Here is a 576,716-nt window from a genome sequence, read left to right as displayed (position 1 = left end):
TGAAAGAGAAATAAAGACATCTCTGGAAAACAAAGCCTGAGGGAGGAAATTCATAACTACCAGAACTTCCCTGCAAGAATGTTCAAAGAAGTTCTTCAGGTAGAAAAGCCACAATATACTAACAGTTCCAAAACCCAGATCTACACAAAGAAAGGAACAGCTGTGGTAAAGGAATAAATTAAGGTAAAATAAAATCTATCATTTTTCTTATTCTCACTAGATATAAAAGATAACTGCTTAAAATAGTAACAGCAACAATGCATTTGTGTGATTATACATAGCACTGAGTCTATAAATGGCAGAAATATTATGAGACACAGGAGGGAGGAATTGGGAACACTCACTTATCATTTAACTACACTACCCATGAAGCAGGAGAGTTTTTTTTTTTTTCCTAAGATTTATTTATTTATTTATTTATTGGATAGACAGGGATCGCAAGTAGGCAGAGAGGCAGAGAGGCAGAGAAGCAGGCAGAGAGAGAGGAGGAAGCAGGCTTCCCGCAGAGGAGAGAACCCAATGTGGGGCTCGATCCCAGGACCCTGGGATCATGACCGGAGCCGAAGGCAGAGGCTTTAACCCACTGAGCCACCCAGGCACCCCAAGCAGGAGAGTTTTAATTGACGATGGATTTAGATTGCTTAGAAAGTGTAATGGAAGCTCTAAGATAACCAATAAGAAATGTTTCAAAGCAGTATAATTGGTATGCTAAGACAGAAGATAAAAATCCAGTGTCAATGTAAAAAAAAAATTACAGTAAGAAAGTAATTAGTAATGATTTATGATAAATTCTCAGTTGCAAACCACAGAAGCTGACTATGTCTGGTCAAGCAAAAACAAACAGAAACTATTTTATTGAGTTTATTGGATAAATATTAGGCAGGAGGTCTGGGGAAGCAGATTTAACATTAAACTTTCAAACATAAGCCTCTGAGTCACACCACAGAAGGAGCCATGAGAAAATCACTGTCAAGAGTGCTCCTATTAACCAGCTAGAGAGATTGCAGATTTTTTTTTTATTTGTTGCAAAGAACCCGATTTTACAGTAAGTGCTCCTCGTGCAAGCCAGAATGCCAGGTCTGCCCTAGGACCCATGCCAGACACTCACCACCGTCACCCAAGCCTCAGGTGTCTGCCATCATGTTCCCCCCTCCCAGACTCCCAGCAGCACATTTTTCCTCAAACCGCTTACTTCCAAATTGGATTCTCCTGCTGACACACGTGAGTGGTGGGGATTAGAAGCCGAGTCTTGGCTCCCGCTGCCGTAGAAGATGGAAACAAGTTTTCTAGCTTCTTCAAGTGAAGGTAAGACTCTTAAAGAGGAAGTTTTCCGGATACATAAGGTTATATTCAAAAGCTCTAGCAGCAAGGAACCTTGTAGCTGAAAGATAACTTGTACATTTCAAATGTAAATCACTGCCTATTGTTTTGAAACCTCTGAGCTTCCAGGGTGAAAACTGAAACTGGCCTCAGGGCACAGAAGGCAAGGAGAGGCCCTAGGAGGGAAACCATGCCAGATTGCTGGGTGGTAGATGTAAAAAGCCAAAAAACTTGGGGTGACTGAGTGACTCAATTGGTTAAGCGTCTGCCTTTGGCTTGGGTCGCGACCCCAGGGTCCTGGGATCCAGTTCCTCACTGGACTCCCTGCTCAGCCAGGAGTCTGCTTCTCCCTCTCCCATGTCTTGCGCACGCTCTCTCTCTCCGTCTCTCAAATAAATAAGTAAATAGCCAAGAAACTTACCAGCCAGTACCTTAAGAGTTTATTTAGACGCCTTATCTGGGTTCAGTCATTGTACCTCCAGACGTGCTCAAGAACACCTTACTCCTTTAGATCTGCATGCTTGCACAGGCTCCTGCTCTCCCTGTGGGGATGGTGGGTAGAATATACATTACACAGATGGGGGAAGGGATGAGGAACCTTCTATTGCCCTGGTTTAGCTCCAATCCCAACCAGAGGTCAAGTCCTCTCAGGGATCTCCACCAACACTGCCAGAAGTACTAAAACATAATGATTCCATTTCTTACAGAGAAAGAATATAATTAGGGGCACCTGGGTGGCTCAGCCTGTTAAGGCTCTGGTCCTGGGATCGAGCCCTGCCTGGGGCTCCCTGCTCAGCGGGGAGCCTGCTTCTCCTCCCTCTGCCTGCTTCTCTCCTGCTGGTGCTTTCTATCTCTCTGTCAAATAAGTAAATAAAGTCTTAAAAAAAAAAAAAAGAAAGAAAGAAAGAAAAAGAATATAATATTCAATATCTTCCCTCAAGATTGCATAAGGCGTTTGTCTTTGTTTATATAAAACTCATGAAGATTTCTGTATAAAGAAAGACCACCCTTAGGTTATCTTTAACTAGCACAATAACTTAAAAGTTAGGGCAGACTGGGTACACTGAAGCATAGCACCCAAATGCCAAAGTACAAAAAGGTATAAAATAATTCCTTGTCCAGTTTTCTAGACCAAACTTTTCATTGTGTATAAATCTAAATGCATTCAACCTTTAACTTACAAAAAATATTTCAAGAGTCAAACGACATCCTAAGAGTTGATGAATATACGAGAAAACATTATCTTATAAAAATGAGGTTATTTTCTTAGTCACACAATTCAAGCTGCTATTTTTGTTTCTTAAATAGAAATCTATTGGTCTCAAAAATTTCATGCAGCTTTGAAAAGGGCTTAATTTATAATCAGGGATTATTTTCTGGTTTGTAAGAATCTGTTTCAAAAATGTAAAGCATCACAGATTGGCATGAAAGATAAGGTTAATTGAGATATTTCTGTGTAGGCTGTAACTAGTCGAAGTAGCTGAAGCCTAAGTAATAATAGATATTTATCTAACTAACTATGTGTTATGATATCCTCTTATAAACAAATTCTAGTAATTCTTCATATCATTGCAGTTTGTCACAGTAGAGCATATATATTCTCATTTTCTGATAAAAATACAGCAGGAAACAAGAAATAAAATGAAAAACTGGAAGAATTTCAAATCCATTGTGTTTCTTAAAAAGATATCAATGCATAATATAATGTATAATATTTACCTATCCCAGCTGTAGTGTCATAATTCAGTGATAGATTGACCCAACTTTATAAATTTACCAAATGTGTATGTCAAGGTCCATAAATACATTTTGATATATACTAGCCTGTTTTTCCCTGTCTGTAATATCATTAAAATTTCTGATCTAGAAGTATTAGTTGAACCAGGCTGCATTCAGAGTGGTCTATATCATGCCAAACTAACTGTCCTCAAAATCTCCAAAAATAAGAATTTCTTGCACTAAACTAACTTGATATGTGAGCCGTAGAAAAACAAACAATTATGGAAGTAAACCATAAAAAAACAGAAAATGGGATTTTTTTTATTCTTGGATACTGTTAGCAAAGGAACTTATGTTATGGTGAGCCAAATTCTCCAAAGTGCATAAAAGAGTTCGTGGAAATAAATTAGTTGCACTGGGAAGCTACATTAACTCTTTCTGCTCACAGGAGTCCCATTTGTTGCCAGGAGACATGGATACAGGATGGCTTGCCCACGCAACAGCACTAGGGGAAACATTGATTCTTCCCATTAACCACTGACTGTCTATTATGGCATTTCTCTGGAGTAGATCTTCAATCTGCCATGTTGACAATTTTTGATGCATTACATTTTATCTGATTATGAAAACTTTTGATTATCTAAGAGTTCAGAAAGTCATTAAAAAATTCATAGTGGTCAGAAAAGCTTGAAAATAGACATAAGATTAAATTCTGGAAGAACAGATTAATTTCCTCAAAATACAAGAAGGTTGAAGGCAATTTTAAAAGTCCTAAAATACCTGATGGTTGTTGTGTATAGGTGATATTCTGCACAAAAATAGTAATTAGTTGTTCTGTATCTCAACTGAGGGTGGAAAAAGAAAAAATATATATATTATTCATGACAGTAACACAAGATGTTTGGTTTAAAAAGGAAAAAATTTTCTGACAATATTTTTATGAAACTGTTGTTGTTTTCCTCTCATTGCAAAAGATATATATAGTCTATGCACAAAGATTTTAAAGTACAAAAATAAAGTGAAGGAATAAAACCATACATAATCCTATTATACAATGATAACCACTGACAAAATAAGACGTGGTTGTATATATTTTCAAGTATATATGGATATATACACATACATTTATATTTTGGACATGATTTTTTCATGGGACATGTCTTTAAATCAGTAAATATTCTTGTACAATATGATTTTTAATTAAATCATTGTGTCTCATGCATGTGCCATAAATTATACAGTAAGTCACAGATTGCCTTTTGACCATTTATGATTTTGCTATTATTTTTAATACTATGATGAATAATCTTGCATAGTAATCTCTCTGTTCATGTTGACTTTGTATTAGTATAAACTCCTAGAATGTGCACATTTGAAGGGCATAAACATTTTATGTTGTGAAACTATTCTTCCAAATGATTGTTTCAATTTAACTCCTAACAGCAAATGTATGAGTATCCTTGGTCTACATGGGGTTGTTATTTCTTTCACCTTTGTTTTACTTTGTAATATTTTCATTCTTGTTTTAACTCTCTTTAGTGAACTGTTTGCCTATTTTTCCATTGGGTGCACTGGTCTCATTCTTAGGATTTTGCAAGTGTTCTCTGTATATTTAGAGTTTCCTAATTTACAGCTTACTTTTTCTTTTGTCATTTTAATGCATTGTTTTTTTTTTTTTATCTTTATGACTCCCTTCTATTTTCTATTCCTTTAGCAAAATCATTTCTAAGCCTATGTTTTAATTAACATCCAACTATATTTTCTTCAAGTAATCTTATTCTTTTTAACATTTAATTATCATTGTGTTGAGAGGCGAGGAGTTCTAACTTCACATTTCTGAATACTTAACCAAATATATTCACTAATTGAGTAACCCATATTTGTTCTGCTAAATTCAATTTTAATCCTAGAATATCTCCAAAATGCTTCTGTGGACATTAGTCCATTTCTGAGCTTGTATTTTATTCTGTTTCTCTTTTTGCCACTCCCATATTATTTCAATAATTAGGTTTTGGGATACGTTTTCATACCTAGCAGCTCATGTTAACTCCATTACCTGTTATTTTTATTTTTCCAAACTTACTTTGATTGCACGTGCCTCATGTGACTTTAGTTCCAAAAGTTTAAATCATTTAGTATTTTAATTGCAGTTGAACTAGGAAAATGTACCAGCTTGGGTGTCGGTTCATACTTCAACGTGTCATATCTTCTTTACACCCAACATGTAATAATGGTAGATTAACAAATAGAAAGACAACTGAAAATAAATAACAAGAACAGGTGAAGCTAAGAATTTCCTCCACTTTGGGCCCAGGTTAGCTCTGATGAGTCAAAACAACCAAAATGCCCCACTTCAGATCAGAGTCTGAAGGTAGGTTTGTAGCTTTAAATCAGCAGTAGGGTAAGCTAAAAAGACAAAAAGGAAATTTCCCATACCATGTGTTATGGATTGAATTGTGTTCCCCCCCAAGTTCATATGTTGAAGTCCTAACACCCAGTATCTTGGAATATGACTTTATTTGGAAATAGAGTCTTTAGAGAGGCAATCAATTTAAAACAAGGTCATTAAAGTGGGGTGCACTCTAACACAATATGACTGATGTCCTTAAAAATGAAATTTGGAAACACAGGCACACAGGAAGAGCACCAAGTGCAGATGATGGCAGTGATGAGATGATGTTTCTAAAATCCATGGAATGAAAGAAAAAAAAATCCATGGAATGTCAAAGACTGCCAGAAATCACCAGAAGCTAGAGAAGAGCATGAACGGATCCTTCCTTAGAGCTTTCATAAGGAAACAACCCTGCCAACACCTTGATTTTGGACTTCTAGAACCCAGAAATATGAGACAATAAACTTCTGTCATTTAATCTACCCAATTTAGGGTAAATAGTTAAAACAGCCCTAGAAAACTAATATACCGTGACTTTATAGAAACCTGTGGGCCTACAGATGTTTGAAGACGAACACATGGCCTAATGACCAGGAACTTAGCAAAGCCAGCTGAGAGTCTGATGACAAGACCCATGAAACCATGAAACCGTCGTTAGGGGACATGACTCTGGCCTAAGAGTCAGTGGGGAGAGGGAGTAGGGGGAACACATACAAAACTAAAAAAACAATCAGACAGTGAAGGAGGTGGAAAGGAGGAAAGAAAATCAACACTCAAAATTAGTCTACAAACTAAAACTCTGAAACATTAAACAATCAAAAGCTAATAAATAGATAACAGAATTTAAAATTCAAAACATGAAATCAGCTCAACTGAAAGTAATTTATGAAATAGTGTGACAAAGATTTTAAAATAGCTCAATGAGATAAAGCTCAACAAGACAAAAATAAAACTAAAATCTTCAAAAATCAACATGTAATGAAGACACCCAAAGGATATAAAAATTTAGAAATCTTAAATATGAGTATTAATCATCGAATTAAAGAACTTCATAAGAGATAAACCTAACTCAGACCCAGTTGAAGGCAGAAGACACACAGCAGTAATATAGGTATCCAAAACGCGATTCCTAAAGAGTTTAAAAAATATTAAGGTATATGGATAAAAGATTGAAAGACTGCAAAGTATGTTCAATCACAGTTTCAGAAGAAAAGAGCAGAGAGAATGTCAAAGAAGCCATACTTGACAAGAATAGAATTGAGAATTTTCCAGAAGTAGGAAAGCACGACTTCTTGGATCGAATGTTTCCTACAAAAACTGAATGGCATATAAATATAAACTCAGACTTAGGCACAGCATTAAAAAATTGCGGCTCATTGAAATTTTTGTTTTTGTTTTTGTTTTTGTTTTAAATTCCCAACATTTGGGCGCCTGGGTGGCTCAGTGGGTTAAGCCGCTGCCTTCGGCTCAGGTCATGATTTCAGGGTCCTGGGATTGAGTCCCCATCAGGCTCGCCACTCGGTGGGGAGCCTGTTTCCCTTCCTCTCTCTCTGCCTGCCTCTCTGCCTACTTGTGATCTCTCTCTGTCAAATAAATAAATAAAATCTTAAAAAAAAAAAATTCCTAACATTTACCAGAGGGAAAACACAGATTACCTACAAAAGATTGTAAATTAGCCTGAAGCTGACTTCTCAACTGCAATAATAAAAACTAAAAAATAATAGAACGTTGGCAGGGAGTCTGCTTCTCCCTCTCTCTCTGCCTGCCTGCTTGTGATCTCTCTCTCTCTCCCTCTGTCAAGTAAATAAATAAAATCTTTAAAAAAAAGTAATAGAATGATATCTTCAAAGTACTAAGGGAAAAGAACATGATATTACACTCATCTAAATAATCGTCTTAGAGCAAAGGCAAAACAAAGACGTTTCAAACACACAAAGACTAGGTAAGAGAGTTTAGAGCCCATAGATCCTTCTTCAAATATATTTTTTAATAATGTAAGTCCAGTGGGATAATGCAACTAAAACAATATCAATAAGTGAAAATATGTTAGAAAACTTAATTAGTACTTGATAGTAAAACTAATAACAGTTTTTTGATAAAAGTAACTTTCTAGAAAACCATATATTTAAACTATATATTTAAAACCATAAATTTTAGACAGTGGAGTAAAGCATCCTACAGTCTTTGTTATGTAATGTTTAGGAGATAGAAACACTAATTAATTGTGGATTTGTAATAATAGCTTGTATAACTAACTGGATGTTTTTTTAATTGAGAGAAATTACTATAGGTAATAAAACTCAATTTATAACTTCAAAATTAGTAGAAAAGAGAAATGGAAATAGAGAAAAATTTAACAACTCAACAAAACACAAGGAAGGAGACAGAATAAAGAAAAAAAAAGATTATAGACAATTAAGTATAACTTGGAAGACATAAATATGAATACATCAATGATCATAAATGTAATTTCATTATTCTCATCATTTAAAAGCCAGAGATTATCAGATTGGAAGAGAATTTCTGCTTTCAAGAAGAAAATCTGGGGCTCCTGTTTGGCTCAGTCTATAGAACATGTGACTCTTGATCTCAGGGTTGTGAGTTCAAGCCCCATGTTGGACATTCAGCTTATTTTAAAAACAAACATAAAGCAAAATGAAATAAAATAAAATAGTCACCTTTCAAAAAAAGAATAAGAGAACCTAAAAAAATTATTTAGAAAGTAAGATTAAGATTATAATGGAAAGGAAACAAGATCAATTATGCAGATACTAATCAAAGGAAATGTGATACAGTAATATTAACATAGGGTAAGTTAGACTTTGAAGTTAAAAGACATTATGAGGGCGCCTGGGTGGCTCAGTTGGTTGAGCAACTGCCTTCTGTTCAGGTCATGATCCCAGAGTCCCAGGATGGAGTCCTGCATCAGGCCCCAGCTCCGTGGGGAATCTGCTTCTCTCTCTGACCTTCTCCCATCTCATGTTCTCTTTCACTGTCTCAAATAAATAAATAAAATCTTAAAGAAAAGGCATTATGAGAAATAAATAGCAGAGAAGTAGGGTATTATGATAAAAGGTGATGGATGACTATTTTAGATTGGGGCCTCTGTCATGCAGTGATATTTAAGCTCAGACTTGAATTGTGAGAAGGGCCAGTTACATAAAAATCTGAGCACTGAGCATTGCAGATAAGGGGAAGAAATGATACAAGGGCTCCAAAATGGGTTGAGTTTAGTGTGTTGGAAGAGTCAACCAGAGACAGTGGGACCATGTCATCTAGGGAGCAAGAGGAGCAAGAGGAGTACCTGGTGGCCTTCATAGCCTTTAGTTAGAAGTGTGCTTTTTGTCTAAGTGTCATGGAAAACATTGCTGAACTTAAGCCAGAATATGACATATTCTAACTTGCATTTTCTGAAAGATCATTATAACTGATGTCTGAAGCATGAAGTAAGGGTATAGGCAGGACAAATATTTAGGGAGCTATTCACCAATCTCAAAGAGATGCAGGAGTAGCAAACATTGCTACTCTTCAGTTCCACAATAGTACACATTCTACCAAAGTTCTGTCCTGGCCCCATATTTTCCTCTTTTCATTATCCATTTCCGTAATTTAAATTACCAGCTTTACCTAGATGAATCCTGAATATTTACCTACAACTTTATCGTTTCCCAAGACACAATCCTTTATTACCCACTCCCTACTGGCATTTCTAACTGAATAGCCTGTGAACATCTCAAACTGTAAGGCACTATTGATCAACTTCACCAAAACTATTATTATAATTATATATTATTATTAATTAAAATATGTTATATATGTAATTATATTGTGATTACATATTATATTATATTATATTATATTATATTATATTATATTATATTATATCATATATCACCACTATTTTCCAGTCATTGAGTGTTGAATTCTAAGCAACCCTTCTGAGCTCCCCTCCATTTGTTCTTTATAACCAGTTAGATTGCAATGCCCAGTTGTCTACTTCTACAATATCTCTTCTGCTGTCTACCCTTACATTTCCATGGCCACTACTTATTTAGATCTTCATTTCTTCTCTGTTCTAGGCAGGATTTGGGCCCATAATCTTCATCCCCTAGTGCTACAAGCTTTCCATTCTTGTGGCACAATAGAATTTGCAGATGGAATTAAGGTAGCTAATATGCTGCTCTTAAAAGAGAGGTTACCTTGATTATCCAAGTTGGCCCAGCATAATAACACGGGCCCTCAAAAGTGAGAAAGGAAGGCAAAGCGTCTGTTAAAGAGAACTGACAGATAAGAAGCAGGAGAGTTTCAAAGCTTGAGAGAGACTTGACTGCCTTTTGAAGATACTAGAAATGCAGGTGGCCTCCAGAAGATCAGAATGACTCCCTCACCAACAGCCAACAAGGACCAAGGACGTCAGTCTTACAAGTACAAGGATTAGGATTCTGCCAACAACCTGAAAGAACTTAGAAGGAGATTTTACCCCAGAGCCTCCAGGAAATACTGCAGCCATGATGACACTATGCATTTGACCAGTGGAACCTAGAGCAGAAGAATGAGCTGTACCTACAGGACTTCTGACCTGCCGAATTGTGAGATAACCAACTGTATGTTGATTTAGGCTGCTAGATTTGTAGTAATTCATTTTGGCAGCAAAAGAAAATGAATACTGTCTCCCAGCTATTCCCCTTGTCTTTATACTTCTCTGCCTTCAAGTCCATTTTCCCCATCAGTACACACACACACACACACACACAGCATCTTAAGGTGCCACAGCTCTGCTCAAAACTTTACATATTTTGTTGTCTATATTTATTATTTATTCTCAGCCCCAGTCAAGTCCATCTGCAGTGTGATGGCAACTCTTCCTTCTATTTTTCACTCTGCCAAGGATACATACTAGAACCAGGGAAGGGAAAAGACATAGGGGACGGAAGTTGCAAACGCAAAGCTTCAGGCATTCTCAGGGTGAGTTAACCTTCTGACATTGAAGTGTGACAATACATACAGAGATCTGGCAAGTCAAGAATCCCCCTGAAGATTCAGAGACCAGGGTTTTTTTATTTAGGCTTCATTATGTAAGCAGAATAGACTGAATTGCCCATGTGGTTGATCTTGATCGCCAGCCCTCTTTCTCTCTCTGAAGATCAGGCTCATATTATGGGTCCCCAAGTCCAAACCCTCTAATCATATACTGTAGTGGGTCTTTCAGCTGTAACAAGCCCATATCCTACGTTCACCTTGTTATCATAAGCTATGGAGAGGCCTGCCATGAGTCACTTCTTAGCATAAACTGTCAGGAGCAATCTTTGGAAGCACCATGAATAACAAAGACCCTCCTCTCCGAGAGTTTGGAGATTTCCTCCCAAGAGCCAGGACAAAGACCAGACCACTCTTTTGGCACCAAATTCCTTACTACACACTCTCGCACCACTCTTCTGCATTCTGTACTCCCACAGAACTAAAGTATTCCATGCTCCCCAGTCTCTGAGTTTCCTAATACCTGTCTTTGACTTGTGCCATTCCTCCATTTGGAATGGCCTCCCTTTAATGTCATTTGTGGAAAAAAATATTTAAGAATCCTTCAAGACCTAGATAAAGTGCATGAAGTGCAAGATTCTTCATCTATCCTTGTTTCTTTCCTTTTTTTTTTTTTTTTAAGATCTTTATTTATTTATTTATTTATTTGACGGACAGAGATCACAAGTAGGCAGAGAGGGAGGCAGAGAGAGAGGAAGGGAAACAGGCTCCCCACCGAGTGCAGAGCCTGACGTGGGACTTGATCCCAGGACCCTGAGATCATGACCTGAACCGAAGGCAGAGGCTTTAACCCACTGAGCCACCCAGGCTCCCCCTCAATCCTTGTTTCTAATGCTAGCAACCAGAAGCAGTGCTCTCATCTGTGAATCCCTACCACATTGCACTGGCAATCCTCAAGTGCCTTTCACCTTCCTTTTTCTTTATTCCTGTGAATTTGAACTTCCTTTCTTCCAACCCTTCTTCACCCACCTTGTTATTATACCGTGAGTCTCTCAAGGACCGGGAACCCTGTCTTATTCATTTACTTCCTAAATAGTAGCTGCATAATATATATAGGTGTTGAATGGCTTGGGTCACACAGATCGTGCTTGGGAGCCATGCCATTCTGAGGTTCTAGTGCCCACTAATATAATCCATCATTGAGAGGAGCAAGTTAGACAACTGCCATCTCTAGAGGTGGGACTGGAAGGTGTGGGTCCAGGCATGGTGTCACAAAAAGTGGTGCTGTAAGTCTGAAGAAAGACACTTGTGTTGGAAATTTCCATCATGATGGATTAGCTCCGGTACTGAAGTGCACCAAAAATGTGATGTCAATAGCAAGGTTCATGTGTGTGTGGATGTGCGTGCACGTGTGCACATGCGTCATGTAGAAAAGGAGTAGAAAAATAAAATGTATGCTTATCCCATAGGATATATCTTAGATATAGCTTAGGATATTCTGGTAGTATGAATTACTTCCAAATTAGGTCCATGAACTTACAAGTGATGAAAAAAATGTGAAAACAGTGGATATGTAACAGCTTTACAGAACTAGATATATGCTATGGAGTGTATGGCAAAGCCAGTATCCTCCTTCCTCTCCTGCATGGCTTGCTGACATGCTCAATTACAGCTATTTTTTATAGGGGCATATTCTAGTCACTTCTCCTGTAGACCATAGGACCTAGCTCTACATGGAGCAGGGCAGATGGTAGGAACCAAAAGCAATCTGCAGACAGCATGGGAGGGCTTGCAGATAAAATGTCAGAATAGTGTTGTTTGTGAAAGCAAAAAAAAAAAAAAAAAAAGAAATAATTAAATGTTCACCATGATTGGAGACTCGTTAAACAAATTGTGACATATATTAGAAAACTAGGTATCATTCATAAGAGTAGCGAGACTCTGTGTCAGATGAAAACATTTTTCAAAATATATTGAGAAGTTTAAAGCTAGGCACAGAACATTGCGTTTAATAGTATACCCATTTTCATCAAGAGTGTTTGATATACTTGCTTGTACGTCAAATATTTTGAACTATTCAAAATATGCTTTTAAAAAGGACTCCCACTGCAAAGTAGGACTATAACTGGGGACCACAGAGCTTCCCCTCTACCTTCCGTACTATTTTATTTCAGAATGATGAACATGCATTATTTTATTTTTTAAAAGCCTTAGTTGTTCTACAATTTTGCTTTATTCCACTGGCCCTTCAATTTTCATTTTACTCATTTATCCTGTATTTGAGTAATTTGCCTGTCAAAAATCCCCAGGTGAATTCTGTGGCAGCCGGGACGAAAACAAATTACTTAAGCATAATCTTATTTTACCTCTAAGTTGCCTATAATAATGGAAGTAAAAGGTGTGAAACTTATTAATGCTGTACGTTTGAGATTAAAATCTCTTAGACAGAAATCCTTATAATTCCTTTAAACAGGTCCTTTCTAAGTCATAGAAAAGTATTTGTTTTGACAGACAATTTTCTGTTCACCTTTAGAATTGACTCCATTTCTAACTTTTTTTTTCTCTGAAATTGTGGAAAATGAGCTACTGAGAAAGTTCAACTAACGTTTTCCTCTTGAACAAATTGAAAGATTAATACTTTTCACTTTTTTTCTAAATAAGAGACTTAATTTAATTTAGATAACCTGGTATTATATTTCTCTCCATGGAATTAATAGAACAAATGATCTTATATTATATTTAGAATACCCTCTATATTTACTAATGCATGTCTTTATGATTAAAATTCATTTTCAGGAATGAATAAATAAATAAAATCAATTTTCGGGGGAAGAAAAAAGAAGACAAAACAAAGCATTTAGTTACTTTAGGATTTTATCTGAACCCAATGTTATGTTTCTGCCATTTGGTGGGGAAAAAAGAATTCATCTTTGGTTGTCGGGCATATGCATTTTATAACCTTTACACTTACTTTTCTTTCCCTGCTTTGCTAGTATGAAATCAGATTTTATTAATGAGATTAGATGATTATAGTGTGAACAAATAAACCATAATTCTTAATAGTAGAGACTCATCAACAGTGCAAATATACAATAAGTATTAAAATCTTCTTTTCTTGGACAATTTTCAAAGTGAGTAAGTGAAAAGAAATTGACAAATGTTGAGCATCTGTATATTCCATTTGGCTCTTCTAAAAAACGTCCAAACATATCTCTGAGATATGTCTACCTCACAAGTAAAGGCAGGAGGCGGAGGGACTCCCCCCAACAGTAGGGTGATACCTAATCTATAGAGCATTTTCTCACAAAATGTGTTTTGCGGAACACAATTCATTTGTGAAATTCAGAAAAAGAGATATCAAAGTGAATGTTTAAGTAGCGAACATGTCCAGCTCATTCCTACCTGGGCTCTTCCCACTTCCTCTTCTTTAAATTCTCCCATCTCAGAACTCTGTAGGGCTCTATCCTCGCCAGTCAGATGTTTTAGATTGGTTTCCCTAAGGTAGTCTTTCCTCACCAGTTAATCTCACCATACTCTTGTGCTTTATTTTCCCCTTAAAAGTTAACATTTTCGGGGCGCCTGGGTGGCTCAGTGGGTTAAGCCTCTGCCTTCGGCCCAGGTCATGATCTCAGGGTTCTGGGATGGAGCCCCGGGTCAGGCTTTCTGCTCAGCAGGGAGCCTGCTTCCTCCTCTCTGCCTGCCTCTCTGCCTACTTGTGATCTCTCTCTGTCAAATAAATAAAATCTTAAAAAAAAAAGTTAACATTTTCTCTAAGTATCTTGCTAAGTGTGTGTGTATTTATTTTCTGACCCACTCCCTCCACCACAAGCCTTAACACTGGATTGTTAGATCCATGAAAGCAAGGAGCTTATCTGTCTTATTCAACACTATACCATCATATTTCCTGAACAATGCCTGTTGTATAGAACTGTTGTTGATTTAATGACTTTGCATAACCCAGTGTCTCCTTAACGCAATGCACATTGTGGATTAAGAGCTCTGAGCAGTATTACAGTAAATGAATCTGCTTAATTTTATTTAACCAAGTCTCTGCTCAGTGTATTTGATCATTTTTTCCCTTGTGACATCAACGTCTCCTAAAATTAGTATTCAGATTTAAAAATCCTTTGGTAAATGTTGCCACAGTGAAACCAAAAAGGACCCTTATTCCAAAACGCTGCTCACTTCATCTGCTAAAATTTCTTTTTTTTTTAATTTTTAAAAAATTTTTTTATTTATTTTCGGCATAACAGTATTCATTATTTTTTCACCACACCCGGTGCTCCATGCAATCCGTGCCCTCTATAATACCCACCACCTGGTACCCCACTCCCCGCCCCTTCAAACCCCTCAGATTGTTTTTCAGAGTCCATAGTCTCTCATGGTTCACCTCCCCCTCCAACTTCCCCCAACTCCCTTCTCCTCTCTAACTCCCCATGTCCTCCATGCCACTTGTTATGCTCCACAAATAAGTGAAACCATATGATAATTGACTCTCTCTGCTTGACTTATTTCACTCAGCATCATCTCTTCCAGTCCAGTCCATGTTGCTGCAAAAGTTGGGTGTTCATCCTTTCTGATGGAGGCATAATACTCCATAGTGTATATGGACCACATCTTCCTTATCCATTTGTCTGTTGAAGGGCATCTTGGTTCTTTCCACAGTTTGGCAACCGTGGCCATTGCTGCTATAAACATTGGGGTACAGATGGCCCTTCTTTTCTGTATCTTTGGGATAAATACCCAGGAGTGCAATTGCAGGGTCATAGGGAAGTTCTATTTTTAATTTCTTGAGGAATCTCCACACTGTTCTCCAAAGAGGCTGCACCAACTTGCATTCCCACCAAAAATTTGTATGGAACCAGAAGAGACCCCGAATTGCTAAGGAAATGTTGAAAAACAAAAATAAAACTGGGGGCATCACGCTACCTGATTTCAAGCTTTACTACAAAGCTGTGATCACCAAGACAGCATAGTACTGGCATAAAAACAGACACATAGACCAGTGGAACAGAGTAGAGAGCCTAGATATGGACCCTCAACTCTATGGGCAAATAATCTTCGACAAAGCAGGAAAAAATATACAGTGGAAAAAGGACAGTCTCTTCAATAAATGGTGCTGGGAAAACTGGGCAGCTATATGTAGAAGAATGAAATTCATCTGCTAAAATTTCTATTCAAATGTAAATGTCAGCCAGAGGTTTCCTATAGGAAGCCTTGGTCAGTTGTTAATACCACACTAAAACATTCGGTCCGCTAAGAGAGACTTGGGCAGAGAGAATGGATCCTCGGGGAAGATCCCGGGAGCTTCAGGGATCTGAAGGTTTCAGGAGAAGGACAAGGTAGGATTAAAGACTGTGGAGAAAACCCTAACCCTCTAGGGGCAGAGACCTGGGAAAAGCCCAAAGAAATTTTTCTTTTAACTCCCCCAACTTGGTGCATGTAAGTGAAAAGATATTAGGATTCTCACTGGTTGGGTTATTGATTTGTTTGAATTAAGAGTTTATTTCAGCTAGTTCCATGCCAGAGTCACAAAATCACCCAGTTATCCATTTTACCTCACCAAGAAGAGAGTGAAAAGGGCATGCAGAGGCCACCAGTGCTCTTATTAAGAATAATAGCACTAACGGCAATAACAAATCCTTGAAATCACCTGCATTCCCGGTGGCTATTCGTACACAGGATTTCATGTAATGCTTATTAGAAAATCACCAAGATTTAACATGAAAAGTTCCTGAGACACAGAGAAGTCAAGTAACTTGGCCAACTTCATGGTAGTTAGTGGAGTAGTTAGAATCTAACCTTACCAATGACTGACCCCGAATTACAATGTCTTTCTGTTCTGCCAGGTTCCAGGGCTGTTTTCCTTTAATTAGTAGGAAATGAGAAAGAGAAAGATCATGGCTCCACCTCCAGGTAGGATCTACCTGACTCTTCCTGTGTAGCCTGCTATGTGGTTGATTGGTTGCATACTGCACAGATAAGAAAGGGGGCCATGTCCTTGAGGACAAGTCAATAGAAAAGGAGAGAACTATGCCCGGGTTAAGATCTAATAAACTACCATGGTGTCTCTTTCTTGTTGCTTCAGAAATAAATCAGAACATACTTATTTATCTAAATGACTATTATATGAGGGAAAAAGAAAATAACTAATCTAGCTTCTTAAAGCTTTGTAAGCAGGGGCACCTGGGTGGCTCAGTGGGTTAAGCCTCTGCCTTCGGCTCAGGTCATGATCTCAGGGTTCTGGATCGAGTCCCGAATCAGCTCTCTGCTCAGCAGGGAGCCTGCTTACTCCTCTCTCTCTGTCTGCGTCTCTGCCTACTTGTGATCCCTCTCTGTCAGATAAATAAATAAAATCTTAAAAAATAAAAAAATAATAAAAAAAAAGAAAAGCTTTGTAAGCAGTGAACAAGCTTGGTATATGTCTGAACTTAGATTTATTACTTCTGTACAAAAGGCATCATACAGAATTAATGTCATATTTTTCATTTCCTTGTTTCTAAATTAGAATTTAAATGTATCTGCTTAATTTTGAGCCCCTTTACAAAATTTGATAGTGTATTAAACAGAGCAATTAAATTACATTGAGCTTAGAACAAAAATCTCAGTCAGTGATAGATATATTGGCGTTCATGAAAATTAGAGTAAGTCAGTTACTACAAATATCAAAAGAAAAAGAACAAATGGAAATATTTTTATTTATACAGCAATCATGACGAATCAGAGAAAATAGACAAGTTTATCTGCAAGGGTAAACTTTTTACTTGAACTGAATTTCAAGGAGGAATGAATATTTTAAATAGGTTCCTTATATAAAAGGTTTCTTAGCAAATTAATTAACAGAGTTTCCACCAAGAGTGAAGCCTAGAGCATAGCAGATTCCAAATTCTCTGTCCTTAATAGGTTCTAGAATGCTAGTCATGCATTGATTACCAAAGGATATTTTGGGCAACATTTGGAAAGCAAAGTAATAAACAGCTCTGGTCAATTCTCTTCTAAAGACCCTCTGAGAATAATTTCAACCCAAGCCATTTATTGGCTTTAATAATGAGAAAAGTGAGCTGGGAAATACCAGATGTTAATGAAAACCTGTTTAAAGCTCTGTCTTGACTGGGAAGTTGATCAGTTTATTCAAGTCTAATTTAGACTAGAGGCATGTTATTCAATAACTATCCAGTATACTTCCCTCCAAAGTGCACTGTAGAAATATTCTGAAAACCTGCTCATTTTCTAAAATTATACTTGTTTATGGACAGCTTTGTGATAACCCTTCCCCAGCCTCCATGATTTCTGGGAGGAATGTGAATTATATAGGAAATTTTACAATTGGTGGTGATCTGAAGGAAATTGATTCTGGATAATCATGATGATGGTTTAAATTTGTGTAGTGTTAACTAAATACAAGTCAGTTTTTTGGGTATTATCTCATCTGGTATTTATAATTTAAGTACATTCTGAACTATGGTTCTTTGGCATTTTGAAATATGCCCCATTTTTATCAGTGAAAGTTGAGCTTTTGAGATTACCAAGTGCTTGATTACTTGTATCTATTTTTTCCACAAATATTTATTGGACACTATGCTAAGTTCTAAGAATACAGAATTAAACAAGACAGAATTTCAGCAGGATGGGTAAAGATGAATTTCAAAAGTAATTATTTCATAACGATTGTGATAAGTCCTCGCAGCAAAGAATTACAGTAAGTTATGTTCATGATTACAGTAAGTTATGTTCATGATTAATGGGGTCAATCTTGTATATTAAGGAAGACATCCCCAGGGAGGTGATATTTTACATGAGCTTAGAAAGACAAGAAGGAATTAAGAAGTGAAAAGACTATTCTAAGTAGATGAGATAGCAAGTCTAAATGCCTTAAGGCAGGATGGAGTAGTCCAGATTCCACGAACCAAGAATTTATTGAAGGCAGGTACGGCTGGAGTAAAACAGTATGTGTGTAGACGAGTTTGAGGAGACAGAGCTTGTAGCATAATCATGATGAGATAAGTCGTGATCATATCATGCAAAATCTTACTGTAGATTTCCATCCATGTCCACATAACAGCAACAAATGCTTTTTAAGCACTTACTATGTGCCCTGGAGTGTTTTAAATACTTCATATGTTTTAAACTTCTCAAATAATTCCGTGAAGTAAATCCTGATATCATTCTTATTTTACCAGCTGAACAAGCGGAGCGCAGAGAATTTTAGGTCACTTGTTCAAATATTACCCAGCTAAATGATGAGCAAGTTGAGATATGACCCAGGTGGTCTTGCTCCAGAGCCTTCTCTCCCAACTCCATGCTGGGCGTTGAAAAACCAACAAAGGCTTTGAGCAGGAAACAGGCATATCCACCTACCCACCATTGTGCTGGGGTTTAAGGGTTCCTGTCAGTGAGGAATTACTGAATTCAAGGGATGTACAAAGCCTTGTAGTAGTGCTTTGATATCTTTTATACTCATATATACACATTATTCTATTAGTATGAACCTTAAGCAACTCAAATACCAAGATCAAGGGGAGACTGTGTAGATATATAGTTTACATGGAAATAAACTGTGACAAAGCCATTTTATTTAAAGTGAGATTTCAATAGGCATGGGTTGGTGGAGAATATCAAAGACCTAACAATCAAGATGAGGATATGAATCAATATATGTATAGTCTCTTCATTTATCTAATGCTTTAATTTCATTGGATCCTCAATAACTTGGTACAGCAGGAAGGACAGGGATCATGCCCACTTTCTAGGTAAGAGACCTGAAATTAAGAAAGGATGAGCACTGCTGCCAAGCACTCGTACCAGTGATGAAGCCTGACTCCTCTGGATGTCTGCTTCTATACAGTGATGTCTGGGTAAAAGGAAGAGCCTATGGAGAATTATAAAAGAAGGAAACCCAAAGTACTGTGTATAATAGATACAAGAAGACATTTGTACACTTCTCCGATAAACCAAAGGAAATTGAGTAAAAACAAAATCTTATAAGATTTTATTTTCTCTTCTAATTAAATAATGCTAGAATATCTTTCACAGAATTATTGTTACGGTGCCTGACTATAATCCTATATATATGCAATCCCTAATATATACAAGTATTAGGAAATTATTAGAGATTATTAGGAAGGAGTGATACTTTTTAAAATTGAAAGCTAAGTAAAGGGTCACCTGGGTGGCTTAGTGGGTTAAAGCTTCTGCTTTCGGCTCAGGTCATGATCCCAGGGCCCTGGGATTGAGCCCCACATCGGGCTCTCTGCCCAGCAGGGAGCCTGCTTCCTTTCCTCTCTCTCTGCCTTCCTCTCTGCCTGCTTGTGATCTCTGTCAAATAAATAAATAAAATATTTAAAAAAAAAAAAAAAGCTAAGTAAACTAATTGAGTTGCTAAATACAATGAGTTTTCAGTGCTTGTTTTAATTTTTTCTTTTTGTGTAGTAGTAACTCATTAGGGGTGCCTGGGTGGCTCAATCAGTTAAGTGTCTGCCTTCTGCTCAGGTCATGATTTCAGAGTCCTGGGATCGAGCCCTGTGTTGGGCTCCCTGCTTAGTGGGGAGTCTGCTTCTCCTTCTCCCTCTGCCTGCTGCTCCCCCCACCTTTCCCCCCTCCGCACGCTCTCTCTCTCATGTCAAATATATAAATAAAATCTTAAAAAAAAAAAAAGTAATTATTTGAGAGTCTCAAAAAGAGTTGTGTAGTTATCCAAATGCCTTTTTTTTTCTACCATGACTCATATTATAAAAGGAAACTGAAATCAATTTTGAATCGTGACACTTGGGCCAATATGCTAGTCAAGACAGGAAGTTGGCTGCTGCTAGACTGGGCCAACGTCAGCGTTAAGCTATTACTTTGTGTGTGTATGTGTGTGAGTAAAATTTATTCTCTACCTGAGCTTCTGATGTACAGAGTGCCCAAGGTGACATCTCTGCTTCGGACTTGACAAATCCCAATTTTGGTCACAAGTTCTGATATCTCAGGGTTATGAACCCTACAAATAAAATCAATTAAAGGATATACAATTGTCCCCTTTGAATTATTGTTCATTTTGGCCAACCTCCTTTTCCTTCATTAGCCCTAGGCATAAAGCCAGCATGAGATTTATTTCTCACTCATGGCCTCTCTTTTCTAGATTGTCTTTCTATTATTTATGGACAGTAAAACTAATGTCTGGGCAAATGTTGAGTTCCACTTAAACCCTTATTCACCTAGAATAACAGATGATCAAGTTATCTGACAGCTTCAGCACACATTTCAAATGATATTATGACAACTGACTTGTGTTGAAATAACTTCCGAGATCCAAGGTGGAGCTACTCCTACCAGGGTGCCACATCAGCAAACAGAAACATGGGTAACCCTCATGTCCCTGTAAATAATCTGCTTGACCAGAAACCTGGTAGATCTAGTCAGCTGTCCCCAAATGCCAAGCCAACTCTGGGCCTTCTCATCCCAACAAGACTGACTCTATGGTCCCAAACAATCAGACATTTTCTATTTTTATCTTTTTTGTTCTTTATTCTTTATCTTAGAAAAGCTTCCTGCCTTCTGCCTCATTTTGCAGTTCCGCTCAGGAGACTGTCGACTACATGAAGTGTTAAAGTTGATGTGTATCATCTAAATTGTTTGCTTTAATCTTTTTTTTTTAATAGTTTTGGGCAACAAAGAGCAGGATTCCAAGCTGACTGCCAACAGCCTAAGCATGAGACACACCTACTGAACACTTCGAGTTCACTCTTCCTCTCCTCATTACTGAGAGCTGGGTAAGTCACTTTCAGATTTGAGCTTCCTTCCCTCACGTGCAGCTCTCTGAACTAAATAATCTTTATGATTCAAAAAAAAAGTGTATGTATATATCAAAAAGGTTCTGGGACCCTGTAGATGTTCTAGGATTTTCTAAAAATTCTAGAAAGTTTTTGAGGTCCTGGGCATGCCTGGTGGCTCAGTTGGCTAAGCATCCAACTTTTGGTTTCCACTCAGGTCATAATCTCAGGGTTGTGGGACTGAGCTCTGTGTTGGGTTACAGTATAGTTATATTTGGGGGTCCACATTGGCTGGTAGCTGTGAGAGGACTCACAAAACCTTGGGATAAGTCCACAGTATAAGCTGTGGTGGAGGCAAGGAGGACTTGGGAAAATAAACTGAGATAAGAAAATCAGACTGTTTTGACCATCAAACCTAAATAGGCACAAGACAGATTATTAGAAGCCATCAAGGCATCTGCCACTATAAGGACATCTTGTGAAAGAATTAATAGATTTCTTGCTAATGGGAATCTGGGAAGCCAAACCCATAAAGTTGGTGGGCAGGGGTTATGCATTTAAAAGCTGTTGGAGCACTCACTACCTAACTGTAAGATTCCCATGCTAGGTTAGGTTGTCAAGGAACGGGTGAACTTGACACCATATTACCCTCCAACCTCAAGAAAACTTCCAAATAGCAAAATATACTGTAAAAAAACATACAATCCCTGACCCAGCGGCACATCCCTTTTAGGTATTGATTTGTTTCCAAGGGATGGGAGGCTGAGCTAAAAAAATGGGATCCTCGAAGTTTCAAAGAATTGAGTGTTAACCATTTGGCTCACCTGCTTATTTTATAGCTAAGAACTGTGGTCTTGGAGGCTACAGATATCTACAAAAATGGTAAAATCTTACTAAGACAACTAGAATTACAATGGCCACTATGGGGATCATTCCAGTTAGTCAAGTTTGTTCATTTAAGAAGGGCACTTTAAAAGCAAGGTTTCCCAAATCAAACAAACAGAATGGGATGCCTATTTTAATTAGCATGCAGAAGCCTCCAAAAGGCTTCAAGATTTCAAAATAACTTTACTGAGAGGTTCGTTGCAGAAAGCTGATGAAAAATTAAAGACCCGAGAAGTACCTAAAACAAATGATGGTGAGTAACAAATGTAGCTCAGGATCTCCCCCGTCTCTCCTCTTTTACCTGAGTACTTAGTCTTTATGTCCTCTGTCTGAATTGCCTTTATACTCTGAAGAGAACACAATACTGTAAAAAAAAAAAAAAAAAAAAAAGCCCACCAGGTTAGTGGCCATCCAACTGCAAAAGCTTTAAGCTTAGAAACCTAGAATAATACCTGGGCTTCCTCCCTTTGCACCCTTTTAGGGGTCTAGCCTCAAAACACTGGCCCAGAGAGCAGTGTCTCCCTGACAAGCAACTGGGACACTGGAAAAAAGATTGTCCTTAAAGGTTTTGTCATATCCTTCCACATCAACTCAAAAGCCCCCATATCTAACCTCTAAGTAGGGGCTTCTATAGCCACCCACCCCCCCGCCAAGATTAATGGGACTCCGAGGGATTCTCTGGTAAATTATTATCAGTTATGCCCTAAGACAAGGGTAACTGACATGGAAGTTGATGGAACACCTTACCAAATTCTGATAGATACCAAAGCTATACTTTCTACTTTAAACCCCACTTGCACTGGAGGTTATAGATGGGATCCTAAGAAAATTGTCAGAAGACAGAAAAGGTGAGACTTCTTACCAAAGTCTGCTCTCTTGGAACTCTGTAGTGTTTGGTTAAGAAGGGAAGGTAGGTTAAAGCCACTGCCTTCGGCTCGGTCGTGATCCCAGGGTCCTGGGATCGAGCCCTACATTGGGCTCTGCCGAGCAGAGAGCCCGTTTCCTCCTCTCTCTCTCTCTCTCTCTGCCTGCCTCTCTGCCTACTCGTGATCTCTGTCTGTCAAATAAATAAATAAAAATCTTAAAAAAAAAAAAAAAAAGAAGGAAAGGTAAAATTTCTTTCCAAATTCCTTTCTAAAGTCAGACTTTTGTGAATTTGATTTTGGGGTGCCCATTGGTTGCCGATCCTTTCCCTTCCAGGGACAGGTAGTGCCTTTTTATGTTTCTTTCATTTTGTGTCCTGAGAACTTGGCTGGGCTTTCTGCCCACCTGGGACATGTAGCTTGTTGGTTCTTGGATATATACGCAGGCAGCTCACTGTTGGGCTGGGAGCCAAAGTATACAGCCAGGCAGAAATTTGCGTTGCATTCCATCTGTGATTTGGGGTCCTAGCGCAGACCCTGTTTACAGATCTTAGGGGAATTGTCTGAGTCCTTTCTCTTGGCTTTCTTGGGAGTGGCTCTTCATCTTGGAAGGGTAGTATCTTTTGGGATTGTTTTTACTGTTTGTCCCAGCTGAAGCTTGATAAGATATTTGAAATGATTTTTTTTTAATTTTTTATTTTTAAGTAGCTTTGTGGTTGGAAGTTAACCAAATTGGAAGCTGATAATTCAGGGTCTGATAGAATTTTTTTTTTTTTTTTTTTTTTTAGGCCTTCTGCTCTAAGCTAAATGAAACTATACCAGTGTGTGTGTGTGTGTGTGTGTGTGTGTGTGTGTGTGTAGGAAACATTCCAAAGACAAACAGCTCTAAGTCTAGAACATAGGAATCTTTTGTTTTCTATCTGAGTCGAAGATCTCCCCAATATAAAGAAGCAAATTTGGAGCACCTGGGTGGCTCAGTATTTAAATATCCAATTCTTGGTTTCAGCTCAGGTTAGTCTCAGGGTCATGAGATTGAGTCCCATTTTGGGCTACCTCTGCGCTCAGCTTGAGATTCTTTCCTCTTCTACTTCTCTCTCTCTCTCTCTCAAATAAATAAATAAAATCTTTTTTTTTTTTTAAAGAAGCAAATTGAAGATAATGTCGTTGGATGGATGGATCAATGTCTTAATATCACAAAGGTTACAACCCAATTCTTTGAGGAACTAAAATCAACTGTCCTACAAATGAAGACAGCTGGCACAACTTGTCTTATGAATTGAGGCTTTACAAAAACAAAACAAAACAAAAACACCTATCCTTTTTACGAATCCAAAAATCTCCAGTATTCATCTCAAAATGCTGGTAGGCATTGTATGCCAGATAAGTTTGCACTCTCTCCTGGACATTTCAAATATTATGTTTTGAGACTTGTTTTAATCCTATGGTAAAAGTTGATATTTTTGCTTTAGAATGCCATAAACCCAGTTTGGTTCCAGTCACATATTCAAATCTGTCATTTGTGAGTGATTGTTTCAATGTCATTTCTGTTTTCAAAGTCTTTGAAGTGTTTTTAGGATCTGTCCTATGTATTGGCCTTTCCGAGATATGAGCAATGGTCTATTGCTTTCTACAGTTTTCAGCATCTGTGATGAGCTGTTTGAGACTAGATCCATGAATGTGTAGTTCGGGGCTGGGCACTAGGAATTCATAGACAACTTCATCGGGTCACTTTTCTCAGCTCTGTGATCTTTCTGGCACTTTGTTCCGTGTAGTCTCATCTTTTTAGGTCTTTGGCCAAAAATCTGGGGCTTTGTTTACTTTCTTCTGCTATGTACTTTCCTCGACTGTACTCATGTCTGGAACCAAGGAAAAAAGGACAGAGAAAGAGAAAAACAGAATTCCGTTCTCACCCTGTTGGACCACAGCTCCTCTGACTGGAGAGGAAACTTCCTCCTCAGATTTTACATGATGGTATGTTCTTGCTGCCCCCCTGTCATTGCCAGAGGATCCCTTTCCTACCCCTCAAATCTAAACTAAAAGATTCTGGAAACTTCTGTTCATGCAAAGGTCCACTTGTCAGTTCTGGATGCCTTGAATACAGGTCAGTGCAAACAATTGGGGGGAATATGGCAAATTCACAGCTATTTCAGTGGTTCTTTGATTCTGGTCTTCTTCCCCAATCCATCTGTTCCTTTTAAGAGCTCTCCATTAGCTGCTCATGCCCTCTGCCTTATTTTTGAAGCTACATTCAGTAAGAGACACAGGACGGGAGTGTGCTTCTCCTATCTTACTCAGAACTGGCACTCCTCTCATTTCAACTTTGAAAGTTCTAAGATGTCCTGTAAGAGACTACTTCAACATCTTTTAATCCACATTTTCTCAAATACATAAATCCTTAGAGCCCAGTTTTCACCCAATGTCTACTAATAGTTCACACAATCATTATTCCTCAGGAATACATTTTCGAAAGCACTGTCCTAAATCTAACGAATAATTTTTTGAAATCCTTGAGCTATTGGTATTTTGTTCATTTAACTGCTGAAAAAATAGAGATACATGGAGATCATGTGATATTATCAAAATATGCTGCCATGTCTGTGTTTAGGAAAATAATGCATTCAGATAGAGAGGCTTTATTTAAGCATCTCAACATGTAGAGTTGTCTAGGGTCCATTTAATATTACATTCTAAAGTCAAAGTAGATTTAGAATTATTAAACACTTAAATTAGCTCTCTATGTTGATTTTACAGCCTTAATGTACAACCTCCATCTCACCTATGTAATATATAGCATTACATGAATCTTATTTATTTATTTTTAATTTAATTTAATTTAATATTTTTTCAGTATTCCAAAATTCATTGTTTGTGCACCACACCCAGTGCTCCATGCAATATGTGCCCTCCTTAATACCTACCACCAGGCTCACCCAACCCCCAATCCCATCCCCTCCCAAACCCTCAGTTTGTTTCTCAGAGTTCATAGTCTCTTATTGTTTGTCTCCCCCTCCAATTTCTCCCAACTCACTTCTCCTCTCCTTCTCCCAATGTCCTCCATGTTATTCCTTATGCTCCACAAGTAAGTGAAACCATATGATAGTTGATTTTCTCTGCTTGACTTATTTCACTCAGCATAATCACTTCCAGTCCCGTCCATGTTGATACAAAAGTTGGATATTCATCCTTTCTGATGGAGGCATAATACTCCATAGTATATATGGACCATATCTTCTTTATCCATTTGTCCATTGAAGGGCATCTTGGTTCTTTCCACAGTTTGGCGATTGTGGACATTGCTGCTCTGAACATTGGGGTATAGATGGCCCTTCTTTTCACTACATCTGTATTTTTGGGGTAAATACCCAGTAATGCAATTGCAGGGTCATAAGGTAGCTTTATTTTTAATTTCTTAAGGAATCTCCACACTGTTTTCCAAAGTGACTGCACCAACTTGCATTCCCACCAACAGTGTAAGAGGGTTCCCCTTTCTCCACATCCCTCTCCAACACTTGTTGTTTACTGTCTTGTTGATTTTGGCCATTCTAACTAGTGTAAGGTGGTATCTCAATGTGGTTTTAATTTTAATTTCCCTGATGAATCTTATTTATATAGAATTTGCTATACTTTAAAGGTCAGTGTTTCCCCTAAATTCATACATTTATTATATTCTAACCCCCAGTATGATGGTATTAAGAATTGGAACTTTGGGAGGTGATTAGGTTATGATGAATCCCCCATGAATGAGATTAATGCCATTTAAATGGAGGCCCCAAAGAGATTGCTTACACCTTCTACAACCTGAAGTTACAGTGAAAAGGTAATCGTCACTGATACCAAGTCCACTGGTTCCTTAATCTTGGACTTCCCACCCTCCTGAATTGTGAGAAATAAATTTCCATTGTTTGTAAGCCACTCAATTTGTGGTACTTTCTGAAAGGACCATGACAGGGGCATAGTAGTGATAGATTTAGTATTAGAATCTAAGGAGAACAGGGCTATAAGAGGCATCCTTGTTAGTGGATACATTCACAAGAATGAGGACCCTGGATCCTCCAGTTTTAGCTCTCTACCAAGCAGAGGGGCCTGTCAAAAGGAACCTAATCTTTTGTTCCATTTCAATGATGCCACATATACAAAGACAGATGAACAGATATCATTTAACTGAGTAACCTATTTCTCTTTATGGACCATGAATTATTGAATGACTTCTCTTGACCTAGACACCCAAAATATTGCTCCCCTTCTTTTGACTAACCCTACAAACATCTACATTATTGATTCTTTTCTTACTGACCTTTCCAGAAAAGCCACAATTTGACTTGGGCCAGTTTGTGATTATCAGCTGTCAATTCAGAAATGATAACATAAAACACTGCTTTATATAATATCATTACACAATAAAGCATGAAACAGAATTCCTCTCTTCGGCAACTAAGCATCTGTTAATAACAGATGGGTTCACCTAGATACAGTGCATAAGGCAATAATAAATAGCAAGTGCTTTCTTCATGTTGTTTGTAGAATTTGGTAGCTTTTTGGTTGTTCTGATTTTCAGAGCATTTTTATAGGAAAAAATTCTATTTTTGCTTTATGCCTGAAAGTTTTTATTTTTGCCTACATTTTGTCTGTGTTTCTGTCTCTTTAAAAAATACTGATTTTCGGGGTGCCTGGGTAGCTCAGTCGGTTAAGCCTCTGCCTTCAGCTCAGATCATAATTCCAGAGTCTTGGGATTGAGCCCTGCATGGGGCTTCCTGCTCAGCACGGAGCCTACTTCTCCCTCTCCTTTCCCCTCTGCCTGCTTGTGCACACGCTCTCTCTCTCTCTTTGCCAAATAAGTAAATAAAATCTTAAAAAAAAAATCCTTAAAAAAAAAAGAAAACACTGCTTTCTAGTGTACTTATCCCTTTCCTTCCTTGGAATTCCAATTACGTGAAACATGTGATATGCATGTACACGTGTGTGTGGTGTGTCTATATGTGAGAGTACCATTTCTTCTGCATGAAGCATTGTATTAAAACTATTCAAATCAGGGACGCCTGGGTGGCTCAGTTGGTTAAGCAGCTGCCTTTGGTTCAGGTCATGATTCCAGCGTCCTGGCATTGAGTCCCACATTGGGCTCCTTGCTCTGCAGGGAGCCTGCTTCTGTCTCTGTCTCTGCCTGCCACTCTGTCTGCCTGTGCTTGCTCTTGCTCGCTCTCTCTCTCTCTGACAAATAAATAAATAAGATCTTTAAAAAAAAAAAACAACTATTTAAATCAAAATGGTGTGCAGTGGTATAGCAAGAGAATTGTTTACACAGGTAAGCTTCCTCACTGGTGAACAATAGATCCTGTCTTATTTTCCTTGATTTCTATCTAAACATAGAGGAAACCAAAAGAGGAGGTAAAGTATATAAGACTCGTCACAACATTCTATATCAAGTATTGCAGTGTGATTGGAAAATATTCTTTGTGTGATGACATAAGTCTTTGCAGTTAAGCACACCTATATTCATATCTAGTCTGGCACTAATTTATAAGAGTTTTAGATAAGAATATTTTCCTTGAGAGGCTATTGAGATATTAAACATAATATGTGTAATGCTTTTGGTAGTATTAATAATCCATTAATGTAAAAGATGTCATATAAGAAGAAAAGTACCTGATATAGATTATGATCTTAGTACTTCATATTCAGCCCCTTTATTTATATTTTAATGATCTTGTTTATTTATTTATTTGAGAGAGAGAGAGAATGCACACAGGCGTGGAGAAAGGGGCATAGGGAGAGGGAAAGACAGAAACTCAAGCAGATTCCTCACCGAGTGTGGAGCCCAACAGAGGGCTCAATCCCACAATGCCAAGATCACCACCTGAACTGAATTCAGACACTTAACCAACTGAACCACCCAGGTGACCAAGCCCTTTTAATATTTCTCTTGAACATGTCTCTAAACTGAGACTTGAAAAATGAAATTGAGCTTGTCCAGAGGTATTTTTTAAATTACATCATGGCCTTGCTATAAATTCATGAATTTTTTAATTAACATTTTCTTTAAAAATGTCATTCATACTAAACTCCTTTCACATTTTCCCCTATATGAGTGTTTTGATGGGTATCAAATTGTTTTTAGAAAGAAAATAAAATATTGGTTGAGGTATTTTGTTAAATATTTTGTTTTATCTCTTAACAAAATATTCTGTATGAAACATAAATTTGCTTTTAATAAGAATTTTAAGTAATTAGTTATATTCATTCATATTTTCTTGTCTTCCTTCTTTAAGATCTTATTATACTGACCAAAAAAGTAATTTAAGGATTAGAGGACTCTGGGGTCTGGAATAAAACTGCATTCCATTGTCAGTGATTAAAATGATAACTTTCCAGGCTTAAATATTCTAATAAGTAGGAGAGTAGAATCAAATATTTTGTTAAGTAATTCTCAGAAGGAAATATGAAATCATGCTCTCTGTCCTCAAGGCTTATACATGCAGAAGATCTCACATTATATTCAAGTAGGAAAAATTAACCTAATTCTGTAATTAAGGGAATCATGTAGAATTTTTTAATCCAAATTTCCTTTTCACTCAAGCATAATAGATTTATTTAGTCTCAACTATGTACCATTATGAATAATACCCGCCATCTGCCTTCAAGAAGTTTATCATTTAGTATAGAAAGGAAAGCATACTAGTGAGTATCTTGGCTAGAGAGGAAAGTTAAGTGTGCGAACAGTGGGTTTTGATCTCTGAGGTGTTTTTATTAAATCTACGTGTGACACTTCCACTAAGATTCGAGTGTGTTCTCCACAGTGAAAATGCAACTGCGTCATCCCTATCTCAGCCAATGAGAATCCTTGCCCCGATGCATCACTATTCTTATAGGGTATCGGAAGTGTTGAGTTTGTTCATGTTAAGAAGAAAAAGTGGGGATGAAAACAAGGTTGATATGGTTAAGTAGAATGGACTATAGAATGTATCTGTTGTACTATGTAGTTTACTATTTTCTCATATTTGTTCTCAAGGCAGTAGAATCACCTTCCCTCTTAGTATTCAGTATCTTGTGTTTATGAGACTCAGTAATTAACTTTGACTTTTCCACTTACCCTTTCAGATCAAATGTTCCCCCCAGTTTACCTGTTTAGTACATCTCTACTTTATGTCTTGATTTTAATTAGGAGGTGACTTTTTCAAAGGAGGCAATTACTTTTAATTTCAGAAGTCAGGAAAAATCAGAAATCACATAGAAAGGCAATTTTTTTAAAAAACAGATTTTCTTTATTTATTTGACAGATCACAAGTAGGCAGAGACGCAGGCAGAGAGAGAGAGAGAGAGAGGAGGAAGCAGGTTCCTTGCGGAGCAGAGAGCCTGATGCAGGATTTGATCCCAGGACCCTGAGATCATGACCTGAGCTGAAGGCAGAGGCTTAACCCACTGAGCCACCCAGGCATCCAAGAAAAGCAATTTTTAAGGTTCAATAACTAAAACAGAGAATAAGATGTACTAGGCAGAGGAAATAGTATAAAAATAATTACTTTTGAAAAACAAATGGAGTATTCTGGGTTGACATTGTAATGTGAGTGGAGAATACACAAAAAATAAAGAAGTAATGGGACATCAGTTTGGAAGGAAAAATTATAATCACACTTTAGGTTGATATATGTATATACATGATTTAATAATTTGGTTTGGGTGTATATAATTTAACTTATTAGGCACTGGAGGGCCATTTTGCATTGGAGAATTCAGTGATTAAATCTCTGCTTACGGAAGATTGATATGGAAGTTACTTGTGGAAAATTGGGATGGATACATAAATTATGTTATGAAGAAATGTGATTATTAGAGATAACCTGGAAAGCAGGGTGCAACATTCCAGCTAGAGGAACCAACAATCAACAAACAGAATAGGCAGGAAAGAAAAAAATCCAGAGGTAAAGATGAAAGGATTTTGAATCCATACATGTGGCTACTTGTTGGTGAAATGATGGGGAGGTGTGTGCCACAGCAAACAACGCCACTGTTTCTTTGATATTTTTCCCCCGAGTGACTAGAGAATGATGCTATCATAAATCCAAATTTCAACATCAGGAAAGAGACCTGGTTTTGGAACAATAGAATGAGTTCATTTTTATATCTTTTAAGTTTAAGGTAGTAGTAAAAAAATCCAGCAGAGTATGAAAACAGATCAACAGCTGGAAATGCAACATAAGCACTCTGTAGAGAACAAGCCTGGAAAAGGGAGACCTCAGAGTGAACAGATATTCAACAGAGAGGATGGGAGGTGATGACAATGGTGACAACAGTGACAATAAAAATTAAACACACTTAAGGAATGCTGATACATAGAATGTGGAGAAGTGAGAAGATCAAACACAAAAGAGAAACAGTTACAAAGAAGTGGGGAAAATTAGGCTAATGTTCTGGAAACAAGGGAAGCTCAGAATGGAAAGCGGAGGTGGTCGTCGCAGATGAAGGAGGGAGAAAGTCCAACAGTGAACAGAAAGTCATTAAAGACATGGGCTAACGATGTCAATGATAAGAGGTGGATATGGGGCAACGGAAGTGCAGGAAGCGAGAGTAAAGGACATTTTCAAGATGCGTGGCAAGGAAGAAAAGAGATAAAGAATGGTAACTGGAGGGAGAGGTGGTTCGAAGAGAGTGGAGACCTAAATACTGGCATTTGGGGGCACCTGGGTAGCTCAGTCAGTTAAGCATCCAACGCTTGATTTCAGCCCAGGTTGTGATCTCAGGGTATGGGGTAGAGCCCTGGGTCGAGCTCTGTGCTCAGCATGGGGTCCGCTTGTTCCTCTCCCTCTGCATTTCCCCACTATGTGAATGCTCCTTCTCTCTTCCTCTTTCTCTAACATAAATAAATAAAATCTTAAAAAAAAAAATACTTGCGTATGCAGGCAGGGGTTAGCAACACACACTCAAGAAGAAACACACATGAGAAAAGCTCTGCAAAAGTCACCCAGAAAGCAAATCACTAAGAGCAAATAAAGATTGGAAATATGTAGCACATGGGTGACAAATGGTCAGAAGGAAAGCATAGCAAAAGTGTAGAAGGATTTGAAGGGAAGATATATAAAATTATAAGAAAAAATTATCGGGGCGCCTGGGTGGCTCAGTGGGTTAAGCCTCTGCCTTCGGCTCAGGTCATGATCTCAGGGTCCTGGGATCGAGTCCCGCATCGGGCTCTCTGCTCAGCAGGGAGCCTGCTTCCCCCTCTCTCTCTGCCTGCCTCTCTATCTACCTGTGATCTCTCTCTGTCAAATAAATAAATAAAATCTTTAAAAAAAGAAAAGAAAAAATTATCAGAAAAAATACTGCCACAGTTGCAGAGAAATAGAAATAATGCCCGTGTCTGAGAGTGAGAGAGTAGATTGTTGATATGGAGCTTAAAAATAGTGGGGCACATTTGTGGGAACTGACTGTGATTGCTGGGATTAACAATCAGTAAGGGGTAATTAAAAATCTGCCAGAGATTGGAAAGAGTCACATCTCAAGTCATGTTCAGATACCAAGCATTTGTAGCGGATGCTTGAGATGCTTTCCTGAGTTATGGCGGTTACCCACTACATAGCATTTGCTGAAGTTGCAATCAAGTAACCATTGCAAGAAGGAGAATGGTGCACAGATGTTGGCATGGTGCACAGATGTTGGCATGGTGCATTCTGTTAGCAGATGGGAGTGCTAAGGAAATCACACAACATACTATAACTTCAAATTTGCCAAATCATGAGCTCATTCTAGAAGTTCAGGTTGGTAGTGTCAACGACCATGACATATCACACCATTTGCTTTGTTAGATGTATCTTGCCGATGTCCATGTAAGTGGCTTATAGTGTCTATGGATGTGTTTTTTTGCTAAGATGAAAGGCGAGGGTGCAATATTTTGACAAGTGGCCATTTATTTTCATCACTAGTATCTCTAGGGTCCTGCACGTTTGGCTTGCCAAATGTTTTTTACTAATATGAGTGTTCAATTAAATGATGCCATCATCTCCTTATCCGGCTCCCTTTACCAACAGGATAATATAGAAGTCCCATGTTACTTAAAAAATAGTAAGGAATATGCTTAAAAAGTAAAATTGTTTTTCTTCAAAAATGTAACAAGAAACTTTGAAGTTGTTTTCCCCATATAATGAACTTATTTTGCACTCTGTAAGCCTTAAATGTGATCAGAGGTTCTTTGTGATGGACAATCAGAAATTTTTATGTTTCCAGACTTGAAACTTCCAAAATGTTTCACATGGTCACAGTGTCATAGTAACTGATGATATTTCTTAAGAAGACATCAGTCATACACAAGCCAGGGTCAGAGAATCCTTGAATGAAACCCAAGACTTTCTTCAGAAATATACTGTGAAATGTTGCCCCTGCATTTTTTTTTTAACTGAATCATACAAGTTAGCACTGCTTGAGAAACAAGGGTGTGAAGACTGTCATTTAAAGAGTTGACACAGTTCAGGGCTTTGGAGTAGTGATTTATTCCAACTTAATAATTAAGTTGAACAGTGTTCATATGTAGAATAATGTAGAAACAATGTAGACACAACATAACTTCAAGAAAAAAGAGTATTGGGTTGAAAATCAAGTGATGTGGCTCAGATGTTTACTGTGGACAGATTTACAGAAAATACTGCATTTGTTTGGTGAATTATAAGGATTCATTGGTTAACAATATTTACCTAGCATATACTGTAGGTTAGTCATTTAAAAAGGAAAAGGAAGTATCCTCCAATATCCTCCAAAATATCCTCCAAAGGTATTCGCATCTCTACATTTCAAAGTAACTGAAAAATTTTCAAAGTAACTACATTTACCTTCTACATTTCAAAGTAACTGAAAAATTTTGGAGATAAATATGACCTCATTTTATTTTTCTTACAGTCGTTACCACTTTGGCTTTATTCATCTTTTTGCTAGGTAGTGGTCTTCCTTAAAGACAAATCAATTTGGTTTTGAACTTATTTTTTACCACTTTTAGTTTTAAAGACTTTTCTTCTTTCATTTAAAAATCTTAAACTCATATTCAAAGTAAAGTTCTCTCCTTGGTCTGCTGTCTTCTTTCCTGTTCCTTGTCCCCATTCTCACACGTGCTCTTTCCTGCACTGACCTGTGTGGTGTTGGAGCAGAGAGAAAGTTCTCCTTGGGAGAGTGTCCATGATTATATTGCTGTGCCCTTGTTTAACTCATGTTTTTAGGCTCATTGAGAAAAAGCATAGGACACAGGGGGCTCTGTTGTCTATCCAGGCACTCATTTAACAGCCTCCCCTTGACATGGAGGGGCCTTGTAAGCCTCAGCTACATTTTCTACCTGACCCTCACTAGACAGCCCTGCATACTTTACTCTTTTAAGGGTCCAGTGTCTTTGTCATCCTGGAGTACTCCCATGCAAAATTTCATCCTCCAATGTCATCACCTTGGGGCCTGTGGTAATATGCAGGAGTGACCTTCCGTCTGCCTCAGAGCCTCAGAACTCAGGGGTCGGGGGCATCTGCTTTCCCTTATTTTGATTCAGCATCCCACCATTCCATCTCTTTGGTCTATCACTTCTCTGGTAGCACAAGGTCTAACTAGCAGCCTTGGAGCCAAGCAGATTTCCAGCAAGGATGGAGCCCATCCCTCATAGGGACACAACCAAACTTTAAGAATGGTTCTTTTGAAACCTCACCTCCTTAACTTTAGGGAAGAAAACCAGGTGAGCATACCTATCATTACCCCTGCAGTAAGGGAAAGCAAGGAGGTAGGTTTTACTCATGAACATCAGTCTCTTTCCATGTTCCTTGTCCTTCTCTGACTCCAAATGGTGGAGAATGCCATTCCACTTATCCACTCATAGCCTGTCTCACCCCGTGGATACCTGGAGTCTGGTGCTGAGAAAGGAGCCCTCTTTCAATTCAACCCAAGCAATTGGCTAATTTCCCTCTAAATTTTTTGCTGTCCAGTGAAGCATGGGGAAAACAAAAAATTCAAGCAGTATCTTCTGTCACACATAGTTCTTTGAAAATGTTCCCTAAAGTTAGCCCTGGTTTAGTAGCCATAAATAATTTAAATAAGGGAGGTATCTCTTTTACACTATTGGCATTTTACTATCAAAAATATTAATAAATTTGTATATGGCAAGCAATATATGTAATTTCAACCAAGAAGCAAGATATAATTCATCTTCAGATGATTGTAAATATTATAAAATAGATTAGTAATTATCAATTTGCATTGAAACCATGAATTTAAGTGGTCAGACTTAAAGCATGGAAATTGGAAATTTCAAGGTATAACCCTTAAGAATTATCTGAAATTTAGAGATGGCTGAATTTTAAACCTGACCTGGCAAAGTAGGAAATTATTGTGGTTATTCAGGTTATTCAGGTTATTGAGGTCATACCTCAATACCTATTTTTTTTAACTAGAAAAGTATATATAAGATATGATTTGTCTAAATAATGTATTTGATTTCTGCATTATTTAACTCTACTTGTTATTTTGGGATTATAAAGGGATTTCTTCCCTTTCAATTTCTTGTAGAGGATAGGTGGTTAAAATTGTGTATTATCATTTTTTAAAGTTACTCTGTATGAAATGAGAATCATTTACCAACTTTGAACTATTCTACTAACAAAGTAAACAAGCAGCAAATCATATTTTTTAAAAACCCTAATATATGTTAAATTTTAAACAGCTTTCCTTCCACAACTTTTTATCCATGATGCAAACCAAAGTAGAAACAGGAGTAAAATGTTTATATACTACACACCAGTGCAAAGCTAATTAATCAGACTTTGTTTATAAAAACTCTAAGTGTGCACATAATATATTTATACATGTATATATGTCTGTTTCTGCACCACTTGAAATATGAATGAAAAGTGTTATTTCTTAAACTCCTTTAAGAGAGCTGTGTCTTCATAAATAGTTTTCCATAAATATCTACTTATTAAAACACTAATATTTCTTTCATGCATTCTATATCTGGATTCTGTTATCTAGAGTGTGAGGTGGGAAACATTTCAACCAGGAAAATTCTTTCCTAGAAAAAGGGCAGAGAACTCAGGTATAAGAATATTCATGCCACTAAAGCCACCAATGCCATTTTAATACTTGAGGTTTTGAAATAGAAGCAGAAACTCCCTGCAGTCTTAGCTCTGCATTTGTCAGACTTACTAGTAGAGATCTTACGGGAGAAAGCTGTACAATCGCAACTTAACAACTAGCCATGATAGATACATAATGTAGCAGTTAAACATTTAGCTGAGACAAAGAACAAGGTTTGTATAATTTTTATCATCTGGATGTGGTTGAAGTTTTTAGACAGTGGTAGCATGAATACCCATGTCTCTGAATTATAGAAAGCCTCTTTTCATTTTATCTTTATGAAAAGTTTGTTTATAATAGGTTAATTCAAATGCTTCACATGTCTTTTGCCTAGAGACAATATTACAGTGAATAACTCTCCTGTATGTGGTGGTCCTGAGATGCAGAAGTGGTCTGTAAGCAATCTGTACATAGAAAGATTCTTTGTTTGGAATTGTATGTTCAATTGTAATATTTTTCCAAAATGATCAGGGAGCATGTTCGAAGTGCCTAAAAATGCAAACCAAACAATAAGTGAGCAAATAAATAAGGGAAGACAAAGATGCTTGGGCGTTAATTCTGCCTTCTGAAAGAAAATCGTGATTTTTATGGCCATGCCAATCACTAATTTTATTTTTTACCAAAAATCTTTTTATTATATCTAATCACCTATTTTATGCAGAATTGACTTACAGTTTCTTGTAGCCAGTTCAGAGGATGAAAAATGTGTACACTGATAAATTCCAAGGAATATATTCCAGGATCTAAACACCATTTCAAAAGAGAATTTTCTTTTATTTTTTAAAATTTTGTTCCATTAGCCACTATATAGTACATACTTAGTCCTTAATGCAGTGTTCAGTGATTCATTAGTTAAGTATAACACCCAGTGCCCATGATAGCATGTGCCCTCCTCAGTACCCACCACCCTGTTACTCCCTCCCCCCACCCATCTCCCCTCTGAAACCCCCAGATTGTTTCTTGGGGTCCATAGTCTCTCATGGTTCATCTCCCTCTCTGATTCCTCCACTTTTGGATTTCCCTCCCTTCCCCTATGATCCTCCTTGCTATTGCTTTTGTTTCCCATATGAGTGAAACCATATGATAATTGTCTTTCTCTGTTTGATTTACTTCACTTAACATAATCTCCTCCAGGTTCAAAACCTATGGGATACTGCAAAGGTGGTCCTAAGGGGGAAATACATAGCCATCCAAGCCTTTCTCAAAAAGGTCCAAATGCACAAGCCAACCCTACACCTAAAGGAGCTGGAGAAAGAACAGGAAATAAAACTTAAATCAAGCAGGAGAAGAGAAATAATCAAGATTAGAGTAGAGGTCAATGAAATAGAAACCAGAAAAACAGTAGAACAGATCATAAAAACTAGAGGTTGGTTCTTTGAAAGAATTAATAAGATTGGTAAACCACAGGCCAAACTTATCCAAAAGAAAAGAGAAAGGACCCAAATCAATAAAATTATCAATAAAAGGGAGAGATCGTGACTAACACCAAGGAAATAGAAACAAGTATCAAAAATTATTACTAGCAACTGTATGCCAACAAATTAAGCAACCTGGAAGAAATGGATGCCTTCCTGGAAACTTACAAACTACCAAGACTGAAACAGGAAGAAATAGACAATCTGAATATAACCAGTAAGGAAATTGAAGCAGTAATTAAAAAAAAACAAACTCCCAAAAAACAAAAGTCCAGGACCAGATGGGTTCCCAGGCGAGTTCTACCAAACATTTAAAGAAGAACTAATACCTGTTCTACTGAAGTTCTTCCAAAAAATAGAAACAGAAGGAAAACTTCCAAACTCCTCAAAGGAGGATTTTCAAAAATATTTTTCAATAGTGTCAGTACCAGTTTTCACTCTTTAAAAAAAAAAAAAAAAAAGATTTATTTATTTATTTGACAGAGATCACAAGCAGGCAGAGAGGCAGGCAAAGTGTGTGTGGGGGAATCAGGCTCCCTGCTGAGCAGATAGTCCGATGCAGGGACCCTGAGATCATGACCTGAGCCAAAGGCAGAGGCTTAACCCACTGAGGCACCCAGGCGCTCCCCAATTTTCACTCTTGATATGGCAAACAAGCACCCTGAGGTCTCCTTCCTCAGCACAAAACCCTAGAAATAACTGAAAAACAGTTTTTTAAAAAAAAGCTGCAGTGTTAAATTTCCGAGGTTCAGATCATAAGGAAAATCCACAAAACTAAAGCAGAAAACAGCAGCCCAGACTATAAGCAAGAACCCAGAGAGCACAGAAAATAAGAGTAGAAACAACTCCAGTGAGGCCTGAGTATCCTTGAACACAAAGACAGCAAAGAACCAATACACAGGGATGGATTTCAATACCGCAGCAAGACAGCCAAGTTGGTGGACTCCTTCTGTCCGCTATTCTCTCTCTCAGTAAAACAGTCATTGCCATGTCTGTGTGGCTCCTAGAGCAATGCCTTATTGTTTTATTCAAATAGTGTTTTATCAGGACCAAGGACAAGGACTTCTGAACTGTATTGAATGAATGGATAAAAGAAAGCGTATTTAAACCAGAAAAGAAATATTTGAGCTTTCTGGTCTGGTAAAGGCTAGCCAAATAAATATATTTGCAGTATATCTCTCTGTGTTTCTCCCTCTGTCCCTCCTTCCCGCTTCCCCCAACTCTCCCTGTCAGGCTACTACTAATTAAGTCCCAGAAGCCCACTACATGACTAATAAACATTTCCACATCAAACTCTCATGGAGTCTGCCACCATCCTCCAGATGGCTGCTGATTTACCATGGACAAGATGCTTCTGGATCTCCTTCTCTGTCATTCCTATAAAAGGAGTGGAGTCTCACCACAATGATGATCCATCTGGAGTACACCTTTGATTTTTGCCATACTGTATCTTTATCCCATGAGCTGTCAGAGAAAGTATCACGGTGTCTGCTGATGTATCTTACACAGAGTTAGAGGCAGTATTTTTTTTTAAAGATTTTATTTATTTGACAGAGATCACAAATAAGCAGAGAGGCAAGCAGAGAGAGAGGGGGGAAGCAGGCTCCCCACTGAGCAGAGAGACTGATCTGGGGCTCAATCCCAGGACCCTGAGATCGTGACCTGAGCCAAAGGCAGAGGCTTTAACCCACTGAGCCATTCAGGCACCCCTAGAGGCAGTATTAAAGCAATATAAATAAATAGTCTTTTAGCATTATAGGGTAATATGTCATAACCGTCAAGAGTGTTAAGTTGTGGGATAAGGCTACCCAAGTAGCTCCAAATGTAACCTCAGACAAGACACGTAATTTCACTCCACTCAGTTTCCTCATCTAGAAAATGAGGGAAAATGATAATGCCTATGTCATGGGGTTTATATAAACTACATGATGCAATGTAGGTAAAGCTCTTAGAGTAGACCCTGTCACTTGATGTTTAATCAACAGTAGCTATTAGCCATTTAAATGAGTTCTGGTAAAAAATGGGAAAAATTTTATAAAACAGGATTTTATTCATTCTTTTTGAGACTTAGATCAAACTCTTTCCTTTCTGTTTATGTTTCCTGTTTTCACTAATCTGGGTGGATTCCTTCTAGGCTTCAGATCATCTGTCTTCCCCACATTGAGATGCTGTCCAATAGGAGAAGGGATCCAGAAAGAAAGGCATCTACTTTTGAGTTTTCATCACTTTATCTCTAAAATAAGATTAAAAACAAATTTTCCTGAAAATAGACAGCTTTTCAATTGCCCTTCTATACTTCACATCTATAAAGTACCATTTTATCCTTAACTCTTAGCTGTAAATTCTAGGATACTGAAAATTAAGAACAGAAAAAAGCTTCATAGAAACAGAGAGGAAATCATGCAAATAACATTTTACTTCCTTGGCTGACCTACATCTCCCATTATTGCTTGCTTCCCCTGATTCCCAGAGACCTTTAAAACAGACTGGTGATAGCACCAGGGGACTCATTCAAAAAGAAGAGCAAGTTGAGTTATGTTAATTGAGAGTGTCCACACCAAGTGTCTGAGGTTGTATAAGCAGTTTTTCTTTGCTGCTTTGTCATCAGACATTTTGTCACCCTGCCTCAAATCCTTTCACTTTTAAGAGAAAAATATCAGTATCCTAGCTCACAGGGATTTTGAGAAAATTAATGAGATTATATAAGTGTTTAAAAAAAAAAAGTAGTTGGACGGCTCAAAAGAAAGGCAACCAACCAACATTAAATTCCACATTCCAGCAAATTGCAGGGAAGGACCCCTAAATCCCACCAATAATGTTTTGCCACATTCTTAACTGGAAAATAAGGGTTGTATGTCTACGGAGGTTATGACGATTTAGAAGCCCTTCTAAATTCCTCCTACAAAAATGTTTGGCATAGTTATTTCTCAATTACAGAAAAAAATCATGGAAAACAATGTCATGAAACTGTGCTCTTGTCACTTTTGTAAATAAAAGAATCTTACAAGAAAGGACAACTGGGTATGAAAAAGCATTTTAGGTCCTAAATTTAGTTTATCCACGAACAGCATGAAAGTCTGATGCTACATTCTATGTTCACGTCCTTTCCCCAAAATACTTGAATTTTTTCAGTGGTGTTTTTCACGTTTTCCAACTCATCCTGATAGACTCCGAATTTCCAATATATTTTCTTCTCTGTTTCAAATAACGCAAAGTATTCTCTCTCATTTCATTCTCCCAGGGCTCTTCTGAAGTCTCTTTCTGAGGCTGGCACATTCTGATATTTCCAGAACAATGCTTTCTTCATATGACTTTAATTTCCAGTGTTCAGATGACCCTATGTCTCAGTTTGGAAATCAATGCTATTCTATATCTGATACGGTAAAATAAACAAACCTTTTTAAAGATTTTTTAAAGACCAGCTGTAGACGTTTCCACTTTCCTTAATATCACCATGGTAGCTACACTGAAACACTGAAACAAGGTGACTTTTATTTAATGTTCAATGAGAATCTGCAGGATTTAACTGGAAATAATAGTGTTGACCTTGGGATCTGATAGGAATGAAGCAAACTGTGGTGCACTCCCAAACAATAAATGAGCCCGGGAAGTGCTAACATTTCTATTAAGAAAAGATACTTTCCCATAACTCTAAGAGCTCTTTTCACAGACTGTTTGATGATATCCACTTCACTTAATAACTTGTGCTGTGTTAGTTCTTTCTATTTCAGAAAGGGAGATTTCTACAGCCACCAGACAACAGCTCTCAACTGTTTAGGAAGTAAATATATATTTTTTTTTTCACTGAACAAAACCTAAAGTAAAAATATAGTTTTCTGGAATTTTTTTTCAGTATTTACATAGAAATCTGGTTATAATTTTGACATATCTTTTTTCATCTCATCCTAAAATAATGTTTTTTATAATCACGAAATGCTTGTTTATTGCCAAAATTTTTAAAAATACAAAACCATGCAGAAAAAAAAACTATAAAAGCAACTACTATTCTAAATGTTCATAACTTGAGATGAATTCAAGACTTTTTAAAATTTTTAAAAAATTTATCCATTTTTTTCTCCCAGAGCACGTGAGACCTTTCAATCTAATGGAAGAAATTATTCTTGGGGTGCCTGGGTGGTGCAGTGGGTTAAGCCTCTGCCTTCGGCTCGGATCATGATCTCAGGGTCCTGGAATCGCGCCCCTGTGTTGGGCTCTCTGCTCAGCAGGGAGTCTACTTCCCCCTCTCTCCCTGCCTGCCCCTCTGCCTCCTTGTGATCACTCTCTCTGTCAAATAAATAAATAAATAAATAATCTTAAAAAACAAAAAAAAAAAAAGAAAAGAAATTATTCTTCTTTTACATTTATTTTCTTTTTTGTTTGTTTTCTCTAGTCTGTTTTTCATGCTCACAAACTCTTCAGGTACTGGATCTGGAAATCTGCCTTAACATTTTGTCTCTCTCTCTCTCTCTCTTTTTTTTTTTAACTTTTGTGGGTTTTTTCACTCAATATGGCATCATAACTTCATTTCCTATTGCTGAGGTTTTGCTTTGTTTTGTTTTTATCAATTTTTCTATTTACAGAGTCCAGTGTAGATGTTATCTGTTTTTATATTTGGGGCTTCCTTGAAATGTGCTCTAATAGAGGGCATATCTTGTTGCATCTTAAGATGTCACTTTTTTTTTGTTTTTATGTTTTCTCATCGAACCCTACAGTAATTATTTTCCAAATTATTTTTGTCCTCTAACTTTAGGGGTTAATATGTTCTTTTCAGCACAGCTTTTCTCCACATGATTTATTTTCCTCTTCATTCTTTTTTTTTTCCTTCTTTGTGCTATAATCAGATCCATCCAGAAGAAGTTTTAGCCAATAAAACAGCATGTGTTAATCCTTTTGACTTCACTTTCTGCCTGTGTGAGTGATGATTCCTCCCAAGTGAGTCCTCCCATTAAACCAGGTCCCACATTCATAGGTATAAGAGTTTGAAGTTGGTATTCTCATCTTCCTATTTCTCTTACCAATACTTTATAACCATCATGTAAAACACATGCTTCTTTGAAGGCCACTCCTTCTACTACTACCATAGTCTACTTCTCTGTTGCTGACCAAATACTGAAGTCCTAGAACTCTGCTTCATTCAGTAAAGATTTGGTACCTGGTTCTCTGATTTTCTTTTCATCCCAAAGCACTAGTCTTTTAGACTTTTATGTGGATAATCTATTCTATGCTCTGCCTTCCTAACTTCTTTGATGGCACATCTCTGTCTGTCCCAGCTTTGTTCTATCATGACCACACCTTGGATTGTGCTGTCACATAGAACTGCAACTCTGAAATGTATTACATTAAAATATTCCATATTTTAATCCTAGACTACTCCTCTTTTAGATCTCTGCTTTGTGCATCCATACCTATTTCTTCATCACCTCAGAATCTTTAATTGTTTGACACCCCCAAATTTCTTCTCATCATTCAATCCCCCTCTTCTGTGTACTTCATTCCCTATATAATAAAATTTAATAGCCCACTATTCAACTGGAAAAAAATCTTCATTTTTTTTCTGACTCTTTCCTTGATGCCTATATCAGAAAAGGGGAGAAATGCTTGAAAACATAAAAAAAGCTTGAGACTAGTAAAACTACACATTAGCAGTCATTACAATCAATAAGACCCTCATTTTTTTTAACAGTAAATATTTCTTATCTCTTTAAATGTTCCACACACCACTTATGATTTCATGATTTCATTCACAATAGATGAACAATCTCTTCATTTACCAAAAAAAAAAAGAAAAAAAAAAAAAGGCGGCTATCACCTTATTAGCACCATAGCAAAAGAACCATGAAGAAAACTGCACCAAGTGGCAACATAATCAAATTACCCAAAACCAGGAGCACCTGGCTGGCCTACCCAGAAGACCATGTGACTCTGGATCTCAGAGTCATGAGTTTGATCCTCACACTGGGTACAGAACTTACTAGAAAAATAAAAAAGTTGCCCCAGAAGAAATCTCAAAGACATTCAAAAGAAAAAGACACATTATATAAGAAAAACAAAGATAATGAAAACATAGATTTCTTGTTGGAAAAGAATTCCAGGAAGGAAAGAATGAAGCAATATCTTTGAAGTAATGAAAGAAAAAATTCAATGTAGAATTTTAAACTCAATGAAAACACATTTCTAAAATAAAATTGTAACAAGATAGTTTCAGATGATCAAAATCTGGAAGGATCCATCAGCAGCAGACTATCCAATAAGAATTTTTTTTCAAGACTTTATTTATTTATTTGACAGAGATCATAAGTAGGCAGAGAGGCAGGCAGAGGGGTGGGGGGCGGGGAAGCAGGCCCGTCGCTGAGCAGAAATCCTGATGTGGGACTCGATCCCAGGACCCTGAGACCATGACTTGAGCCGAAGGCAGAGGCTTAACCGATTGAGCCACCCAGGTGCCCCCAATAAGAAATTTTTAAGGAAGTCTTTCAGGCACAGGTAAACTTATATTAGATTGAAATACATATCTAGAGAAAGGAACAAAGTATACTCTAAAAACAACCCCATGGGAATGACAGAAGAATTTTTTAAATCTGTAGTGGGAGACGAACCATGAGAGACTATAGACTCCAAGAAACAAACTGAGGGTTTTAAAGGGGAGGTGGGTGGAGGAATGGGTGAACCTGGTGATGGGTATTAAGAGGGCACAGATTGCATGGAACACTGGGTGTTATATGCAATCAATGAATCATGGAACACTATATCAAAAACTAGTTGTGTACTGTACGGTGACTAACATAACACAATAAAAAAGTAAAATGTGAAAGTACTTAAAACTTGGGAAAAGTTTTATTTGAAATTGACAAACTTCCTGAGATAGAAGCCTATGGAATCATACAGTGCTTTAGAGTCATCAGAGAAAAGAACTGCCTCAGCAGAATTCAAATTTTCTCTAGATCAGAGGGAGTTGAGTTGTGAATGGCAGTGGACCAAGTTGGTTGGTAAAATGATTAAAGGATTATAAGCTCTTACAGCCAGTGCTTTTGGATCTAACATTGGTCCTTAAGCTAAACTGCTTTTTAGAGAAATCTCACAGTGACCTTAGGAACTATACCGATAAGTAAAGAGGAGCCCTAAGTAATTCCTGTTCTCCATGATATACCGTCATGCAAGGTCATTGTGAACTTGGAGCCTTTGACACTGCTGAGTATACTTTCTTTCATGAAACTCACCGAGAAAGAGATTTTTTGAATATTTTCAAGAAAATGAAGTTGTTATAAAATATGGAAAACATTTTTGGCAAACTGAATTTGACAAATCAGTAGTATGGTGAATCAATGAATGGTGACTTGATATTCGTCACCATTCATTGATTCACCATATTGATATTCGGTGGACTGGTATTTGGCAAATTGAGTTTAGGTGAATTTGATAAATTATTATTAGCAAAGAACTCCCAGTAAATGCAACTTTAAATTCTCTGTCTACTCTGCACTCTTGGCTTTTCTTAGGATCCCATTCTAGCTTCTTTTCTTCACTCTAGAACAAAGTCTCCAAAAGATGCCTTTGGCCTAGATCTATCTCCACACAGTTGTATCTAATTAGTACAGTGACTGGAAATTTCTACATGCACCATTAAACTCATCTTTTTCAGTCTCTTCTAACTAATACTTCTGGGTACTGAGAGGTCACAACCCCGTCCAGCCTGTTGCCTTGATATCATTATCGCTTACCACAAAACTTTATTTCTACCATCACATCTTATTCAAAACCATGTGTATAATCATTTTATATCATAGATTTCTTTCTATCTGAACTCCAGTATGCACTATAATTCCTTAAGTTCAATTCAGGATATTATCTCAACCAGATTCCTACCAGTGCTCCAAAATTGGGTTTCTTCCCTCTGGCCTTTCCCTAAACTGCATCCAGGGAATACTTTTCTAAAATGAAAATGTGATTATTTCACCCCTTTCATTTCAACCCATAAATGGGTCCAAGTTGTTTTTAAATAAAATAGAAACATTTAATTTCGATATTTTCACATACAAGATTTCTCATGATCGCCCACCTATTGACCTGCATCTGCCTAATGGCATCTTCTCACAGTTACAAAGGAGCTTTGGAAGTTAGTAGTTGTGATGCTACTGGGTATTTCCCAAGTCCCTTCTACCCTTCTTTTATAAGTAACAAAGTTTTAGCTGGGCACAGGGTCATTCTGCTAGAGGCTACACATGCCAGCCTCCCTTGCAGCTAACTGTAGCATTATGACCAGGTTATTACCAGTGAAAAATAAGGGAAAGTGGTGTATAAAACACCAGGATCATTTTGTCAAAAGAATATTGTTTCCTAAATCTTTCTTTCTGTAGACTGGAATGCAGACAAGGAGCTGAGTCAGTGGTAAACAAGCAAATAGGACAATATGCTAGGAACAATAAGACAGAAGACCTCCTTTCCTGCCTTAAACCACCATTAAATGCCGGACTATAACATACCAGATATACACATTTTTATCTCTTTAAACTACTATATTTTGTGGTCATTTGTTACAAAATCTCGTCCTGCAATTTAACAGTAGCTGAAGAAGTGAGGTTTATACATTTCTAATACACCAAATATATTAAGAAGAAATTGCAAATGTAGTTGTGGAGCCAAAGAATGACTATTTCTATGTCTTGAGTGCTTAAGTCTTAAGCAAATCTGTACAAATTCCAGTTACCTAAAAGGCCAATGCAGTCTATCATTTCTGGGGCCATGTACATATTATTTCATTTACTGGAACATCTTTCTAATCTTCTTTTTAAAGAAAAACCCTTCCAATCTTTCAACTTTTAACATAAATGTAATTTTATAAGGTTTTTGCTAAAACCCGTACCATACCCATACTTGGGGACTGCTATTCTTACTTCTCATGTACACACAGATTCCACTGTTTTCTAATGACCTGTCTAGTTGTTTGTACTTGCCATATTCCGCATACACTTATGCTTGATGGTGGTAGGGACAGGCTCTGTCACTTGTGAGGTCTAAAGTATTCCCAAAATGTATTTTTTGAATTAGAGTCATATAACTCAGGTCATCATATGGAATGAATGCATTATTGAAACTCCTTTCTATGCCAAGAACTGCATAAGGTTCAACCCAACCGGAAATGTCAAAGCTCCAGCAGCTGTACTCATGGCCCCCTTCCAATCATAATGTCCCCTTCAATCATAACCACTCTTTTGTGTTTTAACACCATAGATTAGGTTTGCTTATTTTTGCACTTTAGGAAGTGGGATCATTCGGTATGAAAATAATGTCTTATTCTGTTCAGGCTGCTACAGCAAAATGCCATAAACTGAGTAGCTTATAAATGACAGAAATGTATTTCTCTTAGTTCCAGAAGCTAGGAGTTTGAGATCAGGTCAGCATGGTGAGGTAGTGGTGAGAGCCATCTTCTGGACCACAGCCTGCCCACTTCTCAGTGTCTCCTTCCTTAGCAGGAAGAGGGTGAGCTAGCTCACAGGGCCTCTTTTTTAAGGGCCTTGACCCCATCCATAAGGCTCCACTTTCATGACCTAATTACCTCCCAAGTTTCTACTACCAAATACTATGACATTCAGAGTCCACAAAAAATTATAAATTATAGAATGGAAGAAAGAAGGAAGGAAGGAAAAAGTCAAGAAAAGAACACCAACTAATGATAACTATGTGTTGTAAAACCTGGATACGTTTAGTTGGAAGCTCACTGATGTGGGAGAAATTACTTTAAAAATAATACTGTCTATTCACATAATTTTTATTCTCTTTGAATTACCCACTTTTACCGTTGTTATTCACACTTAAAATACCTGACCTCTAGCTGATAATAAGAAAAACAAAGCAAAACAAAACCCAGTCTTTGAATAGTTTTTAATTATGGGTTTAATAGATTAACAAATCGCCCAAATTAAGGCCAGGATTCTCTCTCTTATAAGACCTTTTTTAGATGAATTTCCTCAAAAGATCACTTTGAATCATTTTAAATTTAATATCTGATAGACATAAACTTAATAAAAATTACTCACTGTACTTTATATTCAACTTGCATACAGCAGCATAAACATCTTTTTCCTTGTTTAACTTGGGTTATTTATCAACATAACAAACTGACTTAAACAAAAATGATTTCCTTGACTACAGTCTCCTAAGAATAGCTTTTACCCTGTCAGTTCTTTTACTTCTAAGCATAAGCCTCAATAGTTCTTTACTACTGATATACTTGTGTACCATCCCAGAAGCCCACGAGCATTATAATTAACATCATCCTTAAGTACCTGTTTTCTTTAAAATAAGAAGAAAACAAACAGGCATTTAGGAAATAAAGTGTATTTCTGGACTGCCTGGGTGGTTCAGTCAGTTAAGCATCTGACTTTGGCTCAGGCCATGATCTGGGGGTCCAGGAGGAGATCGAGCCCCACTGAAGGCCTTCTGCTCAGCAGGGAGTCTGCTTGTCCCTCGTCCCCTTTCCCAATTGTGTGGGCGCTCTCTCTTTCTCTGTCTCTCTCTCAGATAAATAAATAAAATATTTTGATAGAAAAGAAAATGAAGTGTATTCCTAAATACCTCTCATTCGCTTTTAATTTAATTAATTAATTAAATTTTTCATTAACACAGTGGACAATATTCAATCATCTTTTGTATATTAATTACTCAAAAAGGGATTTTTTTTAACCTATATATCTCCATACTCTTAGTGTCTGACTTTAAAAGAGTATGCATAGATTGGAAAATGAATACAGCTTTTTCACAAACTTTGGGGAGATATATTTTGTATTAGTCCATTTTTTCTACCTTTAAATATATGTATATGTACACATTCACACAAATAGATAGATGCAGGTCTATATAGCTATAGATTTATGGCTATTTTCTTATTTAAGTCTTTTTTCTTTAAGTCATTCATAAACAGAACAGAAGAACAAATATGTATTATTAAAAATAGCTATTTTCATGATAATTATTTTTTAAGCCTTGTCTTCTGAACGTATTGACTTGGTTGGTATAACTTGGGACAATCCTTAGCTATCTTATAAAATGAATGAGAGGAAAAATTATTGAAAATTGATATATTAGTATTTTTAAGTATTTTTTAAGAGATGGAATTTAACTTTAATATTTAAGTAACTTGAAAAACCTAACCTTACTTGAAAAACCTTAACCTAAATACAATATAGCTTGAAAAACTGAAAAATATATTTTCAAAGATTTAAGAAAAAGATAACTCTGAATCACAGGAAAGAGAAATATATCAAGAATCCATTTAATAAACCCAATTCTACCCTACTTTTAATAAACTCCAACCTGGCCAACATCGAAAATACATTAGACAGGAAACTCATTTTTAAAAAATTCTTATAGACAAAATGCACCGACTTCCATTTATTCTATAATATAAGGAAATAGAAATAGTCTAATTCCCATTATCTGATTTAGCAATCAAATCATTCCCTAGCCCTTTTTTCCCTCAGACCAAATCACTCCAATTTCCTTCTTTTTTTTTATTAGTTGAATTTTAATCACCTTTTTGGCACTCAACTGCAAAGCTATAAAATGTAGCCTCTGAGAAAATTAGAGTGGAAAGGTAAGAAGTTAATCCAAACTGTATATGGATGAAATCCAAACCCATTTCAAGCTTTTCATGGTCCCCATTCATTGTAAAATCCTAGAGATAATAAAAAAAGGTCACTACATTATATTTAAATTCAATGTTACTGTTTTACCATACTCAACTCTCCTAGTTTTCTTAACTATGATTTATTCACTACAGGTTTTTGCTCTATATTTTACAACTCCTGGTTTATTGTGTTACATCTGAACATTGTCAGATGTGCCCAGAATTGTATTTGTTAGATGTCTTTTTCCTCTTAAGTTATGGCTCTATATTTATTTAAATTTCCCATTTGACCACTAAGCACATTCACCAAGATTAGTTAAATCTGATCATGCTTTTAACTGTGTTCCTATGGGCTTATTCTATCCATAGGTAACACTTCTATGTTCTCATTATCTATTACCTCATTCATCTTTACAAAAATGACCAACATTAACCACATGGGCCAAGGAATCAAAGGGAGGAGCCATCTCCTAGACCAAGTCAGAATAAACAACCCAACAGAACATAGTAATAGCTAATAATGTTGGAAATCAGTGTAAGACTAACTTCCTGTTATCAAATCTTACCATTGAAATCAGAGCCACTTTGCTGCCATCCTTTCAGGGATTTGCATCATTCAATGGACATTAAGTTTATTATTCCAAGGATGGCTTTTTTAAAGGCAAAAGTTTTATTCTCTGATATTCTGTCTATAAATTCACCTAATGTTTAGGCATATAGCCCAAAAAGATAATAAAACATCTAATTGGACTAGTGTCTGGTAAAACTGGCTACAGCTTAAATAAAAAGTCTCATTCAGGGGCGCCTGGGTGGCTCCGTGGGTTAAAGCCTCTGCCTTTGGCTCAGGTCATGATCTCAGGGTCCTGGGATCCAGCCCGGCATCAGAGTCTCTGCTTAGCAGGGAGCCTGCTTCCCCCCTTCTCTCTCTCTGCCTGCCTCTCTGCCTACTTGTGATCTGTCAAATAAATAAATAAAATCTTTAAAAAAAGCTCATTCACTGGTGGAATCTGCATGAGTGTACCACCAATGATGGAGTTGCTCAAATAAACAACAGAGGTGGCATTGTACACATTTTTAGTTAAGTCTATTTTACAGCCTGTGGGCAACATTCCTAATTAGACATTCCTCACTGAACCCACAGATACCTTAGAATACATCTTAATACAAAGCCATTCAGTCTTTGAAAATCAATTTGCTCCACTAGATACTGATGCAGGAATTCAATTAACAGATACTTACAAAATATTTATAAAAGTATAATATTTTAAATATATTAGGGAAAATATAAATTTGGATTTTTTTTTTCTGGGACAAGATTCTTTATGTAAAGTTCTTGACCATGTATCTAAAAAATCTTTAAATGAACCTTCGGAAGGCCAGTAAGACCCCCAAATTTATGCAACATCTTGTGTTAATGTACATGAGTATTTCATACTATGGGAGAAGTTATGCTTTTCCCCAGATTCTTAAAGTCATCTGGGACATTGTCTATCCTAGACCCACTTCTCTAGTGCATAACACAGGATAAATATTTCACAGTAGTAAGGTACATCTTACAAACTCTATGTTAACACTATCAATTTTTAACATAATATAGACAGATTATTAAAGAAACATTGGCCTCTGATTGTAGTTTACAGACCATACTCTTTTAGAAATGATCATCCAGACAGCAGTGGCTATTAGATAGCTTGGCATTTGCCAACAGTGAAACATACAGTAAGAGCTAATTCTGTCTGGATTATTTTCTTCCCCATGACCAATACAGTGGTGGGAACGTAGTGCAATGCAACTAAATTGCCTTGAATAAGTAAATGAATAAAAGAATGGATACCATACTGATAAAGTTTTAATGTCATGGGGTCAAAGAATGGAAGACTCTTTTAGTACAGTGCTAAAAGTGGGTACTTAGCCATGTTTAAATTTTGGGGGCATCTGGGCAGCACAGTTGGTCATGCACCTGACTCTTGATTTCTGCTTAGTTCCTGATCTCAGGGTCGAGAGTTCGAGCCCTGCATCAGGCTCTGTGCTCAATAGAGTTGGCTTGAGATTCTCTGCCTCTGCCCTTCTCCCCACTTGCACTATAAATCAATCAATCAATCAATCAATCAATCAATTAAAATATTTGAAATTTAATTCTTTATAAAGTGAATAAATGTGACATTTTAAAAACAAGTAAATATGTAAACAGAGATACAACAGTCAACTAAGAAACCGAAGCTGAATTAACTTATGATAAGCCATATGTTATATCTGACATATCTGTCAGATAGAAAACCTAATGTGATAAAGCCAAGTTCCTCATCCTTCCTAAAAGGGGATTCAAATTATATTATTTGTAATTTTGTTAAAGAATAATATATATTTTTTAAAGATTTTATTTATTTATTTATTTGTGAGAGGAGGTGAGGAGAAACACAAGCAGGCAGAGTGGCAGGCAGAGGGAGAGAGAGAAGCAGGCTCCCCGCCAAGCAAGGAGCCCGATGTGGGACTCGATCCTAGGACCCAAGGATCATGACCTGAGCCGAAGGCAGTGGTTTAACCAACTGAGCCACCCAGGCGTCCCAGAATAATATTTTATTTGAAGAATAATCTTAAGGCAAAAATATATAGAAAAATATGAGAAATGGGTCAAAACTTAAGTAGTGATTTTGGGTAATTTTGTTTCTGCTGCCCTGTATTTTTGGGGATTTTCCAAATTTTATAATTTTACTGTATTAACCTTCTACCTGTCTGCTTGTACATTAATTCCCTAAATCTATTCTAAATACATCATTCTGAGAGATTTTTTTGAAATATAGCTGAGATCATGTCGTAGCTCTGCTTGAAACTATGTTGGCTCATGAAGTCCTCACACTGAGTATAAGATCTAGCCCAATCTTCCCTCCCAAATTTTATCTCTTATTACTATGCCCCCTTGCTTAGACTGGTCTGTCCTTGATCTTCCTCTAGAACATGCTCAGAACATTCAAACCCAGAGCATTCAATCCAGCTCTGCCTGAGGTTTTCTTCCCTTAGACCGCTGATGGGTTAGTTCCATCTCAGTAAGTCTTTGCTGAGACCTTATCTCGGCAAGATCCACTCTGACCATTCTACTTTCTACTTAAGTACCACTTGCTTTACTGACTGCTTTTAACCTGCTCAACTTTTTCTTATTTTTAAAGTACTTATCACCTTCTTATATATAATAATTTACCCATTTATGGTTTATTTAGTGTATATCCTTCCTCTTCCAATCTCTAAATATGACAACCACCAGAAATTTGTCTGTTTCATGTATTGTTATATCCTAAATTCCTAGTAGAGTTCTGGGCTCTTACCGAGTATGTGCTCAGTAAACATTTGGTGAATAAAATAAAATAAAATATCCAACATTTTAATGTTTAACATAAAAGAAAAAAAATCCTTCTATTCTACCACATTATCAGAAGTAGGAAGGAAATAAAAGTAGGAAACTCTAATAGGTTATAATAATAAAGGAAAAGAGGAGAGCATGAGATTAAGAGGATTTGCATTTTTTGTAAAATGACCTAATTATAGCTGCCTTTCTTGACAGTGTCATCCTTCCAAACAGTACATACATGACTGTCTGCATTCCTCTATCCATCTGTGACTTGGGACATGATTTTTGCCCCCTAATCATCAATGTTAGAAAGTCATAATAAACTTCACTATTATGGCTACATTGTGATAACCTTATTAACTTATTAATGTGGATGTAGATAAAGAAAACACTGTCAGCTGCACTGGTATCCATACTCCCTTTCATTAACAGCATATGTAGAGATAATCTACAAGTCTCAAACTTCACAGACGCACAGATTCTCAGAGTTTAAATAAATGTTAGAGATGATCTAATCCCATTCCCTGTCTGATTCCTAAATCCCTTCAATTCACCATCCCTGAAAGCAGCCCATTTTATTTTCAGATATTTTGACTCTTCTTTATGTTGAGACAATTCATCAGCCACACTAGGGGCTTCATACATGGGCCCAAGTTCTGCCCTTGAGGCATTCTCGATAAAGGCTCTTCTGTTTTTCCAAAGAACAGTTCTTCTTGTATTTGAAAACAGCTCACATTTTGGCTTCAAGTCTCCTATTTCCCAGTATAGTTTCTTTAAAATGTTATATATAATTCAAAGCTTCCTCAACTTTCTAAAAGACCTCTCTTGCAAGTTTTAATATACCAAGTATTGCTGATCAGTGCATAATTAAGCAAAACTATCACCTCTCTTCTACATATTGTATATATTTCAATATGTACAACCAGCTATAATTTATAACATTTAGCCACTCAATTTATTCAATAAAACACTTTAGAAGTTATAACCATGAGGAAGATCCAAATTTCAATCATTATATCATGTTAAAGTCCATAAGGATACTGCGGTCTTAAAGAGACATCATATAAAAAAAAAAAAAACCAGAAAGAATTCAGGTTTGTATCAGGTAATACTAGATCAGAATTAGCTGAAACAGAATAAAGAAGCCAGGAATAGACTCCCATAAATCTACTTAACTGATCTTCAACCAAGGAGCAACGGCAGTACAATGTAGCTAAGGTAGTCTCTTTAACAAATGGTCTTAGAACAACTGGGTTTCTACATACAGGAAATGAATCTAGACAAAGATCTTATACTCTTTACAAAAAGTAATTCAAAATTTGTCATAGACCTAAATGTAAAACACAAAACTAAAAATTCCTAGTTATAACATAGGAGAAATCCTAGACGACCTTGAGAATGGTGATTCTTCTTTAGATAAATACCAAAGACATGATCCATGAAAGAAATAATTGATAAAATTAAAAAGTTCTGATCTGTGAAAGACAATATCACAAAATTAGAAGACAAGACACAGACTGAAAGAAAATATATTTTTTAAAGATTTTCTTTATATATTTGACAGCAAGAGAGATCACAAATAGGCAGAGAGGCGGACAGAGAGAGAGGGGGAAGCAGGCTCCCTGCTGAGCAGAGAGCCCCATGGTAGGCTTGATCCCAGGACCCTGAGTTCATGACCTGAGCGGAAGGCAGAGGCTTAACCCACTGAGCCACCCAGGTGCCCCTGGAAGAAAATATTTGTAAAAGATGCATCTGATAAAATGCAAATTTTACTTTTGCATTTTATCTTTGCACATATAAATTTCAATTATAAGTGGCATCTGAAAGAAAAACAAACAACCAAACAAACATACAACAACAGAGAAATAGACTCATAAATATAGAGAACAAATTGGTGGCTGCCAAAGAAGGGGATATGGGGATGGGCAAAATGGGTGAAAGGTATTAAAAGACACAAAGTCCCAGTTATGGGCCCGGCACACCTCTACAAACTCCCAGTTATAAAATAAATAGGTTACAAGGAAGAAAAGTATAACATGGGAAACATAGCCAACACTTTTGTAATGCCTTTATTATGGTAAGCATTTTGTAAAGCGTAGAATTGTTGAATCACTATGTTGTATACCTGAATGTAATTTCATATTTGTCAACTATCCTTCAGTTAAAAATTTAAAATTTTTAAGTTTATATAGAGAGTTTTGACTGTGCAGGGGTCAGTACCCCCAAAACCCTGTTGTTCAAGCATCAACAGTATGTGACATTTTGGAAAAGGAGAAACTAGAGACAATAGAAAAACCTATGGTTGCCCAGTGAGGGAAGGGTGCAAAGATGAAAAGACAGAGCACAGAGGGTGTTCAGGGCAGTGAAAATACTCTGTATGCTATTATAATAATGAGTATACATAATTCTGGATTTATCTAAACCTATAACATGTGCAAAAGCCAAGAGTGCACTCCAAGTGCACTGTGGACTCTGGTAGTTTCAGGCTGGATTCATCTTTGGTAAACAAAGAAATGAACAAACAAAAAAACACCATTTTGCTGAGTAATGTTCAGGCTATGCATTTGTGGGGACAGGGGATGCATGAGAAATTTCCGTATCTTCCTCTCAATTTTATTATAAACATAAAACTGCTCCTTAAAAAGAAAAAAGCCTTTAAAAAAGCTGAAGTAAACTTCTGAATAGTCTTTTCTATATAGGGTTCAACCTTGAAGGTATCAAAGTCAATTACATTATCAACTGTTATTATTAACTGAGTATCTACTATACCCGAAAATGTACACATCGCATCCTTTATGTGTATAGTCTAATAGTTGTATGCCCTCTGTAGAAATTTAACTGCTCTTCACAAGTGTAATGAAAATTCTTCCTCATCTTTTAGACAGTTACAATTAATATTTTTCTACCAAATATCAATGAATACCTATTACATTTCTCCTTTAAATTAAATGTAATCTAACTCTACCACAAACACACACATAAACAATGATGTGCCATCAGTTTCATGGATAGTTTTACCAGATACTTGATGAGCAATTAATCCCTGTGCTATGCACATTATTCTAGAGATTAGAATAAAAGGGATTCTTCCCGATTTCCTTTCCTGAGGCTAAGGTTGTCATATCATACAGAGTTCTGAGCAAGTGAGAAATTCTAGCTGGTTATATTGCCACCCTGGACATAATCTAGATTCTTTAGGTAAAAAAAAAAAAAAAAAAAAAAAAGCAAAAAGGAAACTGGGTGGCAAGTATTATCAGTGTCTGCCCCCAACCAAATTAGCAGATGGTGGAGAGGGAGGGAGGGGGGGTAAGATATCAGAAGTTCATTTTGAGGGGCGCCTGGGTGGCTCAGTGGGTTGGGCTGCTGCCTTCAGCTCGGGTCATGATCTCAGGGTCCTGGGATCAAGCCCCGCATCGGGCTCTCTGCTCCACAGGGAGCCTGCTTCTCTCTCTCTCTCTCTCTCTCTCTCTCTGCCTGCCTCTCTGCCTACTTGTGATCTCTGTCTGTCAAATAAATAAATAAAATCTTAAAAAAAAAAAAGAAGTTGATTTTGAGACATGTTAATGTTAAATAGTCTGTGGGGGGCACTGGGTGGCTCAGACATTATGTATCTGCCTTCAGCTCAGGTCATGATCCCAGGGTCCTGGGATCGAGCCCCACATCGGTCTCCCTGCTCAGCAAGGAGCCTGCTTCTCCCTCTCCCACTCTCCCTGCTTGTGTTCCCTCTCTTTCTGTCTCTCTGTCAAATAAATAAATAAATAAATAAATAAATAAATAAATAAATAAAATAGGCTGTGGGATATCCAAAGAGATATGTCAAGTGACAATTGGATATTTGAGTCTGCAGTTCAGGGTAGAAGACTCCTATGGCTTTTCAGCGTGTACATGGTACGTAAAGCCTTGAGAATGGGTGAGTTCATCTAAGGAATAAGTGGAGATAAGAAAACATATGCAGAAAGTTTCTCCAGTGGAGAGAAGGAATGGAGCAAGCCAATATGTAGAAAATAAAAAGAGGAAGAGGCTCCAGCAATGAGACAGAATTAGTGTCAGGTGAGGACGGGGACCAGAAATGAGCAGTGCCCTGGAAATGAAGTACTCCAGGAAGGAGGGAGTTGGCAAATCCCAATGAGATATCAAGTTCAGCGAGAGCTTGTAATTGAACCCTCAATCTGGCAGCATGAAGTCCATTGATGAACTCCAACCCTGAGAGGAGTGAAGAAAAGCTTAAACTGAGTGGATTCAAGTTAAAAAAAAAAGGGGGGGGGAGGGTATTAAGGATGTGAAGACAGATAACATAGACAAGTGATGGAAATGATCCATTAAGGAGTAAAAAAAGTAATATCACTGAGGAAAAAACAGGAACAAAGGGCATCAGATCCAGCATTCAAGTGAAAAGTTTTGGCCATAATGATGACCCACTGTGAGAGCACACCACCTGCTCTCAGGCTGGGCATATGTAGTAGAAGGAAAGGAGGTTTTCTTCTAATTGTTTCTAAGGAAAATTGGATGTAAGTCAGAAAGAAGAGAATGTGCAAAATAGTTGATTCAACAAAGTAGAAGTTCAACTTAACTAAGAAAGTATAGTTAAGCCTGACAAACAGATCTGTAGACATATATTTAAAGTAAACACAATCCACATGGTTGTGTTTTCTCCAAACACATTCTGCATTTGCACAGCAGATAATTATGCATTAAATAAAGGGTAGGATTTTTACTAAGCCAATGTGATGGAGGGAAAAAAATGGAAAGTTACCTTTGAAATAATGATACAGATCTCTATTTTTTAAGATAGAAACATGCCTTGGACATATTAAAATAATTTAAAGCTATAGAGCAAACAGTATGTGCCTATCTATGTGTGTGTGTGTGTGTGTGTGTGTGTGTCTGTGTGTGTACATATCCTCTTTGTTTCTATTTTCATGTAAGTGCATAGATGGGAGTATATACATGAGTAGAGAAAAAAAGTTTTAAAATATACACCAAATTATTAATAATTATTTCTCTCTTCATTCATTTTGGAACACTTGTCATAGCCGGTCTGAATAGTTTGGCTACATGATTCTCAGAGGTGTTTGAAGAAAATACCCTCTGCTCTGATTCCATAGCACCAAGCTGAGAGATGAACTGAGATCAGCCTAATGAGCCAGGATTATCACTCTGATTGTTCCTAATATATTCCGTACTGCATTCTGCAGCCACATGGTACATAGATAAATTCCAACATTTATCAGGTATTCATGGCCCAGGTAAAAGCATTGCTCAACACCCTAATTATACAAGGCCACATGCAAGAATGCTCCAGCTTCACAAATTTAAGATTTATGTATATAAAATGGAACCCAGAAGTAGAAAATAACATTTCATATGACTCATCCAAAGTTGTGCACAAATCTGGGTTCCCTAGCAAGATAGTTTTTGAAATGAGCAACTTGTACTTCTTTCAGTCCTGGAGAATTTATGGTTATTTTTCAGCCATAGGTCCTGATTGTAATAGAGTATAATTCTGCATACTTTAAGAAAGAAAAGCATTTTTGAATTATTTTTTAAGCATTTTTGAATTATAACATTATGATGTACATGTAACTTTCTAATTGACCACTAATTATTTTATATTCATCAATACAGAGTTCATGTATATAAATGGTCTAAAATACAAAATTTCTATTTCTCCCTCTCACACACATACTAAACTCACACAGCCTCACCAACCATTGTCATTCTTATATGATCTTAACTTTTACAACCAGATAAGAAATTAAACCATTTCCACCTTAAAAATTAAGACATAAAAAGTATTGTTTAAAATTTACTCAAGGTGGTGGAATTTCTGAGTTTTTTTATTATTATTCAAATTCTACTAATCATTTGAGGTCCAGATCAAGGTCAATATAACCCATAAACACCTTCCTAATTCTGTCTTCACCAATCATTTGGGTCTTTGACCTACTTCATCATCACCACAGCTATCACCATCACAGTCAAAATCAATATGTAAAATCACACACCAAAACTCTTTTCTACTCAGTGTATATTCTACTCAAATAACAATAACAACAATAATGATATAACAATAGTTTAAACGATGTTCATGCCATGAATTGCTTTTTTCCCCATCTTTCTATATTCAGTCTTGATTTCAAGTAAAATTTATACTTCTATATGACAAATACTTCATTTTACGTTTGTTTGGAATGGATTATTAGCTTTTGTCAAAGTATTACTTTAATTTACCAAATATGACGTAACATTGTCTAATACAGCTTATACACTAATCAGAAATCAGAAAATAATCAGTTTTTAGAAACTGATGAATATGCATATATGTTATATAAACAGAAATATATATGTGTACCTAAAAGTAATAAATATAATACCTGTACATATATACCCATAATTGTATATGTCAGGACAAATGCATGAATTATATTAAATAGATATACTAGAATCATAATTGACAAAAAGTGTAATTATTTTAATTTTATTTATTAACAACTATGCTGGGAACCTAACAATAAATTCATGCAACTGATGGCCTAAATATAGCCACTGTGAATAACGTATGTCTAGGATGTTCTTTGTTCATCTTTTATTTCTGTGCAATATCTGGTTTGTTCATATGCACTCGGTTAACTTTAAATGACATTTCTCAGGCAATGAAGGCAATTGCATTACCCTAGTATTATTAAAATAAATTTCCTCATGCCACATAAAGGAGTTACCCAATTCCCTGTTAACTCTCATTACAAGTTTGCATAATTTTTGCTGGGTTCACAAAGGTCCTGACAGCATGGCTAATTAGATCCTACCAAACAGTTAAACACAATAGCAATTTCTTAAATTGCAGAATTTAGAATTGGAATGGTGTAGAGAGGTCATCTGGTTTAACCTTCCACACAATGTTTCTTCAACATCCACACATTTAAACATGGATTTTTTTTAGCTTGAACTTATTTTTCTTTAATTCATAAAATGTACTTAATTCTTCTATCTTCTCATTGCATATAAAAGCCGGGAAAAAAAACAAATTTAACTCAAGGCATGGAAAAAATAGAACTTTTAAATTGGTGGTAGTACAATAAAGATTTTTTCAAAGATGCATTTATCCATTGAACATAAAATCATGTTTAAAATGCTTAGTCTCTTTAGTATTTTCTTAATGTAGGCAAAAATAAATATTCAAAAAAATCAGAAGGATCCTTCATTTCTATCACTTCAAGTGATGTCTGTTTATGTTTCTGTTTTATGGCAGTTCAAAGACATAGAATACTCCCTCAACTCTTCACTGTTGGACAAATGACTCAGTCTTTACAAGATGGCCACGCCCCTCTGAACAATGTGTCACGATAAAATACATGATAAAATACTGAAATGGTGAGGTAGCAGCTTGGTAACAACTGTTAAACCAATTCTTCTTACACCTTAAAAATCTATCAACCTATTTGTTGCTCTAATTAACAAGACCTTTCTCTAACCTTTCTTGTTATAACTAATGAGAACATTTTTCTTAAAGTATGTTTAATCTAAGGACAAGGATTTTCTGTGTGTTCGTGTGTCTTGATGTGCTTTGTTTCTAAAATTTATCCTTCATCCTAATCCCATTCACAGATTAAGTTTTCTGGCAAATGTCACATGGAAAGAACATTTATTATTATCCAAGGTCAAGTTATCTAAACACTGCAGAATGTGAAATCAACACAAAACCTGATACACTTCTGTCCAGTAGCATGAATAATCCAAAGAAGAAATTAAGAAGATAATTCCATCTATAATAGTATACAAAAGAATACAATATTTAGAATAAATTTAATGTTTTATTTATTTATCTATTCGACAGCGAGAGAGACTGTGAGAGAGGGAACACAAGCAGGGGAAATGGGAGAGGGAAAAGCAGGCTTCCTACTGAGCTGGGAGCCCAATGTAGGGCTCCATCTCAGGACCCTGGGATCATGACCCAAGCCCAAGGCAGACCCTTAATGACTAAGCAACCCAGGTGCCCCTAGAGTAAATTTAAACAAGGAAACAAAACTTATACACCAAAAACTACAAAACATTGCTGAAATAAATTAAAGAAGACATAGATAAGTGGAAACACATTCTGTGTTCATATATTGAAAAACCCAATATTATTAAGGTGACAGTATTTACCTAAAGCAATATACAGGCTGCATGCAACCTCTGTCAAAATCCTAATAGCATTTTCTGCAGAAATAAAAAATGTTCCTAATTTTCATATGAAATCTCCAAGGATTCTGAATAGTCAAACAGATTTGAAAAAGAATAAAGTTGGAGGGCTCACATTTCCTAATTTTGTAGCTTACTATGAAGCTATACAAGATTACAAAAGTAATCAAAATGGTGCAGCACTAGTCTATGGACAAACATATAGACCAACAGAATAGAAAATAGGTCTATAAATAGCCTCACATATGTGGCAAATTTTTTTCTAATGGGCAAAAATATAATTTTTTTCAACAAATGGATTTCCTTCTTTTCTAAGGATATATAATGTTCCATTCCAACTCTCTACTATCTATCATATATCTATATCACATTTTATTTATCCACTAATCCATTGAAAGACACTTAGGTTTTCTTGGCTACTGTGAATAATGCTGCAGTGATCATGGGAGTGCAGATATCTCTTCAAGATCCTGACTTCATATCCTTTGGATATGATTGCTGCATCATATTATAGTTCTACTTTTAATTTTTGGAAAAATCTCCATATTCTTTGCTATAATGGTTGTACCAAGTTACATTCTCACCAACAATGCACGAAGGGTTTCCTTTTCTCCACATCTTCTCCAACACTTTGCTTTGTCTTTTGGTAATAGATATCCTAACTTGTGATATATCCTAATTTATCCTATATATATTCTAATTTAATTTTATATATCCTAATTTAATTTGCATTTTCCTGTGATTAATGATGTTGTACACTTTTTCGTATACCTGCCATTTGTATGTCTTCTTTAGAAAAATGACTATTCAGGTCCTTTGCCCATTTTCTAACTGGGTTGTTTTTTGCTGTTGAGTTTTATGAATTCTTGATATGTTTTTATATTTTAACCCTTTATCAGATATATTATCTATAAATATTTTATCCCAAGTAATGTTTAACTTTGATGAATTTAGTATGATTTGAGCCTGCGATCTAATTACTTGTGTGTAGACCTTTATAGATGGTTTATAGATAAACTTGTTTAAATACTACAGTTATATATAAGATGACCATATAATTTAATGTTCAAGCCCTAGCCACTTTTATAAATGGAAGAGAATACTATTAGTAATTATTAAACAACAGATATAAACCAGACCTGTCCTGGGAAAACCACAATGTCTATTTAACCAGTCATACATTACACATGGAACAAATTCTTTTTCTTAGAAAAGCTGTATCTCTTCAAGTTAAAGTGTTAAGACTTCTAGTATGGACTTATCTTCCTAGAAAAGTGGTGAGGACAAATGAAAATTTCAATGCAGAAATTTGCTTGCTTCTGCTTACTTAAATGCAAATATTTTCTGACTGGCATTAATAGATGCATATGCTTCTATGGTGCTTTGCTAAGAAAATATTTACCGAGGAGTTCTAAGGGCACAATTTGCAATTAAAATCACAAAGCAAATACATTATTACTTACTAGAAAGGCTTGCAAATGAGTAGAAATTTACTGTATGTCATTAATGTTTTAGTAAGAGCTAATCCTGCAAGCTAAGCAATATAGAGGCTATCCAAATGGACTATGAGTGCATTTTGGAAAGCATATGTTTGAGGACAAAGCTGGTTTTTGAAAAAATAATTATTTCTGATGAAGCCCTACATTTTTTTAAAAAATTTTTGTTTATTTGAAAATGGGGCGGGGGAGGGGAAGAGGGAGAGAGAAAGAGAGAGAGAGAGAGAGAGAGAGAATCTCAAGCAGATTCCCCGCTGAGCATGGAGCCCAACACGGGGTTCAATCTCACAAGACTAAGATCATTACCTGAGCGGGAATCAAGGTCTGACACTTAACTGACTGAGCCACCCAGATACCCTGGAGCACTACTTTTTAGCATTGTACCTTAGCAGGGCCGTTTGTTAGGTAATTATTCCAGCAAAAAATAATTTTTAAAACACATATTTATATGTACTTAGTCACCCCATAAATACTATCAAGGGGAGCATTTACAGAAAGATATAAACAAGCAGAGGGTTCAAAGGAATTCACAAACACTATGTGTCCAAGTAATACTCCACAGTTGTGACATTAGAAGCCTGGAGCAGGACAGAAGTTGGCATTAAAGAGAGACGTTTCTTCAATACTGCTGAGGACATTCCTCCCATGTTTAGAGAAAGCTATGAAAGGAGCTTCTGGCCTCTCTCCACCTCTTCACATAGTCAGTCCTGGGGGCAGTATTCAGCTCAGCTAGGCCATGTGGTTCTCCTCAGCACAGAGACTTCTTCCTAGGATGGGTGGGGGTAACTGTGTAACTCTGGGTGTCAATGTTTGGGAGTCTCTTCAAGTTAAAGTCTTCAAGTATCTTGAACCAGCAATGGTCTGTTTATTCTGATGTCCCTCCTTCTACTCTTCTCTTGAACTTCTCAACCAGCTCAAAGCAAATGTAATAAACTTCTCAGAGACCACCACAGGTGAAGGAGGATGATTTGTCATCTTGCACCTGAGATGTGTGATGATTGGCAAGTGAGAAGAGAGTCATAAATATAGAGGAACTGGTCATGTCTAGGTTTTTGTCTCTCACCCAGTGTATATTTTTTCCTTCTTCTTTTAATCAAAATGATTCCCATATCTGTCAGCATCTTAGTATTGAAGTTTAGGTGATAAGAAGAAAAGGAATTGAAGGAAGGAAAAGAAGAGAAAGGAAAAATAAGAATTCAGTTCTTGCATTGGCCAATTACTTCATGTATAAAATCTCGAGTTCTCACAACATTAGCAACTAGTTATAATTATTTCAAGTTCATAGATGGACATTTATAGATGTCCCTTTATTTATTGCCATGTAATAAATCACTCCAAAACTGGAGACTTAAAAGAGTAATAATATAATAATGTATTAGTTCTCAAAATTCTGAGTTGTCTGGACTTAGCCCAGTGGTTCTTCTGCTCCATTTGGTGAGGGCTGGGATCACTCATTTGGCTACATTCCCAGATGACTTCATTCATATGTCTGGTGCCTCAGCTATATGGCTAGGAGCAGTAGAAGCAGGATAGGTATCTTCTCCAGCAGGGTAATTGAGTTTCTTACATGGTGGCTCAGGGCTCCAACACAGTGAAAGCAGGGGCGCCTGGGTGGCTCAGTTGTTAAGTGCCTGCCTTCTGCTCAGGTCATGATCCCAGAGTCCCTGATCAAGTCCCGCATCAATTCCCTGCTCCGAGGGAAGTCTGGTTCTCCCAGACTGTCTTCCCTCTCATTCTCTCAAATAAATAAATACAATCTTAAAAAAAAAAAATGAAAGCAGATACTGCCTGAACTCCTAAAACCTAGTCCCAGAACTGACACAGCATCCATTCAGCATATTCTATTAATCTAGCAAGTCACAAGGTGGGTTCAGATTTAAACATCAGAGAAACACATTGCATTTTGATAGGATGAAAGGCATGTATGTAAACAGGACTGCTGGCAGTCCTTTTTAAAGACAATCTATTAAAAAGAAACTAAAGGTCAGAGAAGTTTAATAATTTTCCCAAGACCACCGTGCTATAAAGCAGCAAATCTGGTATGAAACTATCATATTTATGTGATTCTAAAGGAAGGTCTCTTGATTGTAAGAGTAGTTTTCAAACTGTGTTTCACCTTACAACCCCTGGGGATCTCCATGGGTCCTTCAGGGCCCCTACGTGAATAATTCCACCTTTAGCTGTAGGAGAACATATTCTTTAAATATATGTTTTTTTATATATATATATATATATATATATATATATATAATATAAATATATTATAAAGAATAAATATCTTTAAATAAAATTTAAAGGTTAAGAAGCTAAACATTTGAAAATCAGCACCCAATGCTGAATTTGCTTGTTTCAAGGGATGAAGTCAGTAACCATGCTCTCAAGGACTTTAACATCACTCAGAAATTAGACAGCTGAATTTTGTTCACAAAAGAAGGAACTGGAAGATTCCTCCCTCAATCTTAAGAAGTTTTATTGCCATCACTAAGGCTAGAAGTACAAAATTTCCTTCAATATTTTGCTATAGAGTTTTCATAAAGCTTTTTACATAACTTTTCCAGTAAATTTTGCCACCTAAAAACTTCACTCTTCATACCACAGTAGAAAATAATATGCTATAAAATTAAACCATTTCCTAAACCAGCTTCATTTGGCACCTTATATGCTTCCAAATTATTTTTATCTTCTGGCAGTTGGTGGGTATTTAAAAAATTAGTTTTTGAAAATTACATGGTCCATAAATAAAAGAAAATAATTTGGCTTTAAGAAGTAATAGTTTATTGCATTTTAAAATCAGATAGATAATAGCTTACATCAGTTCCTACTTTATGTAATTTCTGCTATTGTTCTATTTTTCATATGGAAATACTCAAGAGATGACTGTAATTACCTCAAATAGAATTCTTATGGGAAAAATGAAAATACACTTGATGGATTAGATGTTTTTATTAATAACCCAGTTTAAATTAATACAGACAAAAAGTTTTAGAGACAGACTCTTATTTTATTTATGTGTGTTCTTTACTCATGAGAATACAAATGACCAAAATAAGATAAACAAGTGAGGTATTTTCCTTTTATAAAATTTTGTAGAATATGCATCATCATAGAGCTTTCAAAAAAAGAAATACTTCTGAAATTTTTAGCAGACCACATTTATATTTCAAAAAGGATTTTTTTTGGTGGATAATAGAATTGAATTTTAGAACAGCAAAACTGGAAATAATATTAAAATCATCTATTTATCTTTCGGTAGTTTATACTCAAATCCTTGGTTTCCACTTCAAGTTCAACATCTAAGTTAAAAGAAATTTAAGAGAAAATCTCAGGTCATCCTTTCATCACTCTATGCTACTACATACCTTAGTTTTCTCTCCTTGTATTTTTCTTGTCACTTAATAAATTTCAACTTGCATATCATAGTAGAAGGGAAGTTGAAACAACATAAGGTAATTTGGGTGGTAGGGAGGCATACTTACCATAAATCATGCTTTAATAACTGACTTAACATATCTACACTGAAGCCCAAGTGGGGTACTATGTCATTTAACTAAATGCTGTCATGTTTTAGGATTTTTTTCTGTTCTCTAAGAATTGATAGAACACCATAATTTTACCCCTAAGCCTGTCAACGCATCCAAATTCTGATTTGAAGACTTTAAAATAACAAGTGAATTGAATTGTGAGCAGGTTTGAAATAATATTCCTTTATTTGATTGCATCAGTGTGCCTAGCAACTTAAATGTAAGACATTAGCAAAGTAATTTCTGTTCAGAGACTCTTATATTTATTCTTTTCTTATATTTTCACATGTATTATACTCGTCAGCTTAGAAGATATTGGATATTCCTACTTATTACTGAAGTACACACAGCAAGATTATACTCAACAAGGTTCATATATCTCCATCTACATAAACTTATATATTAACGTACAAAAACCTTAAGAAATTCTGTTTTCTTCCATAACTGTATGCCTTATTAAATTAGGATGTGGAAATGAATAAATGCCTAACAATTTTGAAGTTAAATATAATTTTCAGAGGTTAGAAGAAATCCTATTAATAACATATCAGTCATATGATGCAACTGAGAATATGACAAATACAAAATTTTCTAGTTGTCGGATTATCTAATGTCTTCCTGATTACTGTTTCACTTCAGGATAAAAGGAAAATGTTTGCTCTACATAGATAGCATTCGAAGACAATCAAATAGCTTCTAACACCTTCTGCTCTGAAACTAAATTTTAGTGGTACTCTCAGCATGTATCATTGACTTAGCTTTCATTTCACTTATTTATTTATTCAACAGCTACTTATTGTGTGACTAATATGTAAAAAGAAGAATTAAGATACAACTCTTGCCCTCCACAAATTTGATTGATCTAACAAGAGGAAATATTAATTATTGCTCCATTAGCAACAAAACAACAAACGGTAGTTCGTTCTGCTTCCTGCATGGAGGGCATGATTTATATCAATGGAAAAATGAAGCTTTATATTATTCCTTCCACTGAGATGAACATGTGTATGATAAAGCAAAACCTGAATTATCAGAGACTTAGTGCTGCTAAAGAGTAAAGTCTGAAATGATTGGCTTTTCTTCTTCTTTTTTAAAGTACATCACATTAATTAATTTTTGGCAATGTAAAATGAAATCCTTAGCCAAGTGCGTGATAGGGGTGAAAATTACTTTGTATGAAAATGAAAAGGTAGGAGTTTCACTTCAAGCTTTGGCAAATGATATGTTCATACCAACCTTCTTATTGAAAGAAACTAGAAAACCAGTACAAAATATACAATACAATATATTTTGAACATACCAGGCATGAATAAAGATGACCTAGGAAAGTTAATCCAAAATTTGGGGCTGCTTTTCCTCCAGATGTCTCTATGGAATCTGGAGCAGGTACTAAAAGACTGTAGGTTTCAAAAGACTTGTGGAACTACCTGGAGAAAAATAGATTTTAAAGGCAACAACAAGGAATGATTTTTATAAATCCAACAAGGTAAACATTTAAGAAAGCCTGATCTGGAAGTTCAACAAACAAAAACTAAGAGCCAGTTTTGAATCATTTCCAGTATTGATTGAATTAAGATTATCTGATACTACAAATGCTGCTCAAGTAACAGCCAAACAAAAGTAAAACCATTCCTCCCTGGAGAAAGAAAACATCATTCCTAACCTTGAATTACCTCTGATTTTTTTTCCCTATACCATGTCCGGCACTCAGTCAAAAATATCAGGCATATAAGACCATAGTGAAAGCCAAAGGAAACAACATGATATATAAACACATCCACAGGGATCCAGAAAAAGAAGATTACATAAGTTTTGAAACAATTTTGCTTTGTATGTTCAAGGAACTAAAATATATGATTAAAAATGTTGTCAAGCGTATTGAAAGCTACAAAGCTTTAAAAAGGAGCCAATTATAAACTCAAAACTGGGAAATGTAAAAACTGAAACAGAAAACTCATGAGCAGTTTCTAGTTCAAGAAGGCAATGTAGAAAGATCCTGAACTCACCTTCTCCCAAGAACACACTGAGTCTGCAGCTACATATGGAACAATTTCTGCTCAACAAACCTAAAGACTATCTGAGCGATGACAACGCATCAGGAAAACAAGAAGGAAACTACATCAAAGCTGGTAGGAGAGGCTGGGACACAATCTCAACATAAAGCCCACCCCCAGCATGGTGACCCACAGTTAGGAGGGAACTCAAAACCCACAACTCCTCTCTAAGGAATAAAGTGTTCAAATCCCAAATTGGGTACCCCATTTCTTAAGACATGTATATGAGAATTGAGCCCCCAAAACATCTAATTTTAAAATCCAACAGAGGCTCCTGTCCCAAGACCCATAAGACAAGTAATGATCAAAGGGCTCCGCTCACCCCAGGGCCCAGCTCAAAAATAGCAAGTCACACCCAGACTTAAAGTGCTTGTATTGAAACCTTAGCCTGAGGGGAATGCATCTTATTTAACACACAATTGGGAGCCTACTGAAACACTCTCTAGGGATAGAGAGACTAGCAGGTACCACCTTCTCACTTTCTTTGCCATCCTTCAGAGCACCAATATTTCCCAGAAGCGACCTTTACTTGCAACTGGTATCCTGAATTTTGGGGCACCCACTCAGGGGAATATCTGTTAATCACCTAGAGCTGAGGAAGCTTGCATTCCTAATCACATGAGACGGTAATGGTCAATGTCACCAGAAAGTAGTTCACACCCTATTGGGCACCCCAATTATTGTGACTGCTGCCAAGTGACCACTTTACTTGCCTGGTTCTGGTGGCCAGTGGGACTTACACTCATGCGTCTCATAAGATTGTAAGCAATGGAGAAAGAGTTCTTTAACCACAACCACCCCCAGGGCAGAGCAAGAGACAACAGCCCCAGGAACTCAATCTTTCTGTAAAGGAGGGCTATTTGCAAATCATCATGACTGGAGCAGACTTCTAAATAAACATGCATCTAGGGGCTATTGTAACCCTTTCCAGAGACCTCAGAAGGCAAATGCTGTATTTGTACTCATTCTCTGCTGCACTGAGAACATCAGTGTCTCCTGGAGAGAAGTTGACTCAGGTCTGGCGCCTGGTTTTGTGGCTGATGCCCAGGGAACATCTCCTGATCACCTAGCTCTGGTGGCTGAAGGTTCTTGTGTTTGTGAGTCCTATGGGAGTATGACAGTTGGAGGGACAAGTATTAACAGGTTGCCACCCTCAGAGCACTGCACAGATAGTGGACTGATGCACACCTCCTCCAAATCTTTCTGTGAAGGAGGACACTTTACTTGACCTGGAGCTTCAGACTGAAGGGCAGGCTTCAGGTTTGGAATGATTTAGTGTCTACAGCACTGCTCCCAAGGAATGTAGTTTGTGGATGCCATCTTGGTACTCTCCCTCTATCTTGGTCCAACTAGCCACTATCTTTGAGAAGAAAATTTATACACCCATCTGGAGCCCTGATTTTTGTAATTGCTGCCCAGAGAACACGTCCCTGTCACCTGGTACTGGTGGCCAGTGAGGCTTAAGCTTGTGGTCCTTCCAAACTGTATATATTTCCATATTTTCAAAATCTGCTGTCTGAGCATAATAACTCCAATTAGCCAGAATGTAGGTTCTGAGACCCTCCCCTCTGGAAGGTCTTTGCACATTCTCAAATTCTGGGAGCTAATAATGTATTCTATGCTACTTGTATATTCACAGAGTTAAGAGACAACCAAGAGCTGAGGCAGGGCTGATGAAAGTTTCATCTCCTACATGAGGTTCCTCCTTCAAGACTGGGAGAGATGGTTGTTTCAACTACAGAAACCAACTCTGAGAATCAAGCAAAATTAAGAAACAAAGGAACATGTTCTAAATGAAAAAAATATGATAAAAACCTCAGAAGAAAAAACCTTAATGGACTGCAGGTAAATAATTTACCTGATGAAGAGTTCGGTATAGTAGTCATAAAGTTGCTCACTTAACTGTGAAGAAAAATTTATGAAAGCAGTGATAACTTCACCAAAGAGATGGAAAATATAAAAAAGTACCAAATAGAAGTCACAGAGCTGGAGAATACAATAATTGACATAGACTAAATAAAACAGAAAAAAGGATAAGTCAACTCGAAGACAAAGCAGTGGAATCCACCCAATCTGAGTGGATCTGAAAAATACACAAATATGTGGAGATTAAACAACATGATAGTAACACATGAGTGAAAGAAGAAATTAAAAGAGAAATTTAAAATACCTTGAAACAAAAAAAAATGGAGCTGTAATATACCAGGATTTACCAGGATGCTGCAAAAAGAGGAAGCTACAAAAAGGGAAATTTACATCAATCATTGCCTACCTTAAGAAATAAGAAAAGTCACAATAAACAGCCTAACTTCCCACTTCAAGAAACTAGGAAAATAATCAAAGCCCAAGTTAGTAGAAGGAAGGAAATAACAAAGATTAAAGCGGAAATAAATGAAATAAAGACTGAAAGGAAAATAGAAGAGTTAATGAAACTAAGAGCTGATTCTTTGAAAATACAAACAAAATAAACAAACGTTTTGTTTTACTCATCAAGAAAAAAGAGTGCTCAAATAAAATCAGAAATGCAAGAGATGTTACAAGTTATACCAGAGAAATTCAGAGTCATGAAAGACCACTAAGAACAATTATATACCAACAATTTGGACAATCTGGGAGAAAATGATACTAGAGACATACATCTGCAAGGACTGAATTGTGATAAAATAGAAAATTTAAACAGAATAATTATTGGCAAGGAGAATGAATCAATAATCAAAAACCTTCCAACAAAGAAAAGTTCACCAGATGGCTTCACTGGTGAATTCTACCCAACATTCAAAGAAGAATACTAATCTTTGTAATAAGTTTTGAAATCAGAAAGTGTGAGCCTTTCAACTGTGTTCTTTTTTTTTTTTTTTTTTTTTCCCCTCCAAGATTGCTTTGGATAGTCAGGATATACTGAGTACACATATGAAATTTAGAATGGATTTTTTTAATTTCTGAAAAAATGCCATTTTGATTTTGGTATAGAATGCATGAAATCAACATGTTATTGACCTGTTGATGCTATTAAGTTTTCCAATCTATGAATTTGGGTGTCTTTTCATCTGTGATATCTTTCAGGAACACTTGTAGTTTTCAGTGTACAACTCTTGCCTCCTGCATTGTTTATTCCTAAGTAACTTACTCTTTTTGATATTATTGAAAATGACATTTTCTTAATTTTCTTTTCAGACTGTTCATTGTTACCATCCAGAAATGCAACTGATTCGTCTATATAATTATTTATTATTCTACTTTATTGATTTCAATTATTAATTCAAACAGGTGTGTGTGTTTTGTGTGTGTGTGTGTGTGTGTGTGTGTAATTTTTAGAGTTTCTTTTTAACATATAAGATCATGTTTTCTGTGAATAGAAATAATTTTACTTGCCTTTCCAACTAAAAAAACTTTTTTATTTTTTTCTTGTCTGATTGTTCTGGCTAGGACCTCCAGTAGTATGCTAGGTAGAAATGGCCACAACAAGAATCATTGTCTTGCTCCTTATCTTAGAGGTAAAGCTTTCAGTGTTTCACCATTTAGTATGATACTAGCTGTGGGCTTTCCAAATATGGCCTTTATTATATTAAGGTAGTTTCATTCTATTTTTGGTTTGTTGAGTGCTGTTATCATAAAACACTGTTGAATTTTGTCAAGTGCTTTCTCTACACCAATTGAAATGATCATAGGACTTTTTTTCTATCATTTTTGTTAATATGATATATTACATTAATTGATTTTTGTGTGTTAAACCATCCTTGCATTCCTTCAATAAATCCTACTTATCATAGGTGTAATCCTCTTAACGTGCTGTTGAAATCAATTTCCTAATATTTTTGTTGAGGATTTTTGCAGCATTGTTTATGGTGATATTTGTCTATAGTTTTCTTACAGAGTCTTTTCTGGTTTTGGTATCAGGGTAATGCTAATAAGTTTAGAAATAACTTCTCCAGTTCAATTTTTTGGGAGAGTTCGAAAAGTATTAGTATTAATTCTTTTTTTTTTTTTTTCCTTTTGGCTTAGTGTGCCTATCCTAGTGAGAAAATGGAAATAGTTTGGAAGGATTTTAGTGATTTGAGAGAAATGATGAGAAAGTACTCCTTGGCTTTTCTGATTCTCACTGATACACAAAGGTGATCTCAATTAATGCTGCTATCAGTTTGACACAGAGACTTTTTTTTTTGCATGCATGGATCCTTTAATTAATTAATTAATTAAATTGAAGTATACTTGACACACAATGTTACATTAGTTTCAAGTATACAGCATAGTGATTAACAGGTATATACATTATGCTATGCTCACCATAAGTGTAGCTACCATCTGTCACCACATGCTATTTCAATACCATTGACTATATTCCTTATGCTATATGTTTTGTCCTCATGATTTATTCATTCCATAACTGGAAGCCTTAACCTCCCCTACCGCTTCACCCATTTTTCACGTCCACCTACCCTACTCCCTTCTGATCACTATCAATTCTCTGTATTTATGGATTTGTACTAATTCTTCTTTCATTGTTTAATAGAATTCAGCAATAAAGCTGTCTGTTCCTGAGCTTCTTTTTATTGGGAGGTTTTTGATTACTGACTTCATTTCCCAACTAGTAGGTCTATTCAGAATTTTATTTCTTCATGAGTTCATCTTGATAGGTTATCTTTTTTGGGAATTTATACAGTTCATCTCAGTTATCTAATTTGTCAACATATAGTATTTTGTAGTATTCTCTATGGTCCTTTTCATTTCTCTAAAAACGGTTGTTAAGGTCCTCTGTTTCATTTCTGCTTTTAGTTATTTTAGTCTTTAATATTTTTTTTTCAGTGAATGTATGTAAATGTTGATTTTTTCAAAGAACTCTTGCTTTTGTGATTTTTCCTCTATATTTTTTGTTTGTTTAATTTTCTCTATCATTTATCACTGTTTTAGTTTTATTATTTCCTTCCTCCAATAGCTTTAGGCTTAGTTTGTTTTTCTTTTACTAGTTCCTTATGATGTAAAGCTTGGTTGTTGATCTGAGATCTTTTTTCTTTTTTAATGTAAACATTTACCGTTGTAAATTCCCCTCTTGGCATTGCTTTCCTTGCCTTCCATGGGTCTTGATATTTTTGAATTTCCTTTGCGATCTCTTCTCTAATCTAATGGTTGTTTGAAAGTATGTTGTTTAATTTACACATATTTATGGATTCCCCACTTTTTCTTCTGCTATTGATTTTTATTTTCAATACATTGTGGTCAGGAAAGATACTTGGGGTGATTATAATCATTTTAAATTAATTAAGATATATTTCACAGCTAAACATATGGTCTATCCTGAAGCATCTTCTAGGTACACTTGAGGAGAATCAGTATTCCATTACTGTTAAGTGGAGTGTTCTGTATCTGTCTGTTAGGTCCAATTGACCTGTAGTGTTACTCAAATCCTTGGTTTCCTGATTGAACTTCTGTCTGGTTATTCTATCCATTATTGCAATTGTACTATTGAAGTCTCCTACTATTATTGTTTTGCTGTCTGTTTCTCTCTTATGTCAATGTTTGCCTCATACATTTAGAAGCTCTGATATTTGGTGCATGTATAGTTTGAAATGTTGTATCTTCTTGGTCAATTACCCCCTTTACCAATATATAATGTCCTTATTTGCCTCTCTTTTAAAAGTTCATCTGAGAGGGAGGGAGAGAGTGAGAGAGAGCATGAGAAAGGGGGAGGGTCAGAAGGAGAGGGAGAAGCAGACTCCTTACCCAGTGGGGAGCCCAACATGGGGCTCAATCCCAGGCCCCTTGGATCATGACCCAAGCTGAAGGCAGACACTTAACCAACTGAGCCACCCAGGTGCCCCTCATTTGTCTCTTATACCAGTTTTTGACTGGACGTCTATTTTGTCTGATATTTATATGGTCCCTTTTGCTCTCTTGGTTACTATTTGCATGGAATGTCTTTTCCCATCCATTCTCTTTCAACCTATGTGTGTCCTTAGATCTAAAATGATTCTCTGTAGATAGCATGTTGTTAGATCCTGATTTTGTGCCCATTCATCCCATTTATGTTTTGTTTGAGGACTTTAATCCACTTAGATTGAAAGTTATCAGTGATAGGGAGGGACTTACTATCATCAGCTTTTTTGTTGCTAATTTCTTCATTCATTGCCTTCATTTGTGTTTAGTTAATTTTTAAAGAGTGACATACTTTGATTCCCTTCTCATTTCCAATTGTGTATGTTACACAGATATTTTCTTTGTAATTTCTATGAGGATTATATAAAATACCTTAAAGTTATAACAATCTAATTCAACTGATAATGACTTAATTTCAGAACATAGTGCTCTAATTCTTTACAGCTTCATATCTTCTATCTTATCATGTCACAAATTATATCCTTATGTATTTTGTTCCAATTAGTATAGATTATAGTTATTTTATGCTTTTCTTTTTTTAAACCCTCTGAAAGAGTAAGAAGAGGAGTTACAAACCAAAATAATAATACATTTTAAAAAATTATATGTATTTACCTTTATCATAGAATTTTATGTTTTCTTATGGATTTGAATTACTGTTTAGAATCTACTTGACAAAATACCTTTAACATTTTTTATAAGGCAGGTCTAATGGTAATAAATTCCCCCAGGTTATATTTATTTGGGAAAGTCTTAATTTATCCTTTGTTTTTGAAACAAATTTGCCAGATAAAGTATTTTTGGTTAATATGTTGTGGGTTTTGTTTTGTTTTGTTTTGTTTTGGGCATTTTAAATAGTTCATATCATTGCCTACTAGCTTGCAAGATTTCTACTGGTAATCTTTCATAGGGTCTCTAATACACAGCAAGACACTCTTTTGCTGCTTTTTTGGAAAAGATTTTATTCACTTATTTGAGAGAGAGAGAACAAGAGGAGAGAATAGGAAGAGGGAGAGGGAGAAGCAGGCTCCTCACTGAACAGGAAGCCCACATGAGGCCCAATCCCAGGACACAGAGATCACGACCTGAGCTGAAGGTAGATGTTTTACCCACTGAGCCATAGGTACCCCTCTTTTGCTGCTTTTGATATTCTTCTTTTCTTTTATCTTCAAAAGTTTGGTTGTAATTTGTCTCAGTGTTGATTTCATTGTGAATGTATCCTACTTGAAGTTCATTGCATTTCTTTTATTTCTGATTCCTTTCCTCAAACTTGGTGTGGGGTAGTTAGTCATTACAATTTCTTCTAATAAGCCCCCTACCTTTTTCTTTCTTCTCCTTCTGAGACTCCTATAATGCGTATATTGATCTTTTTGTAGATATCCCATAAGGCTCTTAGGCTCTGTTAACTTTTCTTTGTTGTTTTGTTATTGTTTTTTTGTAAGCTCTTTTAATAATTTCAAATAATGGAATTCAAGTTTGCTGATACCTTCATCTGCATATTCAAGTTTGATATTAAACTTTCTAGTGAATTTTCCAATTCAGTTATTGTATTTTCGAGCTCCAGACTTCCAGTTTGTTTTTATTTAATAATTATTTTTTCTTTATTTACATTTTCATTTTGTTCATGGTTTAATTTAGTTGTATATGTTCTCTTTCAGTTCATTAAACATAAAATGTTTTGGGGCACCTAGGTGGCTCAGTGGGTTAAGCCTCTGTCTTCAGGTTGGGTCATGATCTCAGGGTCCTGGGATCAAGCCCCACATCGGGCTCTCTGTTCACTGGGGACCCTGCTTCCCCTTCTCTCTGCCTGCCTCTCTGCCCATTTGTGATCTGTCTGTCAAATAAATAAACAAAATCTTTTAAAAAAATGTTTTAAATTCTTTGTCAAGCAAGTCAGAGACTTTTTGAAGATTTATTTTGTTCCTCTGAATGGGCTATGTTCTCCTGTTTCTTTTTATGCTTTGTAATCTTTCATTGGGATTTCAGTATTTGAAAAAATCAGTCATCTTTCCCAGTCTTTACAGACTACATTTGTGCAGAGCAAGAACTTTCTATTCTTTCTGGCTTAAAGATGCCTGGTCCTCTCAAAGCATTTTTGGTTACACATTATTCTTGGCCTTGCACATTTGTTTTGATTCTCTTTCCCTCTATTGCTGCTTTAAATGTGCAGATTTTATCAATGAAATCTTAGATTTCCATTTTATTCCTTTTTTATCCCTGTCTTCACATATGTAGGGCTCTGCAGACTTTGTGCAGTTCTAACATGACATGATGCCTACCACAATTTTCAGCACTTTCCAAACTAATATCCAAACTATGCCACCATTCCAATCAATGAGCAGATCATCCAAACCAGAAACCATTCCCTAAGGCATCCCACCAAAAGCCAGAACACTGCAACCAAGTTCCAATATTTCCATTTTGTTTGGAGTTAAAAGCTGGAAAATAGGTAGCCTTCTCCTGCTCACTCATTATACACTAGAAAGGGGGTGGAGCAAAAATGAGCAATATATCAAATAAGCAAGAAATCTATTGTTTTTGGTGCAATTATTTCTTACTCAGGTGTTCACTTGTTTGCTGCAGCTTTTTAACTTGTTTCTGTAACTCTCACAAAGGTAATTTGATCCATTTATTGTTTATTTGGTATTTCCATGGGAGAAAGGTCTGGAACCACCTAATTCACTATCTTGCTGACATAATCCCTGTACAATTTTTAAAGGATGAGGCTGAGTTTCTGTAAACTATATGTCAAACTATTACAAAATAAAAGACAGTGTTTACATAATAAGTTTATTTTTAGATGCATTATAAATTGGTGCAATAACTCAGTGATTCTCAAACAGCATAATATGGGATCCTGTGCTTTCTTGAAAATTCTCCATATGTGCTCATGGGAAACATGACTCCCTTTACCAGAGCCAACCAAATAAAGTTTTTAAAATTAGATATTGAGGGCACCTGGTTGGCTCAGTGGGTTAAGCCGCTGCCTTCGGCTCAGGTCATGATCTCAGAGTCCTGGGATCGAGTCCCACATCGGGCTCCCTGCTCAGCAGAGAGCCTGCTTCCCTCTCTCTCTCTCTGCCTGCCTCTCCATCTACTTGTGATTTCTCTCTGTCAAATAAATAAATAAAATCTTTAAAAAAAAAATAAATAAAAAAATAAATAAAATTAGATATTGAGTTTAAGCATAAATATAATTTAGAAAACAATATCCAAAGAATATTTAAAGAAGCATTTTTATTATTTAAGAATATTTGTACATTTTCCCATAATTATAAAAATTACAATAATTTGAATTTCTCTTTGTGTAAAGGAACTAATGGGTTTTTAATTGTATGGCCTTTTTATTCAAATAGTCAGAAGATAGTCAAAGTCCTAAATTTACTGAATCCAGAGGGAACCCTAATAAGAACTATGCCAGATTTATGAAAGCATAAACTCAGCAAATAAAAATGTTTATATTCCCAACTGTAGATTTCTAAATAACGTGGATTTTCAATTTTATCCAGAAGTTTCAATTAATAATTTGGTGCAACCATTAAGTGTGATTAGAAAGCTATCCAAAAGATACGATGGAAATATGTGGGAGGAACACTTTGTTTTAAAAGGGATCAATATCTTCCTGAAGAGGACAACATCTAGAAGGAAGATTAAGTGTTATCTAAGTACAAAAATATGACAAGAATTGATGCTTGTCAATGTGCATACCAAGGGCAAATATAAAGTAGAGCTGAATGAAAACTACCCAAATTTCTATTTTATTAAAGTATACAGTATGAGAAAGTGATTGTAGAAAAATTGTTAGGAGCCACATATGGAAGTTTTTATATGCCATGCTTAGAGGTTTAGGCTGGAAATTCAGGGGTTGTAAGAAAGGAAATTACATTTTCTGATTTGTATTTGAAATAAAGTGCTCTATCAATATTTTTAGTGCCTGGTTTGAGGAAGAAGATTGGAGTCGGAAAGACCAAATAGGAAGCTATTGCATTACAGTAGATGAAATAAGATAAAATTTAACTAGCAGAGTACAAATAAGGAAAATAGGAATGAAAACATATTGAGGAAATAAAAATAGAACTTGTCTGGATGTGAGGGAAAGTTGGAAGAAGGAATCTGGGATGACTTCCATCTTCTAGGTTGGCTAAATTGATCAGCCTTTTAGACCCTCAATTTCCTGGTCTGTAAAATTGCATAATAATATAAACGTAAGAAAGGACTGAATGAGATTTCATACGCAAATCCCTTGGGATTACCTAGGACATACTTGGCACAAATGAAATACAGTCCCTTTACTTTCTCTTTCTGCAGAAATATATAGAGGAACATTGAAGAAGTTTTTCTGCTGCAATTTTATAGGCATTTTCCTTTAGTTGTCTATCTTACTAAGAAAAGTGAGGTACAGGACTACTGCTTATTTGATTCAATCCACTAAATTTATTGTATTTAATGAAAATATCTCATTAACAACTTGATACATGTAGACATTGTTACCATTTAAATTGTTTTGCATAAAAAAACATATTTAACTTGTTGAGTACTCTTATTAAATGCTAAAATATACAGTTTTATGCTGGTGAGAAAAAGGAATTGAGCCAAATTATATTCCAATGAGCTTACACAAGAATTCCCAAATGTATAATCCCATGTATAATGCCTTTTTGTTATATCTATGCACTTTGTTACCACCATGGTAAATATGTTAGGATTTAATTGGCAATTAGCTCATGGAATTTTATACAGCTCAGCCTTTGTTCTGAGGCTAATATGACTTTATAGGAAAATAATTTTTAAACATACAAATTAAAGCGCAAATACATCTTAGGGAAATAAAATAGTAAGATTATTGAGAGCTCTGCAAGAATGAGAACATTAAAATGAGAACATTATTTTAGCAATAACACAGCAATAACATCTCTAAATTGTCACTACCAAGGAAATATGAACATACTTATAAGTTATAATTTCTATTCAAATTATATATTAATGGTATCTTCTATGCTTATATTCTGAAATGACATTACATCTTGATAATATAATTATAATTGCCTATGATAATAACTCTGTAGTTTATACATGAATAGTTTTTAGATATGGCTACCATAAATTTGTTATGTAATAATCACATGGTGCTCTTAAGTAAATAAAAGACTAAATCTCATCCTCTACAAATAAGTATGTCCTTTTTTTTTTTTTTTAATAAGTACATCTTTAAAACTTCCACTTATTGGTCTGAATTTTGTTTTTGGTTGGTCAAAATTTGAAGTTTCAGTATACTTAGCTTGTTCTTAATTTTTTAAAATAAAAACAGGATTTAAAAAAAAAGTATTTTCCAAACCTTATAGAAATACGTATTTTTTAATCCTTATACTTTGGCCTATAAGCACACAAGGAAAATATAAATATTTATGTTTAGAGCCTATATAACCTAGAGGTAGTAAATAATCAATGAGTATTGAGTTTAATCTAATCTCATTTGTTTGTTTTACTGAGAACCAATCAAGAATCTATTTCTTAAAGAAAAGGGGGAAAATGCAATAAGAAAAGAATATATATATATAATTATATATAAAGAATATAATTTTTAAAGTGTTTAGTTAATTTTTAAAAAGATTTTATTTATTTATTTGAAAGAGAGAGAAAGCACAGCAAGGGGAGGTCAGAGGGAGAGGGAGAAGCAGACTCCTCTGCTGAGCAGGTAGCCTAATAGTGAGCTTGGTCCCAGGACCGTGGGATCATGACCTGAGCTGAAAGCAGATGCTTAACTGACTGAGCCACCCAGGTGTCCCTGAACTATTTGGTTAATTTTTTCTTCAAATAGAAACAAGTTTTACAACATTTAAAAGAATTCTTATAAGATGATGTCCTGATAACAGGCTTCTAAATTTCTCCTATTTTATCCCAAATTCCAATAAAATGTTAAAAAGTTGGTGCATTGGAATTGAAACCTAAGGAATGTTACCCCTCATGTCCCTCACATTAAAAGGACTTTTGCTAGAAATTTGGTGCAAATAAAAGCTTAAAGGTCAAAGATAGATACACAATTCCATTTTCTGAGAAAGCATAGTACATGCCAGAGAAGTGATGAGGTATTTTTGCTTGATATAGTTCTTAAGGACAAATGACAGAAGTCATGATGCAGGCATCCTTCTAGAATGTGTTCAGCTACAATATATCATCAGATTTAAAAATCAACTCTTCTTGAGACTTAAAGTTTTAAATTGGTATAAGAAGTGGGAAAATGGCTTTTCTTGGAAGAGCCAAGACAAAATATGATGGAACTGGTATCAGTGTTAGGAAGAAGTCCAGGGAAAATCACATCATGTAGTTAGGATGTGTCTGACTCTTGATTTCAGCTCAGATCATCTCAGAGTCCTTGGATCAGGCACCACGTGGGGCTCCATGTCAGTGGGGAGTCTGCTTAAGAATTTCTCTCCCTCTGCCCCTCTCCCCATTCGTTCACACAAACACACTCTATCTCTGTCTCTCAAATAAATAAATAAATCTTTTTAAAAAAGAAGAAAATGAGAAAAAGGATGAGAGATATGAAAACAGAAAATAGCTATTTGACAATGTGGATAGTAGGAATTCCTGAGAAAATGATAATAAAAATTAGAACAAAAGAAAGCATGATGTAGTAGACGAAAATATGGATGAGCTGAAAAAAATTCCATTTTTACAGATTAAGAAAAATCATCATGATAGGGTGACTCTATCTTTGGGTTTTCCTGAAAGGCCTGTAAATGATATACCAACAATAGGAAGGAGAGAAGGAGCCACCTCACTTGGCCTTCTCATGCCTGATATTTTAATTAATCAATTAATTAATTATTTTTAGGATTTTATTTATTTATTTGACAGACAGAGATCACAAGTAGGCAGAGAGGCAGGCAGAGAGTGAGAGCGGGAAGCAGGCTCCCTGCAGAGCAGAGAGCCAGATGTGGAGCTTGATCCCAGGACCCTCAGATCATGACCTGAGCTGAAGGCAGAGGCTTAACCCACTGAGCCACCCAGGTGCCCCTCATGCCTAATATTTTAAAATAAAAGTATATTCCATCATTTTTTCTGGTTGATGGATTCTCTTTACATTCTTTAAAATTTAAATTTTTCTTTATTGTTCATTTTTATCTTAAAACTAAAAAAGAAAAATCAGTGAAATAGAGTTGCATCCACTTTATAGTTTGTCTAAACTGTACATTTTACAGATATTTTAGTTTTAGTAAAATTTAAATTACATAAGACTGCTACTGAATGGTCAAAGTTGAAGTTGTTTACAATAAAAACTATTGACTATACGGGCGCGTGGGTGGCTCAGTGGGTTAAGCCGCTGCCTTCGGCTCAGGTCATGATCTCAGGGTCCTGGGATCGAGTCCCGCATCGGGCTCTCTGCTCAGCAGGGAGCCTGCTTCCCTCTCTGTCTCTCTGCTTGCCTCTCCATCTACTTGTTATTTCTCTCTGTCAAATAAATAAATAAATCTTTTAAAAAAAAAAAAAAACTATTGACTATAGGCACTGGGTGACTGGTTAAGCATTGGACTCTTAATTTGGAATTGGGTCATGATCTCAGGGTCATGTGATCAAGCTACACACCAGTATCCTTGCTCAGCACAGAATCTGCTTGAGGTTCTCTTCCTCTCCCTCTACCTCAACCCATATACTTTCTCTTTCTCTAAATAATAAATAAATCTTAAAAAAAAAAAACCTATTGAATAAATAGTTGTGCCTTTTTTATTGCAGGAACTTAAGTCCTCCACTTTTTTTTTTTTCAATATGAACAATTGCTTCATACTTATTCTGAACAAATTTCCTTAAAAATTTTGAAGTTTGGTATCTGTGCCAACATGAAATGGTGTTGACCAGAACACCAGAATAAGTGTGGAGTTCAACAAAGAAATATTTTTATAAAAAATATTTTTATAAATCAGAAAAAGGATATTATTGGAGTAGTATTTGAATATGATCATATTTAGTTGAAAACATATAATGTCTTCAACATCACATATAGTTAAGAAAAGTTCTAAAGAAATTCAAGCTAACACATTCAGAGAATGTATACTAGAAATGAAAAAAAACTTCCAGTGTCACAGGGCTGAAAGATGACAAATAATCTTTTTATAAGCACTGATATGATAAAGAGTAAAGAAATTTTAACATGTTTTGTCACCAGCAGGACTAAAAACATGATCATAAGGGAGAAGGAAGAGAGTAGATAAGATTTTCATGACCATTTTATATTTGTTGCATTATGTAAACAATTTTTTCAGTCTTTAAATAAGATAGAAGATAAGTGCTCAAAAAGAAGATAAATTCTAACAAGATGCTCATATTTGCAGAGGTTTCAAAAATAGAAATTGCAATGTATTCATTACTGCAAAATCCATACATAGATAGAAGGTATTCCCTTTCCAGGAAAAAAGGATTTAATGCAACTTAATGTAATCAAAACATTTTTAAAAATATTTTATTTATTTATTTGACAGAGAGAGATCACAAGTAGACAGAGAGGCAGGCAGAGAGAGAGAGGGAAGCAGGCTCTCTGCTGAGCAGAGAACCTGATGCGGGACTCGATCCCAGGACCCTGAGATCATGACGCAAGCCGAAGGCAGAGGCTTAACCCACTGAGCCACCCAGGCACCCTAATTAAAACATTTTAAAATGCTTTTTAATGTAATTAAAATGTTATTCATTATTCCATTTTGTAGTATAGTATTCTTACTTTTCAAATTTATGTGTATTGGCAATTTGTTTTTTATTAAATTTATTTTAATTCTGATATAGTTAACATACAGTGTTATATTAGTTTCCAGTGTACAATATAGCAGTTCAAAAGTTCTATATAATACTCAGTGCTCCTCATGATAAGTGTACTTTTTAATCCTTGTCACCTATTTTACTCATTCCCCAACAACCTCATTTCTGGTAACCATCAGTTTGTTCCCTACAGTTGAGTCTGTTTCTTAGTTTGTCTTTCTCTCTTTTTTCCCTTTAGTCATTTGTTTTGTTTTTTAAATTTCACATATGAGTGAAATTATATGGTATTTGTCTTTATCTGACTTATTTTGTTAAACAGTTGTGAGGTGATATCGCATTGTAGTTTTGATTTGCACTCCCATGATGATGAGTGATACTGAACATCTTTTCATGTGTCTATTGGCCATCTAGATGTCTTCTTTGAAGAAATGTCTCTTCATGTCTCCTGCCTATTTTTTAATTTGATTATTTGGCTTTGAAGTGTTGAGTTGTATCAATTCTTTAAGTATTTTGGATACTAACCTTTCATCAGATCTGTAATTTGCAAATATCTTCTTCTTTTGTGTGGGTTGACTTTGTTTTGTTGATTGCTTCCTTTGCTGTGCAAAAGGTTTTTATTTTGATGAAGTCCTAATAGTTGATTTTGCTTTTATTTCTCTTGCCTCAGGAGACATACCTAGAAAAATGTTGTTTTGGCCAATGAAGGAAATATCATTGCCTGTACTGTCTTGTAGGATTTTGATGGTTTAAGTCTCACATCTAGATCTTTAATCCATTTTGAAATGATTTTTATATGTGGTGTTAAAGGAGTTTATTTTCATTCTTCTGCATGTAGCTGTCCAGCTTTCCCAACATCATTTGTTGAAGAAACTATCTTTTCCCATTGTTTATTCTTTCCTCTTTTGTTGAAGATTAATTGACAGTATGCTTGTGCGTTTATTTCTTGATTTTCTATTCTTTTCCATCCATATATGCCTCTTTTTTTGTGCCAGTGCCATACTGTTTTGATTACTACAGATTTCTTCTTTTTTTTTAATAGAAGATATTTTTATTATTATGTTCAATTAGCCAACAGAGAGTACATCATTAGTTTTTGATGTAGTGTTCAAAGATTCATTAATTGCCTGTAACATATAGTGCTCATTACTACACATGTCCTACAGGTTTCTAATATAACCTGAAGTCTGGAATTGTGATGTCTTCAGCTTTGTTCTCCTTTTTCATGATTACCCTGGCCATTCAGAGTCTTTTGTGATTCCATACAAAATTTAGGATTGTTTGCTCTAGCTCTGTGAAAAAAATGTTGTTGGCATTTTGATAAGGAATACATTAAATGTGTAGACTGCTTTGAGTGGTATTGATATTTTAATAATATTTGTTCTTCCAATTCATAAGCATGGAATGTCTTTCCATTTCTTTGTGTCATCTTAAATTTCTTTCATTAGCATTTTATAGGTTTTAGAGTATAGGTCTTTCACCTCTTTGATTAGGTTTATCCCTAGATATTTTATTATTTTGGTGTAATTGTAAATGGGATTATTTTCTTAATTTCTCTTTCTGCTACTTCATTACTAGTTTATTAGAATGCAACAGGTTTCTGTAGTTTGATTTTGTATGTTGCAACTTTACTGAATTCATTTATCAGTTCTAGTTGTTTCCTTGGTGAGTCTGTGGGGTTTTCTATATATAATATCATGTCATCTACAAATAGTAAAAGTTTTGATTCTTCCTTACCAATTTATTTGGATGCCTTTTATTTCTTTTTGTTGTCTGATTGCTATGGCTAGGACTTCTAGTACTATGTTGCATAAAAGTGGTGAGAGTGGACGTCATTATTCCCGACCTTAGGGAAAAAGCTCTTAGTTTTTCCCCATTGTGTGTGATGTTCACTGTGGGTTTTTCATATAAGATCTTTATTATGTAGAGGTATGCCCTCTAAACTGAATTTCTTGAGAGTTTTTTTATCATGAATGGACATTGTACTTTGTCAAAGACTTTTTCTGTATCCACTGAAATAAACATATGTTTTTTTTTATTTCCTTTCTCTTATTGATATAATGTATCACATTAATTGATTTGTGAATACTGAACCACTATTGCAGCCTAGGAATAAATCCCATTTGATTGTGGTGGGTGATTTTTTTAATGTATTGTCAGATTTGACCTGCTAGTATTTTGTTGAGGATTTTTGCAACTATGTTCATTAGAGATTTGGACCAGGAGTTCTCTTTCTTTTGTGGTATATTTACCTGGTTTTGGTATCAGGGGACTACTGGCCTAATAGGATGAATTTGGGACTTCGACTTCCTCTTCTAATTTTTGGAGTAGTTTGAGAAGAATTGGTACTAAGTCTTTACTTTTGTTTTGTTTTGTTTTTGTTTTTTTTTTAATTTTTTTTAAGTCTTCTTTAAATATTTGATAGAATGCACCTGTAAAGCTGTTTAGCCCTGGAATTTTGTTTGTTGGGAGTTTTTGGATTACTGATTCAATTTCATTGCTGGTAGCTAATCTGTTAAAATTTTCTATTTCTGGGGCGCCTGGGTTGGGCCGCTGCCTTCGGCTTGGGTCTTGATCTCAGGGTCCTAGGATCAAGCCCCGCGTCGGGCTCTCTGCTCAGCGGGGAGCCTGCTTCCTCCTCTCTCTCTGCCTGCCTCTCTGCCTGCTTGTGATCTCCTCTGTCAAGTAAATAAATAAAATCTTTAAAAAAAAATTTTTTTTTTCTATTTCTTCCTGTTTCAGTTTTCATACAATATATGTTTCTAGGAATTTATCCATTTCCTTAGGTTGTCCAATTTGTTGACAAATAATTTTTCATAATATTCTCTTACAATTGTTTGTATTTTTGTGGGGTTGGTTGTTATTTTTCCCCTTTCACTTGTAACTTTGTTTATTTGAGTTCTTTCTCTCTCTCTTCCTCTGTTTCTTGATGAGTTTGGCTAGAGGTTTATGAATTTTGTTTATCTTTTCAAAGAACCAGCTCCTGGTTTCCTTGACCTCTTTGATTATTATTTTAGTTTCTATATCATTTATTTCTTCTCTAATCTTTATCATTTCCTTCTTCTGCTGGTTTGGGGTTTTGTCTTTTCTTTTTTTCCTACTCTTTTATGAGTAAGGTTAGGGTGCTTATTTGAGATTCTTCTTGCTTCTTGAAGCAGACCTGCATTGTCATAAACTTTCTTTTCAGAACTGCTTTTTTTGCATCTCAAAGATTTTGGATCATTGTTTTCATTTTAATTTGTTTCCATGTAATTTTATTTTTCTTCTTTGATTTCTTTGTTGATCCATTCTTTGGTTAGTAGCACGTTATTTAATATCTGTATGTTTATTCCTTTTCAAGGTTTTTTTCTCATGGCTAATTTCTAGTTTCATAACATTGTGATGAGATATGTATTGCCATTTGTTTCTTGTTTTGTGATTATTTTTATAGTGATCCTTTCTTCTCTTGTTCTCTTTCATGGTTTTCTGGCTTTACTGATATACTTGGATTCCTTTATCTTTATTCTTTGTAAATCTATTGGTTTTTGATTTGTGGTTACCATTAGGTTTGCATATAACATCTTATACATATATAGCAATCTGTATTAAGCTGATGTTAACAAGTTTAAACCCATTCTTTACTTCCCCACCCCATGTTTTAGGTACTTGGTGTCTTATTTTGCATCCTTTTATTTTGTGAATTCCTTGACTATTTTGTACAGATATATTTACATTTACTGCCTTTATGTTTTTTACTTTTCATACTCCCACTTCTGGTTTTCCCTTTCTACTCGAAAAGGCCTCTATGCTATTTCTTATAGGGCTGGCTTAGTGGTTATAAAATTCTTTAGTTTTTGTTTGTCCAAGAGACTCTTTATCTCTCCTTCTATTCTGAATGATAGCCTTGCTGGATAGTGTATTCTTGGCTGCAGATTTTTTCCTTTCAGTACTTTGAATGTATTATGCCACTCCCCTCTGGCCTGCAACACTGCTGCTGAAAAATCCACTGATGGCTTTTTGGGGTTTCCCATGTATGTAACTACGTTCTTCTCTCTTATTTAATTTTTTTCTTGATCACTACATTTTGCCATTTTAATTACTGTATGTCTTGTTGTGAACCTCCTTGGATTGATTTTTTAGGGGGATCCCTGTGCTTTCTGGATCTGGATATTTGTTTCCTTCCCCAGATTAGGGAAGTATTCAAGTATTATTTCTTCAAAAAAAAAAAAAATTTCTGCCTACTTTTTCCTCTCATCTTTAAGGAGCCCTATAATGCAAATGTTATTGCACTTGATGAAGTCATTGAGTTCTGTGACTATTCTCAACTTGCTTAATTTTCCCTCTCTCATTTGCTTAGCTTGATTACTTTCCATTATTCTGTCTTCCAGGTCATTGACTCATCCGTTCACTTTGTCTATCCTACTATTTATTCTATCAGGTGTATTTTTCATTTCACTTATTGTGTTCTTCATTTCCAGTTGATTCTTTTTTATCTCTTTGTTAAGGGTCTCAGTGATGTCCTTGTCTCTTTTTTCAATGTCAGTGAGTACGTTTATGATCATTACTTTAAATTTTCTATTAGGCATATTATTTATAATTTTTCACTTAGGTCTCTTGCTGTATTTGGTCCTGTTCATTCATTTGAGACTTATTCCTATCTCTTCATTTTGTCTAACTCTCTGAATCTGTTTCTGTGTGTTAAGAAAATCAGCTCTCTCCTGCTCCTCCAGGCAATGCCTTTATGCATTGCAGTGTCCCCTGTTCCACTTCAGGGAGTGTCTTCTATGTGTCTTGTGTGCACCCTGATGTTAAGTTCTAGCCACTTTTTCTTTCACAGTATCTGTCTGTAGAGTTTCTCTTTGTCTGGTGTGGGCAGCAGTTGGTTCCCAGTTGGATGGAGCATATCTTAACAATTTGTGCTCTGGTCTGCCTGTGAAATGACACCTGCCATTCCTGCTATAAGAACTGAGTTCCTGCAAAATGTAACAGGAGATGTTAGCAGGGTTTGCCCTGGTCTTCTGGGGGAGAGATCCCATAGCACCTGGACTGAAAAGGGTGGATCCGTGGAAGTGTGGAGAGCAGAGCTTGGTGTAAACAAATTAGGTAGCAAGTGTGGACACCAAGCTCATTCCCACAGATGGCCATGTGGTTGGGAGAAGGATACTTTGTTCTTGGAGGGGTTGCTCCACAATCTCTGCCTCTGTGGGCCATTCTTTAAGATGAATAAATCATTCTCCTTCTCATCTTCCCCTATCATAATTTAAATTTCTGCTTCCAAACTGTATCTCTGTGGGCTGTCTCTTTAAGGGTGGGGACTCAGTCATCTAACACCCTCCAGTCTCTCCTAGAGCCAAGCCTAGAGCCAATACAATATGGAAGAAGAGTACACAATAATATGAATACTGAGAGGCAAGGATTATTGAGAAACTTTTTAGAGGCTTTCTACCACAAGGCAGATGTTGATACATTATCTGCTTTGAAGTTTCAAATATCTTAGGTATGTCACTGATTCCAAATTGGAATAATTACTAATATCTGTTACTTTTATTCTCCACTTCCTATTCCAAGTTTCATTTTTCATTCAGTATCTTAGCCAGTCAGTATGCTTTTGCAGACTAACTCAAATTTTTATTTCTAAAAGATGTCAGCTTTTGGTAGTCTTTCTGGTTTGTGATTGCTATAGTTTCTTATTTCTGGGCATGGCAAATTAGAAAGTGCCCCAGATAAAGCACTAGAACTGGGCAGATTTTTTCTTCTCCCGTTATATATAAGTAAACCTACCTATTTCTGTTAATTAAGATTATACTGTAACTCTTTGATATTTTTCCAGTTATTAGATGAGGTGTAATACATGGCATGTGGGTAGTCAGCCTCCAATTCTCTGGATTGTTATTATATAGTGTGCTGAAAATATTCTTTTCTTGGAGACAGTGATACAAAAAGAGAAAAAATTTAGGGTTGCAGGGAGAGAAAACAAAAGAAATTAGATTATTTCTTATGAAGTGTGAAATTCTATTTGCATTTATATCCTTCCTAAATTGGTATAGTTAACATCAATGCCCTTCCACTTACAACAGTTTCAAAAGTAGGTTGAAGAGAAAACTTTAGTGTGAGCCACAGTGGCATAGAGAGTTACTATTGACAAAAAGCAAAAGTGAAAACAAGCAAATATTCTGAACTCTTCAAAGTATAACCACAAATATACTATATGGATCAAAAGAAAAATTGCTTATTATGTGGGTTTGTGACAAATTTTCCAATTTAGATACATAGGAAATAAATGTGTGTCCTATACTAAAAGTAATGAATTCCCATGGATCAAAAATAAGTCAAGAATACTGACCCCTTTTCCATTGTCATTTTTCTTAGGTGATGAGCTCAAGTAAAGACAATATTAAATATCTCTTTTTTAATTCTATTGTTTGATTCTCCAATGTAGGATAGGCTAGAGACTGATTTTTTTTCTTCCCCCATCTCTTTCCCTTCAATATGTGATAATAATTCTAGAAATATGGTGATAGAGCAAAAAGGCATTCTAAAACTAAGCACAACTTCAGAGTTAACTTTGAATAGCTTTTGCATTATCGATATCTGATATGCTTTGCTTTATTATGTCTTTTTGTATATCAGTTCAGTAATTATATATTTAAATGGATTTTATATTTCCTTCTTTCTCCTCTTTAACCAATTTTCTCCTCTTACATGATGGATTTCTTAATGAACACACAGCATAAACTCTGAGTTAATAACAGTAGGTATAGATTGATCAAGGGCAAGGTCTTGTAAAATATATCAATAAAATCAGAGTTCTATTTGTTTTTCTGTTCTCCTATAATAGCTACATTAACTTTTAAGTTTAAACCACGCATTAAATCTAGTTTCAAAGATGAAATCACCAGTTAATTGTTTTTATAGAATTTTGGTAAAGAATTTTGACACTATTTAGCAGACCATTACCTCTAACAGTAGATATGAATCTCCAGAAAACTGAAATAAGCAGAGGTCCTTGGAGTGGTAATTACTCAAAAGTACTGGTTGACTAAATGAATTACTTATTTAATTAAGTCACCTAATTACTGATGAAGGAAAGTACTCTCCCCTTGCTTGGAGATCTAAGTATTTAGCCAATATCTTGAGATATAATGCTTATCCTACTTAGCATCTGCTCCCAACATTCATGTAGGAAAATAACCAAGGTCAGGGCTCAGTACAGGAGGAAAATATTTTTAAAATAAAAGAAATTTAAGATCAGGCAGAGGGTGTAGGGGGCTGCAGGACTTGATCACAGGACCTTGAGGTCATGACCTGAGCTGAAGATGGATACATAACCTACTGAGCCACCCAGGCATCCCAAGATTACTTAATAAGTTTAAAAAAAGAAAAATCTGCTAATAGGGGCCCTCACTGGCCATGTAGTGAAACATTATGCAGCAATATACTGTAAATACTTCTGCTGCTCCTCCTTGTACTGTGATGGAACCCAAATCCATTGCGATCATCAGTTAATTAAAACACTGAAAAGTATTTTAGGTCCATAATAACATGTGAAAGATAAATGTAAAGTTCACAAAACAGAGGGAATAAAAATATGCAATATTTTACTGGCAAAATAAAATAAAATAAAATAAAAATGGGCAAAGGATTTGAATAGCCATAACTTTAAAAAAATGATATGCAGATTGCCATTGAACAAATGAAAAGATGCTCAACAGCCATTAGATAAATGCAAGTCAAACCCACAATGAGTTATCACTTCACATCCACTAGGATAACTAAAAGTTAAAAGTCAGACAATAACAAGTGTTTTGAAGGATATGTAGAAATTGGTACCCCCATATTACTGGTGGAAATACAAAATATTTCAGCCATTTTGGAAGAGTTTGACAGTTTGAAGAGTTAAACATGGAGTTACCATATGATCTTTCAATTCCACGTCTGGGTATATACCCAACATAATAAAAACATATCTCCACACAAAAACATTCACGTGAATGTTCATAGTAACAGTATTTGTCATAGTGAAAAAATTGGAAAGAGCCCAGTGCCCATCAACTGATGAATAGGTAAATAAATATGGTGTATTCATATAATACTGTATTATTCAATCATAAAAAGAAATGAAGTATTGACACATGTGGCAATATTATTTCTTAAAAACATTACAGTAAGTGGGGAAAAAAATGAGTCACAAAAAGACACGTATTATATGAATGTCAAAGAGCAGGCAAATCCATAGAGACAGAAAGTAAATTAGTTCTTGCCAGGTGATGGGAGATAGGGAAGAGAAATGATTGCTTATGACTATGGTATCTCTTTGGTGTGATGAAAATGTTCTGAAATTAGATAGTGGTGATGGTTGCACAATTCTGAACTGCATACTTAAAAGAGAATTTTATGGCATGTGAATTAAATCTCCACAAAGCTATTATTTAAAAAACAAAACAACACAAAGTCTAAAATCTCAAAAGCCCTGTATGTATCAAAGAACTTTCTACACAGTAGTACAGAAAGGTTATGTATACTCTCCACTCAGATTCCTTTATTGTTAACAACTTACATAGCTTAAGCCCAATTATCAAGACCAGGAAATCAACATTGGTGTAGTACTGTAACTAAATGACAGAGCTTATTAAAATTTTACCAGTTTTCCCACTCATGTTCTTTTTCATTTCTGGGATCCAATCCAATCAGGGGAAAGTATGTTTGGAATCAGGGGATGCCCAAGGGATGTTTTAAATTTAAAGAAATTTAAATATTTTTAGAAGATGTATTTATTTATTTGGGGGGGGGTCAAAGGGTAGAGAGAGAGGTAGCAAGAGAATCTCCAACAGACAGCACTGAGCATGGAGCCCCCACACGGAGTTCAATCTCAAGACCTTGAGATCATGACCTGAGCCAAAATCAAGAGTAGGAGACTCAACAGACTGAGCCACCCAGGTGCCCCTAAATATATTTTTAACTCAGAGATTAAGAATTAAAAGATTCCTTGAGACAGAGGAATGGGGGAAGGGGAAGGAGAGAAAGAATGGGAGGACAAGAAAAGCCCTGAAGACAGAGGAGCAGAGAATAAGTGAAATAAAGAAAGAAAGGTAAATACTGTATGATCTTTATCTGGCCACATGCAGTAGATCCAATTGGCACATTCCACATGGCCTCCCACCTCATGTCAACCACTCTCATGTATCTATATCTAAAATCCTTAAGGCCTTAAAATTTTAGGTGAAGCTGGGGGCTCCTATGTCTAGGAAACAGCTCCTTTAGATATAACTGCAAATATCTGAAATCTTGGCACTTCTTTTGGATGCTTTTAGAAAATGAGAAACAACTCCCCTCCTCTTGCAGCATCTGCAGAGGGAAATCTGTTTCATTTCCAAGGCTATCCTAAAGTCATTTCTATCTCACTGTCTTTGGTAATTTTTGGTTTTAGTCCTGCAAAAACATGCCCAAGGCAAAACGTATGCAAGGGATCTATCTCTGCACAGGGAGAGGGGAAATGAAACAGAGGAAATACAAATCATAGTAATAAACATACAATTTATCCTGTTGCACAGACAAACAGGCAGTTCAAGAGGTAAAATATGATTGGAGAATGTTATAGAAGAAGTGTCTTTACCTGGGCTTGGGGAGGTCAGGGGAATTTCATGGAAGAAGTGATGTCTTAGCTGAAACCTGAGAGATGAGTGGGAGTTAACTAGGGAAGGAAAGGGAGCTGGGAAGCCAGTGTATAGTCCCTGGGGAAAGAAAAAAAGCGTGCTTGAAACATGGAAGTGAATTCAGTCAGACTACAGATCACAAAATGAGACAAAGGAAGTGTTGAGTGATGAACTGAAGAGTTAACATAGGTTAGACTGTTGTAGAAGCTGTAAGCCATAGTAAAAAGTCTGTTTTTTGCTCTGTGAGCAATAGAAAGTCATTAAAATGTTTCCAGTCTGGGAAAGACAAAATCAGGATTTCATTTTAAAGATCATTTTAGTTTTAAAGTAGACAGTTGGGAATGAAGGGTATCCCTGGTGGCTTGTGAACAATATCAGAAGTGGAAGGACCCATTCTAAAACACTTAACAATAATCCTCAGGAGAAATGATAATAGTGTGACCTTGAGAAGTGGCAGAGGAAATGGAGAATAGTGGACATATTTCAATGATATGAGGTTGTACAATCTAGTAGACATGGCAATACTATATTTCATGAAATCTAAAACTCCACTGACTTAAAGTATAGCATTTTATATAGCACTAGGAAGGAAAACTTTGCTGGTTAATAACATATGATCTAACACCACTGACAGTTAGAAGCACCACAATTGCAGAGATATAAAATGCGTGGGGAAATGTACATTGTGGAATCAATGAAAGACAGTAGATTGAATGTAGAGAGGAAGGAGTCAAAGATGGAATGAGGCAACTGAATAGGAAATGAATGGACAACTGAGATAGAAATGTGCAGATTGGTTAGAAGAGCCATGAGAAATAATTAACTCAATTTGGAATATATTGCATTTGAAATGTCTGTGTGATATCCACGTGGAAAATTCTAGCACTCCATTTGTTATGTGTAGTTAGAGTTTAAATTGTGGTCTGAACCAGAAATAAAAAGATTTACAAAAGAATGAAAGTGGACCACCTCATTATATCAGGACAAAAAAAACAAAACAACAACAAAAAAAAACCTCAAAATGGGTCAAATAACTAAATGTGAGACCCAAAAAGTCCTTAAAGAGAATACTTAGAATAATTTCTTCAACACCAGCTGTAGCAATATTTTTCTAGATGTCTCCTAAGGCAAGAGAAATAAAAACAAAAATAAACTCTTGGGACTATATTAAAATAAAAATCTTTTGCACAACCAAGGGAACCATCAACAAAACCTAAAAGGAACCTACTGAATGGGAAAACATATTTTCAAATTATATATCTCACAAGGGATTAATATCTAAAATATATAAAGAACTTAAACAACTCAACACCAAAATAAGAATAACAACAACAACAATCTGATTAAAAAATGGGACTCGAATAGACATTTTTCCAAAGAAGACATACAGATGGACAGCATACGCATGAAAAGACATTCAACATCACTCATAATCAGGGAAATACAAATTAAAATTATACTGAGATTATCATCTTATACCTGTCAGAATAGCTAGAATAAAAAACAAAAGAAACAATAGTGTTGGTGAGTATATAGAGAAAAAGAAACCATTGCACACTGTTAGTGGAGATGCAAATTGGCTGTACCAATCAGCCAATCTGTGTCCATCAGTAGATGAATGGATAAAGAAGATATAGCATATGTATACAATGAAATATCAATCATCCATAAATAAAGACAAGATCTTGACATTTGTGACAAAATGGATGGACCTATATATCCATTACACTAAGTGAAATAAGTCAGACTGAGAAGAACAAATATCATATGGTTTCACTCATATATAGAATCGCCCCCAAAAAACACACACACCAAAATAAATAAATAAATAAAATTATAAAACTCTAAAAATAAACAAAGCAAGTGAATAGACAAATGAAAAAGATAGTCAGATCTATAAATACAGAGAACGAACTGGTTTCCAGAGGGGAGGGGCATATGGAGATGGGAAACATGGGTCTGAAGGAGAGTGAGAGGTACAGGCTTCCACTTACGGGATGAGTAAGTCACATAAATAAAAGGCAGAGCATAAGGCATATAGTCAATGGTTGCAGTGATGTTGTATGGTGACAGATGATAGGTACATTTGTGGTGAGCATAGCATAACATATAGAGGTGTTAAATCACTATTTTATATGTCTAAACTAATATAATATTGTGTGTCAACTATACTCGAAAATATACAGGTAAAACTGAGAGAATGAAAAGATAAAAAAAGAGATTTGGAAAATTTCAAAATATGCATGAAAATGAAACAGATATAAGAAATGAGAGAATGGTCAACAATGTCAGATAGTGTTAAATGATTAAATAAGACGAAATGGGCGCCTGGGTGGTTCAGTCAGTTAAGCATTGGACTCTTGGTTTTGGCTCAGGTCATGATCTCAGGTTTGCGAGATCGAACTCCGCAGTGGGTTCCATGCACTGAGCTGGAGTCGGCTTAATATTCTTTTTCCCTCTTCCTCTGCCCCTCTCCCTGCTCATGGTTCTCTAAGTAAATAAATAAATAAGATCGTTTAAAATAAATAAATAAGATGGAAACTTATTTGTTTCAACCAAATGTTTTTTCAAATAGGCAGATGCTTATTGTAGAAGCTGGAGATGAGTTAGGTCCTCAGTAGGAAGACCTTGTAGTTGAACCTACAAGAAAATATGGAATCAACTGAAGAACAAATTTACTGGAGATATTAATGTTGAAAGAAGATACAAAGATGAATAAAGAGAAGACAGAACCAAATTTTCACGTATTAACCAAGCCTAATGAACATGTCCAAAATCCGAGGCATTGATTTTTTTTCTCCCGTAAGAATTCTGTTGCATTTAATTTTCACTTAATCTTCAATTTTGTAATTTGCTAAAGAAGGGAGTGAAAAGCCTTATTGATGAAATCTTATCTACAAATATGTTATGAACTGAATTATTTCCCCCCAAATTCAGAAGTTGAAGCCCTGTCCCCCACTATGACTGTATTTGGAGACGGGCCTTTAATGAAGTAACGAAGGTTAAATGAAGTCATGGGGTAGCCCTAATCCAATAGGGCTGATGTCCCTCTTAAGAAGAGGAAGAGGAGCCATGGTGCATGTGTCCAGAAGACATAGCAAGAAGATGGCTATCTGCAAGCCAAGGGAAAAAGCATCAGGAGAAAGCAACACTGCTTACACCTTGATCTTAGACTTCCAGTCTCCAGAACTGTAGGAAAATAAGTCACTGTTGTTTAAGCCAGCCAGCAGGAGAGACAGTGGGAAGAAGGGAGTGTGGGAGGAAGGAGGAAAATTAATGCTGCTAAATTTCCATTCATAGATCACAGTCATGGTCAAACTTCACTAGCTCTTTCCCCTTAAGTTAGAATTTAATATTTAATTAAAACTTGAGTTTCAAATGTTCTGTTATGAGTTTCATTTAAATAGCTTTTATTAATATTTTAAAACCTAGTGTTTAAGCCAAGGAAATTCTAACTAGAATTACTCTAATTAGAATACCCCCAAATATCAGCTTATTACTTGGAATACTTAGCTATTGCTAGACATAAATTTTGGCAGAAAACTAGAATTGTTTTCCAAAATATCAAAAAGTAGCAATATATTTTTCTAATTTCATTGATAGGAACTTTTCTTACCTTGTCAGTCCTAAAACTGTCATGGAACTCGCTGGACAACTAACTAGGCGTGAATTTTAAGATTTGATTTTTATTGACTCAGCACTTCTAGTTGGTGTAACCTATGAACTCAAAACAGTTTCTGTCCTTTCCAAGCTTCAAGTCAATAAATGACTCCAAGTACACAGGACAAGTTGAAAAGTTTGACTTGGAACGTTAAGAATTTGATACTATATTTAGAAGCATTTGTTTTGTATGTGACACACTCATAATGATTGTGCTCTAAGTGCATCAGTTAGGGTTTTTTTAAAAAGATTTTATTTATTTGACAGAGAGAGATCACAATTAGGCAGAGAGGCAGGCAGAGCGAGAGAGGGAAGCAGGCTCCCCTCTGAGTAGAGAGCCTGGTGTAGGGCTCGATCCCAGGACCCTGAGATCATGACCTGAGCCGAAAGCAGAGGCTTAACCCACAGAGCCCCCCAGGTGCCCACTAAGCACATCAGTTTTAAATGCACCTATTGCTGTTGCAGTAGATTCATTTGCACAGAATTCTCTGTGAAAGGGCATTTTGCATACAGCATAAATATGAGGAATTTACACTTGGATATCTCTCAGATCTCAAATGTATGCTATCTTCACTCTGTATTTCCATATTGTGTAGTTACATCATGCAATTCTATTTCTGACTGCTTGTTATAATATTGAGGTTAGTCCTTGTCTTAAGAATGGAAACCACTTTGGAAAGAAATCTGTGAATTTAAAGTAGACAGTATTTTGCTTGGGCAAAATGAATATTTTTGTGAAACTTTTCAACAGTGCAGTTTAAGGGAAGAAAGACTTTACATTTTTCGGTAGGTATCTTGATACCCATGTATTTGGGTGAGCAGGGGGAGGAGCACAGGGAGAGGAAGAAGCAGACTCCCAGCTGAGCACAGAGCCCAATGTAGGGCTCAGTCTTACGACACTGAGATACGACCTGAGCCAAAATTAAGAGCTGGGTGCTTAACTAGCTAAGCCACCTGGGCACCCTGTTTTAATTAACTTTTATTTTAGAACAGTTTTAGATCCACAGAAAAATTGCAAAGATATGTAGAAAGTTCACATAAACTGCACACCCTGTCTCTATCTTTAAAATACCAACATTAGTATGATACATTCGTCACACTCAGTAAACCACTATCAATACATTATCATTAACTAATAAGCCCATACTTTGTTCAGAGTGCATTAGTGTTCTTCTAGGCCTTTCTCTGTTTCAGGATCTCATTCAGGACATCACATCCTAGTTAGTCATCGTCTCTTCTTAGGCCCCTCTGGGCTGTGATGGTTTGTCAGATTTTTCATGATGTTTTTATGACCTTGACAGTTCTGAGTGGTATGAAAATGGTGTTTTGTAGACAAATCAGACAAATCGGGATTTGTCTGATTCTTTTTTTCCTATAATTAAACTGGGCTTATGAGTTTGGGGAGGAAGCGTAGAGGGATGAGTGCCATTCTCATCCCATTATATCAAGGGTTCATACAATCCAATGACATATCACTGTTGATGCAGACCTTGTTCTTCAGCTAGGCTGAAGGAACTAATTCATTGTTGTTATAAAAGAACCAAAATTAGGGCTACCCCTGATTTAAACAATGTCTTAAAACATTCATGTGTAGTACTTAAGGAATGAGGAATTATGCTTTTCCTCCTTGAGAGTGGAGTATCTGCCTAATTATTTGTAATTGTTCTATATATGGTATTTGTCTATTCTCTGCCATTTGTTTATTCATATAATTATTAGCTCTATTTATTTATTCATCTAATTATTAATTTGTATCTACATGGATCAATAGTAGTTTATAAACAGGTTTGCCATCCAATACTATCAATACTACTTTGTTAATTTATTATTTCAGTTTTGGCCATTTGAGCTGCCCTCCTTAACTATGTGTGTACATTTCTCTGCATTCACAAGGAATGTGTACACTACTTTCATTTCATACATTGCACTATAAGATACTCCAGACTCATCTTGTATATTTCTTGTTAGGGTCCTATAGTCAGCAGTTTCTCTGAGGAGTCCTGATCATTTCATTGCGGAATGGTAATAGAGGCCAAGATCATTGCGTTAGGTATGTTCATTGCTTCTGCGGTATCATCACTTCTAGGCTCTCTCAACTGACAAAGCAAGAAAATAGATGTGTATAAAAATATACACTCATACATATGTAAATATATGTTAACATTTATTTACCTATCCATGCATATAGATACAGGTGCTAGATTAAGTAATAAAGTTTTTAGCTAATGAACCATAACTTATTAGTCAAACCATATGAAATTGCTATTTTGTATTTCAAAAATGATCAAATATCAGCATGTTTATGTGTCTCAATCTAATAAATACAGAAAAGAGTATAAAATAAAATGTATAGTTTGTCAAAGATCCATGTAACTCGTCTCAGTAAAAAGGAAAAAAGAACATTGCGAACACATACATTCCTCCTATAAATTCCTTCTCCCTGGAGATGTCTACTCTCCTAATGTTTGTAATGGTAATTTTTTGTATACTTTATCCATACAGTAAGCTTTAACACCTAAGGATGCATTTCATATATATACAGTTTACCCTGTTCTTATTTTTATGTAAATGAAGTCATAATACATATAACTTTTTGTGTCTTGTGAGAAAACAGCATGGGTTACATATAGCTTTAGCTCATTCATTTTCATTGTGTCTAACAATTTATGGTGTAAATGTATAATTACTTATCCATTTTCCTATTGATCAATATTTGGTAATATTGTTTTCAATAGAGAATGAAAGAACAGCATAATTGCTGTTATTATGAAACTTTGAATTCCTTGCCACTTTAAAAGAATCAAAATTAGGACTACCTCTGATTTGAACAATGTCTTAAAACACATAATCACCCAGAAGCCTTCTGATTATAATTTGGCCTCTCTAGTAATTCTGTCTACAGAGGGAAAATTACCTGATCCATTATAAGTATTCTAGTTTCTGTGACAATTGGACTTCTCATTGTGAATGAAATAAATTGGCAATATGTTTTTATACACCTGTCTCAGGAGTTTGGTTAATGAGTCCATCTCAAACAGATGGATGTCCTTTTGGTATGTTGATAAAATCAGGTATTAAATTGCAATGAGACCCCTCGAGAGGCAAGCAGGCAGTCTCCTCCAGACAGGTATATACTACCCTTCAGCTATGAACATGAGTAAACAAGAGCCTAATATCCTCCTTGAACTTGTACAGTAGCTAACTCCTATGTTCCCAGCTATGGGAAAAGTAAGACAATTCAATAACATTCCTACTGGAAATTTATTAATGTTTCTTATTTATAAGTATTTTTATAATATTCTGTCTTTCAAGTAATCTCTACTTTCTATAATTTACTCATTCTCTTTTACATGTCCTAATTATATACTATTGTCTGTGACTGAGTTTTTATTAAGAACACAAAATTCAACATACAGCATTTTAGGGCAACTGCATTAAAGATTTTAAAGAAAAAAAAATAGATAACTGTATTTCTAAAAATGCTGTGTGTGTTCAAAATACCTTCAGGGGGTTGCATTTAATTCAGAGAAAAGTAGGTCAACCTTTCCAAGATCAATTTATAATCAAATAGCCTCTCTGTACTCTTAAAATATTTATTTTATAGCTCTTTCATTAATGCCATTATATTTTTCTCTACCAAACAAAATTACATGACTTTTATGTTAACCACGGTTAACATTTTTCATTTCTTGTATGGATTTGTGTTGTTAGAACAAAAGAAAAAACAATTTACCTTTAAAATAAATTGTACAGGAGCTTTAATTTTAATCTTGCCTAAATGTACTTTGATTATTTTTATATCAAATTCTGGGAAATAAGAAAGTAGGAATCCATTTCTTTAGTTCCAGTTTCTCTTATTAAACTCTTCAAATGAATGGATCTTACAGATGTAAAAAAAGTTTTATGAACCCTATCAGATAAGTTTAATACACTTCAAATTTTTAGTCTGTTTCTGGGATAATTGTGTAGTTTTGTTAGAAGTCATCCAAATTGGAATGAAGGCTGAGAAATGGGGTAACTTGGTTCCAGACTAGTGGTCATTCGCCATATATCGCCATCTTCTGGCAGTTTGGGGTACTGCAGCGGTGTACAGGTCCCAGATAGTTTAGTGAAGATTGAAAGGGGGGGGGCTTTAAATTTGAGAATATCAAATTTATTAAATAAATTCTATAATTAGAATAATTTATGATAAGTATTAAATAATATCTTTCAATAATTGTATTCAATGGTCACTTAAAATCAAGAAAAAGATAATTGTACTTTACATGATAACCCTACTATGCCCATTTTTTAGTTACCAGAAGGGATGCCTAGTATAGTTTCCAGTTAATAGTAAGCATTTAAAATGTATGTGTTAAGTGATTAAATGAAGGAATGAATGAATGGTAGCCCCTATATCCAAGAAGCAATTTATCAACATATTTCTTATGGCCCAAATTATTTCTGTAAAATGCAATTTGAATGAAAAACATTAACTAATTGAAAGCACTCTTAATTTCTACTATAGTGCTCCACAGACTAATTTTGGCTCATATCCATATAAAATGAATATTATCAGAAATGTAATGGTATTTCATTAAAATTTTAACACTATGAAATACTTGGAAATGATTAAAAGATTTCTGTGAAATAAAAATGATGCAAATTTGTAAGATTATGTGATTGATTGAAGTGTCATTTTGAATTATGTCCATGCCCAAAGACCTTTAGATAAACTCAGAATAATATTATTGACTCACTTACATGTTTATAACTTTGAGACTATTATAGACTAGGATATAAAGAGAGAATAAACTATCTGACATATGTGAGCTTAGATTTTTAAAATATTTGTAATGCTAGTGTTTTCAATAAAAATAATGTCAATAATTTTTCTCCAAGTGCCACATCTTTGTGACCCAGCTTCTAATATAGGGCCTAGCATAGAGCAGAAACTCCAGTATTTAGCAAGTTATTTGAATTTAATTTAGGTGCTATATGGAAATGTTCAGTGCAAGTAATACATGAACTGTTTACATACCCTTTCCATTAATAAAATATACAAGTTTACTAAAAACACAAACTATACATTTGTTTTATATATCCAACAGATTACTTAATGCTGGTAAACAGTAAACACTTAATAAATGCTTATAATTCACAGTCAATGAAGAGAGATTATAAAACACTTTATGAAGTGATACAGATTATCATTAAGATGAAGCTAAGTGAAACAATGGGCTTACTTTTGGGTATAGAATACTATAATTTTTTTGAGAAATTTATCATTTCTCATGTTATTGTGATACAATGAAGATAATGAGTCTTAGTTTGATTAAGGTCATGTAACCAGGAAGATTTAAGACTCAGGCCCAACTCTGCCTGATGTTCCCCCTCCCCACCCATTCCACCCCCACACCATACTCCCATCTCCTATACCTCATAATTCCTCGTCACACCGCTACCCAACTGTCTGATACTAAGTTCCACTAGTTCTATTTCTTGGCCAAATGCTTCTTTATCTTTCTAGTGCCATCCCTTAGAAAGCAAGTACATGCTAGAAATAGGTAATAAATGTTAGGGTAGGTGTTGTATAGGTAATAAGTCACAAAAAATTCTCCTCTTATTCTAGAAATGAAGAACCAATCTCCTTTTATGTCAAACATTTGTGGATTGCTAGAGACAGAGGTCAGCATTTCAAAGGCATCATTCTTTCACCTTCTCACTTCAACTTGGCTGTAGCAACACATCACAATGTACAATGTTACAACATAATATTTAAAACTGCCTATAAGAGTTGAATTGATTTACTGGCCAATTCAAACAATCACTACGATATACTGAATTGTGCCTCCTCCCCCCTTAATTTATATGTTGAATCCTTAACGCCTACTACCTCAGAATGTGACTGTTTTTGAAGACAGGGCCTTTAAAGAGGTAATTAAAGCTTAAGGAGTCATAAGCATAGACCCTAATCTAACTGGTGTCTGAGGGTTGCTCGGGGGAGGGGGGTTGGAAGAAAGGAGTGGGATTATGGACATTGGGGAGGGTGTGTGCTTTGGTGAGTGCTGTGAAGTGTGTAAACCTGGTGATTCACAGACCTGTACCCCTGGGGATAAAAATATATGTTTATAAAAAATAAAAAATTAAAAAAAAATTAAAAAAAAAATTAGAAAGGATTAAAAAAAAAAAAAATAGAAGAGACATCAGATTTGTCCTCATTCAAAGGGAAGGTCATATGAGAACACAGAGAGAAACCAAACCTGCCAACACCTTGATCTTGGACTTCCAGCCTTCAGGACTGTGAGAAAATAAATTTGTATTGTTTAAGCCTCCTGGTCTGTATAATTTTATTATTGCAGCCTTAGAAAACTGATATAACCAGGGAAGTTCTAATTTCACCCAAATCTGTGTCCTTTTGTTACACAGATGATACAGAATGTGTATGTATGTGTGTAAGAGTGGGGGAGGATGTTGGATGGTTAATTTCTATTGAATCTCTAGAAAGACACTGATAATGATCAATAGTCATTTCCATGAAGTACATGTCCTTCATTTATTACATATTTGAGAATAACATTAATTTCACCATACATTGGTATAAATGAAACTCTTAGAGACACAGGCCTGTTTTTACAAAACTATCATTAACTGTGCGGTATATGATAGACTTATAAAATGTGCTTGCTAGTGATTTTTCAGTCTGTTTTTTGGCAACTGAATGGCTTTAGGAATGTCAGATGATTAGGTGGAAGGGGAAAAAAAAAAGGACTTTGTTAAGATACAGTGAAAGCTGAACTTCTATTATGGGAAGTGAGAAATACGCATTTATAATTTCACGGTTATTTCCAAGATTCAGACCAAATTCAGCCAAATGAGGCATAGTACCAAAATCAATTTCTCCCTTTGCAGCACAGGTTTTGAAATGCTATGATTTAAGTTCTGTGTTTTGTTAGTCATTTTCCCTACTTCTCCTTTCCTGTCAGTGTGCCTGTAGTGAGCTCCAAATCTCCAGACCGAGGTGAGGATTATATTTTTCCAACTCCAAGTCAGCGCCCAGCCCAGACATGGGTAATCCCTTGTAGCCTGAGGGTTCAGGAAATGTTAGCAGAAATAACATGACGCCAGTGTTTGGGAATTGTGCTTCAGATACCCAAACAAGTCCTGTGAATGTAGATCAAGTGGGAGCAGCAGGTGGTGAGGAATCAAGTTTTCTAGAAAAAGTGGAGTCTTGGAAGCTATCATGACCTAAACTGAGGTAAAGGATGATTCCCCCTAATGCCAATGCTTATACAAAGCTTAAAACTATGAAAATTTACACCAGATTGGTTTTGATATCCTGGCAGAATTTTGTTCCTTCCTGTATTACTAATGGTGTGAGGTGCTGAAGTATATCCATTGTCACCGGTGAGGAGAATAGGATGGCTATGACACGCAAGCAAGCAGTGTCACAGAGTCAACCAGCAGGGGCGGGGAAGAGTTTTTATCTTGAATCCCAAGGGAAAACCTGTCTTCTTATTCAAAAGGAGTTAAATAAAATCTCCTCTTTTGAAATTTAAAAAAAACAAAAACAAAAACAAACCAAAAAAACACCAAGATAAAACAAACAGTGAGCTATCAGAGTGTAGCTAATGCAGGTTAGTAAAAGGATTGAGTACTCAGATTGGAAAAATTGCTGGAGAGCCAAACAAAAACAAAGCCCTTTATAAGGACAAGTAGAGCAGGCCACAAGCATTTTGCTGAGCAGGACTGCAGGGAAACTAGCCAATTAGATCCCCTAGCCCACTTTGCTAGGAATCTCCCAGTGGTGGCTATATCCCCAGGATAAACTACAACAAAAAAAACCAAACCAAACCAAACCGAAACAAAACAAAATACCCAAAATAGTGAGGACGAAAGAAAAAGAAAATAGGCTTTTAAATGGTGTTACTCTGGCAAAATGTTGTGCAAACTTGAGGCACATCTCCTGTTGTGACATTATTTTTATCTGTGTGTCTTTTTTAGTTGGGTATTCTCAGATGAACAATTGCTTGCACTGACTTCTCTGACTTGTCGGAGAATACTTGCGCACACCGTTTAATAGCTGCCTTTTAATAATATCCCATGGAGAGTTCTATGCCACGGTTGCCTTTATACTAAACCACCCTATAAGAAATAGTTACAAGTTCAGAAATGCCCCTGGTCCAGTTCTACATTGGCATTTCATCATAGGCAGGCTTTTTCTGCGCCCCTGGGACAGACTCAGTTGTCACACTTCTGAAGCAGACCTCAGTGATGTGTTTTGTCCTTTTGAAGCAGTTCCTCTCTCTGAGATCTCTCTGATTTATGTCTCTGCAGCCCAAGTCCATTTCCCTTCTGATCTGCCACCATTGGTGAGGGTGGGGGCGGCTCTTTCTTCAAACTGCCCTTTATTCGAACAAACATCTACGGTGAGTTCATTTGGCTTGGCTGGTGTCAAATCAACCATTCATTCCTTCAGTGAGGATTTGAGAGCTTACTATCCGCTGAGTACCACACTGAGACATGCACAATGATTACACAAGACAATCCTTCACATACGATGAATTCGGAATTTAAAATTTAAAACTCGGAATTCAGAGACCCATCAACAGGCAGAAGGCGAAGTGTTTCATTCTGCCCAAGGGAGCCAGGGAGTGCTTTATGGATTGCTTCATCCTTATTCTGGGTCTTAAAGGATGAAAGAGACATTTTAAAAGCTAATTCTGGCATTTAAACAAATGAGGAGGATAAAGAAAGGTGAGTAAGTGGTGGGAAAGAGAGCGGGAGGCTCACAGTGTAGCAATTTGAATCAAGCGAAACTCTGACCAACAGGCATCACCAAGAAGTAGCTGTAACAAGTGTGCAGCAGCAAGTGGTCCAGGTCACCCAGTGTTTAGATTCGGTCCGTCCAAGGCCTCGGGGGCACATGCTCTTTCTGTGTGGTTGTTTTGCTTTCCATGGTGCCGTTACCAAAATCACATCCAGGTCCAACCAAGATGGATGTTTCAAACCTAACAATAAGTTCTCATTCCAGCCAGAACAAGGGACAAGTTCAATATATGCCTCTCCCTCTCCTGAACTCCCCTTCGGTGATCACGTCTCTTGCTCTTCCACAGATAGCGGCTCACATCCTGATGGTCACGGTCAAGGACTTTCGAGGCATCCCCTCATCTCCTGGGCATCCCTCTCCCTAGCCTCGACTGGCCCACTTCCCCAGGTGCCTCCTCTAAGGTGTCGCTGGCTCTTCCACTTCTCCAGTCTTTACAATGACCCTACATCCCCTCAAGTCCCCAGTAACCTCCTCATTCAACTCAAAACTCTCCGCCAGATGTAATCATCCCTTACGTGCGGCTATAGATTGCTTCCTTTCTGTCAATTTGCCATGCTTCCTTAGCAAAGCCACAACCCTAGGTAAATTTATCTTTCTCCTGCCTTCTCCTTGCCCGCCCCTACAGAGCCAAATGTAGTTGGAGAAAAACAACTACATCAGTTCTCACTTTCACTCGTCTATTCTCCCAGTGTCCTGGGCCCTATTTTATGCCTTGTCTTGCGTCCTGAGATCTTCACCCCTTCTTCCGCATCTTCTGTCTCGGCTGCTCACCTGCCTTCTACCACATTCTCTCACCTAGCTCAACCTACCCCCACACACTGCATTCCTGACTCTTTCATCTCCTGTCCAAGGCTGTTTCTTCCCTTATTGACTAGACCCCCAACCACTGTCTGTCTTCTTGGTGAGCAACTCTGCATTCTTTGCCCTGTGTGATCAGTGTTTCCTTCTACACTGGTTCATTCCCAGAGTATTTTCTTGATTCCAATTTCCCCAAGAACTACTGACCCAGTCTCTCTGCTTCTCTGTCTATAGAAAACTTGCCTCCCGACTGCTCCTTGGATATAGTAGACATGGTTGTATAATGACAGTGACTTTTGCTTTCTCTGGAATTCTCTTCCTCCAGGGATACATTAAATTTACTAATTAATTGTGATTATGTTTTATTACATATCTCCCCCAAGCAACATATAGATTTAAAAAGGACAGAGATTTTTTTAAAAATCTCATGTTCTTGGGCACCTAGGTGGCTCAGATGGTTAAGCAACCGCCTTTGGCTCAGGTCACGGTCCCGGAGTCCCGGGATTGAGTCCCGCATCAGGCCCCCAACTCCATGGGGAGTCTGCTTCTCCCTCTGACCTTCTCACCTCTCATGCTCTCTCTCATTGTCTCTCAAATAAATAAATAAAAATATTTTTTAAAAATCCCATGTTCTGGAATAGTGCCTTGAACATATCTGTATCAGTATTTGTTAAACATTCTGAATTTACTTTCAATTTCCCAAGTCCCAGTCTTCAGATGGAATAATGGGCTTATATCAGGTAAGACTATTGATTTCAAGTGGCAGAACCTAACTCCAATTAACCGGAGAAATAATGGTTCATTTGTTTGTTTTGTTGTTTGTCTCTGTTTTGTTTTGGTTTGGTCTGGTGTGGTTGGGTTCGGTTTGGTTCATGTATCAAGATAGTCCAGGACTTACAGTCATTATGGTCTCAGTTGAATGCGGGTACTCAAAGCCAATAAGGTTCTACCTCTATCTTTTTACTGTACTCACCTATCTTTTTTGCTTCATTGTCCAGGATGGCCTCTCCCTTAGAGAGCAATAGGCACAAACAGCGTTAGGTTTACATGATCTTTGGATCCCAGAGGTCACAATGGCATCTCGGAAGTCCCCAGTAGGCCGCTGCTGGGTCAGAGTCAGTCACACCCTGACAGTAATATGGTGGGCTAAGCCTGGATGGCAGGTCCCACCCTAAGAGCCTGGGAAGGGGTGAGACACAGTCAGAACAAACATGCCAATGTCATTTGGGTGGCACCAGCTTTCTTTAGAAAGGGGAAAAGAGAGGTGATTTCCCTAAAATACAATGCTGGACAAATTTTTACCTATTGTGGAACTAAAGAAGACCTAACAAACATTTATATTTTGTTCTTTTGTTATTTATTTAACATGAAATTCAGCCCCTAGAAAATCTAACATTAAAAAAAAATCAATACTTGAGTAATAACCATTTTGGCAATGTCTGCCAACTGAATGTTTTCAGAAATTTTTAAACCAAAAAGTAAATGTTTTTAAGTTCACTCCTTGTGAATTCAAAAAAATAAGCAAAGCATAGAAATCTATTAAGCAAAAGATGTAGCTTTTTTCCTTAGCAAAAAAAAAAATTACTTTAACAAAATATTTTTCAAAATTTTATTTAAATTTTACTATAAAATGAATTAAGTTACACATGACTTAGTTTAATATCAAGTCCTATATACTCTAGAGATATTTTTCAGTTACATGTATACCTCTTTGCTTACATGTTGCACATGAGATTTAGATAAACATATTAATAAATAAGATAAAGTCTTAGAAAGCTCAAAGAATATTAATTAGATTTAAAATTAAGAAAATGTGTCTGAATTTCAACAAGTTTAGAAAACAATTATTCTTTGTATTTAACCATCATATAATGAAGGGAATATTATAATTTGTTAAAATAGCATATAATCTACTTTTTATTTATTAAGGATCATTAATATGTATAAAAGAATTTTTTACAATTAGTGTCACATTATTAGCATTCTCTGATCTGCGAAAATACCATTGCATTAAAAGACATTAATTTACTACTATGTACACGAATATTTTATCATTAATCGAAGTATTTATTTTAAAATAATTTTTAAATGAATTCTTCCCTAAAATATATAACCATTATAGTAAGGTTATCCTGTTAATTAAAATTCTATCTATGGCACAAAATAATTATAACTTTAAAATAGTCTGAGTAACTTTCTGTGCCCTCAAGGTTAAGTGTAAATTATAATTGAATATATTTAAAATAGTTGTGGGAGAAAATCTAAAATGCTGATGTACCACATTCTATGCAAAAAATACTTCTTGGAAAGTTGTGTGTAAATTGAACTATATTTGAAAAGATATTTAAGGAAAACTTAAAATTGATATCTCTATAACATGATTTTTTTTTAAAAGATATTTTATTTATTTATTTGACAGAGAGATCACAAGTAGGCAGAGAGGCAGGCAGAGAGAAAGGGGGAAGCAGGCTCCCCGCTGAGCAGAGAACCGGATGTGGAGCTCGATCCCAGGACCCTGAGATCATGACCTGAGCCGAAGGCAGAGGCTTAACCCACTGAACCACCCAGGCACCCCTATAACATGATTTTTTTAAGTTTAAAATGTCCTTGTGAAACAAAGGAGTCTTTATCTCTTCTAAATTTTTTCTTATCTTCTTTTCTAAATTTTTTAAAATAAGGCACTCATGGAATAGTGTTCTTTCTCAGTCATTGAGCACAACGAATGATGCTGGACCCAACAATCTCAGAGAGAAAAGACATGAACAAAGCCTGCCTGGTTGATGGAACTGGCATTTATAAGAACAAATTTGTAAAAACAAATAGCATGTGATATTTCCAGGTTCCAAAAATATCATCAAGCCACCATTTTCTCGTGTTCTTCAGATCACTTGCCTGCCTTTCCTGAACATGTGAAGGCTCAGAGAACTACCGTTAGCATACAAATTTTCTGTAAACAATCAGCCCTAAGGATGAGACATAAAATGCCAGCTAGTACTCACATAATTTTTATCATAATTAGCTTTCAACAAAATAGTGCATACCCTTTTGTGTCACAGAGATAACATGATCTCAGATGCAATGGAAAAACATGAATATTGTTATGTTGAAAATTCTAAAATTTTTTATTCAAATAAGTGAGTCTGATATATCTGACTCAAGGGTAACTGTAAGTTTTAATTAAAGCTAACTTGTATGCATATAACCATATGACCCTTCTCCCATTTAAATGTAAAGTGTTCTCTAGAAATCTTATTTGGGATTGAACATGTGTGCTTGATATTTGTGAAATTTAAAAATAGCAATATAAATTGAAATGGGTTCCCAATTTTTAAAATTTAGTTCAAATAATTAATTGAGAAATACAGGGTTTACCATTAACTCCCTCTTACTGCAAAGAGCCTATTGCTTATGTGAGCATATTTTCTAGCTTTATTGAACTGTAATTGACGTCAACTTGGTGTAAGTTGAAGGTGTATAGCATGATGACTCGATACACTTAGATGCTGCAATATAATTACCTCCATAGCATTAGTGGCCATGGCCATCACTTCTGTGTAAGCATTTTCTAAAAAATCATGCTGGGGAACATAAGCACTATAGAAAGTAAATAACTGTTGCAGAAAATAAGGGTCTTGTGACCAATCAAGTTAGAAAACATGGGATTAGATAAAGACATTTCTTTTCTCTAGAATCTTTAACATGATAATATATCATAGTAAGTTCCAAAAGAGGGAAAAAGAGAATTTTCCAACTTTATTTTCTAAGAATACCTACTTTTCTTTTTTCTTCTTAAGAAACATTTTTTTGTGGGTGGACCTTGTGTTTTTCAGAACAAACTTTGTGATTTGTGGGCAGTCAGTAAAATTGCTTTATGATAACCAGGAAGGACATGGTATCTGAGAATACCATCACTGTTGGTAAGCACATCTACAATGTTTTCATGCAGTGCTTGATTTTGATGCAAGAACTATTTCACCATTCATAATTTGGACCCCGTAGCCCTGATACACCTTGGAAATTGTTTTCTTTATGTTTGTACCTTTGAATATAATAGCGGCTGGCGCATGGGATGTTGTTCAGCAATTAATCAGGATTTAAGCCTCAACTCAACCACTTTCTATCAATTGGTTCTAGACACTTTGATCTCTTTAAATCTCAGATTATCCATTTTCTAAATGGAAATAACAATGGTACTGTGTTAGTCTATCAGGATTGCCATAACAAAATAACACAGACTGATGGTCTTAAACAACAAAAAAGTTATTTTCTTTCAATTCTGGAAGCTAGAAATCCAAGATGAACATGTCACTGAGGTTGGCTTAATTCAGATGCCTCTTTCCTTGTAGTTGGCCATTTCCCCCTTTGTCTTCACGTGGTTGTCTGTGTCCTGCAGAGAGAGAGACACCAGTCATATTGAGTAGAGCTTATCCTCTGACTTAATTTTACTTTAATTTCCTCTTTCAAAGCTCTATTTCCAAACACAGTCATATGATTTGGAGTGGCATAAAATTCAACCCATAACAAGTATCTACCTCGTTGGGTTATCATATAGATTAAATAAAATAACATTTATACAAAACTTAGCACAAAGTGTGAAATACAGCAAGAACATATTTAGTTACTTTTTTATTTCTACTGGCTCAGGCCACTTCCACTTGAAAATGTAATGTTCTAAGATTTTCAAATGAAACTCAAGTGTTTTTGAAAATAAAATGACAAATTGTAGGGAAAAATATGAGAAATGATATAGCTTGACCACGAAGAAGTAGATTTTGAGGAAACAAAATTCATAAAATTACAATTGTAGCAGTCTTGAACTCATGCTGAAAATCATCTACATTTAACTGCGGCATCTTCTTAAAAGTAAGTAATATGTGCAGTTCCTAAAAAGAGTTGAAAGTATAATCTCTGTATATACAGGTCTTTCTTTTGCATAATTGCTTAGAGGTGTATGCTTATATTGTGCCAGATTTGTCCAATTACCACTCTTCTATTACAATCAATGGACACATCAAATAAGCAAATATGTTAAATTAACTGGATATTTGAATCTTTGAAAAGCAAGGACTGGATTGGTTCTCCAAAACTTATACATGGATTAAATTTTACTTAAGCAGCAAAGTACAAACACCCGCTAATGAAGAGAAACTTTTTTAAGTATTAAAAGTTAAAGTTGATCCAGTACCAAGAGGTGAACAGCAGATAAGTATGAATTGAAGATACCCAGCTTTTAACCTAAGAACATATATCATCCGTCATGCTACTTATTTTTTTTTTAAAGAGAGGAAACTTCTTTTTTTTTTTTTTAAGATTTTATTTATTTATTTATTTGTCAGAAAGAGAGAGAGAGAAAGCACACAAGCAGGCAGAGAGGCAGGCAGAGGCGGAGACAGAGGCAGGCTCCCCGCTGAGCAAGGAGCCCGATGCAGGACTCGATCCCAGGACCCTGGGATCATGATCTGAGCCAAAGGCAGCGGCTTAACCCACTGAGCCACCCAGACATCCCCATGTTATTCTACTTATGAATGAGCTATATCACATTCTGGGTTTTAACAGCTTAAAACATTTTTATATTTTTGTGACTTCCAATTTCCTAATAACTGGAGACTGACTTGACTAACTTCAATACTTAACCCCAGAAGGAAGAAATGTTTATTCCAAGTAGAACAGCATGTCAACCAAGAACAAGGAGCAGGCCTGTTGTTAACAAACATGTTTTATTCACGTCAATGATAGCTGCTGACCAGACTAATTATTAAAATCTTAGAGAACTATCATGCTTATACTCAGATGAATAAACAATAAAACCTAAACTTTTGAACTCAAACAATTATAGATTGTGTTAAATAAACTTCTCAATTGGCATCTGGGTCCACTGCCTGATGTATCTTGTGCTAATCAGGACTACTATTCAGAGCTTCTAACTAAAGATTATACCTATTTTTAAAAAGATTTTATTTATTTATTTGAGAAAGAGAGAGAATATGAGCAGCGAGGGAGAGGGAGGGAGAGAAAGGGGGAGGGAGAAAGAAAATCACAAGCAGACTCCCCGCTGAATGTGGAGCCTTAAGAGAGGCTTGATCTTAGGACCCTGAGATCATGACCTCAACCAAAGTCAAGAGTTGGCTGCTCAACAGACTGAGCCACCCAGACGACCATAAAGATTTTACTTTCTAACCATTCAAAGTCAGAAGTCCATTCTCCTACTACCTAATAGCTTTCTGTTTTCTCACCACAGTGCCTTGGTCCTCTTGGATATTGTCTAGCTCTGAGGTATTTCTAAATTGCCATCTCAGCGTCTTCTCTTTCTTTCTACCTATAGCTGCATAATTTTCTCAGTTAGGAGGACATGAACAAGTAGAACTGGTGTTAGGCTAGCAAAAGTTTAATGACTGACTCTTGGTCCGGAGTGGAGAGTGGAGAGTTCTACACAAGTAGAACTGGTGTTAGGCTAGCAAAAGTTTAATGACTGACTCTTGGTCCGGAGTGGAGAGAGGTGGGGGAGGGGGGGAGGGGGGGGGAAGGGGGGAGGAGGGGGAGGCAGGGCGTGTTCTGATCGGTGGAGTTGCTGATTTCTGTGATGTAATCTGGCCGATTTCCAGCTACCAACATGATGTCAACTGGCTTGTTAAATTCCAGGAAATTAAACAACCTCCTCTTAACAGGCAGAGCAAGCTGAGTTTAGCCATTCTACCAATAAAGGGCAAAATTAGACTCTCCCCCATGTCTCCAGCAGAAATGACTTAGGTGCTGAAGAATTCTAGAAACAAACTTAGAACTAGAAGGGTCTTTGAAGGTTGCCACAGCTCCTCTCTTATTTTGCAAGTGAAGAAATTGCCATCCAAAGAGGTTAATCATTAATGTTCCTTGTACTGTATCTTTATGACCATTGTCTTTATGCCAGCATGGCTTAGCAGACCAGAGCGTGCTCAAATGTTCTTTCTTCATGGTACTGGATTAAAGATCAGTCTTTGATTTGCAGCTACTGTCACTCTTCGCTGAGCTTCTGCTGTTTATCACTCAAAATAATAAAATTATGAAATCTCTATGTTTGCTGTGACTCCAAAGTCAAGCTCTTGTACAGGGCAGTCCTTCCTCTACCCTCTCAGTTGCCAGGCATCTGGTCATTCATCTCTTATTTAAAGTACTCTACCTTTTTCATTATTGGCCAGCCCTAACTGGGAGAACACTCTTTTGAAAAAAGAGACAGGTAGCAATAACCCAAATTTACAAATGAGAAAGCAGAGGAGAATCTAATAAGCCCAAGTTCAAATGAAAGCCAGCAATATAACTAAAATTAGAACCCTGAATATAAATCTAAGTCAGTAAGCTTTCTCTTATACTGTGTAGTATCTCACTCGTTCCTGCATATGATTTGGAGCGGATAGGGCAGAGATTGTGCTATGTAGTTTGAGTCTATGAAATTAAGAACTTTTCAAAAGCACAAGGCAGTTTTCTATCCACATACATTTGCTTGGTTAACAAAATATGCCAAACACTTAGCTAGGTGCTGTATAGCATTCAAACAAAGATAAAAGGACTCTTCCTTTAAAACAAACGAACAAAAGCAATGATCTAGTTGGAGAAATGACAAATATATGGGAAAAGATAACAGATGACAGAACATCATAAATAATAAATGTCTATGAATAATACAGATACGAAGTGTGACTAGGGGGTCAAAGAAAAAAAAACCTTAACTTGAGTGGGTACAAAATCTCCAGAAGATTTGGAACAAGACTCTTTACAACCTGATCTCAACCTAATTTTCCAGAATTATTGTTTCTTTCTTTTTTATAGAAGGAGTCCCAAATCGAACCTGTCATGTTGAAGTGCCTGGTATTTCCTTTCTTCTGGGTGTGTACTTACTCTGTTTCTGACTCTAGGAACACATTCGCTGCTCTTCTCTACAGTCCCTATCCTGGCAATTTTCAAAGTTCAGACTGAATGGTATCTCCTTGTGTATGCCATCCTCATTTAACCAGAGGAAATCATTTCCAAACATCTGAAATGCTGTGAAGCTTCTTCATAACTTTTTTAGGATAATTTTCTTTTCAGCAAACATCACATTTCTATATACAAATGAATATTTTTCTACAAAGGAAAATGTGTTTATATATTAATTACAATAAGGTTACCATCACTGAAAACTTTTTTCTTTTAAATTCTACCTTGGAATTGCCATCAGAGCTAATTTTAAAATGACAATAAATTATTATTGTTTTACTGACAACTGTCATTTGGTTGTTGTTTCTTTCTTAGTCATTGATTATAGTCATATCATTATCTTTTGACAATAGGGGACCATAGTCTTCCTGGATTTAACTTTACAATTTTAAATATTGTGAGTGGTACTCAGAAGTTATGACTTACAGCAGATGCAATTGTTCTAAGATAAAAAACTGAGTAAGATATGATGTAAGATTGCTATGTAGAATCAAATTACTTAGCTAATGAGCAAACTTACCTGCTTGCTCAACATATCTCAGTGCAGGGTTTTTTCCTGTTCTCTACCATCACCCTATATTCATAAATTCCTGTGAAGTGATCCCCTTAAAATGATTCTGAAAATAAAGCCTACTCTTTGTGCTAATTTAAAAAGAATAGAGGGGCACCTGGGTGGCTCAGTGGGTTAAAGCCTCTGCCTTCAGCTCAGGTCATGATGCCAGGGTCCTGGGATCGAGTCCCACATCGGGGCTCTCTGCTCAGCAGGGAGCCTGCTTCCTCCTTTCTCTCTGCCTGCTTCTCTGCCTACTTGTGATTTCTCTGTCAAATAAATAAATAAAATCTTAAAAAAAAAAAAGAGTAGAGATCTTTGGATTTTTTTTTTAATGGCATGTTGAAACTAATAGTGAATCAAATCAATGACGTGAATGATATATGGTATATGGTATATACCATATACTTTGTATGGAAACAGATAAAAGAGATTTGTGAAACAATTACAGTGAATGCTGAAGCCAGAACAATAAGCACACAAAATTTGGAAGAAAGTTGAGTCAGAGAATTATCTTATTTTGACAGAAGTATTACTCAACAAAAATATTGGTATTTGGCATTTAAATCACTTTATATATTCATTAAAGGTACAAGGGAGTAATTTCCTCAATTTTATGAAGGAAATTACATATCTAGTTCAGTAGATCACAACCCCTCACTCCTTGGAGGTTAAGAGTACTCATCTGAGAGGGTCACCTGGGTCGCTCAGTCAGTTAAGGAAGTCATGATCTCAGGGTCCTGGGATCAAGCCCTGCTTGGGGGGGTCCCTGCTCAGCAGGGAGTCTGCTTCTCCCTCTTCCTCTGCACCTCTAGTTTGTGCTTCGCTTTTGCACTTTCCCCCAACTTATGCTTATTTTTTCCCTCTCTCTCTAAAATAAAAATAATTAAGAACATTTTGAAAGAGTCCTCATCTGAGAAAAATATTTCTGTATATAAAATTTTATACACAATTTTAGGGATTTTACAGATACTCAAGGATCACTCATGGAGCCCAAGATACAATTTATCACTAAAATTTTATCACTAAATTTTAAGTTTATGTAGGACACAGAACACATACCTCAAAGTATCAAAGGAGATTTTCCATCATACTTAGTACATTGTTTTGTTATCATCTGTGTCAGGAATATTGTAACAACTTTCTACGACAGCATCTTCCAATCAAGAGATATCTACATGTAATTTCCAGTAAATTTTATTCCTTATATTTAGTTAATACACAAAGTATGATCCTTTTTTTTAAAAAAGACTATTTATTTACTTGACAGGGAGAGAGAGATCACGAGTAGGAAAAGAGGCATACAGAGAGGGAGGGAGAAACAAGCTTCCTGCTGAGCAGAGAACCCAGTGTGGGGCTCGATCCCAGGACCCTGAGATCATGACCTGAGCTGAAGGCAGAAGCTTAACCCCCTTAACCTGAGCCAGCCAGGTGCCCCCAAAGTATGATCCTTTCAAAATTGATCAAGGTCCATATAGTTACAAGTGGGTAACCCATTATTTTCTTCTCTTTCAAATACTGAGAACCTCCAATATGAATTCATGACTGTAAGATTAAGTGAGACAGAGGCCATAAGACATGATTAGCAGCTTGCTATTTTGTATTAAGTGGTCTTCACCATTTTTAATCTACTTGACATGCAGTGACAACACATTAAAGTTATTAAGATTAATGGCCTAATGATTAATGCTAGAGTGCACATTTGTAATCAGTCCATGAGGAGGATCGTAGTGAAGCATGTGGGAAATATCTGGAACATGAATTCACTAGTGTAGCATTTGTACCACTGTACACCAGTTAATATACAAATGAGATCTGGTATGTGAAAATGGTTCACACTATAATATGAAATCTACAAGAAGGAGTTCTTATCATTACTGCTTTCTTACCAATTTAGGAGTTCGTACTCACATACATAAGTAGCAAATGAAATTTGAAGAAGTCTAAGTTAAGTCTTTAAATATGAAGCAGTGCAGATTCATTTATGGGCTAATCCCATCAATGTTACTCTAATACACAAAAAGGAATATGATCTGGTTATAATCCCATGAGTATAGATAGTAAACTCTAGATTTTTGTCAGTAAATAGCTTTCTCATTGTAGTTGTTGGGTAAAGATGTCATCAGAGGATAGACATGTAGCACTTGCTCAACTGATAAATGTTTTTAGAAAGTCTTTTCATGGCTTATTCAGAGAGATTCTTCAGATAGAAAACAATTAAGTTTTTAAAATCCACAGTAATTTGTTTTAATCAACTGATCAAAGTGCTAGCAGTCATGCCTCTTGGTTGTTTGAAATAACTGAAGTTATAGCACCACGCACAGCCAGGTCAAAAAGCCCTAATTTGGATTGAAATAAATTGGTAGAAACCACTTTTGCAGCATGAAGACCATGAAACAGATTTACATTTCTTTCAAAATAGCCTGGAAAAGAATAATTGGAATTCACTGGAGAAGATTTTATCACCAGCAAACTCAAAGTACAAATGTGTTTTTGCACTGTAAATATTTCACTGACTTGGGCATGGAGTAAACATCCTTTTTTGGGGCACAGAGGGAAACAACCCACAAGGCAACAATGAAATACACTTTCCTATAACTGTTTGTCCTAAGTCTCTTAATCAGTAATGAAATCCTGGCAGCATTCCTTTATCATTTCCAATCTGTATAGGATAGATGTTTTAACTTGACATTTGGGTGAATATGATTTAAGAAAAAAAAAAAGAACTTAGAAGTGGGTAAAATTGTACTTATAGTCTTACGTAAGTCCACTCTAAAAGACCTGTTCCTTGATAAACATCTCAACCCTTTCTTTTATTTGAAACAAGAAATCATTTGAGGTTTATCCCTGTAGGTTTGAGGATAACTTTTGGCTTGAAGAAATTCATCTAAACCCAAAGATCTTTTTAAAGACAGTTACTCACTTACTGCTGCTGATAGAATACCAAAGAAAAGCAAAAACCTTAAGAGATTGCCTGTATAAAAAGAAGAAATGATTCACCCCTAAAAATATTATACACATATTCCATTTTTTTTCTGATTTCGTATCCCTGTACATGTTTGTTTCTTCTTCACAGACCTTCTCTAATTTTCTCATGCCTTTCCAAGATTTAAGTAATTTAAAAAATTCAATTAATTAAAATATATTTTAGTTCCACAAGTAGAGTTCAGTGATTCATCACTCTTATATAATACCCAGTGTTTATTCTATCCTGTGCCTTCCTTAATGTCCGTGACCCAATTACCCTATTCCCTGACCTCCCTCCCTTCAGCAACCCTCAGTTTGTTTCCTATGTTTAAGAGTCTCTTATGGGGCGCCTGAGTGGCTCAGTTGGTTGAGCGACTGCCTTTGGCTCAGGTCACAATCCTGGAATGCCAGGATCGAGTCCCGCATCGGTCTGCCTGCTAGGCAGGGAGTCTGCTTTTTCCCTCTGACCCTTCCCCTTCTCATGCTCTCTCTCCCTCATTCTCTCTCTCTCTCAAATAAATAAAATCTTAAAAAAAAAAAAGTATCTTATGATTTGTCTCCTTCTCTGATTTTGTCTTGTTTTATATTTTCCTCTCTTCCCCTATGATCCTCTGTTTTGTTTCTTAAATTCCACATATCATCAAGATCATACGATAATTGTCTTTCTCTGATTGACTTATTTTGCTTAGCATAGCACTCTCTAGTTCCATCCATGTCATTGAAAATGGCAAGATTTCATTTTTTATGATAGCTGACCATATCTTTTTTATCCATTCATCTGTCAGTGGGTATCTAGGCTTTTTCTGTAGTTTGGCCATTGTGGACACTGCTGCTATAAACACTGGGGTGCACATGCTCCTTTGGATCACTACATTTGTATCTTTGGGTGTAAATACCTAGTAGAGTGATTGTGGGGTTGTAGGGTAGATCTAATTTCAACTTTTTGAGGAAACTCCATAAGTTTTCCAGAGTGGCTGCATTCCCACCAAGGTGTAAGAGGTTTCCCCTTTCTCTACCTACTTGCCAAATCTGTTGTTTCCTGAGTAGTTAATTTTAGCCATTCTGACTGGTCTGAGGTTGTATCTCATTGTGGTTTTGACTTGTATGTTCCCTAATACCAACTGGTGTTGAGCATTTTTTCATGTGTCTGCTGACCATTTGTATGTTTTCTTTGGAGAAGCGTCTGTTCATGTCTCCTGCCCATTTATTGATTGGATTATTTGTTCTTTGTTTGTTAAGTTTGATAAGTTCTTTATAGATTTTAGATACTAGCCCTTTATCTGGTAGATCGTTTGCAAATACATTCTCCCATTCTGTTGGTTGTCTTTGTTGTCTTTTGGTCTTGTCGACTCTTTCCTTTGCTGTGCAAAACCTTTTTATCTTGATTAAGTCCCAATAGTTCATTTTTGCCTTTGTTTCTCTTGCCTTTGGAGACATGTCTAGCAAGAAGTTGCTGTAGCTGAGTTTGTAAAGGTTACTGCCTGTGTTGTCCTCTATTTCTGTCTCATATTGAGGTCTTTCCTCCATTTTGAGTCTTTTGTGTGTGTGTGTGGTGTAAGAAAATGGTCCAGTTTCATTCTTCTGTATGTGGCTGTCCAATTTTCCAAACACCATTTGTTGAAGAGAATGTCTCATTTCCATTGGATATTATTTCCTGCTTTGTCAAAGATTAGTTGACCATAGAATTGAAGATCCATTTCTGGGCTCTCTATTCTGTTCCCTCGATCTATGTGTCTGTTTTTGTGCCAGTACCTTGTTGTCTTGATGATTACTCTCCTGTAATAGAGCTTGAAGTCCAGAATTCTGATGGCCCCTGCTTTGGTTTTCTTTTTCAACATTCCTGTGCTATTTGGGGTCTTTTCTGGTTCCATACAAATTTTAAGATTACTTGTTCTGGCTCTGTTAAAAAAAAAACTGATGGTATTTTGATAGGCATTGCATTGAATGTATAGATTACTTTAGGTGACCTAGACACTTTAACAATATTTCTTATTTCAATCCATGAGCATGAGAAGTTTTTCCATTACTTCGTGGTCTTCTTTAATTTCTTTCATGAGTTTTCTATAGTTTTCTGAGTGCCTCCTTGGTTAGGTTTATTCCTAGGTATCTTGTGGGGTTTTGGTACAATTGTAAATGGGTTCATCTCCTTAATTTCTCTTTCTTCTGTCTTATTGTAAGTGTATAGAAATGCAACTGATTTCTGTGCATTGATTTTTATATCTGGTCACTTTGCTGAATTCCTAAATGAGTACTAGCAATTTTGGGGTGGAGTCTTTTGGGTTTTCCACATAAAGTGGAAAACTTTCACTCATCTGTGAAGAGTGAATGTTTTACTTTTTCGTTGCCAATTTGGATGCCTTTTATTTCTTTTTGTTGTCTGATTGCTGAGGCTAGGACTTCTAGTACCCTGTTGAATAGCAGTAGTTGTAGTGGACAGCCCTGCCATGTGCCTGACCTTGGAGGAAAAGGTCTCAGTTTTTCCCCATTGAGAATGATATTCACTGTGGGCCTTTCATAAATAGTTTTTATGATATTGAAGTATGTTTCTTCTATCCCTACATTGTGAAGAGTTTTAAGTGAGAAAGGATGCTGTGCTTTGTCAAATGCTTTTTCTGCAACTATTGAGAGGATCATGTAGTTATTGTCCTTTCTTTTATTTATGTAGTCTGTCACATTGATTGATTTGTGGATGTGGAACCACCCTTGCAGCCCAGAAATAAATCCCACTTGGTCATGGTGACTAATCCTTTTAATATACTGTTGGATCTTATTGGCTAGTATCTGGGTGAGAATTTTTGCATCCCTGTTCATCAGGGATATTGGTGTGTAATTCTCCTTTTTGATGGATCCTTTGTCTGGTTTTGGGATCACAGTAATACTGGCCTCATAGAAAGTGCTTGAAAGTTTTCCTTCCGTTTCTATTTTCTTGAAACAACTTCAGAAGAATAGGTACTAATTCTCCTTTAAATGTTTGGTAGAATTCTCCTGGAAAGTCATCCATCTCTTGGACTCTTATTTGTTGGGAGATTTTTGATTACTGCTTCAATTTCCTTGCTGGGTATGGGTCTGTTCATGTTTTCTATTTCTTCCTGGTTCAGTTTTGATAGTTCTTACATCTCTAGGAATGCTTATTTTGTTGGCATATAGTAGCTCATGATATGTTCTTATAATTGTTCATATTTCTTCAATATTTCTTATGATCACTACTCTTACATTCATGATTTTATTTATTTGGGTCCTTTCTTTTTTTGGTAAGTCTAGCCAGGGTTTTATCAATCCTATTAATTCTTTCAAAGAACCAGCTCCTAGTTTCATTGATCTATTCTACAGTTCTTTCGACTTCTATTTCATTGATTTCTGCTCTGATATTAATTATTTCTCTTATCCTGCTGAGTTCAGGCCTTGTTTGCTATTCTTTCTATAGCTCCTGCAAGTGTAATGTTAGGTTGTGTATTTGAAACCTTTCTTATTTCTTTTTTTAAAATTTTTTATTTATTTATTTGACACAGAGAGATAGAGAGAGAGAGAGCACAAACAGGCAGAGTAGCAGGCAGAGGGAAAGGGAGAAGTGGCTCTCTGCTGAGTAAGGAGCCTGACATGGGCTCAATCCCAGGACCCTGGGATCATAACCTGAGCCAAAGGCAGTTGTTTAACCACCTGAGCCACCCAGGCACCCCTACATTTCTTGTTTCTTGAGAAAGCCTTGTATTGCTATATACTTCCCTCTTAGGACAACCTTCACCATATCCCAAAGATTTTGAGCACTTGTGTTTTCATTTTCATTTGTTTCCATGAGTTTTTTAAATTCTTACTTAGTTTCCTGGTTGACCCATTCATTCTTTAGTAGGATGCTCTTTAGCCTCCATCTATTTGAGTTCTTTTCAACTTCCCTCTTGCGATTGAGTTCTAGTTTCAAAGCACTGTGGTCTGCAAATATGCAGGGAATGATCCCAGTCTTTTGCTACTGGTTGAGATCTGATTTGTGACCCAGGATGTGATCTATTCTGGAGAATGTTCCATGTGCACTCAAGAAGAATGTATATTGTTTTGCTTTAGAATAGAAATCTCCTAATATATCTGTGAAGTCCATCTGGTTCAGTGTGTCATTCAAAGCCTTTGTTTTATTGTCGATCTGCTTAGATGATCTGTCCATTGCTGTGACTGGGGTGTTAAAGTACCCTAGTATTATTGTATTATCATCCATGTGCTATTACTTGGATTATATAATTGGCTTCTCCCATGTTAGGGGCATAAATATTCACAATTATTAGATATTCTTGTTGGATTAATAATAAAGTATACTTCCTGAGCTCTTACTACAGTCTTTGGTTTAAAATCTAATTTGTCTGATATAGAGATTTCCACCCCAGCTTTTTTTTGATGTTAATTAGCACAATAAATGGATTTCCACCCCCTCACTTTAAATATGGAGGTGTCTTTGGGTCTAAAATTAATCTCTTGGAGACAATATATCAATGGGTATTGCTTTTTTATCCAATCTGATACCCTGTGTCTTTTGATTGGGGCACTTAGCCCATTTACATTTAGAGAAACTATTGAAAGGTATGAGGTTAGTGCCATTATATTACCTGTATAGTCAATGTTTCTGCATATTGTCTTTATTCCTTTCTGGTCTATGTCACTTTTGGGCTTTCCCTTTGCTTAAAGGATCCCCTTTAATATTTCTGGTAGGGCTGGTTCAGTGATCACAAATTCTTTTAGTTTCTGTTTTTCCTGGAAGCTCTTTATCTCTCCTTCCATTCCAAATGAGAGTCTTGCTGGATAAAATATTCTTGGCTGCAAATTTTTCTCATTTAGTGCTCTGAATATATCATGCCAGTCCTTTCTGGCCTGTTAGGTCTCTGTGAATAGACCTTTTGCCAGTCTAATGTTTCTAACCTTGTAGGTTATGGACCACTTGTACCTAGCCGTTTTCAGAATTTTCTCTTTATCTCTGAGATTTGCAAGCTTCACTATTGTATGTCGGGGTGTTGACCTATTTTTATTGATTTTTAAGGGGGGGTCTCTGTGCCTCCTGGACTTGAATGCCTGTTTCTTTCCCAGATTTGGGACGTTCTCTGCTATAATTTCCTCCAATCTACCTTACCACCCCCCCCATTTTCTCTTCTTCTGGGATCCCAAGTATTCTAATATTGTTTTGCTTTATGGTATCACTTATCTCTCAAATTCTCCCATTGTGATCCAGTAGTTCATTATCTCTCTTTTTCTCTACTTCAGTCTCCAACATTTTGTCTATTATATCACTAATTTCTTTTCTGCCTCATTTATCCTAGCAGTTATAGCATCCATTTTTTATTACACCCCATTAATAGCCTTTTTGATTTCTATTTGAATAGATTTTAGTTCTTTTATTTCTCTAAAAAGTGATTCTCTGGTGTCTTCTAAGCTTTTTTGAACTCAGTTAGTATCTTTATAATCATTATTCTAAAATCTAGTTCTGATGTTTTACTTACACCCATACTGATTAGGTCCCTGGCAGTCAGTACTGCCTCTTGTTCTCTCTCTCCTTTTTTAAAAAAGATTTATTTATTTATTTATTTGACAGACAGAGATCACAAGAGGCAGAGAGGCAGGCAGAGAGAGAGGGAGGAGGGAGCAGGCTCCCTGCTGAGCAGAGAGCCTGATGCAGGGCTTGATCCCAGGACCCTGGGATCATGACCTGAGCCAAAGGCAGAGGCTTTAACTCACTGAGCCACACAGGTACCCCTCTTGTTCTATTTTTGAGGTGAGTTCCTCAGTCTTGTCAGTCAAGAGAATCATAGATGAATGAGAGAACAAAATTCTAGAATGACAACAACAACCCCAGAGAAATATATACCAAGGAAATCAGAAGATACCTAAAACAATAACAACAACAAAATTTAAAAAGAGAGAATATAATCAGACAGGTGAACAGAACAATACACTGGATCCTGCGTGTATTTTTTTTGTTTGAAAACTAGATCACAAAATTATAAAGAAAGAAAAACTTATATATATGTACAAGAATGAAATTAAATAGAATGAAAGGATAGAATGTAACTCTAAAAGTGAAAATTAAAATACAAAAAAAAAAAAAAACAAGGAATATAAACAGACTGATGAAAAGAACAGAGCAATACACTTTATCCTCAGTGTATTTTGGTCTGTTTGTTAGAAAAAGTGACTTCCCAATAGTGTAAAAAAAGAGAAACTGATATATACATACATAAATAAAATAAAATAAAATACATTGAAATGATAGAATGTGACTGTAAAGATGAAAATTTAAAAAGCTTTAACCAGGGCACCTGGGTGGCTCAGTGGGTTAAGCCTCTGCCTTCGGCTCAGGTCATGGTCTCAGGGTCCTGGGATCGAGCCCCGCATCAGGCTCTCTGCTCAGCAGGGAGCCTGCTTCCCCCCCCCCCCTCTGCCTGCCTCTTTGCCTACTTGTGATCTCTCTCTGTCAAATACATAAATAAAATCTTAAAAAAAAAAAAAAAGCTTTAACCAAAAAGAAGAAGGAGAAGAAGAAGGAGAAAGAGGAGGAGGAGGGAGAGGATATGATCAGACAAATGAAGAGAACAGAGAAATACACTAGATTCTGGGTGTATTTTGGTTAGCTTGTTAGAAGAAACTGCATTCCAAAATTGTAAAGAAAGAAAAACTTATATATATACATATGTATATAAATAAAATTGGACACAATGAAAGGCTATAATGTAAATGTAAAGATGAAAAATTTAAAAAGATTTTTTTAAAGTTCATAAAATAAATTGGTTGAAAAAGGAAAGAGGAAAAAATTAAAATTGTAGGGATAAAGAATTGTGGGGGAAAAAACATAAATTCTGCATACTATTTTTCTCGACCGCTAGATTTTTGCAGTTCTGAGTGATACGTAAACTTGGTCTTAGACAGATGTTCTTGCTGATCTTCTGGGGAGAGGGGCCTTTTGCACTAGTTCTCAGGTGTCTTTGTCCCAGGTGGAATTGCACTGCCCTTGCCAGGGGGCCAGGCTAAGCGACTGGGTTGCTCTGGGTTGCTCTATGGGACATTTGTTTCCTGAAGGCTTTCCATGCTGCTTCAGAGGATGAGAATGAAATGAATGAAAATGGCAGCCTCCCATTCTCCACCCCTTGTGGCAAAAGCTTGTGGTGTCACTCTTCAGAGGAAAAACAATCAATCACTCCAATTTCCTGATGTCCAACTGCACTCCGTGCCCACCCAGCCTGTGACCGAGCATTTCTATCTCAGGCACATGACCTTCTTTTGAGTCTCCAAACCCTGCAGATTCCTCTGGCGTGCTCCTGTGACATTTGTCCCAGGGAAGCAACGGGAATCTTGCTGGTTCTGCAACTCACTGGGCCCCTGCTTAGAGAGCAGTCACCAGACCATGCTGTGATTCATGGTTTATGGCAACCCCAAACTGAGACTCCACGCCTGGGCTCACTGATTGTAGCCAGCTTCCCCACTCCAATGCTTGGGAACGTTGCCTCACTCAGGCACTCCCTATTATTTCTGTGACCCCAGGAATCCTGAGATCACACTCTCCCACCTAAGATTCTGTTCTGCTTTGCCACCTGAATACCTTTCAGGCAGGGATGACCCTCGTTGGAGCAGACTTCTAGGAGTTCCAATTTTGTTCTCCAGTGCTCTAAAACTTTCTGGTGATGGCTTGTGGAGGCTCCCTACCCCCATGGTTTATCTTCCCATATGTCACCTTGGATTCACTTCTCTGCACCTTCTAATTGCAGAAAGCGGTCTCTTTTCTATCTGCAGAATTGTGGCAATTCTTTTCTTAGCTTTCCAGTTGAGTTTGCATGTGTTCAGAATGATTTGATAGCTCTTTGGCTGAATTCCTGAGACCAGACAAAACTAAGGTCTTATACTCCTCTGCCATCTTGGACTATCCTACACACATGTTCTTGATTAATATTCGGTGCTATTCTTCTTTTGACAGCTGGAAGGAGATCAAAATGAAGCAACTTTCCCAATGTTGTAAACAGCAGTATACTTTGGTATAGTAATTCCACTTTCTCATCCTGATGTAGTATCACTATTGTGGGTTGAGGCAACTGAATCTACATAAATATTTCACTGGAGATCTTGTTCAGGGGTGTCAAGTACCTATTGATTCCTCATCCCCTTAAATATCCCCCAAATATCCCAATAATATTATCTCCAAAAGTAAACTCAGCTGCTCACTCACCCCTTAACTCATTCTCCTTACCAATTACTCCAGTTCATCATCACCTCCAACTTCTTAATATTTGCCCTGAAATGTTAATTTTATATTTTATTTCCCTGATCAGCCATCCCTCACTGGTCATAAAATCCTGTCTTCTTTTGAAATAGTTCTAACATTTGACTCCCTTCCTATGGCCTATTACAATGATTATAGTCATTACTTCACTGATAATCCTAATAGCCAACTAACTGTTCTCCCTATGGTCTCTCCTTTCTACAATCCAACAAATAAAATGGCATTATCTGTCACATTATTCAGTTGAAATTACAGCACATTGTAGTCACTAATTCTGCTCCACAGAGACCATATGCATATCTAAGGTTTGAACATCTTTCCCCTAAGCACATACTTCTGAATCTCCATGTGTAAACAGAGATGTTCTCTCCCTCCACACTACTACTCTATGGTTCCAGAACCACTCAGAACTGTGTTTAAACAATTTATATGTAATCTTTTTTTTTTTCGTTAATTTAGATGTAATCTTAAACTCTCCTCTCTTCATCCCTTCACCTTAAGCCAATCCCTAGCCCTTTCCCCAAATATCCCTCAAGGTATTTTTTCTTTCTAAACCCTCTCAGCTACTTTAGATCGAACTTTCCTCTTTTTTTTTTTTTTGAACTGAAATAGAATTCTGTCTTCTCTCCCAACTTTTGCTTCATCTCTAGCCAACTCCAATCCACTCCCCACATTACTATCATACTTACTTTTCTAAAATATAAATCTGATTGTGTTGTTTTCTTATTGAAGTCCCTTCAATGGCTCATCATTACCTGTGTAAGTTTCTCAAGACATAGCCAAAAATCTGCATCTGAAAAATCTGAATGTGCTTGTTTAAAATATAGATAACCAAATCCTACATCAAGCCTATTGAACCCAAATTTCTGAAGAGTGACTCTGAAAAAATAATTTTAACAAGACCTCCAATATCCTTTGGGTTAATGTCTAATGCACATGATACCATGATCTTGTTCCTATTTTCTGTTTTTATATTCCCCATACTTTCAACCTATACCTACATTACAACCTTTAAGAATTACTGGTTTTCCCTTCAAATCCTATGCTCTTTCATACATCTGGGATTTCAAGCATAGTGTTGCTTGTGTCTTGGTTACCCTCTGCCAGCATGCCTATATAATAAAAATCATCTTTGAAGAACCTGTGGAAGCAAGATCTTATTTGAGAAGCTTTAACTGTCCTCAATTCCCTGGTTCAAGTTGGTAATTTACCCAGTGTCCCAGTAACACCACTTCGCCATTATCTGCTTACATGTTTGTTTCTTTTAGAGTACCATAAACTTCTTAAGAACAATGAATATATCTTAAGTTTGTATTTTTAGTACTTACATCAATAAACATTTGTTAAATGGATGAATTCAGTAAATAAATGTGTGAGGGAGGGAGGAAGTTAGGTTAAGTGTAAGTACATGCATGACCTAAAAGTAGTTAGTAAAAGTGTCTTACCAAAATATCCACTGCACATTCTATTTTATGGCATTTAAATTGAACAGTAAATATCCATCTAATTCAGGTCTATTAAACTCATAATTCTTTTTTGATTCTCTCCCGAATTTCTTTTTTCCCATCTGCCAGTCTGGCATAATTACAATTCCTACCTCAGGGTAGTGAAAATTAATTGGCTTGTAAATAATGATAAATTAGTCAATGTTCATAAAATGCTCTCAAGATGAAAAGCACTCTAACCATCACCTCAAAGCATTTTTATTTATTAGAAAATAAATTGATGCATTATCAATATCTAGACCACACCTATGATTTATGCCCTAAATACAATTCAGCTTCTTTATCTATCTAGCTCTAAAATGGTCTTTCTTTCATTCTGTTGTGTAGAGTCTTACATCACTGTCAGTGTGGTAAGACAAATGATGAAATTAGTTACTATATATAGAATCTATAACAATGATTTGATCTTAGAGGTTAGAGTAGTCAGCATATTCAGGTACTCATTCTGGCTGTCACTTTCTGGTTTAAGTTTAGTCCCCAGTCTTGGAAGGACTGAGGATGGTTAAGATAAAGCAGAGTTGTGGTCGCCTGGGTGGCTCAGTTGCCGGGCATCTGCCTTCAGCTCAGGTTGTGATCCCAGGGTTCTGAGATTGAGGCCCACGTCGGGCTTCCTGCTCAGTGCTTCTCCCTCTCCCACTCCCCCTGCTTGTGTTCCCTCTCTCTGTCTGTCAAATAAATAAATAAGCAAATCTTTAAAGAAAAAAAATAAAATAGAGTTGTTTAAGGCTAGTTTGGGAAATATATTACCTCAAATTCAGTATATCTCAGGAGATATAGAAACTCACATGTCTTGGGAAAGTTGAAACAACATTTTAAGAAGGAGACATGAGATTTATGAAGATCCTCTCATTGAAAAGGACCAGAATATGTTCCAAAGAATACCACATCCAAGGGTATATATACCTGACTATATAAAGATATATATAGAGGGACAGAAAGAGGGTTGTGTAAAATTGCCAGTTCTATTTTCTATGTGTTTGGTGTTAAAATGTGATTTCTCTCATAAAATTAAGATAGGAGTATACTTGGCTAGGCTTTGTTTCTCTCTCCTCTCCCATGTTTTTGTGTTATTTTGGTGACTTACTAAATAAAGGTTTTGGGAAACAGCACAACATATCACTTAATGTTCACGACTATTTAGTCCATTCTACAGATGAGGAAACTGAGCCTTTGAGAGATTTTTGTTTAACTTATCCAAACATAGGTAGTGAGTCAGTAGACTACTTTTTGAGCTCTAGAATGAGGATCTTAATCTAGAATGAAGATCTTAAAAAAAATATGGACTCTACAGTAGTGGGTTGGCATTGGGCAAGCAGCTTTCATCTGTTACTCTGTGCACAGATATTGGGTTCTCTGGAAGACTCTAGTCAGCTTTCACAGGTGGAGTCAGAAGTGGAATCACTTTTAATAAATAGCAGCATAAGCAGTATTGTCTTTGGAGGGCACCTATAGTGGTAGCGCAAGCAATGCTTCAAAGCTTCCATTTTGGATTCCAAGATGAGAAAGGACAAGAGAAGTAAATGTCTAATACTGTGAAAAAGCAAAGAAAAGGTTTTTCACAAAACACATGTGAGCTATTTCTTAAAAGACCCCAAAATTACCTGAGAAGAATTTATTCTGGATACAGATGTTCTCATAAAAATGAATGATGTCTAAGCTAGAAAAAACACGGTGACAGTTGTATCATAACTATTACTATAACTATTCCAGTTTTTATTATTTTGAAGGTTCTTTTTAGCTCTAATATTTAAAAATTTTTAGATATAAGAGTTTATTTCATTAGTACCTTCCCACTCAAAACAATCATATTGTTAGGATCACCAAGTCAAAAAAGAAGCAGGCATCAAAACAATGTGAACTGCAAAGCATTCAAAGGATAAATGAACCATCACATTTGACTTTTCTTTAGGTACTAGTGCTAAACAACAAAATGAAAACATGAGTTACCAGTAGGGTGATTTTTTTTTTTCACTCTGAAAGACTAGGAAACTTTAGAATGATCAGTTATTCCCTATGTATAATAAGTTGTGCAACAAGTTATATAATTTCATGTCAATCTTTCCATGTGAAATCTCTGAAGATCAAGAATAGGTATTAAGAGCATTTGATGACCCAGTAGCCCATGATTTTATCATTTCCTCTCAAGAAGTGTGATGTATGGAACATCTCTGTGTGGCCTCTTAGGGCAAGCCAATACCTAGAAGTATATAATGCATGTTTTTTAAAGCAGAGAGCTCTTCAGACCAACACTTATAAAGGAGAGAAAGAAGCAGAATTTGACAGAGGGAAGGGTTGAATAGCACCCTCAGTAGTTTCTAGGGAGGTCTGAAGTTAGAATTGGCCTTCAGAGTTCTCCTGAATCAAAGAAAGGGACCTGGGACTTTGTACCATGCTTGGCTAGTCACTGGTCCTAGACTAACCCCTGCAAGTGGATCCTGCCATGACTGCAGCAGCAGCCTTTCAAAATGGCAATTCCAGGGGCACCTGAGTGGCTCAGTTGGTTAAGCGTCTGCCTTTGGCTCAGGTCATGATCCCAGGTCCTGGAATCGAGCCCCGCATCAGGTTCCCTGCTCAGTGGGAAGCTTGCTTCTCCCACTCCCTCTGCTGTTCCACCAGCGTGCGCTCTCTTACTTTCTCTCTGTCAAATAAACAAATAAAACAAAGAAAGAAAGAAAGAAAGAAAGAAAGAAAGAAAGAAAGAAAGAAAGAAAGAAAGGAGGAAAGAAAGAAAGAAAGAAAGAAAGAAAGAAAGAAAGAAGGAAGGGAGGGAGGGAAATGGTGAGTCCAGGAGTGGGATTTGGCTATGAGCGGTGAGCAGTAAACACTCCTGAACATGGGAAATGTGTGAGCTGGTCCTGAAGGGGGCTCTGGACAACACACCACAGCATCCAATCCAACCTAGCTCTTAACCTTCTTGCCTTTGTATCTGATGTTCAAGCTTGTTGCTTCACTTTGATTTCCTTCTTTTTATCTTATATACTCTCCTAGGGACTGTTTTGGTTTCATCCTCTATCTCTTTCCTTTTGGTACTCTAGATGGCAAGTACATCTTGCCATCTGCAAAAATGAGCTAGAACTGGGGCGCCTGGGTGGCTCAGTGGGTTAAGCCTCTGCCTTCGGCTCAGGTCATGATCTCAGAGTCCTGGGATCGAGCCCCGCATCGGGCTCTCTGCTCAGCAAGGAGTCTGCTTCCCCCTCTCTCTCTGCCTGCCTCTCTGCCGACTTGTGATCTCTGTCTGTCAAATAAATAAATAATATCTTTTAAAAAAATGAGCTAGAACAATTATGACTGGAATTAAAACAAAAAGTCAATACAGATTTGCCAGTCCTGCCGCAGTTATTCCTCCACGTTCCACTTCAAGAAGGATTATACATAATCAAATTGATAGCATGTGACTTTCCTCTCTTTGTCTACTTGCTCTTCCATTTCCCTTCCCTGTCTTTTTACAGCAACAAAACCAGGAATTCAGCTTCTAGGTCTTTGCTGGAGTTTTTACTTCTGTGACGGCATCCTTCTTCCAGACATAGATATAGATAAATAGATAGATGCAGATATAGATGTCTATATCTATCTGAATGCCAAGCTTGAGTTCCACCTCTGTCTCAAATATTTCTCCAATTTTCTTGCCTCCTTCAAATTTTTAGCACACACTGTCTCTGCAATACATTGGGTATTTGATAATATACATCTGACTTTACCTTTCTATACTCACGGTTGTCCATACTAATAACCATGAACTTCTTGAATTTTTCACCTTATACTCAATGCTTGGCACAGTATCTTGCTTATTGCAAGGTTTTTTTTTTATGTGTATATATGTGTGTGTGTGTGTGTGTGTGTGTGTATTCCTTTGTTCCCATCAGAACCCATCACATCTATTGTTTTCTATAAAATAAATGAGTGACTTTTGAGCTTTAAGTGTGTTTTTTCCAGATCTATCAAGGCATAATTAACATGTAACATATGTGAATTTAAGGTGATTAACACAACTTGATACACATATATAATGAAACGACTACCACAATAAGTTTAGTCAATTAATTAATTTATTTAAGAGTATTTATTTGACAGAGAGAGAGTGACCACAAGTAGGCAGAAAGGCAGGCAGAGGGGGAGAGGGAAACAGACTTCCTGCTGAGCAGAGAGCCTGATGTGGGACTCCATCCTAGGACCCTGAGAACATGACCTGACTGAGGGCAGAGGCTTAACCCACTGAACCACCCAGGTGTCCCAAGTTTAGTTAATTTAGTTAGTTAACCTCACATTGCCATTTGTGTATGTGTGTTGTGATAACACTGAAGATCAACTGTCTTAGCAACTTTGAGATATTGGTACAGTATTGTTAACTGTAGTCACCATACTAGACCTTAGATACCATGAACTTATTTATCTTATAACTAGAAATCACTTTAACCAACATCTCTCCTTTTTCGTTGTCCCCAAGTCCCTGGCAACCACCATTCTACTCTCTCCATTTCTATGAGTTCTGCTTTTCAAGATTTCAGATATAAGGGAGAAAGAACATGAAGGGAAGGTAGGTGGGGGGGGGGTAGGTGAAGGGGATTAAGAGATACAAACTTCCAGTTATAAAACAAATAGGTCATGGAGATGAAAAATGCAGCATAGGGAATTTTTAAATAGTAGAAGAAGAACATGGAGTATTTGTCTTTGTCTGACTTATTTTCATTTATTGCAATGCCCTCAAGATCCATCCGTGTTGTAGCAAATGGTAGAATTTCCTTCTTTCTCATGGCTGAATATTATTCTCTCACGTGCATGGGCATGCATGTGTGTGTGTGTGTGTGTGTGTGTGTGCGCACGTGCGCCACATTTGCTTTATCTGTTCATCCCATCATGGACACTTGGCTTGTTCTCATGTGTTGTTTATTGTGACTAATGCAATAAGAAGGTAGATAGTGATTTCATTTCCTTAGGATATACACCTAGAGGTGGAATTGCTGGATTATGTGGTAGTTCTATTTTTTGGAGGAAACTCCATACTTTTTTTTTTTTTTTAAATAGTGGCTGTTCTAATTTATATTCCCAGCAATAGTGCACAAAGTTTTTCTTTTTCTCACATCCTCATCAACATTCATCTCTTGTCTTTTTGAGGATAGCCATTTTAACAGGTGTGCAGTGATACCTAACTGCGGTGTTGATCTGCTTTTCCTGGTAATTAGTGATGTTAAGCAACTTTTCTTGTATCTGTTGGCCATTTGTATGTCTTCTTTTGAAAAAAGACTATTCAAGTCCTTGCCCAGTTTTAATCAGATTGTTTTCCTACTATGGAGCTTTAGGGGTTCCTTATGTATTTTGGTTATTAACTCCTCATCAGATAGATGCTTTATAAATATTTTCTCCTATTCTGTCTTTGCATTTTGTTAATTGTTTCTTTTGCTATGAAGAAACATTTTAGTTTGATGTAGTTCTGTTTATTGATTTTTGCTTTTGTTGCTTGCTGTTTTGGTGTCATCCAAAAAATTGTTGCCAAGAACAATGTCAAGAAGCTAGTCCCCTATATTTTCTTGAGGAGTTTTATGATTCTAGGTCTTGCATTTAGGTCTTTACTCCATTTCAAGTTAATTTTTTTCAGTGGTGAAAGATAGGGGCCCAGTTTCATTCTTTTGCATGTGAATATCCAGCTTTTCCAACACCATTTATTGAAGAGGCTTTTTCCCATTGCATATTCTTGGCTGCCTTATGGTTATCAGTTGACTATATATGCATGGGTTTATTTCTAGACTTTTGACTGTTTCGTTGGCCCATGTATCTGTTTTCTTGTTGTTTGTTTGTTTGTTTGCCAGTATGATACTGTTTTGATTATTATAGCTTTTTAATGAAGTTTGAAATCAGAAAATTTGATACCTTCTGCTTTGTTCTTTCTTAGGATTGCTTTGGCTATTTGGGATCTTTTGAAGTTTATACGCATTTTAGGATTGATTTTTCTATTTATATGATAATTGCTATTATAATTTTGATAGGGATTGCTTGACTCTGTAGATGGCTTTGGATAGCATGGATATTTTAACAGTATTAATTATTTTGATCTATGAACATGGCATATTAATTTGTGCCTTCTCCAATTTCTTTCATCAATGTCTTATAGCTTTTAACGTACAGATCTTTCATTTGCAAATATCTTCTCCCATTCCGTGGGTTGCCTCTTTGTTTTGTTGACTGTTTCCTTTGCTGTGCAGAAGCTTTTGATCTTGATGAAGTCCCAAAAGTTCATTTTCGCTTTTGTTTCCTTTGCCTTTGGAGACATATCTTGAAAGAAGTTGTGTGGCTGATATCGAAGAGGTTACTGCCTATGTTCTCCTCTATGATTCTGATGGATTCCTGTCTCATGTTGAGGTCTTTTATCCATTTTGAGTTTATCTCTGTGTAGAATGTAAGAGAATGGTTGAGTTTCATTCTTCTACATATAGCTATCCAATTTTCCCGCACCATTTATTGAACAGACTTTTTTCCACTGTATATTTTTTTCCTGCTTTGTCAAAGATTATTTGACCGTAGAGTTGAGGGTCCATATCTGGGCTCTCTACTCTGTTCCACTGGTCTATGTGTCTGTTTTTATGCCAGTACCATGCTTTATAGTAATCTTGGTGATCATAGCTTTGTAATAAAGCTTGAAATTAGGCAACATGATGCCACCAGTTTTGTTTTCCTTTTTCAACATTTCCTTAACAATTTGGGGTCTCTTCTGATTTCATACAAATTTTAGGATTATTTGCTCCAGCTCTTTGAAAAATACTGGTGGAATTTTGATCGGAATGGCATTAAAAGTATAGATTGCTCTAGGTGGTATAGACATTTTAACAATGTTTATTCTTCTGATCCATGAGCATGGAATGATCTTCCATCTTTTTGTGTCTTCTTTGACTTCTTTCATGAGTGTTCTGTAGTTCCTCGAGTACAGATCTTTTGTCTTCTTGGTTAAATTTATTCCTAAATATTTTATTACTTTTAATGACATTATAAATGAGACTTTATTTCTTTTTCAGATAGATTATTGTTAGCATACAGCAATGCAGTTGATATTTGTATGTTAATTTTGTATTGTGCAACTATATTGAATTTGTTTATTGGTTCTAATAGTTTTTTGGTGGAATGTTTAGAATTTTCTATACATAAGATCACATCGTCTGCAGACAGAGGCAATTTTATTTCTTCCTTTCTTATTTGGATGCTTTTATTTCTTTTACTGACTAAATTGCACCAGCTAGAACTTTTAGTACTACATCGAATAGCAGTGAGTTGTAAGACGGGGGACCTTTCTCTTAATCATGATCTTAAAGGGAAACATGTCAAACTTTCACCATTGAGTATGATGTTAGCTGTGAATATGTCATATATGGCCTTTATTATATTGAGGTGCATTCCTTCTATACCCAATTTTTTTAGAGTTTTTATCAGGAAGGAATATTGAATTTTATCAAATGCTTTTCCTGCATAATTGAGATAATCCTGGACAATGTTCCATGTATTCTTGAGAAGAGTGTGTGTCTTGGTGCTGTAGGGTAGAATGTACTCTTTATGTCTCTTTGGTCCGTTTAGACTAAGACATTATTTAAAGTGGAGTTTTCAAGTTCCCTACTGTTATTGAATTGTTGTCTATTTTTTTCTTAAGATCTGTTAGTATTTGCTTAATATATTTAGGTGCTGTGATGTTGGGTGCATATGTACTTACAATTGTTATATACTCTTAATGAATTGACTGATTTTCTTTGTCTTTTATTAGTTTTTGACTTAGCCTATTTTGTCTCATTGAAGTATGGCTAGTCTTGCCCGATTTTGGTTTTCATTTGCATGGGATATCTTTTTTTTTTTTTTAAGATTTCATTTATTTATTTGACAGAGAGAAATCACAAGTAGACAGAGAGGCAGGCAGAGAGAGAGAGAGGGAGGCAGGCTCCCTGCTGAGCAGAGAGCCTGATGCGGGACTTGATCCCAGGACCCTGAGATCATGACCTGAGCCGAAGGCAGCGGCTTAACCCACTGAGCCACCCAGGTGCCCCTGCATGGGGTATCTTTTACCATCCCTTTGCTCTGAGCTTATGTGTATCTTTAAATCTAAATTGAGTCTCTTAAAGGAAGCATATACTTGGATCTTATTTATAATCCAGTCAGCCACTCTATGCCATTTGATTAGAGAATTTAATCCATTTACATTTAAATAATTATCGGTCAGCAAATGATGACATCTTAATTGCTTACTAGCTGTTTTGTAGTTTCCTTCTTCTTTTCTTCTTCTCTTGCTGTCTTTCTTCATGAGTTGATGATTTTTCATATTGGTGTACCTACCTCTTTCAGGTTTAGTGGAGCTGTTCATCTTCCACATGATCTAGTTTGTCTCTTGTTTTAGGTTTTGCTCAAACATCATCTTTCATAAAGAGATACTCACTGTCTCCATCTGAGGTAACTCTAAACTTGGTCAACTATTCCATAATGACTCTCTATCCCTTTATCATGAGGTTTTCGTCTTCATTGCCCTTTTCTCTCCTCACTGTAGTACTCCCAATGTCAATTATTATATAATAGTATATAATAACTATAATAAATATTTATTAAATGAATGAAATCCCTCATTAATATTTGTCAACTATCCTATAGGTGGTACAATATTATTTCTGGCTATATAGTGAGGAGTACAGTAGTTATGGGCCTTGATTTCATGTAGTTTGTAGTCCAGTAATTGAGACAAATAGTAACCAAAAAGTCAAACAAATATAAAAGGCTTATATTTTTATCTCTGATGTTGCAACTAGCATATAGATAATACTCTACTGTACCCGTGAATCATTCAGGTTCTTATCAAAAAAACAGAATCCAACTTCAACAATTCAAAAGATTTTAAATAAAAAAGATATTTACAGAGGTATGAACAGTGCTAAGGGAATGGACAAAGAATGTGAGATGCTCAAAGATCACCAAGATCAGAAAGCCATTGTTACCTTTAGGAGTAAAGGGTTAAAGAAAGCAAACAGTATTATTGGAACCCAATAAATACTGAAGCTGTGGAAATGGGCCACACAATAGGTGTGGTAATCAAAGAGAGATGCTAGCCACTTCTAGAGACATAGCCAAGTGCTATGGTCAAAATCAGGAAGACATACCCCAATGTCTCTCCTCTTCTCTGATCCTCTGCTTGTGCATGCTGCTGGTCAAATCCAACTGGAATCCAAGTAGCAAAGAGGATGGGTAACAAAGTTTCCCAGTGTCAGTATTTTGGGGCACAAGCAGGGAAATGTGGAGACTAGATTTTGAGTGTTTGTGTTAAGGGATGGAGGCAAGAAAGGAGTTGTGAACAGAGAATAGTTAAGAAGACCTGAAAGAACTCAACAAAACTGTAGTAGAGATTGATTTGCTCCCCTCCCCAAGCTGTCCCACAGGAGTATAGTGTTAGCATCATGACAAATACCCAGTGAATGGAAGAATTAAGTCCTTTAAACTTTATACAGTTTTAAAGTTTAATTTTATATTTTTATTCTCATAATTTAAGCATTTGTTCATAACCCTGAAGTATTCTAAGAACCTTTTTTTCTGACCAAAAGGGAAAAAAATTCTTCTCTTCTCCCTCCCTCTCCCCTCTTCCTCCCCTTCCCCTCCCCATTTCCCACTTTCCCACTTCCCTCCACTTCTCTTCTCTTCCTTCAGTTTGTGTTTTATTGATGCAGAAGCTCAGGCTTTGACCACACACTCCCGCAACAGGTACAGCTGCTCCTTCCTCTGCTACTTCTTGGTCTTGAGGTTTTCCTTGTGATTGTTCAGCCGCAGTCACATGGCACATAACTTCTTGAGCAGCAGATCCAGGAGTTCGTACTTCTTACCCTTGTAGAATTTCCTGATGTTCTCCTTCTGAATCTGGTTGATGACGGTGAGAGCACATGGGATAGATTTGCAAATAACTGAGATCCTGGAGAGCTTTGAAGCCACTGTGACTGTTGACTGTCACTTTGGGGACATGCAGCTAGGACAGCTCCAACTTCGGGTTTTCCCACTGTTTAAGCAGCTCTTCCTTCTTGCCACGAAGGTCTGGAGCCTTAATCTTGGCCATGTGTGGTCGCTGCTGGTAAGGAAAAGAACAGAAGTATTTTCTTTTAAATACCAGAAGTTTCCCCTCCCCAGAGCATTTCAAGATAATAAAATTTACTGATGATTTTGTGGGCCATTAGTAAATTCTCTGGAAAGAGTAAAAACTAGTCCCTGAATTATCATTATCTGGAGTGGTCTGTTTTAAAAGCAGCCAATAAAAAAGGTCATTTTTAAATCCTAAAATGTCACTTAAACAAGAATCACCATGTTACACGTATTTTGCCAAATATCTGTGCATTCTTGGCAGTTTCATGTTAGTAGGAAATGTCATTCATTCTTTTCCTCCTGTGCCATTGTGAAACTACTGTCTCTCAGCTCTGAACCTCCTCGTCTCTATTTGGCTTTGGGATGCTTCAAAGTACATTTACCCTTTTTCAGCTGGTAAGTTCTGCCACTGGGATGAAGACTGGCAGGCAGGCAGTGGGAGCGAGGACCCACCAAAGCTTCCTGTTTCTACAGGAAACTTTGGTGTTGCCGTAGTGGTTGTGAACTGTTCCTGTGGCAGGCCCTTCCAATTTTTCACCTTTTCCTCTGGCCTCCCTGTGATCTCTCTGGCATCAGCACCTCAGAGATCTGACTTCCAGGTTCAGGGTGCTTCCTCCAAGCTTCTAGTTCTAATGATCTCAACTTCTTCTCTTTGTTTCTAAACCCGAGGATGGTAGTTGACTATGTTTACTATTTCTATGCTACCCAAGTATGCCCTTTTCACTTTTCTAGCTCTCTCATACCTGCTTTAACCAATGCCCTGTATTAAATTCTTTGCTAAAAATCACTGGTGGGACTGGCTATGTTTTCCTGATTGGACCTAGATATACTCCTTCTCACTGTGCCATTATTCCTCTTCCCTAACCCAACCAAATCCTTTTTTTTTTTTTTTTTTTTTTACTACACAAGCCATTGTTTTTAAGAGTGGAGTAGTCATCCCCTTAGCCATTAATGCATTTCTTCATATAACGAGAGATAGAATCTCTGTGAATCCAGAAATAAGCCCAATACATTTTTTATCTCCAGTATGTTAGGTGCTGTTTTAAGCATGGTAAGAAATATTTCTGTGTCATCATAGACCTACAGTCTGGTAGGAAAGACATATTTTACAGATGTGGGGGAAAAACTACCATAAAATGCAATTCCATGTATATTCATGATGTATGACATTTGGAGAAAAAAAGGGATTTGATGAGGATTTAATAGCTAAAAATTACTTCATGCAGGAGTTGGGATTTGGCATCTCTCAAATTATGGGAAGAAGGTCATGAAAAGATTGAAAGCCAGAGGGTTTTATAAGCAGAAGGGCAATTTGAGACAAAACATGGATCCAATAGTTATGGTTTTTTTTTTTCATTAATTCATTCACTCCATTTGCTCATCTACTCAGTTAATCTACACTTATTTTTATATACCTTCTCTATGCCAGGGCCTCTAGGATACGTGAGAGACCCTGATACATTGGTAGACCAGAAAACATATATTCCTGTCTCTTAAGGCTCATATTTCAATAGGATAGATATATTGATCAAATAATCACACCATAGATGTGTAATTGTCATTGCTCTGTGTCCTATAAAAGAGGTTAATGGGTCTGTGGAAGAGAATAGAGGGGACTAGGCAAAGTGTGAAAGACCAGTGTTCTAGTTTAAGCAATTGGCATGTGCAAAAATCCATGCAGAGAAGGAACAATGTGGGTACAAGAGACTAGAAGCAGGTCTATCTATCTGGATGGAGGAAGGAGTGGAAAAACATGGGTCTCTATGGAATTAGAAGAACTGAAAGTCAATAGATATGAGCAGGCCAAGGAAACTGCAAGAACCCCCTTCTGTTTGTGGAAACCAAATAGCCGTTGGTCAGAGTGTCAGCCCCAGGAAATACCATTTCAGACCATAAGCTGAGAGCGTAGAAGAGATGAGTCCTTACCCCAGTGTGCTATAGAGGAGTTTTGCTCACTAATGATTCTATAGGAGAGCAAGAAAGAGCAGTGTCTGATGTGGAAACGAAGGACTAGCTCCCTGGAGCAGAGCATTTTAATTTCACATGCACAAAGTACAGCATGCTAGAATCCTCTCCCAGCACATCCTTTTAGTCTCCAAAATACATGAATTTATTGAGAGTGCAGATGACTTGTTATAGAAAACAGTTTCAGCATTTGGTATAATTAATGTAAATATTGCATGTAATAGAAAAATAATCTAACACTTTCTTTATTTAAAGCAGGTTTAATTAATGTCAAGTGTTGTAGCAAGTGGTGATCTCCCCCTGCCTGCCTCTCTCCTCACCCTGTGTGCAAATGCTCCCTGCTGCCTTGTTTACCTGCAGACTTTAGTGTCTAAACACACAGGAGGGAATTTATGCTTTATTTCTAAAGCACTCTCTCTTCTTTCCTTCAAAAATAGCTTCTTTCTTTCAGTAAGAGAAACTATTCCCAGAGCCTCTTGAAAATTATTTTCTTGTAGACAAGTTTGATGTCTTGCACTGCTCGCCATGACCTACGCAGACCCACTCCAGGTTTATAGGCCTAACCATTGGGAGCAGGAATGTAGGTCATCTCTATTGGCCACTGCCTAACAACTGGACTCCTTTCTCCTCTCATTCTGCCTTCAGAGTGACTCCACGGGGAGCCTAAACAAGACAAGAAACTGGTTGGGGTGTCAAAAGCAAATGTCAAGAAAACAGAAAGAATTGTGTTAGGCTTGCAAAATAGCCAGGAGGGAATCTTCATGAACTGCCTTCCTTAGTAGTGAAATGGTATGCCTGCTTAACACAGGCCAATTTCACATTAGCAAAGGGACCAAAGCCACTATGTAATATATCTCTCTATTAAGCATTTACATCATATTGTATCATTGCTGAAGCGAGGCACATTGATTTTCTTAGCGATCTTCTATACGATATTTTTAGACTTAGACCATTAAAGAACCCTGAGGGTTTAGGTATAACTGACATACCATATCCTATTAATTTCAAGTGTACGTCATAGTGATTTGATATTTTTATACATTACAAAATGATCCCCACGATAACTTTAGTGACCACCTGTTACTGTACAAATTTAGTACATTATTATCAACTGTATTCCCTAGGTTGTATATTACATCTCCACGAATTATTTATTTTTTTAAATAAATTAATTTATTTTTTATTTTTTAAAGATTTTTATTTATTTATTTGACAGAGAGAGATCACAAGTAGATGGAGAGGCAGGCAGAGAGAGAGAGAGAGGGAAGCAGGCTCCTGCTGAGCAGAGAGCCCGATGCGGGACTCGATCCCAGGACCCTGAGATCATGACCTGAGCCAAAGGCAGCGGCTTAACCCACTGAGCCACCCAGGCGCCCCGAATTATTTATTTTATAACTGTAACTTCATACTTCATGATTCCCTTCACCTCTTTTGTCCATTTCTGACCCCTCTCTCCCCTCTCTGGTCCCCAACAGTTTGTTTCCTGTATCGAAGAGACCTTTCTGTTTTGTTTGCTTTGTTCATTTGGTTTTTTGATTCCACATATATGTGAAATCATACAGTATTTCTCTTTCCCTATCTGACGTATTCCACTTAGTGCAACACCTTTTAGATCTCTCCAGTTTGTCAGAAATTGCGAGATTTCATGATTTCTTGTGACTGTTAACATTTTATGGTGTATATACATCACATCTCCTTTACCCACTCATCTATGGATGGATACTTTGGTTGCTTCTGATCCTTGGCCACTGAAAATAATGCTATGATAGACATAAGGGTGCATGTCTATCTTCAGGCTGATGGTTTTTGTTATCTTCAGAGAAATATCAGAAAGTTAAATTGCTGTATTGCATAGTAGTTCTATTTTTAATTTTTTAAGGAGCATCTATATTATTTTCCACAGTGGCTGCACTAGTTTACATTCCCAACAATATACAAGAGTTCCCTTTTCTCCACATCCTCACCAACACTTCTTATTTTTTGTCTTTTTGATAATGGTCAGTCTAACTGATATAAGATGGTATCTCACTGTCATTTTTATTTACAGTTTCCTTTTTAAAAAAAAATTTTTTTTTTCATTTGACAGAGAGAGAGAGAGAGAGAGCAGCAACAGAGGGAGAGGGAGAAGCAGGCCCGCACTGAGTGGGCATCCCGATATGGAGCTCCATCCCAGGACTCCGGGGTCATAGACTAAGGTCAAAGCAGACACTTAACTGACTGAGCCACCCAGCTGCCCCGTATTTGCAGTTTCCTTATTGCAAGTGATATTGAGCATTTTTTCAAGTGCCTGCTGGCTATTTGTAAGTCTTCTTTGGAAAAATATTTTTTGAAGTTGCCTATCCATTTTTTAATCGGGATTTAAAATTTTTTTATATTAAATTGTGTAAGTTCTTTACATATTTTGGATATTTACCCAAATATCACTTCTCATCCATTATATTGCCTTTACATTTTGTTGATGGTTTCCTTTACTGTGCAAAATTTTTTATATTAATACAGTCTCAATTGTTTATTTTAGCCTTTGTTGCCCTCACCTAGGAAACTGGTCTGAAATAATATTGATAAGACTGATGTCAAATAGTTCACTGCCTATGTGAATTTATTTTGGTATATAGTATAATAGTGGTCTAGTATCATTCTTTTGCATATATTTGTCCCAGTTTTATCAACACCATTTATTGAAGGGACTGTCTTCTTGCCTTCTTTATCATAAATTAATTGTTCATATATGTGTGGATTTATTTCTAGGCTCTCCATTCTATTTCATTATATTTGTCTTGGTTCAATTACCATACTATTTTGATTACTGTGGCTTTGTAGTACAGTTTGAAATACAGAAGCATGATGACTCCAGGTGTATCCTTTCTCAAAATTGTTTTGGCTCTTCTGGCTCTTTCATGGTTCCTAAGAATTTTAGGATTTGTTATAATTCTGTTAAAAAAAAAGCTACTGACATTTTCTTGGGGTTCTGCATTGAATCTATAGGTTGTTTTGGATAGTAAGGAGATTTTAACAAAAATAATTCTTCCAATCCACAAGCACAGTAAATCTTTGGGTCATTTTTAATTTTTTCATCAGTATCTTATAGTTTTCAAAGTACAGGTCTTTTCCCTCTTTGGTTAAATTTGTACTTCTATATATAATATGATGTCATCTGCAAATAGTGACAGTTTTACCAATTTGGATGCTTTCTATTTCATACCTAATTGCTGTGCCTAGGAATTCTAATATTTTGTTGAAAAAAGTGGCAAGAGTGGGCATCCTTGTCTTGTTCTGATCTTAGAAGAAAAACTTTCATTTTTCACTATTGAATATGATGTTAGCCATGGGTCTTTTGTAAATGGCTGTTATTATGTTTTGGTAATTTCTTTCTATACCTACTTTATTAAGAATTTTTTCTCATAAATGGATGTTGAATATTGTCAAATGTTTTATCTGAACCTATTGAGATGATCATATGATTTTTATCCTTCACTTTGTTAATTTGGTGTATGATGTTGATTGGTTAGCAGAAGTTGAAGCATTGTCATATACCTTGAATAACCCCCCCCTTGATCATGGCATATGATCCTTTTATTTTATTTTTTTTAACTTTCTTTTTTTTATTTATTTATTTTTTATTTATTTTCAGCATAACAGTATTCATTGTTTTTGTACCAGGACCAGTGCTCCTTGCAATCCGTGCCCTCTCTAATACCCACCACCTGGTTCCCCCAACCTCCCACCCCCACCACCACTTAAAACCCCTCAGATTGTTTTTCAGAGTCCATAGTCTCTCAGGTTCACCTCCTTTTAATGTATTATTGAATTCTGTTTGCTAATACTTTGTTGAGGGTTTTTGCATCTGTGTTTATTGGGGTGTTGGCTTGTAATTTTCTTTTTTTTAATGCTGTCCTTATCTGGTTTTGGTATCAGGATAATATTGACATCCTAGGGTGAGTTTGGAAGTGTCCTATCTTCTTCCATTTTTTGGAAGAATTTGAGAAGAATAGATAGTAATTTCTTTAAATGTTTGAAGGAATTCATTTGTGAAGTTATCTGGTCCTGGACTTTTATTTTGGGGGAGTTTTTAAATTTTAAGCTCTATTTTATTGCTTGTAATCAGTCTATTTGGATTTTCTGTGTCTTCATGATTCATTCTTAGAAGGTTATGTTTTCCTAAAAATGTATTCATTTCTTATAGATTTTCTGATTTGCTGATGTATAATCATCTAGAATAGTCTCTTATGATCTTTTATATTTCTGTGGTGTCAGTTGTAACTTCTCTTTCAGTTCTCATTATATTTAATTGGGCTCTCTCTCTCTTTTTTTTTTTCCTCTTGATGAGTCTGCCTATAGGTGTATTGATTTCGTTTACCTTTTCAAATAGCCAGCTTTTAGTTTCATTGATCTTTTCCCTATTTTTTTAAGTCTCTATTTCATTTATTTCCTGACTGATCTTTATTATTTCCTCCTTTTATTGACTTTGGGCTTTTTCTTCTTTTTATATTTCCTTTAAGTACAAAGATAATTCTGGGGGGATGTCTCTTGTTTCTTGAAATAGGTCTGTGTCACTATGCACTTCCCTCTTTGAACTGCTTTTGCTGTCTCTCATTGAGGGTGGAACTTTATGTTTCATTTTGTCTCCAGGTATTTTTTTTAAATTTTCTCTTTGATTTTTTTTGTTGACCTATTAGTTGTTTAGTAGCATGTTGTTTAGTTTCCATATGCTTTCTTATTGCAGTTGACTTCTAGTTTTATACTGTTGTGATTGGAAATGATGCCTGATATAACTTCAATCTTCTTGAATTTACTGATGCTTGATTTGTGCCTAACATGTAATCTATCTCACAGAACATTCTGTGTGTACTTGAAAAGAATGTGTATTCTTTAAATGTGGATGTCATTTTCTAATAAAATGCTCCATTTATATCTAGTAAGTCCATCAGGTCTAATAAGTTATTTAAGGCTGAAGTTTCCTTATTGATTTTTTTGGTCTGGATGATCTATTGATAGAAGTTGAGTTTTAAGTTTCCCTACTATTATTCCATTACAGTCAATTTCTCTCTTTAGGTTTGTTTGTATCTGATTTATACATTTAGGTTCCCCTGTTTTGGGTGCACAAGTATTTACAAATGTTACAACTTTTCCTGGATTGACCTCTTACCACTAAGTAATGTCTTTTTTTTTTTTTAATGCCTTGTCACTGTCTTTGTTTTTATTTTTTCTGCTGTGACTAATTTTACCCTAGCTTTCTTTTCATTTCTGTTTGCATGGAATATCTTTTTCCATCCTTTCCCCTTCAGTTTGTATGTGACTTTAGATCTGAAATGAGTCTTTTGTAGGCTGCATATAGGTGGGTTTTGCCTTTTTAAATCCCCTTAGCCCTGTATCTCTTTTGATTGGATAATTTAGTCCATTTACATTAAAGTAATTTTTGATAGGTTTATACTTATTGCCATTGTCTTATTGGTTTCTGGTCATTTTTGCAGTTCTCTGTTTCTTTCTCTTTTTGGTCTCTTGTGGTTTGATGATTTTCATTAGTGTTATGTTTGGGTTCCTTTCTCTTTATTTCTTTGTGTATCTATTATAAGTTTTTGGTTTGTGGTTACCATGAGGGTCATATATTGACATATATATTTTAAGCTGATAGTTGCTTAAGTTTGATCACATTCTAAAAGCACTAAATTTTTACTCCCCCCCCCATTTTATGTTTTTAACATCACATTTGACATCTTTTTATTTTGTGTATTTCTTAAGTACTTTTTGTAGTTATAGTTGATTTTACTATTTTGTCTTTTAACTTTCATACTAACTTTTACATGGCTGATCAACTGCCTTTACTATATTTTTGTCTTTACCAGTGAGATTTTTTCTTTCATATATTTTCTTATTTCTAGTATGAATTGTTCTTTTCTTCTTAAAGAAGACCATCTGTGGGGCACCTGGATGGCTCAGTCGTTAAGCGGCTGCCTTCAGCTTAGGTCATGATCCCAGGATTCTGGGACTGAGGCCCACATCCGGCTCCCTGCTCGACAGGAAAGTTGCTTCTCCCTCTCTTTCTCCCCCCTGCTTGTGTTCCCTCTCTGTCTGTCCAATAAATAAATAAAATCCTGAAGAAGAAGAAGGAGAAGAAAAAGAAGATGATGACGATTTGTGGGCACCTGGATGGCTCAGTCATTAAGCATTTGCCTTCGGCTCAGGTCGTGATCCCAGGGTCCTCAGATTGAGTCCCACATCATGTTCCCTGCTCAGTGGATAGCCTGTTTCTCCCTCTGCCTGCTGCTCCCCTTGTTTGTGTTCTCTTACTTTTTCTCTCTCTCTGTCAAATAAATAATCTTTAAAAAGAAATAAAGAAAACCCTCTAATATTTCTTGTAAGGATGGTTTAGTGATAATGAACTCCTTTAGTTTTTGTTTCTCTGAGAAACTATTTATCTCTCCTTCAGTTCTGAATCATGACCTTGCTGAATATACTATTCTTGGTTATAAGTTTTCTCCCTGTAGCACTTCCCCTGCTTTTAAAAATTTTATTTTAATTCCAGAGTAGTTAACATACAACATTATATTAGTTTCAGGTATACAATACAAGAATTCAATAATTCCATTTATTACTCAGTACTCATCCTCCTTTCAGCACTTTAAATATATACCACCATTCCCTTCTTACCTGCAAATTTCTGCTGAAAAATCAGCTGACAGTCTTATGAGGTTTCCTTTGTATATGACTATTTGTTTTTCTCTTACTGACTTTAGGGTTGTCTCTTTATTCTTAGCTTTTATCATTTTGATTTTAATATTCTTTAACATGGATCTCTTTGGGTTCTTCTTATTTGGTACTTTCTGTGCTTCCTGGACCTGTATGTCTATTTCCTTCTCAATGTTAGGAAAGTTTTCAGCCATTATTTCTTCAAGTAAGTTTTCTGGTTTTTTTTTTCCTCTATATTCTCCCTCTGAAACCCCATATGATGTGAATATTTGTACACTTGATATTATTCTAAATTCCCCTAAACTATCCTCATATTTTAAAATTCTTTTTATTTTCTTTTTCCTCTTCTGATAGGGTGGTTTCCACTCCTCTGTCTTCCATATCCTTGATCCATTTTTATATATCATCTAATTGGCTGTTAATTCCCTCCATTTTACTTTTATTGTAGTTATTGTATTATTCATCTTTGCTCAATCATTTCTTATATTTTCTAACTCACTGTTAATGTTCTCTTTGTGTTCTCCCATTCTTCTCCCAGTCTTGGTCAGCATATTTATAACCATTACTTTGAACTCTTTCTCAAATAGATTGTTTATCTCCATTTCATTAGAGCATCTTTTTTCTCTATGGTTTATCTTTTTTTGTTTAGAACACGATTTTCTGTCTCTTCATTTTGTTTCACTTTCTTTGTTTTCTTTCTGTGAATAGGTAGAACAGCTATTTCTCCCAGTCTTGACAGAGTGACTTTGTATGTGGACCCTGTGTAGATTGAATGTGCCTGGCTGCCTTGATGAGAGAGGTAGACCTGGAATAAACAAGAGTTGGGGAATCTCAGTGTGCACCAGGCCATAGCCACTTAGGTGGGATAGGTGGAGCTGGAGCAGACACAGGTGTTGTGATTGCCTTCATGGGACTGCTAGGTTACAGTAGGTGTAGGCTGGGGCTACCCCTGCATGAATGGTTGGAGCTGGAGTAGGAGGGTCAAGAGGGTCAGGAGGATCCAAGGAGGGTCAGGAACATGTTCCACTGGGGCCACCTTGGTAAGATAGCTGTGTGCCGTGCAGGCCAGTGGGTCTCAGAGCACAGAGTACTGGGGTCACCTTTGTGGAATTGCTATAGCTGGGAGAGACAGGCTCATCTTGGGGGAAAGCATAAACCGATGTGGGCCAGGGGCCTGTAGCACCTGGAGTGGCCCTAGCAGACTGGCTAGGGTAACTGTACACTACTCCTACCACATTATGGTGATAGGGACAATATAGAATAGTGTTCACCAGAGCCTACTATCCTGGAGAGAATTTCAGGAGTTCTCCACCTTTTTGGCAGACACTAGGGTTAGGAAATAGATTGTCTTCACTTGTAGTCTAGTTGCTCTTTAAATAACTATTTTTCCACTGTGTTCCAGTGTGAGTGAGTCTACATGCAGGTCCCTCAGTGATATCACTTCCTATTGTGCATTGCAGTGTTGGAGATAATGTTCCCATTCTCACCATGTCTGTCTCTTCCTTTTGTATATGGTCCCTCTATTGTTTCTTGTACAGAAGCTCTTTGTTCTTTGTTTGTTCTCAGGGTCTTCATATGCTGCTATCTTCGACTCTGCTCTCTAAGAAGTTTTAAAAGTAGGCCTCCAAATAAAATTTCTTCTTTCCTTTGGTTGAGGGTTGAATACTACTATCGAAGAAATATTCAGTGTAATTTTTTAGTTTCTTCTAGTATCTAGGAAAACAGCTAAGGTGATTACTAAGTAACAGAACCTCAGCAAGGTAAAAAGATTGCCTGTCAAAGATCCTGTGTTATGGATAACCACCATGGTTATTTCAAGAATTTAGAGTAGTTTTATCTGTCTGAGGTTTATAAATTATCAATCTTGCTTGAGTAATTCCATTTCTAACCACAGTTTCTATTAAAACAGAGACTTGGGAAAACACTAAAATCCCTTTAGGTCAGAGGCCTTCAATTCCAGAGTCCTTAACCTCATGAGATTATTTCCAAAAATCCACACCTGAAACAATGAGATATTTTCTTTGTTAAGAATTGTTAGTACTGGGCCACCTGGGTGGCTCAGTGGGTTAAAGCCTCTGCCTTCGGCTCAGGTCATGATCCCAGGGTCCTGGGATCAAGCCCCACATTGGGTTCTCTCCTCAGTGGGGAACCTGCTTCCTCCTTTCTCTCTCTGCCTGCTTCTCTGCCTACTTGTGATCTCTGTCTGTTGGATAAATGAATAAAATCTTAGAAAAAAAAAAAAGAATTGTTAGTACTTCAAGGATTACCTGCTGTTTCAAAGATCTAATTTTCCTTCATATTTAAATACAAAAACAAACAAACAAACATTAGAACCAAAAGTAGTTTTCTTATAGTAAATTTCATGTTGGTATAAAAATACTTTCATTTGCTTGAAGTCAATTAATAATTCTAAATCAAAATATATTCATAATGTATAGAATTGGGGTTTTTTAATTTAAAAATAAAGCTAATGCTCATATATATAAATATGATTTGATGACATTTAGACTTTAAAATGTATATTTGTGTTTGTGAAATTTGCCTGCTGTTTTTATAGAGGACTCAAATGTCTGATTTAAAACCAAAATATTGCAAAGTAGTGAATCAAAGCTGAAGATGTTTTTAATTTCTTCTGTGAAAAACTCCCTAGGCTCTTAAAAAAATTAAATGTATTCCAGTATATTTTCTGTCATATAAAAAGCTTTCATAAATGAAACAAGAATCTAGACATACATGCCTTCCTGTCAGAACTGCTGGGAACAACAATGGGGAAAGAAAATTATCCTCATGATGAACACCCCAATTCTCTCACTATGGATCCACCTTAAGTAATTGGCAAAATGTATTCTTCCACATCTTATTCTTTTATTGATATCCTCCTGCTGATTAACACCCTTTCTCCCCTGCTGTCCCAAAACTACTTCCCGTCATTCAAAACAAATTTCTGGAGCAAAGGAAGATACTTTTTACCAGCCTTCTTGCCCATGACTGAAACATCTCTCCCCAATTCTGCTCCATCTGGACTCTATGGAACAGAGTTAATACTTATTCATAGCATGTTTCTTATTTCCAGCTTTTCAATGTGTTAGAGTTTCCATTTACCAGTTAGAAGTTAGTATCTCTCAAAAGTAATTAGAAGTAACTTTAATGGTAATCATTCCAGGTCCTTTAGTTAATGGCTAAGGTGAGATAGTACTTGGAGCAGAGACAGCTGCCACGCCAGCCCTATGCAATGATTTCCTTCGCTTTTATTCAACTACCTCTTCCTGCCACCACCACCAATAAACCTCCGGAGAATTTTCTCCATGGATTTATGACAATAACTGTTCTGATAAAAAGGTCAAGAATCAGTCAGTCAGCAAGCTAACAGCACCAATATGTTCCTTACAATGTGCTAGGCACCCTGGGAATATAAAAAGAAGTCAAAGCTTATAGGGGTTGTAAGACAAGAATCCTAATCTCCAGTAATAACTAGAGAACAATATAAGCCAACAGGCTCTCCTGGGGGTACTTGTAATAAAGGCTGAAGGAGTTAGAGAAAAGAAGCATTCTGCAGAGGGTATAGTGCTTGAAGAAATGTAGGAAGCCATGGGACTTGCTCAAACCCTCAAAAGTTAAAATCATTCGGATGGATAGTTAGCAAGCAGCCCTACCAGAATAGTTAGAGATTAAATGTTTGATTTTTAAAGCTAGAATAATAACCAAAAATGTCACAGTAAAAATAGGATGGGCTGATCCTTCTGAAATCACTGGGTTTAGCATTCTCTTAGAAACATGGGCACATAGTGAGTAGCTCCAATAGTCCTGGGAAAATGGTCTGAATAAGATATGAGTTTTGAGATTTTTTGAAAGCTTTGCCATACCTAGAGAATTGGTTATAGAGGAGGAAGAACAAATGGTAGTTCCAGTTCTGGAGAGCTTCAAACACTGAAAACATGACCCAAACAGCATTCCTGGGGCTAGTCCGACTCGTTGCCCAATTCCAAAGTCAACTCCACAAACTGGATGACTGAAAACCACAGAAATGCATTCTTTCAAAATTTTGAAGGCTAGAAATCCAAAATCAGTGTGTCAGCAGGGTTGATTCTTTCTGAGAGCTCTGAGAATCTGTTTCATGTTTCTCTCCTCACTTCTGGCAGTTACTGGAAATTCCTAGCAATCCTTGACTTACAGAACATCTCCCGCATCTCTGCCTCTGTCATCTCATGATCATCTTCTCCCTAGGTTTCTCCATGTCTTCATATGACACTCCCCTTTCTGTGTTTCCCTTCCCTCTTCTTAGGAGGACATCAGTCATGTTGAAATAAGGTCAACCCTGCTCGGGTATGACCTCACCATAACTAAATGCATCTGCAGTGACCCTATTTCCAAAATAAGGTAACATTCTAAAGTACTGAGGGTAATATCTTCAACATATCTCTTTGGAAAACATATTCATCCCCTGAGATTTAATTTTAAAAAAGCCAGTAACTCAGGTCTTCTAGACATGATGTCCCCTCAACTAAGTGTGACCATGGAAAATTACCCTTCCAAAAAGAACCACATAAGGGTAGCAGCTGGAACAGAGAAATTCCATTATTGCTTGAGTGTGGACATGAACTTTGTGGATAGGTTTGTGGTATAAATAAATATAGGCTTATTTAATTAGGACTTAATATTCCTATAGCCTCTGTCTTTGGCCAGAAAGATTCACTTCTTATGGGGTGCTCATATGCAATTAGTGATTCTGTGGTCATGTCCAGCAAATCATCTTTTTAAATCAGAGTCAGTCCAAACTCCCTTTCTTCCTGTGTTTGAAATGGTGAAAAATTTTTAAAAAATTCTTTAACATAAGCGTTCTGGACACTTTGGCTTAGAATCTAAATCTACTTCTCAGTGATTAGCTCCTCTAGTATGGCAGATTGATCATATCAGTGTCAAACTTTTCATGCCTTTCTGTATGTATGCCCTTTAGTACATAATCTGACTCTTAGTTTGTTCAAGTCACCTGCTTTGAGCAATAGTACATTAGTAAATTTGGTTCAAGTGGAGATTTGAAAAAAATTATTGCACATCTCTTCTCTATCTCTCTCCACTTTTCTCCTCTGCCTTTGCCTTGATAACATGCTGACATGCCCAGACTAGGTTGCTTGAAGCTAAGACACATTAAGCAAAGCCCATTCAGTTGTCTTTGGTGGGAACCTAGACATGTGAAAGAGCCTCACCAACAGAGTTAACCAAAGATACATGAGTAAACTTTGCAAGCTTTGTTTCGGCAGAAGCACCTTACCTAAAGAAATAATGAATGCTTGTTGATTTAATCTATTTGGTTTTGTGGGTCTTTGATGCATAATATTATTGTGGCAACAGATAACTGGTACATGCAACAATGTGTACTACTCTAATAACCATGACTTCTGTAGCTATAGAATATAGTCAGCATCCATACCTCAAACAAAACTCACGACATTTTGGTGCAAGTGTTCATATTAAGAAGTCTGTATTTTTGGGAGAGGATAGACTGTTTTGTATTTCTTAAAGAGATCAAATCTTCTTCCTGTAACCCTCGTACTTTGCTTGGTCCCTAGAAAAAATCCGATTCTCAGTAAATATTTTTAGATTAATTAATAAATGATTTCTCCATGGAGCATATCATAGGGAAATGAAAATGGCAAAAGAACAATTGTGATGTCTTATACATCTTATGTTTCCCAATTTTGTAATTACAGTGATGACTGTGTAGTAAGAATTCAATAAATAGTACTTGCTGATTTGTTAATTGATTGATGAGGCTCAGCCACTATCAATTACCCTTGAGGAATAAACCAAGAAACAGAATTAAACTTCATTAAGAAATATTTCATTTGGCCCATAAGAAGACTTCTGTGACTTTCAAGGTTCCTAACCACTAAGAAAGGATATTGTATTGTTTCTCTAGAGAATGGATGCCTCTTATATGACTTGCAGAGACTACTTTTCGGTATAGGATGTGTAATGTAACCCATAGTCATTGAATAGGCTGGTTATTGTGCACTACCCTTTCTGTTTTTTTTTTTAATTCCATAGTACATTTCAGCTTCAAGCTCTTAAGGAAAAAGGGCATCCCCAATTATATGCTATCTTATTTAATAAAATATTTTAAGAAAAGTGTCCCAGATATAATAGAGTAGTAGGTTATAAAATAATACAAAAAATATTGACAAGAGCCTAAGAACCATCTATTTATTATTATTGTGGAGCCTTCACAATATGCAGGTGCTGTACTTGGAGATGGACAGAGTATAAGCTCTGATTACCACACTTGAAGAGGGAGAAATAGGCAAATAACTAATTACAACGACATGATGTTATGTCATGTATATGGTGACAGAAAAGAAGGAGTGAATAACTCTTCAAGGAAAATAGAAAATGCTTCAGAGTAGTGTCAACATTGGAGCTGAAAATAAGCAGAAATTCACCAAATAGAAAAGGAGAAGCACATCTAGGCATAGTCTAGCATAGTCACAGTGAGTAGCTCAGTCTAATTTACAGTGAACTAAATGAGGGCAAGTGTCAGGAGATGAGGCTAGAACATAAACTTGGGTTCCTACCTGCAAAGTCATATATGTTCAGCTAAGAAATCGTGTAATGGCAAGCCTCTGCAGGATTTTTATTTAATTAGTACTTAAAATGCTTACACCAGGGAATAATGTACAGAATGAGTTAGAGATGCCTGGGTGGCTCAGTTGGTTGAGTGTCTGACTCTTAATTTCAGCTCAGGTTGTGATCTCAGAGTCATGAGATTGAACCCCACGTGTGCTGTGCACTTAGTTCAGTTAGAGTACATTTGCTCGAGAGAGGAAATATTGCTACACATTCACTTGGGAAAACGCTAAGCAACCATCATCTGAAAGCTTTGTTCCAAGATCTTAAGAGATAGCATGCCCAATTGGTGAGATATTCAGTGAGGTAGCTACAGTATTTTATAGTTAATGTTCTATATTAATTTTGGATTATGGTTAATTTGTACTGCTAAACAAGACTGGTTTTTCTCTTCCACTCTCAGGATGGAGCTATGTTAATTAAGTCAAAAAAAGGGAAGAAGATATAGAAATCTGCCAATATTAATAAGCTATGTGAAGTTTCTTATAGCATTACAGAACCGATTATCGAAACTCTAGAAACCTGGTAACTGTGACATTTTATAACACTTGAAAACAAAAGCCTTCTAGGTATCTGTTCCATTAGATAAACAAGTATGAAAATTCCATATTTAAAAAAAAGGGGAGAAATCAATGTATATTTCATGTTAAAGAAAAAGAAATCAGCAATCAGTAACAAATAAGTGCTTTTTTATGATTCAATCAGAAGTTATTTATTTTCTAAAAGTCAACTAGTTAAGAATAATCATTGAGAACCTACTATGAAATTCATCATTAAATGTATTGGGGTCTCCGGTGATTTGTTCAGCTCCCATGGCAGTCTAGTAGCAAAATGCACATAGCTTGTTTCTTCTGTTATAAAGACAGAAAGTATTCATATCTGAACAGACTGAGGAATGTCAACAAAAAAACACTTTTTGAATATACATTTTCCAACTTGGATTATACAGGTTTCCAAACAAAATCACATTCATCTGCCAAAAGTCCTAAAAGTTTTAGGACTCTGCAAGTATTTACTTTAAGCAGTATTTCTCAAATTACTGCTACATGTGAAACATTTATTTTACAAAGCTGTCATTAATCACACAGATCTGTCAAGAAACACTATTAATAGATATCAAAAGGGAAAATTAGTAGTCAGAAAACTTTTATGTCAGAAAATAAAAATTAATAAAATTGGCACCAAAAGGCAATGCATAAGAATGTAAAATAATAGAAAAGGAAGGGGTATAATAAGAGAGAAGTCAGTAAGGTTAAGATGAAGAGCACAATACTGTTTTTGTCAATATCTAAGAGTTAATATTAAGAACTAAATGTTAATTCCAGCACTTTGAAAAATACCAGTGGAATTTTGATTGCGATGGCATTGAAAGTATAGATTGCTCTGGACAGTATAGACATTTTTTTTTGTAGAGTAAATAATAATTTTAATGTGTGAAATATAAAACCTAAAATTTCACTTAATAAATTATATTCAAGCATAATCATATCAAAATTTTATCCTTAATTCTATTTTAGGATATTACTTTTTTATTTCTATTTTTTCCATTCAGGAAATTACAGAAAGGATTTTTTAGGAAATAATTTTATAATTTATAAAACCTTTGTACTTACAATACTCATATTTATATCAAGGATAGCTTCTATATGTAAACATATATGAGTGTATCCATACACATATATACATATAAACCTTTAATAGGGAACATTTTGTTTTTTCAGTTTTTGGTTTTGTTTTGTTTTGTTTTTTAACAATGTTTATTTTTCTGATCCATGAGCATGGAATGCTTTTTATCTTTTTGTGTCTTCTTCAATTTCTTTCATGAGTGTTCTGTAGTTCCTCGAGTACAGATCATTTACCGCTTTGGGTAGGTTTACTCCAATGTGTCTTATGGTTCTTGGTGCTATAGTAAATGGAATTGATTCCCTAATTTCCCTTTCTATATTTTCATTGTTGGTGTATAAGAAAGCAACTGATTTCTGTGCATTGATTTTGTATCCTGCCACATTACTGAATTGCTATATGAGTTCTACTATTTTGGGGATGGAATCTTTTAGGTTTTTCATGTAAAGTAGCGTGTCATCTGCAAAGAGAGAGAGTTTGATTTCTTCTTTGCCAATTTGAATACATTTTATTTCTTTTCATTGTCTGATTGCTGTTGCAAGGACTTCTAGTACTATGTTGAACAACAGTGGCAAGAGTGGGCATCCTTGCCGTGTTCATGATCTCAATGGGAAGGCTGTCAGATTTTCCCCACTGAGAATGATATTTGCTGTGGGCTTTTCATGGATAGGTTTTATGAAGTTGAGGAATGTTTCCTCTATCCCTATACTTTGGAGAGTTTTAATCAGGAACAGACGCTGCATTTTGTCAAATGCTTTTTCTGCATCAATTGAGAGGACCCTGTGGTTCTTCTTTCTTCTCTTATTGATTTGTTCTATCACATTGATTGATTTGTGAATGTTGAACCACCCTTGCATCCCAGGCTGGAAGAAATAATCCTAAAATTTGTATGGAACCAGAAAAGACCCTGAATGGCTAAGGAAATATTGAAAAAGAAAAACAAAGCCAGGGCCATCATGTTGCCTAATTTCAAGCTTTACTACAAAGATGTGATCACCAAGACAGCATGAGACAGCATGATACTGGCACAAAAACAGGCACACAGACCAAAGGAACAGAGTAGAGAATCTAGACATGGGCACTCAACTCTATGGTCAAATAATCTTCAACAAAGCAGGAAAAAATATACAGTGGAAAAAATACAGTCTCTTCAGTAAATAGTGCTAGGGAAATTGGACAGCTATGTATAGAAGAATGAAACTCGACTATTCTCTTACACCATTCACAGAGATAAAATTGAAATGGATGAAAGACCTCAAAGTGAGGCAGGAAGCTATCAAAATCCTAGAGGAGAACATTGGCAGTAACCTCTGTGACATCGGACACAGCAACTTCTTTCAAGATATGTCTCCAAAGGGAAAGGAAACAAAAGTGAAAATGAACTTTTGGAACTTCATCAAGATCAAAAGCTTCTGCACAGCAAAGGAAACAGTCAAGAAAACAAAGAGGCAACCCACGGAATGGGAGAAGATATTCGCAAATGTCATTACAGACAAAGGGCTGATATCCAAGATCTACAAAGAACTCCTCAAACTCAACACCTAAAAAACAGATAATCACACCAAAAAACTGGCAGAAGACATGAACAGACAGTTCTCCAAAGAAGACATACAAAGGTTAACAGACACATGAAAAAATGTTCATCATCATTAGCCATCAGGGAAATTCAAATCAAAACCTCATTGAGATACCACCTTATAACAGTTAGAATGGCCAAAATTAACAGGACAAGAAACAACAAGTGTTGGAGATGATGTGGAGAAAGGGGAGCCCTCTTACTCTGTTGGTGGGAATGCAAGTTGGTGCAGCCACTTTGGAAAACAGTGTGGAGATTCCTTAAGAAATTAAAAATAGAGCCACCCTATAACCCTGAAATTGCACTACTGGGTATTTACTCCAAAGATACATATGTGAAAAGAAGGGCCAACTGTACTCCAGTGTTCATAGCAGTAATGGCCACAGTTGCCAAACTGTGGAAAGAGCCAAGATGCCCTTCAACAGAAAAATGGATGAAGATGATATAGTCCATATATACAGTGGAATATTACACTTCCATTAGAAAAGATGAATGCCCAACTTTTTTTTATCAACATGGATAGGACTGGAGGAGATTATGCTGAGTGAAATAAGTCAAACACAAAAGTCAATTATCGTATGGTTTCACTTACTTGTGGAACATAAGGATTAACATGGAAGACCTTAGGAGAAGGAAAGAAACGTGAACTGGGGTAAATTGGAGGGGGAGACAATGCATGAGAGATTGTGGACTCAAGAAACAAACTTAGGGCTTTGGAGGGGTGGGGGTGGAGGGATGGGTGAGCCTGGTGGTGGATATTAAGGAGGGCATGTATTGCATGGAGCCCTGGGAGTGGTGCATAAACAATGAATCTTGGAACACTGAGAAAATAAAATAAATTTTTAAAAAGAGGGGGAAAAAACCTAAATGTTAAAAGTGCCTTCAGTTAAATTTCATCTAGGCATCATAAGACAAAAAGATTATACATTTCTCCTTTTCCAAATATTCCCTTTGAAGTCTCTTTGTAAAGAAGTCTATTTAGTCTCATTCCAGTGCAAAGTGAATGAAGGGAACTGTGAGAAAGGAGAGAAGCTTTTCTGTCCCATGATTAAAGATATGATGAGAGGAGGAGAAAGATGGCAGAGGAGTAGGAGACCTAAATTGTGACTGGTCCCAGGAATTCAGCTAACTAGTTATCAAACCATTCTGAACCCCTAAAAACTCAACAGATATCGAAGAAAATATAGGAGCAATTCTATGAATGGAAAAGCAACTACTTTCTGGAAGGTAGGATGTGCAGAGAAATGAATCCCTGATGATATTTGGGAAGATGGACTGTGGGGGGTGGGACCCTCCATCAGCCAGCTCCTGGCAAGTGATAAAGCAGCAGAGCACAAAATCAGAAATTTTAGAAGTCTGCTCCACTGAGGGATGTCACTCCAGTGGTTAAGCAGGGGGCAGAAAACTCACTGGGAGAGTATGTCTCAGGACCCTCAGGATCACAGAAAGACTGGGTTGACTGAGTGTCACAGATCTCCCAGGTATTGGAGCAGGGAAGCCAGTTGCAAAGACAGAGCCGAGGAGTAGGCTCTCAGTTCAAAGTTGCCATAAACCATGTTCTGCTGCAGTTAGGTCACTGTTCTTAATTTGGGGGAGGAAACAGGCATAAAAATCCAGGAGTCACAGAAAACCCTCCTCAAAATCAATAAAAATAGGTCAACACCTGACATCTAATAGAAAAAAGTTACAAGTCTCAGAGACAAAGAGAAAATCTTGAAAGCAGCTCAAGGCAAGAGGTCTGTAATCTACAATGGTAAATATTAGAATGGAAGCAGACCTATCCACAGAGACCAGGCAGTCCAGAAAGCACTGGCATGATATATTCAGAGCACTAAATGAGAAAAATATGCAGCTCAGAATACTATATCCAGCTAGGCTGTCATTGAAAATAGAAGGAGAAATAAAAAGCTTCCAGGACAAACAAAATCTAAAATAATTTACAAACACCAAAACAGCCCTGCAGAAAATATTGAAAGGGATCCTCTAACCAGAGAGCACAAAAGTAACATAAACTAGAAAGGAACAGACACAATATACAGTAACTGTCACCTTACAAGCAATACAATGGCACTAAATTCATATCTTTCAGTAGTTACCTTGAATGTAAATGGGCTAAATGCCCCAATTAAAAAATACAGGGTATCAAAATAATTTATAAAGAAAGATCCACCAATAAGCTATCTACAAGAAACTCACTTTAGACCCAAAGACACCTCCAGACTTAAAGTGAAGGGGTGGGAAATAATATACCATGCTAATGGACATCAAAAGAAAGCTGGGTGGTAATTCTTATATCAGACAAATTAGGTTTTAAACCAAAGACTATAGTAACAGATGAGGAAAGACAATATATCATACTTAAAAGGTCTACTCAACAAGAATATCTAACAATTGTAAATATCTATGCCCCTAACATGGGAGCACCAATTATATAAGCCAATTAATAACAAAATCAAAGAAAAACATCAACAATAATACAATAATAGTAGGGGACATTAACACCCCTTCACTAAAATGGACAGATCATATAAGCAAAAGACCAACAAGGAAATAAAGGCTTTAAATGACACACTGGACCAGACAGACATCACAGATATATTCAGAACATTGCATCCCAAAGCAACAGAATACACATTCTTCTCAAGTGCACGTGGGACATTCTTGAGAATAGATCACATCCTGGGTCACAAATCAGGTCTCAGCCAGTACCAAAAGATTGAGATCATTCCCTGCATATTTTCAGAGCACAATGTTTTGAAACTAGTACTCAATCATAAGAGGAAAGAACTCAAATATATGGAGGCTAAAGAGAACCCTACTAAAGAATGAATGGGTAAACCAGGAAATTAAAGAAGAATTGAAAAAATTCATGGAAACAAATGACAATGAAAACTGTTCAAATCTTTGGGATACAGCAAAGGTTGTCCTAAGAGTACATTATATAGCAATGCAAGTCTTTCTCAAGAAACAAGGAAGGTCTCAAATACAAAACCTAACCCTATACCTAAAGGAACTGGATAAAGAACAGCAAGTAAAGCCTAAACCACATAGGAGAAGAGAAATAATAAAGATCAGAGGAGAAGTAAATGAAATAGAAACCAAAAGAACAGTAGAACAGATTAACAAGAAAGTAGGAGATGGTTCTTTGAAAGAATTGATAAGATTGATAAACCCCTGGCCAGACTCATCAAAAAGAAAAGAGAAAGGACCCAAATTAATAAAATCATGAATGAAAGAGGAGAGATCACAACCAACACCAAAGAAATACAAACAATTATAAAAACATATTATGAGCAACTATATGGCAGCAAATTAGACAATCTGGAAGTAACGGATGCATTCCTAGAGATGTATAAACTACCAAAACTGACCCGGGAAGAAATAGAAAACCTGAACAGACCCATAACCAGTAGGGAGATTGAAGCAGTCATCAAAAATCTCCCCAAAACAAGAGTCCAGGGCCAGATGGCGTCCCAGGGGAATTGTACCAAACATTTAAAGAAGAATTAATACCTAGTCTCCTGAAATTCTTCCAAAAAACAGAAATGGAAGGAAATCTTCCAAATTCATTTTATGAGGCCAGCATTACCTTGGTCCTAAAACCAGGCAAAAAGACCCCATCAAAAAGGAGAATTACCAACATCCCTGATGAATATGAATACAAAAAGTCTCACCAAAATACTAGTCAATAGGACAAAACAGTACACTGAAAGGAGTATTCACCATGACTGAGTGGGATTTATTCCTGGACTGCAAGGTTGGCTCAACATCCCCAAATCAATCAATGTGATACAGTACATTAATAAAAAAAAAAAAGAACAAGAACCATAGGATACTTTCAATAGTTGCAGAAAAAGCATTTGACAGGGCATAGCATCCTTCCTTGTTTAAAATTCTTCACAGTATAGGGATACAGAGTACATGCCTCAATGTCATCAAAGTCATCTATGAAAAACCCTCAGCAAGTATCAGTCTCAATGGGGAAAAACTGACAGCTTTTCCCCTGAGGTCAGGAACATGGTAGGGATATCCATTATCACCATTGCTATTAACATAGCACTATAAGTCATAGCCTCAGCAATCAGCCAACAACAACAACAACAAAAATAAAAGGCATCCAAATCAGCAAAGATGTCAAACTCTCACTCTTTGCAGATGATATGATACTTTATGTGGAAAACCCAAAAGACTCCACCCCAAAGCTGCTAGATCTCATACAGAAATTCAGTAAAGGGTCAGGATATAAAAATCAATGCACAGAAATCAGTTGCATTTCTATACACTAACAATCAGACAGAAAAAAGAGAAATTAAGGAGTCAATCCCATTTACAATTGCACCTAAAGCCATAATATACCTAAGAATAAATCTAACCAAAGAGGCAAAAAATCTGTATTCAAAAAACTATAGAATACTCATGAAAGAAATTGAGGAAGACCCAAAGAAATAGAAAAACCATTCCATGCTCATGGATTGGAAAAACAAATATTGTAAAAATGTCTCTGCTACTTAGAGCATTCTACACATTGAATATAATCCCTATCAAAATACCATAAACTTTTAAAACAGAGTTAGAACAAATAATCCTAAAATTTGTATGGAAACAGAAAAGACCCCAAATAGCCAAAGGAATGTTGAAAAAGAAAACTAAAGCTGGTGGCATCCCAATTCCAGACTTCAAGCTCAATTACAAAGCTATAATCATCAAAACAGTATGGTACTGGTACAAAAACAGACACATAGATCAATGGAACAGAATAGAGAGCCCAGAAATGGCCCCTTAACTCTAAGGTCAACCAATCTTCAACAAAGCAGGAAGGAATGTCCAATGGAAAAAAGTCTCTTCAAGAAATGGTGTTGGGAAAATTGTACAGCTAGATGCAGAAGAATGAAACTGGACCATTTCCTCATACCATACACAAAAATAGAGCCCAAATGGATGAAAAACCTAAATGTGAGATAGGAATCCATCAAAGTCCTTGAGGAGAACACGGGCAGCAATGTATTCGACTTTAGCTACAGCAACTTCTTTCTATAAACATTGCCAAAGGCAAGGAAAGTGAGGGCAAAATGAACTACTGGGTCATCAAGATAAAAAGCTTTTGCACAGCAAAGGTAACAGTCAACAAAACCAAAACCAACAACCAAAAGAATGGGAGAAGATATTTGGAAATGACATATCAGAGAAAGGGCTAGTATCCAAAATATAAAGAACTTACAAAACTCAACACCCAAAGATCAAATAATCCAATCAAGAAATGGACAGTATGGTACTGGTACAAAAACAGACACATAGATCAATGGAACAGAATAGGGAACCCAGAAATAGACCCTCAACTCTATGGCCAACTAATCTTCAATAAAGCAGGAAGGAATGTCCAATGGAAAAAAGACAGTCTCTTCAACAAATGGTGTTAGGAAAATTGGGCAGCCACACGCAGAAAAATGAAATTGGATCATTTCCTTACACCACACACAAAAATAGACTCAAAATGGGTGAAGGACCTCAATGTGAGAAAGGAATCCATCAAAATCCTTGAAGAGAACACAGGCAGCAACCTCTTCCACCTCAGCCACAGCTACGTCTTCCTAGGAACCTCGCCAAAGGCAAGGGAAGCAAGGGTAAAAATGAACTATTGGGATTACATCAAGATCAAAAGCTTTTGCACAGCAAAGGAAACAGTTAACAAAACCAAAAGACAACTGACAGAATGGGAGAAAATATTTTCAAATGACATATCAGATAAAGGGCTAGTATCTAAAATCTATAAAGGGTTCAGCAAACTCAACACTCAAGGAAGAAATAATCCAATCAAGAAATGGGCAGAGGACATGAACAGACCTTTCTGCAAAGAAGACATCCAGATGGCCAACAGACACATGAAAAAATGCTCCACATCACTCAGCATCAGGGAAATACAAATCAAAACCACAATGAGATACCACCTCACACCAGTCAGAATGGCTAAAATTAACAAGTCAGGAAATGACAGATGCTGGCGAGGATGCAGAGAAAGGGGAACCTCCTACACTGTTGGTGGGAATGCAAGCTGGTGCAACCACTCTGGAAAACACTATGGAGGTTCCTCAAAAAGCTGAAAATAGAGCTACCCTATGACCCAGCAATTGCACTACTGGATATATATACCCTAAAGATACAAACATAGTGATCTGAAGGGGCACGCACACCTGAATGTTTATAGCAGCAATGTCCACAATAGCCAAACTATGGAAAGAACCTAGATGTCCATCACCAGATGAGTGGATAAAGAAGATGTGGGATATATATATATATATATATATATAGGAATACTATGCAGCCATCAAAAGAAATGAAATCTTGCCATTTGAAACAACGTGGATGGAACTCGAGGGTATCATGCTTAGCGAAATAAGTCAATCGGAGAAAGACAACTATCATATGATCTGCCTGATATGAGGAACTGGAGATGCAACGTGTGGGGTTTGGGGGGTAGGAAAAGAATAAATGAAAGAAGATGGGATCGGGAGGGAGACAAACCATAAGAGACTCTTAATCTCACAAAACAAACTGAGGGTTGCTGGGGGTTGGGGAGTTGGGAGAGGGTGGTGGGGTTATGGACATTGGGGAGGGTATGTGCTTTGGTGAGTGCTGTGAAGTGTGTAAACCTGGCGATTCACAGACCTCTACCCCTGGGGATAAAAATACATTATATGTTTATAAAATTTTTTTAAAATTAATTTAAAAAATCTTCATCTTGAAAAAGAGACTTCTTTCATGAGGCTAAGAATTGAAATTGCTAGGTTCTTAAAAAAAAAAAATCTTGTGTCCTGATTCTTGAAAAAAAAAAAAAGAAAGAAAGAAATGGGCAGAAGACATGAACAGACATTTCTGCAAAGAAGACAACCAAATGGCCAACAGACACATGAAAATGTGCTTAACATCACTTGGCATCAGGGAAATACAAATCAAAAGCAGAGTGAGATACCACTTGAGACCAATCAGAATGGCTAAAATTAACCCCTCAGGAAATGACAGGTGTTGGTGAGGATGTGGAGAAAGGGGAACCCTCCTACAGTGTTGGTGGGAACACAAGCTGGTGCAGCCACTCTGGAAAACAGTACAGAGAGTCCTCAAAAAGTTGAAAGTAGAGCTAGCTATCCTATGACCCAGAAATTTGGAATACTGGGTATTTACCCCAAAGGTACAAATGTAGTGATCCAAAGGGACACTTGCACCCCATGTTTATAGCAGCAATGTCCACAATAGCCAAACTATGATAAGAGCCCAGATGTCCATCAATAGATGAATGGATAAAGATGATGTGGTGTGTGTATAGATAGATAGATATAGACACACACACACACACACACACACACACACACACACAGAGAGAGAGGAATATTATGCAGCCTTCAAAAAACCTGAAATCTTGCCATTTTCAATGACATGGATGGAACTAGAGGGTGTTATCCTAAGTGAAATAAGTCAATCAGAGAAACACAATTATCATATGATTCACTGATATGAGGAATTTGAGAAAAAAGACAGAGGATCATAGGGGACGGGAGGGAAAAATGAAACAAGATGAAACCAGAGAGGGAGAAAAACCATAAGAGACTCTTAATCTCAGGAAAGAAACTGACAGTTGCTGGGGTGGAGGTGGGTAGGAGGGATGGAATGGCTGGGTGTTGGACACTGGGGAGGGTATGTGCTATGTTGAGCACTATGAATTATGGAAGACTAATGAATCACAGACCTGTACCCCTGAAACAAATAATGTATTATATGTTAATAAAAAAGATATGGCATAAAAAAAACACTGAAAATACTTTCAACAAGTGTCACAGTGTTTTAATTAAAATCAAGAGATTTCCCTATCAGCTGATAGGGAAAACTGAGCTGTTTTATTATCTTTGTTGTTTTCACAACTTTTTAAAAAAGATCCATCCATCCATTCATTCATTCTTTCATTTGTTCATGAGAAAGAGAGAGTGAAAGCGAGTGAGTGAGTGGGGGAGAAGCAGAGGGAGAAGAAAGAGCAGACTCTGCCCTGAGCAATGAAACTGACCTGAGGCTCGTTCTCACAACCCTGAGATCAGGACCTAAGCAAAAGTCAAGAGTTGGACACTTAACCAACTAAGCCACCAGGGCACTCCTGCATAACTTCTGTTACACTAAATGCCTAAAAGCATAGTTTGAGTTTTGTATATCTTATAATTGAAGTCAGTTATCCTCTACTAATTTTTAGTCTTTGCTTTTATGAGGAGATAGCAATCATAATATTTTAGAATGTTTATTCATAAATTTAGGAAATATTTGTGAAACACATATGGTACCAATTTTGGTGTGGTGAACATATGAAAAAGAAATAGCAATACAATGCCTCCTGTCAAAACTTTCTAGTCTAGGGGTATATGTGCATGAGAGAATACAAAGCAATGAATTCAATGAACTGATGTAAATATCAATGTCAAAGGTGTTTGTTCCATATATTTAGGATATAGGGTATTAGGAAGAAGACTGGAATAGCTGTACAATATTATACAATTTGACTTTTGGTTTTTTTTTTTTTAAAGATTTTATTTATTTATTTGACAGACAGATCACAAGTAGGCAGAGAGGCATGCAGAGAGAGAGGAGGAAGCAGGCTCCCCACTGAGCAGAGAGCCCGATGCGGGGCTCGATCCCACGACCCTGAGATCATGACCTGAGCCAAAGGCAGAGGATTTAACCCACTGAGCCACCCAGGCGCCCCTACAATTTGACTTTTGTATATGATAAATATCATCTGCTCCATGGGTAAAATGAAGATATGTGTTTAATATCATGTATTTCTCAGCCCATTTTGTGGCAGTAAAATCAAGGAAAAGATTATTTATTATAATGTATCATATTGAAAACATTGAACTTGTTTATATTTTAGAGAATATTCGTACTATCTTTTATAAATCCATCTATTTGGATGTCTCAAAGTAAAATCCCAATTAAATGTCTCAATTAAAATCACAGGAAAATATCAATATATTTCAAAGGATTCATCCAAAATATACACACTTTAAATATGCATTTTTTAGCAAGTAATAAAACGTAGCTGTGGATAGCATATAATTACTATTTTAATTTTTTAATGTAATAAGAGATAACATTTTAACCAAACTTATTTGCACTTAATATAATATTATGCTGGCCTTTGAAGATTCACCTTTGGAAAGTTATATTTTAGTGATAAATATTGACTTTTATAAAGGTCACATTAAGCAAAAGTCATATAGAATCTGTTTCTGTATCAAACAAAACCTCCTGTAAACCTCAATTTCCCCACCTGCTGCCACCCATTTGCTGCTACCCTTTCCTACAAAATTCCTCAAAAGATTGTAACTTCTATGTTTACTTCATTTCTTTTTGTTCTCTCTCAGATCGTGTCGATCAGACTTTTCTTCCACACTTCGAAACAGTGCCTCTGTCTGTGTTACCAGTGATCTCATTTATTTGCAGATTTAAAAAATGGAATTCACTCTCTCTTCACTAATATATTTTCTTCACACGGACTTACACTATGTTTCTTTGTTTTACCTTGCAAGTCACTGGTTCTCAATGTTTTGTGCAAATGCCCATAACTTTCTTCTCCCTGGCACCCTAACTTTGGAGTGGCCTAGGACTCAGTCTTTTATCTTCTCTTCTTTCACACACAATCTCTTGGTAATTTCATCCAGTCTCTTTAATTTAATAGCCTTTACATGCAAATCACTCTAATTTTTATTAATCTCCTGCCAAATTTTCTTTTAAAAAAGATTTATTTAGGGACACCTGGGTGGCTCAGTTAAGTGACTGCCTTTGGCTCAGGACATGTTCCCGGAGTCCTGGGATCGAGTCCAGCATCGGGCTCCCAAATGCATGGGAAGTCTGCTTCTCCCTCTGACCTTCTCTTCTCTCATGCTCTGTCTCACTCTCTCTCTCAAATAAAAATAAATAAAAATTTTTTTAAAAGATTTATTTATTTGTTAGAGAGACTGAGAACACAAGCCAGGGGGAAAGGCAGAATGGAAAGGGAGAGGGAAAAGCAGACTCTCCACTAAGAAGGGAGCCTGATATGGGGCTTGATCCCAGGACTCTGGTATCATGAGTCCTGGGATCATAACTTGAGCCACAGGCAGAGGCTTAACCAACTGAGCTGCCTGGGTTCCCTTCCTGCCAAGATTTCTGCTCTGAATGCTAGAAGTGTATATCTAACTGCCTACACAACATCTCTGCTAGAATGTGGCATAGCCATATCCAAATTAGTATGTCCAAAACTAAATTACTGGTTCTGGATTGCTTCCCCAAAGTATTAAATTTATAATCTTCCCCATCATACTTGATGGGTGCTCTATCCTTTCAGTTGCTCAAGCTAAAATTCTTAGTCATCTTGATTCTTCATAGATTTCCTATCCAAATCAGTCATAAAATCCTTATGGCCTTCAAAGTGGAAGTGGAATAAATAACTCATGTCACTATCTCCATTGCTCTCTTTATGTTTGGAGCCACCATACGCATTTAGCTGGATAATCCCCAATAACTTTCAAAGTAGTCTTGCTGCCTTTTTAACATTGTCTCTTCTGCAGCCTATTTTCAACTGTAGCCAGAGTGATCCTTTGAAGACCGAAGTTATATCTTGTCACTCTTCTAGTTCTCCAGTGTCCTCCCATCTTTACTGGAGCAAAAGCCAAGGTCCTCATGGTGGATCACAAGTCCTACCACGTCTGATGCTTCGATGCCTTTCTCATTGAATTGCTACTGCTTTTTATTTATTCTACAAAGGAGGCATGAGGCACTGGCCATCTTAGGGCCATTGTGTTGTTTATCCTCTCTGATTGCAACACATTTTCAGATATACTAATTGTCAACTATTCTACTTTCTTTGCTCCAGTACCACCTTTTCAAAGAAGCATCCCCAACCATCTTATTTAAAATAGCAACCTGGGGGGACCTGGGTGGCTCAGTCAGTTAAACATCTGTATTAAGTGCAGGTCGTGATTCCTGGGTGCTGGGATCAAGCCCTGCCTTAGTCTGCCTTTTCAGCAGGACCTGCTTCTCCCTCTCCCTCTGCTCCTCCCCCTGCTTGTGCTCTCTTTCTGTCAAATAATAAATAAAATCTTTAAAATAGCAACCTGTACTCTGAGCCCCCTCATGTCCTTTTATTTATTTTTACCACTTATTACCATCTAGCAAACTATAAAATTTATTTATTACATTGTTTGTTATTGTCTCTATTTCACTACCAGAATGAAAGCTCCACACAAAAGGGAATTTTTGTCAGTTGTGAGCATTCATGTGACATTGAACAAAGAACAGAGCATGTACCGATAAAAATTTCCTTTCGTGTGAAGCTTTCATTCTAGTAGTGAAATAGGGACAGTAACAAACAATGTAATCGATAAATTTTATAGTTTGTTAGATGGTAACCATAGGTACCTATTCATTGCACATATGCATGAATGAAATAGGCTGAAAGACACAAAAAGAGAATAAGGTCTGCATATCATCTGAGACCCTGAATCATGAGGATATATGACATTATTATAGGGTGACACATGCTCAGAATTATATCATCTATAATTTTCTGGTTTAGTATAACTAGTTTGATTTTATTTTTTCTTATAAGGAAACATAAGAATTATTTGCCAAATGCATCTTGAACTTAATTTGTTCTTCATTTCCTTTTTAAAAATAACTTTCTCCTCTTTCCTAGTAACATCCTAATCTACAAACTATACTTATTACTTATTTTTTGTTCCATGTTCCAGATGACATTGTGCTTTAACGTCTCGGGGTTCTTCTCTATTTTGTCTTTCTAATGTTCCTCTTTCTTTTACTTTTACCTGGTCAAAATGACTGTTTTCTAAATTTGGTAAGTGAATTCAAACTATAACCAAAGTTTTACAAGTAGTATTTTTATGTGCTTTTATTAGTGTCATGTTACTTTATTTTTTTCATATAAATTTATGATACTGAGTAGTAAATAGACAATGTTCTCAACAAGGCTTTTGAACTATCCTATTCTATTATTCTTTTTTTTTCCCCTTTGATTCAATACCACACTCTCTTAATACCTATCATTTTATAAAGGTCTTCTTAGCCAGCAGAGAGATTATTACTTATTCTTTAAGAGTGCCTTTTCTAACATTGGCCTTTTGTATTTCCCTTTTATTTTAATTTTTAAAACGATTTTATTTATCTATTTAGAGAGTGTGAATAGGAGAGGAGCAGAGAGAGAGAGAGCATCTTGAGTGCAGAGCCCAACACGGGGCTTGGTCTCATGATCCTGAGATCATGACCTGAGCTGAAAGCAAGAGTCAGACACTCAACCAACTGAGCCATGTAGACGCACCTGTATTTCCCTTTTAAAATCAACCTGTCAATTACAGATACACAAATACACATGCATGTATATACATGGCATCACATGTCACACACATACATTCATATGTGCATATGTATACAGTTACATTTGTAAAAAGGTATATAGAGAAATACTGTATATAGATATATGTATATGTATATATACATGGATTTGCTTTTCTAATATTTTTACATCTATAATGATGAGAGAGATTGGTCTGTAATTACCCTTTATTGGAATGCTCTTGCAGAGCTTTTTTTTTTTTTTTTTTTTTTTTTTTTAAGGTTATGCTTGCTAACTTGAAGACAAATCAGATTATTCACCCTCCTTTTCTATTTTAAGGTCAGCCTTACTTCCAGGGTATTTCTCACTTGGCTTACCCCTACACACTGGGTTCTACAAGTCTGTCATAAATTCTTCAGCCTCTTTGGGAATCAGCAGGGAACAGTGCACTTAAATTCTAAATCTGCTTTTCTCAATTTCCATCTTCTGGATCTTGGTCTGATAATTTTGCAATTCCTTGTTAGCTCCCAATGTATGTTTAATTTTACTCAGTTTTTCTAGTTGTTTTCAGCAGAAAAGTAGGTCAGAAGTAGCTATCCACCATTGGTAGATGTGTAAGTCCTTCCGGGGGTTCACTCCTGACCCTCTTAAAGGAGTAGGATAGGCTTGCTCCCCGTGGAAAGAAAAGTCTACAGATTTACCTTTGCCCTTTTTTTAAAAGATGTATGCCTGAGGATATTTTTATGAGCTCCATGGCCTTTCTTGCCCTCTCAAGGCCCTTGGAACAGAGGAAGAACTTGAAGTCCCCAATCATAGAGCCCAGTATGATCCCAGTTGGGAAAGATGAGATTACTCCTATTGTCTGGGGCTACTTATTGGCTCTCAGATGCTCCTGGGAATATTTTAATTTTTCTCTTTCTGTCTTCATCCTTTATACAATCAAAGAAGGCAGTCACTAGTAGCTCTAGATTAAATCTTCCCATTTTTATCAACTCTAGCACATGGGAAGATTTTTGTCCTTTCCCAGTATTTGTTTATCAATGTCAAAATAGAACATATGAGGGGTGCCTGGGTGGCTCAGTGGGTTGGGCCTCTGCCTTTGGCTCAGGCCATGATCCCAGCATCTTGGGATCGAGCCCCGCATCGGGCTCTGCTCAGCAGGGAGCCTGCTTCCCCCTCTCTCTCTGCCTGCCTCTCTGTCTACTTGTGATCTCTCTCTCTCTCTCTCTCTCTCTCTCTCTGTCAAATAAATAAATAGAATCTTTCAAAAAAAAATAGAACATATGAAACAAATCTTAACTATGTCTAAAAAAAAGGGAGAAAAAAATGTGATATTCTATCCACAAAACCAATAGGATATGAAATAAATGTGGTTTTCCAATGAAAGTTAATGGTCAACCATTTGCCCACTATAGCTATCTATGTGCCCAGCAATACAATGATCAGCCTTAGGGATGCAAGTTGAATAGAAAATCATTGGCACCCTCCTCCAGTACTAGATTTAGGAATTGAGTAGACATGTACAAAATAATTGTCTAAGTGTTATAGTGCTATAACAAAGGTGTTAAAAACATGCTATTTCCTTAGGGATGGTAGTGCTCAATTCAGTTAGGTTGTGGAAGTCAAAAATTGTCTTCAAGATGGGGAAGGTATGTGCTTTGGTGAGTGCTGGGAAGTGTGTAAACCTGGCGATTCACAGACCTGTACCCCTGGGGATAAAAATATATGTTTATAAAAATAAAAAAAAAAAATTGTCTTCAAGAAAGAGGTTAAAAAATGAGATCTTATCAGGAGTAAGTAACCTTTACTAAGATAGGCAAAAGAATAGAATGATTAAAATAAAAGATCGGGGCACCTGGGTGGCTCAGTGGGTTAAAGCCTCTGCCTTCAGCTCAGGTCATGATCCCAGGGTCCTGGGATTGAGCCCTGCATCAACCTCTCTGCTCAGGAGAGAGCTTGTTTCCTCCTCTCTCTCTGCCTGCTTCTCTGCCTACTTGTGATCCCCGTCTGGTAAATAAATAAATATTTAAAAGAAAAAATAAAATAAAATAAAAAATTGTCTCCTACTAGTGAGGGAATGGGAGATTAAGTGGAGTAGTAAAGTTTCTAATTTGCAATAAAGAATCTGGGAAAAAAGAAAGCAGCAAAAAAAACTACTAAGCAGTATTCAGGGCCCAGTTGAGGCTGGAAACTAAATTGGTCATGGTACGCAAATTCGTCATTTGTCATGTCACATAACCTTTATAGTTGTGTGATTTTTTCCCCCCTTAAGAATGCTTTAGCAACCTCTATTTATGATTGATAGCAACAATTGATATACAGTAAGGTAAAGTTTCCTCACAGAACAGGCGCCACAATCCTAGGACAAAAATTAAGGGAAGCTTTCTGGACTGAAAGAAAAGATTTTGTTAATCAGGTGGGAATTAGAAGATGCAGAAGGCAAGAGAGATGATTATTCAAGTAGTGTCTGGTAGTTGCTTGGAGAACCCATCCCTCAGGCACAATGGGAAGACCTTGGGAAAATAGATGTTTTTGTGTAAGTTCAAAGTGGGGCTGTCTGAGCTATTGGAGCATCAGTGCCAGGGATCTGCATGTTGAAGACCCATGGATCAGACAGAACCAAAGACTACATTATTCTCTACCTTATACTTAGACAAATTTCTAATGGCCTTGCTTTTATGGCTAGAAATTTCTGCACTAGTAACACTGCCTGTAAAAAGTCAGGGGTTGGGGCGCCTGGGTGGCTCAGTTGGTTGGATGACTGCCTTCAGATCAGGTCATGATCCTGGAGTCCTGGGATCGAGTCCCGCTTCGGGCTCCCAGCTCCATGGGGAGTCTACTTCTCCCTCTGACCTTCTCCTTGCTCATGCTCTCTCTCACTGTCTCTCTCTCTCAAATAAATAAATAAAATCTTAAAAAAAAAAAAAAAGACAGGGGTTATGCCAGACTGTCTGATCACCAGTACCCTCCCACAAACACCAGCAGTTTATCCTGCATCACAACTCACAATTAAAATATGCAAATATAGGGCGCCTGGGTGGCTCAAGTGGGTTAAGCCGCTGCCTTTGGCTCAGATCATGATCTCAGGGTCTTGGGATCGAGTCCCATATCGGGCTCTCTGCTCAGCAGGGAGCCTGCTTCCTCCTCTCTCTCTGCCTCTCTGCCTACTTGTGATCTCTCTCTATGTCAAATAAATAAATAAAATCTTTAAAAAAATATGCAAATATATTCATTTAAATATTTGCATTAAAGTATCCTCTTTTATGCATTCCAGCCATATAGAAATTATCAACTCACCTTCCCCAGCATGTTCTCGCCTGTGATAATTCCATCCTCTCAAGAATGCACACTTCATCCAAGTAGTTTAGTTCTGGTTATTATGTGTTCAGAGTGAAAAAACTGGAAATTTTGTCTTGTGGTTTTCCAGGAATTTTCTCCTAATGATGACAAAGAGAGTAAGGATAAATACAGATAGTCCAATCACACTGCCATCATCCTTTTCATAGCAGTAAACATCACTGAAACTTTTAGATTAGCAATGATTCATTTTTTTAATTAATAATTTTTTACAGAAGTTTTAGGTTCACAGCAATATATAGCAACAAGTACAGAAAATTTCCATATATCCCTGACTCTCCCAACAGGCAATCTCCCTACTATCAACATCCCCCAGCAGGATGCATTTGTTACAACTGATAGCCTACACTGACACATCGTTATCACCCAGAGTTCACATAGTTTACATTAGGGTTCACTCTTGGTGCTGTGCATTCTGTAAATTTGGATAGATCTGTAATGACATGTATCACCGTTTTAGTATCATACAGAATAGTTTTACTATCCTAAAACTCCTTTGCTCTGTGTCTACTCAATCCATACTCCCCCCTAATAACTTGAAACCACTGATCTTTTCCTGTCTACATATTTGCCTTTTTTAAAATGTCATATACTTGGAATCATACAATTTGCAACCTTTTCAGGTTTTTTCCACTTAGTAATATGCATTTAAGTTTCCTCCATGACTTTTCATAATTTGTTATCTTGTTTCTTTTGAAAGTTGACTAATATTCCATTGTCTCTATATACCACAGTTTATTTATCCATTCATCTACTGAAGGACGTCTTGGTTGCCTACAAGTTTTGGCAGTTAAGAATGAAGCTTCTATAAGCATCCTTGCGCATGTTTTCATGTGGACATACATTTTCAGGTTTTTTGAATAAATACCAAAGAGCAATCAAATGGTAAGAATACACTTAGTTTTATTTAAAAAAAAAAAAAAAGGCTTTCAAACTTCAAAGTAGCTGTACCATCTTGCATTCCTTCCAACAATGAGTATTGTTGCTCAACATTCTCACAGTATTTGGTGTTGACAGTGTTTTTGATGTTGGCCATTCTAATAGACATGCAGTGATAGCTCATTGTTGCCTTAATTTGCAAATCCCTAGTGACATATGATGTCAAACATCTTTTCATAAACTTACCTGCCATCTATGTATCTTCTTTGGTGAAAGTGTCTGTTCACATCTTTTGCCCATTTTCATAATTAGATTGCTCATTTTCTTAATGTTGGATTTTATGATTATTTTGCATATTTTGGATAATAGTCCTTTATCAGATGTGTCATTTTCAAATATTTTCTCCCAATTTTTGACTTGTCTTATGTTTTTAACATTATCTTTTGCAGAGGAGAAATTATTTAATTTTAATGGAGTCCAGTTTACCAATTTTTTTTTTCATGAATCCTGTCTTTGTGGTTCTAATTGTTTTATTATCTCTTAAGAAGCTTATGATCTATAGGGTGGGATGCCTATTTTATTATTATCTTCTGGACCTCATTATCATTTCTTTCCTTTGTGTTCTGAAAAAATTTGTATGGCTTGTCTTTTCTTTTAATTAATTCATTTTCTTCTGGGTCAAATCTATTCATCTGCCTCCTTCTATACAACTGTACCTGGGTTCTCATTGAGAAGTTTCATGGAAAGTAATTTTTTAAATGATCATAAAACAGGTTAAAGTATTTTTGTGATTACATCTTAAGTCATATACTTAAGAGGGATAAATGCATTGCATCTCTAGAAGGGAACCCCTTGTGCTGAAATGGAGGATCTTTTTATACCCATTGTCACTTCCCTTTGTTTATTCATCCTTCTTTAGAAGGTTCCATGCTGTTTCAAGTTTATCTTATAGTCTGGCAAGAATTAAATTATTTAAAACCAAGGTAAGCATTAGATTATTCAAAATCTAAGTTTTTCCTAAAGGACACATCAGGTATTAATTTAAGGGGATAATAAAGAAAAACAAATGTCTGGCAGTACGTCATTTTAAAGAGTGGAGAGGGAAACAAAGCTTTACTCATTGGCAGAGCCATAATCCTGAGTCACATCTCTACATAAATACAGGTAGTCCCCATAAGGAAGGGTCCATTGTTACAAGTGGTCTTTCTTCTTTTAGAAGTAGTTCACTCTAATGCACCTGCCACACTTCCTTATTCACAGAGGTATGTGATAGTGAAATGGAAATCTCTGATTAGCTCCTGAACTCCCTGTGGGCTTCCATCTCTTAGAAAACACAATTTTTACTTCTCAGACAAAAGAGTTGTCTATGAGATTCTGCCAGGGTGTATGTCTTCTTTCCAGGGCAGGGAATGAAGGGAGAACATTCTTTTTCTGTCAGGAAGATAATTATACGGTTGCCCTCAGTTTTGCTTTTCCACATCATCTCATCAATAATACATGTAGCAGAAATACTTCAGATTTCTGGTAGGCACATGATAGTCATTCTCTTTTTAATTTCTAATCTATATTTTACCTGGTTACAGATGTTTTTTCTCTTTTGTACTATATTTTGTAATTCCTATGCTGGCACCACCATCTTGCCAGCAAATCTAGTTTTAAGTACTTTTTATTTGTGTAAAGTTACAACCTTCTTCCATGGGAGAGTGAGTTACACTTTTGGATTCTAAGAAAATTATGGAAAGAGATTTGTGAATAATAAATCCTAAATAAGAAGAAAATGTGTGGAAAATAAAATACAGTGTTCTGGAAAAACACAGAAATAAAAAAGAGAAACTGAGGAGAGATATAATTTAAGATGATTGGCTACACATATGAGAGGGTAAAAGACTTGGGAAGTTTTCAAGTCAAAGCCATGGACCACGGCCAATTTGGGTGGAGAAATTTGCTATATTGGTGGCAGTTTCCACAAGAATTCCAATAGGTGTGTTCTTAAGATCCAAACAAGAAATGGCTTTTCTCTTTAAGGGCCAATACTGGGAATTTCCATTGAAACTGGAAGGTGAAGGCAAAATAAATGAGGGCAAAGAACAGCAATCATAACATTTAGGGGTTAGAAAAGTGTGCTAGCCTCAAACAGTTATCCCATTGGTCTGCATTTGTAATTTATTGCAATTGATTCTGATTAGGTTGGGGCCATTTGAGTATCTTCATTTCATGTTTTCAACTCAAGTTGTTCACTTTGTGAGTCCAAGACTGAGAAAGGTTATAGTGACAAAAGAAAAGCAATAGAGAAAAGTTTGGACTCACAATTTTTTTTTTTTTTTTAAACTAAAGAGCTTTCGTAGGTAATACCTTTGGATGATATAAGAATGAATTTCAGGGGCGCCTGGGTGGCTCAGTGGGTTGAGCCTCTGCCTTCGGCTCAGGTCATGATCCCAGAGTCCTAGGATCAAGCCTTGCATCAGGCTCTCTGCTCAGCAGGGGGCCTGCTTCACCCTCTCTCTCTCTGCCTGCCTCTCTGCCTACTTGTGATCTTTGTCTGTCAAATAAGTGAATAAAATCTTAAAAAAAAAAGAATGAATTTCAAATAGGATGTCATCATAATTCATACTAAGTATTCTCGACTACTAGAATACCTATCAATTCTGCCTTCTAATCATTCCTCATAGATTTTATTTTATTACTTTTTCATAAAATTAATGGTTTTATTCTGAATTCTTTCTAAATACTCCAAATCTTAAAACTGTATAGCCAAAAGTGCACACATATCCTGGCCTATCTTTGTTGCATACACTGGGAATATGATTTCAAAAATGTCAATGAAGTAACTACCAAAATGAGGATAATCAAAAGTCACAAATTTAAATATCAAGAATTTAATTTAACTGAAAGAGATGTCCTTTATGAGTGGAAAAGAAGCAATGTTCAATGATCAGTGGCCCTCTCACTGACAATTGAGAATTTACATTCCATCAGAACATGGAGAAATACATTCCCCTAAAAGAACATAAGAAAAATAATGAATTAAAAACAAAAACAAGGGGGCCTGGGTGGCTCAGTGGGTTAAGCCGCTGCCTTCGGCTCAGGTCATGATCTCAGGGTCCTGGGATCGAGTCCCGCATCAGGCTGTCTGCTCAGCAGGGAGCCTGCTTCCTCTTCTCTCTCTCTCTGCCTGCCTCTCTGCCTACTTGTGATCTCTCTCTGTCAAATAAATAAATAAAATCTTTAAAACAAACAAACAAACAAACAAACTGAGTTTTAGGGTTGCCTGGGTGGCTCGGTCAGTTCTACATCCAACTCTTGATATCAGCTCAAGTCATGATTTCAGGGTTAAAAGTTCAATTCCCCTATCATGCTCCACACTGGGCATGAAGCCTGCTTAGGATTCTCTCTCTCTTTCTCTCCCTCTGCCCCCACTCCCTGCTCACACTCTATCTCTCACAAACAATCTAATTAATAATAAACAATTTAAAGCAAAACAACAAAAACAATAACAAAAAGAACAAGAATTAAATGAAGGTTCATAACAGTCTTCATCTACTGTTCAGACAAATGCAAATAGTATTTTTTAAATGCCATGTTTAAATTAGATAGCTAGTATTTGAATTGAGAAAAGATTGAAAATCTCTTAACTCAAATGTTATGGCTAAAAACTGCATCAAGATTGTCAATAGTTTAATTGAACATACACTATTGAATTTTACTTAAAAATAGGCTAAGAATGAGTTTTTTATTTTTATGTAAGCATGTTTCTTATGTTGAGCATACTTTTTTGATAATAATTTAGGCTTTTATAATTTTGAAATATTTGTAACTTATATAAGGTTCTAAAGTCATATGAGTGTTAAAATTCTATACAACATAAAAAGGTTTCAGTTCCAATGAAATTCTCTAGAGGAAGGTAATTTTTAAGTGATTACTGCTTTTTTTGTTTTGATTAAAGCATGCTGACTCTATATTATACTAGTTTCAGGTGCACAAATAGCGATTCAATTTTTATATACATCATAAAATGATCACCATAAGTCTAGTCTCAATGTGGCACGATACATGGTTTTTACAATCTTATTAACCATATTCCCTAGGTTATACATTAAATCCCTGTTTCTTATTTATTTTATAACTTGAATATTGTAAATTTAATTCCCTTCACCTATTTCAGTAGCTGCCCACCACTCTTCCCTCTGGCGAATAAGTGTTTGCTCTCTGTATTTATTAGTCTGTTTCTATCTTGTTTTGTTTTTTAGATTCCACTCATATGCAGTCATATGGTATTACTCTTTCTTTGTCTGACTTATTTCACTTAGCATAATACCCTCTAGGTATTTTATATATATATATATATATATATTCAATGGGTGTGTGTGTTTCACATTTTTTTTCTAATTATTAACTGATGGACATTCAGGTTGCTTCCATACTTGGCTATTGTGAATAGATGTGACAGAAAAAGGGGTTCATGTGTCCTTCTAAATTAAATGTTTTCATTTTCTTCAAATAAACAAACACCCAGGAGTGAATTGCTAGATCATATGGCAGTTATATTTTCTTTTTTTTTAATGTTTAAAGTTTTTTTTTTAAAGATTTTATTTATTTATTTGACAGACAGAGATCACAAGTAGGCAGAGAAGCAGGCAGAGAGAGAGAGGAGGGAAGCAGGCTCCCTCCTGAGCAGAGAACTTGATGCAGGACTCAATCCCAGGGCCCTGGGATCATGACCTGAGCCGAAGGCAGAGACTTTAACCCACTGAGCCCCCCGGGCACCCCTAATGGTTCAAGTTTTTATTTAAATTCTAGTTAGTTAGCATATAGTGTAATATAGTTTAAGGAGTAAAATTTAATGATTCATCACTTACATGTGATACCCAGAGCTCACTACAGCAAGCGCCCACCTTAGTCCCTATCACCCATTTAGCCCATCCCCCCACCCACCTCCCCTCCAGGAATTTTCAGTTTATTCTCTATAGTTAAGAGTCTCTTTTATGTTTTCCCTCCCTCTCTCTTTTTTTGTTTTCCCCTGTATTCATCTATTTTGTTTCTTAAATACCACAGATGAGTGAAATCATATGGTATTTGTCTTTCTCTGGCTGACTTATTTTGCTTAGCATAATACTCTCTAGCTCCATCCATGTCATTACAAATGGCAATATTTCCTTATTTTTATGGCTGAGTAATATTCCATCATATATATCTATATATACCATGTCTTCCTCATCAATTCATCAGTCAATGGGCATTTGAGCTGCTTCCATAATTTGATTATTGTTGATAATGCTACTATAAACACAGAGGTGCACATGCCCCTTTGAATCAGTATTTCTGTGTCCTTTGGGTAATTAATTATAGTGCAATTGCTGGGTTGTAGGTTAGTTAATTTTTAACTTTTTGAGGACTCTCCATACTGTTTTCCATAGTGGCTACACCAGATTGCATTCCCACCAACAGTATAAGAGGACTCCCTTTCACAGCATCCTCGCCAACACCTGTAGTTTCCTATATTGTTGATTTCAACCATTCTGATGGGTACGGGATGGTATCTCAAAGTTTTGATTTGTATTTCTCTGATGATAAGTGATGTTGTGCATCTTTTTCATTGTCTGTTGACTATCTGCATATTTTCCCTGGAAGAATGTCTATTCATGTCTTAGGTCCATTTCTTAACTGGATTATTTGTTTCTTGAGTGTTGAGTTTGGTAAATTCTTTTTTCTATTTTGAACACTAACCTTTATCAGCTATGCCATTTGCAAATATCTTCTCCCATTCTGTCAGTTACATTTCAGTTTTGCTGATTGTTTCCTTCACTGTAAAGAAGCATTTTATCATGATAAAATCCCAATAGTTCATTTTTACTTTTGTGAATGGCTGAGGTCAAAGAGATTTCTGCCTATGTTATCCTCTAGGATTTTTATGGATTCCTGTCTCATGTTTAAGTCTTTCATTCCATTTTGATGAATTTATTTTTGTGAATGGTATAAGAAAGTGGTCCAGTTCCATTCTTTTGCATGTTGCTGTCCAAGTTTGCCAACACCATTTTTTGAAGATTGTCTTTTGTTCCCCCCATTGGATATTCTTTCCTGCTTTGCCAAAGATTAGTTGACCATATAGTTGTAGGTCTGTTTCTGGGTTTTCTATTCTGTTTCACCAATTTATTCGTCTGGTTTTGTGCCAGTACCATACTGTCTTGATGATTACAGTTTTGCTATAGAGCTTGAAGTCTGGAATTGAGATGCCTCCAACTTTGTTTTGTTTCTTCAAGATTTCTTTGGCTATTCAGCGTCTTTTGTGGTTCCATACAAATTTTAGGATTGTTTGTTTTAGCCCTGTGAAAAATTCTGTTGGTATTTTGATATGATTGCTCTAATATGTAAATTGCCTTGGGTAGTATAAATATTTTAAAAATATTTGTTCTTCAAATCCATGATCATGGAATGTTTTTCCATTTCTTTGTGTCCTCTTCAATGTCTTTCCAAAGTAGTCTACAGTTTTCAGAGTACAGATCTTTTACCTCTTTGGTTGGGTTTATTCCAGGTATCTTATGGTTTTTGGTGCAGTTATAAATGGGCCAATTCCTTTATTTCTCTTTCTCCTGCTAAACTATTGGTACATAGGAATGTAACAGATTTCTGTACATTGATTTTGTATCCTGTGACTTTGCTGAATTTATGTATTGGTTCCAGCAATTTTGTGGTGGAGTCTTTGAGTTTCCTACATAGCATTTCATGTCATCTATGAATCAGTAGAAGTCTGACTTCCTCCTAGGCTTTTATTTCTTTCTGTTGTCTGATTGCTGAGGTTAGAACTTCCAATACTTTATTAAATAATGGTGAGGTTGAATAACTCTGTCTTGTTCCTGACCTTAGAGGAAAAGCTCTCAGCTTTTTCCCATTGAGGATGATACTAGCTGTGGGTCTTTCATTTATGGCCTTTATGATGTTGAGGTATGTTCCCTCTATCTCTACTTTGTTGAGGGTTATCAAAAATGAATGCTGTATTTTGTCAAATACTTTTTCTGAAGCTATAGAGTGGATCATAGAGTCCTTATCCTCTCTTTTATTAATGTGGTATATCACACTGATTTATTTGTGAATAATGAACTCTCCTTGTAACCCAGGAATAAATCCGACTTTATCATGGTGAATGATTTCTTTACTGTACTGTTAGATTTGATTTGCTAGTATTTTGTTCAGAAATTTTGCATCTATGTTCATTGGGGATAATGACTATAAGTCTCCATTTTAATGGGTTTTTTGTCTGGTTTTGAAATCAAGGTAATGCTAACTACAAAGAATGAGTTTGGAAGTTTTCCTTCCATTTCTGTTTTTTTGGAACACTTTGAGAAGAATAGGTGTTAATGCTTCTTTAATGTTTGGTAGAACTCCCCTGGGAAGCCAGTTGGCCCTGTACTTCTGTTAGTTGGGAGATTTTGATTACTAATTCAATTTCTTTGCTAGTTATGAGTCTATTTAAATTTTCTATTTCCTCCTGTTCTGTTTTCATAGTTTATGTTTCTAGGAATTTATCTATTCCTTCCAGATTGCCCAATTTGTTTGCATATGATTTTTCATGATATTCTCTTATAATTGTTTATATTTCTGGGGCACGTGGGTGGCTCAGCTGGTTAAGTGTATCAGCTCTGGTCATGATCTCAGAGGTGTGAGTTCAAGCCCGGCATGGGGCTCCATGCTGGCTGTGGAGCCTGCTTAAGATTCTGTCTCTCTCCCTCTGCCCCTCTCCCCGCAACCCACTCTCTCTCTCCCTCTCTCTCTAAAAACAAAAATTTTATTTCTGTGATGATGTTTGTGATCTCTCCTCTCTCATTTGTGACTTTATTTATTTGGATCATTTCTCTTTTCTTTTAGATAAATCTGGCTAGGGGTTTATCAATTTTATTAATTTTTTATTTTTTAAAGATTTTATTTATTTATTTGAGAATGAGGGAGAGTGTGAGAGAGAGAGCATGAGTGGTAAGGAGGGGCAGGGAGAAGGAGAAGCAGACTCCCTGCTGAGCAGGAGGCAGGAAGTGAGGCTTGATCCCAGGACCCTGAGATCATTACCTGAACTGCATGCCGATATTTAACTGACTGAGCCACCCAGGCACCCAATTGTATTAATTCCCTCAAAGAACCAGTTCCTAGTTTCACTGATACTGTTTTTTGTTTGTTTCTTTCTTTCTATCTCATTTATTTCTTCTCTAATCTTTATCATTTCCATTCTTCTTCTAGCTTTATGCTTTATTTGCTCTTCTTTTTCTAGTTCCCTCAGATATAAAGTTAGGTTGTGTATTTGAGAATTTTCTTGCTTCTTGAGGTAGACCTATATTGCTATATACTTGTGCCTTATGAGTGCTTTTGATCATCCCAAAGGTTTTGGACTATTGTGTTTTCATTTTCATTTGATTCCATGTAGTTTTTATTTCTTCTTTAATTTCCTGGTTCACCCATTCATTCTTTGGTAGGTTCTTCAACCTCCAGGTATTTGTGGTCTTTCCAAGTTTTTTTCTTGTGATTGACTTCAAGTTTCATAGCATTGTATGGTATGATCTTTTTGTATTTATTAAGGCCTGATTTGTAACTTAGGATGTGATCTGTTCTGAAGAATGTCCCAGGTGCACTCGAAAAGAATGTGTATTCTGCTGTTTTAGGATAAAATATTCTGAATATATCTGTTAAGTCCATTCGACCCAGTTTGTAATTCATAGCCATTGTTCCCTTGTTGATTTTTTTGTTTAGATGATCTGTCCATTGCTGTATGTAGGGTATTAATGTTCTCTATTGTTTTATTATTATCAGTGTGTTTATGTTTGTTATTGGTTTATATATTTGGGTGCTCCCAAGTTGGGGACATAAATATTTACAATTGTTAGATCTTTTTGGATAGACCCTTTATTATGTTATAATGTCCTCCATCTCTTATTACAGTCTTTGGTTTAAAATCTAGTTTGTCTGATTTAAGCATAGCCACTCTGGCTTTCTTTTAGCACCCATTAACATGATAAATGGTTCTCCATCCCCTCACTTTAAATCTGCTGTTGTCTTTAGATTTGACATGAGTGTCATGTAGGCAGCATATAGATATATGGGTCTTATTTTTTTATTTTTTTTATTTTTATCCATTCTGATACCCTATGTCTTTTGATGGAAGCACTTAGTCCAGATAAATCAGAATGGCTATTGATAGATATGAATTTAGTGCCATTGTATCACCTGTAAAGTCATTGTTCCTAGAGATTATCCCTGTTCCTTTCCAGTTTTTGTTGCTTTTGGTATTTCTTTCTCATTTGAAGAGTCCCCTTTTATATTTCTTGCAGGATTCATTAAGTGGTCACAAACTCTGTTAGTTTTTGTTTGGCTGTGAAACTCCTTATCTCTCCTTCTATTCTGAATGACAGCCTTTCTGGATAAAGCATTCTTGGCTGCATACTTTTCCCATTAAGCACATTGAATATATTATGCCACCCTCTTCTGGCCTGTCAAATTTCTGTGGAGAGATCTGCTCTTAACCTTATTTGCCTTCCCTTGTAAGTTAGGGATTTCTTTTCCCTTGCTGCTTTTAAGATTTTTTTTCCTTATCTCTATATTTTACAAATTTTAACATGACATGTCTTGGTGTTGCCCTGCTTCTGTTGATTTTGATGACTTCTGGATATGGTGTCTGTTTTCTTCTCCAGATTAGGGAAGTTTTCAGCTATAATTTGCTCAAAAAAATCTTCTCTTTCTGGGGTGCCTGGGTGGCTCAGTGGATTAGGCCACTGCCTTCGGCTCAAGTCATGATCTCAGTGTCCTGGGATCGAGTCCCGCATCTGCCTTAGCATCCCTGCTGAGCGGAAAGCCTGCTTCCACCTCTCTCTCTGCCTGACTCTCTGCCTACTTGTAATCTCAGTCTCTGTCAAATAAATAAATAGAATCTTTAAAAAAAAATCTTCTCTTTCTCTGTCTCTTTTTCTTTCTGCTCTTCTTTTAGGACTTCTATGATACAAATTATATTACACTTTATGGAGTGGCTGAGTTCCCTGTGTCTATATTCATGACCCAATATTTTTCTTTCCCTCTTCTTTTCAGATTCATTATTTTCCATAATTTTATCTTCTGTATCACCTATTCATTCCACTGCTTCTACCATTCTTATGGTCATTACATCCAGTTGGTTTTGCCTCTCAATTATAGCATTTTTTAAAAATTTTGGACTGATTAGTTTTTAGGTCTTTTATCTCTGCAATAAGGGAATCCCTGGTGTCTTCTATGCATTTCTCAAACCCAGCTAACATCCTTATGATTGTTTTTTTTAAATTCTCAGTCAGGCATATAGCTTCTATCTATTTCAATTAGATCCCTGGCTGTGACCTCTTCTTGGTTTTTTTCGTTGGAAATAACTTCCTCCATCCAGGCATTTTGTGTAGGTCTGTGTCTTCTTCTCTGTGTTAGGAAAGTCTGTTATCTTTCCTGCTTCTGAGAGTAATGGCAATATTAAGAAGAGGTCACATACTGTCCAGGTCCTATTGCTTCAGGAAGTGTTTCTGGTGTATGCTGTGTGAACTCTGCTGTTTGTTTTGCCTGTTCTTTTCCTGGACTCAGTTCTCTGCAGAGTTTCTCCTTGCCTGCAGTGGACAGTATTTGGACCTTGTCCACTGTGTGGTGAGTTTTAACCAAGTGTGCTCTCATCTGCCTGTTAAAGGAGGCTTACTCCTATTTCCAATAAAGCTGAGTATTTTCAGCACTCTGTAATCAGCAGGCTTGGCGTGTGCAGGGCATTTTTGCTGGGCAGATGGTCCACTGATGCTCTGACTCTCAAACATACTTGTCCTAGTAAATAAGCACCTGCAGAGTTAAGGGGGGTGAGGCTTGGTGTAAGCAGCTTGGGCCTCCACTGTTGTTACTATGCTGATCACTGAAGTCAGCCTGTGCTGATGGGTTGGGGAGGAAAATGTCACCAGCTCTCTCCCTTCTCCCAGGAGAGGGGAGTTTGTGACCACCACCATCTGGGAAGTCCTCACAGAAGAGCAAATAATCTCCCCTCATGTGTCCCATCCATTCCCTCAGATTTCTGACTTCACCCTGTATGTGTCCAGGCCATCTGCCCATCCAGAAGCACAGTGAACCTGTGTTTCATCCCAGGTACATTGGCTGAGTTTCAAAACTCCAAACTTTAGGGACCCAGCATAGTGTGGAAGTATCTGGTCCTCTGGGAGGCTGGGGGTGGGGGGTGCCTCCTGATTTGGAGCTGGTATCAGTTTGTTCCAGAAAGGCATTTGCACTAATGCACAGGAGCTTAGATTTTAGAGTGAAGTGCAGCAAAAAACCTGAGTCCAGGTAAGTTGCGGTTAGCAGGTGTCTCTGCCCCTGTGCTTAAGGTAGGGTAGTGGGGTATGCACAATGGCTCTTTTGTCCCTGGAGATGCAATGCCACATCTCCCAAATATATACCAAGAAGGAAGAATCATCTCTCCCAGTACATCCCTGCTCTCTTCTCCATAGGAGCACGGCAATGCCTGCCAGGCTCAACCAACCACTAGGCAGACCTCTAAAACTCCATCTTGGAGCTCTGCTGGTTGTTAAAACTCATGACAATCAGCCCCTTTCATTTTCCCAGTCAATGACTTTGTGTTTTCCTTGTGCAATCCCCTGTGTGCTTGTGTGCTGCTTTCTTCTCCCTCTCTCTCTCTCTCTGTCTCTCTCTCGTATCTCTGTGATCAGGGTTCCCTCCCCACCATAGCACTCACATTCATTTTCTCCCCGATCCTGTCTCTACACCTCCTACCTTGCATGGTGTGGCCTCTTCTCTCCCTCTAGTTGTTTAGTTTGTTCTGTCAGTCCTCAGATCAATTTCTTGGGTGTTCAGAATGATTTGATATTTATCTAACTGTGTTCAAGGGACAAGACAGAGTCTTCCTACTACTCCAACATCTTAACTTCTATATTTTAATTTTTTTTAAGGAATCTCCAGACCATTTTCTAGAGTGTTTGCACTAATTTACAATCCCCTCAAAAGTTCATAAGAATTCCAAATTCTCCATTCTTACATTCTCACCAACTTTTGAAATTTCTTGTCTTTTGATACTAGCCCTTCTGACATGTATGAGATGATATCTCATTGTAGTATTAATTTGCATTGCCCTCATGATTGGTGATGTTGAGCATCTTTTCATATGTCTGTAGGCCATCTATATACTTCTTTGGAAAAATGTTTATGTGAGTCTTCTGTCCATTTTCTAGTCATATTATTTGTTCTTTTTGATATTGACTTGTATGAGCTCTTTATGTATTTTAGATGATAACTGCTTATTGGATATATTATTTGAAAATATTATCTCTTATTCTATAGGTTCCCTTTTCATTTTGTTTATGGTTTCCTACTTTAAGAAAAGGCTTTTTAAAAAAGTTTTTATTTAAATTTCAGTTAGTTAACATACAGTGTATTATTACTTTCAGGATGGAGTGCCTGGGTGACTCAGTCAGTTAAGCATCTGTCTTTGGCTTAACTCATGATACCATGAGATTAAGTCCTGAATTGGGCTCTCTGCTCTGTAGGAGAGTTTCCTTCTCCTTCCTCTCTGTGAACAGCACCCCCCCCCAACTTGTGCTCTCTTCCACAAATAAATAAATAAATAAAATCTTCTAAAAAGGATTACTTTCAGGCATACAACAGAGTGATTCAATATTCTACACAACACCCAGTGTTCATCACAATTACACTCTTTAAACCCCCTCACTCACTTAACCTATCCCTCCACCCACCTCTATTCTAGAAACCATTAGTTTATTCTCTGTAGTTAAGAGTGTTTCCTGATTTGCCTCTCTCTCATTTTTCCCTTTGCTCACCTGTTTTCTTTCTTAAATTCCACATATGAGTAAAAGCATATGACAATTGTCTTTCTCTGACTGATTTATTTCTGTTAGCATAATACTGTCTAACTCCACCCATGTCACTGCACATGGCAAGATTTCATTTATTTTTATGGCTGAGTAATATTCCATTATATGTATATACTACTTCTTCTTTATACATTTATTAGTTGGTGGACACTTGAGCTGTTTCCATAATTTGGCTATTGTTTGTAATGCTACTATAGACATCATGTTGCATGTATCGCTTTGAATTAGTATTTTTCTATTATTTGAGTAAATACCTAATAGTGTAATTGTAGGATCCTAGGGAGTTCTACTTTTAATTTTTTGAGGAACTTCCATACTGTTTTCCAGAGTGGCTGTTCCAGTTTGCTTTCCAACAGTGAAAGAAGGTTCCTTTTCTCTATACCCTTGCCAACACCTATTCTTTTTTTTTTTTTAAATTGTTGATTTTAGCTATTCTGACAGGTATGAGTTAATGTCTCATTGTGGTTTTTATTTGCATTTCCCTGCTGATGAGTGATGTTGAACATGATTTTATGCGTCTGTCAGCCATCTGCCATCTGTATGCATTCTTTGGAAAAATGTCTATTCATGTCTTCTGCGTTTAAGTTTGATATACTCTCATTTTTTAGTTTTTTTCTTTGTTGTCCTACCCTAATGAGACATATTTTTAAAAAATATTGCTCAGATTGATGTTACTGAGCTTCTTGCTTATGTTTTTTTTTTTTCCCTTGAGTATTATGGATTCGGGTGTTACATTTAAGTTTAACTTACATTTACATTTAAGGTAAAGACATTTAAGGGGCACCTGGGTGGCTCAGTGGGTTAAAGCCTCCCCCTTCAGCTCAGGTCATGATCCCAGGGTCCTGGGATCAAGCCCCATATGGGGCTCTCTGCTCAGTGGGAGCCTGCTTTTTTCTCTCTCTCTGCCTGCCTCTCTGCCTACTTGTGATCTCTGTCTGTCAAATAAATAAATAAAATCTTAAAAAAAAACCACCGACTATGTAAAGACATTTAAGTCTTTAACCCATTTTGAGCTTACTTTTCTATATAGTATAAGAAAGTGACCCAGGGCATGTAAGTGGCTCAGTTGGTTAAGTGTCTGCCTTCAGCTCAGTTCATGATCTCAGGGTTCTGGAATCAAGCCCTGCATTAGGCTTCCTGCTGAACAGAGGGTCTGCCTCTCCCTCTCCCTCTGCCTCCTCCCCCTTCTCATGCTCTGTTTCTCTCTCAAATAAATAAATAAAATCTGTAAAAAAAAAAAATTGTTTCAATTTTATTCTTTCCTAGCTGTATAGTCTTTTTTTCCCATTGTGTATTCTTATTTCCTTTGTTGTAAGTTAACTGATCATATAAGCATGTGTTTATTTTGGGCTCTCTCTTCTCATCCAGTGATCTACATGTCTATGTGTGCCAGTACCATACTGTTTTGATAACTACTACAGAATTGTAATATGTCTTGAAATCTGGAAGTATGATACTTCCAGCTTTGTTCTTTCTCAAGATTGCTTTGGTTATTTGGGGTTCTTTTGCCATCCTGTACAACTTTTTAAAATTATTTGTTTTAGTTCTGTGAAAAATGCCATTGGCATTTTCATGGGGACTGAAGTGAGATTATAGATTGCTTTAGGTAGCATGAACATTTCGACATTATTAATTTACCCAATCTATGAACATGGTAATTCTTTCTATTTATTTGTGTCTTCTTCAATTCTTTCATCAGTGTCTTAGTTTTCAGATTACAGGTTTAATAGTTTTTAGTGGAGTCCTCAGGGTTTTCTTTTTTTCACTGTTTATTTTATTTTATTATTATTATCTTGTGTTGGTCACCATGTAGTACATCATTAGTTCTTGATGTAGGGTTCCAAGATTCATTGTTTGCATATAACACCCAGTGCTAAATGCAATATGTGCCCTCCTTAATACCCATCACTGGGCCAAACCATCACCCCACCCTTCTCTGCTCTAAATCCTTCAGTTTATTACCCAGAGTCCATAGTCTCTCATTGTCTCCCCCTTCAAATCTCCCCCGCTATTTTTGCCTTCCTTCTCCTAAAGTCCTCCATTTTATTCCTTAAGTTCCACAAGTGAAACCATATGATGATTGACTTTCTCTGCTTGACTTACTTCACTTAGCATAATCTCCTCCAGTCCCATCCATGTTGATGCAAAAGCTGGGTATTCATCCTTTATGATGGTTTTCTGTATATAGTATCATGTCATCTGCAAATAGTGAGAATATGCTTCTTTTCTAATTTTGATGGGTTCTATGTGTTTGCTTGCTTAATTGCTATGGCTAGGATTTAAAATACTACATTGGATAGAAGTGGTGAGACTGAGCATCCATGTCTTGATCTGATCTTAGAAGAAAAACTTTCAGTTTTCAACACTGACAATGATGTTAGCTTTGTATTTGTCATTTATGGCCTTTATTGAGTTGAAGTATGTTTCCTCAATAGCCACTTTGTTGTGAGTTTTTAATCATGAATTAATGTTCAATTTTGTCTAATGTGTTAGTGCATCTATTAAAATGATCATATTACTTTTATCCTTTGTTTTGTTAATATGGTATATCATATTATTTGATTTGGAATGTTAAACCATCTTGGCATTTCTAGAATATATCCCACTGGATCATGGTATAGTTGATCCTTTTAAAGTATTGTTGAGTTTGGTTTGCTAGTGTCTTGTTGAGGATTTTCTATCTATGCTCACCAGTGATATTGGCTGTAATTTTCTTTCTTTCTTTTTTTTTAAAATTTTGTAGTGTTTTCCTCTGTTTTTAGTATCAGAGTAATGCTGGTTCATAAAATGAGTTTGGAATCATTTCAACCTCATCAATTTTTTGGAATAATTTGAGAAAGACAGATATTATCTCTTCCTTAAATGTTTAATAGAATTCACCTGTAACAGTGTTATGTACTAGACTTTTGTTTGTTGGGAAGTTTTTGATTATTGATTTAATTTCACTATTAGTGTTTGGTGCACTCAGATTTTCTTTTTCTTCATGATTTTATCTTGGAAGATCATATGTTTCTAGGAATGTATCCATTTCTTCTAGGTTGTCCAAATTGTTGACATATTGTTAAAATTGTCCCTTATAATTCTTTATATTTCTGTGTATAAGTTGTAGCTTTTTTTTATTTCTGATTTTATTTTTTTGGGCCATCTCTTTTTCTTGATGAGTCTGGCTAAAAGTCTATCAATTTTATCTTTTCATAGAACTAGCTCTTATTTTCATTATCTTTTCTTTTCTTCTTTTTTTTTTTTTTTTGTCCCTAGTTCATTGATTTCCATTCTGATCCATTATTTTCTTCCTCCCACTAACTTTGGATTTTGTTTGTTCTTCCTTTACTAGTTCCTTTACATGTGGTATAAACTTAGATCATTTATTTGAGTTTTTCTTTTTCCTCAAGGTAAGCCTGTATGATTATGAACTTCTCTCTTAGAATTACTTTTACTGATGTCCGTACTTTTGAAACATTATGTTTCTATTTTCGTTTGTCACAAGATATTTTTCACTTTCCCCTTTGATACCTTTATTGACTCATTGGTGGTTTAGTAGAATGTTTTTTAGTCTCCATGCGTTTGTTTTTTTTCACTTTTTTTCTGGTAGGTGATTTGTAGTTTTATACTGCTATGACTAGAAAAGATGCTTAATGTTATTTCAATCTTAAATCTTTAGAAACTTGTTTTGTGGCTTAATTTGTTGTCTATCCTAGCGAATGTTCCATGTGTACTTGAGAAGAATGTGTATTTTGCTGTTTAGGGATGGAATGTTCTGTATGTATCTATTAAGCCCATTTGGTATGTTGTGTAAAGACCAAAGTTTTCTTATTGATTTTATTACTGGATGATCTAACCATTAATGCCAGTGGGTATTAAAAGTTCCCTACCATTGTATTCTTATCAGCTTTACTCTTTATGTCTGTTAATACTTGCTTTATATATTTAGGTGTTTCTATGTTGGCTACATAGATATTTACAATTCTTTTTTTAACTTAATTTTTATTTTTTATTAACATATAATGTATTATTAGTCCCAGGGGTACAGGTCTGTGAATCACCAGGTTTAGACACTTCACAGCACTTACCATAGCACATACATATTTACAATTTTTATATCTTCTTGTTGGATTGATATCTTTATCATTGTATAACACAATTCTTTGTCTCCTGTTCATCTTTGTTTTAATTTTTATTTTACCTGTTATAAATTATTGCTACACTGGCTTTTTTAAATGTTCCATTTGCATGGATTATCTTTTTCCATCTCTTAATTTTCAGTCTGTGTATTTATTTATAGCTGAAGTGAGTCTCTTGTAGGCAACATATAGATTGTTCTTATTTTGTATCCATTTAGCCATCCTATGTCTTTTGATTGCAGAATTCAGTCCATTCAAATTTAAAGTAATTATTGGTGGTTATGTAATTACTGACATTTTGTCCATTTTTCTCTTGTTGTTTTGTAGCTCTTCTCTGTTCTTTCTTTTCTGCTCTCCTCACTTGTGTTTTGATGCCTTTCTGTACTGTAATATTTGGATTCCTTTCATGCCATTTTTGTGTATCAATTATAAATTATATATATAAATACATAGTGTATATGTATATATATATATATATATACACACACACATATTACATATATAGTATATGTATCATCTATTTTGGTGTGTGTGTGTGTACTTGTATATATCCTCGTAGTTTATTTTACTACTTTTGTCTTTTAACTAGCTTTATAAGTTTTTGGTCCATTACCTTTATTATATTATTGCTCTTTTATGTATTTTCTTATTTCCAGTTATGGACTTTTCTACTTGATTATGTCCTTTTAACTTTTTCTGGTTTAGTGTTTATGAACTCCTTTAAATTTTGCTCATCTGGGAAACTCTTTATCTGTCCTTGATTCTGAATTATAACCTTGGTAGGTAGTATATGAATTGTGAGGTTTTGCCTTTCAGTACTTTGAATATATCATGCCATGCCTTCTATCCTACAAAATACCTGCTGAAAAATCAGTTCACAACCTCATGGGGGTCTCATTGTATGTAACTAGTTGTTTTTCTCTTGTTGATATTATGATTCCCTCTTTATATTTACCTTTTGCCATTTTTTAAAAAAAAGCTTATTTATTTATTTGGGAGAGAGAGCATGAGTGGGGGAAAGGGCAGAGGGAGAGGGACAAGCAGACACCCTGCTGTGTAGGAGCCCAATGTGGGGCTTGGTCCCAGGACCCCAGGATCATGACCTGAGCCAAAGGCAGACACTTACCTGACTGAGCCACCCAGGCACCCCATCCTTTTGCCATTTTATTTATACTGTGTCTTGGTATCAATCTCTTTGGGTTCATTTTGTTTGGGACTCTGCTTCCGAGATCTGGATATCTGTTTCCTTACCCAGGTTAGGCAAGTTTTCAGTCATTATTTCTTCAAATATTGTTTTGACTCCTTTTCTTCCTTTTCTCCCTCTATAAGCCCTAAATGCAAATTTAGCTTACTCAATGTTGTTCCAGACGTTTCTTAAATGATCCGTATGTTTTTTTTTACTTCTTTTTTCTTTTTGCTGTTCTGATTGGGTGGTTCCCCAATCAGACTTTGTCTTATAGATCACTAATCCAATGCTTTGTTTCACCTAATCTGCTGATTTCCTCTAGTGCATTTTTCATTTCAGTTACTGTATTATTTAGCTCTTATTGGTATTGTCTAGTATTTTCTTTCTTTGTTGAAATTTTCATTATATTCATTCATTATTCTCTAGAGTTTGGTGGTTATCTTTATGGCCAGTACCTTAAACTCTTTATCAGGTAGATTACTTATCTCAGTTCCACTAAGGTCTTTTTCTGAAGTTTTGTGTTATTTTTAAATTTAGAATGCATATTTCTCAATTTGACTCTAAGTGTTTGTTTCTCTGTATTAGGCAAATCAACTCCCTCTCCCAGTATTAAAGGAGTGGCTTTGTGCAAGTGATGTCCCACAGAACCCAGAAGTATATCGTTCCCCTTTGTCACCAGATCCAGGTTTTCAATGGGCATTTCTTGTGTGATATGTGTGCAACCACTTATTGTGGTAGTTCATTGACTGGATCCTGATAGGTGGATGGGGCTTCCCCCCAATCTGGCTGGCTGGGCTGTGGCAGTCTGGAGGGGTTCTCCCCTGGGCTAACTAGGCTGGTATAGTGTGCTGCTTCTGTGGTCATGTGTGGAGTTCTCCCCTACCCAGATGGTAGTACTAACTACCAGGTGGTAGTACTAACTACTAACTACTAAGGGTACTAACATCACTGCTACAGCTATAGTGGTGGGAAGAGCTCTCTTCCTGGCTCAGCTTGCTGGTTTCCCTGTCTGCTGCAGCTGCAGTGGCAGGTGGGTCTCTACCTCCAGACCAGCTGGCTGAGACACACAGTGGTAGCTGCCATGGCTGTGGCTGTTGGGCGGGGATATAAATGGGGCACCCTACCAGCATTAGTAAGTTAAAGTGAGAATTCCAAAATGACACCCACTGGCATGGGCACTAGCAAGGTAGATTCTGCTGCAGGGATGGCACTGGCCAGTTTCTTTGTCCACAGGGAGGATCCCAACAGTTTCCTGCCTCTCTGGGAGACACCCCAGCAATAGTAAGTGGGTCTCCTTCACCTATATTCTGGATGTTTTTCCAACTAGTGTATTAGCACAGAGTCTCAGGGCAGGTGAGACTACGCATGAGCCCTTCAAAAGTGGTTCCTCCTTTCCCTATAGCTCTATGGTTTTCCTGTTGGTTTTCAAAGCCCAGATTTTTGTGGGCTCATCTCTCTTGTGATCTAAGGGTTGGAGTGCCTACTGTAGTAAGCCAACCCCTTGCTCTTCAGGGAGAAGGTCTATGTTCTTGAAATCCCTCCACAATTGTGGATTGCTGTACCTGATTTTTCTTCTTTCAGCAAGACCTTGTTTCTACCACTTCTACCCATCTCAAAGCTGGTTCTTTGTCTTTCATTGTGGAGGCTCTGTTCATTCAGTTTTCGGGACTGTTTCTGAGAAAATTACTCCATTTGCAGTTGTATATTTGTTGTGTCTGTAGAAGAAGGTGAACTCAGAATCCTCCTATAGTGCCATCTTGAATTCCCCACCCATAAGCTATTTCCTTGTGATGTAAACAGTTCTTTAGATGTATTGAAAGTGTTCCAAAGGAAAGTATCTGCTGCAGTTAGGCTTTGGTAGAAAAGATAATATCTTTAAGAGAAAAGCAACTTCAAAAATACACCTTTCAAAATAATACTAATTTCATTATTAGCTTTAGTAAAACTAGTGCAATTCTATCTGACTACTTATAATGTTATGCATTTTTCATAGATAATAAAAGAAGTAAATACTACATTTTATAAACTCAGAATTCCCTGAGTATTCTTCACTGAATTAAGGGCTACTGGATAGGTTGTGGAGGAAATGAAAAAAATGCTTGCCAACTTTGAGTTCACCTAGAATGCAAGCAGGGAGAGGAGAAAACTAACCAATCCAACATAGAAATTATTAAAACAAATGAACAGGTATGCAGTTCAGAAAAGTATTTCATAAAGTGACTGTATGTTTGATCTTTAAATTACAAAATTATGTTATTTTAAATATGTCTAGATAAAAGGTGTTTGCAAGTGAAAGTTTTATACAATATTTTTAACATAAATTTGACTTCCTTATCTAAAAAATAAGTATTTTATAATTTAGTATTGGAAATACTATATATAGTTTTATGTAGCATAAATTTGATTATATTTTATTAAATATAAGATGCATTTTTAACATTTAGTATCTCTTAAATCAGTTTGCATTTTATAATCAATAGTGCCTTTCAATCATTTTTGGAATAAACTTAGAATTTAAATTACAATTTCTTTATGAGTTTTTGGACCACATTGTTGGTGTAAATTCAAAACATAAATCTCGTTGTGGTTCAAATTCCCAGAGGAAATACACTTTTCTTTCTTCTGTTATCTAGTGCTAAGATTAAGACATGATGGTTTCCTTGCTTTCTCCATCTACATGGTGGTTTCACTTGTTTTTATCTTTATACTAAGAGTGCAGCCCTTTGATATTTCACCTTTGGCATTTCTGCTTTCATAACCCCACACAAAATAACAATGCATCTGGTAGTGAAGGATTTCTTACATCCATCGTAAAAGAGAAATTTGTCTTAGAAGTTTTTGAAGGTTTCTAGGAGAAATCAATTATGACCACATTTTGAACAGAAAATGAAGCCATCATATGCCTCATGAAGGTATAATCTCTGCAATAACAAACTGGATATAAATAAAAAGGGTTATAAACCTATTTGCTTTGCAGATAATAGAAGTTTTAAACTCTATTATACACTTGCTTTGATTAAATATAAGATTCCATAGCTTCAATTTAAAAAGTAAAATTTATTGACAAACTGAGGCAAATTAAATTCAATTAGTTGAAAAAACATAGTAATAAAATGCAATACTACACTTAAATATTGAATAACTTTAAAACATATTCTGTTCCGTGACTCAAATAGTACACTAGAGAGAAAGTATCATGAAAACAAAGGTTTTCCTTTTTCCATTTATTGCTGTTATGTCTAGATTTAGGATATTGCTTGGCATATAATAAACATTCAAGAAACATTTGCTTAATTAATTAATGAATGGATCAAATTACATCCAGTGATGCATAGTTATTTTTATATGTATCATATAGTCCCTCCTGAATTATTGAAACTTGTATCTGTGCTTTTTTCATGCTTAGATCAATTTAATGGGACTTCAACCCAATAAGCAAAACTATCAAAGTGGCTGACATTAGTCACTCCATATCTATTCTGAGATACTCTCTAGTTGAACAGAATCAAGTTCTTATCTAAAAAATTCAGTTAGCTTGGTAATCAGTATAATATATATGGCCAATATGCTATGCTCTAGTTGGCTATAATACTATGGATTGATTAACTCTTTGAGGCTTGGGTGAAGTTTGATAAATTCTTTACTAAATGACATCTTATAGGAACTTCAGGAATCTTTTTCGCAAATCCAGCAGTTCCTTCATCCATAAGACTGTAGTCGAGAAACACTACTTAAAAAATGCGCGAGTCCACTAATTATCAAAAATATAAGTAGGTCTTGAGGGGAAGAGAATAACATAACTTTGTATGCACAGTTTTGAAAAGATGTGATGTCAAGCAAACCCTGGGGCACTCAGAAATGAATATAAATCTCTTCATTGTAGCAGCATAACCATCAGGTTCCAGGGAAACTATAAGCTGAGATAACCTTCTCTGACACCAGAAAGTAAGCCAAGCTCTGTGAGTTTTCCCTTCATTATTTTCTTTATTGCAGGTGAATGAAAAAACTTAACTTAATGATGCTTTGCAGCACTAATTATTTGGTAATAATCAAAAGGTTTCATGATCTGAAAAAGTTGTTTCAGTACAGCCCATTAAACAATATGAAGAGCTATTATTCTATCCTACTACCTATCTGCTGCTCAGGTGTTCAGTTGCCAGATGCTTTCTAATTAAGAGCATATAAAAGGAGAATAACTTGAATTGCACAATCAGGTAAATTCATCTAGTCCAATTTTGGTGCCAATGATTTATATTACATTTTATTACAATTTTATCAAGGTAATTATTTTCTCAATGTTTATATTGACACTATTCTAAGCCACTAAAAGAAATCCTCTGAGGCTAGTTAATTATGTGAATCATAGAGATGAATGACCTCTCTAAATTTAGACCAGCTCAAATAACAGCATATATGTTTATCTTACCAATATATGTATGGTTATTTAAAATTCATACTAAGTAATTTGTAGTAAATCAGTCTCCTGATGAACATTTTTATCCCATATATTCTATAACTACTCAGTTGCAGGACTTGTGTGTAAGTAGTCTCTTAAACATCTGTAAGCTGGGTGGGGGGGGCAAAGAAAAGAATGGAAAGGAAAGGATGAAGACATATGGAAGGCATTAATTAAGTTATTATGAAGCTTGTACCAGGTTCTCTTAGTAACCTAAAAGTTTTATTAAAATCTTCCCTCCTGACCTTTAAGCACTTTTCATCTATTAAAGACCCATTGATATTTCACAGAATAGAATCCAACTTGTTCAGAAGGAAGGAAAGAAGGAAAGAAGGAAGGAAAATCACAGACTTCCCTTGACTTACAATAAGGTTACATCTGATAAGTTGGTAAGTTTTATAAGTTGAAATATCATAAAATGAGAATGCATTTAATATACTTAACCTACTGAGCATAATATCAGCCTAGTCGACCTTAAACATGCTCAGAATACTCATATTAACCTACAGTGGGACAAAATCACTTAACACAAAAGTGTTGAATATCTCTGTAATTTATTGAACACTGTACTGAAAGTGAAAAACAGAATGGTTGTATGGGTATGGAATGGTTGTAAATGTATTGGTTGTTTACCCTTGTGGTGGTGTGGCTGACTGGGAGTGGTGGCTCTCTGCTGCTGCCCAGCATCATAAGAAATATAATACCTTATATTGCTAGCCCAGGAAAAGATCAAAACTCAAAATTCAAAGTATGGTTTCTATAGAATGCATATCACTCTTGCACCATTGTAAAGTCCAAAAATCATAAGTTGACTCATTTTAAGTCAGGGACTACTTGTTTGGTGAAAGATTTAATGCTGTTCCATCACCTGAAGCAATGTCAGAATATCAGTCATCCAGTCACTTTCCACTTTCATGACTTTGCTATAATTTCCAACTAACCATACTATATAATCTTAAAGTTTTTCTTTATATTGAACTAAGTAAGCTTATTTTAAAATGAAATCTTAGGGCACCTGGATGGCTCAGTTGGTTGAGTGACTGCCTTCAGCTCAGGTCATGATCCCAGAGTCCTGAGATCGAGTCCCACATCGGGCTCCCAACTCCATGGGGAGTCTGCTTCTCCCTCTGACCTCCCTTCTCATGCTCTCTCACTCTGTCTCTTTCGCTCTCAAATAAATAAATAAAATCTTTAAAAAAAATAAATAAAATGAAATCTTATATTATTATAATCTTTTAATTTGAACATATATACAAATCTATTTATGAAAATTTTGTTTTGACATACATTAAAATGTCTACATTAATTAATAATTGCTTATTAAGAAAATAATTCCTTCAACTCCCAGTTAAGCAAGAATACTGACTAGTCATTAAGACTAACAAAATACATATTTGAAACAATTTCCAATATCACTATAGAACTGAAGCACTAGAAAGTCAACACGGTTATTGGATGCAGATTTGTATTTCAGCTAGGGCTTTTCTGATAACTTAAGCTAAATGTGATATTGTACTGATGAAACTTTGGCCATGTCAATGGTATTTCCAGAATTTGTTTTTTTTGTTTTTTTTTTTTTCAAATCTACAAAACACAAACTGGGTGAAAAGGCTATGGATATAGATACTCAAGAAATTATAAATCCAGAATATTTGAGAAGATCTCTTTTATGGTCTCCTCAGATGTTCTGGATCTGATAATTTATGTTGGCTACCTGATAGCTAACTCAATAGGTATTTATTAAAAATGCACAGGGCCTATTTGGTGAAAAGATTCAGTCAAATTTATATCAGGGAAGGCAAAAATAAGCCTAGTTTTAACACTTTTCAAGATCCACTTGCAAACTTAATTCAACCTTTTTAATGTCCATGGGCTTAAGGAACTAGTAGACACAGAACAACTTTTTAAAAGAAGTAGAAGAGCTTATGTAGTAATACTTTGCCATCTTCAAAGCTAAAGTCTAAGAGTTTTAAAAAATCTTACTTAGGGGGTGCCTGGGTGGCTCAGTGGGTTAAGCCGCTGCCTTCGGCTTAGGTCATGATCTCAGGGTCCTGGGATGGAGCCCCACATCGGGCTCTCTGCTCAGCAGGGAGCCTGCTTCCCTTCCTCTCTCTCTGCCTGCCTCTCTGCCTACTTGTGATCTCTGTCGGATAAATAAATAAAAACTTAAAAAAAAAAATCTTACTTAGAAGGGACTGGCCTTTTGTCCTAGCAAATATAAACTGATGATTTTTCCCTACTGAAGGTTAGTTTTTTGTCCCAAGTTACTTTATCATTCTGAATTCTGTAGAAAATCAGTGCTTTTTTATTTGAAAAGTTGGGAAGAGGAATATGCACTCTACTTTTTTTAAATTGGGCCTCTGGTGCCAAAATTGGGTCATCAGTATATCTTAATCATTGGTACCTGATACATTCATCATTGGCCTATATGTGACCTGATTGTGATTAACTGGTGATTTACAATAATGAAATAAACACCTGCAAGCACATCATCCCAAACAAAAGTGAAGGCCTTGACCTTTAGCCTCCATTTTTCCTTTTGACTTCAACTTCATTTGTTATCTATCTTCCTCCTACTAGAGGTCACCATCATCCTGAATCCCACTATTCCATTGCTTTTTTTTTGTTTTAGTGTTAATGCATCTACATGTATTTTTGAAAGGTATGCTGTTACACATTAAGATTTGTTTGGTTTTCTTAACTTGTTAGAAAGTTTTCAAACTGCACATTATCATCTGGGACAATTTTTCTTAATATTATATAATTAAGATTTATTCATAACTCAAGTGTTATAAATTATTCCAGTTTGTGAATATAAGGCTATGTCTTCATTCACTTCCCTATAGTAGGCTTTTGAATTGTTTCCAGGTTTTTGCTATTATGAACAATGCTGCTATGAACATTTCTTTACCTCTGTGTTGTATATGTGCAAAAATTTCTCTGGTTGCATAAATTACTGGGTCATAGGGTGTATAGATGTAAATCCATATTCTCTCCAAAATGTGGCATTTTGTAACTTTTAAATTTTGACCATATCTTGAAGAGTTATAAAATAATTCACTGTGGTCTTGATTTGCATTTCACTGATAATCTATGATTACTAGCCATATGTTTTTCTCTCCAGGGAAATTCATTTTTCTATATGTTTGTGATTTTCTTAATTAGTTTATGGAGTTCTTTTTATATTGTGGATATTAATCCTTTCCCGGTTTTTTGTACCATGAAAATCTTCTGTTAAATTGCAGTTAGTTGTATTTTCACTTTCAAAAAGGGTGTCTTTTAGTGAATAAATGTATTTAATTTTAATGTAATAAAAATATCTATCTTTTCTTGTTTGGGACAATACTTTTTAATTTTATTTAAGAAATAGTTCTCTTAAAAAAAAAAAAAGAACGAAAGAAATAGTTCTCCACTACAGTTCTAAAAGATACACAATACATTTTCTTCTGACAGTTTTAAAGATGTTGAGTGCCTTCTCCCTATTCCTTTTTCTTCATTTTAATTTGTTTTTCCTAATCCTGTAGGTCAGATGGGAATTTGATTTTTTCTTTATCCAAATGAACAACTATTTTTTTCCAGTCTTCTTTATTCAAGAGTTTCTCTTTTCCCTGCCTCTGTCTACATCAAACTTCCATAGATGAATGGCTTTAATTCTAGACACTACATTCTCTTCAATGGACAACTGTGTTTCCTACCCATATAACATTCTTTCTTAAGATCATAAAAGGCTCTGATGGCTGTTTGGGCAAGTCTTCCTCTCAGCATTTATTCTTCTGTGGTATCTTGGTTGTTATTATTCTTTTACTTTCCATGTATATTTTAGGATGTGCTTTTATATTTTATATTCAATTTCTTTTCTTCTTCCTTCAAGGCAAAGGGGTCAGCAAACTATGGGCCAGACTGGCCTGAAGCCCATTTGTATATAGCCAGAAAAGAAGTGGTTTTTACATTTTGTTTTCTTATTTATTTGTTTATTTATTATTTATGTATTGGTTTTTACATTCTTTTTTCTCATATTTTATTTATTTGTCAGAGAGAGAGAGAAAGCACAAGCAGGGAGAGAAACAGACAGAAGAAGGCTCCTCACTGAGCAAGGAGCCTTGGTTTTTACATTCTTAAATATTTTAAAAAATTATTTATATGACAGATATCATATATCGCCCACAAACCTGAAACTCTACTAGCTGGCCCTTTACAGAAGTTTCCTAACTTCTATAAGATTTACTCAATCTAGACTTTCATTGAGTTAATTATTTGATTTTATGTTTTCAGATATTTAGTTCTATACATTGTTCATTCTTTCAAAAAAGTTTTGACTAGCATCTATTCTTATTCTTATGTTTTCTTGTTCAAAGACATACTGTTAATCTCTTCTTAATGATTCATTAGAACATTCCATTAGATTGGTTTTATATTCTTGGTCCATCCTTCTAATATGCCTGTTCCCAATGGAACTCTGTAGTACAATATGCTCTTGTTCCCTTTTAAATTGTTAGGCTCCTCAAATATCTTATCATTTTAACGTCTAGGCCTGATAATGAAGAAACCTAGGTTTTAGAAAGCTAGTCAGCAGTTCCTCAGTCTGTACGAGAGGACTACAGATTAGGGTTTTACTCTTTATTTCTCAATGGGAAGGCACTCCTTAGATTATGATTTGCCAGCCCTGGGACATTGGAAAAACACAAGCTAGAGATCAATTAGTATGCACTTACTTTTCTGAGATCTTCATTTACAGGTGTATTTCTCAAGGCAATGATGGGGATAAGCAAGAACAGAACTCCAAGAAATGTGTCCTGTATTACTTCTATCACAGTCCATTGAGGCTACCTACTGCTCAGGTCAGAGTCATTAATTTCCCTAATTATCTCAACCCCTTATTGCCTACAGGTTTTTCACAATTTTCTTGGTATTTTTTTATCTTCAAATACTCTTGGATTCATATTGGAGGAGGAAGCCAGTAACAGTTGCTAATAGAAATTACACAAAAAAATTATATTTAGTATGAAAAATATACACAAACCAATAGACATGCTTATTTAAACCACTGATTGGATCATGTCCTGACAAAGTTTAGGTTGTAACTTTGCCTACTTAGTTGTAAGAATTGGGTTAACAAGGTCAGTATTTCCTCCAAATTATTTGTGGTTGCGTAATAGGTACACAATATGGGCTCCATCTGAGTTATAGCAATATTTGATTTTACATAGCAATATTTGAATTTACAGAGGAAAAGGAACCCTAAGAGAAGAAAATGAACAGTTAGAGAAAGTTGTGTTCCTGATGGAGAATGGAATTGAAACAAATAGCTAGCTGGAAGCTAGTTGGAACATCAATACCTGACAGAAAACCTGGCAAGACAAAATAGATTCCTTTAGCGAAATATAATCTATACATAACCTAGAGGCTCCACACTGGGAATAAATAGTTACCCTATTCCTGAGAACTAGTCCTCTATGTAATTTTATAAAGTCCCAAGTGATTGTTACAAGTAGAATGTTCTATGAATATATTTAAATCCTGTTTGTCTATGTCTTGCTATTCAGTAAATCCATGCATTTATGCATGTGTTGAAAATGTGGCCGTCATAGCTAATGAAACTGTAACTGGTTGAAAAAAAAAACGTGATTTGTTAAATACTTCATAGCAATTGCATCAAGTAAATGTGCACAAGTTGACAAATCAAAAGCCTGATGAAAAATCACTTTTCTTGAAATGATGGCAGAAAAGGAACTATTTGCTATTTTAATGGTGCTATAAAAGAATAAATGAAACAAGATGGGATTGGGAGGGAGACAAACCATAAGTGACTCTTAATCTCACAAAACAAACTGAGGGTTGCTGGGGCGAGGGGGTTTGGGAGAAGGGGGTGGGATTATGGACATTGGGGAGGGTATGTGCTTTGGTGAGTGCTGTGAAGTGTGTAAACCTGGTGATTCACAGACTTGTACCCCTGGGGATAAAAATGTATGTTTATAAAAAATAAAAAATTTAAAAAAAATCATCAAAGAAGTTCTTCATAAAATAAAAAAGTAAATAGTGAATATCATTGAGATTGAAATGGACATTTAATAAATATATATGCTTACTCAACTTATTTTTTAATGATTGAGGAATAAAAGTCTATTGCTTTCATAGTTTAGGGACATTATTAAAATTTGAAATAATCATGATAAGTAATAATCATTACCATACAAATGTAAAGTTCTTCAAAACCATTGTCCCAATGGGCAGCTTTTGAGCAATCACATGTATTAGCCATGTGTTAACCTTTGCAGAAAGTGAAATGGTTGGACCTGGTCACCATGTATACATACACAAGTCACCACTCCATCTGTATATTACATTATATCCTAGCCACTGACTATAGTCACAGTTCATCTGTATATTGTAGTAACTTCAGTTGAAAAAGAGTAGCACCAATATGTTTTGCCTTCTCTTAAAATTTGGGATAGTTATAGAATTTAAGTAGGTATCTACAATTGGTAAACTCTTACTCTGGGGAATGAGATGGTAATACCCACATACATTTAATTAAAGAAATTAATTGCCCTTTGTAATTAATCCATTGCTCTTTGCCTTCATTAATGTGTCTTCTGATATTTAATACATAATTTACAAATTCATTCAAATTTCTTTGTTGACCTTGAGAAACGCAGTATTTAAACCAGGTCAAAACATTTTTAAACAGGTTTGGAATGGAGAGGAAGTAGGAAGAAAATCCATGAAGAAAATGTTCCATTGTTGACAAATGTTTTCTTTCGTGGGAAAAAATTCTAACACTTTGCATGCATATCACAGTCTTATGTCCAAGACAAGCTAAAACAAAAACACCCCTAATTTCAGTAACATAGAGTAGATACACTGATGGCAAAATGATAGTTTTCCCCCCACTTCTTCATTACTGGTATAGAAAGATATTCCAATAAATCTGGTCAAGAATAAAAATATATAGATTTCCCACCACCACAACCACACAAAAGTTATTTTAAGATATATGGGAGGCAGGTTACCTTCAGAACATTCAGAGTATGAGCATTGGAACCAGATTTCCTATATTAAAATCCTTACATCACTCATCAGTTCTGTGACTCCTGCCAATTTTTATAACTTCTCTCTGGCTAAATTTATGAGGATACTAATAATTACTACTTGATATGTTTATTTAGAGAAATTAAAAGTGATCTTATATTTAAAACATCTAAAAAGTGGTTTTTTTAACACACAAGGAAAACCCTCTGTTGGGGTCGATTCCACATGAAAACATGTTAACCCCCTAGGGCCTGCCTCGGCCTACTTAGCCATAGTGACTCCATGTTGCCTAGGTAGACATTTTGTTGTTTAATAAATGCTTCAACAGTTATTGATATCAGTTCCAAGTAACTGTTACTAAAGCACACACCTAAAACAAGGCCATTTTGTTTACCTTGGTTCCAGGAAACTATTACTAAAACACATACCTAAAACAAGGCCATTTTGTTGTTTAATAAACGCCTCAACAGTTACTAGTATCGGTTCCAGGTAACCGTTACTAAAACACACAGGTAGGAGACATCCAATCAGCCAAAACCACATATGCAGATGTCTGCTATTGTGCCCTATAAAAACTAGCCTGTAAGACCAAGGGGCGTCACTCTCTTCAGAGGCGGCCCTGGCTGGTCAGTCTGACTTCTAATGCTTGGCATAGAATAAGGTTTTGCATAACTTTGTCTCAGTCTCGTTCCTTTGATAACGGACACAACACCCTCAATGATTTCATTGTTAAATTCAAACAAAGTGCTCTTACCATTAATTCACATTTGCCACAGGCACATGAAGGAGTTGGAAGGAGGCAGACAATGGTGATGATGCTGAGTAATTTCATATTTTATTCTAAATACTCTTGTGAGACATCATCACTCTTTTGGGGCTCCCCATGATTCTAGAAACACCTCACAGTATAAAAACTGAAAGTGTTTGCTCGCTTGAACTCCTTTTGCATGTGGCGCACAGTCTCATGACCCAGCAACACCAAGTGGATTTTCTTTTTTTTTTTAAGATTTTATTTATTTATTTGACAGTGAGAGATCACAAGCAGGCAGAGAGGCAGGCAGAGAGAGGAGAAGGGAAGCAGACCCCCTCCTGAGCAGAGAGCCCGATGTGGGACTCGATCCCAGGACCCCGAGATCACGACCTGAGCCGAAGGCAGTGGCTCAATCCACTGAGCCACCCAGGTGCCCCACCAAGTAGATTTTCAACCAAGGGTTAGTGATGTCCAAGAAAGGGGTTTGTGGTGCATCTGGTCTGGCTGCTGCAGTTCTCAGACAGGAGTGACATCATGCTAGTTGTGGTGTCTCCTTCACTGCCCATAATGTCAGCCTAGCAAACTGCCCATCTAGAACTCAGCAGTATCCTCACAATGAGTGAGTCCAGGCATTTCTTCTGGTTGCAGATGCTCTAAGCCTGCCTCCCCACCCCTCTAAAGTTTCTATGAACTACCCAGTATCCTTTTAATACCTTTCTTTTCTGCTTAAAAAACTTAGTGAGCATCAATTTCTGTATAGATAAATTAAGATCTGCGACCGATAGAATTTGAGAGTTATAGAAACCCTCTTCATAATAATGTAAAATAATGTATTAATAGTGTGCTTTAAAAGAAGTATTTTTTTTTAAGATTTTATTTATTTATTTGACAGGCAGAGATCACAAGTAGGCAGAGAGGCAGGCAGGCGGAAGGTGGGGGCAGGGAGCAGGCTTTCCACTGAGCAGAGAGTCTAATGCAGGGCTTTATGACCTGAGCCAAAGGCAGAGACCCAACTCATTGAACCACCCAGCTCCTTTATAAGATGTATTTCTTAAGTGGGAAAAGAAAGAGTCAACTTAAAGTCCCATTTTTTAAAAAATTTATTTTCAGTGTTCCAGAATTCATTGTTTATGCACCACACCCAGTGCTCCAAGCAATAGGAGCCCTCCCGAATACCCACCACCAGGCTCACCCAACCCCCCACCCCACTCCCCTCCAAAATCCTCAGTTTGTTTCTGAGTCCACAGTCTCTCATGGTTCATCTCTCCCTCCAATTTCCCCCAACCCACTTCTCCTCTGCATCTCCCCATGTCCTCCGTGTTATTCCTTATGCTCCACAAGTAAGCGAAGCCATATGATAATTGACTCTCTCTGCTCAAGTCTCATTTTTTAATCAGATTGTTGTTGTGGCTATTATTTTGCTGTTGTGTTATATAAATTCTATATATATTTTGGATATCAACCCCTTATTAGATATATCATTTGCAAATAGGATTGTTTTCTTAATTTCTCTTTATGCTTTTACTGTATAGAAATGCAGCAGGTTTCTATATATTAATTATGCACTCTACAACTTTACTGAACTCATTTACTAATTCTGATAGATTTTTGGTAGAGTCTTTAGGGTTTTCTGTATATAAAGTATCATTTCATCTATAAATAGTAACAGTTTCACTTTTTCTTTACCAATCTGGATGCTTTTATTCATTCCTTTTCTTCTTCTTCTCCCCCCCTTCTTCTTCTTCAATTTTTTTTTTATCTGACTGCTGTAGCTAAAACTTCCATTAATACATTGAATAAAAGTGTCAAGAATGGACATCCTTGTCTTGCTCCTAATCTTAGAAAAAAAGCTTTGTTTTTGACCATTATGATATTAGCTGTGGGTATTTCTTATATGACCTCTATTATGTTGAGGTATGCTCCTTCTAAACACACATATTGACAGTTTTTATTGTGAATAGGTGTTGAATTTTGTCAAATGCTTTTTTCTGAATCTATCAATTTGATCATGTGGTTCTTACTCTTCATTTTATTCTTGTGGTATACTACATTGATTAATTCATAGATAACTGAACCAGTCTGGCATCTCTGGAATAACTCTCACTTGATTGTGGTTGATGATTCTTTTAATGTATTTTTAAATTTGGTTTGCAAATATTTGTTTGTTTCGGATGTTCACATCTATGTTCACCAGGGATATTGGCGTATAGTTGTCCTTTTTTTCTGGTGTCTCTTTGGTTTTGGCATCAGGGTAGTGCTGGCCTCAAAGAATAGAACTGAGTTTTCCTTCTTCTAGTTCTTGGAATAGTTTTTGTTTGTTTGTTTGTTTGTTTTTAAGATTTTATTTATTTGACAGATAGAGATCACAAGTAGGCAGAGAGGCAGGCAGAGAGAGAGAGAGAGAGAGAGGAGGAAACAGGCTCCCTGCCAAGCAGAGAACCAGATGTGGGGCTCGATCCTAGAACCCTGGGATCATGACCTGAGCCAAAGGCAGAGGCTTTAACCCACTGAGCCATCCAGGCACCCCACTCTTAGAATAGTTTGAGAAGAATAAGTATTAGCTTTTCTTGCACATTTAGTAGAATTAATCCAGGAAGACCTCTGGGTTTGCTTGTTTAGTAGTTTTTGATTACTCATTCAATTCATTACTAGTAATTGGTCTGTTCACATTTTCTATTTCTTCCTGATTCAGTTTTGGACAAATGTATGTTTCTAGAAATTTCTTTCTTTCTTTCTAGATTTTCAAATAAAATTTTTCATAGTAGTCTCTCATAATCCTTTGAATTTCTGGGATTTCGTTGTTACTTCTCCTTCAGTTCTGATTTTATTTATTTCAGCATTCTCTCTTTTTATCATAATGACTCTAGCTAAATATTTATCAATTTTTTTTGTTTTTCTTTTTTTTCAAAGAAACCAGCTCTTGGTTTTAATGATCTTTTTCACCATAGTTTTTTTTATCTTTATTTCATTTAATCATACTCTTATCTTTATTATTTCCTTCCTTCTACTAATTTTGGAACTTTTTTTCTTCTTTTTCTGGTTGTTTTAGTTGTATGGTTAGATTGTTATTTGACATTTTTCTTGGTGTAGGCCTTTATTAGTATAAACTGCCCCCTTAGGACTGCTTTCACTGCATCTCGAAGATTTTGAACTGTTGTGTTTCCATTTACATTTGTCTCCGGTTACTTTTTATTTGCTCTTTGGCTTCTTCATTGACCCACTCATTGTTTAATAGCATGTTGTTTAGTCTCTACATGTTTGTGTTTTTCCCAGTTTTCTTCTGGAAACTAGTTTCTAGTTTCATACCATTGTGGTTAGAAAATATACGTGATATCATTTCAATCTTAATTTTACTGACACTTTTTGTGGCCTAACATGTGCTCTATCCTGGAGAATGTTCCAAATACACTCGAAAGGAATGTGTGCACTGCTGTTTTTGAATGGAATGTTTTCTATATACCTGTTAAGTCCATCTGATCTAATTGTGTCATTCAAAGCCACTGTTTCCTTATTGATTTCTGTCTGGATGATTTATCCATTGATGTAATTGGGATGTTGAAGTCACTTAAGATTATTGCATTACTGTCAGTTCCTCCCTTTATGTCTGCTGCTGTTTGCTCTATGTATTTAGGTGCTTCTATCTTGGGTGCATAGATATTTACCACTGTTATTGATCCCTGTTGGGATTGATCCCTTTATCTGTTCTCATTTTGTAATACCCCTTTTTATCTTTTGTTACATAGTCTTTCTTTTAAAGTCTAATATATTATGTGTAGTATCCATTTTACATATGTATTTTTATATTTTGTCTGATATGAGTATTGCTACCCCAGGTTTTTTTTAGCTTCTGTTAGCATGGAGCATCTTTTTCCACCCCTTTACATTCAATCTGTGGATGTCTTTAGGTCTAAAGCGAGTCTTTTGTAGTCAACATGTAGATGGGTCTTGGTCTTTAGTCCACCTTATGGATTTTGATTGAAGCATTTAGATCATTTGTATTTATTTATTTATTGACAGACAGAGAGCACTACTAGGCAGAGAGGTAGGGAAGCAGGTTCCCCACCAAAGCAGAGAGCCCGATGCGGAACTCAATCCCAGGACCCCGGGATTACAACCTGAGCTGAAGGCTGTGTCTTAACCACCCAGGCGCCCGATCATTTGTATTTAAAGTAATTATTGATAGGTATGTACTTATTGCCATTTTGTTAATCATTTTCTAGATTTTTTTGGTAGTTCTTTTCTAGATTTTTTTGTGGAAGTGCTTCTTCTTTTAGCACTCTTCTTTTTATTTTTAACAATGCATTATAGATATATTTTCACTTCACTTAGAGTCTAACAAATCTTAATGCTTGCTTAATAGTGTTAGATACATATTTATTTAGCCAACACTGTAATGTTGTTGTACAGAAATTGTCTCTAATATTTCAATCTTGGAAATAATAGTATAATGAACACTCTTCTGCATACATTTTTTTTTCACATCTGACCTAGTATTTCCTTCAAATAGTAGAACATGTAAAACACTGAGGGTCCCTCTGTGAAATAAGAAAAGGCTCTAAAGGTGAATCTGATATGTACATTTCATCTTTTGTCTATACTAATGTACTCTTTAAATAGCACTGTATCATAGAATTTTCTGCCATGATGGAAATGGAAATATTCTATATCTAGCTATGGAATACAGCAGCCACTAACCACACACGGTGATAGACCACTTGAAATGTTGCTATTATGACTGAGACTTTTAATTAATTTAATTTTTTTTAAATTTATATACCCACATGTACACCATGTTGAGCAATCCAGCTCTGCATCTTTTATGACTTTTTTTCTTAATCAGTATTTTACATAAACATTATGAGACTATCTCTTTTTTTGTACATTCTTTCATGGTACCCTTTACCACTTCTTTTATTGGTAATGATTTATTTGATATTTTACATCATATACACTTGATTGCAGGAAGGTGGATATAACTTCTTCTAAATAAGAAAAATAAAAATAACTAAACAAGTGATATATTACTTTTATGTTTTCATAAGTAATCATTAACCTTTGTTTTTGGTGTCTGTTAATATCAAGAATATAAAAAATGACAGAGAATCTTTGTTTCAAAAATATATTTTAAACAAGGCCTTTGGTATATTTTTATTGCTTCTTTTTGTTGCTCCTTAGTCACCAACTTTCCAGTCTTTGAGCATTTCAATTAACAAATATTTCACTATGTTTAAAATTTCATCCTAGAAAACTTTTTAATATTTAGTTTTAGTTTTATAATGAAGTGCATAATAGTCACTTTATTTGTGTCTTTAATCTCCATTAATGTCATATCTTTCTAATTCATGTGCTTTTATTTATTTTTAATGTTTGCCTTTGTTTTTCTAATAGCCTTAGTACTAACATATATATAAGTTAATTGAGTTATAATGTTTTTCCATCAAAACTTACATCTTGTTCCACTGTTCTCTGGACTTTAAGTTTGCATCCTTAAACTATGATACAAGTTGCTTTGGGAGATTTTTGAAACCAATTTTTTTTTCCTGAATGGATGTTGTTATGGGCTGAATTGTTTCCTCCAAATGTTAAGCATTGAGGCCCTAATGCCCATGTGACTGTATTTGAAGATAAGGCCTTAATGGAGGTAAATTAGGTTAAATGAGGACATAGGTGGGGCCCTACTTCAGTAGAATGGGTGTCTTCTAAGAATAGGAAGATAGTCCAGGGATTCTCTCTCCACGCAGAGAGAACAGAAGTCATGTAAAGGCAAACAAGAAGGCAGCTGTGTGCGGTGCCTGGGTGACTCAGCTGGTCAGGCAACTTACTCTTGATTTCAGCTGGGGTAATGATTTTGAGCCCTCACTCAGGGTCCACAATCTCCATGGAGTCTGCTTCAAATTCTTTCTCCTTCCCTCTCTGCCCCTCCCCCCCCCAAAACAAATAAAATCTAAAAAGAAGGAGGAGGAGGAGGAGGAGGAGGTATCTCACCAGAAACCAACCCTGGCTATTCCAACAGACTAATACAGATGATTTTGAGATTTTTTCTTTACACTTTGTATTGAACTAAATTGGGAGCATCTATTATGCATGTGAACCCTGTACATTCTCTGTCATCTCATTAGTTTAATTTTATGTTTCTTCATCTGCATTTAGGAAACAGTATTGTAGTTGTTCTCCAACTTACCATTTGATTTTTCCTCAGAACTGTTTCCATTTGCTACCGCCAATATGAATTTCCCTTTGAATATTGTGTTTTTATTTATTTGAAATCCTTATTTTACTTCATTTCCCTTCTTTTTTGTGCTATTCTATTACCAATATTTTCATTTTCTCATTTTTTATCTCTGTTCTCTCTGTGTGACCTGATGCCCCTTTTCCAAAGAGGTCATGTCTCTATTTATTTGTTTATCTCTGGAATTCTTAAATAGAAACGCTAATAAATCATTTTGCAGAGTTTTGCTTTTCCAGAGTCCTCGGAGAGACTTTTTTCTCCCTATTCTACAATGATTTTAATAGCTTACATTTAGTTTCTATTTGTACTTATCCCTGAGCCAAGGAAATCTATACAGATATGGGATTATTTTATTTTCCTTCATTCTCTGTTCCTGATCGCTATCCTCTGCAGTTAGAGGTCTATTGATGTTAACATCTACACATCAAATTTCTTGTTTCTAGTAAGATTTCTCTTGGTTTATCTGCTTAATTCCTCTACTGCCCACTCTTCTGGTACCTAAACTGACATGTAGCAGGAAAAAATAAGTTTCTCAGTTTATCCTTCTCCTGAGTATGAGGTTGCGAGGAAGTTCTCTACCAACAAACCACTCCTACTTCTTTTCCAATAGTTTTCTGGGATTTCTCTATTTCTCTCAAAATGAAGGAAACTAGCAAATAGAGAGATGAAGGACAGGAGAAATACTCCCAGTATCGGTCCGATGTTCCCACTCCGCTTTACCGCCCACTGGAGTCTTCTGCCTGAGATCCAGAAGTGTGTAATTTTAACCTCAGGCTGATTTTATGAGTGATCAGAGTTCTTTGGTAGGTAATCAGCTCACTTTATGGGACAGGTTGAAACAGCGCCTCCTCCTACTTCTCCACCATCTTGTCCTGACCCTCGCTGGATATTTTTTTAAGAATGTAAGGAAACAATCACATTCTCTCTACATATAACAAATTTCAGATTTCTGAATTAGAGAAGAAATATTTGGTGGTATTGACAAAGATTCTCTCCTTGACCAAACCTTGGTGAGGCTCCTTTGAACTCTCTTTTTGAGTAGGACCTGCTTTGGGGTTTCCCTGTTTATTTCTGCATTGTTCGGTTTTAGAGTGAATCCTCCTGCCTCAGCTTGACCAGATTTCCTCACCCTCCGTATCTAAGCACACAATATCTGATCAGGTTCCTCATTCTCCATGATCCCCTGTGTGATATCTGATTACCCCTGCTTGCATACATCAAAAATTTTGTTAGGTCAGTTTAGCCAGAAAATACCCTCTTACTCCTAGTGTTTCCTCTTAGTAATTTTTCATCCACTGACCACACATGCACCCTGATCCTTGGCTATAAATTTCCATTTTTGTTGTCCAGTTGAGTCCAATCTCTTTCTCTAATGTAATACCCCATGCAAGAGTCCCTATATCTATTGCAAGAGCCCTTCTTCTTTTTTTTTTTTTTAAGATTTTATATATTTATTTCATAGAGAAAGAGCACAACCAGGGGGAGCTGCAGACAGAAAGAGATACAGGCTCCTCACTGAACAGGAAGCCCAATGTGGGGCTCCATCCCAGGATCCTAAGATCATGACCTGAGCCAAAGGTGGAAGCTTAACCCACTGAGCCACCCAGGTGCTGAGCAAGAGTCCTTCTAAATAAAACCTGTCTCACTGTTCTTTAAAAAGTTTCATGAATAATTATTTTCTTTAATTACATAGAGCCTCTCCTTACTTTTTTAAAAAGATTTTATTTATTTATTTGTCAGAGAGAGAGATCACAAGTAGGCAGAGAGTCAAGCAGAGGGAGAAGGGGAAGCATGCTCCCCGCTGAGTAGAGAGCCTGATGTGGGGCTCAATCCCAGGGCCCTGAGATCATGACCGGAGCCCAAGGCAGAGGCTTAACCCACTGAGCCACCCAGGTGTGCCAAGTCTCTTCTTACTTTTTAGGTGGTCTGTTTCATGAAGCAAAGATGCAATGTGTCATATGCTTTAGCCTGATTGAGAAAGAGAGAGAGAGAGAATGTGTGGGTGTATGTGTGTTATTGGCATCAATTAATTGCTAATATAAAACTTTGCTTCATAACAAAGTCACTAGAGGTCAGTGGATGAAAAAATGCTAAGAAGAGACATCAAGGATAGAGAGGTTCGTGCTTAACTAGTTTAATAGGTTTCCTGCTAAGGCAGATTAGTGACTTAGATATCAAGGATGGGGGATGAGGATCTTGCTCACATAACAAAGATTAATACTCATTAAAACTGGGTTCAGCATGCCAGGGGCAGAGATCACCAAGGTGGAGTCCTAGTCATAAAACTGGTGAGAACTTACATCCTTATCTTCTTCCTGATTTTAGAGGAAAAGCTTTTAGTGTTTCACCATTGCATATAATGTTAGCTATAGTTTTGTCATTTATAGACTTTACCATGTTGAGGTATGTAACCTCTAAATCCATTTGTTTTGAGTTTTTATTATGACTGGATGCTGAATTTTGTCGAATACTTTTTCTGAATCTATTGAGATGATCATGTGGTTTTTATATTTGATTTTGTTATTGTGGGAGGTTGCCTGATGAAGGGTGGGCGCTGGTAGAAGATGCTAATTCCAAGTTCTCAGGATGAAGTAGAGCTGGGGGAGCTTCTTCTGTCACTCAATAGCTGGGAGACGGAATGTTGTCATTCGAGACAAATAACTTCTTTAGACAGATGTGAGCCAAGATTCAGCCCCTTTTGTGGAAAATCCAGCTCATACATGGACTCAAGCTTGCGAAAACGAAGAAGACTTCCTTCTAAAGAGGCATAGTTGATCCTATCTACAATAAATCATTCAGCTTCAATGTCCCCCAAGAAGAACTTGAAAATTCCAGCTTAGTGTTTACAGGATCTGAAAACCCTGTGACCAGCCTGTGAACAGTGTAGTCAAACAGACCTGGAAACTTGTAATGTGGAGCATAAAGAAACAATCCAATGGCTATAAAAGTAAAACAATTGAAAAAATAAATTCTGGTTAGTTGTTAGGCAGTGAAATCTTAGTTTCAGATTGTTTAGTACAATATAGTGATTCAACACTTTCATACATCACCCAGTGTTCATCACCAGTGCTCTTCTTAAATTAATCCCCATTACCTATGTAACCCTTCCCCCACCCCCCTCCTCTATGGTAACCATTACCATTAGTTTGTTTATAGTTAAGAGTCTGTTTCTTGGTTTGTCTCTCTCTCCCCCTCTTCTTTTCTTGTTTGTTTTGTTTCTTAAATTTCACATTAGTTAAATCATCTGGTATTTGTCTTTCTCTGACTGATTTATTTTGCTTAGCATTATACTCTCTAGCTCCAACTACATCTTGCAAATAGCAAGATTTCACTCTTTTTTTTTTTTTTAAAGATTTTATTTATTTGTTAGAGAGAGAGATACAGAGCGCAAGCACAGGCAGACAGAGTGACAGGCTAGAGGCAGAGGGAGAAGCAGGCTCCCTGCCGAGCAAGGAGCCCGATGTGGGACTCGATCCCAGAACGCTGGGATCATGACCTGAGCCGAAGGCAGCCGCTTAACCAACTGAGCCACCCAGGCGTCCCAGATTTCACTCTTTTTTATGGCTAATATTCCATTTTATGTATATGTGTATATATATATATACACATAAAATATATATTTGTTATATATTTTATATATATATATATACTCTTGATCCCTTCATCAGTCAATGGACATTTGGACTGGTTCCGTAATCTGGCTGTTGTAGACAATGCTGCTATAAATATTTTGGTGCATGTATCCCTTGGAATTAGCATTTTTGCATTTGTTTAAATACCTAGTAGTGCAACTGCTGGATCGTAAGGTAGTTCTATTATTAACTTTATGAGAAAACTCCATACTGTGTTCTACAGTGGCTGCTCCAGTTTGCATTCCCACCAACAATGAAAGAGGATTTCCCTTTCTCCACATCCTCATCAACAACTCTTGTTTCTTGTGTTGTTGCTTTCAGCCATTCTGACAGGTGTGAAGTGATATCTCATTGCCGTTTTGATTTGTATTTCCCTAATGATCATGATGTTGAGTATCTTTTCATGTGTCTATTGGCTATCTATATATCTTCTTTGGAAAAATGTCTATTCATGTCTTCTGCCCATTTTTAACTGGATTATTCCTTTTTGAGGTGTTGTTTTATTAGTTCTTTATATATTTTCAATACTAACCCTTTATCAAATGTGTCATTTGCATATATCTTCTCCCATTCTGTAGGTTGCCTGGCCTCCCACAGAATTTGAACAACTGTATTTCTCTTTTCATTTTTTCATGTATTTTTTATTTATTCTTCAATTTCTTCACTGACTGATTGCTTAGTAGAATTTCGCTTAACTTCCACATCTTTATTTTTCAAAAAACTTTTAAATGATTTCCAGTTCCATAGCATTGTGGTTAGAAAGATGCTTGATATGACTTCGGTCTTCTTAAATTTACTGAGATTTGTTTTGTGGCCTAACATTTGGTTTAACCCAGAAAATGTTTTATGTGGACTTGAAGAGAACATGTGTTCTACTATTTTGAGATGAAATATTGTTTTTATATCTATTAAACTTATCTGGTTTAATATGTCATTCAGAGCTAATGTTTCCTTATTAATTTCTTTGTCTAGAAAATCTATCCAATACAGCAAGTGGGATGTTAAAGTCCCCTACTATTATTATGTTATTATTAATTTCTCCAATTATGTCTGTTGATGTTTGCTTTATATACTTGGGTGCTCCTAGGTTGGTATTGACAATTGTTATATTCTTTTTTTTTTTAATTTATCCCTTTATCAATGTGTGTGTAAAGCCCATATTTTCTCTTGTCATAGTCTTGATTTAAAGTCTCTTTTGTCTGATAAAATTATTTTGTCTGATAAAATCATTGTTATTCCACCTTTTTTCTCTTTTATTTGGATGGAATATATTTTTCCTTCTCTTTACTTTCAGTCTCTCTATGTCTTTAGGTATGAAGTGAGTCTCTTGCGGGCAGCATATAGCTGGATTTTGTTTTCTTCTATCCATTCAATCACCCTATGTCTTTTGATTGGAGTATGTAGTCCCTTTATATTTAAAAAGCATTGATCAATATATAATTTTAGATTTTGCATTGAGATCTTTAATCCTTTTGGAGTTAATTTTTAAGGGAACGGGTCCAATTTTGTGGTTTTTCATGTGGTACTCAATTGTTTCAGTACCATTTCTTGAAAACAAAAACAAACAAACAAACAAACAAAACCAACAACTGTGCTTTACATATTGAATTGCTTTGGCACCTTGAATGAAATCAATTGACTACACACATATATAGGTTTATTTCTTGACTTTCCATTCTATTTCATCGATCTCTATATTTTTATGCAAGTGTCACACTGTCTTGCATCCTTTAGGTTTATAATCTGTTTTGAAATTTGGAAGTATATTTCCTTCAGTTTTGTTCTTTTTTAATATCATTTTGCATATTGTGGGTCCCTTCAATTTCATGTAATTTTTAGGATCAAGCTTTTCAATTCTGAAAATTTTTTTTAAAAGAATCTGCAATTTAAAGAGTGTTGCTATCTTAACAATGTTGTCTTCTATAAACATGGATGTTTTCTAGTTACTTATACTGTTCTTAATTACTTACAACAATGTTTTAGCTTTCAGAATACAAGTTTCACATTTTTTGTTAATTTTATTGTTTTATTTTTGATGCAAATAAAATTTTTTACCTTAAAAAAAAAACCATTGATCAGTATGTAGTTATTACTATATTGTTAACTGTTTTCTGGATATTTTAGTAGTTCGTCTCTATTCTATTCTTTTTCTTTTACCTTCTTTCCATATGTCTCTATTCTTTTTCTCTTACCTTCTTTCCTTATGTCTCTATTCTATTCTTTTTCTCTTACCTTCTTTCCTTATGACTTGCTTTAGTGTTAAACTTGGATTTCTTTCTGTTTATTTTGTGTGAATCTATTATAGGCTTTGGTTTGTGGTTACAATGAGGTACATATATAAAGAAGTCCACACTGATGTACACAAACTAGTCAGCACATGAAGATATGTTCTTTGTAACATTCTTTAAAATGGGGAGGGTAATGAAAGCAATCAATAAAAGGACAAATAACCTATGGCATTCCATTCTATAAGGTACTCTGTCTCAATGTCTTCAACAGCCTCCTAACTAGTCTCTTTGAAACCCCTCTGGCCCCTTTCAACTTTTCCTCCAACTCTGTCACTAATTTTTATCAAAATGAAAACTTAGTTGTGTCATTTTCTGCTTTAAATCTTTCAATTACTCTATTGCTCTTGGGAAAAATATCAAAATCCAACACAGAACCTCAGGGTATTGCCCAGTCTTCCTTTTAGCACCCTTCCACCTACCTTCCACCCTCCCTTTCCCTTTCTCTGTGTCACTCCCCTCTAAGCTCTGTTTTGTTGGGCATACCATGCCCCTATGGCCACAGACTCTTTGCATGGTGTTCCCACCACCTATTAAATTGTCCTCCTTTTCCCCTCCTTCAATTCAATAATTCCTGCTCACCTTTCAAGTTTCAGGTGATGCATCACTTCATCAGGGAAGCTGTCCTTAAAATCCAAGGTCAAAGTCATATAAATGTTTCTCTCTTTTAGAGCACTTATTTCAGTTTGCAGTTATGCACATATTAGCACAGTCATCAGAGGAATCCTATCTTACAACACCATGAGAGGAGGGACACGTTTGCTTTTGCTAATTTCTGGGCCTGGTAAATAGTAGGTACTCACAATATAGCTATTAAATGAATGAATAATTGAGTGAATGAACAGTGAATGAATAAATAAATGACTGAATTCAACTAGTATTCATTGCATTATTTCTAAGGAACAAACTGATATATTGATTAAAAAGAAAGTTTCTTACTACTAATGAACTGACAGACTGGTTGGATGTATTGGGAATAGATAGTTTTGTATAGTAATGAGATAGCACAAGGCAAAAATTAATAAAACTGTATATCAAGGAGCAAAATAGGAGGGGGATATTCATTGAGATAAAGGGAGATAACATGGTACAGAAAGAAAGAGAGAAAGAAAGTAAGAAAGAAAAAGAAAAAGAAGAAAGGAAGAAAAGTTGGATGTATTGGGAATAGACAGGTTTGTATAGTAATGAGATAGTACAAGGCAAAAATTAATAAAATTGTATATAACAGGAGCAAAATAGGGCACCTGAATGGCTCCTAGGGTTAAAGCTCTGCCTTCGGCTCAGGTCATGATCTCAGGGTCTTGGGATCGAGCCCTGCATCGGGTTCTCTGCTCAGCAGGGAGCCTGCTTTCTCCTCTCTCTCTCTCTCTCTCTCTCTCTGCCTGCCTCTCTGCCAACTTGTGATCTTTTTCTGTCACATAAATAAATAAAATCTTTAAAAAAATAAAATAAAAGGAGCAAAATAGGAGGAAGCTATTTATTGAGATCAAGAAGGATAATGGTATAGAAAGAAAGAAAGAAAAAGGAAGAAAGAAAGCCAGAAAACAAGAAAGAAAGAAAGAAAGAAAGAAAGAAAGAAAGAAAGAAAGAAAGAAAGAAAGAAAGAGAAAAAGAAAAAAAGGAAGAGAAAAAGAAAAAAAGGAAGGAAAAAAAGATTTGGTCTATAATTCAAAGCACGTGAGGTCTTGTACTAGTCATTCCCAAATTTGTATAATCTTAGCCAAAAGCTTCTTAAAATGCAGTGTTCTAGATAACTTCCATGTGCCCTTTCAGATTCATTGGTTCTTCCCCACTCTACTCTGTAACTCAGTGAGAATATTATCATGAACTGTGTTAGTGAGCTTCCTTGACCCCCGGCTTCCAATTGAGTGTGGTTTATGAGAGCAACAGTAATAGACCAAAGAGAGAGAGAAGATGATTAGATTTTTACTTCCTGGCTTCATCCCTAATAAAGCCCTATAGGTTGGCTGTGTTCCTGAACCAGATCAAAATCTAGGCAGGCAGTCCTTTCTCTATGGATTCAGATAACTCCTTCCCACCACTGTTTGATCCTTCAGGACAGAAGGGACCAATGGCTTCTGCTGTTCCTAGCTCTGAGTTATAGAACTGTCCTTTGTTGTTTCCTCATAACTGACCACACAATATTAAATAGCATATTTATTAAACTCTTCTTGCATTACTCAAATTGAATGAGCCTTGTATCTTCTGCCAGGACTCTGACTGCCACATTCAATTTTATCAAATTGAAATGGGGATAATAATAATATTTGTAAGCCCTATACTAAATTCAAAAACTGTTATTATAAAAAAGATCATGCCTAGCCATAAAATGTATTCAATTTCCTAAAGGCATTATTGATAATAAAGAACCCTTGTTTAATTAAAGTGGACTTGTATGAGCAGACTAGCTGTTAAGTGTTTTTTAAGACCAAAGATGTCTCACCACTGGCTTATTTCAAATTCCTGATATCATCAACAGAATTAAAAATTAATAAGTCCCTAAGACCAAGCCGACACTTCCTGTGTAGTGTCTCCAGTCCACACAACAACCCCATGTCACAGGTGAGAAAACTGATTCTCAGAAAAATTGAACAGCTTGCTGGTAATGTGTAGAAAGAGCTTAAAGCAGAAATCTAGCTGGTTGCAGAGCCATTATTCTGTCTACTTCTCATACTACCACTTTAGCTTTACCTATTCATATTAGAATCACCATGTTATCCCAGTAGAGTGCATCCATTTTATGTATCAACAGATACAACAGCAGATGTAAGTTGAATCAGTTAGGATTCAAAGGAGGTATTCTCTCCTGAGTTCTTGAAGATATGAATGTAGAAGAAAATACAAAACTAGAAATATGGACACTGGTTTCCATGAAGAAATAAGGGGTCTGGTATCGGGGACTGCCCAAAGAGCATGACTGGAAGGATGCAGAGACAAGCTTTGCCTCTTTCTATCATCTCAAAGCCAGACCTGCTTTGAGCTATACCTATACTTAAAAAATCTGGGTAGAGCTTTAGATTTTAAAATAAGATGATCGTCCTAATGTATCTCATCTGCAGTACATTTTCTTAATGCTTTCAGAATTCTGAAGCAGGATAAGGAAAAGTTAAAAATTCTTATCATTTTTGCATCCTTCCAACTCAAACTAAGGAGTTGAACTCTAAGCACCTATAAGAGCCACAGACTAAAATCATGAATCTCTTTCAGGATGGCATTACCCATAAAAATTTTTAAAAACATGCAAATACATTCAGAAAAATAAAACCTCAGAAATGTAGTGAACAGAAGCAGGTACTGACTAGAGCAAAGAGCCTCAAGCTTTCATCCTCTATTGCTTCTATCATATGAAATAACCGATATAAGCCAGTGGCTGGAAGTTTTACCCTTGGAACTTTGCAATGACCTACTAGTCTTCATTCATATAATATAATTAATACAATTACAATGATACCAATAATTAGAAAAATCTTTTAAACCAAACAGAACTATTTATGAGTCTCTAATTTTGAATACTCTCTTAATATTTTGCCTCAAAACACTAATTTAATTTTATTCACACTCTTAAATAATGGAAAACAAATAATTTCTTAAAATCTGCCCATTTTCTGTGTTCTTTGAACATTTTTGAGCATCAAATTATTTCACAGTATCAAAATTGTAATATGTTTCAGTGTGCTTAAACACAATTGATCAAATTTAACAACAAGATGGAAAATACCAATAAGCAAATATGCATTGCCCTAAGAGTCCAAAGGCCTTAGTTATATTTCTGACTGCACCTCTTCCTAGACATGAGAATATCACTTAATCTCACTCAGTTTCCCTATCTGTCAGACAATTTACAACTGTGAATAAAGTGAATGGCACTTGCAGAGTGCGAAACACAATATTAATGATTCATTTTGTTATTACAAAATATGTATTTTTCTAAAAGTTTAGGGTGATTTGCAACTAATTATTGATACTGCTTTCAATCACATAGTAAATAAGTAATGTAACAACAATTTAAACTCATGTTAACCTAAATCATCATGTTCTGTCCTCTGTAGTACTTATGTGAAGAGCTAAAAACTACAACAACAACAACAACAAATTGCTAATTTAGGGAACCTAGGTGGCTCAGTCTGTTAAGCATCTGCCTTCAGCTCAGGTCATGATCCCAGGGTCCTGGGATCAAGCCCCACATTGGGCTCCCTAATGCCAGGAGCCTGCTTCTCCCTCTCCCTCTCCTCCTGCGCTCGCTCTCTCTCTCTCTCTCTCTCTCTCTCTCTCTGTTGTGCTTGCTGTAACCCTCTCTCTCAAATAACAAAAAATCTTTAAAAAAAAACTAGTCAATTTATCTTAACCTTAGCTTTCTCTGCATAAAGTGAAGAAAATAATATCTAGCTCACAAGGTTATTTTAAAGTTCAAATGAGCCTATGTAAAACAGCAAAGCAGAGGGCTGGAGCATGGTGGATGCTCATGGTTGGTTGAATCTGAAATTCAGTGATAGCAGATTGTATTTAACAAAGGTGACTAAACCAATATGCATTCCATCGCCCAGGCTCTCATTACAATCAGACATTGACATCATTCCATCCTGCAATGATCTATGTTCCTTCTTTTTTGTAATTGTCTCAACCAGTTCTATGCAGCAGAAGTGACTTGTGTGACTTCTGAGACTGGGTTAAATGAATCAGGCTTCTACCTGGTTCATTCTCCCTCACACCACTCACTCTGGAGAAGGCATCCTCCTCACTGTGAAGACAACCAAGCAGTCCTGGGAGAAGAACAGGGGCCCCCAATCCATGGCTAATGTCAATTGCCAACCATGTGAAGGAGCTGTCTTCCAAGTGGGTACTTCAGCCTCAGTCAAGATTTGTGTCTGCAGTCCAAGCCAACATATGCCTGTGACTGGGTCAGAGATCCTGGTTGAGAGAATACTGCTAGTCAAATCCCCCCTAAAATTCTCACCAGCAGAAACCATGTGAGGGATAAATGATTACTGTCTTAAACCACTAAGCTTTGGGGTGACCTGTTAGAGTAGATAGCAAATAGATACCAAACACACAAAATATAGTTGACTTTGTTGATTAACCTCTACATGGAAACTGCAAAGTTATACCTATCCAAATTCCAAAAGCAAATAAGCCAGTTTAAATTTCTTAAAATTCTTAGTTATTACTTTAGATGCCCCAATACATGAAGTTTTACATTTCCAAGTAAACCTTCTAAAAAGAGGAGATTTATATCTACCATCCATCCATCTATCTATCATCTATCTACCTACCTAAATTCTTATAATGTCTGTATGTTGTATTTTTAGGTACCATATGGCTCTAAAAAGTTTCAATAACATTGTTTCATGATATGGAAAAGTAGGAAAAGTCCAATATTTCTAAATTAATTTCCTATTTCTGTGTGTTTTTTGGCTATGTGTATAAGGAAAAAATCAAGATAGGCTACCCTATTCAATCAAGTTACCAAAATGTAGTAAACACATTTTTAAATACTTAATAATACATGTGAAATATATAAAATAATCCTTAGCTTTGAGAAAATTTCTTCGGTATATCTCTAGCGGGAATATTTGGAAGGAATTTTCCAAATTGTATTTAGCCTATTTCAAATACCATACGGAAAGAGCAAAATAAAAATTCTCTAACTTATGCCTAAAACTTGATTTGCCTTTGTATGGTAAAGTTCCAAAATGTCTGCCTTATGTGATTTCTGTAACTTAAAGGCTAAGAAATTGTGAAAGATTTTCAGACCAAGGATAATTGGCCACAAAAATGAACATAAAATAGATTCCTAAAACTTTGTCATCCTTGAGGTTGAACTAAAGTTTCTATAGCATACTTGCATCAATTTATGCTATTGCTATGAATAAATCATTTTTGCAGTGATTCTTGATGGCCTAAATTTTGTCTCTGGCTGGCCATTCCTTCCATTATGGACAAAAGTATGTTCAAATTATTCAAAACCTCTTTCTTATCTCAGTCTCCTTAAGTATTTGCCAAACCCAAGCTTTCTGTTCAAAGCTGAACATTAAAGTGAACCAAAATTTTTTCCTCTGAAATAAAACTCACTTCACTGATGTCCAAGATGGCATAAGGACCTACACAAGAAAGCAGCTTACCTAAGACTCTCCAGTTGTAAACTGCAAATGATATCAATTTTATTTTTTTGCTTCATGTATTATCAGGTACTGACATTTCTACTTCTAAAGATCAAGGTAAAATTCATTATGCTATAAACATTTGTTCAAATACTTCTACGCAATGCTATGTGCATTACTTAGTGCACTTACTTACTAAGTGCATTACTTAGTAACTTAGTTACTCAAGTGCATTCTATGGAATGTTAAGTGCATTACGGATATAGGAAGGCAGAATACACATATTTAGGATGGAATATAGTCACCAGTCAGACACAAACATTAGTTTATAGTTATGTTATATGAAATCATAGCTGAAATCATACATGAACTCCATGTCTATTTCTAAAGCAAAATCAAAAACAATTTACTGCATTTTCACCTGGTTATTTACCTAAATTTCATGACATGGTCACTATTTCGTTCCTTCTGCATATGAATGATAAAGTGAGAGAAACAATACCGACTTTGCAATCAGGCAGAGGTGGATTTGAATCTCAGCTGTGACCCTCACCAGCGATGTGAATTTCAATAAATTGCATCATTTGAATGTTAAGATAATGTGAGAAATTAGGTTTTCATTCTATAAATTCTTGAAACACAGAAACGTATTTCTATGGACAAAAATATTATTGAGCTTTCCTGCTCTTGGCATCAATAAATGACTTCCAAGTCTTACTAAGATCTTATCTTTATAGTTTGTTTTCAGAAATATTTGCCTGAACATGTCTATCAGTCAAGGATGAAAAAAAACAATCCAGTATAGTTTAAACTTGCATAGGAAGAAAGTTATATTCTCATAATAAGCAGATTTTTAAAAAGCCTTTTGGAAAGGACAGAGCTATAAACTACATAGGTACTGATTTCTCAGTGACCTCTATGAAAGAATAAGATTGTTTCAAGTCTTTGTTCTCCTATCTCAATGAAAACTCACTCTCATATACTTTGCTCCTAATATGACATAAATGATACTCAGTGGATTAAAATAGTACCCTTGCCAGGAATATGCACATTTTCATAGAACACAAATAGTGATATTTTAAGTGTGGCCATGTATTGGGCATCTGGGCCCTACTGGTATTTCTGAAATATCACTATAACTGGACCAAAAAGTGAGCTGTTGTTTGAAAGGGCACCAGTGTTGAAGTTCTGCCACACCATTTTTTAAAAAGGTCTGCATGAGGTTTTTGTAGCACCCTATACGGATTGAAATAGGAATTCTATTTATTTTTCCTTTTTTCATATAGTACCCGTTGTTTGTTTTAGAGTGGCTTTTTTATCCTAGTGATTTGAAGTGTCCACTCCACAATACACAAAATTTCTCTACCTGCATGCACCTATTTTGAAGAGCTCTGTTCTGTTATACTGATCAATATGACCAAGGTCTCATTGCTCCGAAGTAGTATAGCTTTATATTATGTCTTGACATCTCTTATGGAAATTCCTCTGGCTCTATTCTTCTACAAGAGTGTTGTGCTTATCGTAACTTTGCTCTACCATATAGCCTTTACAATCATATTGTAAATTGAAAAATTCTGTTGGGATTTAGAAAAGAATTGTACTGACTCCTTATATCAATCTAGAGAACAGGTATTTTCAATTTGTGGTATAATATCATAACTGATGTTATCTCTGAAACTAGTCAAACGTTTCCCTGCTGAGTTGTAATATATCAGGTGATAGAAGAGGTCCCATAAAACAAGTTGTAGGCCTCTTTATGTTCTAAAAGTTTACTCAACCCATTAATTTATCAAGAAAATGCAAATTTAGTGAAATGGTGAAACATTATTTATCCCTCTTCAATGGCTGAAATTTTAAAATTTGATAATATCAAACTTATCGAGAATATGGTCCAGCAAGAACCTTTATACAACACTAGTGGCAAGGTAAATATTTGCAAACATTTTGGAAAATAATTCGGCACTTACAAAGGTGAACATTTGAAACCCCTACAACTTAGCAATTCCAATCCTAGCTACAAACCCTAAAGAGACTTAACATCTGTGCACTTAGATGAAATATACAAAGATATTTAGAGCAGCATTGTTTTTAAAAGTCCATCAGTAGGAGAATAGAGAAATAAAGTGGTAGTATATGTACTGATTGGAATATATTAGTGGAAATGAATAAATTGTAATTATAGGCCAGTACATGGAGGAACGTTGGAAAATATTGAATTTTAAAGGTGGGTCATAGAAAACTACGTGTACTGTGAAACATTTTATAGAACTTAAAAATAAGCAACACTAAATAACATAATATTTAGACATATATAAACAATAAGACTACTTTTTATAAGTACGGGTCTGATAAACACAGTAAAATAAACACACTTTACTTCTGGAAGGAAATAGGGAAATGGGATAGAGAAGGAAGACACAGATAAAAGCAAGAATATTGATAATATTCAACTTTTCTTCATTTGGGTGATGTATTCATAAATATGTATATTGATTTGCTTCATAATTTACATGTCTATTGCCTATCCTCTTGTCTTTAGTAAATATTACAAAATTCTTCAAACTAAGGACAGAATAAGGGTGTGTTGACTCAAGGTACATTTCTGTAGAATGACTTTCTAAAATCAACCAACTCACAACTTTGGAAAAGTAGATCAGCCAGTATTATGATTTCGTTAAATTAACAGGTTTTTTAAAAAGATTTTTATTTATTTATTTGAGAGGGAATGAGAGAGAGAGAGCATGAGGAGGGCAGGGTCAGAGGGAGAAGCAGACTCCCTGATGAGCAGGGAGCCCAATGCGAGACTCAATCCTGGGACTCCAGGATCATGGTCTGAGCGGAAGGTAGTTGCTTAACAAACTGAGCAAACCAGGTTCCCCTTATTAAATTAACAGTTGTTAAGTAGAGCCTGGGTCCTGAACCATAAGCCTGGTTCTTTGATAAAAGACCACAAGAGAAACTGAAATGGAAATGTTTATTACTCCTAGGTCCTGGAGGAGTATGTGGCACTTCTCAAGGAGCCACATGGGGACAATAAGTCAGGATGCAGTCAGAGAGAGAGGCAGGACTTGGAGCACATGACTTTATTAGGTCTGTGGGTGGAATGCTTTGGGGTTCACAGGCTAAGTCCAGATTGGTCGATCCAAATCAAGAAGAGCAGGATTTTGGTGAGCTCCACAGGGGTCTTACCTAAGTGGCACGCAGTGGGAAAGCCCTGGAGGTAGTTGTGATAGTTTAACCAATCTCTTGGCTGTCAGCATTATTTTTAAAAAATTGCATGTCTTTAAAAAAATCATGTCTTTATTTTTTGATGTATAGTGAGTAAAATTCATCATTTTGGTACATAGTCTTATGAATTTTGACAATACATAGCAGTTTGTGATCACCCCCAAAAGAATATACAGATGAACTCCCCCACCAAAATATTCCCTCCTTGCTATACATTTAGTCAATCTCCTCAAGTCCCAACCCTTGACAACCCAATGTTCTCCATCTCTATAGTTTTCTTTATCCAGAATGACATATAAATGGAATCATAAAGTAGCCTAGATAGCCTTTTACATCTGATGCCTTTTACTTGACATATGCAGTTGAAATTCATCAATAGTTCCTTTTCATGATGAATAATGTTCCACTGTTTGTATGTGCCACCATTTATTTATCCATTCCCAAATTAGTACACTTGTTTTTCCACTTTCAGCAATTATGAAGAAAGCTGCTATAAATATTCAAACACAAGTTCTTGTTTGAATGATGTTTTAATTTTTCTTGGCTACATCCCTGAGAGAGGGACTCTCAGGTCATATGGTAAGAATGTATTTAACTTTATAAGGATCTTCTACACAGAAATCGTTTTCCAAATAGTACCATTCTGCATTCTACCAGCAATGTAATACAGTTCCAGTTGTCCCACATCCTTGCCAAAACTTGGTCTTGTCAGAGGGTTTGTTGTTTGTTTGGCTAGTTTTACTACTTCAATAGGTGTGAAGTTAAATTTCGTTATGGTTTTAATTTGCAGTTCCCTAGTGACTGATGATATTAAACACCTTTGCATGTGCTTGTTTGTCATCTGCATATCTTCTCTGGTAGAGTATCTATCTGACTCTTTTACCCTTATTTTTAATTTGGTTGCTAGGTTTCTTATTATTGAGGTTTGAAAGTTCTTTATATATTTTGAATTCAGTATTTCCCCAGATATGTTATTTACAAATATCTACTCTCAGTCTATGCCTTATCTTTTATTTTCTTGACATTGACTCTCACATATAAAAATTTTTAATCTTGATGAAGTAAAATTTAGTAATTATATTAAATGGAGAATCCTATAAATGTCAAACAGTGAAGTTGGTTGGTAGTATTGTTTGGGTTCTCTATATTCTCAGTGATGTTCTCTCTGCTGTTCCATTAATTACTGGGGAAAAAACTATTAAATTCATCAAGTGTAACTTGTTTTTACTGCCTCCTGGCTTCCACTATTTCTAATGTCAGATTTAAAGCCATTCAAGTCATTGTTGCCCTATAAGTAATGTGCCATTTTTCTACTGATGGTTTCAAATTTTTTTTCTTTCTTCAATCTTTAGCAGTTTGGTTATGATGTGTCTGAGCTTAAGTTTCTTTGAGTTTATCCTGTTGGTATTCATGGAGCTTCTCGAAATGATAATTTTATGTGTTTTACCAAATTTGGGGATTTTTTAGCCATGTTTTCTCAATAATGTTACCTCATCTCTCCTTTGTGATTCCAGTGAGACTAATTGAAGACATTCTTATATTGCTTAGTTCATTTTTTCATATTTTTCTCTCCATTCTTCAGACTGGATGGAATCTACTGATTTATCTTCCATTAACACTTTCCTTTCTGATCACTCCATTCTCCTACTTATCCCATTCAGATATTGGTTTTAGTTGTTGTTGTTGTTCTAAATTGTCTATTTGATTCTTGTCATCGTTTCTATTTATTTGCTGAAAACGTCTATGTTTTTATTCATGTGTCTTTGCTTTTATCTCATTGGAACTTAGATTCTAAAATCATAGTCTGGTAAATCAACATCTGGACTATCTCAGGGTTAGAACATAGTGATTGTCTTTTCCCTTCAGAAGTGGTCCTATGTTCCTGGTTCTATGATGAGTAATTTTGGACTGTGTCCTGTGCCTTTTAAACACTATGTTGTGTGATTCTAGGTTCTACTAAAATCCTCTACAGAATTCTGATATTTCTATTAGCAGATAATCAAATCAGATAGGTTCATACCACAGTTTTGTCTTGTCTTCTGGGGTAATGTTTCTACTGTCAGTTCAGTTTTCAAAGCCCTTAGAACAGTTTTGGGTCCTCCTACTTGTGTACCCCTAAGGTGCTAGTTTGAAATTTTATTATATGTTATGACTCAGTGCTTTTGCTGTGTTTCTTTGGACTTGTCCCATATATGTGCAGTCTGAGATTCATATCTTCTCCAACTCCCTGATTGTGCCCACCTCCCTAGATCTTAGTAGACTTTTCCCCCAGATCTCTGGCCAGCAAGATGAGATCTCACTCAGAATTTTAACTGCTTATGCTGCCAACATATAGTTCGTTTGGTATGACTATGGCCACCCTAAGGACAAAACAGCACTAGAAAAGATAAGGAAAAAATACCAGAGAGCCCTCCCCCCCAACACACACACACATACACACTCTTCAGACCACCGGGACATTTCTTCCTGATTTCTGTGGCCAGAAAGATGGAGTTTCTCTCAGTTCTAGCTGCCCTCACTGTCACTGTATCGTTCTGTGATGGGGGCTGCCTTCAGGCTGACCATGAGCAAAATAAGAAGAAAAAAAAAAAATGGACATTACATTCACAGTCTTCGCCTGCAATGACATTTTTTCCTGGCTCTTTTGCCAGAAATAAAAATATAAGGTTTTGGGGTTTTTTTTCAGATTTTATTTATTTATTTGACACAGACAGAGAGATCACAAGCAGGCAGAGAGGCAGGCAGAGAGAGAGAGAGGGAAGCAGGCTCTCCACCGAGCAGAGAGCCCGACGTGGGGCTCGATCCCAGGACCCTGAGATCATGACCTGAGCCAAAGGCAGAGAGGCTCAACCCACTGAGCCACCCAGGTGCCCCAAAATATAAGGTTTTTGATGGAGTTTTTGCTGTCAGTGCCCACTGCACAGTTCTGCAACTAGGACTGCCATCGGGTCAATTCCAGATGAAGAAAAAGTAAAAAACAAAATAAAACTACCCTCATACAATTGTTTCTTCAAGTTTTGACTGTCTTCCTTTTATGCCTGCTCTTATATACTTTTCAGGATTCTCAGATAGCTGTTTGTTTGTTTGTTTGTTTGTTTGTTTGTTTTCTCCAAGTTTTTAGTTGTAACCAGCTGGAGAGAGAGGTTTACTAGCCTTACTCTACCTTGGCCTAGAGTTCTTTTTTGAGTCAATTCCCTATGCCCAGTTCCCACGGGCAACATCATGAAGGCCAGATGCTACCTGTGCATATGACAGGGTTGCATAACAAGAGAGGAAGCTCAAATTTAAGGAAACAGTATTCTTATATAGCCTACTGGTACATCTGTACATGTTCCCCTCCTGAGAGAGAAAGAGATAGAGATGGAGATAGATAGAGATGAAGAGAGAGAAATTGAGAGAGAGAGAGAGAGCTCTCTAGCCTGAAAAGTAAGTAGAAGACCTTAGAGTAGAAGGAAATTTTACATCCTGGAATATCTCCAGGGTTCTCTACCTTTAGAGAGACATAATCTCTAACTCATAAGGCATGTTTCCTGTCCTTTGCTTAGAAGTCCCAGGTTGTGCAGAAGTTGTGGAAAATCCAAGGAGAATTGTCTCTCAATACAAAGAAGGAAGGAAGGAAAAGAAAGGTAAGGAAGGGAAGAAAAGGAAGAAAGTGAGAGGGAGGGAAAGAGGGAGGAAAAAAAGCAGTTTAGAAAATGGGGAAGGCCCAGGGGCATCTGGATGGCTTGGTGGGTTAAGTATCTGCCTTCAGCTCAGGTCCTGATCCCAAGGAACCTGGGATTCAAGACATTCAAGACTGCATCTGGCTTCCTGCTCAGTGGGGAATCTGCTTCTCCTCCCTCTGCCCCTGCCCCTCCCCCTGCTCATGCTCACACACTCTCTCAAGTAAATTAATAAAATTATTTAAAAAAAGGAAGGAAAAGAAAAGAAAATGGGCAAGGTCCAGAAGGAATTAGTCACTTATCAGAACAATAGCTAAAGAAATGACACATGAAAACCACACCAGACACTGAAGATGTCACCAATAAATCCTGAGTTTATATCTTTCCTCCTGTTGGTTCTGGATAACAATGCTAGAAAGCTGGAAGTGATGAAACCACAGAATGTCTATTCCTCTGTATTTGATATTGCTGCCACTTTTGCCACAATCTTCCCCAGAACAAATTCTCTGCTAGCTCTATATATTTGCATCAAAACCTCTAGATTCAAAATCTGAGGCAAGTGCCCCTAAAAAAGAGAACGTAGGCCATGTATTCCTCTCTAGACTAAGAAAGTGAGCATCTGCCCTGTTCAGTTTCTGTAGACAGAGGAAAGCTCTGGGTTGTGTCAGAAACAAGGCTCACAAGTTGGGGAATCTCTCAAACATATGAAATGCACTTATGAAGGACCAAATATCCATTACAAATGTGTATCAGTTACTCAAATTGTTTAAACATAGGTTAAAACCAAAATATTACCATAAATAGCCAGATTTAAGAGTAAAAATATTTATTTCGGCAGACCAAGTATGTTATCAGAAAGGAGACAATATTTATAGACATAGTCAAAGCAAGTTAGAAGTTAAAATACACTACCTAGATCTATACACACACACAGAGGAAATCATACTTGCTCCTAAGCAGGTCAGTAAGATCCTTTTAAAAAATGTTTCCATGAAGGGGGGTAGGGTTATGACATTGGGGAGGGTATGTGCTATGGTGAGTGCTGTGAAGTGTGTAAACCTGACGATTCACAGACTTGTACCTTGGGATAAAAATATATGTTTATTAAAAAATAAATAAATAAATAAATAAGTAAAAATTAAAAAAAATAAATGATTCCATGTTAAAACTCCCCTTAAGTTGATGTCCAGTACAAAAAGACTTTCCTCTCCCAGCTGCACCAGAATAGTTTTAATTTAATTATCCATATGATATTCTTACAATTATGGATGCCTAATTCTTGCTTAGGGAGTTGTATCCAATTCTCTGTCATTCTTTTGGAGTGGAAAGGGAGAGACAGAAGAAACTCTGCCATTAATGTCAGCTGAATGAAATGGTCAGTGTAATACTTGCCTATCCAAACCTTTACAAAATGGAGATTCCCCTTTTATAGTCCATGTTCTATTAAAATCTAAGTTCTTCAATGACTTTATAAAACAATTTCCTTAGGAATTCTACATTTTACATATTTCAGTGTACTTACATCATATATACATATATTTACATATATCATTCTTTTTTTCAAAATCCTAATAACCTAATACATAATTACAAATATTCTTATCTTTGAGTAAGTCAGTATTTAAATACTTTTTAAAATATTCTTAGTATGTAAATATTCTTAAACAGTTATGAAGTCTATTTTTCTGGAGTAGGATTTTACGTTTCATTTCTCTTACTTTTTATTAATTTTTCTTTTGGAGAAAATGAGTGACCAGTCATATGAACACTAATAAAATATGTAACATATCACTTTAAAGATGGAAAATGAAAGAAACCATTTTAAACTAGTCATTTAGAAGTGGGCTGCTATACGGGTAGGTTGTTGAGGGAGGTGATCTTGATAAAAGTGGTAGTGACCTACAGAACTGACTTCAACAAGTCATGATTATGAGATGATTATGAGAGCCCCTAATAAGGGGAATGAGAGAAAAAAAAGAAAACTAAACACTAAGCACTGGCTTTTGTGTATAGGTATCACAAATAGAACACTTCATAAAATTATCACCACATCTTGACATGGTGAGTGGATACAGTTTTGTCATCTTACAGACACATAAGCCACTTTCAGTGAGGTAAGCTACCCTACCTAATGTTACCTAACCAGCAAATGACAGAAGTGGGATTCAAGCTCATGACGATCTGGAGACAAGGCCAAACCCAAGAGATTTGCAGTGTCTGCTGCCTTTATGAAGGAGAATTGAAAAAGTCTCAAGTTGGGCCTATGTTTCTCCTTCTTACTGTCCTCATATAAGGTCTGACCTCTGAGTTAGCATCCTTTTCCAACATGGTGAATTATTAATATTATATTTGGAAGATGTGGCATTTATGTGTAACTTGTAACTACTTGATCAGAACATCTGATGATGGTTATTAGGGGTACAACACTGTGTTACAACACTGTGATAAAAACCAATTTCTGCTCAGTTTATCTGAAAATAAATATTCCAGCCCTTACTTTGTCCTTGCTGGTAGAATAAATGTCACTTTCACACAAAAACATTACAGAAAAAAAAGCTGGCTTTATCTGAATTTGCTCTTCAAGTTAGAGTCCTGTTGGCAGTCAATCAAAGCACTGGTTTGGAGTTATGGGTTCAGAGAGCAAGTGAAAAACTCTGGTTTTACTCGGCAAAGAGACTTAATTTAATTGACATAATAATTGAATTTCACAAGAGTAACAAATGGAACAGGTATAGAAATGCTTCGTGCATCCTGGAAGTTAACTTCATTTCTGGGAAAATCGAAGGTAATGTATAATCTCACAGCTTGCAGAGGATGGAGTGATATATTATAACAAGTAAATATGTGCATTTGTTTTGTCATAGTAGAAAAATTTTAAATTGAGTGTTCAAAGAAATAAGAAAGTGCAGTAAAAAAAAAAATTACGTGGTGTTACTAGGAAATGTTGACAGTTTAGAACTTGGGATTTATTTCATAATCTCTATATTCTACCTTCATACTCACATACACACATCCCAGTTTCATCCCACTCCAAACTTGAGCATCCTTGCCCAAGCTCTCCACAACCAACATTAGCAGAGCATTTAACTCTATCTTCAAGTCATCTCTCTTTTCTGTGACTACTTGCTGATACATGAGGCTCACTTATTTATTTTGCTATTACCTATTTAAATGTTTTGATCATTGTCAACTGCTACAATGCAACAACTGCATTTAGAGGGGTCCCTTTATGCTTGATTTGCTGCTACGTTTTAATAATAGCTAATTTTACTGAGCAATCATTACATCGTCAGGCATTGTGCTAACCCCTGAAGGCTTAAGTTATCATATTTACTCTTCACAACAACTCTAAGACATTTGTATGTTTCCTAGATCCATTTTATAATTGAGGCTAGAGATGCTAAGAAACTTATTTAAAGTTATAGAAATGGTAAAGGGCAGAGCTAAGACCAGAATCCAAATCAGTCTTCCCCAAGGCAGAGATTCTATTCTACATGGTTTCCCTAGGTCTTTTGTATGGTGCTTACACAGTTAAGGCCACATTTGAGATAATTTATAGGTAATATCATCTTTGGATTCAATTAATTAGTATCAATATTATTCTTCCCATCTGTCAGTTTTCTGTTTATCTCTCAGCCTCTTAGCCAAATCCCAAAAGCAGTTTTCAAATTCCCCTAGATAAAACTTGAGATCAGAAACTGTTTAACCCTGTACAGATATTTTCACTTTCGTTGTGCTGAAAGAAAATATATATATAAATAGACAATCTGGAAATTTTGAGCTTTGGAGTATTTGGGGATAAATACCATTACAATAGCTACTTTTTAAAATAAGCTAATCATTTTAGTTTTATATGAAGATTATTGGCTTAAGTGTGTTTTTGCCTTAGTTTAAATTGGGCACATTAACATAAATACACAGAGCAAAGGGAAGTAAGTAATTTGCATTTTATAAATGTAATTAGCATTAATAGGACGTATGTACTCTGAAAGTCTGGATGATATAGTTGCATTAATTCTCCTCCCCTGATAGATTTAAGTGATTCTAGAATATATTCCTTTCTAATTAGATTGTTCTAACAAGGATAACTCAGTTTGATGAACATTTAGAGCTCAAAAGAATAGAACTTCTGGAACTTTAACAACATAATGAGATATTTTTTGGCTTTCTGTACATCAAGCTTTCAAAGAGATCTTTAAAATTATTCCTACAATACTTGTTTGCTCCTACTTAGAAATTTCATTCTGAATAAAGTGAATTTTTTTAACACACCAAAGTGCAGCCTGTACCCAAAGAATGACTAAGTAATTGTGTGATTTTTCAAATAGGTTCTATGCTCTTATGTAAGAAAAAAATCTATTTAAAGGGGGAAAAAACCCAGTTAGTAATATCTAATTCAATATGAACACTGAGCAGAGTATAATATAAAAAAATACAGTAATTCCTAGGAGATACATTTAATCACCCAAAATGTATAACTTATTTTGGAATATATTATATTCTTTTATGTTCTAGTTCACCTTTTTTTGGTATAGTAAGAAGTTTACAGGGGGTTTTGACTTAACACACTATAATCTTTTTATTTATTAGTTAAAGTGATTTCCCGCCCCCCTAAGGAACACAGTAGCTGTATCACCAAAGCGAGTAAATCCTCAGATATTAAGGCTTAAGACATGGCTCACTTACATTTTTAAAATGTTATTTACCAAGGAAATTATTATATAGTGTGCTCAAAAATTGGAATTTTCCAATTCCATTGACCAGAAGTTAAGTGTGCTTCTATCTAATTGTCTATAGGCCGATATTTACCCTTCCCCCACTACCTTTGTTTATTTTTAAGTTTTCTAGAATAGATACTCATGAAACTTTGCCTACAATCTAACATCAAATTTTCATTGTAGATAGTATAATTCTGCAAATACTGTCTTGCAACCAATGAACTAACTTGGAAAACTGACCCCACTTTCCACTTTGGGCAATTTAGAAGAAATAAATACAGTGAGAAATATATTTGTATATATACACATGGTATTTTCATACAAATTGTCTAGAATTCTAGCTCATAAATAAGATGATACTGGCTTAATTATCTTCTTTCCTGCCTTTTTTTTTTTCTTCTTGATTTCCTCTTTCTTACCTTTTCTTCATAATGTTACACAAACCAGTAAAGTTTTCATGGTAATTCTCATGAAAAGCTGCTATTCTTAGTATTCGAGGGCTGTCCTAACAGATTGACTGGCTTAAACAACACAAATTCATTCTCTCACACGACAGGAGTTGAAGATCGAGATGTTAGCTCGTCTGTTTCATTCTGGGACCTCTCCGTGAATTACAGATGGCTCTCCTCTTGCTCCTCTTCACGTGGTTGTTTCTCTGAGGGCCTATGCCCTTGATACCCTTGAGTGTGTTCTAATCTCCTTCTCATGAAGACAGCTATCAGATTGGATTGAGCCCACCCACTGGATCGCATTTAATCTTTGTTAACTCTTTAAAGGCCCTGTCTCCAAATACTGTCACATTCTAAGGTCTAGAGTTGGACCTCAATGTATGACTTTGCAGGTTGTGTATATGTGTGGAGGGGGAGGGAGACACAATTCACTCCACAGCATGACATTATTTTCTGCCAAGGAAACCACTTTCCCTCACTCGAGTACCCTTCCTGATGGGGAGATTATCATTATAACACTCCTCCCTTTTGGTCCTTAATATGGTCAATGAAATATAAGGAGAACTTTTGAAAGCTACTTTGTGGCTCACAGGATCTCTCTTCCTTAGGAAGTGTTGTGGATAAAGGCTACTGTATCAGTTTGGATCACAGAGGAAAGATAACCCAGAGCCAATCAGCAACTTACCTTCAGTGGATATCTGTGATGAGCAAAAAATACATCTTTGTTGATATAAGCCACTGATATTTGCAGAGATGATTTACTTCTGCCACATGTAGCTTAATCTAAATAATACATATGTACCTACACATCACTAATGTGCTATTAAGGCTTTCATGGTTCCTTATACTCTAAGAGTAAAAATGGAGTCTCTCATTTTTGTTTACATCGGCTTTGAAAACAAGAAATCTCAATTATTCTTTCTAAAGATGCCTCAGTATTCAAAATATAGTGTATCAGAATCTAGCCTATTCCTAAACAAATCAGATATATGTGGTAGAAAAGATTAATTCTGATATGACCAGACAATCATATTATAACGTTTTTTGGTTCTGTTGGTGCTGGTACAGTTGAGAGAAAAGACTTTTCTTTCTTTTGCGTTGTTTTACTAGGATATTGTATCATAGGCTTTAGTCAGAAAGAATGAATCCTCAACAAGAATTTACAACAGCAGGAATTTACTGCAGATTTCTTTTTTACATGGATGATGGAAGGGCTAGAAAGCCAAACAAGTAATGGTGAGGAGTCTCAGATATTAAGACATACATGAAGCTACTCACCCCTAAGTAGGAGAGATGAAGAGAAAAGTACAGGAGCCATTTATATCCAAATGAAGCTACATCATGGCAGGGCTGTCCATTAGGAGCTAGAGCCACAAAGAAGGGATTAAGAAGGGCATGTATTGCATGGAGCACTGGGTGTAGTGCATAAACAATGAATCTTGGAACACGGAAAAAATAAAATTAAATTTAAAAAAAAAAAAGAAGGCACGATCCCCACAAGATTGCTGCCTAAGGAGGAGGTAGGGGGGAAAACACCCTAGTTTTTTTTTTTTTCCTTTCCTGCTTCACTGCACTGCATCCCTCTCCACTGCTCCCCCATTATCACCCTGCAACGTCCAGCAGTGTCTTCGATTAACTCTACCCAACTACAGACCTGCTGATACTGAAGCCTGGGAAATGCAACTTGCAGGAGGAAAAATGAGGAATGGACAGGGGGCTGGTATGACCAGGATAGCACAAGTAAGGATGAGTGTGTTGGTTTCTTACTCTGGTAAAACAGTACATCCTTTATCTGATTTGTTTCATCTTTGTTCCAAGTAAGCTTAGCTAAGGTAAGACTGGATTTCCAGTGAAGAGAGACAATTATAGACCTATTCCATAACCACAGAATACCCTCTCCATTATACACACTATGTCAAATATGACTGATTATCTTTGGGAAGTTCTCCCAAACCTCTCTGTGTTATACTCTCTCCAGCTGATTCACAAGGCAGAGGCTGGAGAAATCAGAGACCATTGCACATTCTTTCTTTGCTTCCTTTCAACCCAGAGACATTAGCTAAAGAACAGGCGCAATGCCCTAGGCTCTCTTCTAAGTAGTTTACATATATTAGCTGCTCTAAATTATTTAGCTACTTTGTATATTAACAGCTTTAATATTCTTTAGTGTAGTTAATGCCATCTAACGAGTTAGAAAGGAATGTCTGTACCCCTAATCTATCTGGTTGTATATTACTCAATTTATCTGTAAAACACATTGGGTACTTACCACATGAATGTCTCCCTGCCGCCATCTTGGAATTCATTAGGCTGAAGATATATGTGGGGGCATTGGAGGCACAGAGGAGAGGCGTCTCAGTCCTATTTGGGTAGAGTGATAAGATGAAGGGCAGTTGGAGTTAGCACCAACTTAAGAAATGCCCACACTTTGAAGTCTCTCCTAACTGACCACCCTTATGGCAATATTAATATGCTGGTTAATATTAGCTACTGTAATATTATTAAAATATTAGATCCATCTTATTATTTAAAGAACTTGTATGCACTAGAAGCTTCTTTATACAGTTCCAGAAGGCAGGATTAGGGCAGGTGAGAGCAAAATCATCATCTTCCTAATTTGTTTTTACATTAAAGATGAAATATTCTGGTGTTAAAAGCTACCCCCAAACTGAACACTGGTAGTGGTAGGGGCCCTGCTTCTGGAAGTGTTCAAATGGGAACTGGGTGGTCCTAAGGATATTATAGAGAATGTACTGAGTAGGATATTTGATCTGATGACTTCACAGATTACTTCAGACACAAATTATGTAAATGTTTAAAGATATGACTTAATAATGATATCCTTATGATGTTTTGTCATTGCATATATGCAAAATATGCAAAAATAAAAAAAAAGGAGTTGACTTTCTAGTGATAATCCTTTCTGCTCTTCACTGAGTCCTATAATGCATTATAAAAAAGACAAAACTGGGGTGCCTGGGTGGCTCGGTCTGTTAAGTGTCTGATTCTTGGTTTTGGCTCAGGTCATGATCTCAGGATCACGGGATGGAGACCCCAAGGGGCTCCATAGTCAGTGGGGAGTCTGCTTGAGGATTCTCTCTCTTCTTCTCACTCTTCTCCTTCCTCTACTCACACGTGCTCGCTCTCTCTAAAATAACCAAATAATCTTAAAAAAAAAAAAAAAGACAAAACTTATGACAGTGGCCACCATTTTTTGAACTTCTATTGTGTCCCATGCACAGTGAAAGGGGCTTGGTAAATATAATCTTTAATCTTTATAAAAGTTCTGCAAGGTAGGTATTCTTAGAACAGTAAGAATTAGGATGGTTAAGTAACTTACGCAAAGTCACACAATGCATTAGAGAGCTAAAAATTCTACCTTGGTCTGACTACAGATTCTGCATCTCATTGTATGACTCTCAGGTTGAGGCATCAACTTTAAAAAATGAATCCCTAAATATTTATTGAACATTTGGTACTGGAACAGCACTAAGAATGTATAATGAAGTTTACTATAAATATAAAATGAGAGTCTTAACTTCAGGCATTGAACTATCTAGTTAGGAAAAGAAGACACTAACTATCAAGTTAAAAATAATGATTGCAATAGATCAACCTGAAATCAATTTTATATCTATAATATAAAATATATAATTTCCCTTAATAGCAATCAATTAACCAGTTATAACCTTTACTTTTTATTGGGTTTGGAAATCAAGATATGAGAATGTCTAAAATCACCATTTTTTATGGCTGATGGACTATACTAATGATTTCCACTGAAAAGGCCAACAATTTTGCTATAATTTCTTCAGTGATCTGCACATAAATTTGCCCTTTGATTTACAAGTCTAGCTGCTATTTAAATAAACTGGTATTCTTTGCACTGTCTTCTTTTTTAGTAATGTGTTTGAAATTTCTGTTCAAAATAACCCCAGCCTAGGGCTCCATCAGCTGTTCCACTCTCTGATGCTGCTATTGTCCTCAATCTCTACTGGGCTGTGTTGTTTCAAGTGGTCTTTCAGTGTGCCATACAGAATTGAATTTTGTGCCATACACAAGAAATTTTGAGTCTGAATTCCTTCATTGTATCTGGATGTTATATGGAGGCTATTATTTATCTATCTAGTGACATGGAGCAATGTTTTATTTAACAAATAATCACATTATATATTGTAGATGAAAGATACCTATGTAACTATATGATACTTCTAGTCAAGTCTCTAACCTATGGACACATAGTAGACCAAAGAATTATTACAAGCAATTCTTAAACTCATATTCTCGACATAGACAGAATAAATAATGTGTCATGAACATATATGTCATACTGTTTTCATATATATGATGAAGAAAACACTAATTTATTTAAACAGTCACTGAACTTATATAGCTTTTATCATTTTCTTCAATCTTGTTTCTGCAACTAAATTATAAACTTGTTTTAATTCAAGTAGAATTAACATTGAGTGTTATATTCATTTCAAGTGTAAATATAATGATTTCACAATTCTATATATTATTCAGTGCTCATCACAAGAGTAATTAATTGCCTTCACCTATTTCACCCACCACCCACCTCCCCTTTGGCAACTTCAGTTTGTTTTCTGTAGGTAAGAGTCTGTTTTCTCATTTGTCTCTTTTTATGTTTGCTTTTTTTGTTTCTTAAAATTCACATGAGTAAAATCATATGGTGTTTTTCTTTCTCTGACTGATTTAGTTCACATAACATAGTACACTCTAGCTTCATCCATGTCATTGAAAATAGAAGATTTCATTCTTTTTGATGGCTGAGTAATATTCCATTGTATGTATACCACTTCTTCTTTATCCATTCATCACTTGATGTCTTTCCATAACTTGACTGTTGTTGATAATGCTGCTATAAACATTGGGATGATGCGCCCTTTGGATCAGTATTTTTGTATCCTTTGGGAAAATACGTGGTAGTGCAATTGCTGTGTCATAGGGTAGTTCTATTTTTAACTTTTTGAGGAACCGCCATACTGTTTTCCAGAGTGGCTGCACCAGTTTGTATTCCCATCAACAGTATATGAGAGTTCCCCTTTTTATACATCCTTGCCAACATCTGTTGTTTCCTGTCTTAGCCATTCTAATAGGTATGAGGTGATATCTCATTGTAGTTTTGATTTGTATTTCCCTGATGATGAGTGATGTTGAGCATCTTTTCATGTGTCTATTAACTATTTGTATGTCTTCCCATTTTTAAATTGGATTTTTTTTATTGAGTTGTATAAGTTCTTTAGATATTTTAGATAATAACCCCTATCAGATACACCAGTTAGAAATATCTTCTCCAATTCAGTAGGTTGGCTTTTTCTTTTGCGGATGATTTTCCTGGCTGTGTAAAAGCTTTTTATTTTGGTATACTTCCAATAGTTTAATTTTTTTCTTTCCCTTGCGAAATGAGACATATCTAGAAAAATGTTGCAGTAGCTGATGTTGAAGAAATTAGTGCCTAGGTTTTCTTCTTGGAATTTTGTGGTTTTGGGTCCCACATAGAGGTCTTAAATCCACTTTAAGTTTATTTTTGTGTATGGTATAAAAAAGTAACCCAGTTTAATTCTTCTGCAAGTAGCTGTTCAGTTTTCCCAACACTTGTTGAAGAGACTGTCTTTTAACATTGCATGTTCTTGTCTCCTTTTTTGTAGATTAATAAATCATAAAAGTATGAGTTTATTTCTTCACTCTCCATTCTGTTCCCTTCACCTATGTGTATGTTTTTTGTGCCATACCATACTGTCTTGATTACTACAAATTTGTGGTATACCTTGAAATCTGGGTTTGTGTTCTTTCTCAAGATTGCTTTGACTATTTGGGGTCATTTCTAGTCCCATTGAATTTTAAGATTTTTTTTTTTTAGTTCTGCAAAAAATACTGTTGGTATTTTAATGGAATTGTATTAAGTCTGTAGATTGCTTTGGCTAGCATGGGCATTTTAACAACATTCGTTCCTCCAGTCCATGAGAATGGAATAGCTTTTCAATTGTTTGTGTCTTGTTCAGTTTCTTTCATCAGTATTTTGTAGTTTTTGGAGTAGAGGTCTTTTACCTCCTTAGCTATTTTACCTTCAGTATTTTATTATTTTTGGTGCAATTGTAAATAAGATTGTTTTCTTAATTTATCTTTCTGCCACTTCATTATTAGTGTGTTGAAATGCAACAGATTTCTATACATTAATTTTGTATCCTGCAACTTGACTGAATTTGTTAGTTCTAGTAGTTTTTTGGTGGAACATTTAGAGTTTTTCATATATAAGATGCTATCACATGCAAATAGTGAGTTTTACTTTTTTCTTTTTAATTTGAATTGTGTTTCTTTTTTCTTGTCTGCAGCTGTGGTCAGGACTTTCAGTACTATATTTAATAAAAATGAGAGTGGACATCTTTGTCTTATTCCTGATCTTAGAGGAAAAACTTTCACTTTTTCACCATAGAGTATGATGTTAACTGTAGGTTTTTCATATATGGCATTTATTATGTTGAGATATGTTCCTTCTAGACCTATTTTGTTAAAACTTTTTATCGTGAGTGAATGTTGTACTTTTTCCAATGTTTTTTCTGCATCCATTGAAATGATCATATGGTTTCTATCCTTTTGTTTTTGGGATGTATCAGATTAATTGATTTGTGAATATTGAACTATCCTTGCATCCCTAGAATAAATCACACTTCATTGTGGTGAGTTATGTTTTTAGTGTATTGTTGGATTCGATTTGCTAATATTTTGTTGAGGATTTTTGCATCTATGTTCATCAGATATATTGGCCTGTTGTTGTTTGGTTTTATTGTTTTTGTTTTGTGTGTTTTGTTTTTGTTTTTGTTTTTGTTTTTTTGAAGTGTCTGTATCCAGTTTTGGTATCAGGGTAATGCTGGCCTCATAAAATAAATTTGAAATCTTCTCCTCCTATTTTTGGAACAATTTTTTCAAAGATTTTATTTATTTATTTTTTTATTTATTGAGGGGAAGCAAAGAGAGAGAGGAAGAGAGAGAATCTCAGATAGACTACACACTGAGCATACAACCTGACATGGGGCTCAATCCCAAACCCTAAGATCATGAACTAAGCCAAAATCAAGAGTCAGATGCTTAACCAGCTGAGATACCCACGTGCCCCTATTTTGGGACATTTTGAGAAGAAAATGTATTGACTTTTCTTTATTTTTTTATTTTTATTTTTTTAAATCGGTGTTTTCTTTCTTTTTTTTTTTTTAGATTTTATTTATTTATTTGACAGACAGAGATCACAAGTAGGCAGAGAGGCAGGCAGAGAGAGATAGAGGAGGAAGCAGGCTCCCTGCTGAGTAGAGAGCCCCATGTGGGGCTCGATCCCGTGATCCTGGGATCATGACTGGAGCCGAAGGCAGAGGCTTTAACCCACTGAGCCACCCAGGTGCCCCTTGACTTTTCTTTAAGTGTTTGGTAGAACTTACCTGTGAAGGTATCTGGTTTTGGACTTTTGTTTGTTGGGAGTTTTAAAATTACTGATTCAATTTTATTGCCAGTAATTGGTCTGTTCAAATTCTCTGTTCCTTCTTGATTTGGTTTTTGAAGGTTATATGTTTCTAGGAATTTACCTATTTTTTTCTAGATCGTTCCATTTGTTGGCATATAATCTTTTGTATATCTATGGTGTTGTTATTTCTCTTCTTTCATTTTTTATTTTGTTTATTTGAGTCATCTGTCTTTTCTTTTTTTTTTTTTAATGAGTCTAAGTAAAGGTTTAACAATTTTGTTGATCTTTTCAAAGAACCAGCTCCTGGTTTCATTGATCTGTTCTATTGATCTGTTCTATCTGCTCTAGTCTTTATTATTTTTTTTCTTCTACTGGCTTTGGACTTTGTACTTTTTTTCTACCTCCTTTAGGTGTAAAAGTTAGTTCCTTATTTGAGATTTTTCTTGCTTCTTGACGGAGGATAAAATTCCCTCTTAGAACAGATTTTGCTGCATCTCAAAGATTGTTGGATGCTTGTTTTCATTCTCCTTTATCTCCATCTATTTATTTAATTTCTTCTTTTATTTCTTCATTAACCCATTCATTATTTAGCAGCATGTTATTTAATCTCCATGTATTTGTGTTTTTCCCAGATTTCTTGTGATTGATTTCTTGCTTCATACTCTTGTGGTTGAAAAAAATTCATAGGATTTCAGTCTTTTAAAATTTGTTGAGACTTGTTTTGTGGCCTAACATGATCTATTCTGAAGAATGAACCATGTGTACTTGAAAAACTATTCTGGTGTTTTAGCATAGTGAGTTCTGTATCTATTAGATACATCTGGTACAATGGGTCATTCTAAGCCACTGTTTCCTTGTTGATTTCCTATCTGGATGATCTATTATTGATGTGAATGAGTTGTTAAGTCCCCTACTATTGTATTACTATTGATTTCTTCCTTTATATCTGTTAATAGTTGCTTTATATATTTGGGCGCTCCCACATTGAGTGCACAAATATTTATAATTGTTATATCTTCTTGTTGGAGTGTTATCTTTATCATTATGTAGTACTCTTCTTTGTCTCTTGTTACACTCCTTATTTTAATGTCTATTTTGTCCAACATAAGCATTGCTATCTCAGCTTTTCCTTTGCTTCCATTTGCATGATTAGTGTTTTTCTATTCCTTCACTTTCAATCTATTTTTAGGTATGAAGTGAGTCTCTTTTTCGCAGCATGTAGATGAGTCTTGCTTTTTTATCCATTCAATCACCCTATATCTTTTGAATGGAGCATTTAGTCTACTTACACTCAAAATAATTATTGGTAGGTACATGCTTATTGCTATTTTGTTACTTGTTTTATGGTTGTTTTGTAGTTCTCTGTTGTTGTTGTTTTTTTTTTTTCTCTAGCTCTCTTCTCTTGTGATTTGATGACTTTCTCTAGTGATTTGTTTGTATTCCTTTCTCTTTATTTTTTTACAGATCTATTACCAGTTTTTGATTTGTGGTGAAATGCATATAGCAACCTATATTAAGCTGATAGTCACTTAAGTTTGAACCCATTCTAAAATGACCAAAATATATACTCCTCCCACACCACATTTCAGATTTACAGTGTCATACTTTACATCATTTTGTGAATCCCTTGACTGATTTTTCTGGATATATTTATTTTACTGTTTTATGTGCTTAAACTTCCAATCTGGCTTTATGTGATTAATCTACTTTTATTATGTTTATATGTGCCTGTGAAATTTTTTCCTTTCACAATTTTCTTATTCCTGATTATAGCCTTTCCTTTCCATTCAAAGAATCCTTTTTAACATATCTTGCAAGACTAGTTTACTGGTGATGAATTCCTTTAACTTTTGTTTGTGAGGCTTAAAGAAAACATATGCATTCTCTCATACTTTTGGAGACTAGAAGTCTGAAATCAGTAACCTTGGGCCAAAATCAAGGTGTCGGCAAGATCATACTTTTTTTTTTCTAGTTTTCCATTTTATTTTATTTTATTTCTTTTCAGTGTTCCAGCATTCATTGTTTATGCACCACACCCAGTGCTCCATGCAATATGTGCTTTTTTAAGAGGCTCTACAAAAGAATCTATTCTTTACCTTTTGGTTCCTGGCAGTGACCATCATGCCTTGCTTTGTGGCTTCATCACTCCAATCTTTGCCTTCATGGTTACACTGCCTCCTCCTCCTCTGTTTATGTCAAATATTCTGCCTCCCTAGTACAAATATACATATCATTATATTTAGGACCACTCAGATAGTCCAGAATAATCTCCCCACTTCAAAATTCTTAATTTAATTACATCTGCTAAGAGTTTGCCATATAAGAACATTTATTGGTTTCAGGAATTTGAATGTGGGTATTGCTAAGGGAGCCATTTTTTAGCTCACGGCAGTACTTCATGGTCAGATATTTTGTCTTTACCAGCACCCAGTAGCAGGCCTGGAAGTGGTTTTTCAAAGATATACAGTTGTCTGCTAAAGATGCCATGATTTTGTGTAGAAACTTAGCAATCTAAACTGTGATTTTCTCATTTATACAGCATCTTTTCCTACCACTACCATGACTAGTTCCATAGGGTTTGCAGGATTATATAAACCAACCTGCAGGGAAGTTTGTAGCACAGACCAGACCTGCGGCAGAGCCCTTTATCTGCTCTGAGAGGCTCTCAAATTTGACAGTAATATGTCCTTTGTCCTTTGCCTTTGATGAAATATTGAAGCATGGCCCTGACCACTGGACCTCTAAAAATTTTACTGATGAAGTAGGCTTCTAAATCTTTATAAAGGTTATCTCTCACATTTTTACCAAGATTTCCAGCACTATAGCCCGCTTTTGCTGGCTGATCAGCATGAAGTCTTGGATCAGTGTGATGACATGTAGAATGTCCAGACAGAACGGATCTCTTGGGGCAATATTATGGTAAAGGACAAGAAAAATAATATATTCCTGCAACAAAACTGTAAATATATACTGTTGGCCTTTCTGTGTAAATTTAAACAGTTTTTGTCCCACTTTCTTCACTAGAATGGAAAATAACCCATTTGTTAAGTCAGTGGCTACATATCATGTACCTGAGGGCATATTAATCTCTTCTAGCAAAAGTAGAGCATATATAGCATAGCAGATGCAATTGAGTATTTCTTTTAAATGAATTTGGTGGAAAATTAGTCATTTTCTAGGATCCTTCTGATCGTTGCAAAGATAACAAAGTGATAACTTAAGTGGAAGTATGATAGAAACCACCAGTCCTAAATGCTTTAGATGTTGTAGAGTGGCACTGATTATTACAGTCCCTTTGGAGCAAAATATTTGTTTTGATGTCTTTCTTGGCTAGACTGGAGAAGAAAGGAGTTCAATTTCAAAGACTTCCACTGGGCCTTCCCAGCTGTGATAGATTTAACCCCCATAAGAGCCCAGTGGTGGTGTTTTGCCAAATTCTAATTATATTATTCTGGATATACAATCAAAAACCATAGAAATGGGGGCACCTGAGTGGCTCAGTGGGTTAAGCCTCTGCCTTCGGCTCAGGTCATGATCCCAGGGTTCTGGGATCGAGCCCCACAGCGGGCTCTCTGCTCAGCAGGGAGCCTGCTTTCCTTCCTCTCACTCTGCCTGCCTCTCTGCCTACTTGTGATCTCTGTCTGTCAAATAAATTTAAAAAAAAAAACAAAACATAGAAATGGTCTTTGGGTAGGTTCACAGAACAAGTGGACCCACCATGCTTGGATGCTTATCATGACTTCATTTTTTACCTGTCTTATATGTGCCTTATCTCTGGCAGGGGCCTATGATCATGTTTTCAGTCTCAAGGTATTAACAACAACTCAAATTTTGTGCCTTGTAGCTCTTGAAATGTTTGTGCATTTCTCTTTCCCTAACATATAATTCCATCCAAGAAAATGGCAATCGGTCCCTTTGGGGGAAGATGGAAACCTTTACCAGGTATATCTGCCATCATCTTTCAGGGTCATTATTTCAGGGGAAGTGACCTCATCTTTACAGAGTGGGCTCCAGATCCAAAATTGGCTCAGACATAGAAATTGGGAATGAAATTATACCCTTGTATTGGAAAAATTGCCCTCGGACTTATAATCACATATCTTTAGTTTCCTTTGATGTTACAAAATGAGTGTATCATTGTTTCCTACTCACTTATTTTACTCTAAGGTCATCATGTTATATTAAATTTGTAGGGCCCTTGCTTCTCCTTCTACTCTACCATGAAATATGAAAATTGTTTCTATCTAACTTCTAATAGTTAATGCTATCAAATGGCCTCCATTTTTCCAGAATCCTATCATCCCTATTGCTATCAGTGATCCTAATTCTCTAGTACCCTCTCTTATTGTCAGCCTTGTCCTACAGAGGAAAACCAGTGACACTAATTTTAATGATTCTGGTCACCCGTTCAATGGTACATTTTTTTTCAAGAGTACATTCTTTATAGCCTTAATAAATGGTCTACCCTCTGGGTCTTTCCATGGCACAAAATCACCTGGTATATCTCTTTGCCTTACATAACATGCCCACTTCCCCCAGGTTTTAAACAGTCTTTCCCTTCTGCCAAAGTGATATCTGGCATTTCAACTTAAGTTAACATAGGCTTGATTATTTGATGCTTCTAGGAGACATCCTAAAAGTAAATTTATACCATCTCCTAGTGTCATTCCCAAGGTGTTCAATTTAGTATGGTGGGAGAATGATATCAAATTAATAAATTTTTACTTATCCAACTTTACACATTTGCCCTTTTGGTCAAAAGCCCTCAAATTTAAATACAACACATATTTTCTTGGCTTTTGTTGGCATACGACTGGCAAAGTCTTGAGAGTCCTTTTGGATAGAGTCATTTTCCTCCTTTATCATTCCCAACTGGGCTATTCTGTGAGTGAGCCTAGATATAGACCCAGTGACTTACTAGGGAATAAGAACAGATCCTGAGAAAAGAATATGTCTTAAATGAAAAATGCCTCTAGATTATCTCCAAACAAAAAAGAGTTGGGCATTTCAATACAGAAGGATGAGCCATATTAGCATCTCATTAACTTTTAACTTACAGTTTCCTCCATATTTATTAGACTCACAATACATCAGAACAGCTAATTCAGTCCCTTCACTGGCATGCCATATCAAATCACTACTGATAAAAGTTTTAACAATTAGACAGAGGGGCAAGATAACTGGGGGCTATCTCTGTTCTATCTTCTACTGGTTAGGAGGTCCTCATTGCCAGCAGAAAGTAAGTGATGCACCTCCAAACCCAATCTTAACACCTGTTTTCTCAAAACATTCCTAGTATAAAGTATCACGGGTCAGTTTAGGTTGCCTACAAAGCGAATTCCCAAATGGAGTTTAGCAGGCAGGATGTTTATTAAAGAGTGCCTTTGGGATCAACACCTGTGGAACAGAGATTGATGTGTTCAATTTCTGTTGAAAGCAGAAATTTCTATTGTTTTAGATCATGACCATGGGACAGATTCAAATGTTATCAAATATGTAAGATTTAACCAGGGAAAAATAAAAATGCTAGAAAATTTGACAAGTCCTTTTCAATGTTTATATCTTACATCAAACCTTAAAATTTACTTTGTTTTGAATGAATTTTTTTTTCATGGAGGAAACTTCCATGCAGATTTCTTTTTTTTTTTTTTAATTATTTTCAGTTATCCACTGTATTTGAATGAATTTTCAAAACTTTGACTGAAGTGCATAGAGAATATTCACAGCAAACTTTAAAAAAGCTACTAGTAGAGTGGCAACTGGATGGCTCAGATGGTTAAGCATCCATCTCTTGATCTCAGCTCAGGTCTTCATCTCAGGGCTGTGAGTTCATGCTCTGCTGGGCTCCACACTGGGTATTGAACCTACGTAAAAAAAAAAAAAAAAAAAAAAAAAAAAAGCCAGTGGTAGAAATCTAGGAAAGATTAAAAGGTAAATTTACTTATTCTTTTAACATAATAGTTATTGAATAGCTACTATGAGACAGATCCTGTTTTAGACACTCGGAATATGTTGGTGAACAAAACAGAAAAAGATCTCTGTCTCCAAGAAGATGAGGGAGGCAGACAATGAGCAATAAACATAGTAAATAAGTAAATGATATAATGTGGAACATGTGATAGTGCTGGGAGGGAAATGAGCGTAAAGAGTGTGATGACAGCTTTAAAAAAAAAAAAAGATTTATTTATTTATTTAGGAGAGAGAGCAGTGGGGAGGGGAAAAAGGAGAGGGAGAAAGAGTCTTAAGCAGACTTCACACTGAGCTTGGAGTCCGATATGGAGCTCAATCTCAGGATCCTGAGATCACGACCTGAACAGAAACCAAGAGTCAGATGCTTAACTGACTATACTACCCAGGTTCCCCACCATGATAGTTTCAAATGAAAGGGGTATTCATTGAAACCATCTCTCAGTTTAAGTTTGAACAGAGACTTGATGGATAAATGAACCATGGAATACAGTGTCAACATTTGTCCTCAAGCCCCACTTCTCACAGGATGATGTAGAGGACCCAGTGATGAGTAGACAGACAGTGGGTTGCATTAGCGCAAAAAATCCCTAAGTTTAGGGTATCCCATTCTTTTATAATGAGCAGTAATCCTACTTGACTTTAATCCTCATGGACACACTAGTTATATCTTTCAAGATTGGTTGCTACACAGACATCCTTAAAACATATTCTAGAACAAAGGTAGTCAGTGTCTCTTCTCAAAAAACTTACAGAAATGCTATAGACCCAAAAGGAATGATCTCTTTTTGGATGAGTCCTTAATAAGAGCAGTACATAGGAGCGATGGGAATTAAAGCCCAATTGGAATTAAGTCTTTGAGAGAATGGAAGCAGAGGATTTAGAGACAATAATTACATATAGACAATTCTTTTTGAAAAGCTTCACCACAAAGAAGGGCAGATAAGTGGGATAATAGCTGGAAGAGACACACATTCAATCCATGTTTTTTCTTTTTCGTTTTTAAGATGAAAAAGACAAAAGTATTTGTATGCCGATGAGAATGACCTATTAGAGAAGAAAAAATTGATAATTTGGGAAAAAGGATACAAAATTACTGAAAGAGTGCCTTTGAGTAGAGAAATGGAATGAGATTTATTTTAAAGGTTGAAGGTTTCAACATTCAGATTGTAGCTTAAGGGACAAGAGAGCATAAGACCACAGACAGAATAAATGAATAGATGCAGTGGTAAGTTTGTGGACACTTTCTTTCGATCACTTTTGATCCATTTTCTCAGTGAAGTAGGAACTAAAAACAAAAGTTGAAATTGAAAATCAGAAGTGTTACAGATTTGAGTAGAGATGAATAAGTATAAAATAGTATTATGGGAGAGTGGAAGAGCACAGGGTCCAGAAAACTATATGGTTGCCACAGAATCTACCTAAGGCCCCTAACCATGAATTTGAAAGTAAGTCATTCAGTATGGTTTTGTCTTTTCCCAGTCTTGAGCAGTGGATTAAGTGGATGGTGTTTTAGATTTTTCCATCTTCCTCCTGCTTCCCATCAACTACACTGTCAAGGTGTCAAGACAATGACAAATATATAGGTTCTGGTTTATCTTTATGCATTCCAGTTTTACTTGTTTTCTCCCCGTCGAGCTTTTTCTCCCAATTATGGGCACTGCTGACCTACAGTGACTCTTAGCCACCCCCAGATGCAGAGATAGACCCTTCCATAAACTCCTTCACCAGTTCCGACCAATGTGTAAAAACTGATCCATATCATAAATTCCTTTGTTACTCTTCACTAAGTGCTTCTGCTTACTTAACTGAACCTCAACTGTTGCTGGTAGCTTTTTATATACTCCAACAGACCTTCTAAGACTGAGTCTGGAAATGAGCTAGGTGTTTTCTTTGTCATTGTTGGTTACAGTTAGATTCCCTATTCTTCCGTATTCTCTGTCCCCCATCTCATTTTCAAATTTCAAATTTCATTTTCTCATATTATATCACCCATTACTTTCCTTATTGCTTTCATCTTGACACTTTCATCCCTGTTTCAGTCACTCCCTCCAATGGCAAGCCAGCCTCTTTTTCTCCCTTTCTCCTCTCTCTTTCTTTCATATTTAAAATTCTTTAAACATTTTGGGGTTTTTATATATTTTCCTTATTGAGGTATACTCTATACAATAAAATGCGAAGATGAAAGTGTGCACTTAAATTAGTTTTGTCAGATTATACCTCCATGTTACCAATACCAAATCAGATATAGAGCTTTTATATCATTCCAGGAAATTCACCTGTGCCCATTCCCAGACAGCATCTGTCCCCCAGCCTGCCACACATACACAGGGCAATAGCTTCAGGTTTCTCTCATATTAGATTAGCTTTGCCTGTTCTTTGTAGTTCATATAAATGAAATCACATGTATTCTTTTGTATTTGCATTCTATCACTTATCATAACTTACAGTCCAATATTAACTCTTGGTAAATTCAATATCCATACAGACAATAGTTCTAATACCCTATATTTTGAATGCTTTTCCTTTAATGACTTTTTTTTTTTTTCCTAATCATCTTAGCCACTCATTTCCACTGTTAACCCTTGCCTGGTTGTTACCAACAATAGAATCCTCACACCTTAAAATCTTAATTCCATGCATCCCACTCTCCAGTTACCACCATACAACTCTCCAGTCAATGCATTTTTATATCCTCACTACAATAGCCCTTCAATTTTATCAGAGCAAAGAATTTATTAATACTATCACAATTTACTTTTTCTCATCTCCAGAATGTCCTCTTCCTCCTCCTTGTTCTCTTTACATTATCCCGGCCATCATTATAATCACCCTCTTGCATATCTCCACAATTCCCTTGATACTTTCTCATGGCTTCCAAGATTGACAAGACTTGGGTGACCTGTAGAAGATGAAGACTCTCTCCATGGAGGTACACATGTACCTGGCACAGAACTTGGAGAAACTAAAAAAGGTGATTAGGAAGGTTTTCATGCTACCCCATGAAAATAAGATGAGCCAAGAGAGCAGTGAAACTATGGCCCTGTCATACTTCACTGACCTTCAGAACATAATGGCTACTCCTTCACTTTGGTCTTTCAAATCCCATGCAAATTTCTCTTGTTGACAACTTTTGCCTAGAGCCTTACAAGGAAGAGAGTTTTGAGAGAATCATAGTTTCACTTTAGCTGAGTTGACCCAGTACAGAGCAACCACAGGATCTCTTTAGAGAGTTGTAGGGGAGACAAGATTCTTAATAGAAAGCCAAGTTTCTTTTAGAGCAAGAGGATAAAAAGGAACATTTAGAGAAATTATAACAAAGCATGAATTCCAGTGGGAAGAACAGAAGTGTTTCTGTAAATGGAGAGCCTTTGGTCATTAGGACATAATAGGGAGTGCAACCAGTTAATTGGAAATTAGAATGCTGGTGTGGAGGGTGAGGCAGATTGTTGGTGTTTATTGAAGCCACATATATAATGATAATGGGGTTAATGAGATTTCTTCTGTTGGACTACAGGCTGATCATGGTGGAGAGACTCTGGTGATTGGTGACAGAAAAATTGGTTGTCTGAGAGCAACCTTTCAGATACAAAGAGGCCTGGGCTGTTGATTTTACTTCAAACTCAAAAGAATCTCCCTTGATGGTAGTGAACAGATCAGGGGAAGTCAAGCTTTTCCTTATCCCATACTTAATTTCCACAAGAGCCACTGTTTTATAATTTAATTTGTTTTCAACTTAATTTTTCACCAAAGGTCCCAAAGACTCTTTTTCCTCTTATGGTATTCACCTTTTCAAACTGTTTTTTAAATAAAATACATTGGTATTTTTTAGTCAATCAAAGATTTAACTACCAATCAGAGGTTGATTTTCATAAATCAGTCACTGTTACAACAAAGAAGGGAAAAATCAACATTCTCATTGGTCTGAGAAAGTTCATAAAGGAAACAGATTTTTTAAAATTTGCTCAGATTCCCAAAATATTGAATATAGTGTAGGCTTCAGTTGAACCTGATAGACTAAAAAAAGGAAGCTCCACTAAATAACATTAAATAGATTTTTAAAGTTATTAATCTACAAAGAAAAATAGGACATGAAACATCAGTAGATAAATTATTTTTTTTTAAAGATTTTGTTTATTTATTTGATAGAGAGAAAGAGACAGCAAGAGAAGGAACATAAGCAGGGAGAGCAGGAGAAAGAGAAGCAGGCTTCCTGCTGAGCAGGGAGACCCATGCAGGGCTTGATCCCAGGACACTGGGATCATGCAGAGCCCTATCCCAGGACCCTGGGATCATGACCTGAGCTAAAGGCAGACTTAACAACTGAGCTACCCAGGCGCCCCAGTAGATAAACATTTTAACAAAACTCTAGTATCTGAAAAGTTCCATGATTTACTCTCTAGTCATGCATATAAGCCTTCACAATAGCCAAGATGAAGGAATCCCAGTTCTCTTTCTTTCAACTGGTCACTAGCCTTGGCTTGCTTAATATTTTTTTCTAAAGCAACAATAACAAAACTTCAACTTTTAAAATTTAAATCTATCAGTATAGCTAAAATGCCATAAAACAGTTTTCCTATCTATTCTCCCTAACTTCCTTGGTCCAGCCAAGTTTAAGACTGATTCTGGACTTCATTCTTTCCATTTCTTAGTTAAATCTATGAACATACTCTCAAGGCTTAAATAAAATACATGCCACCTACTCCATGAATCTTTCTATGAACCCAAAAGTCTAGACCAATTATTCTATATTTAATGCACACATAGTACTTTGCTTGTACTTCACTTCAGCAATTAACAAAACTTGACACATGTTTATCATGCCCTGTAGACCTTACATTATTACATCACTAGTTTCTCGAAAACAGTAGCTACTTAGTAAATGTATATTGAATTTGGAATGTTGGTAAGTTTCTTTTTTTCATCTTTCAAGTTGGTCACAGTATTTTGGAGCAGGAAGGAAGAAGCCAGGTTGATTTATAGGAGAGGTCCCAACATGAAGGAAGGCTTCCCTAGGCATCCAAAAGTGATGAGAGTCTATAACTCACTCTTATCCTACTCCTGTCTTCCCCCTCCAGCAAAGGATGATAGTAAGAATGATAATATTTATTGAATGCTTACTATATACCTAAGAGGATGCTGATTATTTTACTTGTTTGTTTCTAGCGCTCTTTTAAAAAGTTTTTTAAAATTCTATCAAAGTTGTACTAGTACAAAGTTAAAAATCAAATTATGTTTGAAAACACAATTTGCAAATAACAGTCTCTTATTTTACCTATCTCTACCTTCCTCCCGTCTTGATCCCTAGAAGTAACCACTGATAACTTAATCTAGTCTCTCTGATACCCACCTCCATATTCCTAAACAATACGCGCATGATGTTATTTCCCGATTTTTCGATTTTAGTTATCATCTATTGACTTCCTGTTTTACTAAGGATTTAATCCCTTTACACTTTTTTTTAAGATTTTATTTTTTTATTTGAGAGAGAGAGAGCATGAGCCAGAGAAGGGGCAGAGGGAGAGGGAGAAGCAGCGACTCTGCCAAGCAGGTAGCTGAACACAGGGCTAGATCCCACAACCTTGAGATCATGATCTGAGCCAAAGGCAGATGCTTAACCAATTGAACCACCCAGATGCCCCTATACTACTATTTCTCGTATGTTACCAACATCCATCCCCCAGAATGTTTTCACAATGTTTACCTCTAAGCCAAATAATAAACTATGATTGTGTCTTCCTTTGTCTATGTTTTTGCTGGAATCTATAAATTCCTTATTTCTTCACTTGTTTAGTTTTATATTTTTTTTTAAATTTTTTCCTCAAATGCTCCACAATTATATGCGTTGGCACGGGTCTTTGAAATTTACTGTGCGAGGCCCTAAAAGTGAGTATTAAATCTAAGACCTCATATTCTTTCTTTCCCAAATGTGACTGGCTGCATACAATTTACCAGTTTTGAGTGATTTTGTGGAAGACCTAAGAAGAATTGTCAAGTGTATGATATTATCACTATAAAATTTCCACAAGTAAAAGCATTTAAGCAGAAAAAGGAATTAGAATGTATTTTTTGCCCAATTGACTCTCCAAGCACAGGCTGGCCTCTTATTTTCATTTTTATTTGGCACTTGTGCAAACATGCTATTTCATTCCATTTACATTTTCTAATTTGAGATTAAAAAAAAAAACTTTGAAGGGTCTAAGCTGTTTTTCTTTAATACTTTCTTATTTTTCTCGGTCTCAGTTTCTTCATTAATAAAAATTAGTCTCTTTCTTCAGTAGGGTAAACAAAATGTATACACAAATCTTTGTATATAGTAATCTGATTTTGGTAGGCCGAGTAACGGCCCCAGAGCTATGTCTACATCCTAAGCTCCAGAACCTGGAGAGAACGTATTTATTACCTTACGTAGCAAAGGGACTCTGCAGATCTGACTAAGTTAAGGATCTCGAGATGGGGAGATTATTCTGAATGATCTGGAAGAACTCAATATAAGGATAAGGGTCCTTATAAGAGGGAGACAGGAGGTCTAGAACGAGAAGAGTGGGTATGATGATGAAATCAGTGGTCAAAGAGAAAGGAATATGCTATGTTGCTGGCTCAGAAAATGGAGGAAAAGATCAAGAGCCAAAGTATGCAGGCAGCCTCTAGAAGCTAGAAAAGTACATATTCTCACCTAGAGCCTCTGGAAGGAACCAGCCCCACTCACACTTGATTTTAGACCTCCAGAACTATCAAACAATATGTTTCCATTATTTCAAGACACCAAAATGGTATTAACTTGTTATAGCAGCAATAGGAAATAATACATCATTTTATAGCACATCAGTTTTGGAACTCATATTAACCTGGGTTTGACACATAATTATCATGTAGTACTTATTGATTGATTTTATAACAATCTCTTCTTAGGGATATATACTGAACTTTTACTCCATCCTGGGATGTAGGACCCAGAGGTATGGATAGAAAAAGACCCTCTATGGAAAAGAACACACAATTTATTTCTCCGTGCCCACTACTCACCCTGGACAAGAATCCGGTCAGGTACACAGTGCATCCAGCAAAGACAAATCTTTAATACTATAGAGGAACAGTTAATAGCATAGGCCACAGAGCCAGACTGCCTGATTCAAATGCTGATTCTGCCACTTGCTAGCTTTCTGATTTTGCAAGCCTCTGTTTCCTGAATTACAGAATAAAGATTAGAATTCCTTCCTTGTAGAAGTTTTGTAAGAATTAAACAAATTAGTCCGTATAAACTGCTTAGCACAATGCCCGGCACAAAGTAGGTGTAAACACTCAGCAAGGATAAGTTATTATTACTATTAGTTATCACCATTATTATTAAAATCAGTTTATTAAATTACTTGAAAGAAAACACATTCCTATTACTGCCACAATGTTCTTGCTCTTTAGGACTGTGTCCCCAGTTCCCCAAAGGAATTTTTCTATTAACGGCAATATTTGAGCTCCATTTTGGAAATATTTTTCTTTCTTTTTTGTAATTCAAATGTTCTTCATTTCAGAAGAGTTAGAGACTTTCTAAATAATACTATTTCAATATCCATTAAACATTAAACTGCCAAATAGCAAGAGACTGGAAATATTGTCTCTCACATTATGAAAATGTAACACATTGCCTTCCATCCACCAAGTCTACAAAATATTCATCAGTTGGAATAAATCATTCCTCTTAGCAACATGAGAACTGGCTTTACATCATGACTATTTTCTTATATGGCTCAGATCCTTTGCCACAGCTACTTTTTTGTGATAAAATATTTTAGAAATACTTCTGCCAAACAAAGCAACTCTGTCAGAAAGTTAAGCTGCACTGTCAATTCTAAAAAGAAAAAGAGAGAAAGAGAGAAATAGAGAAAGAAAGGAAGGAAGGAAGGAAGGAAGGAAGGAAGGAAGGTAGGAGGAAGAAAAAGAAAAGAAAACAAAGAAAAGAAAGAACCAGAATACTGTTTTGATGGTCAGGATTTTAATCTGTTCTTTTGGCCCTGTGCCAAGACTAGTTGTTTTCTGACATATTTTTAGGTCTGTACTTAATGTACCATGTCAATTTCTTTATCAGTCAATTTGAGTGCTAATTGCTGGTGCATAATCTTAGCAACATTATTATTCCTGTTGATAAAATCTTCAGCAGTGAACAATGGGACATTTCCCAGTTGGGTGTTCCATTACCATACTAGTTGTATCTCCCATTCTCTGGCTTCAGTAATTTACCACAGTATTTCCCAAACTTGTGTGTCCTAAGAGTCATCAACTAAAAATAGAAATACTCAGGCTTTTCTCATGGACAGTCTGATTTAGTAGGTCTGGGGGTGGGGGTGAGGAGGTCAGAAAAACTATCATTTTAACTGATGAACCCAGTGATTAGGCAAATTAGAAACATTGTATTTGTGAAGTTGGTTCTGTTTGTTTATTTGTTTGTTTTAAGCTCCTCAGAGGCGGTAAGGATTGATAGTAAAAACATGGAAAGATTTGACGAGCTTCCCTGGTTGAATGAGAACCTTCCTTTCCTGTACCTGAATACAGATCTCTTTAAAATCCTAGGGAATATATTCTTTCTCAGTCTGGCTGCACAAGCAATAGGACACAGTGAAGAGGCTAAAACTAATTTTGAAAAGTCTATTTTACGAACTCTTGATCCTTGTCCACAACAACCTGATGTACTAGTGTTTGCCATGGCTTCTAGATGAGAAATTCTGCATTAATAATTGTCAAAATACCTGGAGTGGAAATTAATAACTTCCATCTCACACTGGAACACATAGGTTATTATCCAAACTCTAGAAGAACTCAGGATCTACATTCATTAACTTGACAGAAAAAAAGTTAAGGTGAACATTAATTTATTGTTTCAAAACATGATTCCATTATTGTATATATTAATACCTTGGCCTCAGGGTCCTTTATAATTGAGAATAAGGGTGTTTGTTGTTTTTTCATGTGTTTTACATACATATATGTGTATATATATATATATATACATAAATTATACATATATACATAATAAATAAATATAATTCTGATCCCTTAATATATATTATATAATATATATATTTCATACCTTACCAAATTTTCTTCATCTAGATCTATACAGTTGAACATGGAATTTTGTGAAAATCAGACAGATGGTGATCTGGCAAAAAAATTGGAAAACATCCATTTTCTTTGTATCTTTTAAATTCCTGCTACTTTTTATGCTTAAAGAAAATTAGGAGTCTGTGCCTTTTCTGAGTTTTATCAATTTTTTAAAAAAACTTAAACAAAACTTACAAAACTCAAGGACTCTCTAAGGATAAGGACAAGACAGTAGAAAAAGATGTAAATCAGGACAATTTCTATAACCTCCCATATTCTAAATTATTTCTTGAGCACTAAGTACTGAGAACTTGATATTTGCTGGAGTCAAAGAATAAGTCTTCATACTCTTGTAGTTAACAGTCTACTGTTAAAAGAGAAAAAAAGAGAGAAAGAAAGAAAAAAAGAGAAAAAGAAAAGAGAATTATAGTTATGTAAGAAATATACAAAGGGACCAAAAGGGAGAATTTGCCAAACCAATAGGTAAAGCCAGACAGAAAGGAGTAGAGGTGAACAAATGTTAATAGAGAGGTAAACCTTGAACCAGAGTAATAAAAGATGAGTCAAAACTTGCTCTGGGCATACTGTAGGTAATAAAAAATTCTCTTCTTAATGGGACAGACTTGAAGACATTTTATTAACTAAAATGAAGGACCCTGTGAACAGCAAGAGGGATGGATGATTGACAAGATCTATGAGGGAGGATGAGCTTAGGATCTAACAGCAGGAGATCAGATTAGCTAAACCTAGAGATAGAGTCCATTTCCTTAGAGAGTGGACCAAGATGGCTAAATGGAATTAAGTAAGATTATAGATAAATGTATAGGTCCAAAGATAAAATTGAGGTAGTTTAATCTTAGGTTTCCTTTCTAAGTGAAATAAGGAAAAATAAATACTAATGAAGACAACAAAAGCCAGTTGATTGACGGTAGTATGCCACTCACTGTGCTAAGAGCTTTAAGTGCATTACCTTAATTTATTTCTCCCAACAGAGTTGGTACTGTTACTGTCTCCATTTTACCAAAAAGGAATTTAAAAATTTAAGAAATAATGTAACTGCCCTAGGTTACAGAAGTCTTGACTGGTGAAATTATCATTTAAAATAAGAGCGCCAGCTCAGAATAAGAGGGATTGTTAGGGGAAGATTTGAATGGTGGGGATAAACTGTCTTGAGAAGCGGAGAAGCAGCTAAAAGAACAGCTGAGGACCGTTAGGGACCTAGTAAGAAGAAATTCCTTTGCCTTGATAAAAACCAACCTTATTTCAACTAGAGAGAAAAGAATGGATATTGGAAAATAGTGTTAGAGTTTTTTTCTTTTTTAATGTTCTAACTTGTCAATAGTATCTTATGTCAGTTTCCTTTTTTATAATATAATGGTCTGTGAAATTTGCAATCATGATGCAGTACTGTCAAAACATCAGATTAAGTATTATCAGAACAAATTATAGACTGAACTTTGGCTTTGTAGTTTTTAATATCTATGGACCTCACCTCATCTTCAAAATGCAGATGATTTTGAAGCTCACATTTCAACCCCATAAATTAAATGACCTAATAAATTAAAAGTAAAATGAGTATGAATACATGAAGGGACTATATTTTGATGTATCAGTTAATCAAAATATGCACATGTATATATTTTTATTTTAATAAGTTATTTCTCATTATGCAATTCTGAATAGGAGATTCTAGAAAGTTTTGATAGTTCAAACACAGCAAATAGCAATAAAATTTCTCTCTCTATTATTTGTGTGCTTTAAATGAACAAGATTTAATTCATCTTCTATCTTCTTAAATCTCTCATTTGTAGCTTAATTCAGCAGTCAGATTTAAATTAAACATTAAGACAAAAGGAAGCTCAATGCTTGAAAGTTACCAAAAAAGGAGGCATAAAGTTCTTATGAATAAAGTTTCGATGAAGATGAGCATCTTTGAGAGGGTTGGAGGGTAAATTTTTCCACAGTTAAAATTTACTTGAATATTATAACTTATATTCTTGCTTTACCTGGGAAACAACTAAACTCATTTAGTTTATAAAATACAAAATAAGTTTAAAATAGAATACACGTACTTTTTCAAGTACACATGGGACATTTACCAGACAGATCATATTCTGAACTATCAAAGGATTGCAGTCATACCGAATATGTTTTCTGTCAAAATAGAATTGAATTATAAATCAGTAACAGAAATATATCTGGAAAATTCCCTCATATTTAGAAGCTAAATAATGCAGAAGTCAAAAAAGAAATTACAAGGGAAATTAGAAAGTATTTTGAGCTGAACGAAAGTGAAAATACACATCATATTACATATGTAATACATACAAAATTCATATCAAAATTGGGGGTGCTCCTAAAGGAGTACATAAGGAGAAATTTTTGGCTTAGATGTATAACAGAAAAAGAAAAAAGACGTTGGACCAAAGCCTTCAGCTTCAAATTCAAAAATCTAAAAAGTTAACCAAATGAAGCAGAAAGAAGGATATATTCAGATCAAAGTGGAAACCAAAGCAATCGAAAACAGAAAAAAAAAGAATAAAAAAAAAGAAATCAAAAACTGGTTCTTTGTAAAGATCAATAAAATTAATAAACTTTTAAAAAGACAAATCAGAAAAAGAAAGGGTACAAGTTAACAATACTGGAAATGAAAGAAGTGACATCATCACAGGAATTGTAGCCATTATAGTGATGATGGGGGATAATATGTACAAATGCATACCAATAATCTCAGCAACTCATTAAAAAAATGACAATTTACATGAAAGATAACTTATTAACACTCACTTACAAAGAAGATAGATAAAAAAAAAGAAGAGGGATATTAACTAGACTTATTGTGGGCATCATGAGTATAAATGTATAAAAATATTGAATCACTGTGATATTCACCTGAAGCAAATAGGATTTTGTACATCAATTATACTTCAACAAAAAAATTTTTGAGGTAGATAATTCTATATCTATTTTTTAAGATGCATTTGTAGTTAAAAACCTTCCTATGGAGAAAATTTCAAACACAGATGGTTCTACTGGTGAATTTCATCAAAGATTTGAGGAAGTGATGATACCAAATTTACACTAATTCTTCCAGGAAATTGAAGAGGAGGGAATACTTTCCAACTTTTCCCATGAAATCATCATTACCCTGATCACAAAACCAAAGATACTGTAAAAGGATGAAACCAGAGACCACTTTCCCTTATCACTATGGATGCAAATATTCTAAATAAAATTTTAGCAAATTTAATTTGATAAAGTATGTAAGAGATAATATATCTTTATGAAACTGAGAAGGGATTCATTCCTGGAATGCAAAATTGGCTTAACATTTGAAAAACCAATCAAGGCAAATCACCTTATTCACTGAAAGAGAAAACCACAGGAGTTTCTCATCCAAATGGTGACATAAGAATACCTTAAACTCACCCCCTCCAAAGAACATGCCAGTTTACACATGTTTATAGGGCTCTTGAAGAAGAACTGAGGGCTGACTAAATAGCTTCTGCACAACAAAAGATGGAACAGCAAAAGAAAACATCACGAGAGAAGGGGACACAGTAATTAAGGAAACCCCCAGTGAACTCCAGCGAGGAAAGATGGTACTGAGGGACTGGGAGCAGTTTTGTCTATCCTTGGGCACAGAAAAAAAGCCATGGTTTAAGTTAATAAAAGATTCAGCCCTAGATTCTGCCAAAAAGTGGAGGAGCTGCTGAATCTCTCTCTAGGTCAGAGGAACTGGAAACCAACATGAATTATGGTCTGCCTCCACCTTGAAAGCACAGATCAGTGTATGGTCCTGGTGTCCTACTAACCTGTCACCTCAGTGAGCCCTACACAGAAGATCCCCTAGCCAACCAGCACCACCCATCTGGGATGGTGCACAGCAGGACATCCCTGGTTAGCACTCATTGCAACTCCAGCCTGCGTTCATGTCAAGGTGACAACTGCACAAAGCACCCAGGAAAACTCCAGGTCTGTACCACATCAGCTTCACACAGTTTGCTAGATCACCCTGTTACTTGGTAATCTAGAACCTTCAGCAGATGTCTGTTTCAGATCCAGCCACCCACCAGACTGACCCCTGCGCAGAGCACCCCATAATATGCCCACCCATGTCAGCTTCAGCCCCATTCATCCAGCCAGGGCACCCCCCATGCTAAGCACCCCAGAACACCCCAGCTTGGACCCACTTTAGCTTCAGCCATCCTATCAGTGCATATTTTCTGCAGAGAACCTGGGTACTACACCAGCCTGCACTGACTTTAGCTTTGGCTATCTTGCCAGGAACCCCCAGCTTCAATCCCACCTTGGTGCCAGCTGTGCCAAAGAGCATCTTCTGTGAAGAGTCATGGAACAGTCCAGTTTATAACACTTCAGCTTTAGCTATCCTGCCAAGGTGGCCTCTGGTGCTGGGACAACCTAGCTTGTACCACTTCAGCTTTAGATGTCCTGTCAGGGTGCCCACAGTGTGGTGAGCCTTGGGACCCTCAGCCCACACCAGGCGCAGCTCCAGCCAGCCACCAAAAAGTCACCAAGGACACACAGTCTACATAGGGGATAACCATACACAAGATCATTCCTTCAAGTTTAGGAAAAGTAGTTGTCCTACCTAATACATAAAAACAAGCACAGAAAGTCACAAGACAATGGAAAGAACTCAAGCTGAAGAGTGAAAGGAATTTTTAAAAATGAGGTTAGGGTAAGGAATCTCTTGAGCAATATCAAATGAACAACCACTACCATTACAGGGGTCCCAGAAAAAGAAGAAGAGAGAGAAAGAAGCAGAAAACTTATTTGAAGAAATAATACCTGAAAAGGTCCCTAACCTAGGGAAGGAATAGACATCCACATTCAAGACATGCAGAATTCCATACAACATGAACCCAAGAAGGTCCACACCATGACACACAATAATTAAAATGTCAAAGGTTAAAAATGAAGAGAAAAATGTAAAAACAACAGCAAAGTGAAAGAGTACATACAAGGGAAACTCTGTAGGCCAGAAAGAAGTAGAATGATAAATTCAAAGTGTTGAAAAGAAAAACCTACAATCAAGAGCACTGCCCAGCAAGATTATCATTCAGAATTGGGAGAGAAATTAAGAGTTTTGCAGACAAAATTAAAGAAGTCTATCACCACTAAATTGGCCTTATAAGAAATGTTAAAAAGATTTTTTAAATGGAAAAGAAATGGCCATAACTAGACATAAAACAATTTTGAATGAAAAGATGTAAAATATGACAGCATATGCACAAAACATGGAAGGAGTTTTTAAAAGTTTTTTTTTTTTTTTTTTTCAGAATGTGTTTGAGGTTTTGGTTTTTTTGTTTGTTCGTTTCTTTGACAGAGAGAAATCACAAATAGGCAGAGAGAGAGGAGGAAGCAGGCTCCCTGCTGAGCAGAGAACTGGATGTGGGACTCGATCCCAGGACCCTGAGATCACGACCTGAGCCGAAGGCAGAGGCCTAACCCACTGAGCCACCCAGGCACCCTAGAATGTGTTTGAATTTAAAAGTCCATTAATTTAATATTGGCTGTTATATCTTCATGATGTTTTATATGAGTCTCATAGTAATCATAAGTACAAGTAATAGATACACAAAAAACAAAGAAAGCCAAACTAACCTATAAAAACTCATCATCACAAAATTAGAGAGCTAGAGAAGAAGGGAACAGAGAAGAATGTAAAAACAACCAGAAAACAATTAACTGAATAGTATAAGACATACCTATCAAAAATTACTTTAAATATAAGTGGCCTAAATGCTCCAATCAGAAGACATAGAATGTCAAATGAATTAAAAAAAAAAAAAAACAAGACCTATATATATGCTACCAGCACGAGACTCACCTCAGACCTAAAGACACATACAGACTGAAAATAAAGGGATGGGGAAAAATAAAAAAATAAAAAAATAATGAAGGGATGGAAAAATGTTTATCATGCAAATGACAGTGAAAAAAAAGAGCTAGGGTAGCAATACTTATATCACACAAAATACACTCTTTTTCTTTTTTTATAAATTTTTTAAAAATGTTTTTAAAATTTTGTATTAATATATAATGTATCATTGACCCCAGGGGTACAGGTCTGTGAATCGCCAGGTTTATACTTCACAGCACTCACCATAGTACATACCTTCACCAATGTTCATAACCCAAGCACCCTCTCCCTACACACCTCCCCCCAGCAACCCTCAGTTTGTTTTGTGAGATTAAGAGTCTCTTAGGGTTTGTCTCACTCCCAATCCCATCTACTTTCATTTATTCCTTTCCTACCCCAAAACCCTCAACGTTGCCTCTCAACTTCCTCATATCAGGGAGGTCATATGATAATTGTCTTTCTCTGATGGACTTACTTCGCTAAGCATAATACCCTCTAGTTCGATCCACATCATCGCAAATGGTAAGATTTCATTTCTTTTGATGGCTGCATAGTATTCCATTGTGTGTATTCCACATCTTCTTTATTCATTCATTCTGTTGATGGACATCTAGGTTCTTTCCATAGTTTGGCTATTGTGGACATTGCTGCTATAAACATCTGGGTGCACGTGCCCCTTCAGATCACTACATTTGTATCTTTAGGGTAAATACCCAATACTGTGATTGCTGGGTCATAGGGTAGCTCTGTTTTCAACTTTTTGAGGAAACTCCATGCTGTTTTGCAGAGTGGTTGCACCAGCTTGCAATCCCAACAAGAGCATAAGAGTGTAGAAGGGTTTTCCTTTCTCCACATCCTCGCCAGCATCTGTCATTCCCTGATGTGTTTATTTTAGCCATTCTGACTGGTGTGAGGTGGTATCTCATTGTGGTTTTGATTTGTATTTCTCTGATGCCAAGTGGAAAAAGTGGAGCACTTTTTCATGTGTCTGTTGGCCATCTGGTTGCAGAAATGTCTGTTCATGTCCTCTGCCCATTTCTTGATTGGATTATTTGTTTCTGGGAGTTGAGTTTGATAAGTTCTTTATAGATTTTGGATACTAGCCCTTTATCTGATATGTTGCTTGAAAATACCTCTCCCATTCTGTCAGTTGTCCTTTGGTTTTGTTAACTATTTCCTGTGCTGTGCAAAAGCTTTTGATCTTGATGAAGTGCCAATAGTTCATTTTGGCCCTTGCTTCCTTTGTCTTTGCCAATGTTTCTAGGAAGAAGTTGTTGCGGCTGAGGTCGAAGAAGTTGCTGCCTGTGTTGTCCTCAAGGATTTTGATGGATTCCTTTCTCACTTTGAGGTCCTTCATCCATTTTGAGTCTATTTTTGTGTTTGGTGTAAGGAAATGGTCCAGTTTCATTTTTCTGCATGTGGCTGTCCAATTTTCCCAACACCATTTGTTGAAGAGACTGTCTTTTTTCCGCTGGAATTCTTTCCTGCTTTGTCAAAGATTAGTTGACCATAGAGTTGAGGGTCTATTTCTGGGCTCTCTATTTGTTCCATTGATCTATGTGTCTGTTTTTGTGCCAGTACCATACTGTCTTCATGATGACAGCTTTGTAATAGAGCTTGAAATCTGGAATTGTGATGCCACCAACTTTGGCTTTCTTTTTTCAACATTCCTCTGGCTAGTCGAGGTCTTTTCTGGTTCCATATAAATGTTAGGATTATTTGTTCCATTTCTTTGAAAATAATTGATGAGATTTTTATAGAGATTGCATTAAATGTGTACATTGATTTAGGTAGCATAGACATTTTCATAATGTTTTTTCTTCCAATCCATGAGCATGGAACATTTTTCCATTTTTATGTCTTCCTAAATTCCTTTCATGAGTACTTTACAGTTTTCTGAGTACAAATTCTTTGCCTCTTTGGTTAGGTTTATTCCTAGATATCTTATGGTTTTGAGTGCCATTGTAAATGGGATTGACTCCTTAATTTCTCTTTCTTCTCTCTTGTTGTTGGTGTATAAAAATGCAACTAACTTCTGTGCATTGATTTTATATCCTGACACTTCACTGATTTCCTGTTCCAACAAGTTCCAACAGATTTGGAGTGGAGTCTTTTGGGTTTTCCACATAAAGTATCATACCATCTGCAAAGAGGGATAGTTTGACTTCCTCATTGCTGATTTGGATGCCTTTAATTTATTTTTGTTGTCTGATTGCTGAGGCTAGGACTTCTAGTACTATGTTGAATAGCAGTGGTGATAATGGACATCCCTGCCATGTTCCTGACCTTAGCAGAAAAGTTCTGTTTTTCTCCATTGAGAATTATATTTGCGGTGGGTTTTTCATAAATGGCTTTGATGATATTGAAATATGTGCCCTCTGTCCCTACACTCTGAAGAGTTTTGATCCAGAAAGGATGCTGTACTTTGTAAAATGATTTTTCAGCATCTATTGAGAGTATCATGTGGTTCTTGTTCTTTCTTTTATTAATGTATTGTATCACATTGATTGATTTGTGGATGTTGAGCCAACCTTGCAGTCCTGGGATAAATCCCACTTGGTTGTAGTGAATAATCCTTTTAATATACTGTTAGATCCTATTGGCTAGTATTTGGGGGAGAATTTTCACATCTGTGTTCATCAAGAATATTAGTCTATAATTCTCTTTTTTTGATGGAATCTTTGTCTGGCTTTGGGATCAAGGTAATGCTGGCCTCATAAAATGAGTTTGGAAGTTTCCCTTCCATTTCTATTTTTTGGAACAGTTTCAGGAGAACAGGAATTAATTATTCTTTAAATGTTTGGTAGAATTCCCCCAAGAAGCTGTCTGGCCCTGGGCTCTTGTTTTTGGGAGATTTTTGATGACTGCTTCAATCTCCTTACTGGTTATGGGTTTGTTCAGGTTTTCTATTTCTTCCTGGTTCAGTTGTGGTAGTTTATATGCCTCTAGGAATGCATCCATTTCTTCCAGATTGTCAAATATGCTGGCATAGAGTTGCTTATAATATGTTCTTATAATTGTTTGTATTTCTTTGGTGTTGGTTGTGATCTCTCCTCTTTCATTCATGATTTTATTTACTTGGGTCCTTTCTCTTTTCATTTTGATAAGTCTGGCCAGGGGGTTATCAATCTTATTAATTCTTTCAAAGAACCAGCTCCTAGTTTCATGGAATTGCCTACTGTTGTTTTTTTTTTGACGGGTAAGAGGTTCTATTTCATTGATTTCTGCTCTGATCTTTATTATTTCTCTTGTTCTGCTCAGTTTAGGCTTTCTTTGTTGTTCTTTCTCCAGCTCCTTCAGGTGTAGGGTTAAGTTGTATATTTTAGATCTTTCTTGTTTCTTGAGAAAGGCTTGTATCGCTATATATTTTCTTCTCAGGCCTGCTGTTGCTGTGTCCCACAGATTTTGAACTGTTGTGTTTTCATTATCATTTGTTTCCATGAACTTTTTCAATTCTTCTTTAGTTTCCTGGTTGACCCATTCATTCTTTAGCAAGGTGCTCTTTAGCTCCCATATATTTCAGTTCTTTCCAAATTTCTTCTTGTGATTGAGTTCTAGCTTCATTGTGGTCTAAAATACGCAGGGAGTGATCCCAGTCTTTTGGTACCTGTTGAGACCTGATGTGACCCAGGCTGTGATCTATTCTGACGAATATTCCATGTGCATTAGAGAAGAATGTGTATTCCGTTGCTTTGGGATGGAATGTTCTGAATAGATCTGTGATGTCCCTCTGGTCCAGTGTGTCACTGAAGGCCTTTATTTCCTTCTTGATATTTTGCTTGGATAATCTGTCCATTTCAGTGAGGGGGGGGATGTTAAAGTCCCCTGCTATTATTATATTATTGTAGATGTGTTTCTTTGATTTTGATATTAATTGGTTTATACAGTTGGCTGCTCCCATGTTAGGGGCATAGATATTTAAAATTGTTAGATCTTCTTGTTGGACAGACCCTTTGAGTATGATATAGTGTCCTTCCTAATCTCTTATTATAGTCTTTTGCTTAAAATCTAATTTATCTGATATAAGGATTGCCACCCCAGCTTTCTTCTGATGTCCATTAGAATGGTAAATTATTTTCCACCCCTTCACTTTAAATCTGGAGGTGTCTTTGGGTCTAATATGAGTTTCTTGTAGACAGCATATTGATGGGTTTTGTGTTTTTTTTATCCATTCCAATACGCTGTGTCTTTTGATTGGGGCATTTTGCCCATTTACATTCAGGATAACTATTGAGAGATATGAAATTAGTGTCATTGTATTGCTTGTAAGGTGACTGTTACTGTATATTGTCTCTGTTCCTTTCTGGTCTACTACTTTTAGGCTCTCTCTTTGCTTAAGGGACCCCTTTTAATATTTCCTCTAGAACTGGTTTGGTGTTTACAAATTCTTCTAGTTTTTTTTTGTCTTGGTAGCTTTTTATCTCTCCTTCTATTTTCAATGATAGCCTAGCTGGATATAGTATTCTTGGCTGCATGTTTTTCTCGTTTAGTGCTCTGAGTAGATCATGCCAGTTCTTTCTGGCCTGCCAGGTCTCTGTGGATAAGTCAGCTGCCAATCTAATATTTTTACCATTGTATGTTACAGACTTCTTGTCCCAAGCTGCTTTCAGGATTTTCTCTTTGTCACTAAGACTTGTAAGTTTTACTATTAGGTGATGGGGTGTGGACCTATTCTTATTGATTTTGAGGGGGGTTCTCTGTGCCTCCTGGATTTTGATGCTTGTTTCCTTTTCCATATTAGAGAAATTCTCTACAATAATTCACTCCAATATACCTTTTGCCCCCCCCCTCTCTTTCTTCTTCTTCTTCTTCTAGAATCCCAATTATTCTAATGTTGTTTCATCTAAGGTATCACTTATCTTTTGAATTCTTCCCTTGTGGTCCAATAGTTATTTGTCTCTCTTTTGCTCAGCTTCTTTATTTTCTGTCATTTGGTCTTCTATATCACTAATTCTCTCTTCTGCCTCATTTATCCTAGCAGTAAGAACCTCCATTTTTTATTGCACCTCATTAATAGCTATTTTGATTTCAGCTTGGTTAGAATTTAGTTATTTTATTTCTTCAGAAGGGCTTTTATTTTTCCAGACAGGTTTTCTCTAATATCTTCCATGCCTTTTTTGAGCCAGATATCACCTTGAGAATAATCATTCTGAACTCTAGATCTGACATATTACTAATGTCCATATTGATTAGGTCCCTGGCCTTCAGCACTGCCTCTTGTTCTCTTTTTTATGGTGAGTTTTTCTGCCTTGCCATTTTATCCAGATAAGAATATATGAAGGAGAGAATAAAATACTAAAAGTGTGCAAAGACCCCAGAAAAGTGTGCGTTAACCAAATCAGAAGAGACACCAAATCTTGGGTGGAAGAAAGGGGGTAAAAAAAAGTTAAAAAAAAATTTTCTTAAAGGAAAAAAATATATAGATATTAGACTGGTGAATAGAATAGAGCCACCCACTTAATTTTGGGAGTACTTTGGTCTCTTAGAAGAAACTACCTCCTAAATTTTTAAAGAAAGGAAAACTTTATATATATATATATATATATACAAAATTAAGGGTAAACATGATGAAGGGATGGAATATGGCTGTAAAGATGAAAATTTTTTAAAAAATTCTAAAAAAGGAGTTGCTAAGATAAGTTGATTGGAAATAGAAAGTGGAGAGAACTTGCTCAGGCTGTAGACTAGAACAAAGCCCTGTGCTAGATTTAGGGTATATTTTGATCTATTAGAAGTTTATCCCAGGGGCGCCTGGGTGGCTCAGTGGGTTAAAGCCTCTGCCTTCAGCTCAGGTCATGATCCCAGGACCCTGGGATCGAGCCCCGCATCGGGCTCTCTGCTCAGCGGGGAGCCTGCTTCCTCCTCTCTCTCTCTGTCTGCCTCTCTGCCTACTAGTGATCTCTGTCAAATAAATAAATAAAATCTTTAAAAAAAAAAAGAAGTTTATCCCAAAATTTTTTAGAAGAAAAAACCCTATGTGTATATGAAAATAAAGTTAGATACATGGAAGGATAAAATATGACTATAATAATAAAGGTTCAAAAAATATTTTTTAAATGGAAGGTATTGTTAAGATAAACTAGTTAAAAAACATTAAAAGAGGAAAGAGTAAAAGTTAAAAAATTAGAATAAGAAAAAAATAAAATTTAAAAAAATTAATTTTGCAAGACTAAGGAATCATGGGAGAAAGCCATGAATTCCATGCTTTGCTTTCTCCTCCTCTGGAATTCCACTGTTCTCCTTGTAAGTGAGCTTGGACTTGTCTGGATTTCTTGCTGATCTTCTGGGGGAGGCTCCTGTTGTAGTGATTCTCAAGTGTCTTTGCCTGAGGCAGAATTTCACCGCCCTTGCCAGGGGCTGGGCTAAGTAATCTGCTCTGGTTCACTCTCAGAAGCTTTTGTTCCCTGAATGATTCCTGTAGAGCTCTGGAGGACAGTTATGAAAATAGCAGCCTCCCAGTCTCTGCCCAGGGAAGCTGAGACCTCCGGGCCCCACTCCTCAGTGTGGCCTTGGAGAAAAGCACTCAATCACTCTATCTCCCTGGCCTCTGGCTGCAAGCTGAGCTCACCTGGCCTGTGACCGAGTGTCTCTGTCTCTGGCACACAGCCCCATCTGGAGTCTCCAACTCCAGCAGATCACTGCCACTCTTCTAGGGAGGTCTCCCAGATTTGCCATTTGTGGGGGCCCTGCTCATAGACCAGTGGTCTGACTGTGCCATGGATCACAGTTTAACCTCAAGCTGAGAGCTCACTCCTTGGCTCTGTCTCTGTAGCTAGTTTCCCTGCTCTAATACCTGCAAGCTCTGTGATACTCAGACACCCCTGATCCTTTGGTGACCCCGCAGGACCTGAAACCACGCTGTCCCCTCGAGGGCTCTACCCATTTAGCCTCTGGAGCAATGTCCCTTAGTGGAGCAGACTTCTAAAAGTTCTGATTTTGTGCTCCGTTGCTCTGCCACTTGCTGGGAGCTAGCCCCTCCCCTGCAGTCTATCTTCCTGTTGCTTTGGATTCATTTCTCTGCAGATCCTACCTTTCAGATACTGGTCAATTTTCTGTTTCTAGAATTGCTGATCTTCTCTTCAATCTCCTCTTGGAGTTGTAGGTGTTCGGAATGGTTTGATAAACTGTCTAGCTGATCTCCTGCTACCTGATGTCATCTCAGCCTGCTACTCCTCCACTATCTTGATATCTTGATATCCCCCCATATCAGACAAAATACACTTTAAAACAAAGACTGTAACAAGAAACAAAGAAAGTCATTACATAACAATGAAGTGCTCAATCCAACAAGAGGTTATGACAATTATAAATACTTATGCAGACAACAAGCACCTAAATACATAAAACAAACAATAGATATAAATAGAGAAATCGTGTAATACAATAAGAATAGAATAAGAGTAGAGGACATTAACACCCCACTTACGTCAGTGGGTAGATTATCCAGGCAAAAAAATCAATAAGGAAAACAAGGTCTTTCATTGACACATTGTTCCAGTTGGACCTGACAGATACATATAGAACATTCTGTTCAAAAACAACAAAATATTCATTCTTTTCATGTGTATATGGAGTGTTCTCCAAAATGGATCAACTGTTAAGCCAGAAAACAAGTTTCAATAAATTTAAAAAGATTCACATCACAGATGGATCTTTTCCAACCATAATAATATGAAACTATAAATCATTTGCAAGAAAGAAGCTGGAAAAAAATGCAAATAGTTGAAGGCTAAACAGCATGATGCTAAACAGCCAAATCAAAGAAGAAATCAAAACATACATGGAAACAAATGAAAATGAAAACACAATAATTAGAAATCTTTGGAAATCTCCAAAAGCAGTTCTAAGACGGAAATACAAAATTATATAGGCATACCTCAGGAAATAAGAAAAAGTTCAAACAATCTAACCTTGTAAAGGAACTGGAAAAAGAAGAACAAACAAAGCCCAAGGTGAGTAGAAGAAACAAAATAAACCTCAGAGCAGAAATAAATAACAGAGATACTAAAAAGCAATAGAAAAAAATCAATAAACCAAAACCTGGTTAGTTGAAAAGATAAACAAAATTGAAAAGCCCATGACCAAACTCATCAGGAAAAAAGAAAAGACCCAAATAAATAAATAAATAAAATCAGAAATGAAAGAGAAATAACAACTGACTCTGCAGAAATACAAAGGATTATGAGAATACTATGAAAAAATATATGCCAACATATTGGACAATGTAAAAAAAAGAAAAAAGACGAATTCCTAGAAACATACAATATTCCAAACTGAATCATTTAAGAAATAGAATATAAAAAGACCAGTAACAAAACTGAATCAGTAATCACAAAAACTACCAAAAAAATACAAGTCCATAACCAAATGCATTCACAGGTAAATTCTACCAGACATTTAAAGAGTTAATACTTGTTCTCAATCTAGTCCAAAGAATTGAAGAAAAACTTTCAAAAACTTCCAAAGATGTTCTATGACACTGGAATTACCCAGATACCAAAATAGTGAAAGACACCACAAAAAAAAAAAAGGAAAAGGAAAAGAAAAAAGAAAAATGCAGGCCAATATCCCTGATGACTATAGATGCAAACATCCTCAATAAAATTATAGCAAACACATTCAGCAATATATTGAAAATATCATTTACCATCATAAAGGGGGATTTATTCCAGGATGAAGGATAATTAAATATTCATAAATTAATCTAAGTGATACACCACATCAACAAAACAAAGAATAAAAATCATGTGATCATCTTCATAGATGCCAAAAAAGCATTTGACAAAATTTATTATCTTTTCATGAGAAAAACTGTCAGTAAAGTGGGTTTAGAGTGAAAGCTACTCAACATAAGAAAAACCATATATAACAAACACAAGCTAACATTATACTCAGTGGTTAAAAATGGAAAGCTTTCCCCCCAAAGATCAGGAAAAAGACTAGGATGTCCACTCTCGCTACTTTTACTAACATAGTACAGGAAGTCCTAGCCACAGCAATCAGACAAGAAAAGAAAATAAGAGGCATCCAAATTAGTAAAGAAGTGAAACTTACTATTTGCAGATGACATGGTAATGCACATTGCCCTAAAGACTCCATCAAAAAAAACTATTAGAAGCAATAAATGAATTCAGTAAAGTTGCAGGACATAAAATTAAAACCCAGAAGTTGGTAGCTTTTCTATATACTTGTAATGAAATAGAAATTAAAGAAATTATCCCACTTACAGTTGCAACAAAAAGAATAAAATATGGAAGAATAAATTTCATGAAGGAGATGAAAGATTTCTATTCCAAAAACTGTAAAACATTGATGAAAGAATATGAACATGATTCAGACAAATGGAAAGTTATTCCATACTCATGGATTAGAAGAATTAATATTGTTAAATATCCATACTACCCAAAGCAGTCTACAGATTCAATGCATCCCTATCAAAATACCAACAGCACTATTGGTAGGAATGCAAGCTGGTCCAGCTACTTCAGAAAACAGTGTGGAGATTCCTTAAGAAATTAAAATTGAGCTACAATATGACCCTGAAATTGCACTACGTGGTTTTTACCCCAATGATACAGATGCATTGAAAAGAAGGGCCATATGTTCCCCAATGTTCACAGCAACAATGGCCACAATCACCAAACTGGGGAAAGAGCCAAGACACCCTTCAACAGATGAATGGAGTAAGAAGATATGGTCCATATATACAAGGGAGTCTTCAGAAAGGATGAATACCCAACTTTTGTATCAACATGGTTGGGACTGGAGGAGAATATGCTGAGTGAAATAAGTCAAGCACAGAAAGTCAATTATCATATGGTTTCACTTACTTATGGAGCATAAAAAATAACATGGAAGACATTAGGAGAAGGAAAGGAAAAGTGAATTGGGGGAAATCAGAGGGGAGATGAAGCATGAGAGACTGTGAACTCTGAGAAACAAACTGAGGGTTTTGAAAGGGAAGGGGTTGGGAGGATGGGTGACCCTGGTGGCGGGTATTAAGGAGGGCATGTATTGCATGGAGCACTGGGTGTAGTGCATAAACAACAAATCTTGGAACACTGAAAAAATAAAATTAAACTAGAAAAATAAATAAGGACAAAAAAAAACACAAAAAAACAAAATACCATTTCTCATTATTGGTGGATATGATCATCTATGTAGAAAATATGATGAAATAATCAATATAGCTGTTAAAACTAATAAGTAACTTAAGCATCATTGCAGAAATGGTGGTCAATATACACAAATGAATTATATTTCTACACATTAATAATGAGTTAGAAAATGCAAATTTAAAATGTTTATATAAATTTAAAAGACAGTATCACCAATTGTAATAGCATCAAAATATGAAAACTCATAGTTTAATATGACAAAAGATGTGCAAGATTTGTACTCCAAAAGATACACAATACTGAGAAAAATTAAAATCTAAATGAATGGTGATACACAATGTTCTTAAAATAGAAGACTAGATATTGCTATGATGTCATATGTTCCTAAACATTTTTATAGATTTAATGCAATTGCCATCAAAATTCCAGAAGTCATTATGTAGAAATTGACAAGCTGAGTCTACAGTTCATAAGGAAATGCAAAGAACTGAGAAGATCCAAAATAACTTTGGAAAGAGGAATGATGTTGGAAGATTTTTTTACTATATGATTTAAAGACTTATAAAGCTATAATAATTCAGAGATATTTGTAAAATTAGGAGAAAAAAATCAATGGAACAGGAAAGGATTCCAGAAATAGACCTACAAATGTATGGTCAATTGATTTTTGGCAAAGATACAAAAGGCAATTTAATTAAAAAAGAAAATTCTATTTAACAATGGTGATGGAAACATTGGACCTCACACAAAAAGTGATCTTCATACCTCATACTATATATAAAATTGGCTCAAAATAGATCATAGTACTAAATGTAAAAACTATAAAACTTCTAGAAGAGAATAATGGAGAAAATCTTTTGGGCCTTGTATACAGCAACACTTTTTTAGATAGGACATCAAAAGCCTGATCCATAAAAAATGAGTAATTGGATTTCATCAACTTTTTAACTTTAAAATACACTCTTAAGAGAATGAAAACATAAACCACATCCTGGGATATGACAAAGGCCCTGTTTCCAAAATATGTAAATAACTCTCAAAATTTTATGAGAAAACAAAAGCCCAGTGAAAAATGGGCAAAGATTTTAACAAATCCTCATCAAAGATGGCAATGTATTGCAAGTAACTGCAAAAAAAGATATTCAACATCATTAGTCATTGGTGAAATTCAAATTAAAGCCACACAGAGATATCATGATAAGAGGAAAGGAATAAAAGAGGAAGAAGAGTTATAAAGGGGAACGAATAATCTTTTGAGAGTGATGGACCCGTTTATTATCTTGATTATGGTGATGGGTTCATGAGTGTGTACATATATAAAAACTGTCAGATTCTATATTTTAACTATACTCATTTTATTTCTATCAATTATACTTTATTTTTTAAATCCCCAAAAAACGTAGCTGAGAGTGGCAAAAATCATGTAAGAGTAGGTGCAGTCAATTGCATTATTTTAACAAAGTGCTTTTGGTACTCTTTAATTCTTTAAATAAGTGTTAATAGTTTGTTGAAATAAAATGAAAATAATTTTTTCTATATGAGGCAAACAATATAAGAAAACAAGATTATTAATTTTTATATCACGTTGCAAATTTCAGTGTTTTCAAAATTATTTCTCCATCTACCATCTCTCATATTCAAATTTATTTCAGTATCTGCTTATGGTTAAATCTTTCTAATGTAGCATTTGAAGCATGCCTGAAATCTTTAATGGCTCTATACTGCTTACCAAAGAATGTTCGTATATTTTACATTAGTGTTTGCTGCATGGTAGGTAGGTTATTGATTTAGGAAAAGGTAACATCACACTCCTGCTATAAATTCTGGATTTATGAGGCTTGAAGTACAAATCACAACAGAGCAAAGTAGTCACACAGAGCAGGGAATGATGAGGCTTACTTTAGAATATGTTTTCCCAGGATGCCTGGGTGGTTCAGTTGGTTAAGTGCCTTCAGGTCAGGTCACGATCCCAGGGCCCTGGGATCAAGCCACATCGTCAGGCTCTCTGTTCAGCTGGGAGCCTGCTTCCCCCCTTCCTCGGCTCCTCCTCCAGCTCGTGCTCTCTCTTCCTCACTGTCTCTCTCTCAAAAAAAAAAAAGAATGTTTTCCCTTGGTAGATGATATGATCATCTACGTAGTCAGTCTTTGGTCTCTAAAAGGATGCGTATGTGTCTCTGTAACTTTTCAGAGATGAGAAAAATGCTGACATCTCACTACTCAACAGTTCTTTTGTAATGAGGCTTAGATCACCATTCTGGAACATAAGACAGAGTTAACAGTCATCAGGAACTCCGGGATCTTGAACCCGATTCATCATTAGGAAGATCTCATCCTCCAGGGACTAAAGTGACATGTATGTAACTTTTTCTCAGGGGTACCAAAACAAACATACAAAAAGTACAAAAGATGGGGGGAAAGGGTTACAGATCATTAAAATCCTAAAATGTGAAGCAAATTGAACAACAACGGTCAAAAGTTTTGGAAGGCAATTCTTCATGGATCACCTGTTTCTCTTTCTTTTCTGTGCAAAAATTGACAGATTTGCTCCGGACTTTTTTCAAAAATGTATATCAAACAGCTTTGGAAGACAGATGGTGTCTCTCATTAGACTTAAGGAGAGATTTTTTTCTTGACTAGAACAATAAAGGTAATTTCTGTTCTGGGGCAAAGGATAGGCAGGCTTGCTAGCAGCCCATTATTAGATTGGTGGCTTCTTAAACTCTGGTTTCCTCAGCTATGTGCACAGTATCTACCTGAGGCAGACTGTGTGTTGTTACCCTTGTGGAATTTTAGGAGAAAAACTTATGTAACCATTGACTTCATTCTGCCCACTGTGCCATGAGGAATAAAGTGCTTGTCTCTGACCCAGGAGTGTTGTGTCTTTTGGCAACATCAGTGAAACTGTGATTGGTTAATTTGTTAGCTTGCAAGTACAGTAAAATCTTAGACCCTTCATAGTTCTTGACAAGCATATAATGTACATTTCTACTGACCTTGCAGAAGACAGCAACCCAGGGGCTATATAAAGAATTCTTGCTTTAAAAGAAGGGTCTCGGGGCACCTGGGTGGCTCAGTGGGTTAAGCCCCTGCCTTCGGCTCAGGTCGTGATCTCAGGGTCCTGGGATCGAGTCCCGCATCGGGCTCTCTGCTCAGCGGGGAGCCTGCTTCCTCCTCTCTCTCTCTCTCTCTCTCTCTGCCTGCCTCTCTGCCTACTTGTGATCGCTCTCTGTCAAATAAATAAATAAATAAATAAAATCTTTTTGATAAATAAATAAATAAAAGAAGGGTCTCAGAAATATGGGTATACCTTGAGAGAAGCAATAAATGCCCTACTAGAGGCCCATTTCAACCTGAAAAGCAGTGGATAGATTATGGGAAAGAAGAAACCGCATTGTCCTATTTATTTTCTTCACCCATATCTCTTAAATGAGAAACAACGGGAAAAGTGATAGTAATAAATAGCTACATTGAAAGCTCATTTTATCCAGATACTATCCTGAGTTTTTCATATTTATTATTTAATTTGTTCCTCACAACACCACTTCGAAGAAGATAATTTTAATATGTCACTTTTTGGACAAAGAAACTAAAATGTACATAGATTAGAAGCTCTTTCCCAGACCACATAACCAAAAAGTATGCTTGAGTAAATGTTGAGGAGCAGTAGAGAAAAAACTACTGAGACTATTCTTTATGGGTCTCAATACAACTTGTCCATTCAAAAGTGAGTGAGGCTTTCATTTAGGACGTAGAAAACTAGAAAGAACATTGCTACTACTTTACTACCAAAAGAGCAATTAAATCTACATGATATGCAAATTCACACGTTTTCATGAACCCATCGCAGAACTGAGATTACAGGACAGTCACACAACTTGAATTATAAGGGAAGAAAAGCGATCAAAGGAGAGACAGAAAGCAAGAACTCACTCACCTGGGACAGAGGTTGCTTTTCATCAGTAAAAGTTTGGCTAAAACTTCTAATGGATTGCTAAAAGTCAAGTGTGAACTAATGAGAGAATATAGAGGTTCTGAGAATTGCAGGCAAGGGGTATGTGCTTCGATTTACGGGCTCATCTTACAGATTTCGCCAAAGCAAACAAACCAAAAACAGTTGCAAGATTAGAGTCTGAGAAAGGCTCACTCAGGCAGTAGTACCAGGGAAAGCAACACCAGCTCTTAGAGAAAAAGCGTGATAAGCATGATGCCCTTTTTGGAGCTCCAAAGCCTTATACTGCTGGAAGAAGGTGAACAAAGCCTGTCTTTCTAAGAGCACGGTCAGGCACCGATTGCAGATGGGAGAAAGTAACAAAAAAATTCTCTATTCCAGGGAGAGGATCGGGGTACATCCCAGATTCAATCTACAAATCAGATCAGGACTGGATCACACAAAAGGCTCACTAAGAGTTAGATACAGGAGGCCTACCTAAGACAGAGGTGTAATCAGAATAACAGAGAACACCTCTTCCTATTCCTTCACAAGAGGCTAAAAAGTGTTCATTAATAACAGTCTGTTGTTGGGAAAGGAACAGCATCATAAAGAGAAATCCTCTCTCAAGTGTAGTGCGAAGGAAACACGTAAAACTGAAGAGGTATGAAATATCAAAAAAATATGAAAAGAAAAAAATAGTGATGTCAACGAAAGTGGTGAAGTAAAGATTGCTCCTCTCCGTAAAACTCACAAGGAAATTGGCCAAAACTGTCAGAACCAACTTCTTCAAAACTGGAAGTTAATTAACCAAAGGCTTACAACAAACCATGGATGTTAAATTTAAAAATATATATAGCTCAATCTTGGTAAGAACAGAAGTCTTTATGGTATTTTAACAATAAGGAGGAGAAATGAAGATTCAGCAGACCCTAGTCAAATTTCCATATTAAGTTTAAAAGAAATCTTGCAAGAATTCAGAAAAAAACAATTAGTAGCTCACCCAGGAAGAATGAAGAAAAGAATGAAGAAAAAGGGGAGGAAAAGGACCTGAGGAGAAGGAGGAGGAGGAGAAGGATTAGGAGAAAGAGGGGGAAGAGAAGAAAATCACAGTGTCAACAGAGTAAAAGAAAAAAAAAATGTGATGGTTAATTATATGTCCCAGTTTGGCTAGACCATGATCCTCAGACATTTGGTAAAACATTATTCTGGATGTTTCCATGAAAGTGTTTTTTGGAAGAGATTAACATTCAAATTGATAGACTTTAAATAAAGCAGATTATGCTCCATAATATGTGTGGGCCTTGTCCAATCAGTTGAAGACCTTGATAGACCAAAAACCAACTACCCCTAAATAAGAGGGAATTCTGCCAGCCAACTTCCTTTGGACTCATACTCCAACTATTTCCCGAGTGTCCAGCTGCAGGCCTACTCTCAGCTTTTAAACTGACAAAGTCCCCACAATTTCAGGAGCCAATTTCTTATAATAAATTTCTTTCTCCCTCTCTCTCTGTCTCTACAAACACACACACACACACACACACACACACACACACACAAATCTCTATACATAGTATATATGTGTATATATATGTATACTTAGTTCTGCTTCTCATGAGAATCCTAATATATGACTCAAGAATAATTTTGCCCTGAGAGGGCATCATAATAATCCCAAATATTCAAGAAATTAGGAATTATTATACTCATGGACCTTATTAAAAACTTATTTGGAAATTTAATATAGCCACCCACATATTAAATGAAAATAAAATACTAACAATTGAGTGTGTCATAATATATAAAAATTGATCATGAAAATTAGATCTAAAGAAACATAAGATTTGGTATAAATGACTTGGTAGCTAGAAATGCATTATAATCATTATAATTCATAAAAGGAAAACTACACAATAGATAAACAATAAGTTGATAGTAGTAGGTTAAAAAATATTTTAGGAGGTACCTGGTTGGCTCAGTGGGTTAAAGCCTCTGCCTTCAACTCAGGTCATGATCGCAGGGTCCTGGGATCAAGTCCTGCATTGGGCTCTCTGCTCTGCAGGGAGCCTGCTTCCCCCTCTTTCTCTGCCTGCCTCTCTGCCTACTTGTGATCTCTGTCTATCAAATAAATAAATATTTATTTAAAAAATATTTCAGAAAAAAAAATTACTTTAAAAATGGCCATTAATGGAGAGAATGGGAGTTGGTGGTTGGAGATGAAGTTTTTACTGTTTATCTTTCACAGGAAAAATCAAAAGGTACCATCAAATTTTTTTTATTTTAAACTGAGAATTATAGACTATCATTTAAAGATGTGAAGGCAATAGCTAATCTAAAACAATACTATATTCAAAGTTTTCCAGAGGATCATAGGGGAAGAGAGGGAAAAATAAAACAAGACGAAATCAGAGAGGAAAACAAACTACAGGAGACTCTTAACCATAGGAAACAAACTGAGTGTTGCTGAGGATGGGGGGGAGGGGGTAACTGGGTGATGGGCATTAAGAAAGAACAGAAAAAAACAACAGAAAAACAAAAAAAAAGTTTAAATAACAAACAGGGTTTTGGGGAGGTGGGGGGTGGGGTGAGCCAGGTGGTGGGTATTATGGAGGGCACATATTGCATGGAGCACTGGGTGTGGTGCCTAAACAATGAATTTTGGAACACTGAAAAAAATTAAATTAAATTAACAGATTGAAAAAACATTAAATTAACTTAACAGATTGAGCCTTCCAGGTGCCCCTAGAGCAGGTTTAATTTCACTGAAAAAGGTGCTGGAAGTACAGAGAGTTCCTATATACCCTCCACCCCTCCATTTATGTAGTTTCCCACTATTAGTACCTGGCATTAGTGAGATACAGCTGTTAAAAGCATGGGCCAATACTGCTACATTACTGTTACATTAAAGTTCTTAATTTACCTTAAAAAAATAAATTTAAAAAAACAGAAAAAACAAAACCAGAGTTTTAAGAAAATGCTTTATGAAGCTGTGGGTCAATAATTTTATTGAGAATTTGATAATACCTTCTTGACACTTTCATTTTCAAGGAGCTTTAAATACTTTTAGAAAGTAGGCAAGCTAAAATAAATGTTACAGTAGTTTGTGGTAGAGTGCATTCTGTTCCTGGGTCTATGCCAGATTTTCCTTCACTTGAAAGCAGCAGGTTGGCTCTGGGGCCAAAGAGAAGGAATCACATCTAGGTATAAAGTTCTGACTGCACCTGTAACTTATATGATGACTGAGCAGGCTCACCCTTTCTTTCCTTCTTTCTCTCCTTCGTTTCTTTCTTTCTTTCTTCCTTTCTTTCTTTCTTTGGGACTTAACTCAAAGTGGGGCTCGAACTTATAAGATCAAGAGTCACATGCTCTACTGACTGAGCCAGCCAGGCCTCCCTGGTTCTTACTTTATTCAACCTTGTCCTTAATTTGCCCCAATTTTCCCTCTTTTTGTGTCATCTACATAATCTCTCCTTGGTGCCTTGGTTTATTTTTCTGTACATTGTTCGTTCTTTCTCCTCCTGTTTCTCTTCTGCTGTTATCTTCCTCCTCTCTTTCATGTACAACTGTGCTTCTCCTACAGCATATTGGGATATATCGTGGCTTTTACCCTAGCGGTGTGGAACGCACTTCTATATAACACCACTTCTCAAATATTCATTAACATGGAAAGTTGCTCTTTGTCGGTATTTATAATTTCCACTGTAAAATCCAACTGGGTTTACTGCGGTGTCATTTAGATGTTTCACTCTCCGCGACATTACTTAAGGGAGTGCTGTTCTCTTGTAATTATGTAGATATTTAGATCCTATTTTGTTCATGTGTGTTGTAAATGATGAAAGAGTTAATAGCTGTAAGCTGACAAACTAGCTGTTTTCTTTCACAATAACACTTATGTTTGTAGTGGTGATTTCTTTTTATATTTTAGATTTTTTTTTAATAGCTTTGTACCAAAAGTAAGTTGAGCAAGAAAATTAATGTAACAGGGATACTAAAAAATTACTCATTGTTACAAAGCGTGCAGCATGCAAAATAAAACATCGTCCTTTGGATGCTGTAATACCTTTAAATATTTTAACTATAAAAGACAAAGTAGAAGATTGTGAAATCTGGGTGCTGATTCACATTATGAGCTCTGAAGGCAGAACTCCACCCTCTTCGTGGGGCAGAGCTACAATGCCTCCTGCACCTTCAAGGTACACAATCACTGTGTTTTATTTTGATTTTTGCTATGGAATTCCCTACTATATTGATTTATTGAACTATTTTTATAGTTATGTTTATTTGGTGTTTAAATATTCTTCAATATCTACTTTATCTTATTTATTTTATGATGATATATCAAAGCAGTCACATAAGATGGTATTCAAGATTCCTCTGGAAGGAGGCTCCAAAATCAGGGGAACCTGCATTCAGAATTATGATTTAGCCACTTACAAGTGAGTTGGCTTAACCTCTCTCCAGCTCAGTTTCCTTATCTACATAATGGGTATAATAAAAGTCACCTTACATGATGGTGGTTAAGAAAGGAAGAAAATAGTGTAACTATTCTAGCTCAATGCTTGGCATATAAATGACATCCTATAAATTATAATGCTTTTACTTATTTTTGGCTGGAAAATCAATGGACTGCTGATGTTGGACTTATTTCTGGAACCCTTTTTTTTCCTGATTAATAATCTATATGTTAATCTATTGGCCAAGACCACACTGTCTTGATTATTGCAGGTTTGTGCAAAGTTTTAGAATCGAAAAGTCCACTGGCTCTTCCTATTCAAGATTGTTTTGGCTATTTAGGGTCCCTTTCATTTCCATATGAATTTTAGGATGTGGTTGTCAACTCCTACTTTAGTATTTTTTAAAAGATTTACAAAAAAATTCAGTTCTGTCTGCCAGGTGTCAATCTTTAGTGAGATATAAATACTGCCAAAGTCAAACATACATTTTTCTTTTCTAACTTGATTCACTGAGGAATGATGATAAGACCTCTGGGTGATGAACTAATTCACGAAAGATTGACTGATCATCTAGTTGTGCATTTTACTCAAATTCTACTCCTTCAGTTCTAGTATGAAAGGTCATTCGGTATCCTCCTCACTCTAGCCAATGTTACATTTTCCTCAGTTCTTTATTCCATTTAGCATTTGAAATCAAATTTGGAGATGTGCAAACATTAACCTAGAGAAAATGACAATGGAGTTTTTATTAATTGTTTTCATATACAAAAATTTATACAGTACATATTTTAAGATTTTATTTTTTTTTTATTTGACAGAGATTGAGGTGAGAGAGAGAGTACTAGCAAGGTGGAAGTTCAGAGGGAGAAACAGACTTCCCACTGAGGGAACCCAATGCTGGGCTTGATCCAAAGACCCCAGAATCATGACCTGAGCTGCAGGTAGATGGTTAACTCACTGAACCACCTTGCACCCCTATACTATATTTTGTACAAAAATTTATTATTCAACAATTTTTCTTATATCCTTAGTACTTTCTTATAATTTTCTATTTTTTAAAAATGATCCCGAGGAGTTTTAGGGGACTTTGAAGAAATGTATAAAGAGGTCAAGCTAGCATAGATTTTTACAGTTACTCATTGTTAATGACTTTCATGGTTGAGTTAACTGAATTTGATTCACCCTCATCTACCATCTCAGAAATGCTTCACTGATCTTAGAATTGACATATATTTCCTACATTATTATGTCCTTGATGTATTCAGCATATAGTGGACATTAAAACAATTACGGAGGAATGCATTGCCAACCAATATTCAGAATTCATGATCTATTTCAACTTTTTAAAAGAAAGTTATTAAAATGTTTCTAATGTTCTCACCTGACCTTAATTACTGACAGTTTCATTTTGTTTACTACTTTCGTTGTTGCAGACTGCTTTTCATTTTGATTACCCTAGGGTATCAGTCATTTCCAATACATTACACTGGGACTGTGTGTCTTTGATACATACATAGCTTCTTGATACTATGGCAGGTGATTTTTTTCCCCCCAGAATAGTTTGGGTTTCCATTACCATGAAGATTACTTTTCTTAATTAAAGCGGGTAGGTTTATAAATTAGAGCCGAAAGCATTTGGCTCTTCCATGAAACTCTGTTCTGCCATTCATTACTTGAAGTGTTCTCTCTCACATTCACACTACCATTAACCAGAGGGCAAAAATGCTTCTGACTTAGACAGGCTATATTTAGACAGTTAATTCTATGAAATGTAATAGGTTACTCACTATTCCCTCAATGTTTGCTGAATAAAAATGATGGGTAATAGACACAAAGTATAAAAATGGCGGTTATCCATCATGAAGAATATATTTCCAAGTGAGCCTATGGTTTTCATGGTAGTAGATAATGTTTATGTTATTTTTAGTATTTATGTATTTATAGTATATTTATGTATATATAGTATAGTATATATGTATTTATAGTAGATAGTGTTTATGTTATTTAAGTTTAATTTTAAGGAATAAGATAATTTTATATTTTTATACAATTCATTGAATTGATGTTAATTGAGAAAAAATCAATAAAATGTGATAGGATTTTAGAAAAATGAAGGTTTTTAGAGACATCTAGGGGCGCCTGGGTGGCTCAGTCGGTTGAGCCTTTGGGTTGAGTCATGTACCTGGGGTGCTGGGACTGAGCCCGACATATCAAGCCCCATGTCAGGCTTCTTGCTTGGCAGGGAGCCTGCTTCTCTCTCTCCCTCTGCCTGCTGCTCCCCCTGCTTGTGCTTGTGCTCCCTCTCTCTCTGTAAAATAAATAAGTAAAATATGTAAAAAAGAAAAAGACATCTAGTTCATGGTACCAATACCTAGATTCATTTCTTCCTCTAGACTCACAATTGAAGTCATTAATCAATATCTGTACTTCCCTTGGGAACCTGAACTTCTTCTGAACAAAACCTGTAGAGGGCTCTATTCGTAGCTCAGAGTTGTCACTTGAGATCACAAATATTGGCCACAATTTATCGTATTCCAATCCTTTTTTATAGATGAAGAAACTGAGTAAAAGAAGTAAATTGATTTGTTTAAGTTCATAAACAGTTATTACCAAAGCTAAAACAAGAACTCAAGTTGCCTTTTTACCACTACAGAATTCTTTGTATCTCCCCAAACTGACCTCCACTCCATTCCTTCCTCTGTATTTACTCTATTGCCAATCACACTAACGCAGACACACTTGCAAAGTCAGACACACACACACACACACACACACACACACACACAGGGCTAAGGTGAATAACAATTTAAACTTTAAACAATTGTGAAAGTTTCCTAATATTTAATATGAGACACATTTAAGGTTTGCACAACACTATTGGATGATTGCAGTTTCTGGAAAAATGATCAAATTCAATAATGTATTCCCCAAAAGAGAATTTTTTTGTACTTCAGTTTATACTGCACCCTATATAATTACTAAACATCACATCAAACAATTGTTAAGCATCACCTGTATTATAAATATTTCACCTCCAATTATGTATTTCCAGATTTTTGTGCTTGATTAGTCTCCCATCACGACATAATTGACAGATTTCTACAAATGTTATATACATATATATGTGTGTCATCTTGAAATAAAAGAATAATAGTCTTAAATTTCATTTTTATTTTTAATTTATGACTAACATACAATAACATTTGCCCCTTTAAAGTATATAATTTAATGCTTCTTACTATGTTTATAAAGTTTTCTTACTACCACCATCACCTAATTCCAAAACATTTCCATAACTCCCAAAAGAAAAGCAGTATGCATTGTTGTCATTCTCCACTCGCCCTTTGCCCCAGCCTCTGCTAACTACTAGTCTACTTTCAATTTTGATATATTTACCTATTCTGTAGGTTTTATATACATGGAATCATATACAGTGTGGCCTTTTGTATCCAGCTTCTTTAAATTAGCATCATGCTTGTGCTATCTCTTACAATTTCCTTTTTTAGTTTTATGATTTATTATTTTCATAATTTTTACTTTTTATCATTTAAAAGAAAATATTTTACACAATAATATATGCTTTTATATTTAGTTATCTCACATTATAGATGTTATGGTTTTATCCATATAGTGTGTGATATTAAGAAAAAAGTAGAAAACTAAATGAAAAATAGAAAAAAGAGACATAGAAAAAAATTCAAATGTTTATTTGTTCTCCGTAATGAAGGCTATTTATGAACATATATATTATTATATGTCAATATGTATAAAAGAATATAGTAATCTATAGCTATAATAGATATAAAATATATAGAGAATACTATGTGTGCAGGTATATATACATATATATATATATATATATATACACACACAAATACATATTACATAGAAGAGTTTTCTTTTAACTAATTGAATTAGATTAGGGTATCAAGTCACTTCTTATCAAAAGATAGTCTCAGTTTCTATAATTTTTTTCCATAGAATTGTAAAAAGGCATTAAATAAGCTATATATTTGGAGGATTGGTTACTAGTCATAGTAATAAATTTGAACTTTGAGAAAATAACCTAGGGTTAGAGCAGTATATGTCTTTAAAGGTTTATTCAGGGATAATTCTAATACGTACTTAAGTAAAGATCTAAAGTTAGCAATGCTAATAATCCCTCATCTTTTCATAAAACGAAACATAAGTTTTATGCTCAAATTTGTATCTCAACATGAAGAAATAATTTCATATTAAAGAATAGAATCAATCTAAATTAAATTGCTCTCTATTTGAAAATGTTTATTGAACTATGGCCATGACATTACAAGACTATCTTAAAATCGAATCAATAAATGAAATCTTTGTATGCAAATAAGTCACAAAATAACATTTGCTTATACAACAAAAACATTATTACAAGAGTGCTGTGCAGTCCTGTATTTTAGGCTCATTGATTTGGCTCCCTGCTCACTCTCATATACACATCTGCTGACATAAGATTTATCACCCATTTTTTAATTAAATTGTTGAAGCATGATGGAGAAGTCATGATTGCGAGAATAATGACTGCATTTTATTCTCTTATTTGGCTAATTTTAGGATAGTTTTCAAACTTTTTTGGAGCTTAAATTCTAATCGAAACTTATTAAAGATGGTAAAAACATTAATATCTTCTGGTAATAATTCCAGAAGTATACTTTATATAATAGCATTTTTCATAGCTCCTCCCTCTGTTACAGCTAGGTAGGCTTTCAACTAATTTACTACTCATAAATTATAGAACCTTGAAGCTGTAGTAAAATCAGTGGTCATAGTGTTGTCAAAAGGTTTGTATCTGCCTCCAAAAGGAATTGGATAATTGTTCTATTTTAAAATATTTTTAGGGGCACTTGGGTGGCTCAGTGGATTAAGCCTCTGCCTTCGGTTCAGGTTATGATCTCAGAGTCCTGGGATCGAGCCCTGCATCGGGCTCTCTGCTCAGCGGGGAGCCTGCTTCCTCCTCTCTCTCTGCCTGCCTCTCTGCCTGCTTGTGATCTCTCTCTGTCAAATAAATAAATAAAATCTTTAAAAACAATAAAATAAAATGAAATAAAATAAAATATTTTTATACATAAAAATTCTCTAATTCATGGACTGAGTAGTCTGTTCAATAGGAAGCAAGAGTCTTGGCATGTGGTTATGGCCTCTTTAACCTTTAATCTATCTAGATGGAGAAACTGGAGGTACATATGGATGAAACAATTGGGAGACGCTGCTCACTGGTGGCTTTTAAAAACTGCCACATCCTGGATGTTGTTCCTGCAGCCCCCTTGCCTACAGTATACCTAACTGGAGTCAGATAGGCTCCAAAATTGTATCTTTCCAATATACCTCTTCGTCCTGCTTTTCCTTTCATTGCCTCATTTTTCTGGTGTTGCATGCTATCTTCTTTGATCACATTTTAGATTAATTTAAATTCAACCATTACTCCCTTTTTTGTAAATTCAACCAGTACTCCCTTTTGCAAGATATTATGGAAACACTGAGGGAGAGAGAAAAAAAATAAGGCATGGTCTTTGCTAGTAAGGATTCTTTTATATATTTTTTAAAGATTTTATTTATTTATTTGACAGAGAGAGATCACAAGTAGGCAGAGAGGCAGGCAGAGAGAGAGAGGAGGAAGCAGGCTCCCTGCTGAGCAGAGAGCCCGACGTGGGACTCGATCCCAGGACCCTGAGATCATGACCTGAGCCGAAGGCAGCAGCTTAATCCACTGTGCTACCCAGGCACCCAACTAGTAAGGATTCTTGATTTTGTAAGTAGATAGACATGTTTAACTATCTTTAACATTATGAAGACTGAGATTAATGTTAAACTGGATTTTGTTTCCAGCTGTACCATTTAATGACATTATGACCTTGAATAAGATATTAAATTTCCGAAAGCCTTCATCTCCTCATTGGTAAAGGAGACAATTTATACAAACCATTTGGTCCAGTGCCTCTCACAGTTATAAAAAAATGTTGTCCTTCCTTAGATATTTGTTATTTAAACACCAACTTGCATTTCTACAAAATAAAGAGTCAAATAGGATGCCATGAAACATCCCCTACTCTATATTGTAGGAAACCTCTGCATTATATGAGAGCAAAAAAAGTTTTTATTGTTTATGGAAATAAACAAATGATAGAGGAGATTCATGAGTTTCTCCCTCCATAATTTTTCTCATTCATTCATATTTCTCTTTACCTATCTGATTCCAGCCTGCAACCTGTTATTGCCTCTACCCACAAGATATTTCTCAAAAATGCTACCGTTTATCCATCAAAAATATAGTAAGATTTTTCTATGTGCTAGGCTTGGGAGATTCAGAAATAAGTAAGTCAAAAATTCCCAGCCACATAGAGTTGTTGAGAGAGGGGAAAAAAATAAAAGTAAACCACTGCTTACAATAAAAATGATGAAAGTGATTGCCAAAGCAGAATGTGCAACAAGGGCTAGGTGCAGTTATTCAGGACCTGATCACAGAGGCATAAGGGGCAGTGGGAACGAAATAGGGAAGAAAGAAATCCTTTACAAGGATGTGTTATCTAATTGGCCCCAAATATTGGAGACTGGCCCATCGTCTCCTGGGACCTTCTGAGGCACTTCATGAAACATGTCTCAGAATTGATGTCCCTGGGGCGCCTGGGTGGCTCAGTGGGTTAAGCCTCTGCCTTGGGCTCAGGTCATGATCCCAGGATCCTGGGATCGAGCCCCGCATTAGGCTCTCTGCTCAGCGGGGAGCCTATGTCCTCCTCTCTCTCTGCCTGCTTCTCTGCCTACTTGCAATCTCTGTCAAATAAATAAATAAATAATTTTAAAAAGAAAAAGAATTGATGTCCCTTTTTGGCCACTGACACCTTTTTCTCGTTGGTCCCCTTCCCCATTGGTCAAGGCTAATCCAGACTTTTAATTCCCTTGCACTTTCAAGTTGTGCGTGTTTGAGTGACTAGCAGGTCCCACAGGTAACCCACACCCACACAGGGGCTGGAAGTATGAGAAGTAGTTTCTAACATTCCAACCGACCTAACCTCTGATTCCTTCCTTTAAAGCCACAAGGAGAGTAATTTGTGCTTGAGTAATTGTGACTGCATGTGTCTTCCCTATTTCTTTCATTTTTTTTTTTCAAGTAGATAGGGATATCAATAAACCTAATGAAGGACTCATTTTTTGATACCCAAACCTATGGTTTAGTCTATGGTAGAAGTCTTTTCACTATCATTCTATCAGGAGTGTACATGGGGTTTTCCAGAATTTATATGATGCATGATCTCACAATGGATTAAATGTAGAAACTGTGAGTATATGGCTGTCTTCTATTGAGAGCCAGACATGAAGAAGATTGGCAAAAATGTAAAACGGTATCACTCTTTTCACTAATGCTTTAAAAAATTAAAAAAAAATGTTTTTCATATTAATAAACAATGGGCTTACTATTATTTTTAAATAAGTCATTTAAATTTTTTTCCTCAATTTTACTTTATAATATGCCAAACACTGATATATATGTATATATATAGCCCACATAAACAAAAGTTCTTAGGATCCTCAATAATTTTCAAGAGTATAAAGGGTTCTGACTTCAAAGAGTTTGAGAACTGCTACAACATATCAATAAATGTTCCATTTTTTGGACAAAGAACTCAGAGTTCAAGGGCAGACTAGAAGATTTTGTGAGGACTTCTTGGAGAAACACAAATTTGTACTGAGTCTTAAATGATACTGGAGGATTTGAACACTGTAGAAAGGAAAGGAGCCAAAGAGTCAGCAAGCCAATAAGAACAAAGACACAGATGCCAATCACAGAGTGGTTTGGGGGTACAGAAATTGGATCCGTTTGGCCCTAATGAGAAAGCAAGTAGTAGCAAAGTACTTAGAAAAGAAAAGTAAGGAAGACAAAGGCTGGAACCAAGGACTAGGGGAGTTCAAATTTAATCATATTGGCTTTAGGGAGCCAGTGAAGGCTTTTAAGCAGGAGGGTGACATAAATTTAACTCTGCCTGGGGGAAATTCGTCTTGCTAGGGGATTAGATTCCATAAAGAGGGAAACTAGTAGGAATGTTATCATAGGAGTCCATGTATAAAATGACAAGGACCAGTGCTAGATGGCTTCAGGGCTTGATGCCTGAGTCATGGGGGAAGAATGGGGTAGGACCATGGGAAATAGAGCACTCAGCAGGAATAAGAAAGAAAGATAAAATAAGGATTAAGATAAAACATTGCCACTTAACATTCAAGAGGCTTCTAGGTCATAACTACTAATCAATATTTGGTATAGTTCAACTGTGAAGTTTCTTTTTCGTCATATTAGAATTTTTAGTTGTGTGAATTCATAAGCAAAGAATACAGAAGTTAAAATTTAATTTAAATAACTGATAAATTTTCTATTTTCTTTTTCTAATTAAGTTTTGAATTCCAGTGGAGCTGACATACGGTGTAATATTAGTTTTAGGTGTACAATACAGTGATTCAACAACTCCATACATCCCCTGGTGCTCATCATGATAAGTACCCTCCTTAATCCCCGTCACAAATTTCACCCATTCCCCCCACCCCGGAGCTCTCCATTTTCAATCATGCCAGGTCACTAAAAGTTTACTATAATTTGCACATTGATATACACTATTGGTCTGTTTCACTTAACGATAAAGAAAATACAGTCCCTATTGATTTAATATTGTGGATTCATGGGGTGGCACAGTTAGTTGGGTGTGGGACTCCTGTGGGCTCAGGTCATGATCTCAGGGTCCTGAGATCAAGCCTTGGGTTGGGCGGGTTTGTGCTGAGCAGGGAGCCTCCTTAAAACTTACTCTGTCCTTCTCTCTTACCCTTATAATTCTACTCTCCTACCCTTCGGTCCTACCCTCTTTCTCTCTCTCAAATAAATAAATAAATAGATCTTTTGAAAAATTGCTGATTCACACATTATTAACCCTTTTCTGTATGAAGCATGAACTCCTGAAGCTTGCTTTATTCTCAGTCAGATATTCATTGATACATAATTTTAATGAGTAAATGATTTTTTAGCAATGAAGTCAATGTTGATTAAACATCATTAACTAATAAATTGAGGTACTAATTTTAGAGCTTCCTGGTTTTAGCCCAGAGAAATATCCTTTGACATATTTCTTAATAACTAACCTAATCCCTGGAATAAAATGCAGGAAACCAATAGAACTTATCATAATTCTGCCAATATAACTTAATTACTGATAATTCCAGCTTAAAACTTTAATATTACTAGGATAAAAAGCCATACTTAGCTCAGCATTTGTGATTTTTTAAAAGAATTTTATTTATTTATTTGTTTATTCATTCATTAATTCAGCATGCTCAGCAGAGGGAGGGGCAGAGAGAGAGGGAGAAACAGGATCTCAAGCAGACCCCGCCCTGAGTGGGGAGCTTGACATAGAGCCAGACACAGTGCTTTATCTCATGACCCTGAGATCATGACCCGAGCCAAAGGCAGCCAATTAACCAACAGAGACACCCAGACATCCTGCATTTGTGATTTTTTTTTAAAAAGAAAACGATATATCATTTCTTTCCTTAAAAATTTTCCTTAAAAATGAAAAGATTAAAATGAACATTTATCCAGTGAAATACAATTGTTAGCATATGAATAAGCATAAAAGTTGCCTGATTTGGTGATTTTAGGAAATAAATTAGGAAGAAAGTTCTCCACTTGGAGATTCAGTCCATATTTTACTCATTGATTTTAAAAGTTCAATTCGACTTTTTATATATTCAAAAGAACGGAAAATTGAAAGGGAGTAAAACATAACTTGGTCATTGCATTTAACAAATTACAGTATTTTTTAAAAGATTGTATTTATTTATTTGTCAGAGAGAGAAGAGAGTGAGCATAAATAAGCTGGGTGAGCATCAGGGAGAGAGAGAAGCAGGCTCCCTGCCAAGCAAGGAGGCCAATACGGAACCAGATCACAGGACCCTGGGTTCATGACCTGAGCGGAAAGCAGACACTTAACCAACTGAGTCACCCAGGTGTCCCAAATTACAACATTTTAAAACCCTGAGAACCCAAACAAAGATAACACTGTTAAGTATTCTTCAACAAACTCACATATCTCCAAGCTTAAAAAACATTTGGCATAATAAGGATAGTAAAACTATCTCTTCATCTCACCTGGCTTCATAGTTTCCTTTCCAATATTTTTCTTGGTCTGTAGAACATTTCTTTAATTATTTTAGAATCTCAGAGATACTTTCTACACATTCCTGGGACCCTCTTGGATTCTTTTCTCTTTCTAAAATCTTGCTACAGATCGCTTGAATTAAATAGTTTCCATGATTTGTTCATATCCCTACCTTGCTTCTACACCATTTCATTAAGATAAGTTTAATTGTCTTAGTGGGTCTAGAAAATTCTGAAAGTATCCTGCCTAAAAAGAGCCAGACTTGGGACTTTGATTACAGAACATCTGATATATAAGCATCTAAAAAAATAATGCCTTCTCCCTTGCTCCCCACGGTAGGCCGTAAGTTACTAACCAGTCCTTTGAAATGGTATTTCTTGGTGCTAACATATGTTCCACTGGCCTTTTCAGATACATGGAACATGCTGAAAAAATAAGTGGAAAGGCTGTTTGAGTTAATCTTACATTAAACATGATGAAATCGTATGCTGAGGGTTGTTTCTGAAAACATCCCAAACATAGGTCCTAAATGTAATTGTGCAAGTACATATTCTTGAGTACATTAATTCATTTGGTAAATCTTTTACTAGACTATTCCTTAATTCTGCATTTTAAATCTGAATTTATATTGATTTTGATAGAAATTCTAGGCAGAAAATATCATATGTGATTAATTTTTAGAAATGCTACTAAGTTCTATGAATAAAAGAAAATGTTTTAATTAATTCCATGGGAAGTGGCATTAGGCTGAATTTTAGCAAAAAATTTTTTTAAAGATTTATTAATTTATTTGACAGAGAGAGAGGGAACACAAACTGGGGAAATGAGAGAGCTAGAAGCAGGCTCCATGCCCAGCAGGAAGCCCGATGCGGTGCTTGATCCCTGTACCCTGGGATCATGACCCGAGCTGAAGGCAGATGCCCAATGACTGAGCCATCCAGGTGCCCCAACGTTTAGCAATAGTTACAAAAATAATCTAATCCCTGTTTTTTATGCAGACACAATACTTCAAGAGTTCAGTTATTTATTAAGATACAGTTCTAAAATAATTGAGTGTAATTTATCATAATATGCAAAATCACTTTTATTCTGGAATATTTCTAGGAAACACACTCATTATAGAAAACTTATTTTAAACAGTCAATTGTTTGAAAAATACTAAAATTATTTAGATGTACTAACAAATGAATATATTTTTGAAATGAGAAAAGGCAGTTAGGATTAAGCATTAGTACCTAATGTTTCCAACTATTGGTTTTTCAGCTGTGTTTCTTGGAGCTCTAGGGGTTTTCCCTTTACACTTTCCTCTGTCTATTCCATATGGGCATCCATGTAATAGTTACGGGTTAAAAAAGTTTTTATGCTCCTGCATTACATCATATACCGTACTAGGATGTGAGTGAGTCACATCCTTGCTCCCAGGTTCTGTTTGCCATGCAGCATCTTGGGGGACATTGATATGTCACTAATGGACCCATCCCTCCATGGAAACATGCTAAGTATCTATGTTTGTTTCTTAGAAAAGGACTCTGCCCCTCATTTCTTTCTTGTCCTTACTCCTGTATTTACCCTAGTGTCTGTTAGAGGAGAAGAATTCATGCCTGGAGTCAGTAAAATATTGACTGAGTACCTATACTCACAATGGGAGTTAATCTATAGCGTTTACAATGCGTCAAGTTCTCTTCTAGACGTTTTGTGTATCTTCTCTTCTTTCATTTCTTTTTCTTTTTCCCTTCTTTTCCTTCATTTCTTTTTCCCTTCTTTCATTTCAATTCTTTTCATTCTATGATAAAGAAACTGAGGAGCAGAGTGGTGATGTAATCTGCCTCCAGACACATAGTTAAGAGGTAGAAAGTCCAGCCCCAAAGCCCAGGATCCCAACACCCTTCTTTGTGTAGTGCTGATGGAGGGAGCACACCCTGGGGTAGGAAATACAGAGATAAATAAAGCTCTGAGCACTTATTATTCAAGGGTAGGGAAGTGAACATATGTTCAATGTGGTAGTAAAATCACACTAGCAAATATTAAGAATTCATACATTCTGAACTTTGTAATAATTTCCTTATATCTATTAGTTAATTTAATCCTCACAAGAGTCCTATGGTTTTTTTGATTAGGAAATTAAAATAATCTTGCCCAAGATGTAGAAAGAACAAACCAGCTTCTGAGCTGATCTGGCTCTAAGAGGCCTTGGTATTCTTCTGCTGAATATAAAAGAATTCTGCAGAAGACCAACATCGGACAAGGCCACTCTGTGACCATGACAGAGCAAGACAAAAATGCGTCCCTTCTATAATCTTGTCAGGAACAAGAGCGCGGTATAAACTACAAGAAAGACCAAACACCCACCTCTCTCAGCTAATATAAGTGTTCCTTTTTTGATCCATTTTATATTTAGTTTTCCTTTATTCCTTTTACCTTCTAGACAAAAATTAAGATAACCTACCATGGAATTTCTCCTGCTCTGACAGCTCTAAATCCAGAATAGAACCACACTTCCTTGAATCCTCCCCAAAAGATTAAAAACAAATCTAAGTGCTGTCACACTTCCCTTCTAATAATTTATTACTTAGATTCCCTGAAACTCCTCATGGAATAGGTTTGAGCACTTGGAATGAGCCAATAAACACAACGCACTTTGACTTCGTTGTGTTGTTTAGATGGAGGATAGTAACAGAAACAGAGATTCTACAAAGGGTTAACTGAGCATCTCGCTGTTGGATGATGGAGACTTTAGACTCGATAGTATTGTACACATTGGAGGGCTTGAAATCTCTATTTACGTCAAAATGTCACTCTGGCCACAAATGGGAGGTAAGTTCTACTCTGAACTGAGCTCTGATTAATATTCATTGTGATTCTTCTGCGCTGGGTTTGTTTTTTTTTCTCAGGAGTAAGTTCTTTTGGGAGTTTTTGGTTAAATGATCAGATTCATATTATATTCTTGGTGAATTTCTTTTCTGTCTTGTGGCGTCTACTTCTATGGCCTGCTGGTTTTGTCTATACAAAGAATAGTCTATGAGGAAGGTCTGGACATAGACCTGATAAGTCCATCCTTGGGCCATGGTTGAAGAAGGGAGAATTCGGAAGGCGTCCTCAGACTGATGTTTTTTGGGTACGTGTTGCTTTAGGCCAGCATTTCAAAACCTTGTAAGGGGTCCTCCCCAGTTTTGTGAGAAATGATTTGTTTACTTTCATGTGCCCATTGTCAGTTTTGTCTGGCCCCTGATCAGTGCCAAGTTCCTCCAGCGCCAACCATACTGACCACTAGAGCTCTCATGCACTCTTCTCAATCTGAAGCTTCACCTCTTTCAGACCAAAGCCCCGTTTCCTTTATGTTTTCTAAATATAATGTATATTTATTTTCTGCTGGTAGTACTTTGCAGAGGTAAATTGGAATTGCAGTGACTACTATGGGCAATGTTTGATTTTAGTAAGATGATCTTTCAGTAGCTCCCTTAGAACTAAAGGAGAAGAAACACACATGAGAAGATTGTCTTGTGTACAGAAGAGAGATAATTTTCTTTCATGTTGAAGACTCCTTTCCGGTTCATTTCTATGCTTCAGGGTTCCAAAATCTCTGGCTTTTTAATTGTATGGCTTGATAAAATTGCCAAGGACTTTCTCTTGTCTGTGTATATATGTCAAAATGGGTTTTGCTGCATCTAAACTTTGTCCTCTCTCTTGTAGATAGGACATCATTAGCTCTTTATAGTGACAATTTAATATTTGTCTGAGGTTGGCTTCTTTTCACTTCTACTTTTTCTATTTCTGCCTCTCCCTCCCCTTTTCTGATTCTGGGAAACTTTAGAGTAAGAGATTACAAAAATCACTCTGTTGGTATGTGTGTACTCTGGGAATATTTAGCGGAGACAAACTGAAAATTGTTTTATTTTTAAAGTAATAAAGACATCATTGTTACATTTATTTTAAAAATTGTGGTGGCTGAAGAGTACATTAACTTAATAACCTCCATTACTATAATTATGAGGTTTTAAAAAAAGACCTTAGTTCCCATATGAGAGAATTTTTGGCATTATTTAAGGAGTGTAGGATTTAGTTTACCAAAAAAAGAACATCAGCACAACATTTATATTTATACAAGACCAGGGTTAAATGTCACACGGTTTAAATTCACTAAACTGATTTCATGAGTTAAGTAAATGATTGATGTTTTCATGACTTTTCAAAAAAATTGAGAAATATAAAAATATATAATAATTGAAAATATAAAAACATATATACTTAAATAATAAAATGATAATAATAGATGTCTTTTTAAAAGTTTGATTTTAGAGGGGGTACGTGGGTGGCTCAGTGGGTTAGGTGTCTGACTCTTGGTTTTAGCTCAGGTCCTGATCTCAGGGTGGTGAGATTGAGCTCTGCATTGAGGCTCTGGGCCAAGCGGGGAAACTCCCTGAGATTCTCTCTCTCCCTCTCCTTCTCCTTCTGCCCCTCCCCCTGCTTGCACACATACTCTGTCTCTCTTTCTCTAAAATAAATAAATAAATCTTTAAAAAGGTTATACAAGTTTAATTTATAAAATTCTTACAGTGTTTCCCATCATGAAGACTTAACATAATAACTAAGATTATATTCCTGGTTTTTAACTAATTTTAAGAACTTAAGACTATTCAGGGCAGTAGCAAGTACTATAATAGCTACTGTAGTTATTTAAATTAATTAAACTTATATAAATTAAATATTCAATTCCTCAGTGGCATTAACCATGGTTCAAGTGTCCAATAGTCATATATGGCCAGTGGTTACCCTATTGGACAGCACAGATATAGAAATTTTCCATAATCACAGAGTTCTATTGATAGCACTGCTTTAGATATATGATTAAGCTAACTAGTAAAGAATCTTCGGGTGTCTGGATAATTTTTAAGAAATGGAAAAAAAAAACAAACACTGATCATTAAAAGGATTCTGCACCATATACCAATGGCAGGGATTTTTCCACAACACCAAACAATTTTCGACACTAGGTAGATGTCCTATAATTTAGGACATTATAATCTATCAGCAGATAGTATCAGATCCCATGGATTAAGGGCTCAGTCCTACAAGACTGCTTCTGTTTCCCCACCACCCTACCAACCCCAGTTACATGGCCAGGTTAACATCACCTGGGCTTCTGAACAGCTGGCCCTAGATTGGAGGTTTCAACAATCCCCTCCTTAGGTTTGATTAATTTGCTCGAGTGGCTCACAAAAGTCAGAGAGACATTTTACTTACTAGATTACCAGTTTATTATAAAAAAATATATAACTCAAGAACAGCTGGTTGGAAAAGATGCATAAGGTATTGTATAAGAAAAGGAACATGGAACTTCCATGCCCTTTCCAATTATGCCATTTGCCCAGAATCTCCATGTGTTCACCAACCCAGAAGCTCTCTGAACCCAGTCCTTTGGGTTTTTATGGAGGTCTTATAACATAGGCATGATTGATTCAGCATCTAGCCCCTCTCCCTTCCTGGGAGAGAAGGGGTGGGACTGGAAGTTCCAACCCACTAGTCACTTGGTTAGTTCCCCTGGCAACCAGCCCCCACCCTTAGGTAGAGTCCAAAAGTCACATAACTGACATAATAAAAGACATCTTTATCACTCACATCACAGGAAATGTCAAGGGTTTTAAGGAGTTCTGTGCCATCTGCTATGATCCTCTGTTTTAATTGTTAAATTTTACGTATGAGTGAGATCATGCTTTCTCTGATTGAGTTATTTCACTTAGTATAATACCCTCTAGTTCCATCCACATCGTTGCAAATGTCAAGATTTCAACTTTTTGATGGCTGAGTAATATTCCATTGTGTATATATACCACATCTTCTTTATCCATTCTTTTGTCAATAGACATCTGGGCTCTTAGGGGAAGAGAGGGAAAAGTAAAACAAGATGAAATCAGAGAGGGAGACAAACTGTAAGGGACTCTTAATCATAGGAAACAAACTGAGGGTTGCTGGAGGGAGGGGGTTGGGGGATAGGGTAACTGATGATGGACACTGAAGAGGACATGTGATGTAATGAATCATTGCTCTACCTCCAAAACTAATAATACACTATATGTTAATTGAATTTAAATTAAAAATAAAGTTGTACTAAAGATCTAAAATATGAAGTCATAAAAAAAATAGGTGGATAGAACTAGTTTATATTTATTGTGATTATATATATACTGTGGGATTTATCTTGTGTTTTCTATTTACTGGTTTTATTTTTTATCTTTTGTTTTTAATTCCCTACTCCCTTTTGTTTTATGCACCTGGGTGGACAGATAAGGTACTCTCTATTTCTTCCTTATGCTTCTGTTTTTTTAGAAGGAATAGAGTATACAACTCTTCTTACAACAGTTAGCTTTAAATACATAATATGTATCCTTAATTATTTTTTCAAACACAATGTAAAATTATGCAACAGCATTATCTCTTCAAAAGGCAAAAAAGTTCATTGTCAACCACTCTCTGAATATTCCCACTCTTGCTGCTAAAAGGAAAAAAAAAAAAAAAAAAAAGGAGCACTGTGCCAGAAATGGGGATGAAGACCAGATATACATTTCTTATTATAAATCACAATATCATAATCACTAAACATAATTTAACATTTTGTAGAATATTTATAGATGGGCAAAATACACAAATGCATCTGAATTATATATATATTAACCCTTGTAAGTAGATATACAATAAGACACTAGCACTCATGAAGAGAAGATAGCAAATAGTTCTTGTTTTCTATCTTCTGTTTTTCTCTTGTGTCTGAAGAAAAAAGTGGTTACTTTGGTTAAATATGGTAATTAATATAAATGTCTGAGTATTCCAGGCACTCTGACTACAAAGATATATACATATTTATATGAAATAATGCATGTAATTTTCTGTCCATTAAGTTATTACAGTTTATTAATATGGTATATTATGATATATACCTATTTTATTTAATATATTAATAGGTTATATTTTAAAAGTACAGTCAAAAGCCTTAATTTACAGATTTATTCATTTTTATCTGTGAATGCCTAAAACATGTATGGTAAGGTGTGTTAATAAATCTTTTACTACAATATTGTTTCAAGAATGATATACAGAAGGCCTAAAATTATAATTTTAATCTCTTTCTATAAAATCACCATGTTATTTTATGACTAGATTAGCACTTCATTTTTGTCACAAAAAGATGCTTTTTGTATCCTCTCAAATAACTTTTGGAAAGATTACTTATATTTGAAAGAAAAGTTAAGTTCTTAGTAGTCATTACTATTTATTGCAGTGTTTTGACACAATTACCTGTAAATATTTGTCTTTAGATACTGATGACTTATGTGACTTTCAATAAGCAACTTTCAAACAAATATATATGGAAGCAAAGAGAAAATATTGGTTACTGCTGGATAGGAATTGGAAATCACAACAGAGATGATATTTAAGTTGTGCACTGAAGAATGAGCAAGAACTTGAAGTACCTTTGTAGACAAGGTCATTCCAGAAAGATACAACAGTGATAGGGGCAGGAATGTGCAGAATGTGGTCTTCAAAATGCTTTGATAACATCCCTCTATAAGAATTTAGAAGACTAAGGCAGGTGGCTGAGTGGGTTAAAGCCTCTGCCTTTGGCCCAGGTCATGGTCTCAGGGTCCTGGGATCAAGCCTCACATAGGGCTCTCTGCTCAGCAGGGAGCCTGCTTCCCTCCTCTCTCTCTGCCTGCCTCTACCTACTTTCTCTGTCTGTCAAATAAACAAATAAAATCTTAAAAAAGAAGAATTTAGAAGACTAGATATCCCTTTGTGCATTTTAAAATAAACATATAAAAAGTTTTCATTATAAGCTTAAAAACTTGTGAAGATTACAATTGCCATCAAGTTATAAATATTGACATTAATAACAGTAAACAAAACTGTCACAGGATTCTTATAAATATTTCCAAAGAATGGAAATTATAGCAATCATTATCCATTAAAAAACAAACTCACAAACAAGAAGAAACTCTTCTTTTTAACAAATGGATATTTTATATTATCTTTTTATCCTCCTGAACTTGTAATTCCATTATGCTGCCTCCAAGGGATTTGAAAATTTTACTTTTTAAAAAATCATTCTTATTTATTCAGATTTTAATTTTTTAAGTAATCTCTGTACCCAACATGGGCCTCGAACTCACAACTCCAAGATTAAGAGTCACCTACTCTTCTGACTAAGCCAGCCAGGTGTCCCTAAAATTTTACTTTTTTAAATGGAACTTTTTATTAAAAAGTAAATTTTGTATTAAAATATAACATATAAACATAAATCACAAAATTATGGCTCAATAAATTTGCAGAAAGATATGATAACCACTAATCAGAACAAGAAATAGATCATAGACTTTTTCTAGTAGTCCAGAGCCCTCTTGGGCCCTCTGCCAGTATCCTGACTTTTCACCCGAGATACTTAATACACTAACCAACTTACTGGTCAGATAATATATAGAAATAGAACTCTGACTTGTAACCTGCAGCATGTGCAGGAAACCAACACTTTATCTATAATAACCACCCCCACCTGCCCGCAAGCCAGCCTGGACTGCAGGAGGTCAGATTGCTGTCTCTAGTCAATTCAGGAGTCCAAACAATAACTTCTTTAACAGTTGGCCCCAAATAGCCAGCACTTGATTAAAAAACTGACATCAACCTACTTTTTGTCCCCGTTTCCAACTTAGAACCAACTCTAGAAAGCCAAATATACAGCCCTAACCCATAGGAGATGCCCTCCTATTTAGTCCATCTACAGCTTCCTTCAAGCCAATCATCTGCAAGGGGGTGGGGGAATACCTGAGGCCTTGCCTTTTTTCTATTAAACTTTCCTACTCTTCTGCTTGCCTTTGAGTCTGTCAAAACTGAAGTGGGAGGGGCTTAATTGCTTGCTACAGCAAGCTTTGAAAAAACAGCTTCTGCCTGTTCTCATCTGGTAGGTCTTTGCTTTTTTGCACATTACATTAGTCTTATGTCTGGATCCTTCTATTGTAAAATGCATTCATGTTATGTATAGATGTCATTAGTTCATTTTTATTGATATATAGTATGACTGCATCACAAGTCAATTATCTGTTTAACTGTTAACAGATGTTTAGTCTCTTGCAAACTTTGGGCTGTTATGAATTAAGCGGCTACATACATTTATATATGCCATTTGGTGAATATATGTCTATTTGGAAATGCTGGGTCATAGCAAGTAGGTGCTATTTAACTTCAGTAAATATTGCCACTTTTACAATGTGGTTGAACAAATTTAACCTCCTACTGGCAGTGTAAGCAGTTAGAATTTTATCCTAAGATAGTTTTTTTATGCTTCAGAGCCTTCTCTGCAAAAAAGAGCTGTATGAATTGAAATTTGATTTAAACAAACTTCTGACCACGAGGCTATATTAAAATTTATCATTTGCACTGAGTTACTATTAGTTATTAGGTGCAGCCAATTGATCAAAATAACAGATATTATGAATTTGAGAAAATAGTAGTAAACATGAAAAATGCAAAGGTGTATTGAGAAAAACATTATTTATAGAAATAATTAAGGTTTTAAAAAATTCATGTAAGTATTTGTGGATAAATATTAATTATTGCTAGAATTAGATAATATTCAGCATCATTTTCTTCTTTTTTTTTTTAAGATTTTTAAAATTTATTTGACAGAGTGAGAAATCCCAAGTAGGCAGAGAGGCAGGCAGAGAGAATGGGGGGAAGCAGGCTCCCTGCTGAGCCTAGAGCCAGATGGGGGGCTTGATCCCAGGACTCTGGGATCATGACCTGAGCCGAAGGCAGAGGTTTATCCCACTGAACCACCCAGGTGCCCCAGCATCACTTTATTCTTATTTTAAATTTATGTTTATATTAAGTATTAAAGAACTATTATCACAATAAGGCGACAGGAATAGGGGTCTGTTACCACAGTATCAGTCAATTGTATGAACTCCTTTTGAGTACTGGGCCAAAAATTACATAGTGTTCTATTCCCGAAACAATTTTTAAATCTATAGCTGACAACTGGAGCATGTCTTCTTTCAGTACTGTTGAAAGCAAAAAATGGGGATAGAGGGAGAAATCTCCCTCTTTAGCTAAGATAAAAGGCAATTTTCCTAGCAAAGTTGGGCAAGAAGAAACAGTAGGAGTTAACCTGCACCTTGGGCACTTCTTCAAAGTCCATCAGTTTTAGTAAAGAACACAGGATTGTTGAGATTTGGGAAATGAATTCTTTTAAAACCATTTGTCTATGTAGTCCTTGGTATAAAGTCGTTTGAAGGCTGCTATGTTAAATCAAGTGTCAAGACTTTAACCTGGCTCCAAGCCACTATTCAGAGTTTGGACCTCCTTTGGAACATAGGATGAGCTACTGAAAGCCTGTGGACTAAAGACAGTGACATGCGCAGTGTTGTACTTTAGGGAATAAACAGAAAATGGCTGGATTCATTCATTCATTCATTCATTCATTCATTCATTCAACAAGTGCACTATTCTGTGTAGTATGGACTCAAAGAAGACAAAGTCTCTGCCTTCATGGCATTTACATTCAATTGAGGGGAAAGACAGATAAGTGAATACATGAATGCATACTATCAGTTAATGATAGATAGTATAAAAATTGTAAAACGGAGATTATTCTAGACAGTGTAGATGAAAGAAAGCCCTGTCTAACCGAGCCTACATCCTAATCCTAAATAAGTGAATCAAAAGCATAATTTCAGGTAATGATGAGTGCTATAAAAGAATTTAAGGGTGTGGGTGTGTGTGTGTGTGTGTGTGTGTAGGTTAAGAAGTTTAGTTTTTAGAAAGGATTGTCTGAGAGACAGAGACAAGATTGATACAGGCAGCCTGGGTCCCGAGGACAAAGAGGGTCCAGCAGGACCAGCCAAGAGGGTCCTTGCTAAGCATAGCAGGATAGGGATCAAATGTGAGCCAGTGGGAAGTGTAGCAGAGTTTAGTGAAGACATGTAGAGAGTGCAGGTACAGACAGTGTCCAGGAGACTTGGAAAGCAAAAGAGAGAGAGTCTCTTCTTTGTTTGGGTCTAGGGTTTTTACTGATGATTGTGGTCTGGTGCAAATATTCTCTCAGGCATCTAGAAGTAGTCTAAACAAGGACAGGGTCCAGATGTCCATCATAAGTTACTGATTCCCTGGAGCCAGGAGGTCTTGGTGTTGAGATGTCTAGTGCGAGTGGTCTAGAATATACACATGATGGCCTTGGCTGGTCATTCCTACCCAGTCATTCCTGAGGTGCTATCTGTTGTGCTAGGAGACTCTAAAGAAATCATGAACTCCTTGTCTTTTATAAGGAGGACATACATTAAGGGGTGTGTGTGTGTGTGTGTGTGTGTGTGTGGAGCGGTGCAGCTCCTAGCAAAGACAAGGAGGAGGAAAAGGAGTTAAAACCCGGTTCTTTGCTTTGTTTTGTTTTTTAATGGGTTCCCCTCAGTTTCCCTATCTCAAGATGACATTTTAGGAACTCTGAGCCTCTACGTGGATAAAGTGATAATGTTTGTCATGGGAACATCTACGTCTGTGAGAAGGATGAAGGGACAACAGTGTGAAGGACAGAGATGGAGTGTGCTTAACATACTTAAGGGAAAGTGAAGAGCCCGGCTGGAGCAGAGTGTGAAAACAGAAGTAGGCAATCAGGTTGGAAAGGCGACCAGGCACCAAATAATGTAGGGTCCTGAGGGCATGGAAAGAACTACTTTTTATGTTGAGGACAGAGAAAACACTTTGCACTGATTTATGTATTAAAAGGCTCACTCTGGCTAATTTCCCAATAGAAAGCAAGAAGACAGGATTAAAAAGTCTTGGTTTAGGCTGGTAGAGGAGGACGGTAAGATTAAAAGCAAGGGGAAATTGGATGAATAATGATGTCCGATATCTTTCTAATGAATGCTAGAGTTACAAAATGAGAAGAAGAAAACAAATTCTTAAGACACTGTGGAGGCAGAGTAAGTTGGAAACCGAATACAACGGCAGTGTGGTTGGAGAGAGAATGGGCAGCTTGGAGGCTCTAAAAATTGGTCATTGGGAGGATGGTGGTGTCACCTACCCGATTCCAAGACCTGAGCTTTACTGCCTGAACTCACCTCCCTCTGTTCTACATTTTTCCTTAAGCTCTTCCTCCTTCCTGATCTCTTAACTCAGGACCTCCAGTCTGCCCAGACCACTCAGACCGGTTTGAACGTAACTCCCTTTCATGAACCTGCACAGGCAGATCATGGAGTGACCTTTAGAATGACCAGCAATTACTCTTGCCTCATTCTAATACTAAACTTGTGCCCAAAGGGGAGCACAAACTTCATTTGCATAACATACATGTATAGGCTTGTTTCCTTAAGGGACATGTGTGACCTTATTCCCACCTCTATATACACTGACAAAGATCCCCTTTTAAAATATTTCTCCTAAACCTAAATAAAAGGAACCTATTCACCCTTGCTCAGAGTCATGGCTTTGGAAGTTATTTCCGATGATCTCCTTATTTACTGCAAATAAAGTTCCCTTTGTGCAACAACTCAGCTGATATAGTTTCTATCTATGATTCAGCAAGGAGTGAACTCACGTTGGTTTGGTTACAGTGGTACCACCACTAATTACAATAAAAGAAATTAAGATAAATTTGGGAGATGAAGTGGCAGATGATAGATTTTGATTATGTTGAGTGTATCTCGATAGAAACCATAAATTTACAGATAAATAAAAGTGGAGGCCACTTTCACAAGTCTCAAGGAAAAAGCAATGGGCTATTCTTTTGCAAGAAATTACCATGGGCAAAAATGCTCACATAATAGTGGGAAGTCAAAAGCCTGGGAGATAGAGAGAATTTCTAGGTAAATTCCTTTTAAAAAGCCAGCATAGCGTAGCATATAATAGTAGCTATCGAGCTTGCCTGCCAAAGTTCAAATTCCTCCTGGTAACACGTTTTTCTAGTTGTATGACTGACTGAGTGCTCCTGGTCTGTTTTTTTCAGGTGAAAATTGTTATAATAGGAGTTATCTGGTAAGATTATTGTGGAACAGGAGTTCTTAATCTGGAGTTCATGAAATTTGGGGGCATCTGTGAAACTTTAATTGAAAAAAAAAATTAACCATATTTCTATTAACCTCTAATGAAAATCTTGTTTTCTTCAATTATAAAGTGGAAGACAAAGCATGGTAGTATTAGCAGTATATATGGCTTTGTTTCCTGTAGAAACTAAAAATAATTTCTCATGGCAGGACAGTAGTAGATATTCTGAAATATTGTTTGTCATCATATTACCATATTTATTAGAATTGCTGTTAGGTCTGCTGGATTTCATGTGATTGCAAAATTTATTTACAGCCCTCAGGCTACTTAGTTGGCCAAGTATCCTACAATTCTGTGCCTCTTGGTCACTCATAATCACACTGTGAAGTCTGAATGTCTATACATTGGTTCCAACATGTACCCTTGCTTTCCAGCTTTCCCCAGATAGAAATGTTTTTTGACCACCAGGTGAAGGGAGGTGAATTGTTTTAATTTTGATAATGGTATTTAATTATAAATGATTCCTTTTTATGAATTTAATCTTATGAATTTGTTTTTTAAATATTTAATCTTATGTTTATGTTAATATTTAATCTTGTTTATTTAATCTTATGAATTTAATTTTTGCAGTTAGAAATACTGTTTTAAGACTCAGCCAGTAGGTTTCATTAGACTATTGGACATGTTCATGATAAAAGTTAAGAGAAGAAATCTTGAGGTAGAATAAAAGCTACATTAGAACAGTAATGGAGGATAGTTGGAAGAAAGGCAGGTGGGGACAATCCCTAGGGGATTTCCCAAGGGGAAACCACCCTTAAAAGGATTTTACATCATCCAGTGTTATGCCCGAGTTTTTGTGTCTGAGAGACCACCAAGGAGCCAAGCACCAATGCAATCACACGAGGGTTTATTTGACAAGCTTACGCTTGGGCCCAAGTATACCCGACACAGCGGAGTAGGGACTTGGAACCCGAACCAGATTACAGTCAGAGTTTTTAAAGGCAGAGTAAGGGTGGACTCAGCAGTGGGTGAGGACAAAGGGGATTATGGATGATGTAAATCTCCAAGGACTTTTGGAAGCAAGGTCTCCAGGACCTTGACGGGCTAGCTATTGTTGGGAGAAAAGTTACTAATTACCAATAATAAAAATCTTCTCGTGAGATCCTTTAGCTGTATCAGTGGGCCATATGCTTGGGAATGATTCTCGACACTCTCTAGGAGGTTCAGAGATAAAGTTTTCTAAAGGAATTGTTAAAGTAGACTTACAGGATTCTGGTCGGACCTGTCCGGGTAGGGGGTCAGTCAGGCTAGGATAGTCCTTAGCAAAACCTCAAGGTGAGGGCGGGCAGTTGAGTCCCCAGGGGAGAGCCACTGTCTGTTTCAAGAGCTTGTCTGTAGGTAAGGAATTTTAATGATTTTCTTCTGCCTCTGTTTCCCCCATCAGCTAAACTTGAGGTGGGATGGCCTTAATTTCCTCCGCCTCCACACCAGGAAGGAGCCCTCCACGCTTTCCCACGTGATGGGTAGATTGCAAAAACCTGATTGGATGATGGAGGGTTAATCAGATTAAAATAGCCCTCCACCAAACCCATGAAAACCCTCAGATCTAAACGCCAAGTTGGCAACCCTCTTGGATCCCCTTCCCTCTTCGGGAGCTTTGTACTGTCACTCAATAAACTTTGCTTTCTTCTCCATTCTTCTCTGGTCTACGTCTTCATTCTTCCAAGCTGCCTGACCAAGAACCTGCACCGAAGAAAAAAGAAATCCTGTAAGGACAGGACTTGACCCATACCAGATATCCAGTAAACAGTCTGCCCTATCCTTCTTAAAATATTTCAGAGAGCAGGGTTAAGTCCTTTTCATTTTTGCATTCCCAAGTGTCTAGTACAGCGGTCTGCACTTGGGCGCTCCACGGAAACTGAATAAATGAACGGAAAGGTGTGAAGTTTGGCTCCTCAGGCCCCTCAATTGGGACTGCAAGGAACAGCTGTGAAGTTGCCTGCGGCTAGCGTGCATCGGCGGGGTTATATTGTGTGGATTATGTTAGAGGCGTGAGAGGGCTCCGTATGGGAGCCACAGATGTGTCTACGGAAAGGGAGACGCCCCTTGGCCAGCGGGGCCAAGCGCCTATTACTTCCTTAAATCCCTCCTCCAGCATCCTAGAAGGTCTGTCCGTGCGTCCAGGTAAGCAGTTTACTTCTGCTGGACTGAAGAGGCCCCTCGCTTATTCCTGGGACCTCGCACTGGATTCAGTCACAGGACAGCGTGCAGCCAGCCAGCTGCAGAGCCGCGGCCCCCAGCGGCGTGGGTCTCCTGGAGACCTCCGGCGGGGCGCGCACGAGGCCCCCCGCTCCCTCGCCACGCCCACTTCCTGCCCCATCCCGGGCCTTTCCAGGTCCCTTCTCCCGGTGAACCGGATGCTCTGTCAGTTTCCTCCTCCGCGTCCTCGGCGGCGTCCGCTTCCCAGGCGAAGCCGCAGGCACCCGCGAGGGCACAGGCAGGGGCTCCCGGCGGTTGGCCTGGCAGGGGTAGGACGGCGGTAGGAGCTGGGCGCGCACGGTTACCGAGCGTGGAGGAGACACTGCCCTGCGGCGATGGGTGCCAGGGGCGCTCCTTCACGCCGGAGGCAGGCGGGGCGGCGGCTGCGATACCTGCCCACCGGGAGCTTTCCCTTTCTTCTCCTCCTGCTACTTCTCTGCATCCAGCTCGGGGGAGGACAGAAGAAAAAAGAGGTATCGGGAGTCCTCTGGCCTTCCGGGAGGGCCGGGGCTGACTGGGGCTCGCTGGGGCTCGCTGGGGCTCGCTGGGGCGGGCCGGGGCGGCGGCGTTGCCAGGCAGCCTCGCCGCGTTGCTAGGCAGCCGGGCGGCTGGGCGTGGGCGACGGCGGCCTGCGGGCTGGAGCCGAGTGGTGGCGAGGCCTGCGGGCCACGCAGTCGCGCTTGTGGGGTTAGCCTGGTGTTTTCTCAAAAACCCAAAAGCATCCCCTTTGACCCTGCGCCTGAGCACCGCACAGCTTTCAGACTCGCGTCGCTTTTGACCCTCGGGAGGCCGAACTTCCTGCCCTTGAGTCACTAAAGGGGGGGGGGGAGTGTGTTGGATGTGAAAATACCTCTTAGGAGTATTTGCAACCCCACGAGAGAGAAATATTTATTTGGTCTTTACGTTCAGGACCCAGCTGCCTTCGTTATTCGTTTCAAGGGGGTAGCGGAGCATTTTGGAAATGTTTATTAAGTTGGTATCCATAATTACATACTATTAAAGCTGTGGGTTTATTATTCCTTATGTTGAACTCATATAATGGTGAGAACAAACTCACATAATTTTAAGTTCGGTAAATTTGTGAAGATCACCTGATTTCAGTCTTAGTCCTCGAGTAACTTTGGTAAGAGGGTTGAAGTCACTAGATTTAAAATAGTAATTTGTGACTTTCAGGTATCCATCTTTGCCTTGGATACTCAATCGAGCAGGCTCAGAAAAAAAAAAAAAAAATCCTTGGAAATGCGAGCAGTGTTTCTAAGAGCACATTGTTTTAGTAAGAGTATTCGCTTATTCAGGGTTTTCCTGGTGAAGTATTGCACACACGTGACTCAAAATCTAATTCGGGTTTAAAATGTTTCCAGGAGTTTCTAGATAGCTGGGTAGAGAGTGAGAAAAGCAGCTTCATGTGTAAAATAATTGTCTTTACTCTTTGCCTGAAACAAATCTGAACTCAATACTAACTTCTTCCCGTTAGCTTTTTACTTTTAACATGAAAGTAGGCCTTACAGAATTCTTCATGGAGTTCTGGTGAGAGGTTTAGAGAAGAACTCTTAAAATTAAGACTGTACTTACAAAATAATTTAAAGATCTATTTTTTTAGCATTTGGTATTTATATACCACATCTCAAGAGCTTTAGGTGTGGTGGTTTTTTTTGAGGAAGGGAGATTAAAAAGTTTTTTTTTTTTTTTTTTTTTTTTTTTTTTTTAAGGATTACCACAGCAGAGGGCAGTTAAAAATGATGAGGAATTCCATGGGAATTTTGATGTTTTACTTCTTAGAAAGATGACTGTGGGGGCACTTGAGTGGCTTAGTCCTTTGAGCATCCCCGTTTTGATTTAGGTTTAGGTCATGATCAGGGTCTTGAGGTGATCTCTGCCGGTGCAGTGCTCAGCAAGGTGACTGCTTGAGATTTCTCTCCGCGTCTCCCTCTACTCCTTCCTCAACCTTCCATCTTGCTTTTGCAGTCTCTCTCTAAAAATAAATAAATTTAAAAAAAAAAAAAGGGGAGAAAAAGATAACTCTGATCATAGTAACTTTCAGTTGGAAGAAAAGTCAGAAAATCTGAAAAGGATACATTTTCAAAGCATCTTGGTATCGTTGTATGCTACTTTAACAGGTGAAAACGCTTGTTAATTTAGTATAACTACAATAAATTAACATCTGTTCCATTAATATATTTTTCATAAAATAGGTTTTAAATGAAAAATTAGGAAGAAAATTGTTAAGGATTAGGAAAGGATGTCTTCCGGAATTGTTTTTATTTATCTTAAACAGGAGAGTCTAATACTAGTATGTGGTGGTTTTGCAGAATACACATATTTAGGGAAAGAAAGAACAAAGTAACAAATGAAGTTTTAATACTTCATGAGTACACATATCTGGAATGTAGTATATGAGAAAAAACTCACTAAGTTATACAAATTTATTTGTGAAGTTCAGAGCCCTTGATTTCAATCTTAGTCCTTAATAACTTGGAAGGTTGTGGTGTCTTTCAATGCTAGAAGAAACACTTTATTTAGATATACTGGAAAGTGGCTGGTCATCATTGTGGTACTTTTCTAGGGGTAGTCCAGGATTGCTTTGAACATGTCACTTCATTCCCTGCTGAATTTAGAACCTGATGCCCAGTACAAAATTTGACAGTTGGAACTTAATTCATTACAATAAATATTACAAACTTAAGTGCTGGAAAAGTTGACTTGGCATGAGTAGTGTATCCCTTTATACTGGGGAGGCCAAATTGACATTCATTTTTAAATTTTTAAATTATTTTTAAAATTAAATTTTTCTTCAATGTTCCAAAATTCATTGTTTATGCACCACATCCAGTGCTCCATGCAATACTTGCCCTCCATAATACCCACCACCAGGCTCACCCCTCCCCCCACTCCAAAACCCTGTTTGTTTAAAGTTGAACCTGGAACCAAGAATGGATATAGTTGTTTTTAGGGAAGTAATAGTTATGAATAACAGCTACCAGTATAGGTTTCCGAGTCAGGCAAATGGTCTCGTTACAACTCAGTCACTATCTGATTGTATGACATTAGGCCACTTAACTTCCCTGAATTTTAACTTTTTTGTTTTAAAACAGATATACCTACATCTCGGGTTGTCACAGGGATTTGAATACGACTGTATATAAACTACTCAGTGTAGTGCCTTTAACATAACAGATGATCAATACTGGTAGCTATTATTATGTGGTCTTCATTTAAATGGTTAGACATGATGACAGAATCCTAAAATGTGATAAAATATTTTTCAAATTTTTTTGCTAAAGAAACGGATTTTATCATTATTATAAAATAAATGGTTACTAGAATAAATTGACTGTTTTATTATGAAACACAGAGTTCCAAACTCTTACGATATTTGAGAACTTCCCAGGAGATTTTGCAACATGGAAGAATTGGTGGTATTTGTGAGTGTGTCTGTGTTTGTATGTCCACATATATGTTTTTGTATCTGTTTGTTTCTTAATGAAGACATTTCATTAATAATTTTGTTATTTCTCTAAGAATATAGTGAAGAGCAATAGATGAGTGAATAGGCAAAGAAGATTGGAGATTTTTATAATCACTTTCCTTGATTACATCGAATAGATTCATTAAACTAATTTTTGAATCCTCATGTGAAGTGATAAGAATTTGTGGGAGTCTATAGTTTCTTGGTAGTATATCATTTGCATATGTAGTGCATCATTTTCTTTTTATTTTAATGGCATCTCTATTTTTTACATTGTTAACACTTAACCAGTTAATCAGCTTCATTTAGAATCTATAATAATACCTGATAATATAAAAGGAGCTCAAATTCTGTAATTATTTTCAATGGATTTATTGACTTTAATATTATCAAAAGAAGCTATGAAAATAATTTATCCTTTACATTAGCTAATTGGCTATGACATGTAGGTAACAATGAGTATGCATTATGAAAAATTGAACAGCTCATAAATATTTTTGCAAAGTAATATGATTGTCTAAATGAAAGATCTCAATTGCTTCTGAGAGAACTTCTGTATGTGATTAATATTTCTAAGTACATTTTACACTGAGATGAATATATCCAGTTATATTTTTAGTGGCATAGCCGAAAATAGAGACTTTACTGTCTTAGGCAATGAAGAAAAGGGAGAGGATGGAAGTGAGCAATAGATTATATCTTTAAGCGAAGAACTTTAGTTGAAAAAGAAGTAAGTTGGTAAATATATGAGCACAACTTTAAGAAATGCATAGTAATTTTGCATAGATATGTATACGCAGACCGTAGATTCTGCCGATGCAGGTAGTTTCATCTAGGCTAAATTTTGTATGAATTAACTCCTTGCTAAGTAGTTGGAAGTGACAGGTCTTACTCAGAATGGCCAAAACCACTTGTCAAGTACTGTGAAGGCGTAGCCTGCTGCACTTTCACAGATGATGGCAGAAGTCGTGGAATTCCTGGGTCACAGGTGGACAGGTTATCACTCACGGCCTCAGATTTGCCGGAGTATCAGCATTTGTGCTGATGACGCAGGCTAAATATCCCCTACAGGTGGAGGAAATTTTGCGGCAGCAGAAGGATCTTGAGTTTAAGGAGCTCAGAGTTTTTTATAATGGGTTTGTTTGACCTTTGACCCGAAGGTGACATTATCTTTATTAAAGTGGAAAGTAAAAAAACCTCTCTGTTTTAGACAGGACACTGTCTTCCAAGGTTTGTGTGCTATATACATCCTTGAAAAGGTGTTTCAGAACGAAGCCAGTTAGTACTTTGCTTTCATGTTATGTAGAAATCTATGACTTGTTTCCTTAAGTAAGAGATAAAGAGATAGTACCTTTGTCAAAAGAGAATTTTGGGATAGTTTCCTCTCTATACATACACCACCAGCATATTCAGTCCCATATATGTGATCTGTTCTACATGGAAGATAGAAAGGGAAAGGGGAGAAATGTGTAACCTGAGCCACAGATTTATCAGTCGTTAATCTTTTAACACATTTACTTTTGTATTTTCTCCGTATTTAGTGAGTTTGGATGACTGTGACCCGTATGCCAGTGACTGACACTGGTTACTTTGGTGGTCTCCATGGTTTATTTATCTTATGATTGCTTCTTTCCATAAGACTCCCTCCCAGAGCATCACGTTAATTCCACCAAGATAGAAAATTTACCTTTGGCCAAGTGTGGGAATGGCTGTTGTTCCCGGGCTAGAGAACAGGTAGATCATGAACAAATGTATAGGTTAATGTAACATTGAGAGTGTGTGTGCATGTGCGTATGTGTGTGCATGTGAGGGGACCAAATAGTACTTATGTAAATATCTACTTTTTATATTACCTATTGGGCAAAATTTCTGTGTCTTCTCAAATTGAGCATATCTGAAGGGGAACTCTTTTTTTTTAAGATTTTATTTATTTATTTGACAGACAGAGATCACAGTAGGCAGAGAGGCAGGCAGAGAGAGGAGGAAGCAGGCTCCCCGCTGAGCAGAGAGCCCCGATGTGGGGCTCAGTCCCAGGACTCTGGGATCATGACCTGAGCCAAAGGCAGAGGCTTTAACCCACTGAGCCACCCAGGCGCCCTGGGGAACTCCTTTTTTATTAATTTTTTAAAAGATTTTATTTGGCAGAGAGTACAAGCAGGGGGAGCCAGAGGGAGGGGGAGAAGCAGTCTCCCCACTGAACAGGGAAGCCTACGATGTGATGCAGGGCTCAATGCCAGGACATTGGGATCATGACCTGAGCCCAAGGCAGACACCCAGGCACCCCTAAAGGGGAACTCTTAAGCCTTCTCTCTGTCCACCTGTTTTTGCATTGCGTTAACAGTGTTGTTTTATGGGGAATAAATTTTACATCCTCAAATCTCATTTTTAAGTAATCACTTGGCGGTGTAATATGTCTTTGTCACTCTCACCCTGTATTTTGCACATCGTATACAGAAAGGCTGGCTCTCTACTCTCTCGAGGAGCTGTACACAGATTTAAGGAGAACATCTTGCCAAAATAGGGTTTCTCCCTTAATAGCTATGAAAAACACATAAATATTTAGTTTGAATATTAAAATTTCAAAAAAGTTATTCAAAATAATAGGTAATGTATTTTTTCATAGTAATCGGTATCAGTCTGCTTTCCAGCCTTGTTTTCTGTTTTTCTGTTTAATGCCTGAAGAAAAAAGATCAACAATGAGCTTATGGAGTCCTTCAAAATCTATGATAAAAGTCTTAACAAAGAAGAGTAGAATTCTGAAGGCATTTATGAGCTGAAAAAAAGTAAAAGGAAGTCTTTACTGATATGTTTATTGTTACCACAGTTTTGGTTGATCATATAAAGATACTTATTGAGTTTGACATTCTGAGGTGAAATAGAAATTTCTTTCCATTGCATGTTACCATGAGAACTTAACTAGCCTTAATGAAAAGGAGCACTTGAGTATAGGTTCTGTGCTTGGAAAACAAAACCATTGTAAACTTAGTTTTTATAAATCTCGAGGTAAAACTTGGAATACAGAATTCATTATAAATTGTGGAATCTGTTTACTATTCATATTAAATATTAAATTGAGATACCTTAGGATAGAGAACTCACTGAATTTAACAAACTAAGAAGGTGGAAATCAGTCTCAATTATATTAGGGAACGAAAAAAGTAATAGAACAGATAGGAGGTAGAGTGCTAGGCATTTCACTTAGGTTAGAAATGGTCTTTACAGTACCTTCGCTTGCTGGTTTAGCAGATAGCTTTGTTTGCCTTACCTTTATTTAGCTAACAACAGTAACTTGTTTTGATTTAGAGAAACTGGGACTATCCCAAGCCCAAAACATTTAAGTCAAAGATTATCATTATCCAGTACTTTAGAAATTACTGGTTTAGGTAGGAGTGAGCACATATACAATTATATGGGGACTTGTGACAAGTTGCCTCCTCTTTCGTAAAGGACACAAGGAAGGGAAATTCTCTCTTCTTGTCTTTGTGATATGAATATGAGAATGTGATGTTTGAGTTATTGAACCCATCTTGTAAAACATTAAAGTATAAGCCTGAGGGCAAAACCAGTAAGTTCATGATGGCAGAGTAGAAAAATGGAAAAAATATGGGTATTTGACATGACCTAACTAGTCTTGTAATTGCTATAACTCTGGACTCCTTGTTAGGTGCTAATAAGCTTCATATTCTTTAAGACATTCTGAATTGAATTTACAGATTTTTTTGTATCTGAAAGCATTTTGCTGAGGAAAATTATCTGGGATTAACTGGGATTAATCTGGGATTAAGAGTTTTACCCATGATTGTTATTTACCCAATTTATAAATTTACCATCTTCTTTTTTTTAATACTGTGTTTAGTAGCTTAACAATGACCTAGCTATATGAACTTCTTTGTGAATTAGATATTAAATATTGAAGGATTATTTACATACATATAGCTCTCCTTTATCTTTGAATATTAATGATCATTATTAGAAGTCTGTGTATGTTTTGGTGTTTTGGAAAGTGCATTTTTCCATGTCTTCCTTTTATTAATATAACTTCATTTTTATTGTATGAATTGAAGTTCTCTAAATATGATATGTCCAAAAAATTGTAGGAAAGAAATTGGAAATAAATTTATTATATGCCTTGAAAGCTCTTAGCCCAAGAAAGAGAGAAAGAATAAGTTGTGCTTCAGATATATTTGATATATGCTGTTTTCTGTGTGAATCCTTTTAAAAAATACTTAACTTCTTTTGCTTTTGTGTGTATAATAGAGTGGTACCTAGTTTCATTTTAAAGACTACCATAGAGGAAGACATTTTATTTTGAAAATGATCATATTTGAATATTATTATTTTGGTTTACATTTGAGTTTAAGATTAAGCAAAAGAAAAGTTGGGACCCTCAACTTTTTGAGGGTATTGTGCAATGATGATTGTTCCTTTTTTGTTTTTGTTTGTCTTTTAGCATTGGAGTTTTCAAAGTGAATAAAGGATTTTTCTTTTTCCTTTTTTTTTTTTTTAAAGATTTTATTTATTTATTTGACAGAGAGAGAGATCACAAGTAGGCAGAGAGGCAGGCAGAGAGAGAGGAGGAAGCAGCCTCCTTGCTGAGCAGAGAGCTGGATGCGGGGCTCGATCCCAGGACCCTGAGATCATGACCTGAGCCTAAGGCAGAGGCTTTAACCCACGGAGCCACCCAGGCACCTCTAAAGGATTTTTCTTATGCTCAGGAAAGTGAAGTGATGAGCTGTGTCTTACTATTGTTTCCTGTACTTTTTTCTCTTAGAGACTTTATGGGGAGAGAGTGGCTGAATCAAGGTATAATACTACCATAATGGTACTCTAATTTAGGTTCCTGTTGACAGGTACATGAGTCTCATGCTTTGATGTTGGAGCATATTCCAAATCATAAAGAGAGTTGTCACCATAGATTAAAAAAACAAAAAACAAAAAACTGCATTATGGAATGTTAGAGCAGGAGGGTCAGGTTTCAGGCTAAATAATAAAGTTGGGACTGGATGTTAGGTTTCCTGACACCGGAGTTTCTATTTCCATATTCCCATGCTCAGTTGTGCTGTCAGATTCTTCTTCCTCCCCTCAGCCCCTTCACTACTTTCATTATACTGTTTTCCTCTGTCTTTTCATTGCTGATGTTTTAACTTTATAATTTCCTCTTCATGGATATTCGTTTTTTAAAACCTAAAATGATTAAAAGTTTGGCAGATGTAAAACCCTTTAATACTGCTTAGATGTGATTCCCTTGAGAACTAATTTGTAAAATTAAACCATCTGTTTCTTTATGAACCTGTTTAAGTAAAGGAAGTTAGGCTATGGTAAACCTTAGTCATGAGAGACAGAACTCTAAAACAGCACAGAACCCCAAACCAGTGCCTCCTATAATCCTTAATACTAAGTAAAACATGGTTACAAATCTGTTTGCCAGAGCCAGAAATCTGGGCACATTTCACTTGGTCTCATACCTTTACTTACTTGTGACTTTTTGGACACTCATTCCCTTACCCTAGCTAAAGATGTTCTGCAGCTTCTCTGACCAATGCTGTTTTTGAGGAGTACGGTTTATTTTTTAAGTGCCACAGGGTACAATCTAAGGTTTTGTGTGCTGTTAGCACTTTTCCTGTGTCTGACTTGACTTTTTGCTTTCTGTCTGCTCTTACATGCTTCCCTTCAGTGCAGCTTAAGTCACTTACCCCCCCTACCCCGTTTTGGATGACGGACTCATCCTCTGTGCTCACACAAATGGATCTTGGTGCTTATTTCTTTATAACACTTATGTGAATTATTGTCTGTCGTCTGTCATTCCTATGGTTCTATAAGCCCTTTGAAGAGAATGGCTTTTTCCCCTTTCATTTCTATACCTGCATATTCAAGCATAGTACCTTGCAGTTGGTAAATGCTTAGTGAAATTATTTTGGTCAAGTTACTTAATCTCTCTAAGCCTCTTTTCCTTATCTGTAAAATGAAGATAGTATGTTAGTCCCTACTGTAGAGCTGTGAGCCTGACATGAGATAATCCCATAAAGGATTTAGCAGCAAAGTGCATGGAACATAGTAAATGCTTCATGTTAGCTTTGGTGGTGGTATTGGTGAATGAATTTGTAGGGTGTATTCTTCTTTTTGTTTTTTTATTTTTTTACCTGAATAGCGCACATTGATTTGACATTACAAGAGACAAATTAAAAACTAATCCACTTGATATGCATAACTTTTTATAAATATTTTGTTTTCCTATTTGACAAGTTAGGGTTCTTGAGAATATGGTTGCTTGCTTCACTACCAGCCATAATGGGTACTTTTACTACTTGACTTTTATATAGCTTTTGACATTGTTGGCTACTACCTCACCCTCCCCATCCCCAGCTTTACTGACATATAATTGATATAATATTTTGAATATTTAAAGTGTATAACATGCTGACTTGATACACTTATATATTGGAAAATGATCATCACCATGGCCTTAGCTAACACCCCCATAACATCACATAGTTACCATTCCCTTATTGTGCTGAGACATTTAAGATTTACTCTTATAACAACTTTCAAGTAAATACTACACTACCGGTAAGTATAATCAAAATACTTGAGCATTAGATTACTAGAATTTACCTATTAAATGGAAGTTTGTTCCCTTTGACCAGTATCTTCCCATTCCCCTGCCCACCACCTCCTGTGACTATCACTTTACTCTGTTTCTATGAATTTTTTTTATTATGCATATAATACAGTATTTGTCTTTTCACTGTCTGACTTATTTCACCTGCCATAATGCCCTCAGTGTCAATCCACATTGTTGCAAATGGCAGGATTTCTTAGTTTTACTATGGCTGAATGGAATATTTCCATTGTTTGTGTGTGTGTGTGTGTGTGTGGTGTATATGCATTATGTGTGTATACACACACACACACATTTTCTTCATATTCATCTGTCAATGGACCCTTAAGATTGTTTTCATGTCTTGGGTCTTGTAAATAATGGCGTTATGAACATGGGGGTGTGGATATCTTTTTGAGATAGTGTTTTCATTTTGATTGGATATATTCCAGAAGTCGAATTGTTGAATCACATGGTAGTTCTATTTTTAATTTTTTGAGGCTCCTCTATTCTGTTTTCTTCCCCCACCCATTCTGTTTTCCATAGTAACTACACCAGTTTACAGTCCTACCACTAGTGTGTGAGGGTTCCCTTTTCTCCACATCATCATCAGTGTTTATCCCTTGTCTTTTTTTTTTTTTTAATTGCATGAAGAAATTGGCATACATCACTATATAAGTTTAAGGTATATACTACTGTTGTTTGATTTGCACATATTATGAAATGATTGCCACAGTAGTTTTAGCTAACATCCATCTTCTCATATAGATACATTAAAAAGGAAAGAAAAATCTCCTTTTGAAGAGAATTCTTAGAATTTACTTTGTTAACAGTTTTCCTGTACATCATATAGCACTGTTAACTATAGTCCTCCTGTTGTATATTACACTTCTGATACTTACATATGGGAATTTGTGACTTTTGACCATATTCTTCCAATTATCTTACCCCAACTCTGCTTCTGGTAATCACACGTCATTAAGTGTGATCCCTTTTTCTATTATTATTATTATTATTTAGATTACACATACAAGTGAAGTCATATAGTATTTCTCTTTCTCTGACTTATTTCACTTAACATATGCCCTCATGTTTTTGCAAATGGTGTAGTTCCTCATTTTTTTATGGCTGAGTAATATTCCATTGTATATATGCCACAGCTTCTTTATCTGGTCATTTCCTGATGGACATTTAGGTTGTTTCCATGTTTTTGTATTATAAATAATGTTGTTATGAACATGGGGGTGCAAATATCTTTTTGAGTTAGTGTTTTTGTTTTCTCTGGATACATTCCTGGAAGTGGAATTTCTGGGTCATATGATAGTTCTATTTTTATGTTTTTAAGGATCTTCCATTCTGTTTTCCACAGTGCCTATGCCAGTTTACAGTCCCACCAGCAGCATACTCAGGTTCTGTTTTCTAAATATACTCACCAGTATTTGTTGTCTCATGTCTTTTTGACGATAGACTTTCTAACAGTCATTACTTGTGTTTTTTTGTTTGTTTTTTGATGACGTCCATTCTAACAGGCATGATGTGGTATCTCATTGTGGTTTTGATTTGTATTTCTCTAATGACTCATGATGTTGGCCAGTTTTCTTGTATCTCTTGGCCTTTTTATACCTTCTTGGGGAAAGAAATGTCTATTCAGGTTTTTTGCCCATTTTTAAAATTAGATCTTGTTTTGTTTTGTTTTGGCTTTTGAGTTGTGTGAGTTCTTTATATAATTTGGAGATTAACCCCTTATCAGATATATGGCACGAATATTTTTTCTCATTCTGTAGGTCATCGTTTTATTTTGTGGGTGGTTTCTTTTGCTATAGAAGCTTTTTAGTTTGATGTAGGCCCACTTATTTTTTGTTTTGTTGCTTGTACCGTACATGTCATAGCCAATCATTGCTAAGACCCATGTCAAGGACTTTTGTTCCTGTTTTCTTCTAGGGATTTCATGGTTTCAGGTCCTCTGTTTAAGTGTTAATCCATTTCAATTTAATTTTTGTGTGGTATAAGATGGGAGTCTAGTTTCATTGTTTTATATGTGAATATCCAATTTTCCCAGCACCATTTATTGAAATGATTGTGTTTTCTACACTGAGTGTTCTTGGCTCTCTTGTCAAATATTAGTTGACTGCATATGGTTGGGTTTATTTATGAGCTCTTGATTCTGTTAAAATGATCTATTTTTCTTTTATGTCAGTACCATACTGGTTCGATATTTAATATTATATTATAGCTGGGAATTAGGAAATGTTCTGTTTCCTTTTTTGTTCTTTCTCAGGGTTGCTTTGGCTATTTGTGTTTTTTTGTGGTTTCATATACATTTTAAGATAGTTTTGTCTACTTCTATGAAAATGCCATTGGACTCTTGATAGGGATTGCATAGAATTTATGCGTAGCTTTTGGTAGTATGAACATATAACAATATTTTTCTAATCCATGAATATGGGATACCTTTCCATTTATTTGTTTTCCTCAAGTTCTTTCAGTCTTGGCAGTTTTCACGGGGGCATCTGGCTGGCTCAGTTGGTAGAGTACATAACTCTTGATATCTCGGTTGTGAGTTTGAGCCCCATGTTGGGTGTAGAGATTACTTAAGTGAAATCAGTCTTTTTTTTTTTTTTTTTTTTAGTTTTATTTATTTGAGAGAGAAGAGTGAGAGAGAGAGAGAGAGAGCGCGCGCGCACAAGTGAGGGGGAGGGGCAGAGGAAGAGGGAAAAGGAGACTCCCTGCTGAGCAGGGAGCCTGATGTGGGGCTCAATCCCAGGACCACAGGATCATGATTTGAGCAGAAGGCAGATGATTAACCAACTGAGCCACCAGGTACCTCAAATAAAATCAGTCTTGTAGTTTTCAGAGTACAGATCTTTCAACTCCTTGGTTAAGTTTATTCCTAGTATTTTATTGAAGTTACTGTGGTGTTATTTTCTTTATTTTTTAGATAATTCATTGTTAATATGTAGAAATGCTCTGATTTGCATGTTAATTTTGTATCCTGCAACTTTACTGAATTCATTGATTAGAGCTAACAGTTTTTTGGTGGCCTCTTTAGAACTTTCTATGTATAAAATCATGTCATCTGCAAATGGAGATAGTTTTACTTCTTCCTTTCAAATTTTGATGCCTTTTGTTTCTTATTCTTGCTTGAATTTTTTGGCAAGGAACTTTCAAGATCGTGTTGAATGACAGTGATGAGAGTGGGCAATTTTTTTTGTTCCTGATCTTAGAGGGAAAGCTTTTAAGTTTTCATCATTCAATATGATAATAGCTTTGGGCTTATTATTTAAGGACTTTATTTTGTTGAAGTGTATTTTTTCTATATCTAATTTAAGAGGGTTTTTTTTTTTAATGAATGGATGTTGAATTTTTTCAGATGCCTTTTCTATGTCTTGACATAATCATGGTATTTTTCTTTCATTCTATTAATGTGCTGAATCAACGTGATTTATTTATGTATGTTAAAACATACTTGCATCCAAGAATACGTATTTCTCTTGACCATGATGAGGGATCCTTTGAATGTGCTAGTGAATTCAGTTTGCTGGCATTTTATTGAGAATTTTTGCATGGGCATTTATTAGGGATGTTGGTCTGTCACTTTTTTTGGTACAGTTCTTTTCTGGTTTTAGTATTAGGGTACTGCTGGTCTTGTAAAATGGAGTTCAGAGCATTCTGTCTTTGATTTTTTGGAAGACTTTGAGAAGCATGTATTGATTCTTCTTTAAAAGTTGGGTAAAATTCATGAGTGAAACCATCTGGTCCTGGGTTTTTCTTTGTTGGAGGTTTTTGATTAAATCTTCTTACTAGTAATTGGTTTATTGAGAAAATTTTTTCCTGATCCAGTCTTTGTGATTTGTGTGTTTCTAAGAATTTTTCCATTTCTTCTAGGTTGTCCAGTTTAGTGGCATGTAGTTGTTCTTAATAATTAAGCCTCTTATGATTCTTTGTATTTATGTGGTATACATTATAGTATTTCCTTTTTTATTTATAATTTTCTTGATTAGGGTCCTCATTTTTTCATTGGTTATTATACCTAAAGTTTTGTCAATTTTACTTTTTCAAAGAACAAACTCTTAGTTTGGTTAATATTTTCTACTATTTTCCTGTTCTTGATTTCATTTATTTCTGCTCTCATCTTTACTATTCATTCCTTCTGCTAACTTCACACCATTTGTTGTTCTTTTCCTGGTACTTTAAGGTGTAGAATTACCTTGTTTATTTGGTATCTTTCTTACTTCTTAATATGGTGGCTATAACTGTGAATTTCCCTTTTAGAACTGATTTTGCTGCATCCTGTAGATTTAGGTAGGTTGTGTTTCATTTACATTTGTTTGAAGATACTTTGTTATTTTACCTTTGATTTATTTTTTTGAAACAGTGGTTGTTCAGTAGAATGTTGTTTAATTTCCATATAATTGTGAAATTTTCAGTTTTCCTCTTGTTATTGATTTCTAGTTTCATACCATCATGGCCAGAGAAGATACTTAATATGATTTCAGTCTTCTTGAATTTGCTAAGACTTTTTTTTTAATGGCCTAATATATGATATATCCTAGTAAAGGTTCCATGTATTGTTGAGAAGAATGTGTAGCCTGCTATTATCAGATAGAATGTTCTGTATATGGTTGTTAGTTAGCTTCATTTGGTCTACAGTGTTTTCCAAATCCACTGTTTTCTTACTGACTCTCTGGGTGGATGATGTATCCGTTGTTGAGTATGGGATATTAAAGTCCCCAAATATTATTTATTTGTGTTTATTTTTTTCTTTTATCTCTTTCAGTTTTTTCTTTAAGTAGGTGCTCTCTTTTTGGGCGTATTGGGCATATAAATATTTATAAGTGTTACATGCTTTTGGTTTATTGAACACTTTAACATCATATAGTCATCTTCTTTATCATTGTATACCATTGTTAAAGTCCACTTTCTAAAACAAGTATAGCTAATCCTGCATTTTTTTTCCCCATTTGCTTGTATATCTTTTTTTCATTCCTTTACTCTTAGTCGCTGTGTGTCTTTAAATGAGTCTCTTATAGGCAACATATTATTGTACCTTTTTTTTTTTTTATCTTTTAGCGATCCTCTGTCTTTTGAGTGGAAAATTTAGCTTGCTTTCATTTAAAGTAAAGTAATTATTGATAAGTAAGGGCTTATTATTGCCATTTGTTAATAGTTTTCTGGTTTTGTAGATCCATTCTTCCTTGTTTATTACCATGGTGTCTTCTTCTGTGTTTATTGTTTTGTGGTGTTGGTGTGCTCTGAGTTATTTATTATGTTCTTTTGTGGAATTACTATAGATTTTCCCCTTGTGGTTACTTTGACACTTACATATAATATCTTAAAATTTTGGCACACTATTTTAAACTAGAAACAACCCAATTTCAATAAAATTCTTAAGCTTTACACTTTCACTTCTCCCTCTCACATTTAGGTTACTGATTTTACAACTTACAGACTTTCTTATACTGTGTAACTGATAATAGATTATCCTAATTATGGTTGTTTTTACTCTTTTTTTAAAAAAAATTCAAATTAGAGTTGTAAGTGAATTATGTACCACCATTACCCTCTTATAGAATCCAACTTTGGGGCACCTGGGTGGCTCAGTGGGTTAAAGCCTCTGCCTTCGGCTCAGGTCATGATCCCAGGGTCCTGGGATCCAGCCCCGCATTGGGCTCTCTGCTCGGCAGGGAGCCTGCTTCCATCTCTCTCTCTCTGCCTGCCTCTCTGCCTACTTGTGATCTCTGCCTCTCAAATAAATAAATAAAATCTTAAAAAAAAAAAAAAGAATCCAACTTTGACTATGTGTTTACCATTACCATGCCATCTCATATTTTTATTATGTTGATTAGCATCTTTTGATTTCTACTCAAAGTATTACTTTAACATTTCTTGTAAGAGACTTCTAGTGGTAATGAATTTCTTAAGCTTTTGGTTTTTGGGAAAGTCTTTATCTCTTCATTTTAGAAAGATAGCTTTGTAAGGTAATATGTTTTGGGGTGAGTTAGGTTTTTTTTTTTTTTTAATTCCTTCAAAACTTTGATTTTGTCATCATATTCTCTTCTGGTTTGAAAAGTTTGTGTTAGAAATCCACCTGTAGTCGTATGGGGGTTCTCATGTATATAACGTCTTTTGCTGCTTTTAAAATTGTCTTTGACTTTTGACCATTTAATTAAAACGTGTCTAGGTTTAGCTGTATTTGGATCTAAACCTATTTGGGATCCTTTCAGACTCTTATATCTAGATGTCTACTTCTCTTCCCGCGTTTGGGAAATTTTCAGCCCCTGTTGCTTTATTTTTTAAAGATTTTATTTATTTATTTGATTGACAGAGCACGAGCTGGGAGGGAGGCAGAAGTGGAGGGAAAGGGACAAGCAGACTCCCCACTGAGGATGGAGTCTGATGTAGGGCTGGGCCCCAGAACCCTGAGATCATGATTTGATCTGAAGTCAGATGCTTAACTGAGCCACCCAGTTTTGGGTGCCCACTATTGCTGTAAATGCACTTTGTCTTTTTCTCTTTCTTATCCTTTTGTTTTCATAGTGCATATTATTCTTCCCATTGTGTCTCATAATTCCTGCAGTCTTTCTTCACTCTTAAAACTCTTTTTGCTCCTTTGAGTGGATAATTTCAATTATCCTATCTTCCCTTATTTGTTTTTCTGTATGGTCGAGTCTGCTTTTGAAGCTCTCTATTAAATCGTTCAGTTTTGTGTTTTTGAGCTCTAGGATTTTTAATTGTTACTCTGTTTGTCAAACTTCTTGTTTTGTTTGTGCATTGTTTCCCTAATTTGTTGAGTTATTTGTCTGTTCTTGTAGTTCACTAAACTTTCCTTATTTGTCAGAGAAAGGGGAAAGAGAGAGAGAGAAAGGGAGAGAGGGAGAGAGAAAAGAAAGAAAGAGAAAGAATGACTATGAGTGGGGTTCAGGACAGGGGGAGAAGCATACTCCCCACTAAGCAGGGAGCCCAGTGTGGAGCTTGATCCCGGGACTCTGGGATCATGACCTGAGCTACTTTACTAAACTTTTTAAAGAGATTTATTTTGAATTATTTGACTGTTACAGACCTGTTTCTTTGGGATCAGTTACTAGAACTTTATTGTTTTCTTTGATACTCTCATATTTACTTGATTTTTTGTGATCCTGTTTTTCCTTATATTGGTGTCTGCATACGTGAGTAAGTGGTGTCCATTTCCAGACTTTGCAGGTTGGCTTTGACCAAGATAGTTCTTCACCAGTCAGCTTAGTTTGAGTTTTCGGACCTCTCTACTGGTAATGGCCTTGGGCAGGGGGGGCCTCCTGTTTGGGTATATTTTTTGGGTGAAGCATCTGTTGATTTCTGGAGTCAGGGGTGGATGGGTGTGCCACTGGCTAAGAACAGCTAGATAGGACTACTGGCTTGGTTCTCTGCCCAAGTGAGGCTGTAGGATGGGTTTTGTGGTTTCCTGGATTCTCTGGTCAGGTTTATTAAGCATTCTGTCATGGGTACTAAGCAATAGGTGAGGCTATGGATTAGCGTCTCTGCCCTGTTGGGACAGCAGGACCAGACTCCAGGCCTGTATGGCTTGTTCTTTTGAGTATCCAAATCAGGTAACAGTGTGCACTGAATATCCTGGTTAGGTGAGACCACCAGTTTTGTTCTACAGATAGCGAAGCCACGAGTTGTGCTCTCTGTAAACAGGCTTGTTGGATGGGCTGGCTCTATAGCTTTCTGTGTGCTCTGGTAAGTTTCCTTGTTTGGCAGGATGAAGGATGTATTCAGGAATAAGTAGGGCTATGGGTTTGATTGCTGGCTTGGGTGCAGCAGAAAAGTTCCAAGGCTACTAATGCTCTTCTTTTTTGGTCTTGACTCGAACCTACCTGTGCCCTAGGTTCCCTGGCAGAACCAGCCACTGGCTTTGCTCTGGGAAATTAGCTCTCCTCTGCCTCTCCACTCAAGAGTTTCTGGGTTATATTGCTTTCAGGTGTTCTTACCAGCCCTTCCTGTCAGATGGGATTGGGGGGAGGGAGTCCATGCTCTGCAGCAGGTGGGGCTATGTCTCTGACTCCTGCCTGAACAGGAGTGGGAGGGCCCACTTCAAGCAACTCTCAGATTTTCTCAAATAAGTTCTCTGGTGAAGAAAGTCATGATTTACCGTGGTTGGGTATGACTAAACTCTTCTGCAAATGCCCAGGCTCTAGAAATGGCAGAGTTCCTCATTTTGGGGACTGAATTAGACAGAAACTGTACTTTGCCAATTCCTCAAACTGTGCCACCAAACTTGGTTTGCAAATGAATAAAACTGCTGGTTGGGCTCTGTAGGTGGGAACTTTGTCCACTGACCCCCTATTGCTGGTCTTGGGAAGTCTGTACTCCCTTCTCCATCTCAATCAGACTCCCAGTGGTTGAGTCTCACAGATTCTCCTGTGATCCCTGTGGTGTTAAACCACAGTAGGGGCTCCCACAAAGAGTTGGCAGTCTGGGTTTCACCCATAGGCTCTCTCTTCCCATTGGAGGAACTGTAGGCTCAGGAGAGACCTTTCAGCGTGGTGTGTGCTGGGGGAGGGGCAGTGTGGATAGTATATAGATGTTCCTTTTATCCTTTGAATGCAGTCTGTTTGGTCTTGTGGTGCACAGATGTACCTAGCTTCACTGCTGAGCACTAGGTTTCCATCAGTGGGATCCTGTCCATGAATAGTTGTTAGTTCTTCTGGTGAGGAGAAGTGAAGTCGGAATGATCTCTGTCACCATCTTGGTGACATCAGTGCACCTAGTTTTCTTTTAGTGTCCTTATCTGCTTTGGTATTAGGTAATTCTGGTCTTTTAAAATGAGTTCGGGAGGATTTGGTAACTTGTGTGTTTCTAGGAATTTATACTTTTTTTCTCTCTAGGTTATCCAGTTTGTTGGCATGTACGTGTTCAATGGTAGTCTGTATGACCCTGTGTATTTCTGTTTTCAGTTATAATGCCTATTCTTTCATTTCTGATTTCATTTATTTGAACTTTTCCATTAACCTAGGTAAGGTTTTGTCTATTCTATTTATTTTTTTCAGAAAACCATCTCCTAGTTTCATTAATCTTTTTGTTGTTTTAGTGATCTCTGTCATTTATTCAGTTCTGATCTTTATTCCCTTCCTTTTGCTAACTCTGACCTTGTTTTGTTTTTTCTCCCCTCTCATTTTTGTTTTTTGCTTTTCTTCTTGAGGTGTAATGTTAGGTTGTTTATTTGAGATCTTTATGTTTTATAAATATAGGTTTATCACTATAAACTTCCCTTTTAAAACTTTTTGCAACATCCATAGATTTTGGTATGTTGTCTTTCTGTTTTCTTTGGTTTCAAGACCTTTTTTTGATTTTCCATTTTGATTTTTTCTTTGGCTCATTGGTGGTTGTTTAATTTTCACATGTGCAAAATTTTCAGCTCCTATTATTTAATTTTAGCTTCACTACATGTGTTCAGAAAAAATATTTGGTATGATTTCAATCTTAAATTTGTTAAGGTGGCTTTTTTTTTTTTTTTTGTGGTCCATCATATGACCTATCTTGGAGAATGTTCCATGTATACTTGTAAAATATGTATTCTGCTGCATAGAATATTCCATATATATCTGTTAGGGTCATTGGATGTAAAGTATAGCTCAAGTCCAGTCCTTCCTTGTTGATTTTTTTTTTCTGTATGGATTATCTATCCATTGTTCAAAGTGGGATATTGAAATTCCCTGCTATTGTTGTATATTTCTCTCTTCAGATCTGTTAGTGTTTGCTTCATATGTTTAAGTCTTCCCATGTTGGCCCCTTAAATATTTATGATTGTTATATTTACTTGTTGAATTGATCCCTTTATAGGATGAGGGGAAAGGAGATGAGAATGATGACTCCATGTTTTGGTTAAAGGGGTATTCTATATACTGTAATGGGAATTGGAAGGAAGATAATAGAATGTATGAGATGCCTATGTGAAGTCTAAATGGAAATGTTTGAGAGGCAGTCCAGAATGTATGAATATGGACCTCTGATCTGGGCTGAAGATAAAATGGTTTTGGAAATCATGAGCATAAATAGGAATTAAATTTGTGTTGTTGGCTGAAAAATCACCCAACCAGAGCATACACAGGGAAAGTAGAAAAACTAATGCAAACCCTAAGTGTTACCAATATTTTAGCCCTACGGAAGGCAAGCTTGCAAAAGAGACAACTGCGCTGCTAGAGAGTTAGAAATCCAGCAGATTTTACATGTCTCTCCCTCAAAAAGAGAGATCAACAATGACAAATGGTGATTATTGAGAAGCTAAATAAAAACTGTAGAGTCTTGGATTTAGTGAGAGCAGTTTAACTGCAGTGTTGGGGGCGAAATGAGAATGTAGTAGGCTAATGAACGAGTGGGTAGTGGAGGTGGAAATAGTCAACACTTTATCGAGCAGTTGTGCTGTGCATGAGTGGAGTTAAGTGGGTGATGGCTGGAGAAGAGGCTGTAATGGAAAGAGAAAGTAACTTGTACAGAGTTAGGTGGCTGAGAAGGTAGGAGGAAGGAGTAGGAATCTGAAAATATCAGGTGGAATTAGTTTGGCTCAGAAATGTGATCGTTCTTAGGGCTGTTCACCTGTTTGGTTTTCTTCCATGCCTATGATGGGAACTCAGACATGGCCACATGATTTACTTTGGACAGTGAAAATGTGAGCTCTGTGTTTTGCGTCAGTTCTAGGCAGAAGCTTGAAGTGTTACTACATGCTTGCCATTCTGTTTGCCTCTGGCATGGTAATGGGGAATGTTTGATGCAGTGGGTGCTGTGACAGCCTGGATCCCTGTTAACTAGAATGAGCAGAATCTCTCTGCCAACCCATGAGATGGGGAAATACAGCCTTTATTATTTTTTTTTCAATTTTTTTAAAATACTGAGATCTGGAGCTCTTAGGGTATTTTAATATAAACTATTTGGATTGTTACATGGAGTATTGACATCTTACATTTTGAGAGGAATGGATAAAAGGGGTACAGATACAGATATATTTTCTCTATGAAATGGGAAGTAGGAATAATCTTGTAAGACCGGTAAGTTTAGGACAGAGATGTAATTGTAAATAGCTAAGAGAGGTAACTATATTTAGAAAACAAAGAAGCATTGTTGAATCATAGGACGCACCATTTAAGTTCGGAAATTATGTGTTTGATACAATTCTTACTTGATTTTTCTTGTTTTCCTCTAGCTGAGCTCAGAAAGAGGGCTAAAAGGACAAGAAATCTAGGTAGTTGGATTGATTCAGGGTCGGAGGCTTCCAGGTGGGTGAGCCAGAGAGAATGGAAAGGAAAGTTGAAGATCTGATGCAGAGGGAATAATGTGGAAAATAAAGACGGTTAGGTGCTGATAGGGGAAAGAAGAAAGGTCGCCATGGGAGTGGAGGGATAGGTATGTTGTGGGGGCACCAAGAGTGAGAGAACTGGGAGGGTACATTTTTGTCATTAACTAGCTTGTGGTGGACTTACTTCAGAGCTGAAGTAGTACCAGATGAGAACTTGTTGGTCTGTGGCTGAAGTGGACTTGAGGTTAATAATAATATTAGAAATGGTGAGAATAGGAACTGAAAGCTAGAGTGTTAGATGTTTCCTTGGACTTTTTTACTACTGAGAAGAATGGGAGGAAGAAGGGTGATGACCTGGAATTAATTAGGTGACAGTGACTGAAGCAAGTAGAGAATGTTAAATTTTGAAGGTATGGTTTATAAAGGAGCAGGAGTTTTTATGTGAAGGTATGGAACTGAGAGGTTGCTAACTCTATCCTTGCATCCTCTGTGAAAGTTAAGAAGAATGAAGTTTCCATATTAGTAGCTCTAGGGGTTCTAGCAAAGGCATTAAGGACACATTCATCACAGATACAGAAGATGGAAGGAATTAGTTGTGATTGTGACAATTTGACATAATACTTTTTCCTTTGATTAGGTGACAGGATTGTAGTCTTAAAATGAGAAATTGTTAGGCAGTTAATGGTAACCTTCATTTCTCTTGTCTCTCACTTCCAAGGTCTCAGACCAATTTCCTAAAGTTCGGACATTTTTATGAATAAGATAAACTTTTTCATGTTTGCAGTATTTCATAGATATGTGGAATATTGCTTCTGATTAAGCGATCTTATAGAAATTTGGCAACGTTTGATCTTCTGCAAATGGCAGCCTTTTCTTTAACAAGAACAACTTCAGCTAAATTCCTTACAGACTGTTTCAGCTGTGGATCACTGTAGGAGCTATAGGCCAGTCTGAATTCATAATAATTCATAGTTCTTTGATAAAAAATATATCAGGAATGCATGATTTCTGGACATAAACGGTCAAAACCATTAAAAAGTAGACTTCCAGGATCAAATTTTAAGTAAGCTTTTGTACCTAAGAAAAAAACAAAAATAGCAGCAATAACAAGTAGGCAGGAGACTGTGGTTTCAGAAATTTTGAAGATTAAAAACTCTTCCCAGCTTTTTCTGATAACCAGGGTTGTCATTATAGAATTACTGGGTGAAGTACTGCAATGATTTCCCACTTGTCTCATGATTTTCTTCTGCGATGTTATCATTTGTAGATTGGGTATAAAATATCCTGTTTTAGAATAATCTTATCTCTTAGATAATAATAGAACTGTTTTGCAATTTATCTTTCCATTAATCTTGTCTCCTCTTAAGATGAATAATCTATGAGTGTTAAGAAATATGATATAAATACAAGGATGGTTTGTGAGTATATTAGTTTTCAATCAGTATATAACAAATTAGTACAAATTTAGTGACTTAAAATAATACTCTTTTTTTGAATCTCATAGTTTCTGTAGTTTGAAAATCTGGGCATGGTAGAGGTAGGTTTTCTGTTCCCGGTGTCACAAGACTGAAATTAAGGTACGACTGGGCTGCATTCCCATCTGAATCTCTAGGCCCTCTTCCTGGACTCATTCAGTTGTTGGCAGAATTCATTTCCTGGCAGTTATAGGACCGAGTTCCTTATTTTCTTGCTAGCTATGTCCTTTCAGCTCTATGAGGCACCCTGATGTCCTAGTCATTTGGGCCCTCCATAGACAGTTCAAGACATGACTGTTTGCTTTCTTCTAGGCCAGTAGGAACACCTTTTTGATGCTTTGCTTTCTTCTAAAATGCTCACCTGATTAGCTCAGGCCCACCCAGTGTAATCTCCCATTTGAGTAACTCTAAGTTAGCTTGTTGAGGGGCTTTACATCTGTATATCTTTGCCATTTAAGGTTACATAATTATGGGAGTGCTGTTGTGTCGCATTCACAGGTGTTATCTTTAGTCAAGGGAGGAAGTTACATAAAGGTGTGCGTCATTAGGGTTTATTTTAGATTTCTGTCTACTAAACCAGGCAAACTTGCAGTTTTAGATTTTTATATACTTCTAATGGTGGCCTCAGAAGTCAACAAAACAAGTATGATAGTGTATAGGATAACATTTAATATAAGACATTTAAAAATGGCTATAAAATTAAATTGTTAATATTGTGTATGTCAGGATTTAGTCAGAGAAGTAGAACCATGAGAAGATGAATGTATTTGTATATGCATGTATGCTTGGATCTGTGTTTCTTGTTTTGTTTTGGATCTATGTTTCTTGCAGAGATTTGACCTTCTGCAATATTGGAAGCTGATTAAATAGTCTCTGCAAGGATATTGTTTGCATGTTTGATACTAGAGCTTGTGGTCCAAGGGAAGTTGGGGAAAAAGAAGAACAAGCCTGTGTTCTTCTTAGAGTGAAACCATCCTCAGAGTGATTTTCAAGCTCATAGTCTGGAAATTGCACAGTACTGAGAAAGTCTTTATTTATAAAAATAAATAGTTGGAAATCAGAATTACTTTAAACAGCTCACCTATCTTGCAGGCTCAGAGTACTAATAAATGGTTAAAGAAGTTTGGAAGGATAATAGACATTTTCTTCTTCATAGAGAAGACTAACAACTAAAATTACAAAATTTTCAGTCCATCTAAAACTTGTTAGGTGAAATATATTTTAAAAATACATTTTCTTATATAAGAGCTTTAGAGAAATTATAGGACAAACCACTATTCTTCTATCAGATGTTTACTTGCAGTTTCTAAAGAGAAAAGTCATTTATTTTGAACATTAAGCTGAGCTTTTTTTCATTTGTATACTAAATATTTTATTTTTGTAAGCCTCATAGCAGTAAACCCTGCATTTTCAAACTGAATAATATTATAGAGAATATTAGAAAGTTACTTAAGTTGGGACGGCCATATTGTTTTTGAGTTAACATTTTTCTATCAGCTAAAATAAAAAATTTAAAAAATGATTACTTGGTGGTTGGGTTATGGACATTGGGGAGAGTATGTGCTATGGTGTGGTGTGAGGGCTGTGAAGTATGTAAACCTGGCGATTCACAGACCTGTACCCCGGGGCTAATAATACATTATATGTCAATAGAAAATTAAAGAAAAATGATTACTTGTCTCATTTGAAATATTCACCTTACCTTCATTCAGCTGCCAACAGACTGGTATTACCATAAAATAAATTATCCATTGTCTACATTTTTATTATTAAATCTGAATAGTGTAGAATTTAAAGATAATAACCTACATAAAATTGACAATTTTTAATGTATTATCCTATACTGTTTTGAAAGATGTATACATCTTTTTATTAGCTACTTTTGTTTGTGCATATATAATGCCTACCTGAACATATTTGTCAAAAGCTTTTAGAGAGCTATTTATGTTACTTTCCTACTGTAGCTTTCACATTCTTATCAGATTTTATATTTTTTCTTAAATTCTTTCCTAAATTTTTTCCTAAATTCTTTTCCAGAGCTGTTTATCACATTATTTTTTCCTTCTTTATAGACACAAGCTGAACTACATTTCCCAGGCTCCTCTACATTTTAGGGCTATGAGACAAAGCTCTGGGCAGTGAAATGGGAATGGAAATGATGCATGTCAGCTTGACCTGACCCCTGAAGATTTCTCCCAGTCTTGCACTGATTGTCCACTGTTCAGAGGACTCATCTGCATTGCACCACCAGCTTCCCTGGGAAGGGTCTGTGAGTGAGCCACTGAGATTAGGAAGGTAGAAAAGGGAGAGCCCACCATTCCTCAGAAATAGTTGAGGCAGATTCACAGGCAGATAAAAGGTTTAAAGCATTATTCAGAGAAGTCCAGAATGACCACTGTATTAGTCTCCTGTTGTTGCTGTAACAAATAATCATCAACTTAGTGGCTTAAATAACACAAATGTATTATCTTATAGTTCTGGAGATCAGAAGTTCAAAATCAGTTTCACTGGGCTAAAGTCAAAGTGTTTGCAGGGCTGACTGCTTTCGTGAGCTCTGAGGAGAGAATCCATTTCCTTGTCTTTTTCACCTTGACTTGAAATCTTCATGAACCCTTACTTGCATCACTCCAGATTCCTTGCATCCTTGCATTCATTGATGATCCTCTTGTCTCCCCCTTATAAAACCTAATGATGTGACCTTATGCAACAGTGGGGATTTGGCCAATGTAGGATAAACTCCCCATTTCAAGAAGCTTTATTTAGTAACACCTGCACAGTCCTTTCACTATGTAAGATAACATGTTCCAAGTTTCTGGGAATTAGGACATGAACATGGCAGGGGGTGCTTTGTTTAGTCTGTCATAACTACCCACTTGACTGATGCAGACCAAGATACTTGGCGGAAGCCTTTAAGAAATCTAAGAATTCCAGGTGAGCTCTTGACCGTCCCCTTCATTGGTGGTGCACACCGAGATCCGTGGTAGCTTTCCTTAAACCTTCATTTTCTCTGTACTTCCAATGATACTCTAAGCTGCTTCTAATTCCCTGTGTTAAATACCTTCATATTTGGAACGGTCTCTGTTTTCCTAATGGAACCCTGATACAAAGCTTTTCTGTATGACTTGGCAAAGTAAAGAGTGGCTGGAAAGCCATGTGTTGAGGATGGCAGAGGAGCTATGACCCTCGGTGTCTGACTGCGAGAGAGTCTCCCTGTTGTCCTGAGTTCTTCTCTGGACTCTAATATAGAGAGAAGTCACGAAAATTTGGGCTCTATTTGGCGTTACAATACTATAGCTTCATTTACTCTTCCTAATAGAGATGTTTGTTGAAAACTGAATACAAAAATCTCATCTCTTTCTGTGTATTTTAAATACAGCTGATTTAGAGTAGTACATTTTCCTTGTACTTGCATTTATGAATGTATTGTACAAGGAAAACAGCCTCAACATACATGCCCATCATTTTTTAAAAAATCACTGTCTCATCTGCTGAACTAACTCACTGGTTTGCATTCTCTGTTTCTTCTTTGGACTACATTATCGGCTGATGGTACTGCTTGCCTGTTTAAAATGGTGCCCTCGCACAGTATTCTTTTTTTCAGTGTCTAGACTATAGCAGATAATTCAGTAGCTCTTCTTTACTAGTACCTCCCTCTCTTATGTGGGATGCAGCAGTTTGATTTCCAGCATATTTTCATTTGTCAGATTCAAAATGTTGTTTCTCAGAAGCAAATCTCAAGTGATATTTTGAGGAACACAGCTTTAAAACCATAGTATCGTCTCATTTATTCTTCATAGAATGATTTTGAATAGGCGGTATGTTACCATTTTAAGAGCTGGACTTCAAACACTGATCTTCGGACTTTAAGTTCATTTTTTTTTCCCATCATATATGTCTCAGAGTGAGTATTCATGCATATTTGCTTCCCTGGAGTTATAGGAGACACATATTTCCAGAAGTTGTAACATGCATCATATTGTTTTTCAATTTGTATTATGTTCTCTGTTGGTCTTCGCTTAGTATTGGCCAGTAGGGGCTTTTATTGAATGTGCTCTTGGATAAGACAGTGGTGCAGCCAAATAGGAATCCAAACAAAGGTGCTTATCATAGTTCTTTTAACTCTTCACTCTGTCTTCTTGGTAAGCCAGTCTTTTTTTTTTTTTAATTTATTTAAATTCAATTGGGTGCTAACATGTAGTACATCCTTAGTTTCAGATGTAGAGTTCAGTAATTCATCAGTTGCATGTACTGGGAGTTATATATACAACTGATGAATTATTGAACTCTACATCTGAAATGTGGATCATCACATCATGTACCCTCTTTAATGCCCATCCCCCAATTACACATTCCCCCCCCACCTCTCCTCCAGCAACCCTTGGTTTATTTCCTGTAGTTAAGAGTCTCTCATGCTTCGTCTCCCTCTGATGACTTTCCATTCAGTTTTTCCTCCCTTTTGCTATGATCCTCTATGCTGTTATATTCCATTTGAGTGAAACCATCTGATAGTTGTCTTTCTTTGATTGACCCATTTTGTGTGTGTGTGTGTGTGTGTGTGTGTGTGTCTGTGTGTATGTATGTGTAGAGAGATACATCACATATATCTGTATATCTGTATCACATCTCAGCTCTTCCCACAGTTTGGCTATTGTGGACATTGCTGCTATAAACACTGGGGTGCAGGTGTCCCTTCAGAGCAATACATTTGTGTCTTTGGGGTAAATACCCAGGAGTGCAATTGCTGGGTCATAGGGTAGCTCTATTTTTAACTTCTTGAGAAACCTCCAGACTGTTTTCCAGAGAAACTACTCTGTCTTTTTAGGTCATGATAACTTCTGTCAGTTAAAAAAAGAATTAAAATTGAGCTAGATGAAGGGTGGCTTTCAAATTTTACATCTTGTCAATCCTTTTAATGAAAGAATTGGAACATATTTAAGGGCAGTAAGGAAGGCTTTTTTTTTTTTTTTTCAAAAGAGCACCGAAGTTAATACTTTTTTCCAATTAAAAAAACCCCCTAATTTAATGTTTTTGTTTTGTTTGTCTTAGGATTTTTTTTATTTATTTGACAGTACAAGCAAGGGGAGCAGCAGTGGGAGAGGGAGAAGCAGGCTTCTCACTCATTGGGAAGCCCAGTTGGGATGTGGGGCTACCTCCCAGGACCCTGGGATGATTACCTGGGCTGAAGTCAGGTGCTTAACCGATGGAGCCATGCAGGTGCCCCCTAACTTACTGTTTCTGTACTTAGACACTATTGATTACTCTCTAGGGGTATCATAGCACATTTTTAAATTCTTAAATACTAGCATAACATCCTTTGTATTTATCTTTGGGTCTCTTGTGGAACTTAATTTAGTATTTTTCCCAGAATAGATGCTTGCTTAAATATTTAATACTCAAAATAGTAGGAAGCATTTCTTAAGTATACAAGGTCCCCTTAACTGAAATTAAATAGGACTGAGAAAGATGCCAGTTTATGAATCTGAAGTGAGGAAAAGTAGAAGTAAAAAATGAATTATCCCTATAAAATTAACTCAAAATTAAGAAAATTCAGCTGATCATGTGTTTAAAATTTAGTGTTTAATTCCAAGTAGTGATAATTTGTTAGAATAATAATGGATGTATAAATGCTGATGTTTTTTGGTGTGGTTTTTCTCAGTAAAATTGTGTGATAGCATGATAGGACATTTTCAGTTAATGTTTGACTTTTGGAGTATGATTTTGGAGGTCACTGTCACAAAATATTTTCAGGTTTATCAGTTTTCTCAGGGGCATCTCTGTTATTTGATATCATATTCTTTTTGATGTACTTAATGTCATCATCATTGGTTTTTCTTTTATATGTTAATTATTATAATTCTGACATGTCCTCAGGTGTCAATGATTTTGCATATCATTTGAGTAGTTCTTATGCATCAATTTTTAAAAATCAACTTGATGAAATTCTTTGCTATTACGAAGATTGTGGTCAAAAGTGACAAAAAGCTGCAAAAGATGGTGATCAAAAAGTAGTGTGACATGGTGTGTTGGGGTATATGCTGGAGGGAAATGAGGATGGATGTCTGCACAGGGACTACTTTTAGAAGTGGTTGGTTCGTTATTGAATGTGACATAAATAAACATAAATTGCCTCTCTATGGATCTTTGTATTTGTGTGTGCACATGTTGAATACTTAGGTAAGGAACATCTCTTGTGGCATATGCAGGACTGAAGACTGCTATGAAATTGCTGACTCCAGTGGCTTGTATTAGGTTGCCAGTAAGAAAGGACAACTTAAAGAGCACGTGGTACCTAATATTTTTGTCCTCTGTAGGCCTCCCCTTTCTTCCGTCCTTGTTTTCATCTTTACACTTTTTTTTAAAATTTTATTTATTTGACACAGAGAGATCACAATTAGGCAGAGAGAGAGAGAGAGAGAGAGAGAGAGAGAAGGAAACAGGCTCCCTGCTGAGTAAAGCCCGATGTGGGACTTGATCCCAGGACCCTGGGCTCATGGCCTGAGCCAAAGGCAGAGGCTTTAACCCACTGAGATGCCCAGGCTGCCTCTTTACACCCTTCTTTATGACCACATAGGTGAATATATTACCAGGCTAGGCTAGTTGTACTACTCATTGCCCTTGTCATATTCAGCACAGGGTTGGGCAGGTGACCTAGAGTCATTCACAGATTTCTGTTTGGAACTAGTAACACAATTATCTGGTTAATCGGTGCTTGAAACTGGAAGGATGTGATTTTAGGTTGTCTGTCATTTCCGGCATGGAAAACTCTGATGTGTGGAAACTAAACGGATACACAAAGACTGAAGAGATTTTTCACTGATTTGGTAAACACTTGAGTATTGACTTTGTGCTTGTCTTTGTTCTAGTTACCATCAATATAGAAATAAACCAGATAAAAAATGTCCTCTTTGAGCTTCCGTGGCTAGAGGGAGTAGTGACAAGTTAGTGGATCTAGTGAGCCCTGAAACCAGGTGTATAACCATCCTTCTTTGTTCTCTGTACTTATACTACAATCCCTTTTGCCCCTTTTTGAAGTGCTCTTTTCTCATTTTTAAATAGACATTTTAATAAATATGTGAAAGCCATTTATAATTTGTTTCAGCTTTCATTAATAAAATACAGATTTAAAAATGTGTAAGTTCAAGCTTGCAAATTTGGTAAAACTTTGTCACATTTTTACTTTTAGTTTTCCAGTAAATGGAGATTATCTTGTCCTTTATTTATTTTTCATGTTCCATTCCAGGCTTTAACCTCATGGCTTTCTGGTAGTTCTTTGGTAGACTTCTTTCTTTAGTCATTCCAGAAGAGGTAACTATTTCTTTATAGATTTCCAAGTAGACCTGCTTTAGACTCCATATTTTTTTCTAAACCATTGATGATTACTTAGGTTGAGTGAGACAGTTTTGAGAAATTATTATAAAAGTTTAATACCTTAATTTTTTATCATTATATGATTAAGAATATGTAAAACAGAAGTATACTAGCACTCTTACAATTAAATTGTCAAAAGAAATTTTTTTATCCTAGATGCTTCTGTATTTGGCACAAGGACTATAGGATAGATAGGCAGCTTAATTCTTTCAGTCATTCATTTGTTGCATTACTTTACCTTCATTTATATAGTTTTTCTTGGTACCTGCTAAAAATTGTATAGGTAATTCATGCAAAATATTGTTAAACATAAAATAGCCAGTTAGCTTGCAGGCAAAATGAGTTTATTCATGAATAGCAGTGGAATTGCAATTTGGGATATCAAAATTATGGCAAACCATAGGCAAGTGCAGAGAACTTTATTTTTTTTTTCTCTTTTTAATAAAGAAGGAAGTTGGCATGCAAGTCCATTGGAAGAGAGTGAGATGTCAGGGTTGTGGCAACTTTTTATTGGCCGAGTTGCCATTGGTTCTTATTGGCTGGGCTATTGCTGGGCAAGGGGAAATACTCCTTCCTGCCTGGTTAATAAAGTAAACATATTCCTGTCATGGTATGTAAAATAAGTTGTGATAAGTGGTAACATGCATGAGCTCCCCCTTCAAGACTTTTGAACCCCATTTTGAATGACATTTACATTTACTCGCTTCTGTCAAGATCTTTCCTCAAAAACATTGTTGATCAAGGGTCAGGTTTTCTACATTTACTGGTTGTTGTCCCTTGGTGCCCAGAAGAACCTTTCCTGCTTTTTTGTTGGGTTCCCTGTTGGAGGGAAGATGCATAGATTGGAAACCATTAAGGGCACATTTGAATAACAAAGAAGAATAGGAGAAAGAATTCTCAGGCATTTCTCATCCGAAGTCTCTGTCTTTTCAGGTCTTAAGTATTGGTGAGGATCTTGAAGTGTTGAGCTAGAACTGCTATATTTGGTACATCACTTCAAAGTTTTGGCAGGCAGCAGGTACAAAGCTAAAAAATAATTTTCAAAATAAGATGACTGAATAATGATTCCAGTTTGTATAATAATTCTAAATCAGCAGCCCAGACCCAATGGGAACCAGCTAAAGAGATCAAAGGGACCATGGATCATTAGATGAAATTTGTTGTAGCCAATGCACTTGTTTCCGAGCTTATGTATTGGGTTTCTGCTCTTGCAGAGGAACTAACTTATGTGCAGCAGGTGGTGGCTGCTGTGGCATAAATACCTCCTTGCTAGCCTGGGTGGCTCAGTGGGTTAAAGACTGCCTTTGGCTGGGTCATGATCCCAGCGTCCTGGGATCGAGCGCCACATCGGGCTCTCTGCTCTGCGGAGAGCCTGCTTCCTTCTCTCTCTGCCTGCCTCCCTGCCTGCTTGTGATGTCTCTCTCTGTCAAATAAATAAATAAAATCTTAAAAAAAAAAAAACTTCCTTGCTGAGCAAGTAGGTAATCGGTGACTATGTGATTGTCCAAAACTACTTAAGCCAATGAATCAAGTGATTGTTGTGGGGCTCCTACTGCCTTTGCTGTGGAATCAGCTGGCTCCCTTAATGTTAGGGAGAAATTTCTGATCATGAGTTATTCGCTCTGATCCACAGAAGAAGGGTTCACTTCATGGAGGCAAACCTGGGATCATGTGTATTCCCTGGACGTTCCCATTCAAGGTGGCCATGAAGATCTAAGAGGGTGGACCAGTGAGGAATTTCTTACTTGTTAGGGTGGTTAACGGGCAACTAAATATCCCAATAAACATTGACCTTCATTTTGCCAACTATCTAAACATTCATATGCCCAAGGGAAATGCCATCCACCACAGGCAAAAATGAAACCAGGTGGAGCACGGATTATTCCAGCTGACATCTGGTTTTTAATAGACTCATTAGGCAGAATTTCTCCATTGACCCTTCCAAGGGAGGGATCAGAGGAGTTGGGATGACATTCTGTGAGAGATCTTCTCATTCTAAAGGATTTTTTCTGAATGCTTTTTAAAGAAGAATTTAGCCTGTTTGTATTACCCTTGAATGGAAGGAGACAAATCACACTTAGATGAGGAAAAGAATATGGGGAAGCAAAGATTATACTCTTGGCAAAGATGGAAGTATTTGGCTGGGTAAATAGAGTTATGATTGAGAAAATGTTGCAGACACCTGGCTGTAATATCTTAACCTAATAGGTGACGTCCGTAGGCTCAGGGGTGTAACAACAGTAGCATTTGGGAGTAAGGAGAAATTGGTTACAGGTAAGACCGAGGAGGTCTCCCAACATTATAAACAGATCAGTTTCTGGTGTCAGATCCGGCAATCAGAAAGGTTTCCTGCTTTTACAGTAGATTGGGAAGTGTGGATAAGAGCATTGTCTTTCTAAGAAAAAGAGGTAGAAAGTAAAAAACAAGGCAAGAATCAATAGTGAGAAAAAGATGTACAGGTCTAGTCTTATCATGTTGGGAAAGGTGACTCCTTTAGCTGTCATCTGTTTCAGTTTTTGGAAATCTTTATTTTTAGGTCTTCAGTTGGTATGTAGGTCCAGGCAAAGTTAGTTTATTTATTTATTGGTGCAAAAAAGGTGGTTTTATTAAAGCACGGGGACAGGACCGGTGGGCAGAAAGAGCTGCTGCCTTTTTTTTTTTTGGTTCCAGTCAGGGTTTAGTGCTTTCTTTAGCTGTGATATGTGTGTCTGAGTCTGTCCCTTAGTTTGGTGTCATAAAGGCTAGTTACCAGTATCTAAAAGGGGCCTTTCCAGTGAGGTCGAAGAAAGTTTTTTTGGAGATGTCTTTCCAGTAATGAAATCTCTGGGTTGTAAGGAGCGATGCTTAAGGTCTTTGTGTCCTAGGAGGATGCTACAGAAAGATTATTCTACTAGAATATGGTTATTTTTAATAGGAGCAAGTAGACCTTTGTAGTATTGAAGTATATTGCATTTTACCAGTTGTGGATCAGAAGAGGCAGAGGCCAGGCACATTGGGCTTGTGTGATTATCTTAAAGGGTGAGAGTTTATAGTGTCCAAAAAGAGTGGATCTGAGATTTAGAAGGACTAATGGCAGTGCTTTTGTCCATAACGTTTGAAGGGTTCTATAAATTTTAATAATTGAGTTTCAGTGAAGCCCTGAAGACTGAAGGTGGTAAGCACAATGAAAGTGTTGTAGAACTGGCCAAACAGACATGTTAAAGTAATTGAGTGGTGAAGTGAGTTATTTAGTCTTGTAATGTTCGAGGAGGGTTCCCTAGGTAGAGATTATCTTTTCTAATAAAACAAAATTCTATTTTGTCATAGAACAGTTAGTAGCCCAGTGGGAAAACACACAGATGGTTACCCAGCCATATTTATATTGATGAGATGGGGTTAACTGTATGAATTCTACTTGCCAAATTTGAATAGTCCATTGTGCAAGCAGTATGGACAGATTTTCCTGAATTGTATTTTGGGCTGGTGGGTACAAGCAAAAGTGGATACTTTTGTGCCCATATTGTTATTACCCTTTCAGAATAGGTTCATAAAGTTTACCATTTTATCAGAAGATCAATGATTCAGTGCATGTACAGTAGTTAGCCTTGGGAATTTCAGACTCTGGCAGGACTGGGTTCTCATATGGCCCTAACTAGAGTACTCTTTTTTGATTGAACCAACAATTGTTAGGTTTCCAATATTGTTTTTCCTTTTCTGGGAACACTTGTTAGGTATCTCTAGTCAGTTTTTTCTATTTTATCATTTGAGAGAACATTCCTTTGGACCATGCCAGAAATGTGGCCTTTTTGAGAGCAGTAGTCTTGGCAGAAAAATCATCAAGGTTGTTCCCTTTTGCTTTAGGAAGTCAAGTTTGGAATTTCCAGGGACTTTATAATAGCCAAAGTATCTGGAAGAGTATGGCATCTAATAATTTGGACATTACAACATTTTTACTCTTGTTTTATTAGAGATAAGAAAGACTTGTTCTTGGAGAGTCATGGGTCACCTCAAAATTTATACTATCAGTGTAAATATTAGGGGTTTGGCCCTTAGCTAGAGTCTGGATAAGAGTATGATTATGAGCTGAGTATGAGTATAATGGGTTTTTCATATGTGGCCTTTTTGTATTGAGATGTAGTTCCCTCTAAATCAGCTTTGTTGAGAGGTTTTTTGTTTTTGTTTTTTTTAAATCATGAATGGATGTTGTACTTTGTTAAATGCTTTTTCTGCTTCACTGGAGATGACCACGTGTTTTTCATCCTTTTTCTTGTTAATGTGACCTTTCGCATTGATTGACTTGGGGATATTGAAGCACTCTTGCATCCGTGGAATGAAACGCACTTGATCATGGTGAATGATTAATGTGTTGTTGGATTTGGTTGCTAACATTTTGTTGAGAATATTTGCATCTGTCTTTATTAAAAGTATTGGCCTGCAGTCTTCTTTATTTGTAGTGTCCTTGTCTGGTTTTGGTACCAGGGTAATTCTGTCTGGAGTTGTGGTGAATTTGAGAGCTCCTCTTCTTCCTCTTCTTGGTCTTTTTCTTCTGTTTTGGGAATGGTTTGAGAGGAATAGGTATTAAATCTTTAAATATTTGGTGAAATTTAACTGTGAAGTCCTCTGGTCCTGGACTTTAGTTTGTTGGGAGTTTTTTGACTATTGATTCAATTTCACATTGTACTTTACACTCAACTTACATCAGTGAATGGATAGATCATCCAGAGAGAAAATCAACAAGGAAACAGTGACTTTGAATAACTTATTAGAGTAGATGGACCTAACAGATATATTCAGGACATACTATACTGAAAACAGAATACAAATTCTTTTCAAGTGCGTATGGCATATTCTCCAGAATAGGTTGTAACTTGAAATAAATTGAAAAAAATCACATCATGCAATTCTTTTGACGACAATGGTATGAAACTAGGAATCAGGCATGAGAAAAAATCTAGAAAGAACACCTGTACATATAGTTTTAATAACATGATACTAGACAGTGAATAGGTCAAACAAGAAATTAAAGAAGAAATAAAATACATGGAGGCAAATGAAAATGAAATCAAAATCATAGCAGTCCAAAATCTTTGGGATGCAGCAAAAGCTAGTCTAAGAGGGAATGTATAGCAATATCAGCCTACCTCAAGAAACAATGAATCTCAACATCCTCACCTTACAATCTAAAGAGACTAAGAAAAGAAGGACAAACAAAGCGTACAGGCAATGGAAGAAAGGAAATAATAAAGAATTAGAGTGAAATAAATGCAGTGTAAAAAAGCAGTAGAAAATATCAGTGAAACCAGGAGCTGTTTCTTTGAAAAGATCAACCACATTGATATTCCTTTAACTAAACTGTCTAATAAAAAAAGAGGGAACTCAAATTAAAAAAAAAATGGAGGAGAAATAACTACTGATACCACAGAAATACAAAGGTTTATGAGAAAATGTTATGATAAATTATATGCCTAAAGTTGGACAACCTAGAAGAAATTGATAAATGCCTATAAACATATGACTTATTAAAGCTGAATCAGGAAGACATATAAAATTTGAATAGACCAATTACGGGCAATGAAATTGAATTAGTAATTGAAAAACTACTAACATACAGTATTTCTCTGATTTTTAAACACTGCTTTTAAAATTACTCATACTGGGGCACCTGGATGGCCCAGTGGGTTAAAGCCTCTGCCTTCAGCTCAGGTCATGATCCCAGAGTCCTGAGATCGAGCCCCACATCAGGCTCTCTGCTCCACGGAGAGCCTCCCTCCTCCTCTCTCTCTCTGCCTGCCTCTCTTGCCTACATGTAATCTCTGTCTGTCAAATAAATAAATAAAATCTTTATAAAAAAATAAAATTACTCATACTTTTTCTTTTTTTTTCATCAGTTAAGCAACTCATTTTCATTAAAATGGAGGCTTTTTTGCATCCATATATTTATAATGAATTACGGTTTGTATATACAAAATGTTGATGGATAAGTTTTCTGAAAAGAGCCCATAGATCCAAAAATCTACCCACGTTAGTATAAATTTATAACTTGTCTATAATCCTGTAAGATTTTCGCAACTTTTTCTGTGTAGTGAAACTGATACTGCACATTATTTTATCTTCACTGTAATTTATTTCATTTATTTCATAAAACACTTATACATGTTTTTGTTTTGGAGTGTTTAAATATTTTATGTACAGGCACACATACATTGAGTGCTGAAACTCTTCTTTTGAAAGTTAACTGATCTTTCTGATGATGCATGATGGAAATTGGTTAAAAGATTATATTTGTTTTGAAACACATCAGAAGTATATTGCACATGAAAGTATATAAACTCAAATACAGACTTGTGTTTTTTTTCCCCCTCCTTTGTTAATCTAAGGAAAACTCAAAATTCTCTTGAGTAATAACTGAGTAGTTTTGTGCTGGAAGAAGAATTTGGAAATTATTTAAAAAACAAAATTGGATTTAATTAAAACAGGCAGTAAAATTTACCTTTCATTGGTATGTTTCACTGTAGTTTATAATAAATGACAATAACTAGCATTTATTAAATACCTGCTACATGCCGTGCTTTGAGTGTTTTTATGTATGTTATCTCATTTAAGCACAAATTAATGTAATTTTATTTTATAGATGAGGTTCACATAGTTGAACTAATTTTCTCCAAATCATGCAGCTAATAATTGTGCAAGTATTCAAATGCACAGTTGACTTCTTTTGTTCGTTTTAACTAACTACTAGTTTAATCTGTGCTTCTTGTGTTAAGGACAGAAGAGTGAATGCATACCTTGGGGGATCTGGAGGTGTAGCAAGATGCTGCCTAATTGTTCAGAATGTCTGTGGTATTAGATTTTATATTAAACATTCTGCCATTTTGCCTCCTATTGCATTATCTACTAGGTTTTTTTTAAGTTTTTAAAATTTAATTGTGCATTTTTTTTGTACTCTCAGTTGTTGAATATAACTATTGCTTCAGGATGGTATACTATGTTATTCTTGGCCTACCAACAAGTTACCCTAAGGGTGCCTAGCATTATTCTCTTTGTGAAACAAGAGAATCAGAGCTATATCATGCCTTCCAGTAGAATCTTTATTCATAGTTATTACTCCAGACACAGAAGGCATTATGACCTGCACGTTCTAAAGGGCTCCTCTGTCTCCATGCATGGGCCTAATAGAGAGGTGGGTCCTTGAGGGATGCTGTCCCCTCAGTGAGGCTGTGTCACAGCTGAGGAGCCCTGAGTTTAGGAAACCAGTATTTGTTTTCTTTCTTTCTTTCTTTCTTTTTTTTTTTTGAATTTCTAAAGATTTTATTTATTTATTTGACAGAGAGAGACACACACAGCGAGAGGGAACACAAACAGGCGGAGGGGAGAGGGTGAGGCAGGCTTCCCACTGAGCAGGAAATCTGAGGGAGGACTCGATCCCAGGACTCTGAGACCATGACCCGAGTCGAAGGCAGATGCTTTGCGACTGAGCTACCTAGGTGCCTGAAGCCTGTGTTTTAAAGGAGTCCTAATTTCTTTGCAGTCTTCGGCCTGCAGAACGTATATTTTTATTATTCTGGTTGGGAAACAAATCTGGTCTCTGACCCAGAAGGAAACCCTGTCCCTAGCTTCTGAGACTTTTTGATTTGGAAACATTACTGAAAAGATATTCTGAAAGAAAAGCTCTCCTAGGACATGGAGATACGGAGGTTTGTCTCCTAAGCACATGTCATCTGCAGCTTCCCTGGCAATTCCAAATAGATGGAGAAAACACAGTTATCTTCCCTGTGCAAGGTAGAGAATGAATTGGCCAATCCTTTTCTTAGGCGATTTTAGCTATTTCCATAGCCGTTTTTGGGTGATATTTTGTTCCTGGGAGTTTTTCCAGTTTTTTCTTTTCTTTTTCTTTTAAGCTTTTATCTGGGTTAGTTGCACTTAAGGAAATTCAGCATTGTTCTCTTAAAGGAGCCTCACTCACATTCAAATTGTTACTCTACCACAGTCTCTCCTTAGTTTTTTTATGCACTCATTGGGTAGCTCTCTCCTTCTGGGCCTCCCTCTCCCGCTGTTGCATACACTTCAACACTACCATTAAGATCTATAAAGATGTAACCTGCTGCGTTCCTCTTTGTTGCTACCAATAGCATGCAATTATGACTGTAAATATAAATATGATGAGGATGGGGAAATGGCATAGGTCATAAAAATCTCAGAAGGCGTTATTTTTCCAGCACTCAACTACTTCTCTGTCTGTCGTCGTCCTGCTCTTATTTCTTCCTCCGCGTACTTAGATGTCATCAGATTGTCTGTCTTGCTCAGACTCTTTCTTAAAACCAGAGATTCTTTTCTACCTTTACCAGTTAGATTATGATGGGCCTGGGTGATAGATGTGATTTAATAAAGCAGTCAGCTGCCTCTCAACCCCATGAGAGTAATTTATTTATTGATAATTGTGGTAACTCTGCCTCACAAAGTCTGCTTCAGGGTTTTTACTTACAGGTGTTTCCATAGAGCTAGGTAGGCTAGCATTGTCTCATTCCTTTTCAGAATCTGGGAGGGTTTATACACTGCCTTAGTTGGGGCAGCTGTAACAGAACACCATAGACTGGGTAGCTTATAAACAAATGAAATTTACTTTTCACTGTTCCGGTGTCTGGAAGTTCCAAGAGGGTGCCAGTATAGTTGGGTTTTTATGAGAGCCCCTACTGGGTTGCAGATGGCTGACAATATATCCTCATGTGGTGGAAAGAGGGCAGTAGAGCTCTCTGGAGTCCCTTTCATAAGGCATTAATCCAATTCATAATGGCTCCATCCACATTACCTAAGACCTCGCAGAGGTCCTACCTCCTAATGCCATCACATTGGAAGTTAGGATTTCAACCCATGCATTTTGGTGGGGGACACAAATATTCAGTCCATTGTGTCCATTTTAGAGAAATAGATCACTCAGACATTTTAAGCTAGATGGTACGTTTTGTGTGCAAATGGATTTTCATCTAGAGGTGATTCACTTGGAAAACATTTAGAGGGATCAGCCACTTAGGACCTATTAAGTATGTCTAACTTAATACTTCAGCCTTAAGGAGTGCCTCCTGCTGTGGTGCTAACTATCCCAGGGTTTTTAGAGACACACCTAGTTTGTGCTTCCTTTGCTTCACTTTTTTTTTTTTTTTAACAAATTGGAAGTTTATGGCAACCCTGCATCCAGACACCATTTTCTTTCTTAGCAGCATTTGCTCACTTGTCTCCATTATACATTTCACTAATTCTTGCAGTATGTCAAACTTTTTCATTATTATTTGTTAGGGTGATCTGTCATCAGTGATTGTAACTCACTGAAAGCAAAGGTGATGATTCGATTTTTAGTAATAAAGTATTTTTAAATTAAATAAATTTTAAAGTAATGCTGTTTTTTATATATATCATGCTAGTGATATATATAGACTCAGTAGACTACAGCATACTATAAACAAAACTTTTGTATGAACTGGGAATCCCAAAAAATTGACTTGACTTTCTTTATAGTGATTAGCTTTATTGTGATCTGGAACTGAACCTGCAATATCTCCTAAGGTGTGCCTTGTATTGTTTAAAAGTTACCTTGAAGGAGAAAAGATAGTTTAGGTTTTTTGTTGTTGTTTATATTTATGTAATATTTAGTTTTTATTTACATTTTTTCTTGAATTTATTGTTAAAAAAGTTTTATGTTTAGTATAAACTTACTCATTAAAAGCAATTAACAATTTTTAAGAATACACTACATTATCATTTAAAATGTATATTTCTTGGGACATATTCAGTCAATTGAATAATGTTTGCATATATACCTACACATATTTTATATATAAATATACTCTATGTTAGGAGATAACAGGAATTTTATAAAGTTCAATTTTTTTGGTAAAGCTCATTTATGTGTTTTATCCTTAACACTTAGCTTTATTTTTTTTTCTTAAATTTTACTTTTTCTTTCAGTGTTTCAAAATTCATTGTTTATGCACCACACCCAGTGCTCCATGCAATATGTGTCCTCCATAATACCCACCACCAGGCTCCAGGGTTACCCCGTACCCCACCCCCACCCCTCCAAAAACCTCAGTTTGTTGGACTACAGCTTCCTTGTGAAGTAGTTAGTGTAATATAAAAAAAGCTACTGAACTGGAATAATTTGATTTTATTTTGCAGTGATTATTTGAACTTGGTTTTCAGCTGCAATGGAATCTTTTCATGGCAACTAATTAAAATATTAAATAAATCTAATGTAGGTATGTACATAACTTGTTTTATTAAATAAGAGGATTATTTCAGAAATTCCTTTGTGATTCTTTTACAAATATGTAATCTTTTACAAGATTTTACTTTTACAATCTTTTTACTTTACAATCTTTTACTTCTTTTAGAAATATGTAATCTTCTTTTTGGTGGAAATGATAGAGGTTTTAGCCTTCTTAAAGATACTTTTACACCCAAGATTAAAAGCAAATTTTAAATATAGGAAACTGTTATAAAAGTCATTTGGAAATCTGTGATTAATGTATTAAGTTATGTGTTATTTTCAAGTGGGTATAGTTAACAACTGAATAAAATTGCCAATTTCAGATTTTGAGACCGATAGTAGTTTTTATTTTTCCAGTTGAAATTTAAAAGGTATTATCATACTTTGGTTCATTCTTTGAACCTATGTAGCACAAAAGTTTTCATTTTCATTTTTCTAACTAAAGATTTTCTATTAAAGCAACAAATCAGTTTTTAAATGATATGTGTAGAACTGCTTTCTTAACTGTGAGAGACTACAAGTTCATTAGTTGATGGGTTGGCTTCCTTTTGCTAGGCAATTAAGAATCTGGTTTTTCTATCAGATGCAAAAATAGAGTTAAATATGTTGTTTCTCTTGAAGAATGATACTTGTACTGGTTTATATAAATTTGTTGTTGTTGTTGTTGTTCCGCTGCTTTTCTTTATTGTTACTTGTGTACCCAAGTGGGTTGAGGGATACATTCATGCTGTAAGAACAGGCATTTGACTACTTTGATGATACACAACAACATATTAAGTAATTCATATTAACATTTTAAATGGCAATTAAATACTGAAAGATTAGATAATAAAAGTTTAAAAGCATAAATTACTTGAAAGATATGTGTAGGTTTATCAGTGACCATAAAATTGACATCAGTTGGAACACATTCGAGAATAAAAGGGGATGCTCATAATAATTATCCTGTAATAAGAATAATGTAGGACAGCTCAAGCATATCTAATACAAATACTCTGATGTTATTTTTTAAGAACAATATACGTAGTACATTTTGGTATAGACATTTTTTTAAATGTTTATTTGCCTTTTTACACTGGATCTTAGAGTTAAAAATCAAAGTAGTATTTTTGATGTTAGTGATGTCTGGACAGTTTAATCCTACTTAGATTCTTTTGAGTTAGAAAGCATGTTTCATACTTTTTTTTTCCTCATTTGTTCATGCTTTGTAGTTTGCAGTTTTTTTTTTTTTTTGGGGGGGGGAACTGGATATCTTAAAGCTAATTTTTTTGCCTCCTTGTTTCTGTTTTCAAGCCTGTGTTCTTAGGAATTGCCAGTGATTGGCTAGGAGTTGTGATTCAGAGCCCACACCCAGTAAGTCTTGCATTCTTGTCAATGGATCTGTGTGTGGTTTGAAGAATGTTTTTAGAATTCAGGGAGTTTTTATGTTTTGCCCAGCGTTTAACCAGGGATTAGCAGCTGGCAACTACTTTTTCTAGTTGTTTCTGATTTACAGTATAGTGTATACATGCAGCTTTCCAGACCATTAAGGATAAGGGCCCTTTTGACTGTATCTTTCTTTGAATTCCTATTAAACTTATGACTAGTGTATGGCTTTTCTTGCTGGTATTAGTATCTCATTTTTTCTCTAATTGCTTGCCAATATAATCTCTGTTGTCTTATATAATACTTCAGGCAGTGCTGTGAAACTGCCAGTTCTCAGGACTCCTCTTCCTGACAGAGTCGCTGTTTTATTGTCTTGTAACTGGGGATGGTAGAGATATGGCCTGTTTCTCCCTGAGGAATACTTTCACTCTATGAGTATGAGTTAGAGGGAGATTACTGTCCTGGTCTCAGTTTGCCCTTCATAGTACGTTATCTTCACCTTATGCCTTATGAACAGTGGTTGATAAGGAAAGGAAGCCTCCTCCTCTTCTTTCTCAGACTCATCTGCCCAGAATAGAGCATGTGTAACAGGTATCTGGGATGGGGAATGGGAGCAATTTCTGGCTCAAAGGCCACACACTCCTGCTGTTCTAACTAAGATTCAGTAGACTGTCTCAAATAAATGCTTCTCAATTCTTTACATGCCCTTAGGTCAGTTTCCAGAGTCAGAGTCTCTAATTTTATGATTTAATAATTGCTTTCGATAATTTTCACCAGTTTCATTCTGTTTGGCTGAGGAAGAAGGTCTGCAAGCTCCTGTCACAGCTGTTCTAGAAGTCCTGACTCTAGAAAACATCTAACAGATACTTAATGGATCTGACTAATGATGAAATTAACACTTGGGAGGCTAAGTGACTTAATGCCATAAATCCACTTGCGATGAATCTGACCTTGTTTTTTTGTTTGTTTTTTACTCAGGTTCTACTCATTCTGTAATTCCAGTGGCTTCTAAGCTATTAACATAGTATCAAAATTCAATTTTGTGATAGGGTGGCATAGACTGAAACCAAACTGGTTAGGGTGTGGGTCATAGAGCTGTGAAATTTTTCTCTCCACTGAAGAGCAGGGTTGATCTGAGTCTAGATGGATGTGCCTCCTTCTCTCACTATTCCATGTATATCTTTACTTCTGAGGTGAGTTTTCTCCCAAGATCTGGGAAGTCATTTCTTGTGTTAAGAACATGTATATGTGGTAGTTGTGCTGCTCCCACTAAAATGGCCGAAATAAAATGGGTAGTACATATTAAAATTGTTTTAACTATTTACTAATAAGTGACATAACAATATTAAAATTCTTTTAAAATGGGAAACACCCATAATCTGTACTCTTAAGTTTGCTCCTTTTTTGAATATTATTAAAAATTTTTTTTGTTTCAGCATAATTTACACAATATTACATTAGTTTCAGGTGTACAGCTTAGTGATTCCACAAATTTCTGTAATATGTAATGTTCATCACAAGTGTAGCTACCATCTGACAGCATATAATGCTATTAGAGTATCACTGATTGTGTTCGTTATGCTGTGCCTTTTATTCCCACGACTTATTCATTCCATAACTGGAAACCTGTGTCTTCCACTCTGCTTAACCCATTTGGCTCATCTCCTTATCCCCTTCCCCTTGGCAACCATCAGTTCTCTGTATGCTAAATGAAGTAAGTCAGACTAAAAAGGACAAATACTATATAATTTAATTCATGTGGAATCTAAAAAACAACAAATGCATATTATTTTTTGAGTTTAAGGCATACATAGTTGACATGTTGAAGCTAAGGTTTTTCTCTGTTTTTGAAATTAAATGTAATGATATTTGAAAGGTGATCAGGATTATTCTTTCTCTGGATTGATTTTGTTATTTGTGGTCTTCCGTGTTTCTGTATAAGTTGTAGAATTATTTTTTCTGTTTCTGTTAAAGTGCAATGAATTTTAATAGAGGTTACATTGAATCTGTAGATCACTTTGGATAGTTTGGACATTTTTAACAAAGTTAAATCTTTCATTACATGAAAATGAGATGTCTTTCCATTTTCTGGTGTGTCTTTAATATCTTTCATTAGTATTTTGTAGTTTTTAGTATACATGTCTTTCACCTCCTTCATTAGGTTTATTCCCAACTGTTTTGCTCTTTTGGTGTTATTATAAATGGGACTGTTTTCCCGATTTTCTTTTTAAAGATGGTTTATTGTTAGTGTATAGAAATGCACAATGTTAATGAGAATACAAAATGGCATAGCTACTTCGGGAACTTATGGAGGTTCCTCCAAAAATTAATAATATAACTACCATATGATCTGGCAATCCCATTTTTGGGTTTTTAGCAAAGGAATTGAAATCAGAATCTTGAAAAAATATATGCACCCCCATGTTCATCACAGCGCTTTTCACAACAGCTAACGTGTAGAAAAAACTTAAATACCTATTGACAAATGATTGCATAAAGAAAATGTGGTATATACATTCAACCTTGAAAAAGAGGGAATGTGTGACATGGATCAACCTTGAGGACATTATACTAAGTTAGATGCCAGTCACCAAAAGACAAATATTCCACTTACAATGATGAGGCTTCTAAAAGAGTCAAATTCATAGAATCAAAGAGTGAAATAGTAGTTGCCAGGTGCTGGGGGAGGGGAAAGATGGGGAATACTAAGCAATGGGTAAAGAATTTCAGGTAAGTAACATGAATAGATTCTAAGGATCTGCTGTACAACATTGTACATGTAGTCAACAAAAGTTACTGTATAATTGAAATTTTAAGTGGGTAGATTTCACGTTAAGTGTTATTATAATAAAATAATTTTAAATATTATCCCCCAAAAGATTATGATAAGTACCAATTGGAAACAGTTGTGAATGAGACAAAATCTGACCACATTGCTGTATTAAGATACAATCTATAATGTGTTTCTTTACATCTCTAAAATGTGTTTTCTGACTTGACAGTTGGGAAGCATTAAGTAATGCCAGTTGAATAGGTTAACAGCAATGGACATTCCTGGTAGGAGGAGGAGCTATTGCTGATGGGGTTTCTCTTTTGCTGCTACTTGCCTTACATTCCTCCTGATCCTGGAAGGTGGAAGAGGAAATTTTTTGTTTTTTGAAGATGCTTTAGAATTTCTCTATAGCATCTCTTGATTCTGATCTTGATTGTGATCCTAATTTGGGCTATAAATAAAGATTAGGCATAGTGCTCTGTAGTTTTTAGCAAATTTTTAAACTTCATTGTTTAGCGATTTGACATTTAAGAAAGTGAAAATGTTTTTCAAAATCCAATAGTAAAATAGGCAGTGAGTAATGTATAGAATTGTTGAATCCTATACCTGAAATTAACATAACATTGTATGCTAACTATACTGGAATTTAAAAAACATCCAGTAGTATTTAGGCTGTTCTTACATTGATTATACATACATACTTCAGATAAAATTCTTTACCACCACAAAGATAATGAACAATGGATCCGTTAATTGTCACACTTAAGTAGACTACTATGTGATACTGTTTTTAAGCACTTTACAAAATAAGCTTAGTGCTCTGATTTTTCTAATTGTAACCCATTAAACATTTAATATTTAATCACGGCATTTATAGGATTTGGTACTTCAGGGATTCTTTTCTTTCTTTTTTTTTATGCTGCATAGGCATTTATTTATTTTAAGTTAAGTAGTTAATGGTAAAACACAATTGTGAAAATCATAACTCTTTCCCCCTTAAATTTCTAGAATATAGTGTACATGTGTGTTTTTTATTTTTTAAATTAATTAATTAATTAATTATTTAATTTCTTTTCAGGGTAACAGTATTCATTGTTTTTGTACCACACCCAGTGCTCCATGCAATACATGCCCAACCTCCACCGGTTCCCCCAACCTCCTAACCCCCACCCCTTCAAAACCCTCAGGTTGTTTTTCAGAGTCCATAGTCTCTCATGGTTCTCCTTCCCTTCCAGTTTCCCTCAACTCCCTTCTCCTCTCCCATCTCCCCATGTCCTCCTTGTTATTTGTTATGCTCCACAAATAAGTGAAACCGTATGATAATTGGCTATCTCTGCTTGACTTATTTCACTCAGCATAATCTCTTCCAGTCCCATCCATGTTGCTACAGAAGTTGGGTATTCATCCTTTCTGATGGAGGCATAATACTCCATAGTGTATATGGACCACATCTTCCTTATCCATTTGTCGGTTGAAGGGCATCCTAGTTCTTTCCACAGTTTGACAACCGTGGCCATTGCTGCTATAAACATTGGGGTACAGATGGCTCTTCTTTTCACTACACCTGTATCTTTGGGGTAAATACCCAGGAGTGCAATTGCAGCGTCATAGGGAAGCTCTATTTTTAATTTCTTGAGGAATCAACACACTGTTCTCCAAAGTGGCTGCACCAACATGCATTCCCACCAACAGTGTGAGAGGGTTCCCATTTCTCCACATTCCTCTCCAACACACGTTATTTCCTGTCTTGCTAATTTTGGCCATTCTAACTGGTGTAAGGTGGTATCTCAATGTGGCTTTCACTTGAATCTCCCTGATGGCTAGTGATGATGAACATTTTTTCATAATGAACATGTCTATTAGCCATTTGTATGTCTTCATTGAAGAAGCATCTGTTCATGTCTTCTGCTGATTTTTTGACATGACTATCTGTTTTGTGTGTGTTGAGTTTGAGAAGTTCTTTATAAATCCTGGATATCAACCTTTTGTCTGTACTGTCATTTGTCATAGTTATTACATGAGTAAATATATGCACTTATTATAAGAAAAAATTTTGAAATATTATCACCATTTTGAGCTGATATCTGCCTGTTGAGTTAGCAAGCTAATTTTTATTAAAAGTATTGACCTACGGTGATCAATTATCAGGATATTGTACATGCCTTATTGTGTGGGAGGTTTAATAAAATTACATCTACTCCAATGCCAGTTATATCCTTTTGTGAAGGGAAATGGTGATGAATTATTTTTTAAAAGATTTTTTTGATTGTTGGACAGCTCTTAAAAAGGTACATTATAAGAAGCATGAGCCATTTCTATATTCTAAGCCAAAAACTTCTCTTAAATGATTAGAATACATTTTTAGGAAGGAAAAATCAGGAATGGGAAGAAGAAAGGGGAATATGATCTTAGTAGGCGGATGTGCTTAATCAAATTTCATGACAGGTGGTTTAAGTAGGTTGCCCTTTCTATTAATGGAGTGGTAGTTTGCAAGAAAATGCTCTTAAAAACAGCTACTTATGGATAGTGTGATCAAACGCATTGGCCAACTGTTTAATATTTCTGTGGGAATTAAAAATATTTAGATGCTTAGTTGATGTTAAACATTTAATTTTCTTTAACATATTCACAACATACACATTATGTGTATGTTGAACCTCATACACATCATTAATTTGAGTAGGGGACAAAAGTTTTGATATGTTAGTGAGTAGTTATAAAATTGTTAATTGGAAGGTTTAATTAAAGGCAAACTGATCAAGGAGGATAATGTATTTGTTTTTGTATTATAAAAGTGGAAGATTCCACTTATAAAATTGTCTTATAATACTTCTGTGTGTTTTGATTAATTTATTAATCAAATTTATTAATCAAATTAATTTATTAAACATTCATTAAATGTATACTAGCATAATTGGAGGAATTTACGGGTTTAGGGGGAAATCTAAAGGCAAGGAAAGCATATCCTATTCAGGGACTGTTTAGTGAGAGAGACCTATATACATACTAATAACGATAATATGGTAAGTGCTAGGCAGATTCGCTTTACGCTCTGATAAGAATAAGTCTGTGTCGCTGCATGGTAAGAATTGGAAAGGCTTCAGAATTAGGCAGTCTGAAATGGGGGGATAGGTGGGTGGTAGTGGTAAAGGAGGAGAATGGAGGGTCCCAGCTGGTGAGAACAGCAGTCCCTAAAGGTACAACTATCTGAAAGTATGCGTTCAGGGGATTTCGAATAGTGAGGCCTTTTGTATGTGCAGGGTTCTGTTGCGATTAGTGAGGTGAGGATGGACAGGCAAAAATGGAAGCCAAGACTTGAAGGGTGTGAAACGCTAATACATCGAGTGTTTGAAATTTACATTGTAGGACATGTGAAGACATTGAAAGATAATACACAGACTTGTGAGACTCTACATATCTGTGTTTAGAAAGAGAACTCACAATAGTATAGAAGAGATTTGGGGTTGGAGGCGTTTTTTAAATATAATACTCTTAGAATAAAGACCAGTCAAGGCTATGAAAATACTAATATGGGAGAGAGAATGAAGCCTCTTCCCTTTATTCCTCTCCTTTGTTGGGCTTGCTTATGGTTTTGCCTTAGCTTGCTTGTTCTGATAAAAGGAAAGAAGAGAAGGGGATAGAGTCAAATGTTTTACGAGGTAAAGGGCTGCTGGGGTATAGAAATGGAGGAGAATAGAGACTACAGAATGGATTCTATGTTTCTGGCTTAGGCAACTATATATTCACTGGCATTAGGAATACAAATGTGGCAATTATATTAGGGTACACATGAATTCATCTTTAGACACATGGTATATTAAGTCATTGGCAGTTCCATTTAAGGTTCGGGAGATAGGTATAGACTTGGGATCCACAATTGATGTTCTAAATGTGTATGCTGATAAAGCCATGAATGTAGATGAGATGACCCAGGGAATTCATATAGAATGAGGAGACCAGTTGGCCAGAAAAAAATTAATTTTGGGGGAAGATACAGTGAAGAATCCTGTGAAAAATTAGTGAGGGTGGAATGAGGAAACTAGGAGAGAGGGTGGTGTGTAGAAACTAGGAAAAACATCTTGCGGAGGGAGTGATTAATGTGCCAAATACTATGTTCAAATAAAGGAAAGTCAGAGAAGTATCCAGCAGATTTGCCAAGTCATTTTTAGTTTGTCAAGAACAGTTTAAGTGAGCGGTTAAGTACAGAGGATTGAGTGTTGTGGGTTAAGGAGTGAATTCAAGGTAGAAGCAATTGGACAGATTACCTTTTTTTTTTTTTTTAAGATTTTATTTATTTATTTGACAGAGAGAGATCACAAGTAGGCAGAGAGGCAGGCAGAGAGAGAGGGAAGCAGGCTCCCTGCTGAGCAGAGAGCCCAACGTGGGGCTCAATCCCAGGACCCTGGGATCATGACCTGAGCCGAAGGCAGAGGCTTCAATCCACTGAGCCACCCAGGCGCCCCCAGATTACTTTTTAAAGAGCAGGAGGTGGGGAAGAACACAGTTAACTAGAAATAAGTATGAGCTCAAATGACAAGTGTTTTGCTTTTTATGGAAGAGGCTAGAGCTTATCCATGGGAAGAACATCAGTAGAAGCCATTAATACATGATAAAGGTTGAAGGTGGATTAGTAGAAGGCTAAATGATTAATCAAGGTCTTAGAATGATTTGTGTCTCTTGTGGGAATCATACGGTTGGATCAGGAGGTCTAGAGTAATTAGTGTAGATGTAAATAATTTAGGGGTGAGAAGTTGAAGGGTTTATGTAACAAATAACATGGCTTCACTTTTCTTCATGAAGTGTAGGAGGCAAGTGTAGCAAATATTATACATTGTTCAGGGCTGTTCAGGGCCAAACACATCTATTGCTGTGAGGCCAGTGCTGACATGGAGAGGTTAGCTGTGGAGCAGGGTCAATAGACATTTGATGGTTACCAACAACAGTTGCATATTGTGCTTCTCAGTGTGGTATTGTGAGCAGGAACTTGTTAGAATGACAATTCTTGGGCCATACTGACCTACTGGCTTTAAAACTCTTAATTTAAAAAAGTGAGCCCTCTGAGTAATTCTGAAGCATGATAAAGTTTGGGAACTACTGCTGGTTGGGGAAATTACACTTCGAAAAATACTGTTTTTTGTTTTTCTTTTTTTTAATACCAAATTGTCTTGACTTTCTTAGTCCTTGTTGCTATTGTAGCAGCTGTTTTTCATCTTGTGCTGAAACAATTACTTAACAGAAATGTCATGATCAATGGACTGTATATTCAGATTTTACTACTCATGTACTGGTTTATGATAAATATGGCACAGATTGAAGATATGTTTATGGACTTTATTCCTTACACTGCCCTTTCTACATTTATCCTGACCTTGAGTTTATTTAAAAAATTTTTTTTTTTTTCTGGATATACCTGTATAAGCTGGTCGGAAATGTACTTTTTTCCATTTAATGTGCTGTTATAATGTTCAGTTTTGTTTTGTTTTTTTAAGATTGTATTTATTTATTTGACAGAGATCACAAGTAGGCAGAGAAAGGAGGAAGCAGGTTCCCCTGCCGAGCAGAGAGCTTGACGTGGGGCTCGATCGCAGGACTCTGAGATCATGACCTGAGCGGAAGGCAGAGGCTTAACCCACTGAGCCACAGGACCCTGAGATCATGACCTGAGCGGAAGGCAGAGGCTTTAACCCACTGAGCCACACCAGCGCCCCTTATAACATTCAGTTTTATTACTCTTTCTTTGTTATTGGTACATAAATGATACTCCCATGTTTTTTTTGTTTTTTTATTTTATTTTCTTTTTAGAAAGAGAGAGCACATGTGCAAGCTGTGGAGGCTAAGGGTGGGACAGAGGGAGAAGGAGAGAGACTCTCAGGCAGGCTCTACACTCAGCCCTGGGTCTGAGGCAGGCCTCTATCTCATGACCCTGAGGTCTTGACTTGAGCGGAAACCAAGAGTCAGCTACTTAGCTGTTTAACCTGCTGTGCCATCCAGGCACCCTGCCCCCATGGTTTTTGAATAACCAAATTAAGATCTATCTTATTTCACCCTGCTACCCAGAAACACACTAAAAGGAAGACTTCTCGAAGTAGGGTTTTAAGCTCTTGCATAGAGTAAGTATAATTGTAGAGCAATTTTGCTCATGGTGTTTAAAATAGAATTGACGCCTACATAACTTAGTCTCTCAGTTGAACTGCATTATCACAGATGCTATAAGTTGATAATACTTGTAGCATAATTATGTGTAAATGCTCTATTTATATCACTATTTATAAAGTATTCTAGATTCATTAAGTGTTTGGGTTTCTTTATTATAATTAGTTGACTTTATTGTTTTCAAATGAACATATTTTCTAAGTTTTTGCCTTAGAAACAAAATTTTTTCCCCAGGTAATTATTCTGGGGTTGCTAGTATTTTGACTATTACTATTCAAAATGTGGTTCATTAATGGCCAGCAGCAGCTTCACCTGGGAATTTAACTGTAGCAATTCTGACTCACTTTCCAGACATTTTGAGAATCCTCAGGGTAACAAGATCCTTAGGTGATTCATATGCACATTAAAGTTTGAGAAGCAGGACATTAGAAAATAGAATAAAATGAGATTATAATCTGTGTTGATGTTGGCAACATGGGCCAATTATAAACTGTGAAAATTAAAAAGGGCAAACCTCACTAAAATAGAGTTGCTAAAATAGAGTATAGAAGGGGAGCCCTACCATTCAGATGTCAATTATAGGAGGAATTGTTAAATACAGACTCCCAACAGGCTGTCAGCTACCTTCCCCAAGGGAAGATTCCTCAACAGGAAAGAATCAGTTACAGGCCTCTACAGGGAAACAGAGGTATTGCATCACCTTTACAAAATTAGCTACCCCTGGAACTCAGTGAGTGAGAAGCTAGTGTCACCCTGAACCCATGCTTTCTCCAATAGACTTTGTTTCAAAACAACCTCCCCCAACTTCCTCCTCTCTTTAGTCCTCTCTTTTTTTGGACTTGCTTATAGTTTTGCCTTAGTTTGCTTGTCTTTAATTGCAGTTCTCTGCCATTTCCAAATAAACCCATTTTTGCTGGTAAAATAACTGGCAGTTTTGTTTTTGAAGGTAACAAAACCTAAGGATGAAGTTTGGAAAGGAGAAGTGTACGGTGGGACAGAGTTAATCTAACATAAGGTCATTAGTAGGTAGTTAAAAATTAAAATTTAAGTTAACATTAAATTTACTGTGAGATAGAAATAAGCCTGCTGCCATACTGGGATTCTTAAGTATTGTGCCGGATCACTAAGCTCATGTGATTACATCCCATATTTGTTTATTTGCATATTAAAAATTTTTTTTTAAGATTTTGTTTATTTATGAGAGAGAGAAAGAGACAGCACAGGCAGGGGGAGAGGGAGAGGCAGAGGCAGAGGCAGAGGGAGAAGGAGAAGCAGGCTCCCCGGCGAGCTAGGAGCCTAATGTGGGGTTTGATCCTAGGACCTGCAGATCATGACCTGAGCTGAAGGCAGATGGTTAACCATCTGAGCCACCCAGTTGTCCAGATCATATTAAAATTTTATGTATAGCTCCAAACTTTGCACCCTAAGATGACTTGGACAATATGTGTAAGTTTAAATTGAAAGTTTCAAACCTGAATGAAATTGGAAAGGGACAGCAAGAAAGTTTTAGAAACACCTTTATTGCTGGAAAAAAGACGAAAAAAAATACAGACTTGAGCAAATGAATATAAGATCTCACGGTCTCAAGTAAGGGTAGTATAGCAAAGAATTGATAAATATAAGTTCTCTTTAAGGTAAACTTGCTCATGTGGGTGGGATAAATTTTGCTTCATCATCAATTAATTCATTAATTAATCTCCAATTCCTAATAAGTATTTAAATTTTGAATTAGACTCAACTCTATTAATTCTCTTTTTAAAGTCTCTGATTTAGATTTAGGCAGCCGCAAATTATATCATAATAAAATAAATGGATGACATTTATGGATATTTCAATTTTAAGATTAGTCATCCTAGATTTTCTTTCCAGTTTATCCCAAAATATTTAATTATGTATACCCAAGTTCTTATAAATTTGCTTTTCTAAATCTTGAGGATTTTATTATGTAATTACTAGTTCAAGTACAGTTGGCCCTTGAACAATGCCAGCTTTAGGGGAGCACTCACCCTTTGTACAGCTGAAAATCTGTGTATAACTTTTAACCTCCCCTAAACTTAGCTACTTGTAGCCTACTGTTGACCAGAAATCTTACTGATAACATAAATAGTTGATTACTATATAATTTTATATGTTGTACATATTGTATACTTTATTCTTACAATAAAGTAAACTCAAGAAAAGAAAATGTTATCATAAGAGAAGTATGTTTATAGTACTATACTGTATTTATTTAAAAAAATCCATTATAAGTGGATCTGTGTACTTCAAACCCATATTTTTCAAGAGTCACTTGTTATATGTATTTACGTGTATTAGATGGAATAGAAGTAGCAGCTACATTTCTACTCTAGTTAGTAATTTTTCTTTTTTTTTTTTTTTAATTTTTCTTAACCCTAATAGTGTAATTTTGCTCTATCTTTCATGTCTTTGTTTTCTTTAGGTTTTAATATTTTGTTTCTTCAACTGTTGTGATACTCACAGGAGAAACATTCCCATACTCACTCTTCTGTGGACCTCTACTCCTTGACCTTATGTAACTGATTTGTGTATGTATTTTGACAATAGATTGAGTATAAAGAGTTACATACCCTTATCACTTCCAAAATACTTGTATTTTCTTCTGTAGAGTTCTCCTTTGTGAAGATACCTCTTAGGAGATAAATCTTAAATTATTGATCCATTCAAAAATAAAGAAGTTGGGAAATTCCCCTCACCATTACTAATGTTTAATCCTGGTAATAACAAATTAAATAGAGTAGTAAATTTTGCCCTCTGTGAATAATTGCATGTGTATTCTGAGATAACTGGAACTGAATATTTTTAATAAAATTTGGTTTTGTTTAATGAAGAATTTACTTTATGATGGCAGTGATAGAAGCCACACAGAACCTTGAATTTTGTATACCAAGCTGAGCTTGAAAAACAGCTGTGCCATTAATTAACTCAGTATTTTTGAAAGTCATTTTTCTTCTCTGAAATTCTCTGGTATTACTCAGCAAAATTAAGTAGATGGACCAGAAATTTATAGCTTTTTCTTGGTACCCTTTCATAATGGTATGAACCATTATTTTGGTAGGCGTGGTAAGGAGATAATTATGTTCTTATTTAGTTTTTAACTTTTGAAAGGTAGTTAATATTTACAACCAATTTTAGTTTCACCAGAGACTTCTTTGGTGTATGCCTTCAAACTTTGCTCTTTTCCACTCAGACATTTGTCACTATTTTTATTCTGTTATCTCTCAATTAATTGATGTATTAACTTTGTCTCAACTATTTCTTATACTTTTATTTAGAAAAGTTTTTTTTTATTATTTATGTGAGCCTCAGCTTTACTAAAATGTTCAGTCTTTTCAACCGTGAAGCATAAGAATAGATTTTTTAATACTATTTTTGTTTGTTTCAGTGAAGGTAAAATTTTTTTTGAGATGTTAGTTTTGGGTATACAACATGGTGCGACAATCCTATACATTATTTAGTGCTCAGGATGATAAGTGTAGTCATTATCTGTCACCATCAGCAGTTTTAAAATCATGCTGACTATATTCCCACTCTTCTACATTTTATCTCTGTGACTTCTTTATTTTGTACCTGGAGGTTTGTACCTCTTAATCCCCTTTATCTATTTCAACCATCCCCCCACCACCTCCCCTCTGGCAACCGCCTATTTGTTCTCTGTATTTAACATTCTATTTCTTGTTTGCTTGTCTCTTTTTCTCTTTATTCATTTTCTTTATTGAATTCCATATATGAATGAAGTCACGTAGTACTTGTCTTTTTGTATGACTTATTTCACTTAGCATTCTACCCTCTAGTTCCATCCACATTGTTGCAAATGGCAAGATCTTTTTTATGGTTGAGTAATATTCATATATTTATAAGTAACACACACACACACACACACACACACACACACCCCATCTTCTTTATCTGTTCATCTACTGATGGACATTTTGGTTGTAAATACCCAGTAGTAGAATTACTGTATCATGTGGTATTTCTGTTTTTAATTTTTGGAGAAACCTCCATACTGTTTTCCATAATGGCTGCACCAGTTTGTGTTTCCACCAATAGTGCACAGGGGTTTCTTTTGTTTTTCGTATCCTTGCCAATTTTTATTACTGTCTTTTTGAGTCTAGCCATTCTGACAGGTGTTAGGTGATATCTCATTGTGGTTTTGAATTGCATTTCCCAAATGATTAGTGATGTTGAACAACTTTTCAACTATTGGCCATTTGTATATCTTCTTTGGTAATATGTCTATTCAGGTCTTCTGCCCACTTTTTTTTTTTTTAAAGGTTTTTTTTTTTTTTAAATTTATTTGTTTGACAGACAGAGATCACAAGTAGGCACAGAGGCAGGCAGAGAGAGAGAGAGAGGAAGGGATGCAGGCTCCCCACTGAGCAGAGAGCCCGATGCGGGGCTCGATCCCAGGACCCTGGGATCATGACCTGAGCTGAAGGCAGAGGCTTTAACCCACTGAGCCACCCAGGCACCCCCCTTCTGCCCACTTTTAATCAGAATATTTGTTCAATTGATGTTAGTTGTATAGGTTTTTTAATATATTTTTTATATTAACTAGCAGAATATCATTGGCAAATATTTTCTCTTATACAGTAGGTTACCTTTGTTTTTTGGTTTGTTTGTTGATGGTTTCCTTTGCTGTGCCCAAACTTTCTGTTTTGGTGTAGTTTTTGGTATTTTATTTTTGCTTTTGTTTTCCTTACCTTAGGAAAGCTATCTAGAAAAATGTTTCTGTGGCTTATGTCATAGAGATTACTGCTTGTGTTTTCTTCTAGTTTTATGGTTTCAGATACCACCTTTAGGTCTTCAGTCCTAAATTTTATGTTTATTTTTGTGTATAGTGTAAGAAATTTCATTCTTTGGCATGTAGCAGTCCAGTTTTCCCAGCACTGTTTGGTGAAGAGAAAGTTCTTATCCCCATTGTACATTTTTGTCTGCTTTATCCTGGATTGATTTATCATGTAAGTGTGGATTTATTTGTATGCTCTCTCTTGTGTTTCATTGATCTTTGTGTTTGTTTTTGCTTAGTACCAGATTTGATTACTACAGCTTTGTAGTATATCTTAAAATCTGGGATTGTGATACCTCTAGCTTTGTTCTTTTTTCTCAAGATTGCTTTGGGTATTGGGGTCTTTTTTGGTTCCATATAAATTTTGGGATTATTTGTTCTAGTTCTGTGAACTTGCATTGAATCTGTAGATTGCTTTGGCTAATGTGCACGTATTAATAATACTCATTCTTCCAGTCCATGAGCATGGTGTATCTTTCCATTTGTTGATGTAGTCTTTAATTTCTTTCGTCAGTGTTTTATGGTGTTCAGAGTACCTGTCTTTCAATTTCTTGGTTAAAGTTTATTCCTAGGTATTTAATCTTTTACATCAAAGTGTAAGTGGGATTCTTAATTTCTCTTTCTCCTACTTCATTATTATTTTATAGAAATGCAGCATATTTCTATGTATGCCACCTTACTGAATTCATTTATCAGTTCTAGTAGTTTTTTGGTGGAGTTTTTAGGTTTTTAAAATTTTTTTTTATAAAAATTTATATTTTTAAATAAAATATTTTTATTTTTATATTATTATAATTATTATATTTATATTTATTATTTCTTATATTAACTTTTTATAAAAATTTTTTTTTGGATCTTGTCTTCTACAGTGGCAGTTTTTCCTTTTCCAATTTAGATGACTTCTATTTTCTTTTGTTTGATCACTGCACTTGGTACCACCAGTACAATGTTGAATAAAAGTAATGAGTGGACATCCTTGTCTTATTTCTCATCTTAGAGGAAAAGCTCTCTGTTTTGCACTACTGAATATGATATTAGCTGTGGGTTTTTCATATATGGACTTTATTATGTTGAAATATAATTCTCTTTAAATCTACCTTGCTGAGTGTTTTTATCATGAATGGATATTGTATTTTGTTAAATGCTTTTTTTGCATCTATTGAAATGATTGTGATCATAAGTTTTCCATCCTTTCTCTGTTAAGGTGATGTGTCACATTGATTGGTCTGTGGATATTGAACCACCTTTGCATCCCTGGATTGAACCCCAGTTGATGATGGTGAAAGATTTTTTTAAATGTATTGTTGGATTTGGTTTGCTAATATTTTGTTGAAGATATTGTATCTGTCTTCATCTGAGATACTGGTTTGTAGTATCTTTATCTGGTTTTGGTGTCCGGGTGATGCTGGCCTTGTAAAATGAATTTAGATGTTTTCCTTCTATTTTTTAGAATAGTTTGAGAAGAATAAGAATTAACTTTTTAAAAAATATTGGATAAAATTTGCTTGTAAAACCATGTGACCATGGACTTTTGTTTGTTGGGAGTTGTTTGATTACTGATTCAATTTCATTGTCAGTACATGTCTGTTCAAATTTTCTATTTCTTTTTGATGCAGTTTAGGAAGATCTTAATGATTCTAGGAATTTATCCATTTTGTCTAGGTTATCCAGTTTGTTGGCACATACTTTTTTATAGTGTTCCCTTTATAATCCTTTGTATTTCTGTCCTGTTAGTTGTTATTTCCCCTCCTTCATTTCTGGTTTTGAGTTTTCTCCCATTTTTTCTTAATGAATCATGCTAAAGGTGTATCAGGCTTATTTATCTATTCAGATACCACCTCCTCATTTCACTGATCTGTTCTATTGCTTTTTTTCGTCTTTATTTCATATATTTCTGCTTTAATCTTTATTATTTCCTTCCTTATACTGGCTTTTTGCTTTATTCTCCCTTTTATAGCTCATTTAGGTGTATAGTTAGGTTGTTGGAGATTTTTCCTGTTTCTTGAAGTAGATCTGTATTGCTGTTAAGTTTGATCTTAAAACTGCTTTAGCTGCATCCCAAAGATTTTGGCTTATTTTGTTTTTATTTTCATGTTCATTTCTGTCCATGGGTTTTTAATTATCTCTTTGGATTCTTGGTTGACCCATTTACTGTTTAGTAGCATATTATTAAACCTCTATGTATTTATATTTTTTCAGACTTTCTAATTGATTTCTAATTTCATAATGTCAGAAAAGATGCATGATGTGATTTCAGTCTTCTTGAATTTATTGAGAGTGGTTTTGTGGTTTAACATGTGATCTGTTTTGGAGAGTGTTCCATGTGCACTTGAAAAGTGTTATGTTATGTTATGCTGCTTTTGGATGGATTATTCTGTATGTATTTTATAGGTCCATCTCATCTAATATGTCATTCAGAGCCACTGTTCCCTTACTAATTTTTTTTTTTTTGTTTAATCTAGATGATGTACCCATTGATGTAAATGCACTGTTAAAGTTTTCAACTCTTAATGTATTACTGTCAGTTTTTTCTTTTAGGTCTGTATAAAGTAGATTTTCTCATGCCAATAGCATGGTCAGAGCATTATAATATAGTGATATTTAAATAAGTCATTATTAATATTTACATATATATTATCATCTGCTTAATGAGTTTCATTGTTGTTTTAAAATTTTGTTTAAAATGAAAACTGTTTGAGTTAGGATTTTCTACCTGTCCTTCCTATAGATTGGTTCAGTAATATAGTTACAATTCAAATGGCCAGATTTTTGTTCCCCCATCTCAGCTATCCTTACTTTTTGTAATTTCTTATGGTCTTTTTTTAGTTTTCACCATTATATTGGAATTACTCTGGTAGTTTTTGTTGGTTTTCTCCTTTCTAAATCTGAGATTCTTTTAATCCTTTTATTCTTTATGCCCTTTGCATTATTACCCATTGCTTAGTCCCAACTTTTCTTTTTTTCTTTTTGCTTTTAATTACTGCTCTTATTTTCTTCTCCATCAATCAAAATGTTACCAATTCTGAAGACCTAGGGAAAGCAATAACCTACTTCATTGTCTCTGATCATTATAGCCAATATTAATATTCTTTTTATTATTCAATATTACTAAGTTTGGCATGTCCTAATAATACTGTTATGAGATGTTTTATAAATGTATGTCTTTTCTCCCCTACTTTTTATTTTAAATTTACTTTTATTTTAAATTTATGTTCTGAATCCAGTTACCCTTATTTGAGAAAAACCCTTTTCAAATTTGAGAAAAAGCATTTTTAAAATTTTGAATTCTTTCATGCACTGAGGTAAGAACAAGCCAAGAAACTGAAGCTGTAATAGTTATGTTGGTATCTGAGGTCACACTTTGATGTTTTTGTGATATGCTGTTCTTGAATTTTAAGAATATTGATGTGCTATTTTTGTGCTAATGATATTTACTTGAGAATCAGAATTGATGTATGTTTATTGATTTACATGTGAAAAATGGGTTTGAGGATGAATGGAAACAAACCTGGAAAAAAAATTTTTAATGGTGAATTTCATTTTAGAACCATAAAATTTCCTGATTTGGAATTTGGAGTATAGAGATTTGGGGACTTAGTATAATCTGTGTATAAGTTAAACACATATTCTAGGGTGATTATATGTGACATAGCTGTACGTTAAATATGTCACTGTGTTATCTTTTCCTGGCATTATATCCAGTTGGAAATCTGCTGTAATCGTGTTTTTGTTTCTGTATATGCAGTGTGCGTTTCTTTTTCTCTTGCTCTTTATAAGATTTTCTAATACTGGTTTTGAGAAATTTGATTATACTGTGCTTTGGTGTAATTTTCTTCATGTTTCTTGTATTTTGGATTTGTTACATTTCTTAAATCTGTGAATAAATAATTTTATCAAATTTGGAGAAATTCAGCCATTTATTTCTTCAAATATTTTTGTTTTTTTCTGTAATTACACATTTATTGGACCACTTAAAGTTGTCCCACAGGGGCGCCTGGGTGGCTCAGTGGGTTAAGCCGCTGCCTTTGGCTCAGGTCATGATCTCAGGGTCCTGGGATTGAGTCCCGCATCGGGCTCTCTGCTCAGCAGGGAGCCTGCTTCCCTTTCTCTCTCTGCCTGCCTCTCCGTCTACTTGTGATTTCTCTCTGTCAAATAAATAAATAAAATCTTAAAAAAAAAAAATTGTCCCACAGCTCATGGATTTCACAACAGATTTTATTGGCATGTCTTTAAGTTCACTCATCTTTTCTGCTGTAGGTCTCATCTTCTGTTAATCCTAACCATTATGTTTTTCATCTTAGAGATTATAATTTTCATCTCTGGTAGTACAGTTTGGATCTTTTTTATATCTCTCACGACTTACATTTTGAATATATTGAATTCAGTGAAATGTACTCTGTTAATTTCACCATCTCGGTCAGCTCTGGGTCAGTTTTGATTGATTAATTTCTCATTATAGAATGTACTTCTGCTTTTTGGCATACCTGGTAGCATTTGAGTGGATTCACAAATTGAAATTTTATGTTTTTGGATGCTGTATATTTTTGTATTCCTGTCAGTGTCATTGAGCTTTATTTTGGAATGTAAGCATTTTTAATCCTTTGGGGCCTTGATTGTAAGATTAGGCAGTAACAGAGGAGCATTCGGTTTATGGATAACTATTCCCCACTGTTGAGGCAAAATCCTATACCTCACCCAGTGCGTTGTGAATTAAGTTTTACAGTCTGGCTGGTGAAATAGGCACTGTCTTGGTCTCTTTGTGAGTGCTGAATACTGTTTCCATTATCCTTATGGGTAGAGCTTCTTCCCAGCCTCAGGAAACCTCCTTTTATGCAAGTTTTGGTCAAAACTCAGCTGACTATGCAAGGGGACCATCTGTAGGCCTCTGGGTTTCTCTCCACGTAATTCTCTAGTCTCAACTTCTCTGTCCTGTGATTTTAGCTGCTTTGGTTACTTGGCTTTCAGACTTGACTTTCAGTTCCTTCTCCTTAACTGAGGAAGTTAACTGAGAACTACTTGTATTCTTCCTTTCTGTGCCTCAGCCTTGAATCTGTCTCAGGGCAGATGCACCTTGTTTCCTGTCTCTTCAGTATCAATGTCTTTTATTTCCTCATGTCCACTGTCCTAAGAACTGTTTAATATAGTTTATTTGCTTTTGTTTGTTTCAAGTAGGTGGGTAAATACAGTCCCTGTTGCTTCTCTTGGCCAGAGATGGAAGTATTGTATTTGTTTTTGCTTTTTGAAAGGCATTATGAAATTGGTAAGAGAAATTTTTATGGTTAGTGATTTTTAAGCCCAGTGCAACAGTATAACAACACTCATATGGGCTTTATATTATTCTGAAGTGGTCTGAAAAATTCAGTTAAGTATTTTCTAGAATGTGTATGGAAATCAGAGTAGACTTAAAAGCAAATTTTTTTTAAAACCGTACAGGTTGTACTTGAGCTATCTTTGCTGTAAGAATTAAAATGACAATCTTAATAAGTTCATGGTATGCTATAGGGAGTTAGTGGTTTTAGCAAATGACTGTAATTCAGCTAGTTGAATAATAAAGGTTCCAAGGGTATATCTTCAACATATTTCCCCAGGTCCTTACAATTAAGGTTTTGTGTAAAATAGCTTTGAGATGATAGGCAGTATTCCCCAAACTTAGTTTGACACTTTTCTAATCTTTCACCTAAAGTCTTAAAAATTTATTTGCTCAGAATGCATTTACAGGGAGCATTTAAAAACCCAAGTATTTCTTTTCATTTTATAGTCACATGTTCTTACCAGGAACATATAATCTATCTGTAATCATGAGATGAATTTTCTGAAATGGATTTTTTTTAGTTGATTTTATTTGCCCAGAGGGGAAAAAAAAAAAACCTTTTTTCAGTGTTATAAAAAATTATTTGGAGCTTGAGTTAATATGCCTTTATAATAGTAGTAATTGTAGGCTAATTATGGGGTACACTGTTCATGAGTTGTAACCTTAATTTTTAAACATTGTTATTATACTAATATTCTTTTATATCAATTATACTTACATTTTCCCTATAAAAACCCAAATTTCATTGACTTGTGAGAGGCTTTGAAAGTGGGATATATGGTGTGGGCTTTGGGATAATTTACATTACTTTAAATGAGTAGATATAGTTTTTTGGTTGGGATTGAACATCATTTTACTATTCATAATTCTTTTCTCCCTTAAATGTTTCATAAAGTATGTATCTTCTAATTATACTCAATTATGACTTCAACTATTGGAAGATACTTTTTAAAATTTAGTGTAGTATACTGGCCGTCACAGATTGTTGTGGAGGGTGTGCAGTTGGTGATAGGGTTAATAGTCCAATTTAAAGCTTGGTCTGATAGAAACATTTGAAAGTAAATAGTTAATTGTTGAAGGCTAGGAGAAAATGGATCAGTTCAACGGAAGTGAGAATTGTTGCCTGAGAATTATCAACAGAGGTAGCCCTGTAGGAAGATATTAGAAATAGAATAAAAAGTAAAATGTGAAGATGAGATAGCACCTTTCTCAAGGTCAGAAATAGGACAGTGTGAGGAGGAACTATGGTAGTAATAGAGATTTGCTGCAGATTTGAATAGTGGTAATTTAATCCTCTCTTGGTCCAACCCAGGAATTGTCTGTATTGATTGAGAAGGCCCAGTGGCCCTGTGATCTGAACCAAGTGGGTGGATTGCCTGAACCAAGTATCATTTAGTTTATTTTGAGTTTAATCTGGGAAACTTTTTTTTTTTTTCTTTAAAGATTTTAAAAATTTATTTTTGGGAAAGAGAGAGAGTGAGCACATGTTGGGCGTGGGTAGGTAGAGGGAGAAGCAGACTCCCCACTGAGCAGGGAGCCCAATGTGGGACACGATCCCAGGACCTGGGATCATGACCTGAGATGAAGGCAGGTGCTTAACTGACTGAGCCACCCAGGTTCCCTGGGACATTACTTTTTTTGAAGGAAATTTTTTATTATTCTTGGGCAATTAGATGCTGGGTTCTGGAAATATTAGTTGATAATTTCAGTTTATCAGTGTGCTTAGTAACATTGAGTAAATTCATGTGCTTCTTTTCTTCTTTTTTTTTCTTTATTCTCTTCAGCTCACTGAAGTTTGATTTATATAAAACTCTGTAATTTTTTTAAATGATCAGGCCTATAAAATACTAATAACTTAACATCTAAAGTATTAGTTTCATAAGCCTAGAATAATGGGTATATAATAGCAAAATATTCATTGAAATGAGACTGACATTAGTTAGAAAAACCTTCATGAATGTGTTCTTGGAAAATGATGACCAGATGTCTGTCACTGGAATTAAGGACATTTATTGAAAGTATATGCCTAATTGGCTTCTTGCCCTGTAACAATTTTATGTTTTATCATTTGCCAGAAATAAGAATCACCTTATTTTTTTTTTTACATGTTAATATATATTTTGTTTTATACCGAAATAAAATTTAATTTATTAAGAATATTAATCAAGTCCTGATCTATGCAGAACATTTTAAGGATGAAGTCCTCAATAACTTTTGGCACTAAAATTTCTTTTTTTTTTTTATTTTTTAATTTAATTTTATTTATTTAAAAAAATTTTTAAATTTATTTTATTTAATTTATTTTTTTAAATTTATCTTTTTTTTTAATAAACATATATTTTTATCCCCAGGGGTACAGGTCTGTGAATCGCCCGGTTTACACACTTCACAGCACTCACCAAAGCACATACCCTCCCCAGTGTCCATAACCCCACCCCCCTTCTCCCAAACTTCCTCCCCTCAGCAACCCTCAGTTTGTTTTGTGAGATTAAGAGTCACTTATGGTTTGTCTCCTTTCCATTCCCATCTTGTTTCATTTAAGGAATCACCTTAATTTTTAAAGCAATTGTAATTCTAATTTAGTAATAAGGGGAATACCCTTTAATTGATACTATGTATTGTTTTTAGATAATAGTAATAATAGTATGTAGTAATTTCCACTGATGACCATTTATATATGTAAATGTATATATACACATGTACACTTATTCTTTGGGCCATCATGTATAATTTTGAAGTGCTTTCTATACACATAAGATTGTTCTTTCTAGATTCAAGAGAAATAATTGGTGTGAGCATCTGGCTATTTCCAAACTTCAAGAGTTTCTGGTTGAATAAATCTGGCTCAAGGAGGGATTGGTAGAACATAATATAAATTGAGCTTTTATATGATTCCTGTCATTATCCCCTCCCCCAATACCACCCCCAAATGTTTATTAATACATTAGATTTTTTCTTTGTTTTTTTCTTGTTTAAACATCTGTAGTTTCATGATATAATCCCTTTTTACTAAAATTTAGATTGAGTTAGATGACCTTTAAGTTTATTTCAACTTAGAGATGTGATATTTATAATAAGTTTTCCCCTGTCTTATAGGAAGTCAAAACTAACATGTTATTTTATTCCATTGTATGCTGGATTGTAAGTAGCAGTACTGAAGTAGATTTTCATTCTCTTTTATTTCTGTACTTTGAAATAAGTTTGTAGCAATTCTTTCAAAGTCAATTAATTTCAAGTAAAATATTCTTCATTTAGCCAGTACACAAGTATCATTCAAAATGTTGCTATTGATGTGATATTTAATCTATGCTGGATAATTTAGGAGATGTTTTTGTGTTGATGAAGTAATCAATATTTTCCATTTTTATGTCATGACTTTCTTCTTAAAGATGTATAATTTTAGCCTGGTAAGACAAGATTTCATATAATTAAATAGGATATATGTACATTGCAGATGTTTTTGTTTTAAAAAATTATTTCATAAGCATCTAAGCTGTAAAATTCAAATTTGTTGTCTAAGTATGCTTTCTATTAGAAAACTATAGGTAGTCCATGGAAGGACATTTAAGTGGCGGTGTGGGGATGCTGACATTTGCAATGAAAGTAAAAAAAGATAATACTATTATAGTAATAATAACTAAGAAAAACGTTGAATGGTTATGTTAGATAAATATATCAGAATGCTTATATTTAAGGATAAGCAGGTTTGATTAAGGTTAAGGTAGGCTTAGAGAATGTAATGATAACATTAGTTAACTTTCAGAAGATTAGAGATGAATGATGATTCTTTTTTTTTTTTTAAAGATTTTATTTATTTATTTGACAGACAAAGATCACAAGTAGGCAGAGAGGCAGGCAGTGGGGTGGGGAGCAGGCTCCCTGCTGAGCAGAGAGCCTGGTGCGGGGCTCGATCCCAGGACCCTGGGATCATGACCTGAGCTGAAGGCAGAGGTTTAACACACTGAGCCCCCCAGGCGCCCCTGATGATTCTTATAGTTTATTTTGTGTATAGATTTCTTTCTCTTGATCAAGTTTTACCATTATTATGATCCTTAAGTTTGTTAGCATATAGGTGACATTGTTTTATCTTTGCTTCATCTTAATGGGTTACAGAATAAAATGAATTGGTGGCTCAGTCGGGGAGAGGGATAAACATCTAGATGAGCCTTTGAGGAGGGGACTCCATAATGGTCATGAGATACGTAGAAGGTGTGAAATACTGTTTTAACATGTAAGTTAAAAACTGAAACCACTTTAAAAAAAAAAGATTTCATTTATTTATTTGAGAATGATAGAACACATGTAGGAGAGAGAGAGCTAGAGCGCACCCACGGGTGCGCACCAGCGGGGAAGGGCAGAGGCAGAGGGAGAGGGAGAAGCAGGCTCCCCGCTGAGCAGGGGATTGAGGATTGCTCCCCACTCAGCAGGAGCTGAGTGGAAGACAGACACTTAACTGCCTGAACTATCCAGGTGCCCCTTGAATCACTTTCTTCTTGAACTCTCTCAGTGAATACTTTAGCTACTTGCTATAAATTGTCAATTTTTTGTGTGTTTGTTAGCATTGTTGATCTTGCTAATAAAGGAATTTGTCCCTGGTAGATTGGGTAAATAGAGTATCCGTGTAAAATTGTTTTATGACAACAGAAATAACTAATCTAAGTAACCTAATAATAATGGTAATATTAACCTAATAACCTAATATTAACCTAATAGTAACCTAATAATGGTAATTACACATAATAAGAGCTTATGTGTGCTGGCACTGTGTAAATACTTTATGTATTTCGTGGAAATAACTTTTTCTCATTTCAGTAGGGAAAATACAGTTTCACTCAAATCAAGAAAAGTAAACAAGTCTATAACACTAAACAGCTTTAAAATATGGGTTAACTTTGTAAAAGGTCATTTAGTGGATTTTTCTCATAGTATCCTTGGGTATCAAGCCCAAGGCAGGTTTATTTAACCAAAAGATTCTTGTGAGAATGAGGTCTTAACCAATTTCAGGGACTATTATTTTAATAAGCAGCATGTATATTATTTATTCATTGATTACAGTGGCTGTCTGCTTTTTATTTGGTAGTATATAAAATACATTACCCCTACCCCGCAACAAAAAGCCCAACAAAAGCTCTCACACAGATGGTTCTCCAAGTGTTCTGCGAGCAGGAGACACTCATAATAGGGATGTAAGGAGGTCTAAGTGCTTTAGGCAAGAGGTTTGTAGATTGAAGGGATCTGAGACGAGATGCTAGCCCCCTGAACAAGAAAGATCATAGTGGTGACACACTTATCTCGTGGCACAGCCTGGTAACCTAAAACAGTAGAACAAAGCTAAGGTCCCTTTCTGTGGGACACAAGTGATCAGAGTTAAAATTTTGGTTACTTCTGTAATAGTTTAGATCTAAATGTGGTACTTTCTATTTATCATCCACTTATAAAAATCTGTTGTTCTGTATCAATGGAGACATCGCTTTAATGTTAGGTTCAAGCAGAATCGGAGGAGACTTGAAGGAAGTAGAGATTTATCCTGGCCTTTGAAAGATGGGGACGATGATGCTCGTGCAGCCTGGTGGTCCTGGCTCAGCAGCGGCAGTGCCGATGGGCCTGCGGGCTGTGACAGAGGCCTGGAGATGCAGTACAGCTTCCCTGTTTGCCTGAAGGTGTATCGCCACCCCCATGACCTTGACCACTGTGGCCATGTGTGAGTGTGCTGGCCTCTGAGAAGCGATCGGGTGGGCTGTCTGTGCAGAGCCTATTAGGGTCCAAGGCCTGAGGCCTCCCAGTGTATCTCTGAAGCCTGCCACGCAGAGCACTAGGGCAAGGGCTGGACGGCACCAGGGGCATAAGTATCTCTGTGTGGTGCCATTCCTGCCCTTAAGGGGCTTTCCTCCCCTTCTCTGCCAGCCCCAGGCACTTTATCTGACTGTCCCTTGGCGTATAGGGGAACCTGCAGCCCTACCTGGTCCCCGACACCCTGCGGGCTGCTGGTGGCCTCAGTGGGCCTTTCTGGGTACTCAGAGGGCAGCATTCATAACCTCTGCACCGGTAGTTCTCAGCAGTTTGTTGAGTGAATTCTATCAATTATTTCTTCACATTTTACACTCACTTGTGACAAATTTTGTTGAGTTTATATTGAGAGTCTGTTTCTCATCCTGGAATGGGAAGGTAGTTCAGTACATTGAAATAAACAGATCTTGTGCAGGTTGCCTAAACTTTGTTAAAAATATGCACAAACCCCCACACAGGATCTGTTAGCATAGTGCCTGGATTATAGTATGTGTTCAGCGTGTGTTAACTGTTGTTACTGTACAAAGGCAATAAAAGTGATCTGTAGAAAAGTGAAATTAGATGATTACCTTATTCCATAAATAAAAAGAACAAAAATAAAAATATAAATGTTAAAATAAAACTTCAATGCTGTTATATTAGGAGAATATTTTATGATATCAGAGTAAAGAAGGTCTTTTTAAATAAGACAGAAAGAAGTACAGATTATAAAGGAACATTGAGTTTTACAAATTTAAAAACCAAAATTCTATGTTACAAAAGATATCATAAATTATATGTGGAAACTTACAAGCTAGAAGGTAGTTGTCATGTAAATGATTAATATTAATTACTAATACATTGCTAATTAATTACCAATTAAAAACCATGAATTCGTAAAAAGGACAACTCAGTTGAAAAATAGGTAAATGAGCTGAACCAGCAGTTTGTAGGTGATATTCAAATGGTTAATTAACATATTAAAATGTCTGTAATATTGGTCATCAAGAATTTGAAAATTATAAGATTGAGATGCCATTTGTTACTCATCAACGTAGAAGAATATTTAAAAGTCTGAAAGTTCTTGTGTTGATAAGGATATGGGAAAATGAAGATTCATACATTGCTGGTGGGAATGTAAATTGTTATAATTAGTTTGGATAAGCAATTTGCTAGTATCTTACATTTGGTTACTAACTTCTTTGTATGTTGTGGGCAGATTTGACAGTCTGGCACCGATATACTTCCTCACAGAATAATTTTTAAATGAATTAAAGATATAGAAATAGAAAAGATAACTGTACTGAAATAGAATTATCAAAATATTAGACAAGGTGATACAGTATATAAACTATCTAAGTTATCTAACAAATTGAATAAAATAGTAAAATATCTATGATTTTTATTGGTTATCAGGTCATGGATATTGTTAATTCTACTGTTTTGTTGTTTCGACATCACTGAAATGTTAAATTTCAGTCAGACATTTGTGAAATGAAGACCTGTTTTTTTCCCCTTTCCAAGTTTATGGTCTCTCTCTGAATTCTAATGGAAGCTAAGGAGACCCAGTTTAAGAACTCCTGTAGAGAGAGTTGATAAACCATTCATTGGACAGTGCTCATGATTGTAGCTGACTTATAAGAATTTAAAGAATAAATAGGAAAAACCAAAATGACTTGTCAAAAAATATTAGAAAACGTTAGAATGATACATTTTTATGATGGGATGCAAATGAATTATACACATATGTATGTTAACATGCATAAGTTACTAAAACAAAATTTTGACTTTAAAATTCAGTATGATACTGGAAGAGAACATTATGCAAATTTTAAAAACCCATATAAAACTGCATTTTGTATTGTTTGTGATTTTGTGTACCTGTTTGTGTGTGTGTATAGATATAAAGATAGATTTGAAAATGTAATGGTTTTACGTGGATGGGAGAGAGGGTAACATGGGATAAGAGTTCAGATACACCTGGAGTGTTTTAATTCTTAAGAAACCTGTCAAACGTTACTCATTGATAATTGCCATTTATAGAGAGTAGATACATAGGGATTCATTTTGCTAATCTTTGTACTTTTCTTCATTGAAACTGTTCTCAAAATTCTTAAAATGATGATTATGATAAAAATATTATAGTTATCATAAAGAATCATTGTAATTTAAAAAAGTGGTGCAGAGATAGGTTAGCTGAAAAGGGAATTAACTTCAGTCCTTTGCTCCATTTATATATGGCTTATTTGAGCACATAATGCTGCAGTTGATATTTTGTGATTAATGCAAGATTTCATTTACCCTTTGGTTTTTCTGTTCAGATGGTAAAAGTCAGCCTTTGAATAGTGGTTGATGTTTATGGTAGCAGAATAGGAACTCTATTAATAATGTGGTTAAGACTGTGTTACTGCGAAAGCACTTACTAGCCCTAAATTTGTCTATTTCTGGTGTGTTTATTACCAGAAAAGCCCAAACCTTAATCTTACTAGACCCAGGCAGATGATTTTATTTTTGGCCTTCTATTGGTTTCTTGTATCTATTCTCTCTGATGGTTTACTGGATTAGATGTGAAGTGTCTGAGATTGCTTTCTTCAGTTTCTCGGTAAAGAGATACATAAAATCCTGGTTATTAGAGAATAATTTCTTTTTCTTTTTTTTTTTCTTGGTAAAGATTTTATTTATTTATTTGACAGAGAGACAACGAGAGAAGGAACACAGCATGGGGAGTGGGAGAGGGAGAAGCCAGCTTCTCATTGAGCAGGGAGCCCAATGTGGGGCTTGGTCCCAGGACCTTGGAATCATGACCTGAGCCAAAGGCAGACATTTAACGACTGAGCTATCTGGGTGCCCCTGAGGAAGAATTTCTGATACATGCTCCAGGTCATAAAATAAGTCGTTGGTCAGTAAAGATGAATGCAGTAGTAACTGTGCAAGATAGAGTATAGTTGTCCCCTCTTCTCCGTGGTTTTGCTCTTCATCCTTTCAGTCACTCATGGTCTGGAAGCAGATGATCCTCCTGATATATGGTCAAGTCAATAGAAGTCTCACGAGGTCAGTAGAGAAAGAGAGACAAGGCTTTGTCACAGCGCCTCTGTCATTCACCTCACTGCATCTCATGGTGTAGTCATCTCACACCATCACAAGGGAAAGAAGGGTGAATACAGTGTAAGATATTTTGAGAAAGACCATATTCATATAACTTCTGTTATAGTATTTTATAAATTTATTTATATTAGTTACTGTTAATCTCCTACTGTGCCTAATATATAAATTAAACTTTATTAAGGTATGCATGTATGGGAAAAAACATAGTATATAAAGATTGGTGTTATCTGCAATTTTTAGCATCAACTTGGGGTCCCCTGTGGATAAAAGGGGGACTACTGTGTAATGAAACATCCTCATTTCTCAAATACCAGCCCGACCAAGAGTAAGGATTAGACTGAAGTGAAGTGATTAGCTTCTAAGAGAGTGGGATCAATCCATAGATGAGAAGATTAAGATAGGAACACAAAGGGGCAAACAGTAGTGATATAATACCTGGCCGTGTTAAATATTTCTTCCCAGAGGGATCAGAATTTCTTATCTTTTAGCTTCTCTATTTGGGATATCTCTTTCACTGTTTCTTTCCAACTGGAAAGAACTATTGTTCTGTATAAAGTAATACAGATAAAAATTTCAAACAACTTAGACAATTGAAGTACAAAATAAATATACCTCTGTAATCTCCTGTAGAAACAAGCCATTATCATTTTGCTATATATCTTTTCAGATATTTAGCATATGTGAAAAAATAAGTTGAGTGAATAGAAATAAACATGTATTTTTAAAATATGAAGTAGTACTTTACACAGTGCTCTGGTTTAGTAATCCCATTGGATTACTTAAAGGTAAATTGCAAATATCCTTTTAGGTAAGTCTGTCTCATCTTCTTAATGACTACAACAGTGTTCTATTTTATACTATATTATCTTCTAACCAGTCTCTTTTTTATAGGTACAGAAATTATTTCCAAATACTTGTAATTATGAACAGTTTTTCACTGAACAGCCTTTTGTATAAACATGTGTGCCTTGTCTATTTCCTTAGGATAAATTCCTAAAAATAGTATTGTTGTACTAACGGATATATACATTAAAATTTTATATGTATTAGTAGTATGATCCTGAATAGTTATATGAATGTATATCCATGTGATGTCCCTTAACTTTTTCAGTGGCATTTTCAAGATAACATATTTATATGTAAAATGAAGCAAAATGGTTTTATAATATTTTTGCCAAATGACTATTAGCACTAAACATAGGACCTGTGTACACACTACTTCCAAGTTTTAATGATGAACTTTGCCCTTGGCTACTATCTCTATTGTAATCGCAAATGTTTTAAAAAGATTAATTTTCCTTCTACAAGTGGATGGGGCAGGGTGTCCGGACTGAGGACCATGTTGACCTTGGTCATATATCCTATGTCCTCAGTCAAATAATCCTATTTCTGCATTTACTTCATAACTTCATTAACTATACAAGCATTTATTTGAGAATCCAGCACAGGACTGGTCACTGGAGATACAGTGATGAATAAGACACAGTTCTGGGCTGTAAGTTCTGAGTTTTAATAACTTAATGGTAGAAACTAATAAATAGCAGGTAATAAGCCATACTTCTTAAAACTAGCATCATAGTTATAAAATGATACGTTTGTAGATTGATACATTATAACAAAAGGAAAATAGAAATGTTCAGAGATGAGAGCAAAAAACATTTCACTAAAAAATTATGACATCCAGAACCAACTGTTATTAATGTTAGCTGCATTTCAACATTTTTTGTGCATATTTTCAAACATACAGAAAAGTTGAAAGAATTTTACACTGAATACTCAAATACACATCACCCACATTCTACAATTAACATTTTACTTTGATTTCTTTATCATGTGTTCATCTTATCATCCATCATTCCATCTTTTTTTTAATGGATTTAAAAATAAGTTGCAGACATAATTATATTTTCTTTCTTCAACATGTATAACATTATTTTAAATAACATCATGTTATAATTAAAGCTTATGTTGACCCTATATGCTGTAGATGTGGAAATTTGTATTCTTCTAATCCCTCTCAGATTTCTTTCCTCATTTCTAAATATTTAATAACTTTGTTGAATTATGAACCATAATGTGTTTTAAATCTTGAATGACTGTATGACTTATCCAAACTAGGATATTTTTGAGAGAGAAAAGGTGTGCTAGTGATGAATATGTAGGGACAGCAAGTTCAGATTGGGGCCTCCTGGGCTGGACCACAGGGTGGTCCAGCTGTAATTGTTGGAGTTGTTTATTCTTAATGTATTTGCATTTAATACATTAAGCACTGTATTCAATATTTGGTCATTTACCCTAGCTTCTTTATTTCCTGAGTTCTTTATTCTGATTCACCTCTTAGGTGGATTTTATCATAGTTTTTCCTTTCATGAGTTACTTATTTTGATTTATTATTTGGCTAGGTTTTATCCTCAAGTAGTCCTACTCTTCTGGCCCAAGAGGGTCTAATTTGTACTGAATTTATTTCTTTTTGCTTGATTTGTTACCTTACATTATTTTCATACTTTTAATAAAAATAATAGATTTCAGTGTGGTTTTTTTCTTGATATTGTGGGGTTATATGGAACAATAAATAGTGGAGGCATCTCAATCCATCCTGGATTGGTGGAGCAATGTGCGGTTAGAATTTTATCTCCAAGAGTACTAAATGTTTTCTACATAAAGCCTCATGTAAGAAATGTCTTTGGAGATTTTGGTGCCCCCAAATCTTTGGGGCTCTGCCAAGAACACTGATCTCAGTTAGTAGGTAGTTGTGACAGTTTTAAAATACCATACGTTTTATACAGAATAACCCAAACAAATATTTTTTTTTTCCCTTCCCCCAAAAACTTAATTTGCTCCTGCCATTTGGAAGTGATTTGGTAGACCAAATCCAATTTAGGCTAATAAAGAAGAAATTGGAAAACTTCTCAAATATATATATATATATATATATATATATATATATATATATATATCTATCTATCTATCTATCTTTGTTTTTGGCTTGTTTCCTGTTGGATTCCATTTAATTTTTCTTGGTTTTAATAATTTAACCATCATAGATTTTACTGGTTAGTTGTGTGACTCAGGAGTAAACTTGCTGCAAAAAAAAATTACTTCTCAGTTTTGCAATTTATGAATAGTTAATGTTTTTATTTTTTTCATATTCTTACAGTAAAAATTTCTTCAGCTCTGTCATACAGTATAATGCTATTAATAGTGAAGTTACATACAAGGACTTTTGAGCAGTGCAGATTCTTTTATGATCTAATGTATTATTATAATAGGGGATCTGCTACACTCATTTACTCTGGCATTGGCTGCATCTGTGTGCATCCGTGTTTGCTCTCAAGGAAGTAAGGCCAAATGGCTATGTACGACTGAGAGTAGATTTTCTCTGTTCTTAGTAGCTGCTGTGGATTCTTTGTTATCCGGTACCTGTTTTAAAATGAGATATTTACTTATGCAACAGAAGGGATATGAAGGAGTTTAGGAAAGATGATAACAGAAAATAATGTGGAATAAAATGAGTTGCACATTTAACCCATTTGGTGATTGTCCCTTCTTTCATTTAGCATCCTACCCCCTAGGTTCATCCATGTTGTTTCAGATGGCAAGATCTCATCCTTTCTTATGGCTGAGTAATATTCCATTTGTGTATATGTACATGTGTATTTCTGTGTGGGTATGTATCTCATATCTTCTTTTTTTAAAGATTTTATTTATTAGTTTATTTGACAGAGAGAGAGAGATCACAAGTAGGCAGAGAGGCAGGCAGAGAGAGAGGGGGAAGCAGGCTCCCCGCTGAGCAGAGAGCCCGATGCGGGACTCGATCCCAGGACCCGGAGATCATGACCTGAGCCGAAGGCAGCGGCTTCACCCACTGAGCCACCCAGGTGCCCCTCTCTCATATCTTCTTTATCCATTCATCTATCAGTTGACATGTGGACTGCTTCCATAGTTTGGCTATTGTAAATAATGCTGCAATAAACATAGGTGTTCATATATCCCTTTGATTAGTGCTTTTGTATTTTGTTGGTAAATAGTAGTACGATTACTGGATTGTAGAATAGTACTATTTTTAATTTTTTGAGAAACCTCCAAATTGTTTTCCGGAGTGGCTGCACCACTTTGCAATCCCACTGTCACTGCATGCTTGCAGTGCTCCACATCCTCTCTACATCTCTAAATCCTCACCAGTACTGCTTGTTTCTTGTGTTTTTGATTTTAGCTATTCTTATAGGAGTGATGTGATATTAATTAATGTGATATTAATTAATTAATCTGATAAATGTAATGTGAATATTTAATTATTCAAATTAAATTTAAAAATAATCCATTTGGATCGGGTTAATAAATGATCATTTCCTAGATTATACCTTAAAATCTTACAAATTGTCCATTTATTGAATAGATATACATAGGGGAACATATATACAGAGAAAGAAGGGCTTCAAGACCTCTCAGGATCTAACCATGTTCAGATACATTTGAGAGATATGAAATAGCGAAAGTGTGGATCTTTCCTCAGGGAAATTTTCTGAGCGGATTTCAGATTGGTTAAAGCCATAAATTAGAGTGTTGCTGGAAATATTTTTACTGAGTTTCTAGAAAAAGTTTACTTAACTGAGTATTGGGAGCACCATCAACTGAAGATTTTTCCTTTCTAAAAAGCATGGGGGCGTCTGGGTGGCTCAGGGGGTGAAGCCGCTGCCTTCGGCTCAGGTCATGGTCTCAGGGTCCTGGGATCGAGCCCCGCATCTGGCTCTCTGCTCAGCAGGGAGCCTGCTTCCTCCTCTTTCTCTGCCTGCCTCTCTGCCTACTTGTGATCTCTGTCTCTCTCTCTCTCTGTCAAATAAATAAATAAAATCTTTAAAAAGCATGGACATTTGGGTACATTTTTTCTCAGATAACTTTTTTTTCCTTATTCAGATCTGAATTGAAGTAGATATTATTTTTGACATGTTGAGCTTAAAAACTTATGTAACCTCCTATATGAACTTGTGGATACTGCTGTACGTGTCTTGACAGCTCAGATCCCTTTTATGTTCTTATACATACCAGGATCTTTTGTGAGGTGGTATTGTTCTGCGGTTTTCTCATAGTCAAGTGCTTAATGTTAAATACATCAAAAAATCTTTGAGTACGGGGCACCTGGGTGGCTCAGTTGGTTAAGCATCTGGCCTTTGGCTTAGGCCATGATGCCAGGGTGCTGTGGCGGAGTCCTGCATCAGGCTCCTGGCTCTCCCCTTGCTCCTGCTGTTCTCTCTTTCACAAATAAACGCAACCTTAAAAAAATCCCCAAACAAAAAAACTTTCAGTATGAATTATTAACTGTATTTTGGTGCTCTTACCAGAACCCTGAAGTAATAATAGTTGAGATTTTCCAATAGTACAGATTACATTTCCTGCAGAGATGCTATCATTCGCTAAGTTCTTAACTGATTAACTTCTTGTTTGATATTTGTCTTCTTTATGGCATGTGTACTGCATAAGTTTTTATATTTTTTATAAAAATGGTCTGTTTGTCTTATTATATAGCTCATTGTCTTTGTGATCTTTAGTGAATAATTTGTAATGTGTAGAGGGGGTGGTGTAGTGATTAATTTCTGGTATTTTGGTTTCTGGAAGCATTAATTGCCCTTTATATTTTTTTCAAATATGAGAGCAATGATATAATATTGAGAAAAATGAATAAAGGTTTTTAGTATCAGATAATTTCAGAAGTTGAAGGAAGATAACTTTCCCCCCAAATAAGATCAGTACACATCTGGCTGCTTCTATTTGATTGCTCAGTGGTTGAACTTAGATTTTAAAGTCTTGAAAGGTAAAGCCTCTTTTTCTCTCATAAACTCCTATAAAATACAGAGAGGAACACAATAGGTCACAGAGCTTATGTGTGTCACCAAGAGATGTATTTCAACATGTACTTCTTATCTTCCAAATCTGTATCCTGTGTATTATTGTAAGCTTGATAACACATACTCCCTGAATAAGTACCATATAGGTGACTAGTACATATGAATAGCTAGCTATCCATCTGGCAGATGTGTCTTTTTTTTTTTTTTTTTAATATGTGAGACAACAAATATATTTTTGTTTTGGGGTATCTGGTTGTTATTAAAATGTACCAGAGGATAAGGTGGTAGAAACAAAACACAAGTATTAAAGTATTAGATTAGTGAGGTGGTTTTTTTTTTTTTTCTCTATTTAAGCTTTACTTTGGGATGAACAATTTCATTTCATGTTGTTTACATGTACCATTTCTTTGTACTTTTCTTAAGAATTGATTTATTTTAAAAACATGGATTGTGAAGAAATTGAGTAATGTCCCGTATGGGGACTGGCACATAGATTATGCCAATTTGTTTATTGTTATATTGCCTTAAAATTCAGTTTTCATAAAAGTATTAAGATAAAAATATAATTCAGAAAGCTGGGCTCCTATAGTTAAGATGACTGCCTATTTGCATTAATATGTGGGTCCTGTTGGTCCTTTACTTTTACAGAATAACAGATAAGGACAGGCTTTTGCCTTGAAGAATCTAAACTTTAGATTTCCTTTTCTTCTAAGTACTTTCTTTTAAGTACCGTAGTACTTATGTCCCTGTTTCCCAGTTGTATGCCAGAGTAGACAAAACCCATCTACTCACACGGTCTTCACTGATAGTACCAGTCCGGGTTTCAGAATTTCCATCTGTACTGAATTTAAATTAGCCACTGTCCATCAGGTAATGCTCATAGAAGTAAGATCTTATCTGCCATCCTTTCCTGAGCTGGCATTAAGGCATTTACTTAAAGCCACAACCATTACACAGCAATATAAATAATGTGGCTTATTTGCTATAAGGCTTTGACAATGAGATTTGTTGTGCCCATTTTTCGTTTTCCATAAATTTAAAGCAATGCTTGTCATGTAGTTAGTAATCTACAATACTTGTTTATAAATTTAGCACAATGTTGTCAAGTGATAAGTACTCAGAAAATATTTGGTAACTCTGAGATAGAAGGTATTCATGAGATTTTTTAAATTCCCACTGTTCCTTTAGCAGCTTAGTCCTTGTTGTTGATAGAAACTGACCTAAGGCAAGGAGCAGATTTGTGTACCTATCCTTTGCAAGATGATGTCCTAGGAGTTTTCCGTATATTAACTTGTTTAATCTTACCAAAATCTTTATGAGGTATTATTTCAATATCAGTGATTGATGAAGAAACTGAGATTTACAGAAGGGTTTTGGCCCCATCACATTGCATGTAAATACAGAATCCTCATTTGAACTTGAGCCATCAAATCCTTTCCTATTTCTAAAATGGTCGTATAGCACTTTCTCAGCTTCAAAAGTTATATTATGTTTCTGTGTTCCCTTTCTCAGCTTCAAAAGTTGTATTATGTTTCTGTGTTCCCTTAATTACACGAAGTTCCCTTAGGCATGAGTATTTTTTAATTCTCCAGTGGGAATAGGGGACTTCAGATTCATGGGCATTACTGTTTTCAGGGGGCCAGAAGGAACAGCCAGATACACAAGGCGGTGAAGTCTTGCAAATAGTAAGTGAAACTATAGCAGGAAGAAAAATCTCCCAGCAAAAAGGAGTATAAATGGCCATGGAAAGGGAAATACTTGGAAAGGACAAATGTACTTAACCTGTCCATAAACAAGGCCGTATTCCTGTCACAGAGAAATGCAATAGTAGGAGAAACCCTATTTATGGACATAGCTCAACATGTGAGTTTTTCTTAAATTTTAGAAGCTTGTATTCAGATTAATCAAACTTTTTCCCTTACTGAATATTTCTCTGATGCTTATAACTTTTTTTTTTTTTTTTTAAAGAATTAGCTCACCCTTTATAACAAGTGCTCTTGGAAGTTCGAGTTAACCATGATGCCCTAAAAAAGCTCCCTTCCTAGACCTTTTTTTTTTCCCTGTACAAAAGTGATTAGTTCAAGATGCTGTGCAGTTCCTCTTCTGTGGTTGCGTGTTCACTTCTTCAATATGTAGATTCCCTTGTTTAATATTTTATTTCAAGTGCAGCATGTATATTTTAGCATTAGTTTATTGATTGCAAGAATATTTTTTAAAGATTTTATTTATTTGAGAGTACAAGCAGGGGCTTGCAAGAATTCTTAAATGATTTTTTTTTAAAGATTTTATTTATTTGACAGAGATCACAAGTAGGCAGAGAGGCAGGCAGAGAGAGGAGGAAGCAGGCCCCCTGCTGAGCAGAGAGCCTGACGGGGGGCTCAATCCCAGGACCCTGGTATCATGACCTGAGCTGAAGGCAGAGGCTTTAACCCACTGAGCCACCCATTTGCCCCTTAAACAGTCTTTGAAACCAGTAAGATTCTGCCCTATAGTATAGAAGTTTAGTGTATATACTTTGGAATAAGATTTGGAATCATGACTTTATTTGCTAATGGTGTGATCTTGGACAGGTTACTCAACCTCTCAGTGCCTCAGTTTCCTTTCCTCTAAACTAGAGATATCAGTGATCATCCCTCTCACAGGATTGTTATGAGGACTGATGAATTCACTGACGTAAGGAAAATGTTTTGTACAGTGTCTAGCATATAGTTAGCACTCGGTATCAGTGTTAGCTAGTATTACTACTATAGTTCTTTAAGGTTCATTACTGCTATGTTTATAACATATGCTATGTTCTTTTTCGTATATCTTTCTAGACTTATTAATTTGTTAGTATAGTTCAGTATCTTCAGAAATTATTGCTGTTTTTTGTATATATATTTTTTCACATGGACAGGCATATTTTATCTACTAAGCATATATATATATATGTATATATATATAGTCTTTTCTATGTATAGAAATTATTTACTTTTAAAAAATTGGAATGTTTCTTTTTAAAAATACGTAATAAAACTCTTATGCTACCTCTACCTCTTATGCTGAAGTATTTTATCTCAGAGGATAGGTCAGCAGTATCTTTTATCCTAATAATGGGTGTTTGCAGCTTGTCAGATGAGTAAAAGTGAAGGAACTCACTAGAGGTCTCAGTTGTTGGATTAAGATAACTCTGTTGTATATTTTAGAGTCTGTTCCAAGTATATTATTCAGTGTAGGGCAATGGTGAGAGCTGCTCCTCTTTAGACTTTGATTCCTTATCTGTAAAATAAGTATATTATCTGCTTGCTGCTATGATTGCTGTGTAAGTTTACTAAGACACCATATGTGATGTCCACTGCAGAGTCTTTAGCATATAAAGAGTACTTAAGATTTTGAGACAGTAACTAGAGAAAGATGAGAATTAAAACTGTGGTTCTCACTGAAGTGTTGTTTTGTTTGTTTAAAGATTTTATTCATTTGAGAGGATTGTGCACGGAGTAAGAGGGAGAAGCAGGCTCTCTGCTGAGCAGAGAGCCCAGCATGGGGCTTGATCCTGGGACCTGAGATCAAGACCTGAGCCGAAGGCAGCGGCTTAACCCACTGAGCCACCCAGGCGCCCCCTGAAGTATTGTTTTAATGTATTTTCAGAATATGTGGGAAATTTGACAGGAAAGGAATTGTAGAATGACAGTGGTAAGATTATCCTTTATTATTTTAAAACAATAAAAACAATACTACCAGTAATACTGCCTTATATTTATATTGTACTTTATAAATTATAAGGATTTTTTCATCCATTATGTGTTCATCAATAAATCTTTATGTTGGTAGGTCAGATGTTAGTAGATGAGTCCATAGATTCTAAGAGGCAAAATGATTTGTCCAAGCTTTTATGTTTAGTGACCAGAACTTAGTCCCTGACCCCTTCCTCCTTTTTTTTTTTTTTTTTTTTTTAACAGTATTTGTAGACTTTGCTTGGTGCTCTCTGGTGTAACTCTGTGTATCAAGTTTCATCAATTAAGTTTTGTTTGAGTGTTGAAGCTAGAAGTCTGCAAATAGAAATTTAGTAAATTAGACTCCTTATATTTTTTAGACATTATTTTTCTTCAATTTTACAATTTAGGTGTAGATTTTTTTTTTAATATTTTATTTATTTATTTGACAGAGAGAGATCACAAGTAGGCAGAGAGGCAGGCAGAGAGCGAGGGAGAAGCAGGCTTCCCACCGAGCAGAGAGCCTGATGCGGGGCTTGATCCCAGGACCCTGAGATCATGACCCAAGCCGAAAGCAGAGGCTTAACCCACTGAGCCACCCAGGCACTCCTAGGTATAGAATTTTTAATTCAGAACACAAAGATTTCCTTTCCTGCTGTACTTTTCTGTAACTTTGTTCTTATCATTTAGGAAGATGTAATGGTCAATGCTTATAGGGTATGTGACATGCCTAACAGTACTTACATGGGGTACTTTTTAAAATCAGAAAAATTCATTATATATTTTGAAACTGACATTACCAGAATCCCAGAAAGTAGCCATTATGTTATTACCCATCCCTACTCCCAAAGTTATTGACAGTCTTGACTTTTTTTTAATAGACTTATATTTTACCTTTGTTTTTTTAATAGTTGAGGCTATTCTTTTCTACTCATCATTATATTTGTGAAATTCATCCAAGTTTTTCAAGTAGTTGTAGTTTAGTAATTCTCATTGCTGTATAGTATGTATTATATGAACATACCACAATTTATTAATCCTTTCTGTTGATGAGCTTTAGAATTGTATCTAAGCTGGAACTTTTAAGACTAATGCTTCTGTGAATATGCATACATAAAGGACAGCACTCCTATATGCATTTCTTTTTCTTTTTTACGATTTTATCTATTTATTTGACAGAGAGAGAAAGAGAGATCAAGGAGGCAGAGAGGCAGGCAGAAAGAGGGAAGCAGGCTCTCTGCTAAGCAGAGAGCCTGATGTGGGGCTCCATCCCAGGACCCTGAGACCATGACCTGAGTTGAAGGCAGAGGCTTAACCCACTGAGCCACCCAGGTGCCCCACTTTATGCACTTCTATTAGATACTGATCTAGGAATGGAATTGTTGGTTCATAATACATACTGTCGAATAATTTTCATATCCACTGTACCATTTTCACTCTCTCTTCAACTATGTAGGACATCCAGGGATTGTCTGTTTTTCCCTCATATCCACCAGATACTATGCATCTGGTAGATGCATAGTATTGTCACATTATGGTTTTAGTTTGTGTTTACTGGGTGAAAGATCATATAGAGTATCTTTTCTAATGTTTGCAGATATTTTCTCTTGGGAGCTGCCTGTTCAGATCTTTTTTGTGCTTTTTAAAAAAAATCAGTTAATCTGCCTTTTCTTAGTGAATTGTAGGGAGTTCTTTATCAGTCTTCTTACAGAGTCTTTGTCGTGTATATGTATTACTAGTATCTTCTCCTATTTGTGACTCACCTTTTCCCTCTTTATGGTATCTTTCAGAAGTTAATAAAGTTCAGTTTATCGATGTTTTTCTTTTATGGTTAATACTTTTTTCTTTCTTTTTAAGAAGTCTTTTTGTATCCCCAAACCATGAAGATTCTAACTTAAATTTAGTTCTAAAGGTTCTGTTTTGCCTTTAATATTTGTGTCTGAAATCCTATCTGGAATTAAATTTTGTGTAAGCTGTGAGGTGTGGGTCTGGATTCAAACTAAAATTTGAATAACCTGCAAGTATTATACATTTTCCTATTTCTAAGTGGCATTTATGTAATTGTACTTTTTTTTTTTTTTAAAAGATTCTATTTATCCATCTGACAGACAGATCACAAGTAGGCAGAGAGGCAGGCCGAGAGAGAGAGGGAAGCAGGCTCCCTGCTGAGCAGAGAGTCTGATGTGGGGCTCAATCCCAGGACCCTGGGATCATGACCTGAGCCAAAGGCAGAGGCTTTAGCCCACTGAGCCACCCAGGCACCCCGTAATTGTACTGGTTTAAGATTATTTATCTGGCCTAGTTCTTGCCATATATCATGCATCTTACAAAGAATTACTTTCTAGGCCTAGTCAGGGAATTAAATTAGAAGAACTTTTATAGTAAACTGTCTCACTGGGTAGAAAGGTCTAATTTTGTTTAAACAGTTCCAAATTTTTGAAAATATATTGCATATGTGTGTGCTTATAAAATTAATATTAATTAATTTTATAATTAATTATTAATATTATAAATAAATATTAATAAAATAGTATATATTATATTATATATTATTATATTATATATTTATATAATATTATATAAATATTATAAATACTATAAAATTATTGATAGACACATTATGATAGAGAAGATAATGATAAGCACATTAGTGATAGAGAAGCCAAATTTGACTCCTTTTTAACTACTCAACTAATTTGATCTCAATAAGTAATTTAGGTTCTCTGAATCTGAAATTTTTTCTCTATAGAATGGGATTGTTGGTATGGGACCTGACACATTGTAAAATGGGGCATGCCTGGGAGGTGCCTGACACATTGGAAGTACTTATTAAATATTTGTTCCTTTCCATTGATCTGGAGTCTTATATTATGGTACAGATGATGATGATACATTTTAATAATAAATTGTTTTCTGTAATGAATGTGGTTAAATGTCATTGTTTCTACCAGTGATGATATGTTGACGTTAGTGAGGTGGGAAGGCAAAAATCTTAATTTAACTTGTCTAGATTTTATTTTTTCCTTTGTTTGTAAACATCATTTATATAGTTAACATAGTTACTTGTGCGCCTTCTGGTGTTTCCTTGTGTTTTTCTTGTGTGGACAGATAAAACCATTCAGAATTGAGTCGAAGGTATTTATTTTATTTTATTTTATTTTTTAAAGATTTATTTATTTACTTGAGGGAGAGGAGAGGGAGAGAAAGGGGGAGGGTTAGGGTGGGGCAGAGAGAGAGGGAGAGAGAATCTCAAGCAGACTCTGTACTGAACTTGAGCTTGATATTATGACCTGAGTCTGAACCAAGAGTCAGATGCTTAATTGACTGCACCACTCAGGCACCCCGTGAAGGTATATATATTAATTTCAAGTGTCTCTGACTTTTGAATTGTTGGCTTTAAAACAGGGAAGAGGTATTTTAGGTAGGAGATAGGAAAACTGATCACTTTGCTTCTTACAGTTAAAAAATGGAATAGAAGTAAATTACCTAATGTATAGGGATGTTTAGAAATACTAAAAAAAAAAAAAAAACCCAAAAAGAAAAAATAGAGGTCTTAGTCTTTCCTGCCTTTTAATAGTGACTAATTTTTATTTTAGATGCTTATAATTAGTAGTATACATTTGCATATAATATTTGAACTAGGGTAATAGGGGAGGCAGTCATACAGGTAGAGTATGGTGATGCAGTGTCGTAGGTGGTCTGATAGTTTCTGCAAAGGGGAGAGATTGAGGTCCCTTGGCTTTCTGGAAAAAATCCTTGAATGTGGTTTTATTTGAGTTGTCCCTTTAGGGCAAGGATGAATTCACAGGAACTTGCAGTGGAAAAGGCTGAAGTACATATTTCTTCTGTGCTAGTCTGGTGATGTAAAAATAAGTGCCATATTTCTGAGATTGATTAAAGCAGTGACTTCTCAGCTTAGTCTTCATGTTACAATTGTGCAAGAAATTTATTAAGGAAAATCCTGGTTCTTAGATACTCCTAATTCAGGTTTAAGATATATGAGCTGGTGTAGGTAGAGAATGAGTTAACAGTAGGAAGTGAAACTAGCGAAGTAGAGATTAGGGCCAATAGTGATCTTGGTTCTGTGTGTCGTAGATTTTCTTCTGTCCATTGGGTAGCTGCTGAAGGTGCCCTCCGCCCCGGTGCCACCGCCATTCTCTCTACTCTTTGTGTCTTTCAGGGAAGTTGAAACTTTAAAATCAACATACCTTTCATTAGCATACTGTAATTTTGTTGATTTATTCTGCAAATATTTATTGATACATGCTATGTGGTAGGTGCTCTCTTAGTTGTCTAGAATTCAGGAGTGAACAGAGCCTACACAGTCCCTTAACTTAAACAGAGGGTCATCAACACCCAAAACTGAACTCAGTTTCTTATAGACTGGCTTTCCTATTTGTGCTTTCCTGTTTTAGTGAGTGAGGAAATTATTTACCTCCATGCTCAAAGCAGAAACTTGAGAATCATTGACTTCAGCTCCCACCCGCTTCACTTCTTTCCCCTCATAATCACCAAGTGCTGTTGAGTGGATTGCCTACACAGCTCTCATGTCTTACTTATCCCTGTGTACTGCCTCCGCTCTGCTCTGTGTGCTTCTCCTGCTAAGCTGACTTCTGCTGCCTCTCAGCTGCCTCTTCCCTCTGGTTCTCAACCTTGAAGCCTGAGGAATTTTTCCAAAACAAAAGTCTTCAGGCTTTAACTTTTTAAATTAAATATTTAATTTTGACAAAAATTACTTATATTTAAGGTGTTACAACATGGTGTTTTGATATATACATGATGAAATGATTACCACAGTCAAATAATTAACATATTTGTCACTTTCTAAAGTTACCATTTCTTTCATTGTGGTGAGGATATATTTGACCTTCGAACAACTCTGCCCACGCCTGTGTAGTTGAAAATCTATAACTTTTGACTCCCCCAAACTTAACTACTAATAGTCTAGTGGTGACCAGAAGTCTTAGTGATAATATAAAAAGAAAATGAGCACATAATTGTATGTCAAATATATACTGTATTCTTACAATAAAGTAAGCTTGAGAAAAGAAAATTATTAAGGAAGAGAAAAGAATTTATAGTACTGTATCTGATGGCAGTGTTTCCTAGTCTGCTGGCCTTAGCCCAAAGGCATCAGCTGCTGGGAGGGCCTGAGGGCAGCAACAGCCTAGAGGCGCAGTCCAGCTGCCCATCTTCCTGGAGGTTCACCACCACCCAGTGGTCGTTTGCATCTGTGGCCACATGAGAGTATGCTGGCCTCCGGTGGCTGTCAGGCTGAGGTGCCTCAGAAGGCACGTGTCTCACCCTATCTAGGAAGGGCGGGCCCTAAGGCTAGGCTGCTGCCCCTAAGGGGGAAGACTTGGGGGTCGGGGCTCTTGGTGGGGTGTGGAGCCATCCTTGCCCCCCACTTCTTTTAGCCCAGCCTGCTGCCCACCGGCCTGGGGCACTCCCCAGACCACTCCTCCTGTGACCTTACTCCTGCTTGGTCCTGCCCTTTGGGCAGCTAACCATCTCCCCCGGTACTCAGAGGACAATTTTGTACCGGTTTCCTGTGATTTGGTCCTATGGTGACTGGGGTTAGCAGTTATAAATGAATAACTTGGTGGCTTTTGCTATTAACTCTTAAAATAAGAAAAAAAAAATTACAACCCACATGTAAGTGGACCCACCCAGTTCAAACCCTTGTTTTTCAAATGTTAACTGTATTTGAGATCTGCTCTTTTAGATAATTTCAAGTATATAATACATTATTATTATTAATCTTAGTCAGCAGGCCGAGAACTTAGCTTATAACTGAAAGTTGGTACCCTGTGATCAATATCCACACTCCCCCCTCCCCCCAGCTTCTTGGTAACCACCATTCTACTTTATGTTACTGTATGACTTTTTCCTTCTCTCTCTCTCTCTCTCTCTCTCCTTTTTTAAGATTCCACATGAGACATTGTGTGATATTTATCTTTCTGTATCTGGCTTATTTTTTCTGCTTAATGTCCTTCAGGTTCATCCATGTTGTTGCAAATGGCTAGGTGTTCCTCCCTCTTTTGTAAGGCTGAATGATACCACATTTTGTGTGTGTGCATATCACATTTTCTTTATCCATTCATCTGTCACAGGACACTTAGTTTATGTCCCATCTTGGCTTAGCCTTTTATCATTTAAGGCTTTTATGATTTGCCTCTGTTTTCTTTTATAACATAATTATCTCACCAAATAACCAAAAAAAAAAAAAGAAAGAAAAGAAAATCATTGCACAACCAGTATAAAGAACATGTACCTTTGTTCACAGCGCTGTCATTGTCATTTTAGGCTTCTCTAAACATCATCATTTACCAATTGATGTTTGACTTTATGAATAAGTTTTGACATTACCTTTGTAAGTAGTTTTTAATTTGTTTAATTTTAGTTAAAAAAGTTGTGAATCTGTATCCTTGCCAACACTTGTTTCTTGTGTTTTTAATTTAAGTCATTCTCACAGGTGGGAGATGATCCTTCGTTGTAGTTTTGATTTGAGTTTCCCTGATGATAAGTGTTGTTGAACATCTTTTTCATGTGTCTTTTGGCTATCTGTATGCCTTCTTTGGAGAAATACCTGTTTGTGTCTTCTGCCCATTTTAAAATTGGATTATTTGTTTTTTTGGATTTTGAGTTGTATCAGTTCTTACATGTTTTTGGATACTAACCATTTATTGGTTATGCCACTTGCAAATATTTTCTTCCATTCAGTAGGTTGCCTTTTAGTTTTGTTGATTGTATCCTTTGCCTTGCAGAAGTACTGGCAAAGATTTGGAGAAAAAAGAACCATTATGCCTTGTTTGTTGGAATGCAAACTGGTGCAGTTGCTGGGGAAAACAGTATGGAGGTTCTTCAGAAAATTAAAAATAGAATTACCCTATGATGCAGTCACTGCATTACTGGGTATTTACCAAGAAAATGCAAAAACACTAATTTCAAGAGATATGTGCATTCCTATGTTTATTGCAGCATTATTTACAATAGCCAAATTATGGAAGCAACCCAAGTGTCCATTGATTCATTAATGGATAAGGAAGTGGTATATACATGCAGTGGAATATCATTCAGCCATAAAATGAATGAAATCTTGCCACTTGCTACAACATAGATGTACTTAGAGAGTAAGCCTGTCAGGGAAAGACAAATACCACATGACTTTACTCATATGTGGACTTTAAGAAACAAAACAAATGAGCAAAGGAGAAAAGAGACAAACCAAGAAACAGATTCTTAACTCTGGAGAACAAACTGCTGGTTACCAGCGTGGAGGTGGTAGGGAGGATGAGTGAAAGAGGTGACAGAGACTAAAGAGTGCACTTGTCATGATGAGCGCTGTGTAATGTATAGAATTATTGAATCACGATATTGTACACCTGAAACAAATATAACACTGTTAATGATACTAGAATTAAAATAAAAGACTTTAAAAGTTCATGTCTATATCAAAAAAAGTTACACTAAATATAGAAGCCAAAGTTTATACCCATTACATTTCTACATATTGGAATTATATAATAAAAATAATTAAGACACCTGGGATAAGGGGCTGCAGGAATTTCTTTCCTTTAAAAAGGGATCATTAAAATTTAAGAAACACAGCTCTGTAAACTCAATGGCATCAGGGACTTTATCAAATTTACTTCTACATTCTCAGGTCCTAATTCTGTGCCTGGCACATAGGCGATAAAATAAAATTTTTATTTTAAAATTTTTTGAATTAGAGAATGCCTCACACATATAAATAAGTGACCTTATGGAGCTGTGCGTCAGTTTTCCAGGGAGTGCTTCACCTGTCATACTTAGGAGTTCCCAGCAAAGTCTGTCAAAATATCTCTCTTTTTTAAATATCAAAATCTCTTGATCTAAGAGTTTTGCCTGATTTTTTTTCTTCACTCCTTCTTGATCCTGATCATAATACTTCCAAAAATTACAAAAACTCTGCAGGTCCAGTTATATGTGGATTTTTTATGAGACAGACCTGTAAATATATTTTCTTCTTTTTATGATTTTCTTAATATTCTTTCTCTAGCTACTTGTTTGTAAGAATACAGTGTACAGTGTACATAACATACAACATATTTGTTAATAGACTGCTCATGGTATCAGTCAGTCTTCTACTCAGTGTATTCTATTAGTTAAGTATTTGGAGAGTTAAAAGTTACTGGTGGATTCTTGGCTGTGTGGGCGGTGAGGGCCACTAAACCCAGGGTCTTTCAAGGGTCAGCTGTAATTTTAAACTTAGAGAAGAATTGCAGGAGTTGTGCAGTGGTCCCATATGCCTTTCACTCAGTGTCTCCCAGGGTTAACAATATGTACAGTTACAAAAATAGGACGTTAACATTGGCTCAGTATTATTAACCAACCCATAGACATTCAAATATCACTAGTTGTTTCAGTGACATGAAAGAAGTACAATGTGCATGAAAGAAGAGAGGATATAGAAAAAGGAAGGTAGTAGACATGTTAGAACTTTGGAATGCATCTTATTTTTCCTTTTAATGGTTCTTACGTGTTCTATAATCAGTTCCAGAATTCCAGAGTTCCACATCCTATCCTCATTTGTCATGTCTCTTTAGTCTTTTCCAGTCTATGACAATTCTGTCTTTCCTTATCTTCCATGAACTTGACATCTTTTAAGAGTACTAGTCAGTTAGTTTGTAGAATGTTACTAAGGTGGGCTTCTTATGATGTTTTTTCATGGTTAGATTGAGGTTATGTGTTTTTGGCAAGAATACCACAGAAGTGTGAGTAGACTATATCAAGGAACACATGACATTGATATGTCTTATTACTGATACTGTTAACACTGATTACTTGGATGAGGTGTCTGCTAGGTTTCTCTAGTATCAGAGTATTGTTTTTCTATTGATAATTAATAAACATCTTTAAAAACGTACTTCGAAAATATGCAAATATTATGTTTCTCCTCAAAATTTTACCTACTAAGCTTAGAACCCATTAGTGTATATAGCTCATTGTGGTATTTCTATTATCCCTGCTACCTCTCCATTTATTATTTGGAATTCTTCTCTAAGGAAGAGCAATCCCTTTCTCCCATTTGTTGATTCATTCAGTTATTTATATATGCTAGTATGGACTCATGGACTTTTTGTATTATGTGGTTTAGAATTCAATACTATTGTCATTTTTTTGTTGCTTACATTTTTCAGCTTTAGTTATTGGGAGCTTTTTCCAATTGGTTCCTGTGCCCTTTGACATGCCTTTCTTGAGCACTTCTTTACTTTCTGGTCTCATGTTGATTTTCTCTGTCTCAGCCTTTTAATCAACTGCTACTCCAAGAAACCCTCGTTCTTCTTAATGGAGAATGATATTTAGAAACATATATATATACACACTAATATATATATATATATATATATACACTGTGTATATACACACTAATCCATGCATTCATACTGGTCCATATCTATATATATATAGAAATCTGTATTTTTTATGTATGTATGTGTGTATATATGTGTTTATGTGTGTGTATATACACCCAGTCAAATACTCTTTTCCAAAGTTACGTGTATATTATTGGTTTATAATACAGTTAGCTTTATTTTTTAAGGTTTATATTACAATCTCCTTTCCCAATCCTGGTTGATTTTTTAAAAAATAATTACTTAAAATTCATTTTTATATCGTATATTTCTTTGGGTTTTGACAAATGCATAGTTGTGGTTCTGTCACCACAGTCATCAGAGAGAATACTTCAGTCACCCCCTCATGCTTAACATTTTGGTAAAAAATATTAAAAGTGGTTTGGTACTTAACATGCATGGGAAAATTTTACCAGTGGATTTTATTGGTGTTTTGTTTGAATAATTATATTAGGAGAGAAACTTGTTTGATTAATCTAGCAGTTAGGATATTAGAATAGAAGGGAGGCTTCTTAATGGCACCACGATTTGTTAATCATTATGGCTCCAGAGCATAGGTTTGTTTTTTCAGATTTTAAAGAATAATTTTTTCATATAATAAATTGAGACTTTTTAAACAAAAATAATTCACAAGATATAATCAAGTAGATAGTTTTAAAACATTACTTTTCTTATTGTCTCTATGTTCACCCAGTAAGCAAAAAGAAGATAATTTAGAAGTGATAAAATCTTATCCTATTGCTATTTTAATTTGTTAGTATAGAAAGGGTCTTATTACATATATCTAAATCTCTTCTATATAATAAATCACATTTGTGAGTAGATAAAACAGAAAGGACATGAGATAACTAGTAAAAAACATAGAACTGGTATGTAGAATTTGGCAAATTGTTCAATTTTGCCAGAAAATAATAGTGCAAATTGAAGCAATGAGAAACCATTTTACTTACTGAGTTAGTAGTGAGAGAGGATATGATCGAGAATGTATACCCTAATCTGGTGAAGGTGTAGTGAAACTCACTCAAATACATGAGCACATTGTAGGTAGCATTAGTGTATCACATCCATACCATGCTTTCAAGCACAGTAAGAACAAAAATACAGATATAGTTGTCCCTTGAACAACACAGAAATTAAGGGTCCCAACCCCCACACAGTTGAAAATCCAAGCACAATTTTTGAGTCCCCAAAACGTAAGTACTGTACAGAATACAAACAGCTTACAAAGTATGTGTTAACTGACTAATGATGTCATACGTAAGGCTTCCAGTCAATTAACTGGTAAATTAACAGCCAATTAACACTTATTTTGTATGTTGTTTGTATTCCATACTGCATTCTCACAATAATACATCTTTTTAATTAATTTTTTCAGTATTTCTAAGCTACTCATTTTGCAAGTTTGCCAGATTGTCTCACATCCCCCCTAATTTCCCATATATTTATTGAAAAATCCTATTTATAGGTGGACCCATGCAGTTTAAAACCTGTACTGTTCAAGGGTTAACTGTAGTCTGTCAGGCTGATGTACACTGATGGGACTGATGGGTATTTTCTTTTTTAAAAAAATATTTTCCAGATTATTTGAAGTGGGAAAACTACATATAATTGGAATTTTACCTTTTTCAAGGCATGATTGTGTGGAAGTTATATTTTGACATTGATGTTGAGCGTGACTCTGTACCTGAAACTTGTAGTGCAATGGTTGTCAAGTTGTAGAGTCTCGAAGTCAGTGCTGGATCTAGCATGAATGGAAGCATTAAAAAGATTTTGATTTTTTTAACTGTGTGATCCTGATAGAAGATATTCTAGAATATATGGATTAGTTTTTCTTAGCTAATTGTGGTGGTGTAGCAGAATCCAGTTGTGAGACTATTAGATCAGCCATCCATATCCACCATTCAGAGCATAGTTTATTGTTGACAAGTTGAAATTTATTTCCATACTCTGAGGCATATGTAGCAGAACTAGGTTTTTAACTCCTAAAAAGTCAGTAAACAACTCATATTAAGTGTTTGACTTGGTCTTTTATTTATTTAATTTTTTTCAGATTATGTTTTCAAATTATGTGATTAAAAATGTATTGATTGATGGTTTTGGGTGACAAATCCCCATGGACCTGTTGTGTTTGTGCATGTCTCATCACGGGCATTATCTGGACTTTTTTTTTTTTTTTTTAAGGATATTGTTGTATGAACAGCCTTTAAAGATAGTGAATTGAGACTTTAATTTAGATTTATCCCTAAGTGTCAGGACAGATCTATATCCTTTTGAGGATAATAAAGATAATGTTTTCCTTCTTGAACAGAAGGTGGGCAGGTTTGCTAGCAGTACCTTTAGAAGTTTGGATTTTTATAACCTTTGAGTTCTTCAGCTGTGACCTAAATTACTGCTTGAGAACCATCCATCTGAGTTATTCCACACCAGCCCCTTGGGACTTGGGTGATAACATAGAGTTCATGGTGCCTGTTGTATCATGAGAATGGATTAGGAAAATGTGATGTATGTGTGTATAAAATGGAATCATTTATATGTTGAGTTTAAAAAACCATTCTAAATAATAGAAACAAATAGTAGAAGAGTGGGTGCCAGGGGTTGGGGCACATACAAGGTGGTGATGGAGGTGGGGCAAGGAAAGGTTGGTAAGAAGGTACAGACTTTTAGATGTAAGATAAATAAGCTCTGAGGATCTAGTGTATAATATGGTGAATGTGGTTAATAACCCTGTACTGTATAGTTGAAATTTGGTAAGAGAGCAGAACTTAAATGTTCACACACACATACAAGAAAGAAAAAAAGTATTCTATGTGAGGTGATGGATGTGATAATTAACTAGATGGAGGGAATCCTTTCACAATGTATATGTATATCCAATCATCATGTTATATAATTTAAATATCTTACTTTTGGGTCAATTATACTTGATTAATTACACTTGATTAATCATACTTTGTTAATTATTCAGTAATGTAAGTAGAGCTAGAAAAAAATAAACCTTGTTAGAGAAAAGAAGTCTTATTTCTGACTCAGGATTCTTGGTTTTGCCAGCATCCACAAAATTGTTTTGCTTCCTTGGTAACTCAAAAAATAGAAGTAGAGCAAAATCCTCTGCCTTTCATAGTTATTTAATGCCTTGAAAGATACATATTGATGTAATGATGTGATTTTTTAAAAAACAAGAACAAATAGAGTAAGGTTACTTTAGAAATACAGAGTTTTAAAAGGAAAGTGTATGTTTTTATTTAATGAGGAAAGTGTACTAAAATACCCTAGGAACTTCCATATAAGTAGCTGTTTTTCAGAGCAATTCCCTTCTACCCTTTTTACTGTGTTATTATCTTGCTCCATTTCCAGTCTGGAGGTTCTGTCTCTACATAGAGGGTCACAGTCCTTACTATAAATAGAATATTTATATAGTATATATTTTATTATTTTAAAATTATTTCAGAAGATTTTATAGATACTGAATCGACTAATGAGTGTTAGGGTAAACAACTGAAGATTTTATTTATATTTATTTTATTATTTCTTGTTATATTAGTTGCTGTACAGTGCATCATGAGTTTTTAATGTAGTGTTCCATGATTCATTGTTTGCATATAACACCCATTGCTCCATGCTGTATGTGTCCTCCTTAATACCCATCACCAGGCTCACCTATCACCCCCCCCCCACCCCAAAACCCTCAGTTTGTTTCCTGGAGTCCATAGTCTCTCATGGTCATCTCCCCCTCCGATTCCCCATCTTCATTTTTTCCTTCTTTCTTCTAATATCTTCCATGCTATTCCTTATGTTCCACAAATAAGGGATACCATATGGATAATTGACTCTCTCTGATTGACTTATTTCATTCAGTATAATCTCCTTCAGTTGTATCCATGTTGATGCAAAAGTTGGGTATGCATCCTTTCTGATGGCTGAGTAAAATCCCATTGTGTAAGTGGACCACATCTTTATCCATTTGTCTGTTGAAGGGCATCTCCGCTCTTTCCACAGTTTGGCTATTGTGGACATTGCTGCTGTGGACATTGGAGTGTATGTGGCCCTTCCTTTCACTACATCTGTATCTTTGGGGTAAATACCCAGTAGTGTAATTGCTGGCTCATAGGGTAGCTCTACTTTTAACTCTTTGAGGAAGCTCCACACTGTTTTCCAAAGTGGCTGCACCAACTTACATTCCAACAGTGTTAAGAAGGCTCCCCTTTTCCCACAACCTCTCCAACATTTGTTGTTTCTTACCTTGTCAGTTTTTGTCATTCAAACAAGTGTAGGGTGGTATTTCAGTGTGGTTTTGATTTGAATTTCCCTGATGACTAATGATGATGAATATTTTTTCATGTGTCTGTTAGCCATTCATGTCTTTCATGGAGAAGTGTCTGTTCTTGTCTTCTGCCCATTTTTTGACTTGATTATTTTGGGGTTTTTTGGGGGGTATTGAGTTTGAGAAGTTCTTTATAGATCTTGGATACCAACCCCTTACTGTAGTGTCATTTGCAGATGTCTTCTCTCATTCCCTGGGTTGCGTCTTTGTTTTGTTGACAGTTTTCTTTACTGTGCACAAGCTTTTTATCTTGATGAAGTCCCAAAAGTTAATTTTCGCTTGTTTCCTTTGCTGTTGGAGACTTGTGTGAAAGAAATTGCTCTGGCAGATGTCAGAGAGGTTACTGCCTACATTCTCCTCTAGAACTTTGGATACCTATCTCACATTGAGGTCTTTCATCCATTTAGAGGTTTTTTTTGTGTGTGTGTATCATGTAAGCAAATGGTTGAGTTTCATTTTTCTATATATAGCTGTCCAATTTTCCCAACACCATTTGTTGAAGAGGCTGTCTTTTTTCCATTGGATATTTTTTCCAGCTTTGTCAAAGATTAGTTGACCATGTTTCGAGTCTATATCTGGGCTCTTTATTCTGCTCTATTGATCTATGTGTCTGTTTTTTTTTTTTTTTTTAAGATTTATTTATTTATTTATTTGACAGAGAGAGAGAGAGAGAGAGAGATATCACAAGTAGAGGGAGAGGCAGGCAGAGAGAGAGAGAGGGAAGCAGGCTCCCTGCTGAGCAGAGAGCCTGATGCGGGACTCGATCCCAGGACCCTGAGATCATGACCTGAGCGGAAGGCAGCAGCTTAACCCACTGAGCCACCCAGGTGCCCCTATGTGTCTGTTTTGGTGCCAGTACCATACTGTCTTGGTGATCACAGCCTTGTAATATAGCTTGAAATCAGGCAAGTGATGCCCCAGCTTGCTTGCTTTCTCTTTTTCAACATTTTCCTTGGTGATTCAGGGTCTTTTCTGGTTCCATATAAATTTTAGGGTTCTTTGTTCCATCACTTTGAAAGATGCCATTAATTTTTTGATCAGGATGGTGTTGAAAGTATAGTTTTCTCTGGGTAGTGTAGACATTTTAACAATGTTTATTCTTCTGATCCATGAGCATGGAATGTTTTTTTATCTTTTTCTGTCTTCTTCAACTTCTTTCATAAGTGTTCTGTAGTTTCTAGAGTATAGATCCTTCACCTCTTTGATTAGGTTTATTCCAAGGTATCTTAACAGTTTTCGGTGCTATTGTAAATGGAATCAGTTCCCTAATTTCTCTGTCTACAGTTACATGTTAGTGTATAGGAAAGCAACTGATTTCTGTACATTGGTTTTGTATCCTGCCACATTACTGAATTGCTGTATGAGTTATAGTAATTTGGCAATGGAGTCTTTTGGGTTTTCTGAATAAAGTATTATGTCATCTGTAAAGAGAGAGAGTTTGACTTCTTTGCCATCTTGAATACATTTTATTTCTTTTTATTATCTGATTGATGTTGCTAGGATTTCCAGTAGTATGTTGAACAATAGTAGCAGGAGTGTGTATCCTTGTTGTGTTCCTGATCTTGGGGAAAGGCTGTCAGCTTTTCCCCATTGAGAATGATATTCGTTGTGGGCTTTTCATACATGATTTTTATGAAATTGAGGAATATTCCCTATATCCCTACACTCTGAAGAGTTTGAATCAGGAAAAGATGCTGTATTTTGTCAAATGCTTTTCTGTGTCAATTGAGAGGACCATATGGTTCTTCTCTCTCCTCTTATTAATAATAATACATTATTAATGTATTCTATCACATTGATTGATTTGTGATGTTGAACCACGTTTTTATCCTAAGGATAAATTCCAGCTGGTCGTGGTGGATAATCTTTTTAATGTACTGTTGGATCCTCTTAGCTAGGATCTTGTTGAGGATTTTGGCATCCGTATTCTTCAGGGATATTGGTCTGAAATTCTCCTTTTTGCGGGGTTCTTTGCCTGGTTTTGGGGATCAAGGTAGTGCTGGCATCATAAAATAAGTGTGGAAGTTTTCCTTCTGTTTCTATTTTTTGAAACAGCTCCAGGAGAATAGGTATTATTTATTTGAAAGTTTGGTAGAATCCATCAGGTCCTGCACCTTTGTTTTTTGGGAGGTTTTTGATCATGGCTTCAATCTCCTTACTGGTCTATTCAGGTTGTCAGTTTCTTCCGGTTTCACTCTTGGTAGTTTACAGGTTTCCAGGAATGTATCCATTTCTTCCAGGTTACTTAATTTATTGGCATATAGTTGTTGATGATAATTTCTGATAATTATTTCTATTTCCTTGGTGTTAGTCATGATATCTCCCCTTTCATTCATAATTTTATTAATTTGGTTTTTTTTTTCTTTTGGATAAGTCTGGCTGGTCGTTTATTGATCTTACTAATTGTTTCAAAGAACCCACTTGTAATTTTATTGATCTGCCTTATTTATTATTTCTGGTTTCCCATTCATTGATCTCTTATCTAATTACATCTTAATTATTAATTATTTTATTATTAATAATTATTTATTTAATTTTAATTAATTAATTAAAATGATATTTAATGAATTGTAATTGTTTATTATTATTAATTACTAATTATTTCACTTCTGGAGTGTGGCTTAGGCTTCATTTTTCCCCCCTCCAGTTCTTTAAGGTATAAAGTTAGTTGGTGAATTAGGGATTTTTCTTTTTTTTAGTGAAGCTTGTATGGTTACTTTTTCCCCCTTGGACTGCCTTTGCAATATCCCATAGGTTTTGGACTGATGTGTTTTCGTTTTCATTGGTTTCTATGAATTGTATCAATTCTTCTTTGATTTTCTGGTTGACCCAGACATTCTTAAGCAGGATGGTCTTTAGCTTCCAAGTGTTTGAATTTATTCCAAATTTTTTTCTTGTGATTGAGTTCTAGTTTGAAAGCACTGTGGTCTGAGAATATGCAGGGAATAAACTCAGTCTTGTATCAGTTGAGACCTGATTTGTGACCAGTATGTGGTCTATTCTGGAGAACATTCCATGTGCACTCAAGAAGGATGAGTATTCTTTTGTTTTAGGGTGGAATGTTCTGTATATATCTATGAGGTTCATCTGGTCCAGGGCATTGGTTTGTTCTCTTTGATCTTGGGATGGGTCCTTTCTGCCTCTAGGACATGAATGCTTGCTTCATTCCCCAGATTAGGGAAGTTCTTAGCTACTGTTTGCTCAAATATATCTTCTAGTCCTTCCTTTATCTCTATCCCCTCAGGGATCCCAATAATTCCGACACTGGAACATTTCATGGCATCATTTATTTCTCCCGTTGTGTTTTCATCGATTTTAAGGTGTTTGTTCCAGGCCTCTTCCTGTTCCTTCTTTTCTATCAGTTTGTCCTCTAGATCACTAATTCGTTTTTCTGCCTTGGTTATCTTACCTGTTAGAGTATCTGGTTTAGATTGCATTCATTCATAGCATTTTTAAGTTCTGCCTGCTTAGTTCTTCTCATTTCTGCCTTTAGAGAATCTATGTTGCCATTAATGGTTTTCTCCAGCGTAGCTATTGTCTTTATAACTGTTACCCTGAAGTCTATTTTTGACATCTTGCTTATATCCATATCCATTAGGTCTGCAGGAGAGACCATTGTCTCTGGTTCTTTTCTTTGTTGGGAGTTCCTCACCCACCTCAGTCATTTGTTGAGGGGTGTTTCAGGGAATGTACAGAGTTGAAAATACCAACCACAATGCAGGCAAGGTGTTCCTTGGGAAAATTCAGAGTGATTGGAAGCCACCACCAACAAAACCCAGCCAAAATGAAACCCAAGAATCAAAATTTACAATGTTAAAAAAAAAAAAAAAGGAAAAAGACGAAAAAGAGAAAAAAGAGGGAGTGAGTGGAGGGGTGGCTATAATCTCTTAATGTCGGTGAGGTAGGGTGTTTCAGTTCTTCCGAGGCATATTTTGTTCTCTTTGTGAGAACACTTCTTCCCAGAGTTATAGGGAAATTAAAACTGGTGTGTGTGTGTGTGTGTGTGTGTGTGTGTAATATTGAATAGGGAAAAAAGGACTATATTGAAGCTTCTATCTATATCTGTATATCTATATACATATATATCTATATATGTATGTGTATCTGTATCTATATCTGTATGAAAACGAGAAAAATTAGTGTGAAACAGTAGAAGTTAAAAAGTTACTATGGAATATGTTGTATTAACATCTAGTTGAAATGCTCAGTAGGTAGAAAGAGAAAAACAGAAGAATCATGATAAAACATAAAAAATGTTGTATCTAAGACATACATAGGTCATGAGGCAACACCAAGAGATCAGGGTGCTATTTTACCCTGGTGTTGGGGTTTTACAGTTTTATGGGGACCCTTGGGTTGTTGTCCTCTTGTTCTTCCAGCTTATCTTCTAGGGGAGGGGCCTGCTGCATTGTTCTTCAGGCACTCCTGTTTTAGTGGAGTTGCCCTGCCCTCACCAAGAGCCTGGGCTCCATGGAAACAGGTTTTTTGGCTTTTGTTTTCTGGTGGCTTTTGTTCTCTGACCTCTTTTTGCACCTTTCCAGAGGGTCAGGGCAAAGGAAAATGTCCATGCCCAGACGTTTGCTCCAGAGGAGAGAAGCTACAGTTTGCTCCTTTCTGAATCTTCCAGAACACAGCCTCCCCCTCTGTAAGCAGCACTGCAACCCACAGCCTCCCACAGCCTCCCACAGGCAGTGCATGTCCCTAGCGATCCTCTTAGCAGTCGACCCAGGACCTGCTTGTCTCTGCCCCTTTTGTCTCCACAACTGCACGTGATCCCAGTTTGGGGAGGTGTGGGCTGCGGTTTAGGCAGGGGCTGTGGTAGCGGCAATGATGGCCAGTCCCCCAGGTCCACAGGCACAGGTCCACACAAGCAGCCATCCTAGTCCCGTCGGTTTGTCCCTGAAGTTCCTGGATTCTGTTCTAGTGCTGTTCTCTGCCGCTTCCCATTCCTCCACCATTCTTCTGCAGGCTATCACTGGTCCCAAGGTTCAGGACATTTTTGCACTGGGTGTATTATTTTACTTCCCAATAGGTAGCTTCTTGTGGCCTCCTCCCCCATTCTGCTTATGCTCCAATATCTGTCCACACAATCATAACTCTCCTTTGTAGGTCTAGATTGAAGATCCTCTGTCCCCATAGAGATCCATATCTATAATCTTACATCTTAGGCTGATTTTATGTGTGTTCAGTCTAGCTTGGTAAATATCCAGCTAAATTAGGGGTCCAGTTGAAATAGAGTCCCCCAGTCTTCCAACATCTTGCCCCAAAACAAAGAATTTAAGATTTTAAAATAATAAGACAAACACTAGTAAATTATGCTTGACATGGAAAATACTTTATTTCTCAGAATTCAAACTAAGAAAAGTTAGTAAAAGTCCTGCTTAGTTTTTAGCTGTTTTGTGTGTATTGATGAAGCAGAGCAGTATCAAGTTTTAACTTTCAGTTTAACAAGAGTATTATTTTATTTTGTATGGAAATATATTCATATTATGTTTGCTGTCAGAATTAAAGGCCCAAAGTTAAATATAATCAAATCCAAATAATTTGTTTTGAGATTGGATGAATTTCAACTAATACCTTTTTGTTAAGGTAAAATTTTTTTTAAGTAAGAATTATCCCAGTAATTAGCTGTAATATTTCTTTTTCATACTGTCAGTCTGCCATTGTGCACTTACCTGTATGTTCTTTCCAACCACTACCTAAGCATGCTGCTCTGACCAAGTTACTGTCCCTCTCTCCCATCTCTCTTCCGTCTCTCTTCCATTTCTTTTGATTTATCTTTTTTCTTCCTCTGATAGGTGCAGAGCAATTCACTGTCTTTTACCTTATCCCAGGGTAAGAGGCTTACCTCTCCTTCTCTCTCCTCCTCCTCCTTTTTTTTTTTTTTTTTAAGCTTTTTGGGTTATAATTGATAGACAATACATTGAACACACTTGATATATGTATCAAGGAGTTTGACATATGTACACATCTGTGATTCTGTTAACATAAAGTACCAAACACATGCAGCACCTTCAAAAAATTTCCTAGTTTTCTTTGCATGTGTGTATAGGTTGTGGTACAAACACTTAACATGAGATCTGTCCTTTTTAACATATTTTAAAGGTCACAATACTCTACTGTTAACCATAGATACTGTGTTGTACAGCAGATCTCTAGACCTTACTCATTATGCATCACCGGAACTTTATTTCCATTGAGCAACAATTATCCATTTTCCCTCCCCAATCCCTGACAATAACCATTCTTTACTACTAGGAGTTTGACTATTTTTGATACCTCAAGCAAGTGGAATCATGCCATTTTTGTCCTTACGTGACTGGCTTATTTCACTCAGCATAACATTCTCAATGTTTATCCGTGCTGTCACAAGTGGGATTTCCTTCCTTTTTTTTAAGCAGTGGACATCCTTTCTCAGAGCCTTACTGTGTTTTTTATGTAATGGCCAGAGGTTTTTTTTGCTGTATTTAGTGGGGGGGATTAGGGAAAAGCATGTCTATTTCATCTTTCTGGATAGTCTGTTTATCTTTTGTTATCTGTTTTATAAATCTTTCGACTTATAAATGAAATAAAATATTTTATGCATATACATCAATTAATAATGAATACGTTCACCAAAAGAACTTGTAGCAGAAATTAATTTTGGCTAAGACGTAATCTCTTGCAATTCCATTTATATGAAATACAAAGTGAAGAATGTTAACTCTGTGTAAATTTAAATTCCTATGTTTAATTGCAGAATCTTTTAGCTGAAAAAGTAGAACAACTGATGGAATGGAGTTCCAGGCGCTCAATCTTCCGAATGAATGGTGATAAGTTCCGAAAATTTATAAAAGCACCACCTCGAAACTATTCTATGATTGTTATGTTCACTGCTCTTCAGCCTCAGCGGCAATGTTCTGTGTGCAGGTAATTTACGTATTCTAAAATAATTTCAAATTATTATCCTGTGCTTATGTATTTATTACATATATGTAAATCTGTATAATGGAATTCAGTAGCTGTTCAAGGTTATATATAGTCAGCTATACATGTGCATTTGAAAGTAAGCTCAAAATCAGGGGTGCTTGGGTGGCTCAGTTGGTTAAGCGTCTGATTCGGTTTCGGTTCAGGTTGTGATCTCATGGGTCCTGAGGTTGAGTCCTGGGTCAGGTTCTGTCTCAGTGCAAAGTCCGCTTGAAATTTTCTCTCTTTGTCTGCTCCTCACCCTGCTCGTGAGTGTGCTCTCTCTCTCTCAAATATATAAATCTGTAAAAAGTATAAGCAAGCTCAAAATCAGTGCATTTTAGAAAATAATTTTGTTAGACTAATATTCTTTTATTGCATAGAATACTGATAAAATCATGAAACAAATTTGCTTCTTTATATGCTGTATGAAGGTAAATATATGATAGAATTTGGTTCTGATATTGCCATATAGGTCACCTAACTATGTTTTACGGGTAGTGAAGTTATCTCCTTAAACATATTCTTTATTTTTTTTTTAAGATTTTATTTATTTATTTATTTGACAGGCAGAGATCACAAGTAGGCAGAGAGGCAGGCAGAGAGAGAGGAAGAAGCAGGCTCCCTGCTGAGCAGAGAGCCCGATGTGGGGCTCGATCCCAGGACCCTGGGATCATGACCTGAGCCGAAGGCAGAGGCTTTAACCTGGCTCAGTGGGTTAAAACATATTCTTTTTTAATAGTTTAATAGAGAGGACACACTACAGAAGTCCACTTACCTTTTATAACCTCCAGTGATTAGAAATTTCTCCCTACATTACAGAAGTAAATCATTTGAAATGAATGAAATATTTTTTAGTGGGAATGTACCAAAGAAAATTTTGGGTAAGCACAAATACATATGCAACAATGCTTTAACAAATTTCTGATTTTGAAATAATTGTAGGTTCACAATTGTAAGAAATGATATAGAGAGAGATCTATTATCTTTTATTCAGTGTCCCCCAGTGGTAACATCTTGCAAAACTACAGTATAATATCACAAGCAGGGTATTGGTATTGATATACAGTTCCATCACTGTAAGAATCCCTCCTCTTGCCCTTGATAGTCACACCCACCCACCCATTCCCATTCCCCTCCCACACTCTAAATTTGTACCCCATTGTGTTGTTTCAGTAATGTGATGGGAGTGGAATCCTACCCTTGATGATCTTTTGGGTTTTGCTTTTAATAACATAATTCCTTCAAAATCCATCCAAATTGTCGCATTTATCAATAGTCATTCTTTTTATTACTTTGTAAAATTTCATGGTATGAATGTACTGCAGTTTGTTTAACCATCCATCTGTTATAGAGCATCTCAGTTGTTTCTGATTTTTGACTATTACGAATACAACTGTTATGAACATCCTGGTACAGATTTTTCTGTGAAATTAAGGTTTCATTTCTCCATGGTAGCTAGGTTGTTTGGTAGTTGTATGTTTAGCCCTATAAGAAACTGCCAAAATGTTTTCTAGAGAGCTGTATTATTTTACATTTCCTCTAGCAGTGTGAGTATTCTAGATTTTCCATATCCTCACCAGCATTTGTCATTATTTTATTTTACTCATTTTTGTAGGTATGTAGTGATAACTCATTATGGTTTTATTTTGCATTTTCCTAATGGCAATGGTGTTAATCTTTTCATTTGATTATTTGTTATTTGTATGTCACATCTTTGATAAACTATCTGTTCATGTCTTTTGCCCATTTCTAATTGGATTTTTTCCTGAGTTTTGAGAGTTCTTTATGTATTGTAGATTCTAGTCCTTTGTCAGACATGTAGTTTTCAAATATTTTCTCCTAGTCTGTGGCTTATCTTTCCATGTTCATGAGTGATCTTTTGCACGTTTTAATTTATGAGTCCAGTTTACCAGTTTCCTGTTTTACAGCTTTACTTTTCTTATCTAGTTGAACTCTGTCTAGCCCTATATCCTGAAGTTTTTCTCTAATTTTTTTCCTGAAAGGTTTAGTTTTTTGTTTTATATTTTAATCTCATCATTGGAAGTAAGTATTTAATCTTTAGTCTTTAATGATGGTACTAGCTGTAAGATTTTTGAAGATTTTTTTTTTTTTTTTTTTTTACCAAGTTAAGGAAGCTCTCTACTAGTTTGCTAAGAGTTTTGATCCTGAATGGGTGTTGGATTTAATAAAATTTTTTGGTGTGATTTGATAGGATTTTTCATCTTTAGGTGCCTGATACAGTGCTTTATAGTAACTGATTTTGGTATATTGAACCAGCCTTGCATTTTGGAATATATCCTACTTGATTATGGTATATTACTCTCTTTATGTATTGTTGGATTCTGTTTACTAATTTACAGATTTCTAATAGACTAATTAGAAATTTCTATCTAAGTTCATGTGAGATATGTATCTGTACTTTTCATTTTTTTATACTGCTTTTTGTCTAGTTTGTTATTAGGCTAATAGTGGCCTCATAAAATGAGTTGGGAAATTTCCTTCCTTATTTACTTTCTAGAAGCGATTGTGTAAAATAAATAATTTTAGAAGATTATGTTAATTTTTCTTTAAATATTTGATAGAAATCTTCATTGAAACCATCTGGGCCTCATGATTTTAAATTACGTATTTAATTTCCTCAGTGGCTAAGGACGGTTCAGGTTGTCTCTTGGCTGAACGCTTTTTCTCTTTGAGAATACTTTTTATGTGGTGGTTCCACATAGTGACTCTTCACATTGTATATTTATATGTATACTTTTAGGATTTAAATAATTGTGAATTCTGGTGGAAATTGAAGTTATTAGTAACATGGGTCAATGAAAAAAAATTGTTTCTTTCAGACTAGTTTGCAGAAAGGGAATTCCAGTGTCTCAACATTTTCTAGAAAAATCTTATGATGTGATAATGACTGTGTGTTGGGCGCATGTCTAAAAGTGGGTAGGGAAGATGGTGAGCAAAAGTATTTTGAGGGGCACTTGGGTGGCTCAGCTAAGTGTCTTCCTTTGGTTCCATCCTGGGATCAAGCCCCACAGCAGGTTCACTGCTCAGCAGGGAGTCCGATTATCCCTCTGTCCCTCCCCATGCTCGTGCTTTCTCTCTCTTGCTCTCTCTCAAATAAATAAAAATAAAATCTTTTTTTTTAAAAAAAAAAGTATTTTGAAAACCAGCATTGCAGATGATTTTGGTTTCTCCTTCTGTCTTACACAGGGCCAGCTCTCGAGTTGGCATTAAGAGTGTTGTCATAATTGGGCTAGCTCATTTGGATAAGACTGTATACCTTCAAGGATGCCATAAAACCTACTCAGACAAAAACACTACCTTAATTGGCATTTTGATGTAACAGTTACGTTTCCACTAAAAATATGTCTTACTGTTATTACTGAAGTATTTATGTAACTTCACAATTAGATAAAGTTGTATGTATTGTGATGATATAAACTGCAACATACTGTTAAATCGTGTATCCATTAGGTATTATTTTACTTAATGGATTATGTAGTTAAATGAATTGCTGAACACAGAGTCTTAATTTTTTAATGACACATAGGTCAAATAACCCATTTTTTACAGCCTATTTTGTAATAAACTTGAAAATTTTAGGAAAGTCTTAGATTTATAAGAGAAAAAGGAAGTTATTAGGAAACGTTAAGATAACTTTAGAGAAGAGAAAATAGATGAAGGTTTAGAAGAAAATAAAAAGTAAAAAGCAGACAAGGATCCCAAACCCAGAATTCCTACCCCTCACCCCCATTCGAATTCTGACTTAATTGTTTTGGTGTAGGGCCAAAGCATTGACATTAAAAAAAAAAAAAAAAAAAAGATCTCTACGCAATTCTAGTGTGCAGCCAGTATAGAGAAGGGGAAGGTAAGAAGCAGATACATGACTCAGGTTTCATTCATGTACTTTCACTGAGGAGCAGTGGGAATGGGAAGGTTTAACTTGAAGGTTTAACTATAGCCTTGAGAATCCTTTTGAAAGTCTGATCCCCAGATTCTGTAGAATTTGTAGAATCTGTAGAATTTAATGATTTTGTTCCCCAGTACACAGCAGTGAAGGAGAAAGAACTCTCTCCTTAGAGGTTAACATATTTGGTTTATGGTGTGAAGTAGATTAGGCAAATCATTTGAGAGTGCTAGCGAGAGTATATTTGAAAGATAGAACTCCGGGTTCAGATTTGGCTGTGGCGGTCAGAGGAAGCTGGGGATAGCTAATAAATTAGATGTGATATAAGAAAGCTAAATTCTCACAAGAGTGAAAAACAGGTTTTATATAAAAGTAGGGTGGGATTGAAAATTAGGAAGTAGGTACAAAAGGTTTTTTTTAAAATAAGTAAATTACTGAAGTATAATGTAGATGGTTGTTTATTTTGTAGAGACATTTGAGGAACTATAACACTGGTAATATCTGGATTATAAACGTGTATTTGAATTTACTCAGGATGATAATGGTTTTTGGAGAGGAAAAAATTAAGTGAGCGGATAGAGGGATATCTTGGACTTTATTAGATGAAGATGACAAATTTATACTACAGCATAATATAAATCTCAAAGAAGGTCGTTTAAATAATTGAGGTCCAGGCGTACTCTTTGATCTATTATTGAGCCAAGAGAGTACTAAGTGTATTTCATATGATAGTGGGCATGTGGATCAAACAGATCCCAAGGTGACAACTATGATGGAATATAGAGAGAAGATTCAAGAAAATTTTTCAAGAAAAATTATTCAAATTTTATTTCTCTATTATAAAGAAATAATATTTATTTTCTTTTATTTCTCTATTAAGCCTCAAGGGGAAATGCAGATTCATTGAGAAAGGCAACCCATCATTAGTAGCCATCTTTTTTTTTTTTAAAAAACATGAATTAAATTTTCCTGAATCTTTCTGTGTTATTGGAATTTTTGGCCATTTTTATAGTACTGCTATGATTTTTATAATTCTACAGAATCATTGAAAAGTCCACAGGTATAATTTTTTTCATAGCTATAATTTAAAAATCTTAGTGCTTTCCTCTGTGAGATATTTCTGCTTTTCTTTCTTTTTTAATGAAAGGTGAAATTTTCTTTTAGAGTTGACTCATACCTAGATTTGCCAGTTGCTTTTCTTTGCTGAAAGGCTAGTGAATGAGCTATTGGCTTCCTGTAAGCCCTCTTACTAAATCATTCTGCTTTTCTTTCTTACAAGTTAGTTTATTAACAAATTTCAGAATTCAGTTCTCACCTTCCTCAATGCTAATGTCAAACTCCTTGGCCAAATGAAGTTGTTAATGAAGACTGTTCAGTACAATTCTCACCTCCCCTGAGTGTTCACTCCAAGCTTCCTTTATCAGATTGTCCTGTAATTGCTAAATCTAGTAGGTGTATTCTACCACACAGTTACTCATTTCTTCCAGCATACACTAAAAATCCTAGGAACAAAATATCCTTTTCTAAGGTTATTACTATGGATCAATAGATACAGGAAAAAAAAAATTCAGGTGAAGGAAAATACATGTAGAATCAAGCAGGGTATATATATAATAAAAGTTTTGGTGACTTGTTGGAGACTAGTATCTTATGGACTCAATAAATGAAAAAAATTGGCTATTATAAATATATTTTTACAAGGAGCATGAAAAAATATACTGACATATGAATGTTACCTGGATAACATCCTTCCTTCTCTAAATATAATAAGTATGTATAAACTATTAGGGTTCCATTATTCAGTTATTATATATACATTCTCACTTGTCAAGAAGGTAGGCCTGAAAAAACCCGTTTTATAGATGAGAACATCAAAGCTGATAGGTTATATAATTTATCTACAGCCACAAAGCTAATACCTGTCAGGGCTGAGTTTTGGAATTCCAGAGCTAGTAGAGTTTAATATTTCCCTTAAGTGTACCTGGTTTTGTTTTTGTTGTTGTTGTTGTTTTTGCTTTTACCCGGTGAACTGTAATTTCCATTTTGATTTTGCAATCCCATCTAAGATTACTAATCATAGGACAGGGATCCATCAGCAAGTATTTCTTAAACTCATTAGATCATGAAAAGCTTTCATTCAGAGGAGCCATCTCTTAAACAGGGCCTGGCAATTTAGATGGCTGGCCAAAACTATGTGGAAAAGAGCTCATCAGCCTTTTGTTTTACTACAGTGAGGTTATAGCTCGTAGGAGATTAGATTCTAAAGTGAACACAGAAGGTGAAAATGATGTATAAATAAAATTACTCTTGTACAAAACTTGATGTACTTTAAGTGCTTTATAAATGGCTTTGGGACCATAACTTCATCATTTCCTCTTTTCCTTAGTTTTTCTCCATGGACTTAATTCTTAAGTTTTCCTCATATGCTTGGCTACCTGAACAGAGTATTTTTGACAAAGACTGGCAAACTCTTGATATTCACACATTCTTTGCCTGGGTAGTGAGAACTGTTTCAGGCTTGCTTGAGTCCACAACTAGTGTATCTCAGGTTATTGCTGAGCTTCATCTAGTTTAATTTTTTTTTTTAAGTGAAAGCATATATATATGACTTTATAATTTGGTTCTAGGTGTCTCTTCCTGAGATTGGATAGGCCCAACTCTTTTAGTATTTTCAATGAACACTTACTATCTCTGTGACATTATAGCATTGTTGGAGCTCTTGGTGTTTTCCATATTCCAAATTCCATTTCCATGTTTATAAGCCCAGCTTTAGTCCCCCATCTTTTAAATTTCAAACCTACAAAAGCTGAAACAGTAATACAAGGAAGGATACCAGTCTACCATTTACCAACATGCACTATTTATTAACCATTTTGCCATATTTTGCTTTCATTCTTTTATTAAGTACAGGTCAAAAATGTGTCCCATATCACCAAATATATCTATAATTTTTAGACACGAAATATCACCACTGAGTACTGCAGTATGCAACTTTTCAGAAAGGGATTATCTTACATAATCAGAAAACCATTATCACTTTGAAGAGAATTGACATTAATTCAATGATCTATTCTTCTTATACTCTCCATTTATAAATTTTGCATTTGTCTTCAAAATGTCTTTTGTTTCTTATTGTTTTGTTTCAGTTTTTAAAAATCTGAAATGGAAGTATGGTGACATAAATTTGTTTCAGGTGTGTAACAGAGTGATTTGACATTTCTGTACATGACCACAAGTGTTGTTACCACTTGTCACCAAACAAAGTTACTGCAATATTATTGACTGTATTCCCTAAGCTGTACTTTATTTTTTAATGTTTTTTTGAAACTTAGTCTTTTGTTTATTTTTAAGATGTTTTTTACTTGAGAGAGAGACTGGGAGAGACAGAGGGAGAATGAGAAAGTGAAATCATATGATAATTGTCTTTGTCTGTTTCACTTAGTATAATCTCTAGTGTATCCATGTTGTGGATGGCAAAATTTTATACTTTTTTAAGACTGAGTAATACATCATTGTATATATACCGTATCTTTTTTATCCAGTCATCTATCAATGGATACTATGTTGCTTTCATACCTTGGATATTGGAAATAATGCTTCAATGAACATAAGCCTGCCTATATTCTTCTGAATTGGTGTTTTCTGTTTCTGGATAAATCCTCATAAGTGGAATTACTAGGTAATTTGGTATTTTACTTTTTTAATTTTTTGAGGAACCTCCATTTCTATGGTGGTTTGCACAAATTTACATTCCCACCAACAGTGCACAAGTTTTCTTTTCTCTACAGTCTCACCAACACTTGTTATTTCTTGTCTTCTTGGTACTAGCCATTCTGACTAGTGTGAGGTGATAACCAATGTGATTTAGATTTGTGTTTCCCAATGTCTTTTGGCCATATGTGTGTCTTCTTTGGAGAAATGTCTATTCAAGTCCTCTGCCCATTGTTTAATTAGACTGTTTTTGTTTCCTTGATGTTGAGGGTTTTTTTTTTTTTTTTTTTTTGCTGCTGTTGTTCTATTTTTTTTCTTTTTTACTAACTGGGTGATTTTTTTTTTCTTAAATTTTAATAACATATAATGAAGTACTTGTTTCAGGATACAGGACTGTGATTTACCAGTCTTATACAAGTCATAGCACTCACTATAGCACATACCCTCCCCAGTGTCCATTTCCCAGCCACCCCATCTCTCTCCATTCACCTCCACTCCAGCAACCCTCAGTTTGTTCCCTGAGATTGAGTCTCATATGGTCTGTCTCCCTCTCTTCCCCTTTGATCCTCTGGCTTGTTTCTCAAATTGAGATCATATGAGATCATGTGATAAATGTCGCTGTCTGACTCACTTCTTTCGCTTGGCATAATACTGTCTAGTTCCAACCATGTTGTAGCAAACAGCAAGATTTCTTTTTTTGATACCTGCATTATATTCCATTGTATATATATACACCACATCATCTTTATCCATTTATCTATTGATGGACATCTGGGCTCTTATCATAGTTCGGTTATTGTGGACATTGCTTCTATAAACATGGGGTGCAAGTGCCCCTTTGGATCACTACATTTGTATCTTTGGGGTAAATACCCAGTAGTGCAAATTGCTGAGTTGTAGGGTAGCTCTGTTTTCAACTTTTTGAGGAACCTCCATACTGTTTTCCAGAGTGGCTATACCAGCTTGTACTCCCACCAATACTGTAGGAGGGTTCCCCTTTCTCCACATCCTCACCAACACCTGTCATTTCCTGCGTGGTTAATTTTAGCTATTCTGAGTGGTGTCAGGTGGTATCTCACTGTGGTTTTGATTTGTATTTCCCTGATGCTGAGTGATGTTGAGCACTTTTACATGTGTCTGTTGGCCATTTGGATGTCTTTTTTGCAGAAATGCATGTCTTCTGTCCATTTCTTGATTGGATTCTTTGTTTTTTTGGGTGTTGAGTTGGTAAGTTCTTTATAGATTTTGGATACTAGTTTTTTATCTGCTATGTCATTTGCAAACAAATATCCTCTCCCATTCTGTCTGTTGTCTTTTGGTTTTATAGACTGTTTCCTTTGCTGTGCAGAAGCTTTTTATCTTGATGAAGTCCCAAGAGGTCATTTTTGCCCTGTTTCCCTTGCCTTTGGCATTGTATCTAGGGAGAATTTGCTGTGGCTGAGGTCAAAGAGATTGCTGCCTGTGTTCTCCTCAAGGATCTTGATGAATTCCTGTCTCACATTGAGGTCTTTCATCCATTTTGAGTCTATTTTTTGTGTAAGGTGTAAGGATATGGTCCAGTTTCTTTCTTCTGCATGTGGCTTCCCAATTTTCCCAACATTTGTTGAGGAGACATTTTTCCATTGGACATTCTTCCCTGCTTTGTTGAAGATTAGTTGACCGCAGAGTTGAGGGTCCATTTCTGGGCTCTCTATTCTGTTCCGTTGATCATTGTGTCTGTTTTTGTGCCAGTACCATACTGTCTTGATGACGACAGCTTTGTAATAGAGCTTGGAGTCCGTAATTGTGATGCTACCAGCATTGGTTTTTTTCAACACTCCTTTAGCTATTTGGGGTCTTTTCTGGTTACATACAAATTTTAGGATTATTTGTTCCATTTCTGTGAAAAAGGTTGATGGTATTTTTATAGGGATTGCATTAAATATGTGGACTGCTCTAGGTAGCATAGACATTTTCACAATATTTGTTCTTCCAATCCCGGAGCATGGAATGGTTTTTCTATTTCTTTGTGTCTTCCTCAGTTTCTTTCATGAGTATTCTGTAGTTTTCTGAGTACAGTTTCTTTGCCTCTCTGGTTTGGTTTATTCCTAGGTATCTTATGGTTTTGGGTGCAATTGTAAATGGGATCAGCTCCTCAATTTCTTTCTTCTATGTTGTTGTTGGGGTATAGAAATGTAACAGATTTCTTTGCATTGATTTTATATCCTGCCACTTTACTGAATTGCTGTATGAGTTGTAAAAATTTTGAGGTGGAGTCTTCTGTGTTTTCCACCTAAAATAGATCATCTCCAAGAGTGAGAGTTTGACTTCTTTGCCAATTCGGATGTGTTCTTTTCTTTTTGTTGTCTGATTGCTGAGTCCAGGGCTTCTAGTACTATGTTGAATGGCAGTGGTGATAGTGGACATCCCTGCCGTGTTCCTGACCTTAGGGGAAAAGCACTCAGTTTTTCCCAATTGGGAATGATACTTGTTGTGGGTTTTCTATGGATGGCTGTTACAATATTGAGGTATTTATCCTGTATCCCTACACTGTGAAGAGTTTTAGTCAAGAACGGATGTATACTTTGTCAAATGCTTTTTCTGCATCTGTTGAGAGGATCATATGGTTCATGTTCTTTCTCTTATTACTGTATTATTATTAATGTATTGTTTTACATTGATTGATATGTGGACGTTGAACCACCTTACAGCCCAGGAATAAGTCCCACTTGGTCATGGTAAATAATCCCTTTAATGTACTGTTGGATCGTATTAGCTAGTATTTTGGTGAGGAGTTTTACGTCCATGTTCATCAGGGAGATTGGTCTATAATTCTTTTTGATGGAGTCTTTGTCTGCTTTTGGGATCAAAGTAATGCTGGCCACATAAAATAAATTTGGAAGTTTTCCTTCTGTTTCTATTGTTTTTTTTTGGAACAGTTTCAGGAGAATAGGTATTAGTTCTTCTTTAAATGTTTGATAGAATTCCCCTGGGAAGCCATGTGGTCCTGGGCTCTTGTTTTTTGGGAGATTTTTGATTACTGCTTCAATTTCCTTGCTAGGTATGGGTTTTTTCAGGTTTTCTATTTCTTCCTGATTCAGTTTTGGTAGTTTATGTGTCTCTAGGAATGCATACAGATTGTTTTTTTCATATTGTCTAGTTTGTTGGCTTGTAGCTGCTCATAATATGTTCTTATAATTGTTTGTGTTTTGTTTGTGCTGGTTGTTATCTCTTTTATTCATGAAATTCTTTTATTTATTTCAGTCCTTTCTCTTTTGTTTTGATAAGTCTGGCTAGGAGTTTATCACTCTTATTCTTTCAAACAACCAAAGAACCAAAGTTCCTTAAAGTCCCCTACTATTATGGTATTACTGTCAATGTTTTTCTTTGATTTTTGTTATTAATTGGCTTATATAATAGGCTGCTCCCATGTTAGAGGCATAAATATTTATAATTTTTAGTTCTTCTTTTTGAATAGACCTTTTAAATATGATATAGTGTCCTTCCTCATCTCTTATTATAGTCTTTGATTTAAAATCTAATTTGTCTGATATAAAGATTGTTACCCCAGCTTGTTCTTGATGTCCATTAGCATGGTAAATTGTTTTCCCTTCCTCAGTTTAAATCTGGAGGTGTCTGGAGGTCTAAAATGAGTATAGTGCAGACAGCATATTGTTGGGTGTTGTCTTTTTATCTATTCTGATACTGTGTCTTTTGATTGTAGCATTTATCTCATTTACATTCAGGATAACTATTAAAAGATATGAATTTAGTGCCATTGTATTGTTTGTAATGTGACTGTTACTATGTAATGTATCTGTTCCTTTCTGGGCTGTGTTACTTTTAGGCTTTCTCTTTGTTTAAAGGATTCCTTTCAGTGTTACTTATAGGGCTGGTTTGTTGACCACGAATTCTTTTAGTTGCTGTTTGTCCTGAAGGCTTGTTACCTTTCTTATATTCAGTGACAGCCTAGCTGGATATAATATTCTGGGCTGCATATTTTTATCCTTTAGTACCCTGAATATATCATGCCAGTCCTTTCTGGCTTGCTAGGTCTCTGTGGATAGGTGTGTTGCCAATCTTTATGTTTCTACCAATGTAGGTTACAGACCTCTTGTCCTCAGCTGCTTTTAGGATTTTCTCTTTGTCTCCGAGATCTGTAAGTTTTACTATTAGTTGTCAGGCTATTGATCTATTTTTATTGATTTTGAAGGGGTCTTTGTGCCTCCTGGATTTTGATGACTGTCCCAAATTAGGGAAGTTCTTTGCTATAATTTGTTCCAGTACACCTTCTGCCCCTCTCTGTCTTTCTCCTTCTGGGATCTTAGTTACTCTAATATTGTTTTGCTTTACAGTATTGCTTATCTATTGAATTCTCCCTTGTGATCCAGTAGTTGTTTATCTCTTTATTTTCTCAGCTTCTTTATTTTCCATCATTTGGTCTTCTATATCACTTTCTTCTGCCTCATTATTGCTAGCAGTTAGAACCTCCATTTTTTTTTTTAAAGATTTTATTTATTTATTTATTTGACAGAGAGAAATCACAAGTAGTCGGAGAGGTAGGCAGAGAGAGAGAGAGGGAAGCAGGCTCCCCGCTGAGCAGAGAGCCAGATGCGGGACTCAATCCCAGGACCCTGAGATCATGACCTGAGCCGAAGGCAGCGGCTTAACCCACTGAGCCACCCAGGCGCCCCAGAACCTCCATTTTTTATTGCACCTCATTAATAGCCTTTTTGATTTCAACTTGGTTAGATTTTATTTATCCAGAAAGGGATTTTCACATATCATCTATGCATTTTTCAAGCCTAGTTAGTATCTTTATAATTGTTATTCTGTAGTCAGATCTGACATCTTACTAGTATCCATGTTGATTAGCTTCCTGGCAGTTGGTAGTGCCTCCTGTTCTTTTTTCTTTTCTTTTCTTTCTTTTTTTTTTTTTTTGAGGTGATTTTTTTCCATTTTGTTATTTTGTACATTTTGACATTTTTCCATTTTGTCCAGAGAAGAATAGATGAATGAGGGAACAAAATGCTAAAAGGGTAACAACGACCCCAGAAAAATATATAGTAACAAATCAGAAGGGTCCCATAATGGCAGGGTAGGAGGGACAAAAAAAGAATATGATTGGTTTCGTGAATAGAACAGAACCACACACTAGATTTTGGTTGTATTTTGGCGTGTTAGAAGTAACTGCCTCCCAAACTTTTATAGAAAGAGAAACTTATATATATACAAAAATAAGGGTAAATACAATGAAGGAATGGGATATGACTATAAAAATGAAAATTAAAAAGGACTTTACAAAAGGAATTGATAAGATAAGAAATGGGTTGAAAAGAGAAAGAAGCAAAATTTTTTTAAAAAATGGAGAAAATCAGGCAGGTGAATAGCCATCCACTAGATTTAGGGTATATCTTGGTCTGTTAGAAGAATCTGCATCCAAAAATTTTAAAGAAAGAAAAATATATATATACAAAAAATAAAGTTAAATAAAATGAAGGGATAGGATATGACTGTAAAAATGAAAATTAAAGGTTTTCAAAAAAGGAATTAAGTTGGTTGAAAAAGAAATTTTAAAAAAGGAAATAGAAAAAAAATTAAGAAAATTTTAAAAATTAACTTTGAAAGACTAAAGAACCATGGGGAATAAGCCATGAATTCTATGTGCTATATTACCCCAGCGCTGGAGTTTTGCAGTTCTCGATTGGTAAACTTGGTCTTGGCTGGATGTTCTTGCTGATCTTCTGGGGGAGGGGGCCTGTTGCAGTGATTCTCATATGTTTTTGCTGGAGGTGGAATTGCACCACCCTTGCAACGGGTCGGGCTATGTAATCTGCTCGGGTTTGCTCTTGGTAGCTTTTTTTCCCTGAAAGCTTTCCATAAAGCTTGAGAGGATGAGAATGAAAATGGCGGCCTCCCAGTGTCTGGCCCAGAGGAGTCAAGAGCTTGGGGCCCCACTCCTCAGTGGGCCCTCAGAAAAAAGTAGTCAATCACTCCTGTCTCCCTGCTCTCTAGCTGCAGTCTGTGCTCAGCCAGTCTGTGTCCAAGCATTTCTGTCTTTGGCATGTGACCCTGTTTGGAGTCTCCAAACCCAGCAGATTCCTTTGGTGTTCTCCTATACCGATCCTCCTGGAGGAGGACAGGGTATCTCCATCTGTCTGCTGCTTGTTTGGTCCCTGCTTGAAGTGCTGTGGCCCTACTATGCTGTGGATTTTGGTTACGCCAACTCTGAGCTGATAGCCCACTCCTTGGCTCAGTCTTTGCGGCCAGCTTCCCCACTCCAACACTTGGGAGCTCTGCTGCATTCAGACACCTTCAGTCCTGTTATCCTGGAGTCCTGAGACCACAGTATTCCAGCAAGGGTTCTACCTCCCATGTAGCCACTTGGGCAGTGTCCCTCTTGGGAGCAGACTTCTAAAAGCTCCAGTTTTGTGCTTTGCTGCTTTATCACTTGTGGGTAGCCAGTTGACAGAGGTTCCCTGCCCCCACAGTCTCTCTTCCTGTATATTGCCTCAGATTTACTTCTTTGTGTGTCCTGCTTTCCAGAAGTGGTTGATTTTCTGTGCATAGAGTCTTGCTGCTATTCTTCTCTTTGATCTCTTGTTGAGTTCACAGGTGTTCACAGTGGTTTGCTATCTAGCTGAAATCCTAGGACCAGAGGAACTTTAGGTCTCCTACTCTCTGGCATCTTTGGAGCCCTCCTCGATGTTGAGTTGTATGAGTTTTTTTTTTATATATATTTTGTATATTAACCCCTTATTAGATATATCATTTGTAAGTATCTTCTAGTCAGTTTGTTACATTGTTTTGTTGATTTCCTTACATTAATTTCCTTCATTGTACAAAGCTTTTTATTTTGATGTAATCCCAGTTGTTTCTTTTTGCTTTTGTTTCCTCTGCCTAAGGAGACAGATGAAAAAAAAATTTGCTAAGACCCATATCCAAGAAATTATTGCCTATGTGATCTTCAAGGAATTTTACAGCTTCATAAAAGGTCTTACATTTAGATCTTTAAAGGATTTTGAGCTTATTTTTATATATGGTATAAGAAAGTGGGTCCAGTTTTGTTCTTTTGTAGAGATGTTTTTCTCCCCATTGTATATGCTTGACTCCTTTGTTGTAGATGAATTGACCATATACATGTGAGTTTATTTTTGCGTTCTCTGTTCTTTTTCATTGATCTATATGTCTGTTTTTGTGGCAGTACCCATACATTTTTGATTACTGTAGCTTTGTAGTAGATTTTGAAATCTAGGTTATGTTACTTTTAGCTTTGTTCTTCCTTCTCAAGATTGCTTTGGTGCTTTGGGGTCTTTTGTGGCTCCATACAAATTTTTAGGATTATTTCTTCTAGTACTGTGAAAAATGCTGTTGCTTTTTGATTGGGATTTCATTGAATCTGTAGAATGCTTTGGGTAGTCCGTGAGCATGGAATATCTTGCCATTTGTTTGTGTTGCCTTTAGTTTCTCACATCAGTTTTTTTTATAGTTTTCAGATTACAGGTCTTTTAACATTTTAGTTTATTCCTAGATGTTTTATTCTTTTGGGTGCAATTGTAAATGTAATTGTTTTATTAATTTCTCTTTCTACTACTTCATTAGGGTATAGAAATAGAACTGATTTCTATGTATTAATTTTACATCCTGGGACACTACTGAATTCATTTATTCTAAGTTTTTTTGTGGAGTCTTTATGGTGGAGCCTTTCTATGAATAGCATCATGTCATCTTCAGATAGTGACAACTCTACTTTTTCCTTACTGATTTGGATACCTTTTCTTTTTCTTACCTGATTGTTATAGCTGAAGCTATATGCTTCCTTAAACATTAAATACTAGGTGGTCTCTTATGACCGACCTAGGTACAGTTTACTGTGGTATTGAGGGATGTTAAGACAGTATTAGACTTTCACATGAGAAGCACAGTCCTAAGGAGTATATATTGTGCCCCATTGAAGTTTTGCTTACAATTATTGAGGTTTCTGAAGTGGGACCTACCTCATTTAAGGGGCACTGCTTGACAGTGCTCCCAGTGTAATCTTTTGACTGGTTGGTAGATTTGGGGTTCCCTACTCAGTTTGCATGATTAAATTGTGTGCCTGATTTTAGACAGCCTACCTGAGGATAGTCTAACTTGTTTTATTTGCCCATGCTACTAATATGATATCCCTTGTCTGCTCCCAGGAGACAACAGCCATGGAATGAACTAAGAGGAACATCTAGAAAGGTTTATTGGTATTTTGTATGGATGTCCAGTAGCCATTAATGTTTTCCATAAATTCCTCAAGCTTAAGAATGGCAATCAAAGTTAGAGCCTTTTGGTAGAAGATGGCAGGTCCAGCACTTGGTTAATTTAAAGGTGCTTGAATTTTTTAGAAGAGCTGCAGCTGGGTATTTTTTTATTTTGAGGAAGTCTCCAGGAGTGGTTCTAAAAAGAAAAAGATTATGTCCTCTTTTTTCTTTACCTCCCAGGGTCTGACGTACAGACCCTGGAGCATACCGAGATTGCTCCTAGCCTTTTACCTAAAATTAGTGTCCCCCATCCTCTTCTATCTTTTTAGTACAACTTTTAAGTCCTGCCTTTTCACTTTTATTTTTTGTTCTCTTACCTGTTTTAAATTCTTTTCAATAGTGTCCTTTATTACATTTTCAGTTAACTCTGCTTTTTGAGCAGTAAGTAATGCAGTGTTCATTTTGTTTAGCTTTGTTTTCTCCTTGTATTGGTTTTTATTCATCTCTCACGTAACATCTTTCTATTTTTATTCACTTCTATTTTGAGCTTTTGGATTTCTGGTTTGAGATTTTTTTAATCCTCAAATGCTTATTTAATGATGCTTAATATAAGTTGGAATACTGTGTTTTATTTTCCTCTTCATGGTTGTTTTTTCAAGTAAATTTTTTTTTATCGTTGAAGAATTATGCTTCTTACTTTTGTTTTCTTTTTATAATAGTGTTGTGTGGATACCACTGGCTATTTGTTGCTTCTAAAATATATTTCTTTTTTAGACTAGAAATAACAATTTATACATGGAGGTGATGGTGAGACTTCTGAGTAGCCTACTAATTTTTTTAAAGTTTTATTTTTAAGTAATCTCTACATCCAACATGGGGCTCCAATCCCAAGGTCAGAAGTCACATGCTCTACTGACTGAGCCAGCCAGGCCTCCCTAGGATACTAGTTTTTGAATTTGTTAATTCCAGGTACCATTTTCTCTTTATAAAACAGAGTAGGTTGAACATAGCAGTTTTCTCCTTTACCTTTTTCTCGTTTTCTCTCTCTCTTTTTTTTTTTTGTGTGTGTGTGCAGTAGTATCTTCTAATTCTAAAATAATTTCATGTTTCCATAGGTTCTGTACGTTTCATAACTTGGTTCTCCCTTTCACTGTATCACCAAGCCTCTAAGGACTGTCTGCCTCTTCTCTGTTGCCTCTCATTTCCCACAAAGTGGTACCTTCTTAAGACTGCTGTGTTTGTTCCTGTGTACTTGTAAGCTTCTTCTTTTACACTGGCTAGCAGCCACTTTCTTATCTATCAAGTCTTAGACCTAGTCTCAATATTGCCTAATTTAGTCATTGTGATTTTATGTTTTTATTTTATTCATTCTTTCTTTCTTGGCATTCTGCCTCTGCTAGGATTTCTCTTCCCCTCTTTTCTGTGGTTCCTGTCCTTCCTGTTCTAGCATGGGTGTCTGAAGTTGCAGATGTTAATTTCCCCACCTTTCTATAGATTTACATTCTCCAGTTTTCTTTTTTACCCTAGTTATTTTATAGGGATGAATAGCTTTGTTTTCTCTTCTGCTAGACTGCAATTTTTAGATGCTATTAGTTGGTTTTTATTATCTGACAGGAAGAGTGGACTATAGTCAGAGTTAATCTTAGTAGGAAGATTTGGAGTCTGTGCACAAGTGAGAAAGTTCTCTGAAGGAAAAACGAATATACAAATACGATGATGATGGTGACATGCCAAATGCTAGATCACATACAATTAAGGGCTTTGCATTTTCTGTGGGCTAAGTAGGATTTTATTGAATGAAACTAATGATTACTATTACGTATTAGAAAAAAACACATTGAAAAGTTTCTTGTTACGTAATTGTGGAAGTAAATGGGCTATAAAACAGCATTTTATTCCTTTAGAAAGCTTTATGTATGAAGATTATAACTAAAATGATACAATTATAGTCTTGATAGCTACCCCCAAGCATTCAAAATAAAGTATACTTTATCTTCAAAGCTAGAAATATATATATATATATATAAATTCTGTGTTCACAAATTATGACATGTTGTTTTTAAGCATTTGTTCTTGATTTCCATGATTTTTTTATGTTAGTCATTAACATATTAAATATAGCTTACTATTGATTGTGTTCCCCACCTTAGTCCCTAAATAATTCTTCTTAGATGCATAGGAGGCTTGGTCGCATGGGAATAAATTTGTACAGTCCAGTGCTACGTCAATTAGAACAGCTTCAGATTTGTTCTTTGTAGTAGATCATTGTCTTTGTGAGTAAAATCCAAGGAACAACATGACTTGTTCCTTATTTTTTTTGCATAGGTGATGAACCTGTGCAAAACCAAGTTAATATAGCAGACCCGAGATTACTGTCCTTAGAAAGGTCTTTCTCAAAAGTTTAGTTCTTCATTGGTGTATGGAACTTGGATTTTAAGAATGTTCCCACAATTCCATAACTGATAAGAGTCTCACTGTGCCTAAACTCTATACAAACAATCTGGTTTATATTGAACACCTGCGTTCCCTCTGAGAGTCTGGAATTTTGGTCTCTGCTAGACAGAGGGCATTTACAGGACCAGCCCTCAGTACACATCTTGAACACTAAATCTTTAATAAGCTTTTTTTGGTAGATGGCACTCTGAATGCATTGTCACAACTCACTGTTGAAGGAATTAAGTGAATCTTATGAGACTCCAGTGGGATTCACTCTTAAGAACTTGCATTTAGTTTCCTTCAGAATTTGTTGCAGGTGCCTTTTCCCTTTGCTGATTTTTCTTTGTATTCTTTCTTCCACTGAAACAAATCTTAACCTTTCACTGTAATGAATAGGACTATAGACTACTCGCCATGAGTCTTTTTCTGTGTGCATCTGAATCTGGGTTGGTATCGAGGGCCCCCAACATGCAATCTTTTAATAATTATGAAGTGTTTCTTAGCACTATTAACAACAAGGTTATATACTTAATATTTAGTTTAGTTTTTTAATTTAAATTCTTGTTTTTCAGATCTGCAGAATAGTGTTTGTTGTTTTGTTTTTCCCTTGAGAATCTTAAATAGAACTGGCAGTCAAAAGAATCTTTATAAAGTTATGGCTTTTTGCCATGGAATTGGATACTGCTGTGGTGATACAATATTATATTGATCATGACATTTAATTTATATTTTGAACCAGTATTTATTGATCAGTTCACTGTCTGTGCTGTATGCTAAAGAGGTAATGTGAACAAACTCACCCGGTTGCCCCTCTCATCGATAGCAGAATTTAGTTGAAATGCTGACCAATATCACATTATACAATTAACCTTATAATTACCTATTGCACAAATGGTAAGCACAGAGATCTGTGAGAAGACCCTGGTCTTATCTGTTAATGTTGATGTTAAAATAAAAAGGCTTATTGGGGAGGCTGGGTGGCTCAGTCAGCTAAGCGTTTGCCTTCGGCTCTTGTCATGCTCCCAGGGTCCTGAGATCTAGTCCTATGTGGTCGGTCTCCCTGCTTTGAAGGGAGTCTGCTTCTCCCACTCCCACGGCTTCTCTCCCTGGCTTATGCTCTCTCTCTCTCGCTTTGTCTCTTTCTCAAATAAATAAATAAAATATTTTTTAAAAAAGACTTAACTTTGCAAAGTAATAACTGAGGTAATAAGATCTGCAGGATTAGTAGGAATTCACAAAGCATGTATATCTGCTCCCATGCCCTGGACATGTCTGTGTGATGTATGTGCCAAGTGTGCCTTGAAGAGAAGGAGGGAATGAAAAGCACCTAAGGGGAAAAAAAAAATTCAACTTCAAATGTAAGCCTAGTTCATTGAGGGAAATGAAAGAGAACTTCAGGCCTGGTATGGGGTAAGAAGGGAAACAGCTAAAGATGAGATCTGAAAATGCAGTCAGTGTATTTCAAGTTAGATGCTGAACACACTGAGATTTGCATAACCCTCTGCCATTTCTTAAGATGTTCTAATAGCTCATGCTTTTAATTTCATGACCATCAGGAATTACTGTCATGGTACAAAGAGAAAAATAAACAAAGTACATGTGACTTTTCCAAGTTTGTATATTATGAAGTGCAATGCCAGTACACAAGTCCAGATTTTCAGAATTCATTCAAATGCCATACACACACACACACACACACACACACACATACATACATATACATACATACATACATACATACGTACATACTACTTGCCTAAAAGGATAAAAAAGAGAGTAGTATTACGTTATTTGGCAGTCATATTAAGAGTGGGTGAGCCTGGTGGCATGGAGCACTGGGTGTGTGAATAAACAATGAATGCTGAAACACTGAAAAGAAATAAAATGAAAAAAATAAAAAAAGGGGAAAAAAAAAACAACCAAAGATAAAAAAGCATCAGATCCAGATATGGCAGGGATGTTGGAATTACCAGAGCAGAAATTTAAAACAACTGAGTAATATGCTAAGAATTGTAATGGATAAGGTAGCTTGCAAGAATAGATGGGCAATGTAAGCAAAGAGATGAAAACCCTAAGAGAATAAAAAAGAAATGCTAGAAATAAAAGACACTATAACAGAAACGAAGACTGCCTTTGATGGACTTAGTAGTAGACTGAACATGGCTGAGAGAAGAATCTCTGAGCTAGAGGATATATCAGTAGAATTTTTTGAAAACTAAAAACCAGAGAGAACAAAGCCTGGAAAAAAAATGCAGAATATCCATGGGCTGTGGGACAACTACAAAAACTTCAGTACTGATGTATAATGGGATTAATCAGGAGAAGGAAAAGAACCGAATAAATATTTGCAATAATAATGACTGAGATTTCTCCAAATTAATCTCAGATCTCAAACTGCAGATTGAGAAAACTCGAAGAACACCAAGTAGGATAAATGCCAAATAAATACCACCTTGGCATGTCATCTTCAAACTATAGAAATTAAAAAACAAAAATTCCTGAAAGAAGCCAGAGTGTTGGGGAGGGGAAACCTACAGAGGAACATGAACAAGAATTACATTTGACTTTTTAGAAACCACGTGAACAAGAAGAGTGCAATGAAATACTTAAATATTGAGAGAGAGTAGGAAGAAAAGCCAGTTTAGCATTTGCACCCTATGAAATTATGTTTCACAAATGAAGGATAAATACTTTTTCAAACAGACAAAAATTGAGATTCATTGCCAGTTGACCTGCCTTGTAAGAAATGTTTTAAAAGAAGTTCTTTATACAGAAGGAAAATTATAGGTCAAAAACTTGGGTTTATATAAAGAAAGGAAGAACATCAAAGAAAGAATAAATAAAGATCAGATAAAAACTTAGGGAAGGAAATAAAATGTGTACAGATTTGGAAGTAAGACATAAAACTGTCTTTGTTTACAGACATCATGATTATCTATGTAGAGAACCCGAAAGAATCAAAAAAACTTTTGGAACTAATGATGAATTATTGCAAGTTCACATGATACAAGGCAAATATGCAAAAGATAATTGTTTTCCTGTATACCAACAATAATACATGAAATTTGCAGTTAAAAACACAATACATAAAATACATTAGCACCTCCCAGAATGAAATAAATACTAAGGTATAACTCTAAAGATATGTAAAAATATGTAAAAAAATAAATACTAAGGTATGACTCTAAAAATAAATGCTAAGGCATAACTCTAAAGATATGTAAAATATGAGAAAAATTATAAAAGTAATGAGTGAAATCAAAGAACAAATAAATGGAGAAATATTTTATGTTCATGGATAAGCAGACTCACTGTTGCCAAGATGTCAGTTCTTCCCAATTTGATTTATAGAATAAGTGTAATCCCAATAAAAAAATTTTTGTCATTTTGTGGATGTTGATAAACTGATTCTAAAGTCTATATGGTGATGCAAAACACCCAGAATAGCCAATACCATATTGGGGAAGAACATGGTTGGAAACTGACATTACCTGATTTTAAGACTTACTCTAAAGCTACAGTAATCAAGACATTGATTGTTGATGAAAGCATAGATGAATACGTAAGTGGAACAGAATAGAGAGCCTAGAACTATATGTCCATAAATAGCTGATCTGTGACAAAGGGTCAAAGGCAATACAGTGAAGCAACAATAATCTCTTTAGTGAACGGTACTGGAATAGTTAGAAATCCACATGCAGAAATGAATCTAGGTATAGACCTTATAATTGTCTCAAAATTAACTCAAAAGGTATAGACCTAAATGTAAAATGCAAAACTATAAAATTAGAAGATAGGAGAAAACCTGGATGACCTTGGGCATGGTGAAGCCTTTTTATTTTATTTTATTTTTTTTAAAGATTTTATTTATTCATTTGACACAGAGAGATCACAAGTAGGCAGAGAGGCAGGCAGAGAGAGAGAGAGGAGGAAGCAGGCTCCCCGCGGAGCAGAGAACCCGATGCGGGACTCGATCCCAGGACCCTGAGATCATGACCTGAGCCGAAGGCAGCGGCTTAACCCACTGAGCCACCCAGGCGCCCTGGTGAAGCCTTTTTAGATAGAAAACCAAAGACATGATTCATGAAGTAATAAATGATAAACTAGACTTCATTAAAATGAAAATTTTCTGCTCTGTGAAAGGACAGTATCAAGAGAACTAGTAGACAGGCCATAGACTGCGAGAACAATATTCACAGAAGGCTCATAATGGACTCATATTATCTGAAATATAAAAAGTACTCTTGAAATAATAAAAACACACCACACACACAGATGCACCAAAGACCTTAACAGATACCTCACTGAAGAAGCTATATAGATGGCAGATCAGAATATGAAAAGATGCTCCACATTTTATGTCATCCGGGAAATTATAATTATGATGACAATGAGATCCCAGTACACACCTATTAGAATGCCAGAATTCAGAAAAACCAAGAATACCAAATGCTGACAAGAATGTGAAGTAACAGCAACTTTCTTACGTTGCTGGTGGGAATGCAAAATTGAATAGCTACTTCGGAAGAACGTTCTTGTACAAAACAAAACATAATCTGATCATATGATAGCAGTCACTCATGTTGGTATTTATCCAGAGAAGTTCAAAACAATGTCCACACCAAAATGTGCACAGAGTTGTTAATAGCAGCTTTATTCATAATTGCCAAAAACTTGGAAGCAATCAAGATGTTTCTCAGTAAGTAAACGGATAAACTGGTACATCCGTACAGTGGAATGTTACTCAGTGCTAAAAAGAACTCCGCTATCAGGCCATGAAAAGACATGGAAGAACCTTAAGTGTATGCTACTACATGAAAGAAACCAATTTGACAGAAGACGTGAACAGATATTTCTGCAAAGAAGACATCAAATGGCCAACAGACACATGAAAAAGTGCTCATCATCACTCAACATCAGGGAAATACAAATCAAAACCACAGTGAGATACCCCCTCACACCAGTCAGAATGGCTAAAATTAACAAGTCAGGAAACAACAGATGTTGGCAAGGATGTGGAGAAAGGGGAACCCTCCTACACTGTTGGTGGGAAGGCAAGCTGGTGCAACCACTCAGGAAAATAGTATGGAGGTTCCTCAGAGAGTTGAAAATAGAGCTACACTATGACCCAGCAATCGCACTACTGGGTGTTTACCCCCCAAATACAAATGCAGTGGTCTGAAGCGGCACCTGCACCCCAATGTTAGCAGCAATGACTACAATAGCCAACCTATAGGAAGACCCTAGGTGTCCATCAAAGATGAATGGATAAAGAAGATGTGGTGTATGTGTATGTGTGTATGTGTATATATACGTGTGTGTGTGTGTGTGTGTGTGTATATGTGTGTGCAATGAAGTATTATGCAGGCATCAAAAAATGAAATCTTGCCATTTGCAATGATATGGATGGAACTAGAGGGTATTAATGCTAAGCGAAACAAGTCAGTCAGAGAAAGACAGTTATAATCTCACTGATATGTGGAATTTGAGAAACAAGCCAGAGTTTCTTAGGGGAAGAGAGGAAAAAATGAAACAGGATGAAACCAGAGATGAAGTAGGATGAAACCAGAGAGGGAGACAGACCATGAGAGACTTTTTTTTTTTTTTGTAAGATTTTATTTATTTGACAGAGACCACAAGTAGGCGGAGAGGCAGGCAGAGAGAGAGGAGGAAGCAGGCTCCCTGCTGAGCAGAGAGCCTGATGTGGGGCTCGATCCCAGGACCCTGAGATCATGACAGGAGCCCTAAGGCAGAGGCTTAACCCTCTGAGCCACCATGGCACCCCAAGAGACTCTTAATCTCAGGAAACAAACTGAGGGTTGCTGGAGTGGAGGGGAACGGGAAGGTGTAGGGTGGCTGGGTGATGGACATTGGGGAAGGTATGTCCTCTGGTGAGTATGGTGACTTGTGTAAGCACAGACCTGTACCCCTAAAACAAATAATATATGTCAGTAAATAAATAAAATCTGCTCAAGGGAAAGAGAACATGTACCAAATTATCAAAAATTACCAATCACTAATATTATAAATATTTAAACTATAGATATCTGAAATAGCATGAAAAAAGTATATTAGTATTATTTTAAATACACATTTTGAAATGGTGCTATTCAAAAGGAATATTTTTAATTTGTCAAGAATTATAAAGCTGAGTAAGTTGTAAACTCTATGTACAAATAGTATGTACAAATTTCCAGTTTGACAGATATAAAATTTACATTGAATAATTACAAAAAACAAAACAAAACAAAACAAAAAAACATGAAGCCAGTTTGTGAAGACTACATACTACGTGTTCCCAACTATATGATATTCTGGAAAAGGCAGAAGTATTGGAGACAATAAAGATTGGTTGTCAGGAATGAATGGTGAGAGGTGAAAAGGCAGAGTACAGAGAATTTGAGTGGAAGTACTCTTGAAGATATTATAATGATAGTTACATGTTTAAACTTTTGTCCAAGCTCATAGAATGTACAATACGGAGAATGAACCCCAAGTTAAAGTATGGAATTTGGGTGATATGATGTGTCAATGGATGTTCCTTCATGGTAAAGAAAAAAAATGTACCATGCTGTTCAATGATATTGATCAATGGGGGAGTCTCTGCATGTGTGGGGGACAAGCAATCCATGGGAAGTCTCTCTTCTTCCTGACGATTTTGTTATAAACCTAAAACTGCTCCCCCCCCCACAAAAAAAAGTCCTAGGAAAAAATTCCAGATGATTTTTGATGTAAGTGGTTGGGGAACAATACTCTTAAGAATTGAGTTTGTATCTTGATGTATAATTATAGGTGTAGTTTTAACTTGTCTCTTATTATGTGAGTTCAAATTCTGCAGGCTATAATAATTACTGGCCTTAGAACAGAGCCAAGCCGATTAAATTCTGTCCTTCAGATTCCTCAGATGAAACAGATAAAGCCAGTACCTTTATTATAAGGCTTTGTGGAAGTAGAACTATCCTGTGATCCAGCAATTGCACTACTAATTATTTACCCAAAGGATACAAATTTTATATTTATGACATTCAATAAGATCTTTTTAAAGTTCCAACATTTCCAATCTGTGGCAGGGACAAAGATCCTCAGAATCTTTTTGCATATTTTAATATACATAAAAAATAATAAAATAAATACTTAACTCTAAAAAAACAATAATAAGGCTTTGTGGAGACTAAATGAAAGAATTGTAAATACCTAAAAGGGTTCTTTGCAAATGGTAAACCTCAAATGTTACCGATGATGGCGATGCTTTTATTTATTTATTTATTTATTTATTTATTTATTTATTTATTTATTTGACAGACAGAGATCACAAGTAGGCAGAGAGGCAGGCAGAGAGAGAGAAAGAGGAAGAAGCAGGCTCCCCACTGAGAAGAGAGCCTGATGTGGGGCTCTATCCCAGGACCCCAAGACCAGGACCTGAGCAGAAGGCAGAGGCTTAACCCACTGAGCCTCCCAGGCACCCCGGTGGTGATGCTTTTAGTTAAGCAGAAAACACCTAATCTCCACCTCATGGAACACAGGTTTTTGTTTTTTTTTTTTCTTCATCTTGTGTGTCTGCCTTTTTGATTCATTCCGGCAAAGTTCTCTAAAGGCTACATATATTAGGCTCTTTACCACATGCTCAGGAATCCTGTAGGATTCATGCTATGATTTCCTATTTTCAACTTGGGTAAATACATTCCTTTATTCCAATATTTTTGGATGTTATCCTAATTCGTGGGCAGGTTATTATAAACAAGATTTACATTGTTTTGAACTTGTTCATTTGTTTTGTATTCGTTACTTAACATTATATACATTTCCCTAATAGATGGACCTATCTTATGGCCAGGGCCTGTATCTTTCCGCTTACTTTTACCCCTTCCAGACCCCATATTACTTCATCTATTTATTCATCGATTAGTTCTTTATTATTAGTTCCATAAATATTGATCAAATATATACTATAGTTTTTATACCTATAGTGTGTGTGTATAAACTTGTTAAGTGAACGATGGATGAATCAGTTTGTTTCTTTACTACATGGTGTGTCAGTCTTCCTCAGACACAATGTCTAAGCATTTATTTATATGTTATTTTTTAAAGAGAGCAAAAATTCTATCGACTTATAAACTGAGTGCTAACTGTACATATATATACAATTCAGCATCTCTTATGTTCATACACAATTTTGCCTTGAGATACATGTTTGAATCTCATATTTCATGTTAGAGTTGTTTCCCAAGGAAAGGTAATTCCCTGATAAAGGGAAAAAATAGATGTATAGGAAACATGGAACATGATGGACACATCCTCTTTAATTTATCTTACCTAGTAGTCAGTTACAGTATAGTATTGAATTGTTGATATCTCAACACTTTAGAGGCTTTGGGTGTATTGAATGTATTTCAGTATATTTAGTAGGGTCCTGGGAATGTATAGCATAACCAGAGGAAAATCACTCTGTTAAAATGTTTGTATATTGTGCTGTTTACCAGTTTGTTTTCAGAGTACCAGAACCCTAATAGGCATTCCACTCACATCAGATCTCTCTCCACATACCATTATCTATAGAAGTTGATTGATTAGGAGTTTTATGAAGAAATACTCTGGAATAACTTTGTAATATATATTTATATACATATATATGTATACATCGTAACTATATGACTCCAAAAGGCATACATTGAGATTTTGGTAAAAATCCATTACCATATACGAAGTTTGATTAACGTTAAAGTGAAAAACCATATTTCTTGAAAAAAATCCCTTCAACGACATTAAAGATTAAAGTTAAACATTCATCATGAGAAATATATTAAATATCTTCAGCTACAGATGGGTTAATAATCCCTTTTCATTTTATATAACCTTTTAAAAAGGGTTATAATATTAAAAAGTTACAGCATTTGGATTAGGTGATGTTTTTTCTTGTTCCCATAATAAAAAAAACTGAGAAGATTTAATATAACAGATTTAACAGAAGCATGCCCTGAAGTTATTGCCTAAGCCCTTCTGGATGCTTTGATGCAACTTGACTGCCCTCTACAGGCTACATATGAATATATTAGAACAAATTACAATGTCCTTTAAACTCATAAAAGTAGTCCTCTAATATTCCTCTAAATTACCGAAACAAAATAGATTTTTTTAGGTAACAGTGAAGTGCTTATAGCGTTTCTGGTTTTCGACTTTAAATTTCAGATGGCAGTGAGAACTGAAGTGTGCTAATAAGTATTAGGGATATATTACTTGCTTGTTAGTCTAAGGCAACATAGACATATGGAAGAATCCAGTTACTTTCTTTCTCATTAGTTAGGATTCCTCTATTTACCTGTTAAGCATTGAGAAGTTGGAATTAAGAGATGAAGGAGTCAAGAGAACTGGTTTTATGGTATGGGGCACATTCCTTCTAAGGAGTCCTTTTTACTTTGAATAGGTATCATTAACATTGAAATACATGTTTTTCAGTCTCCTTGAATTATTTAATGACACAGAGATCTGTTCATTGATGCTATTGCTATGGAACTGCTCCCAACAACATCAAAACCCACATTTATGTTGTCAGTATTATATTTTCTCTAAGTATTATATTTGTGTTAAGTAAGTGTAATTGCTTGGCTTTACCAAAATTCTCTATTCCAGCTAGAAATATACTTTTTAAAAAGATTTTTTAAAAGATTTTATTTATTTATTTGACAGAAAGAGAGATCACAAGTAGGCAGAGAGGCAGGCAGAGAGAGAGAGGGGGAAGCAGGCCCCTTGCTGAGCAGAGAGCCCAATGCAGGGCTCTATCCCAGAGCCCCGGGATCATGACCTGAGCCAAAGGCAAAGGCTCAACCCACTGAGCCACCCAGGTGCCCCCAGAAATAAACTTTTTTCAAAAAATTATTTATTTATTTATTTGAGAGAGAGTGAGAGGGTTGGGGGTAGGGCCAGAGGAAGAGGGAGAAGCGGACTCCCTGCTGAGTGGGCAGCCTGGCTGGGGCTTCATCCCAGATCCTTGGATTATGACTGAGCCTAAGGCAGACACTTAACCAACTGAGCTACCCAGGTACCGCCCCACCTAGATATATTCTTAAGTAGAAGCAACCTGTCTAGAAAATTTTTTGATTGCTTTGGTGCTTTAGATGTCAAAGGAAAATATGTAAGACATAGGTCGTAACTACATTTATATACTGATTTAATAACCACACACACATTTATATATAATATGTATTATATACTATATTCTTATAATAAAGCTAGAGAAAAGAAAATGTTATTAAAATTACAAGGATGAGAAAATACATTTACAATATTGTATCAAAAAATTTTCATATAAATGGACCTTTAGTGCATTTCTATTCATTTTTCTTAGAAGCCTCTTAAAGGTAGAGATTATAATTCTTTATTATTGTAGCACATACTAAAATGCTGAATAAACATCATTGATGCTTAAGATCTGGGTTCCATATTTGCCTATGAAATTGACATTATGGATTATGTTAGATGAGGTTTTAGATGATGTTAGATGTTAAATGATGATTTAGTCATTATATTAGATGATGTTAGATTGACGATTTAGTCGTTATAACCTTTCAAGTTGTGCCCACTATTCCTTTGGAAAATAGCATGTATTTGGGATGGTAAATAGATTTAAAATATTTCTTTCTTTTCTTCCCAAGACAACCAGTAGAGTAAAGTAAATTGACCTTAAAAGAGACAGTAACCTGTAATATACAAGACATTAACCTATAATGTACATCTGACTCAGTGGGCTTTTAGTCCTTACAGAATTCAGAATTTCTAATGTTGTGATATTTAGTTTTAGGGTATATATGCTATATTGACTTTTTAGGAAACTATATTATTATTGCTATCATCAAACCTTAGTTAAGTGCCTATTCTGTACTAGGTCTTATCCATTGAATAGTCAGCAGATAAGTACAACCTGCATAAATGGACCAGATATATGGATAAAATAAATAGTAATATACATTAGCTGAGAAGTTCTATTTCAGGCAGTTGCCTTAGCAAATATTTTAGGTATAGAGATTTGAAGTGACTTCTGAAGGAGAGGAAGTTTTTGAGCAAACTTTTCAAAGAGGGAGGACATTCTAAGCAAAGGATTTAAACTCCAAGAATGAACAGGGGATGTCATAAAACAGAGAGCCTTTAAATGTGATACGGTCATATAGTATTGGTCATAGATCTAAGTTGTGGCTGGTGTACAAATGATCTTGCCTTCTTTTACACAGGCAATGGGAAACTCCGGCTTTGGAACACAGGATAGAATCTACAATTGCTAGTTGGGAACTTTAGCTGAAAAAGAGGGGTGATATGGAATAAATAGTCTGAAGGCAAAATCAATTCATCCTCTTTGACTCCTCAATACTCTTTGTCACATTTTCTTATTTTATTTTCTTCAGAGGACTTATGATTATTTGAAATGCTGGATATACTTGTATCAGGCCTCTCTCACTGGACTGTATTCTCCTTAAGATCAGAGCCCTTGCTCCTTTTTAATTTTTGGTGGCCATACTGCGTATTTGTGGAGTGAAGTAATGCCTGCGTGAATGAATACTTGGTAGACTGTAGTAGGCCTGGTCTAGTTACAGCATTATGAGGGAAAGAAATTCAACATTATTGCTGTGTTACATCATTCTAGAAGATACTGTAGACAGATGTTGAATACTAAAATTTGATTGTTTTCTTCTTGCATATTTTTTGGAATGAAACATTTTAATTTCATAGAATATTATTGTCACAAGAATGCCAGTTTTTGCCGATTTGCTGTTTCCCTTAGTTTCAATTTTTTGAAGTTAAAATGTTCTTTAATTGTCATGTTACCTGTTTAATGATTTTTTTTGAAAGGTAGCATTGTTCTCTTGAGGTTTATTAGTGTGCAGAGATGTTCAGACCTACTTAATTGTTGGTGCCAATTCACCGTGCAAAGGGCTTCTTCAAAAATCAATGTTGAATATTTACCAGTAATAATATATTCCATACAACAAAAAGCAAATCAGATTTTAGGACTTACACTTGTCTTTACTATTTTTATTGTTGCAGTGAGGCATTGTTTTAACAGATGAGGGGCAGCAAAAGCTCTGTATTCTCTGTTCGTTCCTCTAATAAACAGAGAGCATGTTCTCATTTATGTCACAGCTTCATTTTACCAGCAGCTTAAGCTCTTTCCCTCCTTAGGCCTTTGTGCTTGCTTTTCCTGCTACCTGAAATGTTTATTCTCTAGCTTGTTTTGGTGTGTTTTTCTCATCTTCGGGATTTCAGCTTTAGAGTCATTTTCTCTGAAAAACCCAATTCTTGACAGTCCATCTCCATAGATCCTCCATTATTTTCTGTAATACCATTCTCTGTTTTCTCAGTTTATGTTATTATATATTTTATAGATTTTAATTACTTATTTGGTTGTTTATTTTATGTCTCCACTAAAATATTAACTTCATGAGAACGGAGACCTTAGAAATTAGCTCAGTTATTAAGTGCTCAGTGAATTATAGTAAATTAAATCTTACTGAATCACCAAAACTTTAAAAGATTGTGATCAGACACAATGCAGTCTTGAGCAGATCCTTCCAATGATCTGTTTTTGTACTATGGTCCGATAAAATGATGCCCTTAGGGTCTTTATGCTAAATAACCTCAGATTATAGCCCTGTTTGTATTTTATCCTTTTAAATATATATATATTAATCACAGCAATATTATGTGCTCCTTGTTAATAAGAAAACAAAAAGTCTAAAACAAACAACTACACTCCTTAGCCTTCACACTCCTCTATGTGTATACTTGGCCATAGGCAATCATATTATTCCTTTGTATTTTCTTCCTCTGGTGACATTTTTTTCTTCATATTTCTAAATGTTATTCTTATAACAATATTTCATAAAGCAGACTTGATCTTCACGTTTCTTTCTATGATAGGTAAGTGTTTAATTCAGCTCTCCTTATTTGTATAGCTTCCTAGTTCTTTTATTATTGTAACAGTAAATTAAATAGCATCCTTCTATTTCTTGTCCATTACCTATAGATCACTTCTCTTATTCCCTAACTGGTCACATGAAGATTAGTAAGCACACACTTTCTTCTCACCTCTTCCCCTCTTTGGCCTCCCAGACCCTGTTAATTATACTTTTACGGTGTCAAGGGTTGATAGCATTTACATTCCATACTGTTCAAAATAATGAACCTTTCTCATTTCCAATTAACCAAAATTATGATACATTTTTTTAAAAAGATTTTATTTATTTATTTGACAGAGACACAGTGAGGGAGGGAACCCAACCAGGGGAAGTGGGAGAGGGAGAAACAGGCTTCACGCTCTGCAAGGAGCTTGACGCAGGGCTCCGTCCCAGGATCCTGGTACCATGACCTGAGCTGAAGGCAGATGCTTAACAACTGATGCCCCAATGTTATGATACATTTTAATTTAGATCTTAAATATTCTTTTTTTTTATAGTTTTTCCTGGACCAAATATGTCTTACATAATATGGTCTTAGTATCTTCCAACTTTTACTGATTCTTATAATTGCTTGGAATATTCTTATCTTAAAGTCCAATTAGATTTCTGTTCTAATTTGTACTTTATAACTTCTTAGTTGGATCACAGTTTTCTTACACATCTTCTATCCTGCCTTCCTTAACCATAATTCTAGTTGCCTTTTTCCCTTTCTTATAGCGTTTCTATCATACTCCCAAGTTTTCTCATTTTTCTCATTCAAAATTACCTTTCTTTCTGTTAAATCCTAAGGTAATTTCATATTCCTTACATTTCTGAGAATATGTTTATTTTAAACTTAATTGTTGGGCTTGATACAGACTTCTACATTGAAAATAACATGCTCTCAAAACTCTGAAGGAATTGTTCAGTTATCTGCCAATATCCAGTGCTGGTAATTACCCGTCCAATCCCAAGCTCATTGTCATTGTTACATATTTTTTCCTCTGACATTCTTTTTATCTATAATAATCTGAAATATTACAATATGTCTGGTATTGGGTCTTTTCTTGTTTTTCTTACTTAGAATCTGGGTAATAATTGTAATTTGAAAACTTAGTCTCCTTTCATTGTATTATGTTTCCAGAAATATTTCCTCTATTCTCTCTTGTATTTCTGGGTCTTCTCTGGAAGTTGGAATTTTTGGATTATATCTCTAAGTCCCTTTCTCCTTCTTTTTTTTCCAGTATAGTCCACCTGTGTCTTTTTTATTCTGTAAATTTTATTTAACACTATCTTCTAATATTGGTATTTAATTTCAACAAACATATTTTAAATTTTAAGTGCTTTTACTTTCTTTGTTCATTTTTTCTATGATGTTGTGAATTACTGTTGGAAGAAGCAGGCTGTCATGGGCCCTGAGCATCCCTGCATGTTCTTACTTGTATTGCCAAGAAGGCAGAGGCCTGACTGCTCTTTACCTGGGCAGTTTCTCAAGGGCGTATGTGCAATGGGCGTATGTGCCTTAAGGAATGAAGTAACGTCCCCCACTGAACAAAGCACAGGCTTTATCTCACTTATTATATAGAAACAGTAAGTCCCTCAAACTCGGTGTTCCCCTCTTGGAACCCAGTTAACTGTGTGTGCTGGCATTCATGAAGGACCCCTTGTGTCATCCGTGAGACTTGGGGGCAGGGGTAACTGATGTGAATGAACATGAGGTAATGAAGTCCTTTGTCAGCGACCCAGCAGTCTCATCTTTTCCGCCAGCTTCCATGAAACAGTCACAGGGTAGCTTGTTAGCTTCCGTGTAAGATAAAATCTCATCCTCTGCGCAGTTCTTGACAAGTTCCTCTCACTTTTTCTGAGTATATTAAAGTTTCTTTTTAATGTTTTTGAACTACTTTAACTTATGTTTCTTCTGAAGGTGGTTTTGTTCTGGATTTTCTCCTTTTTTCGTTTTTTTTTTGTTGTTGTTGTTATTGTTGTTTGGGTTTTTTTTTTTTGTTTTGTTTTTATTTTTTTAATTTTTATTTATTTTTTTAATTTATTTTTTATTTATTTCAGCATAACAGTATTCATTATTTTTGCATCACACCCAGTGCTCCATGCAATCCGTGCCGTTTTTAAATCATGTTGTGTTTTCTTCAATCACATAAGTTTTTTTTTTTTTTTTTTTAAATAATCCAGTCATTTAGCTATAGAAAGACTAACATAGTAATTGTTTGGGAGTGGTGCAGGTGGTTGGATCTTCTATTCCATATAAAGAAATTTAATTATGATCTCTGAACTCCCATTTCTTATCTCCAGACTCTGCTGCTTCTTAATCCAGCATCTTTCCCAACTCTTTGCTGCACTGCCATCTCCCTTTGTGATTGTACTTTCTGCCCTCCAAACTTCTCCGCTAGCTTTCTGTTTTCCAGGTATTTCTTGAAATCTCTTATCTGCTGCTGACTCTACTCCAAGTCTTTGGGTTATTATGAGGTTATACATTTTTATATCTTCCATTTTGGGCGAGGGAGGAAATAAACTCCTTTCTCAGTTATTTGGAGGTAACACACTTTATAAAAACATGTTTTAATGATTACCTGTTGCCTCTTGTTTCTGTAACTGTACTTAACATCCTTCTAGCAATGCCATATATCTGTTTCTACTCCAGTGCTACTGGCAATAAAGAAATAAAGCTTTATAATTTGGAAAATCAATAAAATATCCAATAGAAAATCAAAATAGGAGTGAATAATGTTCATAGAGGAGGGCGTATTTGTGGCATGTGGTTTAACTACGAAGGCAATTTTTACTTATTTTCACTGATTACTTTAGTAACCTTGAATGTAAATGCACTTTTAGATAAATGAAATATATAAAGATGCTATATAACGCATTTACAGTTTTAAAAATGCCTATTATTTTTGTTCTCCGTTAAACTGAATTGCCCATACTCTTAAAAATTGCTTTATGTCCTTTACTAAAAATCATCTGAAGATTTAAATTATAGGTTTAGGGGATGCCACAAACCCTGGAGTTAGAGTTGTTGATTATTTAAAGGGCCATGCCAGACTTTTGGCCCACACACTTTCCATTGCCACCGTTCAACTCTGCCTGTACATAGTACAGTAGCAGTTATAGCAATGCAAATAGATCAGTGCGGCTGGGGTGCAGTAAAGCTTTATGAACAACAAAATATGAATCTAAATAATTTTTACATGTGATAGAATCTTTTGTTACAACTATGTGAAAACATAAGATCAGGGCTTGCAGTCTGTACAGAAAGTAGCCAGATTAGCCAACGCTGGTGTTAGAATTACCTGTTTCATTAACAGCTTTGTTAACCCGGGAGTGCTGATATGTTTTAACTCTGCCCCGTTCTCCCCATCAGGCAAGCTAATGAAGAATATCAAATACTGGCTAACTCCTGGCGCTACTCGTCTGCCTTTTGCAACAAACTCTTCTTCAGTATGGTGGACTATGATGAGGGGACAGATGTTTTCCAACAGGTAAAAGAGTTATTTTATTTTGCTAATATATTTGGCCATATATATATATATATGTAAATATCTATCTATCTATATATATATATATCTTATTTTGCTAATATATTTAATAGGGTTGGTCATGGTAGATAACTTATTGTTGGTCAAATAAAAATACAATTCATTGAATAAGTTAATAACTACAACACATAGTTTTAATAAATTCTGTAATGTGATTAAAATAATTTTAGCCAATGTTATCTTTATCATTGCACAGTTTTTGCTATTAGTATGGTAAACACATTCCGACTTTTCCATTATAGAGGAAATATGTTTTTTCAAGCGTATAGTGGTAGTTTACATGCATTATCCTTATTTTGACATTTAACTATACTGGGTTTAGGTCACATTTTGCATAAATTTATGGAATTTTATAGAAATTCAATGTAATGTTTACTTAACCCTCACCTCTTCCAATGTGACAGATAAGGAGAATTTTACATGTAAAGTAATAAGTATTTATTTGAAAGTATTCTCTGTTATGGACTGAATTGTGCCTCCCGAACTCCTATGTTGAAGCCATAACGTAGAAGCGACTGTATTTGGAGAAAGGGCCTCTAAGGAGATAATTAAGGTTAAATGAGATCATAGAATGGGACCCTGATCCAATAGACTTAACTTACAAGGATAAGAAGCAGAAGATAGCAGGGAAGTATGTGCACAGAGAAAAGGCCACGTAAGGACACTGCAAGAAGATGGCCATCTGCAAATTAGTAAAAGAGGTCTCATCAGAGACCAATTCTGCTGGATCTTGATCTTGGACTTTAGCTTCCAGACTGTGAGAAAACAAATTTCTATACTTTAAGCCACCCAGTCCGTGGTATTTTGTTTTAGTAACCTGAGCAGACTAACGCATTCTCATTTACACAGTCTTCTCTGTAGAGCAAGACAATGAATTGCAGCATAAGGATGTTGGTTGTCATCAATTCTGTCATGGTCATGTCGTCATCACTGCTAACATGAAGTGCTCATGATCCAAGCACTTCGAAGTACTTAATGTATATTCTTCATTTAGTTTTACAATGATCCAATGAGAAAAATAATGTGATCTTCATTCCACACATAAGGAATTTAAAGTATGGAAAGGTTGCTTTTCTAGGTTTACAAAGTTAGTGTAATATAGGGCCAAAGTTTGAGCTCAGTGGTTTGTCTCCCAGAGCTCTAGTTCTTATGCTATTCCCCCGCAGCCACTAATATTTTTGTACTTAGCACTACATGATCAGTGCTTTTCAAATGTAAAATTTATTGTAGTACATGGCATTGATTAGTTTGATTTGTTTTATTTTTCTCACATGTGACACTCTTTGACATAATACTTTATCAGGTCATGGAAAAGCATTTAGTTCTGTAAAGAATCTAGCTTGCTAATTATAAATGGGCCATTAGTAAGTATTTTTGCTTATTTGTTTCCAGATTGATTATGCATTCATCTTTGCCAGTTTCTAGTTGAATAAGAAATTCCTTTTTTTCCCTTTTGCCTTCAATACCCTTTATTCTTGGTCTTTTCTGTTAGTATTCCTCACTTATTTCTTCCTCTGTAAATTTATTTGTCCTTTGGGATGTTTCCTTCTGTTCACCTGTTCAACAAATGTTACTGACTCTCTACTCTGTAGGATCAGTGGATTGGTGAGAAACACATATATAGCTCTTCCCCATAAAGAGCTTACAGATCATGGAGCTAATAGTGATACTACCATAATAATAAAACACACAGATATATATATATATATATATATATATATATATATACAGATCTTTCTTGACTTACATTGGGGTTATGTCCCGATAAAGCCATTCATTTTAAGTCGAAAATATTGTAAGTCAGAAATGCATTTAATACACCTAACTACTGAATATCATAGTTTAGCCAACCCTATCTTCAGTGTGCTCGGAACACTTGAATTGTCTACAGTTGGACAGAATTGTCCATTGTGATTTATTGAATATGGTAGTCAAAGTGAAAGATAGAATGGTTGTTGGTGTATCAGTTGTTTACCCTCATGATCGCATGGTTGACTGAGAGCTGTGGCGCACTGCGCCTGGTCAGCATCAAGAGAGAGCATTGTGTTGTGTATCACCACCCCACCAAAAGATAAAAAATCAAAATTTGAAGCACAATTTCTACTGAATATGTACACTTTGCAACTGTTGTAAGGTTAAGAAATCGCAAGGTAAACAGTCGTTAAGTCAGGGACCATCTGTAATTTCAAATGACTTTACAAAGGAATATTATAGTACTATAAGAACCAAATACTAATTCATGCAATTTATACGTCTCCATGGACTCTCAGGAGAATTGACCTTAGAAATCATCAGGTGAAGTGCTATTCATTATATATTTGAATTCTCCCTGCCATATTAGGAAATAGCTATCCAGGTCCAATGTGCCTGTGAGAGCAGAGGCTTCAAGCCCAAATATCTCTCCTGGCCAAGTTTGTAAACTAAGTATTTGAGTTGAATTATGGTATTAGTTTAGTTGAATTATGGTATCTTTATATATGTACTACATTCTTAATATATTAAACACGTTGGTTCTTTACTTGCATAATTACATATGTTCTCTCCTATTTTTATAAAACAAAGTCTTTCTGGGTCATTTTTTATAAAATAAGTCTTTAGTGGAAATACTCTGATTTCATTTTCTCCTAACTACTGTTAAAAAATAAGTTCAGCAGAACACTATGCTGTTGGTCTCATTGTTGAGTCAACAGTATGGTGTGGATGAGGACTTCAGCAAACTGGAGCAAACTTGACCTCAGAGGGATACAGCTTGTTCTAGCTGTGGTTAGCAAATGCAGGCCATGTGTAGCTGGAGTTGCTTTTTTCAAGGAGAAACCCAAATATGAATTTTATATGAAATTTTTCTATTTTTAAAATGTGGGCAACTAATTCAAACTGTGTGCTGAATACTGACCATACAGGCTGCAGTATATAACCTTATAGATATATTGTTAGATATAATTATTGAATTCTTCTGTATGCTTTAGACATAAGATTTTTTTTTAAAGTTTGACAGATATGAAAGTTGACATCAAGATTGTTTTTAGTTGAAAACTTTCCTCAGGTTAATTTTGATTCAGCAGAATTCTGAATATAGAACTGTTTTGTCTTATCTAAAACCTAGCCTCTAGCTTAGCAATAAGAGTTATTTTAAAAATGCATAAAAGTTATAGCAGTTAGTGGTTTTATGGGGAATTATAATATACAAAAACAGGGAAGGTACATATTTTGCTTTATTGAGAACTGAAAGATTTTTAATGCTAGGTTTCTTTTCTTACTAACTATGGAACCACATTTTGTTGAAGAGCTCTTTCTGAATTGACATTTTAAAACATTGTGCTTTCCGAAGATAATATTAACAGGAATGCTAAAACTTACTGGGGTATTGTTGGGAAAGTAACTTCAATTATATTTGATTCCCATATTGAGGCTAAGTGAATGATAACAGACCGATCAGTTAATGATTGTGGTGTGCTAGAAGCAGGTGTGGACTAGCAATAAGATCTGTATTGTACCCTGCTTTGTGTATAGTCTTGGGGAATTTGTACATTTAATGAAGATGAAAGCTTTGAATAAGACTATTTTTTAACTCTCAGATTTTTAGATCTTAAACCTTAGGAATTTGTTCCAATGCAGAGAGTTTTTACTTGTAATATGTTATTTACATGTTGGCTCTAGCTATCTCTTGTGCACCCACCATGGAAACACACAGTAACAAAATCTGGCATTGGAAAAAGCACAGACAAGAAGGCAACTGGTGACTGTGGGTTTTGTTCTCTTTAAGCAGCCTTACTAATGTCCACAACAAACAAGCCCACTGTTGGTACAGCTGTATCTTTACTTTGGTATGACAGTTTTTACTTTGATTTCACTTTTCATTCTCAGTATTGTGAAATGCTGAGCTATACTGCCTGTCAGGCCAAAAATCTATTAGTTTTTTATTTGAGGCATTTTTCATAATTCCTTAGCAGTGAGAATTTAATTTATATAATTTTTATAGTTTGCCACTCAGTGCAAATTAAGCTAACATGTTTTAGTTATTCTTAATAGGCACCATTTATATCAAAGTAGTATTCTATTCAATACACTCTTCAAATGGAACTACCTATAGAAAATAGTTGTGAAATATAATCATTGTAAGACACTTGAATTAATAGAGCAATTGAGCAGAAAGAGATTATCATTGTGGATTTCTCCTGTAATCTGGTAAATTCAGGTTGTTTAGAACAAAAATGCTGGTTTCTGATATAATCATCATTTTTAAGAAGACTTTAAATTTTTAATAGAGAATTTAATAATTTGCCATTAATGCTCATATGCCTTTATATTTTTCAACAAGTGCCAGTACTTTTTCTTTAATAACTGCTTAAGTGAAATAGTACATTATATGTGAAGGTTTCGAGAACTTAGTCAAACACACAAGTTTTTTTTCAGTCAGTAGTATATTACAATGAATAAACACAATAATTAAGCTCTGGAAAGCCACTTGAATTTTCATAATAAATTCTATCTTTTAAAATTCATGCAGAAAAACTCATAAAATGTTAGATTAATGAGATATAAGCATTGCTGCAATATTACATTTAGTATTTTTTATCTTACGTTTTACAGCTCAACATGAATTCTGCTCCTACATTCATGCATTTTCCTCCAAAAGGCAGACCAAAAAGAGCTGATACTTTTGACCTTCAAAGAATTGGATTTGCTGCTGAACAACTAGCAAAGTGGATTGCTGACAGAACGGATGTTCATGTATGTTTTTATTCCCTACAGTTTTAATAATAGACTAATTAGTTTAGTTTGTTACAGCACTGTAGTAAGGCCAAAGGATTCTTAAAACCACTCTATAGAATATTTTTCCTTGTTTAGAGAAAACCATGTGGTAGCATAAGCTGAATTTTGACTGAATTAGGTGAATTTAAATGGTATTTAGAATAATGGTATATTGGTATTTTAAGAACCATTAAAAAGCACACAAGTTGGCAAAAAGTAATTTCAGAGACTAAAATATATATGGAATATTATTCAGAGGTATTAGTAAAGAAATTCTAATTAAAAAGTGTACTTTTTATTTAGCTTTTGGGCAAATACAAATGATATACTACTTTTCATGAACCACGTGAGAAAATATGTATACTGTTCTTTGAACTATGGAATAACTTAATTCTAAGTGTGTGTAATGTCTTTATTTTATGTAATTTAACTAATTCTACTTCTAGAAATATAACCTAAGGATATAATTAGGGATGATTCAAATACTTAGCCATAGAAATATTTTTTAAATAACATTCATTGTAAATGGAAAACAATTGGAAGTAAGTGAAATGTCTAAATATAGGAGACTACTTAAATGTACTATATAGTATGGCCAAAAATGGTCTGCAGGTATATTTGACATAGAAAGCAGCTCAAGGTTAGAAAAATAGCCTTTATAGTATGATCTAGAATTTTGTTGTAAAGCATAAATATAATGTAGATATCTAGAGAGTTTATTCAGGAAGTAAAGAAACAAAAATCTTGATGGTAGTTAATGTCTATGGGGAGGGCTTAAGGCTGCTTTATTCCTTCATCTCACCAGAATTTTCTATAGTGAACAATTATAACCAGTAATTTTAAAGTACATTTGTTCTAGAATATGCAGTTTTTACCATAAGGTGTAAACATATTTATTCTTAGTCAAGATGGGTGTTTGACATCATTGTTAACTCTTGTCATCTTTTTTCTGTAATCATTTGGCAAATATTCAGTTCTGCAGTGATAACAGTTAGTTCATACAAGATACTAAGTGTAACACTGAAAAAGTACTATTAATTCTTTATAAGAGTTACTGAATTTTCATCAGGTATTATTCTAATCTATTGATCATATCTACACTTTAAGTTATATGATAAATATACTTTTGTTAAGAAATATTTGGAAATAATTTCAACCTTTAAAAAGTTTCACACATGAAAATAATGCAATTAGTACCAAAGTGTACCTTTATCAAATTCACCCATATACTTTTTACCCCTTTTGCTTTACCACTTTATTTCCCCCAACTCCTGTCACCCTATATACATACTTCATAGACGCACATATATTTCTTTTCAGAAGGTGAACTGCATTTCCTGAGACATACATAAGAACAGTACAGATATCACCTTCACAGATTTACACTGATGTAATATTTTTATTTGAGCTACTATCCATATTCTATTTTGTCAGTTGACCTAAAAATACCCTTTAATAGCATTTTCATGCCTCCAGTACAAGATCCGTTCTAGAGTTAGTCATTGGATTTAGTCATCAGGTTTTTTTTAGCATCTTTTAATCTGGAATATTTCCATAGCCCATCTTTGTCTTTTAAACGCACTGACATCTTGAAAAGGTTTTCACTTTTTAAATAGAATGATCCTCATTTTATTTGCCTGGTATTTATTTTTTTCTGATTTTTTTTTTCTGATTAGATTCTATTTACACATTCTTAACCATAGTACTACATAGGTCATGTTTTGGTCATGATATCTGTCTTGACTCTCATTGATGATCTTTAATTTCGATTATCTGGTCAGAGTGTTTTCCATTTCTCTGCTGTATAATTACTGACCCTCCTTGTAATTAGTAAGCTGTCTGTGTGGAAACACCTGAAGATCAGAGAAATATCATACTCCTCATCAAAATTTTTACCTAGATCTAACATCCATTGGTGATTTTTCTTTGATCCAGATTTTACCTAATTTTACTGGTTGCAAAATGATGATGTTCCACTTCTCCTCCCTCCATATTGCTACTTAGCCTTCAGCATTTTACTGTGAGCGAGAATTCTCCTCTCCTATCAGTCATTGGTAGGGACTCATGAGTTGCATTTTTTTCTCCAGTGGTTAGTAAGTTACTACTATAAATATTTTGGTACTAAAATTGTTCTAGATTTGACTAGCAGAATCTTCTTTATGCTGGCTCTTGTGTCGGTGTGACATCTGTCATTTTCTTTTTTTTTTTTTTTTTAAGATTTTATTTATTTGACAGAGTGAGAAATTGCAAGGCAGAGAGGCAGGTAGAAAGAGAGGGGGATGCAGGCTCCCAGCTGAGCAGAGAGCCCGATGCGGGGCTCGATTCCAGGACCCTGAGGCCATGACCTGAGCCGAAGGCAGAGGCTTAACCCTCTGAGCCACCCAGGTGCCCCACTCTCTGTTATTTTCTTTTGAGCATTTTCTTACTTTCCTGACATAATTTCCTGACATAAGATATTTCAGGCTTATCTACCTAATCTGCCCTGTGTAGCACTAAATTATACATCTCTTCTCAGAGCCTTGGTTAATTTTAGTGAGAAATATTATTAGAACCAAGATCTGTATATACTTAGAAATCATGATTTCATAACAATGCCATCTACTTTTTAAAAACAGCTTTTATGTTTTAGTGGAGACCATCAAGAAAATGAAAAGACAACCCACAGAAGGGGAAAAAATAGTTACAAATCATTTTTTGACAAAGGACTTATATCTAGTATGTATATAGGAATTTTACAACTCAATAATAAAAAGACAAGCAATTAAAAAAATAATCTGAATAGACATTTGTATAAGGAAAATATACAAGTGGTTAATAAGTAAATGAAAAGATGCTCAGCATCATTAGTCATTAGGAACATGCAAATAAAACCTACAGTGAGTTAGTATCTCATACCCATTTAGGTTGGCTGGAATCAGTGGATGAGAGACAATATTGGCAAGGAAGTGGAGAAATCGAATTCTCATACACTACCAGTGGGAATGTTAAATGGTACAGCCACTTTGAAAAACAGTTGGGCAATTACTCAAACCAGGAAACATAGCATTACTATATAACCCAGCAATTCTACTCTTAGGTATATACCCAGGATAAATGAGAATGTGTACCCACATAAATTCTTGTACCAGAATGGTTATAGCAGCATTATTTGTAATAGTCACAAGGTGGAAACAACCCAAATGCCTGTCAACTGATAATTGGTATCAAATTGTGGTATTTCTGTACAAAGGAATGTTCAGCCATAAAAAGGAATGAAACATGCTATAAGAAGAATGTTGAAAACATCATGCTAAGTGGAAGAAGCCAGTTACAGAAGACCATGTATTATATGAAAAGTTTAGTAAAAGAGTAATCTGTATAGACAAGAGTAGATTCATGGCCTTTTAGTGTTGTAGGGTGAGGGGTATACCAGGGGGATTGCTGAAGGGTTTTCTTTTGATGTGATTGGAATGTTCTGATGCTGACTTTGGTGACGGTTACACAACCCCCTGAATATACTAAAAACTACTGAATTGTACACCAAGTGAATTGTATGGTGTATGTATTATATGTTGGTAAAGATGTTAAAAAATGTTAAAGATGTTAAAATGTCCCAATTTGGAATAATAAATAAATTACACTCCCATTTCCTCCCCCTGTACTAGATGATCCCATGTTTCATAGGTGAAACACAGCAGTTGTGGGTTAAATATAGGGAATGTGTGTGTATATTAACTGGTTAAATATAGGTCATGTGTGTGTATATTAACTGGTTACCTAAAGCAGGTCTTTTTACATAGCCATAATGTTGGAAGCCATATGTTTTTGATTTGTAAAGAATAAAAAGAGTCCGTTCCACAAATGAAAAGTAGAGTATCACCTTTCTGAGGTTTTGGAATTGAAAATTGGAAGGACTAGGATATGGTCAAGAGAAAAAACAGTTTACTTCACTCAGCTCTAAAAATTTTCATTGCATGATTGCAGATTCGAGTCTTCAGACCACCCAACTATTCTGGCACCATAGCTTTGGCCCTGTTAGTGTCACTCGTTGGCGGTTTGCTCTATCTAAGAAGGAACAACTTGGAATTCATCTATAACAAGACTGGTTGGGCCATGGTATCTCTGGTATGTTATTACAGTATATTTTTCTCCTTGTTTCTTTGTAAATAGTGTAAGTTGTATGGTTGCTGATTTTCAACAAAGGTGTCAGAGTAATTCAGTGAGAACAGTCTTCAGCAAATTGTGCTGGAACAGTCAAATATCCTCATGTAAATAATGAACCAAAACCCTTAGCCCACACCACATATAAAAGTTATTCAGAATGGATTATGGTTCCATGTGTAAGACTAAAATTATAAATCTTCCAGAAGAATACAAAATCTGTATAACACAAACAGCATAAATCATGGAAGAAAAAAATAAATAAATTGGACTTAAGATTAAAATATTTGTTCTTCAGAAGAATCCATAGACTCAGAGAAAATATTTGGAAAATACATGCTTATGGGGCATATATCTAGAATATGTGAAGAATTATTGCTACCAAGAAGATAGAAATCATGGTTTTAAAAAAACAGACAATGTATTTATAGGTAAGATGGCATATGCACATACTAGCCTTTCTCTCCTGCTAATAGAACTATAAACCTAGAGTCAGTACAAAGCTGCTCAGGTATTTGGTGTTTCTAAAAAGTAAAGGTCAGCCAGCAGATCAGGTAAGAAAACCCACATTCAAGATGACATTTAATTAGCAGATAAAAAATAATCAACCCTCTACATCCCCTATTTTGGTTTTCTTTGACTTGAGTTTGGGCAATTTGGAGCAGACAGAGAGGTATCTAGGAGATAGCTCTAGTTCAGGCTCAAGGACAGTAGAAGAGATTCTTGTGTTTTTTGTTTTTTGTTTTCTATTTTCTTGTACCTCAATTCCTCAGGCAATCCCATGGTAGAACAGTAGAGACAATGAAAGCAGTTGGCAGTGGAAACTGTAGGGGCCAAACTCTTAAAGCAGAACCTTCCTCACCATGACAAAATTAGTAAAACTATTCACCAAAAGAATTAAAAAGTCAATTTTACTGTTTAATAATTCAGAAAATGGGCAAAAGATTTGATGTGATGCTTGACCAAAGAGCATAGACAAAGGGCAAAAAGGCACACGCAAATTCTATGGTAGTGAACTCAGATCTGGCTTAGATGTTCTTGTGGTCCAGTAAAAGTTTCTCTTCTGTATACTGGCATATATCCTGTGAGCCACCTAAGGCAAAGAAAATACTGTACTCAGGAGCCTCCATTTTATGGTTGGTAATTTATTGATTGATTGACTGCAGTACTTGTAGGCAAAAATCCATGTTCTGCACCTGGGGATAAAACAAATAGAGAAAGGGGTTATGGTCTTCCACTGCTGGCTTTCAAATAGCCATTCTGATCCCTCTTCAGTTTGAGACACTGGATAGACAGACGTTAAGAGCTTGAAGGATATGAAAGACCCTTGTGGGGTCTTCTGTGGAGAGCAGGATATCAATGTTGTAAAATAAGGGTGTACAACTGAAAAAAAGGAGAAGGTGGCCTGGTTAATCATGTAACACAGATAAGTACCCTTTCGGAGAGCTGCTGCATTGAGAACCCACACTGCTGAGTAAAACAATGTATAAATCTAGAAACGTAGGCTTTTTGTTTGTTTCTTTGCTATCTATAAAGAAAGGAATCTCCACCCCATCCCAACTTTACTGAGGAATAACTGACATACCACATTGTGTGAAAGTTGAGGGTATACAGTGTGATGATTTGATACCTGTATATACTGCAAAATGATTACCATAATAAGGTTAGTTAATACCTTTATCACCTCATATAAATTACCTGTGTGTGTGTGTGTGTGTGTGTGAACATTTAAGATTTACTCTCTTAGAAATTTCCAAGTATATAATATAGTATTTTTAACTCTAGTCACACTGCTATAAACAATAACCCTAGAACTTACACATTTTAAAAATGGAAATTGTACCCTTTGACCAATATCTCCTTGTTTTCCCCACCTTATAGCCGCCGGAAATCACCATTCTATTCTCCCTTTAAGATTCTGCATATAAAGGAGATCATAAAGTATTAGCCTTTCTTTGTCTAACTTATTTTACTTGGCGTTATGCTATCTAGGTCCATCCATGTTGTTGCAAATGGCATGATTTTTTTTGAATGGCTGAAATATGTGTATGTGTGTATATATGTATCATACACAGTGGAGATACATATATATGTACACACACACACACACACACACACACACACATATATCCATCTGCCAATGAACACTTAAGTGGTTTCTATGAATAATGATGCAATGAATATGGAGGTACAGATCTCTCTTTAGGATAGAAATATGATGGCTTTCAGATCCATACCCAGAAGTGGGATTGCTGGATCATAAGCTCGTTATATTTTTAATTTTTTAAGGAAAATCCATGCTGTTTTCCATAGGGGCTATGCCTTTTACCCTCTCCCCAACAGTGCATAAGTATTCCTTTTTCTATACCCTTGCCAACAACTGTAACCTTATCTTTTTGATAATAATCATTCTAATAGATATTAGGTGTTACTTCATTGTGATTTTGATTTCCAATTCCTTGATGACTGGTAATTTTTGACCATTTTTTCATGTACCTGTTGGTTATTTTTAGGTCTTTTTTGGGAAAATGCCCATACAGGTTTTGTGCCCACTTTTTAATTGGATTTTTTTTTCTTGAGTTCTGTGAGTTTCTTACACATTTGGACTCCTTTTCCAACATACGATTTACAGATTATTTTCTCTTATTCTGTAAGTTACCTTTGTATTTTGCTGATGGTTACCATTGCTTTGCAAAAGCTTTATAGTGTGATATAGTCCCATTTGTTTACTTTTGCTTTTAGTGTCATATTCAAAATATTGTCAAGACCAAGGCCAATGAGATTTTTTCATATGTTTATACCTTTAATCCATTTTGAATTAACTTTTGTGATTGTCATAAGATACGTGTTCATTTTCATTCTCTTGCATCTGAAGATCTACTTTTCTCAGCACTTTTTATCAAAGAGACTATGCTTTCCTCATAGAGTATTGTTTATTCCCTTGTCAAATACTTGTTGTTTTGCCATTTTGGAATTTATTTATTATTATTTTTTAAATTTTGTTCAGTTAGCCAGCATGTAGTAATAACGTTAGTTTTTGATGTAGTGTTCAAGCATTCCTTAGTTGCATATAACACCCAGTGGTCATTGCCACACAAGCTCTTCATAATACCCAACACCCAGTTACCCCATGCCCCTACTCTCTCCCTTCTGTAACCCTCAAGTTTTTTTTCCTGGAGTGCAGAGTCTCTCATGGTTTGTCTCCCTCTCTGATGTCTTACTGTTCAGTTTTCCCTCCCTTCCCCTGTGGTCCTCCCTGCTCTTCCTTATGTTCCACAAATAAGCGAAACCATATGATAATTGTGTTTCTCTGCTTGACTTATTTCACTTAGCGTAATCCCTTCCAGTTCCATCCATGTCGAGCAAATGATGGGTATTCGTCCTTCCTAATAGTTGAGTAGTATTCCATTGTACAATACATTCCATTGTATCCATTCATCTCTTGAAAGGTATCTTGGGCTCCTTCCACAGTTTGGCTATTGTGGACATTGCCGCTGTGAACACTGGGGTGCACGTTCCCCTTTGTTTCACTACATCTGTATCTTTGGGATACTGGTAAATACCAAAGATACAGATGTAGTGTCAAATACTTGTTGACAGTACTTGTGTGAGTTTATTTCTGGGCTTGCAATTCTATTGCATTGGTCTATTTCTGACAGTACCATTGTTTTGATTACTTTGTAATATACTTTGAATTCAGGGAATTTTGTGCTTCCAGGTTTGTTCTTCTTTCTCAGTATTGTGTTGGATATTTGGCATCTTTTTATGGTTCTATACAAATTCTAGGATTTTTTTTTCTATGTGAAAATGTCACTGGAATTTTGATAGTGATTACATTGATTTTAGGTAGGGTGGACATATTAACAATATTAATTCTAATGCTCTGTGAACACAGGATATTTTTCCATTTGTTTCCTTTCTTTCATGATTATCTTTCACGTCCCTGGTTAAATTTATTCCTATGAATTTTATTGTTTTTGATGCTACTGTAAATGGGACGTTTTTTCCTTTTTAAAAATTTTTTATTAACATATAATGTATTATTGCCCCAGGGGTACAGGTCTGTGAATCATCAGGCTTATACACTTGACAGCACTCACCATAGCACATACCCTTCCCAATGTCCATAACCCAGCCACGTAAATGGAACTTAAAAAAAAAAAGTTTCTTTTCAGATGTTTTGTTGTTAGTCTATAGCAACATAACTGATTTCTATATATTGGTTTTGTATCCTGAAACTTTATTGCAATTGGTTATTAATTCTAATAAGTTTTTGGTGGAGTCTAGGAATTTCTGTATATAAGATCATATCATCTACAAACAATTTTAATTTCCTCTTTCTGATTTGGATGCCGATTATTTCTTTTTCTTGGCCAATTGGCCTGGGCTTCCACTGGTCCAGGACTTCCACTATGATCCTGAACAGGAATGATGATAGTGGGCACCCTTGTCTCGTTCCCGATGTTAGAGACCTTCCATGTTAGAGACCTTCCAGCCTATCATTATTGAGTATGATGTTAGCTGTGGGCTCAACAAATAGGGATTTTATTATGTTGAGCTACATTTCTTCTGTATCTAATTATTGAGAGTTTTTCTCATGAAGGATGTTGAGTTTTATGAAATACTTTTTCTGTATCTATAGAGATGATCATATGGCTGATTTAATCTTTCTTCCTATTAATGTAGTATATCACCTGTCTTATCCTTATTGAACCCTCCTTGCATACAAGAATAAATCCCTCTTAATCGTGGTGTATAATCTTTTGAATATACTGCTGAATTTTGTTGAGAATCTTTGCATTTGTATTCATCAAGGATATTTATTTGTAGTTTTCTTCTAGTGTCTTTATCAGGCTTTGGTATCAAGGTAATTCTTGCGTCATAAAGTGAATTTAGAACAATGAATTCTGGAACACTGAAAAGAAATAAAGTGAAAACAAAGTGAGTTTGGGAAAATTTGAGAAGGATTGTTACTCTTGAAATTTTTGGTAGACTTCACTAGGGAAACTGTCTGATCCTGGGCTTTTCTTTGTTGGGGAGTTTTTAAATCCGATTCAATCTTCTTACTTGCTACTGGTCTCCAATTTTCTGTTTCTTCATTATTCATTCTTAATAGGATTGTGTTTCTGGGAACTTCTCTATTTCCTTTAGGTCATAAATTTCTCAGGGTATGTTTGTTCATAGTAGTCTCTTCTAATCCTTTGTATTCTTGTGGTATGAGTTGAAATGTCTTTTTTGCTTCTGATTTTATTCATTTCAGTTTTTTCTTCATTTAGATAATGGTTAGTCAGTTTTATCATTTTAAAAACCCAGTTCTTTGTTCTATCATTTCTGTGGTTTTTCCAGTTTTTATTTCTGCTCTAATCTATTTCCTTATTTTTGCTCATTTTTGGCTACGTTTGTTCTTTTTTTCCTACTTCCCTGAGATAGAAAATTAGGTTATTTCCGATAGTCTTTTTTCTTAATATAGGCATTTATTACTGAAAAGTTCCCTGTTAGAACTATTTTTGTACCATCTGGTAAGTTTTAGTATATTGTTTCCATTTCCTTTTGTTTCACAATATTTTATCTATTAGTTGTTTGGGAGTGTGTTCTACAGCATATTTGTGAGCTTCTAGTTTTGTACCATTATATTTGAAGAACTACTTGGTACAATTTCCATCATAAGTTAGCTAAGAACTTGTTTTGTGACCTAACATATGGTTTGTCCCCTAGAACGTTCCTTGTACACTTAAGTGTATTTATTCTGTTGCTGTTCATTTTATGTCTGTTAGGTCTATTGGACTAAAGTATAATCTAAGTCTATTGTTTTCTTATTGATTGGATGAGTTATCTCCTGTTGAAACTGCGGTATTAGAATCCCTGACTACTGTACGGCTGTTTTTTTTCTACCTTCAAATATGTTACTGTTGGTTTAATATATTTAGGTGCTGTGATACGGTCATATAATACTTATAGCTATTATATTTTTTGGATGAATTAACTTGTTTTTCATTATATAATGACCCTATTTATCTCTTGTGACCATTTTTCACTTCAATTCTATTTTTTTCTGATGCATGTATAGCTACCCTATTCTTTTGGCTTCCATTTCCATGGAATCCGTATCCTCTCTTTGAATGTATTTTTCTCCTTGAAGCTGAAAGGAATGTCTAGAGGGCACCGTATAATTGGGTCTTCTTTTTTTGTCCATTTATCCACTCTATATCTTTTGAATGAATAATTTAATCCATTTTCATTTAAGTCATTGTTGACAGATAAGGACTTATTAATGCCATCTTAATTGTTTTCTGCTGCCAGGGCCTAGGATTTTATTATTTTGGCAGGCGGGGGTAGGGGAGTCATTTTGTCACTCTGCCTCAGTTGAGCATCTAGGAAGTATTAAAACTGTGAAGGCTTCTCAGTGCACTTTGAACCTGGAAAATAATCCAAACAGGCCCATGGGACTACGAGTTGGGCAGGTGGAACATATCCCTGTAATCTAGGAATTGTGATGTCTAAGAAACAAGACACAGACTCAGAAAAATAAAATAAATTCCATACTTTCCCCACTCCTGGGGGCGGGAGGAGAATCGATCACTATCTAAGAGGATACTGGCAGCTGTTTGTTTTATAAATTGATGAATTTTTACAGCGGTATGTTTTGACTCCTTTCTCTTTTTCTTTTGTGTATTTTGTGTAGTTCTGCTTTGAGATTACCATGAGGCTTACATAAAACATCTTATGATAGAATAGTCTGTTTTTTACTGGTAATTTAACTTCAGTCACTTACTGAAACTACCCTTTACTTCTTGTTCCCTCTGAGGGGGGACTCCGCTTTTTATACCTTCTGTTGATCCTGTAAAAGTAGGCTGGGTGCTGTATGCTCTGGTTTGTGTCCTTTTTCCTCATCCTGCAGAATCGGGGTGGCTTTCTGCATTTGGCCAGTTGTTGTCTGAAAGGCCTTTATTGCCTTCAGAGGGTGTACAGGTGGCAGAGGATAGAAGGGTGTGTAGGTGATGCCTATGGAGTATTGAGGGTGCCTGTGGGCCAGCTCGGGGTGGGGGGGAGCCACTGTTGAAGTCTCTTCAGCAACTCGGTGGCAGGCTTCCTGACGGATTGCATCAGGTAGCTATTAGGATCTGCATTTTTTTGATGTGTTCCATTCTGAGGCCTGGCTGCTATTCTCCATTAGTTCATTGCCCCCTAGTTGTGCATTGTATGACTCAGTATTCTGGATGGAGTAAAAATTGTGTCTCTGTCCATCTCCCACACAGCTGGGAGGCCAGGTGCTCACTAACACACACTCAGTTTCCCCTGTGGGAGAGATCATGGGAGAAGTTCTCTCTGGGCACTGAGCTGTGCCCTGCGGAGGAAACTGAAACTCTACTTTTTTTTTTTTTTTTTTTTTAAGATTTTATTTATTTGACAGAGAGAGAGAGATCACAAGCAAGCAGAGAGGCAGGCAGAGAGAGAGGAGGAAGCAGGCTCACTACTGAGCAGAGAGCCCGATGCGGGGCTTGATCCCAGGACCCTGGGATCATGACCTGAGCCGAAGGCAGAGGCTTAATCCACTGAGCCACCCAGGCGCCCCTGAAACTCTTTTTTTTTTTTTTTTTAAGATTTTATTTATTTATTTGACAGACAGAGATCATAAGTAGGCAGAGAAGCAGGCAGAGGAGGAAGCAGGCTCTCCAATGAGCAGAGAGCCCGATGTGGGGCTTGATCCCAGGACCCTGGAATCATGACCTGAGCCGAAGGCAGAGGCTTTAACCCACTGAGCCACCCAGGCACCCCCGAAACTCTACTTTTTAAACCGTCTCCCCTGCGTCTATTGTTTCATTATTATTGTTGTTCCATTGGTGCTCTGGCATATCTCTGTTGTCCTCAACCTCCACAAAGGCATTCTTGTCCATAGGCAACTGTCAAAAATCAGTGTTCTGTACAGAGGAAGTGGTAGAATGTTCTTATAAGCCATGGTTCTTAAAAAGTCAGTACTGTCAATTTTATTACATATAAAAAGCAAGTTTCTTAGAAAATATCACCTGAAATTATGTCGGGAAAAACTTTAAATTCATAGTATATAAGTAACCATTAGTTAAGTTTAAACATTTGCAAATCATCCTTGAAAAGTGAAGAAGTCCCGGAGTTTCTAAGTCATTTTTAGCAAATATTCAACAACTACTGAAAGCAGCACAGCCACTGTAGATGCCCTCTGTCATAAAGACCCCGTTAATGAGAGCAGCAGAAAGTGCCAAGGGGTGCAGCATTATAGTGGCAGGTATCAAAAATTGGCAAGAAATATTTCTTCCCAGACAATGAGGACCCTGTCCAGAGAAGGAATACTTGTGGTTGGGACTTGACTTCGATAGAGAAGGACTACTTGGGAAGGTGGTAGAAACAGCTTAGGCAAAGAGTGCTAAGGAACCAGAGATGGCAGAATTCAAAGTACAGGCAAAAAGATCGACCCAGGAAAATGAGTGGTTTACCTGTGAAGTACTGATGGTGTTTCTCAGTGGCGGTGGCTCATGAAGAAATCAAGGGGAGTGAAGAGTTAGTGAAGAAGTCTGCCTGAAATAGGTAAAGTTTTGAGAGACGAAGGAGGCATGGCTACACAGAGGCACCATATTTTAAGGAAATAGCTAGTTTTTGTTAACAACAACAATAAACTGAACCTCTAAGCTCTGTGGTCTTTTGCTTGTAGCCAGTTCACCAGTTCAGAAGAATGGGTCCTATTCAAACACGAGCAATATCGACACAGCCTTTAACAGAGTATCTGTGCGTAGCTGTCATAAGGAAATTAATCTACAAATGAGAGCAACTTTTCCTACAGATACAGAAAACTTACCAGAAAGTTAGGTGAAATTGCAAAAAAAAAAAAAAAAAAAAAGAAATCACTCTAGTATGGATAATGAAGTACTTGGAGGAAAGACCATAAAACTAAGTATGAGAATTTAGAGGTGGCTAGAGAATAGGAAGTAGTAATGTGGCATATGATAAATCTTGCTTATGAACATGGACTCGAAGGTTTTTCTTTAACAGTATTACCAACCAAACTTAGCTGTAATATAAAATAGCAAAAGTCAGGTTGTAGGAATGGTTGATTAAGCTGTAGAGGAAGTATAAATTAATTGAAAACTATCACAGTAATGGCTTAAAGTAGAAGTAGTGTCACTAATACCATAGAGATTACTTAATATTTGCCATGTATGATTCTAAAAAGTTAGCAAACTATAAATATAAGTGAACTTTCTTAATTAGGTAAAGGATATCTTAAAATGTCTAGCAAATATCTTATTTAATACTGATAATTTAAAATAACGCCTATAATTACATACTACTTAGTGGTATTAGTCAAAGCATAAGAATAGAAAAAGAAATGCAGGGAATAAATAAATGTAAATAAGTAAACATGTCATATTTACTTAGGATTGTCCACCTGAAAAATTTATCACCATTTATGGAGAACCAAAAATAAAAATTATTACTAGAGTTGAACAGGTTTTCTGAATTCAAAGTCACTATCCAATAATCACTACTATTTTTATACAGTAAGCAATTTAAATATGTAATTGAACATAAAATCTTTACAAGGAAGAAAAAATATACTTATAGTATTTTTTAGATTACAAAAGGTTTTTAAAATTTTTTTTAATTAAGTAATGTTAGTCACCATACACTACATCATTAGTTTTTGATGTAGTGTTCCATGACTTCTTGTTTGTATATAACACCCTCATTGCAATACGTGCCCTCCTTAATACCCATCACTAGGCTAACCTCCCCTCCAAAATATAATAGCCCTCAGTTTGATTCCAGGAGTCCACAGTCTCTCATGGTTCATCTTCCTGATTCCCGCCCCGCCTCCCCTCCCCCGCTTCATTTTCCCCTTCCTTCTCTCAACGTCCTCCATGCTATTCTTTAGGTTCCACAAATAAGTGAAATAATAAGATAATTGCTTTCTCTGTTTGACTTATTTCACTCAGCATAATTTTCTCCAGTTCCATCCATGTTGATACAAATGCTGGGTATTCATCCTTTCTGGTGGAGGAGAATACAAATTCCTTTCCATCACTATTTTAAATAAGTACATAAAACATAACCCAAAGAAGGAAAAGACTCAATAAATAGTAGTGATGATTACTATTAGCTTACAACAATAATTCTGGGGAGGAAAATAATGAAGGCATGCTACTGTCAACTGAGTCGAATTCAGAGAGATTACATTATCAGTGTTTTGGTAGACTAAAACAGTGACAAGATTGGGCAAAACACTAAATACTAAATAACTTTTAACTTAACAGAAACACTGAAATAAATACTATATTTTCATTAAAAAACCTGGGTAGCTTTACTGAATTAAGCAACTTGAAAACCAGCCTGAGCAAAACCCAAAACACTTTTGAACTAAGATAACTGAGATCACCTCTAGTATCCAATTATATTAGAGTATAATTAATCCATTATAACTCAATTATCAAAAGTAAGCAAATATTAAACGTAATGAAAAAGCCCAAACTTCAAGTTTGTATTTTCTCTATCTACTAGAGAGATATTTTCTCCATATATGAGAAAGTCACAGAGGTTCTTTTTGAATTTCCGGACTCTAGGTATTACTGAAGATAGATGCTATGCTATAGTGTGACATGCCTGGTTGTCTTAACCTGTCCTATCACTTTCAACTCAATCATAAAGACTACTAATTCTTTGTAGAAAATAAAACCAGAAGGATAAAGGACTACCACATGAAGATGAAGGCACAAACCAACAATTAGCTATAAATATATACACACATGTAGTCTGAATTTTGAAATTCTAGTCATATACATTTTTTATCATTTGCAAATATCTTGCCCCATTCCATGGGTTGCCTCTTCATTTTGCTGTACAGAAGTTTTTTATATTGATGAAGTCCCAAAGTTCTTTTTCACTTTTGTTTCCCTTGCCTTTGGAGATGTGTCTTGATAAAGGGCTGGTATCCAAAATCTGTAAAGAACTTCTTAAACTCAATACCCAAAAAACCAAAAAAATGAAGTCAAAAAATGAGAAGAAGACATGGACAGACACTTCTCCAAAGAAGACATACGAATGGCTAAAAGACACATGAAAAATTATTCGTCATCATTAGCCATGATCAGGGAAATTCAAATCAAAACCACAATGAGATACCACCTTACACCAGATAGAAAGGCAAAAACTGACAAGGCAAGACAAATGTTGGAGAGGATGCAGACAAAGGGGAACCCTCTTACACTGCTGGTGAGAATGCAAGTTGGTACAGCCACTTTGGAAAACAGTGGGGGGGGGTCCTCAAAAGTTAAGAATACAGCTACCCTTTGAGCGAGCAATTACACTACTGGGTATTTACCCCCAAAGAAACAGATGTAGTGAAAAGAAGGACCACATGCACCCCAATGTTGATAGCAGCAATGTCCACAAGAGCCAAACTGTGGAAGGAGCCAAGATGCCCTTCAACAGATGAATAGATAAAGAAGATGTGGTCCAAAGTTTCAAAGGAGTATTAATAAACAAGGAAACTAAATTCAGCAAACTTAACTTGTAGCTTACACAGCTAGAAAATGATTGGCTAGGAGTTGATCCCATGTGTCTTACTTCTAGTTCTAAATTCTTTTAATGATGCTGGGCTTCTCTAAATTGGGACATGTATCTCATATGTTGGATGTTTAAACCAATGGATGTAGTGAGCCATTATGACGACAAATAAATGCCTAAAGTTTTATATGGTGCATAAATGTTAAATATTTGAACAGATCAATTTTCTTCCATTCTCTGCTACATCATGCAGATTTTGTATTTCTGCTTTGAATCCTTGGAAGCTAATTACCTTGGCATAGCAGAAAATATTCTAACACTCAGAAGCACATACTTGAGAAGGAAATCTTGGCAAGTGTGCACACTCCCCAATGGCAGACTTTTAGAAGTAAGTAACAGGCTGCAGAGTATAGACATGTTTTCAAACAATATATTTTAAAACTCTAGTCTGATGACAAAATGTTGAATGTAAAAAGCTCCTCCTCTTGAAACTTTTGTTTTTCATAATACAGAAATATACAAACTGTGATATTTTCCTTAGCTATAGATAGCTTATGGAAACTAATTTGAATCTTCTTTACCACATTCTGCCTGATAGCCACCACTACCCTCACCAAATATGACTATTTATTTTAACAGCTAGACTGAAGTGGAAAAAGAAATGGTTTTGTTCATTTCTAATCTTACCCAATTCTTAAGATATCCTTACAAAGTTAAGAGGATACCCAAAATGCTAAGCCATTGATTCAGATTTTCAAACATTTGTGTGAAATAACCAATATCCCCTTTTCCTATGGGAAAGATAATGTTTTTTAGTAATTTTTCTCTGATGAAAGATTGGATTGCACAGAAAAGGAAAGCTTCTAAAGTAAAAATAATGAATTAGACCAGACCACTAATATAATATCAAAAATTGTATGCAAATAAGAATAACGAGAAAAAGTTTGTTAAAGAAGCTCTGTCCACATACCCACTTCTTGGTAAGGAACAGTTAGCATTTGTATATTGAACCTTTGCAGAAGTATCTCCCAGGGGATTACTGAGTGTTTCACATGCTTCGTTCCATAGACTATTCTATTGCTAGGTTTTTTTTTTTTTCCATTATTCATATTATGGTATGTGACTCACAGGCTGAGAACGTGGTGTTTCCTGGAGATAGGAAGCTGTTTATAGTGCTTTAGGGTATAGATTAGAGACAAAGTTTACAATTTCCTTATATGGAGGAAGATATGGAAATATTTTAAAAGTATATTAGAGCTTCCTGATTCTGAGTTTAAAAAAAAAAAATAGGTAAAGGAGTATTCATAGGTTCCTCCTGGTCTTGAAAAAAAAAAAAAAGCTATTGACTCCTGTTTATAAGTGATGGTAATTGTTTATAGAGCTGAATAAGCATTGATTCTGGTTTTACTCCATTTTCCCTTCCTCCATTCCCGAAAGAAGAAGGATGATAAACAATAAGCTTACACATCACCTGTTTTATGATGAGTTTAGAATGGTTGGGTAAAATATTGAACTACACTGCTACATAATTTTAAGGAGTATAATGTAAATCTATAGTTTATAGTTTTCAGAAATAAATGTTGACTTGGAATATCAAAATGAGTTAAAATGTTGTGTTTTGTAGCCCTTAGCACAGATCTTCATGGCAGCCTAAAGCTCTTCATAGATGGTTCTCATTTCAAAGCAGAAATAGAAGTGTGATAGTTATATTCATTTCACATGCAAAGAAAAATATCCTAAGAAGTTGCAATTAAAAATGTGAAATATAAACATCATTTTTAAAAATCTAATAACCCAAACTTTATTATCACAGTAAATCTTAGTAGGACAGAAGCAGTTTTCTGCCTTTTAACACTGATGATCTATATTGTAAGATGATTCTCATACCTTAATGTGTCTTCTGTCTCAAAGAAATTAGATCAGTTTAATTAAGTTTTGTGACAAATTTACATTTGAAATTAATACAGACTATTAAATGAGTTTCACATTCCTGAAGGGTTCTTTGGTGTCTGCATATTGTGTTGTATCAGTAGAAATGTATTTCTTGAGACCATTCAAAACTGCAAGGTGGCTCTCACATCAGAACAATTACCTTTCCAAATTTATTTGAAATTATGTAACTTCTAATATTATGCACGTACTGTGGGTTTTTTTTTTTTTTTTTACTTTGTTCTCTTTATAAATGAGAAGCAGGTAAGTGCTGCTAATGTTTTTTTCAGTGAAGCAACTGCTGTTTTTAACTTTGAGTCATTTGAAGATGGGTATGTCTGTTTGCAAATTGGTAGTTTCCGTATATAGCCTCATGTATATTTTTGTGTTAGGACTATGGCAAGAATATAATGGAAAGATTTCATATATTTTTAGGGTACCATTTTCTTAATGTAGTTCCTAATGTAGTTCCTAATTTTGTGTAATGAGGACAGACAGTAGCCTCAGTAATTCAAAGAACATCTTAAAACTACTCATACATGAATGGACCTCCTTTTTCTTTCTTTTTTAATGTTGTGTGGTTGCCCTAGTCTTTTGCTTGTTGTAAAGTCGTAATTAAATAAACCTCACTATGAAGATCCAATACTTGGAATGACTGTCTAGCTTCTGTATTTCCTACCTTTTTTCCTTTATAGACTGAGTGATAGGAAATAATGGTTATACTATAAATTTACTACAGTAATTCACTTATGATTAGTAGAAATGAATAGTGTATGAATTTTGTGATGTGGTTGTCTCTTGTTACTCTGGAAATTATACTTGAAGAAGTCATTAAATTATTTGTAATATAACATTGTAAGGACATGGACTGTAGAGAGGATTATATAAAACAGGATATTTTTAGTCTTTACTGTAAAGTGAGTATAGTTGACCTTTGAACAAATCAGGTTTGAATTGTTTGGGTCCGTTTATATGCAGATTATTTTTTATAAATACAGTACAGTACTGGTAAGGTATTATCTTTAGCTAATTTTAAGAATAAGTGTATAATAGGGGGCACCTAGGTGTCTCAGTCAGTTGGGTGTTTTGACTATTTCAGCTCAGGTCATGATCTCTGATGTGAGATAGAGACTACTTCAGATTCTCTCTCTCCTCTTCCTCTGGTCTTCATCTCTCCCCCTTTTAAAAATATTCTTTTATTATTTTTATAATTTTTTAATTTGAGAGAGAGTGTGTGAATGGGGAGGGGCAGAGGGAGGAGAAAGAGAGAGAGGGAAAGCAAAAGAGAGAATCTGAAGCCAACTTCTTTTGAGATCATGCCCTGAGCTGAAATCAAGAGTCAGTTGCGTAACCAACTGAGCCACCCAGGCACCCCTCTTTTTTTATTATAGTCTTTATCTGGTTTTGGTATTAGAGTAATGCTGGCCGCATAGCATGACTTTGGACGTTTTCTATTTTTTTGATACAGTTTGAGAACAATGGGTATTAACTCTCCTTGAAACATTGGTAGAATTCTCCTCTGCAGCCATCTGGTCCTGGACTTTCTGTTTGTTGAGAGTTTTTGGATTCCTAATTCAGTGTCTTTGCAGGTTATTGGTCTGTTCAAGTTTTCTGTTTCTTCCTGTTTCAGTTTTGGTAGTTTATATGTTTCTAGGAGTGCACCCATTTTTTCCAGATAACCCAATTCGTTGGCATATAATTGCTCATAATATTCTCTTGTACATATTTCTGTGGCAATGGTTGTTATTTCTTCTCTCTCATTTGTGATTTTATTTATTTGGGTCCTTTCTCTTTTTGCTAAGTCTGGCTGAAGGTTTATCAGTTTTATTGATTTTTTTCCCAGAGAACCAGCTCCTGGTTCCACTGGTCTGTTTATTGGGTTTGGGTTTTTTTTTTTAGTTTCTATATCTTCTTTTGTTGTTCTTTTTCTAGCCCTAAGGGTGTAATGTTAAGTTGCTTGAGTTTTTTCTTACTTCTTGAGGTAGGCCCATGTTGCTATACACTTTTGCTTAGGACTGCTTCTGTTGTGTCCCAAAGATTTTGGCCTGTTTTTTTCATTTCTTCCATGTATTTTTTAAAAATTTCTTCTTTGATCTCCTGGTTGACCCATTTATTGTTTCGTAGCCTGTGGTTTAACCTCTATGTATTTGTGGTCTTTCCAAATTTTTTCTTGTGGTTGACTTCTAGTTTCATATCATTTGGTCAGAAAGGGTACATGGTATGATCTCAGTCATTTTGTATTTGTTGAGGCCTGATTTGTGACCGGTTATGTGGTCTACTTTGGAGAATGTCCCATGTGTACTTGAGAAGAATGTTTTGGGATAGAATGTTCTGAATATATCTGTTAAGTCCATCTGGTCTAGTGTGTCATTTGAAGCCATTGTTTCCTTATGTATTTTCTGCTTAGGTGATCTGTCACTTGATATAAGTGGAATGTTACATTCTCCTAGTACTGTATTATTATCAATTAGTTCTTTTTTGTTATTGTTTTATATAGTTGGGTGCTCTGAGGTTGGGGGCATAAATATTTACAATTATTGTATCTTCTTGTTGGATTGTCCCATTTATTATGATATAGTGCCCTTCTTAGTCTTATTATAGTCATCGCTGTAAAGTGTAGTTTTTCTGAGGTAAGTATCGCTACTCCAACTTTCTTTCAAGATCCCTTTGTATGGTAAATGTTTCTCCATTCCCTCACTTTCACTCTGCAGGTATCTTTGGGTCTAAAATTGGTCTCTTAGAAGCAGCATATAGATGGGTCTTGAATTTTTAATCCATTGTGACACCGTTTTTTGTTTTTTTTTTTAAAGATTGTATATATTTGACAGAGATTACAAGTAGGTGGAGAGGCAGGCAGAGAGAGGAGGAAGCAGGCTCCCCGCTGAGCAGAGAGCCCTAGGCGGGGCTCGATCCCAGGACCCTGGGATCATGACCTGACCCGAAGGTAGAGGCTTTAACACACTGAGCCACCCAGGCACCCACCCTGTGTTTTTTTATTTGAACTTTTAGTGCATTTACATTTAAAGTAAGATCTTATTTGTTTATTGTCATTTCTGGAGATTTCTCTGATCCTTCCTTGTCTTTGTCACTTTGGGTCTTTCCAGTCAAAGAGTCCTCTTTAGTATTACTTGCAGGGCTGGTTTAATGGTCAGAGGACTCCTTTAGTTTTTGTTTGGGAAATTCCTTATCTCTCCTTCTATTCTGAATGATAGCCTTGCTGCATAGAATATTCTTGGCTGTGGATTTTTCCCATTCAGCATGTTGAATATATCATGCCACTCTCTTCTGGCCTGTTAAATTTCTGCTGAGAAGTCTCCAGCTAGCCTTATAGATCGTATGAGTTAAGGACTTCTTTTACCTTGCCGCTTTTAAGATTTGTTCTTTATCAGTATATGTCTTGGTGTTGGCTTGCATTTGTTGATTTTGATTAGAAGTTCTCTGTGCCTCCTAGATCTGGATGTTTGTTGGCCTCCCCAAGATAAGTGAAGTATTATGCTATTATTTTTTGAAATAAATATTCTCCCTTTTCTCTTTTCTTGTTCTGGGACTCCTATGTTATTACGTTTGATGGAGTCCCTGAGTTCCCTAAGTCTATTCTCATGTTTCATAATTCTTTCTCTCTCTTCGGTTCAGCTTCATTATTTTATCTTCTGGGTCACTTACTTGTATTCCTCTGCTTCTTCTAGCCTGCTGCTCATTGCATCAAGCCAGTTTCCAATCTCATTCATTGTATTCTTCATCTCTGTGGTATGGGTCTCCTTGATGTCTTCTATTCTTTTCTCAAGCCCAGTGAGTATCCTTATGATTATTGCTTTAAATTTTCCATCAGGCCTATTACTTATAACTCTTGGCTATGGCTTTATCTTGCTCTTTCATTTGGATTAATTTCCAAAGTCCCAGAGTTAGTAAGTAAAAATTATTCTAATGGGTGAAGTGATACATGGTTTTTTTAAACTTAGTTCTGTGACCATTATTTTTAAAAGATGCAGAATTCTGATATACTTTGATTTACATATTATAACATTATACCCTGTTTTTCAGTGTATAGTTTTTGCTATGACTTCTGGGCAGATGTGGAATCATATTCGTGGACCTCCATATGCTCATAAGAACCCACACAATGGACAAGTGGTAAGTGTTTGTTCTAAGCATTCATATTTTGAACTTTAATCCTGTTTATTTTTAATCTAGTATTCACACACAACATGGGGCCCAAATTAAGGACCCCAAGATCAAGATTCAGGTGCTCTACTGACTGGGCCAGTCAGGTACCCCTTTCATCCTGTTTATATAGGAATAAAAAATCATGTGCAGTATTTAGTGAGAACAGATTTTGTCTGTAAATCTCAAGTTTTGTTCTTTCTCTTCTAATACTACCTCTACTATATATACACACATGCATGTATATATAATATGTTTTTTTAGGGTGAGGACTGCTTTAGTGTTTAAGAAAATTATGGTACCTACCACATGAAATAAACATTCATAACCTAGTTTTTCACCTTTACGTATTGCTACAGCAGTATTATGTAATGCCAAGAGAGGCAATAGGAATAGTTTGTTCTTAACTGAATTTACCATTAATGGGACACCAACTACAGATTAATTAAAACATCATTCAGAACCCTGGCAGTCATCATATTAGAATGCTACAAAGTGTTTGCTACAACATTAAAAAAGAAATTGATGTGCAGCTGAATCAGTAGCAAAGTTCACATTAGTAACTGCTACTGAATTTATTTATTTTGTTGCTTCACTTTTCTAGGTATTTTGTTTTTGTTTGGTAAATGGGATATATTGTAATCAACTTTGGAAAACTAGATCAGCTGTCTTTGGGGCTTAATATTTATTAGGTTGGTGAAGATTAACTGTTTAAAAATGTGACCTTCTCTAACTTTTTCATTTTGAAAACAAAGATTACTCCAGTAATGACATCCTTCATGTACCTGTTACCAAACAATTACTAGCTCATAACAATACTTGTTTCATCCCTTCTTCCTCTCAGTTCTCTTCACCTTCCATACAGAAATACTTTAGTAGGTATCCCTAGAAGACAAGGTCTTTGCAAATCATAACCATGTTGCCACAATCACCTAGAATATTAAATTCTTAATTTCTTTTTTTTGTATATAAATTCTTAACTCAAAGTTGCAGTTTTGAATGAAATTTTCACATGGCAGAATGTTATAAATTCTGTTTAACTCTATAGATTACAACATAAGTTTGAGATTCATTGTTTATAGTGCTTCAAATACCTATAATATTAAAGCCAACAAGTTATTATTTCTTCTTCCTACATTATGACTTTCTTTGAACTTCTTGATGGAACTCTGTACATTGGGAAATCATTCACTTTGTTCATTGCCCAGTTAGGTTTTAAGGACTAGTTGCTAGCCAGAGTTAGGTAAGGATCAGTTTGGTCTCAGATTTCTCCTGAAGATGGCAATGATAACTGTGTCAGAGTTAGACTGTTTGGATGATCAGCTGCCATAGTCATTTAGACACAGGTTTTTCCATGTGTGTATATTTTTGAAATCTTTCATTAGTTACAGGAGTTACTGGGTGTTTTTAATAATTAAATTATTTTAAAGAAAATAAGTGGAAATAATGATCAAGGAAATCTTTCCAACAGCCTGACTAGAAAGTGTTATCCTTTCCTCTCCTCCTTCCCGATACCCATACTCTTCTGTCCCTTTCCTATTATGTTTTTCCTTCGTAGCACTAAATCATCTAACATGCTATCAAATCTACTTATTTTGTATTATTTGTATTTGTCTGCCTTTTACCATGACACCAGTAAGACATAAAAAGTCCTGCTATCAGGTACTTACCATTACCAGCTTTTATCACTGTTCCTACTACATAAAGTCCCAATGCAAAGACTGGATCACTATTATGTTCCTACTAGTTCAAAGTGTAAATTTAGGAAATCTTATAAATTTGTTACTACTGTCTTTTAAGAGAATATTCCTTAGGTTGAAAAGCATTAAGCATTGCTTTTTATTTGATTTAAGTATATGGAAAATTAACCAACATTCTTATGAAATGTGTTAACTTGTATAGGGGAAGAAAAAATAGTTTTTCCTCTACTCTTCTGAGTTTTTGGCTAGGACCATTATAACAAAATACGGAATTATAAGAGAAAAACAGACATTTATTAAGAAGTATACTTCCTTTATACATGGGAGGTACTCAGGAAAAAATCGGTAATACTCAGAGGTGACCAGGAAAAGCAAGGTAAGTAAAAGTCAGATTTATTGTGCAGAATTAAGTTACAAGGTGCCCTCCCCCCACGCCCCCACATTTCTTGGTAAAGATCTAAAGTTGGCTCTAGGCATTTACCTTTCTCCTTCCTGGCAGAGAGGGAGGAGGGACACCTTTGTAATTTTATATGCTGCTTTTAGGCAGATTGGGGAGGCCAGAAATCTTTCTTAAGTCTTCTCCTCAAATGCCTTCAATTTATAATAGTCCTTACAGGAAAGTTGCATGCCTTTCTTAATCTAATCTCTATTGTCTATAGCTTTTCTAAATCATCTAATCTTCTTACATGTAGTGTACTGGAATAATAAGCTCCCAAAGTTTGTGCCAGTAACAGTAACTGACAATGGATGTGACCTATTGTTTACTGACTACATGTGAGACACTAGACTTCAATAGCTGAATATTTTAGGATACTAGGTGAATATTCCTAAAACGTAAGTTATTATAATACGTATGGACTTGCGTTACCAGTTTACAATCCCAAGTACCTTTCCCATTTCCTCACCATTGTAATTTTATTTTTCAACCTGTTAACTCTTCTGTTTTGCAAAGAAACTCAGCCTTAGCCTATCTGTGCCATTGTTTGTTTCCTAAATACATGCCTGTTTCCTGCTTCCATTCCTGAAATGTCCTCTCTGTCCATCAAATTGTACCCATCCTTTGTATCTCACTGATTTTGCCACCCTGCTGAGATGCGCTACGTAATTACACTGCAAGTGCCCCTACTTCCCTTTACATATTTATTAACATGTAGTTAATCCATTTACGTATCTGTGCATTTTTTAGTACAATAATTCTTCAATATTTTATATATCCCACTTTAGTCAAATCCTTAGACATAATGGAGTTTCTCTGAAGCTATTTTTATCTTGACAACTTGTATGTAGCTGGTCCTCAGGAAGTGTTTTATTAAATGATTATAAGGATTCATACTAGAAGATTTTTGTTTCTAAAATTAGATTATCTTAATTCTCCTTTTAATGGTCTCACTAGTCAGAAGAATAATAGGATTAACATGTCACTGTTAATTCAGCATAAACCAGTTCTTCTGACAGGAACATTTATTTTAAAGTTCAGATTAGAGAGAGATTATTTAGAAAATTATTTATCTTTTTCCACATTTTTATATTACTATTTTTCAGGTAGTGATTGCATGGCCCTTAGGAAAAGGTACTCTGAGGCCTAGAGGAACACACTGGGAGAATTTTCTGTAAAGGGAAAAGCATTTCCTTCATACATACATCTTTCAACTATTTACCTTAACTTTCAACAACTTAATCAAATTAGAAATAATGAAATTTAAACCTATAGCTAAGGTATTTCAAAAGATGAATTTTGTTCCAACTCCTTACCCTTTTGTATTTTATAAAAATAAAAAGATCTTAGAAATTCAGGAGCTTTTTGCTAGAGCAACGATGCGTGAATGTACTCCTGGCCACAGAGATGTGGATACAGGTTTAAGTTTATGTGAGAGATTAACTGCTTAGCAGTATAGACAAAGCCTTTAGTCTGCCTATGAAAGCACTGTGGAAAGGAGCAGCAGAATGTTGCCCCTTAGTATAGAGCTTTTCTCTTGTTTTGCATTTTAACATATTCCCAAGCAAATTTATCTTCCTGTCTTTTATATGCATAATGTCAACATACACTGAAACAGGAAATTATAGTTTAAGTTTTGTTTTAATGAATTGATTTACATAATAATGTGTTTTCATATTACTGAAATATGAAATATGAGATTAACTTTGCTTTACAAATGAAATGGTTACTAGTACATAACTTTAAATAATGATTGTTCATTAGAATGATAATAGTAAATATTTTTCTTTATAATAGATGTGTTTAAATTTCAAGATATAACTTGAAAATTAGTACCATCCTTCTTTGGTAATTTCTTCATATTTTAATCTGTATTTCTAAAGAGAAATTACCATGTAGGATTTGTGTTTTTTAGAATATTATAATGAGGCTGTTTACCTCTTTCAGTGGTATGGAGTATCTTATGAATATATAAAGGAATTTTATAACTTGGCATTTATTCTTGATCACCAGTGTACATCAAGTGCATTAGTGGGGAGTAGGCTGTATAAGACAATTTCCATTTACACTTTGGAGATTTATTTGTAGTTAACTGTTATACACAAAGATCAGCTAATTGAGTTTAATTTTGCTAATTACATAAATGGTTTACTTCAACTCTATGTTAGATGTTTTAAGGAATTTGTGTTAAATTATTCATGAAGAATTATTTATGTCAGTGTTAGGTTAACGTGAACTAACTTTGTAAATACTTGGATTGCATTATGAAGTTCTCTATGATTTCCAGAGATATTTATTTTTTTTCCTTTTCCTCTGAAGTTGTGATTTCTAAATAGAATTCTGGGTTATTAGTTCTTTTGTCCCAAACACTACATAACTACATTGCCATTTTTCCTGTTTAACAGCAATTTAATAGCAGTTGTCTTTATAAGATCCAGTTTTATATTTTTTAAGTATAAAAACCATATTAGTTACAAAAAGCCTTTATTTTTTTCCTCTGACCAGTTTTCATTTCAGGTATTGATTAGGATTATCACTTGATATTTCAGGAAATTCATAGAAATTCAAATTCTTGAAAGAAGTACAAAGCTAACTGACTTTAGGTTACCAAATTTCAAAACGTATATTAAAGCTGCATTATTTAATAGAGCAAGCTCATTCTATTATATTGGTGTATTTGTCTTTCATTCAACAGACATGTACACATTTATGGCCATAGTAATAACCAAAATGTAGTGTGGAACCAGGGCCTTTTTAATAAATGGTGCTAGAGTAAATGAAAAATACAGAATCTTAACAGTTGTCATATACCATAAACATAAATCCCCCTGAATTATGGAGATAAATATGAATGCAAAACATGCTACATTGAAATACCTTACAATTAGGAACTATCATCATCAAGATAAGTCACAGAGTGGAGAAGATATCTGTAGTACAGATGTTTTCACAAAGACTTGGATCCAGAAGACATAAAGAAGAAGCACAACTCAGTGGCAAAAAGTTGGGGAAGACTTGATCGCACTTTCTCAAAAGAGGCTATAGAAATGGCCACTAAACATATGAAAAGGATTTCAGCCTTATTATTACCTATGTAAATGGAAGTTAAAACACAGTACAGTGTTATGATACCATCAGCATAATTATTAAAATCAGTAACACTGATACCATGCAGAGTTTCAGTACCTAGAAAATGAATTCACTCAAGCAGTTTAAAAGCTGACACCATGTATTAAAACTGATCATACTCATACCCACGATCCTGAAATTTTTCATAAATATATATTTAAGAGAAATGGATACATATGAGTGCCAAATGCAGTGTAGAAAAATGTTAATAGCATTATTCTTAATAGCCCCAGAGTGGCAACAACCTAAATGTCTATCATTCGAATAAATTATAAATAGTGAAATACATATAACTGTTTACAACAAAAAGAACAAATCTCAAAGCTATAAACTGAAAGAAGCCTGGCACAAAACCAGGCAGAACTTATCCATGTGTTAAATGTCAGGGAAGTGGTACCTTTGAGCTGTATGGGTTGTAACTGGAATGGCACAGGAGACAGCTTGTAGATACCCCATTTCTTCATTTAGGTGATAGGCACACAGGTGTGATCAGTTTGTGAAATTCATCTAACTTTAAACTTGTGAAATAGTATGCTATACATGTATAAACATTTTTCTATACTCTGAAAACTGTAAGACATTGATAAAAGAAATGACAATAAACATAAATGGAAAGATATACAACACTCATAAGTCAGAAGAATTAACGTTCGGATGTGCAGTGCATAGTACACAATGCAGTCTATAGCTTCGGTGTAATCCCTATCAAAATATCAATGGCATTTTTCACAGAACTAGAACAAAGAAATCTAAAATGGAAGCACAAAAGATAAGGAGTAACCAAAGCTGTCTTGAGAAAGAAAAATCTGGCGGTGTCAAGAGCCTTGATTTCAAAGGATACTACCAAGCTATGGTAATCAAAACAGTATACTACTATATAAAAACACATAGATCAGTGGAGCAGCTTAAAGTCCACAAATAATTGACATTACTGGGGTTTATTACATGGGTTTAATCTTTGATAAAGGAGGCAAGAATAGACAATGGGGAGAAGATGGTCTCTTCAATACATGGTGTTGGGAAAACGAGACCACTTGCTTAAAATACACACAAAAAAACTCAAAAAAGGATTTAAGACTTCAATACAAGCCTGGAAAAATTCTTAAAAGGTAACATAGTATTGGACATTTCTCTAAGCAATATTTTCCTTGATATTTCTTTAGGCAAGAGAAAAAAAAAAGGCTAAAATCAACAAGTGGGACTACATCAAGCAAAAAGCTTTTACATATGGAAGGAAATCATTAACAAAATGAAAAGGCAGCCCACTGTATGGGAGAAGATATGTACAAATGATATATTTGATAAGGGGTTAATATAAAAAATACATAGAAAACTCACACAACTCAGTACCAAAAAACCAAAACAAACAAACAAACAAAAAAACAGTGTAATTAAAAAATGAGCAGAGGACCTGAACAGTTTTCCAAAGAATACAACAGATACAGGAACAGATGCTCAAAACCACTAATCATCAGTGAATGCAAATCAAAGCCACAGCGAGATACCACCTAACGTGGCAGAACGGAGAGAGTTGAAAAGACAAAGTAACAGGGGTCAGCAGGAGGAAAGGGAAGGCTCCTGCATGAATGGTGGGAAAGCGTGAATGGTGACACCACTTGAAAAACAGTATAGATGCTCCTCAAAAACTCAGAACTACTCTGTGATCTGGCAATTGCACTTCTGGGTTTTTATCCAAAGAAAATGAAAACACTAATTTGAAAAGAGAATATGCCTCCCTATGTTTATTGCAGCATTATTTACAACATCCAAGATATAGATGCAAGTTAAGCGTTCATTATTAGGTGAAGAGATGAAGATGTGATGTACACACAAACACACAGTGGAATGTTACTCAGCCATAAAGAAGGAAATCTTGTCATTTGAGGCAACACGGATGGACCTAGAGGGTATCGTGCTAAGTGAAATAAGTTAGAGAAAGGCAAATACTATATAATTTCACTTGCATGTAGAATCTAAAGAACAAATTAAAGCAGAAACAAATACAGAGAACAAAGTGTCAGTTGTCAGAGGGAAGAGGCCAGGGGTTGAGATGGGTAGAATGGGAAAGAACATTAAAAATTAGAAATTTCTACTTATAAGAAGAATACAATGTACAGCATAGGGAATATGGTAGTATTTTAATAATTTTGTATGGTGATGGATATATGTAGTTTATTGTGATCACTTTGTCTGGTTAATAAATGGGGAATCACTGTATTGTACACCTGAAAATTAATAAGAAAAACTTCCAGAACATAAAGGCTTTCAATGAATGCTTAAAAATTTCATGCTTTAGATGCTAATAATTCTGAGTTCAACCCTATCACCTATTTTTTGATGTCTAATGGTCAAACTTGCCCAAAAGACTGGTGTCAAAGATTAAATGAGATGATTGTTATTATTCTCTAAATTTTTTCCTCATTAGATGTTTGGTAAATACTGCATTTGTATTATCCATGTAGAAGTGAATCGTACATATTCATTGATAAGGAAATTTTGTTTAACCCAAAGCTTTCAAACTTATTTTGTCTCCATTCATCTTACATAGCTACTAGACACATTCTGAGAAATGCTGATATGTAATATATATAGTGCTTTTGATGCACATTATCTTGTAGATACTAAGGAACAATACTGTGAGGTCAGAGAGCAGGTATTTTATAAATGAAGAAAAATAGTATTTCAAGATAAATGAGTAGTCGGAATTAGAATGGCAGGTCTTCTAAATGATAAAGTCATTCATGGACTAATTTCATGATAATTAGACCTAATTACTCTAAAATATATTATCTCTAAATTTATATGGTTAATAACAGTGGTTAATGTTCAAATCTTGGTAAGATCCATTTTAAAATTTTGCCTGAAATGCTAAGAAATCTGAGTCCTATGAATCAGAGATAATGCCCATTTTCTTCATAAAGATTGCCTATTTAAATATGGGTGAAAGGTCATGCAACCTCTGTAACCTTGACAAACAGAATCCTTTTAAATATGACTAAGACTTAATAAGACCCTAGAGGCTTAAAGATATACAGAGCTAGGTGTAGTCCTAAAAATATATCATTTGCTTCTAGGCTGTTTTTCTCTGATTCTTCTAATTAGTTTTTTAAATAGAATACTTTGCCTTCTTCTATTTCAGCTTTTGCTTTTAAAATTTACTCTCTGATCATAAAATTAATGTGTTCATTGTGGAAAGTTAGAAAAGTATAAAATATGTATCAATAAATGATATAACCTTATAGTTTCTCATCAAGGGGAGAAACTGTATCAGGTAATAAAGTGCTATCTATAGGTAATAGATTAAACTGTGAAGTAATGAGAAATAGGAAATACATAGCATTAAAAACTTAGCTAGTCATTCAAAATATAAGAGAGCTTAAAAGGCCACTGAGAAATGAATGGCTTTTTCTTGCATCAAGATATATCTATATGTATATATACATATGCTAGATGTATATATACATATGTATTGTACATATATGTATATACATACACATACACACACATATATGTATATAAATACATGTATATATACACACACAAACATACATACATAAACACCTTCTATATCCACACAGTTGAAAAAAGGGAATGAATTTGTATACATTCTCAGGATGATACAACAAAAACATGACAGTGAAACAGATTTTCAAGGTTAAGATGATTATATATACTGATTATATGCAATATATGTGATTATATGCACCTCATATACCTCTTCCTTCCTTCTGGTTATGACACTGATACAACACTGGCAGAGAGTCATCAGAATGAGAAACTTAGAAGAGAATTACAAAGCCAAGTCAAGGAAACCCTAACCAAAGTTAAGGGAGAACTTCCATTAACATCAGGAGCTGTTGAAGTAAACATTGGCACACAGTTTCTTTTTTGCTTATGAACTTCATCACAGTTCACTCTTATGTTTTCATTAATATGCTGACGTGTATCTTACTTATCCCCCCCAAAATACTGTTCCACTTCACATGTCCTTTCTCTTACCAGAGTGTTTTGTGTTATACTTCTCATGCTGTTATGGCTCTGTTGAGCTACTGGTGGGGAACATAAGCTCTTAACAGTTCCATATGAAAAGCCATGGTTCTTTCTGTATAATACCATTAAGTAGTGATTCAGAAGTATAAGCTTCACATCCAATATTTTTCCCACACTTGATAAATTTGGAATCCTGTAATACTAGGGAAGTATTATCTGGACTTTCCTGACTTATAAAATTTCAGTATAGCTATACATGATTTCTGTTCTAATGCTACATTAAACATTACTGCCCTTATATATTGCCTGTCTTTCAAATAGTAGTGAAGGGATGTTTGGGATAAATTTGCCCCCCACTCTCAGGAACATTTGGTAGTTTCTAGATATAGTTTTGGTTGTTACAACTGTGGGGGCAGCTGCCTGCTAATAACAGTGATAGAGGCCAGAGATGCTGGTAAACATCTTACAGTGCAGAGGACAGTTACCCACAATAATGAAGAGTCTGGTCCCAAATGTCAGAAGAGTACTTAGTCTCTCTTCTTAAAAGCAGCAGCCCTGTTTTAGAGCTACAGAGAACCTTAATTTTGTCTTCTCAGATGTTTTGTAGCCAAGGATACATTCCAACTAGCATTTATACTCAAAGGTTGACTTTCTTAGAAAAAAAAAAAAAAAGTAAATAAATTTGAAGTAACCAGTGCACTGACCTATATAGTTCAATGTTTAGGATTCTTGTAAATACTGAAAGTTGGGGCGCCTGGGTGGCTCAGTGGGTTAAAGCCTCTGCCTTCGGCTCAGGTCATGGTCCCAGGGTCCTGGGATGGACCCCCACATTGGGCTCTATGCTCAGCAAGGAGCCTGCCTACCCCTCTCTCTCTGCTTGCCTCTCTGCCTACTTGTGATCTCTCTCTGTCAAATAAATAAATAAAATCTTAAAAAAAAAATTGAAAGCCAGCAGTAGATATATTGAAATAGAAGTGTTTTTTACATAATCGTTTTCTTTAATATACCTTAGTAAACATGATTTAATCTGACATTTTATATGCTTAAAAAGAGACGTTTACATAAAAGAAAGTGAAAAAGATTCTTAATCCCAATCATTTTTATGCCTTTGTTCTGTAGTGTGTAAGAGAAACAAACAGCATTGAATTTTTCCCAAGCTCCGCCTCTTACTGGTTATATCATTAGGGGGAAGAGTACTTAGTCTCTCTTCTGTAAAGTAAGTCTAATCTTGCTTTTCTTACCATGTAAAATTCTTTACAAAATATGATAGTAGATGTATAAGCAGTTTTTAAAAAGGAAAACACTCAGCCTTAGTTTGGATTCCTCTTAAAACAGTCTCAAAGGTAGTAATTCAAGTATGTACGTATTTAAGAATATCTGTTGTATCTTTTTTTTTTTTAAGATTTTATTTATTTATTTGAAACAGAGAGAGAGATCACAAGTAGGCAGAGAGCGGTGGCGGGGTGGGGGAAGCAGGCTCCCCGCTGAGCAGAGAGCCTGATTCAGGGCTTGATCCCAGGACCCTGAGATCACGACCTGAACTGAAGGCAGAGGCTTAACCCACTGAGCCACCCAGGCTCCCCTATCTGTTGTATCTTTTAAGTTTTAGCAATTCTTATGTAGATTGACAAATCATTTATTCCTTTATAGAAGATTTGTTATTGATGTTCTGTCAACAGGGTCTGTGTTTTTAATTGTATTTTTCCATAGCAGAATGCACTGCAGTCCTCTTAGCTATGTATCTCTACTTAAAATTGCAGTAAACACTTAGGGAAACAAGGGTGGGAATGGCACATAGATTCTATTGATGGTCACAAACTATGCATAATGAGTCTGTCAGCTCCAAACTTCTGATTCTAGCTTTAACAGTCTTAATATTTTAACTGAACTGAGCTAATTGGGTCAGACAGCTTAATAAAAGATTATGGAGTATGTTGTTAGCTTTTCATTTAGCTATTAGTTTATAAATTTCAACATTTGTAATGTTGGTGACCGTTCATATTTTCATATATTGTAGAGTAAAAAACATGTCTACAAGATCTAAAAATGCTCTTAGAATGAGTTTCACTGCATTGAACTAAATGTAAGTGTGTAGAGAGTGTAAAGAAAATTAATAGTGCACACAGTATGGTGCTGTGCTGATTTGCAAGTTTGTTTGTTTGTCACCATTAAGATGTTATGTAATGGGACAAGGCAAGTACTAATGGTCCACTTAACAGCATGAAAGTCATCACAAAAGCAGTTATTACTGTGTAGCTAAAGGGAAACTACACAACAAACTGTATGGTCACATGGGATATAAAGATTATTTTCTGTTAAAAAAAAAAAAAGAAATCATCCTGAAGAAAATGCATTCAGTGAAATCAAGCTTATACATAGATCATAACTCCGAACATATATAAGAGTAGTGTTCTTCTTGTTTTCATTTCCCTGGATTTGACTTTTAGCTACTACCTGAGGATTGCTATCAGTTTACCATATAAAATCCAAAATATTTCACTGCATTAAAGCTAGTTCAGTTGTGAATGAAACTAAGAGCTGTGTTCTCTGTGCACACTGAAAAATACCGTATTGCAAAAATGGCATGATGCTTAATACAGAATTTATCATAATGAAGCACTTCTTCTGCATCTCAGGCAGCCATAATAGTCTTAACACTTTTTCCAATTCTTCCATACTTTTAGGCCTCACAGATTTTGCATATGCTAGCTTTTTGAGAGATATATTTTAGCCTTAAGTTGAAAACTGTATGGACTTATTTAAACTAAGCACAATTATTTTGAATGCAAATATTTGCAGGGTGTTCAGTAGTTTTATTGTAATCTTCATACCTCCACCACAGACTATGTCATTTAAATAAAAACTTCAGATAATCATAATCAATATACATTGAAGAAATGCAGAAACTTTACAATAGATTTTGGAGTTGGGATTCTGCCTTTTCATTTATTCATATTCTTATTTTTCCATGCAGTAGACATTTTCTGAGAGCCCATTAAATGTTATATCCCAGATTTGCCTTAGTAGTGCCAGTATATCATGGAGCTCATAGACTAGTGGAGAGAGATGACATCATACGGGTTTGCCTAAAAGCTCAGTTAGTAAAACTTCACCTCTTTGTGCATTCACTGCATGGTATTAGAAACTGAAGTTGTTTTCTCATTTTGCCTCAGTACCCTGGTCACTTTGTTGCTAAAATCTTGTGTTTTTGAAGTTTTGCCTTATATCATCTTATTCCTTCTGATATTTTTTTGTGTCTTAGTTGGACTCTGGTAAAACTCCTTCCCTTTTAGCACCTGCTGTCACTGCTTTGTGCCTTCATCATCACAATCTGCAGCCTTAAACTCTGCCTGACCTTGATTACCAACTTCTGGAATCAAACCAAACTACGCCTACTCTTACTTTCAGCTGTTGCTACTTGTGATCTGGCAATTAAGAAGGACTTTGTGATTTGTATCCTTACCTCTGATCAAAGCATTTCACATGATAGATATTAAATACATAGTTGAATAGAGGAATAAATATATCTGTGCTAAAAGGAACTCCAAGTATAGTTTTAGCCTCTCAAAAATGTTTATTTAAAAAAAGTGATTTGGGGACAGCTGCGTGGCTTAGTCAGTTAAGAGTCTGCCTTTGGCCCAGGTCATGATTCTAGAGTCGTGGAATCGAGTTCTGATTCAGCCTCTTCTCCCTTTGCCTGCCTCATGCGTGCTCTCTGACAAATAAAAGCTTAAGAATAATAATCGTAAAGAAAAAAAAATGAAAAAATGGTTTTCCCTAAGTTTTATTTGTGTTTTGTAATTAACACCTTGAAAGCATATACACAGATAATTATAGAACTACAAAATGAGAATGTGTTTTCTTTTGTCAAACGTAATCTACTACAGTTAACTATTCTGAGACTCCAGAATAAATGAAATGTCAGAGGAGAAGAGACAAACAGAAAAACATTCTTTCCACAGAGAAAAGGATATATTGATTTCTAACTGGTTCATATTATTTAAATTTTTTCCACTTTGGGATAATTATTTAGTGCATTGGCAAGAGTAATGTGGCCTTTAAAATCCAAGGACATTATTCTCATCCTACCAATAAAATTAAGTCTGTTATATTAAACATAACTCATAATAGGCATATACCTTCTAGTTTGAAAAAAAAAAATAAAGTTCTGTCTTTCCAACTTCTAATAAGACCATGTAAATGTCAATAACACAGTAATTCTTGTTTAATGTAAGTTTTTTAAACATGTTTTCCCTGGGGCAAATAATACATTATATGTTATTAAAAATAAAATAATAAACATTGTATTTTGATTTTCTGAAATCCTAATCACTGATACAAATGCAACTAGCTTTTCATAAACCTGGATGAAATTTACGTTCTAAAGTTACTTCAGTATATCACATTTAGATAAAAAGATTAGAAGCTATGTGGAAACTTGTAAAATTTAAGTATTAGTTTCAGTGAAATATGTTTTACTGTTTCTTATATTAGGAAAGTTTTGTGGGGTTTTTTGTTTTGGTAAAGTCTTAAGCATCATCAGTCACATGTCACAAATATTTATCAAAACAGAGAACCAAATATACTGTGTCACTTTTATATTAAATAAAGATCACAGTAGGATTTGGTCATGTTTTTTAGGCCAGATTATGCTTTAGTTTATAAGTTCTAAAACTTCAGAATTATTAATAACTCTAAAGGGAAGAAACAATAGATATGCGCTGGAAAAATTTCCCATTACTTTGGATGAGTCATGTTGAATATTTTAAAATAACAACAGATCTCTCTTACCTACTTCCCCCTAAATGTTATTAAACTTGTGGTGTCATTTTTGCTAAAAAAAAAAAAAAAAAAAAATCAAATAGCCTAAAGCATGGAAGAATAGCATGTAGATAAAAAAATGAATCAGATTTATTTTTCTTTAACTCTGGTTTATAATAAACATATAAAATATTTTATTGTAACTATTATAATTTTGGAATAACTTTTTTCCTTTCTCCATACTTCTAAGCCCTCTGTTTCTCTCCTATTTCAACTGTCACTTTTTTGGTAAAGTTTCTTCTTTATGTTCTTGGATGCATATAAAATTTTCCTATTCAGAATGGCCATGATAGTTACTTGTCTTACGTTTCAGTTTTATGGGTTTTTTTGCATAATCACGTCCCCTAATTAATTTTTTAGAGTATCTTGAGCACAGAATCAAAATATTACTTGTCTTTATAATCTTCTTTATAAGACTGTATACACTTATGAATAAATGAGCAAGCCAAAAAATATGCACAAAAAATGATCAAACCTAATGGACATATGTAGATTTTTTTCTTCTATATATAGGCTACTGATGCTGCCTATGTTTCCCTAGCTTTTTATAAAGCATTTTGACATTTTTATAAAATGTCAAGGTTTTTATGTTTTTATTCTTCATTTTTTGCTTGTTTTAGGTTAACCTTAAAGAGTGCCTTTTTTTTTTTTCTATTAACTGGGAGACCATTGACTAATATAGTATAGAAATGACTTAAGAAATTATTTCTTGCTCTATAACTATATGTATTTATTCTATTTAATACTCTTCCAGTACAGATTGTAACTGTTTATTGCTTACATGCACGAAAGTTTAATCTATTTAAAAGATTCTAGACTGGTTCCAAGTGTGTGTATTTAATTTGGACTTACCTCAAATTGTGTTTTGAAATACAGAGTTAATATATACGATAAAATGTTTTAAAACAATTTTAAAATATTACTTGCCTATGCTATAATGTATAATCTCTTATTTTATCCATGTGTGTAACTTTCTAAAAGTTTTAAGCCTCATTCCTGAATTTTATAATAGATATACTAACAGAGGAGCTGCTGTGTTAATAATGCAAAAATGCTTTAATTCTCTCCCAAAGAAGCAATTACTGTAAATAGCAACATTTTATTTCTGCCAAGAATTGAAATTATTGTGTCCTACATCGCATCTCACAAGAATCTGTCAAAAGCCCTCAAAGTTAGGTAACATTATAGTTTCCTTTCACTAACAAAATGCAAACAGGGGTTTTTTTCCCCCCCACAACAGAAGGGAACATTATGAACTAAGTCATCACTCACTGTTTATTGTATCTGAAATTTGATTTGCAATTTATTAAGTTTCAGTTTTAGGCTCAAAATGTAAACTAGGAATCTTTGGTAATGATTTTCCAGTTATAGGAGATTTCCTCATACCATGGTGCTCTTTCTTTGAAGTACATATCTGTCTAGATTCAGTTTAATTGGATATGCAAACTAATATGATTTATAAGGGAGCAAAAATGGTATATGCTTTTCAAAAAATTTAATAGTATAAATAATGTAAGATTGCACATATAGCGAGTACACTACCACTTTCTGCTGTTCTTCAGAAGACCTGCAACTGTTCAATTCATACAAACTATCTCAAGCCTCATATATGAAGAAGAAACGTTTGCATTATTGTAATCTCTATGGCATCTAAATTCATTGGAACTATTACATCTCAAAATATTTGCCATTAGGTAATTATAGTTTCTGACAGTATATACGGTTTCTGACAGTGTATTTTGACTGTACCATTCCCATACTTGACATGAAAATGAAGTGGTTTTTTACACCTTTCATTGTGATATGTCCTCATGATATTCTGATACTGTTTATATTTTAAGTTTTGATAAATAATTTTTTTCTCCATTTTGCTTATTGGTTAAAAATTGAGTTTTGAAGGCATGGATTGTCTTCAATATATATTAAACAACTAACAGATTTATTAAAATACACTAAATATAACTAGCAATCTCTAAGTGTAATAAGTCCTCTGTGAGTTGTTATTTATACTAAATTACTAATTAAGCCATGACTACGGGTTTTTTCATTTTAGAGTGTTTTCACATTCTCATTTTTCCCCTTCTACTCCTTCCATTCACTGTGGTTTTAGAAACTTTGAAACCTTTATATACTGCTCTCTTATTCTCTCTCTCTGTTTACTATTTCATTAATGCTAGTAAAATCCTAGACACCCTGGAATTTTTTTAAAGTGTTCAGCTATCAACAGTCAAAATCAATGGTAAAATCTAGCATTAAAAAGGATGGTATGATCTGAGACAATTAATGTGGTTTCTAAAAGTGCTAATTGCAAAAAAAAAAAATAGTTGTGTATAAGAACCTTAGCTTCCTTGTCTACCACAAAGCTCAATGGATAGACAGTTATTCACAACTAAAAACAACACTGCAAGAAGCTATAGAGTCCATTGTTAGCAACACAGTGAACAAAAAAACCTGAGAACAGAAGCACAACAAAAGAAGGAAGACTGCTTCATTTTGCATGCCAACATCCCATGCTGGCATTATTCAGCACAAAGAACTTTCCCAGGCAGAAAGGATTCCCAGAGCCTAAGAGGGAAGAGGGGATGAACAAAACACTTATTCTGAATTTTGGTGTACTGTGCCATGGTCCCTTTCAATTTTATCCACCCAGACCAACAAAGCTGCGACACGTAGTACCAGCTAGGATCAAGCTGGACAGGAAGAGACTGCTATTAGCTGACACTCGGCAGGAGTGATTCTCACAGAGACTTGCTCTGAGCATAAACTCAGTAGGTGAAACCAATGGCCAGAATAGCCACCAAGGACCCCTGCAAATTTTGCCATTTTTCACCTCAAAGGTATTTCTTTTCTTTTCTTTTCTTTTTTTTAAAAGATTTTATTTATTTGACAGAGAGAGATCACAAGTAGGCAGAGAGGCAGGCAGAGAGAGAGAGGAGGAAGCAGGCTCCCTGCTGAGCAGAGAGCCCGATGCAGGACTCGATCCCAGGACCCTGAGATCATGACCTGAGCCAAAGGCAGCGGCTTAACCTACTGAGCCACCCAGGTGCCCCCTTCACAGGTATTTCTTTTTTAAGTTTTATTTATTTAAATTCTCTATACCCAACATAGGGCTCTGACTCCCAACCCCGAGATCAAGAGTGGCAGGTTCTTCCAACCAAGCTAGCCAGATTCTCTCTCTCTCTCTCTCTCTCTCTCACACACACACACACATGCATATTTCTATTCACTGACCCCAGCTGCTGAGTTCAACCCTGCCCCACTGGAGACTGGGAGTCATGTTGGAAGCCAGTTCAGGGCTCTGCCATGCAAGATGAAAGCCTAGAAGCCCTGCTTATCACTACCATGGTAGACTGAGCTGAAGAATAAAGAAACAGCTCCCCCCCCAACCCAACCAGCTACCAACACATGCCCCTCACTTGGCTCCCTGGAGCACTAGACACAGGGTGACATCACACTCCATTATGCCCCCACCCACAGAAAGGTTTTTCTTATCAAAGTTAGTCCATAAGGTCTGGAAGGTGCAACTGCTTCTTACAATGTTTAGATACCAACGCAAGTCTATAGGGATTATAAAGAATCAGAGAAACGAGACTCCACCAAAGGAGAGTAAACCTTTAATAACTGTCCCCAAAGAAATGGAGATTGAGGAATTGCCCAATAAAGAATTGAAAATAATTGCTCTAAAGATGATTAAGATAAGAGAACAAATGAATAATACTAGGAAAACAATTTAAGAACAAAGTGAGAAATTCACCAAGAGCTAGAACAGTAAGATTAAAAAGACTCAAATATCCACAAGCAAGCTGATGATGGCTGCTTCCAAGGCTTTATGCTCACGGTGTGTGGAAGAAACTGCTGATCAGGATGCCCACAGCAACCCACTGCAGGCAGCAGGTTTGAGTGCTAACCTACCCATCAGCAAGCCTGAAGGGGCTGCAGCTAGGCCTCTCTGCTAATTGTATGGGGAGCAAACCTCAATAGAGGTTCACTGCAGACAGTTGGTCCTTTCAGCTAATAGCACAAGGAGCAAACCATGCCCAACAGTATGCCCATAGCAATAATGGCTCAGCCATAACCGGAGGGCATATATAGCTCACACAGGGAACATACATCGACCACCTAGTTCTGCAGTTGCGTAGGGGGAATTGCACTATAGGGCACCACAGGATCCATTTTACATAAGACCACAAGATGAGGAGACACAGCCGAACCTGCATGATAGGTAGGGTGTTAGCCAAAATGAGAAGGCAGAGGAATGTGTCCCAAATGAAAGAACAAAACAGAATTATACAAAACGATTTAAGAGATAAGTAGCATTACCAATGAAGAGCTCTAAGTAAGTCATAAAGATAATCCTCAGACTTGATGGAAGGCTGTGTGAACATGGTGAGAACATCAGCAAGAGATAGAAAATATAAAAAACAATCAGAGCTGAAGAATACCATAACTGAAATGAAAAATACAGTAGGTGAATCACCAGTGGATTAGACCATACAGAAAAACGGATGAGTAATCCTGAAGACAAGGTAATGCAAAGCAAGCAATCCAAATAGCAAAAAAGAAAAAGGATAATAAAAAAAATAATAAAAAGGTAGGTTAAGGGTACCTCTGCAACATCATTAAAATATTTGCATAATATATAGGGGTCCCATAAGGAGAGTAGAGACAAGGGGACAGAAAACTATTTGAAGAAATGATAGCTAAAAGCCTTCCTAAATAGCATGGGGAAGGAAACAGATGGTCATGTACAAGAAGCAAAGAGAGTTCAAAACAAGATGAATCCAAAGGGGTTCACACCAAAATCCATGGTAATTTAAGTGACAAAAATGACAGATAAACAGAGAATCTTAAATGCAGCAAAAAAGCAAATGGCTACCTTTAAGGGAAATCCTGTAAGGCTATAATAGCTGATTTTTCAGCAAAGACTTTGAATATATCATGCCATTCCCTTTGGCCTGCAAAGTATAAAAAGGAAATAAGTCTGCAACCAAGCATACCCTACCTGGCAAGGTTATCATGCATAACTGCAGGAGAATTTTCCTGACAAACTTAAAACAAGTTCACACCAGTAAAGCAGTCAGCTTCACAGGTGAATTCTACCAAACATTTAAAGAAGAGTTAATACCTACTCCCAAACTATTCCTATAAATAGCAAGGGGAAAGCTTCCAAATGCATTCTATGAGGACAGCATTGCCTTGAAACCAAAGTAAGACAAAGACACTTAAAAATAAACAACAAAAACTACACACCAATATCCCTGATGAACACAGATGCAAAACCCATTAACCAAACATTACCATTATCATTTGGTTTGATCACGAGGGATTTATTCTGGGAATGCAAGGATGGTTCAATATTTGCAAATCCATCAATGTCATATACTACATTCACAAAGCAAAGAATAAAAACCATGATTACCTCAACAGACAGAGAAAAAGTATTTGACAAAATTCAGCATCTACTCATGACAAAAACTGAGGGATAATCCCTTAACATAATAAAGGCCATATCTGGAAAACCCATGGCTTAAATCATAATCAGTGATGAAGTACTGAGACCTTCTCCTTTTGGGCAGGAACAACACAAGGATTCCACTGTTACCCCTATGATTTAACACAGTACTAGAAGTCCTAGCCACAGTGATCAGATAAAAGAAAAGGCATCCAAATAGGCAAAGAAGTAAAATCATCACTTTTTGCAGATGACATGATACTGTAATAGAAAACTCTAGAGGCTCCATTATATACTTGTTAGAATAATTGGATTCATTACAGTTGCAGGATAGAGAAGTCTGTTCTTTCAATACACTGATAACAAAGTAGCAGAAAAAGAAACCATAGGAAAAGTGAATTGGGGGAAATCAGAGGGGAGACGAAGTATGAGAGACTATGGACTCTGAGAAACAAACTGAGGGATTTAGAAGGGAGGGTGTGGGGGGATAGGTTAGCCTAGTGGTGGGTATTAAGGAGGGCATGTATTGGATGGAGCACTGGGTGTGGTGCATAACAATGAATCTTGGGATACTGAAAAAATAAAAAATTTATTTCAATAATGTCTTGCGATTTTCAGGAAAAAAAAATCAAGAAAATTTCCATTTATAGTTACACCAAAAGAATAAAATACCTAGGAATAAACTTAACCAAGTTGCTTAAAGAGTTGTATTCAGAATACTATAAAACACCGATGATAGAAATTGAAGGTGACAAGTAATTGGAAAGATAATCCATGCTTATGGATTGGAAAAATTAATATTGCTAAAATGTCTCTACTACCCCAAGCAATCTTTAGATTTTATGCAATCCCTATCAAAACAACAGTACTTTTCACAAAACTAGCATAATCCTAACATTTGTCTGGAACCACAAAAATCCTAGAATAGCCAAAGCAATCCTGAGAAAGAACAAAGGTGGAGGTATTATCCTATCAGATTTTAAGATACACTATGAAACTATAATAATTAAAATATGGGACTGGCCCAAAAATGGACACTTAGATCAAAGGTACAGGATAGAGAGCCCAGAAATAAATCCACAGTCCCATGGTCAATTACTCTATAGCAGAAGAGGCAAAAATAATTATGTGGGGAAGGGACCATGTCTTCAGTAAATGGTACTGGGAATCCTGGACAGTTATTATGCAAAAGAATGAAACTGGACCACTTTCTTAACTACAGATGAAAATAAACACAAAAGGAATTAAATGCCTAAATGTGAAACCTGAAACCATAAAACAAGAAAACATAGGTAGTCATCTCTTTGGCATTGGCCTTAGCAAAATGTCTATTCAGGCAAGGAAAACAAAAGCAAAAAGTAACTACTGAGATTGCATCAAACTAAAAAGCTTTTGTAGAACAAAGGAAACTATCAACAGAAAGACAAGGCATCCTACTGAATGAGAGAAGTTACTTGCAAGTGATATATCCAATAAGGGATTAATACCCAAAATACATAAAGCACTTAAACAACTCAATAGCAAAGAAACAGTCTGATTTAAAAATGGTTAGAGGACCTGAAGAGACATTTCTCCAAAGAAGATACACAGATGGCTATTAGATACATGAAAAGATGGTCAGCATCACTAATCATCAGGAAAATGCAAATCAAAACCACAATGAGATAACACCTTCTCCTTGTCAGGATGACTAATGTCAAAACAACAAGAAATATCTACTGTTGGTGAGGATATGGAGATAAAGGACCCGCATGCACTGTTATGGGAATGTAAATTGGAGTAGCCACTAGAAAAAATCGTATGGAGTTTTCCCAAAAAATTAATAGAAGCACCATATATACTACTGGGCATTTTCCCAAAGAAAATGATAACACTAATTTGAAAAGATATGCACCACTATGTTCACTGCAGGCTTATTTACAATAACCAAGATATGGAAACAATCTAAGTGCCCACTGATAGATGAATGGATAAAGAAGATTTGGTATATATACACACAATGGAATATCACTTAGCCATAAAAAATGAGATCTTGTCATATGTGACAACATGGATGGTCCTAGAGGGTATTATGCTAAGTTAAATAAGTCATGCAGAGAAAGACAAATACTGTATGATTTCCCTTATATGTGGAATCTGAAAAACAAAGCAAACAAACATAAAGCAGAAACAGACCCATAAATACAGAGAACAAACTGATAGGTTACCAGAGTAAAGGTAGGGTGGAGAATTGCCAAAATGTGTGGAGAGGAGTGAAGATACAGGCTTCCAGTAATGGAATGCATAAGTTACAGACTGAAAGGTACAATACAGGGAATATACTGAATGGGTTTTAATAGTGTTGTATTATGACAGATGGTAGCTATACTTGTGGGGATGATGTAACATACAGAGTTTTTAAGTCAGTATGTTGTATATCTGAAACTAATATAACATTGCCAACTATGTTTCAATTAAAAATTGAATCTTCCTATCAAGAAGCATAGAGTGGCTAGATGGATAAAATAAATGTACTCACTGTATTCTGCCTACAGGAAATTTACTTCAGCTTTAATGACACACACAGGCTCAAAATGAAGAGAAGGAAAAAGATATTCCATGCTAGTACAAACAAAAAGAGTGTAGGAGTAGCTCTACATATGTCTGACAAAAGAGATTTTTTTTTTCAGTGTTCCAAACTTCACTGTTTATGCACCACACTCAGTGCTCCATGCAATATGTACCCTCCATAATACCCAAAAATGAGATGGCAACTTCAGGAGATAAAACAAGAGATAAGAACTTCATTATATAATGATAAAGGGGTTATTATTAGTAAATAGATCTAAAGAAGGAAGTAGGCAACAATACAATAATAGTAGGGACTTAAGTATAAATAAAATATAAATAAAAACAAAATGTCAGTGAAACTAAAAATGTTTTATAGAAAAATTACTTATTAGAAAAAAATCCTATTTTAATAAAGATCACTACTTATGAACATTTTCATAAGTAGTTAGGTACTACAGGATGCAACAAATTGATCTTAGAAAGAAACATTACAATAACATAAAACTTGATATACTGTATCTTTAAGGAGTCTGCAACCTGGCCAACTGGAAACTCCCATCAGCCCCACACACAAGTATGAACAGGTTATATCAGGAAACATTTAGAAAACACACTGGAAGATAAGGATGAACACACCCACATGTATATATCCACGTATGTATATGTATGCATGAATTTATTTTACTCAACTAAAAGAAATTCTTGACCTAAAATTATTTCATGCCTAACACACACACACACACACACACACACACACACATTCTCACGCTCTCTCTTTCTGTATACAGATAGATATAGAGATAACATAAATCTCTTTAATATCATAAAGCAAGTTTACATCTTCCTGGGAGCTATTCACTAAAAGTATATGTTGTAGTTTTAATTCTCTTAGGGTACAATTTACATACAAACAGAAGTTGTTACATAATATTTGCCATTTAAGTGTAGCCTTACTAAAAAGCTTTATACAGCACCATTTACAGTATGGAAGAAGCATATCAATAATGAATTGGTGATCAGTGCTTCAGGCTTTTAAATAAACAAAAGTGACAAATTTGTAGCTTAAGTCAGAAAACACAGAGAAGACAAAATTGGAAAGAAAAGGCATTAAAACTTATAACACAGAAATACAAAGAATGATGAGACTACTATGAACAAAACTATGCCAATGAACTATAGACCTAGAAGAAATGGATAAATTCTTTAAAACACAGAACTTACTAAGACTGAAGTATGAAGACATAGAAAATTTGAAGAGACTAATAATGACTAAGTAGACTAAATCAGTCATTAAAAGTTTCCTGATACAGGAAAGCCATGGACCATATGGTTTCACTGTTGAATTCTACCAAGAAGTAATTAACATCAGTTCTTCTCAAGCTCTTCCAAATGACTGAAGAGGAAACACTCCCAAACTTATTTTTACAAAGCCGTCATTACTTGGATACCACAGCCATATATGGACATTGAAAGAGAAGAAAATTACCAGTATGTCTGATGAATACAGATACAAAATATTTTGGCATGATAATACCTAACCAAATTCAGCAGCACACAAAAAAGATCATATACCACAATCAAATGGGATTTATTCCTGAGATGCAAAATTAATAACTATGATTCACCACAGTAAGAGAATGAAAGATAAAAACCTTATGATCATACCCACAGATGCAAAAAAAAAAAAAAAATCATTTAACATGTTATCACACCTTTTCGTGATAAAAACTTCACTGATCGGGGGCGCCTGGGTGGCTCAGTGGGTTAAAGCCTCTGCCTTCGGCTCAGGTCATGATCCCAGGGTCCTGGGATTGAGCCCCGCATCGGGCTCGTTGCTTGGTGGGGAGCCTGCTTCCCTCTCTCTCTGCCTGCCTCTCTGCCTACTTGAGATCTCACTCTGTGTCAAATAAATAAAATCTTAAAAAACAAAAACAAACAAAAAACTTCACAGATCAGGCATGGAAGGAGCATACTTACGAGCAATAAAGGCCATACATGACAAGTTCATAGCCAACATCATACTCAATAGCAAAAGGCTGAAAGCTTTGCTTCTAAGATAGAATACTCACTCTTACCACTTCAACAGCACTGGAAGTCCTAGCCAGAGCACCACCAAAAGCCATCTATTGATTAAGTGCAATCCCTATCAGGCTCCAATGACATTTTTCACAGAAATAGAGAAAAAAAATTCCTGAAATCTGTATGGAGCCAAAACAGTAAATAAATAATAACAGCCCAAGCAATTCTGAGAAAGAACAAAGCTGGATGCATAACACTTCTTGATTTCAAACTATACTACAATGCAGTAGTAATCAAAACAGTATGGTACTGGCATAAAAATGGAAACATAGACCAATGGAAGAGAATCAAGAGTCCAGAAATGAACTCTCTCATGAATGGTCAACTACTATTTAACAAGGGAGCTATGAATAGTCAGTGGGGAAAGGACAGTCAAATGAGGTTAAGGAAACTGGGTAACCACATCCAGAAGTATGAAAGTGAACCCCTACCTGTTAAACCACTCAGAAAAATGAGCTTGAAATGGATTAAAGACTTAAATGTAAGACCTGAAACCATAAAACTCCTAGAAGAAACATTGGGAAAAACTCTTTGACATTAGTCTTTACAATGATTTTCTGAATACGATACCAAAAGCACAAATAACAAAAGCAAGAATGAAGTGGGACTACATCAAACTAAAGAGCTTCTGCTCCGCAAAAGACACCATCATCGAAATGTAAAGACTGTCTACAAAATGGGAAAAATATTTGCAAATCATGTATGTCATAGGGGTTAATACCAAAATATATTAAGAACTCATCCAACTCAGTAGCAAAAATTACAAAGAACTTGATTAAAGAAGGAGCAGAGGACCTGAATATATTTACCCAAAGAAGACCTACAAATGGCCTACAGGTATATGAAACGATGCTCAGTATCACATATCATCAGGGGAATGCCAATTAAAGCCACAATGAGCTATTACTTCACATGTGTTAGAGGGCTATTATCAAAAAGTGTAAGAAATAATCTGACATATTTATAACTAGAAGTTTCTATTACTTAGCCCCTGTACTTATCTTGAAGTACAGCATCAGGAATATGGTCAATAATATTTTAATAATGCTGTATGGTGACACATGGTGGCTGTAGTTACCATGGTAAGCATGGAGTAATATACAGAATTGTCAAATCACTGTGTTGTACATGTGAAGCTAATAAAACACTGTCAACTATACTTCAATACAATAAAAATATATATGTGGATAAATTGTTAGGATGTAAAGAAAAAAGAGTCCTTGTGCCCTGTTAGAGATGTAACTTGGTACAGCCACTATGGAAAACAATATGGAGGTTTCTCAAATAATTAAAAATAGAACTACCATATGATCAGCGGTCTCCTGGGTGTATATGCAAGAAGTGAAAACAAGATTTTTTTTTTTTTTTGAAAGCAAGATCTTGAAAACCTTAAAGAGATATCTGCATCCTTGTTCATTGCACCATTATGCACAGTAGCCTAGATATCAAAACAACCTATATGTTTGTCATTGGAAGAAGGGATAAATAAAATGTAGTATTTATGTGTGTTTGTGTGTGTGTGTGTGTATGTGTGTATTTTATTCAGCCAAAACAAAGAAATCTTGCCATTTTCAACAACCAGAATGAACCTTGAGAGCATTACACTTAGTGAAATAAGCCAAAGACAAATATGATAGGGCATAATTTAAAAGTATGATATAACATGTGTGGAACCTTCAAAAGCTGCACTTAGAGATACAGCAGAGCAGTGGTTACCAGCATTTGAGGATGAGAAATGGGGAAATACTGCTAGTATTGTAAGTCTTTATCTCAGTTAAGGTGAAAAAAAAAATTCTGCATGAAAATGCAGGATGAAACTTACTTCATTATTAATTATAATTGGATTTTCGAATGAATTTTAGATTCTGATAGCACAGGACATTATTTCCCCCTCCTCATAAGAGTTTAGGTTAAGAATGACAAGCCATTGGAGTGCTTTGTAGCTTTTTTAAACTTTCTGTAGTTACAGATAGCACAGACTTTCTAATCCGTCATAACTAAAAGCACTGGAAAAACCTAATTCTATGTTATACAGTGCACTTAAGGGTAAAATAGAACTTTCAGAAGTGTTTTTTGTTTTGGTTTTGTTTTGACCAAGTGATTGTCCTTGCAACAAATGCCATTGAAGAATTACATAAACAACAAAAGCCCATATAGAATACCTTCCTAGCTCAGAAGCAGGATTTGGGTCCACATAAAGAGCAATATCATGCTGCAGTCTACTTGTAGAATACATTTGAGTAGAGTCCTTTATTATTTGTAGAGACTGAATACCTTGTCTTTTGCACTTTCCTTAGATAAAAAAAGAAGCAAGATGACAGTGATTGCAGTAGGCCTAGGTGATGATATTTTAAGTATCCAAGTCCAGTCAACTCCAAATAATCTCAGAGGCAGTGACTCAAAAAATGAAGTTCACCAGGTTGTACCACCGGAAATATTTACATTTGAAACCATTCCAGTTCAATTCAATGAGTAACTGTTGTGTGCCTTTCACTCTTGTATTGCTCTGATATCGTAACAACATTCTGGGCTTCATTCTTCCATTCATGAATTTCACAGTTTAGTCAAGGGTATAGGTAAGTATACAGTTTGGTTTGGATAGAGTGTGATGAAGAGCATGATAAGAGCAAAATGATACATGAGCACAGAGTGAGGAGTAATGACAGACCTTTTCCCTCAGGCTAAGTATTGTAGGAGAAATAAAATTTCATCAAAATACAAGCAGAAAGTATATTTTAAAAAGGACAGAATGAGCAAAGGCCACATGCCATGTCCGGAGAACAGAAAGTAATTTTATGGGATTAGTGTCTGTAAGTGTTGAGAAATAAGGCTATAAAGATAACTTTGTGCTAGATTATGAAGCACCTTGAAAACCTTGTGGTAATTTGCTCTTTATCATAGGAGCAGTAGGAAGTCATGGAATGAACTGAAGCAAGAACGGGGTGGAGTGACCTCAGAGAATGTCTGTATGAAAGTTTCCATAGATGCTAGGCTGCACCTGTCTTGGTCTTCTGGCTAGAAACAGCAGGCTTTTATTGGAGTCTTTTTGGCGGGGGGCCGGGGGGGGGCAGTGGCAGCAGAAGGGAGCTGTCTGGGCCCATTGGTGTTTCCTGGCCTGCCAACTTCTCCACTATCACCCAGTCCCGAATGCATCAAGTGTGAAGAAACCCAGTGAATTCACTGTTGTGTTGAACCTGGGTTCCAGAGGTCTCTAGACTCTATGTTTTCTTCTATCTTTCTGAGTCTTTTTATGTTTGTTTTATGTAATAACATCCAGGGTTTAGGATAGTATTTACTGGACAAACAGGGAGAAAATGTACTTTCTCTACCTTGTCCAGAACCAGTAGTCTTAATTGGACTTTTAAAGTTTTTATAGAAATGAAGTATACAACAGTATAACAGCTTAAATGCGCAACGTGACAAGCTTTGATAAATACATATGTCTTATAACAATCAAGATACAGACCGCTATACCCCCCACAGGCTGGTTTTAGATCCTCACTTTATATCCTCCCCTCCTAGGAAGCCACAGTTCTGATTTTCATCACCATAGATTAATTTGCCTACATTAGAATTTTTTTTAATTACATTGTATGCATCTGGAGTTTTACATAATGTTTTTGAGATGGAAATGATTTGTGAAATGTCTTGGGAGTGTGTGTGAGTGGGTATGTGAACCTATGTTTTACTGTTAAAAATTCTGAACTGTCAAGATATTAAAAGTAATGTTTTAGGATGGAATTTTATAGTAGGTATATTAGGTATTTGGGGAGTGAGGGGGTGGTTGGTGGGTCAGTGTCAAAGTAGGTGTACATGGAGAGGTTTACTCCCCCAGTATCATTATTAGCTGTTAAAGCAGGGCTATATGTCTTAGAACTTTACTTCAGTAAGAAAGTTTTTGCCATGGCTTATAAGAAATAGGATATTTATAAGATCTTGGGATCTGGACTCAGATGTTTTAGGGTGAGTTTGAAAGGCAGGTACTGATTGAGATTAGGCAAAATTGTTTACAGCACAGTGTAGGTTTGCTGAGCACTGTGAAGTGAAAATCCTAAAATAATCAGTTTGGCCAGGTGTTCAGACTCTTGCCTCTGACAAACTGATCTGTAAGAATTTCCTGAGGCTAACAGTGAGTTGTTGGTGGTGGTGGTTGGTGGTGGTGTTGTTGGTGGGTGGGTGGATGTGTGTGCGTGTGTGTGTGTGTGTGTGTAGTCTTACCTTTGCTAGGCAAAGATTTCTTTGGACAAACTACTAAGTCATGTTGACACAGTCTCTGTTCTCAGAGATAAATTAAGGGGTTGTTGATGAACTTCAGGTTACTAAGGCTGTAACCCAAGTAATAAGAATGTGATGAGAATGGAAGAACCATTATATAAGGAACCAGTAGGGTGTGTGGAGTCAAACAACAAGGATTCTGTTTTCAGGGCCTGATAGAGTTCATTTTTATAGACTTTTTGCTTTGCCATTTATTCTTCAAAGACTCTTTATAGATCTTAATGGGTAGAAGGGAGTTTAGAAGTTATCAAAGCTGGAATCCTCTATTTTGCTGAGCAACCTCTTCACAACATCCATATTAAATAATAGTGTTTGGACTTCTTAAACAATTCAGATGGTAGGGAACTCATTTTCTCTTAAGATAGCCAGTTTTAGCTTTACTCATTGGGAAGATGCTTTGCATATTAAGTTGGAAACTGTTTCTTTGTAATGCCTAGTATAATACTAGTACCTTCTTCCCCACTCCCTGGAATCTCAAATCTGGACTCTTTTCTAGGCAACTTATTTTCAGGTCCTTGATGGTGTAACTCCTCACCATCCTGGTTGCTGCCTTCTGTTTGTTTTCTGGTTTGTTCACATTTGAAAGCTGCTCTCCAGATGTGTTCTGAACAGGGAGAAGTATTACTATTATTTCTGGGTACCAAACTTCTATTACTTAAAAACAATTGACAACAATTAACGAATTCTCCTAGCTTTTCTAATCGCTACATCAGACAGTTCAACTCATGATTCCCTTGGTTTTGGCAGTGCTAGGCACAGAAGATGCCAGGTAGTGGAACTGCCCGTTGATGTACATAATACCCGGAAGTAGACTGTCCCTGTTCACTAATTCAGTAAAGACCATTCTGCTGTCTGTGAAGCTCATTTGCTTCTAGAAGTGAATGGTGGAAGAAAGTATATATAACGAGGTTGTCAAAACCACACTTCTGCAAGTTAAGAGAGAAAACGTAGCTCTATTTCTGAAGTTATCCCTCAAAGAGTTAATGGTTTCAAAAAGGAGATTAGAAAATATCATCAGCAGAAGTCCAAAAGAATAGACAGCTTTTGGATTTCTCATTTATTTGAATAAGCCTCTGTCCTTAGGTAATTAATTCTTAGGCAGGGAGAGAGAGAACACATTTGACTCTACTAGTTCTTTTTTGAATCTGAAAACACCTGTGCAAAGGAAGCAGCATCGAAGCTATCTTGTTATTGTTTAATTTAGATCCTAGAACAGGAAGAACTGCTGAGATGCTTGCTGTTGATTCCCTGTGTGATGACAGAATCTCGTTCTAGTTGCATGACTTGCTGTTATTAGGGAAAGAGGTGTCTTTCTAATCTCTTTTTGAATTCAAGGACTTTGTAAAAGAAGTAGCAGGGGATACTAGTATAGCTGTAAACTTTAAAGAGATAGGTGACTGGAGCCTAATTAATTACAGATTATAATATCATGGAAATAGCAGTAAAACAAATAATACATTCCAACTACCCTACACTATTCATTTCTTTTTCTGAATCATTTTTAGTGGGAATCTCTTCTTCAAAGTTAGCATACTTTGGGTTGCAAATGAGTTGGAGAATTTGAAGTTTCAGCCTTGCTTTTAACATATATGTATATTTATTAGTGATGCTAAAATGACCGTTTTTGGCAGCCTAGCATTCATGTCTTCATTCAAGAGAAGTCTCAAGAGTGTCTCCTGTGTGTTAGATATTGTCTTAGTCTGGCTGCTAAGGGATCTTGGTTAGGCACTGCAGGTAAGTGGGAAACAAAATAGATAAATCTCCTCAACTCCGAAAGCTTTCATCTTAGGGGAAACAGACGATGAAAAAGCAAATGTGTCCCGTGGTACTAGGTACTTTGAGAAAAATAAAGCAGAGTGGATAGGTGATTGGGAGTTGGGGGAGAATGCTTTTTTATATAGTGTTTTGAGTAGTTCTGTCCCAAAAGAGGTCGTGTGAGCATAGACCTGAAGGAAATGAGAGAATCGAGAATAATTTGTACTAATAGCTGGAAGGAGGAGCACCAGCAGCAAATGCAAAGAACTTGAAATGGAAATATGTTTTACAGGGGCGCCTGGGTGGCTTGGTGTGTTAAAGCCTCTGCCTTCCGCTGGCATCATGATCTCAGGGTCCTGGGATCGAGCCCTGTATCGGGCTTTCTGCTCAGCAGGGGCGGGGGTGGGGCTGCTGCTCTCTCTCTCTCTCTCTCTCTCTCTGCCTACTTGTGATCTCTACCTGTCAAATAAATAAATAAAATCTTAAAAAAAAAAAAGGAAATATGTTTAATATTTTGTGGGAACAGCAAGGAAGCAGTGTGGTTATAGCAAGGAGCAAAGGAGAGTGTTGACAGAAGAGATTAGCGTGACAACAGGATTCTAGGGGCCATACTCCCCTCTCCCGACCCTTCCCAGCCCAGTGGGAGTGTGGGTTAGCATGCATATGTTGTTTGGTCCTGTAAACTATGGTAAGGACTTTGGATTTTAATCTAAGTGGGGCGGTATCCTAATGGGAGAATATTAACCAGAGTGGTGAAATGAACTAACATTTTTAAAGCATCCCTTTTTCAAAAGGAGAGTCATGAAGCTTAGTTTTCATTCAGTTTATGGCAACTAATAAAGTGACTTCTGACACTGGTTATCCAGAGGACACATACTGCTCCTCCTGCCCCTACAGAGAAGTGCATTTTGGAAGCGCAGGGAAGTATCTTTGCTTTTATAGTAACTGACATTTAGAGACCAAGGATCAGAGAAGCAAAATGTTCTGCAGTATGTGGGATACTCAAAATAAAAATTGTCCCACACCAAATATTGTGCCCCAGTTCAGAAACACTGCCCAGGTGCAGCACCAAGATAACCATGCATGCCACTTAAAGGAAATTCCTTTTTTTCCCCTTCCTCTTCCTTCCTTCCTTCCCCATCTCTATGCCCATCACCTTCCCTCTTTTCCTTTTTCTTTTGCAGATTTATGATGCTTGGAAATAGAAAAAAAAAATGAGCACTGTTTGTTCCCGTATGACTAAACTTTATCAGCGTAGATTTTTGTAGTGGGAAGAATCCTTCTCAATCATTTAAATTTTTAGGTGAAGAAACCAGGAATCAAAGAGATTAAATGATTTGCCCAAAGTCACATAGCAAGTTGGCATCTCATATTTCATGGCTTTATTCATCAGTATATTTACATTCTTGTAATTTTAGGACCCATTTATTCAAAGATAATTTAACAATGATAATAATGTCCTGGAAGCATGATTTTTTTTTCCTGACCTTTTTAAAGATAGGAATTAGAGCCACAGTCACCAGAATAATTATTCCAAAGGAGGAGGACAGAAACAGAATTTTGGTGATGAAAAGCAGTATCACTAGATTATTTTCTTAGCTTTTTATGGTGAGTGGGACTTTATGGTCCTATAAATATTTTGAACAAAATATATAAACATACATATTTTGAACAAAACAACTTTTGAAATATATTTTTAAGTATATTTTTTAACAAAAACAAAATTCTAAAATATTCACTATAACTATTTAATCAGTAAGACTTCTTTTAGAAATCTAATGTAGAATCTATTCATTTTTATGAAACCATGTTTAGAAACCAAGATGAATATAATTGTTAATAAGATGTGATTACAATACCATACACATTAACTTAAATTTAGAATAAAATCTTTATGTAACCAATTTTTTTGTAATACAATAGAGCTACCAAACGGCCTTTAAAATACCTCTTACCTAAATGTTGATAGCTTGCTCGATAAGAGCTTTCTCAGAAGACTGCTTTCTAACCTCCTGGAGCACTGCTCTGTGACAGATTAGAAAAAGCAAGGTCTTCGTGCATCTCCTCTTTGTAGTACTGCTTCACTGCTGTGGCGATGGCAGATAGGTCTTACTCAATCACTCACATCTCTTAGATATTTTAGATTTTTTAGAAATAGCTTCTCTTTCTGCTGTCATTTCCCCCTTTATGCTCTGAGTCTTATTTATAATGAGGTGAAACTCCGTGTTTCCATTTTTGCTCATAAAACTTGAATCCCTGTAATGTGACTCCACAGAGATCAAATTCAAGGAATCCATTTTTCTACTGTGTGTTTTATGTTGTAAATTTGGGGTTTGGATGCCAATTAAATACTCTCTTTAAAGATGTTCATATTGTACATGGTTGAATCTCCCAATTTTTTAAAAAAAGATTTTATTTATTTGACAGAGAGATCACAAGTAGGCCAAGAAGTAGGCAGAGAGAGAGGGGGAAGCAGGCTCTCTGCTGAGGAGAGAGCCCAATGTGGGGCTCGATCCCAGGACCCTGGGATCATGACCTGAGCCGAAAGCAGGGGCTTAACCCACTGAGCCACACAGGCACCCTGAATCTCTCCCAATTTTAATACTGACCCTAACATAAATGGTTACCTTTTGTAAGTAATTCAACTAGACTGTGATCTAGAGACAATAGCATTACCTATTGTCTCAGTAGTCCTGGTGTGGCCCAGTATTGCATAATGGTCCTCTGAATACTTCGTAAATAATGAATGACTATTAAAGCACACATTTATGCTGTCTTTTGATGTATATTTTTAAGTGTGCTGCTAATTTTCATTTTGGAGTCTTGGAATATTCTTTATATTTATGTTATCAGTACATAGTTAAGGAAGGAAAGGGAAAGAAGAAAATGTTATTTCTCATGAATAGCATTTTATTTTGATGTGTTTTACCCAGATAACGAAGGAAAGAGTTTTCATAATATATAATCTAACAAAGAAATTCAATTAGGTATTAAAATACTGATTCTTAAGTAAGCTAATCAAGAAAGTAACTTTCATCAGGACTTTGTACTTAGCAGTCAAACAGTCAAAATGTGAATATTTAAAAAGGGTAAGAGATATCAATAGAAGCTTCCATTCTGAAATTATATTTGCAGGAGTGGAGAAAAGATAGTATGATCAATTTTTTATATAAATAGTATAGCCAATTTCATGTTGCTTATAAAAATGTAGCCTATAATAAAAGAAAGGTATTAATTATAGTGATAAATATTTCATGACTTGAAAGTAAAATCACAGGATTGTGTATGTGTATGGTTGAAGCATGAACCATACTGAACTATTGATTATGCAAATATATCACCACAAGCATTCTGAACATCCTTCCTTCTACAATTTCAACGTTTAAGGAATATAAAGTACTTCTAGAGAAGCATGTATTAAGCTGTCAGCTGTATTCTGCTCTTTATTCTACTATTCTGTGCTTTTAAATTTGGGAAGTTAAGTTGTAAGGGAACTCGTGAAATGGACTGAGGCATCCAGAGCAACACTAAAACAACAGTAACCAGAAGCATGCTAGTTTTGATCATTCAGTCATAGGAATTATAAATCATCATTTGCTAACTATAAAAAGTGTATTTCTTGAGTTTTAGACTCCATTTTTTTCCTGAATACTCATTTTGTTTTCTTTTTGCAATGTTAAGTCTCTCCAAGTTTTATACCTATTTACTGTTATTATAGTGCACCCCAGTGTTTATAGCGGCAATGTCCACAATAGCCAAACTATGGAAAGAGCCTAGATGTCCATCAACAGATGAATGGATAAAGAAGAAGTGGTATATTTATACAACGGAATATTATGCAACCACCAAAAAGACAAAATCTTGCCATTTGCAATGACGTGCATGGAACTAGAGGGTATTATGCTAAGTGAAATAAGTCAATCAGAGAAAGACAAATATATGATCTCACTGATATGAGGAATTTGAGAAACAAGGCAGAGGATCATAGGGGAAGGGAGGGAAAAACGAACAAGATGAAACCAGAGAGGGAGACAAACCATAAGAGACTCTTAATTTCAGGAAACAAACTGAGGGTTGCTCAGGGGAGGGGGATGAGAGGATGGGGTGGCTGGGTGATGGACACTGGGGAGCATATGTGCTACGGGGAGTGCTGTGAAGTGTGTAAGACTTGATGCATCACAGACCTGTACCTCTGAAACAAATAATACATTGTATGTTAATAAAAAAGAAAAAGATATCTCTAAAATGCCATTGGGGGAAAAATAAAGAAATAAAAGTCTATAAATATAGAGAACCAAGTGGTTGTAGAAGGGAGAAGGGTGGTGGGGTAGGCCGGATAGGTAGAGGGGATTAAGAGGTACAAACTTCCAGTTATAAAATAAATAAGTCACAGGCATGAAAGTTACAACATAGGGAAGAGAGTCAAAAATACTATAAAAACTTTGTATGGTAACAGATGGTAACTGCACTTACTGTGGTGAATGTTTGGTAATATGTGTAACTGTTGAAGACTGTTATACACCTGAAAATAGTATTAAATGTCAACTGTTGGGTACCTGGGGGGCTCAGGTCATGATCTCAGGGTCCTGGGATCGACCCCCACATTGGGCTCCCTGGTCAGTGGGGAGCCTGCTTCTCCCTCTCCCTCCGCCTGCTGCTCCCTTGCTTGTACTCTCACTCTGTGCCAAATAGGTAAATAAAAACTGAAAAAAAATGTCAGCTATATTTAAAAAGTCTTCCAAACTAATAATTTTTATATAAGGTGGTATTAATCACTTTGAGATTCAGCTACTTTTTTCATAGTGCCTACACAGAATAAATGAACTAGATAATAGGTTAATGAAAATGCATATACAACTGGAAAATGTTTTTGCTAAGTTAATCTGAAAAGCTTTAAATTTACTTCTTAAAAAAAAATCTAAAATCAGGTTTAAGTTAGTGGTCTTTTGTTTCCTATCCTGAACTGTGACAAGCACTGTAACAATGGTGTTGAATATAATACAAAAATGTGTAAGTTGAATGGTGTATGTTTTTTTCTAAAACCTATACATTTTTTTCCAGCCAGTAATTCTTGACCATCTATTATGTTAGGTACCACTAAATACTATAAGTCAAAGTAAAATGAGTTTGTTTTCTGTCTTGAAAATGATAACCACCATGCCTGCAACTCAGTGATAGATATAAGGATGGATATATTTCCCTGGGAGCGAAGAGGTAGCAACAGTTTACCGTGTGGCTGCATCTTCAGGAGATGGGGAAAGAGAAGTGAAGAACCCAGACCTTTACATTTAAGTAGGATTTTCACAAGCAGATATTTGGATATCTTAGTTTCCTAGAGCTGCCATAACAAAGTGTACCACAAACTGGGTAGTTTAAAATAACGAGCCTTTGTTCTCTCAGAGGTGGGCATTGGCAGGGTTGGTTTCTTTTGGAAGCTCTGAGAGAGAAACCATGCCATGCCTCTCTCCCAGCCTCTGGTGATTGCTGGCAGTCCTTTACATTCCATGACTCTACGTGTTTCAGTCCAATCTTTGCCTCTACCTTCATACATCTTCTCTACATTTCTGTCTCTTGCAATAATACTACCATTAGATTTAGGACCCACCCTAATTCAGTATGATTTCAATCCTAACTAATTACATGTGCAAAGGTGCTATTTTTGAATGAAGTCGCACCGAATTTCTGGGTGGGCATAAATTTTAGGAGTCAATATTCAACCCTCCCCCTTACACTGGGCAAAGTAGCATAAAGCAAAGAAAATGCCTAAAAGGATAGAGGCATGAAAAGTTATTGGAAGGTTCAGGGTAATAAATTTAGAGGATATAGAGTAACCTGAGTACTGTTCAGGCGACGCTGAGAAAGTCGATCAGGCAAGCCTCGTAGGCTACACGAAGATGTTCACACTGTCTTGTGTAGGCGTTTGGCCCTCAGAAGCCCATCAGCCTTTGAGCTGCACAGGCAGATTTGTATTTTAGAAAAGTGATATAAAAATTGTTGAAAGTCTGGTTTGGGGATTGAGGCAACAGATGAATAAATGTGTGGTAGTGACTACAGACAGGTAATTACAGAACTTCATAGGCAGTAAAATGAGCAGAGTTAAAAGAGAGAATTGAGATAATTTTCAGATTGCTTGGGAGACAAGTTGATAATGCATGCCATAACAGATTTTTGGTGGGGAAGGAAAAAACACTGATAGTTTAGATACAGCATTTGATTTGAATAATCAATCAGCAGTTATTTAAGAACACTTTCTGCCAAGCATTATCCTATGTACTTTGGAGATTCATATGCATAATCTTGATCCTATTTCAAGAACTTCACAAACCATTTGGAGTCATGAGACTAATAATAAAGTGAAGCAGAAAACAATTCAAATCCATATATAGGCAAGTATAAACTTGGTGGCTTCGATTTATAAATACTTCAGTTTCAGATTCAAAAATATCTATGTGGAGTTGAGTGCTATGAAAAGCTTGATTGCGAAAGTGGTACTTAATTTAGATTTGATAAGTCATATTTAAGTTGGTTCAAAAGAGGACAGGAAACACTCAAAATGATAGGTGATCATACACTGAGATGGGAAGGTGGCAGTGAAAGTGGTCTGTGTTATATAGGAAAGATAGCCTGAGGGCAGCCAAATGTTAGACAGTATTAAGTTTGAAAAGGTATGCTGCAGCCAGCATAATCTACTTGGAAGGTCAGGTAGGCAGACTGGTTACTTAACTGATTGATTAGTTACTTTTGAAAGAGAATTTTCTTTCAGTAATATTAACATGACAGCCATGTATAGTCATTTTACTAGAGGGAGGAGAGCCAGTCTGGGAGCTTTTGCCAAAATCCAAGTATGAGAGGATGAGAACATGCATTATTAGAGAAGGTGGATTTTATGTATTTTGGCTCTTCCATATATTTTCCAGTTCTCCTTTGGCATATTGAACTCGACGTAGTTAATCTATCCTCTCGTGTTTTTTTATCTCTGTTTCCTTTTTCCTTTTCACTTACCCTTTATTTCCCCCATCAGAATTTAGTTTAGGCAAAACTCACCTGAGCCATCTCAATACATCGAATCTAAGAGCACAGGAAAAGCAGGCACTGAACAAGCGGGTGAAGGGGACAATGAAGATGAATTACCTCTAACGTGTTAGGAGCTTTGTGTGTCGCCTCCTTCAGGCCGTGCGGTGCTCTTACATGAAGCAGTCACTATTATCCCGATTACAAGTGAGGAAACTGACTCAGAAAGGCTAAGCAGCTTGGTCAAGGTGGAGTCGCAGTGGAACTCAGATGTGTCCAACTGTGTAGCCTAGATTCCCGATCACTGTGAGCAGCGCAGTGACTCACCTTCATCTCGCTCTCGTTGCAATCCATTCAGTTGATGGCTTCCAGATGCAACTTCCTAAAGTCACTCTCTTTTCTGTTCAAAGTCTTCTGTGACTTTCTATGCCTGTAAAATTACATTAAGGTATAGTTATTTCTGCCTTGTATTCAAGGCCCTTTCGAATGTACTGACAACCTACATTCCTAGCCTGGTCTCTACTTCCTTCCCGGGTAACCCTTCATAGAGACTGTATCATTCCTTACCTTAGTGCTCCCCCACCTTCCCTTTCTGGAAATATTTCATTCTTTTTTCTAACGTTGAAATTTAATTTAGGTTTTATCTAGCTTTTATGGTATCCTCTAAGAAACCTTGTTTCTCCATTCTTCCTCTTTTATAGTGCTTTATTTGCTACCACTTATGCTACTTAATTTTTTTTTTTTTGTATTTTAGGTAATATATACTTAAAGTGGATTTTAAACTTCTTGAATGCAAAAACTCACTTTATTTTTGTGTTATCTAGTATAGGGACTGGTGTTTTTTAAACTTAGATAAAATAGAGGCACCTGGGTGGCTCAGTCGTTAAATGTCTGCCTTCAGCTCAGGTTGTGATCCTGGTCCTGGGATTGAGCCCCTCATCGGGCCCCCTGCTTGGCTGGGAGCCTGCTTCTCCCTCTCCCACTCCCCCACCTGTGTTCCCTCTCTCGCCTGTGTCTCTCTCTGTCAAATGAATAAATAACATCTTTTAAAAAAAATTAAAAAACTAAACCTAGATATAAGAAAAGATTAAGAGTGTAAATGCGTTCTAACCCAAGGTGAGCCCTTATTCTACAGTCAGTGATCAGTCTGCTTGCTGGCCAGCTGCAGTAGCAGGGCTTAAAATCAGTAGATTCATTGAATGGCCTAGAAATACCTATGGAGGGAAAAAGCATTTCTGAGCTGGCAAAGAAATTACTTCTGAAACTCTCAACTGTTGTTTTCCAATGATGTTCTGGAGATTGGCTGCATAGACAACCCAGGGTACTTGATAAAATGCAGATTTCAGAAAATGGGACACAGAAATATACCTTTGTAGCATGATCTCCAGATTTTTTACTTATTTATCTGAGTGGAATTTCTAGAGAAATACCTATTTGAAAAAATGTGCAAATCCTAAGTATGCAGCTTAGTTAATTGTCATGAAAAGAAGACATCCCTATAACCAACACCAGATCAAGAACTGGAACGTCACCCGCATTCCAGAAGCCATTCCGTGCTTCTCTGTAGTCACTCACTAATCTACCACTTCAGCCCACCCACCTGCCCAAGGGTTTCCTGAGTCTTATGTACATTAAATTTTTGTACATAAATTTAAGAACTTCTGCCCTAAAATGCAGGCTTCCTTCTGGTAATGCAGACGTAACAAACCTTATGCTCAAAACCTGCTACTCCTTTTTCTTCTTCCTCCTCTTGTTTTCTCCCCTCCCTACTAGCTGTCCTCCGTAATAAAAAATAATGAAAAATTTCTTCTGAAGAATTCATCTAAGTTTCTCCTCTTTACGCTCTAAGGTTACATTTCTCTCCCTTCTCTTGTAGTATTCCATAGTTCATCTATTACGCATAGAACATCTTGCCTTTTTTCTCAAACATTTGGAAGACTGAGAGGACAAGCTTAATTTCAGAATATCTGTGCCACTGGCAACTATTTTACTTTTTCTAAACCAAAAACTTAGGTTACTAAAGAGATTACTAGGTTCTAGACAAAAAAAGGGGGGGGGGGTACAAAAGATAGATTTTTAAGTTGCTTTAAGCATTAATCAAGGACTCTTAATTTTGGAATTTGTGATAGCTTAACATTATCTTTAGATAAGCTTATCATTGTACTGTGCAAGCCTGTTTTACTTAGCAAATTAAAGCTGTAAATACTTTTATCTGAGTTTTGTTTAATTTGCTCAAGCAAGTATCTTTTAGTGAAAAATAGTACCTTGATTGTTTATATCCATAGGAATGATCAAATTGCCAGTATATTTTGTTCATTGAAATAAGTGTTCCATTTGGAAAATTTTATTTGACAATTAGAGTTACTCTACTATTTAAGAATCTGTTTTAAAATTTATATCCTCCTCCTCCCCCTAGTTTGATACAGTCAGGTTTTCACTCTATTTTTAGGAAATTAAAGGAAATCATAAACAGGAGGCTAAAGTTATGAATATATAGTTATGATTTGCTAAGCAAAAACATTGCAGTAGCTACCATATGATATTCCAATTAAGACAAATCACTATTGCTCAGCCCTTTATTTTATGTATTTTCATGGGAAAAAAACCTCAGTAAGTTAATTTGCAGTTTCTGTAAATGATGTTACTTTTTTATTCCTTAGAGTTGACTATTTTTTGTGACACTTAAACTTTTTTTTAAGTGTCACCTATTTTATTTATTTATTTTTATTTAAATTCAATTAACATATAATCTATTGTTGGTTTCAGAGGTAGAGGTCAGTGACTCATCAGTCTTATGTAAGGCCCAGTGTCAGGTTTTTTTTTTTTTAAATATTGAAGACAATTATGTAGTAACTTCTTTGTAAAGTAAGATTAGAAGGTCTTAAAGGACTTTTAAAGGTTATCTAATTCATTCTTCTTTCTTCAGAGATGATAAAAAGAAGTTTAAGTCCCTTTGTTGAGAACACCCATGCTGTCAATTCTTTTAGCACACTGACTTCTTATTATCATTTTCTCTTTAAATTCTATAACCTACCTTTCCATTCCAATTAAATTGCTCATTTGGGAAATAGCACTTGACATCTCATCAAAATTTGTGACCATTCCAAAACCAAGATCTCAAACTTGAAATTAATCATTGAATTCAGTTTCTTCCACTCTCTTATTTTTGCTTATTCTGATCTTTATTCCTTATCTATTTTGTTGGATCTCTCCTATATTTTCCTATTTTGTCAGCCTCTTTTAAGGGACTTAACTGGTCTCCTGAGGACACTAAAATCAATTTTTCTTTAGAGTCTCCAGCCTATTTTTTTTTCCAACCATATCTTTCTTACCAATCCTCATTCTTGTTAAGCTTACTCTTTATCTGGCTGCTACTTGTAAAATAGCATGGAAAGTTATTAAGGTTTTTTTGGTAATGTATTCCACATTGTTTATTCCTGAAGTTTCTCACCACTACACCTCTGTCCCAGTCTTCATACTCATTAGTTGACCTTATTTCCTGTGTGAGATACCAAAAGAGTTACCTGTGTCCATGAAGTTACTTCATTTCCTTTTCACTCTTTCCAGCACTTCAGTCTGGCTCTTGTACCCACTGAAAATCACACTCTAAGTTCATCAGGTATTTCCATGTTGTTAAATTAGATGGATATTTTTCGATCAGTTTTGAAATTTGATTTGTCCCATGCCATTTGCAGGCAATTCTTATTTTTCTAGAATTTTTTAAACTACTAGATGGCAAGAATATTTTTGCCTTTCTTTTAGAAGAACATGTTGATCCCCACAAATACTCAAATACTTTTTGTAAACATTGTAAAGGACTCAAATGACACATAACTGTATTTAAAACATATAGGCCTCCTTTTCATTATTCTGTCAATTTGTAAAATTTATTCTACAAGTAATTATGCATGGTTTACATTTTTGTGGGGATCTTATCAATTGCTTTTCCACACATGTCCAGTTGTAAAATATATATGTATGTGTAATATATATAATTTATGTTTATAAGCATTTGAGGTTCATAAATGGGCAAAGATACTAGCAAATAATATGTCTGATATGGAGTGGATACCCAAAATTTACTCATAAGTCCTATAATTCAATAACAACAAAAATAGAAAAAAGGAAGAGGACCTGAACATTTTTCAAAAAAAGACAGATAGCCAACAGACACATGAAAAGATGCTCAGCATCACTCATCATCAGAGAAATGTAGATCAAAACTACAATGACATACCACCTCACATCTGTCAGAATGGCTATTATCAAAACAATAAGAAATAACAGGTGTCGGCAAGGATATGGAGAAAAGAAACCCACATCCACTGTTAGTAGGACTATAAATCGGTACAGCCATTGTGGAAACATTTTTTAAATTATATGCTTGCAGTACATACTAATAACCACCAAATGTTACTATCTGTACTAAAAATGTCATTGGCTTTTGAGGCCCCTGGATGGCTTAGTTGGTTAAGCATCTGCCTTCAGCTCAGGTCATGATTCCAGGGTCCTGGGATCAAGCCTGACATTGACCTCCAAGCCTGGCATCAGGCTCCCTGATCTGTGGGGAGTCGGCTTCTTCTAAGCCTTGCTGCTCCCCGCGCTTATGCTCAAGCTCTCTTTCTCTCTCTCTAATAAATAAATATTTTAAAAAAATTTTATTGGCTTTTAAAAAAACTATTTACTTTAGAATCATTATTTAATGAGCTCACTATAAATCTAAAACCAGTAAACTCTGATTTTATAAATTTTAAATAACATTCACTATAGTTGTTTAAATCAACACTCTTAAGATTTATATAGATTAAAAAAAATCTGAGTTTAACTATTCTTCATTCTAGTTTGAGGAATTTTACTTATTTTAGCTTCATTTGAGAAGTTAAAAAAATAGGGAATTGTTAATAGATGGTCTAGGTTTTTATTTTAAATTCCTGAATTACTCTAAATATATAAATTCTTGGAAGAATCATTTTACATTTTACTTTAGGGTTTTAATGTATTTTGCATTTAAATTGTTTTAAAATACACTGAAATATTTGAAGACTGTTCACTTTTTAAGTTTTTTTTTTCTTTTAAAGATTTTATTTATATATTTGAGAGAGAGAGCACGCGTGCATGAGAAGGGAGAAGGTCAGAGGGAGAAGCAGACTACCTGGGGAGCAGGGAACCTGATGCGGGACCTGATCCCAGAACTCCGGAATCATGACCTGAGCCAAAAGCAGTCTCTTAACCAACTGAGCCACCCAGGTGCCCCTCTTTTTTAAAAAAGTAATGTTTTCTGGGGGCACCTGATTGGCTCAGTCTATTAAGCATCCAGCTCTTGGTTTTGGCTCAGGTCATAATCTCAAGATCATGAGAACAAACCCCTCCATGGGCCCTGCTGCTCAGCGGGAAGTCTGCTTGAGATTCTCTCCCTCTGCCCCTACCCCTAGTCAAGTATACACACAGAGCTCTCTCTTAAATCTTTTTTAAAAAATGTTTTCCGTAAAATGCATAGAGTTACGAAGTGTGAAGAGGAATGGCATAGAGTGCAATCTGTGCACATTGTGAATTTAGCCTGAAGTAAAGTAAGGTAACATGAAATTTGTCAAGTTGATAAATCTCTTTGTAAAAATATTTGTAATGTAATGGGAAAACTTCTTTAAAAAAATAATAAGGGCACCTTATTATTAAGGTATTATTATTAAGTGGCTCAGTGGGTTAAAGTCTCTGCCTTCGGCTCAGGTCATGATCCCAGGGTCCAGGTATCGAGCCCCACATCGGGCTCTCTGCTCAGCAGGGAACCTGCTTCCTCCTCTCTCTGCCTGCCTCTCTGCCTACTTGTAATCTGTGTCAAATAAATAAATAAAATCTTAAAATAATAATAATAATAATAAAAATAATATGTGGGAGGGGTGCCTGGATGGTGCAGTGGGTTAAGCATCTGCCTTCATCTCAGGTCATGACCTTGGTCCTGGGATCAAGCCTCACATCAGGCTCTCTGCTCGGTGGGGAGCCTGCTTCTCCCTCTCCCTCTGCCTGCTTGTGCTCTCTGTGTCAAATAAATAAATAAAATCTTTAAAAAATATATTTTCTATTTGTATTATAGAATATATCCATTTTCCTGAAACAGGATTCTGGACTGAAAACTCACACAAGATAACACTAAAATTATAAATGACTAAGATGCAGGTTAAATGTGATAGACAATAAATATTAATAGCTTAAGAGCAATAAATATTACCCCAAGGCAAAATTCTCAGGAAAAGTTTTATTAGAAGATGAAGAATTTGATTTGCCTTAAAAATCAGGGCAAATTTTGGTTAACCAATAAGAATAAAGCTCATTCCTTGGTATGTGTCGGAAAAAGAGAAATCAAGCAGCCTTACGAACCTGTATAGAGGTGGAAATGAGGAGAGAATTTTGGGGGCTGTGAACAGAATTTTTACTGAAACATTATTATTTCATATATATGTGTGTGTGTGTGTGTGTGTGTCTGTGTGTGTGTGTGTGTGTGTGTGTATTTAAAATTGTACTCGATCTGACTACCTCTAAACTCCTACCCCGTAAGATCACATAAACAATTTTGCTTTCCATTCTGTCAGTCTCCTTGTCACATTCTGTTTGAAATTCTCTCCTCATGTCTTTAGCTTCTCTTAACATAAAATACATTGAAATACCCTGTTTGTAGTTAACCAACTTTGGAGTCTTTTTTTCTTCCATTTCAGCATACAGTTATTTTGCCTTTTACATTTCTCTAAAAGTCACTGTACCCATTTTGTACCAAAACTGTAGAGTCCTTACCAAGTGCCATGCAACTTTATAGCTACTTTTACTAATATACAAAGTCTAATCCTATAGCATTTCTCATTAAGAAAGATACTATTATTATTATCCCCATTTACAAAGGCAATTCAAGCACAGATTCAAATCTTGGTCTACTAAATCTACAGTGTTAAGCACAGTGCTCTCACTTTTGCCTTTATTGCTCTATTTCCTTTTGAGCAGAACCGCCATGTTTTCTATTTACTTGTTTTTCTCATTTTATGAAGTACGGTATCTCTTACTCCTAAGTACTGAATAGGTATTTGCTGTATCGATTGACTAATTAACTGACTGACTGACACAAAAGTATCTGGCTTATATTGCCAAGGCCTCTCAGCAATTTTAAATTTTCTAAACTTTGTGAGCAGTAAACTGATGAAAGTGGTGATTTTAGAAGATTTACCTAGAGTCAGAGATTAAAGATTAGGAACCCATAATCCTAGCACGCTATGATAAGCATTCACACAGAATCAGTTGTGTCAATGTAATAAAAAAATGGCAAGTATAGAATAGGAAGTGTTCACTGGCTTTGTGATTAATGTAGGCACAGATGTCAAAGTTGAAACTGAGATCAGAAGAATGCCTGTATTATTGATAGAAGTGTAGAGTTCTGGCAAAGAAATTAATTTGTTTGGAGAATACTGACATTTATTTGAGAATATTTAAAAGTGTTAGGATAGTCAAGTGGGATATTCAAATAAATGTACATAACTGATAGCATGACTTGAAAATACAGACTGGCTGAGAAGGGGTCTTTCATACAGCAGAACTGTGATTGAAAAGTATGCATCATTCAAGAGACAAAACATAAAAAGAGAATAGAACTTCATGGGCAAATAATGTAACATCTCTCTTTTATTATTAAAGTATGTTTACCATTTGAGGGACCTCTGTGTTTTAATAAACTCTTACAACTGAACCTATAGATTGTTTTCAATTTCTATTTCCATACCCAAATGTAAATGTTCTATGCTTGTGTTACTATAAATACTATAACGTATATTATAATTATGATTTTTTACTTTAACTACATTTTTACTATACATTCCCACTATCATTTATAAAGTTACAGTTTCATTTTGCATAAAAAACAGAGGAAATAAGACATGCTGTTCTTCCTTCAAAATATATCCAGGATCAGATCGCTTCTTAGATACCTGCCACCAACCTTCTTTAAGCCATCAGCATTTTATGTCTGGATTGCTCTGGTAACCTCTCTGTGGTCTCTGCTTCTATACTTGCTCCACTATAGGCTAGTCTCAGCACAGATCATGTTACTCTTCCTCTCACACTGGACTGTAAGCCTCTGAGGCCAGATTTATTTAACTATTTTATTTCCAGTGCCTAAAAATATACCTATGACATGTTAGACATTCAGTAAATATTGGAATAAATAAAATGACAATAATAGCCAACACTTAAGGCTTATTTCATGTTGTACTTTTCTAAAAGCTTTAAATTTTTGTAACAACCTAGTTTTATAGATGAAGAAACTGAACCCAAAGGTTGAGTAAATAACACGCCAGTCCCTCAAGCCAGAATTCAAACCCAGCAACTGGGCTCTATAACTTGAGCTCCCAACCATTAGAATGTGGTACTTCTATTAAAGATTATTGTATTTGGTGCTATAACGTTTTTATAGTGGAACCTCAAGTTGTATCAGCCTGTTATATGCAGAATACTTTTTATATAACTGAATTCACACTGGTAGCTTTATTCATGCTGAATAAATATAAAGATGAATGTTGATAATTTACAGTTTTCAAATAATAGGTTTGAAGAAATAGAAAATTAAACCAAGAATTTAATGTCTCATTTAGCAGATTAGCAGGTTCAACCAGTAACATCCATCATTAGTTAAACCCATTCTCAAGGCTCGGTTCTGTCAACTGTGTTATATGGGTCTTCTATCTGGATCCTTATCAGTCTCATTTTCATTTTTAGATAGGTTTCATTTATCATACTTTTGTACTGTATTTCATATCAAATGTCAAGATAGAGTCTCTGATGTCCAAGATTTAGAGGCAGTGATTTCCCAGTTTCACTCATCAAAATGCAGTGGTCCTAGACGTATGGAGAAAATGAATGACACTGGACTTTTAAAGCAATCGGCAAACTTCAGAGAAAGAGTCACATTAGTAAGACAATGTAAGTTTCAAGGATATAAATGAAAGCTTTCTGAAGAACTAGACTAGAAAAACTGGCATAGCAGATAGGCCAGCATGATGTAACAGGACTTGACTCAGCAATATTTTGCCCATATTGCAATCAGTGAGGCAGCAATATGAATAAATACACAGTACAAATAATGTTCAGAGAATGATTTAACAGATATGCTAAAAGATTCATTATTAAGAAATAACTGCCTGGCCACCCAGGGCATTTGTCATCTACATGAATATGCTTATCTGTATAGAATTATCAAAGAATTATCTATCATGTGAGTACTAAGAGTAGAGATGTAGACATCCATTTTCATAGACACATGAAAAAAAGAAGAGAAATATAAGAATCTGTGCTTCACAAGAGTGATTCTTGTTTTGTTTAAATGCATTTTATAGACTTTGCTTGATAACATCTTTTTTTTTTTTTTTTATCACCTAATAGCTTCATAGGTAACAGCAAATAGTCTGTACCAGGAAAATGAATTACAGAGAGATTAAATGGCTTTCCTGGGGGAAATCATTCAATTTGTTGGCAAAAGGGGAAAACTGAAATAGGGCACAGAGAAGCTCTGTTCCTAACACATGTCTTAGACCAGTCACGGGTGCTAAATATTTGGAGATATAAAATGAGTGATTTTATTTTTAACATGGAATGATTTAAAATTTAAGCTACATTAAGTTGCTCTTTTTTTGCTCTTGCATTTTGGATTACTTTTATAATAATGACTTGGAAGTATTAAACTTCCTTAACGGTTACTTATTTGGGGGGATATAAAGAAAAAAAAAGTACATTTTGGTTTTACTTTACATATATACATATACACATATACCTGATATGATTTTACTTTATATATATTCTAAAAAGCTTTTGCATTGTAGATTTACATATTCAGTATATCTCACATTAGAAGCTATTCAGCTGGATTTTAAAATGCTGAATATAACAATTTCTTTTGAACATTTTATTTAGTTACAAAAGAAAATTCTATGGGAATAATTACCTATATATTTCAAATTTTCTTTTGCTACTCAATGAAATGAAACCTATAATAAGCCTAGAAAAATGTGTTGTCAACAAAATATTACTAAAATTACTTAGAAGGTGAGTCATAGGCCCTCTTAATTTTTTGCCATACACTCAGGGAAAAAGTCTCATTTATGTTATTGTTTTATTCTCTCAACATTTTGAAAATACGTATGAGATCTTTATCTCATTGGTCACATTACCAGTTCTCTTCAGAAAGTAAAAGACGCCCGTCCAAACATCATTTATCCCCAGTTTCTCTCACTAGTGTCCAAGTCTTAGGGTTGTTTTTTTTATCCTAGAAGTTTTCCACCCCTACACTCTATATTCCCATTGGTTGACCTGCTAGGAAGTGGCAATTACAATGAACTGTTTCACAGCATATTCTGTTTAGGATTTCTTTAGTAATGGAAAGATTGGAAAAAAATTTTTTTTATTCTGTTTTGTTGTTACCAGCCCTGCCTCCTTACAATACAGGAATTATCATTCAGTAAGACTGGTAAATTCAGGTAAAGCTCATAATAAGAGAGATTTCTCCACTTTGCTATTAGGGCTCACAACTTTTGGTGGAGAAGGGTTTGAATGGGACCAACCACACCCTTTTTAGCATGGGATCACAGTTAGTCTAAAATTGTCAATTTCTCTTATGTCCCCAGTTAGGAGCTGCTAGCCCACCATTTGGTTCTGCCATTTCTAATATGCTCATTTTCTGCCTCCTGGTAACTTTTACCCATGTCTTCTAGTGTTCTAGAAAATATATCATAATACTGGACAGGACGACTGAAATTGGATTTTTAGACTTGTGATAATATCTGTTTCTCACCTGCTTGACAAACATGATGTAGTTTTTTCTGTTGCTTGGGTCTGATTTCAGCCAGCACTCTTTTTATAGGCTTGCATCCATAGAGCTAAATGACTACATTTGAAATAATGGCTCTTTATTATTTATAAAAACAATAACTCTTCCTACTAATAAGGTGTTTTCTCTGGATATGTAGCAGTTCGTTTATTGTCAAAAAACCTAAAACAACAACATAAGACTTCTTACTAGTAAGGTATTTTCTCTGACCATGTAGGAATTCTTTTATTACTTAAAACAAACTTAGTAGTAAGATTTTTTTTTCCCAATAAAGTAGCCTTTCTGACAATTTTTAAAGTATTACACATTCTCTTCTTCCTATAGAGTCTTTTACAAAATGTAGATGTGTAGAAATGGCTTTCAGCTCATGAACGGTCAAATTCCTGGTTACTACCACAGACCTATTGCATTATAATCTCCATATATGATACTAAACAAATATTCCAGGTGAATGTCATGCACACACATTTTGAGAATCCCTGACCTAGGTTAACTGGTCAAACTTTTTGATCTTCAAATATCATAATTTTGAAAAACTAAAGAAATATTTTTTGGAATATGGTTGGGGTAGGTAGGCAATTTCATATGCCACAACTGGTCATGCAGTAAGTTCAACTGAAATAAGGCTTAAAGATGCCCTAAGATCTCAGTTAACAGAGAGTGGTAATTTACTGCTAACAGCTGACCAATGAAATACTTTGACAGGCAGACAGATTTATCACTATTTTCATGAAGAACTGTTTTAATTCTACTGTAATTATTTAACATAAGCCAAATATTTAATGAAGTACTTGGGAATTTCAAGCCTGAATTATGTGCACCCTCTAGAGAAATCAAACACTGTGGCATTCTTTACCACCTAGATGTAGGTAATACCTATTTATAGCTCTTCCTTCAGGCAAATCCAGAAGGACTCAGCCTAGCTATTTTATGATCTATATCACATTTGCCATTTAGTGTAGCAGCCTAGCAAACAATGGTGCTACCTTAGAAAAGGTGATGTAAGATGATGAATAAAAAGACAGGCCCTTAGGAGAAGGGTAGAAATGTGTAACCATCAAAAAAAAAAAAAAAAAGAAAAATCTTTTATTAGATGTCAATGTGATACGTACCTTGGGATTTCAGCTTGTTTTGTGCAATAACAATGGTGACCCAGGATACTTCTTTTTGCCATTAGCTAAACAGAAGCCTGTCTGCTTTCCTACCCTCTTCCTTCTCTCACACTTTGTCTTTACTAGAGACCAATTAATTAGTTCCATGTTAAGCAGGTATATTGTAGGGAAAGATCATAGGATGCCTTTAAGTATTTCTGTTAATTTTAACACTAAATAAGATAGTGTATCTTAACAGTTTAAAAGACTCCTTTCCTGGACATTAGAATTCCCCTAAAGAAACTGAAAAGGAAATACTAAAGATTATTCCGTTTTAGTATTCTGTGTACTTAAGCACACAAAGCAGACTCAGGACAATAATGTCATTACTGCATTCCTACTAGCATATATATTTTGAAATATCATCTTATTTCTTTAGAATTACATCCTAAAAAAAATGATCGATTCTATCATACACAAAAAATGGATCCCTCATTCTACATAGGCTTCAGTCAGGAAAGCAATTGTTCTTCTACTGCCAACTCTTAAATAGCCAAGATTAATTTCAAAAACAAAAATTTAAAAGTACTGAGGCAATTCTTTTGACTTCTTGGAAGTACTGTCAAAGAAAATATAGTATTTTCATGTTGGTAATAAATTGTGATTCCTTTTCTTGCTAATGCAATACTTCTGTTGCAGAGAGTAGGAATCATATACTAGACAGTTCAGAGTCTATCACTTAAGATTAATCTTAAATTTTATGTGTCTATTGTTCTTGTACTAGGAATAAGGGACTGAAAAAAGCTAAAAGGATTCATATAAGTAATTTTTTGCAATATGTACAAAAAGGGGGAAAGAAAGTGAATAGAAAGGAAATTTACATGTTGTTTAAGTGAAAATACATGAAAAAAATGGACAGAAAAAATTCATGTAGTTGCTGAAAGATAATCCCAGCAGTGTTTCTTCTAGCAGTTGACAAGCTCTTGGTTCATTACACAACCACATATTTTAAAATGAAAGATGGGACCAAAAGCACTTTTGTGGATTTGACCTTTGAGCTGAGATAGATTGCCATTAGGTTAACACCCAATATCCAATCTTCACTTCATGCATTTGCCATTTTCTTGGTGTTATAAATGACTCACTTAAAATAAGTTACATTTTTAATATTCCAAACCACTTATATCCCCCTGGGATTGGTTTAAGTACACTTTTGGTTTTTTCCCAGCAAGACACATATGCCAAAGCAAATAGATACCAATATATATTTTATCAATGAATAAGGGAGAGACATCTAATTTGAATCCTTCGTATTACTGTCTTCGAAAGAGTTATTTCCTGGCTTATATAGGTTAGTGAAGAACTTTTTGTATTGTGCTTATATTACTATTTGGTTTTGCTCCAAAGCCCATTTAACTGCAACAGTCTGTTCAGGTTCATCAAACTGGTTGATTGTTTAGATCTTGCTTTTGCTCCAAGGCAGGTAAATTTAATATCAGCTTGGAAGTTTAAAAAATAATTATTCACTGACAGGGAGAATTTAACCCAGACATAATCTATTGTTAATTGACTACCAATGGACATAAAATCAATGGCCATTATGTTCATCTGTGAGTCACATATCTAAGTAAAATGTTAAAATTCATTTGAATTTTAGACAACTAATTGTAATAATAATAACACTTATTGACTGCTTAGTGGGTTTTAGGCCTGACACTAAGTATTTCACATGTATTAGCTCATTTACTTCTTACTATTTTTTTTTTTTTCCCCCAGCTGGAAATAGTTCTTCCCAGTTGAGCCCTTTGAGGCTTAGAGTAATTTTGCTCAAAGCCACACTTGTGGCAGATCCAGGATAGGAATTCCAACTCGAGCATTTGGATTGAAATTTGGATTGAAACTACCATACTATCCTGTTTTTTTGTATAATCAATTTCAGTGTCTTCCGTTTTCAAATTAGGAAACTTAGACCCAAATGATTGAATTGACTGAGATTAATAGCTAGTTTCTTAAGTTGAATGAAGATGATCAGCACTAGAAAACAAGACTCCTGACTCTGAGTTCAGCGTACTTTTCATTACAATAGCTTCTTTCTCAGACAACAAACTGTTGGTTCACACTAACCAGTTATTTTCAGAATATTTAAGTGTATGAAAGAACCACTTAATGACTACTTAGTACCAACACAATTTTAAAACATATTCAAAAGGCAGAGAATGACAGATAACATTTTCCCAAGAATTTAGGATTAAGTTAAGTGGAATGAGGTTCCTTTTATCTACTGACCTATACTATATTTAGCTTAATTTCTTTTTCCTTTTCTGATACTCTTCTATAACAGGTATTAGAACCACTGTATTAAACAAAACATACTATTTTTTTATCTTCAAATATGATACTTGAAATTAAGAGAAAAGTGTTATTCATATATATTATTATGCTATGCAAAATTCAAATCCTTTAATTTTTCTTCTTAATAAAATTGGTCGTTAGGTGATGTCATGGTAATGAACTTTCCAATAATTTTTATGAGCCAGTCTTTCATTTGATTTTGACTTATAGGCTCTATAAATAAGTGTTCGATGAACTGGTCAAGGGAAGAATATATTTATGGTTTGTTAAAACATTTTATCTCCATGGAAAAGATAGATATGTATCGAGTATCTAAGACCATGCAGACTTCCTTCTTATCCATTCATCATTCTGTAACTGTGTTGTCCGTATATAGCTAGGAAAAATTTATCATTAGTTACTAATACTTCCCTTATCAGAATTGGTAAAAATCAGAAAGGGAAAAAACATTAATCATGCTAAAGCTACAAAGGAATTTATTATTTGATGTTTCTGTCAAAGGATTTTTTTTTTAAGATTTTATTTATTTATTTGACAGAGATCACAAGTAGGCAAGAGAGGCAAACAGAGAAAGAGGAAGGGAAGCAGGCTCCCCACTGAGCAGAGAGCCTGATGTGGGGCTTGATCCCAGGACCCTGGGATCATGACCTGAGCTGATGGCAGAGGCTTTAACCCACTGAGCCACCCAGGCACCCCTGTCAAAGGATTTTGAAAGTGTGTGCATTAAATACAATATTTTAAGACCACCTTAAAAATCAAGCACTTTAGTTCATTTTAATTGATTAAGGCATTGTTTTGGGTGGCCCCATAAATTAAAGATAACTATTTCTAAGGTCAACGCCCAGGCCTTTGTGAAGTCTGTGTTTGTATATTTCCTTATTATTTGTGTTTGTATTCTTGTGTTAGCTCTCAGTGGCCTTTAGTGTGTGCCAATAATCTTTCTGTTTACTTAGGTAGACAAACAGTGTTCTCACAGTTTGAATGTGTTAAGTCATGAAAACAGGTTTTTTTGGGGGGGGGGGTTAGTTGTTTTCTGTTTTGTTATGCCTGGTCCCCATTGCCTAAATTAATACCTGGTACATAAGAATTGTTCAGTAAAAATTTATCTAATGAATTCTACTTTATTAAATCCTGAAGTCTTTCAGGGTATCTGGTCTTAAAATTAAAATTAGTACAAATTCCTATCATCTTTTTAAAATATCAGCTCAACACACTAAATTTATCCATGTAAATAATTTCTGAATGGCGTGATACAAATAGTTTCAAATAGAGACTTTAAAATGATAGGACCTTAATTATTTTTGACTACGTACTATAAAGAAAGCCAGGCGCTGTGCTAATTACTCACCATGATATTATCTTACTTAATTTTTAGGACAATATTTTGAGGAATATCTTCCTAATCCTATTAAAGCTGTGAGGTTAAGTAATTTGTTCAAGATAACACAGCAAGTAGCAGATTCAGGACTGTCTCCAAGCCTTTACTCTGCACTGCCTCATGTAGACAAGAAGTAAGCCCACATGTATTATAGATCAGATATAGTGAAGTAAGTCTTTAAGGATCAACTTCAGATTTTTGTTTTTAGTCTAGCTGTATTTTTTTAATTAGAGAGTATGTAGATTCTTTGGAATTGTGATTACAAGCAGATAATACATTATATCATACAATATTTTTCTTACACACTTAAGAATTGAAGGATTCTGAGTATGATAGTGATAGAGTCTCAGGATTAATCTGGCTAGCAAACAGACTTTAGGGTAGAGGCAGGGAGAAGAAAGGAGGATATTGCAATAATCTCTGCAAGAGATGGTGACTGCTTAGACCAGGCAATAAGTCTTGGCCTTTATCCTTGAGAACTTTTTTTTTTTTTTTTTTTAAGATCTATTTATTTTAGAGGGAGAGAGAGTGAGCTAGCAGGGAGTTGCGGGGGGAGGGCAGAGGGAAAGAGGGAAAGAAGCAGACACTCCGCTGAGCATGGAGCCTGACGTGAGGCTCAATTGCACAACCCTGAGATCATGACCCACGCTAAAATCAAGAGTTGGACACTTCACTGAGTCACCCAGAGCCCTCCATGGGCACTTTTACTAGTGCTTCCTGTAAGCAGTTACAACTGGTTAAATTTGGAGTGGCTTTTGAAAGTAGAGTCAGTGTATTTTCTAAATGAGTAGAAATAGAGGAAGAGAGGAGGGAAGAGAGAAGAATAGACTAAGATGATTCCAAGATTTTGGCTTAAACAACTGGAAAAATTATGTTGCCAATTCTGGAATAGAACCAAAGCTTTAATTTAATCAAATCACTAAGTTTTAGATTTTCAAGTGGAGTATATTAGTGAAAACTATTAGAATACCAAATCTCTTTTAGTCAGTTTGCTTGAAGCTGGGCTTAAAGAACATACCTAAACGTGTCTTTGGGTAAGACAGCTACCCTATGAATTACTGATATTAGAGATGGAAACAAAGACCAGTTAGGTCAGAGTAGAAAAAACAGCCTTTAATGAAAATACCAAGATGCAATTTATGACAAAACAGAAGACTTGATATACTTCACAAAGATCATAGAAATCATCTAATTCTGTTCCTGATTTCATAGACGAAGGGATATTGAGTTTCTGAGAAATTTGGTGACATGTCCAAGATTAAGGCCAAGAACGAGTAATTTATAAATCTGTAGTTACTCTTTATAAGAACATGCTTTAGGTATGCTTTCATCCATATGTATTGTCCAAAATAAAAACAAAAGGGTCCTCTCAAATGATAATTTTGCTTCAAATGTGGTGTTAAAATTGAGGACATTGGTTTATATTACAGATGTTATTTTTTCTTCCAAACTTTTTTTTTTATCATCAGAAAACCTAGAAAATGATGTGTATTTATAACAACTGCATAGCAGTTAATTTTCATAAGAGGTTAACAGCAGAAATAATGTGAGTCAGCTTTTTAAGCAGTAAAATATCCTAGATGGAGATTTGTCTCATATTTTCTGTAACTGATTGGCATCAATTATTAATAGTTCTTACTATGGTATGGAAAACTGTACATTTCTCAGTGTCGTAACAGTTTTATTTTTTTTAAGGCCAATTTAAATGCTCTAATGGAATGAATACATGTATAAAGCTATCTTATTTTAAAACTCTAATAATGGGGAAAAGAGCAATTTAATATTTGATAGTAATTTTTTCCTTAAAGATAAACTTAGTTGCTCTAATTTGTATCTTATATCTTCAGTAACTGTGGAGTAATCATTAAATTATATGCTTGTGTTTGTAGTAAACCTTTTAACAAATTACATTTAATTTACTTTTGATATTAAGTTGCTTTCTACAAATTACAGTATTTCAACCAACATATTCATCTGTTATTTCTAGTTAATTATTTTATTCAAAAGAATTAGAAACAGGAGTTTAGATTTTTCTATTATTTCCCTTCATAGTATAAAATTAAATATACAAAAAAAGAGAGAGAGAGAGAGAGAAAGGAAGGGAGGAAAGAAAAAAAACTTAGAAAAAGATCTGTTTTTCTTTAGATTGTAATTTTTGTTTCTTTGTCTTGTTTTATAGAGCTACATTCACGGAAGCAGCCAAGCACAGTTCGTGGCCGAGTCACACATTATTCTGGTACTAAGTATCCTTTAAAATACTGATGGATTGAAAAGGACAGAAGTTGCATGCTATCAAACTGGCTTTTTTTCATAGCAGTAATTATCAAGATTTTAAAGACATGAAATTTTAAACTTTACTATGTTACTTTCCAGTTCCTATGCCAATTATTTACTATTTAATTTTGCTTTTATCCTGAGTCATTAACAACCTATAATTTTCTCTTTTTTTTTCACTGACTGTTGAATTGCAAAGTATAGCTTTTGCTCTGCTTTGGTTATCTTTGACTAACATCTTTTTGTGGAGTTTGTGTGGCTTTACTTTAAAGGGTCCTAACGGAGAAAAATGTGTCCTAAAATATAAAAAACAGAATTTTAAAATACTATCTTACTACTGATTACCTTAAATAGTATGGTAAGTCAGAAAAGGGAGATTTAAGATGGTTAGACATGTCTTTTGGACCATAGCAGACTAAATGTTATCAATCAGATAATGGAGTACAATTTACGGTTTGGTGGTAGAAGGGCAAAGAAGACAGAATAGAACAGGAAAGAGGTTAAGTTGAAAGTGTCTAATTAAAACCAAACTCTGAATACTCTTAGAATGAAATAAAGTTACTCTTGGGGGAACACTAATGTTTGTGTGTCTTGAGAAATATTTGAAGGTCACATTTATAATGTTGAATATACTGAGTCATCATCAGGATTTAAAGTGTGCCTATAGAATTGTTTATAAAATTTGATTACTTTCCTGGTTACCAAGATTGATATTCAACTGAAGTAATCCAGAACAAATTTTTAGTATTTTATATAATCAGAGCTATTTAAACATTTAAGGGATCTTAGAACTCATTTAGGTCCAAACCTCATTTCATAGGTAGGAAAACTAAAACCTACAAAATTTAATTGACTTTTTTTAAGTTGAAGGAAGAACTAGGATTAAAATTCCCCTTTCTTTGTTATGGTCTATCAGCTAAGTTTTATATATGTTATTATGATCTATGACACAGGATTTTATGAATAAATGTCAGTCATTCCATCTTGAAGTTTTTGTTTTTAATCGAGAAGGAAACGACTTTAATATCATTAAGGTTTTTGTATTTCTCTACCTTATAACAGTGCATTTTTTTTTAATTCACCAGCAAGTATGTATTTTCTACCTTCAGCTTTTTAAGCAATCTACTTTATTTGCATAATATGTTCTGGACAGTGTGTCAGGTGTTAGTATATACTGAGTCTTCGATTAATTATAGTGGAGGAGAAGGGTAGGAGTGCTTAAAGCACTTGCAATTCTCAAGAAGCTCACAAATTTCCTCATTTATAAAACCAGGATTAGCAAAGTAACCAATAGCACTTTGGGGCTATTTTGGGGTTTTGGGGTTTCTTTTTCCCCCTTTTACTTTCCCATGAGTTCTGAATTCATATTTCTTCCACCCTTTACACATACTTGTATGCGTAATTGTGTATCTTCAGCCCATTTCTTGCTTGCATGTATTTAATTACCTGTGTGCTTTAATAAGAAGCTACTGGATTTATGTTTTTGCCGTAGTTTGTCTCCTAGATTAAAATCAGAAATAACAGTATTTTAATTAACATTCTCGAGTTTTGTGGTCTTGATCAGTAAGTGGCAGGTTTCTCTTTTCTAACTTTCATACAATAAGAAATTCATACTTTATGTACATCAGAGGTGCCTTGGGTGAGAAAATGGAATCCAGATTTATGTATTGGAACATCTCATTCTCCTTATCGGAAAATAAAGGAAGACCATCTTTACTCTTTACTTATCTCTACATTTTATACATGTACTTATGAAGCAAAATACATTTGTGTTGAAGCACATTGGTAGGAAACCAACTATTACAGGTGACATTTTAGCTCTTATTTATATATTGTAGGCCTTTATTTTCTATCCTATTTCAATCCATTAAACAGCATTTTAGCTGTGTACTTTCTTCAAAGCAGCTAGTCTATGAAACGCATCAGGAGTACCTAGCAAAAACCATGTTGAGACCATCATTGTAGGCAGGAATTCTCCAGGGTTTCATTTCATGGCTCACTGACAGCAAGCTGAGATTTAGGATGCAAAGAAATTGCACAAGCAATATGAAGGCTTCCATGTAGATTTTTAACAGTAATATGTAACAGATTTAAAAGTGCTTATTCTCTTTATGCTACCAATAGTTACTTACTCCTTTCTTCTCCTGGTTTGTTTGTTGTAAGGTAACTGAGAAAATGTCTTTTAAAATGGTGGACTCATCAAAACTACTGGGGAAATTTTAAAAGTAGCCGAAATAATAATTCCTGCTTTTACTTTCACTTGGCTGACTACCGATATTTTTTTAAACTTACCATGTATTTTTTTTTTGTAATTTGCATGTGTATTTTTCTTTTTTACAAAAAGGAAGGAAGGAAGGAAGGAAGGGAGGAAAAAAACCATAAATTCCAGATGGTCACTTCTTGTTTATCTAGAGAGAATATGCCTGCTTTTTGTTTTTCTCCTTCTGATTTAGTAAGCCAAATCATTAGGTGCAATTGCTGTATGCAAAATTTTGCTGGAAAAAAACTAAGAACAGATGGAATCATTTGATGTCATAGGTTATAGATTCATATTTACTAAAAATAAGATTTTTCTCCCCATTAGTGTTTTATTTTCTCAGTACCTTATTTAAGAAAAAAACAAAAAGCAATCCTAAGTAGTTCATGAGAGAAAACTATATAAAAAGGAGTAAGAAATACCACATTTTAATATGGAATATGTGAACTAAGAATAACTTATGTAATCCTTTTATTTTTCCTAGTAAAAATACATTGTTACTTATTTTTCATTCAGTTGTATTTCAATACCTGATGCAAATGTAAAATATTTGCTGTTTAAAAGAAGGTAGACTGATAGAAACATAATTGTAATTTAGTGTGACAAATGTTATAATGAGTGCTTGGAAACTCAAAAGGAAGAGCAACTCACTGCCTAGAGAACTTGCACTGACTTTTCAGGGGTTTTAGTACAGTGGAAAAAGGAGTTTCCCAGACAGAGAATGAATGAGAATATTCTAGTAGGAGGTCGAGCAGGTACAAAAACACAAAATGAGAGAGAATATTCACAAATGCTTAAGAGCAGATTGATGAAAGGTTACTTTGGATGTATAATGAAAATGGAATGAAGAAATTGCTAAGAAATTTGAACCTTAAGTGAATTCACCAAGATGTGGTCTATTTGTGCTAGCAGATACAGTATACATGAGTTCTAGGACTGACTTTTAACTTTTTTAAAACTCTGATCTATCCCTTAGTTCTCTACATCCTTCAAGTTCTAGGGTCTCAAGATGATGACATAAAATAAACATCTTTTCAAAGTAAAAATGCTGATATAAAAGACAAAGGGTACACTAGCAATAATAATTTATATATATACACACACACACACACACATACACTTTTCCTATGAGAAATACATTTGTTTTCCACTTATTATGAATGAATATTATTTCACTTTGCATTTGTTTTCAATCTGTGATAGAAAGCAAATGTTTTAGTATGTTATATCCAAGGAAAAACATACTACATTAAAAAAATGATGGATGCAAATTGAAGTTAATTTTAGATTTAGAGCTCTGTAAGTCTTCTTAATATGCTAACATTTTTTTCGACATCTGCTCTCACTTATCTTTAAATTTCAGTCCTCATTCTCTTCCTAGGAGCAACAGTAAACCTAACATCATGTACAACTGAGAATAGATCATAATATAGTACAAATGTATTTGTTACCTGTTTAGTAGGATGCTCAGTGCCTCTGGGTGCTGCGTATAATTTATACAAATAGCAGCTTCTGTTTTATGTGGAATTCTGTCAATATTTTGACTTTTTAAGCAGTGAAAGTTGATTGACAGATTTAGCAGAGAAACTCAGGTGTGCATTGCTATGACATTACTCAATACAAAGTGAAAGTAATACATGAAGTAGACTAGGATGTGTGTGTGTAGGCACAGGCATCAGGAAACTCAGAACGACAGAAAAAGTCCCCAAAACGTAGTTCAACCATCGCTTGGAATTCTTCAGTAAGACACAGCCAAAATGGCTACACTCACAGTTTAATGGCAGAAAATCAACTGTTTAATCCAGAGTTAAACATTGAAACTCTCAGATTAGTGCTGAGTCATTCAACCCTCTACTCAGTGAAGAAAGCCTTACCCATCAAGTCTGACAGACCATCATCTAGCTTTTACCTCTTTCTAAAAGTTAATATTTCACCTAAAAATTATGTTACAGATTTTTTTTTCCAAATGGTTAAGTCTTATGTAGGCCCTTTTTTAACCAAAACTTTGTCATTGATAGGCAAAATGATATGATATTTCACTTAAGTTAAATAATAATTCTCAACACTCAAAATCCTTAAATTAAAAAGGTATCTTTAAATAAAGAGAGGGAAAAGGGAAAGTTAGCTCTTTTAAGCCATTTTAGTTCATAATCTTAATTACAATCAAGTTTAAAGTAGGTTTGCAGCTTATTTTTTGGTAAAGCCTAGAAAACTCAAGTTTGCAGGAAATATTCTAAAGATAACACTTGTTTCTCAACCCTACTGCTTTCGTATAGAAAATTTTACCTTGCGCTTATACACAACCAAATAACTACTTATTCTTTTGCTTTTAAATCCTATTTTGGGGTTGTATGCACTGTATTTACTAAGTTCTCACATTTATTTTCAAGTAAATGAAACTAACTTCCTCTCAGATAGAACAGTTTATATTGCCTTTTGCACTACCTTGGATTCTGTGTAACACAGTTGACAACTAGTACCAATGAGTTCCAAATCCAGTCCGTCTACTATTTTAATAAATAAAGATCTATTGGAACATAGGCACACCTATTCATTTCTGTATTGTCTTGATTACTTTGCACTACAACAGCAGTGTTAAGTAGTAGCCATACATCATACAGCTTACAGAGAGTTCATATAGTTGTATTTATAAATTTATAGTTGAACCTTGAACAGTGTGAGTGTTAGGGTTGCTGACACCCCCCCCCCGCCATACACACACATTTAGAAATCCACATAATTATTTTTTTCTCCTCAAAAATGAAGAGCATGCTGTTAACTGGAAGTCTTACTGATAGCATATAATCATACGTATTTTTAAATATTATATGTGTTATATACAGTTTCTTACAAATAAAGCTCAAGTAAAGAAAATACTAAGAAAATCATAAAAAGAAAGTACATTTATAATACTGTACTAGAGTAACAAAAAAAATTTGCATACAAGTGGACCCCAGCAGTTTAGACCTGTGGTTTTCAAGATCAACTGTACTTTCTAGGCCTGTACAGAAAAATTCTGCAAATTACTGTTCAGTAGGATGCGGTAAGTAAAAAAAGCAAAAATCCCCAACCTTATGACCTCAAGAGAGTTGCTGTTAACTTATTATCTTTCTCTGCATTTCCTGCTCTTTTGTTACTTTGCTCTTCTCTCATCATTTTCATCTAACCTTGTGCTATCATCCTACCTGATTTCTTTTATGGTTTTTTGACTGGCAACTGTCACGTACTAGTTTGTGGCTTTGCATAAGTTATTCAGACCTCTCTGCTTCATTTTCCTTATTTGGAAACTGAAAAAAAGGATATCTGTCAAAGAGTTGTAGGGCAATGAGTAAGAGGACAAACAAAAATTTCCTGCCTTTTGGGGGGTCTAACATTGTAGCGGCAGGAAAAAGACAGTAAGTATTTTTTTTTTAATTGAATGTGAAATTTCTTTCAAAAACAATGTTACGGAGAAAAAAAAACAGGAAAAAGGAATGAGAGAGGTTAGAGGAGGCTTTTCTGATAAGATGTCATTTGAGCAGAAACTAAAAGGGAAGTGAATTTTGTGGATATTTGGGAGAAGAGCATTAAGCAGGGGAATATCAAGTACAAAGATGCCTAGGCAAAGAGATTTCGGTCTTGTTGGAAAAATAGCTAGTAGGACAAGAATAAGAGCAAACAAGAGCAGACACGTATAAGCTGTGGATCAGGATACATATCATGTAGGGCCTAGAGGCCACTTTAAATCTTGTTTATTCAGAGTGACATGGAAAGCTTTTAAATTGTTCTGAACAGAAGAGTGACATTACCTGACTTAAAGATATTAAGAACGAGAATGTTTTTAAGATTTAAGGGAATTTCATAAGCAAGAAACCACCACAAAATTCATAGGGAAAAATAATTTGCCACATTAAAATGACAACTATGCATAACAAAGCAATTTAAAGAAGAGAATGAGTTCAGCATCATGACAGTATGAGTTTGTCTTTTTTATTTACAAAATTGGACATTTGTAACCAAACAAAAGTACCTCAACTCAATCCACCAGGATACCCCTCTGTACTCCCTATAGTGGGTGAAGAAGATTTCAGAGAGGGCTGGATCCAAAGGAGTCTGTGAGTCTGTCCCGTACCCACTTACTGCCATCAGAAAAGGTAATGTGGAGAGTGAAAAGCTGGTACACTAACCGGAGATAGAGTATTTTGGGGATCCAACCAGCCTGATGGGAGAAACTGGCAAACAGTCAGACAAGAACAGACAAGTTTGGGGGCAGAGAAAAAAAGAGGAAAACAAACCCAAGTTGGCCTTCTGTCCCTACTAGATTTGGAAGGTGGTAAGCAACAGCAACTACTTCTCTGGCAGAAGAGGTGGAAAAGGAAAATGGTGAAGGACAGATGGACTGGCAGTGCAGGTTGCAGAGACCAGCAACACCCAGCTCCTGAGGAGGGACCTTATGACTGGGGAAAGGAAGAGTAAATGGAGAGAGGCAGACAAGAACATCAAAGGGTCTTACAAGAAAAGCATTTTCCTGCAGTAGGCTCCAGGATTTTCAGCCAAAGGTCAGCCCAAAGACCTCTGGAATTTCCCCACTGGAGGATTCTCTTACTGGCCCAAGGGCACTCCCATAGCCCCAGGTGTTAAGTCCATACCTACTCAGACTTTGCCCCTAGCCTTTTTTTTTTTTCTTCTGAACATAGTCGTTTTTTACAAGCCTGTTCCCAAGGGTAGCAAAGAAAGCCAGCTCAGTAAGAAAGCCCAAAACTTGTGCTATAGCACCACCTTCTGGAAAACAGAAGGTTTCTAACTGCCAGCCTGTTGAACTGTAAGGAAGTAAACAAGAAAGGCATGTGCTACTTCAAATGGGACAGTAGAGGCACATTTCATTCGATACTGAAAAAGCACAGTAATATGGTATCACAAAAAGGATAATTCTCAAGCAACCAAATCAAGGCATGGAATATTGTAATCTAATTGATAAAGAATTCAAATTTTCTTCATTAGAATGAAGAAATTTAATTAGTTACAAGAAAACAGGCAATTCAGTGAGCTCAGGAATAAAATTAATGAACAGAAGGAGTTCTTTACAAAGAGATTTAAATTTTAAAAAAAAGAACAAAACAAATTCCGGAGCTGAGAACCTTAATAAATGAGATAAAGTATACATTAGAAAGCATAGAAAACAGAGCACATCAAATGGAAGAAAGAATAAGCAAGTTGGGGGATAGGAATTTAGAAATGACTCAGTTGGAGTAAGAGGTAACTATTATTTTTAAAAAGTTAAAAAACCCTAAAGATTATTACTCTATCAGATAAGCAAATTCAGAATAATTGTATACCAGAAGGAGGAGAGAGAAAGAGGTAGAGTTTATTTAGAGTAGTAATAGCTGAGAATTTCCTAAACATGGGAAAAAAACTAGACATGTAAGTCTACTAAGTTAAGGAGGTGCCTTATTATCTCAATGCAAAAAGATCTCCAAGAAACTGTTAAAAATCATTTATAAAGAAATAATCTTAAAGGCAGCCAGGGGAAAAGGGAAAATAACCTAGAAAGGAACCCCCATTTAAGCTCTCAATGCATTTCTCAGTAGAAACACTATAGGCCAGGAGAGAGTAGAATGACTTACTCAACGTATTGAAAAAGTAAAGTTACCAGTCAAGTATACTTTATATCATAAAATTATCCTTCATATACGAGAGAGAAAGGCTGAAGAAGCTCCACACCACCAGATCTGTCTTATAAATAATGCTGAAAGAAGTTTTTCAAGTTGAAATAAAAAGATGCTAATTAGAAACACAGAAAAAAAGGAAAGTCCACAAATGTCTGATAGAGGTGAAAGAAATAGAAAACTGTAACTTTATATTAGAAAAGTATATTAACCACTTAATATAAAGGTTAAAGGAAAGGACTTTAAAAATAATTACAGCTACTGCAGTTTGTTAATGAATTCACAGCATAAAAAGAGCTGTTCTGTGACATCAAAAATAGAAAGCTAAGGAGTGAAGGGTAGAACTTTAATATGTGAATCAAGAAGTTGTTTTTTTTTTTCCCTGCTGATAGCAACTTATCTGAGGTATTCTGTCTAAGCCTCATGACAACCACAAGTTAAAAATCCAGATATAAGAAACAAAAAATGGGGGAGGACTTAGGGGGGAAAACTGAGCAAATTGCTATGGAAAACCACAAATTTACAAAGAAACAGAGGGAAAAAGAAACATTGAAAAAAAGAAACACTGAAAATCTGGAAGACAAAAGATGGTGGTAGTAAGTCCTTAGATACCACTATTCATGCTAAATGTAAATGGATTGAAATCTCCAATCAGAAGGCACAGACTAGGTGAACAGATTTTTTAAAAAGCAAGACCCAAATATATGTTGCCTGTCAGAGACACTTCAGCTCTAAACACACACGTGGGCTCAATATAAAGAAATGGAAAGGGAAATTTTAAGCAAGAGTAAAACAAAAGAAAGTGGAACTACCCATACATAGATTGGGCAAAATAGACTTCAGCCAAAAATGTTAGCAAGAGATAAAGTAGGTCATTATATAATGTTAAAGGGGTGAATACATCAAGAAGATATAATAATTGTAAATATATATGCACCCAACATACCAGAGCAGCAAAATATATTCAGCAAATACTAACAGAGCTGAATAGAGAAATTGAACACAATGCAGTAAGAGTAGGCAATTTCAGTAACCTAATGTCAGCAATGTATAGACCTATCCAGATAGATCATCAACAGGAAAATGTTAGAATTGGACCAAACTTTAGAACAAATGGACATAGGACATTCCATCCAACAGCATAAAACACATTCTCTTGTCAAGTGCACATGGAGCATTCCCAAGGATAAATGATTTGATAAGACCCACAACACATATTAGCAAATTTAAGAAGACTGTAATCATACCAACTATTTTTTCTGGACCACAATGGTATAAAATTATAAATCAATAAGAGGCAATCTAGGAAATCTACAAATGTGAAAACTAAACAACATATCTCTGAACAACCAATAGGTCAAAAAGAAATCAAAAAGGAAATTTAAAAACATCTTCAAACAAATGAAAATAGAAAATACAATATACCAAACTAATGGGATAAAGCCAAAGCAGTTCTGGGAGGTAAGTTTATAGCAATAAATGCATATATTAAGAAACTATAATCTCAAGTAAACAACTTTACACCTCAAAAAACTAAAGAAAGAACAAATTAAGCCCAAAGTTAACAGAAGAAAGGAAATAAGTACAAAGTAGAAAAAAATGAAATAAAGACCAGAAAATCAATAGAATGGACCAATAAAACTAAGAGTGGATTCTTCAAAAAGAAACAAAATTGACAAACATTTAGCTAAACCAAGAAAAAAAGACTCAAAATCAGAAATGAAAGTGGAGTTATTAGAATGGATACTTCAGAAATATGTAGGATCATAACAGACTTATATGAATAATTATATGCCAAAAAATTAGATAATTTAGAAGAAATGGATACATTCCTGGGAACATAATTTGCCAACACCAAATCAGGAAGAAATAGAAAATATGAACAGATCAAATATTAATAAAAATATCCCATCTGTAATCAAAAACCTCCCAACACAGAAAACCCCAGAACTAAATGGCTTCACTGGAGAACTGTACCTAACACTTAAATACGAATTAACACTAATCCTTCTCAATTCCACAAAAAAAACCCCAAACAAACAAACAAACAAAAACAAAAACAAAAAACAAAACTGAGTAGTAGAGAACACTGCAGATTCTATGAGGCCAGCATTACACTGATACTAATACTAAATAAGGACAGCACAACAGAAGAAAACTATAGACTAATACCCCTGGTGACTACAAATATAAAAATTTGTCAACAAACTATCAGTAAACCAAATTCAAGAACACTTAAGAAGACTTATACACCATAATGAAATGGGGTTTAATCTAGAATTCGAGGATGGTTCAACATGCAAATCAATAAATGTAAGACATAACATCAATAAAACGAAAGATAAAAAATCATGTGTTCATTTCAACAGATGCAGAAAAAGATCTGACAAAATACAACATCCTTTCCTGATAAAAATCCTTAATGGGATTATACCTAATCCAAAGGATTAGGTATATAGTCAGAACGTCAGAACATACCTTGGCATGATGAAAGCCATATAAAACAAACGCAAAGCTAACACTGCATCTTTCTTTAAAGATTTTATTTATTTATTTATTTGAGAGAGAAAGGAAGCAGAAGAAGGGGGAGGGAGAGGCAGATGGAGTAAGACTCGTGCTGAGCAGGGAGCCGGATGTGGGGCTCAGTCTCAGGACTCTGAGATCATGAGGTGAGCTGAAGGCAGATGGTTAACTGACTGAGCTGCCCAGGTGCCCCGTTAACACTGAAATTCAATGGGAAAAAAAAAAAAAAAGAGCTTTTCCTCTAAGATCCACAACAAGACAAAGATGCCTATTCTCACCACTCTCATTCAGTACTATACTGGAAGTCCTAGATAGAGCAATCAAGACACAGATACAGAAGGCATCTAAACTGGAAAGGAAGAAGTAATATTGTTGCTACCTGCAGATGATAGGAGCATATATATGTATGTATATATACACATATATATCAGTACCAATAAAGAGAATCCCAAACTCTGAGCCAAAAATTGTTGGCAACTAATCAACAATTTCAGTAAAGTTGGAATATACAAAATCAAGTTGCAGAAAAGAGCTGCATTTCTTTACACTAATGATGAAACATCTAAAAAAGAAATAAAACCATCTAATTTACAATAACATCAAATTTTTAAAAAATCTTAAGAATAAATTTAACCAAGGAAATGAAAAATCTGTATAACAGAACTACAAGACTTTGCTGAAAGAAATCAAAACACAAACAAATGGAAATGCATTCTATGTTTATGGATCCGAAGAATATTATTAAAACGTCTATACTTCCCAAAGCCATCTACAGACTCAATGTAATCCTCGTCAAAATGTAAAGGCATTCTTTTTTTTTCTTTTCTTTCTTTCTTTTTTTTTTTTGTAAAGGCATTCTTTACAGAAATAGAAGAGGGGTGCCTGGGTGGCTCAGTTGGTTAAGCGCTTGCCTTCAGCTCAGGTTACCATCCCAGGGTCCTGGGATCAAGCCCCACATCGGGCTCCCTGCTACATGGAAAGCCTGCTTTTCTCTCTCCTGCTATTGCTCCCCCTGCTTGTGCTTTCTCTCTCTGTATCAAATAAATAAATAATATCTTTACCAAAAAAAAAAAAGAAAGAAGGAAAGAAAAAGAAAAGGAAAGAAAAAGAAATAGGAGAAACAATTCTAAAATTTGTTTTGAACCATAAAAGGCCCCAAATAGCTAAAGCAGTCCTGAGGTAAAAGAACAAAACGAGAGGTACGACACTTCCAGATTTCAAACAATTCTTCGAAGCTGTAGTAATAAAAGCAGTGTTGTACTGACACAAAAACAGACCCAGAGACCAAGGGAATAGAATAGAGAGCCCAAAATTAAACTTTGGCATATACAATCTATTAATATTTGACAAGGAACCCAAGAACATTCAGAAAAAGACAGTCTCTTCAACACGTCTCTGGACCCCTATCTTGTGCCACCCACAAAAGTAAACCAAAATAAATTAAACATAAGATCTGGTACTATAAAACTCATAGGAGAAAACAAAGGAAAGAAGCTCATTGACAGCAGTCTTGATGGCAATGATTTTTTTGGATATGTCACCAAAAACACAACACAAGAAAAAAAATAAAAGGGACTACACCAAATTTAAAGGCTCTGCAAAGCCAAAGAAACAACATGGAAAGGCAGCCTACAGAATGCAAGAAAGCTTTTGCAAACCCCACATATCAAATAAGGGTTTAATATCCAAATATAATAAGAACTCCTACAACTCAATTACAAAAAGCAACTTGATTAAAAAATAGGCAGAGGAACTAAACAGCCATTTTTCCAAAGAAGATATGCAAATGCCAACAGATACATTAAAAGATGCTCAGCATCACCAGTCATCAGGGAAATGCAAATCAGCATCAACAGGAGATACCACCTCACTCTGTTATAATTTAAGCCTGTTATCAAAAAGATAAATAAATATTGGCAAGGCTGTAGAGAAAAGAGAATCCTTGTGCTCTGTTGATGGGAATGTAAATTGGTGTGGCCACTATGAAAAAACAATATGGAGTTTCCTCAAAAAATTAAAAATAAAACCACCATACAATTCATCAGTTGCACTTCTAAGTATGTGTCCAAAACCACTACTTTAGATAGATACGTGAACCCCTGGGTTTACTGTAGCATTATTTAGAATAGCCAGATATGGATGCAGCCTAAGTGTCTATTGATAAATGGTTAAAAAAAGTTGATACACAAATATTGTTCAGCTACGAAAAAGTAGGATGTCTTGCTGTTTGCAACTACAGGAATGGAATTTGAGCACATTATGCTAAGTGAGATCAAAGAAAGGCAACTACTGTATGATATACGTGGAATTTTAAAAAGCCAAACTTGTCAAAACAGTAAAATGGTGGTTACCACAAGAGGGAGGAAGGTGCTCAGACAGTGAAGAGTATGAAGTTAATAATGGGTAGTAAATAAACCCTAGAGAATTAATGCACAGTAAAATGAATATAGACAACAGTGTTGTACTGTAATCAAATTTGCTTAGTTTAGACCTTAATTATTTCTAAAGGGTAATTATGTAGTATGATATAGGTGATGATTATCACTACAATGGCAACTGAATTAAAATATATATCAAATTAATATGTTGTACCTCTTAAACTTACACAATGTCTTATGTCAAACATATTAAGGTTTTAATACATAAAAAGAAAAAAGGAGAGAAGACTTCTATTGCATTGTAGTTAAGAGCAAATGGGCATTGGCTCAGACAGCCTTGGTCTGAATTCTGGCTCTCGCACTACTTAACACCTTGTGCCAGTTATTAGTCTCTAATTTTCATTATCCCAGTTTGTAAGCAAGAACTAAAACAGCACCCACCTCACAGCACCATTAGAAGGCTTAATGAGAGAAATCCATGCACAGTGCTTAGCTCAGTTGCCTGCACATAGTTTAGGTAAATAAATGTTGGCTATTAGATTGAATATATACATACAAACATATAAGAACACATAAAGGAATAATCCAAATGTAACACTTCAACCAATTCATGTCCAGGAAAAGAAAGCACCGCACAAATTAACTTAAGGAAAATACAAATATGGGTAAGAGAGTTATGGGGAAATGGGGAAAAAAAGAGCAATATACAAAAGGTTAAACAAAGAGAGGAATCAACTTATCAAAGGATGCTCAGACTATTATTACAGATGGTCACCCATCAGTTTGGTAAAAGCAATAGTTCAGCAAAACTATTGATGAAATACAGGAAAAATACAGTGTGATTGTACCTTAGTAAACTTGAAAATACACATGCCTCCTCTTAAAAAAACTCTACCTGTAAGTGTAGATCTTACGGAAAATACAGCACATGTAAACAGATAATCTTGTAGGGATATTTATAATAGCAAACATTTGGCAACAATTGTGCATCAGTAATATAAAGCAATAAAATGTGGTATATGCTTAAGAAAATCCTGTAATTCTGTCTCAAATTGAATTTGCTTATTATTCAAAAACAATTCCAACAAGAAGCATACTACTCATGTAGTTTTCACATTGTAGCTTAACTATTTGCAGAGGAAAAGTACTAAAAAATGGTATGAAGAGCTTTTAATGGGGATTGGTTTTACTTGTGTAACCACAGTTAATATCCAATATTCTTTTGCCAAATAAAGAATACTTTTTCTTAAGATTATATCTGTGTATAGGTATGTTTATAACACACATACATATGTGCAAATGAGTGTTTATGTGTAAAATTTTATCCTGAATATATTTTTATATATGGCTATACTTTTATTAAAATATTTAAGCATTTAATTTTGTAAAACTTATTCCCCAGAAATAGAAATAGTCACATTTGCCCATGATTTTATTAGTGGAATTTCAGAAGCATTTGTAGTGATACTTATTTTACTTATAATATCTACGTAAAATCATTTTAAATGTCATTTATGTTTTGAATATTTGCAAAAAGTATTTTGTTAGAGTTAAAATAATCTGACATCCTGTGTGTATTTTCAGATCAAATGTGTATATTTAACTGTGTAGATTCAAATTTGTACCTGAATGTAATAAAGAATGCTAAGGTGAATTACAAAGTAGAACTCAGACTTAAGAATTCCCTTAGCAGACAAAATCATTTAAGCCACATAAACACGACTAAATTTAGCCCTCTTCAAAAATATAAGTGAAATTAACTTGCGACAGTTCTTACAAATGCCTCTGATAATTATAAAAGAAACTTGTCTTCTTCCTAAAAATGGCATGAGAGAGAATCACTAGTAACCAATCCCTTGCTATCTGGAAACCCCCACTATAATAACCAATCACTATAAAGGTCAATAACTTCTTCATTTTTACTTTATAAGTCATTCAGTGACTTCATGTCCCTGAGGATTATATTAGTCCTTGAATTTGGGGAACCCTAGTTTAAAAATTGTTCTTGCACTCCCAATAAACTATTATTAAGTACTATTTATTGATTTGATGGGTTTTAACTTTGTTATTACTAAATTTTGGCCAGATGTAACCAGAGAAGAATGAAAGGGAAACCTAATTTAACTCTTTATTAAGGATCTATACAGTCACAGTAGTTTGCTCCAATAAGCTAATCAATAGAAATTCCCTACGTATGAGCAGTTTGAGTGCTAGGAGATTTTAATTTGTTTCCCCATAACTTTATAATTAGCATAGTCCTAGGACTCTAGGCTCAAGGGAATTTTTATCAGTGGATTGTCTAAAACATGTTAAGAATGAATCCTTTCAGTCCACAGACTACCAACCACAAAATGAAATACTCATTGTCTTACCTTACCCTTTTCAGGCTATCACATGACTGAAACTCAAGGAACTCAAATAATTACCAAAATTTCAATGGTTCTAACTATGTATCATGGTTTCCTAAAAGTTCAGTGGTAGTATAAGATATATGTTTTGGGCTTGGTTTGAGAATGGGAAGTGGGAGGGCTGGTGTTACATAGTGCTGATAGTGGCTTTTCTCTTGTATGCGGTAGGCTTCAAATCGAGGTTGGTTGGTTGGTTGGTTCTCTCCAGTAAGAATTCCATTAAGGATTGCTAAATAGAATAGATTGAAAACCACTCTTATATAGAGAGAGGTTATTATAAGCATAAATACCTAACTGGAGAAGTCAGGTATTTATTGTTTTTAGAAGTTGGATAATACGGTCATGAAAGACTCAATTTTATAATTATTAATCAGTACTTTGATATGATGGTTATGAAAATATAGTGGAAATATTTTGCAGAATTTTTCCTGACCTACTCCACTTAATTTTACAGACATAGCCAAATAATATTCATTGAGCTTTCAATGTTTGGAGAAGACGACACTTAGATGTATCCTGTATAGCAGACTTATTGATGCTGGTTGTACATACATAGTAGAAATAAATACAAGGAGACCATAATATAGTTGAACAAATTAAGGAATTTCTGGCCTAGAATTTCTTTAGTTTTCTCTTATTTTTCAACCCTATTATTTTTCATTTGGGCAGAATACATAATAAATATATTTACAGAATTGATGAGTTCTTAAATCTTAACATTAGTCCTTGTCAAACCTGTTTTAATAACATGACCAAAAATGTTCTTAAAAAAGTGAAATCTCGGGGCGCCTGGGTGGCTCAGTGGCTTAAGCCTCTGCCTTTGGCTCAGGTCATGATCCCAGGGTCCTAGGATCAAGCCCCGCATCAGGTTCTCTGCTCAGCAGGGAGACTGCTTCCTCCTCTCTCTCTGCTTGCCTCTCTGCTTACTTGTGATCTCTCTCTCACTGTCAAATAAATAAAATCTTTAAAAAAAAAAAAAGTGAAATCTATCATTTTCTAATCTCTGGCATCTTTCAGTGTGGTATGAATAGATTCATCCTGCTGCAAGCAGACATTACAGAATTTTTGTATTTATTCTTAAAATGTCAATTTAACTAAATTAAGATCCTGCCAAATTTGTGAGAGCATTTTATCACAATGTGTTTGTTGCTTTTGTAAGATCTGTAATTTGTAACAAAAACTTCCACATGACACAGTACTGGACCTTAATAAATATTTCTTTAAACAAGGTTAATCTATGAAACAACACATGAAATAGAAGCCAAGAAAAGGAAAGCTATACACACAAGCCCTGGGGAAAAAATCATAGTAAATATATTTTGATTTTCTCTGATTGCCGATGAAATTTGTCCCTGTAACTATAACTAGTACATAGCTTCCATCAATAATGTGAAATGGTGTAACTGATTTTGGAAATCCATTTAATTCCTAAGTGCTAAGAAAATGAGTCCTGGAACTTAACATTTAGAGTTAGACCCTCAAAATCTCAGTTTCAGGTTACTTATTTTTAAAATTAATCCACAAGTTGAGCCGCTGCCTTCGGCTCAGGTCATGATCTCAGAGTCCTGGGATCGAGTCCCGCATCGGGCTCTCTGCTCAGCAGGGAGCCTGCTTCCTCCTCTCTGCCTGCCTCTCTGCCTGCTTGTGATCTCTCTCTGTCAAATAAATAAATAAAATCTTTAAAAAAAAAATAAATAAAATAAAATAAAATTAATCCACAAACAAAGAATGGTCATTTTGTGTTAGGTGGAGAGAGTTAAATCATATCTTGTCCTGTGTGCAGTTGTAACGTTCCCATTCTGGAACAGAACACATGGTGTTCAGATCCAGAAAAGTTAATAGATTTTATTTGCATGTATTTCTGCTGTTTCCTTGACAACTACTATAGATGCTGCTATCACCATGGGGATGGTTCTTCTAAATGAAGCAGCAACATCCAAGGGAGATGTTGGAAAAAGACGGAGTAAGTGTGTGTTGCTATTTTTGTAGTTTTGTTTTAATCTTAAGATTCATTTAAGTAAAATGGGAAATATATAAAAGTCCTTAATAAATTTCTCAAGAAATGTTCTGATGTGAGAAAGGTTGGAGTTTGTTTTACTTTTTTCTAGTTCTTGGATGTGGGTGTACAAATACTTAAAATATATTTCTTCCAAAATGGGATTGGGTGATTTTCGGTGGAATTGCACATAAAGGCAAGCTGTCAGCCCTTGTCACGGCTGCTCTGACCCGTGTCTACTGAAGCTGTATTCTCCATAGTAACATCCACACTACAGGGAGACACACAATTCCGTGGTGAGTCTTCAGAGATTTTATTGGCAAATGCTGTGTTCCTTATTCTACAACAATCAGGTATACATTCAAGGACTCACAGTTTTCAGTGTACAAAACACTGAAATAGAATACCTTCCAATTACTTCCAAATTTCTTTTAATCAACATTTAAAAAGTTCTCTTTTGATCGTGCCTTTTCCAGGCTCTACACCTTTTCCAGTGGTATTCCAAGATTTACAAGTCCACAGATTTCCAGCATTATGGTTTTTTTTTAAGATTTTAAGATTTCTTTTAGAAAGATTTAAGACTTCTTTTTAAGATTTTATTTATTTGAGGGGCGCCTGGGTGGCTCAGTGGGTTAAGCCGCTGCCTTCGGCTCGGGTCATGATCTCGGGGTCCTGGGATCGAGTCCCGCATCGGGCTCTCTGCTCAGCAGGGAGCCTGCTTCCTCCTCTCTCTCTCTCTGCCTGCCTCTCTGCCTGCTTGTGATCTCTCTCTGTCTAATAAATAAATAAATAAATCTTTTAAAAAAAAAAAGATTTTATTTATTTGAGAGAGAGAAAGCAGCAAAGCAGGAAGGGTCAGAAGGAGCAGCAGACTCCCCACCCCTGGTTGGGGGAGAAGACCAATGTGGGATTCCATCCTGGGACTCCAGGATCATGACCTGAGCCAAAGGTAGATGTTTAAGGGACTGAGCCACCCAGGCACCTTGTGTTTTCTAAGCATTGTGTTTCTAAGCAAGTTATCTACGTTTTATCCTTTGATGGAACTATTCCTTTCAGGGGGGTTGTAGAAAAAAAATTCATTTGTATAAAGTATTAGATTTTGACAAGGCAAGGGAAGAACATGGGAGAAGAATCTACCCTTAGGAGCATAGGTTAGGAACGAAGACAGGGCCTTCTATTTCCTGCCACAAACCTTTTTTTTTTTTTTTTTTTAATTATCAAGTTCCTATATAATTCTATAATTAAAATTTTTTCCAGTATTCTTAGCATTTCTGGAAACTTTTTAAACTTAGAATTTATGTGTGGGCAGCACAGGTATCTGAGAAAGACAATTTATTAAGAAGTTTAAAGTAAAAATCCAGGGGCTCCTGGGTGGCTCAGTGGGTTAAGCCTCTGCCTTCGGCTCAGGTCATGATCACAGGGTCCTGGAATCAAGCCCCGCATCAGGCTCTCAGCTCAGCGGGGAGCCTGCTTTCCCTTTCTCTGCCTGCCTCTCTGCCTACTTCTGAACTCTCTGTCAAATAAATAAAATCTTTAAAAAAATAAAATAAAATAAAAATCCAGACTTATTTTCTTCTTGGAGGTATTAGCTATGGTGACATGTATATAAATAAATCATAATGATTTCTAAATAGTTGTCTTAAGTGTTAAAATATTTTGAATATATTATACAGTTTAGTCTGTCCTTTGTTTTCCCCATGATGGTATCTATACACCATTGTAAAGAAACTACAAAAGAATCTAATGTATTACTTTTAGTTAAGCATTGTGCAGAATATCATTTTATGATACAGCTTTTGAACAAACAATCTAATGTTCTTGGAATTGACAATGTTAATGAAGACATTTCTTATGTGATTATTTATTATATATCCTATCTTATTAAGCTAAGTAACAGTAATAAATACACAAATTTTTTATCTTATAACATCTATGATACTGAGTTTACAAAATCACTACTTCCAGCTTCCCTCTTGGTAGCTATTTCCCTACGTATCACTCCAGCACTCAGCATTGTCAAATTATTTATTCATGTGTAGTATGAGAGAAAGGAGACACGGGAAATATATTTTACAGTTACTCCTTTTTGATATATAATACAACTACTGTGATGATTATTTCTCAGATCAGAATGATTCTGTATCATAGCATTTTCTTACAAGTATGTTACTTATATGGGCTGCAGTGGTTCATTCAGTAATTACTAACTCCTCACTACTACTCACTCACTCAGTTCCACTGCTCCCTTCCCTATAAACAAGGACTTGAGTAGCAGTGTTTTGTTCCACTGCACAAAATCAAGTAAATATATTGTTTTACTTGATCATGTACTTTGAGCTTCATTTTCCATTGAGCACAACCAAAGTGGCAAAGCAACTAAAAGCTTCTGAAAATTTAAAACAATAAAGAAAAGAATGAGCATTTGATAAAAATACCAGATGTGGTAAGGTGTAAAATAAAGCATGAGGTAATCAGTTCTAGGTTTAGTAAGATTGCTGTAAGAAGTGTTTTAAAAAGGTGTTCTTCATCTGGGGATATTCAGCAACCTACTTTTTTACTTTACTTTCTGCCAATATTAATTTGAAGTTCAACTGCATGAACTTTGTCTGAAATGGAATGTCAGAGGCTATAGTTGAATGTTGTTAAGCTCTTAGGACTTTCAGCAATTTATACTCAAAACTGAAAGAATTGATAATCCTACACAGTTGAAAGAAAACTGACAGATTTCTAGACCATTTTTTGACAGTCTCATAACTTATCCACTCCTTGATTTCCAGGATTGTAATTAAACCTGGTCTCAGACCTGCTAGAAGGATTTTTTTTTTTTTTAATGTCTTTCATCATTATGGAAGTATACTGAACTGCTAACTTTTCCTTGTGTTCTGTGCCTTAGTGTGTTTCATTTCTTTTCTCTAATTATTTCATATATTTTCAGTATTTTTATAAGAATTCTCTGAAACTAATGAAAGGATACAAGTATCGTGCAAGTGTTTTATTCTTAAATGTTTAGATTTTTCTTAAGAATTAACTCTATTTTCTCCTTATTTATGGCATAGATTTGTCCATTTCAATTTCTTTAAATTCATGTTTTTCTTTATTCCAAACAGACCTGCATTTAATTGGCTCAGATTTTTAAGCATTTTAATTTTACAAGCATGTATTTTACCAATAGTAATAAATCTTGTTTAAATACTCTATATGTTTGCATACATATTTCCATTGTTTTGTATTACAAATATTTATTACTCTTTGACTTTAGAGTAAAATCTTCCTAACCATAACAAAAAGGAAAAGACGACAAAAAGTATTTTCACTCTTGTTAACTTGCCTGGGATACAGGGATACTGAAAACTAGACCACAGCACATTCTGCTCTAATATGCCATTTGTTAAAAGTTTCTTCATTTGTTAAAGAAATAATAGCACTTTGACAAAAGTATCTACTCTGTGGGGGGATTTCCCCCCAACTTTGGGCTCTCCAGAATCTCTACTACTTCACTCCTGAAGGTTTTATTCCAGCTTTTTGTACACTAGGATGACATTTCTAAGTAACAGACTTTTACCAAAGCAATAATCTAGCCAATAATCTAAAATGACATTTCTTAATAAATATTGCATGGCATCTGAAAAGAATAAAATTCTGTTTAGTATTCTAACAATGCAAATGTCTATGCTAATATAGCCAATGCTTTATAAGGCAGGGGCTAATAATCTTGTTTGTGGTTTATCACATATTTTGTTTTGTTTTGATCCCTGAGGCATTTTAGTACTTATAGGAACTCTGTAAGAGAAGAAAAGCACCAGAAGACTTAGATCAGTCACTTTTGTTGTTTTCATACCCCAAATAGTACATTTTCATTGAGAAGAATGTGGAAAATAATGAATACATTGTATTTTGGATTATCTGGTTTGTTGTGCCTGTATGTGCCATGAACTATTAAAATGTAAGTATACTGTTATTAATTGAATGCATTTAAAAAACATATGCATTTTGGTTCCATGTGTCTAAACATTAATGGCATTTTCTGTCTCTTTCTAGTAATTTGCCTAGTGGGATTAGGCCTGGTGGTCTTCTTCTTCAGTTTTCTACTTTCAATATTTCGTTCCAAATACCACGGCTATCCTTATAGGTAATATCATTACACTAATGTGAATGTTTTTATTTTTAACTAATAAACGACTTCATTGGTTAATGGATATTTAAAGGCTAATATCAAGTAGCTAACTCATTTGCCAAGGGATTTTTAACTCAGTTAAACAAATCTTTGAGCACCTGCCATGCGTTCGGCTCAGACTTTGCAGAGGACCTATGAGGCACACGGCCTTATAGACAGTAGAACTTCATTTTAGAGATACTTATCACATATGTATTATATATGTACATATAATACAGTGGGTTTTAGCTTTCTGGAATTCATCAAATTTCTTTTTCTCTTGTTTTGTCTGTCCATCCGATCACTCACATTCAAATTCTTTGGCTTCCTCAGGTTTATATAGGATATGTTTCCTCCCATGACATTTACATATATGCATCTCTCAGAACTAAAAAATATAGTATAGAATATCAGTATGTACCCCCTAAAATGCCAATTTTACATTTGACAAGTTTTCTACCTTAATTAGTCTAGCACATGGATTTACGCTCAAATTACCTTAGTTGTGAGATCCTGCTTTTTTTTTATGATTATTATTGCTGCACTGCATCATTTGCCTTTTGAATTATCTTTAATTTTTTTTCTCAGAAATTTTCATCAGTTATCTTGAATGTGTTAATAAATAGATGATAAACATCAAAACCAAGTGTTGCTAAAAGGTCTGCAGAGATTACATGCCAGAGATTTGGATATCTCCTGAGCTAAATCCTAAAAACCTAACAGCGTAGGGGGAAAATACACATCTACACAACTGGTTCACTGGAGAAAAAGCAAAGATGATAGCACAAGCAAGAATGAGAGAAGTAATAAATCAAAGAGTGGGAGAGAGAAATAATTCTGAGAAGTGGAAATGTGAGATGTTAAAGAAAGAGCTCTCTCTTCCCACGGAATTATTCTGCATGAGAAAGCCAGGTCAGTTATGAGCGTAACATAGCACCACATTTTCAAACAGTTTGCACTCCCAGAAGTGTGTTTCTGTGGCAAAAGCATTAGAGTACCTGCCTAAAAAAGAAAATATCAGCCTTGCTCATCTCAAATAAAGCACTTTGTAAGGAATAAGAGAATGATATACAGGACACCATCATTCTAGGAAAGGGAAAACATGCAAAACATTCCAGAAGGCATGTGCTGTCCTAAGTACCTCTGACAAGACATTTGTGGTTATCCGTCTTCACCGAGAGTCAAGCCCTACTATTAACCCTGGGGACCAGGAGCTGAGTTAATGCAATCATTTGCAGCAGACATACACTGAAGTAGGCTTGCAAAAGACAAAGAATAGTTTCTCGTCCAAGACCATATCCTAGACTTCGAGATGAACTGCAAGGACAAACACACTTTTTCCTCTAAAAAGACTGAAAAAAACTTCCCACTTCTGCCTACTTTAGATAATACCCATACTTTGGATAAAACCGTTGAGCTATCCCATAGTGAAGATGCACATTTGAACACAATATCACATACTAATTTAAAAATCACCTGTCACCAGGGACTTCAAACTCCAATGCTAAAGTACTTTCTTGGGTATAATGCCTTAAGCCCTGTGTGGCCTTTGATTTCTTCCTTTTAAATTTCTGTGAATTCTAACTTTTGTATCAAGAAATACTATTGAGGGGTTTAAAGGTAATCCTGGGCATAGTGCTAATTTTTTATTCCTCATAATTTTGAATTCTGTTTAATCTATAACCTTCAATTTCTTCTGTGTAGTGATCTTTATGCGTTTTCTTTTTCTTTTTAATCTTAAGCCTCACAAAACCTTAAACATTTATGTTCTTCATTATATTTTCTCAGCACTTCACACTATTATTTTTGTTGATCTTCATAACTGTTGAAAGAAACAAATGTCTGCTTGAAGGGTTTATCCTATTTCCTTAAATCTCGCCTACATTTTAGTCTTAAGGGTGCTTTTCCTACAGTATCAATAGGTTTCATGCCATCACTGAATTCTCCCAGATTCTGTTAGGTTTCAGTAAGCAAACTTGCTGCATTTAAATTCCCGATCTTAAAACAACAACAGCAGTAACAACAAAAACAAAAAGCAAAGCAAAAAAACCCTGATCTGTTACTCTGTGACCTTAGACAAGTTATTTAATTCTTCTAAATACTGGTTTTCTCATTACTAAATGAAAAAAAAAATACATACTTCATTTGACTATTGTAAGGATTATGTGAGAGTGAATGTAAATTACTTAACACATTGTCAAGTATGTGGTAAATAACACATAGTATTAATTACTCAATAAATGTTAGATGCTTACAGTCATTAATTCAGATAGATATAAATATTTCAAACTCATTTATATTTCATTTATTAAGTAGGATTTTCTTTACACTGAAGATTAAGTAACTTTTATATTTGCATGATTCAGTTTAGCAAAGAACAGATTGTCCCTGAACCTTTTGATGAACGTAATTGGGCTCCTGAGTCCCTTGAAACTACTAGTGAAATATCAAGATTATTAAGAGTTTGGTCTAATTACCATCTGAGCCATAATTCAAAAAAAAATTTTATTTCAGTGGTAGCACTGCGTTCATTTTGTGTATTAAATAAAGATTAACTTTAGGCTCATCCCATTTTCAGGGAAAAGCAAAGAGCTAGTAGCAATACTTGATAGTCTTTACTTACAGGTAAAGTATTTTACATTTTTTTCCACTTTGACCTACAAAAATTCAAAAAATTTCTGTAAAAGTACTTCTGACCCATGCCTTTACTTTAGTAAAAAAACAAAACAAAACAACCATGAAACATTCTCTATTAATTCAATCACTTTATCTTCCTATTTATAAAACTCTTTAGTTGTCTTAGCAAGATAGAGTAGCAGAATGGAAAATAATATTTACAGTAAGAGCTGAGTTCAATATATAATTTTTAAATTAATAGCTCTAGCTCTGCAGTCAAACAAATCTGAGTTTGAATCTTAGATCCTCTCTGCTAACTTTGGGGCTTGGAATTAGTTACTTAAGTTCTGGGTCTCATTCTTCTTCACTTTGAAAATCATATTTTAGTTTTTTATGGGGTTGGAGACAGGCTCAGTTGTTAGGTTTGTCTCAAGTTATTTCTCTTTCTTTTGCCAAGATATTTAACTTTGTTGAGCTTCTTTCGTCATTTGTAGTTGGTATAACACCCATCTTCTTCTGTGGGGATAAATTATCTGATCACTTTGTAATGCCTAAAATGTAATGGGGTTCGCAATAAGTATTTACTTCACCTCCTTCTTAACCTGTACAAGCCCTTCAACTTTAGCATCTTACTTCATTATGTTTTTGTTCAGCACTTTACTTCATTACATTCTTCATTAAGTATTCATATATTACTGTCTTATGTATTAAAATCATTTTCATTCTGTAATATTAGGAGATATTTTAGAGAAGAGTCTGTGAAAATACCTTTGTGTATCTCCAAAGTGCTGTGCGCATAGTAGGTGCTCATATTAACTGACTATTTAACTCAAAAACATTTTTTATGTATTATCTAAATGCAACAGGAGCCATTAAGCTAGAAACAGTGACAAGAAGAGTACTGGTTTGCCACATTGTACAACTCCAGAAGATGGAATTCACATCAAATGACACCTTTTGGAGTTGTTAGGTTATTCCACACGCCTAAAGAGATGTGTGCTGTGTGGAAAGATAATTATTCCAGAAACCTGAGCTATAAAGATACTTATTGCAAATTCAGATTGATTTTTAGCTGGCTGGCATCAAATAATAAAAATATATTTTATTAAGCTTATAATGGACATAGAAACTATCTTCTATTGTCTTTTAAAAAATTACTTTTAATTCCTGATGTCCTTAGCTATTTTGAGAAATAATGAATAACAAAAAAATGGACATTCAGTAATGGAAAGTACAGAATAACAGAAATGAAGGACATTTATATGAATTTTGAGGAAAGTATGGTAGTAGACAAGTACAGCAAGACAAAAAAAATCCCAGGATATACAGTATAGCAATCTCACATTCATTTCTGTATCTTACATGTAGATCTTTCATCTGTAGAGAAACTATTAAATATAATCTTGAGTTATACAAATAGAAAAATAATATTGAAATGATGTGGTGATCAACCCACAATACATATCACTGATAAGAATTTCACTGGGATTGTCTTTCTCCTGCTGAGTTCCAGCTTTGAAGAATGACATAAAGGACCGAAGATTTAGAGAGGATTCGGAGAAGAGCTGGAATGCTCTAAAGGCACCATTGTCTGGCCCCTATCTTATCTAGATAAGGAATACAGTGCTAAATCTTGTAATAATATTTTGCAAATGGAAATTGAATCTTAAGGACTATTTTTTCCATATTGTTGTATTTCACTGTGGTGTATTGGAAAGTGATCTGGACTTTGAGTGAGAAGATGTGATTTGGACCATGGCACTTTAAAACTATAACCTCAGGCAAGTCTTTTAATCTTCTCTGAGCCTCAGTTTTCCTCATCCTTCAAATAAAGACCATAAGATTTCTCTCATACATAAGACAAGTTATAGCAAACTGCTGTTTTATAGATGTAAGATAACTTTTAACTGTGAGACCCTCTATTCCAGTCTTAGGCTGTTGTGCATTGCTTTAGAGATAAGACTTCAGATACAGATGTCTGTAATAGACTTTGACCCATGGAATTAACCATTTGACAAATAATAGGTTTGTAAAATACTCCGATACATGCATATGCACTCTACTCCAAACAAAGTATCATTTCATTTAGTTACTTCCCTCTTACTACTTTAGAAAGAAGTTAAGAAAAGGTTAGGAAAGCAGAACTAAAACAAATGACAGAAATACATTTCATTCTGCCTAGGACAAATGTAGTCACATCTCTCTTTCTACTAACAAACAGCATAAATTTTAATTCCCAAGATAATAAAACAAAATGCATGTTTTTTTTAAATATGTACTAAGATTTTTTAATCAGCATTTGGTAATATTAGAAATAGATACTAGGAACCTCTATATAAAATGAAGTAATTTCTGTAGAAAATTCAGCTTTTTCTTTTTGTTTTTCTTTTACATTCTGTACTGCTCATTCCAACCCCTCTAGCCTCACAACACATAGTCTGAACAGACATACACAAAATGGCTCTAGAGGGTGAGTTCCATCTTGAAAATTCACCTTCCTTACTGTGACAGGAACCACTTACTCTATGCAAACTTTATGCAGAAACCCTGCACAGACAGCTCCTGTGATCTAAAAGACTTTTTTCTTCTTCACCTATCTCCCAACCTTATTCCACACACTAGCTTTATTATTCTTTTTCCCCCAGATATAGTATCTACCTTCCTGATTATGTTTCATTATTAATAACTATGCTCTGAAAGCTATTACTAAGTCTCTTAGTTTAGGCTGTGTAGAGAAGTGGCCTTAGCAGTAATGAGACTTGACAGCTGTTGCCCTGTGTACACACAGATAAAGAAAGGTTTCCATACCTAAAGATCTCATTTCCCTTCTCCTTTCCCTTCTCCTAATGAAGTCAAGTCCTCTAGGCCTTTTGGGAGGATTGTTGAGTTCAGATTTGAACATTTTTCTGGGTTCAGTAATCTTCTATTACAAAGCTGAGAAGCAGGCTAAAGACGACTGGCTAACAGCCATAAGGTACTTCTCTCCTGCCTCCCCTTAGAATATGACTATAAAGTAAAGATTAAGGTTAAGGTTAAAGTAAAGGTTAAGAAAGCCCTAAGAACATTGAACATTTTTCTGGGATCAGTAATCTTCTATTACAAAGCCGAGAAGCAGGCTAAAGATGACTGGCTAACAGCCATAATGTACTTCTCTCCTGCATCCCCTTAGAACATGAATATAAAGTAAAGTGTTAAGAAAGCCCTAAGAACAGTGAGTCATTGAGTTCCACTAGGTGCAAGGCCAACTGAACAATTCAACTAGCGGATGATCCATGCTCTGAGTAAAGAAGAAAGCCTTTCCCTCCCTTCCAATTTCAATACCAAAATGAAATCTGAGCAACTGCCCTTTAATCACATACATGATTTCTCTAAGACAGGGTGGCATGTCACCATTAGGTCTCCCAGACTCTTCCCCAGTTTGAGAATAGGAAGTACAGTACACAAGAAAATTATGTCCATCTGAAGAGCTCAGAGAATTTATCCAGCTCCCAGTTGGACAGCATTCATTTAAGAGCACTGTGTACGCATCTTTCTTTTTTTTTTTTTTAAACACCAACAACTGATAATTAAGATAAATAAAAACAAAATGCAAGCCACTACTTCATGCCTATTTAGATTTTTCACAGGAAGAAAAAAGGAATAAACTGCTTTACATATAATATGAGTATCCAGTGACCAAATCCAGAGGTCTTTTCCCATTCCACAATAGCTTAGTTGAGTGGTTTCAACAGAGATTTACAGCCCACAGTTTTTATTCACTTCCTGGCCTTTTACAGAAAGTGTATGGGCTCCCCATACTGAACATAACACAATGTTATTTTTATTTTTTGGCACTGAACTCCCATAGCCTAGGCTACTATCCCTTCCTTTAACTTGTTTTCAAAGTCAGAGGAACTGAAACACAAGCAAACAAAACTCTAACACTTGGACTTGCCATCCCATAAGATATGTCTGTGTTACACTTAGTCGTGTCCAGGTCTTACTCTCCTCTAGGGAAAAAACCTAATGGCCATGACTTTCAGTCATTTCTTATCTTACAGCACCCTTCTAAACACAATATTCTTGTACAGAATAGATGGGCAGTAAATCTTTTCTGAATAGTGATTGAGACAGACTTTTTTTTGGCTCAACTTTGAGAAAACAACTACCATTTTAAATAATGTTTCTCTAGAAAAACTAATTTGGTATTTCAAATAATAACCTTGTTACGAACTTTTGGAACACCACTTCTCTGCAAGTCAAGAACTGCATTTTTATGTAAATCCTGAATGTTTTTAAGTATGAGGGAATAATTAGGATCAAATTAGATCAAATTACGTAGACCAGAAGGGAATAGTTGCATCCCTTTAAGCTAGCAAAACGGGGAGTTTCTGGGGCATATTCATGCTGGTTCTAGTCTGCTCTCTAATCTTTCTGTGTATAATTCTCTAGACTTGCCATGCAGCCTCCATCTTCTGTCGCTACTTGCGTCAGTTGACCATACATGCATTCACTTCAAAGTAAGCTAGCTACAGTAGTCAGTGTTACGTATGCACATGCACATGTTAAGTATACTACCATGACCTGTGAAGAGAATCATTCATGAAAGGGTAAAAGGGAGTCCAGACAGAAGTTGGTGGTGGTACCTAAGGCAGCTGCTCCCTCTCTAAGGAACCCAACCACAATACTGAAAAATACATTCCAAGTAAGAGGAGTATATTTGGTTTTTGGCATTCAACAGTTTTTATGTTATAAAAGTATTTTTATACATTTTTACAATAAGCATTCCTAGGAAAGATTCTATCCAAGCACTATTAGAAACACAGATAGAGGAGAACTGTTACATTATACATCAAAATTACTAGACAGGTAAATGTAAAAAGAAAAAATCATGTCGGAACCTGACAGATAGGAATGAGGGACTAATCTCAAGTGATGAAATCCATATAAAATATTCATACTGGAATATACCTTGGATGCTTAATATTAATTGAATGATTACCTAGAGAATAATATTTTATGCTTTTCTAAGAAAGATTTTAACAAAACATTTTTGACACACTTCGATCTTTCCAGTGTCTTGAATGAACACTTGTAAAGTTTATAACTTTTTATGAAAGAGATTTTAAATATAAAAAACAGGAAGTAGTCTGTTAAACTTATCCTTTATTGTAAGAACAATAGAATCCTTTCAAGATAAAATATGTATTTGTCATTGCATAATAAAATGTAAACAAAAGATTGTTTTAACAAGCTTTTTAACAAAATAAGTATTATAGTTTGGGAAAAATTCCTGGAGTGAACCAATAGTGCAGTAACTAAGGATTCTTGGTCTACCTTAATAATAAGAAGGTACAGAGATCCTTTTGTTTATTTTATTTATTTTATTTTTAGATTTTATCTAAAAATCATAGAATCTTTTTGACTTTTTAGATCCAAAAAGTTAGGAAGTATAAAATGATCATAAGGGTCATATTACTGTTTTTGCTTTATAGTATAATAGCTTTAGCAATGATAAAAGGTGATCTTTAATGCACACAGCTAGAAAGGTTAAGACCACTTGTTTAAAAAATAAATAACCCTGTAAGTTCTCAGTTTCCTTAAGTCATAATTTTTTCAACTTTAAGTATTTTATGACCAAGTTTTCTTTTTATCATTAACTCTCATTCTTAAGTTAGCTTTAACTTTAGGGGAAGTTTAAAATTAAAGACAGAAAATGCCAAAGAGTTCCTCTACAAAGGACACATCTCTGTGCACTGCCATCAGTGTTAAGGATTATGTGGATTGAACAGCAGCCACTGCTTACTGCTCTAAGGAAGTTTCCCCACTGACACTCTTCTTCAGGCCTCAGTCATAACTAGTTATTTTGAGAAACAGAAGCAAGGTCTTGCTGCATTGAGGGATCAGCACACGATTTCTAGCCTTTAATAATTCCTCAGAAATGGAGTACTTATTTCAGATTATATAACCTTTTTATTTTATAGTTTATATTACACTGTATTACACTTATTATTATATTTTTGTTATATAACATTTTAAGTATTTTTAAATACGTGTTTACTTTTAGCACATAGCATCACAAGGTCACTAGGATGATAAAATATGGGCACTATAAAGAACTTTGGAGATCAGCCAAACATTCTTTTCACTAATGAGGAAACCGAGGTTCAGAAAGACAAAGAAATATAATCTTAGGATATTAAGATGTAAACATCCAGATATTATATATCCTTATGAATTTAACGGTTTTCCAACTACATGGCTTTCTAATTGTAGCAACAATTATTTTTGTTTTTATTTTAATATTTTGTTAAAATATGGTTTGTCTCTGGTCACCCTACAAAGTTATATTGTCAGGACCAAAAAAAAAAAAAACAAAAAAAAAAGCTTGCCACATGTTAGAAAAAGGTACAAATATCAAGCAGAAACTTAGTTAATGTTATTTAAGTTGATTTACCATCTTACAACTTATATTTCTGTTCATAGATTAAAACTTTGCTTAGGGAAGTTAAGAAAAACAGTTCCCTTTTATTTCTGTATGTACAAGCATTTATGTACAGATATTTATGTACTCAGAATCTGATGAGACCCATGATTCATATATACATTCTTTTTGGCTGTACAATATATTTCAGCTATAAATTTCACTTAAAAACATCAAGCATTTAGTTATTTTATGTAAGTGAATGAATTACAGGTTGAAGAAAAGAAAGTTTGTTTTTGTTTTTTTTTAGGACATTGAAATGACCCACTTCAAATCTTTGTTTTAATTCATACTTTTTGTTCCTCTTACTTACATTGCCAGTTTAAACACTGGTTAAACTACTGTTCTAAGCAGCAATGAAAGTGGCTCACAGAAAGAAATAGGGTATTTTACCCAAACTTAAACACTGCTAGTTCAAGTTCTTATCAGCATCCTTTCTCACCCCTGGCCTGTTCTCACCATACGTTTTGACCCTATCTCAGGAACTAGTTCAGAGAAATTGCCCTGATAAAAAATTAGAATGAGATGAATTAATATAATTATGACATTTTTATTGTATCTATTTACATGTACTATTTTAGAATGAATAAAAAGCATATTGTGTTTTCCCTGTTTTCAGCATATAATTTTCTTTCTTTTTCAGCTTTTTAATTAAATGAAGCCAAGTGGGATTTGCATAAAGTGAATGTTTACCATGAAGATAAAGTGTTCCTGAGATATAGTTTGAATTCTTGAGTTCATATCCACGTTGATTGTGATAATTCTAGCTTATTCTTGTACAATTTTTGAAATGTGTTTTCCTAGCCAATTTAATTTATAGAAGTGGATAGTTAAGATTCATATTAGCACTGGAAAGAACAAGAAATATTGAAGTGTTTTCAAGCATATTATATTCAGTGTATGCTGTAGGACTGAAATAAATGACAATGTAAATTATGAATTCATGTGTTAGAACTGTTCACTCATTAGTAAAGAAAACCACAATGTTAGTAAGGGAAAACTATGAAATATATGTTAAAGAATCCTTAAGGTTGTACAGAGATAAGGTATATGCATGAAAATATGTCACATACTGAGAAAATATATTCCTTGTCATTTCAGTATAAAGGATGTGTGTATGGTTACAAATGTTTTGTTGTGATTACTCACAATTAGAGGCAGGGAGCTGGGTGAATAGTGCCTACAACTTAGAAGCTTAACCTGGGAAATGGGAGGTTTTTTCCCCAGGACATGAATTTTAAAAATAAACAGGTCTAAATCAGTAAGCTTGAAGGTATTAGGTATCTGGAAGCAACACACCAGAACTAGAAATTAATTCCCTCTCTAAATTTAGAAGGGTCACCCAGGAATCCAGACTTGTGATTGCAAAACTAACCCTGATGGCCATTTCCCCCATGTATTATATGGAAGAAGTTTGCCATCAAAACCTCATTCCCTGAATCCAGATAAAAATTATACTATATGTGAGTGACTCAGTGAAGCTTTTTTGAAAACCAAATATTGGAGTCTAACCATTACTATGTTTGTATATCTTCTTTTAGTTTATAAAGCACTTTGCATATGTTATTTTCTTTACATCAACCCTGTAAATTAGACAGGATTTAAAAATTTTTTCTGACTTACAGAAGTATTAGAATCTGAAAGCCAGAAAGAATAGAAAAATAGGGATTATGAACTGGGCTTTCGAACTCTCAAATCTGAATTTTTGTTTTCTTTGGTGCTAAGGAAGAATTTAAAAACACAGTTTAGTAAACTTTGTTTCTCCTTTTTTTTTTTTTTTTTTAAAGGTTTTGTTATCTAATTTTGGCTAAGATCTAAATAATAGACCATGGAAAACTTAGGAGTTTCAGGTGTACAGTCTCAAATAGGAACCAAGTGCACATCTACTAAATTTATTTATTTCATACCTTTATGAAATTCAATAAAGAATGGGAAATATAAAAATCCTACAGGGGCATATGAAGCTAAGTTCCAGGGCAGTATGTGTGCTAGAAATAAGTTATCTTGTCAAAATGGGATATTCAGTGAAAATTGCATAATAATTCAGAACTCTGTTCACCTTACCGCATATTCCCAAATCTGTTATTAAAAAGCACATTAAGTTCCCTAGTTCCTGTTCAAAGTGTGATAAATTTAGTACGGGAATGGCATTTATGGAAAAACATTAAGTTATCATGATCATTTGTTTAATGCCTATCCCTAGGTAGCACTTGACCTGTAAATGTAAATCTATTGAGTATTTTTACATTTTCTAAGATTCATTCAGAAGAGGCATTACAGTTGGAATCTGAAACCAAACTTTACATGTAAACACGTTTATTATAATTATTTTTGTCTCCTTAAGGCTCAAAGTTGTTGTTAAACAACGTACATTTGTCTATAAAACTTTAATATAGTGTTCAATCATGACCAAAGTCAGACAATGACCAAGGTAAGGAGAACTTCTCTATTTCAGATTAGTAAAAGTTTTGTAGCCTGTATTATGTAATTTCCTTTCAGTAATATATGCCTCAACAACAAAAAATTTTTAGCATTTTATAGCTAGAGAGCTGTCACTTGGCTATAGCCTGTTGTTACATTAGGGAAGTCATTCTAGAGGGAAATAAACTGCCTCAAGACAAGTTGTTACTGGAAAGTGCTATGGGCAAAACTACAAAGAGTGGTTCAAATGTAGTTTCGCTTCCGAATTTAGCATATGGAAAATCATGTATGTAATATAGGCTATCTTTACCTTTGCCAAACAAATTAAATTGAAAAATCAATTCTTACCTGGTATGCTGTATCCTGCAATGTCACTTTTCAACCAGATGTACTGTATTGAAGGCTCCCTTAAAAACTGATTATATGGTGCACAGTCTTCAGTTAGAATAAAAAGAACTGCTTTCCTACCCAGAGGAAAAAATCTTAACATAAAATCCCATCCAAAGGAGTGTAATTTCTAACAACATCTAATGAATAAAATGTTGCATTTTGCTCAGCATACTGTTCCTTGCATCAGATATTCACATGAGTAAGCCCAATAGTGTTGTGTGTTTACTATAATTTTCTTTTGCATATAAAGTAATATCCCTTGTCAGTTAACAATTTAGCAAACATGGTGATTTCGGGAGATTATATCTTGTAACCATAGAGCTTGACAAGTATTCCCTTTCTTGCTATTTAGGAGAACCTCCCTAAAGGTACGTGAAGGGAGTAGTTATTTCTAAATAAGGCATGACATACTATTTTGAGATCAAAGACAGTAAACAGTGTGTTTTAAGAAGTACTGGTAACAAAGACAAACGCATTAACTAGAGCATCCAGCAACAAAACATTTTTTTTTCTTTTTAAAGATTTTATTTATTTAATTGACAGAGAGAGAGATCACAAGTAGGCAAAGAGGCAGGCAGAGAGAGATAGGATGAAGCAGGCTCCCCGCTGAGAAGAGAGCCTGATGCGGGGCTTGATCCCAAGACCCTGAGATCATGACTGGAGCTGAAGGCAGAGGCTTTAACCCACTGAGCCACCCAGGCGCCCTCAGCAACAAAACATTTGAATGGATTTTTGGAGACAGTGTTCCTCAGAGCTCTTTAATGTTCAGTTTAAAATATTAAAACAAGAGGCTTTTCACACTCTATCAAGAAGCTGTACTGGGTCAAACTAATAATTTTTCTAATAGTATTTTTTCTAATAGTAGAGAAAGGTGAGCATGGTAGTCACACTACAAGGGTACAAGTATGTTCATCCTATCCCCTAAATTCCCTTATACAATTTATGAATTTTTCTATATTCCATTTTTTACCTATTATGTCAAATATATATGCAATGTTTTTATCATATATCAGTCTAAGTATTTACAAAATTTTAATAAAGCATCACACATTCAGAATATAATAGGAAAATCAGGTCACATTCATCCAGTTAGTGTGTCTATTTCCACAACATATTATACATGCATGTAGGCAATGAAAATGGCTGAATGAAGAACTCTAAGGACCCATCCACTCCACAGAAACACTAGAAAGACTGGCAGAAACTGTCACTCAATATTGTTCAAAGTCTGGAAGATGATGTAAGAGAAATCAAAATGAAAGCTTAAAATGCGACTGAAATTCAGATGGCTAACTTGATAGCGTTTTATCTTAGTCTTTCCCCATCCTCCTTCCCAGTCAGTAGCGGTCTTGAAAAATGGCAGCCTGTAAGTGGTATGGGGACCTGGTTATATAGGAGGCAGAATATTCCTGTTCCCAAGGATAGTGTTTTGTTTGCCCTGAGGGCTACTGGGAGGATTCAAATAAGGGGTTTTACCTTTGTTTAACCTAACTCAGAAGTTTCTCAGGGTGTTGCTCCAGAGGGTGTTTCTCCAAAATACTGATAAGGAAATGAACATGTTCCTGCCTGAGGCTAGAGTTAACAGTTAGGACAGACAACAGACACGTGGCTGAGGACTGAATGAAAGGAAAAGCTGGAGAGTGAAGTGCTTCGGGGAATAAAGGCTTTGAAAAGCTGCCACATCCAAAACCCAGATCAGGATACATCCTCAGGAAAGATCTGAGAAGACCCTAAGCTTTTACTTCTTGCTGATGTTTACACCCTGAATAAGTACTGATGGGGTGACCTAACAGAGTCAATCTGCAAAGTCCAGGGGACTAGTTTATTTCTTTTTCTTTATTTCATCAGCAGGCACTTAAGGACAGCTCTGTCAAACCACTAGCTGACCACTAAACTAATGAAACACAGACTTCACAGACCACACATGACAAAGAACACAATTTTTATAAAAAGTTTGGAAGATTCACTAAATAACTACAACAAGCAACAAAACTAATTCTAGAGAGGGAGCAGAATCCAATTTCTAGTTGTTACATTGGAATATTTAGAATGACCAGTTTGGGGGGAAAAAAAAAAGCACACAGAGAAACAGGAAAGAATACTGTCCTTAAAGAAGAAATTCAACTTGCTAAAGACTTTAGCAGTCTTTAATGTACTCTAAGAGCTACAGGAAACCACAAAGAACTAAAGGAAACAAATGAACAATGCATCAGCAAACAAGAAAATATCAACTAAGAAACAAATTATAAAAGGAGTCAAATACAAATTCTAAGACTGAAAAACTGTAATTGAAAAATTTGCTAGAGGGACTCAACAGAACACTCAGATCTGACACAGTTTATGAAATTTAATTTCACAATCTCATAAAAACAAATGGCTAGAATTGCAGAGAAGCAGTTCTTGTATACTTGTGAATGTAAGCCGCCATTAATTCCAAGTAGTTGTTATAAATTTAAATATAAACCCCAAAGTAGTAATGGAAAAATTGAGTAAATACCTATCACATATAGAAAACAAATTGTAGAATGACAGAAGTCCCTATCAGTAATTTCTTTAAAGATAAATGCATTAAACATTCCAACTAAAAGCAGAGATCTGTCAAAAGGATTTTTAAAGTATGATATAACTATATAAAATCACATACCAAAATAAATCTCAAATCATTACCCTAAGTTTTTGCCTAAGGAGCTGGAAAGAGAAAAGCAATCTAAACCCAAAGACAACAGAATGAAGGCAATTAGAAGGATTAGAAGAGAAATAAATATGATAAAGAATAAAGAAACAAGAAAAAGTCAACCAAACCAAAACCTGAGTCTTTGAAAAGAGCAATAAAATTGAGAAACCTTCAGTTAGACTAAGAAAAATAAAATAGTTCTCAAACTTCTAAAATTAGAAAGGAGGGGCGCCTGGGTGGCTCAGTGGGTTAAGCCACTGCCTTCGGCTCAGGTCATGATCTCAGGGTCCTGGGATCGAGTCCCGCATCGGGCTCTCTGCTCAGCGGGGAGCCTGCTTCCTCCTCTCTCTCTCTCTCTCTGCCTGCCTCTCTGCCTACTTGTGACATCTCTCTGTCAAATTAATAAATAAAATCTTTAAAAAATAATAAAAAATAAAATTAGAAAGGAAAGTAGGAACGAATAATAACACCTTTCCTACTGAAATAAAAAGGATTATCAAAAAGTGATTTCAGAAAAATGGTATTGGGGGAGGATCCCGAGCTTGCTTCTTGTTACAGACAAATCAAGGTATGACATATATAATGCAACTCTCTTAAAGTGACAGTGAAAATGACAGAAAACAGAGACACAGTGGGAACACATAAGCAGGAGGGATAGAATAGTTTTGAAGGTTATCCATGAGAACAAAGGGATCAAGCCCCATATGAAGCACCCCCAGCCCTGGGGACCTATATCAGGAAGGTGAGCGCCCATAACAACTAGCAGGGCTTAAACCTAGGACCTCTGCAACTCAGTGGGGCTTAACTCCACCTAAATGCAATCAGTACTGGCATTTCCCCAAAAGCAAATATCACCTCACCACACCTGGCAGCAGCTCCAGCCAGGACCAGCACTCCTGGAGAGCAAATCCTGCCCTGCTGAAGAGGAAGCCAGCTCCTTTCACCAGCACTTCCACAGCAGTTGTGACCCAGTCACAGCAGGAAGGGCCTTACAGGATGCCTTCCAACTAAGGCCACTACCTTCAAGACCAGAAATTATAGCTGACTTCCATAAAGCATAGAAGCAGAGAGACACAGACAAAATGAAACTGCGTTCCAAACAAAAGACAAAAACCTCAGAAAAATACCTAATTGAAATAGAAATAAGCAATCTACCTGATACAGTGTTCAAAGTAATGGTCATAAAGATACTCACTAGACTTGAAAGGAGAATGAATTATCTCAGTAAAAACTTCAACAAAGAGAACATATAAGAACCATTCAGAGCTGAAGAATACAATAACTGAAATGAAAAATATGCTGGAGGGTATCAACAGTTGATCAGAAGATGTAAAACAAACAAACGAAAAAAAAAAAAAAAAGTATCAGTGATATGGAACACAAGGTAATGGAAAGAACCCAACCTGAACAGCAAGAAAAAAAGGGAAGTTTAAAATTGAGGATATATTAAGGGATCTTGGCAACAAAATCAGGTGTACTAATATTTGCATTATGGAATCCCAAAAGGAGGAGAGAAGAAGAAAGGGCAAAAAATTTGTTTGAAAAAATAGTATGTGAAAATTTCTCTAATATAAGAAGGGATTAGACATCTAGCTCCAGTAAACACACCACATCAAACAATATGATCACAAGGCCATCCATACCAAGACATGTAACAAAGACAAAAATTAATAAAGAGTATCTTAGGGGTACCTGGGTGGCTCAATAGGTTAAAGCCTCTGCCTTCAGCTCAGGTCTTGATCCCAGGGTCCTTGGATCGAGCCCCACATTGGGCGCTCTGATCACCAGAGAACCTGTTTCCCTCTCTCTCTCTGCCTGCCTCTCTGCTTACTTGTGATCTCTGCCTGTCAAATAAATAAATAAAATCTTAAAAAAAAAAAAAGTATCTTAAAAGTTAAGAGAAAAGTATCTTAAAAGCTAAGAGAAAAGCAACTATTTACATACAGTGGAAACCCTAAAGGCTATCAACTAATTTTCAGCAGAAACCTTGCAGTCCAGAAAAAAGTGGCATGATGTATTCTAAGTGCTGAAAGAAAAGCCATACAACCAAAAATATTTTACCCAGCAAGGTTATCATTCAGAGTTGGAAGAGAATGAATTTCCAAGACATTCATCACTACTAAACTGGCTTTACAAGATATGTTAAAAGGACTACTTTTAAGTGGGGTGGGGGGGGGGGAGGCCACTAAGTAGAGGAAAACTATGAAAGAAAATTTCACTGGTAAAAGTAAACATACAGTAAAGGTAGTACATCAAATACTTACAAAGCTAGTATAAAGGTTAAAAGACAAGAGTAGTAAAATAAATTATATCTACAAAATTTAGTTAAGAGTACACAAAATAGATGTAAAATATAATGATATATACATAAAACATGTCAGGGGATGGGGAATAAAATATAGTCTTACAGAGTATGTTCAAAGCCAACTAATCAACTTAATATAGGAAATTATTTATTAACCTTATGTTAACCACGAACTAAAAATCTGTAACAGACACACAGAAAAATAAAGAAAAAGGAATTAAGCATAACACACACAAAAAAAAGCATCAAATCACAAGAGAAGAGAGCTAGAGAAGAAAGAACAATTGACAATAAAAACAACTAGAAACAATTACCAAAATGGCCAAAGAGTACATATCACTAGACTTGAAAGGAGAATGAATTATCTCAGTAAAAACTTCAACAAAGAGAACATATAAAAACCATTCAGAGCTGAAGAATACAATAACTGAAATGAAAAATATGCTGGAGTATAGAATTACTTTGAAGCATTAAATCCATTTAAATTTAATCAGAAGACATAGGGTACATGAAAGGATTAAAAAAAAATCTGTATGCTGTTAAAAAAGACTCACTTCAGTATTAAAGAAACATACAGGCTAAAAGTGAAGGGATGGAAAAATAGTCCGTGCAAATGCAAGCAAAAAATTAAAAAATGAGATAGCAGTACTTGTATCAGATAAAACAGACTATAGCAAGAGAAGAAGATCATTACATAATGCTTAAGGGACCAACTCAACTAGAGGATGTAACAATTGTAAATATCTATGCATCCAACCTAGGAGCATCTAAATTTATAATGCAAACACTAACAGATGTAAAGAGAGAGATTCACAGTAATACAATAAGAGTAGAGAACTTTAACACCCCACTTAGACCAATGGATAGATCAGCCAGACAGAGAATCAGTAAGAAAACAGTGACATTACAGATATGCACCAAATATTTGATTCAAAAAATGATACATGGTCTTTTTAAGCGTGCATGGAAGATTCTCCAGGATAGACATGTTAGGCCACAAAACAAGTTTCAATAGATTCAAGAGGTTGAAATCATATCAAGCATCTTTCCTGACCACAACAGCACTATGAAGTCAGAATTCCAAGAAAAATACTGGGGGAGGAGAAACAACAAGTGAAGGCTAAACATTCTACTAAACAACCAGTGGGTCCAAGAAAGTGAAGAGGCAAATAAAAATTACCTGAAAGCAAATGAAAATGGAAACAGTAGTTCAAAATCTTTGAGATGCAACAAAAGCAGTTCTTAGAGGGCAATTTTTAATGATACAGGCCTACCTTAAGAAACAAGAAAAATGTTAATATTAACAATCTACGCTTGAACCTTAAGGAACTAGAAACAAATCAAAGCCCAAAGTTAATAGAAAGAAGAAAAGATCAGAATGGAAGTAATAAAAATTGGAGTGGAAATAAATGGAGATTACAAAAGAAAACAATGAAACTAAAAGCTAGTTCTCTGAAAAGATAAATGAAATAAACCTTAGCTAAAGTCATCAAAAGGAAGGAAGGAAGGAGGGGGAAGGGAAGGAAGGGAGGAAGGAAGAAAAGGCGGGGGGGGGGGACTCAAAACCAGAAAATAATGAGAAGTTAAAACCTACATTACAGAAATACAAAGGATTATAAGCAACTACTATGACAAATTGTATGCCAACGTACTGGAAAACCTAGAAGAAATGGCCAATTCATAGAAGCTAACTCTTTCAGAACTGAACTGAGAAGAAATAGAAAATCTGAAAAGACTGATTACTACTAATAAAATTGAATCAAAACTCTCAAAAAATATTCAGCATCATATGGATTCACAGATAAATTCTATAAAATATTTAAAGAATACTTATCCTTGTCAAACTATTAATTCCTATATTCCTATACTATTATTTATTATTCCTGCATTTTATATAATACCTATATATTTTTATATGAAAGCAAGGTTACCACCTTCATTTTGAGGCTAGCATTGCCCTCATACCAAAACCAGACAATGACACTACCAAACAAACAAACAAAAAAAAACAAGTTACAGACCAATATCCCTAATAAACATAGATGCTAAAATTCAATAAAATATTAGTAAGCAATATATGAAAAGAATTACCATAATGAGTAGGATTTATTCTAGGAATACAATCATGATTCTACCTCCCAAATCAACATGATATACCACATTAATGAAATCAGAGATTTAAAAAAACTCATGATCATCCCAATAGATGCAGAAAAGGCATTTAATAAAATTCAACATCCATTAAAAAAAGAAAAAAAAAACTTCTGAACCAAATAGGTATAGAGTGAACATAAGTCAACAGAATAAGGGTCATATCTGACAACACAGAGCTAAAAACATACTCGAGGACTCAATAGTAAAAAGCTGAAAGCTTTTGCCTCTGAAAGCTTATTCCTTAGAAACATAATCTTCCAAGACTGAATCAGGAAGAAATAGAAAATCTGAAGTTTTCCATTATCTAGGAAAAAGATTAGTCCACTATCACCACTTATCCAACATAGAATCAGAACTCTTAGCCACAAAAATCAGAAAGTCATCCATATTGGTAAGGAAAAAGTAAAACTGTCATAAAAAGCCCTAGAGACTCCACCAAAAACAATAAGTGAACTCAGTAAAGTTGAAGGACAGAAAATTAATACACAGAAATCTGTTGCATTCCTATACATTAATAATGAACTAGCAGAAAGAAAAAATTTAAAAACAATTCCATTTACAATTTTATGGTAAAGAACAAAAATACCTAGAGATAAATTTTGAGATGAAAGAAAGACCTATAATCTGAAAACTACGAGACAATGATGAAAAAATTTGAAGACAACACACACACACACACACACACACACACACACAGAAAAATATACCATGCTTCATGAATTGGCAGAGCATTGTTAAAATGTCCATAAAACTCAAAGCAATATACCGATTCAATGCAATCCCTATCAAAATTGCAACAAAATTCAAACAAGTAATTGTAAAGTTTACATGGAACCACAAAAGACCTAAAATATAAAATAGCCAAAGTATTCTTAAGAGGAAAATAAAGTAAAAACAAAACAAGCCCAAGGTATCACAATCCCAAATCTTATGCCACAAAACTATAGTCATCAGACAAATTTGTTACTGGAACAACAGACACATAGATCAATGAAACAGAGACAAACTCACACCTATTTGGGCAATTAACCAACAAAGGAGGAAAGAACAAAGTGTAGAAAAGGTAGTTTGTTCAATAAATGGTGCTGGAAAACTGGACAGCTACATGCAAAAGCATGAAATGGGACTCCACTCTTATTACTATACACAAAAAATAGAATGCAAAAGGATTAAAGAACTAAATAAATATGAGACCTGAAACTATAAATCTTCTAAAAGAACACATGAGTAGTCAACTCCTGGTCATCAACCTCAGTAATATTTTTCTGGCTCCGTCTCCCCAGAAAAAACAACTAAAATCATAACTAGGCTTACATCTAACTAAAAAGCCTTTCAAAGTGAAGAAAATCATCAACAAAACTAAAAGGTATCATACCGAATGGGAGCAGATACTTGCAAGTGATAGATCTAATAAGGGGTTAATATATGAAGAACATATACAATGCAACACCACAAAAATTCTGACTAAAGATGAGCAGAGGACTTGAACAGACTTTTTACCAAAGGCACACACATGACCAACACATATAATTATGTTCAACATATCAGGGAAATGCAAATTAAAAACACAATGAGCTATCATCACCTTACACCTGTCAGAATGGCTATTATCAAAAATTTAAGAAATAACAAGTGTTGGTGAGGATGTGTAGAAAAAGGAATAGTTTTGACCATTAATGGAAATGTAAATTGGTGCAGGCATTATGGAACAATACGGAACTTTCTCAAAACATTAAAATTACACCATACAATTAGTAATTTCATTTCCGGGTGTTTACCCAAAGAAAATGAAACACTAATTTGAAAAGATATATTCACAGAAGTCTGTTTATTGTAGCATTATTTATCCAAGGTATGGAAGCAACCCAAGTGTTTATCGATAGATGAATGGATAAAGAAGTGATATATATGCTCAATGCAGTATTTGTGTCTAAAGAAAAATGAAATCAGATCTAGGGAAGGTGGTGGAGTAAGGGGATCCTAAGATCACTTTGTCCCATGAATATACTTATACAACATCCACATTAGCAGAAATAATCCAGAAAACCACCTGAAGACTGGTAAAACAGACTCACCACAGCTTATCTAGAGAAGAGACCACATTGACAGGAAGTAGCAAGGGCAGAGACATCACCAGGAACCAAACAGCCACAAGACTGACCTCAGGAGAAAAGGACACTACAATCACAGAGAGGAGAAAGGAGCAGACCCCATACAGGCACCCCAGGCATGGAAAACACACACTAGAAGACAAATCCCATGACATTTGGCTTTGAAAACCAGGGGAACATAACTTTGTCAGTTTTGTTTTGGTTTTTTGTTTGTTTGTTTTTGTTTTTGTTTTTTTTTAATTATTAGTGGGTCTTTAACACTAAGAACTTTAAAAATCAGTGAGCAGAGCTCTGGAAGAGCTGCACAGCAAAGAGAAAGTCTCTGCCCTTAAAGAGATGGCACAACAAGCAAAGCCACTGAGATACAGCACAGAAGCAGCAATTTGAAAAATGCCAGGGATATACAGGCAGGTTTATTTACTAATCCCAGAACAAACACATGAGGGTCAGGGATCTTCAGGAGACTTCAAAAACAAAAGAGCTGTTAGTCACCATTTCTCTCCCATTCTCCCCTCTGCCCCCTGCCTTAGCTAAGATAAATGGGCATCTTCCAGAACCAACATAAACACTCCACTTAGCTTCCTAACCCTACATTTTCTTGCTGATCCACCCCATCCAATCCACTTCACTTGGCAGGAGTCCATCTAAAGTGGCACCATAATAGTGGCTTTGTGCAAGCAGTCCAGAAAGGGGACACCACCACTCCAAAGTGACTCCTGCCCTGGGAAAAAGTGAAGTGAAGATAACCATAATACCAGTTTGACTGCAGCCCCAGCATTGGGCTGACATCCAGTCTGACTGCAGGCCCAGTCCACCAACCAAAGCGTCACAGGGACAACACCATGCACTTTGTTGTGATTGCATCTCTGGCAAACATCTGATCTGACCCAGTTTAAGCCCAAAGTGGCTGTAGACTGGCCCCTTAACCAAATAGAGACCAAACCCTGCCTACAATAGGCAAGAGAACCATTGCAGATAACCAGACTAAAGGCAAAAGTGTCACGGCTACAACAGTAGGGGGCATTCAATAAACATAGGAGACACTTGTGAAGCACCGGGGATCTGGTGGAGAGAGGATATTGCATGGGAGAGCACTACAGGACCTCTTCTTCACAAGGTCACTACTTTTGATAGCAGGAGACCTGGCTTAAAACATAGAAATTGATAAAGACATAATGAGGTGACAGGAATAGGTCCAAAATGAATGACTAGGACAAAGTCATAGCAACAGAGCTAAGTGAAATGGAGACAAGCAATATGCTTATAGAATTAAAGTAATGGTCACAGGGTCCTGAGATTGAGCCCTTCATCTGGCTCCATGCTCAGTGGAGAGGCTACTTAAGATTCTCTCTCCTCCCTCTGTCCTTCCCCCTGCTCTCTTGCATGTGTGCTCTCTCAAATAAATAAAATCTATAAAAAAATTTTTTTAAAAGATTTATTTGACAGAGATAGCAATGGAGGGAATACAAGCAGTGGGGGTGGGAAAGGGAGAAGCAGGCTTCCCACCAAGAGGGGAGCCCAATGCGGGGCTCAATCCAAGGATCCTGGGGTCAGGACCCGAGTCGAAGGTAGATGCCTAATGACTGAGCCACCAAGGTGCCCCTTAAAAATTTTTTTTAAGTAATGGTCATCATGCTCCCTTCAGGAGCACATATACTAAAAGTAATGGTCATAAAGATACTCACTGGAGAGTATTCTCAATGGAGAAACTCAGTAAGCCCCTCAACAAAGAAATAGTATAAAAAAATCAGAGATGAAAACTCAGTAACTGAAATTAAAGATACTATATAGGGAAAACAACAGACTACAGGAAACAGAAGGATCAATCAGCAACGTGAGGGCAGAGTAATGGAAAGCAATCAAACTGGACAAGAAAGAGAAAAAAAGAATTAGAAAAAATGAGAATGGGTTAAGAGAACTCAGCAGCACACCAAGTATAATAACATTCACATTATAGTGACCTCAGAAGGAGAAGAGAGAGAAAAGGGGACAGAGAATTTATTTGAAGAAATACTAGCTAAAAACTTCCTGAATCTGGCTAAGGAAATAGAAATCCAGATCCAGGAGAAGGAGAGAGCCCCCAACAAAATCAACCCAAGGAGGTCCACCCCAAAGCACATAATAATTAAAATGGCAAATTCATGATAAAGAGAACATTTTAAAAGCAATAAAAGAAAACCATTACATACAAGGTAAACCTCATAAGGCTATCAGCTCATTCTTTGGCAGAAACTTTATAGGCCAGAAGGGAATGGCATAATATATTCAAAGTGTTGAAAGCAAAAAACCTACAATAATAAATACTCTACCCAGCAAGGCTATCATTCAGAAAAAAGTAAAGGTAGTTTTTTAGACAAACAAAAGTTAAAGAAATTCATTGTCACTTAAACCAGTCTTACAAGAAATGTTAAAGAGGATTCTCTGAATAGAAAGGAATGACCATAAGCAGGAGTAAGAAAAATAGGAGAGGAAAAAATTTCACAGGTACATATAAACATAATAAAGGCATATTATTCAGTTATAAAACTGGTGTGCAGGTACCGGTTTACTGCAAAAGCAATAAAATCAGGGATATCTATAAAAATCAATCAAGTGATTCACAAAATGAGAGGTTGTGAAATATGATACCATATGCCTTAACAGTATGTGTTGGGCAAGAGAGGAGGGGTTAAAAATTCAGTGCTTTTTAGAACGGGTTCAGACTTAAGCAACCATCAATGTAATACAGACTGCTATAAACATAAGATATTAAAAATAAATCCAGTGGTAACCACAGATCAAAAACTTCTAATAGATATGCAAAAATAAAGACAAAGGAATCCAAGTATATCACAAAAGAAAGCCAGAAAATCACAGAACAAAGCAAGAGAAGAACAGAACTATAAAAACAACCACAAAACAAATAAACTGGCAGTAAGTACGTTTCTTTAAATTATTACTTGGAATGTAAATTTCAATAGTCTTTTAGCAATCAAAAGACAGAGTGACTGAATGCATTAAAAAACAAAAAACAAGATCTATTTATATGCTGCCTACAAGAGACTCATTTCAGACCTAAAGACACATGCAGATTGAAAGTAAAGGAATGGGAAAGCAGTCATGCAAATGGAAGTGAACCAGGGTATCAATACTTGCTATCAGACAAAATAGATTTTAAAACAAAGACTGTAACAAACAAAGAAGAACACTATATAATCATTAAGAGGAACAATTCAACAAGAAGATATAACAACTATAAATATCTATGCACCTAACATGGGAATACCCAAATACATAAAGCAGCTAATAACAAAGGAAGTAACTGATATTAATACAATAAGTTAAGGATCTTAACACCCCACTTCTCAATGGATAGGTCACCCAAACAAACAAAAATTAACAAGAAAATGATGGTTCTGCATGACTTATTGGACCAGATGGATCTAAGATATCAGAGCATTCCATCCCCAAGCCACAGAACACACATTCAAGTGCACATGGAACATTTATCAGAATAGATCCATGTTAGGCCACTAAACAAGTCTCAGCACTCAACAAGTCTCAGATTACCATATCATGCATCTTTTCTGACCACAATGCTATGAAACTAGAAATCAACCACAAGACAAAGGCCTAGGAAGACCACAAATACATGGAGGTTAAATAACATGCTATTAAACCATTAATGGGTCAACCAAGAAACTAAAGAAGAATTGAAAAATTATATGGAAAAAATGGAAATGAAAACACAACAGTCCAAAATCTTTGGGATGGAGCAAAAGCTGTTCTAAGAGGGAAGCTTAGAGCAAAATGGGCCTACCTCAAGAAGAAAGAAAATTCTCAATCTAATGTTATACCTAAAGGAGCTAGAAAAGGAACAAACCCCCAAGCCAGCAGAAGGAAGAAGATTAGGGCAGAAATAAATGAAATAGGAAACAAAACCCTCCCCCCAAAAAACAAAAAAAACAAAACACGCACACACACACACACACACCCCAAAAACCAAAAAAAAAAAAAAAAAAAAAACCAAAAAAAAAAAAAAAAAAAAACACCCCCACCCACCTAAAAAAAAAAAAAAAAAAAAAAAAAAAAAAACCTACAAAAATTACAATAGAACAAATCAGTGAAACCAGGAGCTGGTTCTTGCCAGTGGCAGTGGGGTGGGTGGAGGCAGGGAATCAACAAAACTGATAAAGCTCTAGCCAAACTCAGAAGAATTTAAATAAAACCACAAATAAAAGAGGAGAAATATCCAACACCAGAAAAATACAAACAATTTTAAGAGTATTGTGAAAAATTATATGCCAACAAATTAGACAACCTAGAAGAAATGGATAAATTCCTAGAAACCTATAACCTATACAAAAAAACAAAAAAACAAAAACAAAACCTCCCAACGAACAGAAGTCCAGGATCAGACAGCTTCACAGGTGAATTCTACCAATATTTAAAAGAGAGTTAAGGGGTCCCTGGGTGGCTCAGTCATTTAGGCCTCTGCCTTCGGCTTGGGTCATGATCTCGGGGTCCTGGGATTGAGCCCCACATCAGGCTCTCTGCTGGGGAGGGGGGAGCCTGCTTCCCCCTTTCCCTCTGCCTGCCTCTCTGCCTACTTGTGATCTCTCTCTCTGTCAAATAAATAAATAAGTCTTAAAAAAAAAAAAAAAAGTGAGAGAAAGAGTTAGTACCTGTTCTCATATTACTCCAAAAAATATCAGAGGAAGGAAAATTTCCAAATTCATTTTGAGGCTAGTATTACACTGAAACCAAAACCAGATAAAGACATCACAAAAAGAAGTAAACTATAGACTATTACTTCTGTTGAACACAGATGCAAAAATCTTTAACAAAATACTGGCAAACTGAATCCAACAACACATTAAAAACTATCATTCATCACAATCAAGTGGGATTTTCTCATGGGATACTATGGTGGTTTAATGTTCACAAATCAATGAACAGGATCCATCACATCAATAAGAGGAAGAATAAAAACCATGTGATCATTTTAATAAATGCAGAAAAAGCATTTGACAAAGTAAAATATTCATTCATGATAAAAAAAAAAAACCCTTAGCAAAGTAGGTTTGGAACCTCAGCATAATAAAGGCCACATAAAAAAAAAAAAAAAGTACAGCTAATAGCATACTCAACTGTGAAAAACAGCTTTTCCCCTAAAGTCAAGAGTAAGAAGACAAGGATATTCACTCTTACCACTTTTACTCTACACAGTACTGGAAGTCCTAGTCACAGCAGTAAGACAATAAAAAGAAATAAAAGACATCCAAATTGGTAAGGAAGAAGTAAAACCATCACTATCTGCAGATGACATGATACTATATATAAAAAACCCTGAAGACCACCAAAAAAATACTGGAACTGATAAGTGAACTCAGTAAGGTTACAGGATATAAAAAAATCAATATACAAAACCTGTTGTATTTCTATACACCAATAATAAGGCAGAAGAAAGAGAAATTAACAATCCTATTTATAATTGCAACAGACATGATAAAATACCTCAGACTAAAACTTAACCAAGGAGTCAAAAGAACTGTACTCTGAAAATTATAAAACACTGATGAAAGAAATTGAAGATGACATAAAGAAATGGGAAGATATTCCATGTTCACGGATTAGAAGAACAAACATTGTTAAAATGTCCAGACTAACCAAAGTGATTACAGATTTAAGGCAACCCCTATCAAAATACCAACATTTTTCACAGAAGTAGAACAAACAGTCCTAAGATTTGTACGGAACCACCAAAGCAAATAACCAAAGCCAGCCTGCAAACAAAACAATGCTGAAGGCTTCATAATCCTAGATCTGAAGATATAGAACAAAGCCACAGTAATCAAAACAGTATGGTAGTGATGCAAAAATAGACCTGTAGATGAATGAACAGAATGGAGATCCTAGAAATAAACTCATGAATATGTGGTCAAGTAATCCAAGATAAAGGAAGCTAGAATATCCCATGAGAAAAAGACAGTCTCTTTAACAAATGTTATTGAGAAAACTGGACAGCTGGAGTGCCTGAGTGGCTCAGTCATTAAGCACCTGCCTTCAGCTCAGGTCATGGTCCCAGGGTCCTGGGATCAAGCCCCACATAGGGCTCCCTGCTCAGCAGGAAGCTGGCTTCTCCCTCTCCCTCTTCTCCCTGCTTGTGTTCCCTCTCTCACTGTGTCTCGGTCAAATAAATAAAATCTTTAAAAAAGAAAAGAAAGCTGGACAGTTACAGGCAAAAGAATGAACTGGACTGCTTCTTTATACCATACACAAAAATAAACTCAAAATGTAGAAGACAGTATAGGTACCAATTTTCTGACATTGGTCATAGCAACATTCTTCTAGATGTGTCTCCTAAGGCAAAGAAAACAAAAGCAAAAATAAACTACCAAAACAAAAGCTTTTGCACAGCAAAGGAAATAATCAACAAAACAAAAAGGCAGCCTACTGAGTGGGAGAATTTATTTGCAAATGATACATCTAATAGGGGGTTAATAGCCAAAATATATGCAGAGCTTATATAACTCAACACCAAACAAAAACGAAAACAAAAACCTGCATCCAATTAAAAAAATGAGAAACATGAACAGACATTTTTCCAAAGATATACAGATGGCCAACAGACACATGAAGATGCTCAATATCACTCATCGTAAGGGAAATGCAAATCAAAACCATAGTAAAATATCACTACACATGTGTGAGACTGGCTAAAATCAACAACACAAAAAACAAGTGTTGGTGGGATGTGGAGAGAAGGGAATCTTCCTGCACTGCTGGTAGGAATGCAAGCTGGTGCAGCAACTGTGGAACACAGTATGGAGGTTTCTCAAAAAATTAAAAACACAACTACCACACGATTCAGTTAATTCTACTACTGGGTATTTACCCAAAGAACAGACACACAGACATACACACATGCACACACACATATACAGACACACAGTGGAACACTGCCATTTGCAACAACATGAATACACTTAGAAGGTATATACTAAGTGAAGTAAGTCAAAGAAAGACACATAACTATATAATTTCACATGTACTTGGGATTTAAGAAAAACAAAAATAAATGATGAAAGAAAAAGACAAAAAAAAAAAAACCCCACTCAAACTGTTAAATATAGACAACAAACTGGCGGTTACCAAGCGGAGGAGGGAGGACGGATGGGTCAACTAGCTGACGAGGACTGGTGGTGCACTTAGCGTAATGAACGCTGCATAATATATAGAATTGCTGAAGCACTATATTGTACACCAGAAACTAATGTAACACTGTATGTTAATTATGCTGGAATTAAAAAATAAATAAAAATTAATAAGAATGCAATCTTACCCATTTACAACAACGTGAGTGGACCTAGAGGGTTTTATGCTAAGTGAAGTTAGTCCATCAGAGGAAAACAAATACCATATGATTTCACTTTTATGTAGAATCGGAAAAAAAATTACTAAATAACAGCAACAAAAAGAATAAAGTCGAACAAGAAAAAACTGATGGTTGCCGAAGGGGTGGGAATTGGTGTACAGGGAAAATAGGTGAAGGGGATTCAGAGGTACAAATGTGCAGTTATAAAATAACACATGCCATGGGGGTAAAAACTATAGCATATGAAATACATTCAATGATATAATTTTATATGGTGACCAATGTTATTGTGGTGAGCATTTTGTAATGTATAATAATGTCAAATCACCATGTTGTACACATAAAATATATTTCATATCAACTTTAATTAAAAATAGAAATTTAAGGGGCGCCTAGGTGACTCAGTGGTTGAGCCGCTGCCTTCGGCTCAGGTCATGATCTCAGGCCCCGGGGAGCCTGCTTCCCTCTCTCTCTCTCTCTCTGCCTGACTCTCAGTTTAGTTGTGATCTCTCTCTGTCAAATAAATAAATATAAAATCTTAAAAAAAAAAATAGAAATTTAAGGCCCCTAAGTGGCTAAGTCAGTTAAGCATCTGCTTTTTGCTTAGGTCATGATCCCAGAGTCCTAAGATCCAGCCCTGTATCAGGCTCCCTGCTCAGTGGAGAGTCTGATTCTCCCTCTCCCTCTGCCCTTCTTCCATGCTCGTGCTCGCTCTCAAATAAATAAAAATCTTTAAAAAAAAAAGAAAGAAAGAAAAGAAATTCAACCCAAAGGAGTACTATAAATGATTCTACAACAAATTAGATCACCTGATAGACAAATTCTAAGAACCCAGAACTACCAAAACTGAATCTAGAATAAAAGTTTGAACACCTCTATAACAGAAGATGAAATCAGTTTTCAGAAACCTCCTAATAAATTAAAAAAATACAACACATGATGACTTTGTTGGTAAATTCTACCAAGTTTTCAAAGATTGGTCACCAATCTTAATTTTTTCCAAAATAATAGATGAGAAGCAAGCACTTACTAACTAGTTCTATATAACCAGCATTACCCTGATACCAATACTAAAGACAACATAAGAAAATAGGATTACAGAGCAGCAACTCTTATGACTATACATATATACTCAAACAAATACTGTCAAGCTTAATCCAACTGAATTTTATCAGAAGTTTTGTACAGCATAACTATGTAGGATTTATTCCAGGAATGTAAGGGTGATTAAACATACTGAAAAAAATCAGTGTAACACACTCCACAGATAGAATGAAGAGGGAAGAGCTACATTATGTTATATGTTCATACAGAAAAAGCATTCATCAAAATCTAATACCCATTTATATTTAAAAAGTTAGACCAACTAGAAAGAAGACAACTTCACCTTAATATAGGACATTTTTGAGAAATATCAGCTATCATCATACTCAGTGTTGAAAGATTTAAATCTTTCCCCCCTAAGGAATATGAAAAGGTACCTCCTTTCCCCATTTATATTCAACACTGTAGATGTTCTAAGCCAGAACATTCATCAAGAAAAATAAAAAACAGATTATTATGCTGAGTGAAATAAGTCAAGCAGAGCGAGTCAATTATCATATGGTTTCATTTATTTGTGGAGCATAACAAATAACATGGAGGACATGGGGAGACAGAGAGGAGAAGGGAGTTGGGGGAAATTGGAAGGGGAGGTGAACCATGAGAGACTATGGACTCTAAAAAACAATCTGAGGGTTTTGAAGTGGCAGGGGGGAGGTGGGAGGTTGGGGTACCAGGTGGAGGGTATTATAGAGGGCACGGATTGCATGGAGCACTGGGTGTGGTGAAAAAATAATGAATACTGTTATGCCGAAAATAAATAAAAAATAAATTTAAAAAAAACAAAAATAAAAAACAAAATTTGAAATGAAGACATAATACTATCACTGTTAAAAGTCCTAAAGAATTTTTTTAAAACAACTATTAGATTAAATGAGTTCACCACAGTTGCAGAAAACATGGTCAATTTGTTGGATTTTTTGTGCACTAAGAATGAACAATATGAAAGGAAATAAAATAATTCCACTTGTAGTAGGACCAAAAAGAAGATACTTTGGAACAAATTTTACCAAAAAACTAAAATAGAAAACATTACTGAAAGGAAATAAAGAAGACCTAAGTAAATGGGAAAGCACCTTGTGTTTATATATTGGAACACCCACTATTTTTAAGATGGTAATATTCCCCAAAGCTATCTGCAGATTCAATGGAGTTTGTATTAAAAGCCAATGTCCTTTTTGCAAAAATGAGCAAGCTGATTGTAAAACTCAAATGGAATTGTAAGAGGCCCTAAAACAATACTGAAAAAGAGGAGCAAATGTAGACGATTACCTGTCCCAGTTTTAAAACCCTGTGCAATGCTACAACAATGCAAACACGGGCGCTGATAATTACAAGTTTCCAAACATTAGCAACCGACATGAGGAGAAACATATAGATTAATGCACCATAACTGAGAGATGAAAAATATATCTGTAATCTGTTCGTTTAATTTTTTGACAAAGGTGTCAATACTCGTCAGTAAGAATGGTCTCTTCAACAGATGATATTGAGACAACTGGATTCCACAAGCAAAAGAATAAAGGTAGACACTTACCTCACATCATATGCAGAAAATTAACCCCAAAGGGACCAAAGCTAAATATAAGAGCTATAAACAAACAAGCTAAAACTTAAAACTTTTACAGGCAAAACTTAAATCTCTTATAAGTAAACACAGGTGTAAGTCTTCATGACCTTGGATTTGGCAATGGTTTCTCAGATATGAAACCAAAATTACAAGAAAAAAATTGGACTTCATCAAAATTAAAAACTTATGTGCAAACATTATAAAGAGAATGAGTAGACAGTCCACAGATGTAGAAAAAGATTTGTGATTCAAATCTGATCAAGATCTAATATCTAGTATATGTAAATAACTTTTATAAATCAAAACTATAAAAACAGTCCTAAGTAACAAATATGTTACAGGTTGAATTGTGTTCCTCCCAAAAAAAGATAACGTTGAAATCCTATCACCCTTACCTCATAATTTCTTGATTGGAAATAGAACGGTTGTAGACGTAATTACTTAAAGTGGGGTTCTATTGGAATAGGGTGGGCCTCCAATCTACTATGACTGGTGCCCTTATATGGAGGCTACCATATGAAGACAAAGGAAGATGCTCATATGGAGATGGAGGATTGGAATGATTTATCTTTATGCTAAGAATGTCAAAGATCACTAGCAAATGACCAGAGCCTAGGAAAGGACAAGGCAAGATTTCCTTGAAGATTTCAGAGAGAATATGACCCTGCCTACATCTTGATTTTGGACTTCTAACCCTCAAGAACACTAAGACCGGGGCACCTGGGTGGCTCAGTCATTAGATAACTGCCTTCGGCTCAGGTCATGGTCCCGGGGTCCTGGGATCGAGCCCCGCATCGGGCTTCCTGCTTGCCGGGAATCCTGCTTCTTCCTCTCCCACTTACACTGCTTGTATTCCCTCTCTCACTGTGTCTCTCTCTATCGAATAAATAAATTAAATCTTAAAAAAAATAACACTAAGACCATGAATTTTTGTTTAACATTATCTAGTTCATGGTACTTTACTTCAGCGGCTGTCGGAAACTAATTCAATGGGCAAAGGACCTGAGTAAACATTAGGACAAAGATAGACAAATAGCCAAAGAACATATGAAAGGATGCTTTTTGTCTGCAGTTATTAGGAAATACACTCAAAATCACAGTAAACACCATTTCACACCTACCAGAACAGCCATCATTTAAAAAGAAAAATGTCTGCAGGTTGTGGAAAAATGGGAGCCCTTATGTATTACTGTGGGAACGTCAACTGAATAAACTGCTTTGGAAAGATTTTAATGTTTCTCAATGAATTAAACATAGCTGTCGTAGAACACAGCAATTTCATTCATAGGTATATACCCCCCAAAATTGAAAACAGCTGTTCAAAAAATGTGTACATGAATGTACACAGCAGCACTATTTATTATTGTCCAGAGGTAGAAAACTGAAATAGCCATCAGCTGATAAACAAATGGGTTATACCCATATAATGAAACACTGTCCAGCCATAAAAAGAATGAATTATTGACACATGTAACAATATGTATGAACCATGAAACATTATGCTAAGTGAGAGAATCCAGACACAAAAAAAGCCACATATTCTAAGATTACATTTATATGAAACACCTAGAATAGCAAAATCCAGAAACAGAAAGCCTATTAGTGGTTGCCAAAGGCCAGGAGAGGAGTAAGAAGGGTAGTGACTATGTCATTAGTTCAGAGTTTTCTTCTCAGGTAACAAAAATTCTATGTGCATATAAATGTCTATACATGCACAAGGGCACACGTACACACACACACACACACACACACAAAATATTCATAATGGTAAAAGGCAATAGCTAATCTTTTTAGAGAAGGGAATCCTTACTCCTGAATGTGTCTCTTCTTCCCGCTGTAATGTGTCTTTTTATAGGACAAAAGAGGTTGATTAGTATGGAAAGCAAGAGAAAATGAGCAAAAAAAAAAGAAAGAAAGAAAGAATGAAAAAAAGAAAAGATAAACCAAAGCAAGAGAACGAAAAGAGGAAAAAAAAAAGAGAAGAAAGGAGAAGAAGAAAGAAAAAGATCCAATTAATTGACTGGGGATGAAGTTAATCAATGCTGTTTCAATTCTTAGGTTTTACTATATGAGTTTTAGATAGAGAAATGATACGCTTATCTAATTCACTGCTTTTCAAATGCATAGCAGCTTCTACGTGGTAAAGCACTTTTAGCTTATCACTATGCAAAGGACAGTAGCTTTGAAGAGTATTGTAACTGGTGATTGCTTTTCTATCAGCAGCTTTTCAACCTTCTATTATGAATCAAGATTCACCCTATTTTAAATCTTTTTTCCTTTTTCCGGTGTCTCATTTGCACGGAGGATCACGTTTGTCTTCAGGGAAGAAGACATTTCTATTTTAGCCTATAGTTTTAGATTTTTTTTTTATTAAAGGAAAGATACCCTAAAAAATGTCAACACATAGCCTACCATTCCTCTGGAAGAGAAGACTGTAGCAGGATACCTAGAGAATACTATTTTTGGAAACATTTTTGCCATACTTAACATTATATGTGGTTTTCCCAAGTCCAATACTGTCATAGCCCAAAATGCAGGTCTTAGATTTATTTGCCTTATATAATTATTCCAATTTGTAAGTTTCAATATAGTTGGCTTTTTAAACTTCTCTGTATTACCATGCTTTGGTGTTTAAGAAAGATTAAAGTTTAGAATCATTTTGTTAGAAATTCAAATCAATTTTTAACACTGGGATTTTTAGTAATATTTCCCCTTATTCTTGCTGTCTATAATTGGCAATGAACTATATTATCTTTTAAGTATTACTTCACAAATAGCCTTACATTCTATCATTACAAAATACTTATGATTTTTTTTTAATTTTTTTTTAAGATTTTATTTATTTATCAGAGAGAGAGAGGGGGAGAGAGAGAGCACAGGCAGACAGAATGGCAGGCCGAGGCAGAGGGAGAAGCAGGCTCCCTGCTGAGCAAGGAGCCCGACGTGGAACTCGATCCCAGGACGCTGGGATCATGACCTGAGCCGAAGGCAGCTGCTTAACCAACTGAGCCACCCAGGCGTCCCAATACTTATGATTTTAAAGACATTTTTGGATATTGTATAGTTGACCCTTGAATAACCAGAGGGTTGCGGTGCTGACCCTACTAAGTTGAGAATATGCATATAACTTTTGACTCCCCCCAAAGTTAACTACTAATAGCTTACTGTTGACCTGAAGCCTTACTGATATCAATTAACATATTTTGAATGTGTATGTATCACGTACTGTGTTCTTATAATAAAGCTACAGGGAAAAAATAATAAGAGGAAAATACATTTGCCGGACTGTATTTATTGAAAAAAATCTGCACATTAGTGT

At 35.7% G+C, this 576,716-nt stretch overlaps 1 protein-coding gene, 1 long non-coding RNA gene and 1 pseudogene across 6 annotated transcripts; 1 reads left to right on the top strand and 2 right to left on the bottom strand.

The window, feature by feature from the left end:
* Positions 1–136,027: 136,027 nt before the first annotated feature.
* LOC116581608 lies at positions 136,028–136,403 on the bottom strand (annotated as a pseudogene).
* Positions 136,404–304,738: 168,335 nt separating this feature from the next.
* On the top strand, positions 304,739–554,294 carry TUSC3 (tumor suppressor candidate 3). 4 transcript variants are annotated; one of them, XM_032328923.1, is made up of 11 exons: positions 304,739–305,053; positions 404,273–404,442; positions 439,042–439,159; positions 443,807–443,947; positions 447,932–448,072; positions 465,611–465,700; positions 520,781–520,844; positions 537,975–538,049; positions 542,121–542,211; positions 546,570–546,632; positions 551,958–554,294. In XM_032328923.1, exons 1-10 carry the CDS (start codon positions 304,916–304,918, stop codon positions 546,586–546,588), a joined length of 1,047 nt encoding a protein of 348 aa, XP_032184814.1. In that variant the 5' UTR covers positions 304,739–304,915; the 3' UTR covers positions 546,589–546,632; positions 551,958–554,294. The 4 variants fall into 4 exon arrangements, 3 of the variants coding, with proteins under 3 accessions (XP_032184814.1, XP_032184816.1, XP_032184815.1); XR_004282185.1 differs by lacking the exons at positions 546,570–546,632; positions 551,958–554,294 and adding an exon at positions 541,930–542,025; XM_032328925.1 differs by lacking the exons at positions 546,570–546,632; positions 551,958–554,294 and adding an exon at positions 546,365–546,527.
* Positions 449,030–526,335, bottom strand: LOC116581720. Of its 2 annotated transcripts, XR_004282186.1 has the most exons (4): positions 526,204–526,335; positions 503,256–503,358; positions 456,577–456,658; positions 449,030–449,304 (listed from the first exon to the last, which is right to left on the bottom strand). It is a non-coding gene; the product is annotated as an uncharacterized LOC116581720 (long non-coding RNA). The 2 variants fall into 2 exon arrangements; XR_004282187.1 differs by lacking the exon at positions 456,577–456,658.
* Positions 554,295–576,716: the final 22,422 nt, after the last annotated feature.

Source organism: Mustela erminea, chromosome 21 (genome assembly GCF_009829155.1).
Source record: "Mustela erminea isolate mMusErm1 chromosome 21, mMusErm1.Pri, whole genome shotgun sequence".
NCBI classification, from domain to species: Eukaryota; Metazoa; Chordata; class Mammalia; order Carnivora; family Mustelidae; genus Mustela; species Mustela erminea.
The sequence above is the reverse complement of the archived record's forward strand: the minus strand, read 5'-3'. Positions and strand labels throughout refer to the sequence as shown.

Coding starts and splice junctions, on each gene's coding strand:
- TUSC3 (XM_032328923.1), top strand. CDS start 304,916: ATGGGTGCCAGGGGCGCTCCTTCACGCCGGAGGCAGGCGGGGCGGCGG. Junction 404,443..439,041: donor CGGCAATGTTCTGTGTGCAG/GTAATTTACGTA, acceptor TCTCCCCATCAG/GCAAGCTAATGAAGAATATC. Junction 443,948..447,931: donor CTGACAGAACGGATGTTCAT/GTATGTTTTTAT, acceptor GCATGATTGCAG/ATTCGAGTCTTCAGACCACC.